At 42.2% G+C, this 532,950-nt stretch overlaps 11 protein-coding genes, 2 long non-coding RNA genes and 1 other non-coding gene across 34 annotated transcripts; 9 read left to right on the top strand and 5 right to left on the bottom strand.

The window, feature by feature from the left end:
* Positions 1–14,463: 14,463 nt before the first annotated feature.
* Positions 14,464–14,535, bottom strand: TRNAD-GUC (transfer RNA aspartic acid (anticodon GUC)). Its single transcript has one exon. It is a non-coding gene; the product is annotated as a tRNA-Asp (tRNA).
* A 255-nt stretch (positions 14,536–14,790) lies between these two features.
* Positions 14,791–29,550, top strand: LTA4H (leukotriene A4 hydrolase). The gene is made up of 19 exons (XM_065670777.1): positions 14,791–14,983; positions 15,924–16,054; positions 17,811–17,931; positions 18,432–18,500; positions 19,048–19,152; positions 20,640–20,692; positions 20,921–20,993; positions 21,311–21,451; positions 21,666–21,689; positions 22,694–22,764; positions 22,878–22,989; positions 23,914–24,058; positions 24,168–24,271; positions 24,724–24,794; positions 25,383–25,437; positions 26,270–26,365; positions 26,875–26,957; positions 28,616–28,720; positions 29,034–29,550. Exons 1-19 carry the CDS (start codon positions 14,831–14,833, stop codon positions 29,152–29,154), a joined length of 1,833 nt encoding a protein of 610 aa, XP_065526849.1. The 5' UTR covers positions 14,791–14,830; the 3' UTR covers positions 29,155–29,550.
* A 2,298-nt stretch (positions 29,551–31,848) lies between these two features.
* Positions 31,849–47,318, top strand: HAL (histidine ammonia-lyase). Its single transcript, XM_065670845.1, has 20 exons — positions 31,849–32,211; positions 32,631–32,691; positions 32,865–32,892; positions 33,184–33,258; positions 33,352–33,424; positions 33,508–33,574; positions 33,764–33,801; positions 33,881–34,006; positions 35,651–35,790; positions 37,279–37,326; positions 38,306–38,453; positions 38,538–38,633; positions 38,751–38,809; positions 39,590–39,670; positions 40,572–40,637; positions 40,739–40,904; positions 44,020–44,154; positions 45,255–45,363; positions 45,445–45,514; positions 46,544–47,318. Exons 1-20 carry the CDS (start codon positions 31,965–31,967, stop codon positions 46,688–46,690), a joined length of 1,980 nt encoding a protein of 659 aa, XP_065526917.1. The 5' UTR covers positions 31,849–31,964; the 3' UTR covers positions 46,691–47,318.
* Positions 47,319–50,435: 3,117 nt separating this feature from the next.
* On the bottom strand, positions 50,436–60,322 carry AMDHD1 (amidohydrolase domain containing 1). Of its 2 annotated transcripts, none has more exons than XM_065670757.1 (9): positions 60,139–60,322; positions 58,511–58,617; positions 57,452–57,516; positions 56,612–56,889; positions 54,233–54,458; positions 53,191–53,315; positions 51,989–52,082; positions 51,429–51,589; positions 50,436–50,702 (listed from the first exon to the last, which is right to left on the bottom strand). In XM_065670757.1, the coding sequence occupies exons 1-9, from the start codon at positions 60,273–60,275 to the stop codon at positions 50,588–50,590; spliced, it is 1,308 nt and encodes a 435-aa protein (XP_065526829.1). In that variant the 5' UTR covers positions 60,276–60,322; the 3' UTR covers positions 50,436–50,587. The 2 variants fall into 2 exon arrangements, with proteins under 2 accessions (XP_065526829.1, XP_065526836.1); XM_065670764.1 differs by having other exon boundaries at positions 50,613–50,702; positions 51,353–51,589.
* A 4,509-nt stretch (positions 60,323–64,831) lies between these two features.
* On the bottom strand, positions 64,832–337,973 carry SNRPF (small nuclear ribonucleoprotein polypeptide F). The gene is made up of 5 exons (XM_065670880.1): positions 337,970–337,973; positions 66,313–66,416; positions 66,069–66,194; positions 65,809–65,873; positions 64,832–64,939 (listed from the first exon to the last, which is right to left on the bottom strand). The coding sequence occupies exons 2-5, from the start codon at positions 66,313–66,315 to the stop codon at positions 64,873–64,875; spliced, it is 261 nt and encodes an 86-aa protein (XP_065526952.1). The 5' UTR covers positions 66,316–66,416; positions 337,970–337,973; the 3' UTR covers positions 64,832–64,872.
* LOC136007134 (uncharacterized) lies at positions 66,688–73,667 on the top strand. The gene is made up of 3 exons (XR_010609492.1): positions 66,688–67,012; positions 70,272–70,429; positions 72,934–73,667. It is a non-coding gene; the product is annotated as an uncharacterized LOC136007134 (long non-coding RNA).
* Positions 102,809–149,296, top strand: NTN4 (netrin 4). 3 transcript variants are annotated; one of them, XM_065670734.1, is made up of 10 exons: positions 102,809–102,933; positions 106,164–106,693; positions 123,104–123,388; positions 131,326–131,452; positions 132,754–132,942; positions 139,736–139,952; positions 140,691–140,803; positions 141,940–142,008; positions 143,813–143,983; positions 147,551–149,296. In XM_065670734.1, the coding sequence occupies exons 1-10, from the start codon at positions 102,846–102,848 to the stop codon at positions 147,685–147,687; spliced, it is 1,926 nt and encodes a 641-aa protein (XP_065526806.1). In that variant the 5' UTR covers positions 102,809–102,845; the 3' UTR covers positions 147,688–149,296. The 3 variants fall into 3 exon arrangements, with proteins under 3 accessions (XP_065526806.1, XP_065526799.1, XP_065526815.1); XM_065670727.1 differs by having other exon boundaries at positions 102,811–102,933; positions 123,104–123,391; XM_065670743.1 differs by lacking the exon at positions 102,809–102,933 and adding an exon at positions 103,392–103,666 and having other exon boundaries at positions 123,104–123,391.
* Positions 181,884–203,883, top strand: USP44 (ubiquitin specific peptidase 44). Of its 7 annotated transcripts, none has more exons than XM_065670686.1 (7): positions 182,382–182,448; positions 184,545–184,671; positions 187,943–189,457; positions 200,349–200,547; positions 201,016–201,124; positions 201,903–202,108; positions 202,488–203,883. In XM_065670686.1, exons 3-7 carry the CDS (start codon positions 187,955–187,957, stop codon positions 202,685–202,687), a joined length of 2,217 nt encoding a protein of 738 aa, XP_065526758.1. In that variant the 5' UTR covers positions 182,382–182,448; positions 184,545–184,671; positions 187,943–187,954; the 3' UTR covers positions 202,688–203,883. The 7 variants fall into 7 exon arrangements, with proteins under 7 accessions (XP_065526751.1, XP_065526786.1, XP_065526733.1 ...); XM_065670695.1 differs by lacking the exon at positions 182,382–182,448 and adding an exon at positions 182,657–182,701; XM_065670679.1 differs by lacking the exons at positions 182,382–182,448; positions 184,545–184,671 and adding an exon at positions 181,884–182,142.
* Positions 210,715–228,315, bottom strand: METAP2 (methionyl aminopeptidase 2). The gene is made up of 11 exons (XM_065670650.1): positions 228,002–228,315; positions 227,052–227,153; positions 223,316–223,381; positions 222,873–222,975; positions 218,183–218,344; positions 216,305–216,486; positions 216,126–216,220; positions 215,942–216,038; positions 215,347–215,450; positions 212,854–212,969; positions 210,715–211,512 (listed from the first exon to the last, which is right to left on the bottom strand). Exons 1-11 carry the CDS (start codon positions 228,207–228,209, stop codon positions 211,260–211,262), a joined length of 1,488 nt encoding a protein of 495 aa, XP_065526722.1. The 5' UTR covers positions 228,210–228,315; the 3' UTR covers positions 210,715–211,259.
* On the top strand, positions 254,439–256,424 carry LOC136007133 (uncharacterized). 2 transcript variants are annotated; one of them, XR_010609491.1, is made up of 4 exons: positions 254,439–255,248; positions 255,377–255,465; positions 255,742–255,845; positions 256,319–256,424. It is a non-coding gene; the product is annotated as an uncharacterized LOC136007133 (long non-coding RNA). The 2 variants fall into 2 exon arrangements; XR_010609490.1 differs by having other exon boundaries at positions 256,311–256,347.
* VEZT (vezatin, adherens junctions transmembrane protein) lies at positions 279,345–337,955 on the bottom strand. 4 transcript variants are annotated; one of them, XM_065670804.1, is made up of 12 exons: positions 337,888–337,955; positions 323,362–323,496; positions 317,020–317,109; positions 314,415–314,590; positions 309,816–310,091; positions 304,656–304,805; positions 295,391–295,538; positions 291,650–291,981; positions 290,868–291,061; positions 286,367–286,467; positions 284,997–285,204; positions 279,345–281,117 (listed from the first exon to the last, which is right to left on the bottom strand). In XM_065670804.1, the coding sequence occupies exons 1-12, from the start codon at positions 337,921–337,923 to the stop codon at positions 280,543–280,545; spliced, it is 2,421 nt and encodes an 806-aa protein (XP_065526876.1). In that variant the 5' UTR covers positions 337,924–337,955; the 3' UTR covers positions 279,345–280,542. The 4 variants fall into 4 exon arrangements, with proteins under 4 accessions (XP_065526876.1, XP_065526884.1, XP_065526893.1 ...); XM_065670812.1 differs by having other exon boundaries at positions 304,656–304,793; XM_065670821.1 differs by lacking the exon at positions 279,345–281,117 and adding an exon at positions 281,132–281,910.
* Positions 337,974–338,236: 263 nt separating the features above from the next.
* On the top strand, positions 338,237–408,874 carry FGD6 (FYVE, RhoGEF and PH domain containing 6). The gene is made up of 21 exons (XM_065670608.1): positions 338,237–338,338; positions 348,390–350,829; positions 366,692–366,839; positions 370,495–370,562; positions 370,655–370,685; positions 379,324–379,475; positions 380,281–380,437; positions 381,725–381,812; positions 387,048–387,098; positions 390,190–390,248; positions 390,348–390,419; positions 391,151–391,219; positions 392,845–392,928; positions 394,115–394,194; positions 397,498–397,600; positions 398,138–398,284; positions 399,128–399,230; positions 400,714–400,841; positions 401,553–401,681; positions 403,878–404,026; positions 405,693–408,874. The coding sequence occupies exons 1-21, from the start codon at positions 338,326–338,328 to the stop codon at positions 405,727–405,729; spliced, it is 4,308 nt and encodes a 1,435-aa protein (XP_065526680.1). The 5' UTR covers positions 338,237–338,325; the 3' UTR covers positions 405,730–408,874.
* Positions 408,875–411,039: 2,165 nt separating this feature from the next.
* NR2C1 (nuclear receptor subfamily 2 group C member 1) lies at positions 411,040–468,529 on the top strand. Of its 8 annotated transcripts, XR_010610718.1 has the most exons (16): positions 411,040–411,128; positions 427,054–427,129; positions 432,283–432,390; positions 437,270–437,500; positions 440,931–441,012; positions 443,308–443,487; positions 445,641–445,788; positions 445,889–445,979; positions 448,030–448,214; positions 451,190–451,352; positions 451,673–451,794; positions 457,674–457,813; positions 459,638–459,775; positions 462,215–462,320; positions 462,822–463,328; positions 464,319–468,529. XR_010610718.1 is itself a non-coding variant. In XM_065670534.1 (15 exons), exons 2-15 carry the CDS (start codon positions 427,076–427,078, stop codon positions 462,994–462,996), a joined length of 1,923 nt encoding a protein of 640 aa, XP_065526606.1. In that variant the 5' UTR covers positions 411,040–411,128; positions 427,054–427,075; the 3' UTR covers positions 462,997–463,381. The 8 variants fall into 8 exon arrangements, 7 of the variants coding, with proteins under 7 accessions (XP_065526606.1, XP_065526631.1, XP_065526658.1 ...); XM_065670534.1 differs by lacking the exon at positions 464,319–468,529 and having other exon boundaries at positions 462,822–463,381; XM_065670554.1 differs by lacking the exons at positions 411,040–411,128; positions 464,319–468,529 and adding an exon at positions 411,170–411,185 and having other exon boundaries at positions 462,822–463,381.
* A 3,252-nt stretch (positions 468,530–471,781) lies between these two features.
* Positions 471,782–485,519, top strand: NDUFA12 (NADH:ubiquinone oxidoreductase subunit A12). Its single transcript, XM_065670598.1, has 4 exons — positions 471,782–471,929; positions 477,350–477,432; positions 478,373–478,460; positions 485,250–485,519. Exons 1-4 carry the CDS (start codon positions 471,841–471,843, stop codon positions 485,428–485,430), a joined length of 441 nt encoding a protein of 146 aa, XP_065526670.1. The 5' UTR covers positions 471,782–471,840; the 3' UTR covers positions 485,431–485,519.
* The last annotated feature ends 47,431 nt before the right edge of the window (positions 485,520–532,950 follow it).

The raw sequence follows: 532,950 nt of genomic DNA, 5'->3' as shown, positions 1-532,950 counted from the left end.
ACCATATCTACATGGTATCACTTGAGTGTCATCAGGAAGTCTTGCCTCAGGCCGGACTGGGCAAGATGTCAGTAGATGGAAATGATCTTCTTCTAACATGGTTTATATTAGAAGAGAATTTGATCTTCTGTGTATGGTTTTGTGTAGCAGCTTTGTGTAGTCCAAATAAGGAATCACTAATACAGCAATAAATAAGAAAGACATTTATGAGTTCACTGTGATGCAACACACCAAATTGTTTTGACAACCAAGCATGGCGGGAAAGCATGTGCTCTACTGCCTCCCTCAGCTGCATGAAGCTATTGTTTATTCTTATTCACTAATAAATAATGGGAATCCTGTTCCAGGTGAATATGGTTTATGTGTTTTCAGTTAAAATTGTATCAGCCTTAAATTGAACTGTTTTCCCTGAAGAAGTTAAGCTACCCTCCTTTAGTATTAGTAGCTTTCTGCCTACTTCATGGTAGCTCCAAGCTGCTGCTCTGATGTTGCTGCTGTGGCTAAGCACCCCAGGACCTCCAGTAGGTGTGCAGGAAGAGCAAATACATACATATTTTTCAGGCACGCTAATGGTAAGTAGATATTTACTGTCAGTAATTATGTGCATATCTGAGTCCTCATTGTCTGATGACATCATATATGTCCAAAGGAAAGCCCTTGTGACTTCACTGTTTTATCTGTGTAACCAAGCTCTGAAAATCTGTCAAAAGAACCTTTGCTGAATCAAGAGGACACAGTCCTTGATAGCAAGTTGTTTTGGAACATATATGTCTTTTGCTGGTTGTGTGAAAAAGAACTTTCCATAATTCTCAGTAACTAATTTTAAAAGAAAGGCTCATTAAAGTGGAAAGCAGTGGGAGTGGGGGTGCCAGGAAAGTGAAGAGTCATTCGTTATGGTCATTTATGGGAACAGTTCTTAGAACCAGTGGAGGTCTCTCCACAGCTCAGTGGGAGAGCACTTGGCCCTGATGGGGTTACAGAAAAGATCACAAGGAAGTCTGTGGAGGAAGAGGCCATGGGAAATGAAAACTGGTGCAGAGCAAGGGGATGCAGCCTGCAGTTCTGTGCCACACTGTTGGCAGACTGTTGTGGGGAGGATAGGGATTTCTTCTGGACTTAATTTCTTGAAGTCACGGGGGTGTACCGTAGGTCAGCAAGGAGGCTGGAAGAGCAGGAGAGTATAGGGTACAGGAGGGCTGGCAGGTCTGGGGTCTGTATCTGGTGCTGGTGGAGGTCTTACAGCCCTGGGAATAGAGCAGGAATGTTCCTAGGAGGGTAACTCCTTATAGTTGAGCTTTGACTTTGGAAGAGCTTTAGACCAAAGGACCAAAAAGCACCTCCTTAGGGCAGCTGATTCAGATGGGGAATCAAGGCGTGATATCAGCTAGTTAAGTGTTACCGCAGACCAGCAAGGTCTAACAAGCTGCTGGGAGGAGGGTGCTGCACTGCTGAGGTCCTCCTGCTGAAAACTACTCATGTCCTAGGTGCACATTTATAGACTTTCAGGAAAAATACCTCCAATTATCTGAGTTTCTGTGGAGGTCTGTAGAGGAAAACGTCATTCAAGACCAGCCTTTAAACCGTTTACCATCCAGTGTTGTGATTAACAGCTCGGATTACATCCAGATGGAAAAATGGTGCAGCTGTGTCATTCCTTCAGACAGTTCTCCCCACTGTGGAAACATGGTCTGCCTTTGTGCTGCTAGCTGGAATGGATGACTGACTTAATTGCATTGCCATATTGCCACTTGCACTTGCAGTAGCCACAGTCTGTTAAGTAACTAGAAGCAGAAGGTGTAGTTTACTGTGAGGTGACACTAGGAAGGCCTGGTAGTGCCTCATGTTTGAACTGTCTGGCATCTAAGGAGGTATGAACTCTAGTAGCTGATTTCCCTCTTGCTGAGAAGAAACGGTTCATAATAGCTCTCCTCCATGGTGCCTAAAGAGGGTGAAATGTCACAGCCTTCCCTTCAATACAGGCACTAGTAGGATTTTTCTTCCCTTTCAGTTACTTATTTTCATTCAGTCTTACTGAGCATTATTTCTTCAGTTCACAGTAGCTGAGCTAAGCATAGCTGGTTGTAACTCCCTATGTGTCACTAGTCTGACACACAGAATGATTTTGTTTTGTAGATGCTCACCCCCAAACCAAAAAAGAACCCTGTCTGCCAGCACCAGCATACTGACCACCTACTAGATTTCCAGCAAAGACCTAGAGGGAGCTAGAAGAAGTCTGTATTTCCTGACATAGCAGAGTAACAGAGCCATAAGTGGGTGTTTGTGACACTCTAGGGATGCTCTTTGCAGGAAAAGTACCTGAGTACCTGATGGGACTCCTGCTCTAGCTCTGGAAGATGCGCTGGAGTCATACTGAGAGTGGGGTAACAGAAAAATGTTGTTCTCTGCACTGAGAGCAATACTGGGCAGTATGAAACAAAATCTAAGTGGGAACAGCCACTTTTACCTTGTGCTTTCCAGAATCAGAGGCAAAAAATGCCTCCCCTGTCTATTAGTGCACTGGATATATGGATGGCTCCCTCTGCACCCTTTCCACATTTCAGGTATGTTTGCATACTTCATTGCAGTCGTCTGCAAATGGGATTCAGAGGGGCAGATTCCAGTTCTGAATATTTGAATAGTCAGACTGGATTGTTGTATCTCACTGCACAGAGATGACATTCTCTTTGTTTCCACACAAAGACACGGATGTGTGGTGGGGGCAGGAAAAGGGGAATGTGGGAAAGGTGTGGAAAGATGAGGAAAAAGCCACCTGGAAAGGACAAATGGAAAGGGAGAGCATTCCACACACAAGCCTGCTTTGGTTCATGAATTTAACGTGTGTGTAATGTTTCTTATGAAAAGTCATGTGAGCAATTTAAACTAGCCCCTAGGCAAGTCTAATCTGAACAAGCTGCTCTGAGACAAGCTACAAATTGCAGGGTTTAATAAAAATGGTAGGCCAGAGTCAACAGAGCAGCGGATAACACAGGAGGGGGAAAGGGCTAGTATAGTATCATAACTTGAAATGAAGTCTCCATAAGCAGATCTTAATAATACATCACATTGAGATAGCAAAGACTGAAAATGAGATACTGTATTAAAATTCTGCACAATGGCGGGTGCAAGTAATGTAAAATATCCTGACATATATTTTGTATCCATGAAGAGTAACACTTATTTTAGCTCATTTGTACCCCTGCTGTATCTTGCGCTGTGTCCCTACCATTAGGTGTCACCACTTCACAACAGTAGATTTCTGAGGAGGTGGGTCTAGAAAGTCTGGTCTAGTACTGCAAACGCAGCCTTTCTTTCTTAAGGGTTTGCAGACTACTCCTATAAAAGGATTTTCCTAGGTAACAAGTTAAGCTACTGCAGCAGACAGCAAGACTGATGCTGGGTGAGACTGAGCAGATCCTGAAAGCCCTGGCATTGTTAGAACAGTTTGCTTTCAGTCTTTTAATACTGAAGTCCAACTTCAAGGTACATTCAGCCTCAACAGTGCAAAGGAAAGCTCCAGCCTGGCCTCCTGAGTGCCTTGCTTGCCTTACACCTTGGCTCATCTTCCACGCATGGCTGGGAGTGAGTCTTTGCTGCTGCTCCTGATGGGCACTCTGCCTACACGGGATACAGCTTGGCTTCACAACATCTGCGCCTGTCCAGCAGAACACTATCTGTGAATTCACAGGGCCCCATGTGACAGTGAGGTTAACATGCCTAGTTTTTGTTTCATGATGAAAAGACAACTTGAAATACATTCTCTCTTCTCTGCCTTAGGTACCACAATGCTCTACAGTTCCCCTGTAAGATGAGACTGTACTACAGGGAGTTAAACACTGTTAGTACAAAATTACCTTTATGACAAGCAAGTGTCATCTGCTTGGCAAAACAGATTCTGGAAATTACAGCAGTATTTGTCAACTGGTCACACTGTGGGGATGGCCAGCAACCCTCACTGAAATTTCCACAGAGCTAAATAGGTCTTTATATGGAAGTTTTTGTCATAAACTAGAAACAATGGCCAAAACATCTAGATCAACCAGATTAGGTCTGTGCAAGCTTGTATTCCTAACAAAACCTCAGGCAAACCTTGTTAAGTTGTTGGGTCTTGGTGCTGCTGTCTGACTCCACTCCCTGAAGACTGGGAGAGCTCCAGCCCCCTGAACACAGTGGCCAGGGCAGGGGCATGAATTGCCAGACTGCATCTGGCAACAACTTTCCAATTAATTCAATACCTTTAAAAAACAAGAATTCTTCAGAAATCCAAGGTAAAAGTTTCCTCTTGTAACCAGTATTTACTTAGCAACACAAATGAGTGACTGATGGGCAGAAAGTGAGTTACAATGTGGAATTAAAAATATTTGTAATCTTTGCTAATGGGTAAGTGCTCTATCACACTAACTGCAGCCAGCAAGCTCATTTTGGCCTGAGTGTGGGCAGAGTCATTTCTCTGGTGTGGCAACCTCTTCTGTACTGTTTGAAGCAACACCAACTTAACAAAGTGGGAGGGCCCCATGGTAATAGTCTTCTCTTCCTGCCTTCCAGCCTCCCATCAGGGGGAAGCTAGAGTGCTTTCTTTATTTTCAATGTACTCTTGCTCCTTATAGTAGCTGTATCCAAAGAGGCTGCAGAGGCCACATGATCCTCAGTTCTGCATATAGTCCATATGCCTTTCCCACAAAGCTTTGTAGTCAAAATCACAACATAGACAAAGGGGAAACTACTGTCATTTAGCAAAAACGAGTCTGTGGCAGAGCCTGAACATGTACAATGTTCTCCAAAGTCCCAGTCAGTGTCTGTGACAAGATCCACACTGAGCAGTGCTGTGTCCTTCCAGCCAGAAGTAGGACAAACCAAGACCCCACCTCACTCAGTGTCTTCTCCCTGTTTAAGGAGAACAGCATAAGAAATATGAAATACGGAGTGACTTTCCCTGCGGTGTAATCTCTCAGGTTATAGAAATCCACGCATTATAAATTTCAGGAGTTGGAAGCTGCATACACTCAAAAATGTTTAAAGGCACTGTTAGATCTGGGCTTCATGACTGTTTAACTCTTTTGAACCTGCTTATACTCCCAGTTTCCGCAACATCCTGTGGCAATGAGTTTCATAGTTTACATGGCTGCATTTTACTCATTTAACTGCAAGAAAAGTGCTTTCTTCTGCATGCCTGCTTGCCAAAAATTTCATTGGGTGCCTCCTAGTTCTCCTTTTATGAGGATCAAAAAATAACCATTCCCAGTTCATCTTCTGCAGGCCACTTGTGGTTTTACAGACATTTATTTTAAAAAAATGTTTAAAAATATATTCCCTGAGCTTTTATCAATGTCTTCACATAAACATACAACCTGTTTCATATTACTTGAGTCGGAGCCTGCCATGGCTGTTGTCCAGCCACGTATTTTAGCAACAAAAGCAAATATGTCCAGGTGAGCTTCTTGCATTTTTTTATGTATTTGTCTGGCAATATTGCTTCCTCTTTTTTAGGATTTGGTAGTGAGTACTTATTTAAAAGCAAGACTGGATGAATACTGCCTCATTGGACTGTCTCAGACACTCAAGGTGCTCCAGAGCCTGCCTAACGGGAGGAAATTCAGGATGAGGGGGAATCCTGCTGGATATTGGCAGTGGAAGAAGCGGAAGTACTGTGAGCCCATGAGCTGGACTGACAGCCAGAAAATCTCACCTGCCAACGGGTGCGAGTCCCAGAAGGGCAGCTGAACTTCCAGTGCCTCTGTGTGTGTACAGGGATCAACCTGTGGTTTGAGATTTGCTGCCAGCTGGGAGTAAGTATGGTGTGCAATTATACATTAAATACAAGCTGAAGACAAAACTGGGCGTAGCTGCTTACTTCTAATAAATATGGGGGGCTGTGCAGTGTGAAAGGTCATATGAAGGATCTGCTTTTGACAAGACTTACGTTGCTTCTCCAGAGGAAACAAAGGCTGCCCAGCATGTCTGTGCCGGCTTGTTTGCTCATTTCCTTGAGGTGGTTGGTAGACTTTCAGCTTCCTCCTGGCAGCCCATATATTGGTGTAAAATTTACCCTGCCAGGAGATGCTGGTAAGCTAAGGATGAGAATCAGCCGGGGGAAAAAACAAAAAAAAACCCAAAAAAACAAAACAAAAAAAAAAACCAAAACAAACCATCGAAACAAAAAAACAATATATATATATATATACACACACATAGCAGGGGTGGGGAGTAGTGGAAAAAAACACCATTGAAAAGAGACAACTACTGACTCCCAGTAGAAATACTCTTAGAAATACTCTTTCTTATATTCTGGGAGTGGAATGACATTGAGAAGGCTTTGAGCTGTGCTTCATTAAAAGCAGGAGAAGAGGGATGCTGTGAAGTCTTTAAGTTGTTACACCTGGTTTTGGCACAAGACTGTGGTTTCTCTGCACTGCTTCTGAGACCCACTTCAGTGGGGACAGCCAATACTCAGTTGGGTGTGGACTCCTTGGAGTGTGACTAAGGTATCTCCTGCCAGCCCCTCCAGTCCTTCCTGCAGCACAGCCCTAGCTACTTGAGGGGCAGGAGGTGCCAGTCTGGGGAGCTGGAGTGCATGCTGTGTTCCTCACAAAAGACCAAATCCTTTGTTTTGAGAGGGACTTTTTGTTCTCTTGGCTCACAGAGGGCATGGGTGGAGGAAGGTCTCACCACTGGTCCTGAATACACATTCCAATCCCCAGAGCTACAGAGGAGACACAGACCCCTTGGCCACCCCGAAGTGCCTGAAACCAGATCCCAAACAGCTAAATGGACTGGCTGGAACTTCAGCCACAGATCTGCAGAAGTCAGGCACTTACAGAATAAATGTATTTAGGCATGCCTTCTTAAGAGGTCCCTCAAACCAATTATTTCCTTTTAGTGAGACCATTTGAGACAAAATGACACCAGCTTCTGCTAAAGAGAGCCATCTATGCTATTTCTTCAGTCCAGGCTGTGCAGGATCTACCTAACCATCCTGGTGAGAGTCCACAATGAGAGGACCTCATTTTCAGAGGAGTCTCATCAGCAGTGTTTCTTAATATGTCTGAGGGCCTGCCTGTACCTCAGCTCTGTTCTCTTGGACTTTTCTGAACTTTTTTCTCTGCTTAAGGTAGTCCTAGACAACAAAGACTTCCTTCAGGTCATGTGCTGAGCACAATGAAAAATCATCTCAGCCCTCGGCCATCTGAACTCAACCAGACTCGAGCAGTAAGGATGCAGCCCCAAGCTTTCCACCACCTATTTCAGCAGGGAAGCCAAGGGGGAGAGGGGGAAAGGCGTGCGGTTCATGACCAGGAATAGCTCTGCACAAACCTACACAGGAGCTCTTTCCTCTGGGTATGAGGCCTTTCCCAAGATGAGGCTGCTTCACAGTTTTGGAGCTATCCATGCACAGAAAGGGCAGAGCTATAGGCCTCCTCGTGTAGGAACGTCACCTGGCTGAGGTTACACATGGTGGGCCAAAGAGAAGGTCAATCCTGCTGAGAGTGCCACAGCCATGGAAACCTGGAAGGATGTGGTTGCTCCAGAGGTTTTTAGCGAAGAAAGCGTCACTTGAATGACAGACATAATCAGTCTGCATGCTATGGGTCATGTTAAGCAGTAAGTTGAGGGAGAAGCAGAAAGGTACTTCTGCCTTATGAGACTGCCTTGACAAAAAACAGCCATCAAAGAAATATGAAAGTTACTGCCTGTGTTGTGAAAAAACTGACTATGACTGCAGTAATCATCTCCAGTTGCTCTCAGGCTCAGGGCATCCCCATAACAGACAAAGAAGAAATCTGCCAGTACATCTGTTTAGAGAGTCTTCCCTTCACGGCAAGAACATTGTGTGGGCTTTACTGTTATTCCTGCAAAGCAGCTGAGATCTCTGGGGGAAAGGAATAACAGAGATGACTAATGAAGAGCATTGTGGGGAGAAGCTCACCACTGCAAAGTAAATGGTGGACTTGTTAACCAATAGCTTAGATGAGGATAAGTGAAGGCACACCTGAGTTTGAGGAATAGAGAGGAGAACAAACTGTGAACAAGTGATTGCTGTTCACACTCTTAGCCCTTCATTAAGGAGTGGTGAAAACTCACACTGTCATCCAGTGATTTTAGAGAAAGCATTTTCTTTGGCTCTTTTGATAATTCTTTTGTATCCCTTCTCTTCTCTCTCCCTCGCCCCAATAACTTATTGTTTGATTAAACCTCTTTCATTGCTCTCTCATTGCTTGTTGTGAAAAAGCAGAGTTAAGCATTGGCATGGAATAACTGCACTTCCGCAGCTTGGCTTCTACAAGCTGAAGCCAATGCTGCTTCCCAGCAAAGCCTAGAAGAGTCACAAAGGCAAATTCTGGTTTAAAAACATAAGATTCTTCTGTGCTTGACACAAACTCTTTGAAATTTGGAGGGACTGGCAACAACACGTAAGCATGTGTAGTAATATAAACATTGCTGTGATGCCAAGTCTTCAGAACACACTCCAAGTCTACACATAAGAGGGAGCAGAAATATAAAATCAAATGGTTTGCAAAATCTCTATTGGTTGGTGCTGTGTTAACAGCAGAATGCTGCAGGTGGTGTGAATGTAGTAAACCAGGCAGGAGAAATAAGCAAACCCTCTGCAACCTCAAAAATTGTATAGAGAGATACTGTCACAGTGACTGAAATGAGGAAACACAACTGAGATTTTCTTCCAAAACAGTAATAGCAGTTATTGCTGCTTAGTAAATATTTCTTCTCACATTCTTGAGCAAAGACATCTTTAGTTAAGATATCTGAAGTTTCTGCTTTTTGCTGAAGCTTTGGGGTAGTATGGTATTTTCCCACACAGTTGTATTGTTTTCACTTGTACTCTTGCTCTGGTTTGCATTCTTGCTATGAACTTGGATGTGAGGGACAAATACCCAGATAACTGCATACAAAAGCTCTGCACCATCTCTCTGAAGAATCAAAAAAAGGCTCAAAGAAGTGAATCTAACTAAAAATAAAATCAAGTCAGATTAAAGGAAATCCAACCTACAGATCTACAGTCATAGACTATTGGCCCAACAATGAACTCAAAAGCAGCCAATTACTGCATGTTACACTGACCAGAAGCCATTGCCTTGTGTGGAAGTGGGAGGTGATGGATGTACCTCTGTGCATCTGTTAGTGAAAGTCACCACCAGGTCTAAGCGCAATTCAATAGCACTCCTGCCCCTAAAACAATACACAGAGTTTATCCAGAGGTCAGTTTGTATTGATCTCCAAGGAAAGGGTCACTTAAAGTTTAATCCTCTGAAAACAAACACGAAACGTCATCTTGCAAAACCTTAGATATTAAACACAGAAACTAAAATTCGTTTTGCCATCATGGAGTTTATTCTGACAGAAAATGGGCATCTGCATCCTCTTGAAGCAAGGTGCTTTTGAACATGCTTTGTGCCAAACATACATACCATACCTTTTGTTTCAATGCCATTTCTTGGATGCTTAAAATTTAGTATGAGGTTTTTTGCTTGCATCCCATGGAACAAAAAGGACCCAGTCACCCCAGAGCAGAAGTTTTTTAAAATTTATAATTGATAAGATTATGATGCTAATAATAACTGCAGATACATAGAACACGTAGATGATTTCTTCATATACTACAATTCTGGCTGTGTATGTTTTGTGTGTATTTTGGTTCTCAGATGCAGTAGGATCGATGCTGCAACTATCTGTTGGTAAATGTGAATATCATGACCAAAAAGAAGAACTGTTGCCATCCATAAGATTTCAAAAGCTTTAACAAAGAAAGCAGCTGAGAAAAACCTAAAATTCTGAGCAGGCTAAGTGGTGTAATAGATGCTTAGCATCAAAATAACAGAGGAGTTAACTTTTCATCATCTGGATTTTTGGTTTTGAGGCAGGAGTTTTCCTTCCTTCAGCCTGTCACGATGGCACCCTGAGAGTGCCAGATCTCTTCATATGATTAAATAGCATCCCCTGGAGAGGTGTAAGCTGTGTGCATGCCTAGCAACAGGGAAGTTAGAAAAAAAAAGAAGACTGCCTATGCAAAAGTATTTTAAAGGTCAGAAGAAAGGAGGAACTGAAAAAATTGCAAAACTGATTCCCTCCAAATGAAAAGAAGTATGATGGAAATTATATTTAACAGACCATTTGACATGTAGAAACACAGCTGTGTGAAATGGTTGCTGGCTTCTGCAGGGAATTCAGAACTGAGAAACTATCTCAGGAAAAAAGGAAATTTAATAGATTCTTTAAAGCTGCTTAAAAATAGAAAAAAACTATTAATAAGATATTGCTTTAAAACATTTTCCACCCTATCTGTCCCAAGAAATGGGATCCACTACTAACTGTTCATGTACAAAACTGAACAGTTCCTTGTAAATCATTGTGCTCAAGTATTAAGTGCTCAGTACTTTAAGAGTTCCAAGAGAAGAAGTGAGCATCTAATTTACCCTTATTATAAGCTAACATGGAAAGATGCCAGGCTAGTCTGGAGGAGTCATAAAACCACAGCATGCATGTTGGGATTGAATGCCTGATGGTGGCCTGGGTATTTTTAATTGGCGGGTAGGTCAGCATCCCATCTGGCTTATATTAGCATTGCTCCACTGATCCAAGTGGGGCTGCAGCAATGTGTAGCACCTGAAGACCTAGATGTGTGTAAAGGCAATTTTCAATGAAAGGACCCAAACTACCAGCTTCTCTGCGGCAGGCTGGGCTCACAGACACATGTCCTGCTCTGTGATGGTGGGTGTGCCAGGGAGGTGTGGGAGCAGGCTGCTGCTCCATGGCTGGCACCATCACAGAGCTGGTTGGGTCACCAGCAGACAAACTCTTCAGTGCAGGGAGAAGACTCATTGGGATCCTTTGAGCCAACAGTTAATGGATACTAACGATGACAGGCTAAAAGTTCTGGAATGAACATTAAATACTTCAAGGGTCAGATGGTTCACCATGATTAGGGATCAGAAGCATATAACAGCTACTGGTATATATTGTTCTATCACTTTTTGAGGGACAACCATGTTCCTCTCTCTGACCAGCCAAAAAGTTTAGCACCAAAAGTCTCTGTAGAAGAATCAAGGTGGAATAGAGGACTTGTACCCTCCTAATTTGTCAGTTCATCACAGTCATGTTGGATGTACTGTTCTGCAAAAAACTTGTGAACGATTTGCTATTGCCTATTCCTGTTATTAGCCCTTGCTGAGCACTTACGGAGGCATTTTTTATTCTGTTCTACCTGATCTCCCTATTTGTTGACAAGTTTCATTCCAAGTGAGATCAAAATCAGTGTATTTTTAGTAGCTGGTTCTGTTTAAGTTTTCCCATTGGGATTGCCAGGAACAATTGCTGAGAACTAGATTTTAAGTAGTCTTAAAATATGAATTTATTGCTATAGTTATTAAGTTTAAGAAGGGGGTCCTCTCTTATTTTCCTTCTCCTCAGAGTAACTACCAATGTAAAACTTCCCCGATTCTCAGTGCTCCTTTCTGTGTTTCATCATTGCTAATAGCATAAAGCAGCTTCCAACATTTGCAAGCAATCTCTTGCCTTCCAAAAATCTTCTTGACAAAGGTTAATTAAAACTTTTGGCAAAGTTAAGCATACATAAACCACACTTAGTTAAATACACACATGGCTACACCACACAGAAGACAGAATACACAGAGTTACACAGGGCTTGAACATGCTCAAACAAGATTTTTTAACAAGATGCTGTTAACATGCTCGGGCTGAACCTCCAGCCCAAACCTTCCCTCAGCTCTGCTTTGCTACCATGCTGTGTGATCAGCAAGGCTGCAAGCAGCAGTTGACTTTCCAGTCCACTCTTGTCTTGCTGGTTGGGCCACAGCTTTCTCTGCCAGCCCTCAGGCTAATACATGCTCACCCTGAACTGTTGATAAGGTGAGGAGTGAGATGACTAGAAGCATAAAAAGAGATGCATCTGAAAGCTGTACATGGGTAATTCAACAGGTATTTGAAGAAGAAATCAGGGCAATATTTCTGCTAGCAATACAGTAGTGTTTGCTCCTCCAGATTTCATCAGTGCTGGCCCTCGTTCAAACTTTTCTCTGCAAACACTGCAGAAGGCTTCCTGCCAGTGCTCCTTTACCTTGTGCCTCCTGTGGACTTTGCCCACAGGGAAGCCAGCCTGGACTACACCAGGATGTTCATGGAGAGCCAAGACGGTGCAGGCAGCTGTGGCTGGGCTTGCTGTCATTGCTGCTGGTGTTCCAGCAGTGCTGGCTCCACACTGTCAGGTGGGGTACAACAGCACAGAGCAGGTGTGTGGGAAGGATGTGCTACCAGAGGAGGGGGGAAAGAGGTTAAGCTGACCTGGGGGATACTGTGGGAGACACCCTGTTCAATGCCCTGAGCTCCTTGTTCCTCTTCCTTTTCCTTTGCCCCACACAAATGAGAATGACTTCCTGGTACTCTCAAAGCTGCTCATCTATAGCAATACTTTGCCTCTTGGGTAGTTTGTTGTGCACTGTGAAAGCTTAATCTGAAAACAGAAACACTGACTAAGCAAGTATGGAGTTGCTTGCAAGACTCTTTTTTTATGCCTGCAAAGTGCTGACAGCATATTTGTTTTTAAAGAATTGCTTTTCTAATCCCTTATTGTTTTATGACAGCTGTAATTGCCTGACTGGATGCCAGCACATATAAACTTATAAATGGTCCTTACATCTTATTTTATAGTCCATCCTCTGTTTTGAAATAAACTGCCTACTAAACAAAATCAGTTTCCTTGTGTTTTTGTTTACATGTATGTGGGTTTTGATAAAGGGAAGTGGGCATGCAAGGAAATTCAGAAATTGCAAAAGGGAAAATATTGGGACTATTTTTCCTTCTTTCTACAATACATGCAGCAACAGACCTATTGAAATTCCCTTCCTCTTCTGCCTGGGTTTATCTGGGCTTGCCTGCATGTGGCTCTAGTCCAGTCAGTTTATACAAAGCTCCAGGGTATCACTATTCCTGTGGATGACACTCACTGTCACACCCCCTTTTCTTCATGTGCTGCTTACATTCCCATCTCAGGGTCACATCCGGATGGGACAGCTGGGGCAGTGGGATGCTCTCAGGAGGCCCATAGGCTTTGCCACCAGCTGGTGAGCCCACAGAAAGCACCTCTTAGTCTTGCACTGTATCTCAAGCCTTGCATCCCTCCTGTGCCTGCAGCTCCCAGAGCCCCTGGTGTGCTGCTCCCGCAGCTGTGTGTACACAGGCTGAAGACATGGTGTCTCAGAACTGCTGTCTAAGGGTGGCAAAGGTTAGGTTCTGCATTCTGCATTACACGTCGTTGGCTTCTGGCAATGTTTTGTCAAGAGTGATCACCCTTTGTTGCCAAACTCTGCTGTCAGATTGGATCTTAGATCTTATTAAACAGAGATCATTTTTCTTGTGTATGTCCTCAGTTGACTGCTTGCTGCTGTATCTGTGTGGCTGGTGTGAGGTCACTTGTGGTACAGAAATTTGCTTTCAATGCCCAGGTCAGAGCACCACATTAATTGTATTGAAACTGTCTGAGTGCACAAAGCCAGGGCCAGGGCAGAAACCCCCCGGCCTCCTGCGCTGAACACCAGGCACACCCAGCCCACACCCCTAGCACCTGGGAGCCTTGGCCTCTTGTCTCCCATCCTAATTCCTCACCCTATTTATGTGTGGTCAGCCATGGTGCTCTTTCCTGACTTGAAGGGATTTGTGTGATAGCATTTACTGCTCGGCATCCCGCAGAAGGGAGGAGGTCTCTTTTAGCATCCTTGTGCTGAAAATGTTAATAAATGGATGAATGAATAAATAAATAATGCCTTTTGGCGAAGGATTGGGAATAAAAATAAGAAAAAGGAGTGAGGGAGTGCTTAAAAGAGCATTTCTGAGGATACTGAGTAAATGCAAGCAGGGATGCTGAAGTGTCACAGTTGGTTTGCAATGCACTCTTAGCTATCACAGCAGACGGCATGGGGCCTGCTGGCTGGAAGCACAGGCTCAGGGCTTGGCTTCCTGGTCTCCCACGTTCTCACTTTGAGGATTAAAATGAGGGGCTGCATTACCACAGGCCACGAGATGGCCTTTGGCCTTCCACCTTCCTTCTTCTAATGCGTCCATTTTACCTGTCTGTCCCATTGTTCTGACCTCACAGGTTTGGCGGGGGAGTAAGAAAAATAGTGAATGTTTTTGAAAGGCTCAATGAACCCCCCTGCTTAGCTGGTTGAGCCACTTAAATACGAGAATACTTTCCTCGCACGTACTGGCAGTTAAGCAGCTGAGCTTGTGAAGTGCTGCAGAGGCCTCGCTGGCCCCGCTGCCTCGAGCCTGGAGCAGGTAGGCAGCCACGAGACGCCTGTGTTTTATTTCTGTGCTTCCTGTTTTAAAGTCGCGCTACTCTTCCAAAGGCTGTCTGGCTGCAGCTTTGATTTCGGAAACAGTTGGGCTTTGCCTCTACGGTAGAGTCTACAACAGGAAAAGGCAGAAAAACGCAAGTGTCTCCCCGTCGGGGAATCGAACCCCGGTCTCCCGCGTGACAGGCGGGGATACTTACCACTATACTAACGAGGAGCCGTGCGAGTCTCCGCATAGCCCTCCCTACATGGTATTTAATCTCTGACAGCTCGGTGGTGACCCTGCCCTAGCCTTTCATAGCCAATCATGCTTGTCGGTGGGCAGCGCCCTGCCCCGCAATGCACCACGGGAGTTGTAGTTCTCCACTCGCTGCAGTCGCCGTTCCCGGGGCGGGCGGGACTACACGTTCCAGGGGCCGGCGGGCGGCACGCTCCTCCCTCCGCGCGGCGGGCGGGGCGGGGCGGGGCGGCTGGGGCCGAGCGCGCGGCGCAGGGCAGGCGGCGGGCGAGACATGGCGGCGGCCGACGGCAGCTCCTTCGCGTCGCCCTCGTGCTGCCTCACGCGGCACCTGTACCTGCGCTGCCGCGTGGACTTCGGCGCGCGGGCGCTGCGGGGCACGGCGGCTTTCACCGCGCGCGCCGAGCGCGGGGCGCTGCGCTGCCTGGTAACGGCGGGCGCGGGGCACGAGGAGGGAGGGCCGGGCCCGCGCCCCTAGGCTCCCCTCAGCTGCCTTTCCGTCCTTCCGTTCGGCCGGCCCGGCCCGGCCCGGCCCTCCTTGCTCCCTCCCGGGACCCTCCGCTCCTGCCCCCGGCTGGGCTGCCGCCTCTGCAGCGGCCGGCCCCGTCACCCGCGGGTGGCTGCGCTCGGCGGCCCGGGTTTGCTGTGCCTAGAGAGAAGAACATAAATATGCATTTTAAATATGCATTTTCCCTTTGAAACGGAGAAGAGCCTGTTGCCGTAAAAATGGGAATAAAGGAAAGCTATGCTTGTGGCTTTTCCGCACGCGTTTTATTGTGCCAGTTTCTTTCTCAGTTACCGATGCACATAGACGTGTGAACCTCCTCGGCGTTGCTTTATATGCAAAGTGAAGCTTGGGGTTTGTGGGCTTGCTCCATGCAGCCTCCATGAAATCCTTTTGTGATTGGCATTTACTTTTAGACGAAAAGAAAAAAAAACCCCAAACATCCTGTTAACGATAAAGAGTGAAACTTCACTCGTGCTGCACGTAAGAGTGCTGCATTATTTAACTCATCTTCTGTTGCTTTAAAGTCTTGATGCATAGCGGCTAGTTCCAGGATGGAAGCCTTGTCAGGGTGGTTTCCATCATGCCCTCGTTTCATAGCAGCACTGTGAAGCCTTTCACCTTTCTAATTTACTCTGTGACCTCCTGTTTCCACTTTCATGGTCAGAAGTTGGTTTTCTTCCTTTTCCCGCTCCAGTTTTGTAAGCTCCCTGCTGCGCCCCTAAAATGCTGGTTCCCAGTACCCAGCATAGGTACTTGATGTCTCTGTTTCTACTGGGTAAATACTTTTTCTTTCAGAGAGGCATGTATTTAAGGTTATTACGCCGCTTAAGAAGCGTGTAATATATTTGCTTCATTACAGGTGTTGGATACAAAAGACGTACAGGTATTTAAAGTGACCGTGAATGGACAGGATGCAACATTTGCCTTTGGAGAAAAGCATAGTTTCAAGGGGACCCCCCTGGAGATCACGCTTCCTTTTGAACTAAGAAGGTACACCCTGTTGTCTCTTCCTTTAGGTGTTTTCCAAAATGCCCTGAGTAAACCGCTTGTCTGCCTGTACGGTCGTTGTGTAAAGCTTGCAGAGGGACTCATAAATAGAAGTTTGCATTTATTTGATGTGGTCTTGTAGATGACTTTAATATTTGGCTTTCATTAGCCAAGACTTCAGGAGTTTTTGTACCCACCCCCAGGTCTTATATCATGTACAAAATGACTTGCTAAAGTAAGCAGCAAAATTATGTGCAGTGTATCACTATTTTTACAGTGCTTCTCATCAGTAATACTCTTTCTGCTTCAACTACCTGAATTTTGTCATGTTCAGAATTGCTACAGTATTTCACATATGAAGTTACACACTTTGCCTTTCTTTCGTGCAAGGGTTGATCCTGTATTTCTGTAGAACTGCAGGTTATCACTAGGATTATAAAGAAACATGTTTTCAAACAATATTATATTGTATTGACTATGCTAAACCAAGTCCCTAAAAACTGGAACTTGAGTTTCAGCAGCTTGATGGAGACAAGAAATGATAATCTACCGCTCAAGTTGGATGAATTAAAAAGTTGTTGTCAAGTTACAGTACATGTTTCGGTAGTTTGCTATGTATGTTGTAACTCCATGGTTCTTGCCTGCCAAAGCTGAGAGCTCTGACTGTATCAGGAAGTTCCCTTGTTTGAATAAAATAGGATATTATGTTGATTCTTACTATTTTGTTTCCAAAACTGGTTAGTGCCTCTACAAACTACTACCTCTGCTGTTGCTGCTGTCCTGTGAATTAGTGCAGTTTAGAACCACATGTAATGGAGAAGAAAAAGGGATGTTATACAGTGTCAGTCCCTTCTGGGGAAATGCTTATGATCTGATACGAAACTGAAAAAGTGAACAGGCTTCAGCAGAAACATGGCTTCTTTTGGTTGACTTTCAACCATCTTTAGTTTTATTGCTAGATTTCCTTGTAAGGGGAAAAAACTACAAAGAGGGATTTGTGAGTTGTGATCGTAAGAATTTATATCTTGTGTGAGATGTAGTACTCATTAAAAATCAGTGAAAAGGAAAGGGTAGGAGTTAAAACTAAAAATCTGACTGTTCAGTAAGCAGTGCGCCTTATGGCAATACGAATTACTTTCTCCTTTCTTGTCAAAGATGTACTTTGGAATGCTGGTTATAAAGCAGGTATGTATACCAGGCAGCTTATCTTGTGTCCAGCTCCTCTCATTAGCTGATGTGTGTTCTGATTTGTGGCTGGATTGTTAATTCCAGAGAGTTGCATGCCTAACCTGGAATTTTCTGATAACAGAAGCCAGTACTTCTGTATACTTTTAGTGGCAATGATGGTTATGATATGTCCTTACAAAATGAAAGTATGAATGTTTAAGGTTTGTGTGTGTTCTTTTGTTAGCAAGCCGGTCTTATACTTACATGTACAATGTTAGGTAGCTGTGACAAAAATATGTGTATATAGCTGGTCCAAATGGCTTAAAGAAAAAGTCTGTTCTCCTTAAAGAGAGGAGAGGAAAAGTTTCTAGTTAATAAAAACCAGAAGTGTCTTGGGACATTCAAATAAACCAGATAATCTTTACTATCGTAATTGAAAGAGGAAAGTTGTTTTTAATATGCTACTTGATTTTATTTTTAGTGCTTTTGAGACAATGCTGCAGACCTATTTTCCAGAAATCTTTGTAGAGGAATTTCAATAGCGATCAGGAGTTGTGTCAAAACAGTCTTGATTGTATTCCTTATTACACAGGGGACAAGAAGCTATTGTTGAAATCTCTTTTGAAAGCTCTCCAAAGTCTTCAGCTCTCCAATGGTTTACTCCAGAGCAAACTTCTGGAAAGAAACACCCATTTCTCTTCAGCCAGTGTCAGGTTGAGTGGATAATTATTTATTTTTACTTTTATTTTAACACTTTTTATTTACATACCACTGTAATTCCCCCAGGTTTCCAAAGAGTCACAGGGCAGGGCTGGTATGGATAAGTACAGTAACCCATAACCTCTAATTGCATGTGTATCAGAGGTCCTAAATGAAAGCACTTAATAAGTCAGGACATTGCTGAGATTTTCTTATATGTTTGGAATTTAAGAATTCCAGAACTGCTTTACCCACTCCAGTATTCTTGTTGAAGCATGCACAGTCCCATGTGATCAAAATATGTGGCTATTGATCTGTCTTACCTGCCGTTATTTCTTTCAGAAAAGTCTTAACTACGAAAACTACTATAAGCTATAAGTGACAGGAAGAATTGGTTTGCAGATAATGAATTTTCTCTATTTCCAGTACAGTATATTGGTTTGATTTATTTCTAGTCCTCTGCATCAGAAGCATTGTTATGTTTTAGCTTTTTTTTTTTTTTTTTCCCCTCCAGGCTATCCACTGCAGGGCCATCTTTCCATGCCAAGACACACCTGCTGTGAAACTAACCTACTATGCAGAGGTAGATGAACCTGTCATGTGTCTAACTAAAGACAACTACTACAATGGGTGAATTATTATTCTAGGCCACATTCCAGCAGCTACTAAGAAATAAAACCAGAGAATATTGACTTTTAGCTTAATGTAAGAGCCAAAACCTACTTATCTTCCTTGTGGGACTTCTGTAGCCTTACCATTTTCTTTTAGATATATCATCTCATTTTTCGTTCACGTATATCTTTCTTTCCAAAATTAAAAAATAAGTGCTGTAGTAGGAAAGAATTATGTTTTTAAATCAGGAAAAGCTGACAGTAAGACAACAAAGAGTGCTGTAAAGTAAAAATACTTTAAATGACTCTCATATATGTCTTAAGTAATATGTTCCATTTGCGTAGAGTACATAGTCAGGGGATCTTTGTAGTCCTGGCATAAGCAGTCTGATTGTTTTAAGGAAGCAAAAAGTGAGATATGCAGTGTGATGCTACAATTCAATAGTCTGAAGAAAGTGAAACTTTTAATTTCCATCAGAGGTAATCCTTCTGGTTAATTATAGTTGGGTAACCTTTCAGATATCGGTTCCTAAAGAGCTGGTGGCTCTTATGAGTGCTAATCGTGATGGAGAGATGCCTGACCCAGAGGACAGCAGTCGGAAGATATACCGTTTCAGTCAGAACGTAAGTGCTCCATACTAGTAAGCAGACACCTAAGGCATCTTATTCCCAATGCGTGCAGTTCTGCTTTCTCTGTGGAGCCAAACATTTGCCTCTGTCTAGTGCATAAGGCTTCTGTAAGTTATCCATGTGTCCCTTGTTATTTCCCTTGTCATTATTATTATTGGTGGTAACAGCAGTGATTTGTGTTATACCTTAGTTACTGGACTGTCCTTATCTCAGCCCGTGGGAGTTACATTCTTTCGATTCTCCTCCCCATCCTTCCGGGAGCAGGGGAGAGGAAGAAGAAGGGGGGAGGGGAGTGAGTGAGTGGCTGTATGGTTCTGAGTTACCAGCTGAGCTTAAACCACAACACCAGGGCTGTATGTTGTCTGGAAATACACTATTGGTAAGTTTGGTGGACATGTACAAGGAATAACATTTAGTCAAATTGAAATTACACTACTTAATATAGAAAAACATTGTATTGATTTGTTAGTAAAGGCATGTGTTTCATTAAACAAACAAACAAAAAAGTAAAATGCATTAAACACCAAATATATTAATCAAAAAAGAGAAATGCATTGAAAAGGGCACCCACATCATCTAACATACAAAACCGTGAGACTGATTTGTTAGAAAAGGCAAGTGTTTCCTTAGACAAAGAAGGGAAGTGCATAAAATTCATTGATAACTGTGTGTGCTAAGCTCACTTAAAACTACATGGTCCTGCATGTCCACGCTAGTAAGAGGTGTAGTGAAGAGCAGCCTCTGTAAAAATGAATTTACAACCAGACAGCCAGAGAGATTTGAAGTAATTGATATACTGATATGTATATCATATATTGACATACATGATATTACTTATTCAACATTGTTTAGTCAGATAAATGGAACTTTTATAGGGATGGTTGTATTTTCCCCTTTTATTTTCAGAGCAGTGCGAGAAAGCATTTCTCTATAAAGAAACTGTAGATCTGGATTTTTTTCCCATTAAAATAACAAATATTTAGCATTTATTTTAATTTCAAGCATGGACATCAAATATATAGTTTTTGATTTTGCTGAATCTCTTACATCCAAAAATACTCTTGTTTACTTCAATTCATTAAAGCTCTTCCATGTCTTTCTGTGTGATACAGCTGCCCTTTATCTGAGCAGTATCTCTTAACTCCTTCTTCCATAACATTTAACAGAGCTGGAATGAATATGGAAAACTGACTTTCTTTTGAACAGTGATGAAAGCAGTGGCATTTTTTTATGCAGATTTTTTTCAGACAGAAATGATGCTTACAAATTTGTGGCCCTGGTATGAAACATCTGTGAAATGAGTACTTGTAGATAAAGGAGTATCACTTGGGGAGAAAAAACAATGCCTTTGTTATAAGGCAGGAAACTATGGAGGAAATGTGCACACTTCTTATTTACGTACCTTTGTTTTTCTTTGAATAAGTGGTGTTGATAGCTTACATTACAAAGAAATTCCTTTTTTTTCCCATGTTCTCCATTAGGTTCCTATACCATGCTATTTGATTGCTTTAGTGGTTGGAGCTTTAGAAAGCAGGTGAGTGAATGTGCACAAAGTAAAAATACTAGTAATCATAATAAATGTTTGGAGGTTTTTTTGCTTGTTTCTTGGTCTTGTTTCTAGTTTTAAAAGGTCTTAGAAGTTCAATGAACCTGCCTATTTTATCAGACTGCATGTATTTTGATTCACTTTTATCCCTGTATTAGCTTCCCATAGAATTATTTCTAGTTGATAGTGTCTTAGTGGAATTTTTACTTTCAACAGAAAGATTGGCCCAAGGACACTGGTGTGGGCTGAAAAGGAGCTAGTGGATAAATCAGCCTATGAATTTGCTGAGGTGGGTAATATTTTTTTAACAAAAAAATGTTTTGTAAATTAACTGTTTCACATAGCACTGGAAAAACAACAGGCTGCAGTTCAGTGTTTTGTTCGTCTGTAGCTCTCCTTTCTCTTCCTCCACCCCCCAAAAACACTGCTGTGCTATCGTCACCGAAAGCTGCTACTGAAAATAAATATTGGTACAGTCTTGTGCTCATTTTGCATGTGGGACATGCTGAGGTGAAAGAGAATTAAGTATAGAATCCATAGCTTATTACTTGTTCAGTGTTTGTAGCCAGAGTTGATGTTAGAAGCTAATGTGAATTCTTGTTTCAGGCTGAAGCTATGCTGAAAACAGCAGAAGATTTAGCAGGACCCTATGTATGGGGACAGTATGATTTGTTAGTCTTGCCACCTTCTTTTCCTTATGGTGGTATGGAGAATCCTTGTCTTACTTTTGTAACTCCAACATTATTGGTAAGTGTAACACTGATAAAAGTCAGCTTTTTCTTGGGGCTTGCTTATCCATCAAGTGATGGATATTAACCCACAGATGGGATTAATCTTTCCTCTAGAAAGAACTGTAAAGATTCCTGCCTCTCAGGAGTTAGGAGTCATACATGGAAATGCATTAAGTGGTATAACTTGAGGTTTACTTGAACTGATTGCCTTTTTTTTTGTTTGTTTTCAGGCAGGTGACCGATCACTATCAAATGTAAGTGCAAAATAATTTCATGTCTTCAAGTAGAACACTACTTGAAGTAGAACTTCCTTTGTAACAGATAACCTGTGAGAATTAAAAATTAAGGCAGTAACTCAAGAAGTCTTACAAAGTGAGTTTTAGTTCTAAGTAAGCTGTAGAAAACTGTAAATGTATCTATTTTGTATAACAGATGGAAATAACATGGGTGCATGTATGCATAAGGGTCTGACTGAAGTTAGCTGCTCAATAGCTTTTTTTCTCTCCTGTGTATAGATATGTTTAAAAACCACAACTGAATTGATGTAATTGAAATTGTTTGTAGGAAACTTTCTTCCTCTCTATGTCTGTGCGCTAGAACTCAGTTCTAGTACAGAACAGTACTAAAACTGTGTAGTTTTAAAGTGGAAATAATGAGTATGATTTGAGTAAATTCTAATTTTTCTGGAAAGTTGAGTACTCTGGGTGCTGTTTTATCTCATATGTCTTTCTACTAGACTGATGCAGTGCTGAAAAAAAAAAGAGGGTATGATTGCCTTATCCCAAGAAAACTGAAATATCTGACATGGATGCTTTTTAATGTCTCATGCATCATTATCCTTCTAGGGGTGACCATTTTTTTTTCCTGTTTGGTATTTTAGATCATCCCAGCACTGCAGAAGTTGCTAAGGTGGGAAGGTAGTACTAGTCTGTCACTTGGCTTGGATCCAGTATTCTGAAATGTGATTTCACAAACAAGTGTCTGAATTGTGCTACCAAAGATGTTATTTTTGTTGATCATTTTTGCTCTATGACTTGCAGACTGGACATTCAAAATAATTACTGGAGAAGGTTCAGTATGATAGTGTTAATCCTCTAAATAAAATTCATATGGATAAGTTTATAGAGCTGTGAATGCTAGTCAGCTTTGGGAATGTAATGCAGTAAAGGAGATCCCTTTTGTTTTTTCTGTTGGGTTTTGATGTTTGTTTTCCAGAGGAGTCTAAATGGCAGATCTGTCACTATTTTCTGTGTTTTAGGTTATTGCTCATGAAATCTCTCACAGCTGGACGGGAAACTTGGTAACAAATAAAACATGGGAGCATTTTTGGTAGGTGTGATGTTCAGTGCAATCCAAATCATAACTTAAAATGAATCTGTAAAGAAACCAACTAAATTAATTTCTCCATTCTAGTAGTTCTGACTTTATCAATATATTTCCAGGCTGAATGAGGGACATACTGTATACCTGGAACGCAGGATTGGTGGTCGGTTGTTTGGTGAGCAGTTCAGGCACTTCCAAGCCCTAGGAGGATGGAGGGAACTGCAGAATACGGTACATATTTTTAAGCATATACCTAAATAAAACAAAGCTAATTTCATGTGTTTTCCCACAAAGACTTATATATTCAGATTTCCTAACACTTTCCTAATTGGAGGATGAGCATCTTTGATTCCAAGATATAAGATCTCTTCCCAAGGTAATAGCCTACTATACTGAGATTAGATAAAGCTTTTTAAATTGTTTGAAGCTGTTCTTTGCAGATTCTCTTAGTTGTTCTGGGTATGGCTAAATTGCAGTAATACTTCTTAGCATACTGGTAAGCAGCTGAAGCTGAAAGCTTATCAAAATTATGTGCAAGCATGACCATCAGAATTTCCAGTGCCTCATGCAAATTTTCCCTCTAGACTGTGTTATAAGTGAGCATATTCCTAATCTGTAAGTGTCTAGGAGGTCTGGTTTAGTTTTGTGTTGAGGTAGCATAGTTAAACTTAGTTTTCAGATTTCTGGCCTGTGAAATTTCCAGCCCTCTCATTCAGTTTTGTGATGTAGTTTTACCTGATGTGCTATGAACATTTTCTTGTTGTATTTTATTCTTTATAGCACCCATTTAAATCAATTAGTCTAAATAGTTTGTTAATGAAGGAATAAATATAGATAGTTTACTAGGTGCTCGTGATTGGCGAACATGACAATAATTAACTGCGTTGAGACAGTTGGAGCAAAGGGTGATTTATCTTAACATCTTCGATGATCAGACACTAATAAAACAAGATGAGAAAGAAGTTCCGTTAGACTGTGTTTTGTGCAGATTCAGAACTTCAGGGAAAAGAATGAGAAATAATGCTTTGCAATGAGGTCATCTTAGTTTTGAATGGCAGTTTTGGGTGGACTGTACCCTTATAAATAGGATTAGTAGTGATTTGCAGGAGTGCTAGTTTTCCTAGATGAATATATTTCCTTCTGTCTTTGTCACAGATAAATACTCTTGGAGATAAAAATCCTGTAACTAACCTCATCCCTAATCTGAATGAAGTAGATCCTGATGTTGCCTATTCATCTGTTCCATATGAGAAAGGCTTTGCTTTGCTTTTTTACCTTGAACAACTTCTTGGAGGACCAGGTAAGTGTTAGTGAGACTTCATATATTATTGCTTCCCATTTTAATTTCAAAAACTGAAACAGTTTTGCTTTGGTTTTGTTGTTGTTTTTTTTCTTCTTGTAACTGCTAGATATATTCATTGGCTTCTTGAAGGCTTACGTTCAACAGTTCGCTTATAAGAGCGTAATAACAGAGGACTGGAAGAAGTTCTTATACTCTTACTTCAAGGATAAGGTTGGATAGTATTTAAAACTAATGTAACTTTTAGTTACATGGAACTATGGCATAACCCTCTTTAAGGGCCAATTCCTTAGTTTTCTTTATCTTAGGACCTTAATATGATGTTGTTTGGCATATTACGAAGATGGCTTTGCATTTTGATGTTGGTTTGGGGTTTTGGGTTGGTTTTTGTTGGTTGGTTCATTGGTTTTGTTTGGGTTTTTGTGGGGGGAGGAGGAGGGAATGTGTTTTGGTTTTGTTGTTGGTTTTGTTTTGTTTTTTTTCCTAGAAGGGAATATTTTGTTTTGAAGGATAGAATTCTCCAGAGTAATGGGAGGGATGTTAAAAATACCCCCAACAAAATAAAACCCAAAAAACAAAACCAGTATTGATACTGGTTTTGATAGGGCATGCTTTTATCCAAAGACAACATTTCAAACTGAGTAAGAATTTGTGTTGCTTTGTAGGTAGATGTTCTTGATAAAGTTGATTGGAACTCGTGGTTTCATGCTCCAGGAATGCCACCAGTGATGCCTGTGTAAGCTGCATTCTTTTATAGTCCATGTTTTCCTTCCCCAGATTGCACATGATTTTCCAGTCAGTCATAAATTAGTTTGTAAACTGGGTAAAAGTCCTCCCACGAAGTTTTGATTAGAAAATGTCCTACTACCGTGTGGAAATTGACAGAGGTGTTTACAGGAGAAAAAGGTGTCACTGTTAATAGGTTTGATTATTTTTTTTTTTTTTTTTTTGGTCTGGTGGAAATTCATTTTGCTTTGAAAGTTGCCAGGAAAGAGTCTTTTTTTTTTTTTTTTTTTTTTTTTTCAGTCAGTTTGTTACAACAGTGTTCTCCTTTCAGCTATAAAATAGACTATACGCTCAGAAGTACCGATTATTTTAGGAGTGCATGGGATCAAGTATCATCTGTGAACAAAGTGCTTCTAACTAAAACTGAAATACGTTTCATTATAATAGATATTTTGTAAATTGTATTGCAATATGTAGTTGAAGCCTACAACAGATAAATGTGGAGCCATTTGAAAAAATTTCTAAGCATTCTTGTAAAAACATTACAGGAGCTTTTTGTGTTTCTAAAGTGTGATCCTTTGTTTTTAATATTTGACAGGTATGACATGACACTAGCAAATGCTTGTGTTGCCTTGAGCCAGCGATGGATCAAAGTGAGTGATTAAATAACGCTGAGGTGTCTGTATCTTGAAAAGCTAGCTCTTTTTATACAAAGTGAGCCATTCTCTTCTGAAATACATCATCTGCTGAGAGTGTATTTATGGTGATGGTATGGCCGTTAGGGTTATTTGCATTTCATAGACTAGCCTTTCATCATAGAATCAGAGCACTTCCTATGACTTCTATTCGTGAAGTGCAGTACATATTTTAAAGGGGCACACAGACAGCTTTTTGTTACTGTATGTAGTAATCAAATTGAGAATATTGTTTTTGAAACCTTGATATTGTGGTTTGATTTAAAAACAAATGCCAAAGTATCCCTACATTACTGATTTTATTCTATTAGCAATAATTCCCATGTTTTACTGGAGCTAGTATGCATTTCTCATCAAAAACTGAAATACATCAATCATAATAAGTAACTAATACCATACAATCTTCTCATAATTTTAGCCATAAAACTCATGCAACTAATAGAGAATTCAGTATACCTTCCTTTTCTTAGCTAGCTGTGTGGCTTTTCGTTGAACATGTATGTTAGCCTTAACTTTTCTTCTTCTCAGTATTACTTTTCCTATTGAAAGTATTTGATTTTTCACTTAACTGTAACAGAAGGACAGTGGAGAGAAAACAAGTGGGAATTGAAATAAATACCAAACATCAGATAGTAGCTTAAGTCCCTGCTTTTCCCTTCTTGTCTTATCCTGCACGAATACAAATCAATATCATAAAAAATGTGGAATGGCTCAGTAGTCCAAACAAAAAAATATACCTAATTGTACTTTGAAATACCAATTCAAAACTTAAATAACCATTCTGTTTTAGGCAAAAGAGAGTGATTTGGGCTCATTTAGCTCAGCAGACCTGAAGGAAATGTCATCTCATCAGCTGATTGAGTTCCTGGCCCTGTTGCTTCTGGAGGTAAATGCACACCTGGGGTTGCTTTATTCTGATATCACAAGAGGAGATACGGAGCCCAGTGTGCATTGGAATTAAGTTGTCCATTTTCTTCTAAGTTTTACAAATATAATCCTCTCTCAACATACATAGTTACTAAAACCTTCAGCTGTGCCTCCCTGATTATGTCTGGCTCTTAACATACAGAGTATTTTGGATTGAAAGGTAAAAACAAAACTATAAGGTGCTTGAATTTGTCTGTGTTTGATGTCGAAGTGAATAAGCTATAAATACAACAGAGTATTGTGTTTTGAATGTTTTGGTAGTACTGGATGTGGGAATTTGCTGAGGTTTATTCTTTGCCCCTTCCCTAATACAATGAGAAGGGGAAAGGAACAAATACAAATATTTGTTATGGTAAGCTTTTAATTCCTTTGTACCATCAATTTGCTTGGATGAGTCTGTTTATTTTTTAAATACGTGGCTTGAAGTGTGCTTCTGGCTTATTCTGACTAAGCAGTTTCCTTTTTCAGTCTCCTCTTCCAGTGTCACATGTCCAGCGAATGCAGCAAGTATATGACTTCAATGCGATAAACAATTCTGAAATAAGATTCAGGTTTGTTCTAATATGGGCATTTTTATAATCTTAAATGCTTTCATAAAACAAAGTGTCCTGCTTCATGAATGGTCTGAGACATACTGTTGTACAGAACTGGTTCAGGTTTTTTGGGAGTGTTTTGTTCTTGTGGGCTTTTTTGCAAGTGCATGTGCAAACATGCTTACCAGAGTGGTATTGTTACTTATGAATTGGGTAAATACAGTGTAGAATCATAGAATAGTTAGGGTTGGAAAGGACCTTAAGTTCATCAAGTTCCAACCCCCCTGCCATGGGCAGGGACACCACACATTAAACCATGTCACCCAAGACTCTGTCCAGCCTGGGCTTGAGCACTGCCAGGGATGAAGCATTCACAACTTCCTTGGGCAACCCATTCCAGAGTAGAGGGGCAGGATCACCTCCTTCAACCTGCTGGTCACACTCCTTTTGATGCAGCCCAGGATACGGTTGGCTTTCTGTGCTGCAAGCGCAAGCTGCCGGCTCATGCTCATTTTCTCATCAACCAACATCCCCAAGTCCTTCTCTGCAGCGCTGCTTGAATCTCTTCTCTGCCCAACCTGTAGCTGTGCCTCGGATTGTAGAAGAAGAACTGGAAGTGAGCAGTGGATTAGCTGTGGTTTATTTTCATCTGCCATGCTAGCAAAGGAACCTGAGAGCTTATTTTGGGGGTGGTATTGGATAATAGAATAGGGAGCCTTTCTGTGAATCAGAGATGCCTGAAAAATCTTTTTAATATTTATTTACTCAGGACAGGGTCTCTGGACTAACCTACTCAGTGCTGCTGAGATGCCAGTGAGGTTTTTCTCAATACAACTTGAAAGTTTTTTGTCATTTCAATGCTCACTATCACAAACCTTTAGTCACATCAAAAAAAAAGTACATATCAAAGGAAGTTTCTAATCAGTTAGGAAATGCTCCTGGCTAAATGGCTTGATTCTTCTGCCATCCTAATCAATTCTGGTTTGTGTTTATGCATTGTGTTCCCACAGGTCATATGTTTAGAAAAGCTACTGTTGAGGATATAAGTAATCTTTACAAGTATCTTGAAGTATTGCATGTTTTGCGACTGTTACATACTTGGATACATTTGCAATAGTCACAACTATTCTGCTTTAACTATCTTAGACTATGAACGACTTCTGCCTTAATGAACTTAGAGTTCTTTGTTTCTTATCAAAAGCCCTAAGTATTTGAAATATACAGTATAGCTTCTACTTCTTGTAACAAGAACAATCTCTTAATAGCTTTAAAATAAAACAAGCACGTGCCAGTTGCTTGGTGGCATTTTGGTGGGGCTTTTGTTAGGGGTTTTTTTAATCACTTGGTCAAATGTGACAGGTGCTATATAATGTAGCTCTAATTCTGAGTGATGCAACTGGACGCCACTGTAATATAGAAGAAATATATAACTGCAGAAAATTATCAAACTATTTTGAAGAAAGCTTGAAGCAATTTTTTCTTATTTTATAGAAAAGCCCACTTTTGTAGCATGCTAGTCAAACACTGAATATTTTATGTTGAACTTGGCTAGAATCTCATTCCCATGATGACACAGCAGTGCCCAGTGTGCTTATGGGAACAGAGTAATAAGATAACCACTGTAAATAAAAATTTTGAAAAGTATAAGTTTTTTTTTGTTTTATTTTTTTTCTCAGATGGCTGAGGCTCTGCATCAAGGCCAAGTGGGAAGAAGCTATTCCTCTGGCTCTAAAAATGGCAACAGATCAGGGCAGGATGAAGTTTACTCGACCCTTGTTCAGGTAAAAGCAATTACCGAACTGTAGGAGCTCATGCTGTTGTCATTTTTAGTATAACGGAATGTATAATACTTGACGTTGTACATGTATGCTATGCTTCAAAGTGATACAGTACAGAATTTTCTGTATACTGTGAACAAGCTTATCTTCGGAGTCACTTTCCACTTGCTGATGTATCTTAGTAGAAAGCGGCTTAGTGTCCCAGTATGCACCTTAATGTGAGGCTTTCAAAGGAAAAGTAAAACCTAGATAAAATCCCTGTTGTACTATTTCCCTATATTCTTGTAATGGGGCCTTTTTTCTCCTCCTTTTGCAGGGACCTTTACAGTTTTGACAAGTGTCGAGATCTGGCTGTCAAGACATTTCTGGAGCATAGAGCCTCTATGCACCCGGTCACTTCAATGCTTGTGGGCAAAGACTTAAAACAGGAACAGTGACAAATTTACTGGTTTTTTTTTATGTTTTCTTGCTGCTGGAAGAGAAGACTGATTCCACAAACTGTTGATATGCGTGCTTGATTACACCATGAAATACTCTGCTGCTTTGGTACTAATTTAGCTTAAAATGAACTTTCCAAATCAAGTTCAGTACTTCCTATTTTGCATTTACAAGTAAAACAGCAAAACTGCTAAATCTCTGTATCTGGGAGAATGGCTTTGTTACAAGTGATTTTTAGAACACACAGGAAAGCTGGTCCAAGATGTAGTCATTTGTCAGTCATGGAATTTAGAAACAAGAAAAACTAATTGGTGAGTGATACGGCTCTTTGTGCACAGCTTTCTTTTTTGTAGCAATGTGCTTGAAGACTAAAAAATAAATCTTTACATTGTCTAGTTGTCTGTGTATTGATCTGTATGAAAAGTTTTATTTGCTCTTCTGTCTTGAGGGAGCAATTTTTACTACAGGTCCAAGAGGACTGTGAAGATGCAAATGGATTTCAACCTACTGTATAGGAGTGTTTAAAGCTCAAGTCTTTCCTTCCCCTGTTTGAATTTTTTAATAGTTGCATTTTTTAGCAGTTCTAGGCAGTTCCACTCATGCTAATATCACAACTTAGAGTTAAGTTTAAAAACAGTCAGAGGTGCAATTTTCCTTATGAATTTTACAGCACTGCAGTTCGAATGGATGGTTTAGGTGAAGCTGTTGTGAATGCTGCCATCTGTAGATTGTTTTTTGAAGTGTGGCAAGAACTGCTTTTCCTGGAGATGATCAGTTAGCATCTGTTGAAAGCAGAGATAACCCCATGTTGTGGAGTAAAAATCATTCTGAAAAAGTTCTGTTTCAGAGGAGGAAGTTACCAAATACAGGTTGTGGCACAAGGCTTGGGTTTAATAACTTAGGATTAGTTATTTAACAACTTAGGGTTAGTTACTTCACTTAGGGTGGGAGTGGAGAGCCTATCAGTTTATTTCTGTTCGGAGTTTTGATCAGTATAAGCTTTCAAGCAGATGAAGTTATGTACTTTACCAAGAAATTAATCTTTTCATGCTGAGAGCTCTAATATAAATTAAGGCATGAAGAGGTCTTCTTGGATTCTATTAATTCAAGACATCTTGAATTCTTCCATGCAACTTTAACCTATATATCTATGTAGTTTAAAAAAAATGATTGAAAAATTAACTCCTAGATCCATGAGGCTCAAAAGTGAGTTTAAATTCTTTCTGTGAATGTCGTGACACTCGGCTTTTAATAAACACAAATTCTGGCTTTTTTGAAATATAATAGCGTAATTTTCTTGTATGTAAAGTGTTTACAGGCTTGTGTTAAGGACCTAATAGGCCATTCATTCTCTCCTTGCTGCTCTTCTGAACAAGTGATAAGTTCTGATGGAAAATTCACTGAAAAGAATTTTTCTGTTTTTCAGGTTAGAAATTTATGCAATTCCTTTCATTTACTCCCAAAACCTAATCAGGCTTCTGCTACAGCATCACCTGAACGAATGAGATTTCCCTCAGGCAAGGCTCTGGTAGGAGAAGGGGGTACCTGGTATTAATAGGTTCTGGTCCAAGCTATCAGATTGCAATGAAAATTCCTGTTCTTTGTTTTAGAAATGTTTTATATAACTAGTTTTGGGTAATACAGTGTCATAAAAGCCCATTTATCGTACATAGTGATCTGGCAGTTCATGCTCCCAGATAATCCTGGGTTTTTGCTGTCACCAAAAACTTGGTGGTAGGCATGGTTTTCACCAGTGTCCTGCTCTGCTGGGGCAGTCTGTCTGTCTAATCTCCCACATAGAGACTCGCACCTGTGGATCTCAATTTAAAATTGCCCACAATAATTCAACCACAGGTAAGTACACTTTATAATAGTGCTTTTGTCTGGTAACACTATTGTGGATAGTATGGACTAGAAGTGGTGTTATTGTTTTGTCCTTAAAGACAAAGGTATTTTCAGCTTCTGTGTGGACATGGTTATTGCTAAACTTTATTTTGGCACAATTTTAGTAGGTATTTCTCCACTTATTTTCCTCTGCATCTGCCAGCAAAAGAAGCATGATATAGCAGCACCAGGCTTGGTAGCGTGCCGTTGTGGCCTAATGCTTCTTGCTACCTGTTGTAGCAACATCTTCCGGATTGTAAATGAAAGGGTAATGAAAATTTATGAGTGTTTTTCTCACCTACAATACAATATTATGTTTTCAGACTTCAGCATGGGACTGAGTGAAGTGGGCTTGCTTCCTCTGCTGCCTGCTTTTATCATGCAGTAGATAGAGGTATGAAAGTAGTATAATCCATTTTCTTCCAATCCTAGCAGCTATGATCAACCCATATTAACAGGATGACTTTTCCAGCCCTGTCCATGGAGGTTTTCATTAGTGTGACCTACAGCCAGGTGACAACTTTGTTAACTCCTGTTAAACCCTTAAGTTTTTAGACTAGTTGCATTCCAGCTTAGTCTGATTTATTTATCTATTCTTGGTACATAAGATCCAGCTCCTGGATTTTCATTTCTATATCCCTGGTGTGATCTTTGGGGTAGAAAAGTCCTGTGTCAATAGTTTGTGGGACTTGCCTTTCCATGAAAAGGGAGTTCTCCCTGGGATTGGTTTGATTGGGTGAAGTCAGTTGAATACATCGATCTCACTTATTTACAAAGGTGGGGATTGTGAGGGTGGATTTTTGCTACTCACTGATTGCGACATTGGACTCCAGCTAGAAGCTGTCTTCAGGCCATCACATGGTAAATGTAAGGCTGCTGCACGCTGCAGCCCTTCTCAGTCAAGGGACAGTCTGGGGGAGAAAGCATGCCGAGATACACGGTGCATGTCCGAGGAGAATGGCTGGCAGTGCCATGTCAAAGCAGCACCAGCACAGTTGGGTGGCTGGGAAAGGAAGCTGTGAGACGGTACATGAAGAACAAACCCGACAACGGGGGATTTTCCTCAGTAGAAGAAGTAAAATTTTATGTTCGAAGGTGCAAGGGACTTGGCTTGCTGGATCTTGAAGATACAGTGGAGGATGCTCTGGAGGATAATGAATTTGTTGAAGTTGGTAAGTGTTAAGCAACACATTGCAGAGTGACCATGTTGGCATCTGTGTCAGCAAACTCTGTCTTAGTTTATCTAAAATTACATCTGAGAGGGCATTATGACTTTTATGGAAACATGCCAAAATGTTTTAAGAATATTAGAACTATATAAAGCTTAGAACGTACAGGATTCTAGATGCATCACCAGCATATGATGTCATATATAATATATGCTTGGGTTAGGCTGTTCTGCTTTTGTCTTTAGAGTACCTTAAATGAATACATATTTGCTTGCTATTTTCCTATAAGCATACAAATACATTCAGGGTTGATACAGCTGTAAGAATTCTAATTTGAAGTTGTATTATAATGAATAACATATTAATTTATATGTAGAATGCAATTTAATTCCACTTGTGTTTATTCTGCTTATTTATCCTAGTTATAGAAGGAGATATAATGTCTCCAGATTTCATACCATCTCAGCCAGAAGGAGTTCATTTGTATCCTTTTTTGGGTGCTATGTGAGCTACTTATAATTCCAGATCTATAATTATCTAGATTTCCCTGTTCTTTTAGAGTTCTTTCATTCTTAAAACACATTACCAGCTGTAATCAAATGGTCCCTACATGTGAAATCCGGTCTGCCCTTTATTTTCCTTTACAGAACCTTCAGATACAGCAAATACCGAGAACCAGAACAGGTAGGAACTACCAGTGATTTTACAACTCAGTAACAAATCCTGTTACTCAGCAAAACGTGCAGAGAGTTGAGCCACTGCAGCATTCACAAGTGCAGGGGCTATAAGATTGGCTGGGCCCAGGAAATTCAATTATATAATGCGCTTATTATTTTTCTGTTAGTGAGTTCCTGTCTTACAAATAAGCATGAGCAGCCTTCCTGTCATTGCTGAGTTTTAACTGTATTTGTTTTAATTCTGATTACTAAGCAACTTGATACATATCCCAAACTAAAAGGTGGTTCTTTGGTGTAGTATATTTTTTTAGATGGCAACAGTTTAACAACAGAAGACTTGGTCAATTTAGGAAAGGGGCTCTACAAGATCAAGGTAAAGATTTTGAATAAATGTGGCTAAAAATTACATGTTTATCTTGTTAGAATCTAAACAGATAAACTAATATTTAAACTACTCATGTTTTAGCTCACACCTGAAGCTGAAGCAAAAGTCAATGAATCACGAGAAGTGATTGAAAGGATCGTAAAGGAGCAAACAAGTAAATCTTCTTAGTCTAGCTATTAATTGTTCAGAAAACTTAATCGTGTTCCCTCCTTAACCAGCAGTGTATGTTTCTTGCAGTTGTTTATGGAATCACCACAGGGTTTGGGAAGTTTGCCAGGACAGTCATCCCAAACAGTAAGCTGAGGTAAGTTGTTTGTGCAGCTTGCTCCATTCTTTCTTTTCAGGAAAGGAAGAAGAGGGAGCGTTTTGACCCTGTACATTTATATTCTGTGATTAGATGAGAGGGCTGCTTCAGTATTTCCCTCCGTTCCGTACAAAATAAACCCTGATGAGACTTATTTGGGGTTTTACTTTTTTCTTTTTTTGTCCATAGGGAGCTTCAAGTGAACTTGGTTCGCTCACATTCAGCAGGTAATGACAAATCACCTGATGTTTCCCTCTTCTGCCACTGTTGGTAGCAGGTTAGTAACCCACAGGGTTACTGTTTCAGGTGTGGGGAAACCTTTGAGCCCAGAGAGATCTCGGATGCTGCTGGCGCTGAGAATTAACGTCCTGGCAAAAGGATACAGTGGAATATCCCTAGAAACGCTCCAGCAAGTTATTGAAGCATTTAATGGTAAAAAGATATTTAAAGAAAGTCCCCTTTCCCTTATCTTTTTCTTTTAACTGTTTCATTAAGGGGTGCAGCTCAATGGGTCAATCTATGGATGTTGCTCTTTCAACTTGGTAGTTGTTGAGAGATCAGGACCAGAGGTTGGCTTGACAAGCTCACAACTAGAGACTGTTACTCTGTTGAAAAAAGAGGGGTATGAGAAGAACTGACAGGAAAGGCTGAGAGAAAGGGATGAACTTCAATAGGCAGAAGTTTAGGAAATGAGCCTCTGAGAGGTTAGGTAATTAGTACAATACTAGGCTTAACTAGGAACATGACTGATTCTGGGTCATCCCTTCCTCAAGGGCTCAAGTCTAACGTCCTGTTGGGTATGTGCTGATGTGTGCCACCTTCTTTAGGAATGCTGGGATTTTGGGGAGGGAGGTGGCTATTACCATGTAGAGAACTGTGTGTACTGGTGTTTGTCAAGCAGATCCACTTAAGCAGCACCTGTTTTTGTGAGTAGACCCCCACTCCCCCGCCCCCACCACCACCCCGCACCCTCCAACACCTACACAAGTGTTTGTAATCACAGGCTACAAGGCAGCCATGCAGAAGTGTGTGGCTAGTCAGCAGCTCATGTGGCTAAAACTGCCAAAGCAGTTAAAAAAATTGCTTTGCCACAGATGCTGTGGCAGAGAAACCAAAGGGGTGGCTGTGCTGTTTGTCAGCTGATGTCCATTGATGGTCGCTCTGGCAAGGCATGCCAGTGCAGCAGTGATGACTAAAAAGCACCTTCTCCCTATGTTAGAGTATTACATACAACTTTCCTTCTCGTTTTTCCTAAACTATAGATTGGAAGATTGTTGTGAAACTATAGATCATGCATGTGAGAGAAGAGTCACATTCATATACAAGGGGCCCAAAGAATACAGGCTTTGTGCTGTCCTCTGTTATATCCCCCTCCACCCACAGTGGGTGAAGGAGCTGGAATTTAGTGTTTAGCTCTGCAAAAGAAGAGAATTGGACCTGTTCCTTCCCTGCTTTTTCTACAGTTCCCTGGGCTCAGTTTCTTCATTTCCACTCATTCAGTGCTCAGAGGACTAGGATGGGGGAAGAGGACTCAGAGATGCTCCATCTCTGGAATTGCTTAGGGCCAGCCTGTATGCGTCTGTGAGCAAACTGATCTAGTGCAAGGTGTCACTGACCATGGCAGGGGGGTTAGAACTAAGGAAGAGATCTCTAAGGCCCCTTCCAACCAAAACCATTTTATCATTCTATCATAAGATGATTTCTAGGAGTTTAGTGGAGTGAGAATGAAGAGGTCTGATGTTTGTCCACATCAGTGGTCACGCTGCATTGGAGAGCTGAGAGGAGTAATGTTTTACCTGCCTGGTTGTGTGGCTGTACCTACAATCACCCTGGACTGTGGTTATCCCACTTCAAAACTAAATGCAGGTCTAAGTGCAGAAAGGATTAATTTCTTTATAAACTACAGCTAGCCTGTGAGCAGGGACAAATCCCAGTCTTCAACAAGAGTAATCCTGTTGGTGCTATTGACTATGATCAAAGAATGTTATTGTGACTGCACTCATATGCTGGCTTCTCTGTTTTCCAAGGAGTATCACGAGGCAGCTCTAACACAAGTAATTTTTGTTTTCTTCCTAGCGTCCTGCCTTCCTTATATCCCAGAAAAAGGGACAGTTGGAGCCAGCGGAGACTTGGCCCCCCTCTCTCATCTTGCTCTGGGATTAATTGGAGAGGGAAAAATGTGGTCCCCAAAGAGTGGCTGGGCTGATGCTAAATATGTAAGATTCATGCGGCTGATTGCTTTTTCTTCTACTTGCTGGCTTATTTGCCAAACTGTGCACAGCCTTGAGAGAAAAAAGAGCTTTTGCTCAGATTGAGAGTATGTAAAAGACTTTGGATTTTTCGTACCAGTCTGAACTGGGACTGAGTTGCCTTTAGTAACTCATTCTCCACCTTGAGAAAGGTGGATCCATGAGAATGGAGTATCTGACCCACGCTCAGTGCAGCAAATATGAATATGCAGCATGTTGTTAAGTCCTAAAGAAATATCATGCCATAGTATTGCAATACAAGATACCATAGTGATGTAATTTAGGACCTGGAGAGAGGGACGGAATATGATACCAGCTATGAAAGTATAATTACTACGTCATGAGCTCTATGGACATCAACACTGTTCCCAAAAAACACAAGATCACCTCAAATTCAAACCCTGAAATGCTGGGAGCAACTGGAGAGTATTTGAGGCAGTAACTCATATCAGTAACATTTCTACTGATTTTATAATGACTTTAAGTGAACACACAGGTTTGGACATTTCATTTTTGATAAATTAACTAGGGTTCCAAGAAACATTTATAACATTCTCCTTTGCAAGATGGAAGCTTTACAATAGAATTAATTTTTAATTAATTGTGAATTTGCCACTAATACATCAGCAGATTGATTTAGCTTTGAGTGTCTCCAAGTCTGGCCCCTCCAGAGTCTTTTGTGGTAGTTTGTTCTGATACATCTGTCACTCCTATCCAAGAATATTTGAACACCAGATTTATTCACGGATTGGTAGCTGTACCCTTGCTGTAGGCTGGAGAAGTGCTGAGAGCTACATAGGGAGAGAAGTAAGAAGGAAGCAGGCTGGTGTGTTGTGGACCTTTGGGACCAGAACTTACAGTTGTACACCTCTGAGACGTACTACCTCTTCAGTTGGAAAGGTTGAAAAGACTATAACCAGAGTCAAAGCTATACCATTCCTCTATTTCTTACAAGAGTGATTGCTGTGTGGAATAGACGTGTATAGATAAATTGAGTAGGATTTCAATCATTGGAGATCTTCCATAGAAATGGTTAGGGAATCATTTATAAAGGAGTAGCTTATGCAAATCCAAACCTGTTATGAGACAGGGTGTAGGCAGAACTACTTTCCCAGGGTGTTTCCAGCCTTGGCTACAATTACTCTCTTCCATCAGCTAATACATGGTAAATGTTAATGGGCTGTGAAAGTGTCTTGCTCCACTGTTCCTACTACTTTCTTCTATTGGCACTGGGAAATGAAGTCCTAGGTCAAAAGCCCAAAAATGCTGTCCTTCATTTAGCCTAGCAGAAAAACTGTATTTTAAATGTTTGCATAGAAAGGTCTTTTCACCTGTTTCTTAAGGGATTTATTAATATTTTTATTTATGGAAACATTTAAGATTTAAAAGTTTTTTGGTGATTGAATTACTGGAAACCTTTTGCATTAATTACCTTTTCATTAAACTCCTTCACAGGTCCTGGAAGCCCATGGTCTGAGACCAATTACCTTGAAACCAAAAGAGGTAATAAAGTATAATGATGTCAGCTGATGGAAAACAAGCATAGTTGATCACTATGCTTACAATTTAAGCATGAAATGAATTAATGATAATTTTAAATCAAGCTGCAGAAGGATATTAATGCAATATTATCAAGGGTGGGGTTCACCTGTCTTAGTATCACCCTATTTGACTTGAAATGGCAGACCCTCATGTTTAGATTGGCTCTGTAGTTGATGGACATAGGCATCTTCAGAAAACTCTTTATATCATTCTGAAACAGCTATCTAAGAAGCCTTCTCAAGCTACCTATTTGCCCTTTGACTGTAACAGGAGCTCAGATGACTGACTTGAACCAGGTATTTGACTTCTAGATCATTAAAACTAGGTGAGGTGAATCTCACTCTGAATATTAACGTTTACATGGCAGCACAACAGGTTTGAGGACTGTGGACCTCTTTGATAATGGACCTCAGTAGTTATAAAACAGCACCAGGAGCAAGAAGCCAAATTCGTTGTCTTCTAAAGGCAAACGAAGGCTCCTATGGGCCTCATGTTTGCTTAGAACAAAAAGCAGTTATAACTCTTTTAATATACTGCTTCCTCATTGCAGCCCCCATGCTCATAACTTTTTGGGTTTAATAATTTAAGAAGAAATAATAAGAATAGGATTCCACTTCCAAAGGACTGGAAAAGAATAAATATTTTCTGTGCTTTTCTTGCTTGAAATAAACTTGAAAAAGCGTTAAATAAACCTCTCGCTTGAAACTACTGGAGCTCCAATGCTGCCTAAAGTGACTTAGTGGTCATGAACACTGGCAATTTATGTAGCAAAGATGCCAGGTCAAGCTGTGCGGTTTATGATTTCAGGACAATTCAGGAAGCTGAGCAAAGGTCTTTAACTCATTCATATGAGACAAACAATTATCACAAAGATGGGGAATTATCACAGCATGTGGAACAGCTGCAATGAATTTGCTTAACATCTGTCCTCTCTCTGAAGGGTCTGGCTCTCATCAATGGGACACAAATGATCACCTCGCTGGGATGTGAAGCGGTTGAAAGGGCTGGTGCTATAGCTAGACAAGCTGACATAATTGCTGCCCTTACGCTTGAAGTCTTGAAGGGTACAACGAGGGCCTTTGACACTGGTGGGTACTGAGCCTTTCCTGTCTATTCACTTAACAGCTGTTGGCAAGAGAAACAAAACCTGACAGTGTAACTTGGTTTACTAGATATCCATGCAGTGCGCCCACACCGAGGGCAGGCTGAAGTGGCATTTCGATTCAGGTCCCTTCTAGATTCTGACCATCATCCATCAGAAATAGCAGGTGAACAATCTTACTCTTCACTCTCTCAGGTTACCAGGACAGGCTGGGTTCTTCAACAGTAGCCTGTATGCTTTTGTATGAGGAATAGTTGGGTTTTCCTCTTTTGTTTCCTTCTAGAGAGCCATAGATTCTGTGACCGAGTTCAGGATGCATACACGATGCGCTGCTGCCCTCAGGTAAAAACTTACTTTTATTTCTTTTCATAGCACTAGGTAAATGATGGTGAAGTTCCAACTTCAGAAATGCATCAATTATATGTTGCCTGACTCCATCAGAGGGTTTATTTTGCATTTCTCACACTTCGAAGTTAGTACTAATGGACACATGTAATTCATCGATCCCATGCATGCACCCATTGGGCAGCATCTAACAAAGCTGCGTTCATATCTGGAAGAGACCAAGGTGTCAGAAGCAGAGGGAAGGTGCTGGTTTCTGTGCTTGCAGGCTTTGCAAGTCATTTCTTCTGCACTGGTGCTAAGACCATGAACTGGGAAAAGGTGGTTCCAGAAGCAGCCAGATTGCAGTATCTCAAACATAGTGGAAAAACTCGATCCCATAAGTTTTAGCATGTACAAAGCTATTAAGTCAGTGGAATTAATGCAAGTTAATTAATGAGACTGTCTTCTGTGGGGGATTTATGAAGCTACTTCTCCTGTAATAACACTTCTACCATTGAGTAAGTATCCTATCTTCCATTTAGGGTAAACCAACCCAGACAAGTAAAGAATGACATATTCAAGTAACCCTTTTAGTAATACTGCCATAATAACTATAAATATAGTCTTCTGAGTGTCTAGGGTGGGCAGTGATGATCTTTATTTTAAGAGCAAGACCATCTGCATGTATGGATTTAGAGACTGGGAGGATGGGAAAGAGAGTACCTGCAGCTCAGTCAGCGTCCTGAAGATGAAGTAAGTATGGATACTAAGATAAGGTGCTAATATCCTTTCTTCTAGGTGCATGGAGTTGTAAACGATACAATTGCTTTTGTGAAGGACATCATGATGACTGAAATCAATAGTGCCACGGACAACCCTGTATCTTTTTGATGACCTTACTACTATGTAAAATTTTGCTTTGTTTTTTTTATCCATTTCTTCTATATAATTATTTGCATCAGAGGAAAAAAATTGTAACTGCCCTTCAGTCAAGAACTACTACAGTCAAGAAGCTGCAACAGCAATTTCTCTTCCTTTCCCCATGTCTGCATTGGTGCATCCAAGTGTGTGTTGGGGAGAGGAAATGACATGTGCATATGGTTTAGTGCATGTTAAATATTTCCTAGATTAGATTATATATGTCTGTATTGAATACGTAGATAGATAGGACTTGGCAACTAAATGGACACAGGCAGGTAGTGATTTGTCATATGAAACATCTGTTGGTGCAGCATGAGTGAAACCTGTACTAAATTGCACTCTGGGAAGGCAGACAAAAGACATATTGGCTGGTAAGCCTCATCGCGGCTGAGCCTCGTGAGCTCTGTGTACAGTTCTTGCATTAGCACTGGGCAAGGCTGGATTCCCCTCAGTAGTATAATGATGCTATATATAACATCATATCAATTGCTAATAAGCATTACTGCTTGTAACCTGTCTAAAATTGTATCTAGCATGGAGAGAATCTAACAGAGAACTGAGAAACTATGTTAGGATCCAAACGTGTGTTTCTTTGCACCCCTCTCACCCTTGATCAAAGACCTCATTTTGTGTAGTCTATTTGGAAAAATAGATGTCAGAATTGTATCTGTAAGTTTGGAGAACTGAGATAGGGTCTTAATTTTCTCAAAAGTGAACACACAAATGTAACATAATGTGCTTGCAAATAGAAACCTCTTAGCACAAACTTTGCTTCAGTTAAGATACTCTGATTAGTGACAGATATCTGTTATGTAAACTGAATTTTCACTCATATTTTTGCCTTAACTTCTCCTTAAAGATGGTGTTTGCTGAAAGAGCAGAGACCATTTCTGGAGGAAATTTTCATGGTGAATATCCTGCAAAGGTAATTAAGCATTTGGAGAAAGAAAAACTAAATATTGGTTTCTGTTTTGGTTTTCTGTTTGTTTCTCCTGTCATCTGGTTTAAGGAGATCTTCTTTTACAGGCTCTGGACTACTTGGCAATTGGTGTGCATGAACTTGCTGCAATTAGTGAAAGAAGAATTGAGAGGCTCTGCAACCCCTCACTCAGTGAACTGCCTGCATTTTTAGTCACTGAAGGAGGTCTGAACTCTGGCTTCATGATAGCACACTGCACAGCAGCTGCCCTGGGTGAGTGCTTGAGCAATATCAAGAGAAAGCTAGAAAGACCATTTTATGTCATTGCAGTTGTAATTTAGTAGTAGATACGAAGGCATCTCGCTCCTGTTTTCCATCTCTTCTCTATGTACTGGGTACAAAGTTTTAAGTTCAGTCCAGCTACAGTTATTTCAGCTCAGGATTCTTTATTCTGCATTGACCCATGGACAAGTTCAGTGCTCTGAGTGTGCAAACCCTTAGGTAGACTTTTGTGAGAACACTTGCCTGGTTGCATCTTTATGGGATTGGCAGGGAGTTTTCTCATTTACAGTCACCAGCATAAGAGCCCTGGGATATTACAGTTCATAGGTTCAGAAAAGCAAGAGCCAACATAAGCATGCTGTGAGTGTAGAGGGTAAATTATAAGTGATGCAAATAGACAAAGGAACAGAACATGTCAGATAAATGTGTGCACATTTTTTCACACACTGACTATTTTTTCTTGCAGGAAAAAATAGTCAGTGAACTAAATCAATGTGATAAAGGAGCACTGCCTAGAGGCTGGTTTTGGAAGTGGGTCTGGAAAAGGAGCTGAAGTGCTTGTCCCCTTTTTTGAAGGATGGAAACTTTTCCTTTTGGCCGGGCAGAATTTAGGTTGGCTCCAGGTGTTAGCTGTTGCTTGGCTTCAGGTTTTGCAGCTGACATCTGCAATCTGGAGTGAGAGATTCTGTGGTGCTTATGGTCTTTCCTTCAGGGAATGAAAATGACCTCCCTGCCTCCTAATTCATCACTGAGCTGACACCAGGACTCCATGGGTTAGAAAAGATCTGCGTGCACGCAGAGCACTGTGAATGCAGACTTCATTTCCGCTCTTCTAAAGAGCAGTTCTCAACCTCAAATTGTTTTTGGATGGTGCCTACAGTCCTTCCTGCAGCCAAATTCCCCTTGCTTTTGAGCACAGCTTGAGAGACTTACTCCAGGTCTCCCACCCAGCTTGCAAAGCCAGAGTGCTTCCAACTTGTGGGTGTATGTGCCCAGAGGAGGGACATGGGCAGCCTCATAGCCGGGCAAGGAGGGTGGGAGAGGATTTGTATCACGCTCCTGTATCTTCCCGGAGCAAGTTCTGCAAGCGCCTCTGCTGTGATGTGAAGAGACCAGATGCTGATCTCAAGCTCCCTTCTTGAAACCAGGGGGGGCAGTGTCTGTGACCGAAAACAGAGGTTGCCTTGGAGTAACAGGCACACCAGGCTTGTATTTCAATGATGCTCTCTGCTCTTTATCTTCAGTTTCCATCAAGCCTTTGAGTCAAAGCAACACAACCCTGAAGGTGGGGCAGGAGAGAGCAGTTCTTCTATATTTGGTTAATATTTGCATCTCAAAGCTTTTGAGAACCTGAACGTACAGAAGTCCATGGGACCTGATGAAATCCATCCAAGGGTCCTGAAGGAGCTGGCGAATGAAGTTGCTAAGCCACTGGCCATCATATTTGAAAAATCATGGCAGTCAGGTAAAGTTCCCGACGACTGGAAAAAGGGAAATATAACCCCCATTTTCAAGAAGGGGAAAATGGAAGACCCGCGGAATTACAGACCAATCAGTCTCACCTCTGTGCCTGGCAAAATCTTGGAGCACATTCTCCTGGAAGGCATGCTAAGGCACATGAAAAACAACAAGGTGCTTGGTGACAGCCAGCATGGCTTCACTAAGGGGAAATCCTGCCTGACCAATTTGGTGGCCTTCTATGATGGGGCTACAGAACTGATGGACAAGGGTAAAGCAGTTGATGTCATCTACCTGGACTTGTGCAAAGCGTTCGACACTGTCCCACACGACATCCTTGTCTCTAAATTGGAGAGATACCAATTTGATGGATGGACCACTCGGTGGATAAAGAACTGGCTGGATGGCCGCACGCAAAGAGTTGTGGTCAATGGTTCAGTGTCTGGCTGGAGACCGGTAACGAGTGGTATTCCTCAGGGATTGGTGTTGGGACCGATCTTGTTTGACACCTTCATCGCTGATATGGACAGTGGGATTGAGTGCGTCCTCAGCAAATTTGCCAATAACACCAGGCTGTGTGGTTCGGTTGATACGCTGGAGGGAAGGGATGCCATCCAGAAGGGACCTTGACACACTTGTGAGGTGGGCTGATGCTAACCTCATGAAGTTTAACCATGCCAAATGCAAGGTCCTACACCTGGGTCGGAGCAATCCCTGGCACAGCTACAGGTTGGGCAGAGAAGAGATTCAGAGCAGCCCTGCAGAGAAGGACTTGGGCATGTTGGTTGATGAGAAAATGAACATGAGCTGGCTTCAGTGTGCGCTCGCAGGCCAGAAAGCCAACCGTATCCTGGGCTGCATCAAAAGGAGCGTGACCAGTAGGTCGAAGGAGGTGATGCTGCCCCTCTACTCTGCTCTTGTGAGACCTCACCTGGAGTATTGTGTGCAGTTCTGGTGTCCTCAGCATAAAAAGGACATGGAACTGCTGGAACAAGTCCAGAGGAGGGCCACGAGGATGATCAGGGGACTGGAGCACCTCCCGTATGAAGACAGGCTGAGAAAGTTGGGGCTGTTCAGCCTGGAGAAGAGAAGGCTGCATGGAGACCTCATAGCAGCCTTCCAGTATCTGAAGGGGGCCTGCAAGGATGCTGGGGAGGGACTCTTCGTCAGGGACTGTAGTGACAGGACAAGGGGTAATGGGTTCAAACTTAAACAGGGGAAGTTTAGATTGGATATAAGGAGGAAGTTCTTTACTGTGAGGGTAGTGAGGCACTGGAATGGGTTGCCCAGGGGAGTTTCAAATGCTCCATCCCTGGCAGTGTTCAAGGCCAGGTTGGATGAAGCCTTGGGTAAGATGGTTTAGTGTGAGGTGTCCCTGCCCATGGCAGGGGGGTTGGAACTGGATGATCTTAAGGTCCTTTCCAACCCTAACTACTCTGTGATTCTATGATTCTAAGGCTGATACTGGTTACTGTTTTCAGAGGCAGTGGTAGTTTTCAAGGTGCTTATTACAAATTTTGATGCATCCTCGAAAGAGGAACAATAATTGGACCTGAGGCGTTGGACAGGCTCTTTGCTCTAGAACGGCCATTTCTTCTGCTGTCTCATGCGCATTCTGTCCTAAATTCATTGCACTGTTTTCTTGCAGTTTCTGAGAACAAAGCCTTGTGCCACCCCTCTTCTGTCGATTCTCTCTCGACCAGTGCTGCTACAGAGGATCATGTGTCCATGGGAGGATGGGCTGCAAGAAAAGCCTTGAGAGTTATTGAACATGTGGAACAAGGTAAAATTAAAACACTGATTTCCTCACAGACCTTAAATGTGTAACTACATGAAGATATTGGTGCCATTCTTTTTCGATACATTTTAAGAAAAAAAGGAGTTAACACACCTGAAAGAACTATCTCAAAAATGTTTACATACTTTTACAAGCATTTTGACATTTCTACCAGAAATCAGGTAAATCTGGTACGGAGTGTTTCTCATGAAACAAAACCTCTTACTGCAGGACACTCAGCAAAACTTTCCTCCCTTGCTTACAGGGGATTACAGATTGCTTACAGAAATCTTGCTTACAGATTGCTCTCTTGGTTGTTTGTTTGTTTGTTTATTTGGCAGATGATGTGCTTAGATATACTGTGTCAGCTGGTAGCATGAGTAATACATGGCACACAAATACTGAACTCACCCACTAAGTTTATACAGTTGAGTGCTCTGAAGACTTAGTTCTATAGAAACTTTTTTTGTGTGTAAAGAAAAGAGTTTGAGGAACTGTGTGTTTCAACAATGTGCTAAGAAACAGCGTGTCCTAGATCCAGTTGGTCCGTTCAGATCCTTGGGTGAATTGGCTTGTAAAAGTGAGGATCTAATGTCAGTAATGAATGATCAGGTGTGAGGTGGGTAGATAACGGGCAAACTTCTCCAGACGGAAGACTCTCTTCCAAACCTCTGTAATTTTCCTGGTGCTTCCATGTGGGCTCTTGCAAGCTTCATAGGCAGAACTTTCTTTAATAGCTCAGGCCCCTTTCTTCTCAGTCCTAAAGAGATTTTCTCATTTGTGATGGCCATTCATTTGAGTATTCAAAATACCCTGGAAGAGATTCATATGGATTTAAGATTGTGGTGACCAGGAGCTCCTGGCACACTGAACTGCAGAGCACCCACAATCTGCTTGCTAAAATGCTGGATACTGCCTCCAGCACCATTCATAACACAATCCTGCTGCTGGGCCACCTCTCTGGGGTGTGTGGATCCACTGGTCTGTTCACATTGCCTAAAACCATATCATATGATCCAGAATAAATGCCAGCGATAGCTTTATGAGGGAAACCTTGCCTTGAGCTGGTCCCGCAAAGTACCCCTTTCACTGTTCTGATTTCCTAGTTCTGGCTATCGAGCTGCTTGCAGCCTGCCAGGGCATTGAATTCCTACGCCCTCTGAGAACAACCACCCCACTGGAGAAGGTCTATGAACTTGTGCGCTCCGTTGTGAGGTAAGATCAGATAAATGTCTCCCCAGCTGCTGCCAGTGGTGGTTAATGTTTGGCCAATGTCTGTAATGTGTCTCATTACAGGCCTTGGATAAAGGATCGCTTCATGGCCCCAGACATCGAAGCAGCTCACAGGCTGCTCGTGGAGCAGCAGGTGAGTGTTGACTTTCGGCACAAGTGGTACAACTGTCCTGAGGAGCACACTGCAGCTCTGCTTCGGAAATAACCCTCCGTATATTCACTGGATGGGATCACTAAAAGCAGGACTCTGCCTGGGACAAACCCACTGGATTTCTGGTGTTTGGTTTTCCTTAGTTTTTAGTGGGATAGATTTAGAAATCAGTTCCTAAACTTGCCCTGGGTAATAGATAGATTACGTTATTAAGTCCAGCAGTGTCCAGGCATAGGTCCAACTTCAAATTGCTTCAGAGCAGGGTCCTATAAGCCCACAGATGTCCACAGAAATCAGCAGCCTCTCCAGATGGTGATCATCATTCCTGGGCCAATGAGGGTTCCCTAACCTTGAGGCCCTTGGGCATGGTCTGGATGCAGTGAGACATGGATGAGAGAGTATCAGTGGTGAAATGTGTTAACCTGGGCCAAGTATAGCTATAGAATCAGTCTATTTTATTTGTTTGTAAAATATAACAGAAGAATTGAAGAGAGTAAGCAAATGGGAGAAGAATATCACCTCTTTTTTACCTTCTTTCAGCCCTTACAGAAGGAGAGACCGAGGAGGCTGTAGAACACTGTTTTTCTGCCTTAAACCCCAGCTGCCATCCTTCCCCTTTTAATTTGTCCATGCCAGCTGCTATTTTCTTTCCCTGTCCCCTTCATAACCAAGCAGTTCTACAGGAAGTGACAGTGATCTTCTCCCAACTATTGCGTACAGAACATCAACCTGGTAGCAAGACAAGACACAATGTTTTTGCCTTTAATCCTTTCACCTTGCCCCGCACCCCAAGCTGTATTTTTTCCTGTCAACTCCATCCACATGCACTTCCTTAAACCTCAGTCTGGCTGCTTCTCTGGTTCTGCTGATCACATACAATGTATCTGCATAGGCCTGTAATTCTCATCCGTCCCAATAGCTTTCCTACAGGCTTTCCTGAACCTGTGCGTTGATGTCTCACCTGACCTTTTGTTTTGCCTTTGACTGCTGTTTCACTTTCTTGTTTTGCAGGTGTGGGAAGTGGCTGAACCTTATATTGAAAAGTACAGGAGGGAACACATCCCTGAATCGAGACCCATTTCACCAACAGCTTTCTCCCTGGGATCGCTGGATCATATGGGTGTTGGTCATGATCACAGGCATCAGGAAGACCTTTAAGAGAGCAGATCCTTTCCAGGACTTTGCCTGAGGATAGCTGTTCTGTTTGAACTCAGTGTGGTTTCTTCAGGTGAATCAAAGGACCTGTGTAGTGCAGGAGCGCATACAGATAGTAAAGAAATGGCTCACTAGTTTCCTTACGTGTGAAAGTCAGCCTATCATGATAGTGTGGTTTTGACTGAATTTCCTAAGCGTCTAACACAAAGCATTAATGGATGTTTTGTACAGGGCCTCCTGTATTTGTTTTGTCAGCTGTTCTCTCATTTTCTCCTCATCTGTGCCAATGATACCAAACAGCCTAGGTCTGATATTCTCGCCTTTATTTTTTTTCCTTGGAGTAACTGCTGTGGTCCCTTTCATTCTGCCTCAACAAAATTATCTTAAGAAGACTAAATTCTCCTCTTCTTGCAGATCATGTGTGAGGTACAGGTTCTTGTATGACAGGAGCATTTTTAGAGCAGGTGCTTCATGAATCACAAAAGCTGTGTGCATGAAAATACACTTTGGAGGTTATTGCTCCAGAACAAATAATGTTGTATTCTGGTCATGAACTACACTCGATGCAGCTTTCCAAGAGCTATGAGCTCACAACTGCAATAAATAAACTGAGGTTTCATATATGACTGCAGCAATCTATTTTCCTGTCATGTGTGATGATGAAAACGTAAAGCAAAAGCTTAATTTGGAAATAAGAGGGGTGGAACAGGGGCCAGGAAAGCAAGGGCGGGGAGGAGATGTAGGAGTTGTGGATCCGAGCTGGTGCTGAATCAATAGCACATCTACACTCCCATGGCTCAACAGCTATCCAAAGGCCCCATCGCCACAGAGGGGCTGGTGTCACAGTGTGCTGTGTTACAATACTGACCTCTGGTACAGGCTTTATTTTGAAAGGGAAAAGTCGAGACTTGGACTTCACATCACGGTGCAGTGATGACATGTGAAGACTGGTTAACAAACACCAGCCCTGACACTACTGGCCCGATAGCCATGGCTGGAGGGGGTTCAGCATGAGCTAGAAATCTTACCAGGCTGTCAGCTGTGCTGCAAGGGACAGCAAAAGCCACTAGTATGGGGCCGCCCTCAAGTGTCTGAGAACTACAGTGTTACATGAGCCCCGAAGAGAGGCCCCGTGCCTGTTGACAAGCCAGTGGGGAAACACCTAACCTGGCCAGAAGACCTGGCAACTGGGGTATCTACCCATGGCACAAGAACTTTCAGCTCTTTCCTTCTGCATCTCACTTGCAGCATCTCTGGCCTCTGTCTCTCCTGCACCAATTCAGTCCCTGCTCTTTCAGCCCAAGGCTCTGTAGCAGGCATATCCAAGTCTCCCCCTGACGCTGTTCCGTTCTATATAAAATAAGGTATTAATTAAAATCAAGTATGAGAACAAGCAGCCAGGCTTAGAGCTTGTAGGGCCAACATTTGCCTTCAGCCTCATGTTATGGCTAAACCATATGGTTCCTTCAGCAGCAAAGCCAGCAGAAGTTTCCATGTCCCACTCCCAGCCACTGTGGGAGCCAAGGAGTGAACGTCATTGCTGCCCCGTGAAAAGCAAACAAACAAAAATATTCCTGCATTTCAGTGGGATGTGCCCTCCCTGACAGCTGCACGGCGTGGTGCTAACACTGCAGTGGCAGGACCATGTTGGTGGAGGTGCAGGAGCACTGAAGCCAGCTGCATCACCGAAGTATAACCACCTGCTCCAACTGCAAACCTGCCACTAATTATAGTCCTGGGGTGTATTCCCAAATGGCTACTGGATTTGGCTGAGCTGGTGAGGCAAGCACATGGTTTATGGTTCCTGTGAGAAGAGAATCCCCTCACATCAGTAGTTTCAGGCCATGAATGCCTATTCCTGTCCAGCAGAAGAATATTTGAGGTTTTTCTTATGCAATCTTGGGCCCCCAAATGCCTCAGGCACTTCAGAGAGGAGGTGCTAGGCATTTGTCCCACTCATACCACTTCTGGCTGGCTGGGACCAAGGGACCACCAGCACAGATTGCAGCACGGTGGCCTCAGCTTTGCACCGTGCCTGTGCAAAGCCAAGAGGCACTGCTCTAGCCGCACACTCATACCCTGACAGCTCCCCCAACTGCCTGCTTGGATGTTATTTATGAAGGCTGCCTTGGTTAGAATGGACTGTGCAATTGCTTACTTCAGATGTTCTTCCAAGCTCTATAAGGTCCACACCCACATCTGGTGCAACATCTGCTTACGGGAAAACACATCTAGTGGCAGGAATGCCACTAAATTGTTTTAAGAACTGATTTAGTTGGCTTGCCTGGCTCAGAGCAGGAACAAAGATACTCTATGGGGGCTTACGTAATTTGGATGTTTGCAGATGTGCCAAAGCTCGGGAGATCAGAAGGTCATAATAAAGCTCATACATGTTTGTGATGGCTTTCAGCTATCTGTTGGTCAGAATGAGACTGTTGTCCTTCCTCAGGGGTCTGGTTCACTAAACCACTCTACTGTGTGCCACAGGTTATGCCACCTGATTGTATCAATATAATTTTTGATGCTGGGTTCTTAGTGCTTGTCAGGTGTAGTTTTATGACTTCACTTTCAGAAAATGAAGCTCTTTTGTTTCTGTAGCCACCATTTGAAGTTGAAGAAAAGCCTCAGCCAGTGTGTATTCAGAGACCCTCCCTACCCCAGACCATCTGCTTAAACACTGCAGCAGCTTGAACTCCCCAGAGCTGTATCATCCTTTTTTCTTCATGTCACATCCCCAAATGATGGCAGAAGCCCCAGAAAAAAAGGAATAAAAATAGCAGTGGAAAGAAAAAAAGAGAGCTTTAAAAACCCCAGGATCTTAACTTCCAGCGTTGCTCTGAGCAGGTGTTGTCGTACTCGCACTCAGCTTGTCATCAGAACCATGTTCGAACTTATCACCAGAAGCACATTCAAACTTGACATGTCTTCAAACATGTCTTGTGTTATTTCAGATTCAGCCTGGAATAAACTAAATCAGGTGGATTTTGGAACATCAGCGTGACACTGCATGTGACTTTTTAAATCCCAAGGTGATCAAGATTTGGAGAGTTTGGCTGCACTCATCAGACCTCACTGGGTAACTGCCTCTAAGTAAACTGTAAAGACTAGGCATCACTCATTTCCAACAGTAAGCGTGACTCAACCTCTAACCTACAGTGCACTCCGACTTCCAGCAGCCCAGTGAGCAGTGTACTTGCATTTTCCTCTCCTCCTTCTTGCCCCTATAGCTCCAAAGGAGCTGATTGATCCTCGGCAAGGGAAGATGTTGCAGATCAGCTGATGAGCAGCACCTTGCTGGGCTCCCAGCTGGTGGCTCCTGCTGCATTTGAAGGCTGCAGAAAGCAGATTGGTATTTTGGAGAGGTCAGATACTGTGCTTCCCACCGCGACTGTGGTTCTGGTATCTGCTTAGTTTGGGACTGAGCAGACCCAGGAGCTGTGAACGTTGCCTCGGGATACTGTGGCCTCCCAACACCACCAAGGACCATTCCAAATGTCAATGCCTCAGCCTCTGGCCCTCTGTCACAGGTCACTCTTCCCAATAAACCTTACCTGGTTATGAACTTCATTCATTGGTGGTTTCTTCGGGTTATTTTCAAATACAATAAGTAAGTTTATAGATGAATAGATTTAATAGATTAATTGTGTAAGAAACCATTTTTTGAAACTGACTTATTTCAAAAGGATACAACTAGGAATTATTTTCATGCAGCAGAGAGGACAACAGACATGAAAATATTCCAAATGGGTAACGCTTGGTAAAGTTTATTTCAACAAGAGTCTGGTAAGGTGAGCAGGCAAACAATTCACTGGCACATACAAACCTGATTTGTCTGTTGCTTTGAAATACTCCATGCTAATAGTAGCTTCCAAATTATCATCATTCTTAAATTATTGTCTCTCAGTAACTGATCATTGTCTCACACCTCTCATTTTGATAGATGACTTTTCCTTTAACTATAACGTAGCTGATCAATGCTTCATGTCCCCCAAACTGGTAAATCAGGTGCTCCCACCTAAAAAGACAAGATGTGTAAGAATATCCAAACTTGCATTAGAGTGGCTTATATACCTAGTACACCTGGTAATTATAAAAGATTTGCTCGAACCATGGGAAAACACTATACCGTGTGTACATGTTTGATTTCTTCTTGCATGAATACAGGGAGTTCATGTACAAGTGATAGTGATCATCACTATCACTGTAGTGATATGACAAGGGGGAATGGCTTTAAGCTGAAAGAGGGTAAGTTTATATCAGACATTAGGAAGAAGTTCTTCACTGTGAGGGTGGTGAAACACTGGCACAGGTTGCCCAGAGAAGCTGTGGCTGCCCCGTCCCTGACAATGTTCAAGGCTAGGTTGGATGGCGCCTTGAGCGACGTGGTCTGGTGGAAGCTGTCCCTGCCTGTGGAAGGGGAGCTGGAACTGGATGAGCTTTAAGGTTCCCTCAAGCACAGACCATCCTGTGACTCATTCTATGATTCTGAATCAGTAGAAAATTCCTTCCATGAAATAAGCAGGTATTAACCTTTAGATAAGTTGTAATTAGGCATGGATTATTTGTAACATTAGTGCCAAAAGTCCTAGGCTTTATTTTCCACTGGAGCAATTAAGGAGAATGAAAGTGGGTGTAAAATGCTAGTGGCATGAGGAGTTCACTAACCTCTACACTATCCAAACATGGTGAAGACCAGTCCCTTCTGTTAAATCACATTTCAGATGACAATGGAAGAACAAACCTTGATGAATTTATGATCACAAGATCCCCCTGCTTGCCCGTCTCTATGGAGCCATGTGTATCCGACCTTCCCAGAGCATAAGCTGCATTAATGGTGGCAGCTGCCAGTGCTTCATTCATTGACATCTTCATGTTTACACAGGCCAGATGCATCACCATAGGCTAATAGGCAAGTTGAGTGGAAAATGGGAGTTATCAGTAACAGAAATAAAGCTGTTCATGCCTCAAATCCCTAAGCGCTCCTCCCTCCTTGTGCAGCGGGAGTTGTCCTGTGTCATGTAAGTCTTGCCAACTCCAGAATCAGAAATCTAAAATCAGGAACTTTGAGAGCCTTTTTATAAGCCGCTCAGTGCGTACAAAGAATAGAACCCCTTCTGGTTTCAAGAATTGCTGGCAAAAACTACCAACACACTTCAATAAGCATGAGCAGTTGTCTAATCAGGGGATACAGCTCTCTTTGCAGATACAAAGACAGTTTTAAGCATGCAAGATCTACACACAAGTTGTACTAGTAAGAGACTGCATAATTTTGTGGTGTCATAAGAATGAAAAATAGCTTACCATTGAAAAACAGTATGCATTGGGATTAAAGTCACTGCCAAGAGCAACTATAACTCCTTCTTCTAACATTTTTCTAGCTTGAGGTTGCTTCAGTCTAGTGGGAAAAACACTTGTCAGTACAATTCACGTAGTTATTATGTGATGATTTACAAAAGCAAAAGCTTGGTTTGGCTAGATTCATGCATTCAGCTACGCTGATTCTTTTGGAGATGAAGGCCCAAATTCTCCTCTTGGCTCTCTACCTATCGCCCTACAGATAGCGAGAATGGGAATTGTGATCCATTCTTTTGAAGTATCATGTGGGAGCAGCCAGGATCAACGATCAGGCTTCAGGCCACTGAAATTCTGGTATTTATCCAGACCTCAGCCATGTCAGGATTTACTAGGTGAAAATCTTCATTTCTCAAAGAAGTATTTTCTAGTCCCTACAGCTTCAAAGGCAGGCTCCCAAATACCTGGCACAAGCAATGCAATAACCCCTTCCCAACCCTGTTGTCAATTTGAAATGTTAAGTTGAAGCTGTGACCTTAAACTCGTGTATATTAGAGGATTTTCTCATTTAGCACTGTTAATGCAAAAAGTATCTTCAACAACTTCAATATCCAGAATGGCCATTTCAAAATTGCTTAGCCATTGGATTAATCTGGGAAGGTGTTTGCAAGGCTGGGCACTAGGAAATACACTAAGAAGTTTTAGCTGTAGTTGCCGTAAAGCCAATAGCACCAAACATCGTCTCCAGAAGTACAGCACTGTAACAATAAAAATGAAACACTAGAGTGACTGCTGCTCAGAAAGTAGTATTAAAAGCACTGCAGTTAACAGAAAAGAATAACCGAGGTCTTAATGAAGTACTTACATTGGGTATAAGACAATCCTCTCCCTACAGAAGACTCTTAGCAGATTTATGACAACACAATGCTCCAAGAGCTGACTGTGCATCCCCACCACTCCAAATCTCCTGTGAGACTTCTCAGAAGTAGGATATCATAGAATCATAGAATCATAGATCGCCTCATTATTGAGAATTTCCACCAGAAGCAAGGCCTAAGGAGGCTCATGCAGCTCTTTGTGTTTGTGACTGTCTTCACTGATCAAGCCTGATCCTTGAGTCATAGCTACAAGCTTACGCTTTTACATTAAGGGACCCTAAAACCACACAGTTTTGCTGTTACAAAAGTCTTCCCCCAACCTAGTGGCCTTACCTTAGCATGTAGGCAGTTGTTGGTAAAAGGACAGCGGCACACTTAGCTCTTGCCATTGCCTTGATACCTTCATCACTGACTTCTTCCAGGTGGCTGATAGCCCGGGCTCCGAGTTCAGCTCCAAGCTAAGCAATTCATTCTCAATTAGTGCAGTAAAGCAATGCCGTTTGCAGTTGACTGCAGGAGACAATTCACTGCTAATGGAAAATTTACTAAAGAAAAACCATAAAGTTGCTTGAAAGAACAAACAGAGTGCAGAGACAAAGCATTTGCTAATTTACTGCAGGAGAAGTTGTCCACGAAAAGGTATTGAGCATCCACTGAGTGGAAGCGCACCTTTAGTGGTGTCTTCAGCCGTCTGACAAGCAAACTGTGGCACAGCTATGGATAAAACCATTATCAACTCCTGTTCACAAAGTAACCAGCAGAAAACAGCTGACAAAACTGACACTGGCTGCAGAACTAGTAGTGCAACTGCTGCCTTCAACAGTGAAGCACCAAAAAGGCTTTTATGATTAATCAAGGGGGTTGGGTTTGTTTTTTAATAAAGCAGAGAATAACTTGAGCAGACCCCACAGGAAGGAAGCAATGAGTAAATGATGCTGAAACATGGTCTCAGCGTGACTTTCTATATCAGTCTCTTTAGGAGCCTGTTCCTGACTAAACCATCCCTCTGAGCGTGCTCACTGCACGTCTGACTTGTTGCTGCTAACAGAACGTTTAAGGAAAAAAGATTTTTCAAGTTGCTGTTGGGTTCAGGGATATCCACCTTCCCCGCCTGTACCCCATGCGGAAGATAAGCAAAGTCAATGTTTGATTAGGCACTGCATGTTGGTGCATGCAGGTCAAGGCTTCCTCCAATGTCCTTAACTCCAAAGCTGGACAAGGGCGGCACTTTCCATCGTCTGACAGAAGCAGATGTCTATGAATGGTCTGTTTTATAAAGCCTTAGAAAAGAAAACCTCTGAAAACTGCAATTCTTTCAAAGATTCAGCCCCTTCAAGAGCAAAAATGGCTCCACTGAATGTTAGCAAAGACGTACCTCAGCAGATTTCATCGGATGGAGTTCATCACCGTGGAAGTTAATCTGTAACCCTATATCTTTTCCAGCTTGTAGAATTCTCCTGGTAGATTCCAGATCAAAGACTCCCTTCTCACAGAACACATCTATATTGTTAACGTGTATTTCACCAGTTAGTTTGAGTTCTCTCAGTTTAGGGAGATGGTTATTGATAATGTCATCTGTGGCTTCAGCAGCAGTTTTCCCTCTAATGAGAAGAAAAGGTTAGGGAGCCGTAAGAATAACATCCTTGAAGCCTGGCAAACACTCACATCACACGTGCAATTACCAGATTGTTTAGCAAATGATGCAAATACAAATCACTCAAAACCCCTTCAGATTAAAAACTTAAAACTACTGTAATTCACATAGTCTCAAATACGAATTACTTCCCATTCAAAGAACATTAGAATACATTACTATACATTTTTTATAAGGTGGGTACCTTAGATGCTAACCAAGACATGAGATATTTTAAAACAAAATATTCTGCTTTCCTATATTCTGACCTCCTTATACTGTATCCTAAAACGCAGCTATTTAAAACACGTAAATGATTATCTAAATATGTTCAGTGGTGTTCATGCGATATGTTTATGCAAGGATCAACGCTCAAAGGGGATATGCAGCACAAGTCATTGTTTCAAATTTACCCCTCATGCTTTTGCATTATTCAGAGTGATAGCTAGGCGACTGTTTCTGAATCAGAGGGGCCTCCCAAGGTTCAGTTTATCAAAGTCAGATCCGTCTACAAACCCCCTATTAGAGAGAGATAACCCAGGAGAGATCGGTAAATGCCCCTGATCAAAAGAGCCAGCAATCCCAAAATACGCAGTTGGGTTGTTAGTATGTGGCAGTTTTAAGATCTGCAGGTAAGTGGTACACTGCAGCTAAATGCCTGCGACGTCTCAATCCCCTTTCCAGGCACAGACTGGCATTATACGAGTGGCACACGTGGGAGTTTTACAGTGGCAGTAAATCCCAGAAGCCAGATTCTGCTTGGATTTATAAACAAGGTTGTGCAGTTATAAAGCAGAGCAGAACCTGGCTTAGGGCCCTTGTTCTGAAACAGTCTGAACAGACTGAAACAGTCATGGGGGTTGCCCAGGCTTTTACCGCGTCAAGCTTCCTCCCTTTTCTTCTTTGACTCAGCAGCTTCTGGAGGAATTTGGACTGAAAGATTAGGACCAGAGCCAAGAGAAAACAGAGGGAAATACAAGTCTTGGTTTCACTTTCTGGGGGGACATAATGCCCAAGAATGCAAAACTCATTGTTTTAATGGGAGAGACTTCCACTCAGGAAATCACTTCAAAAAAACCCCACGGATTTGATTCAAAATGACAGCTAGAGGGATGAACAGTTATTTCTTTGTCCCCCCGCTGTAAACTTCCTAGGTTCAACTCCTAAAGAACTGCAGATACTCCAAGTCTGGAAGTCCCAAGGCTGGAAACAGATTTTAAAAGCAATGGGCAGGAACAAGCATCTTTTTAAACAGGGCAGCCTTATTTTTCTCTAGGATGGCTCAGACTGAAGTAGCTTGCACCATTTGGTGCATACTTCAGTAAGTACTGCCTATTGCCGATGCTCTATATCATGGTCCCACAGAAACTGAAAGATGCTAGATTAGATATTTGGAAGAATTTCTTTACTATGAGGGTAGTGAGGCACTGGCACAGGTTGCCCAGAGAAGCTGTGGCTGCCCCATCCCTGGCAGTGTTCAAGGCCAGGTTGGATGGGGCTTTGAGCAACCTGGTCTAGTGGAAGGTGTCCGCTGCCCATGGTAGGGGGTTGGAACTGGATGAGCTTTAAGGTCCTTCCAACCAGTCATGGGGAAAAACTGTCAAAGTGAGAAAGGCTCTTTATGGTATCTCTACTTGAGCCAATAGTTGTGATTAAACACGTTTACTTTAATCTTCTAGTCACCACATACCTACAAGATGTGTGCATTCTCCATTGCATGGAAGCATAATTAACTTTTTTTTTTTTACTGAGGTGTATCAGGATCAGACACACCATTTATTTCTCTTAGCTGGTTAAAATAAAAGGTCATGGCAGAGACTAAGAGTAGCAGAAGAACTTTCTGTACAGGAAACCCTGTAATCTGTGTTATGTTCAGTGGAGGTTCAGCTGGAGGCAGGGATTCTGTGCTAAACTGACGCTGCCATTTAGTAGCCATTAAATAATGCTTCCCAGTCTTCCTTCAAAGTAAAATGTAGGAGAGCCTTCTGTAAACACTGGCTATGGTTTCAAATAATGTATTTCAGGAGGGCTGGGAAGAAGAAACGTGTCTGAAAATAACAGCCAATTTTCAATGCAAAGCAGTAAGACTTCACGAGAGCAAGAAGAATCAAGACATATTACTTTGGCACTGAATGAGCTCCACAGTACGTTGAGGAAATGCCGATATCCATGCATTGCTTTGCGCGTTCGATCACCCTGAGCATTTTAAGCTCCGTTTCTAAGTTTAAGCCATATCCACTCTTGCATTCGACCAGCGTAGATCCTGTTCTGAGCATGCGCTCGAGTCGGTGCTTGAAAGTACTGAACAGCTCTTCCTCTGTGGCCTTGCGAGTGTGTTCCACAGTAAAGTGTATTCCTCCCCCAGCCTCGTGGATCTCCATATAGGATGCACCTGCCAGCTTCGGGGAAAAAAGAAAACAAAACCCAGCACCCCCACACATTTAGCTGCTAAACGTGTTTTTTCTATCCAAGGGATTCTGCAAAGTGCCTTGAGAACTCTTTGCAAAGAGAAGAAGTGGGCGGAAGGACAGAAATCTCCACTCATTCCTCCTCCCTCCCCTTCCTCTTCTCTCTCCCCTCCCCTCGGGTGAAGCAGTCTTGTAAGAAGCGACATAAAGAGAATTACTTCGAAGATTTTCTTCCCCCCAAGCCCAAGGGGAAAACTTATCCCTAGCTCAGAAAGTCATCTATGTGGAGAAAAGTGTGTGTGTGGGGGGAAGAAATCAAGGTTAGATGGTACAGAAGGTGGCACTCCTGCATTGTTTCAACTAATACAAAACTATACGAAGGCTGGCTGCAAAGGCTGCAATTACACTTCTCTCTCAGACTACCATTATTCAGAAATCATCCCTCCTTAGATTATATGCATTTTTCTACAAATGAAAGACGGGATTCACTAGAAAGTTATGTGTAATAAAAAAGAGGAAATAAAAATCCAGATGTGTAATGTTAAGCCATTACCTTCATTGCAAACTCATGAACCCTATCACCAGCCCACACTGGATGTGTATGTGCATCTACCAGGCCTAAAGGAAACAAAGTAAACGTACACTCGCGTTACTTCACTGTGTAAGAGAAAAGGTTATGGACATGCAAGCAAATTAAGCAGCAGAAGCTCCCCTATAAAGTCTCTATCAGTTAGAGAAGAAGAAAAATGCAAGCAGCCCAAAATCTAGGATTTTCTTTAAAAGCTATTAATTTCCTTTCGGTTTTTTTAGGTGTGACACGTCACGCAAAATGTCTCTGGGTGAGCGCACCAGTTGCTGAGTTTTTCATGGTGTTCCGGTGACATTTTCAAACTGTGGAAGAAATTATAAATTGCAGACTTTGAAAGAGTTCATTAGACTTTACATCTGTGCTCTTTAAAAAAGCAAACTGCTTAGGTTGGGCTTAGTAGACAGCGCTTACTTAACAATAGTCCCCTTACTCCAGCGGGAGCTTTGTCTACAACCTGTGAAACCAACACTACTGCATGCCCAAGGCCACTGCATACAAAACAAAACCCTAACAGCTCATGCGCTAGCAGCGCTTGCAAAGCTCATGCAATAGACTTGCCCAGGTTTATTTTCCATCAGGTGGAGTTGCAGAGCATGTGACTTAAAATCTTGTGCTGCCCTTCTGCCTGCATCCATGGGCAGGATGGAGACTGAGCTCTGTGGCTGAACGGCCGATGGGCAGAAAGGGTACAGAAAGAGAGCTGAATCTGGAAAGTCACTGCATGGCCCAGCTACGTTACTGTGTGATCTATGATAGAGGAACAGTTCTAACATGAAAAAAAGAGGAGACAAAGCTCCACCATGAAGCCCAAAAGAGCCATCCTGAGTGCTGCAATTTTCTCCTTGGAGCATTCCTGATGAGGAAGTGATGATACTCTGCCCCAGCACAAGATACTACCAAACCACTACTGAACATAGAGGAAAAAGGCTGGAGGGGTGTTTAACACACGTGGCACACGTGAGTACTTTGTCTCTAAGCACTTGCACAATTCAGCACTGCGTCATTAGGAACAAATACACCTACCTGGTAACACGCACTTCCCAGAGCAGTCAATTATTCTTTCGAATGTTGCTCCTGAAAACTGATTGCGAATAACATCTGCCTGCCCCACAGCTTTGATACAACCGTCTCTGCAAACAGACAACGGACAAAGGAAGAGTGAGCCTGCTGAAAAGGCCAGTGCTCACTGGCAGAGCTCCTGGAGCAACAACTCTCTGGAAGCATGGGTAGGGACCTTCAGCAGGACTGAAGATGCGCACAGGAGGTGGTTTGCTCATCTTACAGATGCACAGAAAATGGTGGAGTAATGCCATGCATTCCAAGTTGTTTGCCATAACACTTGTCATGTCCTCTGCTTAGATCCCTTGCGACTCTTGGTACTCTTTTGTTCTCACTTCTGCTAGACAACATTATTTTTCCGTTGTGGATCAGCAGATACACAACATTACTCCAGCAGGCATCTGCAGGGCCCTCTCCCCCTCATGGAAATCAAACTGTCATCATCACCAGCCTTCACTGCCTGGCCGTGAATCATACCCTCATGCCCTTGGAAGCCATGGGGATAAACCTCTTCAGGGCTGATCATTGGCTCAACAGCAGTCTTCTCCCAGTGGAGCTCAAGGATGGTACTGGGAACCCCAGATTGCGCTTGACAGATTGCCTCCAGCCGTGCAGGGAGTTCCTCCTCACCTACACAAGGGTCCCCTGGGCATGTGCAGCACCTCTGTCCTTAAGCCTTGTCTTTCTCCAGCTCTGTTCAAGCTACCAGAACAGCAACTGGGAGTCATCATGGGAGCCTCGATGAAGTTGCCTCTGCGCTACATGGCTGAATTTTTAAGATGCAAAGAGCAGTTAGAGCATTCAGAAATGACAGAGATGTAATTACATACGTTAATTATTAACTGCAATTTCATTAATTACACGAATTATTTATACCATTGCTATTAGTTCATGTCAGTTCACATAGAAAGCAGAGGGAGAAGAAGGTAGCTGTAGCGTTCAAAAGCACAAGTCATCTTCAGGAGGCTGAAGTGTGACCACAGCGTGATAAAGGAAGTTATCAGGACTTTGATTGAAATAAATAGTCAAAATTATTCGTTATTTGAAGACAGGCTGAGAGAGTTGGGCTTGTTCAGTCTGAAGGAGAGAAGGGTCCGAGGAGACTTTAGGGAAGCCTTCCAGAATGTAAAGGGGGCCTGCAAGAACTTTGGAGAGGGACTTTTTACAAGGGCCTGGAGTGATAAGACAAGGGGAATGGCTTTAAGCTGAAAGAGGGTAAGTTTACACCAGACATTAGGAAGAAGGTCTTCACTGTGAGGGTGGTGAAACACTGGCACGGGTTGCCCAGAGAAGCTGTGGCTGCCCCATCCCCGGCAGTGCTCAAGGCCGGGTTGGATGGGGCTTTGGGCAACCTTGTCCAGTGGAAGGTGTCCCTGCGCATGGCAGGGGGTTGGAATTGGATGAGCTTTAAGGTCCCTTCCAACAGGAACCACGCTGTGATCCTACAGGGATGGCAAGGTCCCGCTCCACACAGGCAGGCAGCTGCAGCGCCCCGCTCCCGGCCAGAGGCAGCCGGCGGCAGCCACCGCGGCGGGGGCAGCGGCAGCGACCCCCTCCCGCAGCCAGCCCCGGCCCCGCGGCCCCGCACTCACAGCCCCACCACCAGGCTGGCGTCCCGCAGCACGGCCAGGCTGCCCGCGTCCTGCCGCCGCAGGCACTCCTCGCCCCGGGCGCACACCAGCACCAGCTGCTGCGCGTTCTCCAGCAGGAGCCGGTGCCGGCCCGCCATGGCCCTCGGCGGGGCGGACAGTGACGGGCGGTGCAGGGGGGCCGCCCCTCGGCTCAAAGTCCCCCGGGGCGGCGCTGGGGAGGGCGCCGCCGGCCTGGCCCTGACCCCGACCCCGGCTCTGCCCGTGCCCGGGTTGGCATTTGCTCACCAACCTCCCCCCAGAGGGTGAAGGCACGGAGGTGGGCGGCAGGGCAGGAGGGGCCGGATGAGGTGGGTGGAGGTTACCATTCACAGCCCGGCCACATCCGGCACTTGGCAGAATTTGGGCGAAAAAAGCTGCAGGGTGAATGCGGCAGCTGCGTGCCCCAGGTGAGGGATGCTGCTCTTGACGTGGTCCGGGGCAACGTGACAATACCTGTCCATCGTGCTGGTTGATGTCAGGCTTCAAAGCACCACTTTTGCCATTTGGGAATTCCCAAAGCCCTCTGTCCACACTGCACCACCTGGGGATTTCGCTTTGCCAAGAAAACGAGAGCTTGTGAACCGGGAGCATTTGTCTGCCCACATCTCCCTTCCCTGGCACCCATCACCTTGTTAGCATCCATCACCTCTCCAGTGTCCCAGCACCAGCCCCTGAGGGACCAAAACAGCTCTCACCGAACCAGATATCCGGGCAGATACTTACGCAATTCCACGACAGAAAGGTGCAAGTCTGCTGCCCCCTACAGAATTAGGGATGGGAGAATCAGGGAGCAAATATTTATTCTCAACATGGATTGTTGTTTTCCTCTCTCTTCAAACATTCACAGCACTTACAGGGCTCCAGCAATTCCCAGAGAGTCTTTTTTAATGAGTGGTCCCTCAAACGCCTTTCTGGTGGTGGCAATCTTCTTTAGACACCTTTTCACCTGTACTCAAATGAGTAATGCAAACAAGCTCAAAACAACACGTTTTGTATTTCTCATGTCCTGCTGCAAGTCTTTCTTGGCTCTTTTTGACTACATAACTTCTTACTATATTTAGTAAGTATTGTTGCAGGGTATCACCTTTTGCTGCTGGAATGTCCCGCTACTTGGTCTGATTTATTTTATAAACACTTTGAACAACTTCAACACATGAAAGCATCTTCAGTTACTGTGTATACCTTATATTTTAATAGAATCATGAGCCCTTTTATTTTTATTTTTCTTTAATACCTATATAAGTGAATGTTTGCAGTTCTGTCTTTTGGACTTGCTCCAGGAGAAAGGAAAATCTGTTGTATTCATAGGGCTTACTCCATACCAACTAAGGACCAGCCCCTATTACACTGATATATTCAGAGTACCTTACTTTCACCTGCATGGCAATTCTTTTCATACCACTTAAAACCAAAATCTGAATTAAGCACGTGAGGCTTTGTGCAGCTTTACCTGCATGGGTTCTCCCATTCAAATGAATGGAATGCTTTGTGGTGCGAAGATAAACACATGCACCCATCTTTGCAGTGCATGGCCATCAGAACTAAGATTAGCTATGAAGTTATATGCCAAGGTATGATTTAGTCACTGTGTTTGACGCCTGGTCCTATGCAAAAATAAAAGCATCTTTCTGAGTTTGAAGTCTAATGAATATACCCATCAAAACAAACCTGTAGACACTTAATAAAATGTCTCAAAAGGATCTGAAGCTACATGAAAGCATGCTTTCACTGAGAATGAAAACCCAAGGCTCTATAAAGCAGGTGCTCTCAGTCTTTGAAAGGGAGAAATTACAGGAGAAAAAACTGTTTTCTTAGTTCTCACTAAGATCATACTTTTCTATCAGTCATCTTATTATCCATCTTAGTGTAGCTTTCATTTCACTTCTTTTTCTCCTAGGCACCATTTTCACCTAGACACAGCGTACAATAGGTGTATCAGGTATTCTTTACCCTCATGAGAAGAACTAAGCATGCTGGCAGTACGGCACAACTCAGAAGACATCTTTTGACAGACAGAGGCCTCTGTTTTGTTGAGGAACCAGTCACATTCAGCTGCAGACACAGAAGTGGTTCAGCATACACTAGGGCTTCCCAAACCGTTATTCTGAAAAGCTGAAGCATTAAAACACATGGTGTGTTCTCATAGTGATGGCACCACCTCCTGATGCAGTGCTAGGGTCATACTTAACAGCTCCCACCAGCCCCACTTCTAACTCACTTGAGGGAGCAGCTTTCAAGTCAGCACCAGGCTGCTCCAGAGAAGGAATTGATGGGATGAGAAGGCGACTGTCACAATCTTCTCCTCTTGCAATACCAAACCCACTGTGATTATCAGTGACAACACAGAGAGGGCACTGATCTGCATCATGCAGATGTTAAACTGGCCATGCTGTATCACAGACCAGATGCTTTTTTGCCTCCTTCCTGCCACTGGAAGTACTCTAACTAGAACACATTTACTCTAGTTGTTTTGAGGATTCCTAAGCTGCAAGATACTGATTTCAACTTCAGCAACTCTTTTCTCTTTCCCAAAGGGATTGCCATACAATTGCCTTGCTGCTTCAGTAGAGCTGGGAAGCCTTCAAGCTGCCAAAAAGGAACTGGTGGTTTAAGTAATGAAAGGCTTCACAAGTACTTCAAATGTAATGTTTTTACTCTTTACGGCAACTTACAGATGTAAATATTAAAGGAACACATGCAGAGCTACAGGGATGATTTCCAGTGTGAGAAAGAAACAGGGCAGTATTTCTCTGCAGAATTTACCTCAAAAAGCCGGGGGGTTCTCCCCAGTTCACACAACCAGTGTTATATCCTGATGGAGCCCACAGCCTCCAGCACTCTTCACTCCAGCCATCCCACGAGCGATGAATGATCCCAGCTGAAGGACCAGATCTGCACTCTGTGTGCGCCAACCAGTTACCACCTGTGCAGCTTTTACATGGAATTTTTTCACTTACCTCAAAACTCTATGAGGGGGATAAGCTACCATTTCTATTTTTCAGTGGAAACTAAGGTACAGGTACAGCAGCAGCTTTCCCAACAATTCAAGCCCCACTGACGACCATCATCTGGCTGCAAGTTCCACGGCAGCAAGATTACTTTCACAGGTGGGTCACTGCCTGATTTTTGCCCAGCTCTTACTTTACCCATCTGTCAGATGGCTAGTACTTCCATATTTGACAGCAGTAAGTGATGAGTGAAGGATCAGAGTAACAATAGCTGTAACTGAGGCTCATGAACTGCACCTCCAGCAGTTTGGGTTCCAGTTTGCAGGACCACTTCCATGAGCTGCATCACAGAGACCTTCAAAGAGGGCCTCTGACTGGCAGCATTGCAAAGCACTCACCTGCTTTCACCAAGAAGTACTGACAGGTAAAGGATGGATTCCGTTAACCTCAGCGTTTACTCCTAACATCGGAAAACATGGTTATTGTGTACCTGCCAAAACTAACACCCCAGATACCGGGTATCAGAGGGGGTTTCTCTTCTCTGCAGACTTACTATGTACACTCCCATTCTGCAGTGTGTCAACTCTGCCAAGGCCACTAAAGTCCTCAGACCTTGGTAACTGCCAAGAGGCCTTTGTTTGCATGGATATTGGCTAGTATCGGTACAAATACGTCCTTCCTTGATTATGATTGTACAGCTACACTTTAAGCTTCGCACCTCAAAGCGGCAGAGTATTTCTTAGAGACACTGTAGTACAACAGATCTCCACAGCTCACCTGCAGTGAAGCCTTCCCAGCTATCTCCAAATAGTTTATAAGCAGGTTGAAAGATTAAGTATATTTGAATAGTAACTGCATGCATACTGTAAGATGTCTTGACTGCTGTATTTTCCCTGTGTTTCAGATGGGAAGATAACTGGTGTTTTGTTTGCAGCCTTCAGCTATGAAAGCAGAGAAGACAACTAAGAACAAGGTTCCTGCAAATACTGAATGAGTTACAGTTTTTCACTTGGAGTAAAACCTTGTTTCTACCAAAATAAGGCTACAAAGCAGTATAGCTACATCCTCTCAGTGAAACAATTCAGAGCTGAAAGAGTCATTACCAAATCATCAGCAGTCTGCAGCAGGCACATCAGGATGTTTTTTAAAAGTTTTTCTGTTGCTCATTCCACAGCCTGTGTTATCATTATTAGATAGAGAAACCGCTATACCTGCAGGTCCTTGTCTGCTCAGCAGTGCAGCTAGAACAACAGAAAAATCAACATACACATGATGAAACCTTCTTCACCTTCTATGACTATACGTTAGCCTGCATGGCAGCATGACTGCCTGACAGCAGCATACTGACAGCCACACTGAACTGAGCTGATATATGGATCACACATCTGTTTACCTTCACAGCAAACAACTTTGCAGATTTAATTCAGTCCATCAATCATTAATATTCAGGTGTTTCCCTTCACAGTAATGGCATTTGTTGACACAATACTTAAAAGTTGTTTGGGGAGAGTCTTTTGGGTTTGGTTGGTTGTTTTTGTAAATACTCACTTTCCACTCTGATATTTTCAGCTTAAATTTAAATAATTGCCTGCTCCTTCCACATAACTTTTTCAGACACCTATAAAAGATCAGAGGCCTTTTTAAGGTTTAATTTCCCCTATATTAAAACAGGAAAAAAAGAAAAAGTGAACACTTTGTTACAAAAGTATGGAAAACAAAAAAGTTTATTTCCAGATATACAAAACACCTATTCTCTCATTTCTCCATCTTCTTCCTCTTCTTCCACACCTCTGATGTACAAAACATTATTGCACCTGTAAACAGAACCAAGAGTTCCCTTAGTTGTGTTATAGCCTCTCCCCACATATAAAGCCTTAAGCATTTCCTACTATAGCGTAGCCTGACCACAGCCAAATCCTGCATGACAAACTGCTGCTGCTGACCATGTACCTGTTTTTCACAATGTTCCTTACAACTGCACACACACCTGCCTTCCCACCCCCCAAGCTTATAAAAGTAATAATTGGTTGACAGTGCTACACAAGAAATTTTTACTTTTGGGTTAACAGTTACAGTCAAGTTTAACTTCCCAGAACGCAAAATGTTTTCAGTAACAATGTGTTAGCATATAAACACAAAATGGGTTGGGCTGGAAAGGATCTTAATGATCATCTCATTCCAACCCTCTGCCACATGGAGGGACACCATCCACTACGCCACATTGCTCCAAGCCCTGTCCAACCTGGCCTTGAACACTGTCAGGGAGGGGGCCATCTACAGCTTCGCTGGACAACCTGTGCCTCACAGTAAAGAGTTTTTCCTAAATCTACCATCATCTAGTTTAAAGCCATTCTCCCTTGTCCTGTCACTGAATGCCCTTTTGAAGCATTTCTCTCCAGCTTTAACACCAAAGGATTAACAGACATAAAATAATCCAGAAAACTAACATATTGTTACCCAAACCAGGATCATAAATGCTTTTTTAGAAATAATAAAAACCCATTTTTCCTCCCCTTGGAAGGGATATCAACATCTGCATTCACAGCCTTCACATGGAGCTACATTAGTGTCTCAGTCAGACAAGAAACACAGCACCTACCAATACAAGTTTTAATACAAGTGGTATAATTTAATACAAGTACTAAGATTTAGACCCTATCCCCACCACCAACACCCTCATTACCTTATCAAGACTTCACCCAGGTGTCCCGACAGCGCGCCGTCTATATACTCCTCTGTGTTTGCAAGCTGGCGAAGGAAACCAGCCATAAAATGAGAGCAATTACAACAAAAGGGGCTTTGCAAAGCACACGGCCGTTTCGCCCCGCTGCCCGCTCCAGCGGCGGGGAAGCCGAATGACCCCGCCCCGACCTGCGAGGCGCCGCCGGCCCCTCAGGACCGAGGCCCGGAGGCACCGGGACAGCTCCCCCCCTCAGCCCTCACCTGCATGTTCATGTAGCCGTCGACGGAGACGAGGTACCCCTTGTACTCCATCCCCCACTTCAGCTTCACCATCACCGGCTTCCCCGTCAGCCCGTTCAGGAACGGCTTCGGGTTGAGGGGCAGGCTCTGTGAGGAGAGCAGCCAGTCAGCGCGGCACACCCCCCCCCCCCGCCCCCGCCCCACTAACGGCCGCGGCTCCCGCTGCCCGCGCGCCCCCCGCCCCCGGCGGCGGCCCGGCCCTCACCATGGCGGCGCGGCGCGCGGCAGCGGCCCGACACACACAGGCCCACACGGGAAGGCCTCGTGCGCGCCGCCAAGCTGCGAGCGAACGGAACGGAACGGAACGGAACAGACCGCCGCGCCGACACGGCTTTTACTTCCGGGGGCGCCGCTCTCACCTCCGACCCCTCACCCGCGCCGCCACGCACTCCTCAATAGGCTGAAACTCCCCCACGCGCCAAGCGAAAAGCGGAGCTCCCATTGGCTTGGCGGCGCCGGAAGCCTCTCTCATTGGCAGGCCTGGCTGTCCTTCTACTTTTTCTAACCAACCGCTCGGCGGGGCGGGGCTAGCGCGGGGCCGCGGCACCGGGCGGAAGGAGCGGGTGGTGGTGCTGCGGGCCGAAGGACCTCAGGGCCCTCGGGCTTCTCGCTTCCTCCCGGCTCCCTCCCCGTGCCCTCCCTGCCGTCCCGCAGCCCCCAAAGGGCGAGCCGTGCCCCCTCGGACAGGCGGCTGCCTTACCGCCTCCTGGAAGCGGGGCGGGCAGAGCAGCGGGTGCCCTGCCGGCCGGGATGGGCGCACCGTTTCTGGGCAGTGGGGTCCGTGTCCCCGTGTCCCTCCCGGTGGAGTACCGCTTACTTTCCAGCTGTGGGTTACTCCCCGGCTCCGGGGGCCGTGCTCAGCTCGGCAGCGGTGGGGCTCTGCATTTCCTTCCTCGTCCCTCCCGGTGGGTGTCCACGAGGTGGCAGCGCCTGACCCGCGCGGTGACTGCGGCACGCAGCGGGAGCCTTGCGGGGCATGAGCGCGTGGTTCGCGGGAGAGAAGAAATGCGTGGACCGGTTCGATGCTCTGTCCGCACGGATAGAAAACCTCAGGGCTTATAAAGCGCATAAGTGATGTCTTTGCCAGTGCGCGAGTGCTCTACTCGGTCTCATTTGATTCCCGGGCATAGAAGTTGCCAGAGTTTTTAACAGAATCACAGAATGGTTTGGGTTGGAAGGGACCTTAAAGTTCATCCAGTTCCAACCCCTTTGCCCCAGGCAGGGACACCTTCCACTAGACCAGGCTGGTCAAAACTCCATCCAGCCTGGCCTTGAACACTGCCAGGGATGGGGCAGCCACAGCTGCTCTGGACAACCTGTTCCAGTGTCTCACCACCCTCTTGGTGAAGAACTTCCTAATATCTAAACTAAATTTACCCTATTCTATACTCTTGTCCTATCACTGCGTGCCCTCTCCAGGAAAAGTCCCTCTCCAGGAACTCATGAAACACCAGTCCTGCTCTAGCTTTAATTTGCGACTCTTAACCTTTGACAAGCAAATGGGCTGAACCAACATTTGTACCATTTACTAACTTGTCATGTCTACACTAATGTCTTCTACTATTCCATCTGAAGTCATCAAATGCCACAATGTTTATTTATTTTCACTTAATTTTTCATGTATTGGATGCTGAATGTGGAAAATATACCTTCAGGAACTAACCTTTCTGTAACAGAACTATTACATTTTTTTGTGCACTTCACCTTCCAAAGGTCAGCCTAGTGCCCTGGTGTTGAAAGCAAAACCATCATCACCTGCTAAATATGGCTGACTCAACAGCCTATCTTGGCCAGATCCAGCTGTCTTCACACACAGTGGTTGCAATGCCTTTATGGTTGGATAGAAGCAAACCAGAGTTGGAATTGTAATTCTTTTTTAACTAACATGTATGAGAAGTGCACTCAGATATTATTTCTATGGTCATTAGAAATCCACATGGTTTTCTTTTTGGGTGTATTGGATAAGTGACAGAGACAACAAAGTTATGCTAATAGCCTTTCTGGGAGCAAGGCTCACTATGGGCCAGCTGAAAGAGTAACTAAGTTACAAGATTTCTGTATGGAAGTCTGTGGAGACTATATAGGAAAAGCACGATGGGAAAAGGTGTATATATAACAAAAAATTTCTCGTGCCACTTACTGTAAAGAATAGCCAGTTTCAAGAGAAAATGTATAATATGACAGAACACAATGAGCTTAGAATGTCTTGGATAAAATCATACCGTGGGAGTAATTTTTGCACTTTCCTGACAACTGACAAGGATGGATATGTGTATCTGTGAATAACAATATAACAGGTTTGGTGTCATATCTGTAAACAGCACTTCTTACATTTAAATATTGAAGCAGTTTTGATCACAGTGTCTCCTACTCATGCTGGCGAAACTTACTGTGTATGCAGAAATACAGGAGCCAATCACATTCTGCATTTAATACACTTTGTCCCTCTGACAGATGAGTAAATATTCCAGCCCTGTTGTTATAAAGTTATCAAAATCCGGAATAATTTTCCAGGGTCATAGATACCAGCATAGAAGTCAGAGAGCAGGAGCGCTTGACTTCTAGTTTCATAATCGGTGCACAAATTCATGCATCAGTAACATCATCAGCTGTAGGCTGGGTCTGCAGCAGTTTTGTGTGGCGGTAGGGCAGGAAGGAGTACTGAAAGCACAGAATGCGTGACTACATCTGATGTAGTTAACTGGATAACTTGGTTAATCACGAAACAGAATAGCTTTGTCTTTTTTTTTTCCATGTGAGGAATTTGCTGTTTACCTTGTTGACTGAATCATTCTGACTCAGAGACTGTTTTACTTGGGTCTTCTCCTGACCTTCAGCACAGGGGTGAAGTTCACCTTTTGTCCTCTTTGCATTTCCCCATGTAATAGGGGAAATAATCGTTTGCATTCTTTTCTGCCTTTGGGTCAGGGTATTTAGGCTGCTGTTCAACAGGAAATGGACAGGAAAGAGTTTTTGTCATAGATTAATCCAGACCTTAGATCTTGCATGGATGGATAGGCTTTTCTCTTGCAGCTCAGTGGTGGGAATTTAGCACAACTGCCTGTGTTCCTAAGGAAACACGTTAAGCAGCTGGACACACAACTGCAGCAGCGTTTCTGGTGGAGGGACTCATTAGATGGCGTTATCTGTGTTAAGTGCAAATGCTCACTGACATCATTAACATGCCGTGTCACCATAATGCCAGGCAGAGAGGGCTAGCCTCTGTACCCTCACATCACTGAAAGAAAGCTGAGCTGCCCAGGAATACCGAGTTTGCTGAGACAGGAACTCCCTGCCATAACCCCCTTCTGCCTGCCATTTCTTAAGGAAACCCTCAGAGCTGTCCCATGTTCCAGCTTCTGGGCTGCACTTTTAGTGACCATCCTGTGCCTTTTCCTAGTGATATGCTAGTGTAAATTGGGTTTTGCTTTGCTACACTGTTCTCCCACTTAAAGCAAGTTACTTGAATGCGCAGACCTGAGTTATGAATGGGGAGAACTGAGTTAACAAAAAGGAAGCTCCAGTAGGAGACAGTACCCTGAAGGACAGGTCTGCATCAAACTAAATCCAGTGTAGCAGCATTGAGTTAGTCCTGCTGTGGGGTGGATGAACCTCAGCTTCTGATGCTGTTAGGTTCATAAGTGACAAAGCGGTGCAAGAACCTGCTTGCTGCTCTCCCCCTAGGAGCCTGTCCCAGGTGGAGGTGTACCAGTGTAGCACCCTCCTTCCTTTCCCCTTGACAGGCTCCTAGACCACAGCATCTGCTTCTTGAAAATACTAGGTGATACGATGCGTCAGTCTAAGCTAGACAGCTGCTAAGTGCAGATCAGGAACTGATTTCTGGGAAGCCCTCTATTCTGCTTGAGGATGCAGTGGTTATGACTGTCATGGACCTAGAAGGATTTTGAGGCTGTGTGCACCCTTGTGGAGTTTTGCTGCTGTAGCAATACTGCTAAAATGTGAAGAGGATCTAGGACTCGTGCCAAATCTTGCTATGAAATAATTTTACTTTTCCTTCAGCAACAGGCTCAGTGGAAGATTTGCCATTATAAACCATACAGTAATTGAAAATTCGCTCTTGCCCAGTTTTCTGTAGCAAGTGTTTGATGGTTTTGTCTAAAACCCTTTTTCAGTAAGAAATACTTTTTTTTTTTGCATGTACAGAAAAAGAGACAAGAGACTTGCCATTGGCCCTGCATGTCCAGCGGTGGCTGGTGTACTGATGTGAGGAAACACAAGCAAGATACCAAAGTCTGTTTGGGTTGGACTTGCCCAGCAAGCAGAGACTGTGCTGTGAAGGGCTTCCAGGGCAGGAGGCGGAGGTGAGCCTGTGAAGATGGAAACAGAGTGTTTCTTCTTGGGTAGAGGATTTATGTGCAGTTTCAGGTCAACACAGTGCCTTTTACCTGCAGTGACATCAGCATGACATGAGATCTGGGGGAATAGCAGGTATATGCTAATGAAAGCCCAGATCTCGATGGAGTCATAACAATTTTTTGTGCCCCCTCTCCCCCTGAGGTTTGCCAAGCGGCTGTGCTGTGAACCTGTCATCGGGCTGGGCTGTGCCAGGGAGAAAGGGCATGGGATGGATATTGTACAGATATGACGGGAACATTAAAGCCTCCTTTTATGCATATTGAAAACCTTTATTTATTTGTGCAAATAGAATTAATGCAAATTATGCAGCTACATTAAAGAGAGGCCCTTTAAGAATGTGCCTCTGAAAACACAAGCTCCTTTGCCAAGAAATAATGGGACATCCTTAATTATCAGCTGTTATATTCTGGGTTTGGCAAACTTCTGTTGTTTTATGTGCTGTTGCTTCTTTTATGCTTTGACATTAATGAATTAGAATTGAAATTATGCTCTGAGGAAAACAATGTGATCTGTATAAACAATAAAATGGCATTCTTGTGTGTGTCAGAAAGGATTGGGGGAATCAAGCATTGTGCAGAAGGAACCTGGAAACTGCTTTCGCACAAGCATTTTAATGGAAACTAATAGCTGGCTCCAAATCACAGAAGTGGTTCAAGAGCTGATGTTTTGAGAAATCTGGGCAGAGCTTGAAAAGTGTGGAGGTTCTCTGTGTTATGTGCAAGCTACATTTTAAGAGGAGCTCATCTGCTGCTTCCCTCATCCTTTTACCTTCAGCCATGGCTGAAACACCAGTGGTGATGGTACAAACCTAATACCGGTTTCTAAACCTGAATTCATCTGGAAATCCTCTTGGACAAATAGTTACCCTAACAAGCAGGAAAACAATTTTTAACAGTGAATCTTGCAGGAAGAGACAAGAGGAAGGAGAGGTTAGATAGGGTAGTTGGATGTGGGATCACTGGTGAAGAGAGGTTATGTGTTGTACAAGTGGTCCCTCACTTTTTCAGAGAAAGTGCAGAAGGCAGCTGGCTGGAAAGGAGAAAGTAAGAGAGAGAAATGCTGCTGGATTATGACAAGGAGCTAAATCCAGGACTTAAGACATTCTGAGAAAACTCTGTCAGAGCCCAAGCAATATTCTGAAGAGATAAGGCAGCAACATGGGAGCCTGGGTCCCAAAGAAACTTACGAGTCATCAAGGCTGACTGGTAGCTGTAGGGACAAGTATGTCCTGAACTCCCACCTTTACACCCCGAGGCTTCAATGTGCTGTGGTTTTATTAATTTGGTCAGATGCATCTATTCTTGTGGTAGATAAGGGAAGAGCGATTTGAGGTCAGAGCCTCTGCAAAGTCTGCTGGTCTGTTTGCATTTGCACCTCTCCCAGGGGAGCCAGAGCTGGTCCTGGAGCAGTGGGGCCAGAAAGTCTCAGTTCCAGGAAGGATCTGCAGACAGAAAAAAATCCCTAACCCCATGTGCCCTGAAAATATTCCAAAGGCAATGTCTGTGCTTCATGTTTGACTTGAACATGAGCCCAGGGCCCACATCTCAGTGGGGAGCCAGTGATCACTACCCTGCATCTAGGACCAGCGAGCCTCTCTGCTAAACTGGTGGTCCTTCTGTGATGGCCTCTCTGAGGCTAGGGAGTGGTGAAGATCTGCTCAAATGTGTATGTACAACCTTCCCCATGGAGCAGAAAGGAGGAGAAGCTTTCATGCAGCTGGTTTCTGGAGCATCCCATTGCCTCAGTGAAACAAGCAGGATACCAAGCTTGTGTAGGTGGACAAGCTCTCCTCAGACCCCACAGACCAAATAGGCTTAGCCTACCTGAGACAGGAAGGATTACAGGGACCAGAGATTAATGCTGAGTATGGTCAGTGAGTTAGGACTAGATGCCCAAGGCAGATAGTACAAAAGACTGCAGTATGCTTGGGGTTGAAAGTAACTCAAAATCCCATGGGTCAACACACATCATCTGGTACTACTCCAGGAGACAGCATGGCTATAGCTGTTTACACTGGCCAACTGTCCGTACACAAGCTGTTTACACTTTTGTCAACCATCTCTAAATTACCAGTGCCCTGACTTGTACGCTTCTTGGGGCAGTGCCCAGCTCTGTGTGCTGGGTGCAGTGTGTCACCACAGAAATGCCTTCTTCAAAACGCTTTAAGAGTTTAATACACTGGAGTTTTTGACACAAAAGTTTCCACTGCCTTATGTTAACAACAACAGTGCTTGTAGGGACCAGCTCTACCTGGTTCATTTCTAGCTAGCAGGCCACTGATGGGCTGGTGTTCTCTTGTCACAAGTGCTTTGTGTAACATTTAAGTAGTCACTTAGTTTGGCAGTTCTGCTTTCATTTTGCTGAGTAGTCTTAGGTCACTTATACAATTGTTCCTTTGTTTTTCCGAAAGTGCACAAATGGTGAAAGCTGGCTTCTCTTTGCCCATCAGGTGTTTCTGAGGCTGATGTGCCCTGGAATTCCCTGCTTGGACACCAAGAGCCTGGAGAACCACAGCAACCAACTCAGTGCTCTTGATACTCCTCGCATGCTCCAGGTGACCTGGCTGCCACACTGCTCTCTTTGTGTCCTTTTCTGTTCTTTCAGTCTTTTATAGCAGCCACTGTTGCTGTCCACACTTGGCATGGGTGGCCTCAGCAGTGCAGCATGGTCTTAGAAGCATTTATGTTCATTTGGTGCCTTCCTTCTCCAGAGCAGTGTCTTCTCTGTGGCAATTTACACCAGAGGTAATGGGAATGGCCAAGTAGGTAAGTGGAGTGTTTTCTTGTAATGGGACCCAGAGATGGTCAGTAGAGAAGCTGCCCAGATTCTTCTGCTCAGGAATATAGCAACAAACATTTGCACAGGTAGGTGCTGATCAGGCGAGTGAAGAGGTCAGGCTCTGACCGTATTGTTCATTGCAGTGCAGGATAGAGATCCTTAGGCTAGGTTGGGTAATAGAAACAATTGAAAGAAGCCTGCTTCTCTGCCAACAAACCTATTCTGGTGTCTGAGCTGGCTCGCTCCGACCAGCACGTGCAAACTGTGATACTTTGGAGGATTGGGCAAGGGTGAGAGTGTGGCCACATTTCACAAACATTTCAAGAGGTGTACCCTTAACAGCCCTTAACAAAAACCATTTATTGCAATACTCAGATCTTTGCTCCAAAGCTCATTATAATTTTTCCAGAAGTTTTTAAACATGCTTTAATTTGTGGTTTGTTTTTTTTTTTTTTTTTTATAAGAGAAAAGGAACCTATTTTTTCCCCAAGCAGCATTCTTGGAAATGACCTTCTTGGCTGAAATTTTCTTGAAAAATATCAGCTTGGTGCAGATATTTCCTGTTTCCAGGAAAGCTTTTCTAGAGAACTGCCTCCTGTAAATGTTTATACAACCAGTTAAAGGCTGCCAAAGTTATAAGCCACTAAGAAAGAGGAGCACAGAATGGAAAACAATGAAACATTAGTAATAACATGGCCAACTTCACTAAACAGATGTGTTTAATACAGATTTTGTATAACACTATCTTAGATACAAAACAATTGTACCTTTTTTTGCTACACAATAAACAAATATTTTGCATATCAATGCACAGTGTTGAGTATTTTCTGAAAATGTATTTCTAAAATTATCCTTAAGGTTGTTTGATCAGTTGTGGGTTGCGGTGAACTGATACCGATGCTGCTTTCATATGATATTTCGCGTGAAGCAAGTGACTACTTGTTCTGACAGATTGTAAAAGATATGTAATTAGAAGGGAAAAGGGGCTAGTTCATACCTGTGACACTTTATGGATTTACATGCTTCTGTGAATTGGACATAAAACACTTCAGCTCATCTGTGGTTTTGTGGGTGCTTGCTTTAAATGCACAGGCAGAAGCTCTTAATCATTTTTTCTCTCTGGGAAAGAAGATCTAGAGGATTAAATGATACAATTAAAGATTGATTTAACAACAGACGTCAAATCCACAGCTAAACAGTCTTGTTAACGTTTAGTTCGCAGTACTATCATGTTGAGACCCCAAGAATTTTAATGGAGGTATGACTTTAAGTAGTTGATAATTCATGATAGAGTCAAGTAGACGGCAGTTCCTGTGCTACTCTGAACTGGGCTGTCCAACAAGAAGCATGGTCATGGCAGCAGTTGACAGTGCACTGGGACACCAGGTTCCACTAGAAGACCCTGGCTGAAACTTTACCCGTGCAGAAGATAATAGTGGCTGGAAACCTGACTGCTACGATCCTTGTTCACCAGCTAATAATTAGCTGAATTTAGGTGTGTGAAGAGACATTCCCACAGGCCATGTTGATAATGACCTTATGAATCTACTTTCTGTGGTGCCTAGGGAGCAATAGTTACCAGACTTAACAATCTGTGTTTTGTGAGCTCTCTTGGAGGATGTAACTGATCTCCATTCTTCTAATACACTATCCATACTGTATGTTTTCCTTATGGGTCCATTACATGCAGTGCTAAACTTTGCAGAATTTCAGGGGATTTATACTGAAAATAGGAAGTTCATTTGCATGAAACTGGATTTTTTTTCCCCTGAATAGTCAACATCAGTAAATTAAGTATACATGAGAAATACTGCAGAGCAGTGTTTCTGATGCTGAGCAAATATATGAGTATATAATAGCTTATATAAATGTAAAATACAGCCATTTCGATGTTGCCACGTTGACTCCAGCCTCAGATAATGGGCTAAAATGTGCAAGCTAAGCACGCTGATCAGAGCTGTAATGTCTTCAGCAAATAAGGGAAATACCCTTTGCCTACATAACCTTTGCCTTCACTGGTTTTGCTTTATTCACATTTGGAAGCATACATCATTTCCAAGTGTGTTTAAATAGCAGCAGGATGGAAGTAATGACTGTGTTTTCAAGGGCAGAATGCCCCTGAGTTCCATGGGAACTGGATGCTGAATTATACTAAAAGCTCATAGAGCACATACAACTCAGATGTGAATTGTGTAGTTAAAATGTTGTTTTAATGAAAGGCAATGATTACTTTTATTTTGATTTTTTATTTACAGCGAAGGCAAATCCATTTTACGTTATTTAAAAATATGTTTTACTTTCCATATTTTCTCTGGTTTAGTACTCATATATATATATATAAATACATGTGATAACACAGAACAGTGCTGACAATACCATGCATATTAAGATATATTTATGTGTATATATGCTCTACATTATTTACTAACAACCATTTTATTTCAGACATCAGAAAAAATGTGGGATTCCTCTGTGTCTGAGAGCAATGATTACATTCACAATGGTGAACAGATTAACCATTTAGTTGCAGGTATCAAGGTTGTCACTCAAACTGGCAGCACCTCAGAATGGCTAAAGCTTACCAGAAATTGTCTGGATTGGAAATGACAGCCATACATGCATGAATGCGTTTGTATGGCTGGAAGACTGTTGAAGTGTGAAGTGAAGAAGTTCATTTCAGTTTATTTTTAATCATAATTACTGTATTTCATGAGGGAACATTGACTTGCCGCATGATAAATACAAGAGGAAAAAGAAAGAAACTTCATTCTCTTATCATCTTTGTCTCCCAAAGGTCACCACGTTTGAACAAAGCATATTTATTTCATTCCTTGTGCATTTACGTAGCCATGTACTGTACTCTGTATAAGTGAAGCAGAATAATTTTTTGCGAGACTAATTAAAAGTTGCATGGTAGAAAACGTTTTTGTGATCACACCACCGTAACGAAATCGAGCTGTCTTTACTGACGTGTGCTCCATTTACTGGCTTTTTAAAACATATTTCCCACACTCCCAGCAGATCTTTGTTTTTTAAGAGCAAAAACATAGTAAAGTTTTTAATCCTAAGCAAAGTGATATCCTTAATGAACATATTCAGGGGGAAAAATATTGTGGTGGTTTAGCCCACCTTTATTCTGTTTGTTGGGCAGCTTTATACTGTTTCCTAGCTCTACAGCATGAAAACTCCCATGTCACAAGAACAACTGAATTGCCTCTGAGTCGCTAGGATCAGTGCATAAAGTTTATTTGTCTCCATCCAAGTGGTGTTGCAGTCTCCGTCAGTCCCAGTATAAAGTACAAACCAGGCAATTTTACCACATTCTGCATTTCAGATCCCATGTGGAATACACATTTAGTGAATGGAAGAAGCCATTAATTTAGTTTTGCTTTCATCATAGACTGTTAATGGAGTTGAGGGTTGCACTGAGAAAGCCTGGAGGTTTTAGCATGGCTAATGGACAAAGCCAAGCCTTTATTTAAATAGAAAAAATTAAAATCCCTCAAGTTAGCTGAAAATCACTCAAAAAAGCTGAAAAAAGACTTTCATAGGTGGGGATATGACTTAGTTCTGTGGCTGCTTTTGAGGACAAAATGGTCCACCAGAGAAAAGGGAACCTCCAGTTTTAACTGGCACAACACTCCAAAGTGTCCGTTTGGCTTCCACAGAGGATTTGGAAAGTTTTCTTTCTCAGGTGTTATGTGCCTAATTAAATTGGAAGAATTAATAGTACCTGTGTATATACTGAGACGCAACTTCTGTATCTGAACTGGCCAGTGGATAAAGTGTTGCTAATAGCAGAAGTTCATGCTATGCCCCAAAAGACTAAAGCAAATAACAGCTTTGATGCACTCTGTCATTACAGGTGTGGGATTGCGGACTGGACGTACCCCTGCTAGTGGTCCAGCAAGTGGCTTTCAGCAAGTTGTGAAACTCCCATTTGCAAACCAGGGACATTTTGTATTATCCTGACCATCACCCCATTATTTTATTGATGTTATGGTGGTACTTACAAGACTTACGCAAGATGGATGCTCTGCACTGTGGGACACCTGACAAACATGAAGTCTGTGTCCTGCAGAGATATCAAACCATGGGTGGGGAGAAGGAAACATGACCTAAAAGGTGGAGAATGGATGTAAGAAAGGTAACCCTTAATGTTCCACCTGCCATTCAGGAAGTTAAAAAGGTGCCGCCAGGATGTATTAGCTTTTGTTGCAAAGCTGTGGCTGTCTGAGGTGCAAACCCAAATGTATATTTTTCCCTCCTTGGTGGCTGGCCACATGAGGGAAGACAAAATGCTTCCATTTCCAAATGCATGCAAATGTCTCTGAGATATGGATAGATATGGGATTGTCAACTCCAATTAGTTGATGAAATGACCTACTGTACTTCTGTTCTATAGGTATTACAAAAGCCGTTCCGCCCATGAATTAGGCGTCGGTGAGAAGCTGAATTTAAGCCCACTATTGTATGGGAATGTCCACTCCGCTTTTGCCACACTAAAGACATTCAGGCAGGCAGAACGCCCTCCGCCGACTCATTAGGGCATACATTAGAGGCAAACTTGCTGCGCTCGCCATGAACCCACAGTGCTCTCTTGAATGGTAGCCCTTGGTGGACGCTTGCAGGGCAGGCCAGTTCCCACAGCACCCCGCTGATCCCCTGTGAACAGATTCATAGCTCCCTGCTGGCTGCAGAAATGGATTGCTTGCCCCATCCTCACCCGCCACTGACAGCCCTCATAATAATAACCTGCCCGGGAGGCGAGGCATGGGGACGGGTTTCTGACAACTCATTAGCCTGAGATACAGTCGGTTCCTGCCATGGATCGCCACCACTGATGCAGAGGGAGCAGGACAATGCGGGGCAACACTGGTCAGGACTTTTGGGGCCATCCTTTACCAAAAATGTTCCTTTCATCCTCAGAAAGGAGTGCCTGCAGAGGGTGGCTCTGTGAAGAATTCCAACGGGAGAGAAACCAGGAAAACTGGCAGCACAAGAAGTGCTGAGGAGAAAAATGAAGCCAGCAGGGGGTTGAATGATACTACAATGAAGCCACAGCTGCTCAGAGGGATGGGAGGCTGCTCTCCCTTAGGCACGCACATAACTGTTTGCCCTAGAGGGAGCAGCTCAGTTCTGAGGTCCTGGCTCTGATTCCTACAGCGTCATCTCGCTTCCTTCTTAGGCTTCATCAGGACACCATGATCAAGATGTAAGCCTCAGAAGAGAAATTAAGGAAAGAACTGGGAAGACTGTTAATGTTGATTCGCACTGTTCCCTGCAGCTTGTCTTTTAAAATCCAGGTGCACTGAACCACCCTGTGATTTTTGACCCGGTTGAGAACCACACGTGAGATCCTGCTCACTTCCCTGTGTCACTTGCGTGGCAGACACGGCACTCCTGAGTACAGCAGAAATGCTCTTGGCGTGTAAGTGGTCTATGGGAACCATCACCTACAAGCTCCTCAGGCTGGTTCAGCAGGAGGGTATGTGGAGGGCTATCCATGAAGAGCCTTTTTTTTCTGGCTGTCATGGAATGTTGTTACCTTACCTGCAGCTTGGAGACTGACGCTTGCAAAGGAGAGATCTTTGCTCACAGCACCCAAGAGCAATGTGGAGTAGATTGGTCATTACTGGCAAGAGATGCCCTTGCTTCTAATGGGATGGGAGCAAGACATGGGGAATCTTAAAGGAGGTCACACATTTCAGCTTTGCTACATATATCTTGTTTGATACCAAACACAGTTATCTATGCAAACTGGAACCTTGGACTGCCTGTCCTCCAGCTGATGTTTCCAAGTTTAATAATTAGAGTCAGAAAGAGCAAAAGAATTGATTTATAAAGTCTTTGCCTGGCTGCATACTGGTAGACAATGAACATTTACTGAGTTTTCTACAATTATAATGCAGAAACAAGAAACAGAGAGAAGTCATTTGCTGCACTGCTGCAGAGAATTGCCATCTATGAATCAGTCACTCTAAAGCAAAGGCCAGCAAGATCTAATTTGACGGCAAAGAAAGTAAAAAACAATTCAGGCCATAAATAAGTTACTAAATAAAGTCATCACAGTGTGCTGTTCCCATAGCTCATCGCTTTAGAAGTAAGCATGAGGACTTTCTGAGTCTCAGCTCTCAAAGTACTCCAGTGTTGTGGTCAGGGAAGGCTCATGGGTATTGCTGAAGTGATGTGGGGATGTAAAATCACAAAGAAGCATCTTCTGTTTCAGAAGGGAGGGAAGTAGGGAGGGATGAATCCACATGCAGCGGTCCAGAACTGTGTTTGCTATTATTTCTGTCTACTAAGCAGCCTGTCTTGTAAGCAGGACTTTAACTGTAGAGATAGAGATATATTCCAGACACACTGGAGATGTTCCAGACTTGCTAATAGTGCCCCTGAGTCATGGAAGCAACCGCATGTAGTAAACCATATTGAAGGCCAACAAAAGGTTTTTAACAACTTTATTAATGAACTGGAAAGGGAGGAGCATGTCAATGACATTAGTAGAAACTTGCATTTGGATGTGTTGCAGGCAGAAGAATTGCTCAAAGACAAATGTGGAGATTAAAAGGATCTGGTAGAATTGGTACAAAATAATTCTATTTCAGGAGCTATATGTTGAAAAGGAAGCCAGATATATTGATCTAGGGTTTATATTGCTCCTTCCAACACATGCAGTCTGTCCACAGAGCCGGGGGAGCTGACCTCTTGTGAAAACAGAGGCCTGCAGATATATATCAAAGTGACATCACTTGCTGGCAAGTGACAGCTGATGCTATCCCAGTGGCCTAAAACATAGCTATTGATGGGAAAAGGTGCAAAGGGAGAAAAAGAAACTGAATTAACCCAAATTAAAAGGCTGGCTGACATGGTCTAAGACTGTGGTGAGGTACTGCCAAGTAAACAAGGCCCATGTTCCCATAGTGTCTTGAGAAATACATGAAAAATACCCCTAGATGCAGTCCTTCATGGGAGACTCAAGAGAGGAATGAACTGGCTGTGGATGTGGATGTGTGCTTTGTTAAAGACAGGGAAAGTCAGAGTCTGCTGCTGGGATAAACCATGGAAGTATCTTGCCCTTCCCACCAGGAAGGTTCACTTGCTAGAGGGAGAAACTGTGAAGAAGGAATTATGATCAGCAGTGTAGGCAGGAGTGCAGCTGTAAAATGGTCTTGGGAGGGGGGCAGCCACTTGCAGCTGAGAGGCTTTCCTCTGAAAGCATTCCTCCAGGGAATTCACCAGCATCCACTTTTCTGGATCAGGTTTGTATTCCTGAACTGCCTTTAAGCACACAATACAGAGTAAGAAGAAGCATGATTATCTATTTCTAAGGAACTCTGGCTTACCAAACTACTACTGAAGAAGATTTCTTAAAGTACTGAAAACTTGCTCATGCAGGAAAACAAAACCCAAACCAAACCAAAAGCTGAACACTTAATAACAGGTTGCTCTAGGCCCCATTCAACCTGGCCTTGAACACTGCCCCAGGGATGGGGCAGCCACAGCTTCTCTGGGCAGCCTGAGCCACTGCCTCACCACTCTCACAGTGAAGAACTTCTTCCTTATATCCAACCTTATATATCCCCTGTTCAAGTTTAAGCCCATCACCCCTTGTCCTATCACTACAGTCCCTGATGAAGAGTCCCTCATCCTTGTAGGCCTCCTTCAGATACTGGAAGGCTGCTATGAGGTAGGAAAAGGGAAATTTAAAACTTGACTCAGCCAAGAGACCTTAGTCCAAAGGAGCAAAGATTTCAGCATTGCCATCTCAGAGGCAGTAGCAGAGCTGCGTTGGTTGCAGCTGCCCAGTGCCTCAAATATCTTAAAATCTCAAATAAAATACCTGCACCAATATTCTCCTCACTGGATCCAGACCAAAGATTTGCAAGCGAGGCAGTATCCAGTGTTTGAAGCTGAAAGTGCCTCGGGAAATGCAGGAGTCTGAAGGGCAGTGAGTCAGCAGGAATCCACAGAGGAGAAGGATCCTTCAGAGGAAACTGATGCTAAGGGCCACCACCTCTGTGAATACAACAAACTGCAGCTCATATTCTTCATGGAAGGAGCTGATGTTACTTTTCCTAGTGTGTGAACAGCTCTGCTTTCTGGGGGTGCGGTCATACAGAAGTATATAAGCCAAGGGAAAATTGGTTTCAGGAGATGAGTAATCCCAGTTTATGATACGGAGGCTATATATAAAATGTATCTTAATAATGTTTGGAATGCCTTCACAGCAAGCCATTTCAGTATGTTCCACTGAAACTACTTGTCAATGGGAAAACAAACATGTAAAGAAAAAAGGAGGAAGTTTTTCCGACTCTCAAGGAGATGTTTTTGGCATTTGTACACTTCCTTCCAAGCACATTAAACACTCTTTTCTAAAGTCAAAGCACTTCTTTCACTGCCGCAGGCTGAATGAGTCCAGAAAAGCAGCCAGCCTTAAGTTCTTGGTGCCATTTCTGACCTCTCTTATAACATTTTAGATACCTCAGATATTTCTCTGTCGAGCTCTCTGAAGGCAAGTACTGTTAAATCACATCCGTGAAGCAAAGCATGGAGAATTCTTTACATGTGTACAATTCTTTCTCGTTATATAGAGAGAAATAGCTTACAGACTGCTCTGAGTACAAGGCAAATAACTCACCAGAACAATAGGAGTAGTATATACAAGACTTTTAGCCTTGATGATCTTGTTTGGCAACAAATGTCTGAATGGCGTGACTGGATTACTTGAAAGTAACCAAATTAAATGCTGTCTTCTGTTCATCAGCTGGGACATTTTTTCTAAGCACTCTGCTCTAGTCCTGAAACGTCTTCAGCTAAATGAGAAAGAGAAAAGAAGGCAAAATAGCACATAAAGGGGATTTAACTCTCTCTTAAACAGAACTGCAAATGAAGTGATTCTGGCTAGCTCAGGAGATCCTTGCTCAAGGAGATAGATGCTAGAGACTGGACAGGAATGATATGAACATACATTTCTAAAAGCATCCATGTCACCTGGAGCTGCAAAACTGGGGGACATTTATGATCATATTCAGAAGATGTGATATGTTATCATTTAACACTTATATAGAAAAATGTCAAGAAATCAGGTCAGAATCTGGATTCTCATGTGCCAGGCTGAATTTACACATATTAAGCCTACTCCCTTCCAGAAGCTTAAATTTCTCTCCTGAAACTATACTTCAGATATAGGAAACACAGTAAGGTATGTATATCCTTTCATGCATGGCTTTGTGTGCTGTCTGATGTATTTTCAAACATATCAAGCTCCATGTATCCTTCGTGCACTCCTGCTGAGACAGCAAATCCCTGGATAAATACCTGCACCACACTGCTGAGGGGAAGGCTGCTGCATTTTATTTCCTCCACTACTCACTGCATCCTGTCTGTGCCCTGGTTGAGAGCAGTGGTTGCCTGGTCAGTGATCTCTGAAGTCCAGCAGTAGAAGATATGGAACCAGGGAAAAGTGAAGGCACCGTGTCGCAGCAATGGGTAAACATCACAAAGGTGTTTTTCCTGTACACTTTCTTTGTTTTCCACCTGGGAATTTTGCGCAGGTGGCTTTTCAGGTCCTTGTAAGGCCCTAGGTTTCCTGACCTCCCTCTCAGCAGGGAGGTTGGACCAAGCTACACCTTCCAGGGTGTTCCATAGCACTGACTGCTCCAGTCACTGCAAATGCGCAACACTATTCCATGGGTGCCTATTTCTGAAGGGATGGCCAGGCCTGTGCTTGGTGGGGCCATGGGCAGACTGTCCTCCCCGCTGCTGCTGGGTGCCACTGCCAACGCAGGCACATCACCTCACCTGAAAGTGCTGACTCCCATCATGGGACCCCAGGCGTACCATGTCGTTACATGCTCAGAGATAGATGTTGAAAGGTGTGGCTTTGGAGTTACTAGCTGGTTTTGTCTAAAGCATCTGCTCTACTGTGTGCTTTCTTGCTGTCTCTTATTCCCTCAAACAAGAACGAAGCCAAAGTTTTGCAAGCCAAGTCTAATCCTGTTTACATGATGCTTTTAACTCCTGTATTACTAGTTCAAAGCATGTGTCCAAATTTAGAAGCAAGGCTAATACAACCCCAGGCTTTGCACTCATCAGATACCACTAATTAAGCATGTTCAGGCCTGGTCAGTACTAGATGGGAAGTTGACAAAAAATTACTTGTCTTAGCTAGGAGTGGTCTCAGAGACTGCAGGTGATGCACTTCTCTCAGTAATCAACTCCTGTTCCAGCCATGCTTAGCTTGGCAGTTTTGAACATCTGGAGCAGAGTTTGGTTTAATTGCATGCATAGCTTCACACTCGTTTTTCCATGCAGAGAGGGAAAGGCAACCTGGTTTTGGAGACCAGCACAGGGCTACTTGGCATTTAAATCCCAAAACTCCTATTCAGAGGGAGAGGGGACTTTGATGCTGCACAATACATGTGCTGGCCATCTGCACAGCGCCATCGCCTAGTGCCGTCCCCTGAATACATAATGAAAATGCTGATGGCTCAGCTGGCCTGCTGCAGATGCTCATTTGTGATCAGTAAAATACTGAAACATGTTTTGCTGGAAGAAGGAAGTTGATTGAGGTATCAAGCTCCAAAGACAAGAACAATTCTCTTCTTTGCTGTGTTCTTTGTCCTGCTTATGCATCAGATCTCTACATTCATCTGGCCGTGCTGTTACACACTTCTCAGGTTTGAGTGAAACTCAGCCTCTGTTTAAATGTCTAGCATGCGACCCATGAACAACCCCTGTCAGACTTCAGTATGAACCGGACATCACTGTATAGCTGGTAGTTAAGTTTAGCCCTGAAGAAGGTTTTGTAAACAGCTTAGGGTTAGTCATTAAAATGCAAGTGGTTGTAATAAGCCACTTTACATAGAAGACACTATTTTGCCAATGACAAATGCTGTATGACTGGAGAAAGGTTAGTACATATACATGCAAAATTTTGCAGCTGACTTTCTGCTACAAAGCTCCAACAGCTCTTAATTCCCTAGCTGTGTTGAAAACAAAATTCAGCCCACCAAGTGACAGAAAGCCCCACAAGGTTCATCTTTGCCAAAGAATTGAGGTCTGATCCAAAGCAAGCCAGAATCAATGTCTTAAAGTCATGACATGATTCTGATATCACCTGAATTGTCAAAAAGGGATGGAAGGTAAAGAGGCATTTTACAGATGTAAACCAAAGGCAGATTCCTGCCTACAACATAGGACTATCTTTTAAGCTTTTCATTAAGAAACATTGTCACATTCATCATACATTTTGAGAGTACCAACAAGTTTGGCTATTCAGTAGCCAGTAAACAGCAAGAACTCCAAAGTGAAAACTAAGAGGTTCTGAAGTGTCTAATTCTGTTTATATAATGCTGTTAGATTTACAAACAGCAGTGTTACCCTTGCAGTTAATTGCTAATTCTAGGTAGGCAGAAACTATCAATACGTTTTAACTACAACAATAAAAAAGTTCTCTCTTCCTTGTTAGTAATGTACAGAATCAGCCCAGCTTTGCTTATGTTTTCCATTGTTTACTGTGACCTCTAGGACATCTGATTGAAGAAGACGTGTTAGTGGTGAATGTAATGACAGAGCCACCTGCTATGCTGTAGTCTAATATTTCTGTTATTTCCATTTCTGCTTCTGCGCAGGAAGAAAGTACTCATCCCAAATGTGAATGCATTCACGACTGTCAGTGATAAACTTGCAATTCACACTTTAAATGCCCACCTTTCTCAGGGATCATAGCTCTGGGAGCAAAGGACCATTTCAGTGTCTATAGCCCTATTGGGAAAGCAAGAAAAGGAAGGTTTTAGTGGTATTGGGAGCTTGTCACTGCAGTTATAAACTAGCTTTGCTATTGCCCTGGCATACCAGGATTTTGACAATAGCTCTGTGCAAAGCATGTAAAGAAACATCTTTGTTCCAGAAGAAAAAATAATTTTGCCTGGAACAGGTGCCCTGCAATTTCAGTCTTTCCAAGCAGAGATGCCATCATATTTCTGGTAAGGTATCAAACTATAGCCCTGAAAGAGGATTGAACTTGGGGTAACTTTTCCTACTTCTCCTCTGCTCTGGCCATGTGCCCTGCAGTAAAATCTGTTTAATCCAGTGAGCCTTGCTGTGAGTCCATGCTGCACCAGGGAAACAGGAGTTCATCACTGTGGGATGCCACCAGCACCATGGGATGCTCCCAGCACCCTTTCCACCCACAGAAGGGAGGTGCACATATGGGCAGGTCCTCGCATCCCAGTCCCTGTCCCATCCCCTCACCCCTCAGGTGGAATTCCCCAGCCTCTCAGCCCACCATGCATACTGTCTCCTTTTGTAGACCTGTCAGTCAGGATAAGGTCCTTGACCACGCAAATCACAGCCACTTTTCAGCTGGAAACAATGCTCAAGCCACAACACAGCATTGTGCTCAAAGCGGATTACACAAGCAGGGCTGTCTGCCTGGCATGATATTATTATCTCAATAGGACTTTTCTTTCTCCCGGAAAACGTAAGCTCTGTCATCTTTTAACAAAGAAGCCCAATGCCAACCTGCTGCCAGTCGGCACTTTTAGCAAAACACTGCTGCTTTTCTTGGAAAGTGCTAACAACTGTGGCTTGTTCATGACAAAAGCCTCAGGGGCTCCAGCGGGGAGAGAGGGGAGAACTTCATCAGCTGCCCAGATGCCTCTTTCAGATCTGGTGGTGAGCAAACCAAAAAGGGGTTCACGTAAGTAAGCCTCTGCCCTGACGCAAAGCCCCTGTGTGCAGGCAGAAAGTCCCCAGCCAGCAGGTGCGTGCAGTGGAGCTGGCCCATGGATGGTGGCATTCATGTCCCTGCAGTATCAGTGGGGTCCATGTCTCGAGCTGGAGGTGAGGCCGGAGGAGGAGGACAGTGGTTGTAGCAGCAGGAAAATGGCACTTGCCAAGAAATATATTTTGCTATTTTGGGTCTGTTTCTCGCTGCTCCTGAATGCTATAGAGACCTGCACTGCTGGCTGCTGAGGAGGCAGTGACAGCCATAACGTCCCCCCAGGTCAGCTTATTCCTCTCTGTCCTTATATTGGTTACATTCAACAACTTCTAAACACATTTTTTCCCCCGGAGCAATGTTACACCGCCACTGCCTTGCACCCTCTGTTATCTCTGGCTTAATCTGGGCTATTTATTTCTCATGACATAATTCCAATCAAGTTTCAGAGCGCTTGATTCCTGTAAAGCAGCATGAAAAGGCTGTCGCTGCTGTGCCTACTGATTGTGGATTAAAACAAACATGATTCCATCTGGCTACATCGATCTGTCATGTTCGCCCATCTGTGGTTTTGCCTACCGGTTATATTCATTTATCATCAGAATAAATCCCTTTCAAAAAAGAGAAAAGTGAGGCCATTTGTTGCATTTAGTTTTATTTGAGATGCCTGCCTGAACCTACCCAAGGAAACCTGTGAGTGACAGTCCCATCCCGTGCTGGGATATATGCCTGTCTTAACAGTTATTGAACATATCTGCTTGCACAGGAGGGCTGGAAGACGAGCCATATGCATACCCAGCTACTGCTCGAAGATTGTCCAAGGAATGATCTTTCATATTTATCTTTGTGCACAAGAGAAACCTTACTGAAACAAGTACAGGGCATTGACATAAATCTAGCATATGATTCCTCAGGAGGCAGAGTGTTCAAAAATGTTAAGTCACCCTAGGTCCTATTTTCAAAGGTGACCCAGTAGAAGAGGCCAAGATTTACTGGTGTCTATCAGCACCTGTAAATACATACGTTCACAGTGTAGAATCTTTGCTGTTTAGCATAGATTTTTTCCCATCCTTCTCAGTTGTTCAGGTTGTATTTTCAGAGAGTAATCCTCTTCCCAGTTTGAAATTATCTAATCCTAAATCCTTCTGTCCCTGCTAGCCTGGCAGTCACTCCATCTCCTTCATCAATTTTAGTCTTCCCTGTCCTGCTCCTTGTACAAGGTGAAGCCACTGACATTTCCTAATTTGATGCTGTTTCCTCCTTCCTTCTGACACCTACTTTCCCTGGGCCAGGGTTTGTAGAGCTACTTGTGCACCTTGCCTTGAAGATAGGAAGGGGCTTGGAGCTATCACACAAGCCAGGAATCCTGGTTGCCTTGAGATGGAGCACGTGTACGATGCAGCCAAGCACTGGTACTCCTGTGGGTCCTTGTCCTACAGCAGTGCTTGTAGCATCCCCAGGCACCCACCACCTTCCAGACATGAAGAGGTGACTCAGAACCGGGCCAGAGATGCTGGATGTACGCTGGGATAAGCCGCTGAGCCTCTGAACACGAATAAGCCAGTCAGCTGTATTTCATTACCACCTTAGTCATTACTTTGCAACTATTTGGGCTGCGGCCAGAATTCATCAACATATTTCTGGATTCCAGGAGTGTCAAGAATTCATACCAGCTGTTCATTAGTCACTGCTCACCACTCAACTCCCTCATGCTAGGGAACGTCGGTGTTTGCTTAGGGAATCAGAAACCACACTAGCTCACCCCCAAGGCACCCCAGTCACAAAGGTTCATTACTGGAACATCCTGTAGGACACCCATAGCTGGAAAGTTGCTTGCCCAGATAGTCAGCTAATGTTTAAACTCCCCCACTGAATGCTTCAAACTCATTTCCCAAAACTATGCTCTCTCTGCTGCATGACTGCCCTGAGTGGCTCTGACCAGGGGGTCTGCAGAGGGCTGCTACTAGGCTCCGGCCTGTCACTTCATTGCTGCTCAAAGCCTTTTTGGGTGACTACATGCAATTTCAGGGGTACTTCAGAGCCTAAAGTCCACATTGAACAAGGCTCTGGAGCAAAGCCCCAGAATCTGCTCCTGCTTCATTGCATTGCTGCATCTGGCTCTCTCTTGGGGTGACCTGACAGCCCCACCCAGGCTCACTTGTCCCTCCTTGAAGGTGAGGCTCACATGCTGAGGTGGCTCTGAGCAGGATGCAGATGCTGCTCAGCGAGGACTACTGTTTGATCAGACCAGCCTCAAAGCTTACCATCACCCTGTGATCAGGCCAGCACTCTTTGAAAGGACAAAGCAGGTGAAGCAGCAGGATCAAAACGGGGTTCTCAGTCCACCACAGAAATACATCAAAGTCACCCAACTCAGTGTGCAAGCCCTGCACAGGCATATTCCCCACAAGCCTGCGCAATCCTGCCCGGCTTTTCTTGAAACTGAGGAGGCTGCAGCAGCTGTTCCTTTCATGTTTTGATCTGAAACAAGTAAATGGCCATGTCCCAGCCACACTGTTGTGTGCAGCTTAGCCAAAGCTGCCTTGAGTCACTGCAGAGTGGTAATGTCAGCTGGGACATGGCCTCTCCCATCGGCTGGTCCTGAATGGGTTCCCTCCTCAAAGACAGCCCTTCACTGTTTAGTGCCAGCATCTCCTTCCTCCTGTTTCACATGCTCCTTCAGTGTTACGGACTGCAGTGCACGGCTCTGGCTTGGCACTGCCCAGGGGAATAAAACTTTGCAGGTGGGTGCGTAGCCCAGCTCAGCTTCCTTATATCCTTGAGCATCTTTGTGCCAGCAGGATGGCGCCTTCTGCTCTGGGCCTCCCAAGGATATACAGGAAGGAGAGTGACATCCAGATCTCTTTTTGTGAGAAGAACCTGCTGCAACAGGCAGCATTACCTGATTCTAGCATTTTGAGTTGGATGTTTGTAGGTGTTGGTCATTCACAGGAGGTGTGTTCGGCTCCAAACCAGATGTCCTCAGCACCTAAAAGTCTTCTCCATAAGCTCGCTCATATCCATCTTTGCTAAAAGATCTCAAGAGGAGAAACTAAATGGTAAACGTGGAGTCCAGTGTACTAAATATTTGTGCAGATAAAAGGAAACTGCCTCTATTACAGGGAGATAAAGAAGAGAGATACACAGACAGAATTTAACTAAATGGTTGGTTTTCTCCAATCAGGCCAAAGGAAAGCTTTCATTTCCCTATAAAGGACAAAGGAAAGAAAAAAGCACAGCCCAAGGGAAGGGAGGAAAGAAAGGCATAGAAAGCATAAGACAGTATTTCCCATTATGAAAGGGACTTTTTGGAGACATAATGCTCAGAACTACATTATTACAAGATTTCTTGTGATTTATGACAAATCTCATGGCTGACAGAAAATGCTTGACATAATTCAGTTAATATTACAAAAGGTCTTCGGAACAAGCTAGCACAAGCTTCAAACTTTAAACTTAAGATAAATTCAAATCCTTACACCAAGAGCCCATAAAGACAGCACATGTCCCAGCAACACCATGGATATTATGGTCGTTCTGTGGTCATACGCTAACTGGTTGCTGGGTTTTGGGGGCTGTGCTTTAGCCTCTTTCAGAATAATCTTGAAACTTAACTAGGGAAAAGAAACCCAAACTGTGTTTCATATCCACTCCCGCTTTCAAAATTACAAGCAATCATTGCTGCTCACTGAACACTAAAATCTGCTGTCAGACAGCTCAATCCCACCGGACATTGCTTTTCACAGGAGCTTCTGTGCGTAGGAGGCCACAGGCAAACCCACATAGTTACTCACTGCAAAAAACGTTGTCCCAAGATAGAAAATATAAATCACTGCACTGCAGATGGAGAGTGGGGACTAACTCTCCAAAACTGATGAGTCACTGTTGACTATTCTGCAGGGTCTGTTTTGAACCTGTGCTCTGCCTTCCTTTGCAGGCTGGGATAATCTTCACGGTGTCTGCATTCCTGTTCATAACATGTATAACAAATAATGTGTTCCAGATCTCCTTGCCTTTCAAGGAATAGTGAAGTTTGCTCAGATTTGATGGTTTATTGCTGCAGCGATGGGGAACATGCTGTATGTCAATTAAAGCAGCAGAATAAAATGAGTATTATTTCCTGTTGGAACAATTTAGAACAGAACTTTTAGAGAAATGGATTAAAAAAGCATTGTTTCAGGCAAGTATAAAGCTTTTTTATTTAATCCCTTTTAGAAAAGTAAAACAACCCAGTGACTTTCATTTTTGCTTCTTCCTTTTCTCTGGCCTTTCTACACTGGAAATGAGAAATAAAGACTACAGGGTAAGGGAGGTACCTGAGATCAGCAAATATTGCTATATACACATTGGAGGAGGTGTAGAGAAAGAAAAATGACCCCTTTAATTCCCTTTAAACCATGTCAAACCCCAAAACTTGTTCTGCTTCCACCCAGTCTGGAAAGGGAATTCATGGCTTGAAATGTGTTTAGAAATCAGAAATTATTTTCTTATTAAAATCAGAGACATTTCAAACGTGTCAATATGTTTTTATTGAATGAAGGATCCTTTTTCATCTGACCTCATTAGACACTAGTGCTGATATGGCAGTCATCTGCTAGATACACGTATTGTGCTGTGTGGCTTCATGCTTTTTTCCATTCTCCCTTTCATCTCCTTCTTCTCTCCTTTGTTCTTCGGCAGCTTTCTGAACAGCAGCTTGTTTTTCTTGGCTGCCTCTCAGGAACGTCAGTCGACATTGGATCACTGGATCTCATCTTCTTTGATTTCAAACCTATTTTAAACCCATTAAAAGTCTAAGCTGTTTGTCCTGTGGTGTTCCCACTCCTGCCTGGTTTCCAGAAGCTCAGACGTATTTAGGCAAGGGCAGTAAGGTGCCAAAATACCTCCTGATTCATGGTCTGAGCTTTGTCCTGCCTGTCCCCTGTCTTGTAGGGCACAGTCCTGTGAATGCCAGGGTTACACAAGGCTGCTAGAGCCTATGGCCAGACCCAGCATGAAAAAGGAACCTGAGGGCATCCCGTGTCACTGCCAAGGTTGTTAGAACCCCTCTTCCCAAAGCAGTATGTTTCCGGAGGGCCCCGGGCATGGATGGGGTTCACAGTTTTCAGTGTATAGACTCCTGTAGACATTCCTGTGCCAGGTACCCACAGGGGGTTTAGGATATCACTGGCCTACAGGAGCAGCATGAACTGATTCTCACCATCTGGATCTGCAGTGGTCCGTGTGGGACGCGGGGAGAACCCTGTCACCTCCTTGCATTTGGGAAATCCTCCCCTTGCCATTGGCAAGATAAAGCCCTGGTCTCCAGCCTGGCTGTCAGACTGTTTCCCTCCTGCACTTCTGACTGCTTATGTCCACAGCCTGGCCCAGCTCTCACAGCCACCCCAGCTGTTAGAAATGTCTAAATTTATCCCTTATGAAATGCGAATAAGTGGCTTCTTATCGGCTCATATCTCCCCAGATGTTTGGGGATCTCATCTGTCAGGAATGTATTTACAATTTTGTCCAATGCCAAAATCGCAAAGTTATAAAAAATATTCCCAGACTTACTAACCCCTGGATCATTCTGAATTTTCCTCTAAAGCACTGCTTATCTCTCTTAATGCTTTTCTGGAGCTTTCTGTTTTTAAACAGAGGAAGAACATTGTCTCGGTCATAACTCAGTCATTCAGCGTCCCATCTCTGAGAGTGGCTGAGACCTGGTGAGGAGCCAAGTGATCCCAGAATGGAAAACTACAAAACTATTTGACCATAGTTAGGGATATTCCTCAGTTTAGTGTATGCTCTATGTCTTAAGAAAGTCTTTGATCCTGTCTATTGCTACAGACTGTCCATTCATAAGGAACTGTGTATGTGTTTATTGCTTACCTTAAAAATCTTAGCGCTGCAGGTCACCACATTCTGTTTTATGGTCTGTAAAGAAACACAAACTGGAAATGGAAAAAGGAGTCTCTCATCTGTCTCACTCTCCCAGTGCTGTGATATTCTTATATTATCCATTATTATGGTTTTTAGTAGAGATGGAAATCCTCTAAACTTCTTTCATTTATTCTTTCATTCCATTTTTCCTGGCATTCAGTTATGATTTTCTTTCCTCAGCTGTGCTGTGCACCCTACTGCTTTGAACAACCATACCATGACTTATATACACCATCAGTACACCATCGGCATTTCTCTCCAGTTGTTGATCAGCCAGTTCTTGGTCTGTCTAGCAGAGGTCTCTCCTCCCACTTCAATTCCTCCTGCTCTTGTACGAATACTTTCAGCATGCCAGCATCTTTCCAACAGTGGGGTTCCCAAGGTGGTGAACAGCCCTCTAGGTCCTGTCTAAGGAGTTTTTCTATTAAAAAAAAAGGTCTTAGGGCATAAGGAACATTAATTCATTGCCTGTGTTGTTGGTGGGCAGTGAGCCTAATCTCCCTGGCATCATAAAACTCTAGCTAAAGGACTAGGGTTGAAAGGCTTAGCAGTGCTTCAGTGAGTAGGAATGCAATTTCCATTGCATTGGAGCCACAAATAGACAGAAGTATTGCAAATCTGAGCATCCTGTCATCTGCTTTTTAGGCATCTTGCCACTTTCTTGTCCGTATTGCCCTGAGTGAGCCATCTGTGCTCCCTGTAAAAGGATGGAGAGTGCTAAGTGCCCAGGAATGGGATACAGGAGTCAGGGCTTTACAGATCCAGGACACGAGCAGGTCATTCATCTTGCTAGATGATCAGTAGATCAAAGCAGCATCTACCCTACGCATGTCCAAGGGGCTTTATTTGGAGTATAATGTTCCTAACATGCATGTGGCCTATAGCTGCCTGAGGGACTGATCGCTTGTGTGATCCTATATGTGCTCCTGGGTGCTGGAGTGCTGCTTGATGCTCATGTGGAGCAGAGCATCCAGTTTAGTAGCCTTCAAAGGAAATCTTACTGCTCACTGGTTGGATTTGCAGAGCAGTTCTGCCACATGAGAATAAGTAGATAATTTATGGGGGAATTTGTATACAAACTGCAGTACTGCTCCTGCAGTGCCAAGACTACTCCCAAGGTTGTCTTTCAGAGATTTTATGGGTAGGATGGTAGAAACATGCCACTGCATTGCTGGACTTCATTGCTTTCAGCTGCTAAGCACAATAGTTACTCGTCACTGTGGTGACTGTGCTTGTCCTGTGAAGGAGAGGTTTCAAGGCCATCAGTGGACATTTTTCCAAGAAGTCTAGGCCCATTTTATAAGGACAGAAAGCACAAGGAGTGATTGTCTCACATTTTTCAGTTGGGCAGATCACTTGGCTTTTGGACTCATGCTTTATAGCACAAAGTAAGGACCCAGAAAAGTCATGCTTGAGTATTTCCTTTATTATTTGATTGTCTAATATTCTTTAAAGGTAATTTCTTACACACAATCTTATACTATTTTGGTAAAAAGAAAGATACTGAAGGGGAATGAGGGAAGAGAAAGAGATGGGAATACAGGGTGTAGGTATGAATGACAGATCCGCAGTGGGAAGACAGATACCAGGTGTAGGCTACAGGGGTAGGATTGGTTTTGTGAAGAGGAGGGAATCAAAGACCATGATGGCAGAAATTAAAGGATGGATCTATGGTGCTGGCATGAAAATCTGTCTTCTAAGTAGCCATAAGCACAATGGATTTTGGGTCTTGCCACTGTCTTTGCCAATGCTGTTTCACGGAGAGATGCTCTGGGAATGCATCTGGGGGAGATGCAGCACGTCCTCTGGTAACAATCTGTCATTTTACTGGTATGTACTGCAAAATGTCTCCAGCTCCCCATGTTCCTGCTGGATGTTGTGGAATCAGAGGCACACACATCAGGGCCTGGAAATCTGAGCTGCTTTAAAGAGGATGGAGATCCCCCAGAAGACTCTCTCAGAGGAGATCAGGCTTTTTTCTGGCCATGCTGGTATTTCACGTCTTCACTGCTGCCTCCAGCATGGTTTAGAGGTACCAAAACTAGCTGTAAGCAAGAGCTTAATACAGGCTAATTTAGCTTAATTGCTCAATTTTCAACCAGAGCAAAAGTCACGAGGCCCTTGGCATCTTTAACATACGCCGGAATAAGGCAGTTGAGAATACTGTTCCTTAGGCTGGTTCCCTGGCTGTCTTCCAACTCTGTACGTGTCCTACATCCATGGATACACTGTCATATTTAGCTATCTGTATAAAATTATGTTTAAAAGCTCCCTAGTGATCCATACTTGAAGGGAGCCAAAGGGTGACTAGTCTAAACGCAGACTCACAGGCACGAGCTGTGCAAGTCCATAGCTCTGCTACATTATGCTGCCACAACAGTACAGGCAGAGCACGTTCCACATTTATGGAGCACTTTCAGTTTAAAAGTGGTCTTCCACTTCCACTTAGAAGAAGGTAATTAATTTGACTATGTGATATACTCCAGATAATTTACTAGATGTGTGTTAGATGTACAGAAGAAGACATTCCTTTTCTAAGGTGTATTTTGCACTGTGAATTATGCCAGCACTCAGTGTTGCTCCCAGTAACCTTCAGCATGAAGTCTGATTGTAATGAGTGCACCACTGCAATAGACTAGCATGAGCTTGTTTTGGCACCGAGTTTTTCTACTGCACCCCAATGTAATGAGTCTTACTGTACACGTTTCCCATCAGTCTCATATGGGTTGAGGAATTGTAAGTATGAAAGGGCTTTGTCTTCTGCCTATCAACAGAGAGGGGATTATTATCAGAGACCAGAAATAGCCATGATGTCACCCTGTGTGTACATACAGCAGAAAGCAAAACAGTGTCTAGAATGGGCAGAAGGGCTGCCAAGACCCTGTAGCAAAAGCAACATCTGAGCTGAGATTTTGATACTAAGGAAAGGGGCATGAGAATAGACTGATTTCTCTAGCATGCTGTTGGACAAGATTTTAACGACAGCTTGGTCAAGAGTGTCATCTCTTTACCCTGTATATAATTCACACTCTCCTTGGATTACACAAACTATCTCAGATGTTTAATTTTCTAGTGAGGATACCTAAGTCCCCTCAGATGTAAAGGTCATAGCAAGCACTAAGGACGCCACTGCATACATGCACCACTTTTTACAATTTACCTGCAGAGATGTCAATAGTCCCATAGGGAGAAACAAGTGTAGCTAGATTCAGTCCGAGTCTGTGCCCTAAGAAATCTAGCTCTGTAGATACATAGCATGACTTACATGAACCCAAAAAGAAGCACGACCAGCATACCAGGGTTTCTCTGTGTCTGTGCCTGCATGGGTATCCACTCCTGTGCCCAAAAGGTTCTAGAACCTCTCCAGGCTGCATTTTTCTGGATCCCAGTATGCCCACTCTGTCTTGCAAATTCTTACATGCTGGCTTTAAAAGCAGCTTTGTAGACCCCGAGCTAACAGAACAAAAGATGATGTTGAGCCAGCAAGACAAATTACACCTTTATGCATCTTCCATCAGCACAAAAGGCATTGCCTGAGCTCACTGTCAGATCCAGGGCCTGGTGCTCCACCATATCCTTGCTGTCACGTTCCCTTTCTCTTAGCAACTTTATGTGACAAAGCTACTGAATTAAGACTTTGTGTGCCTGGGAATAATGTAGGGCTTTTTAATGAATCTGATGGAAAGGAGCAGCACTAGCAGGAAGCTCCCTAGCAATGGGCATCTTCCACCATGCTGGGGGTCACCAGACTGCACAGGTAACGCCACTGGGACTGGTAAAAGTGACAGTGTGACCAAGCTGGTGCCCCAAAGAAAGATTCAAAAGCAAAGAAATCATCACACAATTCTCTCTAGTAAAAAAGCAAAGCAGGCAAGCAATGGACAAGAACAAAGGCCAATGTTTTCCAGCTCAGCTTGACTTTCAGTGCCTGTTTTTTGATTACCCCACCAGAAACACCAAGAGGGTGCATTTTGAGTGCCTGAAAATAGGGACATTGCTGTGACTGAAAGCCGTGGTGGCAAGGTGCTGCCATTGACCACCATCAAGGCTTTCTGCTGTTTCTGGCATGCTGAGATCAGCAGCTCATGTGCAATAACTGCTCTTACTGTCATGGCAGGGTCGTGTTCAAAGAACTAGTTTTTAGGCAGTTCTACGCTGTGTTTGGCACATGCGCGCTCCTTGCTGATACTGGGAGACATGAGTGATGCGCACTGGTTGGGTTGACACTGTGAAGGATGGCCTGGAGGCTTCCTCTGAGCCAGGTTAATCTGAAATGCATGTTCTGAGCCTACAAGTACGGCCTGAGAAACGGCCAGAAAGGACACCTCCCTCGGTCACCCTGAACCCCTGAACCTGTGGGGTTTGGCTGTCCTTACATGAATGGTGAGGCAAAACAAAGCCGAGAGACATGCTCCCATCAGGAACTGAGAAACAGGCTGCAGTATGCCATGGTCAGCCAGGCGTTCCTCAGAGATGAAAGATGTGCTGACCCTGCTGCACTTGGTGGCTTTCCAGCACGAGGCAGTGTCCAGACCAGCTCCCCATATGGCTTGGAGAGTGACAGAGAGGCAACAGCAGGCGTCCTCACTTAACCCCTCTCCCTTTGTCCCCCAGTTCACTCATCCCACTGCTGCGGCTGCTGCTGGGCTGCCCTCCGGCAAAACCCCCCTCCCAGCTTTTGGGCAGGCGCCAGGGCTGAAACAAGAGCCAGTGAGGACCCAAGAGGTCCGTGCCAGCCTCGCCCTGCTGCCAGCCCCAGTGCTGCTGGCTATAGCTGGCTGTGCCACCACCATGGCCCTCTCTCGCTGCACTGGCTGCAGTCCCTGGCTGCCAAGAGTGTTTCGGAGGCTTTCTGCTGACTGGATGCTGAAGTTGGCAGAGGTGGCATTCAGGAAGCAGCCAGCAGGTTAATCCTCCTAATAATTTGTAGCATACAGGATGGAGCAGAGAACTGACATAGAAAGCGTCGCTGCTGTGGGTTTCTATGGCATTTAAATTTCATCATTGTCTTGATATCTGCATATCAATTTACCCAGGAAAGGAGAGAAGGATGAGGGGCAGAGGTTATGTGGGAGCTAAGAAAATAGGGACGGCAATAATCCAGCGAGCGCAAGTCTTACTGAAAAAAAATACGCGGACTGCCTACAAACACTTTTCTTTCTTTAGCAAGTGATCCCCATCCCTTTCTCTGCTTTGCTTTTTATCCTCCTGAACCCCCTGTAAGTGGAACATGGGCAGATTACCCCTTCATTCCTGTGTGTCCAAAATGGATGGTAAGAAGAGAGGAAGAGAGAAAGATAAAAAAAACCCAACCGAAACTCTAAATGCCTGGAGCCATGGCTTGTGGATAAAAGCAGCTGCACATGAAGAATAATTAAGGTGGTTTTCAAGCTACTACGGTTTGGAGAATAAAACTCCAACTCGCCCCTTACTTCCAGAAAGATGGCAGAACCTTTAAAAAGTGTTGTTGAAAACAGGGGTTTGGGTTGTTTGGGGGGTTTTTTAGCAGTGGATGCAGAGAACCTAGTACACCGGGATCCAGCCCTGCTTGCTGTCAGGCAATCTGCTGCAGCACTGGGTTCAGGGGCTGACCTTTCTTCCTAAAACAAATCCCTGTCAGGAGGCATTTTAGTGCTGCTAGTCAGAGCAGCATGGCAGCTTTCGGATCTCCTGGACACCTGAATGAGCCTTAACCCTCTTCTCCCTCCCATGAATCCCACAAGAGGACTGTAAGTGGAAGTGACACCTGATTTCATGACCAGGTGATGAACCTCTGATGGAGCTCAGGCATCCCTTTTACTGGTGCAGGTCACAAAAAGGACCAAGGCTATAATCAGAGGGAGAACAATTCCAGTCTTTACCAATCTGCATGGTAAATGGGTTTGTCTGTCACTGATAAAGGGATTTCTCGTTACGTGCAATGCACAGAAGTCTACACAAGAGACTGCGATGGCCTTAGCTTTGCCCCCACATGAAATGAATGCAGTGAGTAACTTCATGATTTCTTCTTCCTCTCTTTTTCAGGACCCCTGCTGACCCTTTGCTGCCTTCCCCATGGTGGACTGGAATAGGGTGTTTTCCGTCCTTATTACAGACTGAAGAACAGCACTATCATTGCCATAATGCTTCTGTGATTTGACTTCCAATTACACTAAATCCCATTAAAGTGCTCCCAATCTTGTATGCACACTGGTCTGGCATGCAAAATACTTGGCTCCAACAAGTTGAACTGGGTACAGAAAGTGTAAGGGCATTTTGGTTCCCTCATTTTCTCCAGTTGTCTGTAAGGTGATGCCTTATATCAGAATTCAGCTTTAACAGGAACTTAAACAAGGAAGTATGAAGCTTTAATCACTAATTATTGTTCTACATTATCCTTTGGTTTATTTTCATAGAGAAAATTAAGGAATCCAGATGTTTCAAAATATGACGAGTCAGCAGAATATCTTCATTGCTCATTTTATGCTGGTTGGAAGATTTCTAGTTATTTAGAAAACACTGAGAAGTACAAGACTTAATAATGGGTCTTAACAGAAAGCATTAAAGATGTGGTACCAAAACAGACAAGAGTGAGGTGGCTTCGGATCTCACCTAAAATCCACTGATCAGATGCCAACTTCCACTGACTTCAGTGGACTTTAAATCAAGACCATATTTTTTGCTGAAACAACCAAATTTCTATTCCTTTCAACCAAGCCCTTTTAACATGTTTAAATGTGTATGAGGTAGATCAACCTCTGTCTGTGGCTGGAGGAGTGGATCATCTCCTGAAAACAGCAACAGCCACTAGATCTGGTTCAGCCAAATATTCTCTGAATAATCCAGTAGATCCCTTGTAGAAACAGTAGCATCACCATTTTCCACACAGTAGAGCAAGGGACCAGTACTATACCACTTACCTCACCTCGATGTTTCATGTCAGACACCCAAAACATTGGGAATAGGCAAAATAGGTCAGTAAAAATGATACACAGTGAGCCATAGCTGCCATGGGGAACGGCTCTGTACAAGAGTGTAGTGGGGGCTCCTCTTGCACAATGCAACGCATGTTGCTTCACTGCAAGTAGGTGATTCTTTCGGCCCTGTCTCTCCCACCAGCGACCTACTTCTAAGCAGTGTGTGATATACATCTGGTCCTGTCCAGAGAATGCCTGATAGGGCCCCTCATAACTAACAACCTACAAATAAGCATCTCTAGAGCTAAGGCACGTAGGTAATGGTTCAGCTGGAATTGCTGCCCTGCAGTGGTGCTGCTCAGCAGAGAGTGCTCCAGTCAGGCCTCATCTTCCCACCAAGGTGCGATGCTCCATTTGGGCATCGCCTCCACTCCTCGCACAGAACCAAGTGAGTTGTGTCCAGTCCAAGGAGGAGCAGTGAGTGTATGGTCAAGATGGCGCATGTGACACCACTTAAAATAGTCAGGCATGTCTGCAGGTCTGCATTGGCCCCAAGGGCCTCCTGTTAAACTGTAACAAGAGTTCTGCATACCTACACAGATGCCAATAGAGAAAATGATGATCTTTGAACATGACTCTAGTTAAAAAGTAAATCTGATCTTTTGAATTTTTCAGATTTTTATGACACAAGTCTAAGCCAGATGGCTCTGGCTGGGTGGTAGGTGAGGCATTTCCTCCATGGCTTGCTTCTAACATTAGCTTTACGCAATGACTTGAAAATGTTCATCCTGGCTCACCCTACCCCTTGGCAGGAGAATCACGGAAAGAGATTTGCAGAGGATCTTGTCTTGTTACCCGATTTCACTCTGATAGAAAAGGCTGAAGAGCTTCTGCTGCCTCACCCCAGGGCCAGCATCACGCCCGTGGGCACCTCTGCTCCTTCCTCCAGGTTACCTCCTCAGTACCTCTGAGGAGACAGAAGCAATCCCCCAGGCTTGTCGCCCCTGTTTATTTTCCTCTAGCTTACTGGGACATGGATATTGAGGGAACATCATCACTCTTCAAAGACGCCTAAATGTGATTGAGAAAGGCAAACACCAAAGGCAGGTGATCTTCACATTTCTGAGCCTTTCCATCTACCTCGCTACCTACAACCACATTGCAGGAATGACAGTTAGAAATACCTCTTGCTCTTCTGTAACCAGCAGTACAGTATGAACCCAGAATACTATGATCATGAAGAAAGTTTAGGGACAGGTAGAGCTCCTCCTCATAACCATGTGATTATCTCCTCTGGCCCGTCAAGAGGCAACACTTGACAAAGACAATAAAACTGCTGAATCATCTCTATGTGCTTCCTACCTTCTGCTTAATTCCCACCAGCCCTGCAAAGCAGCTGCCCAGAGGTGTGGACTGTGTGGCCTCCAACAAGTAAACCAAATTCATCTAGGAAGAGCACATAGGTTTCATTAGGTTGCAGTGCTGCGACACGGGAAAGAAAGTGCAACTCAGTTATGTGTCTTATGAGAACCAAGGCATGTGAGCCAGCAGCATCTCAAAGGAGCAGACTTATGCTACTGAAATGAGGGCAGTTCATCAGTTCTCTCAAATTTTTGGATACTGAAGCTGATTTTCGGATGCTCTGCCTGGGGTATTTGGAAATTGTCCTTCATTCTCTACGGTTTCGTTTCATCAACATCAGACCTCTTACTCCACGACTCTAAGCATGTCCTTACTACATGCTCTTTCTCCACCACTAAACCATGTCACTAAAGGCCTCATCTACACATTTTCTGAACACTTCCAGGGACAGTGATTCCACCACTGCCCTGGGCACCCTGTTCCAGTGCTGAACAACCCTTTTGGTGAAGAAATGTTTCCTAATATCCAGTATAAACCTTCCCTGGCACAGCTTGAGACTGTTACTACTTGTCCTGTTGCTTGTTGCCTGGGAGAAGAGACCAACCCCCACCTCCTTGCTCCAACCTTTCAGGTATTTGTAGAGTGTGATAAGGTCTCCCCTGAGCCTTCTCTTCTCCACACTAAACAACCCCAGTTCCTCCAGCTGTTCCTCACCAGACTTGTGCTCCAGGCCCTTCACCAGCCCCGTTGTCTTTCTCTGGACTCCCTCCAGCACCTTAATATCTCTCTTGCAATGAGGGGCCCAGAACTGGGCACAGTTTTCAAGATGCAGTCTCCGCAGTGCCAAGTACCAGGGACCTGACCTCTTGCTCAGGTCTGCCACACTTAGCACCTCATGGCACACCTACACCTGGAAATTTTGGTGTAGGAGTGCTGAGTTACAATGGAGATGAACTCCTCACCTGTGGCTTACACTTCTTTCCCAGCCCTGCATGGTGTGGCTGCTGCTACCCAGCTGTAACAGCACAACCGCCGCGCGATTCCTCAGCAACACATCACCCTTTTGTGAGACGTGAGGCAGAAACCCTCAAGAACATCCTTTTCCTCCATGGCTCCTGCCATGAGGAAGTTCAGAAGAGTCGGTGCAGCCCTCGCTGTGATGGCCAGGCTGTAGGACAAGCTCTTGAATAGCTCACAAGTGACCACAGGGTTTCAACGGATGCCCAGGGGCTGGAAGTCCCTCTCTAGACACACTCACCTGGATGGCAGAAAAAATGACAGTGGTGACTGAGTAAATGCTTCTCTGTGGTATGTAACATTAGGAAGGTATGTAGACATTAAGAAGAAATTCTTTACTGTGAGGGTGGTGAGACACTGGAATAGGTTGCTCAGAGAAGCTGTGGCTGCCCCATCCCTGGCAGTGTCCAAGGCCAGGTTGGATGGGACTCTGAGCAACCTGGTCTAGTGGAGGGTGCCCCTGCCAGGGCGCTGGAACTAGATGATACTTAATGTCCCTTCCAACCCAAACCATTCTGTGATGCTATGTCAGTCATCAATGAAAAATTAGAAAGATGACAGGGATCAGCTTTTACGGTACAGATACAAAGATAATACTGCCCCTTGAGTCAGATGTTTGACTGTTGTTAGTAGATAAGGGACTAAATACCTCTCAGGGAACATTCTGGTGACAATATAACCCTGAGCGGCATTTTTGGAAGGCACTGCAGAAGGTGGTGCAGTGGTCGTAGGGTACCATCACACTGATTTTTAAAACAGTCGTTCTTAAGTTATCGAAGTTCAAAGTGCAGGGAAACAAGTAGGAAATGTTTTGTAACACTGGCAGCACACTCACCTCCCAGGTCATATTCAGGTGAGCAAAACAAGTGACTGCTCAGAAGCACTTCACCCTTCCTCTCCTATATCCCTCTGCTGAAACCTCACAAAGCGATGGTCTGGTGATGGAAAAATGATGTCACCGTGCCTTTTCTTATTTCCAGAGCCAAAAAAATGTGCTGAGGTACGGTGACCAGCGCTACTGACCCGATCAGACTACCCGGGACTTTCCAGCTGTGAGCTGTGTCACAGGTTGCCAAGCCCAAGTCCCAGGGAAGAGGGAAATCCTCCTGTGTCTGTGTGGCTCCGTATCTCCGTCCTCCACTGACCAGAACAGACCAAACAAACCAAGACACCTCCTCACGGTTCTGAGCCACCCGGGGCTGGGCAGCGGCTGGTCAGGTCGCCGTTGCAAGCAGCCGAGCAGGGCCGCTCTCCGCCGCAACCGACAGGGCGCCAGAGCTCGGGAGCCGGCGCTTCCGCGGGGGGGCCGGTGCGGGCCGGCGGGCCCCTCGGTCTGGCTGCGGTGGGTGCGAGGTGGGGGGCGCGGTCCGCTGCAGTACCGCGCCTCGCCGCGCACCGGCAACAGCCCCCCGCGGCGGGGCCGCCCCGGCGGGGAAGGCGGGCGGGCAGCGCAACGCAGCGGCGGGGCGGGGCGGGGCGCGGGGTGGGGCGGCGGCGGCGGCGGCGGGGCGCTGCGCGGCGCGGCGGGCGGCGGCGGGGCGGTGCGTGGTCCGCGGCGGGCGGCGGGGCGGCGCGCGCCCTCCCGCCGGTGCCGCGCGGGGCGCTAATGCCGCGCGGGGCCGGTCGCGCCGCGGGGCGGCGGGGCGCGCAGGGCGGGCGGCCATGGGGCGTGGGGTGCAGCGGACGATGCTGCCGCCGCTGCTGCCGCTGCTGGTGCTGCTGCTACTGGGCGCCGCCGCCGGTGCTGCAGGTAGGTCGCGACCGTCCGGCGCTAGGCTGTCTCCGTCTCCACTCGCGCCCGTGCATACGCGTGTATGTGCGCATATGTATGCGCACACCTTTGTGCGTGTACGTAGGCGTGCGCACGCATAGGGTAGTATCACACCGGCGTGTGCGCACCGCGTGTTTGTCTGGGTACGCGTGTATGACCGCACATGCTGTGTGTGCAGGTGCGCGGTGTCCGTCCGCGGAGCGCTGTCAGGCACCGGGGCTGCGCACCCCGCTACCCCGCTGCGCCGCACACAAAGCGGGGTTCGGGGTCGCCACTGTCCCGTGGAGGCTCTGATGGGGCGGTGGGGTGGGGAGAGCCAGGGCAGGGAGGGCTCCACCAGGGACTGAGATCAGGGAGCCGGGGATGCCGCAGAGAGGCGCCTGGCCGCGGGGCGCTGTGGGGGGACTCGGAGGAAGGGCGCTGCGGGCTGCGGGGGGCGGCAGGACAGGTTTTCAAAGCCTCTTCCCGCAGCATAACCGCCCGCAGAGGGGTCCCGCCGCTCCGCAGCGGAGGTGGTCGGGCATAAACAGTTTGCATAACGCTTGCGCGGCCGGTCGCAGCCGAGTGCCAGTTTTCTTCTTTAAAAAGAATCAAAAAGGCGGATGGGAAACAAACATTTGATCGGGCAAAAGATATAAATGAAACATCACAAGACAAGTGTTGCTAAAATGCTCAAGCAGGAAGCATATGATTTTCCATGGATGTTTTACAGGTGAGTCATGGTATTCACTGCATGCTCTTACTCATTTACTGAAGCTCCCTGTCCAGTGGCATGTACAGTAGTATGTAGAATGAGAGTATCTAGTTGGTCATACTGATTAAGTGCCCTTTTCCAGGGCTGTGGCAGAGCAGTCGTCAGCTTGTGGCGGACGGCATGGAAATCTTTATGCTCTCATTTGTCCTTTTACTGAATCCCTCTGGCAGCCAGCATTACACTACAAAGCTGTCACTTTTCATAACATGCGGTGCTCTGCATCTGTCATGCAACTCATTCCAATTCAAGTGAAAACAAACACCCTTTCAAAGGGGGTTTCCTCTCCCCCCTTTCCGCCCCTGGGACCCGTGTCTGTGTGCCAGCAGCACGGCTCAAATCCTGCTGAAACCAAGGTCCCTGGCCCTAAATCTGGCCCCAGGTGAGGAAGGGACCCTCCATGCCTGGCCCGAAGACAACTGCAGTCAGTGACCGTGTGTGACCAGGGAGCATACCCGGAGCTGGGGGCAACTGAATCCTCTCAGCTCCCAGTCTTAAGTGAGAATTTGCTATCCAGGCTCAAGCAGAGCCTTGCCATCACCCCAGGGACAGCTATGTGGAGCCCTGCCGCCACCACAGGCACCAGGAAGCCTCCTGCTGACCAGGTTCTCCTCCACTGCCTCCCCAGGGGCTATAATCGGTGGTGTGCACAGAACAAAAGGGCTTGGTGAGCACAGTGTTGTGACTGAGCCCTGCTCTTTTTACCTCTTCCCAAATCTGCTCTGCAGTCCCGCAACGAAGGGAACCACAGTGAATGTTCATCTATTTGTTTAGCGGCTAACTGCGCCGTGTTACACGTAGCCAAAGAATCCAGGAAAGCAGCCAAAGACATAAATCAGGCCAACTTGTGGCAAGCCTACCTCATAATATGATAATAGCCCTTACTTACCTACCCCTCAGGAGAGCTGCGTAGGTTAGTTAATGTTTATACAATGCTTTGAAAAGATGATCAAAAGATGTAAGTGATACGACATTAACTTTACAGTTATAGCTGTTTACTTTTCTTGAGTAAATGTATTCTGCACGGTTAATACAGATAATCTGACACAATCCACTGGTCCCTGTAGGAAGCAAACTTGACTGAGCATTTCTTGTTCACTAAAAATTTCCCAAGACTGCTTACGAGGTGAAATCCAGAGGCTGGTTCAGAAGTGCTCTGTAATGGGTGCATATAACAAGCAGTGGTCCACATCTGTTCTGAATAATCAGTATAGAAAACTTGTGTAGTCCTTTGCTGGTTGAAACGTTTTCTTGCCAGGGTGTTTCTTAAGGAGCAGAAGGAGTGGGGAATGCTGTCAGGCTCTGAAGGCTCAGCCTCTGCTTGTGCATAATATAGCTTAATTGCAACTATGATGCTGTAGACAAAAGCTGAATAAACCCCAAATAAAAGATTTATTGGATGCTAAACTGAAACGACCTTTGGACATAACAAAAACGCCAAGAAGCTATAATAATTGGTGCACAAAGCTGACTGTGTATGGCTGGCCTGGTGATAAAGAAGACATTATGTACCTCAGATGGTTTGGCCTGCCCATGTCCAGCTCATCAGAGCTATTTTTTTTTATGTTAAACAGTTATGGTTCATCAAATACAGCCTGGACCTACTGTTACATTTATTAATAAAGAGGTGGAAAGCCCCATATCAAACATTCCTGCACCGGGAGGGTTACATTGCAGATGGTTTCACACCAAACCCCATGGTGATTTTATTTCTCTCTGACGCTTTAGCTGTGAATTTTTAAATTGACAAGGCTTCCATAAAAACTTGACGAGAGCCCACAGAGCCTCAGCTGCGAGGCAGCTTGCCAGCAGCATTTCAACCAAGGATTAGTTTTTTTCCCCCTTTGCACACATCACTGACAGCCTTCCCAAACTTAGGCAGTGCCTAAGTTCAACCCTGACCTCGTCAGCAGTTCAGGACTGAGGGGAGATTTGGGGTAGGGATGGAGGGGTGGGGAAGGGGGTGAAGATTTGAGGTCGTTGATGGCAGGAGATATCCCTACCACCTCTCACACCTCCAGTGCGCTATTGAGCTGGGGCACAGCAATGCTGTCCTCCACAGCAGTCCATCTTGTGCTTTTCTCTCCTTCCTCAGGACCACTTGGATCCCCTTGGAGCCCTCAGGGCAGGAGTGGCATGGCCACATTCACTGCCACCAAAGCCTCAGCCCTGCTCTGGGTCCCTTGGGGCAGGAGGGCAATGTGGAGGTACCTCTCCTGCCTGCTGCTCTTGGTAGGGATTTTCTGGAGCACAGGGAAGCCCTGAGGGGTTTTTGGTTTGCTCTGCTGTTACAGATGCACTCAACCCCGTGGCAGGGAGAGCTGAGCAGCAATGCCATGCTGTCCCTCAGCCCTTCTGGGCTGCATGTGTACCGGCGACACATGGTGGCTTCCCGTGGGGTGGAGTGGGGTGCACCCGTCTCAGAAGCTGGCTTCACCCCCCTGCTCTCACCTTGCAGGTCTGGTCAGCGCATCGGGAGCAGGCAGCCCCTGCGAGCAGGCCTGCAACCCCCGGATGGGCAACCTGGCGCACGGGCGGGCGCTGCAGACAGAGACAGCGTGCGGGCGCCGTGCCACCGAGCCCTTCTGCGCCGTCACCGAGGACAGCCAGCGCCGCTGCCAGCGCCCCACGTGCGGCCGCTGCAGCGGGGCCCACGCCGGGCTGGCCCACCCCGCCGCCGCCATGGCTGACTCCCCGTTCCGCCTGCCCCGCACGTGGTGGCAGGCGGCCGAGAACGCCTCTCGTGAGAGCATCCGGCTGGACCTGGAAGCCGCCTTCTACTTCACTCACTTGATTCTGGTCTTCAAGTCGCCCAGGCCGGCCGCCATGGTGCTGGAGCGCTCCCAGGACTTCGGCAAGACGTGGAAGCCTTACAAATACTTTGCTGCTAACTGCTCGGCCACCTTCGGGCTGGAGGATGATGTGAGGCAGAGAGGAGCCATTTGCACTTCCAGATATTCCAGCCCCTTCCCCTGCACCGGAGGAGAGGTAGGTCTGCCTGGGTTGGGAGGAGAAAGCCCTTTGCGCCAGCTCCCTTTCCCTATGCAATATCCACCCCAGCGTGTATGCTTCTTGTTTTACTGCACCCACGTTTCTTGTCATTGAATTTATTTCACGAGGTGAATTAACACAATTCATTCCTAGGTGATGTAGGCACTGCTCTGTCCCTTGCTTTGCTAAGCTCATAATATCCTTCTTTTCCAAAACCTCCTCTCCCCACACCTGATGAAGCCCCCCAGCACAACTACAAACAAGGCGAATGCTGCCCATCCCTTGGGAAAGCCAAAGGGAAAGTAACTCTGACAGCCGTCTCCAGATCTCGCAGTTGTGTGGTTTCAGGGTGATGCAAATCACTCTGGCTCTGGCAAAAATGCATCTACATTAAAATTGTCACCAGATTCACTTTTAATAGTGATGTCTTCACTGAGAAGTAAGCGTGTAACCAGCCAAAATAGCTACTGACCACACTGAAGTATGGTTCCTATGAACTAGACTAGCCAGGTAAATAAGAAACTTACACCTCATCTTTTTTTAATACCCTCACTTATTCTCACGTAAAAAGAGCTTGAAAAAATGAAGAAAAACATCATGTTTGCTAAGAGGAAAGAAATGTTACAAACCTGAGTGTTTCTATATCAGAAACAGCAGGTAGTTAATCAGGTATCTGGAGGTGCTACCAATAATACCCTGCCCTTTGGTGCCTAAGCCTGCCCCGCGGTGCTGGGCAGTCTCCCCTGGGAGCGATGGCAATGGAGGTGTGCCCTGGCGTCCCCACTAGTGCGGATGGGTCCCCAGTGACCGGCTCTGCGCTGTCAAGGCTGCTCCCTCTAGTGGCCTTATTTACTGAGCTTGCCTGGAAGTTTAATCAAACTTAACCCCCCCCCCCCCCCCGACCTAAAAAGGTGCAAATCTGATTTGTGACTCAGGAGGGCAGTTATATCATTGTAGCTTCTGCTGAGAGCTGGTTCTGAGGTGAAAGCATCCATATCCCAGGAAAATCACCTGTCCAGACCCCTTTGCAATCATTTGGAGTCACCTCTAGCCATGCTTTGGCTAGGAAGCCGCTCTCTGCAGAAACACTGGGAGCTCTTGGTTCACCACACAGCATGTCTTAGCTGCATCTCAGGAGGCAGCTGATGTCCAGCTCTAGGAAAAGCTGTTCCATGCTCTCATCAGCTCAAAACCAAGGATCTTCAGTCCAAGGATGTTTATTTCATTAGCCCAGCAAAGGGTTTTAATCAGATGGCTGGTGAGAGAAAGTGCTATCTTCCCCTCTTCTCCTGCCTCCCTTTGCTCATGCTCCACAGCAGCTACCTGAACTTCCTTTCACAGTGAAATATATAAAGAGGCTTATAAGAAAGATGGAGACTTTTCACCAGGGCTTGTTCTGACAGGACAAGGGGCAACAGTTTTAAACTGAAATTGATTTAGACTGTGTATAAGCAAGACATTTTTTATGATGAGGATGGTAAGACACCGGAATAGGGTGCCCTGGCAGTGTTCAAGGCCAGGTTGGATGAGGCTTTGAGCAATCTGGTCTAGTGTTAGGTGTCCCTGCCCATGGCAGGTGGGTTGGAACTGGATGAGCTTTCCAACCTAAACCATTCTGTTGTTCTGAATCTGAGCTAAATACAAAGCAGGACCTACAAATGATGTGCCCCACTGAGAATTTTCCAGGCCCTCAGCACTTCTGTAAGCCCCTGTGTCCCACCATGTGAATCATAAGGCTATGCCAGCTTGTGAGAGAGGGCAGAGACTGAACTCTATAACTCTCAGGCCAGCCAGCAGGACATTTCTGGAGTACTCTGCCTTCTGTGCTCCTTTTTCAGCTTTCCCAGTGATCGTTCTCAGGGATGAGAAACCCAAAGCATCATCTGGGACAAGTGCTTGTCTCGTTTGTGCTGGGTCCTTGTAGCTAGCAACGCGATGCAGTTTTCACTGCGGTCACCCCAGTGATGTACCTGCACACCAGAATGGGGCTGTGGAACCAAGAACCTCTGGCTGGCTCCTCTACAGAATGGTGCAATGCATGGGGACAGTAGGATCAAAGTCTTGTGCGTAGAAACCAATGCCTATCAAGAAGAAAACGAATTTAGTGGTGTTTGATGCATCTGAAGTAGCATGTTGCAAAAGCAGGCTATTTACTGAGCTTGCTGCTGTGGGACCTCTTCTTTTGGCATCACTTTAGTCTGTGTTATTGCAAAGAGGCTATAAAAGTCAAGCTCATTTAATTATTCCAGGTTTTAAACAAATGTTGAGTCCAAGGGGCCAGAGCTTAGATTTTATTTATATGGCACACTTCAGTTCCCTGCACTTAAACACCACTTTTAACCTGCAAAGTAATAACACAGCAGCTCTCTGGTGACCAGATGGCAAGCCTGTATGCTTAGCAAATATCACATTTAATTTATTACAGTGTGCTACATTCCAGCAATTACTTGTAACTGCCAATAGCAACATGTATCTCACCTAAAGAAACACCAGAGTTTTGTGTTCTGTTTGGAGTTATGTTGTCGTTTACTCCCACTTCTGGTAGCACCTAATTTCAGACATATGGAAACAGTAATTTCACTTGAAACAGTGGTTTCAAATATGCAGTCATCTGAAGTGTCCAAGTCTGAAGAGGAGTATTTAATTGCAGCCCAGTTGCCGCAGTTTTCTTTAAAGCACAAACATGAATTCTGTGAGTGCTACTGGATTTCTTTTTTAACTTTCTGGAGTTTTTTAACTGTGATGTAACAACCATAACCTGTGACCCAAACTGGGTACCGCACCATCCATACACCGCCTTTATCCCACTTCAGACATTCTAGTGCCACATGTGTATTTCCAGGCACAGAGTCAGGGTTTACAGGAGTTTGCAGGAGAGTGGGGTCTCTGCATGCTGCTGACAGCTCGGTCGCTGCTGCCCCAGGAGAGGCCTCAGGAGGTGGCTGCTCACTCCAAACAGCACCAGAGCTTGGCACAGACCCGTGGACAGTCAGGCTGGTGCTTTCTGACTTTAGCCCCCTGCAAAGAGCAGGCAGTGCTGATCCGCCTGCATGTCTGTTGATTGTTTGTGCCTGCAAGCCCTGTCTTGAGGCAGCAGTATGCAGAAGTTCATAGTACTCAGCACTTGACAGCCTTTTTTTAATCAATTGCCTGTGCTAATTTGGAGCAAAGATGTATCTGCTTCAGTTTGTGTTGAAAAGAAAGATCGAGCTTTTTGCATTTCTTCTGCCCTCATCATCATGAGTCATCCCTTAGATGCCTAGTTCAGCTCTTAGGACAAAAATCCCCCGTCAGCACAACTTGCTGTGATGTTGACGTGAAGGAGAATTATGATAGTGGAGAAAGTAACCAAGCCTCTTGGTTAATTTCAAACACCCAGAGCTCAAAGATGGAAGAGAGATGAGAGATGCTGAAACAGCTCTGGGAGATGCCTTTCACCTTTCTTCTGTAGCAGAATGACTCTAGGCTTCCCTTTATGGTGCTGGGACCAGGATGATAGAGAGCATTCACTATCCAACATCTGGGGCCAGGTTGTCCCCCACAGTGGGGCCCATTCAGTACAGGCGAAAGAGAAGTGGGAAGGAGAAGGAAACCTACAACCACCCCAGGTTTCCAGCAAGCTTCAAGCATCTGCCAACTTGAGGGATTGGATTTGCTGCACTGTGAAGGAGACAAGAAACTCATTCCCTGTTGGGATAGTTTCAGATGAGCTGCATGTGAAGGGGTCACTAAAGACTTTCCCCATGCTTAATTTAGTGAATTAATTGTTTCACAGCAGCAGTTTGTTTAGCATAGGCAGAAACCTCTAAATGCTGGCCTTATATCATCAGTGTTTTAAGGGAAAAGCTAAGGCCAAGTTTTAGCCTGGATCATACAGATATGCTACAAATCCAGAGTATTTCCACTGTTTTCCAGGGTGTAACCCTTCAGCCATGTTATTGGAAGGGAAATTAGAAGGGGATTCACCAGCCAAACCTAATCTGATTTAAGTAAACAAGATGCAGGAATAAACTCAGCTTCATGCTCAGATAGGAATGCCAGTTTTATTAGTACATGTAAAAGACCATCTTCCCTCCCATAGTTCAGATCATATTAGTATTTCTTCTTTTATAGTCTAATCTGTAAATTATCCTTAGCTAGATCACTTTTAAGGGCTCATTGACAAGGGGCCCTTAGCAGATGTTAATTCTTTAACTGTGAGTGAGAGTGACTGTCCACTCTGCAATGCAATTATCTCATTCACTTTACATTCCCATCTGTGGTCAATTCAGATTAGCTCGCCTGAGTGTCCCCATTTAGACAAGCTCCAGGATAAAAGGACTTACTGAAGCAGAGTCTCCTTGACAAGATTTTAGTAAATTAGTGACTTATTTGAGTGTTCATCTATTCAGAATACTGCTAATAAATCACTTGGAGACTTCAGCTATTGTTGCTGTTTGCTATTAATAGGAGAGGCATATTTGCAGCTTGACTATATTCCAGCAACAAATTCTAACTTGCTTTTAACTTTTGAAACATTACATAGCACTGTTATACTGTGGGGTGTGAGCACTTTATTGATCTCATGTGCCTTCTGTAGCAGAACAGCCTGCAAATGCATTGTTACTGCATGCAGCCTGCCTCTGTTCCTTAAGGATCTGGACAACCATCTGACTGGTTCTGTCTGAAATTAGCTGTGTAGAGGAGAAGTAAATTGTGTCCTGATATTCACAGGTTTGGCCCTGATAGACAATGGGGAATTGTACTCAGTGACACAAATGGGTTAAGGATGCTCAGCGATTTTTATTTTGGAGCTCTAATTTTGCGTTGTAGCAACTCTGTTGCAGCCTAGAAGCTTTTGGCCTTTTTTTTTTTTTTTTTTTTTTGCCAGTCTTTTAGGCCTGAATAAGCTTGAGTTTTAACCTTATCATTGCTTTCCTTGACTGAAAGCACATCTTCATTGCTCTGAGATCCTCCAAGGATCTTGTGGCTCACAGGAGATTTGAGTTCAGTCACTTGCAGGACTTGGGACTCCACAAAAAGGCTGAGCAAATATGCAAGAATAACCTCAAAACAGCCTGGGACATCAGCCCATTAGAGGGCCACAAACGGCTTCTTTAATTGTCCTGTGCCACTGATGTCTGCAGAGAGAGAAAACAAAGGCCCAAACTGGTGAGAAGGAAAGAGGGATTCTGGCTGGTGTTCAGCAGTGCGTAGGACATGTGAGGACATGGCTACCGAAGTGTGTTTTCAAGTCCCATCTCTACATTCTGTAGAAGTGCATTTTGTAGGAAAAAAATCCCTTCTTGAAGACCATCTTCCTGGTCATTCTGTCTGCAGATTGTCAGGCTCAGTACAGAAATGCCACATGCAAAGGGGAGTCTGTTCAGCTAGGGGCCAGTGGTGATGGGGGTGATGGCCCAATCCAGCCCATCACTTGGCATTATATGAATGAATTTAGCAAGACATGGGGGCCATTATTCATAAGGACAATAATAATGATTTCTAGGGGAAGAGTAGTGAGATGAAGTAAATGAAGTCAGGCCAGAGTCAATAAAATGATGTAGGAATTTAGGCATCTCAGGCTGCTGGAGCTTGCCATTCAGTGCAGGGTGGCTGCGAAGGCCTTGTGAGAGCAGGATGTGTGCCTGCTGGCCAGGGCAGCACAGGGTTTGCTGCTCACAACAGCAGTACACCAGTGGGACATCATCTCCCCACCAGCCATCTTGCTGATGGCTGTGGCAAGGAGCATCTCTTGGCTTGGCCTCCAAGCTTTCCCTCCTGGCAGGTAAGTCTATCTTCACAAGCTTTGTGCAGGGTTTCCACTGGCTTTAACATAGTGGAGTGGTGGCAAGCTGGTCCCTTTAGATAATGAGGCAGCAAAAAGAGGATTCAGGTTAAAAGGGGAAGCCCAAGCTTAGTTTATTCACATGTCTGGGAGGACAGGAGACAAGGGCAGTTCTGGGCAAATGTGCACACAAATCTTTGGTCCCTTGGGAGTTTTACCATGAAAGCTACTTTCCCTCTACAGTTCTGTCCTCATCAGGGCTGGAAGTCTTCAAGGCCAGGTTGCATGGAGCTTTGAGCAGCCTGGTCTAGTGGAAGGTGTCCCTGCCTGTGGCAGGGGGGTTGGAACTGGATAAGCTTTAAGGTCCCTTCAAACTCTTACTATTCTATGATTGTATGATTCTGTGATGACACAACTGCTGTTTTCTGGACACTGGCACCTGCATTTTAAGTTTTCTGTATGTGTAGTACCAGCGATGATACTGCCAGATCTTGGGGCCAGGTTGTGACAAATCCCTCTCCCTCTGCTCTGACCACTCCTGAGGAGTGACATATCCCTTTGCCAAGCCTTTCAGGTGCTCAGCATCTCTGGAGGACCAGGGCATGTGAGGAGCAAGATGTTTCTCCAACCTGTCTGGCGATCCTTGGCATGATTCCCCCCATTGCAGCTAACCCACAGGAAGGTCCCATCATCTCCTTTTCTCCCTGGCTTTCCCAGTGCTTTTGGCACTTGGTGGTTGGCCCTCTGCTTGACTAGCTCTTGAAATGTAGCTGCCTCTGGGATGGAGCATAGCCAGTGTTTAACAGTGCGTAGCAGCAGTCCCCCATTTAGAACAGCAAGTTTCTAACAGCTGTGGATGAGGGCTTCTGGATCAGCCCCCAATTATGGCTAAAACAAATTATTCTTCAAAGGCAGCTTGACTAGTCTCTGAAAGGGGGTATATTGTAGGCTGCCAACAGCAGGAGGGGATGGGTCCCAGAATTTCAGGAGACCCTTTCCAAACTCCTTATGTAGGAAGTGAAGAGCACTGTATCCACATGAAACAAGTGGAATTTGGGTAGGCAGAATTTAATTCTCTGAATTGGCACCTGGCCTTGTGAACAGGACTATTGCTTCCCTTGAGAACAAGTGCCACAGGATTTTAGCGATGCAGCCAGAACCTCTATTCAGCATCCCACTGCTTCATTTCACAGTTCATTTTTGGCGTGAAGAGAGGAGTGGCTCATTTATTCAGCTCCCAGTTTGCTGGCTGGAAAGTGGGGCTGCCATGTTTCTCTTTGAGATTGTTGGATACAACCAGTGACATGGGAAGTCTGTAACCTAAAGGAGTGAATTGACACATCTCTAAAGTTTTGGATCAAAAGTTCATGGGGATTTAATCTGAGATTAATCACCATGCACAGTGGGTGTTGGCATGAGATACCCAGTCTACCAATGTTCAAAATCCTACAGAAATGCTGAAGTCTTCAAATTCTCCCTGGGCAGCATTTCTAGGAGGTAAAGAAGTTAATGTCCAAAAGCAAGCTTACTAGACACACATGCCATCCATGACTCTCTATCACCAGCCTCTCCACAGCATTCCTCATTGCTGTGGTCAAAATCTGTAGCCATGGATTGAACGGGGGTAGTGTTTCTCACGACCTTTTTGACCATGCATATTTGCATGTAACTCAGACAGGTGTTCTTTTTCCTAAAATTAGGTGTAGCTCATCATAACGCGGTTTAAGCAGCCACTTCTATCAACACAAAGCCTTTTCTTATAGACAAGAGCAATTGAGAAGTATTCATGAAATAGGATTAGTCTTAGGCTGAAAGAATTCCCCTTGATCCTTAGCGCTGTTGCAGTTGCTGACACACTAACCTGCTGCCTTGCAGGCTTTTGCAGTGTGTGTCATGCTCAGGTGTGTCATGCTCAGAAACTGTGACAGGGGTTATTCTGCAGCTCTGGGGAGTGAGCCAGCTTTTCTCACAGCGCTGCTTACAAACAAGCAAGTCTTGTTCTCTGTCTGCCTCTTTGGAGGTACCTCCAGGTTTTCTTGGTCTTCTATCCACACAACAGGTACTGCTAGCAGGCCAAGGCTGAGAACATAAATCTTTGAGGGGGATAGGGAAAGGAGGGGAATTGCCAAAGGGAAGAGTATTTAAATACCATCTTTCTTGCTGATCGGTCAAGGAACTTCTTCCTATCATCAGCTGAAATACGCTGGATCACTTTCCTATTCAGGATAGTGCAACCTTGGAAATGCTGATTCTGAAGATGAGAAAAAAGCAGTAATTATTTTCCTTGATAGGGCATAGCCAATAGTATTATGCATCTGGAGGGGTTTGTGAGCCAAGAAACTGAGTGTTTCATTCTGTTTGATGACTGAAAGTAGTGATTAGCAAAATAAAGCTGTTGGAATAAACTGTCAATTCCTGGAGAAGCAGTCAACTGGAGGCGAAAAAATCCAAATGTTTTGAGCTGTTTTGAGCTGGAGAGAGATGTTTCTAGTAAGAACATCACTTCTGTGATCATTGTCTGCATGAAGAGGGGCATGACCTAGCAGTGTTTCACTTTCATCTAATGGAATTGTGCAGTGGGATGTTGAAGGGAAGCTGAGAAGATGGCTCTTGTCTCATTGATTATTGCCAGAAATGTCCAGGAACCTGGAGAAATCCTGAGGCTCTTGCCTAGCTCTCTTCATGCCTTTTCTAGCTTCTTACCAGCCAGGTGCTGTGTGCGAGTAGGAGCTCTTCCCATACAGCTTCTCAGTTTTGAGAGTGGCAGAAGAATGCCTAGAGTTTCCTAAAAGATAAAAGTTGCCTTGGTATAAGAAGGGGAAAATGGAAGACCCGGGGAACTACAGACCAGTCAGTCTCACCTCTGTGCCTGGCAAAATCTCGGAGCACATTCTCCTGGAAGGCATGCTAAGGCACATGAGAAACAACAAGGTGCTTGGTGACAGCCAGCATGGCTTCACTAAGGGGAAATCCTGCCTGACCAATTTGGTGGCCTTCTATGATGGGGCTACAGAACTGATGGACAAGGGTAAAGCAGTTGATGTCATCTACTTGGACTTGTGCAAAGCGTTTGACACTGTCCCACACGACATCCTTCTCTCTAAATTGGAGAGATATCAATTTGATGGATGGACCACTCGGTGGATAAAGAACTGGCTGGATGGCTGCACACAGAGTTGTGGTCAATGGCTCGATGTCTGGCTGGAGACCAGTAACGAGTGGTGTCCCTCAGGGATCGGTGTTGGGACCGGTCTTGTTTAACATCTTCATCGCTGACATGGACAGTGGGATTGAGTGCGCCCTCAGCAAGTTTGCCGATGACACCAAGCTGTGTGGTTCAGTTGATACGCTGGAGGGAAGGGATGCCATCCAGAGGGACCTTGACATGCTTGTGAAGTGGGCTGATGCCAACCTTATGAAGTTCAACCACGACAAGTGCAAGGTCCTACACCTGGGTCAGAGCAATCCCAGGCACAGCTACAGATTGGCCAAAGAAGAGATTCAGAGCGGCCCTGCAGAGAAGGACTTGGGGGTGCTGGTCGATGAGAAAATGAACATGAGCCGGCTTCAGTGTGCGCTCGCAGCCCAGAAAGCCAACCGTATCCTGGGCTGCATCAAAAGGAGCGTGACCAGCAGGTCGAAGGAGGTGATCCTGCCCCTCTACTCTGCTCTTGTGAGACCTCACTTGGAGTATTGTGTGCAGTTCTGGTGTCCTCAGCATAAAAAGGACATGGAACTGTTCGAACAAGTGCAGAGGAGGGCCACGAGGATGATCAGGGGACTGGAGCACCTCCCGTATGAAGACAGGCTGAGGAAGTTGGGGCTGTTCAGCCTGGAGAAGAGAAGGCTGCATGGAGACCTCATAGCAGCCTTCCAGTATCTGAAGGGGGCCTATAGGGATGCTGGGGAGGGACTCTTCGTCAGGGACTGTAGTGACAGCACAAGGGGTAACGGGTTAAAACTTAACCAGGGGAAGTTTAGATTGGATATAAGGAGGAAATTCTTTCCTGTTAGGGTGGTGAGACACTGGAATCGGTTGCCCAGGGAGGTTGTGAGTGCTCCATCCCTGGCGGTGTTCAAGGCCAGGTTGGACGAAGCCTTGTGTGGGATGGTTTAGTGTGAGGTGTCCCTGCCCATGGCAGGGGGGTTGGAACTGGATGATCTTGAGGTTCTTTCCAACCCTAACTATTCTATGATTCTATGATTCTATAAGTTAATTTGCCAAGGCCCCTGCAAGGGCTGGTTACTTGAAATAGCTGCATTTTTCTTCTGAAGTCTTTTTAAGATTGCATAACTTTCGGATGTTGAGACAAGGGATTATTTGCCTTGTTTCATGTGCTGTAGAGATTGCAGAAGGGCTGTAGGCACTGGCCAAATGCTGTCTGTTGTCAAAATAAATGAAGCAGCTGTAATAGCTGCAGGAGCCATTTCTCCACCGTCTCAAGGAGCTCAGGGGCTGCTGATGGTGGTACACAGTGGGTTTCTGTCACCATTGCTTGGGGATGTGGACAGTTGCTTCACACTGTGGCCCAACAGACAGGCTTGCTGGGATCTTAATGCCTCTGATGGTCACCTCTCTGCAGACGCAAGGCAGGTTTCCCAATTTCTGTTGCTGTTTTATCTCATCCAGATGATGCTGATGTGTGCACCATCAATGTGTGTATGGAGGGGATGGTGAGACCTCTCTGTGAGAAAAAGAGAAGCTCTTCTTCCCTGCAGTCCACTTGGTCTGACAGGCACAAAAGCAAAGAAGTACATTAGAGGGGCCTGCAGGTGATACCTGCCCTAAGCAGTCTCAGCGCCAAGGTTCCTCTGCACCACTGAAGGGTGACCAAGCAGGGGTCTGCAAAGGAGGTGTGAGGACATGCTCTTTGAAGTGGGAGCACCTGGCTGGCACTGGATTTCTGCAGCTAAACTTACATCCAGTGCCATCTGCAAGTGAAAAAACGGAACGTCTAGTAAGACATTTGCAGTGATGATGAGTTTAATGTTCCTTATGCAGTTCTTTGGGTGGAAGTTGAACACAGGCACTGTGGCACGTTGACATTATGGACAGCCCCAGTGGGCATACACATGTTGCGTCATCATTACTAGTAGTATTTCTGTGATTCATGTCTACAAATCAGTCTTACTGCCTCCTGTGAGCTTTCCATATTTTTAATCAAGAGAAATTAGTACTTTTAACTTTTACATCTTTTGAGAAGGAAAGCTATTGGCCCAGTAACTTTTACCAGCTAAACTTTTCTGAACAAGACCAGCCAAGGCTGAAAGCAGTTTCCACCCTTGGGTAGTCACTATGGGAGTGGGCCCGAGCGACTGGATGTGCTGGGCTGGCTGTGGAGGGAGGCACAGACACACAGGGGGGGATGTGGCAGAGGCACACGGTGGCTGGGGTGGCAGAGGTTTACCAGGCAGCCAGTATAGCACAGAGCATCCCAGCTTGTGCTGTGGCTGTGAGCGTCTGCAAGCAACAGACAGGGCCTGTGGGCACAAGCAGATGTAAGGTGATGCTGGGCACACAGCCAGAAATTCCAGAGGTGGGAGGTGGGACACAAGGGCTTCCCTTCGCCTTAGTGCCAGCTCCAGGCAGACAGTGCCTAACATCCTCTGCTTGGCAGGCTCAAGGGGAATTTTTCAGGAGGCAGTGGATGGGGTCCTGGTGCTGGCAGAGCTCCAGCACCACCTTTACTGCTTACATTTTCAGAGCATTGTCCAGGCACTAAATAAACCAGATAGCTCCCAGTGGCATGGAAATTCAACAGAGCCCCATAATACAGGCCAACTAGCTGCATTTATTTAGTGCCTGCAATACTAAGAGACACTACAGACTCCTAATGCAAACCTGAATGTTTCTGTTAAACATTTACCTAGACATCACATGCCCTTCTGTAAGGTTGCTTTTGCTGTCTCTATTTGGAGAAGACAGAAAACCTTACGTAATTTCTTATTATTTTTTCCTGTATTCCTGTAAAATAGATTAAAAAAAAAAAAACAGCAGCAAAAATCAAATAAAGCAATACTGAATTTATCAAATCCCCAGGATTTGATAAATTTGATGGATGAATCACTAATAAGGATAAGTGTCGCATTTTCATGCATCCAGGTTGGATGATGCTGGGGAGAGTCAATCAATTTATTTTGGAAAGAAACCGCAGGTCACTTCTTGCAGTGTTACCACCTTGGTTTTCATTTACAAGCAAATTAAAAAGTACTTATATTTTTAATATTTGTTTATTGCTTTTTCTTCCATATTCACATTTGTTGGCTTGTTCCCATGTGCATATGCTTCTTGAGTCTCCCATCCATTTATTCCCTCTGTTTGTAATTTACTAGTGTTGTCACTTTGTGAACCATCTCCTCATGCCTTTCAGGCTCGGCAGAAGAAGCTCTGGCTGAGGCCAGGCTCCCATTTGGAGGCTGGAGTATGGCATCTCCAGCTGGACACAGGGACTGAGAAGGGGCACATGTGCAGGGGCTGTGGGTCCCTGTCCATGGCGCCTGCGGTTGTGCCTATTTCTGAAGGTCTGTGAGGGAGAAGCTTTTTGTGGATCATGCATGTCTCTTTAATGTCATGGGCATTTGGGTCCCAAGGGGGTCCATTTTATCTCTGTGGACACTTATACTTGAAAAAGGTCCAGGCTGCAGCAGGTGGAGGCTGCACTGATCTGAGATGCACCCATGACTCATTGGGAGGCTTTTGTTGGTGGCAAATGTTTCATTGGTTTTGTTGACTTCCTGAGGCAAATTTGACTTCAGAGCCTATTTTGTTGCTGTCAGCATCCTTCATTAGCATTTTCCGTCCCACTGTGGAGATACAGATATAGATACAGATATAAAGATGTCCTTTCATTGACTCTTGCATGTAAACACGCTGGGGTACTTCTTGCAAGGGGACTTTTATGTATTTATAAATCGAGGTCACTGTGGTGCAAGCGGTTACTTGAGTGCAGCATGCTCACGGCTGCTGCTTTATTTATACACAGGGCTACATTACTGCATCTGCCGAAGGGCAGGTAGCTGAGGCTTCTTGTGTCACAGACAAAAAGCATGTGAAGTAATCAACAGAGCAAGAGCTGCTCGTGACAGCCTGTAAGGAAGCTGAAACACTGTGGAAATTTATTAGAGGGTGTCTGTGTGTCCAAACTGCAGCCAGCTGGAGCAGTCTGGCTGAAGAGCAGGATGTTTTCACTCTACATATGCGCCCGGCGCTGCAGGGCAGCTTCCCTGCTGCATAAACCCGGAGGGCTTTGGGAAGCTGTTGGGAAGAGGAAATGATGGCTGTAGATTGGGCACATCACCACGATGTGTGATGTGCATCTCAGAGCAGCTGGGGAACACTGGCTCAACAGAATTGATCAGAAGAGTCAGCTACCCGCAGCGGGGCAGTGAGACCAAAGTCTTTCAAGCAACACCAGAGAGATGATGGGCTTACAAAACCCCATCATCAGATGCTTGTGCATGTCAGCAACACATTCTTTTCGAATCCTGCCAACATGCTTTCCCTACACTGTTTGAACAATATTCTGGTTGAGGAGGCCTTTGACTGGTAGCTGGGAGATGCCAGCAGAACCATAGATGTGAAAACCTGGTCAGGTTTGCTGTGCAAACCGTGGCTCATTCATAAAGATGCTGCAGCCCTGGTCCTGTCCTGTTGGTGGGAGAATAGCACAGAAATGTCCAAAGAGAGATAAAGCAGGAAATCTGGCACCCGCACATGAGTGTATGTGGGGCTGGGTGCAGGGCAGCATGGGGCTGCAGACCCATAACACCTGTATGAAGGCAGCATGGCCCCAGCGATGTGCTGACTCCCGAGACGGCTGGGATAAATCGGCGAGGTTAACAACTGAACAGGGAAGTCCTGGTGGGAAAGACGTCCTTGAAATTATTATGCAGTCTCTGGAGGCTCCAGCTCTATCTGCTGGGGCAGAGCAGAGAATTGCTATTTGTATGGTGTCCTACGTGTTATAATGACTGGTTTGTATTTTATTAAATCAGAGCAGCCAGCGTCTGGGGTGGAAGCATCAGGATGTTTACTGTCTTGGCAGCACTGAGAACAAGCTCACCCCCTTATGTTGCACTACTGCAGGGTGCAGCATGGCCCTGAATCTGGGGCTGCCAGGCACAGCTGGAGCAATACAGGACAGCAGGAAGGAGAGCTGAGAGCCCACAGCCCCAGGGAATTACAGTTAGGGCTCATGTTTAGCATCACTGTTTTCAAGTAGCCATAAAAAGAAATGTTTGTAACATTTTGGGGCCTGAGCAGGAATACTGGCTCCATTGAAATCAGCAGCATAACTCCCCCTGAATTCCTCACAGACAAGATTTAACTCTCTCAGCATGAAGGCGCTCAGGGTTATTGATTTTCTCACTGAGATTGTCTTTGCTAGAACTGCAAGCACCAGTCACATGCATTAAACAGGGATAGATAAACAAGAAAAACTGAAAAAGATGAAAGTCTGCAGCTGCATCCAGCATAAAGCATTCCCATTAATGTATCTCCTTCACTGCTCTCATCTAAATCAGGACAAAGAACTCTCTGAGATGCAATTTATCTAACAACAAGAAACCCAAAATACTAGTTTTTACTGAAAATTCTCAGCCTGGCATTTTCCATCATCCCCACTAAAGGGAAATCAATGTCTCCAGTTTGGATGTTTCCCAAGGAATTTTCTTTCCATATCTGAAAGCATCTTGTGTTCCCAAAGCCACCAATGAGTAAATGTGACAGAATGACACTGATTTAAATTTGGTAAATAACATGTCTTGGGGAGAGATGCAGGACCTAATAGTTGGGCTTGCCTGGATTTCTCTTCATATCTGCTTGATACTTTTATTTTAAGAAAGCAGAATGGTTTTGTATGTTCCTGAAAGAGAGGGGAAAAAAAACCCTCAACTTTTGAAACGTGTTACTGTTTATTAATACCCCTCGTCACGCTCAATACTTCCGCACAAAGGGTGTACTGCTCACCAGCCTTGCCCTCTGACCACCTCTTCTGGTTAACCTTGTTCCTTACCTATGTCTTTCTGGCAGAAGATGCTCAAATGCCTTTGGAAGGGAGCATTTGCAGGATGGCAGCATGGGGCTGCAACACAATGTGCTTGACAGTGCAGAGTGCCCAGCACCAGCATGCCTGAGCCCCGCTGTCACTGGTGCTTGGTCGCATCAGTGCTTGGCAAGCTGACGGGACACGCAAAAGCTTGCTGCCACCATTCAGCTCCAAAATGAGCTCTAAATCTCCTTCCAGGCCGGAACAAAGCTTCCTCCAGCTGGATCTTGGCAGCCCTGGAGAAAACCCAGGTCCCAGCCAAGAGCAGTGCCAGCAATGGTGGGGCTGGCAGTGGTGGCAGCTGGCAGGCAAAGCCGGCAGGCAGGTGAGCTGGTAGCGCTGGGGTTATTGTTTCCAGGATCCCTGAATCCTGGTGAAATAAAAGGGCAGTCTTCATCAGCTGAAGCATATCAGCCGCATCCTTGTGAGGAGCAGATTTAGGGAGAGGAGACTTTGATCCCCATAAGCGGTGCTGGCAGGCTCACATGCTGCCTCTTGCTGGGCATTCCACAGCACCTCCTGGCAGAAGAGGATGGTCACCCTTTGCTACCACCCACTGCCTTGCTGTCTCTGGGAAGCGGGCTGGCTTTTCGGGTGGCATGGGTGATTCTCAGCAGGGCAGTTTGAAGAGGTTTTAAGCTGCTGCTGGGAGCTGTGCGTTGAGCTCTCAGGCTGCATCCCACCCTCAAACACTCATTGAGTGACTGACTGAATGTGGTTCTAAATCTTGTAGTTCATCAAGCCTTCAGTGGCTGTTCAGTATAGGGCTGTTAAACTATTTAGAAAGTGTCACTGTAAGCTGAATGTCCTGTTAACTAATACATGTGTTGTAAGTGTGTCGGTTTACGCCAGCAGTAGTTGTATGACATAATAAGCTGTTTCTGATGTCTCACTGTAGGCAGCTAGACCAACAACTTTAAAATAAACCTCTTCAATTATACTGGTTATTTTTATCTAGTGCTCTCAATTTTCAGCTTGACCCAGTATTTACCTATACAATCTGACCAAGGTTAAAATAAAGACTGACTGATAAGTATTTGTTTAATCGTCAGAAGCCCCCTACTTTTCCTTCTTATCTCAGTTTTCTGACTGTTGGCTTGCTGTCACTAATTGAATTGCCACACCTAATCACTTTTCCACTAGGAAGCAGCCTGGGACTGATAGGAACCAAATATTTGGAGATCTGGGCTTTATCTGTTGAAACTACACCCATCTTGGGGGAGGGAAGGTTAATGAAGATAACCTGAGCCTCCACCTGAGCATCACCTGCAGGACTGCTGGTCCCTGTGCTGGGCCACGGCATGTACCAGTTGCACTAACCTCTGCTTTAAGTTAATGGTGAAATACCACTTGACACCTATGGGGTACAGACTTCATGTGTAAAGGGACATAGAGTGACACAGGGGGTGTCATTTTGCCCACAATGGGGTGGAGATGGATTTGCTGCTCCTACTGCTTGCAGAAGCAGAAGAGCAAATGAGAACCTGGTGCATGCTCCCAGGGGATGCTCCCATTGCCATTCCACCTCCTGGATCACGGTGGGGCTGGCTGACATTCTCCTTTCTGCTTCTCTTGCTGCATTTCTCTGCACAGGTGATATATCGAGCCCTGTCACCGCCGTATGCTGTGGAGGACCCGTACAGTGCAGAAGCCCAGGCACAGCTGAAGATCACCAACCTGCGGGTGCGGCTGCTGGAGCGGCAGGGCTGCCCTTGCCTCCCACCCGGCCCGTTCCCCCGGGTCCCACAGCCCTCCCCGGCCCTGCACTACGCCATCTATGACTTCATCGTGAAGGGCAGCTGCTTCTGCAATGGCCATGCTGACCACTGCGTCCCCGTCGCTGGGTTCAAGCCCATCAAGGCAGCTGGCGTTTTCCAGGTGGTATGTACATGTGCACAACAATGTCTGCACTGCAGGAAAGCAGAGTCTTAAAAGTAGTGAGGACAGTATAGAGTATGAGATAGGTCCAAGTATGCAATATTTTACATGTGATGCCCTGAATTCAAAGCTCACTGGGCAAATGTGGTCTTTACAAAGGAAGTGGTCTCCATAACGGGCTGAAGCACTGGGCTTCCTTTGTGCTTTGGTGTGGGGTCCACCAGGAGTCTTATCCTTCAAGAGTGCTCCACAGTAATTTGCAATAACACTACAGGTAAAATATTATAAATGTAGGGCATTTTGATGATTAAGAAGGAGATGAGCTTCTCTGAAGGCACTGCGCATCTTGTGTCTATATCCTCAGATATTGGATTGGGTCCTGAAGCAAAAGGCCAGAGAGCTGAGTTTTGGCTCTCACTCCTAGGCTTTCTTTGGACTTTGCAATATCTTTCTCCAGATAAAAGCCCTGTGCTCTGTTTTTGAGGGGACTCCCATCACAAAAACTCTGAGCTCAAATCCTTTGGGACCCAACACCTAAACCCCTGTCCTCCTGTGTCCTAAAAAAGTGAGGGCCATGCTGCTCCCTGCCAGTCTGGGACACAAAATGCCCCCAGCACATCTTGTCCTTTCTGGCCGTCTTAGCTGGCTCTGAAAGTCCTGGCTTTGCTGGCAAAGGAGCAGAGGGAAAGCCAGGGCAGTCAAACATACTGTGCTGAATAATGTTAGAAAGGAAAAGATCATAAAAAACCCATAAGGCAGTTACTTGAGGTAAGGACGTCTGGCATCCATCCAGCTCTTCGAGGAGCTCTCATTTCACTTAAATTATGGTCTCGGGCATGAAGCATACAGCATGTTTCCCTTCTAATAGGGCTAGTCTTGCAACATCTTGAAAATACACCAATTTGAAAGCATGCAGTGCTATGATTGATAAGGTTGTTTCAAGTAGCACTGCTCTGCTTTCCACAAATGTTCCCTGAGCGCAAGTCTTTGAAAGGAGCTGTTTGCTCAGGATTATTTCAGTGGGATACAGTTGCACACGAGCGTGCCCCAGAGAGTTGTAACAGAGCCTGCAGCCAAACACACTTCCAGTATGACTATAGCCTATGGAAACCATAGCGCACAGGTAACAGGCGGTGCTGTGGGAAGGAGTCAAGTGCCAAAATCACAGTGAAAACCAAAGCAAGAAATAGCAACAAGCCGCTGCGCTGGCCCCAGGCGGACTGAAGTTCAACTCCGGTTATAAACACATATGTGGCAGGAGTCCCAAAGGTGACGTTTCTGCAGTGGAGCTGACTCATTTTACTGTGCCTTACAGCTTATTCCGCATGTCGCACAGGGGCTGTGCCAGTGTAGGAATGACATAGCCCCAGGGTTTGCAGGAAGGGTCAGGGAGTGGTAAAATGTTTCATCTCCCAGTACCACTTTTTCCAACATAGGACTGAGGCAGCTGGGCCTGAGCCTGGTCTGTGCCAGGCTTCTGCCTGATGTGAGGCTGCTGTGATTCAGGGACTGCAGTGGCACCCCACTTGTGTACACTAGTAGGGGTTTGTCAGTGCATTGCTTCAAGATGAGAAGAGAGGATTATTTCCAAGATGAAAGCAATACATGTGTGTGTGTGCTAACAGACAGGGGACAAAAGATTGTGGGGTCTGTGGCTGCTTAACTGAGAAAAGTCAGAAAAACTTCTGAAAAGAGAGCAGGATTTCAGAAAGGGAGCATTTTTTGTACTTGACCTTAAAAAGCCACCTGGAAGATACTTCTGAAGAATTACAGTCAGTCATTCAAGTGTGAGATGGGGACTTCAGTCTTGCTTTTATGTGACTGTATCCATGTGGGGTTTTAGCAGAACCTTCACTGTAAAACCAAGGACAACAAAAGCTAGGAAGCACATTACCATTTCACAATATGATTACAAAATCTGACTCTGTTTTTATGCTTGTTTAGACCAGAGCACGCTCGAAAAATACTCCTTGATTAAGAAAGTTAACATCAAAATTCAAGTTTTGATACTTAAGATAGTTAAAGATCAAGTTTAGGATACTTAAAAGAACAAAACAAAACATAAAAATTAAAAAAAAAAACCCTTTTCAAAAAAACTGTACCTGTAAGTTTTCTTAACCCCCTATTTGGTCTCAGCCCACAGGCAAAGTCCTGAGTTCAGGCTTAGTTTTTGTCCCTCCTTGGCCAGTGAAAGACCCAAACATGTTTCTCTTCGTGGCAGTCACTGTGTGGGTACCCCAGAGAAAAGCTTGCCAGCAATTCTCCTGCTCACCCTTTCTCCTGAAGGAGAAAGGAATTTATGTAGGAAAGCTCCGGGTTCTGATTTTAGCATCAGAAATGCCATGTCAGCCTTTAGGTGAACTCCGAATATACAGGTGTGGCTCCTATCTCTCCATGAGCTTCAGGGCAAGACTACAGAGAAGACCTGGCTGTCTTCCAGCAATGGGAAGGGCTGCTCCTTGTGGATACTATGATCCCATGTTATACACTTATGTGTGACAGCTATCAGGGTTATACAGATACACTTCCTTCTCTTCCCTGCTTCTCCCAGATTTGTTCAAAAGGTCACTACCCTAATTTCATCAACAACAGCCTAATGCATGCCCCAGGAAAAATGTGCGTAGACAAACGCACCTCACACTGTACCATGCAAAGCAGTTGGATCAGTTTGTGAGCTGCATTATGTAGCAGACCACCCATGCAAGTAGAGAAATGGATTCACATTCACCAGAGGTTGCTCCTGATCTTCAGTGTTCATGAGAAGACTGGGTTTTCTGGCTGATCTGTAGCATAGGAGCTTCTCACCCCTTGCCAGTATCTCTGTGCATGGAGCTGCCGCAGTGTGTGCTTGGTCCCTCACCAGCTAAAGCATCCACATGGCGTGTTGTGTCATGAAAGAGATCAGCCTGGAGATAAGTAGGATCTTGAACTTTAGGACTCCAATGTGAGGAAAGCAAACACAGGGATACTTCTTGTTGGCTGTGTAGTTCTGCCTCAAGCTGAGGGCAGGACTTCATCCATCTCAGAGACTCCTTGTCCCTCCCTGACTGCAGAATCCTGCAACAGCTCAGTTAAAAGTTGGCCTAAACTATCAGTATTAGAGGGCTGTGGCCTTACTGTGGCTTCCTGCTTTTACACCTGTGAGATGAGATCATACTATCAATGGATGACTTCATTATCTCACTGATAATCCACTATTATCAACTCTCTAATGTTTCCCGCTCTGTCCTTCCTTTCCTCTCTTGTACTCCTGCTAGTGCAACCCCATCTGCACATCTTTCACCTGCATTGAGCAGAGTGAGAACACATGAAGTGGTATGGGTTTGTTCATCCTCTTGTTCTCTTTTTCCCTCAATGTCAGTTTAAATAACATGATACAGCAGCTCTCTTTGCTCTGAAAAAAGGAAGTGGGAATTAGAACTTAGTTCTATCTTCAGTGAAGCTTTCCATGGAGTTAAGACACACGCCCAAAGCAGTTTGGTGTGGTGCTGCTGCCATACCAAAATAGTACTGCTGCAATTACATTTATACACTTCTTTAATAGTCCAAGGTGCTGTGTCAGTGTAAGCCAAGGACTTTTCTAGGAACTGTGCTTTATTTTCTAGGTTCAACAGACAAATCAGTTCAGGAACCTGATCAGTGAATGAATGCATCTGAACCTGATTACTGACAGCTGCCTGACAATGGGACACCAAACCCCAGGTGTACCTCACCTCATTTTAGGCATGCATTTGATGTACCCTGGTTAGCCAGCTGATCTCCCCAAGCTCCTTCCATAGTTATGAAGGGATGGAGGGATACAGTATGGTTGGGATCCCAGGTAGACTGAGGTACTATGCTAAAGCACTTCTGTATAGTCAGACAGGGTGAATCTTCATTCCCCTTCCCATGTGGCCAACCCAGTAGCTGTTATAAATTGTTATCATGCTACTGACATCAAAAGGTGCTGAAGGTCTTCTCCAGCTCCACTGACAGAAGCCTATTGTGCAAGGCATAAAAAACCCCACCAGACAGCTCCCACACCCTGGGCAGGCTTTGTATTCTTTCACAAGAACAAGATAGGATATGAGAATTTTCTCATACATAAATTTGGTTGTATGGTGCTTTGGGAAAGAATACCTCCCCACATGCTGACGGCAGCCAGTAGGCATTGGTTCTAAAATTGGCACAGTGGCTCGAGTGCAACAGAGTTTAAAAGCTATCGTTAGAAACCCAGCGTGAATGACGTGATTTTCCTTTAGGCTGATAATATGCTCATTTTCCAGGAAAGTGAAAAAAATAGAGAAAATACAGTTTTAGCAGTTCCAAGAAAGAAATGCTATTAAAAGCAGTTGCCCCTCCCAGCTATTTAGCCTATTTACGCTTGGGGACATTGATTTTCTTTTAGTGTGCGTTTGGTTTGGACTCTATATAGTGGGTGAGTTCTTTCAATAAAAACCTATTCATAACAGGTGGCTGAAAGCATTTTTGCCTCGATGCAGGATTTCTTTCTCACTGCCCAACATTTTGGAACATGATAAATAGGGGGGAAAGTATTTTATAGCATTTGACTAAAGAAAAAACCCTATGTATTTGCAATCTGAAAGGAAGCATTGGAAGGTTATAATTCAGCAACAAAAGGCTCTGGAAGGAAGCATGCCTTAGCAACTGTCTTTGTATAGAGAAATCAGCCGCTCGTTCATCTTACAGAAGTCAACTTTTGTAACACTGTTTGCATTGTGCCCTCTAATGACTGACGCTGCAACAAGGCTGTCGAGCTAAGAGGGGAAACAGTGTGAAAGTGAACTGGGATGTAAAGACCCCCTGACAAAATGAAAAATGGTATGAGAAGGCTTTGCCGCTTAAATGAGTCGAGAGCTGTGTGAATGCTGAAAGGGGTGAGATGTACTGGGAATTGTGTTATGTACTTAGCAGTGATCTAGAATGACCCAAGTGAGTACGCCTTACAGTTAAACGTAAAACGAGGTGACTGAAAAGGGAGGAAAAAATGTGTGAGGGTCACGTTCTGCCTTCAGAAAGGTGCTGAGGTGACAGAGAAATCCCCAGGGCCAGGTCCATCATTTCCACACTCTACCTCAGGTCCCAGCAGAGCTGCTGGGCTGGTTTCTCAGCCCTGGCTCCCAACTGCTCTGTGGCACAACAGGGAATTTACAGGGCAACATAGTCTTGCATCTGGCCCTCCTACGGCTTTTACAGGCATTAATTTTGGCTGGCGTAGACAGTCTACTGGCTGTTTTTCACCTGCTGCCTTCTATTACCCAATCTTCTTGTCCTGTCTTTCTCCCATTTTCAGCTGTCACAGTATTATAATTTAAAAAATACCTGTCTGCCTATGGGCTGCAAGAAAGAGCTTGCTAATATTCACCTTCTTTTGTTGCTTCCAATGCACAAAAATCCTTTCTGTCATGCTGGAATTATTGGAAGAAAAAAAGAGTTTTTCTTCAATGGGATAAAGCTAGGATGGAGCGATATTTTAAAGCAGAGCTGTTTTAGTTATTTAGAGGAGTAACCATTATAATGCTATTGAAAGGGAATAAATACACCAGCCTGAGGCAAGGTTTTCGAAGCACTTAGGTCCGACATTCATTAAATTTCTGGGTAAAAGGAATAGGGGGGAAAAGGTATTAACTGAACAGCTGTGCTGAGAAACAAGTTATTAAAGACCCTGTTGCCCTCCTCTTGCTCAGTTGAGGCTGGCCATTTAGCTGTTTGGCTTGTTCAGTAGCAGATCTGTGCTCTGCTCTGCCTGGCTGAAAGGGGCTGGGGTCACCATGGGATCTGGAGGGGCCTTGTAGAGGCTGAGTTTTCTTAGGCTCCAGCCCATTTGAGCAGCACTGCTGTGAAGGCACAGCACTGTGGGAACTGGGAACCCTGTTGCCTGTGCCAAAGCTTGCTCCCAAAGACTGGAGCCTCCATGGCTGCTTCTGATGCAGAAGCAGGGCCAGCTGGTCCATCATGTGCTGTGCCTCTGCAGGTACTTCTCATTCTTTTCAAACATTAGTACTCATTTAAGCATAACTAGATACAGTAAACCAGGCAGACCAACCAGTATCTGCAGTGAGACCAACTGTGATGAGGCCAGACAGCACAGAAAGAGATGTTATCTTAATATTTGTGCTTTAGTTTAGATGCTTGAGCATTCTGTCTGACTCCATCTGTATCTGTCCATTGCTTACGCAGTCCAGTTGCTGTACTGTATTTTGCTTACTCCTGTTTTGATGATCCAGACATTTTAATAAGACAGGAAAGGATCACTTGAAAAGTTTTTTAAAGTTTCTGTCGTTTGCGTTGCTCCTGAGAAGTCTTTTAAGGACTTTACAGGTCAGTTTTAAAGTGTTATCTGTGCTGGTTACATCTGACCCCTGTGAGAGAGCAGCTGAAATCTATTCATTGCAAACAAATAAATCAGAAAGTCATCATTAGCCAGGAGTCTATGTGGGGGGATGTGTGTGAACCTACGCAACAAGTAGAAGCTGTTTATGACATGTTCGAGGTCCTCTTCTGTTCTGTTTACTGCTCAGGTTTTTCAGAAACCTTTTTCATGGCAGGTCTCATCAGCAGTCATACAGTTAGGAACAGCAAGCACACTTGGAAAACCACAAGTTAAACAGTGGAAGGCAGCATTTTCCTGTAGCTGAAGTCATGCCCCAGCTCTGGGCTGGATCACCAGGCACCCCGACTGGCCTGTATTGCTCCTGATGCTGGAAGCAGCTGATGCAGCTCTCCAGCTCCTTTGGTTTTATGGCCGACCTGTGGTATAAGCTCAGTACCATGCTGACAGGGCAGGCTGAGGTCTTTGAGCAGTAAGAGAAGCTGAACCATGCTCAGTTTATTGCCTTCCTTTCTCTCCCACTTTCCCTATGACTGGTGAAGGAAGGGGCACCAGGGTGGTGAGGCATCTCTCAGCTCATTTCAGCAGACATGGGATGCTGGTCATGTCTCAAGCCTGGCCATGCATCTGGAGAGACTTTTAGATGAAATGCACTAAATAAAACTGTATTTAGTAGCAAAGGAGTAAAGCTGCAAGCACAGGCAGCCACCAAATAGCTATGGTAAGTAGCTGCTCTCCACGCTCCACAGGAAAAGGCAGGGCTTTCAGCCTTGCCAGCAGAGCCATGCTGCTTTAGAGCTTGATTTCATTGCATCTAGGGGCCGTCGGGCTGCTCTTGCCCTCTGGCTGTGTCCTGTTTTCTTTGCTTTTGCCAATAGTGTGAGTAATGCCAGCAGCTGACAGGGCAGCTGGCACTAAGTGTGCTATGCTGGCTTTTCATCTCTAATTACCCCCCCCTTACACAAGGCTGTCTAGCTGTTAAATTATCTATCTGTCATGAACATATCCGAGTATAGTCACTCATGGTCCTTGTGTTATCCTTGGCTCTGCCTCTGTTATTCCTAGATTCTTCCCAGCTGCCTAGGATGAGTGGATATCTGTGTTTTGGGGGGTTATATTTTTTTTCCTCAAATTTCTTATGTTGGTGATGGCAAGGCACACAAAGCTGGCTGCTGAGGTTGTGGGTGCTATTTCTGCAGTACTGCAAAGGTGCATTCACGTTTGGGAGGGAGAAAAAGAGAAAGGTTCTGCAGTGTTTCCCAGGGATGCTTGGAATCTTGGCCCTTCTTTTTCTTTCCTGGAAATTCATGCTTCAGCTGGAAACTCTCTGCTAAAGGTCCTTTAAGTTCTCAAAAATATAATAAAGGTATGATTATACAATACCATGGCATGCAGATCCACAAATACTGATCTAATTGAAAATATAACTGCAGAATATTTGCCTTTGACTGAACGGGACATAAAGGCAGGCATCATGCTCGCCCTCTTTCTAGTCTGTGTCATAGTGTCTAGCTGGCGCGGTATCTCCTGTATGTTGGCATCGCTTGTGTCCTGGAGACTCTTTGGGCTTTGCTGTGGGTGATCCTTGCTCTCTTTCCCTTACTAGGTCCATGGGAAATGCATGTGCAAGCACAACACAGCAGGGTCCCACTGCCAGCACTGCGCCCCGCTCTACAATGACCAGCCTTGGCAGGCTGCCGACGGCAAAACTGGAGCCCCCAAAGAGTGTCGGTGTAAGTAGCCAGCCAGGAACAGTGTCTCCAGGGCCTCTTCTGGAGCATAATGCTTCTCCTCCTGTGCCTTTCTCCTGTATTTCCAAGAGGCAGCAGATACTGTGGTGGTGGGCAGGTGCTGGCAAAACAGCTTGGTGGGTGGAGAACCAATGCCATGCTCTGTCCAGCACCCACCACATGTTTGTATAGCAGAGACAGCCCTGTTTGCACAGCCCTTCACTTGGAAATCCTCACAGGGCCATGCTGTCTGTTGATTTGGCCTTTCTGTAGGGCCCAAGTGCATCTCCTTGGGATACGGTCTTCTGCAGTGGGCAGACTGCAGGCTGCTGGGGTGCCTTGAAGGCAACAGGCAGCCAGCATTGTCCTCTCCCTGGGCAGCACTGACAGATACATTTATGGGAGGCATGGCCTTCTCTGCCAGATATGGGCTTTGCTCACCCCCTGGGCACTGGGGGTAGGAGAAGGTGCGGGCTCTGGGGAGGTTTAGGGATTACTTCTATGGTTCTGGGCAGGATGCTCAGGGTGAGTGCAGGCTGCAGAGGACTGCAGAGCTCATGAGGCAGTCTGCTTCAGTATCAGCAGCAGTCTAACCAGAAAAGCACTAAGGTTTAACTACACCACCCCAGAAAGGTTTGCAGGCATGCTGAATGCCATTGTTCCCTGGCTACAATGCTATAAACACCAAAGCTAGCATCAGCCTTCTTATGTGTGCTATGGTCACATTCACTGCAGTATGGATGTTCCCCAAGGGAAAGACAGTGAATCCCTGTTTCCACCAGCAGCATTTGATAAGCAGGAGTTGGAATAGATCTCACTTGTCCCCTGACTTCAGGCATGTGTGCATCCAGACTTCCTCCACTGCCAGGGCAGGGAAAGAGGGATGCTTGCCTTCTCCCACACACCTCCCTTCCACCTGCCTTTTCCTTCCATCAGATGCAAGGAGCATCCTGACAGCATCCACATGGCAGATGCTGTACGGAGACCTGCTGCTTTCTGAAACAGAGAGGAAAGGATTCTGCCCCAGTAGAACCAGTGAGGTTTTCCTGCACCAACCTGTACTGGGAAACCCATACTGGAAATAAAAGTGTTAAAGAAATCATTTTTTCCTTAAATATGACCTCTAGAGGTTGTGGAGCATGGATGAAATTATGATGATGCTTCGTGCCTTTGAATGAATAACAGGTTCATGGGTCAGCTCTCCTATTCCAAAACATGGTTCAGATTTTTCATGACTCTTTTCTATAAATCAACATCTTTCACTGCCTTAATGAGTCTTTCTGTTCCCTTTCTCTTCACCTCAGCGTGCAAGTGTAATGGGCATGCTGACACTTGTCATTTCGACATGGATGCGTGGCTGGCATCAGGCAATCGCAGCGGTGGTGTCTGCGACAACTGTCAGCACAACACGGAAGGGCAGCACTGCCAGCGCTGCAAGCCGGGCTTCTACCGGGACCTCAGGAAGCCTTTCTCTGCCCCAGATGCCTGCAAACGTAAGTCAGTGACCACTCGCTATCAAAATGCTTCTCGAGTGGGAGGGTGTTAAAGGAAAGGTGAGATCTTCCTGCCCCTCCTTGGAGCAATCTTCTTGCTTCCATGAAGAGTAGGCAGTTCTTTGAATTCCCTTTTGATGCTGTTTGCAAAAAGCAGTGGTGTGGTTTGCGGGGCTAAATCCTTCAGATGCTGCTGCCATATCTGTCCTGAGGACCCCGGTAGCCTGGGGGCAGGGAAAGAGAGATGATTCATTGACTTTCTCCTGCTATTTTTGGAGAGCAAAAGCTGCATCATGTTTTCATGTTCTCCTTGTTTGGCGATTGCCGCAACCTCATAAGGGTGCCTCAGGCAACAGCTGATAAATAGCATCGCCCACCAGTGCTTGTTCGCAGCATCAGCAGGTGGGTATGCAGGGAGAGACAGGAACATGAGTTAAGTGATATTCCACAAGGCATGACACGGAGGAGGCCAGGCCAAAGGCAATGACTTGGCCACATGTGAAATCAAGTATTTCCCAAGCAGAAGCAGCAATCCAAAAGCCACGCTCCCCAGGGACCACTGTGAGGATGGTGACTCACTGTGGGGGACTCCGGATCCCCAAACCATGCTGAGTACATTACACTGGTCAGCTAAATATAGGGTGAAGGAATGCTCTTCCCTCTGCATATACAGCCACCCACTGGCTTCACCAGATTTCTCCTCACTGACCCGAGTCTGGAGGAGGACATTCATGAGTGACAGAAAAAAATCTAACTGACACCCTGCTTGTGTCATCTGAGGGGACACTGAGCACATCTCTCTCCTTCAAAGGAGAAGTACCTGTGTTTAAAGTAAGAGAAACCCTTTTGCCATAGGGAGCTGCATTCCAGGTTGGGGGGCTATATGAAGTTTCACTCCTGTCTGCGTGGTCAGGTGGGGAACAACTTTTGTCCCACTCCTTCACTGCACATCATAGAATCATAGAATGGTTTGGGTTGAAAGGGACCTTAAATATCATCTAGTTCCAACTTGTCTGCCACAGGCATGGACACCTTAGTAGACCAGGTTGCTCCAAACCCCATCCAACCTGGCCTTGAACACTGGCGTGGATAGGGCAGCCACAGCTTCTCTGGGCAACCTGTGCCAGTGCCTCACCACCTTCATACCGAAGACTTCTTCCTAATATCTTATCTAACTCTACCTTCCTTCAGTTTAAAACCATTTCCCCTTGTCCAATCACTACAGGACCTTGTACAAAGTCCTTCTCCAGCTTTCTTGTAGGCTCCTTTTAGGTACTGGAAAGGCTGCAGTAAGGTCTCCCTGGAGCCTTCTCTTTTCCAGGCTGAACAGCCCCAGCTCTCAGCCTCTCTCAGCATGATCCTCATGAGACAGCCCTGACAGCCTGTCACAGAAGTCCTTCTCTTCTCCTTTCACTTACTGAAAGGAGGAGCAGCAGCAGCTGAACTGCCTGTTTTACAGCCCTAATGCTCTTTATGAAAACAGCATTGACCACAGTTCTCCATTACTTGTGTAAATAATTATTTCACTGCTATAGTATGTACACAAATTTGATTTTTAAATAGTGAATTTAATGACTTTTTTAAGTTCCTTTACCTACTTGTGTACATCAGGGTTCCAAGTCTTCTCCTCTGAAACATCAGAGATACTTTTCCTACATAATTATTGCCAGAACTTAGGCAATGAACTTTTCTTTGGGAGTTTAATTAGTAAAAAACCAGATTTAAATATTGCACTTAGATCCAAAGTAGAGGCTTGAGGAGTTCTTTCTAGATCACAGATTCATCCTTGCTGATTAAAAAAAAACCCAATTGGATTAATTAACTGCTGGTAGATAACACAGGAGAAAAGACTGAAATAAATTCTGTATGGGACCCTCAAGCTCCTAAATGTGCTTTTACTGGGGTTGTGCTACCTTTGCTAGGGCTGTAATTCATGATGCGCTCTATGTGCCAGCTCCTATCAGGGAAGACCACACACTTTTCTGAGGGCATCGAAGCCAGGTCAAGCTTTGGCACTGATTTGAGTGCAGTCTTCCGGACACCTAAAAATAATGTCCTTCACTTTGGAGGTGGCAGGAGTGGCCACCATCTCCTGTGATGTGCCATCAAGGAGATGGAGTTTCACAAGGGACCTATCATAGAGTTTTCCTGGTGCCGAAACACCCAGCGCAAGCCCAGAGGCTGTTTGGAGGGTCCAAGAGGAAGTGAAACAGCACCTCCTGGGCTGGCCAGCACAGAGATTTCTTCCTTGCAAAACCAGATGAAAACAGAGGTCTTGGGATGTATTTCTGCAAAACAGCCACGGCTCAAAGGGAAGGCTGCCAACAGTGTGCGTGTGCCTGTGTGCAAGTTAGCCCAGTGCTAATGAAGTCAGGCATTACATCACACCATTAGCTTTGTGTTAGCCAAATCCCAGGAGACTTGATTAAAAAGTTCCTCCCAGCCCTTCTGGGCAGGAGGAAGCAGTGGAGATGAGATAATTAATGGGTATTTTTGTTGACGTATGCCAGTGCTTGGCCTTCTTGACCTTCTGCACTCATCTCTAAATCACCAGCCCATGGCATTCCATGTATTTTTCAAAAAAAAAGTGCCTGACATAAAGACTATAAATTTGTTTCCATTGCTCTTTAATACAACGATCCAGCCTCTTTATGGACCGACTGTGTATCTGTGAACTCTGGTATTTAAAGGCCAAAAGTAACATGTATTTGACAAGAACTGTAAGATAGCCTTGAGTACAGTGTGAAAACACCTATATTTATTTACCTTCTGCTTTAAGCGCATGTACTTTGTTGGGGTTTTTTTTGTAGTTATGAGTTACAGAGCATGAGGTACTCAAGTATCTCAGCATGAAGTGCTCATAACCCCAGCATAAATAGGGTTCCACAAAAACGTAGGGGTCATCTGAATGCTTTCCTTTCAGAGACCGTATTGCTACAAACGCAGAGATTTTTTTTCTCTCTAGCCTTTTCAAACCCTCACAAATAATCTCCTCCTTATGATCCCTTTACTATTGCCCTTCTGGTCTCCCACTGCAGGGGATGCTCCCTACACTCAGGGACCCAGCATCTCATGGGGGAGCCCAGCAGCTTGCAGGGCCATAGCAAATGACTAATGGCTGTTAAATTAAATTATATATGAGTAATTGCAGCCTGTGCCTGGCACATTTCCAAGGACCATGCCATGGTCTGCAATAACAAGGGATGTGCATTGTGCCCTGTTACTCTTTTGGGGAAGGCCATGGCGCTGACTGCTTGCTTCTGGCTCAAGGCACCATTATTGCTCAACTGCAGGGCAGCATTGAAAATTTTAACATACCAAGGTCAAAGTAAATAAAGGAGTTGTTAAGCCATAATCTTTAAGGATACTTCAAAGATTCTTGTAGGTGAAGAGCATATATAATATTTGCTCAGAAGTAGGTGTGTACCCGATAAAACAAGACATTCTGCCATTTAAAAGAACAATCTGATGACTCTTTTCCCCTGCCATACCTATCGGTCCTTTTCTTTACATCCCTCATGAATTTAAGCCTCAGCTACAGTATAATTGCAGACAATAAATTGGGGTTTATAATTGCTGAGTTTATTTTTGCTTTTCAACTGTAGGGTTTTGAGGGTAAATATTTGTCATTTCCGAAGGTTAGTGGGCAGCTGAAGAAACCATGGTGCTAGCACCAATCCAGGGTGGGGAAATCCAGCTCCTCTGGAGTCCCACTCACTGGGTTTTGATGCCAGTCAGCACATGACATGCCAGGACAGGCAGCTGTTATTTCACATGTGTATGGAAGTCATGTGCAAAATAATGCTATGTGCTACAGGGTGGTGAGTATTTAACTATGCTGCTTACAAATCACAAAGAAAGCGGTGCCCAGCCAGCCCTTCTCACACTGGAGCTCCCTTGGCCATGGAAACCACTAGCCTTTGCAGAGGGGTGGCCACTATCACTAGCACATGAGACAGGCACTACCTCAAAGCCTTGCACTGAGAGTCTTGCACTCTACACCCATGTATCCACCACAAAGTGCCATCCAACACTGTCTGTATCTATCTGCTTTATCTGCTGCTCAGCTGCTCCTCTTGCCTTTCTGGAGGGGGTCTCCTACAACCTCTGCTACAGTGAGGTGCAGATTGGGGGGAAGGAGGAAAATGGAGTCTAAAACCAACACTCAGTGCAGCAGTCCATGAAGGAGCAGTAGCTGCAGCTGGCCAATGTTGCATAATCAGTCCTGCAGTCTTTTCTTCCTGCCGTTGCCATAGTATGGACACACTTGGTCCTATTTTCATGCAGCTGTTTCAAAGTTGGTACAATGAGCTAACATTTGAGCTTTAGATTCTCATTTCTGTGCTCAGTGCATAGTGATGATAGTGCACTGTATGTCTCTGCATTGCTCAGCCCATTCCCACTGCAGCACCTCACAAACATTTACAGTCTTCTGAGTTTGCCACCCAAAGCATCCAGCTTAATGGCGTTCAGTATCATCTTGAGCCTCCACCCAAGGTACAAGACCAAAAAGCTTCAATTCACCAGCCACCAATGGAAAGCAGGTTGGCGACTTGGGGATCTCATAGGGGAGCAGCCAGGAAGGACAAGGTTCGTGGATGTGGGTGCGCAGCCCTTATAGAAATGACCAGCCTTTGCAGCACATCTCTTTGAAGCTTGTATTAAAAAATATAGCTAACCACATGCTCATTTTTCAATGTTGTTTTAATTGCCTCTGAGCTTGCTGCTATGGTTTTCATAACAGCCTTTGTAAATTTAATATTCTTGCCTCACCACGGTGTTGCCACTGCCATGAAATTTTCCATTAGGAAAACAAATTGTGTGAATACGTTGTCTAAAACATTAAAAGCTCCAGCCCCAATAGGGGCTGGGTGTTAAACAGCTGAAACCCAACTGAAACAGGACCAAATCTCTCTCTGAGCACTGAGTTTAGCTCACTGACTGCAGGGGAATAGAAGAGCTTTAAGTGCTTGATATTTCCCCTGAAGGGGCCGAGGAATGCCAGAAATACCCACCACATCTAGTAGGAAAAGAGCATTTGACTACATGTATCAGGTGTAAAACACTTCAGAGACTTCAGGAGAAAGGTATGTGAGGTGAGCACTGCTGAAAACTATGCTATTAAAGGTACTGGAGTTCACTGCCTGCAGCTAGTAATGCAGTTTGTGGAGAGGCTTTCTAATCTTTTAATTTTATATAATTATATTTGTTTGGAAATGGAAAGGGTGGGGAAAAATTGAGGATTACTTTGGCAAAGATTTTGGGATCGTAGTCGCCTCTAAGTTAACTGCCAATATTAACCTGTCCTTTAATACTTTGAAATGACACTCCAGGTATGTCAAATCCCTGAAACCACAAAAATGTTGTCAGAGCAAAATTAAATATATGCACAGAGCAATGAGTATTTAAAGAGAAAGAAAGGTTGTGCTGCATGCAGTGGCTTTTTTGCTTTATTGCCTTCAGGTTGCAAACTCAAAATATTTGCATTGGAATTTGATGAAAAATTTCCCCCAAAATGAAATTTTCTCAGGAAATCTGATTTTTATGTAAATGGAGCTTTAGACTGAAGTCTTCCTGCAGGGAATGTTCTGCCATAATGCTCAAGGCTGATCTTAACGTGTCCCAGTCAGAGAACCAAACCCTGAGGGCAGGAGAGCACAAGTCACCCAGCTGCTGGTCCTGTGGGGGGACTCACGCTGCCTGCTGGCCAGGCCAAATGTCCAGAGGTTTGGATCACACTTCTGTTAGGTGTATTTCTGGTGTTTGAAAAGATTAACATATTTGGGGAGAAAAAGACTGCAGTCTCACAACAGATGCAAACTGCATTCATGCCAAAGAAAAATCCTAAGCAGTAGGCAAGGAAAACTTCACCTATCTTAAGGCATCCTTTCTAATTTGTGATAATGGCCATTTCTCCCAGTGTGTCCCAGTACGCTTCTAGTGCATTCTTCTGCTGTGAGGGGCTGTGGGAGAGGCAAAAAGAGCAGCCAGCATTTCTGACATGCACTCTGCAAACCCGTGTCCTGGAGTGTACCCAAAAGCGTATCTCTGAGCTGTTGGTGTCCTCATTCTTGTTTGTTTGTTTGTTTGTTTTTAAGTCATTGAATTAAGTAGGTTGGAAAAGACATTCAAGATCATGAAGTCCAACCATTACCCCAGAACTGCCAAGTCCACCACTAAACCATGTCACCAAGGGCCTCATCTACACAGTTTCTGTATGCTTCAAGGGATGGTGATTCCACCATTCCCTGGGCATCCTGTTCCAATGCCTGACTACTCTTTCAGTGAAGAAATTTATCCTACTAATTGATAGCTTTAAAAGAAAACCAGAGACAGAGGGGTACTTCTTTGCTCAGCCTCCACTTCAGTTAAAATGACTGTTCTGAAGGGGGTTTTAACCTCCTGGATGCAAGACAGTTGTTGTTACTTTAGAAAGCAATTGCACTCTGATGCATTTTTTCAGTGAAGCACCCACAGCTGCTTAAACATCATTGCAAGCCAGGCACATCCCTGGGTATTTGGCTGGACTGGAGTCTGGGTGCTACAAGGAAAGTAATAAAAGCCTGTTTGGCAAAAGATAACATGACACCAGGGTAGGTTGACTAATTAAGATAGCTCAAAAAGTGAAAATCATACAGATTCTGAAGGGGAACTGCTCAGACGTGTATGGGTGAGGGTCAAAAACAAAGCCCAGATCCCCCACCGGTGTCCCTGGCAGGGCGGTGTTTTCGCGGGCATCTCCTGCACCCCTGTCCTGCAGAGCTTTTGCACTCACAGATGCTCTCTCCCACAGCGTGCTCCTGCCACCCCCTGGGATCGGCCACTCTCCCCCTGGGCCCTGGCACCTTCTGCGACCCCAGCACCGGTGACTGCCCCTGCAAGCCTGGCGTGGCAGGGCCCCGCTGCGACCGCTGCCTCCCCGGCTACTGGGGCTTCGGTGCCTATGGCTGCCGCCCCTGCGACTGCGCCCGCAGCTGCGACCCACACACGGGTGACTGCCGCAGCAGCAGGTGAGATGGGGGGCCCAGACATCCGCTCCCAGCCTCACCGTATTCCTGGGATCTCCATCCCATCGGGGGCCCAGGGCACCCACTCCCAGCCTCACCTTACTCCCGGGATCTCCGTCCCAGGGAAGGCATCACACCAACCCCATTTATGTATGGCACATGAGCTGAAAAATATCCATTATATACCATATTTGGGATTGGTATGGTCAGGAACTGGGGTCAGAGCAGGAGCTGAGGCTGTGGTTCGCCTGGGTGCCTGGCACACCATGGCATGGCACCAGTGATGTTTGATTACCGGCTCTCAGTGCTGGTGATAATGTATTGGGTGTTTTCCATAACCTTCGCAGGTGCTTCCTTTCCACAAGCAAAATATGGGCCTCAAGGACGTCTGAGTGAGAGACCAAAGCTCAATATTGTTGCTGGTGCAACTCAGCTTGTGTTGGACTTGGAGTCAAGCTCTGACTTTAGAAGACAGTATATTTTAATAACAGTTCACCCTCTGGATCTTATATGTTGCTTCTTTTTTACCACACTGGGGTTATTTATAGAATATAAACCCCTCTAATTTATTTCAAACCCAAAATGGATTCATGACCCAGTCTGACAATACTCAACCTGTTCACTTTGAAAAATTGCTCCTGACATTTAGCATCACCAAGACATGCAGTCATGTTGGATGGGTTGGTAGAGGCCCTGCTTTCCACTGGCTCCAAATTGACCATGTCCCTTTCCCTCCAACAGCTCAGACGTGACCTGGCACAATGAAGCGCCTCCTTTTCAGGCAGTGCTTAATGAGAGCGAGCCCACCTGGGGCTGGGAGGATGAGCAGGGCTTCTCAGCACTCCGGCACTCCGGTAGGACAGCAGCTTCATGTGTGTTTCCCTGCCCCATCCCTCCCACCAGCAGCCAGTTCACATGCAGTCTTCTGCACTAGCTTGTAATTAACACCGTCAGTTGTAGGAGGGGATGGATGTTCTGCCAGTAACATCCTGTGTGACCACCTCCTACCCCTCCACAAGCTGGAGGAGTCTTATAGCTCATCCCATCAATGTGAGGACACTCTAGGCAGATGCTCCATGCTGAAAGCCTGCACCCAGCATTTACCTGCCAGTAGGACAAGAGTTGCCTGCCTGAATTTGCAGTCCCAGCTCTGAATTTCAAGGCTGAATGCTCTCATGTTTTACTTGGCCATGTTTTAAATGTGTCTTTGTATTTGCTAGAACTACTAGATGCTGGGCAAACCAGCAACATCATTTAGAGGGTGGGGGTTATTGGCAGGTAATTGGGAAGTTTCTAACTCAGAATTTATTTTGCCAATACCCACAGTACCTTTGGCATCTATTGCAGCTCCTGATGCAGTTATGGCCTAGCATTTCAGCTATGGCTTCAGCTGGGGAAGTTGTTTCCCTCTTGTTGCCATAGTCAGGAGGAGAAGGGTGCAGTATGAGGCTGCTGCAAGGCAGGTTGACCCCGTGGCACAGCATCAAGCCGTCCTCCCTTGCAATCACTGCATACAAGCAGGCAAACGTCATTTCCTCCATCTTCAGAAAGCAGCACGATAAAATCTCAAAGATACAATAATTGAGTTAATTGAGAGGAAAGTTCCATCATTTGTCTGGGCAACTTCATTTTCAACGTAAATAAGTATATCACGTTATTCTTTGTTCTGAGATCGCGGAAGTCATTAATCTGCCTTAACCTCTGCAACATTTCCTTTTAATATTTTTTCTGGTACATTATGGTGTGGAAAATACCACAGGGAAAGACATGCGTGTTATTTGCATAACAAGGCAAAATAATAAGGCCTTTGTTTCCCTTCTCTTCAAATTGTAAACAAGGAATAATTGCCCTTGGACTAAGACTGTATATTCAGTCTGGATATGAAAATAGGGCTTTTTCTTCATGGGCTTTGCAGACCACACGAAAACCTCTTGCAGGTCCTGTCTTTTAGAGTACAATCCACAGCTGTTTGCTTCCTTTCTTTCCCCAGGTAAATGCGAATGTAAAGAGCAAGTTTTAGGGAATCCCAAGGTCTTCTGCGGGATGAAGTACACCTATGGTGAGTTGCAGATGAAGTAGCAGGAACATAAAGAGAGGTGCTGCAAGTCAGTCCAAGAGTGTCAAGCATGAGACATGCTGCTCTGTGTACTGCTCCATTCCGGCAAACCTGGGAGTAGCCCAAAACCATGGGCTACTCAGTCTGAGGGCAGATCTTTGACCTTTCCAAAATATATAGATATCATGGTGCCAAGTTAAGGTGGGTAAAACATCTTGGGCTGTTATGCACCTCTCTTGCTACCAGAATACCCTTGTGCTAAAATCATGGGAGGACTAGAGCTGTTAATGCCCCTGAGAGGTTGTCTAGATAAACTGTAAAGTACTGTTGCCAAAAATGAGTCACTGAGACTCCATCTGTAGACCAGGTGTCCCAAGCACAGCATAGAAATCACTAAATCTGAATTACACTGAATGTGAGGATGGACAGGGATCACCACACAAAACACTACGCTGACAAAACACCTCCAGCCACTGAAAAAAGGCCCCTGTTAACAAAGTTCAGCTGTTGCAATGGGGCGATGTATAGTGTCCGTGTGTCTATTGGATCTAAATGAATGAGAGGAGGCAGTTTGATACCCAGACCTCTCTGGTGCGTGCCAGTGAACCACCTCCTTCATACTGCAGCAGAACAAGGAATGCTCTGCACAGCACTCCCTTCCTTCACAGTCTTCTAGGGGTCTCTTGCACCTGTTTCATCTCACACTGAAGTTGAAAATACACAGAGAGATAACCCATACCTTTGCAGGCTGCAGAGCAACCCACAAAGGGAAGTTCAAGGGGCTGCCAGCTGTTGAAATATAGCCCTGGCTTAGCAATATTAACAGAAAGTCTGATTCTGCTTTTCACTGCTCCCTGACCACCATAGTGACTGTGTTTAATCTTGCAAAAGATAAGGGAAAAAAGTCACAAAAACCCAAGTTCATAAATCTTATCTAAAGTGCAGTCAGGCTTCCTACCCTTTCATCACTCAACTTGCAAAGGCGTCAGCTGAACTGGAGAGACAGGTGAATTATGGGGCTCATCATGAGCTTCAGGAGGCCATACTGCAGGAAGAGTTTTCCCTGAGCTTCCTAACATGCAGAGCTGAATAAAGCACCACCGTACACTGACACCTACCCATGTAGGTAGGCATCAGCACGGTCAGGGGGAGGGTCACATATGGGACCTGAACCCTGAGCTTCCACCGTGCAGGGGCTCAGCAGATGGAATACAGGCAGCAGGAGTGTGCCTGTGAGTATCTGTGAGCTCAAAATACTCCATGCTTCGCCTCAGTCCCCACCAATGTCTCAGTCTCCACTACTGCATTTGGATTCAGCAGGTGTGCAAAGCAGGAGGACCAGCAGCAAAAGCTCTCACCAGGGTGGGATGTGGGCAGCTTCTCACACCCCTGCCTGCTGCCCGGCCTGCCCCGGCCAAGGCCAGCAAAGCCTTCAGGTCCATCCCTAAAACTAGGGCTTTCCACTTGATTTCCACAAGTGCTAAGGAAGCCAAAGTCTTTTCTGAGCTCTCGGGAAAATGGGGCTCTCACAAGTTTTGAAAATCAGGTCATTGGGGTTCTCCCGCTGCCCGCATGGCAGGTCCAGGGGCCATGACCAAACCAACCGGCAGCATTCCTGCCCATAGGTATGGGGATGTATGTACTCCCCTGGCAGTTGCCCCTGGCATCCCCAGCAAGGAGCATCAGGCTAACTCCAATTAAGTAATAGTCCTCATTGCTTCACCCAGACGCCTGCATTAGACCAAAAAAAAGAGAGAGCACTGTAAATGGTTTATATATTCCTCGTTTTTAATTTGTGTCTTCCCAGTGATCAAGACAAAGATCTTGTCAGCTCATGACAAGGGCTCCCATGCAGAAGTCAATGTGAAGATCAAGAAAGTCTTAAAATCTACAAAGCTGAAGATCCTCCGGGGCAAGAGGACACTCTACCCTGAATCCTGGACTAACAGAGGCTGCACTTGTCCCATCCTCAATCCCGGTAGGTTTGACTCCCTGAGCAGTACATCCCCACCACAAATTCCATTCCCACCTCTCCATCCCCTCATGGCAGTGAACTGAGGTTGCAGCCCAGTGTCAGGCTGTTATGTCATTTGGATTCCAACAGCAATCTCCATCAAGTCTGAGTTCTGTAGAACAAAACTCGGTTCATTCTACAGACTTTCAAGCACACAATTCTCCTTATGAAGCATAATAACAGTCTCACAGCTTTATGGCTCTCAGTCTGTTTTCAGAGGGAGGGAAGTGCCCATTGCGCCGTGACATAACTTTTCAAAGCTAATGCTAATTTGAATCCATAAAAACACATTTAAATCTCAATTTGAGTCATATTGTCCTGAAATTCTAATCTAAACTCTCTTTGAAAGTAATACTCATTTGCATCTACAAGATTTGGAAGATATTCTCTTATGAAGTGAGAGGAGAGCTTTGGCTTCACAGTTTTTTCTCATCTTCTTTCACTGAAATGGGGTATAACCACTGGTGGCTAAGCAGTGCATGCAGTCTCCGGTACAGACAAGGAGATGCAGACTCAGGGTTTTCTTCAGTAGAGCAAAGCTAAGCTCCAGCCAGCACACCTTTCTTTACAGCTCTGAGATAAACCAACAGTTATCAGCTAATTCAGATAAGGGGTTTTTTCCATCAGACACACACATCACTTGGAAATCACCAATCAAAATGACAACTTAGTGCTGAGACATCCCTTATGTGTGGAGCACCAGGAGCTTCCTTTGGGAGGAAAGGGCTGTCTATGAGGCTGGATCATGCAAAAAGGTTAATTCACTGATGAGGTGTTTGTAGTCTTCTTTCATCTCTACCGGAAGGACTGCCTTTGACTTTAAAGGCAAGGTGCCATGATTGCAGAGCTGTAGTCAGGAAGTCTTGTCAGGTGCAAGGGTCGGATGAATCAGCAGTGTTAGACAGAACTTTACTGTTTTAAGTGCAGTAAGACTTCGGATATTGGTAAAGCACCATAAATCTATAATTAAATTGATACAGCTGTTTTATTTTTCCATATGCAAACACAAGTAAGAAAGCTCAGATACAGCTGCCTTAATATGAACTGGAGGAATGCTGTCAGAACACTGAGCATGCAGGGTAGCCCGCACCTGACACCCAGCTTTGCAATCCCACTAACTTCAGAGGAGCTTCACTGATTTTCCCTAGCAGAGGAAAAGACAGCAGTGATCACAGGATCGATGAAGATTGCTTGGATACCAGCAGAAGTGTTGAGGTGCAATTGTCCTTAGGGACAGTCCAGGCATCTGGCACATCAGGTGTTACTCCCTTGCCAGCTGTCATGAGTTACACTGCAAAGCTTGGTGTTGTCTTGAAATGCAGCTGCTGGCATCCCGTGAGTGTAAATTAATCTCAGCTTTCATGTTAGAAAGAAGTTGTGAAGTTTGGCCCTAATGGGAAGCTTGAAAATGTCAATTGAGTGCATCTTTCCAATTCAATCATTTCAGAGGGGGAAAAAAGGATCCCAAATAGTTTTTCAAATCTCATTATTTTCTCTAGGTACCACATTCACGTCTGACTGGTTGGCAATGCTATATTAGCAGATTTAACCCTCTCTCAAGAGTAAGAGCTTTTGACCTCCAGATGAATAAACCAACAATAGCCAGATAAAAAGCTGAACTGACATAGAACAATTTCCTGAGTTATAGCTATAACGGAAATCACATCTCCCACAAACACAGAGGAGATCAAAGATAAAAGTAACAGAAAGAAAGATGTATTTTTATTCTGCCTCACAACACTGGAGGGATATCAAAAGGAGGGTAGGCTCTTAATGTCTCTGGCAAGAAATAAAAACTCCAAGCATTTATCAAATCTCCACAGGCTGTTTTCAGATTGTAAATATGCTTCAGTTCCTGTGAGGGGATATTCACTACCCTTGCACACCTTCCCTTCCACACACAACTACAGAAGCAGGTTAGACTGCTGGGTGGGCACTGAGCTGAAAGGTTTTAAAGGTCTCAGCTGTCTGTGAAGAAACAGCAGCCCTTCGCTTCCTTGGCTTTGCCAAGCACAGACACAAACAAGCAGAGAACTGCCTGCCAGCAACAGAGGAAAAAACCCGCAGCCTCAAGTCCTGGCTTGTGGCATCTCAGTCATTTGATTAATTTTACTTTTACACTTCTATAACACCAGGTGGAAAAATCCAGAAAACCTTACAGAACCAGCAACCACAGCAATATTTGCTTGCTCTGTGTGGGAGTGTGCCATGTTTTTCTCTCCAGAGAGACAGATTTAGGAGCCCTTGAAAAGCACTGTTATAACAACAGCAGGATTAGCATCGCCAAAATGAATGTCTTGAAAAGGGTGATACTGCCATACACATACCCTGTGTTTACTTGGCAGAAGAGAGGATGTGTGTGCCCAAAACCTCAGATGAAGTAGATAACAAATTGTATTGAATTAAAGAAAAACATGCTTGACCTTTAACTAGGGGACACTCTTTATTGTGAGCTACAAAATGAAAATGCAAGAAAATACAAGCAGACTCCCCACTGCAGCCAGGATGGAGTGGGATGACTGAGAGCACTGGGAGAGACCCATCTCCCCAGGCAAGTTTGTACTGCCACATGGTGCTCCCCAGACCAGTGCAAAGAGGAGGGCTACAGGGGAGTCACATGCTTGCTGTATCTCAGTCATGCTGCAGTGAGATGCTGTCCCTGGCTGGGAGCTTCTCCTGCCCTGGGAGAGATTATCCTCCATGTTTTCCTCATTTATGGCACATTTATGACCCATTTAGGCTGTTAGGATCTGTGGCAGTGTTTCTTTAGCTAATTCAAGCCAAAAGCTTCCCGCCATCTCCACACTTAGCAGTTTTTGCCTGACTCTATTCATTCTCTAAGTCATGCCCTGAAAGCCAGCCGCAGACCTGGATGGCTGGGGCAAGCCCTGCGGCAGGGCATTGCAGGGCCATGCTCCAGCCCTCTCTGGCAGCTTCTGGTTACCAAGCAAGGTTCACCAGACACTGTTGTCATGTCTCTAAAACATCTGGTGAGGCAGAAATTAAGGCACCTCTTTTCAGTGTGCCTGCCACCCCTTCAGGCTTTTCTGGGGTGTTCACACCAGCAAACCTAGTATTGCCTCCCCTCCATGAGAGAGGGTCTGGTGTGTCTTTGCCTGCAAGGGGACACCAGCCACTCTGACCAGCACTGGGCCATCCTACACTGTCAATACTGGAACGCACTGAACTGACCGATTTCCAGGCAGGTATTCAGGCTGAGGCAGGTGGTAATAGCAGTTCCAGAATAAGGAATGAAAACTGGTGGCGCAGCCCCCAGAGTTCTGCTTCCATTTATATTCAGAAGCTAACAAAGTCAAGGTTTGTATACTCCATCTCACTGGCAGATGTGCCACAGGGGTCATTTTTCCATAGATATAAATATACAGATGTATGAGAGAATCAATATGTATAAATATTTCTTCATATACATCCTTCTTTACATGGGACTAGATATCCAGGCTGACCTTGCATTGTCAACAGGCCTCTGAAGTGTAGTGCTGTGCAGTTCCTGACTGCTTTGCTGGTTTACAGGCTTGGAGTACCTTGTGGCGGGACACGAGGATGTCCGAACAGGCAGACTCGTTGTCAACATGAAAAGTTTTGTCCATCAGTGGAAGTCAGCTCTCGGAAGAAAGGTCCTGGACATTCTGAAAAGAGTCTGCAACTAGAGGTGTGCGACTGCCTTGGGCATTTCTTTATGCACAAAATGCAACGGCCTTCACAGAGAGAAGACCTCTAGGATGAAAACTGGAATGTAAGAAAATAGTGCCAAAACGTGTAGCGAGGCATTCAGAGTTGTAGGCACTGTCTAATTTAACCCTTCCTGGCCAATGTTCATTCACCCGCCTGTAGCTTCCTTGCCAGGGGTTTGCCTGAGCCGAGCTCATGGTTACATTGAGGGAAACAAAAGGCAGGGCAACGCTTGTCTCACCACAGTGTGATGTTGGAGTAACTCCTATGAAGCCACTGATCACCCCAAACTGCTACCCTAGAGAGGGAAAGCGTGCCCACAAGCTACAGCTGAGAAGGAAAGCACCACTGCCAGTCCCACCAGTGGGGATCCTGAATGACTTCCAGAGGCTCATGGTGATTGCTGTGGGGAAGGCGATGGCCACAATGGCAGGTAGGCACTGGCAGAAGTATGGCTGTGACAACCACTCTTCAGAAACATCCTCTTGGGTTAAGACATGGCTCCCATCAAAGAGAATTGGGTGCCACTTGCTTATAACCTGGTCACCCCACTGAAAGTTTTGGGGGCTAAATTCTCTGCTGGTGCTGGCGAGGATGCAGCTGCTGGAGTGAATCAAATCCCTCTGCCTTGGCACAAGCCCAGCACAGGTCAGAGGCCGGCTCTACCCAGACCACATGGCTGCAGAGAAGAGCCAGCTCCAGAGAGTGCAGCATCTCTGAGCTTTTGTCCTTGAAGTGTTAAGAAATGAACCTAGCCCTAGTGTAAATATTTCATTGTATAAAGCACTTTACTACCTGCCACTTCACAGTGCGGGAAGTCTGATTGTGTTGGGGAAAGAAGAGGTTGAAGGTGGCACATGAAAAAAACTCCCTGAAACAGAAGCACTCCTGAAGACCCCCCAGTTGAACGGCGTTAATGATATAAAGGGAACGGCCAGCCTGGCACTGGCCACTCAGAGTATCCGAGGGTGCAATCTGAAAGATAAAGTATTTGCACTGAAGTCCCAGCTTCAGACCAGCACTTGGACCCTGTGGGCAGGACTCCAGCGAGACTGCGCTAACAGTGTGAGAAGAAGAAGAGACTTTGAGATGAAAAATGCAACTGCCAGAGGAGAAAACCTCTGCCTGCAGGAAAAAGAGAGGATATGGAGAAAGGGCTCACACTCACATTCACGGATCACAACCCAGCGATTCATGGGGGGCCTGGAGTTTGTTATATTTTTGTGTTAGTATTTAAGACTGAACATTTTATTTGTTTTCTCTGTGTTAGTGTTTGCAATATATACGGCCATTGTATTTCCTCATTAACACCAGTATGGAATATAGCACAGTTTACTGCAGTTTTCAGCACTAAAATATATCTTTTCTGTAAAGCATCTTTAAACCACATTGCATAGAGTATATTTTGTTCATGAGTGTGAGGGGAAAGAAAAAGAAGACATACAACTCCGGAAAAGTCATGAGTCTACCAATCCGCTTTACGTATGTATTTTTCTTTCAAGGTCCTGTGGACTCACAAAAAAATTATACTATTTTGGTAATTTGTTTTTGTATCTCATGTATGTAATAAATATAATAAGATTTCAACTTCTTCACCTCCTGTCACTGCTTACTCCACTGGCAATGCAATCTTCATGCCTGCACTAAAGAGGATAGTAAAGGTGATGCTGGGGAAGCAGAAGCTGCCATGGGGGATATTTTCCTCTCTGGCGGGTTAACATTCACTATGTGGTAAAAAGCCAAGTAGCATGGTTCCAGACATCCCATTTCACCCCTGTTTTGGGAGGCTTGTAAGCTCTTCTCATAAGAAGGCGAATTGTACCTAAATGTTTTCCAAGCTGTCCAGATCTTGGATCCACGTAGGCCTGATGGCTGAGTTGCAGAGCAGTTACCCATAAAAAGAAAGCTGGGGATGGCAGAGATCAGGCTCAGTCCCACATTTGAAACTGTAAAGGGGAAAAAATGGCTGTGGGAAATAAGCATCGTGGCAAAAGGTCTATAAACAAGCTGTGGAGTGAAGTCAAGCATCAGAAATGAGTGGCCAGGGGGTCACGGTGTAACCCACAGAATGGGCAGCAGCTCCCCGGGCAGGTGGTTAATCAGTGACTGCCAGGCCACCACGCTGCAGCAGCACGCACCTCCCCAGCAGAGGAGAGGGCAGGGCAAGACTCCTCCTGTGGGGACACTTGGAGACTAAGAACCTCCAATGTCTCCATTTCAGTTTAAAACTGCGTGACATGTTTTCAGCTTCATTTACTTCAATGTCATTAAAACTACATGTGCAATGGACAGTTAATTAATGGGAACAGGATGTCTGTCCCTGTCTCACCTGAAGAGTAGATTTGTTCCTGGAGTAGGCTCCAGGAGTAGCAATGCCTTGACCAGTCCTCCTGTGTGACAAAAATCAGTGTCAGGAAAACCAGTACAGTCCCAATCAGAGTTGGCAGCATCACCCACAAGAGTCTTTTCTTCCAGAAACACCCCTCTGACCTTACAGACTAGAGTTGCTTATGCAGGCAAAGCTGGCAGCTTTCCAGGGGCCGAGCTGCCCCTCTCTGGACTGTGCTGCCTCCAGCAGCGGAGGTGAGTCCTGAGTTTCCAGGGACCAAGCGATGGCCGTGTCACTGGGAGCTACAGCAGCTCACCCCAGAGCATCCCCACGCTGCCCTCATGCCTCACCGCACCTAAAGAGCAAGTACCTCCCTGCAACTGAAGCAGGAAGCGTGGTGGAATCTGCAGCCATCCCTGTTTCCAGTGCAGGAGGCTATATATAAGCAGTGGCTGGCTGTCAGTGATAGGGCTAGGGTTGGCTGTCAGAGACACCATGCTCCCGGTTGCCTGTCAGCATTGCAGGAGTGACTCTCAGTGACATGCACTTGGGCTGCAGAAGGCAAAGTGGATGTCTTTGACCCAGCTGCCACCACAACACAGGTCCTAAGTGCACATGGCAACACAGCCCCTCCAGCGTACCTACATATGATGATTGCAAGCCTGTATTTCCCCAAGGCACTCATGGAAGATCTCTTTCCCCCTTTCTGGTGGGTTTGCACATGAGCTCTCAGCAGATGCTTTGGCACAGAGAAAGGAACACCCAGCCCCAAGTTTTCAGTCTGTTCTTGCACTCTCCAAGCCCAAATCCCCCACCTCCCAGGAGGTCTCCTCCATCCTCAACACTTCCCAGACCAAGAGCTGGTGGGCTGCAGAAGTGGTATCTCCGCCTGCCATGACGAGAGCTGGGTGAGGGCTCAGGGCTGTGCTGGCTGCACGTGCGTGGGTCCAGTCCATCCCCAAAGGAGCATGATCTTCCAGTTGCAGTGGAAAATTACAGGCGTGTTTAATATAGCTGCTCTGGCGAGCTAAATCTTCTGGGATATGACCATGTTGCTGGTCGTTTGGCCAAAAATGATGGAACATCTGGTGTTACCGGCCTGCCTAAATGGAAAGGCGGGCTGGTATGGGTAAACACAACAACTCAGGAACAAATAGCTGCAGTATTATTATTTTTTTTAATCTTTATTTTTAGTTATCGCATTGCCTTCAGTATCAACACTGGATAGAACAAGCATCTCAGAAATGTCCGGTGGCTGCTGCTCCAGCATCCAGAGGAGCCCTCTCTCCGATGAGGCGGGAGGAGATCGGCTGCCTCTGGGCCTTCTGGACCGATGTGTTGATTTTTCGATGACGGTGTTTCCAAAGCATGCCTCAGCCCAGGGTCACAGCTTCTTGCTGCTCTTTTCCCACAGATCAGCACAGAAACATCTCAAATGCCTTTAATTGCTCGAAGGGAAGACAGTGAGGCCTCACAGGGCTCTCAGGCTGGGAAATGTACTATATATGGGAAACTTGTTGGCATATTGAAAATGTTACTGTGGCCGAGAGTCCAATGTGCTGTGGCAGGCACTGGGGGAACTTCTCTCTGTGCCCAGCCCAGCTCCAGGCTGTGCTCATCTCTGTGCACTTCTCTGTCCTTCCAGTGGGTCCTTTGGAGCAAATACAATGCTGCGCTGCTTGCAGATGTGATGTGCTCATGAGTGTGATGTGCTCAAACGTGTGATATCCTCATGGATATGATAGAGCCCAATTGATGCCCATAGCCCAGGGAAAACTGTCATGCCCAAGCCTTGTTCCCTGCAATGTAATCTGCAGCTGAAGGCATCTCCAAGCTCTACCTGGACGCTTCCTCAGCAATAGAAGATGCATAGAAGAAGTTATCAGGATGCTGAGAGGCCTAGGTGCAGGTGTGGGTATGGGGGGGGGGGGGGGGTGTGTGCATCCCCACAGGACTGTTCACTGCTTCATTTCTCAGATGGTGTTCCCTCTGCTGAAGCCTCCAAGCTCCCCCGACTGGGCAGGTTTCTCGCAGTGCCAGCATTTTCTTTCTTTGACCTCTTCTCTCATTCTTACACGCAGAAGTTATATACACTTTCTGAGCACGGGACATGGATTTAGAGCCATCTGGAAACCAGGACTGGCAAAAAGGCCTCAGATCTGTATGAAAATCGCCGAGAAGAATGTATCATCTGTTTCCTAGACCCAACATTAGTTAAGTTTCCCTGAACAGACTTGCTGTGGACACGGATATGCACCCTTCCAGCAGGTGCAAAATGCAGTCCAGCTCCAGGCTCAGGATGCACACTGAGGTATTGAAACACAGGAAAAACACATCAAAACCCAGCAACCATCCATTAGGCTGGTGTTAACCTGGAGTAAAGAGCATTCCTCACTGCATTTCCCATGCCTGATTCATACACGGCATTGCTACCTGGTTTAGTAGGAGGTATTTCTAACATTATAATCTGAAGATATGCACCTGTAAAATCCGCAGTTGCTCTCTGTCTCTGCTCTTCATCCTTTGTTTGCACCAGGTGCAACTCACGTCCAGACCCTGAACGTTTGTGCAGCTTCTGTGTGGTCAAATCTGCTGCATAATCTCTACTTGGGCTTTATCTGCACAACACCTGTAAGAGATAAGGAAGCATGATTTCAGGTACACAAGCAAGGACTGGAGATTCACCCCACCTAACATAAGGTGCTGCTGGCAGGTGAAATTGTGCAAGGATGCCCTGATCCCTCCAGGGTTGCAGAAGAAACCCCGAAGCACCCCAAGGGGCCATAGCAGAGCTGCCCAGCCGTGCCACAGGGGCAGGTCAGGCAGTAGGAAGATGCACAGGTATTTGTGTAGCTCTAAGAGTACCACCAAGATGCTCTTGGTGGAAGAGATGGGGATTAAACCCACCCTCTGTAGGTGCAGGGAAATAAACAAAGCAGAGAACCAGGCAGGGACACCAACACCTCTGCAGCTGTGGGCAAATGCAGGGACAAGGGACCCCAGTGGTGGGAAATGAAGCTTCAGCTATCACTGCCATTGCCCCTTGCTTGGCACGGCCGCCAGACCTGACCAGCCCCTTCCCCCAGAAGGCTGCAACGAGGCGGGGTGTGGGGGGGTGTGCTTTGTTGCCCTGCAAAGCAGGTCCTCGAGAAGGCCCCAAGGGCTGCGGTGACTGGAGCAAGGGAGGCTGATTCAAGGGAGTCACTGCAACCCGAGGAGTTTGAAAATGCTCGAACTAAATGCGCCCACTCTGCCGCGCAAACAACCCCCGTCTGTGCCACTAAACACCTTTGGAATGGACATTCCAGGAGGGATGCCGGTCCTCAGCAGCCCTCGGTCTATGGCTTTGGGAAGGGATGTGGGGGCGCAGGGCCGAGCTGTGCCGGGAGCCGTGCTACCAGCATGGCGGTGCAGATGATCACCTCCCAGCGCCCGGAAAAGTTCCTGAAACAATGTCATTTATTCGCATGCCTGTACCTCCGGAGAAGCAGCACATCCTGCCCTGTGACTGCCCCCGGCCACAGCCAACAGCTACAAAGGCAGGAGGAGAAAAACAACAACAAGAAAACAGAAGCCAAGCTATGCAGCACGGGGGGGACGGGGGGAAGGGAATATTTCCCTGGCCGCAGCGGGTGACCGGCAGAAACCCCAAAAGGCGCTGTAAGTACAACGCAACGCAGCAGGGACAAACAGCCCGGCCCGGGAGTGGGGACGGTGGCGGTGCTGGCGGGGCAGGTCAGCACTCCCAGTCCTGCTCGGGATGTAAACAGGACACCCCACCCCGGCTGATACCGATCAGCTGGACACGGCAGGAGAGGGAAGAGGCCAGCTCCCGCTGCGCCCCGGTCACCTCTGCAGTTGCAAATGGCACAGTGCAAGTGATACTGCAAAGAGCAAGAGGACAAGACAGCCCGGGGCACTTCAGCCACAGACTGCAGTGGGGTCTGCTCGCCCATGCTCCGTGCTGGTGACTATTTAACTTTGACACATTAAAAGCGGTAACGACGGAATTCTTCTGAGCAAAAAAGCACTTATAATTGGGTAATGGCCACGGAGCATCAGTAGCTGGGCTGCCTAGCGCCTGAAGGAAAGCACAGGAATTTTCTTCTCCACCCACAGACCCATTATGAAGCTGACAAGATCCTGCTCCCTGCGATTCCCAGCAATTTTACTGCTGGGCTGCAAGATTTATGACAGCTTTGTCTAATTCTCGCGGTGCAGACAGGAATTGTTACATGCCGACATAACCCAGGTAGCAGCCACAGGTTGTTCTCCACAAATGACTGCACCCCAGTCAGCTTTGGAAAAGTCCTGGCTTTTGTACGGGGAAATACTAAACAAATGAGAATCGCTTTAAATTCCACCCTCGGGGAAGTCCTGCACATGCCAGAGAACGGGGATCGCTGCTCATCCAGAATTGAAACAGCAGGCAAGCTGAAGTCCTTAGAAATCCTTGAATAGCTGGCAGATGATGACATACACTGAGGACATACCATACCTGTCATTTAAGCCCCCTGTGATTTGGAGAAAATCAAACACGCAGCAGTTACATTAGCCAGGAGCAAAGGAGGAGTGACCAGCTGGCACCCTCATCCTTCTCCTTCCAGGACTCTGTTTTCTCTAGCTGTGCAGAGTCCTTTGCTCTTTTGTTTTTCTCTATAAAAAGTCCAAAATGGAGAGAAAACAAACATAACTGAAATAGCAACAAGAGAAAATATCAGCAGGAGCTCCTGTTCACAAGGCTATCCTGGCATCTCTCTGGGGCTGTTGACATATTTAATAGCCATCCAGTCTCTGCCAGCTGGATGCCAGCGCCAAGCTCGAATCTGCAGCTGAGATAACTTCTTGCTTTGTGCTGCGATTTCTGCACTATTTTTCCTGTAGTGTGTGTTAGCAGCATAGCCTGCTCTGGGTGAGAGCTTATCCAAAGCCATACTGAAAAGTAAACCTACATGGCTAGCCCCCTACTTTCTCTCACCTGGGGAAGCAAGGATTTTGCTTTTGTGTTAGGCTAAGGAAGGGGTTTTCTCTGAGTGAACCGCAATATTGAAAGCTTGTTGCTTTGCTGGTAAAGGACTTTGAGTGTTACCATGATTTTAGCATAGTTACTGAAATCTTCTGGGTGTTTCTTTGTTATACTGAAGAAATACTTTTATCTTAATTATCTGTAGTCCATGGAGATACATTCGTGGGAAAAGGCTGGGGAGTAACAGGGCTATAGTATTCCCGATTTCCCCTGCCCAGCGGTGCTGCAATTGCACCCAACTTGGTGGCAGCCGGTGGTGGCTTGCTTACACTAGGTGCTGCCCAAATAGGTTTTCTTCCAAAGACTTCAGGGTTTGATGGCTCCAGGGAGACCAGGGCTTGGGGGAGAAGCATTATCCCCTTAGTCTTGCTCGGAGGGTTTCATTTTCCTCCCCTGGCATTACTCAGGAGCAGAGCAGGGCTGGGCTTTCGTGACCAGCAGTGGCCTCCTGGTGAGACACCACAATTCTCACTTGCCACAGTCTCAACACAGCTTTTGCAGAAGGTTGGACAGCCTGTCCCCTCCACCGGCAGGCCACCTTGACAGCAGCAGACACCACAGGGGCAGAGGCAGAGCCCACTGAGTAACTGCAGGGCTCCAGATCCCAGGAAACACGTATGCTAGCACCCAGCCTGGTGGTGACAGCTTAGCTACCATGAAACAAGCTTGCTAACAGCCAGTAATACATGGCACTTCAAACTCTGTGGGGTTTAAATCCGCCTTCTGTTTTCCAGAGCACAACAGCCATGACAAAACATAAAGTGTGGATTTGGAGCCCACCACAGCCCACTTCTTGCAGGCTTGGGGCAGGGGATAATCCCTCACTGAGAGAGCACAGAGATCTGGGAGCCAGCAAGGGTCATCTATTGCAAACCAGAGGTGCTACAGGTCTTACTGCAGCCCAGTGGGCTTATCCTAGTGACTCACAAGCTGCCGAGCACTGACCTCCACTCCAGTTATCTCCTTGCTCCTCCCTGAATAAGCACTGTTTTAATAATAATGAGCCATAAAGGTTACTGACTCATCCTTTCTCTTCCATTTAAGGAAATTAATTGGTCAATTACGTTAAGCATCACATAGCTCAAAAAAACCCCAAAGATTCCTGTCAAGGGATCCACTGTGCTGCCCATTATAAACTGGGAAACAACCTTCAGGTGCCAGTTCCCAGCCAACACAACATTTGTATGTGCTATAGTTAGATACTGGTTTTGTTGCTGCACAGTCCTACTGTCATGGTGCTTTCCACTGTAAACCCACTTGAGCTGTGTGACTTGGCCAGTGACTCTGACCTTTTCTCATCAACGAAATACAATATACAAAATAAGAGCTGGTGCCTCTGTATGCTTTTTTTTTTCCCTTGATGCTGTCATGCAACAACTACTTTATTAAGCAGAGGGAGAGGAAAACAAGAGTGGCCTATTGTATCATATACTGGGAAAGCATTTTTTCATGGAAGTAGTACACGATAAAATCCATTTTGACTCTATCACATTCTGTGGCAACAAGAGGGTGAACAAACAGAGATAGCTACCCTTCCTGTGCAAACACACAAAATAACACAGTTAATAAATGTTTCCCTTGACTTTGCCTCCCTCACATTCACAGCCTTGAAGCTCTCCGGTATCTTTAGCTGCTGATACGGGGGCAGCTCTGACCAGGACAATTGCGGGTCCCTGTGCCATGCCTGTCGCTTAAACGTTTCAAGGTGCTCTCACATGGGCAGCAGACCTGCTGGGGGACATCTCATGCTGACAGCTATGGCTCTTGGGTGAAAGGGCAGTGCTGGTGCTGAGGTGTGAGCATTGGGTGCTCAGCTTTTACTGGGTTTCAGGGTGCCAGGGCACTTCTCCAAACCTGTGACTGCAAGAAACAGAGGCAGGGAAGGAGATGAAGTGGTAATTATGTCTAAATGGAGCTGATTGCTGTAGGCAGAAATGCCCCCACTATGTGTAAGTACTATGCATGGGCATTGTGAGCTTCTCAGGAGGCAGCATCTAAAAATATCCTTTTAAAATGAGAAGAAAAGTGGCAGATGTTGGTTGCTGGCAAGGGAGAACCTATAGGAGGACATCAAGTATAGCAAAAATCCTGGAAGTGGGCAAAAAAGCCAGCTGCTCAAAAAAAATCACCCCTAATAACTCTAGCAAAAGCTGGTACCCAAGGGCTTGAACACTTGAAAGAGCTGAATATCCGTAAGTCTTGTTTTTCTTTCCATTACAAATCACTCAGTCCTGTTACAAAGTGGTGAAAGCCTGCAGTTCATATTTAGTAAGAACTTTCTTTGGTGGATCTGAGTGTGCAGACACGTAAGGGAAACTCTGAGCAGCAGTCTCAGCACAGGTGCCCAAAGACTTGTCTTTTCTTACTAAACCTCTGGGTTTAGTAAACAGTGACACTCCTTGATGTGCACCTCCTTCCACCTCTTCCCCTAGACCATCCTGGACATGACAGCACTCCAAACCACAGCTCCCCAGAGGCAGAAATGGTCTTGTCCCCACCGCAACCTGCCCCTGCCTGGTTCAGGACCTAGCTCCTGCCTGCAGCCAGCCGGGCTCCGGCTGGGAGCGATGCCAGCAGTGGGAACTGCAGCCTGGCTGGCACCCCGCCGGCCCCAGGCAGCCCAGGGCAGAGCTCAGCTCCTCGGGTTGAGTGCCACAGCGGAGGTCTGCAGGGCAAATTGCAGCACGCTACCTGGCGCTCAGCGGGAGGCATGGATGTGCAGCCATGGGCCTGCAATTTACATTTAAAGAATTCATAAAAATTCCAGGCCACAGAGCCTCGGTGGTGTTTATAACCTTGACATTTTTTCATCACCCCCTGGCTTGTTTCTTTTCCCCTTTATAACCAAACAAACCCATACAAATTAGTATTTGAAAGTATGCAATTAGCAAGCAGCTCCTGCAGCTATGCAGTTCTCCTGCCACCCGTTTTCCCAATGGGGGGAAATCAACAATAAAGAACAAAGAAAAGAATTTGCTGCCTCATATTAATGACTGCTGTTTGAGGACAGCATTTGTATTTTAAATGAATAGCTTGCTGAGGACAAAAAGGTCAGAACTACATTTTATGGTAGCGATAGAATAGCAGGAGGACAGAAGAAAGGCGAAAGCTGAGAGCAGACAGGCGGAACAACACGCTCGGCTTGCTGGGGAGGCTGGGACCAGCACCCGGCCACGCGTTCAGGAGTCAAAACATGGGCATGGTCCTGCAAGGTGGGAGAACACTCAGCTGCCAGCCAAGTCAATGAGCTCTGTGGCACACAGCATGTTTTGGGAATGATCAGCTCAGCCCAGTGATCCCCCCCAAAACCCTTCTCTTCTGCAAATCCATATGGATCCATCTCCTTGCATGTGGAACTTTTTCCCTCTGCTCTGATGCCCTGAATGTGCTCTGTCCCCCAAGACCCTGCCTGTGGATATGCAATAGGACCCTGCCAACATCTAGCAAGGAAACCTGTGCCTGCATGTTGAGTGCAGCTCCCTGGGAATGTGCCCTTTGCTACCTTAACATCTTCAAATTGCTTAAAGTTAAATCTAAATTGAGAAACCCAAATGAAACCTGGTGCTGGTTGAAGTTATACTGTGTGTTATCCAGCCCTCATCCATGGGTATTGATCAATAGCTATAGGAGAATTTATCCTTCTGGCTCTCTGATCCTTCAGGATGAGCCAGTATGGGACTATTTTAACCAATGAATTGCAATGAGAATGAAATAGGTGCACCACAAATGATGATAAAGCTAGCCAGGAAGGAAAGTCAAGGTCTCCAAAAGAGCCCTGGGATCCCTGAGGTGGACACCCCATCGGGGTACTACATGAGCACAGCAGTCAGATTATACCCAACTTCCGCAAACCTGTCAAGAGAAGGAAGAGGCTTCTGCAAGCACAAGGGCTTGTGCCACTAAGCTTCCCTTTTGTGGAACAGGCCCATGATCCCAACTGGCCACCTTTGCCCAGGGACATCCCTAACCTCCTGAGGAGCCTCCTTGCTGCTTTGGGCTGCAGCACTTGGTCTGTGCAGCTTTAGCGAGGACCAGGCCATTAGCAAAAGCACACTGGTATGCCACCAGAGAGAGGGTGAAATCCAGCACCTTGCCCCCCCCCCATCACTTTCTATTTCCGGAGAGTTTATTCCTGGCCCTCTCCTCCTTCTCCTCCTCCTTGGGCTCCTTCCCATTGCTGCTGTCACCTCCTGCTCACTGCACATCTCCTGGCTGCTTTTCTGGGTGCCCACAACCAGCAGGGTCCTGGCATGTTTGCACCCATTTAGGTCCTTCCTCAGAGGACAGATACCTCTCTTGCCCCAGCCTTGCTGCAGTCCTGACTCCAGGGTAAAGCTTCTGAGGAAAAAGTGGTCTATGTTAAAGCTGAGTGACTGCTGAGCTCTTATTGACTATAATAAGGCAGAGAATAACATTTCATTAAGTGCATGTTTCTGCCAGGGTAACAAGCCCTTACCTGCAGTTGTGTGTGAAGCACAAATGGCCTAAAGGCATCGCACCTGAAGGAAAAATTCCAGACCCTTCAATAACGTATTAACATTTTTAGCATACATTCAGAATGTTTAATGCAGTAGGAAAAACACGTGTTCTGGACTCAGCAGCCTTGATAATCCCTACGAGACAAGAAGGAAGGCTGCAGCTTTCCATCAGCGATTTCCCGGCATGCATCGTTTTCTGAAATGTTCGAGCCAGGACAGAAATTGGAAAATCCTCTGGAAAACAAGGATGGCTGAGCAAGGAAACGCACCTTTTGAACCAGGGTAGTTCTGAACGTATTCCTGGAAAGAGTGACTGTAAATCTGTGAGCCAGTCCTCTGCCACCCTGACCCCACACACCAGTGCTTCTGCCACAGCAAATTACCCAGTGGCTCAGAGACGCCCCTGAGAATCGCTCTTGGCTTCTCTCCAGGCACTTAGGCTAGGAAAAGGAACAGCTGAAAAAGTATCCCTTTAAATAGGTGTTCCCATGGTACAGGTTAGTCCTTGTGCTGAGCAGAGCTGGCATATAACCCAGCTCTGGGCAGAGAGGGGTGGGAAAAGGTGTTATTTCAGGAATCCTCATCTGGTAGGATTGGTAGGCTGTTAATAGTGTGTTTTCAGCCGTGACAGAGCTGGAGGTTATGCTGGTGTTGGACAAGGTGCTTCCTTTACTGCTTCCTCCTCCCACGGTGGCACCCAACATGCTGTGCAGAGTCCTGGCTCGAGTGTCCCCATGGCGAGTGGTTGAGCACAGCTGGAGCACCTTGCTCTGGGCCTTCACATGGACCAGCTCTGCCTGCATGGAGCACCAAATGCACCTGCAAGAGCGGCTGAATGCCTGTCACAGCTTCAGCAGCACTTGTAGGGTGTCCCCAGGTGCTGGGGGGTCTGGTGATAGCTGGGCATTATCTATGGGAAAGTCCTGCGTCTCTTCCGGCTGCTGGAGCCCCCCCGAGAATAGGTGGCATCCTGTCATGTAGCAATCCTTCCCCAGCCCCACCGCAGGCTTCTGGGAGCAATACAGCAATTTTGGCCTTGATTTTTCAAATCTTCTTACCTTAAAACCACAGTTCACTTCTGACTCAGAGGTATCGATAGGAGAAAGGTACATGGGAACAGTTAGACCTGTTCAGGGATGCAACTTGCAAAGTTCACGTAAGATTTTGCCTTTTTTCGGTGCTTGTACCAAGGTTTCACCAGCCTACAGCCCAAAGGTTGGCCTCTTAACACCTTAAAATACCCTGCATAAACTGTGCCGAAGTTCAGCAAAACCAGTTTGGGTGGCACAAGCAAGAGAGTGGAAGCAGGAATTCTTGAAAAATGCTATTAATGTCTCAAACTTGAACTATTTTCCTTTACCCTGGGAAATCATTCTGCTTAAAATAGAACAGGCAGAGAGACAGGGGGTAACTTACTTAGCAGTTCCTGAGCCACAGGACATGAGCAAATTTTGTTCTGTTTTGGGGTGGCTTAGAAAAGCCTTGCAGCCCTTGCATGTAGGTGAGCTTTCCATTTTGTAGAAGAGAAAATACAGAGACTGCTGGCTTCTGGTTGCACTGTCAGCCTCTGTACTGCTGTGGAGATGAGGATGCACATTTTGCATCCATTTTCCTCCACAAATGTGTGTTAATGTGAACGAAATACATTGGCGGTGTGTAAATAGTGGACTTAGCACAGCAGCCCTGCTTACATGAGTCTTTTGAGCTCCTCTGCCCTTTCTGCCCCATGGCTGCATAGATAAATAAAGAAAAGGCCTTATTATATTTGCAGTGGCTAAAATTAAAGGTTGTTGCTAAACCAAGTAAACTAAGCTTTCTCACTCATCCCCTATCACTTGCTGCTCCTTGAACCCCTTGGCTTAGGCTCCATAACCTGGTAGAAGAACACTATTCTGGGAGAGCATTAAAGTGGAGATCTGGTTACATACTGACAGTGGGTAGGTTCTTTGACAGATACAGAGCCCAAAGCCTCGCAGCTGATGTACTGCAGCCCCCTCATTCATATATATAGACAGAGTGCCTTATCCAGGTTGGGGTTTTTTATAGTTGCTGAGATGTTGTTAGAAGGGGAAGAATATGTGACAAATTTTCACACTTGAAAGCCCATCTGGTTTGAACGTGGTCGGTCAGGATATAATTGTTTGGCAGTAATTCTGGAAAAGTCAGCCACCCCTTGCCTATTATCCATCCATCCATCCATCCATCCATCCATCCATCATTGAGGCAAGGGCTGCCATGTTTTTGGAGAGAAAAAAGGACATGAGAGGGGATGAAAGGCTACTACGCCCCAACATCTGAATCCTGAATCCCATATCCTTCTTACCCCAAAGCCCCATTTCCCATCCCACATGCTGCAGAGCTCAGGCTTGGCCCTCACATGCATCTCCATTCCCTGCAAAGTAGCATCCCAATCCTGCCCACAGCCACCAGTGCTTCCAACTGAGGCATTGCACTGTGTAACCCCCTTTCCTAGAGCCTCCCCATCTCCTGCATCCACACCAGAGCTATCTTCCACACCAGAGCTCCCCACTTCTCCTCCCCCAGGTCCTGGCAGTCACTCCTTCTTCTCCCCTGAGCCTGTTTGGTCGTCCTGCCCTCTCCCCCAGCCCTGCTGTTGTCCCCTCCCTCCCTTGTCTCTTATTGCTGTTCCCTCCATGGCCTGTCCCTTGGTGGGCTCACAGATCCTGTGTCAGTGGGTGAAATCCGAATCTATGGCAACATGCATCTTTCAGGAGCTCCATAAAACCAAGGTCTCCCCTAAGTGCAGCCAGAGTTCCCCGGAGATGCAGAGCTGGAGCTGGGACATCAGAGTCCCGAGTAGCTTACAAGAGAAACCTTGCCTCTCACTTGTCCTGACCTCCCTGCCACTGTCTGGACCCCCTGGCACTATACCACTCCTCGTTCAGGAAAGTGTTTTGCTTTCCTTTCGGGAGTGGAAGAAACTGGAGGCCCTTGGACCACCAGCCCTGTGCCCTCAGCCACCATAAAGCATTTAGGAGCCAAAATCAGGGGCTGCAGGGTCCAGTGAAGGTTCTGGAGATGGGTGAGATGAACACCCTCAGCGTCCCTCAAAACAACGTGAGAAACATGCAGCATCCCCAGGATGCTTCACATTCCACTCTTCAAAGAGGTTTAGATACCTAATGGCTGACCCCAGCTCTTGATATCTTCAGCAGAAGGTAGGTGCCGAGTGCCACCCCCAGGTAGCAGTCAGCATCTTTCTCTCCTCACTCCTGGTGCCTTTCAGCTCAGTGCCTTCTCCCAGCAAATCCTCCCACCTGGCAAACCTTTGGGTTCCTCACAGAAATAACTCTGGGATCACAAGCCTCATCATGCCTTCAAGGCGCTCAGCTCCTCATCAGCCCAGAGCATGGAGCACAAAATAAATTCAGTCAATTTTTCTATATCATTCCAGTAATTCCTTAGGGGATGAGTCTGTTTCAGTGTGCGGGCAGACAAAGAGCCAGCACTAATGCAGGGTTTCATCCCTTCTGCGCTTGCTGTCCTTAGAGCAGGAATATCCCTGCTGTGATAATGGGATTAAAAAGATGGGTATCCAGGCACTAAGAATTAAGAGAATTTCCATTCAAAACTCCATTGAGTTTTCCTTTGAAATGGCTGTGTAAACACGTGAATTATTAGCAGATAGAGATCAAAACTTCTGCATTAGTAAACACAAAAATGGACTTGGCAGTTTTTCTTAAGCTAAAATCTTATGAATGTAGTGAAGTTTATTTGTAGGCCGAGGCATTATCAGAACAGAACATAAACTTTTAGGGCATCCAGTTATCTGGCATAATCATTCTGTCTTTACTCATTAACAAACATCAGCAGATCCGTGCTGTGGACACCAGTATCGGGAAGTGTCGGGTACAGTGGCTTCTTTGTGAATGAAGGGTCTTTCTCTGAGAACCGGACCGCTGGTAATTATCTCCATGTCTTTGATCTATTTACTTTGCGCATATTTCATCTGTTTTGGTTTGTTACTTGCATTTCAATGATCTCTCACATTACGGAGCAATTCCTTCTGTTGGGAAAATTGCCTTACCCTTTCCCATGGGAGCGTAGCAGTGGACTAACCACTCCTCAGAGATGACAGGTCCATTTTTTACTTCTGTGAGCATGACTGCACTGATTTAAGGAATGTGCCCGTATACAGCTGAGGAATTCAGTTTGCTCTCATGAAGCCTCTGTGTGCATTTATAGCAAATTGCAAACTCTCTTTGGGCTGCCAAGCTATTTGCCTGCTCTCTCAGCTTTAAAAGTAAAATTGGTAGGCAGAGATAACAAAGGACCACTGTCATTAAAGATCCATCTCTTACTCATCAAAAGCAAGATCATCTCTATTTCTAACTACTGGTTAAACACTTCATTGTATTTAACACAATAATTATGGTAAGACCGAGTGTGTATTTGATTAACCTCAAATTTTCCCAAGAACTATTTTATAAACTATTACATGTTGTGAACTTGAGCTTAAAATAAAAGGATTGCTCCTTCTTTTTTTTTTTGCCATGACAGATGATAGACCCATGCTGATAGCATAGCGGTCAAACATCCCATTCCTTCTATCACCTTTTTTCAGATTACTGAGGTTGGAACTGGTTGGGAAGTTTTCAATTCCTTCTTCCCACAAGCTGTTATTTCTTCGTGTCTGGTGTTTTATCTTTAACAATTATTATTATTGCTTTATACATGATGATAGTAAAAGAAATCTTGAGGAGTAGCAAATATCTTCTGTATTTTGGGTTTCTGTTCTGGAAAACAACATTGGGAAAAGTACAACAAACAAACTTTGACTGGAACTACTGAAATCAAACCAGAGGTAATTTTGCATATGAAAGTTGTGGCAGAGTCCAGCTTCAGCTTGCTTTATTCCCATACAAAGCAGTACCTGCCCGTTCACATACAAATCAGTACCTCATCTCAGACAAAATTAGCTCTGAGTAGGCCTGTACTGGAGAGACTGAGCTCACGACTAGGAGAAGCTAAGGGCATATTACAAGAAGACAAGTTTTGTCACCCCATCGCTGCAGGAGAGGGGCAGCAGGGCTCTGCTGAAGATACTGGAGTACATGATCAGCAAGAACAGAGAGCAGCATGTTTGCCCAAGTGTGCCTGCCCTGTGTGGGAAACACAACGGGGCTTCAAACTCTCCCCATGCCACAGCAGGAGGGACTCATGCAACCCAGAGGTTCATCACCAAATATTGATAAAATAGGACCCAGAATCAGCAACTTAAACTGACTCAAAGCTCCCTTCTGACTTTCACAGTGTATGAAGCCAGATTTCACTGCTTCAGCAACAGGGGACATGTCTACCCAGAGCACACTCAAGCTTGTTTGCTTTGTAGCTTCAATAGTATCAGAAAGAGCTTTTGAAGCTTTCTCAGGCTGATGGTCTGGGCCAGAGAGCATAGCTCTCTGATTTCTATGAGAGCAACTCACACCCTACAGCAGGAAGCCAGGGGTTCAGTCTCCTGCCATTCAGTGCTGCTGTGGTTTGAATGTGAGCCCACCTCTGTGCCCCAGTGTCACACTGTCACTAACCACCTCTGGTGTTTGTCTGCCTTCATGGTTCTCCATGCAGGACAGCCTGAGATTGATTATTTTTGCCTTCCAGTGTAACACTGGGACATAAACAACATTTTCTCTCTCTTCAGATTTTATTGTCTGAACAGCTGCCCTGGAGCTGTGTCATGCAGCAAATGTATTTGTCTGAGCTAATAAAAGTGTGAAATGTACCCTGCATGGATAAAGAGCTTAGCAAAAGGATGTTTTCATTAAAGGATGTTTTCACAAAAAGATGTTTTAATAAAAAGATGTTCTGGCCTTGCACTGAGCCACCGTGATGCTCAAGCAAAGGAGGAAAGAAGAGGTGGCATCCCACCAGCTCTCCCAGATCTAGATCCAAAGCTTACAGCCAGCTTTGGGGCTGTCCTTTCCGCCACTGCTCCACCAGTCCCTCAGCAGTACCTTGGAAGTAGCAGCCTCCACAGCATTAATCCTCTTTCCACTTGGACCTGTCTTTTGTGCCAGAGGATGGCCAAGAACAACAATCAAGGAGTGGCAGTGCACTGCAGAGCGGTAATGGCACTCTGCAAGAGGTAGCCATTGAACAACTCTTTGAGAAGTATCCTGCATCCATTCATCAGTGGCTTATTCTTACGGGACACAAGTGCCTTGCCCAGAACCACAGGTAAATCTTATCCTTAAAGAGGATGAGATTTTCTCTTCCAGGCCCCAACAACCAGACTAGCAGCAGGCAACCCTTCAAAGCCCTGCGCCAGGCTGGCTTTTTCAACATTAGAGATTACATGCACTGCAAAAAACTGAGCAGGAGCTAGGAGGGTCATGCTTAGGAGTCCCCTTTTGGCAGGACCTAGCCTCCTCAACAGGGAGCAAGACCTGAAAGCCCCTTATAAACCTTTCTCTGAAGATGCTGCAGTGCCCCATCCCTGCCTTGCAGGAGCTTTGCTCTTTCACCATAAGCATGTGCTGCTGTGGCCCACCTCTCACATTAGACCATGTAGTTCTTCCTCAGAAAGAAAAATTCAAAACATGAGTAGTGGGAGAATACAGCTGTACAAAGTTAAATCTCATCCCTTTGACTCTTGAATTTGGGACACACATTTTATCTCTTCCAGGAAAACAAGAATTTAATTGTCTTTAATGAAATGCTCCCCTTCTGCACTTATTCTGTGTCACCAACTGCAAAAATCCCTTCGACTTTGGTTTGAGACAAGTCATTCATTCCTATCAGTCACCTTTCAGTTTGGTAAGAAAAACTCAGGTCTGCGCGGGGTAACTTGCTTACGGAGTTATCTCAGACTGCCCTCTTATGGCAACATGTTAAACTGTAGGTTTTCTGAGGCTTTTCAAAGGTTTTGCAAGCTCGGTTACTGACAATTCTGGTCTTAAAAATTACTGATGAACACGACAGAAGAAGTCATGGTTGCCTGATTCATTTCTGCCCCGTGCAAGTCCTGTCACCAGTTTGTCCTGCCATGCCCAAGCATGGCCAACCTCCTGGTCAGCAGCTTAGCCACCATCTGGTACCCTTGTGCTTGCCCATCCTTCATCCTTCAGCAGAAGTGCGCCTGGCTGGGGCAGGGGGTGTTTGGGAAGTTTTCTAACATGCTTGTGCATGTATGCACATATATGCACTGCTCTTTGTATACATCAGAGAAGCCACCTCAGCTGGCTGAGGGCAAGCGTGTGGATGTGGGAGACATCTGCACAGGTCAGCAACCGTAAAAGCGGGTGGAAATGAGCAAGCAGGCAGGGCAATGTGCAGCCACATCCCTTTAAAGCTGCTCTGCCCACTTCAGTCCTGTCTATTCCTGCCCAGGGAACTCACCCTTCACACAGTGGCCAGTGTGGGGCTGTGAGTGAAGAAAGTCACATGCAAAGGAGTTTCTCACCATTTTAGAGTGTGGGTGGGGAGGAATTGGTCTAATCTGTGGATTCACGATGTCCATTCAGTGTGCAGATGCTTTTAAAACACAGCAGTCACTTACCTGAGACATAGGGTCTACACAAACTGTAGAGAAAGGACTCAAGAGTGGGCGCCCACTGTTGCCTTAGGCTTCTCGATCTGCACTGTGGTGGCTGCCTGGACGCTTAGAGCCTTGCGGTGGTGGCACTGACACCTCATGTCCTTCAGCTCCCAGGGCTGTTGCTCTCTACTCTCCAGCGTCTTCATCCGAGACGGGGCCTTGCAGCATGCCTGAGCTGTACCGACGTCGCCACTAGAGGGCAGCAGGAGGGTTTGGCACGGCCAGCTGTTTATCCCAGGTACGCACCACGGCAGATGCGTTCACGCGTGTGTAACTGCCGCGAAAGCAGCACAAAGTAGTTGTAGGCACGACTGGTGGCGCGAGTGACGTTCGGGTTGTAAGGTCTGCCTCAGGAAGGAAGCAAAAAGTAGGCCTCTGCCCAAAGTGGAGTCGGCACAAGCCGCCACTGGCTTCTTCCAGGACAGTGCCCTTTGTCTTTTGTAGCTGTGTGACCAGGAAAAGAGCCAAGGACGTTACCTGCAGTGTACAGACACTTGTGAATTGCTCAAATGCCCAGGCAGAGAAAGGAAACTATAGTGGCAGCTTTACTTGTACTAGCAGTGACCTGGAAAACAACTCTTTCATTTCCAGCCATGCAGAGCCAGAGATTATTTAATTCACAGATACGTTTACATCCTCCCAACCAGCACCAGCTTGTCTGAGGTACAGCACTCTCCTGACTGCAACAGTTTAGAGGCTGGTGAAGGGACATGCATCACCTACGTGACAGTACAGCCCTCTGGAAGGAGTTATTTCCTCCTAGAGATGATTTATAGATAGCAAGGTAGGCGGAGAAGGTGAACACATACTTAACTCATCGACATTTTTTTCAGTCCCATTTGGCTCTCAGCTCTCAGTGTGCATTACCTTGCCTGTGTTATGAACAGTCTCAACGTGACCTCTTCTATTAGATACTCAGCCTGGAAAAGCAATATGGTAGGCTTTCGATTTCGAAACCAGGAAACACACCTGGTTTATGCATTACTCCTGCATGGAGTGAGGAGGGAGCCCATTTATACCCCCCAAACAGCAACTTTAAAACTTTTCTAAGGATTTTTTGTGAGAAATGGTTATATTGCGTGAATGTCAGCAAAACACCTTCCTCTGAAATTAGGAGAATATAAACAAGACAGCACTGAGTTGCCAAAAGATCAAAATTCAAAACATGAAACCAATGACGAAGCAAAATAAAGGTCTGTTTCCTTCCCAATGAGAAGGTGCCCCTGCTGTGAAAATGCTCCCCCCAAGCAGACACCCACTTACCTGCTGACTCCTTGGCTTAGGAAATGGGGCTGCGCTCCTTGGGGGGGGTGGGAGTGGGGGGCCTTAGAAGTCATTTCTCTCCCTCAGCCATCTGCTTTCGTGTGCATAAAGTGGAGATGATCATCATTACTTTTACTGCCTTTTTCATCTTGGATGATGGATTGCATGAGTATGAAGACTTTTATAGGCTCCATTCCATTTGTGCAGGGAATATAACATTTGAGCCTCTACTTTCCTTGCTGCCAGTGTCAGCACATGAAGCTCAGACTCCAGCCCCCACTGTTTACCCCCAAGACAAGAGTAGGTTTGGATATGAGACATTAAAGTGTTTTTCTGTGCTGGTGTTCTGCAGGGTCCCCTGTGGTTCCCCTTCCAGCTGTTTCCTCTGGAGCTGCTGGGAGCAAAGTTTGTTTCCTGGCTCTTGTCCTCAGGAGCCCTGACATCCAGCAAACCCTGACGGTTTGCACACAGGACCCACCGTTTTGCCTCTGTCCCCAAGCCAGGCGTCTCTTCCCTTTAGAAAGGTTCACTACTGCCCTGGGGATGCTGCAGGCAGAGTGCACAGGCTCTGTGTTTTGGCTTTTCCCAGCTGTTTCCCCCACGTGTGGTTGCAGTAATGCAGCATGGTGCCTCTCCTCCCTCACCCTCGACAGAATGGCTTGGAGTCTCTGGCAGCCCTCCCTGGAGGGTAGGTAGCATTCCACACCTGCCTGCTTTTTCAAAGAGGGACGTGAATCTGTGCCCAAGGGGTCCTGGGTAAAGAAAGTTAAAAAGGGGCTTTAAGTCGTCAAAAATACAAAATACGTGACATAATTCCTTTGTCTCCATAATTCCTTCATATCCGTTCTCTCACGAGCATAAAGCAGATAAGGGGCAAGCAGGAACACCCCATGCAAAACTCTTATACTCAAGGCAGGCAAATTCAGCGCAGTGCAATTGCCACTCACAGTGAGGATAAGGAGCTGCCTTTGCTCCAGGTTCCTGGATTGGTGAGGTCAAAGCCTGTCTTTGCCCAGTCTCACTCAGCAATGTTTGGGTATGTTCAACTTTCTCATCCATGCTAATAGCCAAGACATGTGAGTCATTAGATGTTTTGAGAGGCCCAGAGGAAAGCACACCAGAAAGATAACATCTTTCCTCCATGAGGTGAGGGTAAAATCTCTGCTTGAGTTGTCCCAGAGAGAGCCTGCACGGATCTGACCCTGGAGCATGCACCAGGAGCAGCAGCAGTAGCTCTGGACCCATAGGGGTCAGTTTATATCCAAAGAAAAAAAAAGCAAAAGTGAGGCTTTCATACAGAACGTTGGGCAGTATTTAATAAAACTGCATTAAAAAAAAAAATAAAGGAATAATCACAAGTAATTTTAGGTTTAAAAATAGTCCTGTTAACTAGCAGAAAATTGGCACTTTCTGCAGCCACAGTGACTGGTTTGTTTCCCATACAGCAGCCTGGATGTCTTTGCAAATGCCCACAGACTCCTGCTGGTTTTACCTCTCACTTTAAATGACAATTTGAAAGCATTTGGCTGTAGTGGCCATCCTTCCGACCACAAACTACCTACAGCAGTCCCCACTGGAAAGCCCCAGTGCTTATCGCCAGTGACCGCACCATTTAAGGCCTGTACACTGAAATTCACTGCACAGCAGTGGTCCGGCAAGCCATGTGATGCCCCTCATGTCATGCCCAAGATACCACAATATCTATAATTAGAGCAGGAAATGCCTGTGGCATTGTGGTAAACACTACCAACAATTTCCTTTCTACTGCTGCTTGCGAGATGTTGCTGCTGACATACCCAAGGAATTATGAGCCTAGTTGAGTTGCAAGAGCAATGCTATTTTCTTCATCTTTCTCCCTACTTCCCTGCCTGTACTGATGTCTTTTTCCCTGCTTTTCATTTAGCTTAAGTGTCTCAGTGGAGGAGCAATCTTTTCATCCCATGGTTTCAGCATCCATGACCATAAGGCCCCAGTCGCTGATGGACACAATGGCAAGATAACTGTTCTGTGTTAGCAACGTGCACCCTGTGAGGCTGAAGAACAAGCACAAGCCATCCAACACAGCATGGCAAATCTGCTCTGCCAGTAACTCAGATTAAAACTGACTTCTGTAGAGACCTCCAGTGCATGTTGATGGGCCCTGGGCAGATTGCAATGGTATGGAAAGAATCCGTTATACAGGAGCACAACCTCATAGTGTAAGGGTTTCCCCTCTATTTCCTAATTTAACATCTAGAAAAAGGGGTTTTTTAAATATCTCAAAATATACCCTTTTCATAAAGACTAAGGCCCTGCAGTTGTGAGAGTAGCACTGTGTTGTTCTTTTACTTCACTTGAATGTTTTTCCCTGCATATAACCTACATCATCTGTGCTGACAATTGCGCATCTCTTTTCTTACTCTCAAAGGCTATCAAGGACAAGTGACCATTACCTGCAACGTAATAAACCTCTACCCATCAGAAGACCTGTGTTACCATTTCCCCTCACTCCTGCTCTACATGTACTCCATTCATTTCCAGATTAAGAAAATCCAGTTCCTTCAGCCTTTCCCAGCAGAGGTGTTTGCATCTTTCTGTTGCCCTCTGCACCTTGCCCACCATGCTTCTTAAATGGCAGTGCCCACAGCTGGGTGCAGCAGCCAGGCAAGGCCCTTCCTGGCAACAGGAAGCATGGGATGAGGCTGGTGGGAAGCACAGGTCTCATGTATCTGCCCATGAGGACAGGCTGAGGGACAGGGCTGGCTCAGCCCAGAGCTGAGATAGCTTTGGGGAACCTAACAGCAATCCCCAATGAGAGCACTATGGAAAGGGAGCCAGGCTGCTCGCAGCCTGCTGGGAGGACAAGCAGCAATGAGCACGAGGATGTATGGACATATTCTGTCTCCATGAGGCCACTCAAACAGGGGGATGGGCTGCCTAGAGAGGCTGTCCAGCCTCCATCTCTGGAGATTATCGAGTCGCAGCTGGATGAAATCCTGAGCAATTTGGTCTGATCTCACAGCTGCTCCAGAGACCTCATCATGTCACTTCCAACATGAAGTAACCTGTGGTTCCACGATCCTATGATCTTCCAGATGACAAAACCAGATACATATGCTGTATAAGCAACCCCCCCTAGAGAATATACATTTAAGCCTAAAGCAGAAAAAAGTTTGAAATGGGGTTCATGAGGTGTATAGGTGGACCTAGTTCAGTGTTGTATGCCTGGGCCATTGTATGCTTCAAGGAGAGGCCTACCAAAAAAAGATTAATTTTGGTGAAAAGGCAGAGAAGTCAGAAAGATCTCATTGCTTTAAAATCTAGTCAAATAAAAATCAAAGTGGTTTTAAAAGTCATGCCTGCCAGATGCCCTTTGCCACCACCAGTTGTTTCACAATCTTGTCCTCCCATTTTATGTCAGTATTTTCCCACCTGCATTGCATAAAAGACTGACCCGTGGTGGAGCACCGAAAACCCCAAACAGCTAAAGACAACAAGCAGCGAACCTCATTAAGCCCACAATGTCGTAAGTTCTAGTAATACTAAGGAGGCAGATTTACCCATATTAGGTGAAATATGTTCACAAGTGTGTTTGTTTGCAACTGGTGTTTCTTAAAATGACATCTTGAACCTCTCACTGCCTACAAAGAGCACAACAGGGTCTGCAACAAACCCTGGTTCCTGACTGTCTTGTCAGTAGAACCACAAAAATTACACCACCACCTCCCCTACGTAAACCAGAGTGTCTCATCTGTTTTGTAATTGCAGCTTTTACGAAACCTCGCCACAACAGCACTGAGTGACGGCACAGTAAGCTGTGCTAAATGTCAGCACAGGATAACTAGATGCTGTCAAAACCCTAGATTAGGCTCAAAAGTCGATGCTTTCTTTTTCCGTTTTGCCCTGTGAGCAACAAACAGTGGAGGAAAGAGAAGCCTCGAAAAAGTTGACAAAAAGTGAAACAAAAATGTGAAGTATTCTAGCGTCAACATTATTAAAATCACAATAGGCATGTATTTAAAAAAGAAAGCTGTTACAAACAGGAAGGGATGTGCTTCACACATGTATAAAACAGTGGGAGCAAGGACTACATTTCCCTTCTCAAGGGGCTGCCCCTGGTGCCTTGAGGGAGAGTCCCTGCTGCTGGATCTGTCCATCCTTCCTCTTCTCCCCTCTGGTTCACAGCCAAGGCTTGGGTGAGCAGAGCCCCACTCGTGAGCTCCTTCCAGGGGAGAGTCCAGCCTCCACTCCATCCCCTCCTTGTCATCTGGGGAAGGAACTTCCACCCTCTGTAGAAAACATCATTAGCTTTCTAGTATGTTTCCAGATGTTCGTGATTCTTCTTTTTCTTTTTTTTTCTTTACATGAGGGCTTTCTGAAAAGCACTTCAAGTTTTGGGAAGCCAGCTGTCACCCAGAAGAAATCACTGGTACTTAGCCCCATGCAGGTGAAGCAGCCCAAGAAGCATGAAAACTAGAACAAATTAATACCATAAGCTTCCTCTCCCATCCCCTGTGTCCATATCATCAACTTAAAATGCTGTCTCTTCACTGTAGGAACTTCCTCTTGCTACACATTTATGCCATGCCTAAAGGAGCAGGATGCTGCTGTCAAGTCTGTCACATCTTGTGGGAGATGAACCTACATGGCTGCTTCCTCATGATCTGCCATGGAGCTGCCCCTCATGCCCTTGCAGGGCTATGCTGCAGCTCCCCACCTACCCTATGCGTCTATCTATGAGCCACTATCTGGACATAACACTGATACGCTAACATCTTGAAGTGGTAAGGGAGATCTGAAAGGCAAGGACACCTAAGCATGCATCTCCCTGTGGGCCTTACGAGTGACTTTGGAGGAGTGTGGATGAGAAGCATGGGCAGACGGACACCTGCAGCCCTCACTTTTGGCACCTCCACCCTGGGATCTCCAGCAGCTTGTGCAGAAACTTAGACGCCGGGTCATGCCATGGTCTGGTAGACATATTCTGGTACAAAAGAAAAGTCATGATTACTTGTTGCATGAATTACATACCATGTTGCTTCCATATATATGCCCTTACATGTACGTGGGCATGCACCCATCTTCCATCCAAATGTGCAAATGTTCTCAAACATACAAATACCATGGAAAATAGACATATGAAGCATTAATCATCCTTCAGGACCAGGCCTGTAATTCTTGCAGATCCTCAAGCTCCCACTGGAGTCAAGGGAAATACAGCAAGCACAAGAAGTGCATATTGTTCAGTAGGCATTTATTTGACTTCACTGCTGTGTGACGGGCTCATGTGAGGCAGCTGTTGGCTCTCTACTCCCAGTGTTTAGGCAGTAACAGAAGGGAAGCAAAACAAAATGTGGCCTAGAACCCTGGAAACATACAAGTAGATATAAACAGCTGGGATGGAAGAAACTCTCTTTTTTTTCCATGCCCTTGCTGAGTTCTTAGGGTCTTTGCTTCTCAGATAGAGGGATTGCTGGGTGAGAGATTGCAGCCACCAGATAGATCTGAATTATTTGGAAGTCTTGCAAAGTTTGTATACAAATCTGTCTAATTGCTGCACTTTGGAAAGGTGAAACTTTCTGGAGCTTTTTATTTTTTCTTCTTCTTCTAATGCAGCTTCTTTTTCTTGACTTGAAGCCCTCATTTAAGCATCCATGAGGAGTATTTTCTGCAGAGTGAACTGAGCACACTGCGCACGTAGCACCAGGTTTCCAAAAGCTCATTCCTGGGAACAGTACCTATGTCAATGCAGAGCTCTTGCTGTCTCACATGGACAGAATTTCTGCCTGACCCCACTCTGGGAAGGGGCCAGGGGAACAAGAGAGCCCCCGTTCACACCCTAATCCACCCCAAATGACAAATGCACTATTGCCTGGCCTCTCCTTATCTCTACCATCTCCGAATTGAGGATAAGAGCAGCAGCCATTTAAATTGCTGCTTTAGTGTCAGGGAAAATACAGCAAATCCTGTTTTTTACAGGCAGTTATCAAAAAGCAACCACTTTTACAGCAAAACTGCCCTTATTTTATGTGCCACTTTCACATTCTGGTTTTGCTTCCTCTCTGTAATTTACTCAGCAGGGGAGAAGCATATAGATTTCCTGTGCATGCTCCCAGCAGTTTTTGCCCTTGAAAGCTCAGATCAGCAGGTAGCAAGCTGGGGCTCCTCGGGATCAACACGGGAGCGGCAAAATCAGCGCCAGGATTTGTAGGAAGCAAGGAGATAGCATTAACTTGGTAAAGGTGTCATTTAGGATATCGCTCATTGTCACATTCCTTGGGAAATAACAACCACAGGACCCGCACTAAGGAAGAGAGAGAGGAGCGGTAGATGGTGGTACCTTTACAACTCAAGTTTAATAAACAAATAAATAAATACTAAAAAAAGAGGTCCAATAAAAAAAGTGCGAACTCCCCCCTTTCCCCCCAAACAGCCCCTCATTGTTTCCCAGGGCTCGTCTTTTGCGACTTGAAATGAAGTACTGGAGCAATATACTGTTCTCTAGGGGTTAATGTTACATTAATCAGAACTGACAAGCATGAAAATCATTCTTTGTTGTCTTTAAATTGCTAATTTAAGATTGAAATCTAAAACGCTTGAGCACTGATCGTTAACACTGAAGCTCCAACAAAACCGAAGTACAATCTTCTCTCCTATGGGCAGCTACACAATTGTTTTACATTTGGATGAGAAAACAAATGCAAAGTCTGTAACTAAATCCTAATGTATCGTTTAAGTGTTTCCATTCACAGGCTTTCTTTGGCTAAACTTCAACGAATTGTACTACAGTTTAATTGAAAAGCAGCATTTGGACAGTCATTTACATCTGAAGGCAGAAATACTGGCATTGTACCATGGGGTGCAATGGCAGAAATGGTTCCCCAAAATCCAAATAATTTTTTGGTAGGTTTTATCTTTTCCAGTTGCAGAGGCAATTCAATGAGCTGATTCTCAGTTGAGGTGCCTAGCAAAGTCTGAGATATTCAGTAACAAAAAGCTTATTTAATAAGGTTATTAAAGCGTAAAGCACCTATTAAAGGGTACAGCCTGAACTCAGAGCAATGAAGTCAGGCACCAAATAAACTCAAGGGGAATAACACGCCATCAAATGTATGGCTACAAAGCTAACAAAAAAGTACGTAGCAGCAAACCAAATGGGATAAGCACGTCTTCCTTCTGCCTCCTCAAAGGCAGTTGCTGTTGTCAGCTTAAATATTTGCAGGTTCGGGTCTATTCACAGACACAGCTCCTGCTGAAGTCCACGGACACGTGCACTTGCAGCTGAAATAAGAGGCAGCTGATCTTCAGTTTGGCTGAAGGAGACTCTATGACCTGAAATCCTTTAACTCCAAACCCATCAGTGGATCTGTTTTGATCTAGTCCCTTGTGATAAGGAAGGAGGAATAAAGATGTAAGTGGATCTGTTTTGATCTAGTCCCTTGTGATAAGGAAGGAGGAATAAAGATGTATGTGGCAGTCACACCCTGGGTGAGCAGCTACGGATGCTCCCGCGGAGGCTTGGGAGGATGAGCATAGGAGAAGGGCTGAGAGCAAAGCAAGCTGTGCCCTCATCCTTCCCTCTGAGGAGCCAGTGAGCTACAGTAGTTGTGATAGCCAGCATTCAAAGTGAAGAATGACATATTTATCACATCTGAGCACTTCCCCTTTCTTTGCAATTACAGTAGAGCTGTGCAGACGTACTTACCACATCCATTGACTTAGATGGGAGACCCATACCAAACCTGGGGGCAGAACTTGCCACACAAAAGACTTGTTAAAGACACAAGCACTGTCATGCAGAACAAGCTCTCAGAGCAGAAGAAAAAGACTCAGCTTTTGGCCAAGGAGTGGGGTCATGCACTGCGGGTGCTTTGTATTCTGGGGAGGACGTGGGACCATGGCTTTCCAGGCTCATGCAGAGCAAAGGCAGAGGAGTACAGGGCTTAGGGAAAGAGAAAATGAATGCAGGCTTTAGGAAAAGAGAAAATGCAAGAGATTCTGAGCACTCTCTCATCTGGCAACTGGATCTAGAATATGAAAGTGCCTGCAGAGGAGTGCACTTACCTTTCCTTCTGGTTGATAGGAGTGCCAAACTGTCCTTGAATTAAGGAGTTTATCAGAGCAACATTCCTCCGTTTGTCAACCCCAACATCATTAAGATATTGCCTTCTGGTGTCTAGACGCAAAGCTGGATCTAGTGTAAATGTAACAAAATCAGATGCCATCATGCTCCTTCCTTGCCTGTAGTAGTAGAGCAGGTCCCATTAAGCAGATGAACAAAATACTGGCAAGTCTGTTTTCACCACGGTAATTTGGATTCAGAGTACAGGGGATGACTTCTTAGTTTGAAAATGAAAAACGTTTTTCACTGTTAATTTGTCCTTATAGGAGCAGTAGCAAGATTTGATTGATACATTTTTTGTTGCATTAAATTCTGCCTCTTGACATTAGCAATGCAGGTTTAGTTGGTTTCTGTGAAAGACTAGCAGGTAGAGGACCTGTCTGAGCAGTTATAGTATCAGTATTTCTTTTAGAAGTGGGACTCAGAAGCTCCCCAGCAGCACAAGGACCGTCAGCCAAATGCCTAATAATGAAAAGGAACCCTGGAGCCTCAGAACTTTCAGTTAAAATCAATAGCACCTGCCTAAACAACTGTGTTAAAATTTCACTTCTATTTCAAGCTATTTAGAAATGAGAAATAATAAGCAAAACCTCCCAAAGCGTTATTAAGCATTCTGGTGTATTTAACATTGTCAATAGGCCTTTAAAGCCCTGGACCCAAATAACTTTCTTACTGTTAAACCATTTCAGCCTTGGGGATGGGTTTATCTGCATTTGCCTGGCAAAGCCAATGTGAAGAACTGAAGGGAAGAGGAACAGGAGGAAGAGTAGTGGAATAAGCATGATATTAACCTAGACAGTGATATTTTCGCTCAAATCAGCATTAAAATGAGTGGTTTCTGGTTTCTTTTTTCTTATGCACACAAGTAGGGAAATTCTTGAAAAACATACCTTGTGATTCACAATGTCCTGTGTACACTTTACTTGTTTTTTGGCCTTGTTTTTAAACCTGCAGATCATTTGAAGACTCAGGAGTCCTCCCAGACTTCATCCCATTTGTGAAAAATACAGGTTTGCAAAATGTATCTTCTGCGTTTGGACCCAGTCAAAGTTCACTGAAGTGAGTAGGGGTGGGATCCAATGCACTAGGCAGACCACCAGCAGCGATCTGCCAGCAGCTATCAGCACAGGACATATGGGAGCGGATACCTTTCCAGAAGGGTAGCCTGAGACCAGGTAGGACATCACACAGCTTCTCAAGTGGTATTAGTTGTTGACAGAATTGATCGAGCTCTTGGTCAGTGTATTCAAAGGAGTGGAGTCAGAGACTGATTCATTTAATCAGCCACCAGCTATCTGCTTAGGGTCAACCTAAGGAGATCTAAGATGCAAACAGATCTGCTGTTTTGACACCCAGCACCATTTGGGAGGGCATAGGCTACCCCATCTTGTCTACAGCTGCTGCTCCAGGAAGGCACTACAGTCCTGTAAGTTGTATGCCAAGTTATCCAGCCCTGTCTGAGTGTCTCACACACTATAAGTACCTCAGATATAGCTGGTGCAAGCCCCCGCCCCCAACTCTGCTGGGAAATAAAAACACCTAGCTTGTATGTAGACACCAACTTGCACATCTTCATCTTGAAATAAACCGCAGCCCAAAAGTTTCACGGGTGCTGGAAGAAAATATGGTGTTATTTTCAGGGTCACACAGACACACAGAATTTATCTTTTGAGCCCTGAATCTGTTTATAAAGTATTTTGTTTGTATAAAAAAACCATGGCAACACAAAAAATGCCCAGTGCAGATGTTTCATGAAGGTAAACATTCACAAAACATGCAAATACTGGTGTGTACGTGCATCCAGCTTTCAGATGAGCCTTCCAAGAATCCCCTCCTTATGTGTGGTTTTAAAACACTCCCACTGTTTTAGAAGAAAAAAGGTTTCTATTTATCATCTAAGGCTGAACCGGAAACCATCAAGCTGCTCATATCAATATACTCAACTTTGTGATTTATTATAGCTCCCTGTATTCCAGCTATTTTCTGTGCCTCAGATGTACAATTAACTCCATACTGTCAGCCCCATCTGCTTATGGGACATGTCTGTACTGTCATAAAAGCAAAAAACCAAATCGCCTGATCACTGACACTGCCCTGCACTTCAGGGAAGCCAGCCGCCTCTCTGGAAGGAGAAATTTCATGTAGGAGCAGCTTTAACTCAGAGAAGTTCCTGGTGCAAGCAGTGTGGATGCAGGCAGCTTGAGACCGGGCTGGTGACACACACGACCTCACATTCGAGCAGTGTGGCTGCCAGTGTGACATCATATTCTGCAAGGGTCATGGGCATGCAGGGGCACTACTAACCGGGGTGCTGCTAAAAAGTAACATCTGCAAGAGCAAAGCATGGGTCCATAATTGTTTAAAGCTCACTTTTAATTTCTTTAGCTTATGTACAGCATTCTCTTTGTCTCTTTGTTTTCACCAGTTCTGAACACTCAAACCACAAAACCAGACCCAAAGCTAGCAGAGACAAAGATGCCTGTGAGCTCGGTCTTCATCAACACACTGCAGCACACCAAGTCTCTTTTCAGATAGACTCACAAGGTTTGGTTAACCTATCCCTTTGTTGTTCTTTAGTATCAAAACCTATTACTCTTTCATAATTATGTCGATATTTGACAGAAATTTACAATTTCAGGTATTTGTAAAAGTTTAGATGCCTCATTAAAAGTAACAGCTTATGATGCTTCTATCCATCAAATGGACTAAGTAAATATTTGTTCACTTTTATTAATGCAGTAAGTGCACACAGTGTGTATAATGCTGGGGGCCATTTAAAAAAATACATTAAAACTACTTGCCATCTTGGAAAGGTTTTAACATTGGGTCAGAAGTGGTGTTTTCCCCTTCAAAGAATGTTCTTACACGTAACAGGAAGATATGAGGTTACATTGCTTACAGGGATTTATTACATTTGCTTGCTTCTTGACAACATATTCTGCATCTGGCATCCATCTTCATAAATGCCCAATGAATTTAAAATTAAATTGCATTTGGGAAATCAATTTCTGGCTGTCTGAATAAATCACAAACATTCTAGCTGTATTGGCTGGATGGTAGAAAGGAGCTGGATCTTATATGTGTCCCTAAGGCTCAGGAATTCACTAACCAGCCTTCAATGTTTTTAATGTGGCAATTATTTAGGAGAATAAGTACATGACTGTGAGAAAGGTTAAGGGAAGGGTAAAAAGTTTAATCAGGATGACACTAAGAGCACACATGAAGCAGGATAGATGTGGTCAAAGCAGCAGATATGTAATATATAATATCACATATTCAGTGATTTACCTTTTAGGCCGGAACCAAATCCCAGTTCCAAATCAATTCTTTGCAATGGATTATCCAACGTGGCAGGAACAGAGATTGAAGGCTGCCCTAGCCCAATAAGGGTATGAAGTCTGTTTAGTGAAAATCTGCTGAAATGTTGTTCTTTAACGCAGGGAACACCATCCCCCTCTTTCCCACCCCTCAAAAAAAAAAAAAAAAAAAAAAAGAGAAAGAAAGAAAAAAAAAAGGAATGTTATTGATCCTGTGCTAAGTCAGACACTGCAGAGATAGCAGATAGATGGCAAATCTCTGTTATCACAGAGTTTTGAAAGCTAGGTGCTATTTGGTGAAAGAGAAAAGGGTAGCACTGTGCCTTACAGAGACAGGCTCCCAAGATATAAAAATAGCATGAATAGATCAGAATGTTTGAGGATCACCATCACTTTTGGAATGGTTGCTTAAAGTGGCCATTTAGGGCAGAAAGGGGAAGGGTGAAAAAGCCTCAGGCTGTGTCTGAGTGAGTGATAGGCTGTGGAGGGAGGTTAAGCATATGCATGGCTGGAAGCCACCATTTTAATCCATTTACATTGCTGGCCCTAGCCTTCATGTTACCAGCCCAGGATCAAAGGCTCCCCTGGTTGCTTAGGAAAGCCAGAATTTGGGATCTCGGTGCCCTGAATGGTAATACCGTGAGCCTCACCTAGACTTCACCCATTCTGGACTACGCGGACAAGACCTCGAGTGTGTGTGGAGGCATCAGGACCTTGGGCTCTTCTCCTCTAGGGACTCAGGTGAAAGCAGCCTGCAAATGCCACTGAAGAGGCTACAGCAGGGATGAAGAGTCAGGCTGGTCTTGACAGCAGATCCAACATCCACTTAACCAACAGACACACAAACAGAACTGGATTTGGATACTGAGCGTGAGAATATTGTCAGTGGATTCCTGCAACGTATCACTATGGGAGGGTTAGCTTGCCAACTACGAGTAAAGAAGAAATGGCTACTGTTAATGACGGAGGCAGTAACTTCGAAAAAAAATAATATAGTTATTTGAAAATTGCAAAAGTTGTCTTAAAAACCCCTAAGAAGGATGTGCAAATGCATGGAATCACTATGCATGAACAGTATTTATAAATATTTTGATTAGGCAACAGTATTCCTCTCTTTCTAGTTACAAGTTAGAAACACACTGGAATTATGAGAGAAGCCGGGTGAGTTTACTTTATTCATATGCTCTCACGAGCTTCTGAAAGCACCATGATAGAGTGACCCTGCAGAAAAAGTGAATTGTGTCTTGGCCACATCCTGCTAACCCCATCTCAGCAGCCTCATTAGAAACAGCAAGAACTGGGAAAGCACTACTGCAGAACTGGGACAACCAGGGCCTATAGATTTCAAGTTTTAAACTGAAACACATTTTCTGTGATGACACAATTAGAAACATAGAAACAGATGTGCGAGATTTTGATGCCGTCATCAAAACATCCTGACACATAATGGATCCAAAATGAGAGTGAGATCTGAACTGAATTAAGGAAGACGTTGTTTACTGTGAGGCTGCTGAAACACTGGCGCAGGTTGCCCAGAGAAGCTGTGGCTGCCCCATCCCTGGCAGTGCTCAAGGCCAGGTTGGATGGGGCTTTGAGCAACTTGGTCTGGTGGAAGGTGTCCCTGCCCAAGGCAGGGGGTTGGAACTGGGTGAGCTTTAAGGTCTTTTTCAACCCAAACCATTCTACGATTCTAAGTGCTCACACTGTGCATCAAACCACCGCTTGTTTATCGTGGCTAAGAAGCAGCACACACCCCCTTATGACCACCTTCCGCAATCGCTAGCAGCACTGTACACAGTCTTTCTGGGTGTGTGCAAGCCTAAGCTAACTCAATTCAGGATAAGCAGAACTGGAAAGCAGCTAAAAAGAGCTGTCTGCATTGCAGAAAGTTGAGTTTTAAAAGGGCCAGTGTAAAGATGCTTCAAATTCACAAAGCAGGACATCTGCAGGATGTGAGTTTGCAAGTTTTTGCCTGTTTAAGTTTCTGTAATGAAACCCGAGACTGAAAAAGCACTCGATACGTGGGTGACAGGGCCTGATAAGAACTTTTATTTTCGCGCGAGCTGCCTTGCAGAAGTCTCCACAAACAACGCGCACACAGAGATGCGGAGGAGTTTCACCACTGAGTGAACACACTGCAGCGTGTTCGACCGTGCGCCTTGGCAGGCAGACCCCGAGCTGCGGCGAGGTCGGGACCAGAGGTGCCAGCTGCGCTTAGCCTGCGTGGCGAAATGCAAACAGAGGTCATTCCCCGGCCAAACAAGGGCGATGCCACCAAGGGCAAAGCACGAGTGAAATGTAGGAAGGAAAGTAAGAAAACCCGCCGAGGGGGCTCCGGAGACCGCTCCTCTTTCCTGCTGGGTACGGACGCGCCTCAGAGAAAACAGGTGTCCTACGGGCACAGGCCGCGGGCAGCGCCAGCACCGCGGTGCCTCGGACACGGGCTCCCAGCGCCGGCCGGCCTAAGCCCCGACAGCCGGGGCAGCCGCCCCTGCGCTCCCCGCCCGCCTTCCTGCGCCCGGCCCCGCAGGACCGGCCCGCTCTGCCCGGCGGCGGGCGGGGGAGGTGGGAGGAGACGTGGGAAGGACTTCGGTTGCCGCTACAAATCCGGTGACAGACCCGCCGCCGGCACATGGCCATCGGCGCTGCCCGCCCCGCGCGCGGCAGGTGGGTGCGGGGCGGCGGCACGGCCCGGGGCTACCGCGGGGGGTGCCCGAGGCTGGGGGGGTCCCGGCCGCGGTGCCCGAGGGCAGGCGGGCGCGGGGCTCCCCCGGCCGGGCCGGGCCGGGCCGGGACGCGGCGCGGGGGGGGGGGTGCGCAGAGGGGTGGCGGCCGCCGCGCGGCGCTGACGTCGCCGAGGGGCCGCTCCGAGGAGGCTGCGGCTCGGGGCGCCCAAGATGGCGGCAGCGGCGGGTGACGGGTGCGTGCGGGGGCGGCCGGCGGGAGCGGGATGAGGGCTCTGCGGGCGCTCCAGCGGCCGGAGCCGCCGGCGGGAGCCCCGCGGGGCAGGTGCCCGGCGGCGGCAGCGCCGAGACCGCGGAGGGGCACCGCAGGAGTGGGCGCTTGCTGCCGCGGGGGCGAGCCGGGGCGGGAGCGAGGGAGCCGTACCCCTCCCAGCGGCTCCGGTGAGGCACCGCCGGTTGAGGAGGCGTCCCGTCGCGCTCGCGGTGTGGCGGACGGGGATCGCCTGCGCGGTGCTCGGGCCCCTCACCCGTCCCGGAGCGCTCGGAGGGGCGTCGCGATGAGGGACATCGCGCGGAGGAGTGGGAGAAGGCGAGGGTGGCGGTGAGCCGCTCGGGTGGCCGGAGTGCCCCTTGTCGAGGCGAAGAGCCGCGCCATGTCGCGGGGTGGTGGGGAACGCCGGACCGTCCTACCGAAGCCGTTGTGGGCGCGCCTGTAGTCCTGCATCCAGCCGCGGGCCAACTTGGCTGGAGCGACTTTGCTTGTCAGGGCTCTCGGCACAGGAGCCAGGCGTTGTCCGAGGAGCCGTCAGAGTGGTCAGAGGTGCCTGCTTTTCTAAATGGGAAGAACCGTGCAGTGTGAATCCCGGCTAACAAGAAATGCTGTGTTTTTCATGCCCTTGTGAAAGTGCTTCAGTCTGAACTGTTTGTTTACCTTGAATTCTCCACTGCAGGAAATGCGCGGTTGTTCGCTGTAAGAGACATTGAGTGTAGTGCCGTACCGGTGTCTGCTGTTAAGTGCTACACCTAGGCAGCATCCTGCATAAATGTTCCTTAGTCGACATAAAAAAAAAAAAGAGGAAAAAAGTTAAATAAGGCTCAGTACGGCTCCAGAGAAAGGAGGCTGGGAGGCTGCTTTGTTAAAAATCGGAAATAATTTACAAACTTTCCTTTTGAAGCGCTGCTTTGATTTTTAAGTCTCGCTGTTGTGCCTGCAGGACTTGGGAGTTTCCACATCAGTGTTTTGTTGGGTTGTTTTCTTTAGGAAAAAATCAAAAGGAAAATACTGCAGTAAAGCAGTACATCTGCCTTCTGGTTACCATACTTGTTGTCTTAAACGTTTAGGTGTTCAAGTGCCACGATATCTATTTTTTTAGCCATTAAATGGGTACTCTGGACCTGGTGAAAATCAGTTGGTAAACTGTCAACTGATGTAAAAGCCAGAACGTTAATGGGACACAAAAGCACACACGTGGGTGTGTATGTATATTAGTAAAACTGTGTACTGCATTTCTAGTCTAACGCTTGAGATAGCCTGGTTTTTCACTTACGTGCCAAGTAATTAATTACGGAAGTAGTGACTTAAGGGGAAAAGATTTCCTTTTGTTTATGTTTAGAGTTACAGTTTTAAAATTTATCAGCTGTGACGATGAATCTTAATTTCTTGTTTACATGGAACACAAATGCAAGAAAACCCATCTATTTTCTTGGCTTCTAAGTTGTTAGGTTTTGACATCGAGTACTTTTTCAGCTCATGAGTTATCCCAAAATGTACATTTTGCCAGCCATTCTTTAGCGAAACTAAGGAAACAAGCACATCGATAAGGTTGAAATATGGTTCAATGGGAAAAAAAATCCTATTCCTTATATCTTTATTTCTAGCTTGTGAAACTTTGGCACAAGAAAAGACTTTTGTATATCTGTTTTCCCAGACAACTTAATGCTTTAAGTAGTGCTATTCTGTATGTTAGTACTTGTTATTTTGCTTACTACTTCAGCTCAGGTCTGTGCTGAGAACACAGAGGGGCTTGATCTCTGATGTGCTGGTCAACTAATTCACTGTTTCTTTGTGTGTGTGCACAGAACTGAACCTTGGAAGAGAAGAATGCAGAAACTAGCGCTGAATAACTTTATGGGATTTTAACGTTTTTGGAGTATCTGCTTGTACTATTTTATTCCAGCTGCTACTTTCTACTAGACATAAAAATGAGTATGCAGTATTTTTTATGTTTCTTTCACCGTTGTCTGTCATTTCACTCCTGTTATTTCCCCAAGCTATACTGTCTTGCCAAGTCTTAGTTCAGAGGTAAAGTTTCTAAATTTTGTGCCTTGCTGTAGTCTTGGTGCTCCACCTCTTAAAATATTCATGCTGTCAGTGTGCTGCTTGACATTCAGCTGAAGTTTTCTTGGTCTCAGTTTTGTACTTTTAGCTTTTTTCTCAGTCTTTTCAGATATATATCTTTTTGACCAAACTCTGCATTTTGATTTCCTCACATTTTCTTCAAAGAAAGCCTTCTCCCCTGCCAAGATGTTTCCTCCCCCTCCCCCTTCCACCCTGTCTCCTTTCTCCACACATCTATGTAGGTGGGAAAATGTCATGCTGGCTTGGTTGCTGGTGGGGGAGCTGGGGTTTTAGGGTTTTCTCTTCAAGGCGCTGATCTTGCGCTTTCGTAGAATCGTGTTGCTTTTGCATGAAGAGCTTGATTGTGCAACCCTGGTTTACACAGTGGTCGTCCTGAAATCAGCAGTCTGCTTTTGTCCTCAGTCCGGTATCTGCTTACATTGAGGCGTGTCAGTAGTTTCACTCTTGATAACATCTTTAAAATAGAGAAAGCGAGATTTTCTGACCATATAATATTAAAAGGAAGGAAAAATAAGGCACAGTGTTTACACGGTGGCACTAACAAAATCAGAAAGGGTCAACCTGACAGACCCCTCTGACTGACCATTGCTGTGTGTGACAGCCCTGTGAGAAGGCAGGTTTTAGTGTTCTTCTCTGGCCTGCTGGCAAGGACCGTTACTAATATGTTATGCAGGAGAATCTATACCTGTTAGCCCAAACCCAGAAAGATGAGTCTTGTCTCTTAAAATCCTGTCTAACAAACTTAATTCTTGCAGCAAACTTTACATAGGTTCTTGAATAGTCCAGGAGGAATTAACATACATAGCTCGCCTCTTGAAATTTATGTGAATTTTATCAGTTTTATAAAAGCTCAGCTTTGAGCTTTCTTTTTAGGGGAAACGGGTTGTCAGACTAAGAGAAGACATGGGATAGCACTAGTGGTCTCATTTATAAAGACAGAATAAAAAGCAAACTATAAAAATACTGCCTATCAGGAGGAGTGAATGTTATGGATGCTAGCAAGCTGAAAAAGTTCAGCAAGCCATTATTTTTGTCATCTCTTGACCATAACACCCAAGGGATCTCGACCTCCCATAATACGCTATGGCTGGTACTTAGTCTGGGAGTTGCTGAATGGGTACCCAGAGGTCATGGTGCTTGAAATTCTTCAGTGCAGCGAGCATGGGCTAGAGACAGCTCTTAAGTAAGTTGAATGAGAATGATTAATACAGGCATGTAAAACTGTGTATACTTTATTAGTTTCACTACAGCTGACACAACCTTTTCTGTATCATAGAATAAGACCTACACAACACATACAATGCTGGATGCTGATTATGTGCTTAGAGTTATTACAGCTCTTATGCTGATATCTGTATTGTAACATGTTAATATGGCAGTAGCTGTGGGCCAGTTAACCAAACAAACCTATTTTCTTGGTTGAATCTTTTAACTACAGCATTTATCCAAGTACCAGATGAAAATTAAAACTCCTTTCATATCCAGCTGCAACTTTTTACCCATTTTCCTCCCTTAGTGGTGTTTTGTCATTGTATAGTAAGGTTTCCTCAAGCTAATGCTTATTCTAACGTTGACATCTGTTCTAAATTGAGTAACCTATTGTGTATTTCAGAACAGTACAAATTGAGCAATATTAGCATATTTAAGGTTAGTAGCGGGAATAGAATTTTTTGGGCTCTATTCAGAGTTGTCTAAGTCACTCAGTATTTTTGTAGCATCATTTACTTCTCTGTAAAACCTAGAATCCTGGACCTTGATATTGTACAGCCTGGGCCAGGTCTACAGTATGCATGCATTTGTAACGGTGTAACTTGTCTCTTGGCATAGCATGGACATTTGACAAACCCTTGCTACTCTCCAGATGAATTAACTGTTTCATCTGGCAAGTCCTGCGCATAACAATACTGCTGCTCTGTGCTATTTAGCCCTTCTAGTCAGTGACATCCTGGGTGCAAACACCCCACATCAAACATAATCACTTCCTGACACATCATTTTTCTCGAGATAGTATCTCTCAACTAGAGGTAGTAGAAAGATGGTAAAACATAAAGAAAGAATGAATCACTGTCTCTTTAATTTTTTTTAGTCAGAGCCTGCCTCTTTGTTTAGGTAAATGCACCTTATAGGAGAAAGCAAATACTGAAGCTTTGAACAAATAAATGCTACCACATAACCTTATTAAAGGATGTAAGCCATCGCTAGCCAAATTTTTTGATTATTTTTTTGAGACATGGATTAGAAAGATCTCTTCAAAATGCAGGTTTTTAGAAAGTTTGCAGCAACTGAGGTATGATATCTAATGGAATTTCTGTCTTTATGAGGAAATCAAGTTCTGCTTTTCCAGGTCACTCTTTCAGAGGTGTTAAGATGACATGTTAAAATGTACTTACTGATGATATGTCATTGTAGAAAGCACACTGGTATAATGGGCTTGTCTGAGCACAAAGGTGCAGTGATTTAATTAAAGGTGTGGTTTAATTAAGGGTTTGCGTTGTAATAAAGCATCATTTGTCTGAACTGTTGGCACTGTGTAAACATAATAAATTTAACTGAACTTTGCACTTATGCACCTGTATGCTTAGGGATAGAATTAATAGGAACATTTTAGAATCATAGAATGGTTTGGGTTGGAAAGGATGTTAAAAGATCATCTAGTTGCAACCGCCCTCTGCAGTGGGGGGTTGGAGCACCTTCCGCTAGACCAGGTTGCTCAAAGGCCCCATCCTCCTAACGCTTCCAGGCTGAGCCATCCACAGGTTCTCTGGACCAACTGTGCCATTTTCAGCTGTGTTTGTATCCAGACTCTGTAACAGTGTCTTTAACTAAATCAGTACTCCTTTGAAAAAGCAGGCCTAATCTAAAATGTAGCTAGTATGCTCAGTCTCAAGCCAGAGTTCCTGGCAGTATAAGCAGTGGTACGAAGACCGTTTAGTATGAATGTTGAAATGCTGTTGATGATGTTGATTGTGGCTATACAGAACTGGCTGTCTTTATGTATTTGGTGGGATTCAGTTGGATGGCAATCATCTTAACCTCAGGTCTAAGTTTGATATACTGACAATGTAGAAGTGATACAGTTGTGTTTAAGAACTGCAATTTATATATATATATATTTTAGTTGCAGATTGAAATGCCATGGACAAGAAATAGTTTGGATGATGTGTTTTGCCAGCGTATCTCTGCAGTTTCAGTTTTAACAATGGATAAGTGTAAGCACATAGGACGTCTGCGACTGGCCCAAGATCACTCCATTCTCAATCCTCAGAAATGGCATTGTGTGGACTGCAATACTACCGAATCTATCTGGGCGTGCCTCAGCTGCTCACATGTGGCGTGTGGAAGATATATTGAAGAACATGCACTAAAGCACTTTCAGGAGAGCAGTCACCCGGTGGCATTGGAAGTCAATGAGCTGTACGTTTTCTGTTATCTCTGCGATGATTATGTTCTTAATGATAATGCAACCGGTGATTTAAAACTGTTGCGAAGTACATTAAGTGCAATCAAGAGTCAGAACTATGAGTGCACTACTCGAAGTGGGAGGACTTTGCGTTCTATGGGTACAAGTGATGATTCTTACCTTTCACATGGTGGTGCCCAAGCCTTGCTTCGTAATGAAGATCGTATGTTCACAGCTCTTTGGCACCGACGGCGTGCACTCCTGGGGAAAGTATTCAGATCCTGGCTTGAGGTGACACCTACTGGAAAAAAGATTTTGGAAGAGGAAAGGCAACTGGAGGAAGAAGAGGAAAGAAGGGAGAATGCTAGGAAGAGAAGACAAGAACGGAAGCGTGAGTTGAAAGCAGAGATGGAAAAGATGCCCCCAAGAAAGAGCAGTCGTTTACAAAATCAGATTAGAATGTCCTCAAAATCAGCGCCCTGCCTGCAAAAAACATCACAGAAAGCAAAATCTGCGGCAGAGTTGAAAGAAACCTATACCTCAGATGAAGTAAGATTGAATAAAACAAGTGACTCTCCAATGAAACGAAGGCCTACGGTGACTCCAGGGGTAACAGGACTGAGAAACCTGGGCAATACTTGCTATATGAATTCTATCCTGCAGGTATTAAGTCACTTACTTATTTTTCGAGAATGCTTTTTAAAGCTTGATCTCAACCAAACTCAGGAACTGCTGGCAACAGCAACCAATGGCAAAACCAGATCTTCAACTAAACACCTGTCAATAGCTGCCTCAGCATTACATGTGAATGGGAACCAAGAGAAAATAAAGGGATCATCTTCTGTGAGGAAGCCTAGTTTATCCTCTGGATTAAGTGGAGGAGCATCAAAAACTAGAAATATGGAACTTATTCAGCGCAGGGAGCCCAGTTCAAAGCATATTTCTCTCTGTCATGAGCTGCATACTCTGTTCCAAGTTATGTGGTCTGGCAAGTGGGCACTGGTGTCTCCTTTTGCCATGCTTCATTCTGTGTGGAGACTAATTCCAGCCTTCAGAGGATATGCTCAACAAGATGCTCAGGAATTTCTTTGTGAACTTTTGGATAAAGTGCAGCAGGAACTGGAGACTACGGGGACCAGATACCCAGCTCTCATCCCTGCTTCTCAAAGAAAACTTATAAAACAGGTTTTGAATGTGGTTAACAACGTTTTTCATGGACAGCTGTTAAGTCAGGTATGTTTTTTGAGTTATTTTATTTTTTAAGGTGTGTAATGATTTGCCATTACAGATTTACACTGGTCACTGATGGGCATACTTCAATGGTTAATACATTTGTAAGTACGAGGAAGGATGAGGAGGATATAATACATGCAATTTCAGTAGGAAGGTCCTCTGGGTACTCCTACAACTTCAGTAGAAGAATCATCTGATAAGCATAAAAGTGTTAAATTTGCTATTTTAAAGCACACCTTTGCAACTACTGAGAAATACCAGGCTTTGCTGTGAATCACCAACTCACTGCTAGGAATGAAGTTACAGTTTTAAGTATCTGGTTTATCACTCTAGTAATACTAGATAAAAGGTGTTAAGAAAACTATTAATATTAATCTTGATTTAAGTGGAAACAGATTAGGTAATGAATGCCAAGCAGGGTATTATTTCACGAATTTGAGATTCATTATTATAGAGTACTTGCATGTCATAATGGGAAAACTAATGCTTCTTTCTGTTAGAACACAAAGATTCAGAAGGCTCTGTCAACACAGGAACCAAATTTGGGGGGGGCAGGCAATGGTTGCTTTCAATTTTACTGCCCAGCTACTCTTTTTTTTTTTTGTTGTTGTTGTTCTCTTCTTCTTGGCTTCCTGTTAAGTACTTTGGTGTGTCCACTTACAATTATGCATGTCCCAGCTGTGCATGTACAAATGTCTGAGAATGGTCTGAGGAAACAAATGCTGCTTTCTGTTGAATTAATCTAAAAACTAGTTGCAGTGCAGCAGAAACTGAGGTTGAGAGAGTCTTGCCCCCAAGGAATTATCTTCAGTGTGCATGCACATATTACACAGGGAGTGCAGAAGCATTCGATGGATACCTTGTGTAAAGGAGAAGAGGTTTAACACAAATTAACAAAAAGGTGGATGTTCTCATTGTTGTGACTATTTGATGGTTTCATGGTTTAGTATGTGAGGCTAGAAATCCAAGTATTTTTTGACTAAGGTAAGATTGTTTATTGCCAAGATGTCTGTAAACTTTAGGTCATGCTGGGTTTTGTGTAACTAGTCAAAACTGTTGTATCTGCTACTAAAATCAGATCATCTTCTAACTTGCATTTGGCCCAGTGTAAGAGCATTTCTGTTGGCGTGCTTCCTTTCCTCAGGGTAGTTAACATATCTTGTATCAGGGTTGATCTGATAGCAGTGTCTAGTATATTACTAAAGCTTTCTATTTGAAAATCGCGTTCCTCTCCAGAAGAGTAACTTTGTTAGTAAAACAAAATAATTGCTTAAATATATTGACAAGCTTTGGTTGCATTTCAAGCCTTACAGGATTAATTTTTTGGAAGAATTTTCAAGGCTTTGAAGACACAAGCATTATTTCAGTAGTACCACTTCTTTCACATGTTTTTAGCTTTGTTGTGTGAAGAGGCTTGGGACTAGAAACCTTCCCACTTTCCTGAAACTAGGGAGGGGAGTGGTGAGAATTCACTCAAGTGTCATCAAGTAAGACTGAAAGGGAATTAAACAGTTTTGAGCTGTCCTGTGATTTCTGTGACTACCACACACAACTCTTCTGCAGCTGGTCAGTGTCTGTGTGCAAAATAAAGCCTTAATGAACTTCAGAATGTCTCAAGTGAGAGGAGCAAGGAAAAGAGTATTGAGGTTATCTGTAATAATTTCTCCCTGGCTCAGTAGGCAGTTCCCAAAGACAGTGTCCAACAGTACCTCCTAATGTTCCCTTTGTCTTTTGCCACTTTTGTTTCCGTTTAGTCTTCACTAGCACTTTTGAACATGATAAGTAATAAAAACAAATGGTAACCCCTGAAGATGTAAATTTCCTCCTTGATAAAATGTATTCAGGTTATCTTAATGATCACAGTGCCTGGTATTCGTCGCACATGAAAGGATGAGCTTTAAAAACTGTATTAGGCAATTACTTTCCTCCATAAGACTGCTGCATCATGATTTTGCTAGGTATTTGTCACAACTGGCACAAACTGCGATAATGAAATTTAAAAAAGCAAGAAAACATGCATGCAGGACTGAATTAAAAATATGAAAGACTTCTTGCTGTGTCATCATGGCTTTGACAATGTTGGCTTTTAAAATAAAGGAATGTACACTTTTCCTTTGTAGGCTTAATTTATCTACCTACGAGCTGTAACAGTATTAGTTTCTCTGTAGAAGATAGTTGGAGCTATTTATTTAAAACATTTATTAAAACAGGGTGGGATTTTAGGCTGGAGTGTTTAATGAGCTACATCTTTAATTCAGTGAAGAAGGGGAATGGAGAAGATTGCTTCTGTGAGCAGTTGCCTTTTGTTTTGGAATCACTAAAAAAGTTATGATACTGTGCCTTTGTACTGAAAATGTCAGTTGTAGATGCTTGATTCAGTAAGATACAAGTGCAATGAAGTCAGTCCTCTTGACCTTCAAACCTCAGGAATACTGTTAACTGCTCTTGGTAGAGTACACACAGGATCACTTACAATGCAGATAAGCTCTATGTTTACCTACGTTTCACATTACTTTCACATGTACAATCAAACATTTAGCTTGTTTCTAGCTATGCATTGAACTTGAAGGGAAGTCATAATCCTGAAGTTGCCATCAGTTTGTTACTTTTTTAAATGCCTGCTGGTTCAACGTTAACTGAATTTAGGATAAAAAATTAAGAAAGGTGAAAATTGGGTGTGCGAGAATCTTCTGCAGATTATTTTTAGACAGCTAGGTGATATCAAAACAGTTGTTTATTTTATATGTGTTGGTTTTGTTTTGTTATGTTCTCAGCTAATTTAAAGTAAGCCTTCCTCATCTACTACTTGAAATCTGTTACTATTTTATGGAATACCAGACTAGATAATGAGTCATGCCAGGAATAGCATGAGTGGATTGCCTCTTGACTTCTAAAAGTTTCATTATTATATATGTACTCCAATATAATTTATATGATTACAGCTTTTTACGGTGCAGTACAAACTGTGAAACTTAAACGCTCAGTACTTCTAAGGCAGGTAAAGAAGAGGATATGTAGCTACAAACTCCTTCCCTTCTATTACTTCCTTTTCACATTGTAGTTTTCCTTCAGTGACTGCCTGGAGAAAGTTGTGCTATAGCACTTCCTGGGCAAAGGAGTCTATATCTTCTAAACCTTGGTCCTCTCAACCTCTCTGGAATTGTAAGAAGGTGCAAAATATGTCTGTTGAAATCCCAGTTATTTTCAATCTCTCAGTGCCTGTACTCTTGTGGAAGGTATCCATTGTCATCTGTCCTCAGTCCTTCAATGGGAAAGGACAAAACACTGCACTGTGAAGTTATGTGCCGGTGGTAAACTGACCCATACTGATCTTTGAAGTACGCTTCAAGAGCTCCAGTAGGTTAGCTACCATTTCTCTCTAGAAGGTTTTGGCTTGTGATTTTTAAATGGTCCCAGCTAAATAGCACAGTATACAACAATTTTTTAAGTATTTATTTCAGACTTTGTCCACATTAAGCAAGGAATTGGGCAGGTACATTTTTGAAAATGCAGAAATTGGAATAGCAGATTTTAGCTTCCAAAGTAAATGTATGTTTTCAGCACTGCTTTGGGAAAACTGGGTTCCTCATGTCTACAGAAATCATACTAGCAAAAACTCTGGCATGTGTAGTTAAACCAGTATTAGAATTTATGTTTGGATGGCTTGTAGGTCGGGGTGGGAGGGGAGAAGGGAATAAGACAGGGAAACTATCATGCAGTGTTTGTGAAAGGTGATCTAGACAATCTAGCTGATGTTGGAAGATAGCCTAGCAGATCTAGGAAATTTGCTGATACTGAATGATGGTAAAATCTTGTAGACAAAAAAAAAAGTGTAGACACAACTTTTGCCTCTTGAATCTCAGCTTTTGCTTCTTGAATTTCAGCTTTTTAACTAGTTTACCCTTTGGAAAACATTGACTTATGCAGGTTTTGGCAGCTTGGAAGTTAAGAGGGCCATTTTAGATGGTATTTTTGAAGATTTTAGTATTCACAAAGAGTCAATCAAGATGTCAAAAAATGGTGAAAAAATAGAAATGTATTTCTCATATGGCTGATTTGGAGACACTCATGGCATCAGAGTATAGCACATATACGTCCCTGAAGAACGGCCCAATGTAACTGTCCCCCAGTTCAACCCATATAGAATGAAGCTTTCTAGAACTAAGAAGTGGTAATTACTACAGAAAAGAGACAATGGGTGTTTCATTTATCTCATGCTTTTTGGACGCTGCCTTCATAAAATTTCTACCACTGTGTTGGTGAAGCCTTAAAAACTTCCTAAAGATCAAGATAGGCCTCTTGCCATGACATATGGCAGGAATAAACTACTTTTCTGTAAGCCAGACAGGATGATTCCGAATATTTTTACCTACTCTTAAATAATGCTAAAATAAAACTGATATTATTGAATTTCTTAGTATTCTGAATTTTGTGTGTTAAGAGATGTAAAGGTATAATGAACCTTATAATAACAAAATAAATTGTTAAAATAGTTGCTGAAGAGCAAATTACTACTTCAGAAAACTCTTTTGTTACCAGACATTGTTTGTCTTTCCTCAATTGCTTGGCTTTCATTTGTCATTTTAATGATGACTTCCTGACAATTAGGTTCACATACACTTGTGCACGTGCACATACACACATGCACACCCACATGGATTTCTTGAGGTTGGAAAGGGCCTCAAGATATCATCTTGTCCAACTCTGCTTAAAACAGGGACAGCCACAACAGCCACTCAGGTCTCCAATAGCACCAAGGGTGGGGACACCGCAACCTCTGTTGACAGCCTGTGTCACTGCTAGACCATCCTCACAGTAAAGCCAGCTTCTTCTTCTGCCTGAATAGAACCTCCTGTGTTTCAGTTTGTGCCAGTTTCCTCTTGTCCTGTCACTGGGTACCTGGTTCAGTCTTCTTTACTCCTCCCATCAGGTGTCCATACACAAGGATAAAATTCACCCTGAGCTTCCCTTCTCCAGTCTGAGCAGCCCCAGCTCTGTCAGCTTTTCCTCACAGGTCAGATGCTCCAGGCCCTTTCACCATCTTCCTGACCCTCTGACTCACTCCAGTAAGTCTGTATCTTGTAACGGGAACTGCAGCACTTGGGCCCAGCACTTCAGCTGTGTCTCACCAGCCCTGAGGAGAGGGAAGTGCTCACCTCCCTCTGTCTGCGGGGATGCTCTGCCCGATGCAGTGTTGCTGGCTCATGGTGAGGTTGTTCCCCAGGGCTTTCCCAGCCTGTGCGGGTGCCTGGGGTTGTTCCTGCCCAGGCGCAGGATGTGGAGCTTCCCTCTGTTGAGCTGCGTGAGATTCCTGGTGGCCCATTTCCCAGCTTGTCCTGCTCCCTTGTGTGGCAGCAAGAGGCACTGGTGCATCAGACACTGCCTAGGTTTGTGTCAGCTGCAGTCTTGTTGAGAGTTTTAAAAGAATTGACTCCATTATTGAGCCCTGGGGTACACCACTAGTTGCTGGGCATTTCATGCCCCTGGCCACAGCCCACTGAACCTGACAGGTTACTTAGTTTTCAGTCCACCTGGCCATCAATTTATCTAGCCTGCACTTCATTTTTTCTGTGAGGATGTTATGCAATACAGTGCTGAAAGCCTCACTGAATGTTTAGATAAACACCCACTGTTTTCCGTTCATCCACTGGTTATGTTGTAGGAAGAAGCCTATAAGGTTGGTCAAGAGTAATTTTCCCATTGTAAACCCATGGTGGCTGTTCCCAGGCATCATCTTATTCTTAATACGTATGGAAATGGTTTCCAGGTTTTGCTCCAGCAGCCTTTTCACAGATCAAGGTGATGCAGATTCACTTGTAACTCTCCAGATCCATCTCCTTGAAGACACAAGTGTCACTTGCTTTCTTCCTATCCTCTCCTGATTGCCATGACATTGCCAGGGCCTTCCAAAGATGAACGGTCTTGTAACATCATCAGACAGCTCCCTCTGTCTTATGGGTTAGTCAGGGATAGCTTCTAATTTAAGGCAAGCCGAAGAAGGGCAATTGGTATTTTCTGTGGCTAGAAAAGACCCCATAAGGGAGGTGGAAAAAATAAAGTTTGTCTGGATTTATGTGAAAGCTGCTTAGGTACCTAATTAAAGGAAAAGAGTTAATGTTGCATATTGCGAAGTGGTAAGTGCTTGCTGATTTCTTTATATAGAGTGCTGTTGAGTAAGTTAAAATTTGATGTAAATGATCAAAGAAATACCTAGACAATGATGTTTAAACATCTTTATGGAGTGGTGAAGGAACCCTTTAGAAACTGTTTGGGGTGTTTTTTTAAAGGCTCTGTGAGGATTCCACTGCTTTTGAAGGTGGTGCCTTAGGTAGAGCTTTTTTTCTATATTTCTGTTACAGCAACACCGAACATAGCAGTGAAAGTGAAGAGCAGTGGCTTTGCTGATTTAGCCAGTTTCCTCTACAGCAAAGTTGTGATTAGTTACCATTTCCTCCTCTGTCTTTGGCTGAGAGATTTTTTTGGCTAATAATCCACCATTATTATAGCAATGCCAGGTAAGAACTAGCTTTTGATATCTCTGGGCATAATGAAAAACAAACCAAACCCAAAGCAAAACACAAATGGTTTGTTTACTTCCTGATCATGTTTAAGATGGAATCTGCAAAATGCCTCCTCCTGGTTTCGCTCAGCACAGCAGAATAGCAGTATGCAGTGCTCAGAGAAATGAATATGCCAAGATCAGAGAGTAAAGTAGGTTCTAACCAATGTATGTAGTATGTGTACTGTAAAGTTTTAAAAGCCAGTGCCTGTCCTTGAAAGTCTTCGCTATTTACTTGCTCAGCTGGTGTATTTTAGGACAGAGAGAAGAGGAAATGTGCAATCTTTAGGTTATATAAAGCCCTTCAGTTGCAGGTTGTATGCTCTAAGTTACGGTGTGGGGGAGGATGCTGAGGGTGACTTGTGCAGCACTGGGTATTAAGTCTACCACTGGATAGACTATTAAAAACTATGAGAACTTTGGGTAGGAAATAGGAGGATTTGCACTTAAACCGATCCACAACCTGTATACCGATTGCTATATTCCAGTATTAATCTCTGGTTTTATGTGTGGCCTGAACCACAAAATGGTTGTCAAGTTGCTTTCCAACTAAAATAAGGTGACATTTTAAGTTAATCTATAGGAGGCCACTGAGTCACAGGCTGTGGTTCGCTGTGGTTATGTTACTCTGTTACATAGAGATCATTTGATGATGCTGTATGCTCATCACTACAAAATGTATTTTTTTAATAACTGAAGACATACAGTATGGACTGTCATGAGGAATTCCATGTTATAGCAGTATGCTAGAAATCCTCTTCTGCTTTGGTTACTTTGCTGTGGAAAAATTGCTACTGTTTGTATATATGTGTCATAGTGAAAACTTAGCCAGTAGTGAAAGCACAGCAATAGGATTGACCACCTCACTGTTCTTGAGAAACAAACAGGAATTAGAGCAGAGGTGGTAACAGTTGTTTTTCTTCCATGCAAGTGCAGGAAACACAGGCAGAACAGTTAGTAATGGAGCTGGCTTCTTCTGCAGCAATATGTTAACTATTTTCTTTGGCTGCATTTAAGCTGAATGCCATCTGGGGCAGTGGCTGTCCATCAAATTATTGTGGGCGCAGTGATGCTTGTCTGAGTGGCCTCCATGCTTAGCTTGAATCAAGCAATCTGATCCAGCTCTTTTCAGTCTGGCCTTTGGCCCATGATTGAATAGTGAGCTTTAACCAAACAATTGTATATAGTACCCGTGTTTGAAGGCATGAGAGGGTGGTCAGGGCAGAACATACGGTAGAGATTTCAGGCTGGCTAAAACCAGTAATTTACTTAACTTTGCTCTAATGAAAACTTCTCATTTAGCTTTGTTAGAAATTACAGCATTAAGGCTTTTTAAAATAGCAATTGTGGAATACAGTGGGGAGGTGAAATCAAACTCTGAATTTGTAAAATATAGTCATAAGGAGATACATGTCACTAACAGACTGCTAGAGCAAACTCGCTTCCCTGTTACTGTCGTGCATACTCACACCATAAGAAGTAACATTGGACAGATGCAGAAAGTTTTTGCCAGTCCTTTACATTCATGTTTGGTGTTTTTTGTTTTGTTTTTCATTAAAATCCTGCATCTTGCTCAACCAATTTCTGAGCAGTTTATACCATTGCAGTACTTCTCATGAAAAAAGAAAATCTCGGTTGCACAGTGTGAATGGTAGTGGAGTGCAGGATAAAGGAATTCATCTCATTTAGGACAGAGAGAGAAGTGATGGCAGTATTGTAAAGCCTGTCTTGATGGACAGGCCAGTGCAGATGAATTCCAGAGAAGGGTAGGGATCCTTCCATTTGTTGAGTAATCCAGCTTGTAAGCTCAGGCCTGGCTAAGAAAAATACTTGCAATCTTTGTTCCAGCCCTCACTTACCATGGAGTGTGTGTACAGGAGCACTTTGTGCAGAGGGCTGATACGGTTGGATGTATCCTTATCCAAATACATCAGGTCACTTGGCTGTTGGCAAGTACACAAATCTGAGGACTCTTAAGAGTGTAACTTCACTGCAGAGTCATGAAGAGGGCTGTCTTTGATTTGAGGAAGTAAGTGCAACTCTGTATCAGGACAGGATTTTGTTAACATAAATCAGCTTTGCTCACAGTTGAATGATGAGATGAGAAGCATCTGTTTATCTTTCCTGTTTTACTGAAAGGCAAAACTTAGAAGCTGGATTGATTTTTTTATTTTTTTTTTCTTTGGGATAATACTTAGTAACCAATTGGGAGAGAGCATCTTAAAATAACTTAGATTATTAACAATTACACACTAAATTTAAAACCTAAGAACTTGTTAAAATTATCTGTACTGAGTTCATGTATGTACTTCATCCTGAGCCTGTTAATCTTCAGTGTGCATTCACGTGTAGCAAATTCTTAAGTAACTCGTCAATTAAATAAACTTCAGGCTCTACAAAGTCACCCATTTGTACAGCAGAAATCTATTAGTCATTTCTGTGTTTATGCTGGAGTTAGCTTGAACTGTGGCCAAACATACCATTTTGTCTCCAAGTTCAGATTCCAGCCCTGAGTTACTAATAGTTTGTGGCTTTGAAATGCTGCCAGATGTTAGCACTTACAAAAGAAGCTCCCGTCGGTGTAAATTAAAACAGAAGATTGTCCTCTTTTCTGCCGTGTAAGTTTGAATTTGGTTTTCTAAGAACAACACAGTGGCATTTTCTTCTAAGAACTTAAAGCAGCTATCAGCTTTCCTAACTCCACTGCTAAACACATGCACTGGTACACAAATATACACCTGCACATTAAGTAGCTAATGTATAGATCGTGTATTAGCTGTTGTAAGTAATGAATGCATTAAATAATGACTCACAAGAGGGAGGAAGGTGTCACAAGGTGACAGATCTGTCCCTATGTAAATAATTATGACAAACACAACAGACAAAGCAGGGTAACCTTCAGAGGAAAATGAAGGAGCTCTTGAACAAAACTGAGTGTATTTTCACTGTTGCGTAAGCTAACTAACCTAACTGAAGAGAATACACTGAATTTATGGTGAACAGCAAGATAAGGGCATGCCTGTGAAATAACAGTGTTTTGATACCTCGTGGATTTCCATTCCTTTATTACTAAGCCTGTGTATTAGCAAATATCAGGTGTATGTGTTCCTTTAGTCCTTTGGTGGGAAAGTTTAATTGTTGGGAAAGAGGGTGGCAGCATGCTGGATGCTGATGGAAGTTCTGTCTCAGATTCCTATCTGAGCCATATTAAACTTCAGCTTACTTTAGGAATGTGTCTTTTCTGGAGCAGTGAGGTTAGAGCTGCTTGAGTTGGTCAAGTGCAGCTTACAAGCCAAATAAATATGTCAACAGTAGAAAATTCAGGTAATTGCTCTTCAGGTTTGTGTTGTACTTTGTTGTATTGCACATACCAAGGTGAATGTTATTTTAGCCTCAAACACACAAGCTTGTTATTTACTAGTAATTCTTTATAGCCTTTATGAGCTATTGTTGGTGCAGTCTAAATGGAGATTCACAGCTGCACAGGTTCAGCTGTTAGCAGAAGTTACTCATCCACATGAATCGTGGAAGGGTGAAGGCCCTTTGGAGGAAGACTTAAATGATGGGATGCTCTTCTAGAAGCAGCTGGAGCTGGCTTTTAGAAGACAGCACCGCAAATCAACACCTAATATGTTGTAGTTACAGCTTTAGTTAAAAGCAGCAGCTCTTCTATTTCCCTCACTATTGAATGTTATAATAAGTTAATTGTTCCCCGCTTTATTACCTGCATTTTCCAGGTTGACTCACTTCACTTCTTGACATTTTATTTATGTTGTCTTACTGCTTGTCCTTTCCCTAGTGTGACGATGGATCCACTTACTGAAAGAAGAAATAAATTATTTTTACCTGTTAATTTTAATTTGAAGAAGTGTGCTTCCTAATCCAGGCTTCCCTGGAAGACTTACAAAGTAAGAAGGATATGACTTTAAAATCCCCAGCTGTTTCTTTTTGTTTGCTTTGGTTTGGGTTTCTTTTTTTAATTATTTATTCTTCTTTTTATTATTATTAATTAACCTAAACTAGAGTTTCTCATGTAAATGTTCCTTTTGGAGTGTTTCTTGTTGGAAAAGAGAAAAGACTCGCAAGACTCCACCAGCTGCTTTCTCTTGGACAGACCATTTTGACTCTGCTTTTGTTTCTCAGTCAAATATAAGAACACTTACCTGTTCGTGATAACAGTATTGGACATGATCTTCAGAGAAAAGAAATTAGGTGTGTCATTTCTTTTGTTAAATTACTGTTTTTTCTTTGGTTGCATCAGTTACCTCTAGGGAAAAATACTTCTTTTTAGTACGTTTTCGAGTGAGCAGCTGGTGAAATATCGTTTTACAGGTTACATGCCTTACCTGTGACAATAAATCAAATACCGTAGAACCTTTCTGGGACCTGTCCCTGGAGTTTCCTGAGAGGTATCACTGCAACGGCAAGGAGATGTCATCTCAGTACCCGTGTCTGCTGACAGAAATGCTGGCCAAGTTTACAGAAACAGAAGCTTTGGAAGGAAAGATATATGCATGTGATCAGTGCAACAGTGAGTAAAGGCAGTATGTACTCATGCATATGTTCTATGTGTAAAATACAAAGTAAGGTGACAGTTATTACAGAAGGAAAATACTGAGAGTCTTAAAAGTATGTTGCAAACAAACTTCTCATGTTCCTGGTGTGGTCACTTGACAGCTATTACTCATCACCTAGAAGATGGAATTATTCAAAGGATGTTCTGAAGCGTGATGCTTCTCTTAGATAAAGTCTGATCACACACTAATGGGGATTCTGATACTCCCAGTCAAAGAGCATTAAGGTGACTAACCTAAGTGACTACAAGTATTTTATACTTGTATCATAAAACAATCCTTGCAAAATGGCTCTGAGTGTATCCTTTTTAAGGAGGCACATACCGTAGCTATTTAGATCGGTGCAAATTTGGTGGATAAGCCTCAGATTGAAATACAAGGCTGGTATCAAGATTTGTATTGTGTATCTGTGTGTTTGGTCTCAGCAAAACGAAGGAAGTTTTCTTCTAAACCAGTTATACTCACAGAAGCTCAGAAGCAGCTTATGGTGTGTCGGCTACCTCGGGTTCTCAGATTACACCTTAAACGGTTTAGGTAAGTAGTATCACAACAAACAGCACTGCAAACTGACCAATGCAGTCCTGCTCTTCCCTTGTTTGGGGTTTATGTTTTTCAGCATCAGTTTCAGTTCCCTTTACTAGTATGTTGAGAAATAGTTATTAGAAGCTTGTTTTTCTTGTTTAATTTAATCTTCAGTAAGATACACTGTAAGTAGAAAATGGACTTTTTAGATTACAACTATTTGTTATTTTAAAACTGAAATTACTTCATCCTTCTTTTTAGTCAAAACCTACTAACCTTGCTGTGAACTCTGTTATCTTCAGGTAGCGTAAATGCTCATATTCACTAATGTACAAACTGAGACTGTATTCAGTGGAAGTCTCACATAACCTTCATATAACCAAATACATTCATGCGTTAGCCTGAGAGTAAGGAAGTGGAGACTGTATCTATCTCTGTGCACTCTGTAGTTCACACAGGAGTACAGAGTCTGTCCTGAATACAAAGGAAACTGAAAATGGGATAGAACAAATGAGAAATACCAGTGAGATATGGTACATGGGAAGTACATCCCACTCACCATTACCAAGATCTTAAGACATATGTTTCAGAAGATGAGAACAGTAGGTGCAATAGACACATTTTAAAAGGACTAGAGATAAAGAAGAGGCCTAGGGAAAACGCATGCAAATTAGCATTGATTTAATGCACAAAGACAACAGTGAGGATGACACTTGTTCTGTTAAAGCATAATTCAGAATGCTGTGTTCTTTAACAAAAAAGTAAGTTTTCATTTGGCTGAACTTCGCAGGTGGTCAGGACGCAATCATCGTGAGAAGATTGGCGTACATGTTAATTTTGATCAAATGCTGAACATGAAGCCCTACTGCTGCAGAGAATCCCTCAAGTCCCTCCTGCCCGACTGCTTTATCTATGACTTGTCTGCTGTGGTAATGCATCACGGGAAAGGATTTGGCTCTGGGCACTACACGGCCTACTGCTACAATTCAGAAGGAGGTAGGGACCAGCTGTGAAATGAGTGTGGGAGGAGTGTTCCTAATTCTCAACTGCTCAGCTGATTGTCTTGTCTCAAGAGCAAAAGGGAACCGCTTGTAGCTGAAGTGCCTGGAATGAGAATTGCAGTTCAGTAGACCAAAACAGTTAAATTTTTGTGTTGGCTTGTTAAAACGTGTTCCAGCTATAAACTCTCTTGTAAATCTGAGGAAGCTAAGCTGGGCTTTTAAAACATAGAGGCAAATATACTAGATCAACTGACACAGTGTACTCTTTGTACACAACTCGTTAAATGGGACCGAACACTAATTCATGATTAAATAAAATGCAGTGACTTGAAATCAGTGTCCTGATGACTTTTTGGTGTATTTCTTCACTGCAGGATTTTGGGTACACTGCAACGATTCGAAACTCAACAGGTGCACTATGGAAGAAGTATGCAAGGCTCAAGCCTACATTTTGTTTTACAGCCAACGACGTACTCAGGCAAACGGACACGGTAAAGCACCGTGTCCTAGCAAAGCTGAAAGCCAGCAGCACGCAGAATTAGCTGACTGTTCCATGGTCAACAGTATCAGCTAATCCAAAGCCAGTTAACTGTATGGTAAAAGGTTGAATTGTCCTAACTATATATTTTTAAATGAAATGGAAGTACAGCATTGTACTTTTTTTACGTTGGATCTGTGTACAATGTTTATATACTTTTGTATTAGTTGAAGTACTCTTTACAATTGTTAGTAAAAGTTTTTATTGACAGTAAGTATCTAAGTACCTAGAATTTCAATACAGCTATTTTTTTAAGAAAAAGATTGCTATTTGCATATAACTCTTACCTCAGGCTGGTTTTTAAAGCTGGTTTTGTATTTTGATAATCTTTTTGAATTGGTTTAGGCAAAGGACTTTCAACGGGCAACTGATGTTTCGCTGGTTAATTTTCTGTATATGCTTGTGTACATTTTATAGTATAGTTCTAATGATATCACAATTCTTACTGTCTGCGGGAATTACTGCTGGGTCTTAGAATATTAACATTCACCAAGAAGGAATGTTCTACGTATCAAATAGTAACTGAACTTCTCATAGGAAACTTCCTGTGCTTCATGACTAAAGTGAAAATATTTGGTAAGCTTCAGGGGAGCTACTCTAAAAATACGTGTATAGAATTTCTTAAAATCTGAAATTGAGGAAGTAGAACATGAACTTACGTAAGTATTTAAGAGAAATGCTTGAAAACACAAGAATGTATCTTTACCCAGACTTCCATGTTTTAGCCGTAGGAAGTCTGACAACTTAAAACTCAAGTGCCAAATTTGAACTACTTTGACAACAAGGGGATTTTTATTCCAATAAAGCTTTCCTAAAAAAAAAAAAGGCCAAACACACACACAAACCCACACTCACCCACCCCACTGGCACTGCTACAAGAACATTCAGCATTGGACAAGGTTACTTTAAACTGTAGCAAGCCTTGTCTGTCTCAGTCACTTCTAACTCAAACCAATGAAAAGAAGCTGTAACCAGTGTACAAAAGCATTTTCAATCTGACTGGGTTCATTACCTACAACTGCTGTGCCTTCTCCATGGTCCTACCACTAGCATTAACACAGCTGTGCATCGAGGAGACTCTTACAAGCAGGAATTATCAGTCCTCCGCATACAGTAGTTAATGCCAAGTAAATTTGAAGTGTGAAGTTATTTTGTGTAAGTCCTATGCAAATTGTTACCTCATCTTCTGCAAAGTTTATACCTCAATAAAATGCCTCAATGTGGACAGAAAACCATGTGTGCATGGGAATTGATTCCTACATTAATCTTATTGTTTTGTCTAATGTGGGTCAGGGTCACCTGTCACTGATTCAGCACTGGTTTGATTTGACTTAACATTTCTATCTATCTTTCTGAAAGATGCCCTATTACAGTGAGAGCATGGTGGCCTCTGATTGCACACTTTTCACCTTGTGTTCATCCTAATTAGGTGTGCGAAACAGTTTGGTTACAGCTGTGCAGTCTTTCAGATACTTTCCTTCTCTGCTGTCCTTCCTGGTGGGGAAATACCGTAGTTTAAACACTTTCTACTTACAGGTAGTTGAGGGGAAGAGAAAGCAAGGGGGAAAGAGTTTTGCTGATTACCTTTCTGACTTCTGATGCATTTTCTTTCCCCAAAAGCATCTCAACCAGATACATAGAGTTTCTAAGAGACTCAAGCATTAATGGAAGAGTCTGTCTTGGGACTTGCGTGAGTTCACTATCCTCAGTCATGATTTTAAAGCACATACTCAAGCCAGTTAAAAAGAATCTTATCCTGCCATCTTTTCTGGAAGGATTGCCTAGGCTGTGCTGAGGACTCTTCCCCTGCACTTGCTCTCACTGCAGCAAGCATTCCCAAGTCTCGAGGCTTTCTGTAAAAAACAGTATTAGCTTAGCAAAAGCACATTCTGCTTCTTCCTATTAGTGCTCTCTTGGGTAGAAAAAGAGGAGGGAAGAGAAAGGAACCCTCAGATTGAGAGTTCTGGTCCTGGGCCAGGCAGGGGGAGTATAGAGAGAATTACTGCAGTCCAGCATAAGGGTGGGTTAATTCAGGTGTGCTTGTCTGCGGCTGCTTTGGTTCTTTAAACTCACTGTTTCATGTAGCCAGCTCTGTGCCCTTTATCTAGAGTAAGGCTTAAACACAGTGGGAGTATGTGTGTAAGTTCTGTCTTGCTTCACTCAAGTACATATTTAAAACAGAGCTCTACTGGAGCCAAGGAAGTGGCTAGTGACAGAATCTTCAGAAATGCCTGTACACTGCTGTAGGCCTTGGTAAACCAGACAGCTATTCAGCCAAAGGCCACCCTTCCATTTTAGCAGCAGCTGCTCTGGAGTCAAGGTTCCACAACTCACATGCAGGAACTCAGCAGAGCAGTAAAGCCAAGAGTGCAGCAGCTCAGCACCTGTAATCAGCAACAGGGGTGTAGCTTGGTGGTCTGTTTTATCATAAGAGATAAGGTGGGCAAATCCACCTGATACATTCTGAGCTCCCTCCTTTATCAGGAGGAAGCTGGTCTGGTAGCAAAGTTACTTGCATGAAAGACTAATCCTGTGAAGGCATCCACTCTCCACCTTCATTTTAACCTACCTTCGAAAGACCAGGTTAAGGTTGCTGGTGCAACTCCATTCCCACCTTGTGAAGAGCCGTCTCCAGCTCAGGTACCTGCTGCCTGGTTAAGTGGAGTCCATCCTTGCTGAATTTCCTCTCACTGCACAAGCAATCAGTGCTTGCAGGAACTTTGTAAAGCAATTCTGTAGTAATTATTTTTAAAGATGGATTCAGGACCACCTCACACACATGGCAATGCCCTATGACTAGTAATTTGGCAGCCAAGCACAATGCACACGTGCACAGAGTATCACATGATAGAAACATTACCAGTAATTAGTTTTACATGCATTTGTGAGGTCACGTGCTGACTCCCTTCCTCAGCCCTTCAGGGGAGTGGTTGGGTTGTTTCCCTGGATAGACAAGGGAAGCAGCACCGTGCTGTCACCACTCAGTATCAAGTACATTTGGAAAGAGTGCACACAGTGGCTGACAGTGGAAGGGGCCTCTGGAGATTGCAGAGTCCAACTCTGCTTAAAACAGGGACAGCCAGAACAGCCACTCAGGTCTCCAATAGCACCAAGGGTGGGGACACCACAACCTCTGCTGCCAGCCTGTGTCACTGCTAGACCATCCTCACAGTAAAGCCAGTTTCTACGTCTGCCCGAATGGAACCTCCTGTGTTTCAGTTTGTGCCAGTTTCCTCTTGTCCTGTCACTGGGTACCTGGTTCAGTCTCCTTTACTCCTCCCATCAGGTGTATAAATACAAGGATAAAATCTATCCTGAACTTCCCCTCTCCAGGCTGCACACTACCACTGGGCTCATCCTCTCCTCACAGGTCAGGTGCTCCAGGCCTGTTCATCACCTTCCTGGCCCTTTGGTTACCTCACCCCAGCAAGCCTGTGTCTCACCAGGGCTGAGGAGAGGGAAGGGCTCACCTCCCTCTGTCTGCAGGGATGCTCTGTCCAATGCAGTGTTGCTGGCTTATGCAAGGTTGTCCCCCAGGCCCTTCTACGGAGAGCTGCTTCCCAGCCTGTGCTGGTGCCCGGGGTTATTCCTGCCCAGGCGCAGGATGTGGAGCTTCCCTCTGTTGAGCTGTGTGAGATTCCTGGTGGCCCATTTCCCAGCTTGTCCTGCTCCCTTGTGTGGCAGCAAGAGGCACTGGTGCATCAGACACTGCCTAGGTTTGTGTCAGCTGCAAACTTCCCAAGAGTGCACTGACACATCACATAGCACCTTCTTAAACCAAAAAATAACTTTTCTAGTTCCAGGTGGTAACAGGTAAGTGCATTCAGACAGCACTCTGGGATTGTGTGTCTTCACTTTTATCTAATGGGAAATAAGGCTTCTATGCAGCTCTTTTCCACAGTTTAAGGGATTCAGAGATTTGGCCTTACTGAGAAAAGAAAAACAGTCATTTCGAAAGCTGGAGCAGCATACATCTAATGCTCAAAAACAACTGGGCAAAAGGCTTACTCTTAACTGCCGAGCAGTCTATGCGGTTTTGGGGTTTTTTGAGCACTGTAGCTTTGTAAAAGAAAAGTCAGCACCAGTATAAAAGCAAAGCAAAGCAAAACTTTTGCTGCCTCTGAATCCTTGCAGGAAAAAAAAACATCCTGCTTTAAGGCCTGCTATGCTTTTTTCAAGCTACATGGCCTTTATCTCCAAACACACCTTCATAAACCATTTGGCAAACGAATTATTTTGTGAATGACTTCAGAAAATACACTGCCTGCCTTTGTTTATGGACAGCTGCTTGGTGTTCCAATTTGTTGGTACTCAACATCCCATGGAAGTGCAAAATCCCAGCAAATGATTAACTATAAAAAGCCTAATGCCCGTCTTCCTTCCTGTAGAAAATAAATACATATATAAACAAGTGGGACCTGGCAAAGTTCCTTTTCTCCAAAGAGCACCTGTAAAAATGAAACGAACAAGTTACAGTCATATTTACACATAACATCATGAAGTTTCCACGATCCCACCTTTACTCTGGTGCTGTACTGTTATATAATATGGATATTCCTTTGATATACTGAAGGCAACATGACACAACGAAGCTGGAGGAAACGGCAGTTTTCACTGTAACAGTATTTCCTTCCCTAGATCCCGTTTCCACCTTTGAGGAGTTTGAACTACTCACCTTTAAAATCCCCTGCAAGCCAGGCGGCTCACAGCAGCTTTGAAGTAGCCAAGTGCTTCGTTATTTCAAGCGTCTGAAATGTTTCAGTGTGAAGAAGAGCATGACCCATGGAATACATCTTACAGGTGCTACCTAGAGCCAAGTCTATTTCAATTTTAAATACGATCTGCCACTACAAAGTGAGAACCCTTACCTGTAAGGTGTGAGGGACTTTTTACAAGGGCATGTAGTGGTAGGAGAAGGCAGAATGGTTTTAAACTGCAAGAGGGTAGGTTTAGATTAGATACTCTTCACTATGAGGGTGCTGAGGCACTGAACAGGTTGCCCAGAGAAGCTGTGGCTGCCCCATCCCTGGCAGTGTTCAAGGCCACGTTGGATGGGGCTTGGAGCAGCCTGGTCTAAGCGGAAGGTGTCCCTGCCCATGGCAGGGGGGTTGGAAGTAGATGATCTTGAAGGCCCTTTCTAACACAAACCATTCTGACACACTGAGTTTAAGCCAAAATGTGAGGCGCAGAGCTCCAAGGAAACCTACCATCATCATACAAGCAGAAAAATAATTTTTATATATAGGAGACTTAATGGTTCTGAATATTACTACCTCTTCGGTTCAAGTAAAATCAGCAGAATCTGGCCTTTAGATGGAAGGCTCCTGCAGTTCGAGCAGATTTGTTTTCTATGAAGTACCCAAGCTGCAGGAGTGTTGAGAGACAAAGACAACCAAACCCATCCCTCTGTGCAAGACTCTCACCTCATGGGTGCTCTTTGCACCCACCAGCCCCATTTTCCCATTTACTGTAAGAGCCATCTGACATGGGCCACAACAAGGAGCGATCCCAGGCCCAGCTCAGCCAAGGGGCACACTGCCAAGAGAAAGCACCAGGGCAGCTCCAGTGCTCACCCTTTGCAGCAGACAGCTGCTTTTTTGTCAACAGCTCGAGGCTGCCACCTAAACTAATACAAAGTCACATTCACTTTGCTTGCTTTCTGCCCCAACCTGCTCATTCCACTTATGTAGAGGACAGCAGGCTTGACACTTTTCAATCACTGATGAAGACTGCTGCAAGCTTGCAGTGCCTGCTGCCCTCACAGCGTGCACGAAGGGCTGCTGACCAGTGTAACACAGGACAACCTAACTTTGCTATTCACAGACATAAATACAAGGCTCCATGAAATGAAGACTTACTCAGGTTGAAGACCTAAGCAGGTGATCAAAAAGCACAAAAAACCCAACCCAAACACAACAGAAGCAGTGTGTCAAATCTAAAATTAGTCTCCTGGTTAGGAAAATCTTCAGCCATACCTTCATTGAAAGGACAGATCACACAAGGTCAAGCTGTCCGTTCTCTGTTCTCAAACAATACACATCTCTCAAGGTCTGCATGAAGAAAAACCCCTGCAAAGTCAGTTTTGAGCTCTCTGGCACCTCTAATAAACACACTCTACAAAAACTTACCATTTCTGGTGCTGCACATAGTCAAGAAACAAGATATCTCTGACTTCTGGGTATTTGAAGATGACTGATTTTAACATCTGGATCAAAAGTCTCTGACAAACTGGATTTTTTCAATGCAAAGGCAGACATAGGGCTTGCCTTCTATACTAACAGGTGTAGGCACAGGACAGTCAGCAAGCAGCACAAGAAGCTGTACTCAAACAAATCCAATTGAATTTAATGACAACAAATAAACATCATGTTCTGCAAGTATTTTTCTGAGGCATTTCCTCTGCAACTTGTTATGTGTGATTATCAACTTCCACTGGGAATTAACAAACAGCCAGTAAGAAGTTAAAAGAACAGTGCATAGTCCAAAGCAGCTCTGCCAGCCTGGATCTTCCCATTATGTTCAGGTAAGTGACAAAGGAAAACAAACTACTGATCTGTAATACTGTTTGCTCTTGAAGTAACCTGTCAGTGAAGATTAAAAAGCCTTAAGCTGTAGGAACAGCATCGAGCACTACTGAGCTGCTAGATGACCATCTCTTTAGAGAGAAGTCTGGAATTAGCAGATGAGGGGCTAAGAATTGAAGCAGATTTGTCTCATCTCTAGCAGAACTTGTCACAATCAGGCTTGTTACAAAAACAAGTAATGAGTGGGAAGCCATCCGTTCTGCCAGAACCTGCTCCTATCAAGTCCAAAAGTGCACCAACAGTACAGTCCTGTTAGCATCAATAAAAACAGCAGCAGCCAACGTACCCAGCAACTCTCCACACCACACATCCACTTCAAGTGCCAGTTTTCACTCTGCCATGTAGAACTGTATACACCAGCTACTGTTTGTTTGGAAGCCAAGACACACATGCCCACACAGCTGCATAAATTACTGAAAATACATTGCTGGGATGCCAAGACTCCCAAACAGCAACAGAAATACACATTCCAGTATCCCATTTCAGCCATTTCTACAAGTTTAAGCAGTACTTAGTTTAAACAATACTTACAATCAGAAGAACAAAACCACCAGTGTCTCTTATTTTAAAACTGCAAGCAGTACATGACACCGCTCCCCTCTAAACTGTGGCTCACATACTTGGGTTTTAAATGACAAAAAGGCAGCTTTTATGCAAAGACAGAGAGGGAAAGAATCGATATTCCAAAATTAATATGAAATCCTCTAGAAATAAACACAAGCTGTCACTATAGAGGAGCAGGTGAACTGTCTCTGTTTCCTAAGCAGTTACATTTAAGGCACTGTTGCTGTCCTGCAAAGAAGCTGTCATTTTTGTTACTAATAACTATGTAAAATGTTAACAGGTAAGTCATGAGGTAAATATACAGCAAAGGAAGACATACTGCAAACAGGCCCAAAGAGCCACGGGATTCAATTTACCTTTAACAAATGAGATTCAACAGTCAGGTTCACTGCAGCAGGCAGGCAGATAATGAACGACCTTTTACACCAAGGAAACATCAGATACAGGCAAACTAACCTGGAGTACAGAACAACTTTTAACACTCAAAATGAATTAATGTTTTCCTTGTCCCCACAACTTGTCCAGTTGAATGTGAACTTTAAGGAGCTGGGAATCACATGAAGGAAAATTTCACTCCATGCAAATAAGGCATATCAACAGCAAAGAATAAGTAGGGACAGAGACAAATATTCACACTGAACAGCCCAAAGTTGCCTGTTGCTGGTAACAGCAACAGAGCCCACCAAATATGTTTGACACGTTCTAACACAGCTGACATCTAAACCTAAGACTGGCACACTCAAAACCAGATGTACCACACACATCTCTATTGATGTTGCCACATTCTGCTCAGCAAAGAGTTGACAACTTCTTGCCCTGTATCCCAGCACTGACAAACTGTTTAAACAAGCACTGAAAGGCAAAGTTTCATACTAAGGGTAAGACAGGTCCTGTATCAAGACAAGCAATGGCAAATCAAGTTTGTAAAATATTTAATAGAGCAGTTTCCCAGCAGACTCCTGACCAGAATCGTAACCAGACTTCTAAAAAGTATATATATATATTTTTTTTAGATCTGAAAATTTGTCTTTATTTTTTACAAAATGTATTCCAGGAAGTTTAAAAGGCAATATCATAGAGGACTTGGGCGCAGAAATCTGGTGTAGTCATTCAAAGCATTCAAGTAGGAATATGGTAATATAAATATTTGAAAAGCATCTTTTCTCATAAATGTTCAAAACAAAATGTATAACTCATTCCAAACTAAAAACTGAACCTTATAGCACGTGTTTCCCTGAACAGAAAAAATAAGTAACTTTTGAAATATTTCTAAAGGCCTGAAAGCTTTTTCCTTGGTTAGTTACATTAGAAGACTTGCCTTTGATTAAATTCCTTCCTTTCCAAATACGGAAAGTATTACATCAGTCCACTGTTAAAACAGACAATATGTTGCAAATTAATTCTGGTATAGTATGTTCCAACAAAGCCTAGAGTATAAAGGTGCTGAGGTGGCTTTGAGGTTAGTAGTCATCTCCTCTGCTGACAACCTCCTTGCACGTTGGGCGCAGCAGTATAGTATGCTCAAACTGTGCTGTGTATGAGCCTTTGATGTCGCATAAAGGAGGATATGGATCCACTATTCCCAAGTCGCACAGGTTCTTCAAAGCCATTAGGTATTTACTCTCTCCTAGACGGTCAAGCCATCTGCGGCAGAAGGCAAGAGTACCAAAGTTTTCATTGATAACGTTTAGCAAGTGTTTTGCTCTTGGAAGCCTGAAGAAAAGAGAAGAACATGTTTTGAGAAGGAAGAGCTATCACCAGTAAGCATTTTCTGCAGAAACAGAACACATCAATTAAGAAAAGGGTTAGATTTCAAGGTATTTTAAGAGTGCCCAGTCATGGGATATCTGTATATACCTATCAGATGCTCTGTTCACAAAAGAAAGTGCATTTTCCTCCTGCAAAGAGATACCCTTCAAAACAAACCTGAATGGTGCCAAACACCTTGGCCATCCATTACAAACAGGGGAAGGTAAATGTGAACATATCTGCACCTACCTACGCAAGCAAAACTAAATGTAGTGACAGGAATTATTCTCTTAAAGAGTAAAAGGACTATTAATTTCATAAAGAAAATCAGAATTCTTCCTGATACAGAGCACTTAATCTGAACTGATTTAGACATAAGCCTGGTGATTGAAAACACTGAAGGCTTACTGCTGAAGTCAAATACTCACCAAGCTTTTTATTTATGCTTCTTGCAATATATAATCATAAAGATTAGCGATTTAGACACCTGCTAAGAAGTAAACTTATTTCCAAACATAAGCAGCAATGCACTAAACCAACAATTTAAAACCCACAAAAAAAATCCTTATAAACAAAACAGGTGACATGAATAGCCTGATATATTCTGGGAACAGCACTAAGACAAAAGACTGTGGCACACAACCATGTTACAGATGTTGATTTAAAAATCTATATATTTAATATATAGACTAATATACAAACATTACCTATATATTATTATTAATAAAATTTACCCATGATGGGAAGATAGTTAAACAATCTAGATTTCTGAAAGCATAATATTATTTTCTCAATTTCCAGATTCTTTGTAAATCTGTAACAATATGGAATTATTCCAATTAGAGCACAAAGGGGCCTACAAGGATGCCAGAGAGGAACCTCACATCAGGGACTATAGGGATAGGACAAGGGGGAATGGGTTCAAACTAAAACAGGGTAAGTTCATGTTAGATATAAGGAAGAAGTTCTTTACTGTGAGGGTGGTGAGGCACTGGAAGAGTCTGACCAAAGAGATGTTACATCCTCCATCCCTGTCAGTGTTCAAGGTCAGGCTGGAGAGAGCCTTGGATAACATGGTCTAGGTGTGAAGCACCCGTGCCCATGGCAGTGAGGCTGGAACTAGATGATCTTAAGGTCCTTTCCAACCCAAACCATTCTATGATTCTGTATTTCATAAGAAGAACAATGCTACCATCTCCTTTTGAATCCTCTGACAGCCTTATTAATCAGTGAAGAACCTGCATTGTATCAAATTTGACCCCTAAGAGAGCAGTCACTCTAGTAGAATATAGCAAACAATCCAACCTTATTGGCACATGCCCAACATCAAAGTTCTTCATATAATGAGAGCACTCCATATCGTCATGAACAACACCTTTTCCTGTGCTACCAAAGGTTTCTATAGCATATACTTCACCTTCCTAGGAGAGAAAAGAAAACCCAATGGGTAACATGTTGCAACACAAAAATAAGTAACACTGGGCCATTCTGATACAACCATATCAGTGTAACAGCTTCTGAATACAAGACATTGAATATGAACAGATTCAATCACCAAACCAATGCAGAGAAAAATTCAATATGGAGATTTCACACAGTGAGGTTGCAGACATCTCCAAATCATCAGCTGTTTATGTTAGTACCACTTCATCCATTTCAAGACACAAATATAATCACATTTCTAGTCACAGTTTCTTAAAGGCACTGCAGTTAAAACATTGTCAAACACAGTACATCTAATATAGCCAGGAAACTACAGTCTGTTGCAAAATACTTGCTAACTGGAAGAAATTTTCCTTTGCTATTCAGGTAGAAGTCCTAGGAAATGTATAGTTTAGTCACAGCAGATAGATCTTGATTACAGAGACTTATGGCACTGAAAAACTTTCTGCCCAATTTCTGCAAGAATTCTCTGGTTACAGTTGCTAGCATAAACCCTTAATCTGCTCACTTCCACTCCACAAGATTAATTTCTCCAAGAAATGAAGGTGGCATTATCAAAATTCTAGCCAAGATCATGCCAAAAAGCCATCATATAAACTCATTTCTGCCAAGTGCTTTCACACATCCTTAATGGCAGGACTCTGAGAAGGACTTAGAGCACCAAACATTAACAGGCAGCAGGAGCTGGATTTTTCAGTTTATTAAGATACTTTGAAAGTCACAACCCAAAAAGAAGCCGTGTGAAAAGCAGTAATGCGGGCTTCAAATTCAAGAAAAACTCCTAAAGATTCCCCTGCATATTCAACCGATTTCATTTAAAAAAAGACAAAATGCAAAGCCACAAACCCCCACACACAATGCCACACACACACACAAAAAAAAAAAAAGAATAAATTGCACTTTACACCCATTTTTCAGAGTAAGAATCATCAGAGACTGTATTTCTCTCAGTCACAAAACACTCACTGGATTGCAGTTTGATACTATAATTAGCACAGTACAGTAAGAGCTTGGCTATGCTCCACGTTCTTCACTGGCAAACCTCAATGTCTTTAATGATGCAGGATGGAGTCCCAGGTAACCTACAGAAGCTGAAGGAATTAAAAAAGCTCTTCTCCCCAGTGTTTGGATATTCAATTAAAACAAAATCAAAGCTCTGAAATCTTTAAATATGATTTGCTTAGAGAACACAAATTTTGTACTAGTAATATACTGATGATGGATGATATATAAGACCTAACCATTCACTAAGCTGAAATAAGAAGGGCACACAAGCTTTTCTACCTTCCTTTTCCAATACTCCTTAATCCCCCTGCACACTCCTATGGGTAAGAGGATAATGAAAATAATGTGAGCAAAAAGACAAAAGTTAAGACCAACAATTATGATACAAGTTTTGGGTGATAAGAGTGAGCCTACCTCAACAACAGTCCTGTCCAGACCACACCTATCCCTATTCAGCTCTTACAAGTCTAAGTTACTCTGATAGGCTTACAAGTGATCACTGCTGATCAGTGACCAGGCTTAGAAGGAAATTAAAAGCTTCCTATCTCATTACCTATCTTTTAAATTGGCCTTCTTATCTTGTTAGAACACAAACTTATAGCAAAATGGTGGCTAAATCTCAGGTTACAACATCTTTCACCTAGCCTCTCACATTAACTACAAATATGCTTAATTATCTTGTACCTGCAAAGAAAAACTGCACTGGAAGCTCTTCAAGATAGATATTACATCTAACCGTACTTGCAAAAAGTCATCCAAAGCTACTACACTACAGAGATACTTCTCAAGAATTACCTGAGCAAGAGAAGATTGTTTTGGGGTTGGGGGGCAGGTGGTGGTGTTTGGTTGTTGGGTTATTTTAATTACAGAGTGACCAAACAAGGAAAGTGTGAATGACTGGCAAGTTGAAACACCTTTCAGGAAAACTCTGTCCCTCAAGGTTACCCCAAAATCTGAGTTCCTGTCCTCTTCCCTGTTCCAAAGTGCAACATTCCAATGCTGCATTTAAGAAACGTATACACATTGAGAAATAAATATGCAAGAGCTTAAGCATCACTAAGGCCATTTTAATTTCAACAGTTTATTTGTTGTTTGGTGGTTTGTTTTTTAAATAGCAGACTTCCAGTGCTTCAATTTTAGAAAGCTCTAGATACCAAAACACTCCAGGGCTAAATGGAGAAGCTACCCACAGTAAGAGTGATCACTCCTCTAAAAGAACACTACAAAGTACAGCAAAGTTTTTCCTCTGCTGCTATTATCCACTAGGATCACGAATACTACACATTAGGAGTGCACAGGAAATATTCAGTGACAGGTGGGGAAACTTAAATATTTAAGAACTTTATTTACCTCCATTCTTGTGGCTTCTCCTCCTTTCACAATGGGCACCGTTTTCCCAGCATGTATCCTATATGGCCCAATTGAGTGTCCATTCAAATTCCGAATTGGTTTCACTTTTGAAGAAAACATCAACATTACTGGCAATTTCCTAACAAACGCTTAAACTTTTAAGGCAATTTGGTTTGTTAGCCCATACTGAATGTACGCTAGTGACTCATTATACTGCAGAGGAGCTAAACACAAAACTATCCATGCGTCTCGTACAAATTCCAGCCAAGACACAAGATAGTTTTGTATGCTGTATCAAAACCTTGTTATTTAGGACTAGCAACTCCAACAGTAGCAAAATGTTTATTAATAAAACCAAACAGCAGGTATCAGATTATTTGTACATTTTAAAACAGTTGTCTAGCCATCATCTTATTGTTGAATATAAAATACATGGAAAGATAGGTCAAGAATATTTCACCAGAGGAATATTTAAAGCCAGCCAGAAACATGTATTTATGCAAGACACATGCTCTACTTCTATAGGTGTCTTTCCAATTTGTACATATACACATACTCTAAGAACAACTCTCCTTATATACAGGAAAAAACTTGCCTTGGTACGTTTTGCCATCAATTTCAACCTCGTAAGACTCCATAACTTCTTGTATGGCCTCCCCCACATCACAGAGGCGTACATCTATTCCAGCACACTGAAAATGAAGTGCAAGTATAAATGGAAAATAAATGCAGAGTTTACTTTAAAAAGACTTGGTAAATGACTTGCATAATGCTCATACCTTTATTCCAGTATTTGTGGCATCCTTTACAGCTTCTAATAGTCTGTCATACTTTGGGTTGAATGTGACTGTAAAGGCACAGTCAATAATACGACCTGAAATGAGCAGAAGTTAATTAGCGTCACAGCCTTTGCTCTGAAGCATATTCTCATAGTTTTAATTCATAAATGAAAACTAACCACTAATATGTGTTCCAAAATCTATTTTGCAAATATCATCATACTGCAGGACTGTCGGGTCGCCAGCATTGGGAGTGTAGTGGGCAGCGCAATTATTCAGAGAGCACCCAGTAGGAAATGCAAGCCCTGCGTTTAAACCATTTTCCTTTATCAGCTTACGTGAGCAGTCTTCTAGTTTTTCACTAAAAGGCAGAAGAGAGAGAAGGAAAAAAAGAACATAAGAGTTGTCATCATAAGAAATATTGATGACATCAAATAAATTAGTGCAAGAACAAAACCTCAGAAAAAATACGCTAACTAATGTTTTAATGTGAAACCTTATACTACTTGTATGACAACTGAGACCTAGACTTTAAGAGATAAATACAACACAACAATCTTCAGTTCTTTGTGCTGTTTCTTCTACCTTCTTGAGCGAAACTGTGTACTTCACCAGTGTTTTTACTCTGAATTTAAAATATCTATTCTCTGCAAGCTACATTGAACCCATTCTTCCTGAGCAGCAGAGGTTACACAACTGAAGTTTAGGGAAATTAAATGGATTCTTCACAATTACTGGGATTTAAGGGTGGGGGAAAGGCAATAGTATACACCTCTCTCTCCTAAAAAAAATTTCCAATTAAAGGAAGACAGTAATTGTTTTTAATCTAAGTGATAACCATGATAAAATAAAACCATATGGGATTAGGTTTTGTTCTTGTTTTTTGTCTACTCTCAAGCTTTGTCTACTGGCAAGCTACAGATCCATGCCCACTGGTGTGCACTCCCATAGTGGCAGTGAATGCTGTAAACTGCAGCTCACACCAGCACACCACACTCTGGTTTTATTTAAAAAAGCTGTTCACTCAGAGCTATCTGGGAAAAGAAGAGAGTGTATTTTAATAGGCAAGTCTCCATAGCCTGAGGTACTTTAGGAAGAAGAGTCATGTTTTGAGAAAATTATTGCTTATAACTGTAACAGTCAAACTGTATAATTCTGTATGACAGGTTTGTTTCAGCTAGACTAGTGACTATTAAGGAGCTGTCTTTCTTCCGCTTTCCCTGATGGTATATTACTTCTTTCCATTATCCTCACACAGTTACCTTGGGAATCAGCTCTCTTATGATCCTAACTCTAGTCTGCACAGGCCTCAGTCATATCAGGCTGAAAGCACCTGATTTTGGAAGCTAAACTGTCCTGGACCAATGCAGTACTTGGACAGCAGACATTTACTCTAGACAAACTAAAGGATGTAAAAGAATAGTTGGAAGAATCAAGAGAATCAGCCCAGGTTAATTATTTCTTTAAACTTTTCCTTAACTAATGTTTATTTTAATCCATTTGCTCACCTATTTCTCATCAACTGAGGATAACACAAAGAAACATTGTTTTTCTCCAGAAAACATCAGTTAGTGAAGACTAAATACAGACAAAATCTTCCTGTCCCAGACAGAGTACACAGCCATACCATTTTTAAGCCTTTTTGCCCACCCCCAGGGACAGACTGCACCTGCATCACTCACCCACAGAGCGCTGTCCTGACAATTCTGGCAAGAGCCAGGATGTTTACTGGTGCTATTGCTACTTCTCTAAGTGCTGCAGAGAGTGCAGGAGTAGCCAAGGCACTGAGCATTACAGATCAAGTGTATGCTCAAAATAAGTGAGCATAACTGAAAGCTTAGTTTGAAATTCAGTATGATCCCAGGCCCTGTAAAGCTAAGACTATGTTATAAGAGGAAACTGTAAGGAAATTATTGGTGATACTGGTTGAGTGTTTCAGACAGAAATATCCAACACTTGTGACACAATGAATTAAGCACACAAAACTGACACCAAACCCCTCCCCCTCTGGAAATGAAGAAAAATCTACAGGTCTTTGAGAAGATCTGTGTCCTCACCAGATTTCTATCATTGTCATTCCAGGTTTTATCCAGCTCATAACATATTTCCTCACTTGTCTGTGTGCCTCCGCAGCCTCCCGAAAATCATTCCAGATTTCCTCACTGGCTTGGTCTAGAGCTTTCTTTTCTTCACTAGTTATTCTCCAAGCAGCAGTTCGCCTTCAAAATAAAAGTGTGTCATGAAAAGTTACTATAATCACAGTAGTCATTACAACTTCTGTCTAAAGCCTGCAGTGTTTATTAGCCAGTCAGGTCTACATCCCCCTGTGCAACAGAAAAGATCCTTACTTTCAGAATAAGGGAAGCCTGTAAAAGAAGGGAAAAAATAATCTACCACAGACTGAGACTTGTGAAAAACATTGCAGAAAAATAAATCATGTATACATAGGAATTAAACTCGATTAGACCATGAACTATATTATTCCCCTTATGTTTTCAAAAGCCTTACCTCCAAAACCTCCCAAAAGCCCAGAGAAGCAGCATGCTTGAAGGCTGCATAATACTTTTCAGTGCCTGCAATGCTACCTTGAGTTTAGCACAGCAAATCATTGCAACATGCTCTGCTCATGCAAAAAACATGTTTTTGCACAGCCTTACTCATACAGACAGTGCTCCTCCTGTATGGAGGAGAATCTCAGCACTGCAGAGTAGCTGCTTGGCCCAGAAATTGTCACTGACATGAGACACAACAAACTCCTTTACAATTTAAGAGCTTGCAGTTCTAGTATTACTTTGACTCGTCCTCAGAGTATTTAGGTAATAACAGCTAACTCAGTGGACAGTAACTATGACATGCCAGGAAGTTACTTTCTAAATTTGCTGGCTGGTGAATTAACATTTGTTCCAGGACGGGTTCACTCATTTTGGTTCCTTGAAAGATACAACACTGAATATAACATCAGTTCTGAATATATTTTCTTTTTCTTATTACTGTGCAAGAAGCCAATACAACTAAGGTTCCAAGAAAACAAAGAAGTAATTCCAGCACTCCAGCAAGTGTCAGAACTTAAAAGACTACTCTTAGAGATACCCTTCAAATGGTGAAGCTGAAGCCCTGTAACAATGGAAAAAACCCAACACTTAGCAGCATCTCTAAGAACGCCACACATGCTCTGCAGGACAAATACTACTAAGAACAATACATGGCTGTACATCCTGGCAGGTGGATCGTAAAAGAAAAGGGATGATGGACAAGACGGACCAAAGATGCTGAACTATGCCAAAGTCTGCACATTCAGAAACTTTCACCTTTATGTGAGCTGATTCTAAGCAAACAACTGAGAATGCAGAGTTAAAGGATTACTTTTTCAAATCCACAGGTGAGCTACTTACCTGTTTCATAGATATGTAATTTGGCTCAACTCAAAGAGTCTCCTTCACAGCCAAAACCAGGTATGAGTGAGCCAAGAGACTATGCCCTGCGATTTCCCTGCATTTTCAAGTATTTAAATAGAGGCCTGCAACCCTAAAGCAGAGCTGAAAAGATAAAGGAGGGTAACAGGCTATTCTATAAATTTTTTCTCAGAATGACCAGAGGAACCAAATATCTTGAGACCCTTTCGCTTGTTTCCCTTCAACTTCCTGCTTCTTTTCAGATAAAGTAACACCAGTGCAAAGGAGAAATCCCACACTTACTTTCCTATTCAGTCTTCTTGCTCCAATAGAAAGCATCACACATGGTACTCTTAGAATATGCCTTAACACTGAAAAATTCCACCAAAAAATAGCAGGTTACAATACCTGAGCATTTTCCTGCACTTGGAAACTGGATTACTGCCAGCACAGCAGTCATGGCACAAGAAGATGGAAAAGGTGTACTGCAGAAAAACAGCGGGGGAAGAGACTCAAGGATCCTTTCAGACTGTTCTGGATTCCAGCAGGGAACACCCTCTGGTAACAAGAGCTGCTGACAGAGTCTGGGCAGCTGCTCTGCCATCAGTCACAGTCTTAAGTGCGAACTCCAGCAAACTGGCAGGAAGCCATCCTCACTCTATACTTCTGTATTTCAGCATATAGTCTCTCCATGCAAGACAACTGGGGGACAAAATAACCTCTACACTTAAAAATACTGCATCAGACCCAAGGCACTTTGCTGCCAAAGCAGCACCACTGCCACCCTGGTGTTCACAAAAGGAGGCGACAAGAACTCCTGCTGGGGCCTAAGCACTGCAGGATGTGAAAGAAAACAATATATGAGATAAATGTCTCATCAAACATCATGTCCTTGCACAGGTGCAAGAGCTAACAATCCTTCCCAAGGATATATTTTAACTAATATGCTGGCTACCACATACCAGTTTAAGAAGTTCATGTCTTCCTCCAAGCCACTTATTCCCATCTTTTCAGTACAGTTCACAGGCCCCTGTTTTCACTAGAACAAACTTTTTTAGGATTGTGCTGTAAACCAGATTCTAGTGATCTAACACAAGAATTCTAGAAAACAATTCCCCAGATTATTTCAGATATAAATCAGATAACAGCACATTGGCAGAAACAAGCAGGCAGGGACAAGAATTCCTTAATCCCACTTTAACAAAATTGGCATATCATAAAATATTGGCAATAGCGTCTCCACCCTTCTCATCACATCATCTCAAATTCAAGTGTCTTCAACAAAAAATGCAAGCCTTCCAACAAAACCAAATAATTGATATATAAAAATACCAAACCTGTTACTCTGATTTTTATAGAAGAATTGATTCTCTGCTATTTTTTTCCCTGAAAATGGAATTATACCCACTTCTAATTCAACTTCCTGCACAAAATACACTATTTTACGTTGATAATAGACAATGTTAGAAAGCATGCGACATCAAGAGCTAGGAATAGAAGTGTAACTCTTTAAACAAAAAAAAAAAAAAAAAAAAAAGAAGACAAACCCTACTGACCTCAGTATACATAAGCAGCAGCACAAAACCACTTCACCGATACGTCAAATGAAACTATTATTCGGAATAGGAAGTATTCTGCATTCAGATCAGCTACTAATTTAAGTAGCTATTTACACTAGGAAATACTAAAGTAGCATCATAAGATTAAAATATTTAAGAAGAAAACCAGGCATACATTTGCTTAAGCAAATTATATAAAGAAACTATTTCAGGTTCCTTAGAGTATACTCTTCCACGCCAGAAGACTCTTCGCACAGAAAAGATGTCCCACTTAAGTCCTACTAGAAAAGGTGGATTGGTTGGTTGGTTGTTTCTAACCCCCCACCCCCCTCTTCTTTCAATTTGTTTGTCTGTTGTTTTTTTTAATTTTCAAATGAATGGTAGCAAACCCAGAGCAAGACATTTAAACTTCAATAGCTGGATACACAATAAATGTAAAAATAGTGTGTTATTTGGTAATAAACTATGCGCATGCTTAAAACGTGTATAATCCAATTTCCTGGATTGCTTAAATCACATCCCTGTGACCATGGCATATGCACACATGAACACTTAAGCCTTAATAAAGGAATCACTCCTGGATCAGCCTGTGAGGACTACCCTGTGAAAATCCTTCATTAGCATGCTAATACTGCACATACAAACAAGGCAGTCATTTATAAATAAATACAAGCGCACCTTGTGATCAAACTGAAGTCATTAAAAAAAGGCCACCTCAAACCCAAATTTTAATCTCATAAAGATGAAACTGTGCTATCTGTGAATATCTGAATACAATTTATAGGACATACTAGACTCTTAACTATGTTGACAGACTTCCATCAACCAATAAATGTTTTGAAGTAATCTGATTCTGGAAAAAAAATAACTGAAAACTAAACAATGCTTTCAGAAATGTAAATATTTATCTAGTCCCATTACTCCTTTTGGTTTATACTATGTTTTCAGAGTTTAGATTCAAAAATCTCCTGAGAAGTTTTCAGTAATACTTGTTTTTTTTTCATTTAGATTTTCATGTAATTCAGGCTAATTCCATGTCCTGGTCTGCTCCCTGCCAAACATGACATTCCACAAAACTTCATGCTGGAATAAAAATCAGGAAACTCAGTCAAGCTGGTAAATATATATCCCAATTCCTAACAAAGCATAAGGAAATAAATAGTAGTACCCCATGAAAACATAAGGATGCAGATCTCTGATCCAGTAAACCATTAGAAGCTGTTGCTAGTTTACTAAAATTGCACATTATTCACACATCAGTATGAATTATAAAAAACTGTTTAGGTTATAGTAACTATAGATTCATACAGAGAAAAGCAATGTGCAGAATATACCACTTAGGCTTTTAAATTTAACTGTCTCAGCCTGAGATGGACATGTCTCTACTAAAATACTGATAAAAAAAACAAGACGTTGACACCTACATGCCCCTAGAACTGCTGCATAACAGTCTCTCATCTCCCTAAATTTTAAACCTCTCAGTTCTAATTCAGACTATATTTTCCTTACAACCTGTCTATTGAAATCCTGTTGGTCCCCTGGGTCTCATGGTCCCCTGCTTCACAGCAATTCTGCTCATGCAGGCCATACCTTAATTAAAAGGGTACAGAAGGGGGAACATTTCTGGCCTGAAAACTTTTATTCATTAAGCTCTTAAACAATCCAGTTAAAAAATTAATTAAAAAGAAAGGAAAAAAAGCACATAACTCACTTTGTCCATTTAGTTGTACATTAACAGTTTCAGAATTCAGCACATCCAGATGACAGCATTTATTTTTTAAGCTTAAAACACTCACCCATCTTGTGTTGATGGGTATTCACATTCTTCTCCCTTCGGGAATATGTTGCTGGGAAATAGATCACATATTGGAATAGAAGGTGGATCTGTCTGCACCTTAGCTGTTGAGTATAAATTTAAGAAAGTTTTACATATGGTACACTGAAAATACTAAGTACCTTTTTTCAACCACAAAATTTAAAACTACACAAGTTATTTAAGATCCCCTTCCTAGAATTTGGGCTTCTATGAAGATCGTATCATGATGCCCTTGTTTAACTTTCATTTGGCCAATGCTCAAGGTGGCATTCAGGCATACGAGAAAGAAGAGAACTCAGCCAGACATAGCCTACAAACCCAAACTGCACCCCAGAATTTGTTTCAACTGCCAAGAACAGCCCTTACACATGCTTATACCAAATATTCATGCAGTCTGACTTTATTTTTGTGCGTGATACCTACGTCCTTTCTTCTTTTTCTTCTTCTTCTTCTTTTTCCCTGTTGCTCCATCTCCTTCACCCTCTCCATCTACAGGAAAGAAAGTGCTCAAGTAAACATAAAATAACCTTAAAGAACCAAAGAATTTTGAATTAAACACCAAAATATCTGGACTATTTGGAAATACCTTCACAGCCTGGAGAAGAGAAGGCTGCGTGGGGACCTAATAGCAGCCTTCCAGTATCTGAAGGGGGCCTAAAGGGATGCTGGGGAGGGACTCTTTGTCAGGGACTGTAGTGACAGGACAAGGGGTAACGGGTTAAAACTTAAACAGGGGAAGTTTAGATTGGATATAAGGAGGAAATTCTTTCCTGTTAGGGTGGTGAGGCACTGGAATGGGTTGCCCAGGGAGGTTGTGAGTGCTCCATCCCTGGCGGTGTTCAAGGCCAGGTTGGATGAAGCCTTGTGTGGGATGGCTTAGTGTGAGGTGTCCCTGCGCATGGCAGGGGGTTGGAACTGGATGATCTTGAGGTCCTTTCCAGCCCTATCTATTCTATGATTCTATGATTAATGGAGTAAAAGACAACAGCTAGCAGCTGCCACCAAGCCATTAGCATTTTCAGTTCCTATATCAAACACAGACTTAAGAAAATACATTCTAAAGTCAAGGACTTAAACATATCACCACACAGAAAAAAAAAAAAGGCAGCTCAGGGAAGAGTTTTCAGAAATTCAACAAGATGCCTGAGGTTGGAGGAGGGTGTGAGCGAGAACTGTTAGACAACAGCTAGCAAAAAGATAGGAACTACTGCTTCAAACCCGTCTTCTGATGCTTTACCTATCTGGAAAGATAATGTATCTGGGAAGATAAAAAACCCAAACAAGTAAAGATGACAGCACTTAGGTCAAGATAAGTTTTATCTGGAAACAACAGGGAAAGTCACAACCAGCACTGAGCAAAAACACTGCAGATGGGAGGCACCAGCAGAGGTGTTCACAGAACACAGCAAGAATCATCCACACCATGTTACCGTCATATTTGAGAGTTAACAATAACACTGTGGATTTCACATTTGGCTACATCTAATGCTTTATAAACAATGAAGTATTTTTCTGATGTGATACCATTTAACTAAACCTTCTGGACCTAAACACAAGTTAATTTCAAAAATTAAATACCAATCGTCTACATTTGCAACATTAATTTTTATCTGAAGCAAAAAGTAATACTGAAAGAACTTTTTGAATCCAGTCAAAGCATTACCATTTTGAATGAATTTATACAGACACTTGTATTTCCTCATTTATATAAAACCAAAACCTAACCATAACACTGCCCAGTTGTTCCAGTCACTAGATTTCAAGCCTCTCATGATGGTCAGTGTCATCTGTATTTTTATGCCGTTGTGAATGCTGTAATCCTGCAGTTGGGGCAAATTTCAGTAATGTCTCACCGCTGCCCCAGCACAGCTCATTTTGACATTAAATATCTTAATTTAAATCATTGTAAAAAAAGAAAAAAAAAATCACAAGTACTTTATAACTACAACATAGTCCAGCCTACCAGACTCTCCATCAATCCATATTCCACAGGCAGCCAAAAATCCTTGGCAATGCATATAGAATTCTTTAAAATGTGGTAACTTTGCCACATTTCTCTTGACCTTGAACTGTGCTCCAACCATTCATCTAGAAATGAGTCAGAAGTGACTCCAGTTCATTCACCAAGTCATATTTTGCCTTTTTTTTTTCTTCTTAACACTAGGCCTAAACACACACACACACAAAAAAAAAAAAAAAGATGTATAGCATTTCTTAAAAGTTGTTGCTATTACTATCTGATTATCATGGATTTTTCATTCACCACTGCACATGAATCTGCCAACTGCAAGCCAAACCAGCCGGGCCTACACTTTCATGTCCTTGAAGACTGCTGCAGACTAACTGTGCTGCCAGAAACATAACTACCGCATTTTAGCATTACCGTGTTTATCTCCAGGTTATTTAGATGTTAATGAAAAAAATATGTACCAGAACAGCAATTTCAGATCTTTGCAAGACTGAAGCTCAACCTTATGCCATTTTGATATAGCTGTTTAATAACTTTAACATTTTTACCTGATATTACGCTATCTATCAGCATGCTTTAACACTGAAATGGAAATCTGAAAAGTCCTTCCTAATCTCTCCCAGATTTCAGAAGGTATACACAGTCTCATCTCTGAAACCATTCAGTTATAGGCTTATCAAGTTAGAAAAAAAAAGGGGGATGTGTGGAGGTGAAGGTGTTTTATTGTTTTAATCTAATGCAGAACCATATATCAAGCAACACCTCTGAAACTACACAATTAAGATGGCAAGTGGTCAGAACAATACAGGCAAGAATAGACAACTGCACTAAAAGGGGGGGGGGGGGGCAAAAAAACCCACCTTACAGCAATTTTTACTTATCTGCAAAAATATCACCATTTTTCTAAGAACATATCCAAGTCCAGTGTGTGGAAAAAAAGGAAGATTTATTATTTCAGTGATAGCACTTTTTCTTTCCCTATCCTTTCTAATACTGTAATAGTAAATGCCAATACTGCAGGAAGGTTAAAAGAGCACACGACTTCATCTGTGACTAACAATGTTACTTCTCTGGAGACGGAACTATAACTATTCTAATAACTTTCAAAGAATTCTTTCCATGGTATAAAGTTTTCACTATCCTCCTCAATACCTCTTGCTCCAGCTGCAGTGATGGCAAAGCACACACTGTATTAATTACATTTGAACTCCATAACCTGAAATATACCACAATACAACGCATCCGAACATACTTCTAGTGAAAGTAATTGCATAAAACTGGATGCTGTATAAAAATCAATCCCACCACAATTTGGTTGGTTGGGTTGTGGTTTTTTTTTTTTTTGTTTGGTTTGTTTTGCTTTTTAATTCTACATCTCATTTATTAAATTCTGGAATTACTAGTTCCAGCAATAGTCAACTAAGAACACTTCTTAGCAGAACAATAAGAAACACTTTAGGGTGCTCAGACAACTTTAAATGCTAATTCACAAGGAGGAAACTAAATTACTAACAATAAACGTATTTTCTTAAGTGTACATTCCTATTGAGGACCATCTACTAAAACAAAGTAAACACAGTATCTTAATCTGATATTCCTACACAAAAGATGCATCCAGCCTGGACAGCAATACTGGGCATTTCCAAAGCACCTGCTTAGAAAACCAGCTGCAGAGCGAAAGCAACACACAAGCTGTATGCCTTGCTTATGTATCAATCTCTCCCCAGTTCAATTTTAATCAAAAATTAGGATTATGGATGAACAGGTTTCAAGTCACAGGTTAAGATTCTAAAACCTTCATTAACTGAAATGTTCCCTTAAAGTTTTCTCTATATATTTTGTTCAAAGCCAAGAATAAGAGACGTAATTTGGAACATAAATTGATACTGACCACGGTAACCTGAGTGAGGATGATTTATAGCTTATTTTACCTTAAACTAAATATTTCCCTTCAGTAGGAAGATCCTTGAAAACAAGAAGATTTAACAAAGCTTTTATACCTACTATTTTTCACACATATATGCATGTGTGACAGCTAAATTGTTGCCGAAACACTGAAAAGTATAGATAGCTGCATCTCGACTCTCCCATGTGGGAAGAAAACCAAAAAAGGCATCTGTGAAAGGTTTAAGTAGAAGTCTAGGAAGAAGCTGAAACTGGAAAAGTCAAGGAAAAAGATGTTATACTTGCCTTCATCATCATCATCTTTTTCTTTCTCCTCCATTGCTTGCTTATCCAATTGTTTTGCTAAGTCATCAAGAGTACCTTCCACTTCTTTATCTGTTTCTTGTCCTGTAAAATTAAAGTATGACTTACAGCAAAAGGAAGGCTCCATATTAGTAAACAATAGCCCCCAGAACTTATAAACTATTATGCTGCGGTCATCCTATGGAGACCTGAACATAGGACGCTTTTTTTTTCTCATTTTTAAAGCAGATCCAGTGTCTAAGATTGTAGTGCATTACAGTGACAGGTACTGTTACTGACACTTGTGCATTACTCAGACATTAGCCAGATGCTTCCGATTACTTTTTTTCTGCCTGGATAACAAACTCCTGCCATCGCAGCAGCGTGCTCTTGTGAGATAACATGGGCGTGAAGTAGACAATTATAAAGGCACAGCACGATCATCACAAACTGCTAGCATGCTAAAACAAACCCAAACTGTAGTTCCTCTACACTAGTTGCCCAGACTTGCTCCAGCCCTCTCAAGAGAAGCAGGGAGGAGTACCGAGACTCCATCACGCGCGATGACTTTTACAGCAGCCGCCTTACGCCCTTCTTCCCCTGAGGGCATAGGAGGTGAGAAGGGCTAGCGTCTCCTCCGTGCACAGGAGCGGGGAGGACTTCCCTTACCCCAGCTCCGCCGGTGCTGAAAGGCAGCAGCAACGGCTGCAGCATCCTCCCGGCCCCGCCAGCCCCCTCCTCGCCCAGGGATCCCCCCCTCAGCCCACACAGCCGCTGCGGGCCGAGACGGCGGCGCCCATCACGCCACCCGTGCCCTGCACGCCAGGACCTTTTAGCCACCTACAGCCACCCGCTGCCGCGTGCAAGGCCCGTTCCGCCGGCTTGCAATCCCCTCAGGCCGCCCAACGGCCCTGTCAGCAGAGGGTCCCGGCGCGGCGCGGCCCGGCTCCTACCCGCGGGGCCCGCTTTGCCCTTCTTCTTCTTCTTGCGCTTCTTCTTGGCACCATCCTCCGCGCCGAGCCCCACCGCGCCGCCCTCCGCGCCGTCCTTGTCCTCAGGCTCCGGCGGCAGCTCGCCGTTGAGGTGCTGCTGCTGCTGCTGCTGCTGCTCCTCCTCGGCGGCGGCGGCAGCGGCACTACCCGCCTGCCCCACGCCCGCCATGTCGCCGCGGCCGCGCCGCCTCCCACACACGGTGCGCCGCGCTGCGAAAGAGAGAGCAAGAGAGCGGCAGGGCCGGCCCTCCGCTCTATGGTGAGCGCGGGGCACGCCGGGAAGGCTGGAGGTCTCCTCGCGCACCGCCCCTCAGGCGCGCACGCGCGCCAGGTCCCGGCCGCCGGTGGAGGGTGCCGGCGGTCGCGGTGGGGGCGCGGTAGGGGCGCGCCGGGTTGCTCGTGGAGCCGGCCTGCCCCCGCCTGCGGGCTGTGCCGTCTCCGCAGCCTGCCGCCGCCATGGCTGTTGGCAGCCTCTGTCCTAAGCCCGGTCGTGTGGTGCTGTGTGTTTGTAATGGCAACCGACACCCCGAGCTGTGAGCACATGGCGTGTGTGGTGTGTGGGGTTTAGCGTGCGCCCTTGAGCGTGCAAGGACCTCTTCAGTCTCCTGCATATTGCAGCTGGCTAGAATCGGAGGAGTTCAAACTGCTTGCGTGACCCAAACCGCATGCAGACGCCGGGTTTCAATTTGGAGAGAGTCAGTGGAGTAAGGTGGGAAGCCGGTAGGTAGCCATTGCAAAGGCAGGTTTCAGAAATGCAGGCAGAGGCTTGGTCTTTCTTCATCAGCGAGTATATTCTTCCAGCAGGAAGAGCTGCCACGAAATTCTTACACCATTTCAGATTTTACAGCTTGAGAACACCGAACAAACGAACAGTCACATGCCCATGGCAGGGGGGTTGGAACTGCGTGATCTTTGACGTCCCTTCCAACCCAAACCATTCTGTGGCTCTGTGAGAGGTCACTTGCGCAGAAGGAAAATAATACCAGAAAAAAAGAATTTGTTCCAAGTCTCAGGGAGCCAAAAAGGAAAGATTCTAATACATGGCAAATGGCTCTTCCTTGTCCCATTTCCACCACTACCTAGAAAACCAAGGAGAAATGCCAGTATTACCAGCATCCACTAATGGTTCACTAAATCAGCTTAATTCTTAAAATTCCTCTACCAAGTTCACACTTCTCACAGGCCTTCTACCAGTATAATCGTGCTGGCTAAAAATACTTCTTTTTTTTCCCTCCCCTTCCTTACTGGCATATTTTAACAACTCTTGCCTGAGATGTATTTATAGTATATAGTATAATATCATGTCATGATAGTTTGTAATATATATATATATATATATATATTATAAATGGGCCTTATCCTGCATAGCTGTGTTTTAAAATGTTCTGCAGCCAGGTCTTTGCTTGGGAAAGATGCTTTGTACCTTGGGTATGATGCTTTGTACCTTGAGTACAATGCTTTGTGCCTCCCTGAAGTACAAATTCTGCCCCCTCGGACAGTTCTCAGCAAGCACAAGACTTCAGAAGACTAAGCTCATGCTCTAGTACTGATCAGATAAACTCCATCCTGCTTTGTGTTGGTGTCACAGTGGTGTGTTCTCCAGTGCTTTGGCTTCTAAGAGCAATCAGACATGGAAACATCCAGCTGTGCCTTTCCTGGTAGTGGGATGGGTGCTGGGAAGTTGACTCCTCTGGGCTTAAGGCATGTTCAGAGCAGTGAGACACACCCCAGCAGTTGGGAATTGCAGTATTACCACTTATTCCTCCTTTAAACCACGTTTTTTTTTTTTTTATGCTAGTGTCAGTTAATGCAACTGGACCACCTGTAGGAGGGTCTTATTACTATGTGTAAAGCAGAATAAACTTTTCACAATAGAACAGGTGAGCCATTTAACTCTTTTAACTGTTTTTCTGCTGTTCTGTTGCACTTACTCCAGTCAGAATTGATGTTGTCTGAAGCTGCTGAAGAGAGCCACAGAGAAATAGCTCTTCTCATAGTGAGAATGGATGACACAAAGATACGTGCATTAATGTTGCCTGGGACACTTTTTCCTTATTCCTTTCCATTCCAGTTCTCTAATTAGGTAGAAGAGGAATATACAAATCTGTTTGGTTTGAATTTTTTCTGTGGTTGGCAGGGGCAGGGACAACAATACATCAGGGAGCATATTCCCTGAATTCTCTGTTTTGACTCATCTTCGATCATTTTGTTGTACATTTATTGTAGCTGGGCACTGTAATGGTCTCGAGAGATTTTATAGCGGTGTTTCTACTTCTGTGTTTGATTTTAATCCATTAGCCTCTCATATACCAGCCCGTTCTTACCTCTCACTGTATTTGATGCCTTTGACAGATTGAAGAAGAGAGTTGCAAGCTTGTGCTCCTGCCTGGTCCTTTTGCTCTGCTGTGTGCCAAAACGGACGACTTGTCAGGCTATGGATTTTGTTGACTCTAGAACTGAAGTCATAGATAAAGTAGGGCATAAAGTCTGCAGAACCTCATCTGGAATATTGTGTCCAGTTCTGGGCCCCTCAATTCAAGAAGGACAGGGAATTGCTTGAAGGAGTCCAGCGCAGAGCCACAAAGATGATTAAGGGAGTGGAACATCTCCCTTATGAGGAGAGGCTGAGGGAGCTGGGTCTCTTTAGCTTGGAGAAGAGGAGACTGAGGGGTGACCTCATCAATGTTTACAAATATGTAAAGGGTAGGTGTCAGGATGATGGAGCGAGGCTTTTTTCAGTGATATCCAGTGATAGGACAAGGGGCAATGGGTGTAAACTGGAGCATAGGAAGTTCCACGTTAACATCAGGAAGAACTTCTTTACTGTAAGAGTGACAGAGCACTGGAACAGGTTGCCCAGGGGGGTTGTGGAGTCTCCTACACTGGAGATATTCAAGGCCCGCCTGGACAAGTTCCTGTGTGATGTACTGTAGGTTACCCTGCTCTTGCAGGGGGGTTGGACTAGATGATCTTTTTAGGTCCCTTCCAACCCTTGGGATTCTGTGATTCTGTGATTCTGTGAAGGAGAAATACCAGAAATAGATAAAAGAAAAATAAGGCAGGTAAGAATACATGTTGTGCAGAGACTGTAGACATGAGAAATAAGGGCATCAGAGGAAAAAGGGCAACAAGCAGAACAAGTATTTCTGTAATCAGCTGAATTCGTGAAGCCATTTTTCCCAGAGGGTTATTTCTTTGTTCCCCAGAATGACTCCAGCACCACTTGTAATCACTGTGATACCCCAATGGAGAGAGAGAGAGAGATGGCTTGTACTGTATTAATACGTGTGCAGTTGGGCAGCTGACTGCTGCCACACAGTTCAGCGGAGTTTGGCCTGTCTCTCTTCAGGTGGGGATACTTCCTTGGGCCTCTGTCGTATACCCAGCTGTGTATTTTCACAGTGTGTTCAGGCATAATTATTTTTGGGTGTGCTATTCTGCCAAATATGGCTGAAATTGAACATTTGTGTAAGCCTCCTTTCCTTAAAAAAGTAGGCTATAAAGAAATTGTGGACAGGGGTCACACTTCACTTAACAAAGAATATGTATGAAACCTAGCAGAGTGAAAAGAAAACCAGCAGTGAGGTAGAAGAGGCAGGATTAACAATGTGTCTCTGCAGTTTGAGGTGCTGTTAGCTGAACCCAGAAGCATTATGTAAGCTGTTCATTAGTTTTGCAGAGAAGACGGCACATTGGATGGAGCAAAGTTAAGCACCTTCCAGGTTACACTACTTCTAGACCTGAAATTAGCTTTATGCTCAATATAAGAGAGTACAGATAGCTAACAGGATAATAGCATGGTAACTAAGATGCAGAAATAGGAATGCTGTGTGAAAAAAAAAGTGTGAGTAAAAAGCTGGACTGACTGTATTAACAAAGCAAACAGTAACAGCAGCAGCCTGACATCTGGATTCCACGTTCCCCACCTGCCTGCCTTTAAGAGTATCTGGTCTCTTAGAAGCAGAGAGAGAGTCACACCTTGTAGCATGCCCTTACCAGCTCAGATCTTTTTGTCCTTCTTCTGTTATTGCCAGTTAGCTGTTCCTAGCTCTTAATACACATTATATTAATGAATGCTAGGTTTTTCAATTTCATGCTATACTAGGCAGCATGATAAGACAGTATCAGACAGGCCATAGGCCAGAAGAGACATATGAATAGCATTTTTAGCTGGAGAGTAATACTGTGGTTTTTTTGTTTTCTCACAGTGATTATTCCTATTTCCTAAGCAGCCTCCCAGACAAAGGCAGGCAGTGGCTGGGGAGTTAAGGGAAGGGCTGAATGCAGTTCACAATGTGGTAACTAAGCAGCAGGGCTTAAAACTCTTAACACAGAGACTCACCTCTTCTTTTTTTCCAAGGAGGCAGCTCCCATTGCACTGTGTTCCTAGCATAAGAAGTTATGATCTTCAGGAAAAGACTTTTTTCAGTGTGTGTTATGTTTTCTCTTTTCTTATCAAGATGAATGTGTCAAGAAATGGCATGGAACAGAGTGGAGGAGCTGTTTCTGACAGCTGCAGTTTTATCCCGGAAAGAGGGGGAGGAAGGATGACTAGGGAGTAAGGGGTGTACTAGTCCCAAGTTGATCAGAGGGATATTATATTTGTTTCTGTTTTTATTTCTGGGACTGATGCTATTGTTTGTGTGTTTATGACACTTTAATACTCTTTTTTTCCTAGCTTAGGGCTAAATCTCATAGCCTGTACTAGCTCTAAAAAGCCACTGAAGTCAACAGGACAATTTTTGTGACTAGAATATCAGACCTAACATCTGGATGTAGACAAAGAAAATGTTTCTTGCATGAGAGCAAATATGTCTTATGAACTCTAGAAGAAGAGATATTTCGCCTCACCAATTGCTGAGAACAGAGGACATTTCTATATCCTCAGCCGTCAACACCGATACCATTTACTATGGGAATGATAGCTGTAACCTAAAAGTATCTTCATTAACATGAGCAGGGTAAAGGCTTCCCTAATTCTGAAACCTTCTTTAAGATTATATTTAAAATCTAGATGAAGTAGCTAAGTCGAAGTTAGAGGTGACTAAAGCAGCCAAAACCTCCACATTTAACCCTATTTGCTGTGAACTTCTTTCCACACTCCTTAGCAATTTCTTTTTTTTTTAACCAGACACTAGTTAGATTACAGCCTGTCAGCCATAAGCCAAACATATTGCCTCCTATCAGCTAGTGTCACAACATCTGTGTCCTTTGGAGGACAGGTTTTCAAAGGATGCAATGAGTGCTTCCAGAAAGAAGCAAATTTCATCTCTCTTGCTGGTGAAAGTCACCTTGAGAAGCACAGACTGCTGTTTGGGCATTCAGACTGGGACAAAGAAAGTGCTTTTCAGTTCACATGAATAGATTTGTGCTGTGAAAAAGTAAGTCCTCTGAAGCTCATTTTGAAGATTGCTTTTAAGTTACAAGGTTCACATAAACTAAACAAGCCATTATCTGGACCAGTGCTTCAAAAAGACTCTCTGTATTTCTGTGATTAGGAACTAGTGCATTAGCTGTGTATGCAGATATGTGCAGGAGGATGTGCTACAGTGAGCATCTCTCTCACAGTGTACCTCTGTGCCTGTGTGCAGTCTTGGTAGGGGATGGAAGGTTGCACAAAGGTCCCCACACTGGTAGCTTTCAAATTAATTTTTTATATTTATCATAGTCGTAAAACCTCCTTTTTTTTTTTTTTTTTTTTTTTTAGTAAAAGCACATTTATTGATGTACTCACTGAGTTGTAACTGCAGATGAAAGCAGTGGTCTTTTTCAGATAACAAACTGAGACATTGCCTATCCTCAGAAATAATTGTAGGCCTTATCTCTTGAAAACGCTAGTTTAGAGTAGTATGAACCTAAAATATCAAAACCTGGTATTTTGGTCTTCAGGTTTGTAATCAACTTCATATAATCTAATCCTCAGATGCATTAATGTATTCCCATTCATGTAGTGCTGGTTCTTGTGTTATTTGAAGCAGATTTTCAAGGCCTCATACAGAAAGTAATTCCTCAGCTTCGCTGTTAGTGTAAAAAAACATAAACTGTTTCTTTCTCAGAGCCTGCTGACATAACTGTTTTTCTGTGGGGTCTTCCACCCCTTCTTCATTCTAGGGAGTAATAGAAGCAATGCTTACAGCCGCAGCACTGGAGGCAGGACCTGTGTATTTCTTTGACCAGGTATTTCTTTTATATACAGTACATTCTACTTTCCTCTTTCCCTAAACACCTCTTCCAATCTTATATTGGAAACATTCATTTTGTTGTAGATGGAAACTAGAATTAAAGAGAAAGGCAAGAAGATACCAGGATTGTCTTCGTATTTCACTGCAGATCTTCCTGCTGGCTTTACTCCCAGGTAATAAATAGTGTGACACCAGTAGTGGTGAGAACAGGGAAGTTTCTGTCAACTAGTTTTCCAGAGAAGGTACAAAAAGGAGTCCCAAGGTAGATGTGGCCAAGGCAGAACAGGAGAGATGGGGGAGGCACATGACCAGAACTGGCACCCTGCCGTGCAGTGAGAGCAGTGGGAGACAAGTGAGAAGGTGACAGTGTCCTATACCTAATTCTCTGAGGTGTAGAACCTGATGTTCACTTCTGCCTTCAGCATTTCATGAGTTTAATGTATTTAACATACAAACCATGAGCAGTTAATTAAAGAATGCCACATAATAACCTTCTTCACTGTTTTGGCATGAACTGAACAACAGCAACATTGGCAGGTCTGTGTATTTCATGAAGTTCACATCTACTGACTAATGAATTTGGAACTGGTGTTCACAGCATTGCTCTGGGGTGTGACTTCTCTGGGTAACTGGGTTTTAAAGTCAGGTTTCATCCCATTTGCTTTAAACTGGTTTGGGTTTTTTGGGTTGTTGTTTTGTTTTGCCTAACTTGCTTCTGAATTTCAGAAATTTACTCCAGGTTGTTTCCATCTATGAACACATTTGTGTGCACATTACTTCAAGAGTGTAAGAAGCTACCACTGAAACTGGAGCAGGGTAACCATGTGGTTACAGATAAACTAGAGACTTGAGGACTAAGACTTCTTTTTGGTAAAATTTCTTTGTATTTTAGATTTTAAAACTCCTAAAAAACTTAATAAATTTTTCACATTGGCAGTCCTCCAATTAAACTAAAATAAAGATTGTCCTCTCACAATTATGAAAGATCAGTGTTCTCAAATTGCAAAAAAAACCCCAAAAAAACAGAATATATAGAATCGGCAGTTGCTGGAGAAGACTTCTTTAGACACTCAAAAATTTTATTGCATCTAAAGGTCTTTTGCATGTCGCGTCTAAAGAGACAAAGCTTCAGATTTATTTGATTACCATTTTACTGAGGCAGGAGAAAATGATTTTACATAGGAGAGAAGAAACCAATCAGCATGTTACATTACATTACATTGCACTTCAGCAGGCATAATCTAAAGCATACTACACTGTCAGTGCAGAGGCTCACTGGTTTGGCAGTGGCTGCACTAAGTCTCCTGGTGCTGCGCTGCACAGGTATTTCTGAGCTGAAGCTGGGAGTCTTCTTGGGAGGAAATGTGGCTCAGTCTCAACTGTGAAAGGGAACACTGCCAGCCTGCCCATATATGTTTCAGTCAGCAAAACTAATAGGTCTCTTTTCTGTGTTCTTTAACTGTCACTGCTCTCATTTAATGATACAGCTTTTCTTTCTCCTCAGCCCAATTGAAGGCAGGAGTGCCATTTGTACAGGTGAGTATAAAAAAGGCATTAAGATGGTTTCTTAAACGATAAAATGACAATAAAACAAAATCCCACCCAGTTTTGTGACAAGTGTCTTTTCACTGAATGTGTAAAACCACTACAGAGGACTCAAACCCAAAGATCTCCCAAACATCTTTGATCCCACAAGCAGATGAGGACTCACCACTGAACATGTTGAATAAATCTGTGGCTGACAAAATGTTACAGAAACTTGGAGAGAGAAGTTGCAGCTCCTTGCTAGGTATGAGACTGGTTTCCCTTAGAGGCTTGTGAATGTGCTAACCTGTACCTGGAGAGAACTTGCTGAGAGGGTTGTTTACTGTAAATGGCACCAGAAGTTACTAGTGTAAAAAAGTATGAGATCCAGGAGAAAACAAGCCTCTGCTCTACCAGCCTGCACTAGAAAGGAAAAAAGAAAACCTGAGACAGCATCAAACATGCCTTTAGGAAGTAAAGGTAACGTTGTGCTGGGTAAACGTGCTATGTTGTAATGTTTGGCCACAAAAGGGAAAAAAGCACTTCCTGTTAAGGCTACTCTCTGTTGTCTGGGTAGGCCAACATGCTCCACTTCATAGCTTGTTATACTGCAGCTCTCTGCAAAGCATTGTTTTAAGACATGATGAAATAGCTTTGCAGCTGAAGCAAGAGGTACAAACACTTAGAAGAACAAAGCCGGTGAAACTGGGCAATGTTTCAAACCCATTTATCAAAGCATTTTAGTCTCCTCTTTCAAGGTGAGTGATATAGTCAGAACATATTGCGCCAGTAAAAAAACTTGCATCCAGAGCATTTCATTAAGCGTCATTAATCCTCAGTGCAGAACCGTAGGTTTGAGTCAAGCCTTTTCCAGGTGTCCAGGTGCTACTGCAGTCTCCCTCTTTTTAAAAACAGAATAATCTTTGGGTTTATGTATTTGAAAGCTGACTTACCTTTGCATGTATGATCATAAGCATTGCACTCTGCTTTCTTCCTGTCTAGCTCCTACTGTGCAAAATGATGCTGGCCAGTCACCCATCACAATCAGCTTGTCACTCTCATCCAACATTTGTGAGGAAAGAGGTAAGAGCAGCAGGCAGCTGAGCTGGATGGCTTGTAGCAGAGGTGGTTAGAATGATGCAGTACCTTGACAGCTGTTCTGAATGCCAGAATTAACTAAAGTATGCATTAGCATGAGGAGGAATTAACTGTCAAGCAATACCCCCCCTTGATTTTGGATACAGTCTGGCTTTAAATGCCCAGTCTTTCTCGGATTATCTCTGATCATCTGCCAACAAGGTTTTCTACCTAGCCACTGCAGGTCCGCTAGTCTTTACTAGCAGAACACAGGGTGAATAACTGCTTTGGGTTATTTATTTTAAGCCTTTCCCTGCTTGAAACTGTCTGACCACATATATTTGACTTAATAAATTTTGCTCTGAATGGGAACACTAATGCAACTAACTGAAAAGTTCTTCATAAGGCATTATACCAGTTCTGCCTAAAACATGGACAAATTTGATGATCTGAAGGGAAGAACTGCTTACTTTGCACCTCTTTTTGGATTTCTTTAAGAACAGTGCCATGTGGGGAAAAAAAAAGGCAGCACAGTTGTGCATTTTTTTGCTAATCCTGGCTATGAAGTTGGTCAGGTGCCACAAGGACTGCCAAGTTCCTTGGCTGGTGAAGGTTAAAAGTGCTGCAGAGACAGCCAGCATCCGAGCATGGAGGATTAGCTCTGCAAACAAATATATAGGCACTGAATGGCCAGTCTCTTCTGTTGTCTTCTGAAAATGTGGCAGTTTCTTCTGCTTATAACAAAGCAACAGCATCTCTGAAATGCTTTGCTGTAGAGCTGCATGCTCTTGATGTCTCTGAGCTATTAAGTTTGCAAGAGTACTGATTCCACCTTTAGCTCTTGTGCTCACAGGCAGCCCTGTTATTCTGCAGTCTCAGTGATTTCAAAATCATGCACACTTCCATTCATCACTCCACCAGTGGCTCTGCTAGTGCACTCTATTGTCAGGCCGCTGTTGGAGTTTCCGTAGTCACAGATGGACACCTAAAGGGTTGAGACAACCAGCTTTCACCGAACAGTCCCTGCCCTTTCCTGTGTCTTGAGAGCTTCCATTTGCTCAGTCTATCATCACAGGTTTATTATTTATTCGGTGAAGGGAATACCAAGCAACAGGATATGCATTTCTTTGAGGACAGTTCTAACCCACTGAGTTCTTGTTTCTGACAAACTTGCTCTTCAGTTTGTTCATAGTGAAACAGTAAATCTAAGGAATCTGAGCTTCCCTGCATTAATTTTAACTATTGTTTGGGCCATTCTTTAGCAGTCTATGTCTGTAGCCATTTTTTATCACCTCTTTTGGACTTTCTTATCAAGTAATCTGATTTCTTGATAACAACTAGAAAATGTTCAAACTGTATAGAGATAACACCCTGACCATTAATCTTGGGCCTTCTCACCTTTTTAGAAAATGGAGTGAGAATAATTGAGGATCCCCAGAAGTTAAGAAATGCCTTCCTCCATGCTCCCCCAGGACTTCTGAAATCATCCACAAATGCTGCAAATGTGAATCTAAGTAAAATCTACCTGCTGTAGTGCAGCTGCAACCACAGACGTCTTACAGAAATGCTCGCTAAAAGAATTCTGTGCCCCTGCTTCTCAAAGTGATGCATGGCGTAATTTTTCAACTACTTCTCCAGATTGCTGCTGAGAATAAGTAGAGACTGCATTACCTGCATCCTTTCACAGCAGTGATCCTGGGCTGTACACAAACCAAACAGTACCTGTGACTGATGTGGGAAGTAGTTCATGTGAGTGTCCATCATAGAATCATAGAATAGTTAGGCTTGGAAAAGACCTTAAGATGATCTAGTTCCAACCTATAATCCATTTTTCTGGATGCCCATCTTCTTCCTAAACATAATTTTCTATTTTTCTGTTGAAGACACCTAAAATGCACATTTCCTCTTTCTCCCATTGTATTTTTTAAGGCAGGTAATCTGTTTACTTATGAAGGATATTTCAAAAGCTTCAGTACTTTGTATTCGTATGAATGAACCTTAGACCAGGACTGACATTAACATCAGTCTTTGCTTATACAGCTGATTCTAATCTCTCATTCTTTTTCTCTAGGTTGGATTCTCCAACATTCTGAATCAAATTCTGAAGATCTTCACCAGCAGCTGCTTTCTGTGCAGACACTGGGGAGGTTAGAACAAATTCAAAGCGAAGTTCACAATCAGAGGTTTCTACTTCCATAAGCAAAATTAGAATGTTTTCACGATGTAGAATACAGATAGATTATGGGAGACCACTTAACCAAACCAACATGCTAGTCTGCAGTGCATTATTGCTTTGGAAACTCCTAGAGTTCTGTTTGACATTTCACTGTTCATGAAAGAGAAACATACACTTTTATTTTAGACACTGGAAGATACGAATTATCTCAACAGAGACTTTTTCAGGGACCAGTGGTGAGATCATATTTTCCGATAATATTTAATCTGCCAATAGATAAACTTTCATTAGTTGCGAAAAACTGTTTGAATATCTTTTGCAAAAGAAACCATGGTCTATGAAAACTATTTTGCATTTTGATAATTTGCTGTGATCTGTAGCCTGTTGCCCTGCCAGGGCCTGAAAGAAGATTGCCATAATATATTGGCAATCAGAGTCAGACTTTTAGAATCATAGAATCATAGAATAGTTAGGGTTGGAAAGGACCTCAAGATCATCTAGTTCCAACCCCCCTGCCATGGGCAGCGACACCTCACACTAAACCATCCCACCCAAGGCTTGGTTTATACTTCTTTTTACTTGGTTTTATACTTCTTTATGCTGCTTATACTTAAGCCTTCTATTTTTACATAGCACAAGATAGCCTTAACATCCCTGAGGCTTCTCACAGAGAACGGGCCATGTGGTTAAAATGCACAGTAGCTTCCAAATACATCAGCCACTCGCCGAGTACCAACTGTAGTGCTAAAATAGGTGTCAGGTAGGATTTACTCTGCCTGGTCAATTCTCTGAGGAAGAAATACTGGAATTTGTAAGGCAGACTAGGTTTAAATGAAAAAACCATCTCTGGTAACTAATTATAAGCATTAATTACTTACAAGGACAGTTATTAAAGTTAACCTGCATAATTTGGTATCTACAGCACAGGTTCTGAATTTCATCCTGTTAAGTAACCTGCTGTTTACCCAACAGTTCCTGTACACTGGCAAAATTACAAACATACTCAGATTTAATAAAATCAGTATTGTATCTAGGGTGAAGAATTGTGATTCATAATAAAAGGCTTATGAGCTAGTGGCTATATAAAATCAAGCAGTTTTCAGTATGTAAGAGTGTATGTGCTACAATGTATTGCACATTGTACAATATAGTACACTAGCATATTCTTCACTGTGGAATGGTTTATTATCACTGCTTTATTCCTTGGGGAGCTGAGCAGCCCAAAATCTACAATAATTGATGCTGCAGCTAAAACTGGAGTTTGCATTTTTTGACCAATTTCTGTATGTCGCCCTCCACTAGCTATATAATTTGCAAAGTCAAGAAAAAGAAAAGCAATGAAAAAGCTTAATATTTGAGTCTTGTACTGGAAATATAATATTTTCTGATTATTTGAATGAGCACTGTTGTCTCCCCACCCATGAGACATACCATGTCTTAGAATTGCCTATTTTAGAGAACACTGTGAAATGTGTCTGTTATTTGTCTTCCTGGATTCTGGGGTTTTATACACCCCAGCCTGCAATTGTTAAGAGTTTGATAGAGTTCTTCCAAACAGTGGGGATAGCTGTGGTTGTCTGTGGTGCAAATATCCTGAGGTCTACCTTATTACTGTTCCCAAAAGCTTTGCAGTCAGCTTATTTAATTTCTGGCATAACCATTATGCCAGAAATAGGGTCATAGGGTTCCCTTTCACAGGACCTGAGCATTTTTGCAGGATTTGCAGACCTTTTTGGCCCATCAAGTTGGAAGTAAAATGCTGCTGCTTATATTGCAGTCCCCTGGTGCTGTCGCCAGACTCCTGTGTCAGTGCCATGAGAATTGGCTTAGTGTTCTTGAATATTTATGCTTAGCCTAGTGAGCAAAAAGTTTATAATGTGTAATATTTTATGGCAAAATTGAAACAGCAAGAAATATTGGCTTGAAGACAAAAATATTCCCTTAATTTCTATCAGCTGATGTTTCACATAATTAGCTTTCCTTAAACATTTAGGCACATTTTACTCATACTGTAGCTGTAGACACAAACCTAGTGACCCGCTGAGATAGCTGTAACTGTACAATAGCTGAGACTTTAAACCAGAAATTTTCACTGTCACTCACACTGGCCATGTTGGTCCATAAGGAGTGTGAACCTCCACACCCTACTGCAACTGATGGGCTGAGCCCAGTGACAAAGCACTGAAATGTCTGTAACAAATTTAACAAGCGAGGGGCTGTTTGAGAGGCTGCCTGAATTTCTAGCTAAATCAGTAATCTTGATCATTTATATCTCAGCTGAGAAGCTCACAAATCAAAGTATGTTTTCTGCTTAGACCTAACTTCAGTCTAAATTAATGGAAGTCTTGCCTGAGGATTCTGCTTATAAAGAGCTAATCAGAGGTGTAAATTTTTTCTCCCTCATGTAAACAGAGAAGAGCAAACATCCATGCTGAAGGAAGTGCAGTTTGACAAATCAATTATTTTCCAGCATTATGGTAATCACAGAGAAGAAGCTTTCTCCAAGACACAGAAGTTTCAGACTAGCATGACTGTTGCACCAGGGCTGACATATGGCAAACCTCAGATCCCAGTGGTTGAGAAAGCAGGCACAGTATGGGGAAAACTGCACTATGGGCTGAACAACAGCTCGTCTTTCATTTAATATGCTTTTTGTTTACGGAACACATGTGAATTCTAGCAAGAGTGTGAATTCTGGCAGGAGGGTGAGAGGTAGTGGGAGGATTTCTACAGGGGGAAGACTCAGACTTAATGTGTAGCTGAACAGCTTCCAAGACTTGGCTACATGAAAATGTTCATTTCTTATCAGACTTTATAGTACCAGAGGTATAGCCAGATAGTCAAATTATAACAACAAAGCCCAGTATATGTCAGGTGGGTGGACGTGCCTCAGAAAGAAATATTCTGTAACAAAAAATGCGGTTACAAGTTCATGGTGTCACACTGGAATCCATTTAAAGTATAATCTTGTCTTGAAGAAATATCACTTTATCAGTCATCAGACTGGATTAGGAACAGCTCTAGGTTCAGCACAGTGTAAAACACCAAAGATCCTGTGCTTCATGAACTTGTTTCTGATTCATATGTTGCTCCTGCAAAGGTCACTTTTGACATGTACCAGCCATGTTAGCTTAGTCAGTTGAGTGGATTTGGTCCTGAGGGCTCTGCCCATCCTCCATCCCTCCCAACCCACTTGTTCAAGGAAGGAGATGGCTGGGTTAATAGCTTCAATTACCCATATGCACCTGTACCTAATACGTAGGATATAGAGCTGAGAGTGTTAGTGCCCATGTTCTCTGCAGGGGCATTTGACAGAAGCTATATAACTGGAGAATGATAATAAGTTAACTCCTTGACTCTCATTTTAGCTATCCTTCTGAGTATCTTGCTGTTTGCCAAAGCCACTGCAATCTCCCATGTGAGGGGTTTCATACCAACATAGCCCTTCTCCAGATCACTCTCTTTCACCCCTTTTGGACATAGTAGCATTTGTCTTCCTGACAGGTAGGTAGATGGAGGAGATTGAGATCTACATGTGTGGGAAGATGAAAAACACTACTTCCATCTTGTTTGCAGGTCAGGTGGAGGTGAAGGAACTTGTCGCCTCTACAAATCCCCTCTAGGAGTCAAATGTCACCATTTTTTCAAGCAATCCCAAAGCACTGTTATCTAAATTGCTAAGCTAGACAGACATCACTTTGAAATTTGAATTTCCCATTTGTAAAACCCATGCTGTGAGGACAGGATGCACTTTGGCTTACTAGAAAATTTGCAAAGGAGACAGCAGGCGATTGGGAGCCAGCCTTCTGGCTGCCTTGAATGTGTGACATGAGCTCCAAATAGATACTCCACACAGAAAAAATGCAGATACCCTCTTCCTCCTTTCATTCCTGCCACTTCTTAGTGCCTCACAGTGCAGTGCATTATACAGGTTGTAAAAAAGATGCCGTTCTATGTACTGTCTGATCATCATTATGATTTTCTGTATTAAATATAATTTTGGTGTGACTTTATGGAGAAACTGGAGCTACCAACCTAATCTGGAATAATTTACACACAACAAAGACCTGAGATCGCTGTGCCTCACCACCACCAAGTATTTGCAGTTGTTTGGCCCCTCCCTCTATCTAAATGTGTCTGAGTGACTTCTGCAAGTCCCTTCCAGCTCCATTTTCTAGGATCTGTTTTTAATAAGGATAGAAATGAAGACAGTAATTGTCTTCACTAGATCATAGTTAGATGCATGTTTTAAGGAAAGACTTTTAAGAAAAAAATGTAAGGAAAGTTGCTCATGGTTTTACATTTTCATCTTGGTTCTGTTTCTTTCACTGAGTTTCATTTATTCTCCCAGGTTTGTGTTAAACTATCTTGTTAAAACAATTGCAAGTATTTGCTTGGATACTTATCCTTCTATACAGCTTTCTTCCTTTTGTGGGTGGGTGTGATATCTAAAGGGGCATAGATAACATCTGTTAAAAACCTGTCTAGCAAAAGCTGCAGGATGAACTGATTTTCTCAGTATCTCAAATGCAGTTGTACAGAGCAGATCCCCACTTGTGGGGGAAAAGCAAGCACACAGGCGATGTCCTCTGAAGTTTCAGGCCCACTGGACCATGTAAACTGAACATCAACAGTTCTTTTCTGGATAATGTTACTATCTGTTTATATCTCTCCATGTATTTCTCTGCACCTTTACACAATGTGCACAAAGATTACCACTGATTCCTACTTACAGCACCGTCTTTGTATTTTTCCGCTTTAATGCTCCTTCAGTGACTTTGGAGTACCCAAGACATCTGGGATCAGAATGTCATGTCCTGCAGAGAGGAACAGTAGGTAAAAATGAGGGACGCATTAACTCGTATCTGCCTTCATTTTTAAAGAAGTCAAATTGATTGGCTTACCATCCTGAATGAGCTCTTGGGATTGGAGGAATATGTTTGACTGGAGCTGTGCAGAGAAGGATTGTTCAGCTTTTGTGTAAAATGGCTTTAAATGGAGTTCAGCGCCCTCATAGCTAGTGAAGGAGTCGTCCCTTGTTTATTGAAAAAGTAAAAATAACCTAGGAGTCCAAAATACCCCCCAACATTTTAAACAATTCTCAGGATATAAAATCAAACCAAGCAAATTTACCTACACTGGCTAATTTCACATTATAGAAATGCAAGTAAACCACATGAAAATATGAAGTGCAAACATTAAATCCCAAGATTCCTGGTCCTTCTTGCTTTGCCTTTTTTAATGTGTATGTATTTACTTTTCAAAACACAGTGGAAACTCAAGAAAAATGAAATTGTGAGAAGAAAACTAGCAAACCTAGTACTATCCCTGGTACTTCTAACAATAAACACCCAAATTCTCCAATCCCCTGTGTTCAGGGAAGACCATCAACACACAGAATCCACTTTAAAAACCCCACTTTTTGGATGATCTGAGGACTTTCCTGTGTTTCAAAATTTATGTCTCTCTGCAGGTCACCCAGAGTTATTTACTTATGGGTAGATAAAATACGCATCAGAATACATATTATTCTTAAGAAATATTAAGGATAGGAACGTGAAAATGTTGCTGAAACTGTCTGCCGAAGGCTCATAGGTGAATGGCACTTACATGCCACTTCACTGCATCTGTTTCTTCCTTTAAATTTACAGTGAAGTGGTTCATCGCTCCTAGGAATGTACTAGTAAGCGGAAATAGCATTAAAATCACACCATTTGATAGCAGTTCCTTTTAAATTTGAATTATAAAGCCAAGAATTTAACCTGACTCTTTATCACAAAGATAATTATACCTGCCTCACAGGCCTGTAGCATGCGAAAAGCTTGATTCATATATTCATATATATATGACGCATATATGCAAAGTGGCTTTTTAATTAAAGACTCGTAGATCAGAGAGATCCTTTGTATTGCTTAGGCTTTACTGAGATGCACCAGGAAAAACAGGTTTCATTTTTTTGCTTGTTTACAGCAACATTATGACAATGATATTTAATCAGGAAGGAGGTCCGGTGACTCATACAGATGAAGAAATGGTCAGAAAATGGAAATGGCCTAGAGATGGCAAGCTTGCCCAGCCTGCTCTAGCACAGGTAATACTAATTGCATTACTTTTCTCACTGTTGTTCTTACCTCTGTTTTTTTTTTTAATTTCATGTATTCTGGTCTCTGTGAGGTGTCTTAATTGCAAGGAAGATGATGCTCACATTTCTTCTTTAACGCAGTCTTTACAAAGTATGGCTCTCCCAACAGCCTCTACATGAATGGGCACTTTTAACTCTGTTTTACTCATGTGGTATTTTAGGGAGAAGAAGGAAAAGCAAATTGCCTGGAACTGTTGTGAGTCAGAATTTCAGTAAAACAGATTTCCATCTTCCCTGCTGGAAAGCATCTTTTCTGAGCTTGGGAATTTGAACGAGCCATGCCTCATTTTTCTTTTGGGAGTGTTCAGTGGCAAGCAGTTATTCGCCTTACTTAAGTCTGATCGGTTTTCCATGGAGTTCATGAGAAGTCTCCCACTGCTTTGTACTTACCACAGCTGGGCCTAGCATGCTGCAAAAATACCAGAAACAAAGGTAAAACCTTTGTGACCCAAGTCAGTAAGTGTGCCTTCAGGCACAGAGTTTGTAAAGACACCCATTATTTACAGGGGTTTGATCAGATGATATTTTTATGCCTTGCTACCTAATATAGAGGTACTGGCATCATGCTTCGTATTTTATACAAGGCATACATAATGCCCTGAGAGAATGTCAGCTAGCCAAACCGTACCGGGTTTTCTTTACTTGACTCATACTAACAGGCTGGCAGCTGACATGAAAGAGTAACCTCGAACAAATGGCAATAAAATACTTACACTGCCATGACTTTCATATGTTTGACATTCTTACTTGGAGCTGGATTTTTTTTCTGTAAACTGACTTTTGTTTGCCCTTTAAAATCTCCAGGAGTTTGAGATTTCCAAATACCATGCTGTATATGCAGTGTTGTTTTTTACAAAGTCTATAAAATTGAGGCAGATAATTATCGAAGCAGTTTGGGTTATCAAATACAGATTATAGAATGTGAGTGATGTGCTATATTAGATCAATTTGATGTTCCTCAACAGCCATATGAAAATAGTGATGAGTTTAGTAAAGCTGTTTGTTTTTGCAGTGTAATATTTGAAAGGGGAGGAGTGTCAGAGGCTGGAAGAAGATCGTGTAAACTGGCTTTTGGATTAAATGGAAGTGGTTCCAAGTCCCCTGCTTGGTGTCACCAGGACATTTTTCATGGTCTGTGTGCACGGAAAATTCTAAAGCCTTTAGTGACCCCGATTTTAAGGAAGTACTTTATATGTGTCAAAATGCTAATTCTTTACTTGAGAACTAAATATCCAAATCCTGCTCATTCTCGCCAACAACAGTATTTAAAGGGCAAGCAAGGACTAGAGCTTCCCAAGTCTGTCTGTGGTTGACTCCACAGCCTCTGCCTCAGAAGTATACGTGCTTTCCTGAGTGGTTTGAGAGGTGGGAGTGTTTCTCAGGTCTTCCTGCTACACAGCATCACCTTCCAAAACATGCACGGTCTCAGTACATTTACTTTGGGCAGGAGTCATCCAGACAAAGGGCTGGATCTGCCTCTGCCCACAGTTCTTATGTTACAAGCTAACTTTGCAGGATTCAGATGAGAGTGACAGCACTAAAACTTAAGCCTGGAGTAACTGATCATTTGCTCATCTATGACCAATTGTCTTGGATAACCCTCTGAGTCTTCAGTCAGCCTCTTCCATCCAAACAGAAGTATGAAAACATGTTGGCGTTAGTAAATCTCCTTTTCCACTCTTTCAGGTTAATGAATACATCACAGTGAGGATTGCAGGGTGCTCATGCAGTCAGCTTGGTCTACAAGTGGCAACATGAAAGTGTGTGCTTGTCTTTGTCACTGCTGCAGGGTGTGGCTCTTCCACAGTTAGGAGAATTGGTATGTTGTCACTGCTACACCATTGCATTTCATGAAAGCCCTTTAAAAAACCTGTTTGCTCTGTGAACTGTGGAATTGGTGAGCTTTCCCACAAAATGCTCTTAACAAATTTATTTCCTTTTGGCTGTGCTAAGTGCAGTGGCACAGAGTGATCAAGTAAGAGCTTCTAGAGATTAAACAGAGATGTAAGTGGATTTATGCAAATGTCCACCTGCTATAGGTCTGGGCCAAAGGGACAATTATTTCTAGGTATTTAGATTCCTATTTCTACCTTTCCCCCCCAGCTGATTTCCTTAATTATTTAATGCATTCCCTGTTCGCAGTTCTTGGTGGATAAGTCCCTACTGCCCTACATCCAATGTTTTCTTTCTAGGTGCAGCTAGAACACAGATGAATCTTATTTTTTGCTCAGAAAGGATACTTAAATATCAACTGTAGTTTATCTAGAGTTCTCTGTTCTACCAGATAGAATAGTAAGTGCACTGGCAGCCCATTCTGAGGTTGGTATAATTTATTATGCTGTAGGTGGTAGGTACTGAATGAAGCCCCAAGAAATCCTGATCCAAATCTTTCTGGTCTGCAGTTCTGTGCAGTGATCTGCTGTCCAGCTAGGTTAATCACCCAGCCAACCCTCTACATCTTCATGGCACATGCTGCCTTACAGTAGAGTTGAAATACACTATTGGTAAAACAGGGTTTTTTTCTGTCTGTGTGGTTTGGGGGTCAGGAAAGTGACAGTTACTAAACAGTTGATGGAAAAACAGAAGAAATCTGTGATCTAAATAAAGCAAAAATAAAATTCTGTTTGTTCAGAGTTTGTTTCCCTCTTCCTGTTATATATGAAAACATTTAGCCTAGAAAATGTAAACCACACACTGCAGGTCTATAAAAGGCATGTGTACATGTCTGATTGATTTGAAGAGAAATTTAGATTAGCTCCTGGACTTGAGAAAGTAAATTTGTCAGAGTTATGAAGTGACATTTTGTAAGAGTTTCACAATGTGTAGCTCATAGGATTAGATGGTAGAACACAATCCATGAAACTACTACAACTAGCACAACCATCAGTAGCAGAAACCCCCACATTTCTGCTTGCACAGGCAAGGAGACATTCTAAATGAGGAAAGATAAAAATGGTAAATTAATGTATTCAAAATCTAACCTATTTTTTACTTGTTTGGAAACAAAAAGAACCTTAGTTTTTTTAAACAGTTTGGTAGTTTGTTGATTAAAGATTGAGAAGCTCATAATACCTCCTGAATAAACTGTAATTGCTCTGTAATACTGGGATGAGAAACAACACCTTATTCCTTCTGATTCTGAAAATCACTAGGCCATGATAATAACAGAGCTACTCCTGAGTCCCTGTAAGACTGCCATCTGAAATGTCACTAGAACAAGGCTTCCTGTACGGAAGAAAGGAGAATTTGAGCCTCCTTCAAAATAGAACTAGAGAAGATGAAATGTCATTCACTGACTATCTTCTCCTGGTGGAATTGGAAGGGTCACTGTTCTGAGGGACTACGAGGGAACAGGGAGAAATGGTCTAGCAGGAATAAGTCTTGTGGCTCATTTGCACCCTTGAGCAGGTGTTTAGAATTTATACAGTTCTCAGTTCAGACCTACTTCTTTACACACAAAACTTTCCTTGACACAGCACTGAGGTGGGGAATTTGACTTTAAGAGGATTTGACTTTAAATAACTGACATAGCACATTCCATCCAGGAAAAGTATAGCAAATATATGGCGGACAGCTAAGGTCTGAATCAGAAAGAATCTGTGTCTTCACTTACTCTGATGGCAGAGGGTGTGTCGGTAAAAACCTATGAAGAAGGTACGACCAGAAGCTTTATTGAGTCATTTTAATTTGATTATAGATCTACTCTCTAAGACTCCACAATGACTCATTAAGAGATACTCCAGCAGCACACACCAGATGAATATGGGATTCTGCAATCTGATTGCCCTCCCTCTTCCAAGCAGAGTCATGTAATTTTGAACACTTCTGGTCCAAATGAACCAATTATTTCAAAAGGTCAGATTTTTCAAAAGGTGGCCTTTGCTTACATCAGAATATTAGCTGCAGTTAGTGGCATTTGAAATACTTGCTGTTTCGTTATAGATTACCTGACAACACCAAAAATGGTCTAAACTTCACAGTAAATCAGCATTTGTCTGAACTTTGCCCTTAGTTTCTTATTTATGAAAATTATCTTTCCTCTGAATTTTAAACAGCACTTCTTACTTATAGTCAGCAAGAATCTATCTCAGCTCCTCTTCATCTCTTCCAAAAATCAAATAATCTCCTTTTATAGCAATTAAAATAGCTCTATTTTTTTTTTCAGTTGTCAGCAATCTAAATAATTACAGTGAACAGTAAAACCCCATAAACCAACAAATATTTAAATGCCACACAAAGAAAACTATGAATCATCATAGCAGAAGTGGTGAATACTGTCTACAGCCAGTTAAGCATATAGGGTATTTGTCTTTCTTCAAGTGGTAGATTCCAAGACTTAATACCACTCTTTTTGGAGTCCCATTAGTGTCCACTTTCACACAGGTCTATGGTCTCTATGAAGGTTCTTTGCCCCAAGCACACTCTTGTGCTAGACATGGTCTTCATTACAAGGAGCCAAATAGTAGAAAATCCATATCCTGCTCCTGGCTACAACTTTAGAAGACAGTTAATCCTTTTAGTTCTTTCTGTCTTAAGTAAGCATAACATAATCAGAGCTCATTAAACCCAGACATATTGCCACTACCTGTCATTTAGTAGTTCCCTTGCGAGCAGAAAATTCTTCTCTTCAAAGCAGAGATAATTTGGACAAGCTATAGGAAAGACCTGAAATTTAGAGATTAAAGTTCCTTCTGAGAAAACTCTTCTGAGTCTTGTCTCTCTAGCCCTTAAATACGTTTAAACACAGACACTTTGTATTAACATCTTCTGAAAGGATTACCTAAGATCTAATTCATAGGGGCAAATCTGCAAAAGGAGTATTTTCAGGTAGATTTAAACTAATAGTCACACAGTGGTGTGGTAGAATCTGTAACATTTGTAGAGAGTACAGAATGCTGGCATGCAAACGAAGATTTTGTTAAGAAGAAATAAAAATAGTTCAGTGGGTAAACTGGCAAACTGCAAGTAAAGAGGCAGCACTAGGCTGATTTTGATTTATTTTAACATTAATTTATTTAACACAAATTAACAAGAACAAAATCTGCATAGAATGAAAAACACACTTCAATCTTAACGGGAGAGAATCCTGTGTAAGCAGAAATGTGGGTTATGTGGTATCTACTCCAATTTAAAGAATTAGGGAAACAAAAATATCACCACAGCAGTCCTGCCATAGCTACTTTCTGTCTGGAACAAAAATAAAGGAGTCTCAAGGAGCACAATATTTAAAATACTTATTTTTTATTTGAAAGTTTTTCATTTAAGGTATGAATCAGAGGTATTATTTTGAAGTTACATTTATCTTTTTCAAAAGAGCCTTTGTTAGTTGTTCATTTTCCATAGTTATCAAGGGCTCTTTCAAACATATATTGATGTATGTCTCATGGTATGTAAAATGTTACTACACGTATCACACTGTTACTGTGTATGTTCAGAACAAATTAACTGTAGAGCATTTGTTTGGAATGCAAAGATTTTAATGGCTCTAGATTCAGTGAAAAATCAAACAGTTATATCTGCTTCATGCTTTTTTTTTTGCTGCATAGCACTAAGTGCTGTCTTTTTGGCCATGTGAGTTTTCATGAGCCCAGCCAAGCAGACAAATAGTGAGAGCATTTGCTCTGCTTTTTTGTATTTGTACTCTCCTTTTCCAGTGCTACAACAGAGCAGGATTCACTATTGCAACTATTCTCCCAGTCGTAGCTGAGCTTAAGTTTCTTCTTAAATTACACCTTTTTCTATCAATAACTTGTATTGGGATGGTATTCATATCTCTGAGGCATATGATAGTGTTACGTCAGTGTCAGCACCATTAAACACCGGATGGGATCAGTAAGTTCTTTGACTTGTTTTTCCATTGTTATTTTTTAAAGCCAAAGCTGACAGAGCTGTTGATGAAAAAATGATGTTCCACATGCAACTGAGAGCCACATAAATAACATCACTGCAGCCAGAGAACCGAGGAATTTGCAGAGGAAGATCTGGAGCACTGTGGATGACTGGCTGTGATATCACCACACAGCCTTAGGTCAGGCATAGTCACAGAACAGTTGGGGATGTGGTTTATGAACTTGTTTTTATGTCAGCAGGTACCAAAGCAGACTGAATGGTCCTCTGAAAGTCAGCCCCCAGCCAACCACCAGAAAATGCAGACACTGCTGTCTTGAACATTGAACCAGACATGCGATCAATGGGCAACGTGTTACTCAAATTGGTGAGCAGGTACTTGGGGTGCATGGTTCCTCTGAGGTCAGCAGATATTTCTGTGCTGAGTGTTTCCATACTGCATGGTTTTAAAATTGCCAGGCAAGTGCCAAAGAAGCCCACTCCACAACTGGTAGCAGTAGAGCTGCCTCAGAGTGTCACTGCACTTGGACTGACTACAGGGATGGGGTCGTTTAGTGCAGACTTAGCAGCATGTTAACCCACTGTACTGTTCCCAGGGCTAGGCTAGCAGCTCTGCATGGTACTGCACCAAGCCAAGCACATCGACTTGGGATCACTGCAGTGAGGTACACTGTACAGTACAGACTTGCCCTGTGTAGGTCCTTGAGATATACTTGTGCTGAACAGACAGTGGATTCCAGTCCTATACTGAGGAAACTACTGGGGACAATGGGACAGGTAATGACCTGCCTGATTCCCTACTCCTCTTAGTGCAGCTTTGATAAACTGAGACTATGGAGGTGGAAGCAGAAACGGAAAAGAGGAAAAAAAAAAGTGTGTAGTAAATGAAAGCCTTTTTTGAAGACTCTTGCTTTATATGCATTAGCTATAACATTTAAATTTACTATCTGATAAGGTAATCCACTGTGAGTTCATATAACACCTGACAGCATGAAAGCTGGGTCTGGGCAGAAGCCTAAGATAAACTTGATTTCAGCCTTGAATGAAATTAAATTGATTTAGAGAGCTCATGCTGGTGCATTACATGCCATGGGAATCATTCTGAGTGCTTAGTACATAAAAATCTCCTTAATAATACTGACGAAAGCTATAAGAACATGCTCTGGTTTACTGAACATGGTTTGATAAAATTTGCACTGTCTGAATTCTGTATCTTTGCTGATTAATTTAGCATAAGATACATTGTGGCTATATTGAAGTCCTCTTACAAGGAAGACAGCTTGAGAATCGCCATGTTCCTTTAGTGAGATTCATTTACCTTCTACCTTGTAAACATCTTTGTCAACACTGATAATGTTTTTGTCTGGATTATAATCTAGCCACCAGAAAAACCTGCCAACCTGCCAATTAGTTATACTTAATCCAACAGTAGGGAACTGGTTCTGGTCAGGAAAAGGGAGGTTCAAAAGAGTGGGGATCAGATTTAAGATCTACCACCTGAGTTAAGACTGTCCTTTGCAGGTCAGGGGAGGTGATCCTTCCCCTCTGTTTAGGACTAGTGAGGCCATACCTGGAGTACTGTGTCCAGTTCTGGACTGCCCAACACAAGAGAGACATAGACATACTGGAGACAGTCCAGTGAAGGGCCATGAAGATGTTTAAGGGACTGGAGCATATCTTCTATGAGGAAAGGCTGAGAGAGCTGGGTCTATTCAGCTTGGAGAAGAGAAGGCTCAGGGACATCTCATCAATGTGCATAAATACCTGAAGGAAGGGTACGTGGAGAGTGGAGCCAGGCTCTCTTCAGTGGTGTGCAGTGACAGGATCAGAGACAGTGGGCACAAACTGAAACACAGAACGTTCCCTCTGAACATCTGGAAACACTTTTTCACTGTGAGGGTGACCGAGCAAAGGGGTTGGACTAGACGACCTCTGGATGACTAGAGGTTCCTTCCAACCTCAGCCAGGCTGTGACTGTGTGATTAATTTGCACTATTAATTTTCTAGTTTGAATCATATAGCAGATGAGTTAGAAGTGCAAAACCACCACCAGTTACCAAATCAATGCCTATTTTGTCACTGATTCCAGCAGTGGTGGTGTATTTCAGGAATGGACCGCGCACGCCTGCAGAAAATGTCTGGCCTTCCTCTGCAACCCTTAAAGAAGGGCATAATTCAGCCTGCAGATGTTTCCCCAGTTACCACATGTATGCAGAGATCACAAAGGAAGAGGAAGGAGAACAGTCAAGTTCCAAAGTCAGAAAATCCTCTCCTTTTAGATCAAATGCAGTAGGCTCCTCCTTACAGCATGCAGCAGTAACTGTGCTCTTATCCTCCCAGGTAAGTGATGGGGAGAAGGGGAGTAGATGAAAGGACTTCTTTTCCCCCAAGTGACTGTTTCTTTTATGATTGCTTACTTATGCCACACAGTAAGAATATACAGTCTTTTTCCATTAGATGTTACTGTCAGTACCTCAGATATTTCATATATCCCTGTGTGGTACTCTAAAAGCAGCAATAATAATGAAGCACCAACTGTGAATATTTGGAAAAATGCCCATGTTAGATCTTTAAATATTATTTCAGCAAATAAGATTAATTTTTTTCTTATTATCAGCTAAATTTGTGATAGTAAAATCCACAAAACACTCTGGTATGCTTCTCCATACCAGATTTATGAAGATGCAAGCCCAGTGTATCATGCTCTTGAATGATGCTCTGCTCTTCCAAATGCCACCACCTTCCAAGTATAATATGTAGAAAATCTGAGGATGCTTTCTAAGAATTTGTTTAGAGTTGTAGTCATGCTATTTTGCTTTACTTCTTAAGAATGTGCAAGGGAAGTGAGAGCAATGGAGGGAATATTGTTTTCAGCATCTTTACTGAGTCCTTGCCTTTTCAAGGACAAAGTGGTCTGTATTTGATTGCAAATTATCTGCTAGTCTCAGACAAATGCCTTTTTATTCAATCCATTAAAACTAAGAGGTTTGCAATATCCTTAGCGATTCTCTGAAACTTGATTTCAACCATCCATGGCACATATTGCTAATGTAAGATGCTTGTCTGTTTTGTTTTGTCAGACTTATACCTACTTGCAGTTATTTTCCCATACAGGGCTTCTGTTTTACTAGATAGTAATACCAAATCAGAGAAGCTGCATATGAATCACTTCAGTGTAAATAAGAGAAGGAATGTACTGTATGCCATTAATTCGCAGAAGGGAAATCTAAGCCAAGATTGGACTATGATGACTCAATTGTAAACACTGATGGTAGTAGTTTACTAGCAGTTAATTTCTGGATACGATGAAGTAGTTTAGCTATGCCTCCAAGCCATTACACCGTTGCACAGGATGCATTGCATGTGAATCAAAAGCAGTAGTAACTTTTCAAACCTACTTAATCCACAGCTGTCATTCATGCTGTGCCTGCAGTTTCTGGTAAGAGGAAAACAAGCTGACACGGTTTCTCACTGTATCTTTGGTGTTGCAAGGTTCCCTTGTGACTTTGAGTCATTTGCTTTTATTGATACATTTCCTATGGGTCAATAGCAACACTGTTTTTTTACAGACTCAATTATGTCTAAAAATGAGCAAAATTAAAGGAACAAAGTACTTTTCATTTCATTTGACTGTAATCTTGTTTTCCATACATCTGAAACTGAGAACCAAAACTTTGCGCATTCTCTTGCTGTCTGAAATCACTTACAATCTCTTTTCCCTGATCCATTTATTTTTCCTTTCTTTCCTTTAGATTTCTGCTGCCTCCAGCACAATATACCCTCAGCAAACATCTAATTCAGGCCAGTGCTTCTCATAGCTCTCTCTGTTTTAATGCTTTTCTCTTGGCACAGCCATTTAGGGGTTGATCCAACATCCCCAAATACAGCAGCAAACTCCCCATTAACTTCAGAAGGCCACCAGGGAGGCCTGTAGACTATAGAGTCTCCTATTATTTTTTTTTTTCCTGGTAGGATTTGCTCTCACTGTGAGGAAGCTGTATTCAAAAGATACCATCATGTAGAGCAGTATGGCAGGTTCTTAAGGATATGATGTCTGCACTAGAGATGTGAACACAAGGCTCTGGAACTTGGCATTCCTGCCTGCTTTGTAGGATCAACCAACGTACGGAATTACCCCCAAAATATCAAAGGACTTCTCAAACAAGTTAGTCTTCACCACACTCCTGAAAGACCAACGCAGATAGCACGTACACATGAATATAAACTGAATATACTACAATCAGCTGTCCGAGATAAGAGGTGCCTATGAGACCTTCAAATTATTAGGGAGTAGACTTTGAAGTCTGCTCTTGGCTGTTACCACAGCCTGTCTGGCTGGCTCATCTAGTTAAAGCACAACTCTCTTTCTCCTGTTGTCTTGATTTCAGAGGCTATGCTTTGGCTGAGCTCCACAGCACTTACGGTTACATCAGACCTTAAGAAACACCTGCAACATTTAGATGACTGAACACCACAGGTAACAGGGGATGACTGACCCTAGGCTTGTCACTTATGGAGATGGTTTTAAATTATTCTTCAATCTGTACTTGACTTATTTGGCAATCTAACTTGTCAACACTTTCCTCTATATTTTCTATTCCCGTGGGTCACATCCCAGGCTGCTTGTCCTGATGTGCTCCAAAGTATTATGATCTAGGAGGAAGTAAAAACATGCAGGTGCAGTAATCATTGAACTCCCCGTGTGTCAGACCTGGAGTATGATCACCTCATTAACAATCAGATGTCCTTTCAGGGGCAGATTATAGTGGTCTGTGTCTCATCTTCATAAACAAACAAGGATCCTAGTGAAGACAGCTGTATGAAAGAAACAAGAACAAAAATATGCCTTGTGCTCAGGTGGGTTTTATCAAACTGTAGATAGTTTTTCCAGCATGTTTCAAACTTTGAAGAGTCTTTTTGGCATGATTTTCTGTTTATCTGCTTTCTAAACTATCTGAAAGGTTGTCTCATCAGAAGTGTTTATTTGGCACAAACTCCAAATATGTGATCTATGGGAAATTTAATATTAAAGAAGTATTTCCAAAGTGGAAAAAAAGTTTAGAAATGCTAGAACAAAAAGTTCAAACCTGGATCGAAAATCCCTAGATTTGAGTTTTGTGGGGGCTTCCTACCTCTGTGGCACAGTACCAGGAAACCCTGTGGGGTACATGTGTGGCTACTGTGGCATTGCAAGGATTCATAATTAATAAATTATAATAATTTATAATTTATATATAATCATATAATTATAAATGGATAATTAAAAGGATAAATAATTAATAAACCCCAAGGATTAGTAACCACTGTAATTTTTTGCATCAGTTGGGCAGAAACCTGGGAAAGAAAAGGAGAAAAGAAAAGAAAAAAGAGAAAGAAAAGAAAAAAGAAAGAAAAGAAAATAAGAGAAAATAAAAGAAGAGAAAAAAGAAAAGAAAGAAAAGAAAAAAGAAAGAAAAGAAAAGTCGTGTGTTTTCCAACATTCTGAGAAGTACCCTTTGCAAATCAGGAAAAAGTCTAAGGTGAAACATGCACTGTGGTTAGTTTTAAGTACATGTATGGTTTTCATTTGTGGTCTGGGAACATTGGAAATTCTTGTAAGAGATTAGTTCAGAGGTGATTTATTCCATTGATGTTTTGCATGCAAAGAATATGTTTTGCGTTTTGAAATACATTTTTGCTGTAACACTGTGAAGAGAGGATTCTCCAGGTCTTGCTTATCTCTTGTGACAAGTTGCTTCCTCTGTTACAAGCTGCTATTAGGCTAAGAAAATGCAGTCTTGCTTTCCATTGCACAGAATTGCATTATGACTGGTTTTTAATAATCCCCATATCCTTCCGTATACACCGACACAAACACTGTTCGGTTTGGTTATTTTAGTTACTTTTTCTCAGTAGGGGAGAGCACCAACTGATTGTTGTTTCACTGTTCTTTGTTCACTTCCTAATAACAGTAAGGAACATGTACTGTTTCCTGGTTTGCTCTGTACATTTTTAGTACGGGACATGGCATTAGAACAGAGGAGCTTTCAAATATCCTCTCATTTTAGCTACTGTAAAATTAAGGCTATTTCTGTCAGTTAGGAATGAGCTATTCCTGCAGAAAGGAAGATTTCTGTACGTGACACTTAGCTATCTGTGATCAACTTGTCTGTCCACTGGGTGACACCAGCAGCCTATCTGACATCACTTAGCTGTGTATAGCACCACAGAATACATGCCTGAAGAAGATTAAATTCTTAACCACACAGCTTCTTTTTTTTCCTGGTAATATTAATAACATTTTCTTTCTTCTCTGGTGGCAAAGTGATATAAAAAATTAGGGAAAAGCAAAATGCAGAAAACCCAAAACTTCCAAACCTACTGCATGTAGTTTACAAAGCTGAAGAAGACAAAGTGAGAAGACCCTCTGCAAAATACATGCTGAACAGAGGGCATGTAGGAAAAGATGTTGACATGCTTTAGTATGAATGACCCACAGTTAGTGGTTACCACAGTTAGGAACTCAGGTAACCAGTTACAGAGGTGCAGTCTGATTCTGTTCCAGGTTCCATTTTTTCATTCCCATATGGAAATAATTTATTATTTTTGCAAGAAAAATCAGGCTAACAAGCAATTGTTGTGGCTGGTGAAGTGATGAACCCTTAGAACAGCTCACAACCTACTTCTGTTTTAAAACTAATTTAAAGACATTCTGTGGTTTATGTGCAGTGATTTGGTTGAGTTTGTTGGGGTGTATTTTCTTCACCTGTAAGTCACTGCTACAAAGATTAGCCACCAGTACAAGTTCAGTTTCAGTCAGTACCCAGATACAGAGAGATAGAAACAAAAGATCCATGAGGAGTAAAACCTAAAACCTAATTAGCCTGTCAGCATGCTCTTAATTCCTGCTTTCAAAAACTGAATGGTAAAGGCAAGGTGGCTAGTTCTTTTGCTTGAACAAGAAGCTAACCATTGTTTAAGGAAGAATGGAGTTTGGTTTTAAAAAGAATGTGTTAATAGCCCTTTCTATCAATGTCTCTCAGATGGTAAATAATCAATCCAAGCAAACAAAAGGTCCCCAAGGTATGAGCCTATTTCATCTGGTTACAATCCCTAATACCTTTCAAATGATACAGTTAACATCCTATACAAGATGGAGCTGGAGCCGCCTTTGCTGTTTTCAGGTCCTGTTTTCCTTTGCTGTTTTCCCATCCTCAGGCAATTCCCACTCAGACTCATGCAGCTGTTACCATGCTCAATCAGAACAGCTTTATCTACCTAAAGCAGTAGCAATTCAAAACAATTTCAAACAGTTCAAAACTGCCAGCAGTTCCAGCTCTCCTTATGTTATCTGCATATACAAGTGACTTGCAAAGACCAGGAGAAAGATAAGAAGCTGTCAAATGCATCTCTACCAGAAGTCACAAATTGGAAAGGGGCACAGTAATTTCCAGAGCAGCTTAAAAGCTGAATAATATTCAGAAGTTCTGGAACCTAAAATAGGCTAAGGTTCTCTTATGCTGGACAACAGCATGACCTCTGCTGAAGAACTGGGATTGGCCTGACTGCCATTCAGAAGTAATGATCAATGAGAATGAAGTAACTACATTTAGGGCGAAATACAACTGTCTTTTCTTTTTTGTAGTTCTGAAAAATTGATCGTGTGTCATAGAATCATAGAATAGTTATGGTTGGAAAGCACCTCAAGATCATCTAGTTCCAACCCCCCTGCCATGGGCAGGGACACCTCACACTAAACCATCTTACCCAAGGCTTTGTCCAACCTGGCCTTGAACACTGCCAGGGATGGAGCACTCACAACCTCCCTGGGCAACCCATTCCAGTGCCTCAGCACCCTAACAGGAAAGAATTTCCTCCTTATATCCAATCTAAACTTCCCCTGTTTAAGTTTCAACCCGTTACCCCTTGTCCTGTCACTACAGTCCCTAATGAAGAGTCCCTCCCCAGCATCCCTATAGGTCCCCTTCAGATACTGGAAGGCTGCTATGAGGTCTCCACGCAGCCTTCTCTTCTCCAGGCTGAACAGCCCCTGAACAGCCCCAACTTGTCAGAGATGGCAAAATTCCAGGTCACACTTGATTGGTCACAGAGAGCTCCAAAAGGATTGTCCAATGCTCAGCACAATCAGGTGGTGTATGAAATTCAGTGTCAATAAGTGCAGAGTAATTTACATGGGGAAAAAGAATCATTTATATAGATGCAAAGACAGACACAATAACTCCTAACACTGAAGTAAGATCTAAGACTCATTCATTGATACATCCCTGAAAACTTCCGTATCAGTGCTCTGCGATGATCATAATGCAAACACAAAGTTAGTTAAAGGGTACATAAAACATTCCTGAGTTTCTGGGACACAGCACATGACTGTCTTCACCACATCTCAGAAAAGGATATACATATGGAATGGCTGTTTCTATAAGGAAGGACTAAATAGGGTAACTTACAAAAAAGACTGAGATATAAGAAAGCTTTATAAAGCAAAAATGATGTGGCAAAGGAATATGAAACAGTTACTATTTATTAAAACACAGGAAAGGTCGGACACCAGTGAAGAGATAAGCAGCAGATTTAAAACAAACGGAAGTTCTTTTTCTCACACATCATTAAATTGTGGAACTCTTTGCCACAGGATGTTGTGGAGGCCAAAAGCGTAAGTGTGTTCAAAGTGGCATTAGATACATTCCTGAACGCTAGCTCCATTGGCAGCTACCAAACGTGATGGCCCAGATACAGCTTTTGGTTGAGGAAATCCCTGAATTTTTAGCTGGTTGTGGTTAATACAGGTCACAAAGAATAGGGTTTTCTCATAAATGCTCTTGCACTCCTCCCCCAGCTACCAGCCGCTCACAGTGACAGGATACTGGATGGGTTAGATGAGCCTTTGGAAAAATCCTGCCCAGCTGCTCTGACACAAGTATGTGCAAGGTTGTTGCTTTTATCAGGGTTAAACTTTAATAGGAGGATTAGGGGGGGGAAATGCACAGAGTTCATGAGAAGAAGGTTCTTTGCCTCAGCTGCATATATCAAACAGTTTTGTATATATTTTAATTGGTAAAGCTTCAATAAAGCAAAATCAATATTCCCAAGAAGGTAAGGTCTCCTCAAGCTGTGTTAAAGTAGGATTAAAATTTCACTTAATTTTACGTGCTCTCTTCTTGAGGCAGATAAATGATTTCCTCTGGTCCGTGGGAATTTCCTCAGATGATCAGGGGAAAAAACTTCAAAATGAAGCACAATTATCCTCTGTGTCTAGTGAATCAAAACGCTACCCTTAGTACCCTTAGAAGGACAGAGTCCATCCTTAATTTCCTATTGAAATAACTATTGTTCAGCTAAACAAATACAAGCGAGCTGAAGAGAAAGAATTCATAGCCTCAAAGAAAAAGTTCAAGATTTAATGAACATATTAAGTAAGAAGGAAATGTTGTATGATATTAAACATTTGCTTTTAGACAGCTTTCTCTATGGTATTTTAGATGCCTCAAAGAAATGGTTTTACAGAAGCATTACAATAACTTAGTTGCTCCTAGGGCAGTTGCTTCTCTCTGATTGTGGCATGTACTTCCTGCCATATGGACAATCCCACTCTCTCCCCCTACCCCCATCTAAAGATCTTCAGCCAGGACTTAATTCCTGTGCCTTCGAAATGCTAGGGAGCTGTGTGTTTGAGGGGCAGGAGGCAGAAGGGAACCAAAGGTTTTATTTTATTTGGACGAAGTGGCTTTTCAAAGCATTGTTTGTGCTGAGTTAAAAGAATAAAACCACCGAACATTCTTGCTGTTCTCTTTCCCATAGGATTTTCATTCCTTTTTCTTCCAATGTGGATGTCTTTCCTATGTAGTTTACAAGTTTATAATCATACATTATTTGTGAAGAAATTACTAGGATAACAAACATATGAACCTAACAATAACAAAGCATGGTGTGCTTACATATATACACACGCAAACACACACTGCTGTTCCAGTTTAAGAATGAAGCCAATATACTTGTTTTCATCTATGAATGATGGTTAAATATCATGCGAGCTAGCTGAGAGCAACTGCCATCGAATGATTACATTTCTAGATCTATAATCGTCTCTGGATGTGACTGAGCACTAACAGCACAGTTCTTAACGACTGCATTTTTAAGCGTCAGACTGTCACTGGGATGCAATGGAGAGGAGAAGGCAACTTAAAGTCAAAACCAGAGCCATGGGTCTGGAAATGTGTTGCTGCGCTTAAAGAATGCAACCTGAGCTGTGAAAGATACATCTACTTAGCTCTCAGTTGCAGCCTGGACATGTAGTCACAGATGGAAAGCAGTAGGTTTAGATTCCAGTCCATTAGTCCAGATTCTCTGTTTATCCAAAATAACAGCAAAGGTAACTGGCCTCTCCAGCAAGCAGCAGCGTGCTTGGCTTGTGCCACTGCTAACCTATTAAGCATGAAACACAGACAGAAGTCCCCCAAATGCATGAGGAAGCTAGAAGAGCAAAAATAAGAAGGAAACCAAGTGGGAAGGTGAGAAAGCTTAGTAACAGCTCAGTAACAGCTGCTGCATTTGCCATTAGTGGTGAAAGTCATACACACTTATCAACAGATACCTGTGGAGAAATCAGCCATCCAAGCATAGGTGCAAGGCCTAGGATGAAGAGCAAAAACATCCGTGTTTTTTTTCCTCTCAAGAAGTGAATATGTACAAGACTTCCAGAAAAGATCAGGTGAAACACAGTCTGACTTTAACCTACCCCAAACTTCCGCTTCCCCAGCCAGTGTCACAGCACATAGGTTTGAGATGGGAAATGTAATTAAGATTTCATTAAATCTACTAGTGACTTTTTAATTGCAGCTCCTAGGGGAACTGCAGGTTGACAATATTGAGAGAACATAGCAATAAGCGGCAGGACACATTTATAGCTGGTTGTACCAGTCAAGCTAAACTATCAGTATGAGAAACTTCACAGATGAGGCTTCTATGATTCTTCTCCCTTGAAAAATAGAGCATTGCCTTGAAATAGGTGAGAGACAATTACACTAACGCGTTTCCTTCCACCTGATCTCAGGATGCAAAACATTTAAAGGAAGGCTGGGTTCTATAATTGCATTTGCCACGCAACCCTGCCAGTTTCTTAAGTGCACTCATTATAATACAGGCTGAACGATTTGAGCTGATTCTGCAGCTCATCAATTGGATGGAAGGAATTCACGCCATTAAGGCCATTCCATGAGTTTGGATTTCCCTGGAGTCTCATTTTTCTCCAGTAAAAATAATGCTTATGAAATGAGCCCAGGATGTGGAATCCTCTATTTTTACATAGAACCTAGCAATACACCCAGCAACTGTTCATACAGTTTTGTGCTGGAAAGGCCATAGTCAGGAATTTACAGGATAATTGATCTTCATGCTTCTTTTATTCTTGACTTCTTTGACTAACTGAGGGTGCTGGTTTGCTCACTGTGAGGTGATAATGCACTTGTTTGCTTATTAACAGTAAATTATTCATTAATTTATTCCAAATTATTTAGCCAAGCAGCCATCAAAGAATAACAAATCTTTGTTACTGTCATTCTATTGAATCGGCAACCTTTGTTTTCAGCTAGGCCTTTAGTTAGGCAGATCTTCTGTAATGACCGTTCTTCATTTTCTTTACAGTCTGGAAACCTCAAGAGGCCATCAGCCTCACCATTTTCACCAGTACAAAATCAAAGATGTCAGTGCAGTTACAGGAACAAGAGGCAGTACAGTCCTAACGGAGCTATAGGCATCTACAAAGCAGACCTTTAGACTTGAATTGATTTTCTAAAGTTTTTCACAGCCCTTTGAGAGAAACAGGCACTTCCACAGTGCAATTAGTCTTCCTTCAAAGTATAATGGAAGTGGGTCAAATGAATCACATACTGGAAGTACCTGTTTCTCTCCCATTGGATTCAGCTGTCAGTGAAGTGAATTCCACTCTTGCTGCTTAACCTGTTTATAAAGACTTAGTGATAAAGAAGCCACAATATCCTTACAAAAACATGTCTGAATGCTTTACACTCATATTGCTTGACAGCTGCTCCTATTTATCTTTTCTTCCTGTAGCTAAAGCTGGTATTTCTTGCTCTGTTCATCATAGACATAGAAAACAGACCATTCTCTTTCTTTCTGTAGCAGGTCATATTTTTATGTCCCTTCTGTCTCCCATAACTGTACTCCCACACTCAGACATCATGTCTATATACCAAACAAGCACAGGTTACACAACCTTTCTTTATAGGTCATATTTTCTGGAGCTCTGGTCATTCCTCGTGCTTTCCTGCAGAGTCTTGCTGGTTGATAATGCATTTGACCACTCCAGTATTGCTGAACTTACAAGTTCTATTTTGTATTTCACAGGTTAGATTCCTATTAGCACACCCCACAATGATTACAAGTTGTGTATCATCATCAGCACAGATAATCTGTAACATGAGAAGCACAATGCAACCATCTTGTTGGTACATTACCAGCCCAAGAAGGGTGGTACTGCAAAACCCAAACAGATAACAAAGTTTTCATTAAATGTATTTCAACTCTGGAGATTAAATTTAATGAACTTCAGCATAAGCAAACATTTTTCCTTGAGCATTTGAATGTACGTGCACATATACACATGAATCTGTCAAGCTGCTTCTCTAAGGGGCAGTTTGAATCAACAGAATTGTTTCTATAATAAGGACATGCGAAGTTTGCTAATCTGCATGAAATATTCCTAGACAGAAGGAAGAAGGAAATTAACCTTGAGAATGACCGTCTTGGTCAAAAAAGCCAGGGGAAAAGAACTTGTGATAACTTGCAGACAGCCCTAATTTGCTCCTCCAGTCAGCTGGAAAGATGCAGAAGGGCACATAAGGGGAAAAGTATGGGCTGAACTCCCGAAACCCCTACTGTGGATTGCTTAATGTCTGTGTTTAATAACTCAAAGTTCCCTTTCTCTCAAAGCTTAAAAGGAGTCAGGACAGAGATATATGCGCTTATAAACCCAACCGATTGTTGCCAATAATAAAACATTTTTTATTTTGACTTTTTTTACTGTTCTGACAAATGACTGCTCTGAAGTTCAGAATTTCATTAGTATTAAAGTTCATCTTTGACCTTTCACCTTTTTATGGGGAAGAACTAGGCAGGGAGAAAAAACATCCCTCTTTGCCCTGGCTTGCTTATTATGACTCCCTCAAGAATTGCAGTCTGAGGCTATTTGCCAGAACTATGTTTAGTTCTGAGAGGAGAAAAAAAACCTTCCCCCACTCTAAAATGCCGCCATCCAAATTTGTCCCTTGGGTTTCAGTGAAGACTCGGGTTTTAAACCACTCCGGTTTAAATTTACTCCAGTAGAAGAGCTTTGCTATGCCAGTTTATACCTACTGAGAAAAGCTGACATCCAGAGCTGCTCACTAATGAACCTTCTTATCCTATAAATTCTTGGTGTTTTAGAAGTGAACCAAGCCAGAAAGATACCCCATAGAAGAGAAAGTTCTTATTCATGGCATAAAATTCCAGCCTGTGAAGGTCACATGCTGCAGAATGCCATAATGGGAGTGACAGGAATTTGAAAAACACTGGAAAACTTTGACTGGTAACATTTATGTGTTATGCAGGCAAAGCAAAGCTTCAAACATACTCGAATTTTATGCTTGAAGGCACAAATTTATTGCTTGTGGTGGAAGGAATAATGAAATTCCTGCGTGTCATAACATCACAGAGTCAACCAGGTGAATTGTAATGGAGAGGGCTGCAGGCTTCTGACAGCAATGGTGATTGCCAGAGGCAGCTGTTTCATTTATATTCCCTTAGGAAAGTTTCAATGCATTGTGTATTCATGCATCAGAACATCTTTGGAATAGATTTATCTACCCCTTCTATCAGCCTCTTCATTTTGTACAATTACAGAACATACGTATCAGAGGACAGCAGTGTTATTTTCAAAGCATTCTGAAGGCAATCCCACAGCGGCCAAAGGTTCCTTCCCTATTGCTTGTCGTAGTTTTCATCATTAGCCACATTGAAACATTCAGAGCTGTAAATGAAACAGAACTGGTATGCACCCCACCACATTTTGGTGGTAGGATAATGCCAGTGGTTAAACAAAGCCAACATGAGACAAGTGCTTCCTCATCCACGTGGAAGTGAAAGGCACTTACATGGGCTAACACCACACATAAGGGCTTGCAGCAGCAAGAGTAAGCTAATTCAGATGATCTGTATGGGGAACCCAAAGGCTGGAACAGACCAAGGGATGACGACCAAACCAGAGCACAAAGCATATGGAGCCCAGGCAGTAAGCTGGGCTGGAAGTGGCTGGAGGTTTCTTCTCTCTGTGCTCCCATCACAGGCAAGGAAAGAGCACGCAGAACTGAGGGAGAATGATAATAGAGACATACAGAAGTATGAGAGACTGGATGTCAGATTGGGAGGATCTGCGTAAGGAGAAATACGATAGGGAAGTTAAGACCAGCTATAGGAAGCAAGGGGGGCATTGATCATGAAAAAAGTAAGAAGCAGGAAAGGAAACATATGTACAAGTATGAGGAAGAAACTGAAATGAGAATAGGAAAATCAAGAGTCAGGAAAGTCAGAACAAATGAGTTAACAGTTTGCCTCAAGGGAAAACCACACAGACATAAAGGGTACATGTAGCCAGAGAATCAGTAGCTGAGGCCAAATGCATTTCCACATGCTGACATCCACTCAAAACTGTACCTTAAGGAGAACTTACAGAATTCCCTTTGTTATGATGCTGATGCTGTTCACAACGCCGGATTTAAGCAAGGGAGCGGAAACATGAGGATCTGTGTCATAGTGTAACATGTATTAAACTGTCCATCACTTGCAAACCTGCAGTGCTGTGAGTGCTCCTCTCACACTCAGGTGAATAGAGCTCTTCATAGTAATGAGAGAAACTGCTTGACTGAAAGAAAAATGTTTTGGAGCTGAGTAAAACTGTGCCATCATAATAACTTCTGCCTATAAAACTGAAAAATGCATGATGTAAAATGTTCTTTTCCCCTCTCAGTTCCCCACAAATAAAAACAGTGTTCTATGTCATGTGGTTATATTACTGGTTATATTACAGATGGATGCATGTGAGCATAAGATGAAGACAATTCAGTGGTCCTCTGGATTTTCTTCTAGTGAACACATCCATTGTTACTTGAATAAGCATTACCCTGAGGTATTCTAAATGGCTTGACTTGGAGTCCTGCATGCTGAGAGCTTCCATGAAATAAGCCAGATGTTTCCAATTGTATAGCACTGGGAACATCCCACAACACGAGCAGCTCTGGACAGGACATCGGCTTAAGTGATCCTCATAGTTAAATTCAGTGAAGCCAATTTTCACTTAAACAAAGGCTCCTTTACACTGCTAGAACAATGACACCGGCCTTCATGTCAGTGAGAACCTGGCCCAACTATATCACTGTTTCTGTATTGACTAAGAAAAGGCTGATGCTCTCACCTTCGTTCTTACATCTAATATTTCAACAGGCTTTTCTTCAGTCCCTAATTCTGAGATCACCCATATGTTATATCTGTTTGGAACCGTCTTCGCAACATGCTGGAAAAGTGTTTATCCCTTCTTGAACTTCCTCTGGTAATTTTGACTCTGGGGACATTAAAGCCAAACGACTCAACCCAACAAACGGATCCAAACCCAGTGCAAACTTTCTAAAAATCCATAAGGCTGCCTCCTTGCATTCGTTGAGGTCTTACTACAAAATACATCCTTAATTTGACTTGTTTAAGAATTCTAAGTGCTAGCACAAAACGGAATTTGGCTTTTAACTCACGTGTTTTGTTGAGGATGTCACAATAATATCTGCAAGTGCCAGCCTTGGGAAACATGCAAATGATTGAGACACCATGAAACATATTTCAGAATCAAAAGCAAGCCTGAAATTGTGCAAACAGAGTTGGAAAATGAGTTGGGATCTTTCTGAACAGCTCTGAATTAGCTTTAGTCTCCTGATTTACTCTTGCAGGGAGGGAATATTGCTGAAGCATCAGATTTTGACCACATTTTAAATCGTTATGACTTCAGACCTCAGGCCTAGTTCATTCCCATACGTTTATAACCACCTGCCAAATGACCTTGGTCACCTTTCTTTTCCAGAAAACTGTTTCCAATGAGATAAAGTGTTTAAACAGGAAGGTTCATTGCTACTTATAAAAGTTTAGGAGTAGGAAATCTTACTTCTGTTTTCCTTCTTTTACCTCCTTGGTAGCACAAAAGAAAAGGAATAAAAAATATTTCGTTAATATACGCAAAAGAAAAACAAACCAACCACCCCACAGCTGTTCATTCCTATACCTAATGTATTTGTCTTCATCTTTAAGTATGTCATGGCATGCCATATCTAAACTGAAACATCACCGGGATGAAGGGTGATGCGTTTTGGTAGTCCATGAAGCAGCATCGAAGTGCTGTTTTATACACTCCAGTACGCTGTGTTCTGAAATCTTGGGAGGGATAGACAAATATGAGTGTTATTTTTTAATTTCTTCAATGAAATAAAGTATTTTATACAACAAAGTCCTGAACAGTGAAAGCTGTAATCCATAACAAAGTTGTAAGTCAGGCTACCTAACAACCTTCTTTCTCTGTTTCTCAACCTGTCCTCTTCATTTAGAGTAAGAGGTTGCTCTTGCCAATTCTGCAACTTTTTGTTCTCTTCTTTGGCAGATGCACATTCAAGGAAAGCTGCTCTTTGCCAACTATATTTTCAATGGGTACAGCAAGTCAACTAAAGACCTTCAAATAGCTAAGACAAGGAGTGATTACCTCATAGGTTCTGTCTTCCAAGTGATTTCAAGTTCAGGTATTATACTTTCCATCATCATGGTTTTTAATCACTTCATTCTGAGACCTTTGGCTTCTTTGTTCATTTTCTTAAATATAAAGCACCATGACTCAGAGCAGCCACTACAGCAGTATCAATATCAAAGCATTTGCACCTTTTTGGTATGTTTACAAGTTCTCCATCTTGTATATTCCTTCCTGTCCCACTCAGCAGTTAGGACTGTCTAACCCAAACTGCTGAGCTATAGAATCTTTACTGGCAGTTACTGGCAAGGAGGGAATAAGAAAACAGAGGTGATGGTCCTGGGCACTTCCTCCATTTCTTTTGTGCACGCCTGACTAACACTTATTTGTTTTATGGGCTGTTATATTTGCTTTTTGGCACCATCCATAAAAAATTAATTGCAATTAAAGGGCCAATTACTTTAGTCAGGTGTCTTCTGGCAACTACCTTTCTTCATTTAATTAATAGTTGCAGGGAAGCTTTAGAAGCATAACCTGGAGAACTAGCAGCAGATGGTCACATACTTCACAGCTGGATACTGAGCATACAGCTCATGGAGGGAGCATTCCCAGGAGCTAAAGCACATGATACACTAGTTAGCTCTCTTGTGGAAGCTTCCAAAGCAGAAACAGACAAGCAGAAAGGGGAAATAACTGCAACTTTGGCAATTTGCTTATCACATAGCTTTTGGGAACCATATCATTATTTTTAATTTAGTGGTGCCTGGTATGGTTGCAAAAGTCGCTACCAATTTAACCAATATATCTTGCAGGGTGTGATGATGATGATGATCATCTATTAAACTACTCTTAAAAGCTGAGAAGCAGTTGACAGCAGTGGCAGCAAAGAGCAACACAGGTTATAGCCCACAATGAAGTGTGCAGTCTTTTGCTGAGCTGCTTTTGGCTAGCTTTGGCAGTTTACAGAAAGTCTGTTCCTTTCTTGTATTTCTTTTTAGCTTAACAAAACTGTATTTCATTTATATTGAACAACAGCAGAAAACAGCACATACCAGAGGTGTAGTACATTCTTCCTTAAATACTACCACTGGGATACTCCACAGGGTTCTTTTCATGCACAGACTGTAAGCAGAGGAGTGGGTGCAAGTGGGGGCACAACTCCAGTCTGAATGAAGAAAGGGTGATGAAGAGTCTGAGAGAAAACCAAGGCTAGGTGACAAAACTATTTCCATAAACACTACTATAATTATAAAGGTGGTGCTAAACATGTGATTCATTTAATCTTTCAGTAAGTGTCTAATTGCAGATGAAATAATAGGCTGTCCAAGAGCAGATGCTCCTGGTGTTTTCCCTCTTGCCAAATGATCTTCCAACCTCAAAACCTGCCAAATACTCAACACATAGGTGCATGTGCATGTTCTGTTCACTGGCTTTATTTTAGTATCTTGGGTCCATTGTAGTGGACTTTCGAACTCTTTCCTCCTGCATATTATGTTGTGGAGCACAAACTATTGAGAATACAGCTTTAGGTCAAGGAAGATCGTGCACTGATAAAAAGGGATTAGCATCAGTGAACCAGGAACAATCTTGCTTTTCAGTGGGAGGAAGAAGCACTATCACGTCTCAATCTGTTCACGGAGTAATTTCTTGGGAGATGGCATTTTCTTGTTTGTACATCAGCTGTTTCTCTAACAGAAGTGAACAGGTCTTACCCTGCATTCATTTTTGCTTCATCTAACTGAAAGCTGAGTTAAGCATGGGGACAGCACAGAGAACTGACTGAACTTGAAGGCCACATTTCTAGGAAATAAGTGCCTTTTAGATACTTCTTCCAAATCTCTCTCCTCAAAACTTGCTTCACTCAGGAAGACCACCGGTTTCTTAGCATATGTCAGCAGAAGTAACCATCCATGAGACTTACAGACTTCCTCTCTCAGTACATTTCTTGTGTCTTGTCCATTTGTTTATGCCATGGGTATCTCTTTCTGGTTTCTTCTTCACTATCTTAAAGAAGTATGGACTAAGCTGCAAAATAACCCTACGAAAGCTTAATGCAGTAAAACTGATTACATGTTGGGGTTAGTGGAACAATATAATGGAAGTCTGAATGGCTTTTTAGGACTGGTCTGGCTCCATCTCTACTAGACCAGGTTACCTGATAATGATGTATTTCCAATATGAAGCAGCACAGTAAAAGGATGAGAAGAACAGGTTTTAATGACAGAAAGGAGAAATACAGCAATACAGCTGATACAAAAAAGTACACAATATAACACAAATGTCTAATAAATTAGCAGAGAACTTGAGAAACAGGAAGAAAGTTTTAGATGGTTGAAGAAACAGGCTTGCTCAAAAAGATACAATCTTAAGTCTTCATAGATATTTATATACATTCTTGGCAGTATAGGAAACATACAGTTCTTACATAGAAAATATTGACTGTCTGAAGTGGTAGTATCAATTCCTGAAGAGTATTTTCATATGGTACATTATGAAGAATACACACAGGCAATTTAGCATTCAAAACATCTCCAAGGACAGGAAAACATTACAGACCCCCCTTGGTAGACAGGCTTCTCCTAATAGCAGCAACTGGAACTGTTCAGTATTCCATATGAAACCAAACAAACCAACCTAGAAATAGCAAAAAATAAGCAAGACCTTTTGTACTGCACAACCAATTATGCACTGATTAGGCAGCAAGATTCAATACAAAAGAATAAATACTTCTGCCTCACCAAGCTTCCCCTTGCCTTTCGTTATTTCCTTTCTTTCCCAGTCATCTCTAAGCTTTCCTTCAAGGGGATATGAATAGGTGAGAGTGAGCCATGCCTAAGTGAGAAGAGTGGTCAACTAACTGTTAACCTTAAAACCAATACAGGGAAAGTTTACAGGAAGAGGTGTACATCAGCCACAGCTCCTAGCATCAGCAGAACACAGCCTTTGTTCTAATAATAACATCTAAGCGTTATGAGGGAGCATTATGAGGGGAGCCACAAAGCTTCCGATAAAAGGAGCCAGTCTGTACTGTTGTCACTATTTTGGCACTTCCAAAGCATACAAAGGCTGTTTCTTAGGAGCCACACAGCTAGACAAGCAGAAGACATCTCCTGCAGAGTACCTAAGCCCAGTTCCTAACTACCAGTCTCCTCTTCCTAAAGCCCCCAATTCCTAGCCATTTATGTGATGCTAAATGGGACTTCACTAATAGTTGCCACATGGTTGCACAGTATATGGGTCTCTGAAAGACAATGGGAGGTGCAGCTGGAAGCATCTGACACACAGAAAGATGTTCTTTCTTCAGTCATTGCTTATTTAGACAAAGTAACCAGGGTTCATTACTAAAGTGCTTGTACTAAGGAGCCAGCAAAATATGCTGCAGAAACTACTGCCAGGATTGCTTAAAATTAATTTCATCTAAGGGATGAAAGAGGAATTAAAATAAACTTCTCTATAAAAGATCAAAGTGCTGATACAGCATGTATGTATCCCTGTAAAAGCATTCCTTGTTCCATTCAATCATTACTTATTGAAGGATGGATAAGCCACATCCACGCCACCTAGGCGGCTGTCAGGGATACAGGATAAGGAGAAAAAGTGATACATGCAGTAGTGAGGCAGAATTTTACTACAGATGCTGAAGAAATAATAGCAGCCAAAAGGACATTGAAAGTGATTAACATGACAATTGAGAAAACTACTTCTAAAATGGGGGAAAGCCAGCCAAACACTTAAATAAATGGCTTAAAAATGATCCTGGTTATGCACATCACCAAATATGTAAAAAAAGTCCTTAGGTCCTGATTGATAACCATGGGAAAAAGGGAAAGAAGTGGGAAACAAAGAAAAAGAGAAACAAAAGGGTTTGGGAAAATATCCCACACAAGAAACCCTGTCGCAGAGAAAGGGCAGAACTCGGGAATGTCTTCCTGCCACTGCCTGCAATGCAACCCAGACCCTGAGTCCTTGGAGCCTTAGCACAGCCAGCCATCAGGCTTCATGCCTGCTGATCTAAACCTGCTGAGGTGGATCTCACCAGCTGTGTTTAAAGAAGCATCAGCAGTTGGCAAGGTAGGTGCAGTGGAGGCTTCCAGTGGATCCAAGCTACATGGGTGTTCGGTGCAGCCGCAGGGAAGAGATACAAAGATCGGCTTACGTACAGCTTGCACCCCAGCACAGGACCGAGTCTTTCTGTGGAAATGAAATGTAGGTAAAATAGAGGCTTTTTTAAAGAGCTGCTGAAGACTGCCAGTCTGGTGAAGGTTTGCTGTCTCCACCTCACACTGAAGAGAAATTGTGGGTGCTTCCCAGTGTCTGCAGACTTCAGAGTGTGTCACATGTGATTTCCCTCTGTAGCCCTGCCAGAAGTCTCTTGCTGTAGTTTGTTCTTTTGAACACTTCCTCTAACATTTTAGCTCTCATTTATTAACCAATTAAACAGCAACTTATCAAGATTCTTTTCTTTCCCTTCCCTGTGGTTTCCTTGGCAATCTATGCTGCCTTTAGCCCCTGTTTTGGGAAATGCCAAGACTTAACAGGCAGGAAATGTTGAGGAACATGTATTTAAAGGGTGGCTACAAAGAAGCAGGAGACTCCCTTTACACAAGCAGTCACATGGAAAAGACAAGGGGTAATGGGCACAAGTTACTGCTGACAATGGTAACAGTCAGTCATTGGAATAATTTCCCCAGGGAAGTGTTGGACTCCCCAGTGTTGGACACTTCTAAGATCCAGCTGGACAGGGTGCTGAGACATTTAGTCTATATCATGCTTGCCTAGAAGAGTTGGACCAGATGATCCTTGAGGTCCTTTCTAACCCGGTATTCTGTGATTCTGTGATTGTTTACGTGTTTAAGAAAGGGCAGACTGACACACAGGCACTCACAGCAGCTCACGTGCAAAGCCTTGGTAAGAGAAAAGAAGGTTAAATAGCTTTTCTATGTGAAATTTATGCGAAAAGGGTGTAAAACCAGTGTGCCTTTTAAATACTTCCACCCAGCCTGCTTGGCAGAACAGAATTCAGTTCTTTTGCCATTAGATAGCAAGAATTAGGATTTTGTTTACCTACTAAGTAACTGGAAAGTTTGATATGAAAAAAAACACCTCTTTGCTAGACAAGCCTTTCAACGTGATACCTGGCAATGCACAGGTACAGTATGAAGTGTGTCTATGTATATAAAGAAAACACACAAACCCCTCAAATTAAGAAACAATGCATTAATGCCGCTCAATATAAATTCAAAATGGTTCAATTCAGGGGATATTTAGTAGTAACCATGTTCTGACTTGCTTTCTGAGAGTGGGAAAGGTTCAAGCACTACTGCTGGATCCCAGAGCTTCCAGAGCTCAAAGCTAGGCAGCTGTGGGGCTAATGCACATGGGCATAGCAGCTGGAGAGCGTGTTTTCACCCCCTACTGCAGGAAGTAAGCTTGTTTAGGAGAACACAGACTCAGCTGTAACTGTGTCACCTTCCTGTGGGAAAGAACAAGTAAAGCTCCTGTAATGAGGAACAGAACACGTGTTCCAAGGATCAGCCTCCTTGAGGAGACACTACCATATTATGATCGTTCTGGAAGTGAATGTTCTGAAGTCCAGGAGGGAACAGGAGGGCCGGATTGAAATGTAGGTCAAAGCTCCCGGGAAGAAAAATCGGGACAGACAAGCTACCGGCCCTAAGAACCCTTCTGTTCGTGAGCTTGTGACTGGGAACATGCAGCAGTGCCTTGGTGCAGATTCTCTCTAATCTCTGCCATTTCATAAAGTTTTGACAACTCGTTCAGAAATGAAGGGAAAAAGTGGCCAAGTTCCTAAAGATCTGGCCACAGAATGCAGAGAAGAACTGAACACTGCTAAGAGGGAAGAGGGAGACCACCAGAGGAAAGAACTGACCAAGCAAAAAATGGAGCTTTGAAAGATACCCACAGTCATCAAGCCTGGCTTAGCACCCCCCATTGTCAATCACCTCAATACACCCCTCCCCACAGTGCTCAAAGCAGAAGGGCTTCTCCAGCCCATGTGCTCAGGCTCTGGCTTTTGCACTGTGGCCACTGATGTTTAAACCTCTACTAGAGATATATTACCTGGTGTATTAAAGGCTAGTACCTACGTGATAAACAAATAAACCAAACCCCTCCACAACTGGTTTGTGTGGCCTACGAATAGGAAGGCTGGGAAAGAAAAGGTTTATGAGTGGGATGGCATAGGGCATGAATGCTGCAATAGAGCAAGACAGAGACGCAAAATGCTTGTGAGCCATCCTGCTTCTGTATAGGTTTCACTCAGCACTGTTCCATGATCTCTATAAGCTTTGCAGACCTTGAGCACACAGGTGCATACAGACTGTGAACACTCATGGCAGGACATTAAAAGTGAGTACAAAGCGAGCATGTCATAGCAAGCAGTGCAGGAACAGGCAGCATGAACTTGTTTAAATCTGACCAGCTGTGGCTTTGGATGAAAGACCTGGAGGACAATTCATAGATTTCTGGCTTTTATCCCATAATACATTTATAGTATTTTTTTATTAGTAGTAGTATAATAAAACTCATTTATGGTGCTTCTATTGGGACCAAATGCACAATTCTCTGTTAGTAATGACTCCAGAAGATCCTAAGCACTGAGTTTTTTCTTTTTCGTTATTTAGGAATGGATCTTTTTTTAATAGCACAAAGTAACGACAGCATTGGTCACTCTGTTTGGAAATTTGAGATGATTTTCAGTTCACTTCCATGCAGCTGAAGAAGGTCAGGAAGCAATCTTTAAATATTAAGATTTGAGCACAATTCAAGCCAACTAATGACATTTATTTTGGGACCTTGTACTAGAACTACATTCTTTCGAAAACACAACTGGTGTTTTTCAATAAGTCAGAATGACTTATAAAAGCCAATATACACCAAAAATGTGGCATAAATTTGAGCCACTATATACTATTGTTTTCATTTTGTGGTGCCTGCCTTCTGTTTCAGTTCTCGAGTCAAGTGGGGAAGCCAGTATACATTTCTAGATCTAGTCATAGAATCATAGAATCATAGGATTGGAAAGGACCTTAAGATCATTGCAATGCTGAAGATCCAGAAGAATCCAGCTGTGTTACACATACACACACACAAAGACTTTGTGTATTATTTTAAAATCAGAATCTCTTGTGAGTGTTGGTAAAGGGAGAGGACTACTGGTGTTGGAGGGACCAGAAGGATGAAAACAGTCAGCAGAAAAAAACATGCACAATAACTCCAGTTTTACCGGCAGTATAATAAACAGTTGGTAGAGACTCTGTGGAATAAGACACAGCAGACCTTAACATTAAAAGCTGAGAAGGTATAAAGGTCAAAGTATGCTGAGCATGTGAAAGAATTCAAGTTTTGGTCCTATGCAACCCTTTCAAAATAAGCCACTTAGAAGCAGAGAAACAAACTCCTTTTCCTCATCCACTAAATTATAATCACATCTTCCAAATCCTATGTTCAATTCAGAAAGTGTAATGTGGGCTAATAGAGCATTCAAGTTGTTGAGTCAAGTTTTATTCTGACAAATTTGCCAATAACATAAGAGATGGCAATATGAAAGGTGAGGCAGAATATCAGTAACAGTTGCATACTGATCTAAAGCTCAAACTATACTGTTACATCTGTCTACAAAGCACAGTTCATGGTACGTAGATTTCAGCCCTACCTATGGCCTTGTCTTATTATCACAGCTACAGTACCATTACCAATTATGTGATTAGTGCACAAATTTCCAAATCAAATAAATCAAAGTGTATTTTTTGGCATTTAAAATTCAGGGTGGTAAAAACACATATGTGAAGGAATTAACTGTCAAGAGAATATAAATAAATCACACCTCCAAGCATCTTAAAAATTAGCCACAGAAGCCTTCAGTTTGACCTGACACCCACATATTCACCAGCATGTTTCTTGTGTGATAATATATTTTGTCATACATGCTTATTCGTCAGAGACCAGAACAGCTCTGAAAAGTCAAGCTGAAATTTAAACAAGCGCTGTTTGGCATCTTTAGTTTGTGTTAGACCAGGTGGCAGCTGTTGGAAGATCATTTTGATTTAACAACTTTGTGTTTTGTTAGCAAAGAAAAACATTGTCCAGCCAAATCCTGCTGACAGTGAATAAATATTTCTCCTCCGTAAGACCAAATATTTTCATTTGTCACCCTGCTAGCTAGGGGTAAAAGATCTGAAAAAGTTTTTTCCCTGTATGGACTCAACTATATTTGAATGGTTCAGTGTTTTACGGGAGGTGATTATTACTCCATACTCAGCACTGCTGAGGTTATGTCTGAAGTACTGCCTCACACTTTGGTCATTATACTTCAAAAACTGGACAGATTTCTAAGGAAAGCAACCAAAAGGTGGAAAACTGTGGAAGGACTGCGAGAAGTGGGCTTGCTCAGTTTAAAATAGAAAGTTAAAAACCATTATTGACAAATCCTCTTGTTTGTAGAAGGTTGTAATAAAGATGAGCACATACTCGTATTGGGACTAGTAATAACCATCCAAACATGAGACTGGACAAAATTATGGAAGAGAATTCCAACAGGAGCTGTTCAGCTGACAGCCACCACCACTGGCTCACCAAGTCCCAAAGCCACACATTGTTAGGGAGTAGCCTCAGGAAACATCACTACAGGATCTCCCTTTTCTCATACTCTGCCCTCAGCATCTGCTATTAGTCCCTGTCACAAACAAGATCCTAGAGTAGCCTGACGCTTTACACTGACCAAGTGCCTTTCTCACACTGCCCACAGATGAGAGAGGACAAAACCCTGTTAATTCTGAAGAGCAATTAGCCCTGGAACAAGCCACCTGCAGAACAAGAGCAGCCCTTTACTAAACACCTGAAAGAACAAGGGCAGTTCAGTATACTTGACTCCCTGTTTAAAAAAAGAAAGGAAAAAAACTATGCTTACTCCTCTGTCAGGAGTAAAACTCTCTCTTTATTGCAACCAAAAGCAGAAGCCTTCACAGTTGTAAATCTTGCTTTCAGCTGACACAGGCACATTTGATTCAGTTTGAAAGATGCTCTGTTATCTGTAATTCTCAAAACTTGCACCACTGTTTCATTTGTGTCACAAAGACATACAGTTAAAAAAGGGACAAGTAATCTTCTCACAAATCTCTGCTCCCATTTAAGCGTTTACTAGATCTTTAGCTGTGAAGTTGTGACGTAAAAGATGTAGTGCTAGACTGCAATCCAACCTAAGAAGCAAACACCATCATTGCAGTGCATTCCAGGTAGCACAGGAGGAGAAGACATTAGTTAACGCTGTGTAATTACTTGCTCCTTTACAACTTCAGAGAGCTGCTAATTGGAATGGAATAGGGAAAATGCATTTATTGTTAGCTCTGCTCTTCGCAAAGAATTCTGGCTGCTGATTGCCTTTGGCATAACCATTATTTAGTATGGATTTCCTGCTTAACGTTTCAAGAAGTTAAAAGCTCTAAGTAAATGTTCTGCTTTTACAAAAATCCCTTTTTAAGGTAACAAGCCAAAGAATACAAGAGACAGCACTCCGACCTCGACACGCTCAATATATTAACACAACTCTTTAGTGCTAAATGCACGCTTCAGTGTGTTCATATGTATTATTTTAAGGGCAACAATAAATTATGATTGCCAAGAAATGTGTCAGGTTCTTGAAGGAATCTACAGTGCACACACACAGTCCTTTCCAATGACATAATTATGAGGAAATCTGATTATAAAAGACTATTTATATGTAGATGGCACCTGGCTGTCAAATCAAGGGAGGCCATGCTTTGTGTGCTGTATGCTGTCAGCCATGTTTTTCTGGAAGGAGAATATTAAATAAATCAAAACAAATGACCTGATGGCTGTTATATATAGATGTGATGAGAGGCAGAGAAAGCAAGCGAGCCCAGGTGTTCGTATGTGCTTCTAAGTAAGTCTTCTTCTAAGACTGCATTACGTAAAATGATAGGAAATCAGCTAAGTCGCTTGTAGAAAATCTATTTGCTCAAACTAGGACCAGAACTTGCTCTAAAAAGTCATCCTTTGTTCATGTCCATTTCTAATGTCAAGGCTGTAATTTCCCACTACACCATCTTTGCCAACAATAAACAATCCTAAGGCTCACATCAGCAACACCCATTCTGGGCTGATACAGCTGCTGGGAGATAAACACTCTGAACTGCATCACCACAATACTAACAATGAACAGCAGTCCCTAAAAAGGGTGGGGTTTTGACCCCAAGTGCACTCATGAGCCGGTTGACAACATGGCCACAAAAACCTGTGTTGACCCAGTTGATGAGTGGAAATGAACAGCGAATGACATATGGGGTTTCTTAGGCCAGTTTCATTACCAAGACCCATGTGCCATAAAACTAGGTCCCAAGTGAGCCACCAAACTTTTGCTAAGGACTGCAGCAAAGCAGTAAAGAGGTGGCAACCTTTATAAATGTGAGATCTGGAACCTATTTTAGCAGCAATGCAAAGCCCTCAGGCTGCTACTGACTTAATCCAGAACAATGGGGACAGATAATTTGTGTCCTAAATCTGGTAATTTTTCCAGGTTGGTATCATAGCCATACACATTGTAAACTAAGATTTGGATCCCATGGGAAAAGTTCAGGAGTATCATTTCTGGGATACACAACATCAGATCATGAGATACTGGTAGATGAGCTCATACAAAAATATTAATGGAGCATACGTTTAGGCAGTCAGAACGATTAACTAGGAACAAAAAATATCTGGGCACTTTGTGAACTCAAGAATCTCAAGTCCAGGATGAGGAAGACTTTTTTTTTTCAGAAGCATGGACAATGCTTCAAGCACAATTTATCCAAAGCAGTTGTTCTAGACTTGAGAAAAAAAAATTGCTTACCACAGAGAAAATAAAACAGAGTTTTACCATCTTAGCCTAACCTTTTCAGGTTACAGAAGAATATAATACTAAGAGGAGGGTTAGTGTCTGAATACACTATGAGAAAGACCCTTTTTGTTTCCTTTACAAGTTCCCCAAGACATCATCCATTCAGCTTGCAGACACACAAAACTAAGGGCACAAACACAGTGTTACTGGTTAATGAAGAATGGCAAAACATTTTCTTCCACAAATCTGTGTGTGAGGGAGAAGACAGGCATTATATTGTTAAAGAACAGTGTAAGTCACATATTCCCTTCTCTATCATTTGATATTTACCAATTTAGTCTGTGAAAAAATCCACATATTTAACAGTGTTCATATAAAATCACTACTAAAAGAGAGGGAGGTTGAAAGAAAGCACTTGTTTTCTGACATACAGTCAAGATTTCCACCCTAACCTGCTGACCTTCATTAGCTTCCCCACTTCCCACCCTAGGAAAAGATATTGCCCAGAACCACTTGCATCTAACCCCCCCTTTATTCTATAGAATCAGCAAGAGACAATAAATTTCCTAAGGAATTGATGAGGTGCTTTGTGACTGGGAATGTATCCAGGTCCAAGCAGAGTATTCCATACAAAGAGGCAGCTCTCTCGCCATTTGAGACGTGAGACCTTTGCTTCATCTTGTGTCGGGGGCGAAAGGAAGAGAAGGCAGTGAAACCATTAACCAGCCTCTTTGTGGGGTAAGCACCGGTTTACTGCTCCTCATAACACCACGACAGGGAAGAAATCAACCCACATAACACCGAACGTCCATATTCAGTGTCAACTAAGTTACAAGATACACCATAAAAAAATACACAATTCTTGTTCTCTCATGGATTCTTGATCACACAGGTTACAGTTGTGATCTAAAGGAAAATGACACAACAATAGAGAAAACCAAGTATGCTGTTTAAACAAAATACTGTTAAACACTCAGATAATTTTGCTGTAAGAAAATTACTTTAGGACATACACAAAAATGTACACTCGATCATTAGATCAAATGAAACAATTATATTAAGGTTCAGTTTACAAAAGGTTAACAAATAATTAGTAGCTGCTTTAATAAATAGGTATTTACTTGTCATCTATTATCAATCCAACAGATAGCTTCTAGCTGTCTATAGTACTTTCTACTGGTGTGCTTACAGCCCTCCCTAACACATACTACACATTTCTCTAACATGAATTACAACTTGTAGAAATTATTTATTAACCCTTCATAAAATTCTAAGTAAACCTTAATATGAAGCATGACTACACTAGTTCAGCCCCATGCCCCAGGACACATCAAATACTAGCTCTTTCAAGTTTTTATTTAAAATTCTACATTTTCGTTGGGAGCCACATCACTAGCCACAGAATCACAAATGCCCACGGTGGCTTAGCCAATGCACTGCAAACACAAGAAGTGAAACAAAAGTGGTGGTGGGAGATCACAGGGAACAGTTCAGGTTCTTCCAATAGAAATGTCCTGGCTTTTCTGCTGGAGCAAACATTGATACCACGACAACAGAACCAGAGAGCAAAAAAACCTGGAGTCTGACATAATTCAAGACATTGTTCTTCTTTCTTTTCAGAAACAAAACCCCACAATACATTATAATATAAATAAATAAAACAGAAGACACAAAAGTAAATTTCAAAACCTCCACTAGGATCTTAAAAAAGGGAACAGCCAACTTTTTCAGATGCAGCCTAAACTTCTCTTACCTTCAAATTTTCAATATACTTAGAAGTGTCCTATGTAGTGTATCAGACTTAGGGAACAGGATGTATTATATTTAGGTCTCCCTTTTTTTTCCATCCAGTATTTTCATCTTCAAACTCCCACCTTAGTTTTTTCCATCAAATTGCCTGATGTTGTTTAACAAAGTTCAGCTCAGACTTACATTTTGCCTTCACTTTCAGAACCTCTATCTTCATTCTGACAGTCCTCTACCAGGTCTTCACACTTCTGTGTCTTCTCTTCCTCCTCCTCCTCCTCCTCATCTCCAAAAGTCTCTTCTTGCATTGTAGTAAAAGTGAAAGACCTGGCAGCAACTTGCGCCGCCAGACCAGATGTGAAGTTTAAATCTGTTGATATGTGGAGCTGGGCTAGCCTATGCTTGATTTTTGAATGTAATGCATCCTCAGAGGGAGACTGTGAAACCTCTACTCCATCCATATTGCTCTGCTTGAGTTCTTCAACTTCCCCTTCATGCTGACAACACATTCTTTCTTCAGTCCCTGTAGAAATACCTTCATCAGCAGTACCGTCTTTTTTTCTCTCCATCTCAGGATCTTCATACAAATATTCAGTCCTGCTTTTATCAGCAGCATTCTCTTTTGGATTAGAGTCATTTTCTTCAGATTTATCACAATTTTGGCTGCAGTCCTGCTTTTCTGTATCTGAATTCATATGTGATTCCAAATTATTTAGTAGCTTCAGCGGCTCTACAGGAGACAAGGGTTTCACTGCAGCTTAAAAAGGGGGAAAAAAATTAAATGATAACTAAAAGCAAGCTGCCATATATAAATAATTTATTTGTGTCTGCAAAAGGTGCAAGGTTGTAAGGGTCAAAATGGCCTAAAAAAATCCCCGTAACAACAGAAACAAAAAAATACAATGAAAAAAAAGTAAAACAAAAGAGTGTTTTCTAATTACAAAGCTGAAGTGAGATGTGATTGCTACTTGTTGTAACTACTCTTAAAATCAGTGATGTAAAGAGACAGCATGAAACTGATGATGCTTAAAACCGTCATCAAACACAGATGATGCATTCAGTGTTAAAGTGAAAACCAACTGCACTGTGTACAGATTTGAACTGTCTTTGTTTTAAACAACAGTTTACCTAGTCCAGTAAAGACAGGTGGTACATGACAAAGTCTTTATAGGCAATATTCGATCTCATACACCACAACATGTAAATACAACACTTATTCATACAGTCAGGTAAGGTGTCCTCTCAAATAAAGTGTGGTTTAATTTAGCCTCTCTTGAAGTTAGTAGCAGCAGCGACCCCCATTGCCAGCAACGGGATGCTTGCCAGGAAGTCTCTCCTCCCAGTGTTAAGGGTTAGTACAACTCGGTACAATCACTTCTTGAAGAACAGACGTCTTTCTTTTTAAGGAAACGATATAATGTCCATTTCCAAGTAACAGATTCCCTAAACTGCAGCAGCTCCATTAGAATAGCAGCACGAACATAAATGAGAGTGGCAACAGCAGATTCCCAAGTAGCATTTCCCTTTCTAATTCCATTCTGACTTTACCCCTGTAAGCAGAGATGAAAATAACTCTGGGAAATACACAAACTTTTCACGGGAACACAAATTTACGGTATTAGGATTTTTCCATCGCATCTTATTTCATCAATCTTTACTTTAGCCAGCTGAAGGCAGGCGCATCATTATGGTTGTCACACTGATAATTGTGTCATTTAGCACACTGAAAGGCTGTGGCTTCCAATTCATATCTCATTGTCTGTTTTAAAACCTTCTACACAGAAGGAGCACAGCACCAGACTCATCTCTGTTGTTAATGGGGTAGTTCTTTCCCCCTCTTGTAGAAAACATGCTGCTGCTTATTCCTGCCCATTTGCTTGAAGAGGCAGGAATATGCATAGCAATATTTGCTTATCATTTGGAAGCAAACCTGTTGCCTGCTTCCTCCAAAGAATGCTTCCAAAGCCAAAATTTCTTGAAAAGCAGATACTTCAGATTGGCAGCTGGCCACTTTGCTGAATGATTAGTTAACCTGCAAGAATCCATTCTCAGAGTGTGGCTTTCGAAATCTGAGAAACAGCTGTACAAGAACTGTTGTATGGACAAGGTGGGAGAAAGGAGAAGAGCTGGGTGCAACACAACCACTGACAGAATGAACTTCTTTGGGGAGAGAGGTTAGGGGAAAGCCTTGAAGTGATTCTGCACCAGAAGAAAGTTTTTTACAATGTTTGACAAATGAAAACGAAGCCCCTAACAGCTTCACATACCTCCTCAAAAGCACTTCAATTTTACTGCCTTAACAGGATGCCAAAGGACCTACACTCCCCTAAATCACACACTGCCTAGACAGTAAGCAGTACTACCATGGTGCTGGGCCTGGGCAAATCTGCTTTAGTCTGGTGGTCTACTAAGGTGATGTTTTTCTTCTAGAAGCCAACCTATCATTTCCAGTTGGCTTTGTGCTGTTCTTTAGTCTTATCAACTTGTTTGGAGCTGACATCTTTCATGTGGAAAACCTCACCAGCCCCTCCTTCAACTAACCAAATAACCTAACAAACCAGAATGGCTTGCTGGAACCCTTGGCTAATGTGCCTAACAGATTAAAGCTTTTGAGTATTTCAGAATCTTTATTCACAATAATCACAAGTTAAGAGAACACAGGGTTTCTGGAATGTGATCATCCTGTAAAAGCAAGGCTTAAGAGGGCTATGGGAATAGTGTGGTATCACAGCCATCTATTGGCTTGGGCCAATGGAGACAAGAAAATTAACTTTTCTGGGTTTAAGGCTTGAAGATAAAGCAACCCAGAAATGTGGAAAGCGCAGCTCACAAAAATGTTTCTTTAAGGAATGACTCTTGTATATGGATAAATTAAAGTCTGCAGCAGTAATATGCCAGGGTCCATTATGTTATATTTAACTGATTTGTGATTCTTTTGAAGAAATAATGAAGAAATTCCTTAACAATCAGTAGAAGATGTTATGTCTGCTGTCCATATCAGTTCTTCAGATTAGACACACACAGTCTCCAAGCCAAAAGGAGACAGTATTAATTACTTTCATGAACTGCCCTCATGTTTTCCAGTCTTGTACAGAATGTTTAGTCCTAGGCAGCTGGAGGAAATCACACTTTCCTCCCTCCCCACCATTGAATCTCTAATCCTAAAACAATGGAATATCTACACATGAAAGGAAAGGAACCAACATGAGCTCCAAAGGCTTTCAGGGGAAGAGTTACTGAAGACTACAGGACTCTTTCCAGCTGTGGCCACAAATGGCCTGAGGATATGCTGATGTGGACAGGTACCAGCTGCTGAGCTAGATAAGGAAATGTCCTGCAGAATCTCTCCTGACAAGAACTCTCTCTGCAACAGTCACTAAATCTGTCAAGACTTGAACTGGAGGTAGGATTCCTTCCTTCTCTCTTCAACAGGGAGGAAGGGAAGACTTGAGGAGATTTCTGTGAAGACTGTCACATCTTACACGGGAGGAATCCTACCCTTGAGCAGACTCTGATGCAATCTGATGTCTTAGGGTTTTTAACTCAGCTAGAAGTCAATACCAATGGGTAAGTGATTTCTTTTACCACAGTTGTTGCTAAATTAACATAAAGAATAAAGTTGTGAAGAACAGATACTTTCGGGGGTTTGATGTCTCATAAATAGGTATGGCCTATTACTGTGTGTTCCCACTAAATTATTGAGAGATGCAATCCATGGTCTTTTTCTGGTAGTCACTGGCAGAGGTTGAATCTGTCGCCAGACTTCAGGGCTGTCTTTCATAACACAGAACATGAAATATTTTCAAGGGCTTTTCCTAACCTGTCTTTAAGAGGAAGGAATGAAAATTGAAAGGAGAAAAAGGAAAAGACAAACTACTGCCAATTTTAAAGATAATAAATCAAACAGCTCAAGCAGTTAAAGGAATGAAGTTGCATCCAGTCAGTGCTAGAACAGAGACAGACTGTCTTGTTGAGGCAGGAGAAATATTCATATTCCTGCCTTTACATGTAAGTGGATGGAGATACCCAGCCGTCCTCAAGAGTCAGCAAAGGCCAGTTTGGAAGAACTCTTCTTGTGAGGTTTTTTGGGGTTTGCATTTTTTTTGTTTGCATGTTTTGTTTTTGCAAACACATTCTGTATACTTTCTCATGGAAACAAAAGCCAGTCTTACTCTTTCAGGAGCCTTTAATATTTCAGAGTGTAGCTCTTCACTTTAACCTATGTATTTTTGTAAGTCTGGGGTAATTTCTAGTGGTTCCTTTAAATTCTGAAAAGTAATTTAGTTACAGCCCTGATTAAAACTCTTATTTACCAGAAAGCCACGAAGGAAAGCTCAGTTTGCACGGTTTATAGCCTAACAGTTCTCTTTATGCTGTCTAAATACTTTGTGTGTTCAGTATTTTAGCTCAATATTCTCTTTAGAGCCAAATTCCCATTTTTCTGAGTTCTTTTCAATATATAGTAAAATGATTGCTGTGAGTAATATAAAGAGATGGAATAGCTCATGCCACACAGCTCTATCAAAGACACTTCTACAGCTAAGCACTGTTCAAATACTAACACAGTCAGAAGTTGATGGCAAACAGACACCTACCCTTTCTTAGAAAGGAATTAATTTTCAAAAGCAATGCTTACCATGGTCACTGAATAGCAGCTGTTTCCATTTCTGTCTTTCTATTTCTGAAGCTTTAAATCCTAGCACAGATTTCAATTCTTGTAACACCCTCTTAGATTCCTGTCTCTCTCGTTCTTGTCTCTCTCTTTCTTCCTGGGAAAAACAGTAAAAATCTTCCCTTCTGTATTCATTCTCTGTATCTGAATAATCAACATATGCTTCCAATTCCTAAAGAAAAAGAAAGAAAGAAAATGTTGATCTTCACTGTCAGTGTAGACCCTGTCCTACAATCATGACCAAGTGATCTCAACACTAGCCAACCACAGTAATAGGATGGAGCCCAATTTAGCAGAGCCACTGGATCTGACACTGTGTCATATTTGTATAATTTTGGAGCAAGTCCACTCATTGAAAGTTAACATTACTGCAGTCACCTGATATTTAATTTCATACACAAGTATGATCAAATGAACACCTTGAAAATGGGAGTGCATTTCCCCATAACTACAGGTGGAAACAAGCAATGCTGATGCAGGTTTCTTTTCTTTTTGCTTATATTTTATTTTAATTTACACCATAAGTAATTCTTCCTCAGTCAGGCATCTCAGTAATTTAATTTATGTAAATCTTTATTAGGTGGATGTTGAGAATAGCAAACTCCTCCTCCAATTTTAACTACATTGGCTTACAAGCATTAAAAAATTGAGCTTCATTTATAACAGACAGCCAGTAAAGTTAGTCCCAGCTCTTTGATGTGGAAAAAAATCTAGAAAGAATACATGTGGGATACGCTTGGGAGAGCAGAGCATGGGTGTTCAATCTGCTCTCAGAATACATCTGCAACTCAGCTCTGGGATGGAGGAGGCCAGCCTCTCTTAAAGACAGCCCAACCAACACTCACGAGTTCCCCAAACAACACAAAACTGTTCACTGTCACAGTCTGTTTCAGGTATTCAAAAATGTTGAGATCACTTAAACGAAAGTCAGGCTGGTTTGTTCTGAAGCTTGTCGATGTTGCAGCTCTGTCAGTTCATCTAATAGTATGCAAGTAGGACTCTGTTATATACCACCTTCTAGGAATTCACTTTTTTTTTTCCCCACATTTTTCCTGTGTTACTCTGACTTCTGTTGCTGCTCTCCTTTGTCACTTATTTTTTATGATATATATGAGAAGTGAGTTCTGGTGCTCTTTTTTCCAGGATGGGGAATACCTCCCCATAGAATGGCAAAAAGAATACACATGATTCTTTTTCTAAGTCCAATTATGAAATGGCACTGGATTCCTACTTATCTGTCTTGAAGGTCACTGCACAAGCAACTGAAAAAGGAATGGATACAGCAACCAAGCCCCAGTTATTGTTTAAATGATCCTGTTTTTTTTTTTTTTTACCTGCTCTTCAGGGATTGGATCTTTGTTTTCTATGTATATGGCAGGCTGTGTTAAAGGTACTGTAGTACGCTGTAGGCTGTCACAGGAAACTTCGGGTTTGCCTTTAAGGGGAAAAAAGAAAAGGGATTAAAAAAAAAAAGAAAAAGACTGTGTTGAATGATGGCTTTGATTCACTCAGGCAGGGCCCAGGCATTTTCATTAGGAAAAAAGGGGTGAGAAGACCGGTTAGAATATACCGAAACCCTGTGCTAGAGAGCAGTTGAATAATTTGGCCATCTTGGTATAAGCTGGGTCTGGTGAAACTCATCTTGAAGCACTTCAACTAACAAATCTCAAAACTTTCATATACTGCAAAAACCTGCAGATGGCAGAAAAAATGGTAAACGCAGAAAACAGAGTCAGGGCCAAAGTTTAAAAAGAGAAGTAGAATAGTAAAATTATAGGCAAATGGGCTTCAAATAATTGGAAAATACTGGAAGAAGTAATCAAGCAAAGTTTACCAGAAGCTATCTGGAAGGTAGCAAGAAGGTGACAGCCAGTGTGGATTTGCTGAGAACAGAAGATACCAAATCACTCCAATCTCATTTTCCAATGCAGTTACAGGTTTTATGAAAAAGAAGCCAAAGACATTCTGCATTTTGTTTTGGCTTTTGATATAGTGTCGTGAAATGCTCATAAGCAAACGGCCAGGAGAAACTGCTATCAGATGCTTAGAACAGTCTCTTGGATAAGCAGAGTGTAGTTACCATTTTCAGACAGGAACAATGTTATGAGTGAGGATTTTTGTTTCAAGCCCAGTACTTTTTAATATTTCCAATAGGTGAAAAAGTGTTTCAGCCCATTAAGTCTGCTGAGATTGGGATAACCTGCAAGGATACTGAAGGGCACAATTAGAATAAAAAATAATACTGGAAAATCAGACATACAGTCCAGGAAGAACTGGACTTCAGATACAGCAGTTTGGTGACAGTGACTGCAAATTCTTGTGCATTAGAATAACCAAATAATTATTTGTCACAATAACAACTGACTGCGTAGCTCCACTAAGAAGAAGATGTAAGGAGCCTAGTGGTCAACTGTACCCTGTTGCAAGCAAAAAAGCCCAAATACATACTAATACATATAAACAACAGCACTGACCATCAGACACATGAAATTAGATTTCTATTCTGGCACTGATCAGGCTGTGGATGGAACACAGTGCCCAGTCTGGGGTTCCTTCATTCAATAATATTGTGGACCAACTTGAGGCTGTCCAGATGAGAAATAAAGAAATGATCATAAGACCAAGTATAATCTTCAGGGAAGAGCTAAAGGACAGAGAGTCATGTAGAGAAGACAGAAAGAAACATATTAACTGTCTTCAAAAAGATAAGAGATATAAAGAGAAAACGGATTTCCATTGTGGGTAGATCCAAAGTAATAGCTTTCTACTGGAAATGGAGTTAAGTGCTGGAATAGATGCCTGGAAATACTGCAAAATGCCTCTAAATAGAGGTTTTTAGGAACAGGTAAAAACATTTACTCACAAACACTAATTTACCCTTCAGAAGGGAAATGGGCTAGATGCCCTTGCCAAGCCCCACTTATCCCTATTTTCAATTTCTAATATGTGAATACTTAAGGATGAAATTCTGAAAGCAGGCTGTTCATACCAATGACAATTTTAGTGGTGTTCAGTTACCTGCTTCTGCAAACAAGGAAAGTATATAATTCCCTAGTTGCCTGGGCTGCGCTAAAGATTTGACATTCTAGAAGTACCTAAATGCAAAGTTTAAAAGAAAGATGAAGCATGTAGTGGAATTTGAAGTGGAAAATTGACATATTTATTTTATAAATATCAAGCCCCCTCCTCCATTGCATAACTCTGCCTTGTAATAAAAATATTTTCATAATAATAGCAGCAATAACAGAAATATGCTCCTGAAGATATGAAGACAAATTTGGACGAGTAAATGGAAGTTACTAATTAAAAGCTTGCCTTCCCAAATCAGAGGGGTAAACCAGCTGCTCTAATATGTACAGACTGCTGTGTCTGCCACCTACATGGGATGCTGCCATTGCTAACGGTATGCTTCAAGATCATGAATTCACAGTGTTTAACTAGGCCTGTTGCTGCTATAGTTCCTCTCCAGTCGATCAAAGGATTGCAAGATCCATCAGCTTGCAGCAGAGTACTAAGATACTGCTCTTACAAATATCTTAAAAAGTTCTAAACAAGTTTGGCAAAAATAGAGACAGTTTAAAAGGAAAAAGGATGGAATTTAAACAGTTTGAGGGATATTATTTTAAAGATCATTAAGACAGCACTGTAACTAGTCATAAAGAATATTCTGTTCTGTAAAATTAGCAGCAGATTATTATATGCTTGAATTGTCAAGGCCTTAAGTAGTAAATGATTTTGACATTTGATGGAAAGGTGAGAGAATAAAGAGAAGATGGCTGAAAGTCTAGAATCAACTCACGTTGGAAAAGTGCAAAAACCTACATCTAAATGAATGATCATTGAGCAGTGAATTTAACTAGAGGTGAATTCCCCTAAAGGTGCTAAAGCCCCACTTGCTCTGTTCTCTGGCAGGATCAGTTACTAACAACGCTGGCTCTAGAAATGCACCAAGTCCTGTAAACAAAGAAGCCAAACGGTGTTCATTAAACCATATACTATAATATATCCTATTATCAGCACCCACAAAAGTTGATGGGAGTGTATGAATGTTCAATGAGTTAGACTTCAAAGCTTTGCTTTGACAGAGTTTGACACAATAAACTATTTAACATAGCTGTAACAAACCTGCTTTGACACAGAATGATTTTGGGCAAGAAGCATGTAGTGCTTGCTGAAGGAGACTCATCTGTTTAGACAGAAGACAATTAAACAGATGCAAAACTGCTCTGAAAATAAGTGACAGGCAGCTACACAGGATGCCACAACTAGGATAGCTCACGTTCACAACAGCTCCTTAGTGACTCTTGAAGAGTTCAACTCACAGAAGCTGCTTAGAAACGTATCAGGAAAGTCAAATCTAGTCAGATACAAATAGTTTTCAATTACTAACATAATTTAAAAGTAGCTCCTGTGCAGTAATTCAGTAAACTTGGTGCAAAATAGACAATCAACCCCAGCACATTTCCAGGAAAATCACTGGGCAAAAGTGAAAGTGAAGGATTTTTTCATTTCCCACGCAATCCCTCCCTTCTAGATCACACACCAGGTTATTTTTGTACTGAACTTTAAAAGGAAGCAAATTATAATAAAAGTGCCTGATGTGAAATTTATACACAAAGTAAAAATAAAACTAACTAAAAATACCATGGCGTGCATTCTAGAGAGAACATTTAAGGAAAGGGAAAAAAAAGATCAGTGGAACTGCTGGTTGTGGAGGGCATCAACAGAACACAACAGGCTAGCACACACAAATATATCATACTACATCTAATATCCTCAAAAGTTGTTTTACACAGCACTGAGAGGGGAGTTGTAAGACTAGACTATCAGGCAAAGTACACACAAATTTGGTTATACCATGTCTGAACCTGCACAGAGCCAGCACTAGGCCTCCCAGTGCTCCAGTTCTGATGTAAGCATGGACAAGGTCAGCTTGCATGGCTCACAGCAATATTTGTCCATCTAATGGATAGCTCACCCATATATCATTAAGAACTTAGCTCACTACAGTTTTGGATTTCTGCAGGTAACTTGCTGATATCCCAAGTCACAATTTTCCTAATACAGTCTCCATTACTAGCATTTTTCAGATGCTGGGCCATGCCTTCCTAGGACAGTAAAAAAACTCCTGGAAAAAAGAAAGATTAGAAATTATGATTCAACTCCACGCCAGGAGACATGGAGACGTTCACTTATGTTATTTAAGCTACTTGGGATTCACAAGGAGAATGGCATCTAAGGAGAGGGGCATAGGGAAAAACATCGGGATACGCTGCTTGGTTTGACTAGCAATCATACAGATTAGTTCGCTCTCTCTGAGAGAGCAGGTAAATGGGTATTTTATGCTCAATACATACTCTACAATTTAAAATGTTCCAGGAAATGTCACTGCCAAGAAAGTTTCATGACAATGCCACTATCATTTCAATGAACTATGTAACTTCTGTGCAGTAAATAAATGAAAATCTCAGGGATGATTCATCACAATCCTACCCCTTCACAAGTGATTCATCAGTCAAAGGAAAAAGCCACAATCTGTCTACACCTGGAAGTGTAACAAACTGAATCCACAGGTCTAACTGTGGATTAATTAGGCCTGTGTCTAACTAACGTTAACGGTGAATAACATGTTCACATTTTTTGCTGAAACAAAAGCTTCAAGGTCATCACAGTGAAAAAGTCTGACTTATGTATATGGTTTCTTGAAGTCTATGGTTTTAAGATCCTCTTCAGCTAAAATTCCGATACGCGGGCTGAATGCTGCCTTTGATCCATTTGACCATTGTATCTCTAAAGTGCATCCCATTACTTGCTAAATTAATCTCTCACATTTACCTTTTTTATTTGGGTTTCTTCCGCTCATTTTTTCCACCTGAGAAATGGCTTCTTCCCAGCAGCTGTTGCTTGCCTGCATATGAGGCTCAATGAACTTGAGTTTCTGTTCCAGAACCTGATGGGCTTTTGTTGTCAACTCAGGTGTCTCCTTAGTGCTAACAAGTTTTTCAAGTTCATCCTCAAGAATTATTACCCTAGGTGATGAGGAGATGAACAGAAATAAGTGATAATAAATATGACTTCACCATTCCTTCAAAAATTCCATTTAATATCCTGTTATTTTCTTCAAGTTTTAAGAATCCAACTCAGCTAACTCCTCAATGATGCCACAAAATTTTAAAACCAAGATCCTTTTCTCCTCATCAAGATACACTGCTCACCTCCACTCATTTTAGTAACTCTTATATGTAAGATTAAAGGCGTAGGGCAGTTTCAAGTCTTTCACTAAGGCAGTGATGAATCTTTGAAAATATTTACCAGGTAGTTACTATCAGCTGAACTTTCTTATAAAGCATTTGATATGTTGCAAAATCAATGAAAGGTAAATATGTTTTCACATTTTTTTCAAGGGAGTGACAAAAGCAAGGCAAGATCTTACTGCACTGCTCAGCTTTGAATTTCCATCAGACACTTAAAGAATAGCCAAGAAACAGGATCAGATTCCATATTGAACCAAGGATCTTTGACTCCACGCTATGTGAAGATATGCCTGTGATTGCAATGACCCTATGTATCTGCCTTCTTCCTACCAGCACATTTGCTTAATTCATGTGTAAACTTACTCATTGAGCAGTGCCTTGAGATGAAGCTGCAAGCTGCGTACTGCTGTCTGAAGGCTGTTCAGCTCCCTTGACTTCTGCTTTGTTCTGGTTGGCCATTCGAACCCCGATTGATGCTGAGTTTCAAAGTACCGATAAAACTCATAGCTTCGCTTGAGCTCCTCCAAGCAGGCAGCATGTGTATGAGGTAGGCCTTGAGTCACATCAGACAAAATATGATGAGGCAGCCGTTCTGGGGAAACCAAGGGCTTGGGGGATGCGTTGGCTGGGGAGAGGAGCAGCACCAGCCTCCGGAAGAATTCTGAACTCTGCCCTACCCAGAGTTGAAAGAGGACCTGCAAAACAGGGGAGGGTTAGCTCTGTGCACCTGGGAACACAGCCAGCCTCCAAAGTAAATGTACAGATACACAAGGGAAAACATTCCTCAGCCAGATACAAGACCTCCGAAAAACTGCGAAAATCTGCTGAATGTTTCTGAAGGGTATCCTAGACCATGTGAGGCTCAGATCTCATGAGCCTTAGGTGACTGCTAATTATTCAATGAAGGATATTATATGCAATTATGCTCAGAGGCCTAAACCCCCATATTTCTCATCAGGCAGCTTCATTATTTGCTATAATCTCCACATATCCTAAAGCTCATAAAGGACTGCCAAAATTCCAGGGGCGGCTAAGACATTTTTTCCCTTTATGATGCCAAGCTATCATTTCTATGATCTACTGAGTATTGCACTGCCCCACACCCAACCTTGAAACACAAGTCTAATTGCACTGTACTTCATCAGAAAACATTCTACATCTGAAGAAAACTGAGCTGATAATTTTTATTCCACCAAAGGGAAAATTTCACCAATTCCACTAAGGAGGGAAAGGCTTGTAAGAAATGAACCGATTCACAATGTTATAGATGGTACAAAAGAGGTAAGTTCCTCTGGGAGCAAGGAAACCCACTCGTTCAACTTCTTGAGAACTCCCACTTCCAATGCAATGAAAAGGCCTGTTTTCTTAGTTTCAAGGAGACTTGTTGGCTCAGTACCCCATGACAGAACAGTAGAATCTTTTCTCTCCAAAATGAAAAGGAAAGGTTACAACACTTTTCTCTGCAATACAGCCCTTAGTAAAAGGCATATACTGTAGGTGAGTATGAGGTGTAGTCTGAAATCTGTTCTCAAGCATTCCAGACCAAGGAAGACAGAGTAATTTATTCATCATGCTTTTTTTCCACCCCACCCCCCTCAGCTGCAGAATAGGACTAAGAATTTACTTGTTCTGAGGTTTTGGACCTACAGGATTGGAAATACTATATTTGCAGTTTCGTATTCATACTACTGTGGACAAGTAGCAGTTTTTTCCAGTGTGTAAACAAATCAAGAGCAAAACATTCAGAATAGTAACATAAAAGATTAAATGCCTTCAGATAGATATGGTTTGATATACCATAAGGGTATATCAAAAATACTTGGATGCAAACTAAAAACAAAACCAGAAATTTCAAAAGAAAAAAGATACTTCTTAATTTACAGAAGATGGTTATGAGAAGAAAGAACACAGAATATATGAAATTAATTGGGGCACACACGCAAGACTGTGATTTGGCTGGCTGCTAAACTAAAAAGCAAACAAATGGGCAGCAATCACCCACATGTCCCTGAAGATGCGGTGCCCTGGGTAGCAAGTCAAGAGCTCATGCTATAGTAAGCACAAAAGATGACCAATCCCTTTCAAAAAAGTGAAAGGCAAAAGGCAAAAGCAGTGAAAAGTAGCACAAAAAAAGTAGTGGACTTCAGCAATTTATAATAATCCAAAACCTACCTGAAAAAAGGCACAATGATGAGAGAAAAAGGAATTCCAGATGTGTTTAGGGTTGCAATAGCTAGCTCTGCCAATGACTTCTGATGATTTTTACTGACACTTAAACTTCACCCCAAATATCCAACTGGCTCTCCTCAGCTTGAATCGATATTTTTTCCTTAAACTAAGCATTTGTACTCTTCAAACTGATTTAGTTCAAAGACAGAGTAGCCAAAAGACACAGGCTACATTTGCCATATCACCTAGACATGGGCTTGAATGAAAATTAAAACATTAAATCTGGATACACGTCAGTGTTGTACCTGCATTTCAATATAAATACAGGTTCTCTCAAATGAAAAGAACTTGAAGAGGACTACACATAAATCCAGGGCTCAATGCATGAATCTTCTTAGGACTGATTTATGTTAATTAGCTTAGTTCAACTACACCACACACAGCCATCACTGTCTGTTATGAGTTAATGTAAACTGAGATTTACTAGCATCCCAACCAGTTTAACTAAAACTGATTACAGTTAAATTACTGTAAACTGCAGGTAAAGACTTAGCTTACAAGCTTGGGCCCTTCTGACCAGCTTCTTGTGCTTAAAAAGAAGTGGGTAAATAAATGGGCTTTCATGGTTGCAGTTAGAATTTCAGCTAATGAAACAGCAAGAGCAAAAATATCTCAAAAGCTTACATCTGATGTAGCTCTTAGCTTACAACTAATTAGACAAAGCCTCAAAGCTTGGCAATTGCTATTACTTGTAACATTTACTGTCACAACAAAATAAGTCAAGGTCTAGGAATTAAGTGAATAAAATGAAACAAAAGCCAGCCCCACAGAATCACAGAAGTCACATAATAATGGAATTTTCCATTTAAAAAAATAATGTTAAAAGGGGACTGGCTCAGCAGAGAGTCACTGGAGTGTCAAAGGCTTGCATTCAAATTAGATCCTCTTTCCAGCTGCAAACATTGACTCATGCAAATTAAAACCACCTAACATCTCAAACCAAAATAGATTAAAAGGCCACGATATGGTTGTTGTTCTGGTCAGCTAAATGTTTTTCAAAGATCAAAGAACCACACTGGCTCATGGCAGCAGGGGTTCAAGCTCGTGATTTCTACTCCTTAGTGTAACTAAATGCAGCTATTCCCTGTGGCAGTTACAATTAATTTGTATTTTCTGATGTATCTCTTTACTGAAGTAAGGAGATTAGCTAAAAAAGATGTAAGTACAAACTTGGAAATCATTTTATTCAGCTGGGATCAAGTGCAATCACAGAGCAAAAAAATATGTTTAAGGAGAGGATCAAGCTGACTATAAAACACTGACTTGAATTTACATGAAGAAAAAAAAAATCCTAATGTTGTATTTGGGTTGTTCAGCCTGATGGCGAAAAGGCTCTGGGGACACCTTTGAGCAGCCTTATAGTACTTGAGGGGGGCCTACAAGAAATCTGGAGAGGGACTTTTTACAAGGGCGTCTAGGGACTAGACAAGGGGGAATGATTTTAAACTGAAAGAGGGTAGATTTAGATTAGATATTAGTAAGTTCTTCACTACAAGGGTGGTGAGACATTGGAAGAGTTTGCCCAGAGAAGTTGTGGATGCCTCATCTCTGGCAGTATTCAAGGCCAGGTTGGACAGGGCTTTAAGCAACCTGGCCTACTGGAAGGAGTCCCTCCCCATGGCAGTGGGGTTGGAACTATATGAGCTTTAAGGTCCCTTCCAACCCAAACCGCTCTATGACTGTGCAACTTCTCTTCAACCACACGCAAAAAGAAATAGCCTATATGCCAATAAATTTAGAAATACATGAGACTGATTACATCTCCTCCTCAGTTACTACAGGCTAGTACACACAAGCCACAGGGCTTTACGACAACTGAAAAAGATTTTCACCAGAAGCCTGTGAGGATGTGTGTGTCCTTCTCAGAGAGGTTACCTTGAGTGCAGGCAAGCTGAAGCCATCAGTTAGATTGTGTGCCTCCTCTTCAGAGACCTGCTCTTCGCTCAGTCCCAGACCCAGCTCCTTAAAGGGGACGACACAGATGTAGCTGGTCACGTTGTCACTCTCCGAGTTCAGAGGGTAGGTTTAGCTGGAGTTAAGGTGGTTAACAAAGCAACTTCACCATTAATCACACAGAGAAGGAAAAAAAAACCACTTAATGAGGTTTCTTATTTCTGGAAATTTGTGTGAAAGCACCTACATTCCACCCAAATCCACCTGAATAGTGTTTAATTGAACATTTTGCAATCCTTATTCAAAGCACAAGTTTTAAAGGCTCTTAGGAGGATGAGAGACAAGGCATTGATAAAATAGCTGTGTGTAAATACAAACACATAAAAAGAAACAAAACAGATTGAGGAAAGACCCCTGCATCCCTTTCAAGTAAGGAAAATATCTTGAAATACTAAGTTTCCAAGAAGCAGCTCATGTCCACCTTAAACCAGAAATCATTTATGTAACAGAGGAAAGAGAAAAACACTTGTGCAATTTTAAGTCTAAAAGGTAGCCTATGCTATAGATCAAACTCAGGATGACGGGAATTCCCTGCGAGTTCTGTCTGTGGAGAGACTGCTCACAATAACTGGTCTTTGACATGCCAGATAGTACTGTGAAGAACAGGAGCTCCTGATTGCCATACCATTAATTTTATTGATTATATTGCTGTAAAGCCACCATGATCTTGTCAGGAACAGCAGCAAACTGTTATCAACGGCATTCAGCACATTTACATTCTGAGTGAGAAAATGTACATTTCCAGTCCCCAGAACTGCTTAATAAGTAGGAGGCAAACACTGTATCACTGAGACCAGAAGACAGATAAAAATAATTCATTGACTAGGCAGCATTTATTTTAAAACAGCTCTAATTTTAGGCTAACCTCGTGCTGGGGAAGGAGGAGGAGGAACAGTTCAAGATTTCTGTGCATTTTGGATAGTTACCCAGTCTCAAAACAGTAAAATTTGCTTTAAAACAGGAACTTACAACTTACGGTCATAAGCACATTTGCTCCGCAGAAAAAAATATATATAAAAAAAGCAAAAAATATATAATTATTATATATATATATATATTATATAAAAATATTTTTAAAGCAATATATATACTTGTAAAGCATGCATGAAAATAAGGCTTTAATTTAAAATATTTGTTTCATTTATATTTCAATTTGAAAACTGAATGCTTTCATCTCTTGGTACTCATAAAGCTGATGAGAAGCACTTGTCTAATTAATGTTTTCTGGGGAAGCTACAAGCCCCACCCACTTTTACTCCCAAATTTTCGACGTGCTAAATTCTCATAAGATTGAATCTGTAAAAATGGTCTGCTCAAGAAAATTTTTATCACTTGAGTAAGAGCGCACTGCATTAAAAAAATCATATTCTGTGTCCCAGAAAAGAACAATGCCAAGTGTCCAGGTTCTAACCAAACAAACACACTTCTCCCTAATTTATCCCCAAAAGAAATCCAGGAAGAAAGAAGCCTATTAAAGTGTTCAGACAAAAACCTGGAAGGCAAATTAATTAGGAGCTAATATTACTGTTGCCACTAGCAGCTGCCTCACATGAATGCTGTCTATTGTCAATTAACCCGACAGCATGCCCAGCAGATGGAGCACATGGGATGAGGATGGTAACTCTGTCAGAGATTTCAGGTCAAAACCCTTCAGGACCAGTTATCTCAGAGACTAATTATATTCCTTGTTAATCTTTTCCTGCAAGAAGACATTTCCAACAACATGAACACCATTAAAAGTAGTTTGGACACGTGAATTTCTAAGTCATGCTAAGAAAAAAAATCCAGGCAACATTTCAAATGAGCGGTTTCACCAAAGGAGCCCTTATCAATACTATGTCTCAACTAGGGATTCCCAGCATACTCCAGCACCTGCCGGCCTTGCCTTCCACCATTGCAGACCTCTCACCCCCATTACTATGGGGTAGATGAAAGCAGAGAACTGATCCCATGCCACCATTAGCTTCCTAAGGAGTAAACCTCTAGGAAGTTTAAGCACATACACACAGACATATACATATACACAAACACACTTCCTTCACACACTTTGCTCTGAAACACAAGTATTTTAAGTGCTAATGTTTTCTGTTAAAGCCAAAATACAGTAACTAACCTTAGGTTAGTGAATTTTTTTCTATGTCTTTGTGAAAATATTTCATTCATCTGTTTAACTTACATCTCTTATTAGCTTGGGAGAAGAAAAGGCAAAACTATTTAATGATAAACTGTCAAATCCAGAATAAAATATCCGTACAGTGACTGTCTAACCTCTGCCAGGAGGCCACTCTTATTTGCCTACAGAAAAGCAAGAACAATAATGTACCCCTGTATGTAGCAATTTAATATTCAGACTTGCTCTTCAAAAGCACGTTTCCACCTAAAGATCTAACAGGAGGGCCTCACAATATCCTTGAGAAATCCAAGCTGCCTTTTTTATGAAATTCTCACCTGCTCACCAGGCAAGAATGGATGAGGTAAGCATGGATGCGCTGGCTGGTCAAGGAAGAAACATTGCACTGCAAAATGCCCAAGTCTCTTTACTCAGGCTTTCCATCGGATTTCTGATTTAGGCTTTCATGACCCAAAGAGGGTACTGCTTTTTATTTAGCTTCCTGTTTTCTTGTGTGAGCATTTTCTTTCCCAAGCTAAAAGGTATGTGGTTTTCTAACATTTAGAAGGCAAATGGCATCTTAGGGTGCATTAGAAAGGGAGTGGTTAGTAGGTCAAGAGAGGTTCTCCTCCCCCTCTACTCAGCCTTGGTGAGGCCGCATCTGGAATATTGCATCCAGTTCTGGGCCCCTCTGTTCAAAAAGGACAGGGAATTGCTTGAAAGAGTTCAGCGCAGAGCCACAAGGATAATTAAGGGAGTGGAACATGAGGGAGCTGGGTCTCTTTAGCTTGGAGAAGAGGAGACTGAGGGGTGACCTCATCAGTGTTTACAAATATGTAAAGGGTAGGTGTCAGGATGATGGAGCTAGGCTTTTTTCAGTGATATCCAGTGATAGGACAAGGGGCAATGGGTGTAAACTGGAGCATAGGAAGTTCCACGTTAACATCAGGAAGAACTTCTTTACTGTAAGAGTGACAGAGCACTGGAACAGGTTGCCCAGGGGGGTTGTGGAGTCTCCTACATTGGAGATATTCAAGGCCCGCCTGGACAAGTTCCTGTGTGATGTACTGTAGGTTACCCTGCTCTTGCAGGGGGGTTGGACTAGATGATCTTTTTAGGTCCCTTCCAACCCTTGGGATTCTGTGATTCTGTGATTTCATGATGCAATAACTAAATTTTTACAGAGGAGAAGGAAAAATGTTTCACTAGATTTACTAGAGGAAATTTACAATTTTCCCCACGCTCAGTGCACCCCAAAAACATAAAACATATATATATATGTTCCACCTTAATGGGTTAAGACATAACTCATTTTAAAATACTGCTATACAGTGTCTGGTTTTGCAACACTATGCTTCACTTTCAGAGAATGACACACTTATAACAAAATTAAAGCTTTTTTAGTTTATACAGTCCAATGCCCAGGTACTACCTATCAATATAATTAAATGGAAATGCACTATCATCTGTATCTTCCATCAGCTGAAGATGAGACTATTAACATAACTCAGTAAAATAAGCTATAAAATTTCCTCCATCCAGTTTGCACATAATTAAACCAGTGACTAAAGCATAGATTCCCATGACATAGAACTCACAAGGCTCTTAAGTATAAAAATATTAAGCAACTAGCATGTCAACTGAAGTACTGCCTGAGTTATTACACAATTCAATGGAGAGTGCAGAGATTTGTTGAACTAGTAGTGACCGGTCTGCACAACATCCTGTAAATACTTAATCCAAAACACCTAATTTGAGTTTAAGCCTGCTATATCCTTATCTTCCAGATTAAAAGAGAAATACTCTTTTCTCCCTTCTGTTCGTTCTATGATTTTGAGCAATGTACTCTTCCCAGTATGAACAAAACAGAGTAAGAACAGCATTACAAAATGATGAATTGTTTCTGCAAGCAGCCAACTGTCCCTTCACATAAAATGTAAGCAATATGTCTTCCCATCTCATTAGATTACTGGTCCACCAAGGTTTGATACAAATGCCTGGTATAAAGCTAAACTATAATTGTATCTTTTTTGTTTTACATAGGAAAAAATTTAATTATGACAATAGTAATTTATTCTACTCCCTGAAGGCAGCTGTCTAGTTAAAAAGGGGCACACTAGCCACAAGCAAATACTGCTAAGCTTTTAGTTTTATTGAAGCAAGTAAAGACACCAAGTTGATGCAACTTTGCATAAACTTTGTTTATGCAAAATTGAGAATATCTTCTGATTTTGTGCAAAGCAGAACTTACTAAAAAGAACCATAAAAGTCAGAATTGGAATCTCATTTCCAGATTTTGGGTGGAAGTTCCTTTCCTTTAATTTATCAACATTCCTTCCCTTCACAGAATCACAGAATCCCAAGGGTTGGAAGGGACCTAAAAAGATCATCTAGTCCAACCCCCCTGCAAGAGCAGGGTAACCTACAGTACATCACACAGGAACTTGTCCAGGCGGGCCTTGAATATCTCCAGTGTAGGAGACTCCACAACCCCCCTGGGCAACCTGTTCCAGTGCTCTGTCACTCTTACAGTAAAGAAGTTCTTCCTGATGTTAACGTGGAACTTCCTATGCTCTAGTTTACACCCATTGCCCCTTGTCCTATCACTGGATATCACTGAAAAAAGCCTAGCTCCATCATCCTGACACCTACCCTTTACATATTTGTAAACATTGATGAGGTCACCCCTCAGTCTCCTCTTCTCCAAGCTAAAGAGACCCAGCTCCCTCAGCCTCTCCTCATAAGGGAGATGCTCCACTCCCTTAATCATCTTTGTGGCTCTGCACTGGACTCCTTCCAGCAATTCCCTGTCCTTCTTGAACAGAGGGGCCCAGAACTGGACGCAATATTCCAGATGCGGCCTCACCAAGGCTGAGTAGAGGGGGAGGAGAACCTCTCTTGACCTACTAACCACTCCCTTTCTAATGCACCCTAAGATGCCATTTGCCTTCTTGGCCACAAGAGCACATTGCTGGCTCATGGTCATCCTCCTATCCACCAGGACGCCCAGGTCCCTTTCCCCTTCGCTACTTTCCAGCAGGTCAACCCCCAACCTGTACTGGTACATGGGGTTGTTCTTCCCCAGATGCAAGACTCTACACTTGCCCTTGTTAAATTTCATCAAGTTTCTCCCCGCCCAACTCTCCAGCCTGTCCAGGTCTCGCTGAATGGCAGCACAGTCCTCTGGTGTGTCAGCCACTCCTCCCAGTTTTGTGTCATCAGCGAACTTGCTGAGGGTGCACTCAGTTCCCTCATCCAGGTCATTGATGAAAATATTAAACAGCACCGGTCCCAGCACCGACCCCTGAGGAACTCCACTAGTCACAGACCTCCAGCTAGATTCTGCGCCATTGACCACAACTCTCTGCCTTCTTCCTTTCAACCAGTTCTCGATCCACCTCACTACTTGATCGTCAAGCCCCCACTTCTTTAGCTTATCTATGAGGATGCTGTGGGAGACAGTATCAAATGCCTTACTGAAATCAAGAAAAACTACATCTACCGCTCTACCATCATCCCTCCACCTAGTCACTTCCTCATAGAAGGCTATAAGGTTGGTCATACATGACTTCCCCCTCATAAAACCATGTTGGCTGTTCTTAATGACCCCCTCATCCTTGATATGCCTAGTGATGGAGTCAAGAATAAGTTGTTCCATCACCTTTCCAGGGATGGAGGTAAGGCTGACCGGTCTATAATTACCCGGGTCCTCCTTCTTGCCCTTCTTATAGATTGGTGTGACCTTTGCCATCCGCCAATCCTCAGGCACCTCGCCCATTTCCCACGACTTACCAAAGATGATGGAAAGTGGCCTAGCAATGACCTCCGCCAGCTCCCTCAGCACCCGTGGGTGCATTCCATCCGGACCCATCGATTTACAGATGTCCAGATTGCATAGCTGATCCCTAACCCAATCCTCATCTACCAAAGCAAACTCCTCCTTTGTCCTGACTCCTTCTGGGGCTATAGAAATCAAGGGCCCTCGGGGAGAGTCTGCAGGAGTAAAGATAGAGGCAAAGAAGGCATTCAGCACCTCTGCCTTCTTTATATCCTCTGTCTCCAGGGTACCCACTTCGTTCAGCAGTGGGCCTATATTGCCTCTTGTGTTAGTTTTATTTGCTATGTATTTGAAGAAGCCCTTTCTATTGTCTTTAACCCGACTAGCAAGACTGAGTTCCAAGGAGGCCTTAGCTGTCCTAATTGCCTCCCTACATCCTCTAACAACTGTCCTATATTCCTCCCAAGCGGCCAGCCCCTCCTTCCATAATCCATAGATTCTCCTTTTCCACTTGAGTTTGCCCAGCAGCTCCTTGTTTAACCACGCCGGTCTCCTAGATCCCTTACTTGATTTCCTACTCATTGGGACGCTCCGATCCTGAGCTTGGAAGAAGCGGTCCTTGAATGCTAACCAACTATCTTGAGCCCCTTTACCGCCTAGTACACTTTCCCATGAGACTTCCCTTAGCAGTTGACTGAAGAGGCCAAAGTTGGCCCTTCGGAAATCCAGAACTGTGGCTTTGCTAGGTATTCTATTCCTCCCACACAGGATCCTGAACTCCACCATCTCATGGTCACTGCAGCCAAGGCTGCCATTGACCGTCACCACTTCGACCAAACCCTCCTTGTTGGCGAGTACTAAATCTAGCAGCGCTGCTCTCCTAGTTGGTACGTCCACCATTTGCATTAAGAAATTATCGTCAATGCACTCGAGGAACCTCCTAGACTGTGAATGACTGGCTGTGTGAGTCTTCCAGCAAATATCGGGGTAGTTAAAGTCCCCCACGACGACTAAGGCATGTAGTCGCGAGGCTACTTCCAGTTGCCTGTAGAAAGCCTCATCAACTCCTTCATCCTGATCAGGAGGTCTGTAATAGACCCCCACAACTGTATCACCCATGCCAGTCTGCCCCTTGATTCGTACCCACAGACATTCCACTTGCTCCTCATCCGACCCCGGACAGAACTCAATACATTCTAGTTGCTCTCTCACGTAAAGAGCAACTCCACCACCTCGCTTCGCTGACCTATCTTTCCTAAAAAGGACATAGCCATCCATGACCACATTCCAGTCATGTGAACTGTCCCACCATGTCTCTGTAATTGCCACATTCAATTGCCAATTCAATTTATCACCTTGCTTCTTTATTTAATCTCTCCAGTTCCTTTTTCTCCTTGCTCTAGGCCAGATTTCTGCTAAAAATCTAATGACAGACAAGGTCATTAAAGTTGCCACAATTGCAGCTGTCAATGCTTTTGACAAGAAGGAATCTTTGGCCCCTCCAGCATAAAAGTTCTATTCAATTTCATGAGGCACTGGAACCTATTTGAAAGATGCCCCTTGCCGTATATACCCATGCAATACACATAACATTTACAGGCATTCAAGATACACAGGGAAAAATTCAAACTAAGGCAACTTGGAACTACCTTAAAGCTTCTTTTAATTACCCTGGTGGGGAGGAGGAATCTTTTACTCACCTTCCTTACACTTAAGGTCTTTCCTTTCAGTTTTCATGCACTGCAGAATTGGGCCAGCCTGCATCTCAGCTCATATGCTACCACTAGTTTTGCCACGATGTTCTGCACAAATACAAATTCTTTCCATGTGTCAAGAACCTATATACATGAAACTTCCATAAATTTTTCAGCCATTTATTTCTGCTGGCCTTTACTACTGTGATATCTGTGTGATAACGTGGCATAATGGTACTTTCATCCTAAAATTTTCTCAAAGACAGATCTAAAAATCAAATCATCCAAAGTAAACAAAACTTTCTTCTCCCCCATTCCTTAATTTAAAAGCCATTCCTTAAGTTTAGTAGTTACAAAACAAGTGGGCAGTCTAATACCCACCAATATTCCTTGACTTGTAACTTCCCCAGCCACAGCAACAACCTATAAACCTGTCCTAACCATTGCTACCCTTCATGCTGGAGGATACTTGAGAAGGCCATGTTAACTGACCCCATTTTCAGATCTGTTGTCCCATGTTCTTAGAAGCAATTCTTGATTATTTCCAAGCTAGGTATCAGTTGCTCTTATAACCTGTTTGAATCAGTCAGAGTAATTTTTCTTTCTTAAGATGTAGCAAATACACCTTATTCCTGAGAGCTAAGAGTGAAGTCTTGAGCCCAGAAGGAGGATGCCTATCCCTACACAAGTTACTGTTTTGCGAAGAAATACTCATTTCCTTCAAAGTGACTGCACATATCAGTAGCTTTGTGTGTTCCCCTGCGTGTTTACACGTCATCACTCAGTACATCCATCCATTTGCCAGGCAAGATACATTAGTCTAGTATTATGTTCCAGGAAGACAAAAGAAGTGATTTGCCATGTCAGATTTTCAACACTCGCACTACCACCAGCTTTTGTTTCCCTGCATGTGTTTTTCCAGATCAGCAACATACCTGTTTTACTTTTTTGCTACAATTCAAGGTGAAGACATTGCTATTTCCTATATAGTACTGCAAGTACAATAAACACAGAAAAAAACCTTGACATGCTAACATTAAAAAGAATGTGTATATATATACATATACATATATATATATACACAAATATATATAAAGAAATACAGATGACACAAAATGGAATCTGAACCAAGTGTTCTGCTCTGATTCAGAGTTGAAACTCCTCAGTCTTATATGTGCCTTTTGGCTAACTAATGTAATCAGAATTTTACCCAGCTTGTCTGAAACAGGAAATCAACTTACCTTTGAACACAGGGGTGTCGAGTGAACGGCCATATTATTCAGAAAAGAGGCTATTTTGGTGCAAGGGGAAAAGATGGCTAAGATGAATTACAAACAAAATCCTGAAGGACTCTGAAAAACACTAACAGTGCTTACACCAAGGGCATGGGTGTGAGTAACTGGGACATTTTCAGTGCATAGAATCTTCTCTCACACTGCACAGTACAAGCATAAATCCCAATCTACTATGCTACCTTTTCTTTGTCTTGTTTAGGTATGTAATTAAATACTGTAAGTTTCTAGATATACTAACTCTAAACACTGGCAAAATTACAGGTAGGTAACTTGGAATATCTGAACTCCTCAGGTTTTGCAAAAAGGATATTTTTTCAGCATGTACAGAGTAGCCAGTCTTGAAGCTCGGAAGTTGGCTCTGACAGAGCGATAAACGGCTTTCCGGAGACCAATAAGATGCTGACTAGGATGCTGTCCAGCTTTATTAAATGGGCAAGCGGCACTGACCCTGTCAAGCAAACTTGAAAAGTAAAATGTGATACAACTGTACAGATGTCCTAAAGTATTTTTAAAAGACAGTACATCAGCTTTCTTATTCCATTACTTAGAAAACTTTTTCAAACCACTCAGTAACTATGAGAGAAAAAAAAAAACCCTAATCAATCATATCAATGATATATATAATAATATATATTATTGTCCAGCATATCAATGATACATTTAATCAGAATGGCAGATAAGCAGCCAGGATTCACTAGGAAACATGACAGGAACACAGGAAGCATTTGTTTTCTCCAAAGATTTCCTAAATTATACACTAAGGGTAGACAGACCATAACGTTACCTTTGATAAAAAATTACCACAAACCCTCTGTAGACTTTGGAAATTTTAAGAAACACTTAACATATACCTCTTTATAGCCAAATTCGTTCAATATTTTTTTGCAGAAAAAATGTGCTACTACATACTGTTTTTCATGCAAACCACTGTATTCTTTCAACTTTTTCCATGCTCTCTTTTCCAGGTCAACGGAGATATTATTTGAGTGGTGACAGATTTTATCATCATGCAATGAATGGCAGCTGTGTCTGTGGGAATCTGATAGGCAAACACACGAAATGTATGCAGCTATACAAGCGTATTTGAAAATATACTTTGGTGTCCACATATTCAGGCAAATATACCATATAAAAGAAACTGTGCCATTTGCCTGTTAGAATATACTTCAGAATGGCTTTAGAACTGTAAGAAATTGCCTCATCTGGAAATAAACTGACTTGTGAACTGGGTAAACATTAAATATGTCTGTGTAACATTAAGCTGTAGAAAATGAAAAAAAAAAAAAATTATTCATATCCAGTTATATCTATTCATACCCAGTCTGATGCCAAACCTATGACTGAGACACTGAAAATAGCCTCTACTTGCTGGGACTGTTTTTACTAGAGTCAGCTCAGGAACAGACATAGAGTGGACAACAGGGTGATGAATTGTGATTAATTGTTTGGAGACTGGAAGCCTGCTTCTGCTTTCACCTTTCCCAGGGCATGGTAAGGAGGTGATTTCATGTCTTCGGCCAGTTAAAAGGGAAAAGCATATATAGGGTACCTGGTAAGACTGAGGTGGGCTGCTTCACTGGGAACTACTTCTGTAACCCAACTGACTGAAGAGCTGACTAAGCCAGGAAACCTGACCCTGGTGGAAAAATGTCAGTCCTACTGCATGTGCTTAGCTGGACCATGCTGCACATTGACTGGGAGGGGAAATAGCTTATCGCCTCACTGTCAAATATGAAAAGCAATGCAGCCCACCCAGTGAGCAAGGCTGGACCCATATCAGCATGTTAAATATGATTAACACAAGGAGATTCATGCCAAAACCTGCAGTATATTGAATACGCTAGCCAAAATAGCACATTAAAATGTCTGTGTACCATATTAAATGATGTGATATTAAAATGGTTTATATAACATCTCATAAAGTACTTTAAAACCTGAATAAAATAAACCCAAATTGCATTAATTTCAATTTCTAAATGTAAATCTAAAATGCTAGTCTTGCCATACATTTCACTAGGGAACACGGCATGTAAAATACATGCCAATTTTTAACATTCCCCTAGCTTTTGAAGATAACAGCTGGAAGTGTTTATGAATAAACTCTCCCATCAGTTTGTAGACTCAAGCCCTGGGTGAACTGTCAGAAGCAGGCTCAAAGAACAAAATTCTTCTACTGTAAAAGAGAGAAAGAGATCTGCGTTCTGCTACAATGATATAAGCATTTCCAGCTCCCATACAGAACAAATATAGCAGAACCCACTCACAGCATGTACTGCCAGTAATAAACAAAACAATTTGCTTTCCTTCTGGGAGGCCTTGTTTCAGTGCATTTTATAAAATAATTCTTTTTTATTCAAGTAATCTCGAATTAGTATAACTTGCTATTAATGTCTACACCAGACATGCCATATCATTAAGTTCCTAATGTTCCATTTATCTTCTATATATTTTAATTGGACTTAAAAAATGTTACCAACTTTGCATACCAGCCACAAATAGCAAGAAGTAAAAAGGTTAAGGGCGAATTTCCTCTTTCCTACTGCTCCAAACCATTCTACAAGTAAAGAACAGTGACTTATTTCTCCATTGATCTCACAAGCCAAATTTTAAATAAGTTCTCAACTTATAACAAACTTGTATAGACACATTAATAAAAACCTGTTACTGTACTCCACCAGGAAAGCAGTTCTATAAAGATGCTATATACACCAATATGTGTTCATAGAGCTTGATTCTAGTTTAAAATGTAGTAAAAAAGGGAGCGTTTTGGAGAAAAGCTAATCATTTCAGTGACAAGGAAATAATTACTCAATGCTTACTGCTGCAGCCTTTCATTATGTATTTCTACAGCTTCCATTTCATAATGTATGAGACAATGGACATACTTTCATTACCCAGAGGAAATTCCAGGCTGCAATCCATGATCAGGCTTCATTTGTCTAATTGCAAATGAAGCCATTAGACAGAAATAGTGCCATTCTGCCTGAGTATAGCACTACCCTACATTGGCTACACAATTTCTGTAATCCAAACTACCCTGGTGAGGTCCCAGCCATCTCTGCAACGCAGAGCTTGTACTGTGCAGACATCCCTGAAATGCCAACAATAGTGTTAAACACTTCTGAAGGCCATTCTGAAATCGAAATATCCAGTTACCTTTGAGAGCAGCTAACATAAGAGGCCTGCTAGTTCCCTTTCTATGTGGCTGCTGTGGGGTTTCAGGAATGAAGGCAAAATTATGCTTGAATTGGTTAATCATATAGCAGTCACTGTCGCAGTAGTAAACCAGGGAACCAGTGGACAACCGACTGAAAACTCATGAAGAAAAATTTAACATTTACAGAGACAGTCAAATATCAATTAACAAGGGGGAACAGGGTAGAACAAAGCAAAGCCACGGAGATTTCAAAGCATATGCTAATTAGCTTACAAGAACTTTGCAACGGACAGTGCAATAAGGAGAAGCAGTAGTGGAATACAAGGAGCTTCAGGCCAAAGCTGCAGACCTGGGCTTGCCATATCAGTATTTAGCTAAGTACACCTAGCCAAAATCTGAACTCAGTACTGTTTGAATGTCAGCTTCAGTATTTTAACACTGACAACACAGTTAATGCACATTCCAAACAATGCTGAGCTAGAAGTATACTAGAACAGCAACACAGGTATCACCGAACAGGACGCAGCTCTACCTGATTGAAATCCCATTCCTTCAAGGATGAAAAATGACACAAGAAGATACTCATTAACTTTTAGATGCAATCATTTCTATTGCCCTGTGACTCTGAACTAGCATTAAGACTTTGACAAATTTACTACAGGAGAACACACAAAACTTTGTTCTGCTACGGTTTATTGTAGCAAAATTCTGGAAGAAAAAACGTAACTAGTTTTTCAGATCATACATGAAGTGCTATCTCAAGAGAGAATTTCAGGTGCCCTGTGCAGCAGCATCTTTTGCTTATATGGTTGCAGAAAAGAACACTTTGGAATTAGACTTTCCTCCAGGCTAAATCAAACAAAAACCTGCACAGCACTGACTTCTTCATACTGGACAACTGCTCCAACGAGGATGCTGGCACAGTCAGACTTCTCCCACTCCATCCATACTCCAAAGTCTTTGGAAAAGCTTGCCAAAGTTTTAAGTAAAGAGGCTATTAGATCAAGCATCAGCTTAAAGACCAGTCTGTTTTCTGTTAATTTGTTATCTAAGATACGTAGTAAAAGAACAAGACACTAGCAATATAGACATTGACCACAAGTTTGTTTGCTTTAACTCAGGAGTAAATCCAAATGTTTTTCTCATCTGTAATTTGGACAAGCCCTAACAATAACTTCTTTTAAGAACCCATTTGCAAAGACAAGACTGCCAATTGCTTAACTATATGCTTCTTCAGCAAAAAAACAAAACAAACCAAAACACATAACTAGGCAGACTGAAGACGTGCTTTTGCATTCCAAAGGGAGAATGAAACATTTCTTCAGTGAAGCATACTGAAGGTATCTCAAGCTAGAAAATGAATTCAAAACGTTAAGTCTACAATTTCAAACCTGCATGTAAAAACATGCGCCTGAGTGCATGGTCTGGCAGGAACAAACAATTCCTTCATGCACACAAAGGAATTTTTTTACTGTTTTTAGAAATTAGTTGACTGGCACATTCACCCTCCTTAAGTCTAATTGGCACAGGTATGTATCTAGCCACAGGCTGCTATAAAAGAAAAGCATACATGGCAATGAGAGTGCGTAGAAGCAGGCCTGTTGGCTTTGGGATCATTGCATACACTAAACATATTCTCATGTCCTTTCACACAGCAAATAGGTGAAAAACGCCAAATAGCTACAAGAGCTAAATAACCAGGAACATTTTCATATCCCTTAAGTGAGATGCAAATTCAGCAGTAAATAATTTAAGAATTTAAACACCTCATCTCTCAATGAGCAATGTAACCTTTAGTTGAGGTGGGAAATGACCTTTAATGGTCTTCACTGATTGCTGTGTTCTCATTACTTCAGACTGTTGTTTGTTAAATAAAAATAGAATTATGATGTCATCTTGTTTTCTAAAATATGAATGATTACTTGCAGTCAGTTTATTTACATAGATTTGGTAATAAAATATATACCCCCCCATACAAACCGCCCTCTAAATGACTCCCCAAAATACTTAACTAAATTGATTCAAAATCCATTTCTTCATGTGTTTCACTGATAGCAGAGTAGGAGATTTCAGTGACATAAAAGTTTGGTGAGACTTAATTCTCCTTCAGGATGCCAGGTTTTAAAACTGAATTGTTAGAATTCATACATTTAGTATGAATGGAAATGATACTATTTTATGTGAACAAAAAGCTTTAAGTATCACGTTTTTCAGAAATTCCACTTGTTATGTGAGATGGTGTAACCAGACAATTTTAGAAGGCATCTGGCTTGAATGGATCTGTGTATTATATAAAGGGAAATATAGACTCACAGGGTAAATCCTCTGGAAATTACTTCAGTCTCTTGAATGAGTCGTAGAGATTTCCTCACAAGATTAGTAAAAGCTCGGCTATTTGCCACTGTTTCTTCCAGCTGGATACAGTATTTTCGCAGGGACATTTGCAGCTTGGCTGTCCTCCATGTGCCCCACACTCGAAAGACTGCATAGACAAGCAGAACCAGTCCCCATAGCAGCCACGATGATTCCTTCCACCATGAGGGAAGCATAAGCAGTGCACTTACAAAGGCAAGAAGCAGCGAGACATCCCTGCAAACAGAAAAAGTATCATCAACCACAGATTCCTGAGGTCAAATGAGTGGCAAAATCATGAAGATACTGGTTGCATCTGACATTATGACATCTTATTATGGGGTTTTTATACAGATTCTGAAGGGAGCTGTAAACACTGAAAAATATTCCTAGTCGCAGATTTACATGTATTTACATGTACATGATACTACTTGGGCACTATACCCTAAGGAAACATTTTTCTGGCTTTTTTATGGCACAAGGAGAAGAATAATGTAGCACTTTGAAAGGTCAGTTTCTCTTACGCATACAACTTTAAAATAAAAGAATAGAAAAGAAAATAGAATAAGAAAAAACCTGACTACTCAGCATTATAATCCAGGGTGGGTGGGAATTGGAATATCTGTACTTCCAGGTTCCAGAGTACAGTAGGGAAGGGCATATTTCTTTTGGTAACAAAATCCTCAAGTAATGCCAGCTTTATTTTTTCTAGAGTCTGACTCATTTAACTTGGACACCAACACAGCACGAGTTTTTAACACGTTTTTATAGAGATGGCTTGTATAATCATTTTAAATAATTTAGAAGCTTAGAGAACAGTTACTGTATCTATCTCAGTAATCAGTTATTTCTCAAGGACACCAAAAAACCTTCATAAAGCTGTTATTTTCACCTAGAAAAATTACACAAAACCAAGTAACTGCTAGAAAATACACCGTGTTTCACATATAGTATTATAGTTGCATTTTTTTAAATGACAGTCCAGAGATGGATGGGATATGGGCTTCAAGATGCATAACAACTTTATTTTTGCATATTTTTTGAAAGAAAAAGATTCACTTTCTTTACCTGCATATCCTGTATATAGTTTTGGAAGTATTCACAAGGAATATTTCCCCATTTCTAAAATTAGGCATGATCTGTGGATTTCTATTTTCTGGACAGTTTTGCGGTCATATTTCAACACGGTTTACAAGTGTTTATCCTTCAGGGCTACTGATAGCTTTCATTAAAAGTCCAGGGTTAAAATATTCCAGATAAGTAATTAACTTTAAAAAGGACAGACACGTAGTCTACAACTTGCTTGGTACATTAAAAATAAAATCACACACATAGAAAATGAATCACAGCAATGAAAGACTCAAAGAGATTTAAAAGCTCACTTTGTCCATTTTCGGTTTCTGGTTAATCCAGATCATCACAGACAGACTGAAGAAGAAAATTCAGACTCCACAACCCGCCCAGGAAGCTATTGCAACTCATAAATATCCTTAGAGTTCAAAAGATTACCCCCAAGTCCAGTCGGAATCACTGGCAAATTAATTGCATTATTTTTCCTCACATCCTTTCCTTCTCCGAACAGAATAAATGACGACTGATCACCACCTTCCTATTAGCTAACTTCTACACATCGTAACACTGCTTCATCCCACCTCAATTTTGTCCATTTTGGCCAAACAACCCTAGCACACTCTAACATTTCCAAAAGACTGTATTTTTTTAAACTCATTATTCTTCTTGTTCTGCTCTGGCCTGTCTCTAAATTGCCTATGCCTCTCCGAGTGTGGCATCCAAAAACAAATGCTGTAGTCTAACACAAGGCTTAGGGAAACAGACAGAAAAGTAACCCCCTGCATGCTGCATTTAATAAGGACACCAGGATGAGACCTGTCATTTTTTCAATAATTTCCTGAAGCATTGAATTTATACTCTGCAACCAAATGCAGGTCCTTTTCTGAAGTAGTACTGCCTACCCAATTATTAACCACCTGTTTGTTCGTTTGATTTTTCCTTCCCAAAAGCATTAGACTTTTGTCTATTGACTTTTCTACTGATTTCAAGGTATTTCTCAAAGCTACTTTTGAATTCCATTCTGCCAAAACATTTACAAACTTGGTGCTGTCTGTAAGCTGAGCATTATTCACAAATTTTGTAAGCGTCCTTTATCATCTGAACAGTTAAAGAAACAATGAATAGTGCTAGGACCAAGACAAAGCACTGCAAAAATCTGTTTCAGAAGTTCTCTTGTTTGACAAACGGCATCAGTAATGACATATCACAACTTAAACAGTGGGGGTTTTAACATGCTGTGGCTTTATAATAACTTTATCCATCTTCCTAATATAGCATGAAAACATAGCACGGGGATGTGTTATGAGGTATTTTTATTTACTGATTCCTGTCCATTTCTGAGTAAGACCCAGAGAATTACAGATCAGTCAGTCTCACCTCTGTGCCTGGCAAAATCTTGGAGCACATTCTCCTGGAAGGCATGCTAAGGCACATGAAAAACAACAAGGTGCTTGGTGACAGCCAGATGGCTTCGCTAAAGGGAAATCCTGCCTGACCAATTTGGTGGCCTTCTATGATGGGGCTACGGAACTGATGGACAGGGGTAGAGCAGTTGATGTCATCTACCTGGACTTGTGCAAAGCGTTTGACACTGTCCCACACGACATCCTTCTCTCTAAATTGGAGAGATATCAATTTGATAGGTGGACCACTCGGTGGATAAAGAACTGGCTGGATGGCCGCACACAAAGAGTTGTGGTCAATGGCCCAGTGTCCGGCTGGAGACCAGTAATGAGTGGTGTCCCTCAGGGATTGGTGTTGGGACCAGTCTTGTTCAACAGCTTTGTTGGTGACACAGTCAGATTGAGTGTGCCCTCAGCAAGTTTGCCGATGACACCAAGCTGTGTGGTTTGGTTGATATGCTGGAGGGAAGGGATGCCATCCAGAGGGACCTTGACACGCTTGTAAGGTGGGCTGATGCCAACCTCATGAAGTTTAACCATGCCAAGTGCAAGGTCCTACACCTGGGTCGGAGCAATCCCAGGCACAACAACAGACTGGGCAAAGAAGAGATTCAGAGCAGCCCTGCAGAGAAGGACTTGGGGGTGCTGGTTGATGAGAAAATGAACATGAGCTGGCAGTGTGTGCTTGCAGCCCAGAAAGCCAACCGTATCCTGGGCTGCATCAAAAGGAGCGTGACCAGCAGGTAGAAGGAGGTGATCCTGCCCCTCTACTCTGCTCTCATGAGACCTCACCTGGAGTATTGTGTGCAGTTCTGGTGTCCTCAACATAAAAAGGACATGGAACTGTTGGAACAAGTCCAGAGGAGGGCCACGAGGATGATCAGGGGACTGGAGCACCTCCCACATGAAGACAGGCTGAGGAAGTTGGGGCTGTTCAGCCTGAAGAAGAGAAGGCTGCATGGGGACCTCATAGCAGCCTTCCAGTATCTGAAGAGGAGCTATAGGAATGCTGGGAAGGGACTCTTCATCAGGGACTGCAGTGACAGGACAAGGGGTAACAGGTTAAAACTTAAACAGGGGAAGTTTAGATTGGATATAAGGAGGAAATTCTTTCCTGTTAGGGTTGTGAGGCACTGGAATGGGTTGCCCAGGGTGGTTGTGAGTGTTCCATCCCTGGCAGTGTTCAAGGCCAGGTTGGATGAAGCCTTGGGTGAGATGGTTTAGTGTGAGGTGTCCCTGCCCATGGCAGGGGGGTTGGAACTGGATGATCTTGAGGTCCTTTCCAACCCTATCTATTCTATGATTCTATGAAATTCTTTCCTGTTAGGGTGGTGAGGCACTGGAATGGGTTGCCCAGGGAGGTTGTGAATGCTCCATCCCTGGCAGTGTTCAAGGCCAGGTTGGACGAAGCCTTGGGTGGCATGGTTTAGTGTGAGATGTCCCTGCCCATGGCAGGGGGGTTGGAACTAGATGATCTTAAGGTCCTTTTCAACCCTAACTATTCTATGATTCTGTAAGACCCTCTGTCAGAACACCCACTGTCCTCGCTGTTTTTCAAATACAGGTGGTAGCTGTTCTGACACTGCTGCAGCAGCTAGCTCCTTCAGTTTTCCAGGGTGAATTTCACCAGTCTCTGCTGGCTTGAATGCATCTTCTTTAAAAATGCTTTAGTCTGTTCTGGCATTCTACATCTGAAAATTTACTGCACACACCTCCCCAACATATTTATGAAGACCACAGCAAAGAAGGCACTTTTCAAATCATCTCCAGAATCATGTCTCATTTATCAAAATCACCATTGTATAGCTTTAGAAATTCAAGAATTAATCAACCATGTTAGTTCTTCCCTAGAGCACATATTAGGGTTCATGTAGCTATCTCAGATTAAAACTGACTTTCGCAATAAAACACTTGAGGAAAAAAACATGCGTATACAAAAATCTGGGGACTAGTGGACCAAAGACTCAACAACCTGAGGAAAAAAAAAAAGTAGTTACTTTGTAGCTGCATTTTATATAAAGAACACACAATATATTTATTGCTTGTTTCTCAGTGAGTATGGTGGTACATATTCTCTGTACAATACCAAATATTAGGAGTTGCTAGGGAGCGTAGCGTTGGAAGCTGTCTGTTTTCCTGTTGCTTACACTGCCCTGCAGACAGGATACTGGGGTCAAGGAACTCAATCAGTTCCACATCCTCCTGCAGCAGAACTTCCTGTTGCAGGATGGTACGGAGCGTGTCAAATCGAAATCCAACATCCTAGCCACGAATGGGCAGGAGAAAAAAACAGGCATTAGTAGAGAATATGCAAATTCTTAAAATTAAGTTAGTAGAACAAGGAAAACACCCAGACACTCTACACTTTGATGACAACAATCTGTTCCCAACTACTACAGAAATGTTTTAGATATATCATAAGTAGCTACTTCATTTTTATTAAAGCTGTTTAACTTTAAAAACTCACATATTTCCTAACAGTTCAGACTTGCAGGATGCATTGCACTGACTTTGTGATCTGACCTAGATAGTAACAATACCTGGAAATGTGCCACAGATTATGCCAATATATTTGCGTAAGAATCAGAGAGGTACTGTATCTATGAGAAGGTCATTAATAAAACACCGAACACATGGGGTTTTTTTGATGTCATGACATAATTTACATCATTAAAAACAAAAATTAGGAAGAAAAGGAGGGATATTACAGATTAATCAACAAAAAATCACCTGTGGATACTTAAAAACATTAGGGTAAATGCACTGGACTCAAGCCTTGAGCGAAGACAGTGAAGCCCTCTCCTGCAAGATTCTGTGTCTTTCCAAAGGAACTCAATCCAAACATGAAATGGCATGGGACTCTGAAGACCACACACGTGCTGAACTCCAGGCAGACTTCAGGGAGTTACATATGGATTTGATGCCATGATAAGCATTTGCTATTTTTTTTCCTTACAAGTACAGCTCTTCAAGACAGATACAAAGCTCTTTAAGCCAAGTCTATCCATTAGAGAAGCCCCCTGAAATTTTAATTTGCATACTGCACCAAACTATAATTACAAAACAAGTTAAGAATGTCATAACAAAACCCAGCAACTACTGAACATGTGCATCTTTACATCTAGTCAGATTACAGGAGGGAAAGGAGATTATGTCTGAAAACCCTCTATTAGAAGCTTTCAACAGAAGCATGACATTTCACAGTACAAGATCTGTTTAGTTCTGTCACTGACAGACTGAGATTCTCTATGAAACTAGAAGATAACTAGTTGAAAGTTTAATTCCATACATTGATGTCGCTTGAGATATTTTGCATTCTACTTTTAATAGCAAACATTTGTTTGAGGACTGTGCAAGAGGAAACTCTGCCTCCTCCGACGCATCCTGTGTCATTTCAGTACCCTACTGTAGCAAACAGCAGGAGAAACATGTTTTCCGTACTCTTTGGTTGTGTCTCCATCTCAAGAAAGTAAGGCTAAAAAAAGCTGTTAAGATAATACCTTTGATTCATAGGGGAAGAGGGAGGAATTAAAAAAGACAATCCACGATCACTAATAGGAGGAAATTTTGTTATCTTGAGATAAGGGAGAAGAGATAACAATTGGACTTAGCAGAACTCAACTGTTCGCTTTTTTTTGAAGCTACATCTGAAGACATCATCCCTACATCATAGCAATAAAAAATAAATCAAAATGCTAACTTTTAGATTCTGGGACAGTCTGACTAATGTGACATTGGCAAGCCAGACCAGGAAACTGGAACAGCTGGGTGCAAGTTAAAGCAGATCTCAGTTAAGCCCAGGCTTAACTGACCTGGCTGGAAAGTAGCACTGCAGAGAACAGTGGCACCATAAAACTATTTGTAACTATGTGGGGTAGAACTATGACTCTTCAGTCTAGCTCATGCAGCCTGACTTGGGCCCTAAAAGTTCCTGCAGGCTCCGGTAGGAGAATACAAATTCAGGTGGGCAGATGGACTCCCAACCGCTTCTGAACTGCTGAGATGAGAGCACACAGATACTACAGAGGACTGCTCTTGCCTCTCCCTGCAGACAGACCGCTACACAGATGTCATCCGCTCTTAAGCTGTAACACTGTTCTGAAGCATTACAACTGAGGTGCCTTAGTTTGTTTAGCTTTTCCCAAATGCAGAAGCACTCTGGGCAGCAGTGTAGGAACAAACGGGCCAGGATGGGTTCAGGGGTAGTAGATCTGCACTGTGGTGGTGCTATGCCTGAGCTAATGCACTGAAACAGAGAGTGAAGCAATACTCAGATGAAGCTCTAGAGCCTTCTGTCTTGAGCTGTGTCTGCAAAGCACTAGGCTGCAATAATTGAACTTTCACAGCCAGTGTCTCCACACTGGCTTCCATCAAAGAGTGTAGCTACTCTGTAGGTTAATACCTTTCAGCTTTCAAGAATTTATTTAATTTCTCTTATATGTTTTATTTTTATTTCTCTTCCACATTTTGAAAACCTTCAACCTGGCTACTGACACTGTTTCTGTTCTTGTGTGCTCAATTTGCTTGCCACAGTAACTCTGAAAACCAGAATGAATATTATCTGAAGTAAAACTCTTAGAGCCAAAACCAACAATACAGACCAAAGATGGTGGTCAGAGGATGAGGTTCAGAGGAGAGGAAGACCTGTGGACTGGGAAAGTAAATGGAAAAAAAAAAAAGGAATCACTTACCAGTCGGTGAAGTATATCATTATTTTTCTTATAATGTGGAAAAGGAAACCAGCTTCTAAAGAACTCAACTAGTTTTGACAGGATGCTTTGCTGAAGGGAACAGAAATTATTCCAATTAGAAAAAAAAACAACCAAACCAACCAAAACCAAGCCAAAAATAAATAACAACAGGCAATTCCTTTATTTCTGCATTTGCTCTTCTTGTTAATTCAGACCCAAGTACCTGTAAGGAAGTTTCACTTACTGTGTCTGGCCTAACTTCAGAGTACACTAAGGAACATCTGCTTCCTGTCAGTTTGCTTGTACACACAAGAGCGTGAACTAAAGCTTTCAGTAACCCCACCTATTTGGAGCATAATGGATTGTTATTGTACTGTTAAAAATAACTACAGCTAGAATTAGTTTGATCTTAAGTTGGCAAACGCTGCATCGCTATGAAAAACCTTCTCTCTCCTTGAGGATAAAAGAAGGTTAAATGTCTAATTGGGAATGAAGAAAAGACGAGGAGAGGAACAACCTTTCTTTGGCAGACCACCACAGACTGAGGGCAAGGCTTTGGAGAAGTTGTGAGCAGAGACAGGGAAGAGTGACTGTAAGAAGAGGAACCGTCCCAGAACCTCCCTGTCCCAACCGGTGTGTGCTATCAGGTACTTTGCCCCCATGCTGCTTTCCATGCCTACTAAACCCACACTTTCATCTGGGCTGTAAATGTAACACTAATTAGCAGGACTTCTTCTTTGTCATCACACATTTCACTCATGTATCTTCCTAAAATAGGATGTATGAAAGATTATAGCTAAATAGATGCATATTGTTTCACTCTGTAGCCATTGAATGAAAAAGAAAGTTTTTGACATGCATTGTGTATCTACTTCCCTCAGACTGAGCTGACAGGAGGTGTTCTTCAAAATACTTACATGTATTTCATGATTTCTGAGGCCCTACCTCTTATCTTCAGACTGCTGACATGCAATACAATCAAACCAAATGTATGCCCCCAAAAATTAACTCTGGAGCACCTGCATGTGTACCCCCACTCCTCGTTCTGTTGTTTTGGGGTTTTCTTCCTTTTTTCCCCCCCCAACTATAAGGTGAGAAATAGAAGAGTAAAGCCAAGCAACAAGAGCTTGGAGCTCTATGGTTAGTGGTGTGATAAACCTGACAGCCCTTTTCAAGGCAGCATGACACAAGTTTGATGAAGCAAGCCAGGGCAGAATAGCTTTGAGTAAACATCAGAAATTGTCACCCTGAAGCCCTTATGCTTCAACAATTTTTGTAATAACTTACTTTGGCATCCATTTATGTACCTAAGTTGAGTTTTTCTTTATGTATGTCTCATCTTTCTGTGTACGGTTACAATTGCAGACCTATACCAAAAGGAAGTGTTTTTAGGTCAGTGGAGAGACATACCAAAAGGGGTTTCGTAATTATAGCTCTTCCCGATACACAGGCATCATTGTGGCTTACTAGGAGGAGCTATCCCGACAATCCACACTTCTTAGACTATGGAATAAATCCAAGGGATTGTATTTTGATGTTGCTCAAGGGCACTGACGTAAGTTGGAAGGGGAGAAGAGTGTCACAAACTGCAGCACTGGATTATCCTCCAAGTTTCTTGTGAAGTGGTGAAAAATAAAACCAAATTTGCCAATTACAATTTGTAGAAAATAAACAAAGGTCTTTGCTCTGTATTTAAGCTGCAGACAGGACACTTCATTCAGAAGTACTTTTCCCCATACTTTGAAAGCAGGGTACAGAAAAATTGTCCATTTACTGTTGAAAATGATGCCTCTGGAGCTTCCCGTTTTCAACTGTTTAGCTTTCCTAAGTCTTTGGGGTTTTTATCATGAACATGTAAACCTACATCAGGATAATTTCAAACTGCTACCAGCTGATTAAACTAGACTGTGGAATTACTGAAAAAAAACCCCAAAACAACAGACCAGGAAACCAAAACCATACTAGTGTGCTATGTAAATAATCTTTTGGTTTCTTTTTTGTGTTTTAGCTTAAAAATAAAAATCTGAGCTTGCACAAACACTCAACAGGCATGTCAGTGCTTGAAAACACAAAACAAGACAACTCACTGTCTTAGGCTGTGACCCAGTAGAGTACAGTAACACATTAAATTATTCAGATCCTTGAACTAGTGTCTCACAGTTTGCATTCCCATTGGGAGTGTTACTGACAAGTAAAACAACTTTCATCAACACACAAGTCAGGTCATGTTGCCAATGTTTCTGGAGCATTCTTCTCACAGCTTTAGAACACCACTCAGTCAACCCCCTTGTAAACTAACAAAGAAGTATAACTCCTAACATTAAAAACCATAAAAATATAAAAACTATTTTAGGTACATTAATTTGAATCTAAAATAAAATTTTAAGGACTATTTCTCTTTTGCACACGATAAACCTGAAATGGCAAGCTAGCAGGTATCTAAAATATCATTCATTCACATTGGCACCTTTCAATTCTGTGCACTTCAGAAAGAAGGTAATGCTACATATTCAATACTTTCCAGCTATTCAGAGCTAGCATTGAGTGGGTGGGAGACCTAGACAAAGGCAAAGGACTAGTCCCTCTGACTTTCTACATCAGGTCATCTGCACTGCTACTGAGGGCTAGCCCAAACACAATCCTCAGTAGCAGCTGCCAGCACCAGCCCTGTTCTAGCGATGAAATATTATCACATCTTAGATGGGATAAGGTGTGACAGTATAATCAATTTAAACATTCAGATATGCACAGCAGTCTAAGAAAATGACTGTGAAAGAAAAAATGTAAATGGGAAGAAATTTGTCCTGTAAAGATCAAGCAGAATTATCCAAATAGTATTTAATTCCAGAAAACAGGTCTAGGAGCTCTTGCAAGCAGTGCTGTGGAGTATCAAGTGATCATGAGACCATAACTTTACTGTAATTTCCTCCAGAGACTAGTACAGCCAGGAACACTGCACCTATAATTACCGTGCTAAATCACATCTCTATACTCCCTCAGATTGGAGCTTGGCATTTCATCAGTCCTCAGAACACAACCTTGAAGCACCTTCACCTTTATTGAGCTTTTCAGCTTAATGTTCACATGCTTTGCTTGGCAGGACAAGAAGACACAGCAGCAACGTTTGTATCAGTCAGTAGGAACCCCTTTCTTTCCCAGATTTTTTTTTCAGTCCCTGAAGATCCCAGACTACATCTTTCCTTGCCAAAATCTTGCTACATGTCACCAGAATGTATTTGCACAGGGTTCATATTTGACTGGATATATGAGGAGTAAACAACCTCAACTCAAAGACACAGCAACCCTGCACCTTTTCTATTTTTATTTTACTAAAGTGTTCGAGGCATTTGTAAACTTGCTTTTCAGAAGAAAAGGAAAATATATGCATGTACTAGACATCACTCGGCATGGAACATCATCCGTGCCCTGTGATTGTATTTTGCACAACACTAAGCCTCAGCAAGATCATTATGTACCAGGACTATGGGTAGGTACATATTCAGAACTCAGAAACCACGTTTCCCAGACATTTTATAACTTCAGTAGATTAGGCCAGGGAAGGCTGAGAGAAGGAAAGTGACAACTTGATCATGAAAAATTGAGGAAACGATTGGATAGGGATGTTCATAATTCGCCTGCATGTCATGCAAATGTTGCAGCAAAGCCTCAGATCCTTCTAAATCTAGTCTACTTCTTTAAAAGTGTGGCCAGCTGCCTTTCCTTCATTCTCTTTCCTTTTGAGACACCCTACCAAAATGGGACACAGAAATCAAATGACAAAACCAGACTTTCTGACATCAGATTACAAAAGAAAAGTGTTCACATTCCCAAACTGGTACTGGAACACCAGCAGAAAGAACTTATACCACTAGTTACACAAAGGGTTCTTCCACCACATATCCTTGTCTAGACAGAGATGAGACAATGTGAATGTCATCCTAGTATTTGTATGAAATGGACAGCACATTTTCACACACCCACTCCCTGCAAGTTGCAAGGCAAACCATGGCAAATTACCTCTACATCTGACACAATACTGGAGGACTTGCTCCCAACACAATAAAATTAAGTGTAAAATGCTTAAGGGGAAGGAAGGGGAAAAAAACAGAATATTTGAGGCTTTTCAAAGCAGTGCACTTAATCCTTTTGAGGTTCTTCACCCCACAGCACTTTTGTATTAAATTTGGTGGAAATCATATATATGAACATGGCATCATACTGCTTTACTGAATTCCACAAAACTAACTATGCAAAATAAAGTAATGCAGCTAGCAAGTGACACTGCATGCATTACTTCATAGTAACAAACAGATAGCCAATAAAGTATGTCACTCTAATTTTCAGTTAACAGTGGTTTGATTAAAGTCTTCCTGCACTAAGCCAGAATAGGTATCTTCAACATAAACGTACCTCAAAACTGCCAATAGCTTTTAAAGGGAAGACAAAACTTCAGGTGGTTTCTTAAGGGCTATGGTGACAATAACTGACAATTCTGAAAAGTAAGGCTAGTGAGCCTAATATTTCCATGAATATTTTCAAAGGTAGTTTAAATTAAAGTATAAAAAATTATGAGTTAAATCCTGAATTAAATTCAGCTTTGCCTTGTGACCACTGATAAAAGCAATTGTATTACAAATGCAACAGCTATCCACATCAACATTAACTAGAAATCAATTTATTCATTAAATTTGAAATAATCTTATGGCAGAGAAATCATCTGAGGAAGCATGGAGACACTGCAAGAATCACTTCTCCTCCTCCCCTCAATTAACCTGTTTCGTGAGCTCACAAATCCTCAGCACACGAGACCGGAGTTCTGTAATCAAGCTGCTTCCTGATTCTTCTCTACATGATTACTGAACTCTTTGAAAAGCTGTAAACTCTACAAGGACATGGCTGAACTTAGGGGTTCTTATTATAGTAAGATTATTTTTTACAGGTGTCTAATTCATGTGCTGGGCATGTAGTACTTACTGATCTGTCCAGTGGATATGCACCCTGCATCTTATCTACATTATCATCTTCGATCAGAAAGTGGGGCATGAGAGAAAGGAGACATGGCACACTTGTGAGGGACTACAAGTCTCAGAAACTGGGGTTCGAGGCTGTGAAGCAAAGCGCACAGCTTGGTCTTACCTGCACACAGGTAAAACCAAACTATGACCAATCTATGCCTGAAGATTAATTCCAACAGAACTGAAGACCAAAGCAAAATGTTTCATGTTTTATCATAATGTCTTTTCAAATGGATTAATGAGTGTGAAGAAGCTTATCTAGTCTATACAGAGAGTGGTTGAAATGAATATCACTATATGAAAATATGACCCATCAACACTCTTCTGAATACTGCTAGATGAATAAGCTTCCCAATGCAATTTCTAAATTTCCACTTCAAAGACTGCATGTCAGTGCTTGCAAGTATACCATAGCAAACGTTTCAAAAACCACATTCTTCCCCCAGATCAGAAAAAAACCCAACTGATGTTATCCACATCAATTCATCCACTTCCTAATCCTACCCTTTAAGATCGTACACACAGCACAATAGATTAAAAATCTCACAAAAAAATAAATGCTTCTGACCTAAACCAAAGGAGGAACAAAAGGGACACATACAAAAGTGGAAAAAAATTGTGGAAATAAAGCCTCGTGACTATGACTTGGCTAATTCCTTGAAGCATCTGAGAACTGAGTAGCAGATATATGTCAAGATGGCATTATTTGAGAAAAGATCCCAAGAAAAGCAATAACTCTCCTCATCTGCCATATGATCCCCTCATCCACAAAAACCTGCAGGGAGACCTTATGGAGGTTTCCTGACCACTCAACATACCACCTGTGTCTGGGAAAAACAGGATGCTCCTCCAGCTCACTGCCAGCTAATTGGGAGGGTAGAACATTGTGGAGCAGGAAAGCAGCAGAGGTTACAAATGAAGGGAAAGGGGTTGTGAACCTCTGATTTGAAAATGGCTGAAGAGGTATGAAATAGGAATGAACAAAAGGAAAACTGAGCTCTGGCAGATTTATTCTCAGAATGTCATGCTAAGGTAACATACAAATATCCAGTAAATAAGATAATTTACAACACTCAAGAAATTCATTATCAACATTTCTTGCTTCCTTAGCTTACGCAAGGGCAAAGAAGCACTCCAAACTATACTGGCAAACCATGCATTTCCAAACACATTTGCACACAAGATACGACAATTGGTTTTGTTTTCTTTTGCTTTGTTTTTCTTTTAATACAGCAAGAGGTTTATCTTTATCCTCTCTGATTTTGCCTACTTATGAAATAATATAGTTCTCATTTGAAAAGGTAAATAGGAACAGGAGAGTGCTCACTTTCTGGGCAGCATGCAGAGTCCGCTCTCTTTGGCTTTCCGCTGCTGCACATTGCTCTGCTTTCTGTGACACAGATGAACATACTTCAAAATCTGTGTGTCCCAAATCCTGCAGATACTGGTAGAGTGGGGAATTCTGAAAGAGAATTCAAAATAAAAAATAATAAACCCCCAAAGTTAAAATAATTCCCTGTTTCCCATAAAACACAACTGTGAAAACAGCAACCACACAACCAGCAAAGAATGGACTGAGAGCAGCCCTGCAGAGAAGGACTTTGGGATAGCGGTGGATGAAAAACTGGATATAAGTTGGCCCTGTGTGCTTGCAGCCCAGAAAGCCAAATCGTACTTTGGGCTGCATAGAAAGCATGGCCAGCAGCTTGACGGAAGTGATTCTCCCCTTCTACTCCGCTCTTTTGAGACCCCACCTGAAGTACTGCATTCAGCTGTGGAGTCCCCAGCACAAGACATAGACGTGTTAGAGCAAATCCAGAGGAGGGCCACAGAAACAGAGGGCTGAAACACCTCTCTTTTGAGGAACGGCTGACAAAGCTGGGGTTGTTCAACCCAGAGGACAGAAGGCTCCAGAAAGACCTTATTGCAGCCTTACAATAATTAAAGACAGGGTTATAAGAAAGATGGGGACAGACTTTTTACCAAGGCCTGTAGTGAGAGGAAAGGGGGGAACGGCTTTAAACTGGAAGAGGGTATATTTAGATTAGACATTAGGAAGAAATTCTTCACTGTGAGGGTGGTGAGGCACTGGCACAGGGTGCTCAGAGAAGGTGTGGCTGCCCCATCCCTGGCAATGTTTGAACAACTTTGAAACCAGGCTGGATGGGGCTTTGAGCAACCTGGTCTAGTGGAAGGTATTCCACTATGGTAACGAAATGTTGTAATAACAGTCATTAACTTGCTGATGCAAGTTGTGAAGGTGGCTGATCCACTATGACCATGTACCAACATAGCCCAACCTCAAATAACTGCTTGCCACACAGCAAAACTCAGAAGCAATCATTCATGCAAGCTGAACAAATTAACTTGTTACCTCTAGGGATTTTTTAACTCCATCACTAAAATGCTATTTTGAGCACTCTTACCTATTTAAAGCATGCAGATTCATACTATTGCATGCTCTGCTTGAGTTACAACAGATTCAGTGTCCAGTCATCAGCTGAAACTGAAACATTTGTACCAACTCACAGGTACAGAAAATTCCCCTCACATGATGAGGATGGTACAAAACACTAGGATAGGTTAATGACTCATTTCCTTGTAGGAATTTTTTCAGTGTGACAACTCAATCCTACCTTTTTTCCAAGTACCCTTCTCCATGGTTAAGTACTTTTTCATATGCATGTAACTCTAATTAAGCAATGTGCTATTAGGACTGGCTGAAAAGAAGGTGCAGAACATGCCACTTTACCAGTATTACTTAATTAAAATGCAAAAGAAAACATAATAGATTAGAATACTTCTTTTATTTAAAACAGTTAAATTTGCATAACAACTTCAGGACAAAACTCGGAGTATGACTGGATGCACATAACCTTGTCTTCTTAAAACTGTTTTCATACAGAGAGAGGTTGTGCACTGTCGGCACACCTGGAACAACCTGAACACCCCAAAATGAGGTGCTTTAGGTTGGGTAGCATGGAGATTTCAGTCAGAACCAGCCAGAATTTTCCCCATTTAGATGAAGACACACAAACAAAACAGTAGGCGAGCAGAGAATGTTTTATTCAAAATCAGCGTTGATGCTCACTTAAGGCAGGAAATTGTATCTAGGCTCTTGGCAGTCCATCATCTTGGCCATCATCTTGACCAATTCTTCCTTCTTACTGTGTATTTGGCAACATCAAAACCTTCCATCTAATTGTAATTAGTACATTTTCTACTCTACAGAAATAGTAAAAAGTACACCATCTTTCCAAATGTTAACAAGACTTTAGCCCCTACCTAGGAAGAGTAATTTTATTTGTTCTTGTAATCAGTGTAGAATAAAGGCTCCTGACTAGTTTTACATAAATCCCTTCTGATTAATTTTTTGAAGGCTTTTACAGGGTCTAATTGTGGGTAGCTTTGCAATTTCTAATCACTGCTTGGAACCGGAAACCAGTTTTCTGACTACTGAGTTAGAAAATGATAACTAATTAAAATTTAACTTGGATGTTTATCACATTTTCCTCAAGTAGAATAATGCTCTCCTCTTTCAGTGTATCAGAAAGTACTCAGGCTATGACAATCCTCTTCTAACACATTTCTCTGGCTTCACATGCTTTCTCTTTCCCTAAAAGATTACTAGTGGAAGTTAAGTTCACACTGGAAAATCTCACTTTTATTAACTTAAATGACCAAGAAATTTGCTGTGCCTAAAATCCCTTATGCTGTAAGAGTAAAACCACCATTATTCCCCCTTCTGAATCCATGAGGAGCATGCAAGATGGGGTAAAGAAATCACTGAGTAAGAAGTGGGTTGAGGCCCTTGTGACATTAGATTAAGAACCTTAATGGAACTATCATAAACTTCTTCCATAAAGATTGAGGTTGCTTGTGTAGCAAACACAGCTTTACATTTTGCTCAGAAAATCTGCAGATTAAACTCTTCTATTAGAAATATCAATGGTGGCATACATAAATTAGCCTATGCTAACATAAAAACACATGCTATTTGTTTATTTTCACGTCCCAGATACTGCCTAACTTTAAATGATACTGACAAGCCTGTCATTTGTAAAGCTGTGCAGTCTGTATAACTCACTGAGGATGTCTTCACTATATAGCATATAGCAAAGGTCACCATATAGCAAATTTCTCCCATGAAATATATAAGTAATGGCTAGAAAATCCAGTAAAGGAATTTAAAAGTTTAAGGGTAGATTTTATGTATGTGCACATTCACACTAAAGTTCCAATATTACCAAAAACCTACTAACTATGCAACTACAGAATTGCAATATATCATTAAAATATCCTACTGCTTTTTTCAATACAAGACATTAGTGTTATACGTAATGCTTACGAAGCGATTTTTATCTTCACAAAGTTAGAAGCAATTAAATCTCATAATGTCTCTGATGTCCCATAAATTGTAGCTCTGAATTTCTAGTTTACATCCTTACCCAAACCTCTCCTAAATGTCTTCTTTCTCATAAAAATTACAGATACGTACATATTCTTCCACCGGCACTTCTGTGAGTAAAGTTTCTTGGTTTCAGTTCATGCTGTCATTTATCAGCATCATCAGCTGTTTTCACCTGCAAACGCCATAGTAATATTAAAAAAAATATATTTTTCTGGTTGGGGAAAATAGGAGGGATCTGCCTTTTTTTGTCCCAATTTTCTTTGCCCAAAATTCCTGCATTCCTTTTCTTTCAACACTCCAACACTAAGAAAAAAAAAAAAAAAAGCTACTTATTTTACATTTCAGTACATATTCTAGACCCTACACTTTAAGAAATTCAGGACATTCCAGAAAGTTTATCCTTACAAGTAGCAACAGGTTGTAATTTACAGAGAAAAAAAAATAATTTAGACTCAAGGTTTTTATGCTGAATTGTGATGTAAAGGGACAGCACGGTTGTTTCAGTGGACAGCATGAAAAGGAATACAAAATCTCATCTTCCTATTAATCCAGCATCACATTATTCTAGAGGAATCTATTTCCACATATTTTCGAATCTTTACTTTCAAACACTCTCAGATAATAACTGCAATAGTTAGTATTACTCATGTCTGACAGTCGTCTTTGTTTATTTCTAGTTGTCTCTGGTAGGATGACATGGTAATGAATAATGTACAAAGTTGAGAAGAAAAAAAATTAATAATTCAGCTTATTGCTATGATACCGTCATACTACCAGTTACTGACAAGAAATTTAACCTAAAGCAAGAGAGGATACTCAGACAGGGATTTTTAGCAATATGCTGTACTTATTTCTAGAGTTTCTTCTAAGATTTCTTCTTTTTCTAAGTCACTTTCTGAGACCACCTAGATACAACAGACAAGCATTCCATTTACAGCTAGAACATTTTGTTATTATGTTACTTGTCCAAAATGCGTGCTGGAAATGGAAAACAGTTCCAGGACAGACAGAAGACAAAATGCCATTATTCTTTGGAGTACTTCATACAGATTATACATTAAAAAAACCTGCTAACAAGTGAAGCAAGGTAGTCAGAAACGGTCAGTGTACTAAGCAGGAATGTACTTTTTGAAAATGTTAAGAATAAGGTACCCATCAGAGACTGACAACAAAACCCCCCACTTGCCCTTCTATGAGTTTTCTAGTTCACTACAGTCAAGACATACTGCAAAGGCATTCAACTGTAATTGCACATTTATAAGCTCTTGTTTCCAGAACCAAGAAAGAGAATCCTTTCCTCCTCATTTGTAGCTCCCTGAACATAATTATTTTAGATCCATAATACTAAAAATTATTTCACTTACATACATATGTTTAATTACAGCTCTCTTTTTCTCATTGTTGAAAGTGGCTGAGTCTCATTCTAAGCCCAAAATACATTATTCAGGATTAAAAAACTATCCACTAAATTAGTTTTGCTCTTTAACCCTTTCCCAGTGCCGATTTTAGTGCTGCTTGCCATGCAGTGCTGACTGTATTAGAAAAAGACATCATCTGAACTGAGGACTAAATGTCGTGTTTGCAACAATAAGCCTACAGTAAAAATTAATACCCTAAAAAATCAAATCCAAGCCAAACATTAAAAGATAATAAAATATATATAACATTGCTTACTGTTATGTGATGGAAAGGCTGTTGAAGTAGAGAATTTACTAGCGTCAGAACTGCGTATTTTTGATAGATACCTACTCAAATACTTACATCTATTGCAGCATTGCATGCACAGATGTTGCACTTTAATATGTGAGGCATTTTGTGCGTATTCTGAGAAAAACCTTTGCAGTCACAAACCAGGTTAAGCCACTGTTAGCTTTCACAGCCTTGTTACAATAGCAGCTGAAAATCAAAGCCACACCCAAATTATTTTGCTGATGCATCATGAAGTAAATGACTCAGGATTTATCCATCACAGACAGGGGCTTCCCACACCCAATGTTCTTTACTACGATAACATTTACTACCTAGTAAACCCCTGCTCTAGTTTTCAACCATAGCTAGTGGAGCAAATTAACCTTAAAAGTAGTACTTAATGCCACAGCACAAAAGAAGAGGTTTAAAGATCTCTTCTTAAGATATGGATATGTTTTTCCAAAGCGGAGGGTTCAAAAATGCCAAAAACCACCGTAGTACTGTAAACCACCTCCAAAATAACGACAATTTATGAATGATCAGTTTAAAAATAAATTAAATTAAGCATTTCTATCACAGTGACAACAAAGGCTAAAATACGATGAACAGGTTACTAAACTCAGACCAAAACAAACAGTACTGAAATTCACCCCTCTCTCTCAAGACACAGATTTGAAGAAGATGAACCAACACACTCACAGACAGTGCGATCTTTGTCTCCTGGAACAGGGCATTCCATTTTTCTCTTTGGTACTGTTCCCATGCACCTGATAGAATCTCGCCTGCCTCCCCGTTCCTTTCTGCTGGTCCCTCCAGGATGACCCGAGCCGAGGAAGAGAAGCAGCCGTCAGTGTAATTGCACCTGTGCCCCTGCACAGTAGCATTTTCCTGACGGCATCAGTGGATGCAGTTTGAAACTTCCCACATCCGTGCGATTTCTCCTGACTAATGTGGCTTTCTAACTGGGGGGAGGGATATGAGGATGACAGATTGCTAAAGGCTTTTAAAAGATACTGCTTGGAAGAATTATTGCACATCGATCTTATATGCAGCCATTAATAAGACTTCCCAAGCTACAGTATTTAAAAGCCTAGGTCATATTCTCCTGGCTGGTAACCACCTCCTCCTGTGCTCCAACTGACAAAGAGCCAGGCACTGACAGGGCTAATATTAGACACTGACTTCAAGGCAGTGAAAGAGTCATTTCAATTTCCTATTCTGCTTTCACCGCTACAAGAGTGTAGGCCTTGGTTTTTCTGGTACTACTGTATCATCTGATTTAGAAGCAGGCTCCAAGAACTATTTGTAAGCCATTAATCTAGTACCATTCCCAGGTGTCTTCTGATGTACAATATGTATCTATTTCTGCATGCACCCATGTGTCCTGAAGAGTTTGGAAAGTTTTATTCTATATCATTGTATTTGTGACAAGGGAAAGCTCTTTCCCTTGCATTTTCAGCAGGTAGTTGCATGTTACTACCATTGTGAAAAAGTCATTGAAAGAAATATGACTTACTAGACAAAGCCCTGAAACCGTCTGTATTATTCATCCGCTCACAAGTGGACTTATGGTTACAGGTGAAAAGCTGAACAAGACCTTTCTGACAAGGATAATGTCAACATTATGAAGACTAAAAGAAAAGTAGTGGGTCATTTTTTCTATTCATGTGTCTCAGTGAAGTTGATTCATGACTTGAAGGTGTGAGAGCAGCACTGCAGTGTTAACCCTCCTGAAAACATGACCCCAGAGTAATTAATATAGAAGAGGATGAAAAAAATTTTGGAGCCACAGACCTCAAATTTACTATGGATCATCATGGACTTTTGTCTTTATATTTTCTATCAAAAAATAATAAAGACAATACGTGTTTACACACCATACAGCACATATAATACTTGTCTGTCTCAATTCAGAGAAGACAGCATTATCCCCAAATGCCTGATGAGTTTATTTGGCCTCTGCGACAACCAGACTGCTCCTTAGTTTTAAGCTTGCAGTTTCTTTTATTTTCTCTGTGGTATCACGCGCCTCCCAGTCATGTGTTGAAAAGGAGCACAGCCTGTCTTCCCCTTCCTCTTACCAAACTGCTGAGAAGCAAAATATCTGAAATAGTCTACTCGTCACTAGTCCAGGTGCCTCTATAGTACACTGCAATCTGCAGCACTGGTATCTCCCCAGGCTGCATTTACATGGTCAATTTAATCTGCCATTACCAGTGGGTGCACATGAAAGCTGCAGTACCATTTCAGAACGCTAATGGTAATATTTATGCAGCCAAATGGTGAGATGGAATGAGGAACTGATCTGATTATAAAGAAACAAAACAAAAAACATCCTTTCTTTTTTTTCCTAGCAAGGTTACTTTATAGCCTAATCAATCTCCTGAGCCAGCTTATAGCATCACTCACAAATCCAGGTGCCAGGACAAGGAAGAGTATGACAATAAGCTCCAAAAAGAGGAGCGAAGGCCAAACATCTCTTCTGGCAACAGCCCACACTTCAGGCAGACAAAGCAGTCTCAGATCCAGCTCACCAGAAAGACAACTGAACTGTGGTTCTGACAGCACTGTGTATTTAAAACCAGCTGTATTTTACGCATATGTATAAAAAGAGACATATTTAGTCCACCCCAGTATTCAGTGAGAAAAATCTGTTTGAGGGAGCATCACTGACACTACCATTGAGGTTGTGTGAATCTTCTTTTCAGATTCTTTTTCCCAATTTAGACTGTTTAAGAGACTGCATTTTTGGGGTTTTTTTTTTAGAATACATTTATAAACCTGACGCTTGATAAAAATCACATTACTTGGCAAATCCTAAAGTTTTCAGCTTTTTGAATGAATGTGACTGAAAATCTTCATCACAACAAACAGTTTCTGTGGTTAGGTTTCCCGGGGTTTTCATTTGGTTTTGTTTCATTTTTTAAACAAAATAATTTTAGAACAGCTCAATTTAGGTGGAAAAAGCATTTGTGAAAACAAACATCACTGACTATTTTGATGAAAGCTATATTTGGCTTAAAAGAGTTCAGATGAGGATATGAACTTCTCAGTTTAGTGATGTACCAGTACTTTAAGCAAAGAAATGCCATATTTTAGACATGTTTTACTATTGTAGGCATGCAGAGAACACATCGACTAAAGGCTGTTCTGAATACAGTTGTATTATGCTGGGAAATGAAGGTGCCCCTTACTGGAATCTCTCTTAAATATTACAAAAACCTGTATATCAGACCATTATATGTAGGCATTCTCCATGGCCCTAAGCACCAAGCAGCATCTTGGCTTGTTGCCTAAATAAGCAGAGTTGTCTTTCTGAACCCAACATATGAATGCATTATGATGTTGCCCAATATTTCCCAAGCACTTTTGTCCCATGCCCCTCCTAAACAGACTCCAACATTCCTACCTCCTCCCCACATAGGCCAGACCCAGTGCCATGCAGCTGCCAGCTCTGCTGAGCCCTGGAATTTCCTTTCTCTCCCAGGATGGCACGCTGCTTGTAAAGGACTCCTCCACTCTTTCAGGGCTTATTTTCACATTAGCTTCTTCCACTACAGCAAGAAGACAAAGAATGGAGATAATGTCTCTCCAGACTCTGGAAAGGGTAATTCCATTTCTGTGCATATTTTCTTCCAAGGATGGATGAGGATGGCTGCTTGAGCAAGAGCTGGCTGTGAAATAAGCACACCTATTACAGATTCACAGAATCATAGAATAGTTTGGGTGGGAAGAGACCTTAAAGATCATTCAGTTCCAACCCCCCTGCCATGGGCAGGGACACCTTCCACTAGACCAGGTTGTTCAAAGCGCCATCCAACCTGGCCTTGAACACTGCCAGGGTCAGAGCAATTCTCCTCCCCTACTCTGCTCTCCCGAGACCCCCATCTGCAGTACTGCATTCAGCTCTGGGGCCCCAATGTAAAATACTGGTCATGGGTGGCCAGCAATTGTACTGTGCATCACTTGTGGTTATTACTATTTTTCCTCTCCCCTTTTAGCTTTATATTCTCTCCCCTTATCATCATAATTATTATTATTAATAGTAGTAGTAATATATTGTACTTTAGTTATTAAATTGTTCATATCGCAACCCATGGGTTTTACATTCTTTTGCCATAGTCTAGTAGAAGATGTCCCTGCCCAGCGCAGGGGGATTGAAACTAGATGATCTCAAGGTCCTTTCCAACCCAAACCATTCTTTGCTTGTATGACTCTCCTCCCCATCCTGCCTGCAGGGGGGAAGGAGGAGGGTGAGCAAGCAGCTGCATGGTTCTGAGTTACCAGCTGGATTTAAACTATGACAGTCCTTTTTTGGCTGTGGAACTGAGTCCAGAGGAAGGCCACAAAGACGATCTGGCTGGACAACCACCTCTCCTATGAAGACAGGCTGAGAGAGTTGGGTTTGTTCAGCCTGAAGAAGAGAAGGCTTAAAGGAGACATTATAGCAGCCTTCCAGTGCCTAATGGGGGCCTACAAGACATCTGGAGAGAGACTTTTACAAGGGAAGTAGTTACAGGACGAGGTGGAATGGCTTTAAAACAAAAAGGGCATATTTAGATTAGGTATTAGGAAGAAGTCCTTTACTGTGAGGGTGGTGAGACACTGGAACAGGTTGCCCAGAGAAGCTGTGGAAGTAAATAATACAGAGAGAATTGGACGTAGGAATGGCACAGGACTCATGAGTTAATTAAAACAATGTCTCAAGTGAGGAAAGCTGTCTTTCCTAATTAAAATTAAAAAACCCCCCAAAACCCCCCCAAAACCAACAAACCTAGTTCAGTACTATATTTTACAGTTCTACAGGAAAAGCTTTGTATGTCAAACATTGTGTACCAAAAAGTCCTTAAAAATCTACGGCAGTGGCAGTTAGAGATTTTGAGTGTCAAAATCTCATTCTTTTGTGCAATCTGGTGAACAGTCTTGCATGGATTAACCTTCTCCTGCACACAGAGACTTAAAATGGAAAGCAGCAAAAGTCAGCACCAATCCTTCCACCAGAACCATTTAGGTGACAGTCATGAAGCCATCTGGACACAGTTCTGGGCAACCTGCTCTACGTGACCCTGCTTCAGCAGGGAGGTTGGATCCGATGACCTCCACAGGTGCTTTTCAACCTCAGCCACTCTGTGATTCTGTGAGCATAGCTTTAATATTCATTCAAATGTAAAAAACAAACTTCCACAAGCTCATTAAAATGTAGGACAAATGACTTAGCTGGAAGCAGAAATAGGGAGCTGAAAATGCACTCAAAGAACAGTATTTGGACCACCTTCATCCCAGTATTCTGAAAGAATGGGCACAGGCAGGAGATCAAAGATGCAGCAGAAAGGATTTTTAATACATCTATTAACTCAGAAGTGGTAAAAGGCAAAAATAGCACCTATATTTACAAGGAGAAAAAAACCCAACCCAATCAGGAATATGTCAGGCCTATCAATCTGATCAAGAGCAGCATGATGCTGAGAATAATTATTCGTTCTTGCAAAATTCAAAGACAAAAGAGAAAACAGATGATCATCATAATGGAAGATATCACATAGGTTCACCAGAGATAGAGTGTGCCAAACTCATTGACATCTTTCTTTGAACAAGGCAGCTGATTTTTCCAGATAAAGGAAATGCAGGAAGTTTTATATGGACTTTTGGTACTGTGCCATATGGGGTATGGTCTTTTGATACTGTGCCATAACAGTTAAGGTGAAAAAGATGGGAAAGGAACCAAATATGTAGATGGCAGAGATAATAGTGGGTTATACTGAACGGAAAGCTATCAGATCAGAAGGCTACCGATGGAGTTCCTGAAGAATGAGTCTTTGGTCAAAGCTTTTGTATTTTCCTTAATTAACCTTTTACCAAAAAAGCATGCTAATGAAATTTCCCAGTAACACCAAGTAACATAAAGAAAAGGACTGAAGCATCATACAAAAAAACCTGGATGACCTTGAGTAGCTACTCATAATGGCATGTAATTTAACAGCAAACAACAGCAAGACTTTACAGAGGGACTAATAAAAACAAACTATTTAATATTTCCCTATATTAAATACTGAAAAAATTGAATATTAAGGATATTAAAAAAGGATACTAAAAAATCCCAAGGATTTAAAAAAAAATAACATGGAAACTTCAATAAAAATAAGGATAGACATGAGTGGTTACCCTATTGCATTACAACGAAGTCAAACAATATGAAGACTTGAAAAAGCTGTTTGTAGGCCTAGGATACAAGAAACAAAGTATTCCCAGCAGAAGCATGTGAAAATAGTTGTACAAGACCTCAGCAAGAATGCAGAGTACCATGCTCCAAGTTCAGGCAAAGAAAGATGAACTCAAACTGAAGTAGACGCAAAAACTCCCCAAAGCCCAAACAAACAAAAAAACCCAAACAAAACTGAAGAACAGGAAAATCTGTTTTGTGAAAGGAAGCTAAAATATATTGGATTATTCAGCTTAGCAAAACCCTTAGCCAGGATAAGACTGTTTTCTATGAATACATTAGGAGATGTAAATTCTAGAGAAATGTAACTATATATTCTAATGGACAGTATTATCAGAAGTGCACATGGTATGAAGTGGCCATAAATAAATTTCAACTCAGAAGCCAGATGGCAGTTATTAACTATCAGAGCAATGAAGTTCTGACACAGTCCCCCCGGTGGAATAACGATGAAGAAATTTAGACAGTTTCAACAAGGATCTTCTTTAATTTATACATTAAAAAAATTAAAATAAAACAAGGAGATGTCATTGTCCAAAAAACAACAGAAAACCTCACACGATACCAGCTTCAAAATACACAAAACACTGCAATTTTCCAGAGGACTCTGGGGCACACTGTAACTGCAGTGCACCCCACACTAACTGCAGCATTTTGACTTCTAGCTCATTTCGTAAAATACTAATCTCAAGTAACTTAACATCAAATTTCATATCTCATGATCTCCCTTAATAAATTAAGACAGACATTAACATAGAATGTCATTCATCGCTCCTCATGTTTTAGTACAATCTACACCACAAGTGTTTAATTTGACATGCTGCTGACAGACAAGCCCAAGCCAAGCACATCAGGGGCACTTCTGCGCTGCTTGGGTTCTGTCTCCCCCCAAGCATTTGTAGCATTTTAAATGCAAGAACAACTGGTTGTAACAAATGCAGGAACTGAAGCGCTGAGGACTACGCAGTTGGTGAATGAAAATGTCTGGCTGCTGTAAGAATCCAGTTATAAACTGGGTAGAGCATGGCAGCACCTAATGGATAAATTTCCCATTATTCAATCACAATGATCTGCAATGGCTCTTGAACTGGATGGAAAACACTGCCTTCCCAGGGCAGCGATGCCAAGTTTGTGCATCCCTTCCTTCAGAGATACATTAATGTGAAAGATACTTAGATAGTGAGAAAAATTATCAGTCCTTGGAAGCTCATAAATATCTATTAGTGGGCCATCATCTCTTTGATGCTGCAAAATCTGTAATGTGGGCAGGTGTCATTGATGTATTCAGGGCCTGTTGGACAGAGCTCTGACCTGCAAAATGTACAGAAAATATCCCTGGCGATAACTGTGATGTGGAACAGGTGAAACCTACCCCATTTGATCTTTTCCCTCTCCTACCCATTCTGTTGGGTATGAAAAACATAAAGGACCGCTTCTTTCCTGATTGTGCATTTGTCAGCACAACACTACTGCTTATAGTACTGACTGATACCTTCTTCACAAGAGCTCCAAAAGCACAGAGGAAACTGCTGTTCACAGTAATCTAGGTCTACATGTCGATGGCTTCCTTTCAACAGCGACTGCTGAAGAACAACATGGGAAGTTACCTGCTAAGGTGCAGAAAAAATGTAGTTGCTTACCAGAACCCACAAATAATCAAGGGGAAGAATCTGCACCCTCCCAAAAAAAAAAAACCCAACAAACAGTCATTAAAAAACAAACGTGGAAGCATTAACTATCGAAATTATTTTTCGTCTCCTTGCTAATTCCCATCTCTAGCTCACTTGTGTGGAGTACCTTCATAATTCTCTATGAAACCTTTATTTTACAATAGCATGAACCCTGATGAGCATTTCTGAAGATAATTTTTGCAAGTATTCCATGGTACCCATTATTATCAGCACATATCTCACTCAGCTCTTCATCCCAACCAATCAACCAGCAAAAAAAACCCCAACCATGTATTTTGCCTCCTGCTGCTTATCTGATGTTATAGTTGTACCCTAACATATGAAATATACATTATCGTGTCCCTTGGAATAAGTGTGTGCATATACACACACGCATACTTGATACAGTAATGTATCAGACAGCCATTACTAGCGATGGAAATCCATTCTGAAAACACAAAGTGAAGTTCATACGTGCATGCAGGGAGACCTTTTGCTCCCTATACAGCAGAACGTTTTCCATCAAAAGAGAAATTGCTGCATGAACTATGGAACTGTAGAATAAATATCATTTTTACTGAAGAAGGAAATGCAGAGGGCAGGCATTATAACTGTGAAATAAATTCTCACCATGGATTTATGCCATTAAAGGAAGCGATTTAACATAGCAGCAGTACAAAGAACAAATTTTATTGTTTGGATTCAAGGCTGCTTGTGTATAAACACAAAACTTTATGGTACAGACCATAGCTCAGTACTTACCACAGCTAATAAAAAAATCATTCCTTATGTAAGGAGCTTTTCCTTCCTGGTAAAAATGGAAAGCTTATTACTGTTATAATAATTAATCATTATAAAGACAGTATTTCTCTACAGCCGCTTTCTCTGTACACCTGTGAAATCAGGTGCGCCCTCCATGAAGATGAAATTACACCTACCTGCTGCAAACTGATCTACTTTTGTTACCCAACTGCAATAGCGTAAGTATTTAGCAACTGGTTTAAATAAGAGCAAGATGATGCTGTAGCCTCATTATCTACCAAGCCATGCAATGTAATAGTAAAAGTTTTATGCAAACCCTGTAAATAACAAACGCTCGGAAGGTGTCCCTGCCCATGGCAGGGAAGATGGAACTATATGATCTTAAGGTCCTTTCCAACGCTAACCATTCTATGATTCTAAGATTAAGTGGTTTCAGTACTTACTACGCAGGTGAGCGCATGCTGAAATGTACCTTTATACGTGAATTACACAGATTTAGAAGCTGGGGTTATTAGCTGCACAGCGGATTCAGCACCCTGACCCCGCAGCTCAGTGTCAGTGCGGAGCGGGAAGCCCCACCTCGCCGGCACCCCGGCCGGCCGTGCGCCCCTCCTCAGCCCATAACGGTCCCCGAACGGTGCCCAAAGGCTGGCACAGGCGGCTGGGCGGGACACCCGCCGACACTGGTCTCCCGAGATCTCTCGCCGAGGTCGCCAGGCCGGCAACCCCAACCTCGCGGATAGGCAGTCCCGGCGGCAGCCGCACAAAGGATCGCCCCTTCCCCAGCTGAGCGCTCCCCGGCCCGGCTCCCTCTCCCGCCAGCGGCCTGGACGGAGGGGCGCCCCTCCAGCCCCGGGGATGCTTTGGAGAGCGGGACACCCCGCGCCGTCCCGCCTGTCAGGGCGAGCACCGCCCCGACCTGCTGCTCCCGCTTCCCCGCCCGCGGCAGGCACTACCCCGGCCGGGCCCCACGCCCGCCTCACGCCCAACGGCCACCTAGGGCCGCCCGGCACACACCGCCCCCGGGGGCCGCGGCGCAACGCCCCGGCTTGGGGCGGAGAGACACGGGCCCAACCCGCCCCGGGAGGCCCCCGCGCCCACCTCAAACACCACTTCTTCGTCAAACTCCGGTGTCATCCTTCTCCGCCATGCCACCCCCTGTGGGCACTCTGGGAAACAGAGTCCGCCGCGCCGCTGGCGGCCCCTCCCCGCCCAACCCGGCCTTGCCTGGCGCCGGGGAGAACTACAGCCCCCAGGAGGCACCGCGAGGCCCGCTTCCGGGGAACCGGGGGCGGGGCGGTGCACGGAGAGGAGCGGGCCCGGCAGGGGGCGCCCCGGTGCGGCGGCGGGTTTGTCTGCGGGCGCTGCGGGCGCTCACTGTGCCGGCAGCCGCGGGGCGGTATGCGGCGGCGCGCGGGGGGTGCCGCTGCTGTGGCTGGGTGGCGGCGCGGGGGAACAATGGGCTCCTTCTCCTCAGTCCTCAGAGGGGCCGTGGCGTAAGGGACGAGGGGGAGGCCGGCGCGGCGCCTGGGGACCACCATGAGCTCTGCCGGTGAGTGTCCGGGGAAAGTTTGGGGAGCGGCGGTTCCCTTCCGCCCGCCCGGCCAGGAGCTTCGCCTTCCCCCGTGGCGGCCAGCGGGGCCCGGCGCCGCGGCGGTGGGGAGCGGGATGAGGGAGGTGCCGTCGCTGCGCTTCTTGTCCCGTCAGCGCCGACCGGTTGCGCCCGGCTCCCCTCCTCAGCACCGCCGCGGCGGGGCTGAGCGCTGCGTTCCCCCGTCGCCCCGGAGGAAACTTGGGGTGGCGGCCCGAGCGCACCCTGCTGCCGGCCCGTCGGGCAGCACTACCCCGGGGTCCCCTGCGGGCGCTCCGTTCCCCTCTTCTCCCCGGGACATTCGGCCTCGGGGCTGTGCGGGCTCTCCGCGCACACGGACGGCTCCGTTCGGTCCCGCCTCTCTGGCGACGGAGCGAGCGGGTTGCTTCGCGTGGGGCTGAGGCAGCGACGGAGCGTCCGCCGGGCCGGCGCTGGGGTTCGGGGTTATCGCTCCGTCTGACTTCGCGGCTCTGCCAAAGCTTGTCAGCGTCAAAGCTCCGGCTTTGCTTCCAGTTATACCTGCCTCGGTCGGGCTGGTACCGGCTGGAGCCCTCCCGCAGGGACGGGGGTACTGGAGAGCGTTCCCTCTTGGGCTTGCCAACTTCAGTGCTTTCCTTACCTTTCCTCCCCCGTCTGCTGGCCGCTGCCAGATTTTACGGCTAAAAGAGCTGCAAGGCAAATTCCTCGTTTAAAACAAGAGCTCCCCGTGTTTGAGGGAGTTGCTCAGAGTTTTTTGTTTATTTGGCAGCACGGTGGTGTGCTGTTAGTACATTTGTTCACCCATCTGTTACTTGAGTAGATTCCTTTCGCAGTCTTAAAAATAAGAATAGTCGTTTCCGCATTGAAAAGGTGTCATGTGTAAGTTATGATGTATTGTGTGGAACATAACAAATTACAGTGTAAACCTGAAGCAGCGAAGTGCTTCCTGTAAGGATTGGGATGAGGGGTGTTCTGAAGAAAAAGGCAGTACACTGACCTCAAGCAAAACTGTCAGCCTTGTTCCCAGTGTTTTACTCTCAAATACGTCAAACAGTTACTTGAGTCCAGCACTGAAGGCGTCCCTGCGCATGGCAGGGACAGTTGGCACTATATTATCTTTAAGGTCCCTTCCAACCCAAACTATATTGTGATTAAGTTATCTGATCTTTCTTAGCTAATAAGAATTCACTGGACAATAAAAAGTTATTTAATGCATCTTTCTGCTTAATTTAATATGTTCCCATTTTCGATACATATGATGGAACTGATTTTGTTCAGATCTTGAAAAGCATGCAATAAAGTGGGATATCATCTCTGCTTAATAGCTGCCTTGTATGTTTGCATCATACGCTGATACTGCAACCCACCCCTGATCTTTTTGAGTTAAACAGCTGTGCAAATAAAAGATAAATGTTAGGGGGTGCTCAAGAGCTTAGAGCTGGGCTGTTAAAGTCCGTTCCAGTATGAAGTTGCAGAAAGTTGGGTAGATTTTTAGGACTAAACAGTGATTTCGGCACTTGCAGAGATGAGGTTGTGTGACTGAGTCTCTTCGTTTAGTTTATATTATGATGGTGTTTCATGGGAAGATGAGCAGGAAAGTGGTTCTGGTGAACAAAGTCACTTAGGGAGCAAAAGAGAAAGGGATGCAGAGGGGTATCAATAAGAAGTGGGATAGTTTCATGGAAAATGTGAAATTTAGTCAGGGATTTGACGTGGAAGACATAAAGTCCTGGTGGGCAGGAAGAGGGAAGCTGATGGATATGTGAAGGCTGTTGAAGAAGGGATGAAGAGTATTTTGTGGCTGATGGATTATATGAGGATAAAATAAATGTATGTGGAACAGGTGAAACAAGCAGAACACCCTCTGGGTCTGCCCCCCGATACCCAATTCCAGTGAAAGCAGGGAAGGTTTTAGGACTGGGTGATCGCAAGTACAGTTGAACTGCAAGAAAACACTAAGCTATTTCAGTATTTTAGCGTCTTCTCATTTTATTTTTCATTTTAGCATCTATTTTGACAGGACTAAGGGAGTATGGTTTTAAACTGAAAGAGCTAGATTTAGATTAGATATTAGGAAGAAGTTCTTCACTGGTGAGGCACTGGCCCAGGTTGCCCAGAGAAGCTGTGGCTGCCCCCTCCCTGGCAGTGTTCAAGGCCAGGTTGGATGGGGCTCTAAGCAACCTGGTGTGGTGGAAGGTGTGCCTGTGGCAGGGGGGGTTGGAACTAGATGATCTTTAAAGTCTTTTCTAAATCGAACCATTTTGTGATTCAGTGATTCATGATCCTGCTGACAGTGTCATGACAGTTTTTGACATTTTGGTTAAAGAGCTCCTAGGCAGGGTATGGAATGATTGAGGACTGCCAGAAGACAGTTCTGAAAGTTTAATATCCATCTCTTTGTACTGCTGCAGAATTTAGCTCCTGAAATATACAGATGTGCTTTATAAAGCTATTGCTCACACAAAAACTTACCAATTCCTAAATCTTAATTTCAGGCCTGTGATATGTAGGGTCTATTTCCCACACTGAAATTATTTCATTGTGAGTTCAGTTATTCCTCGTTTGTGCTGCATAAGCTAGATTTCTGACAACTGATTGCAACACAACACTTCAGTGAAAATCTTATCACCACGTGTAAGGGCTTCAGATGGAACTTGAAATGCCTAGAAATCCTTCTGCTCTTCTTTCAGGTTAACTTGAAGGGCTTGAGTGTCTCTTGTGTCTTCTTTTAACGTACCTTTAAAACATTTCATGTACCTTTGGAAAAAAAAAAAAAAAACAACAAACCAACCTTGTACAGCATCATCTGCATTGATTTAATATTTTTTAAGTAGGATTAGCAGGTAGGAGTGACTGAAGCTTGATATGCAGGATTCTGTAAGAGATACCGTACTGCTTGAAGGGACTATGATATGGAGAGAAATACAAAACACAGATCCTGTTCATGGGCTGATGTGAAAGGTCCAACATTGATGACTTGGCCTTAACTCTGTTCCAGCTTGCCTTCTACCTTTCTAAGTAATGCAGCGCATATTCAGTTTCTTGCCATATATCTTTTCTGTAGTTCCTCTACAAAATCATTTCAGTTACTTTTCAGTCCAGAGCTGGATGTAATTCAGTGATAGGTGAAGGAGTTCTGCCATAACTGTTGCTTGCAGATTTAAAGATGTGTATGTATATCTGGCCTTGTTAGAGCTAAAGAACTGTAGCACTTATTTAAGTACTTCTAGATAATTAAAAAATTATCTTATTGTAGCGATCAACCTGTATGCTGGTTTTAACCTTCATTTATAGCTGTTCTTCTGTCACTGCTTTCTCATGCATATTCTTTATATACAATGCTGATGAATGTGCATTTACTCATTTTCTCCTGGAACTATTGTGCCGTCTTCAAGTATGTGCTTTGCCTTTAAAAGGGAAAAACAAAAGCTCAGAGTTATGAGTTTGACATTTAGTATTTCTTGCTGAAGAAACAGACCTTATATGTGAATCTATACAGCTTATTTAATGTGGGCAGAATGTATAGCTTAGGCTTGAAATCTGATTTGACAGCAATGAAAACATGTAGTGTATTTTAATGTCAAAAGTGTAATTCGGGGGAGGGAACATAGCAGGAATAGAATAAACAAAATCAACATGACTTTTCCAGTCAAACTTCATTGCTTTCAAGGATTCAAAAAATGAGACCTACAGGGTTTAATGTCCCTTTAACCCTCTAACATGTCAACTCTCATTAGAGTTACTTGGCTCTATCTCTGCATGCAATCTTACAAGGTTGTTTATTCATCTCCTTTCCTTACTCTGAAGTTGTCCCCAACTTTCCTGTTTTATTTCAACAAGTCATTGAACAACCTGAGATTTTGAAATAAATGTTTTCCTTTTGCAGTTTATTTAGGATGTTTTCTAAAACTGTAGTGGCTTGGAAACCATCATTTTCCCTTACAGTTTAAAAACTACATGTGTTATCTTCCGGGATGTCATGACTCATTCCTTTTTTTGTTTTCTTTTGGGCATTGTGACACCTGAGAAAATCAGAGCCTCTGCATAATGAGAAAATAAATACGCATTGTCAGGAAATAAATTAATGATGTCGGAATACTTTTATGAGGTGTTTATACCTAATGAAACCTACTTTCTGTAACTGAAAGCAAAGTGAACCGAAAAGCCTTTTTGTGAGTCATTAAAACTTAAGTTGATGGAGAATGGGAGTTTTAAAATACTTCAGCTGTTTCTCTGTGAAGTGTATGAATATTAAGTGCCATCACAATAACCACTGAGCCTATCCCAAGCGTATAGCAATAAGTATTTCTCTTCCTGCATGCTCTTTAAAAGCCAGATTGGCTTTCTTGTTTTGTGTCTGGTGAGTGGTAGTGTTTTAAGCCGAAAGTAGTCTCAAGAACAGTAAATTAGCTATTGGAGTGAGTTCTTCCTTCACTTAAGAAGGAACAGCACATGGATCCTTTGGTAGATACCTTCTGGGCATCATGTTATTTTTATATATAGCCTACAGATGTGATTTCCTAACTCTAAAAATACAGTATGCATATGTAAATAAGGTGCCATGAGAAAGCCAATATGTACATTTGCAGTAGGCCAGTTATTAAGCGGTAACTATTTCAAGCTCTTTTCCTTTCCTAGTACATGTGAAATAAATTTCGCTCATAGGTGAAAAGGAATAAACCTTGTATACTGTATAGTAAGAAAGATTATATGTATGACCAGCTTCTACTAAGTAGCTGATTTGTTAAATTCACACCTTGGCTTACACCATAGTAACTTGATTGTGTACCCATACCTTAAGTTTAGGTCTAGCTGCTGTCAACATCTTATGTCACACTGATTAATTGCTTACTGTCTTCCTTCTGTTTTGTGGTTAAAAAGGGATATTGCTTTAGGTTGGATTGCAGGGTCCTGCCATGGGGATACCTCTTGGATGGGTAGACACAGTCCCATAGGGGACCCTGAATACCTGGAGAGAGGCCTCTGTTCATGCAGAGCATTGCAAGGACATGAATATCAAGTTATGTGTGCACTGCAGCATTCGGAACCATTTTGTCCCTATTTCTTGAACAGATGCAGGTAAACATAACCTGTTCCTTTGTGGTTCCTAAGTGTAGAGGTTGTTAACATAATTTCAAAAGTGTGGGCATAAAGATAACCTGGGAAAATGTTCCTTTAGCAACAGTAGTTTTATTTTTTTTTTTTTTTTTGCAGAAGAGGTAGTGCTGTTTGATTATTTTTTACCTCAGTTCAACTTATTATATCTTTTTTTCTCCCTGTTCCTGTGCTGGGCAGGCAAGATAACGAGGTAAAAATTTGAGGAGAAGATTTAAAGCTGTGTAACAGTAGTGCTTAAGTCTGTGCTGTCTTGTTGGCTGCTCATTCATGATATTGCATAGGAAAAGGCACAAAAGCAATTTTAAATGAGGTCCTCAGTTGCCAATTCCTACCATCTGAAGAAATGGGCTCTTAGAGGCCAAAATATTGAGAGCAGAAATTGCCCCAGGGTGTTCTCATCCTCGTCTAAACAAACTTGAAGGTAGAATCATAGAATAGTTAGGGTTGGAAAGGACCTCAAGAGGACAAGGAACCTCAAGGAAGGACAGGAGCATGTGCTAGTCGAGCAATAATGAGTGTTGGGTGCAAAGGAGCTTAGCAGGCTGAGAATGTGTGTTGGTTTTTCCTCAGCACACTGGAGGAGATAATTCACCGGAGGGACAAATACGAGTTCTCTGTGGTGTGACCTGAAGTAGGAAAGAGCAGCATATGCATTCATCTGCATAGGTGGTGCTAATGGCTATTTATTGTTAGAAAAATACTGCCCTTTTTAATCCACTTTTCTAAAGGGTATTTATTGGGTTTGTTGGTATTTTTGAGCATTTTTTTTTTCTTCAGCATTGAATGCAGTGTTGGCTGTTCCTGATGAGCAGTAGATTTCCTGTTGGTGATGGCAGCTTTGTTAGTCACTTTATTTATGGATTTCTTCCTTTGTCTAGTCAAGCAAACCAGAGGATATCTGGCTGCTTCTGCCTCCTAATCATTTAATCTGTTTATGCAAATAAAAAATTGACTTTCTGCTCTTACATTTGGGTTCATTACTAGTAACCCATAATGCAGGAGTCCTCTTGGAGAAATGGGGTATGATTCTAGGGGGGAGCAGGGGAAATTGTCGTGGTTCTCTGTTCTAATCTCCTGAGTAAGATAAGATAGAGAATGCAATATCCAGAGCACAATGTCCTCTGAAACTTCTACACATCTCAGAAAGTGAGCTTAGGTTGATCCTGAGTGCTGGTGACTCTACCACAACCCTAGGTGAGATATTCCTGTAGTTAATTATCCTTTGAGTTTAATAAGAATTTTAAAGCTTTGTTACAAGTTTGAACTTGTCAGACATCAGTGATCAGCTGTGGGATCCCAGCCTGTCTTTTTTTTTTTTTTCCCCTTTAAAGGGCCATCTGTTACCAAAAATCTTTCACATGTACATAAGTATATATACTATTACCATCTCACTTCTCAGCTTCTTGGTTAAATTAGGCAGGATGAGCTTTCTTGGGATTCAAGGCACGATTTTTTTAGACCTTGGATACTTTATATTCCTTGCATTCATCCCAAGCTTTCACCTAAGAATGCCAGAAGGTGACACAGCATGTCACTAACAGTCTGGCAGGTGCTGTGTACAGAAGTATTTTCTGCTCCCTTCATCTTTTGATATTTATCTCCTTGTAATTCAGAGGATTATTTACCACTTAGCTGCAGACTTGCATGGGGCTCTCAAAATAACTATCTGCAGTGATTTCCAAATTCTCTTACGTTTTTACTTTTCCCAAGCTTAGCCAACCATCTCTATTCATAGGTAAACAGTTCCATGTGGCACCAGGAAAAAGCCCATTGTTCAAACAACTCAGAACTCCTTGAGTTGGTTATATAACATTTCTTTGATCATATTTATTGTTTTTCACCAAAGAAGCTTGCTTATGCTTGTCATTTAACAAAGTCGTTCTCATATGACTTCCAGTCATTCCTTACACCTTTATATATAACAGTTGCCTCCTCCTTAGTTTTCTTTCTGTGCAGGATGGGAAGTTGTCCCTTTTAAAGCACTGTGTTATGTAGAACTGGTTTTTAACCACACACAGTGAATGAAATTATTTTATAATCAACGGAGCTTTAATTCTTGATTTCTAATTGAAATCTAATATATTTTTACCCTTGCCTAGCTGCTGTGACTTTTTTCTAACAAGTTCATCACATGTATTTTTCAGAAACTTAAGAGTATTTTGTTGAGGAAAACTACTGGTATGCATTCCTTTCCTGCAGTCTTTCCTCTCACGTCATATTTATGTTTGAAAGGGCTCTTCATCACATTCCTTTCTGATTGAGCGGTTGACTGCATATCTGTATTGATACCGAGACTGTAATGTGCCTGTTAATACATTGACCCATATCTACTCTAGACGAAATGAGCAATTACTTTAAAGCAGACAGTGGTGTCTTTATTATACAACTTGCTGGTCTCTTCTGTCTTTCCCAATGCTTTTTAACATTGGAGTAATTTGAAAAATTCTAGTAAGCTTCAGAAATCATATTGAATAGCACTGACTAACAAAAGCGAATTTTTCTCACTCTGTTCATTATCCAGGTTTCCACTACTGGCACATAAATGACTGGTTTGTTTTCTTCGCATTCCCTTACATTTTCATGTTTTAGTTTTGAATCTGCTATTCAGGTAATGGTATCATATAATAACTTCTTAGTGTCCTCCTTAATAAATACTAGTTGAAAGCCCTGCAGTGTAACCTAGTTTGACTGCTGTGCAAAATGTTAGGCAGTCCTACTATAGAGAGAGAAACTTCCAAGGTTTATGGGCTTTAGTTTGCAGAGTGGGACAAATAATCCACAGGATATCGCTTGCCTAGCCAGTATTTAATCTCTTGTATCTTCTGCAATCTGTTTCGTTCATTTGGGCATCAGGAAGGATTCCCAAACAGACTGTCTTTCCGCTGTTTTCAGGGAGCTTTAATAACTTCATAAATGTTACTGAACATGGCCCAGGTCTACTACTGTTTTGTGTTCTGTGACAAACTGGGCATCCATTACTTGATTTTTTTTTTTTTTTAACCGTAGAAAACAGGCTCCTTTATTGCCATCTCTTCATTCTGCAACTGAACAGGCAGTTGCCTTGTCTGGAGGAGAGTGTACACACTTCTGCTGTTCAGAATTGGTAGTTGCCCATTCAAAGGGTTAATTTATTTATTTTTTCATAGTGACTATTCACTCTCCAATCTGTGGGAAACCTGTCTTTGGACGGGAAGCAGAAGGTGGTACTACACCCTTTGCACTAGCTGGTAGGGCTGTGTTGCTGGCTATAGGGAGCTTTGGAAAGAAATTCTGCTTTCACCCTTGCAAAATGTCTCAAAAATTGTCGCTGCCATTGGGTTTATCTCTTTGCTAATGTAACTTCAGCAAAGACAGCTATTCTAAGTGTAAGTGGGGTCAGCCTGGATACCCTGTAATGATTCATGTCCTAGAAAAACATGGTTTTCCTGTTTCTATAGTAGGGACATTGTTTCTGGCTGTCTGCTTAGAGCAGCGGCTCAGTGTTTGGGAAATGCTTGCAACTGAGGGCATCTGGCTTTTTTTTTTTCTTTTTAATACCATCTAGGTTTCTTTCAAATAAACAGCAAAAATCCAAACCAGAAAAAAAATCAAGCCTGAAACTTCATTCTTGTATTTCTAGGCTAGAGATTAGGATACAGTTGCACATCTATAATAATAATCATGATAAAACAGCCAAACACCAAACCCACAGTTCAAAGGGGATAATAAATCAATGGCTTACGCAGTCTCCTTGCACGTGAAACATTAATTAGCATGTTTGCTTGAGAGTTTTATTTAACGTGTATATGACTTCCTGAAAGTATGCCAAAATGTTATTCAAAACAAAGGTAAAACCAGAGGTAGTATGTAAAAACAGAGCAACAAAACAAACCTACCTCCCCCCCAAAAAAACCCCACAAAAACTGGAATGAGGAACTTGTTTACTTTGTAAGTCAATTTTCATATGTCAAAAATCACTCAGAGCACTTAGAAATCTAAAATTATTCCAGCGTATGGAAATAAATTGGTCATAAATGACCTTCTGCAATATAAAAATGTTGAAGGCATACAGAAAAAAGTCCCCCACCAAACAAAAACCCCAAACCAACAACGCAATCAAAACTCCATAATCTCCTAGTTCCTCACGTGCTCCTTTTCCGGCTGTCCGCTCTTCCCAGGGTTTGTCATCTTGTGCTGTCAAGTGGGTCATAAGTCATAGCAGTTGTGACTGTTTCTAGGTCAGACAGTAGCATGTGGGGAAGAGTAATTTTATAAGCTGCACACAAATAGTGTTTTACAGTAGGAAAGTGCTGACTTGCTACAAATTAGCGCATTAACTTCACACCACAGACTCATTTCACTGAACTGTGGGTAGTGATGTGCCAGTTTTACAGCTGGTCTGGTAATCCATCTCAATATTGTTTGAAAAGAAGAGGAAGGGAAAAGGGAACTTTAGGTTACACATTTCCAAAGGTGGCAGGGGAAGGTACTGAACTGTCTTGATTGCTACTCTAGATTTCTTTTACCTTCATAGCTTATTATACAAGAGGCACTTAACATATTTGTGCCATGTGAAAATGGTATTATAATATTTGAAACTGCAAAACCAGGCTAATCTACTGGTTTTGCTAGCATAATTTTTACATCTAAGCAAGGAAATGCACTTTCCTAAAGCTAAACTGGTTTTTAGCAAACAAGTTACCCTTGAAGACTTTTCCTACCACTCCTTGACTGTGCCTGTTAAAACAAAGTCAACAACTAAAAAAGCAGTGGCAGGGAAGAGAGGCATGTTTTTAAGAGAAATATATATATACACACACTGAGATTTGTAGATCACGTGATTTAGATGTTACAAATAACTAATAATACTGTGCTGCAGGTGAAGTTGTTCTGCGGGCTGATGGTGACTAAAATCTTTTTTTTCCATCCTTCCTAGAGATTAAGAAGCCACCAGTGGCCCCCAAACCCAAATTTGTGGTAGGACACAAGGCAGCACCTCCACCTGTTGCACCGAAGCCCGATGTTGTACTTTCTAGTGTTATACAAGCAGCAAGGAAAACCAAGCCAGCAATTGCACCGAAACCAAAGGTTCTCAAGAGCTCCTCTGTTCCAGAAGTTAAACCTCCGTCATCTACACGAAAAAGCACAAAAAGCTTTGAGGAGCACAGGGGAGATTCTTCTCAAACGCTAGACCACTTGAACTGTAAAAATGAAGCCTTGGAAGGGAGTACTGGTAACACAGCATATATTCTGCCAATGTCATCTTGCAAATTTGAATGCCTTCATAAGCTTGGAAATGGGGAGAACACATGTAAAACTCAGATCATTTTTGAGCACTTTGGAAATTTGGAGAACATCAAAGATGGTGAAAAAAATGCACTAGCTCTGGGGGACAGTCACAATGAAAAACTGGCAAACAGAAATCAGGTTGTTTTGAAAGCCAGCATTTTGGAAGAGAAACTTAAGGATGTTCTAACTCATAGTATGTTTCCTAACAGCAGTCCTGTGAGGCGAAGGTATGCAGATAAACTGGACAAAGGCAATAGCAGCAGTTCCAAGAACGATGTTAAAATTGAGTTTATGGAACTTGTACAGTCTTCATTGTCTTCCGAGGTAGCTAAAGGGGAGCAACAAAATACTGATGGTAAGCTTACTGCTGATGAGTTTCAGATGTCTGAAATTTGTCCTAGTTTGACTGTAAATAACCACAATTGCTCTTGCCCATTGGACCAGGAAATCCTGGAAAATGAAAATGTAAGTGGCGATGGTATGCTTTCAGGTGAAACAGGTATGAAAGCAGATGCTGATAAAGCCTCCTCTGAAACATCTTCAGTTCTGAGCTCAAAAGTGCTTCCTATCCCTAAGCCAAGAAAGCCACGAGCTGCATGTCTAGTCCGTCAGGATGGCATAGACACCACAGGAGAAGGAACAAAGGAACCATCTAATTCAGAGAAAGATTCCTTTGGGCTTGTGGACCAAAGCTGTAAAAAGCCAGCAAAAATCAATATCCTTGGTCAGAGTGTTTGTTATAACAATAACATAGAAGTGCTTCATCCTGAAAAATCTGAGATAACTGAGCACAATGTAGACAAAATGCATCAGGTGAAGGCATTTGTTATGGAAGAGTCAACTTCACAGAATCTTTTGCCTCAGTTATCACACAAAACTTCTGATTTGGTGGAAAGTGTTGAATGTTCTTTAAATGTAGGCCATAACTTAGTTAACTCCATGGATGAGATGACAGATGATGCCAGTATGCTAGATACTGTGGACAAAAGGACTAACTTTGTCAGGTGTGATATTTTGTCCATGAGTTTGCCAAAGCAGCTCAAATTAACTAGCAGTAAGCACTTGTCTGCTTCCAATAGCCTCCATGTTTCCCCACAAAAAATGCAAGATAAAGAAGTTAAACTAAAGGATGAAAGTTCTCCAAAAATCGTTCCTAAGAAACCACAGAGGCACAGCCTTCCAGCTGCTGGCGTGCTGAAAAAAGCTGCATCAGCAGAGCTTGTGGAGAAAAGTTCTTACAGCTCCAGTGAGGACAAATCGAATGGTGTTCTGGAAGGATCTCATTTCACGCATCCACCAGCCAAGGAGAAAAGTGCACTGTCATCCTGTGACATACCCAAACGTCTTTCTGAGAAACCTGTCTGGAAGTTACCTCATCCTATTCTTCCATTTTCAGGAAATTCTGAATCATTAAAAACTGCTAATGTTGCTACCAGCTTCAACCACTTGACTGTTGTGACGAAGCCTAGGGCCAAATCTCTCTCGTCTGTGGATATGGAAAGGACAGACAAGCCTTGCAAAGACCATCAGAAGAAGAATAGCTTGAAAAAGTTTCTCAACATGAAACTGTCAGTTTGCTTAATGAAAAGCGACTTCCAAAAATTTCTGTCTAAAGGCAGCCAGTCAATGGATAGTGCTATTGCCAACCTTTCCACTGGAGATGGGTATGGAGGCGGTAACAACCGGAATATAGCATCTGTAGGCCATGAAAGGAAAGCTAAATCTACCAAGCTGCCTTCCATAGAAATAAGTAGTCCAGCGTTACAGAAGAAGCGGCAGAGAAACAGAAGTCAACCTGAGATGCGAGATAACCAAAGGCTGGAGTGTTTAGAGGGGCATGTATTTTCAGGAGAGAATTTGTCACAAATAGATTTGAATTCTGTAACCAGCACTTGTGCTCCAGAGTATGAGAACGTGCGTCACTATGAGGAAATACCCGAGTATGAGAATTTGCCTTTTGCTATGTGTGCTAGGAGAGATCTCTGTTTTGAATGGCAGAACTCGAGCAGCGTGGAAGACCAGAACCCTGGCGTTTGTGAAGTTGAGGAGCCTTGTGAAGCTACAAGCAGGCATTTGAGACTTGGCAGGTAAAGAGAAAAGAGAAGTTCAAGAGCTCCATTGTGATTCTAGCTGTTATAAATGTGTTTAGATGATGAGTTGATGAAATGTCAGCAGGACAGCAGCTGCTGTATATCTTTCTATATGCTTTTGCCGGTTTCAAAACTGCATTTAGTAGAGTCAAGAGGAAAAGTAGGCTCGTTCTCCCTCGTGTATGATTGGAATTTGGGAAACTAATTATGTGCTTTTCCAGATTTAAGTAAAGCAGATCAGGCATGATCATGTATTTGTATCTAAGAATACTTAAATGGGGAGGAATGAACCCTACCACTATCTGAGGACAAAGTTGAATAAGCATCTGTGGAGTGCGTGGTTGCTACGTTTGTAAGGGGAATTAATATGTTTTTAGATCAGCTGATAGAGCTGGGGAAAGCAGACAGGCTTTTGGGTATGAAAATTCTTCATCAGGTCATGAAAGCTTTTCAGATACAACAAAAGATACTGCCTCTCGCTGAATATAGTGAGTCTTCTGCACCTCCCTGTGCTCCCAGCAAAGGTGATAGTGGTGCACAAGTTTTGCATGACTCTCACAGAATATTATTGAAAGATGGAGTTTGACGCTGCGGGTTGCTGCTGTGTTTCAATGTCTCAGGAGGTGGTGGAGACAGATAACATCAGCCGATTCAAAAAGGGATTGGACCAATTTATAGATATGTCCAAAACAGATGCTAAATGGAAAAGGCAGGAACGGATATTTTAGTATCTATTATACTCTGTGTATGCTGGAAGAGGAATGGGCCTTAGAGAATGGCCAAACTCATATGTTCTCCCTAAATAGCATCACTTATTGTGACTGTCAGAGTGTGTTAGCAGGTAAAGCATTGTTTTCACCCAGTATGGTATCATTTAACTTCTTCAGCTAATCATCTGGTTTTACAGATCTTAAAGATTTATCTGAAACAATCAATAAGGTTTCGAATGAAATATGCAGCCTGTATATTTTATAGTTCCCAGCAAACTTCTTTACACTGTTGATAATATATTGATCATGAAAAGAATAAACAAGATAGCTTATAGATAGTCACATTTAACTTAATTTTTCAGTGAGAGTTACTAAGATTCATTTAATTTTGAATGTGTGCATAGCATACATATGTTCCAAAGAATGAGAGATGACCATTCTTTAGGGGACCATGTCATCTTATATAGGTGGAGACAAATATTTTAAGTGGTATCTCATGTTAATGGTTGTTTAGAGAGTTGATAATCTCAACACTGGAGTGTTTGATTGAAAGCATGAAGCCTTACCATGGGAAGTAGGATTTCTGTTTATGGACTTGGTATTGGTGTATTTATTCATGTGGCTGTTGAGTGTGCTTCTTGTTTGCAGTTGGGTGTTTCGTGGTTTTGTCTTTGGTATACTCTAAGTTCCTGGCTAAGTGTATGTTTTTTGTTTAAATCTAATCTCTGGGTATCTTTCAGGCATTTTGACTATAGTCTTGTTGGTATCCCCTTGATTTGATTATGCAGTTTGTGCAGTCTGTTTTGGTTTGTATTGTGGTTTAGGTTCCAGGTGAATGTGTCTGCTTTAGGAAAAGTAAAGGACAGTTTTGCTGTATGAAGCATGGTAGACATAAGACTGCAGCTGCTCCTTGAGTGAAATTTCACAGTTTTCTTAACTGGCGAGTGTGGGAGATACATACTTCTTCCCTTTTCATGCAAACCTTCCTTAGTACCACTGGCGATTAAAGGGATATAAGTGATCTCTTGCGTCCTGGCACATCTCTACCTGTAGCTGCTCCCTAAGCTCACTGTTCTTGGCATAAGTGGGTTTGTGTTGTGTTTTTCTTTAAAAAGCACACATAGAAAACCATAACTAAAGCCCTTTATACAAGTGGTTGTTTTAATCTAAATTACATAGTCAGAAACTCCCTTAGGAGACAAATTAATGCTTGCAGTTACTTCAGTAGATCTTGGGGTACAAAGAAATCCCCAGGAAAAGAAGGGGACACAATAGGGCAGAGGTCTCCTGACTTGGATCAGATGCCACCCAGAAGAGCAGGTACAGGTATTCCTTTTGGTTTTGGCCTGGGAGGTGTAAGGGTCCTTGCCCAGACAGAGCCAGCCAGGCAGCTCCTCCAGTTTTCCCATACATTGTTATCTCGAATCTTTTGAACCTTTTTATCAATGTCATCTTACCTTTTCTGCATAGTTCTTTAAGAGCCTTTTACAATTTCCTGGGCCAGGTGGTATTATAAAACCAGTTAGAGAGACAGTGCTGATGTCATTGAAGTAATCACTGCCCGTGCTTTTCCCCAGCCTGTCAGAACACGCACTTAACTTTTCCATAGGTCTTGGCACGTAGAACTCCTGTAATGCACTGCTAATGGGGATCTCAGAGCAAATTATCTTATGATTAAAGCCAATGTACAAATGAGATTGTTCTTCTGAGAAATTCGTAGATGTTTGCCTTTGCTTCTCGTCATAATAGCACATAGGCAGTATATTAAGTTTGAATGCTAGACTTGCCATTACCAGAAGAGTTTGATGGTGTCTTTACCACCCCATATTATATCTCTTTCTGGAGGAAGAGATAAAATTTTCATAATATACACACTGCTTTAGTGGTTACTGAGAAATTTCCTCCTGATCCCCTCTGGTGAAACCAGTATGCTTTAGTGGAGAATGGTAATAGTTTCTGACAGACTTACCTGAACTTCATATGTCTTATTAAATTCGGGTACCTTTCATTTGCTTAGGCCTCCCCACAGGGATTTAAATGCAAATGATGGGCCTGGATAGTTAATGGTGGGTATCAGTTGTCACTCACCGCTTCATTTTTGAGTTACTTCATGTCAGCCTTAAAACTAAAAGTACAATTGAGTGTATATTTGTCTGGTAATCTAAAGACGCAAAGGAACAATGAATGTGCCTTGGGACATCTGTCATGCTGCAGAAAACAGAAAGTTAAACTTTTCTGGATCTTGTGGGCTTCCTGTTGGTATTTGTAATGTTGTTCTAGGCAAGACAATTGTACTTCAGGTTGAGTAAGTCTGCTCCTTCACCCTTCAAGGAACAGCCTACTGTATTTACTGGGTACTTCTGAGTGTTCCTTCAAGATGTTGTAAACGTACATGACTGCTAATTGATCATGACAAAATCTGTAGCTGTGTTGTGTTTCCAGCTAGGATCTTCCTTTGGAAAGGTCTTGGGGGTGGAGGGGTGTTGTGTCATGTGGCAATAATCCCTTGAAATCTTAATGTTGGTTTAATTAAATACTGCTTCCTATTTGTCCCACCCCTGCTGATTTACAATAATCTATTGGTTTTCCAGAAATGAGCATCTCAATGCAAAACATAAGTTTAGTTTTCTGGACTAAATTCTGCTGTGGTGGCTGAGTCCCCAGAGGTCAATTAAGTGTGCATGAAAGCCTTCCTGGAATATTGAATTTAGTATTGAAATCTGTGTGGTTAAGCGCTTTGCTTTGGTACATGCTTCTCTTTGATGTACTGAACTTTGTTAGGGTTGAGACATGCTTCTGATGAGCAGTATTGCACCAAATAAATGTGGTGTTTAGGGAAGGGTTTGGTTTGTTTTTTTTTTTTTTTTTTGCAATTGCAAATTTCCCATTCAGAAACACTAAATTAATAAAATACTGCAGGGTCTAAATAGTGTTTAAAAACAGTTTTCAAACACTTATGCTGAGATTTGAATGCACAAAATACATTTTAGGTGTTGAAGGTGTCATTTATGCATTTTAAACCATTATTTTTTTTTTTTACTGAATTTTATTAGAGGATCTAATTTCCTAATAAGTAGATGCCAGGTATGTAGATTATTTTTTTTTTTTAATTATTATTATTTCATCTGCTTCTTACAATGATACTGGATTAGTTTTTGATCTGAAGAAGGCAGGTCTCTTTTCCTCCATCACTTCTAAAGGCTCATCCTATCTTCCAGTCTCCTCCTGTGTTTCTAGCTGGCTTCTGCCGCCCTTAGTTGCACATTGAATTCCTTCTCTGCAATTTTACTTCAGGTTTTAATAGAATAGCTTTGATAATAGGCTCTTCGGGTTTGCTATCAGCCCTCATTATCTTCAGTCATGTGTTATCACTGGCCTTCTTTTTGTATTCTGCCTCTTTCAGCCTGCCTTTTTTCCTTTCCCTCCCTACCTTGCTTTCTCACGTACATGTTATGCAGCTGGTAGGCTTGTGCCAAATCTGAGGGCTTGTCAGTAAAGAGTGAGTCAGATGGCTCAGATCTCTGCTTCCTGTCCCCTGCCAGGCTGAATGCAAAGCCTAACTGGCTGTCCCAGCTGTGGTGCTCTGGAGCAGGGAATGAACAAAGCAATTCTTGGCTACCAGACATGCTGTTTTACTGACTTATGTTTTGCTTTTACAGACTATGAAGAGCCAAATTCTGTATGAAGTTTAGGGGTGTCTAATCAGAGTACAAATCAGTGCGAAATCGAAATATTGGTGAGAAGTGGTAGTACTGTTGCTTGGGAATAGTGATGTTCTGACACAAGGACTCTGGGACAGATCTGGGTACATGCAGATGGAATTTTCTTGCTTTAAAAAAATCTTGACACATTCTCATCCAAATGCATTTGAGATGTGCTGATTTAATCTGTTTTGACATCGGGAAAGATTCTCAGGTCTGATGCTCTCCCTCTGCAATGAGGGAGAGCAAGGAGTTGGAGGACTGCATTTTTCCAATGCCTAGTCCATTATTCTAGTATACAATCCAGTCTTGAAAAGGTTTGAAAGGTCATATGAAATAAAACCAATTGTGAAGATCTCCAAGATTGCTATGAAAGAGATTTTTTGTCTTTGCTATTTCTTTCATCCCTCTTTTCAAGGGCTCCCTATTGATTTTTGTGAAGGAAAGAGGTGGGTGATGCAGATTGACAAGGGCACAGCACATGGAAACTTTTGGTAGAGTTGGAGGCGCAATAATAAAAGACTTCTAATTTATCGGATGAATTACAAGTGCTGTATAAAAATAGATGTGGTTTGAGTTCTTGACTTTATCTTTTTACCAAGTGTGGTTGGGGTTGGGTGTGCTTGTGAGTATGAGAAGGAACAAGCTGACAGTGATGCTGGCAATGAGGTACATCACTGCAGGGGTGTGCTGCCCGGCTGCTAGGCAAAATCCCTCTGCTGTTCTCCAAAAGGTTTGGTGGTTCCTTTTGTCACAGTCTGGTGCAATCTAGAAAATTACATCACATTAACCTTGGCGCACTTGCAGTCCATATATATGCATTAAAAGCCATTTTGAGGGTAAACTGTGCTATCCTTCGTTTCCCACCTAAGAAGTGCTCACCACAGATGGCAAAAATGTCCTAACTGCTGTTCCCTTTGATCCCCCTGGTACAATACAAAGATGTCCTTGTCCTTCCTACCAGTGACATCGCCCCAGCTCAGCATGTCGGCTCTTGCCTTCAGCCAAAGGGTGACTTAGAGTGATGTGGAGGAGCCTGGAGTAAGCAAAGTCACACATAAAACCCTGTGTCCTTTAGCCTTCTTCCTCCCCGCCCCTGTGCATGGATAACAGGAACTCAGGTGTTGCGCAGTTTTATGGATGAATCTCCAACACTTTTTCTTTCCTCTTTTATGCTGTGGGTTTGTGAGGTTTTTGTGTGTGTGTTGGTTTCTTTTTTTGGTGTTTGTTTTTTCGTGTTTTTTTTTTTTTTTTAACTAATTTTTGCATTCTTTTCATGGATTTCCTTTTCCTTAAGATGGGGGGAAGCGAAGTTAACGTAGCGTCACTATATTTTGTTTTTTCTCCCTGGTCTCCAACACGCATGCTCTGTCTCTGGTTGCCAGCTGTGGTATAAATTGCAGGTTAACAAAGTGTAGCTCCAGAGAGTATCTCAAATATAGAATGGGAAGTCAAATGTGACATGAAAATTGATGAAAGACCCATTTATATGCTCAACAACAGCCTTTTCCTGTGGGTTATTTTCAGTGTTGGCTCAAGAAATGTGCTTGTGAAGCTCCATGGTGCTCTGGTTTGTATGGTGATATTTTAACTGCAGCAAGGTCTAATGTAATTGTATATGCAAAACAGTAAGATTTTGGGGGGCAGAAAATAAATGTTGAAAGAAAGCAATCTAAATATTAACTTCAGATTTTATTGAAATCCCAACACTGATATTAATATGCCTTATTTACTCAACATATGTATTTGATTCAGTTAAAGATGTTTTAAGGAATAGCCTTACAAAACTATGTACCTGTGTTGTTTCAACGCACTACAAAAATTTTAGGTTAAGGAATGTAGCTTTTATTTCAGATGTTAGAATCCAAGATGTTTCTTACAAAGATATTAAGTTTACACAAGTTTTAAGTTTTTCTTAATGTATCTTTGTACTTATGAAGTTGCTCAAGCAGAAGTGGACTAAAATAATCTCTTGAGATGCATGTAAATAAATTAAAAGGAGTTTTTACCAAAACTGCCATTTTGATAGCTACAACCTGAGCCTATGGCTCAGTGATTTCTACTGTGCAGAGTTCAGTTGATTTTTCTAGGGGGTTTAGTGCTTTTGGTTTTGTTTTTCCCCAGTGGTATTGTTCCTGGGGTTGGATATTCTGTACTGAATAGTTTAGAAACAGTGTTTAAATTCCATTCTTTTTCTAATCTGTGCAAAAGATTAGAGGAAGAAAGAGTACAAGTCAAATCTTGCAAGCAGCTCAGTTATTCCCTACAGCCAGCTGTGTTCTCAACCAAACTGTTCTATGTTTTCTGGCAGACTGTTCAGGAAGCTGCATCAGCCCTTGTGCGTACGGTTGTGTGTTTAAGAGTTAGGTCTCTCCATATTTATTTTAGATCCAAGTCACTACCTTCTGAGTACTCTGCTACTTATCTCTCGTCATCTTCTAGGTATCTGACATGCAAAAAAATGGAGTGAAATGGTTGCATGTTATTTCTAGCTGAATTAGCAACTTTTTGAAGAGAGGTATTACAGCCCTGATTTCAGGGATAAAGTCACCCCAAAATCATAACAATAATGATGAGTCAATATGGTAAGTATTTAGGGTCTTCCATTAACTGATCATAGTGGAGCAGAAGTAGTCATATGTTGGAGTGTCATGGTATCTTTGACAAGGTAAAATCAGTTTTGCTTGAAATGGATAGGTTATAGTTTTCTAGAAGTCTATTCAGTGTGTACCCAATTTGTGTTTTTTCTTTCCTGTGTGTGTGTGTGTGACTGGGAAGTAAAGTCTTATTTTTCGTCTGATCCTGGTGTTTTTTCTCTATAAACATTTCCCCCCTAGCGTCTGTTTTGTGAAGTGAGGGAAGTTAGAATAGCAAGTCCTGATTACAGATGAGTGCCATATTTTGTGCCCCTGTTTTATATTTCTTATCACTTCCATGCCAGGAGTTTTTTCCAAAGGTCTTGGCCATAAGCCTTACAGCTTACACGGAGAGCTGTAAGACTCTGGAATGAAAACCACCTCCATGACAGTCTTTAAGCAAAGACAAGCACCATAAAATGAGAGGCAAACAAACTAGACCAATGAATCCAGTTTTGGGTGGTGGCAGGAAGAACTGATGCAGAGACTTGTTCCCCTGTACAAGTCTTCTGGCAAAGGTTTAAATCCCCATTTTTTGCTGCAGTGTTTCACTCTCCTGTACTAGTGCTCGAGATTGTCCCCTTATATCCTCTTGGATTATATTCTGTTCCATTGGCATGTTCTCCTTTTGGCAGTTTTGCTGGGGCCGCCCAGGCAGAGGCAGGGCGATGTGACTGTCTCTGCAGCTGTGCCACGCTGCTCAGGAGCTGAATTGGCACATCATGGGCACCAGTTTTCTTGGAAGACTTTTAGAACTGGACCTCTCTTAAATGCAGCTTTCCTATGGTGAGTGTGGAAACATCTGAAGCATGTGTGTGTGTTTATGTTGAACTTTCCAAGGATCTGGGGAATTGTCAACAAACGCTCTGGCTGAAGATAGCTCCTGTGAGCATGGGACGCTGCCTGCAGCGAGAGCGGTCCTTGTGTGCTGCGGGAGCTCATGTTTGCAAATCACAGCTAAATATGGAGATAATCTGAGAGCTGTTTGCACCTTTCTTACACTGTGCTTTTTTAAGTCATGCAACAGAGTATGTGGTGACTGTATTGACCATAGCGTGCCTGAAGTAGGGTGACTGACAGAATCGATGTTTTTTAAAAAAAGCCGAGATTTATTAAGTGTGAGACACATATGACAAATGTCTTCCTTATTTTTTGCTTAGAATGCAAGTCAGATTAATTTGTTTCTTGTTGTTGAGGAAAGAAATAAGTGCTGACTTGGCCTGAGGATAACAAATGCTAAACTAAATGCTGCTGGCTGTGAACACTAGGCTAACTTTGGTTCCAGCAAGTCAGGTGTTGCAGTTTGCAGCCTGCTTAGCCAAGTATAGAAGGAGCTGCCAGTGGCATGATCTAACAGGCTAAATGTGGTGGCAGCTCTCAGCAGTGTTTATGATACCCTTCTTGCCCAGAAAATCCAGGTGTGAGCAGGTAAAGACAGAGACAAAGACGGTAGTTCTTGGCATTTCTCTTGGCAGGAGCAAACTCCCAGCATCCCACCTGGCCTCTTGCTGCAGCCAGCCCTTTGCCTGGGGGGCAGCAGCAGCTTTCGAAGCACAAGCAGCTCTGAACCAAAAGCTGTTTCAAATGTCTTGAGCTTCTCTTTTGACCATGGATCCCTGTCATCAAGTGTCCTGACTTTCTATGAAAAAATGTAGATGCACGCATAGAATACATATGATACTGCTTAAAATAATTCTGTTTCAATTCTTGCAATCTTTAAATTACAATTTGAAAAAGCAACCGGATGTGCGCAGAACATTTTCAGTTGTAGTTGCTCAGCTGGGTGCAGGTTGTTTTTGTTCTCTAGCTGTGATTCTTGAGGAATGTTTATGTTTGTAATTGTATCCTTAAAGTTCCCTAACCATCCCAGAGGGAATATAGCACAACAGTTATAAGTGATGCAAATAATCATGGATTCATTGGTCTAGTTTGTTTGCCTCTCATTTTATGGTGCTTGTTTTTGTTTAAAGACTGTCATGGAGGTGGTTTTCATTCCTCAGCAATGTCAGCTATTGAAGGAGAGCTTGCAAAATGAACTAATGAATCTCACAGGCAGGCTCTGTTTAAGCAGTCTTAAGAATATAAATAAAAGGGAGATCAAAATTAACTGTCTGTCATGTTCCCCGGCATCAGACCATTAAAAACTCCCGGCCTGTTGCCTTTTTTGTTGTTATTAGTCCTAATAATACGAAGAACTTATTAAAATCATTGAGTTGTCACTGCAGAACAAATAGCGTAGCTTTAATTTTAGCATGTAAAATCCTATTTGAGAGGGCACTGTGCTATCTCTCTCTCACGCACTGTGAAAAAGCACCATTTTTGGCAGAGAAATTGAAGCCCAAGCAGCTTGGCTGCAATAAGGCAACCAGTCCCCAGTGCTGGCAGCCAGGCCAGCACTGTGAGAGCCGTAGCAGCATCCACCGCCTTTTCTCACACTGTCCACGACACCTAGAGAGAAGAGATGTGATCTCAGCTTCAGCTCTTCCCATCTGTGCATCTGTCATTAAACCAGAGAGGTGACTGGTGCTGTGGGAGTAACTCAGATAAGTAAGCCACTTGGTCCAGGCTGTATTTCATCCTTATTTGCTGCTTAATTGTCCAGTATGGTTGAAGGAGAAATGAAAAGCAGGGGAACATGATAATGGAAGGTGTCCCTACCAATGGCAGAGGGGTTGGAACTAGGTGATCTTTAAGGTCCCTTCCAACCCAGACTATTCTGTGATGAAGGAGGGAATGTTTTAGCTATAATGGTAGACAGCCACAATTGTTTGAAGAATCTGAACTTTTAATCTATGAGGTAAGATGGGTTAGGGTCCAGGTGCATCTGGAGTGATACAGAGTTCAGCTTTTTGCTTTCCAGACTGGCTTGAGCAAGGAAACAGGTACTGATGTTGGCTTCTTAAGGATGGTTCTGGAGCTGTGGTATTGCAGCAAAATATAACTCATCCAAAAAGTACAGTAATTGATGCTTTTATTAATGTTGCTTATCACTTACCCAGTCATGTGTTTTCTTCAGACTCCCATAAGAGCTCACTAGGGCTCATGGTTAGTATTCATTATTATCTTTGTGCTTTGCCAAGTATGCTTGCTTTCTAGAATTTGTCTTGGGTTTTTTTCCAAAAACCTGCAGTAAATAAATATTAGATGAAGACATTGACCTGTCTTAAGTAAAAAGTATTAAATTAAAGCAAAAGGAAGTTCAGGAAACAAAATCAAGCAATTATTAATCAAGCAGTAATTTCACTTTTGCTTTGGCTTTCCAAGAGCATTTTCTGTTACCTTCAGCACTCAAATCAGGTGATTGCTTCCTAAACTGTTGTAGGATCTTAACTTTTCTATATTTACAGCCCTTCCTTCTACCTTGAGAGGTTCTGAATTTAGATAGGAAATAGAAAAAGAGAAAATAAGCTGCAGAACACATTTTTTTTTTCTTCTTATTTTTTCTCCCTTTAAGTCTTTTATCCTTGGGGTTTCCCAGAACTGTACAAGTAGGATTCATTTAGGGAAATCGGTCAGTGAGGCATCCTGCCTTACCTACAGCTATTACAAGTAATGAGGCACTATGAAAAAATAGCCTTAATGGCTATTGCCTCCACAGAGACAGTGTGCTTTCAGGTCTTGAAAAGGGCAGCTGGCATGTCTTAAATGGTGAAATTGATTGCAGGGACTGGTGATACTAAAAACTGAAAATGCAATAGCAATTGTTGCTTCTCTGGAGGAAAGTGAGATGCAAGCAGCAGTGAAAGGATTGTGAAATGCTGTAGCAATGCAAAAAGGATTTGAGATGAAATATTATAGTAGGGTATTCTGTTTGGAGCGCTGGTATTTTGTGTGTGTTTTTTAGTCGAGCAAGAGCTTCAGTTTGTGTGATTTTGACTATGCTGAAGGCTTTCTTTAAAAATAAACAAGCAAAAGCACCCATAAAAAAGTGCAGTGAAATACTGCAGGAAGAGACAGAATAAGGATAAAGATGGTGGGACATTCCTACAAAAAGCAGAGTAGAATGGACACTCCTTGTAATATAACAAAAGAAGGGGAAAAGAAGAATTTAACAGTGTTTTGTACAAGATTCTGTTCATTCTGGATTCCTAAATATTTTTGATTACTTAATGGAAGTAGAAGAAACATCTAAAAATAATGAAGAACACAAGGAAATGTGTGTAAAGCAGCAGTGTGACTGAATCTATTTTAACAAATACTTTGGAGCTGTGGAAACTTGCTTTTCAGTAGATATGGTGATGCTAACACTTGAATTAATTCCATCATATTATAAAATACTTAATGTTGGGGCATTCCACAGTAGAGAATCCCTCTGAATCATCTCAGTCAAGCTTAAATACTGTTTGCCTTCTGTTTGCCTTCTAAATAAGGAACTGAGTCTGAAATGTTAATTGTGACTTAAGGCTATAGTGTCCTATGCAGTGTGTAAATCAACACTGCTTGGAAATGAAGCCTCAGGTGTATTTTGAAGCTTCTATAATAAGCTAGTCTGAACTAGTCTTGGTCATCTTTTTATAAGAGCAAGAAGTGACAGGACAAGGGGAAATGGCTTTAAACTGAAAGACAGTGGATGTCAGGAAGATATTAGGAAGAAGCTCTTTACTATGAGGTTGGTGAGCCACTCCAGAGTTGCCTAGAGAAGCTGTGGCTGCCCCATCCCTGGCAGTGCTCAAGGCCAGGTTGGATGAGGCAGCCTGGTCTAGTGGAAGGTGTCCCTGCCCATGGCAGGGAGGTTGGAACTGGATGAGCTTTAAGGTCCCTTCCAACCCAAACCATTCTATGATCTTTTGAAGACAGTAAGGGGGTTTTATGCTAATTAAGGTATATTTTTCTGGCTGTAATATCTTGATGGCAGTTCTTAAGTTCTGACAGTTTATCTTGCATATATGTCTTGCTAGGACTGGCATGTTTTGTTTCGTTAATACTTTACTATTTTATTAGGAAAATGAGCACAATATATGTTCTTCATCCCCCATAAACTGCTCATTCTGAGGCAAACGGATGATCCCTTTATTTTATATGTCAAAAAACCCCCACGTCTATATTTAGATTATTTGCTCACAAGATACAGCAAGATATTCCTACTAAGTGGGCAGCACGGTGAGTTGGCACTGATGGTGTTTCACATGACAGATAATGCAGAAGTTTCTCTTGGTACTGCTGTGGGTAGGACAAAGAATCGTGATGAAGAGGGAGCAAGATAGAGTTCACAGTATCCCCAAAATACCATTCAGAAGAGCTGCTTAAAAATAACTATTACTGCACTCATGTTGTATTTCGGAAAAGGGGAACTGATATGTTGTAGAAAACGTTTTGTTTATTTAAAGATTGGCTACTATTTCCAAACTCATTTAAAGGCCACAAGCATCCAGGGTTAACTTAAAGAGAACGTAGCTATAGATGACTTCAGGGGCAAAAGTACAGAAAGAGTAATCAGTAAATAAACCACCTTCTGTTTCAACAGTAAAGCCATAGTATTTATGATGAAAGGTTAAGGTGTAAGTCCAAGGAGAGTCATGTGTTCTCCAGCACATGGCTGATAAAGGCAGATCAACAAAGTGACTTTGCCACCATCTTCTCTGAGAGAGAGAGCACAACTACAGATACCACCAGGAGTGCATCTACCTCTGGCTACAGCATTGCACCCTATCCCTGAACTGGTGGCTTGTTTGATTCTGAACATGGCTGGATGTGAACTGACTTTTGATTATTTATCATCTAATCATCCACTGTGTTTTTTCTTTCAAAAGCAAAAAAAGAAAAAAAAATCAACAAAATGTACCCTGTGGCTATGTTAGGCTGTGAACTGAGCAAATATAGGATAAATACGTATAGGGAATAGGGATGACTCTGGGGTGCTTTGATTGGTGGGACAGATGCCATAGGCAAGATTTCGTAGATGGTTTTCTCAGCTCTCATAGTTTCCTTTATGCAAATAGTAGGTGCATACACACCACAAAGGCAAGCAAAGGAGGTTTCTGCTTTAACATTCACAGGAAGAAAAAAATGTATGTGCTGAGTGGCTGCCACTTGTGGACACTTTCTAAGCATCCTATATCATCAGTTGTTAATTACTAAAAATTTTTAATAGTTCAGGGTTTTTCACTGAAACTTTCTATTTGATAAGCTGATTAATCTTTCACTTAGAAAATTCTTCACCAACACAGTCCGGTTAGTTTGCTCTTCATCCTTCAGTGGTGATGGGGTTATATTTGCATCAGCAGAATACAGCCTCATCTAGAAATATACTTGTTCCTGACTTCCTAAAGGGCAGGTTTTCTAAAACTTTTCAGTTGCCCTCAAAAATATAAGTAAGAAATGACAGCAGAATCTGGGATTTGGGCATCCTGTACAATATGCTTAGGCTAAAGAACAGTGATTTCACAACTGTGAAAATAATGTTTTCTTGATGGAAAGGAATCTTAGTTAAAGGAAAATAAAGCAGCAATTAAAAACAAATACTAAGGATAGGAAAAAGGTAAATAAAATTTCCATAACCAAAGTAAAATAAGGGACCAAAAAAGTGAACTCCAACATGGTTAAAGTGCTTAATACATTTTGCAACGGGGAAAAAATATCCTAGATCAGATGTAGATTCAATGGCAGATGTCGATAGTAAAACTGTGAGTAATACAGTAAAGGAAGGAGTAGCAGTAATTATTTCTGTTGCAGTTTTTGACTAAAGCATGAAGATATATCTACCACTTGTAATGTTATAGATGTAATAAAGACATTTGTCATCTATAAAATAACAGGATATGTAATGGCATCTGCTAAAATAAACACTGTCAGGCCAACAGGTTGTTTGACTCTGAATTAGACAGATAAGGAGTTTTCTGAATTGCTGAAGTTAACAAGTAACTGCAAAAGTCTCATTGTCCTGCTAGTGTGGTTCTACACCAGGAAAAGCTCCAGTGAAAAGCCACTTTTTTGCCTTCCTGAAGCTATCCTTGGTGTACTCCATGCACTGTTGTCATCAGTGCCCATCTCTCTGGTGGCCATTTGTTTCCCATGTGAAGCTGATAATTTCCAAATTGAAATAAATGAGGGTGTCTCTGACACCTAGGTGCTGCAGTCTTGGCTCAAGATTTTGTTTGAGATCAGTGATGAGCTTTGCAGTCTCTTTCCTCCCCCCACCCCATTCAATTTTGGGAGACAGTAACTGCTTGGGTGTTTCCTGAGTCCTTCCTGTGTTGTCTTAATAGAAGCAAGCTATTTTAATCTTCTGTGTCTTCATGGCTGATCAAGGTCTGTCTGCAAGCCAACTTATCTACATATCTCATCCCCATCTCTAAATATATTTCTATTTGTGATCAGCATTTGTGTGGTATTTGTTTGGTGTGGATTTTGTTTTGGTTTATTTTGTTTTTTCAAACTCTCCCTTGAGTGTTGAATAATCAACAACTTGCTGTGGCTGCCAGAGCATCCTTACACAGCTGGTATTCCTTACTTCTGCTATTCAGATTAGTGGCACCCACCTCCCCTGGGATCCACACTGACAAGTTTCCTATCTGGTGACTATCATAGTTGGAGGTGGTGGGTCTGAAGAGCTGCCCTCCGTACCTGCTTTCTTGGGATTCAAAGTTAGGAAAAAGAGAAGATCATACATCACTGTCCCTTGTGTAGGGAGGCAGAGGGCAGTTGTATGAAGAAGTGTGTAGCCCTGACAGATTTTGGCTGCACAAAATTAAGTGTTGATCAGCACAGTGAGATCTCTGCTGACTGCAGCAGCTTGGGAATAAGGGTTTCTAGATTTGCTTTTTGTTTTCTAGGGTAACTTCTGGCTCCTATCACAGTAAGTCTGTGGCATTCCAGCGTATTTTTGCAGGCCTTGAATACAGATTATGTGAAGTTAGGCACAGCTTCAGTTTAATTGGCAATTATAAGATATTTTTAGGGATGAAAAGTAGGAGCTCAGGGATTTGCTGTGTTTCTGTGTAACTTTATCAAAACTTCAGGCTCTGTTTCCTCTAGTCTGTGTTTTCTTCATTATCTTTCCTTACCCTTTTTTCTATATTCTTCTAAAATTGCATTTCTTAAATCTCTACTGAAGTTGTTGAGGCTAGTTAGAGGAAGAAGGCTGTATGCTTGTCTCATGTAATTTCTGTATTGCAAATACGGGTAAACCTAATGAAGACAGACCTCTGTAATTGTTGTACAGCAGCAGAATAAGGTTACATTTTATAGCTTTGACAGTTCCCTGGAAGGTGTCTATCTCTGAGGGGTGGTAGTTTTGAATCACAAAAGGTTCTGCTTTTGTGTTTTAAAGAAGAATTATTGAACAGAATGGTTAGTATTGCTATCCCTGATGCAGTTTTTCAGTGTATGCATTGAGAAACAACCCTACATAATAAATGCATCTAAAATTTCAGATGGAAAGCTCCAGCCTGAGTACCATGCCTAGAACAAGTCCTGATGCTATGAGACAGAATATAGCAAAACAGCTATGATCCTTCTTTATCCTTCTGGCACACAGTACAAATGTTGCACTATATATGCACATAGCAGTAAGGAAATAGATTTATCAAACTTTGCTGTCAGGCAGGCTCTGATGGATAAGAATAACATAAATACTCCACAGTACTGTGGCTTTTGCTCACTGTCAGTGAGCATTATATCAATACCAGCATAGATAAAACACTGCAGAGTTATGAATCCACGATAGAAAAGCCCACCACTGTTGTCATCTTCAGACTACCCGCTACTGTTTTCAACGGTTTTGATACCAAGTAAGCCATTGATTGTGAGGTAAAACAGAAGCCTTTTTACATAAATATAGTACATTTATTGACTAAGCGTATTTTAATTTTAGGTCCTTGGAAGAACACCATGATCATCCGAACATGGTAATTGGAGATCTTCAGTCAGATGAAGAAGATATCATGAACAGTTCTGATGAAGATGATGACACAAATTCTGATTCCAGCAAAGGGGAGCCTGATCCTCCAGAAGATAAACAGGTACCTCTATCTTATGAAGTTATTCATCATTCTTGCTCTATTTTGTAAGTTGTAACCTGTTGAGATATTTTCATATAAAAGGCATTGAATTAACATAACTTTATAATTTTTTTTGTTATTTTTATTGTTTAGTGTTGGAGTACATTTCTAAAATTTTCATTTATATGTGCACATTAGCCTGATATTAAGAGGTCAGGTTTAGAAATAGCCCACTAAAAAGTGTGCGTTGCCTGGCATATTTGTTCTTAATCTTTTCTGAATTGTGGAGCTGTAGACCTGCCTACCATGCCCATCTTACAGAGCCACATGCACAGATGGGTGTTTAAAGATCTTCAGATTTGAGACTTGCAAATACCTATTAATGAAGCTGTCTATGCCTCACAGATCCTCAAGTGCACAGTGTCTCTTACACTGAACATTTAATGTCAACCTTTGATTTGACAGCTTTGCTGAAGCCCAAGGAAAGGGGCTAGGTGAAGTTTGCAACATCTGAGGAGGTCCTTCTGAAAAATCTCTTGGAAGCTGCAGTTTTGCTTGGATGGTCCTATTTCCAGGATCTTGGTCATGCAGTAAAGGCTGTGTCCCAGTAACCATTTCTGTGCAGACAGCTTTCTTGTGTTTGTAGGTTCTACATACTAACCTGCCAAATCACTGCTTGGGCACAGGGGGCAGTTTTTCATTCTTCCTTTTCAGTGGTATGAAACACAAAGAGCTCAACATGCCTTTCAGCATTTAAGTTCCTTAATTCACTGCTCAGGTGCTGAGGAGAGACTGTTGGTGAATGCATGCAAGACCTGTTGTTGTAGGGTTGCAGAGCCACTTATGTGGCCCTTTGAGGAGTGTAAATCACCCTTGACTGTTGGGGTTGAGGTCTGACCTTCTGCTAGCTTCTATGAGTGCCAGCTTTGAATGATTTCCCCTGTTTTCATAGAATCATAGAATGGTTTAAGTTGGAAGGGACCTTAAGGATCATTTAGTTCCAAACCCCCTGTGATGGGCAGAGGCACCTTTCACTAGACAAGTTGCTCAAAGCGCCATCCAACCTGGCCACCTTCATTTATTTCTTCTTCATTTTCATTTTAATATTTCATCTTATTTTCATCTTCTTTCTTCCTCAAATGAGGAGCAGGAAGACAGTGCTAACTACTCAGAATGAAATGAAGTTTGGGGGTCCTATCCCTGTCCTTGGGGATACCCACTTTCTTATTTCTGTCCTGGATTCCCTGGCACCAGACTGCTCACAGACCAATGCCTGTCCTCAGCATCAGTCCTGGCAGCTCTCTTTCCTTTGATAGTAGTTATATTTCCTTCCTTTCCTAAGAAATGAATAAGTAAGTTGTTGGGTTTTTTTTAAAAAAAGGAAGAAAAAAAAAAGACAAGGGCAATTGGATCTTTTAATTCTGGAAGAGAAGACTTGATGATGAAGTCAGACCTAAATGTCATTTAACCAAATCTTCTGAGAGGAATAAACTGGGGGAGGGAAAGAGAGTCAAGGGGAAAGCTTGTGCATGTGAAACTAAGCAGGACTGTATCAGAATAGAAGCTAACTTACCTTGGATGCCTATAGAAATGCCCTAAACCTTTAATGACAGAGTTTTAGAGAAAAGCATCCCCATTAGGAGGCTTCTTGGGCAGGTTTCATGGAGTAATTCAGTGTTTGCTGTGAAGCATCTGCTCGTAGGCTTGCTTCAGCCTCCTGCAGCGTGTGTGGCTGGCAGCTGGGCATTAACAACCAACTTCCTAACAGGGAGAGCAGCTGGAGAAGAGAAAGAAGCAGTCTCTGCATCAGTCATCCGCTAGGCTTGTTTTTATTTTCTGTTACTGTGAGCATCTGGCTGTTTTGATGCTTTTTATCTGTTAGAGAAGTTACAAGGTTCTTTCCCAGTGCCATGCCTGATAGCCCAATTTGCATCACTTCAGTTCTGCCATTAGAGACTCTCTAAGGTCCAGAGAATCTTTGGCTGAGCAAATGCAAAGTGGCCTTTTCAGTGCCAGCTGGTATGTGAAAAGTCTTTCAAAAGGGGTTGAAAACAGACTGTGGTATTTCACTTTGTTTAGCGGTAGCATCTTGTTCTGAAAATACTAATTTTCATCTCTTTGCAACTGTCACATCTACAGTGATGGCAGATACCTTGCTCTGCATAACTGAGTTATTTGTGAATTCAGTCTTGTAGGGAGCATGTCAGCTGTGCTTTCTAAAGAGGTATGGAGGCCTGAGGATGGGTGTTAGAATCTCACCTGAATCGGATTGACCCTCACTGCATAGATCTGACTGGTTTTTGGAAATAAGTTTAATTTTAGGAGAAAAATCACAGCTCTGTATGAAGATGTCTATGTAATATATAAAATAAAGAATATAATTTGCATATATGTGATGCAACACCAAATTACTAAATTTAGAAATAAATTTTATTAATTTGGCATTAGAGTAAAATGGAAAGTAATTTACATTTCTTTTTTTATTTTGAATATAACAGTATCATTAAAACCAACCTATGAATATAGCTGGTTCCATGGTTTGATTTCCAGCTCTTGAGACTTGTTTATAGGTTTGGAGAAGAGCTAAAACTCCAGACAAATCTTACAACATTAGTGCTTATGAAGCAAAAATTCATATATATATAATGCCACAAATACCTGATTTTCTAGATAAACTATGAAAATAATGCCAACATTACACTACCGTACTCAGTACATGCTCTCTGGGACTTCCACTGCACTTATGGTGCATATCCTATGATGCATTCTTCCTTTGCAGCCAATTAAAATGAAAGCTTGAATGTCTAATAGATGTGGTGACAGCTGGCAGCAGAGAAGCATATGGCAAACCATGAGAGCTGTAATGGAGAAAGGTGTTTTATGTGGGGGAAATGGTACATGGGAGTTACGCTGCATAGGAAAGACAGCTGAATCCTGACAGATACACCCTTTTGTTATACCTCTTCCTTCTGTCTCATGTTGAACAATAGCGTTCATTTTTGAAAGCCAAATGCATGTGCAGTAAAAACCAGCATAATCATCTACAGTGTTTCAGGTAGATGACAAGGCTCACACTTCTACATCTTTGCAGTATGGTTGCTAGTTATTCCAGCAGCTCCTTTAGTAGATTGTCAGAAGCTGACTTTTTGGTGTCATTTTTTCCCCTCCGCTTTCTCCTTTTGTCTTCTTTTCCAGTTGAAAAAAAAAAGTGTATTTCTTTTGAGATGTTACTGAAACCCACTTGAGTTTACTGCAGATATTACTGTTGCTGTATTAATTGGGGGGTATGTGGTGTGTGTGGGGGTGTCATATAATGTAGAAATACTATCTGTACTACTTTTGCTAAACAATAATTGTCACTTGCTAGGGCTTCATTTATTATGGGCTTCAGTGCTTCCTGTAATAATTAAATAGAAAGGCTGATAGTGTTACAAAAACTACTCTTAGCTACTATTGTTGTTTCCAGCTACAAGTGAAATTGATTTTCTCACAGATCCTGAAAGGCCAGAAGATTTCAAATCCGAGAGATCTCAAAGCAGTGTAAAACTTTTTTTATTAGAAATAACTTAGGAATAACTTTAATTAGAAATAACTATTGAGTAATTACATTGAGTTTGAGGAATTACTAGCTACAGTTTTAGTAGGTGCATAGTATAACATACAATTTTATTTGCAGGGTAAGGCAGCTGGGAAGAAAACAAAGGTTTACCATATTGCCAAGGAGATCATGAGCTCAGAGAAAGTGTAAGTGCCAGTGCTATACTTAACAGCTACTCAATTTATTTTAGTTGGGCAATTAAAATGTAACCATTTGCTTTTTCTTGCTTTTCTGCTAGGTTTGTGGATGTGCTAAAGCTCTTACACATTGTAAGTACCCCAGAAAAGAAGTTTTCTCTTCCATTTATTTAATCTGTTAAAGTTCTATGTTTAGGCTTTATTGCAGTGAATGTGACTTTTTTTTGTGTCGACATATTAAAAACATAAAAGTTTATCTAATTAAGCGTAACTTTAAAGTTTCAGATTTTATATAATGGGTGAATATTTTGATGGTTTCTTCTGCATCTCCTTAATTAATTTATTCAGTCTTCCAGCTAAGTAGGGATGTTGCTTGAATATTGAAAATGGAATATATATCCATTTACATTAATCAGCATCATATTTATAAGCCAGCATGTGCCATAGCACCCAAAATAAATCTTTGATTAGAATAATTTATAAAGTAGTGGAGGGAGACAGGAACCTTTAGAAATGGTATATTAAAATAAACATTCATTAGCTCTAATGGTGCATCCATCACCATGGCAGTATATTTTTGAGGGCTACAGTTCTTTGACAGATGCTTGCTTTCTGATAACAGCTGCGATTGTAGTATGGGCAATGTGTTGTCCACAGCAAGGGTTAAGTCTTTAATCCATGTTTATGCAAATTAGTCATCTGTTAAACATGCTGTGTTGTGTTGAAAGTGATAATAGTAAATTAATGGAGAATCTAGCTTTCTCTAGCTCTGTTTTATGTGTTTTCTGCCAACTTATGTGATATCTGTGGAATAGTTTGTTCCATTTTGTCACTCTATGAAGCACATGCATAGTGATTTTTTTTACCTTGGTCAGTAGAAGTGGTTATATTGCAAACAGATGCGTTGGTCTATCTCGGTCTCTTGAGAAGCATGTTCTGTGAAACAGGGAACAAAGGCTTTTATAGATGGATGTATACAGTCCTGTTATACAGACATCTTCCAGGAAACAAAAACTTGCCACACCACTTACTGATTCCTCTTTTGCCTTCCAGTTTAGTAACTGATTTTCTTGTTCTGGTCAAGCTTGGTTTTTAAAAGCTGGGGCAGGCAGTTGTGGCCAATATATAATTTATATTCACATGGATTCTAGTACAGAACTCAAGCTTAAGTACTGGATAAAGGAAGAGAGTTGTTCTAATGAGTATAGACAAATCTAAGCTGTATGATTTTAATTATATTTTTCAGGTGTATAAGTTATATCTTAAAGGTGTTTTTGCCTTTCACTCTATCAGTTCTTCAGGAAACATGCATGGTACTGGAAGAAAAGAGTGTTGGTGCTGAGTATGCAGGCAAACAGAGGAAGAATGTGGGAGAGGGAAGATAATAGGGAGTTTAGGAAGTTTCTGGGACAAACTTCAGGCTGTCTGCACAGTGTAAATGTGCAATAGTATAGAATGTGCTTTGCTTTTTTCTTAATGGGTAACTCTCAACTCCCTTTGTGACAGTACGCTATTTTCTAGCTGCCAAATGAAAACCATTAGAAATGTTTTTGTTGGCTAGCAGTATCAACATGTATTCAGCCTGATCTAGCAGAGGGTGCTAGTCTAGGAGTCAAGGAAACAGTTTGTCCTCATCTTGTCCTCTGGCCTGCAGCAGGAACCTTGGTGATGTCCTTGTCGGAGTGGGCATCGGTTTTGAGGCTATGTGTGTGTGTGCATTCTTCATTAAATAAGAATTGCCACCCTTGACAAAGGTTGAAGAAACACATTTTTTTTTATTGCCAATTTCCACAGAATGGCATGCCTGAGGATTTGTGTATATTCAACACAGACATTATTAAATCTATGTAATCATATATTTCTTGTGGCTAATATTTGAACATTGATAAAACTATCCTTTTCATTTCACATGCACTGAACCACTTGGCTTATTAGCCTCACTGTCAGGATTACTAACTGCCAGGCAAGCAACCTCTGACAGATTTATGGAATGAAAACATAGATTCTCCCCAGGCTGGGCTGTTTTACCCATAGTAGAGATTTGGTTGGTCAGGGGAGGCTCAGTTACACCCTCTGAAACACCTACTGGTGGTTTTCTGAAGAGTAGTTACTGAAATTTACTAATTCCATTAGCGATGATCTGAAGTGAATGGTATTCTCCTCAGTCTGTTTCACCAATGCCAGTTAGTGCAGCTCATGGCTCTTAAGTACAGTCAGGGAACAGGGCTGTTGATGCAGGAAAAAGGTTTTTAAGTTGCTGCTGCTTAGAGCAGTTGGAGTCTGAAGCAGTTGATAAAGTGGGAACGTGATTGTGAACTGGTTGCAAGTATCATTGATACTATTTTTTTTTAGCATTTTTTTGTTTTAAATTAGTAAGTCAAGGTAAGTGGAGCACCACTCTCAAGATGCAAGGGTGCCAGCTTGCTTGGACTCTGTCGCATGTTGTAAGTATAACTGACTGCTTCTGTTAAAGACAGAATGCAAAAGTTCTCTAGAAAATTGTAAACACTTGGGGACACTCAATAATATGAAATAAGTAGGTCATAGCAGACATAAGGGACTTAACTGGCTTTGCACACTGATGCTCTCTCATATTACTTGGTGAATGGTGTTGCTTGAGGGAGTAATCAAACTTCAGATGTAATCTTGAATTCTCTATATTTCTGTAACTGTCGTAACACTGGTTTAGAGGATAAAATTCCAGTAAAATGCTGTTAAGAAACTCCTTGAAAACAAAGGGGCTTAAATCAGATCAGCTCATAAGTATGCCTCTTTGTGAGATAATTCATGCATGGTAAACAAGTGGGTAAACAAGGGTAAAAGTGCTGTTCCTTCCCTAAGGGCACTTGCAGAAAAAAAAGGAACAGTGAATTGAATATGAAACATAAGTGACATAAGAGAAACAAGTTTGTCTGAGATGCTTGGTACCCAAAACACACCTAGTGTTCCTGGAGAAGGAGTAAGGCAGGATTAGTTCCATTTGTACTTTTTTTGCTGTGAGATTCTTTGGAAATGGTTGGCTTTGCACAAGTGAGAGGACCTCAGCAGCATCCTGCTGCTCTAGGGGTAAGCTGCCTGGCTTACTTGTTTTAATTTCTTTTGTCTATTTTTGACCCAAATTTTGTTGGGTGTTTTTTGGTTTTGGTTTTTGTTTTCTTTTTGCCAAACCCCACAGCTCTTTTTGTTCTCCCACCCTTTTTGATTTCTTTTTCCTCCTGCTGCTGTGGTATGGCAGTAAGGCTTCTGGTTGAGCAGAAGAGCATGTTTTTTTTGATAGGGGTCCTTCCACTGCAAGGCTGAGTGTGTAACTTTGTACTGTGTGAGCAAAGAAAAGCTTTGGCCTGTGGGCTTTTGCCTGAGCCTTTAGAGCTTCTGATTTAGACCATTTAAACCTTTCTGTCCTTATGAGGACTCTGAGAGCAAGTAGGAGGTTGTCAGGAGGCATCTCTAACTTTTCTACAGCCACAAGATCAGCCTCTTATTGAAGAAGGCAGGTAAGAGGTCACACTTTTTTCTTCTGTTGTGTGTCCTTCTGGAGATACAAGACTGAGAAATTTTGGTTTAATATGTTTGAGTTTTCAGAAGACAATTGCAGAAGTATACAGTATAAGCTTTATATAGAATCACAGAATCAACTAAGTGGGAAAAGACCTTGAAGATTGAGTCCAACCATTACCCCAGGACTGCCAAGTCTACCACTAAACATGCAGTTTTATTTATCTATAAAAACTTAGTCTTTTTATATATTGTAGCCAAATGTTATGAAAAATAATTTGTAGTAGCTTTAGGAGAAGAATGTAATGTGTATCTTGAGAAATAAAATAGCTATGGGTTTTGAAGCAAAGGAAGTCCTGACCTCTGGTCCTGGCTTACAAGTCACCTACTGTTTGGCTGTATAAAGTTCTCTCAACCTCAAACTCCTTTTCCTCCATCTGCAAAACTTCAGTGTTTAACCAGTCTTTACATGAATATGTTGATAAATTTTAGTCTATGAAGTGCTTTAGAATTGCTGATTGAGGCATTTGACAATGAATTGCAGCTGTAGTAATCTCATTAAGATGGCTAGTGAAATAGTTTTGGTTTGGAAGAAAACACTGTTCCACTACCAAGCCTGTTCCTTGAAATAACGTTCTGAGATTATGCCACAGTCAAATCATTGACTATTATGAGAAATTAACCATCTTATATTGTTAAGACTCATAAATGATCTTACTACCTGAGAAAATAGGTGTGGAACTACTCGGCAGCTTTCCAGAAGCAATCTCCTAATCTGCGTTTGAAAAGTGTTGTGATCCACGCTTACTCATAGTCTGCATTAACTATTGTTGCTATAGTTTAACTGAACAGCTCATGGCTAATAGTCTAACTCCAGTTAAGACTGCTTATTTATATTCTAAATAATGTATTTCTGAAATCTTCCGTAGCCATATTCCTAGCAGTCGTGTTTACAGTTTGTCACATATAGCAGCCTGGCTGTTCCCCAGAGTGTGAAACTTCCTCCCCTTCCCTCCTCCCTCCCCGTAGGATGTGTGTATGTGTGTTCCTTGAAAAGCGTCCAGGCGCAGGCATATTTTTTTCCTTTAAATGTAGCTGATATTTGAGCTATCTGCAGGTGTATTTAGCTGGGAGTTGTGTCTCAGCAGAAGGGATTATGGCTTGGTTTTGCTTTGCTGATGGTATGTTCTAGGAGAACGGATCCAAGATGAATATTGGTCGAAGCCTTAGGAGTAAAATACGTGACCACTTTTAGCTCACGTAGTTCTCTCTCTTTCAGTTAAATTTATGAGAAGTTTTAATTTCACCCATTTGAAGTTATCTTCATTCAGCACCTGAAGGTGTACTTAACCCACTCAGCAGCAGAGTGAGGGGTTAGTCTTGTTGGTACCTATTTTTGTTAACAACTGAACTTACTCCTTTGCTCCCTAGACTGATGAGGGCAGGTCACTTCGCTGTGTGCTGGGAATCCTCCAGTGGAAAGAACTGAGACGGACTGAGTCAGGGCATTTGCAGAGGGGAAGTGTGTGGGCTGGTCACACATGATTCACGACAGGGTCAGGATTATTTCAGATATCATAGCCCTTTGCTTATTTAAAGACGGTGCAGTGAAGGAGGGGCAGGAGGAAACATAAGGTGGTGTCCTCCTCAAATACTGTTTAAAAACTGCACAGCTCTAGTGGGGAGTGTATACTTATAGGATAAATAAAATTCCCTAAACATTTTTCAGTTGGGAATGTTTTATCAGGCAGTCATTCAGCAACAGTATGTACTTAGAAGCCTTTGAAACTGCTAGACTAGATTTTCATATGAACAAGTACCTAGCAGCATGCTGTCTTAGTCTAGAATAAACTAAGACTGTTTCTGGTTTGGAAAGAATGTGCTTTCCAGGGATGGCAATGAGTGCCGTCCTCTTAAAGATCTTACCTTTAAGACAGCTGGCTTTGCCCAAGCAGTAAAAAGTTGTATAAAGGATTATTATGGGACCAGAATATAATGTAAAACTAGAAACTGTAAACCAGCATTTCAGAAAGTGTACAATAGCCTTCCTCCTTCTGAAAGGAAAACTTGCCCTGGTAAGAAGCTGGGATGATTCAGGATGCCTAGCATAATCTTTTGTTCTCTGTCATGCGGCATAGGAAACTTTTGTCTGCAAGTTGTAAGACTGGTGTTTTGCAATGAAATAAGCATATTAGTTCCAAAGTCGGGCAAGTTTTTTTTTTTAAAGAGGAAGATTGTAATATTTGAAAGACTCATTTTAAATTGGAAAAATCTCTCTTTACAATTCACTGTAATGGATGACTGCACTGCTTCAAACAGAATAAATTCTAGGACAACCTAGGTGACTGTCTTTGAACAGACTGATGAAAGTAGTGCTTTTCAGCAGTGTTACGTAGTACTATATGCTAAATATAGCCATATACAGATATATAGCATACATATATGCTAAATGTTTGTAATATAAATCACTTCTTGCAGGTATATATAGGCAAGAGCAATATATATATTATTTGCAACAGCTATTCTCTTTTTATTTAGCAGGGAATGGATTTAGTGTTAGTAGGGATTTGGTTCTGGTGAATTAAATGACTATTACTGCATTTTCTAATTTCTGAGTCATTCACCTAGTTATGTAAAAAGTTGTCCATATCTGAATGCTTTTTACCCTTGGGAGTGAAATTTCAAGATTTACTTTTTAAGTTAACATACTTTGTGTTTGGTAATTGAAACAGACCTATTCTGTATTTTATCCTTTCGGATAAGGAAGTTTGCAGAAGGCCAGTACCTTCAAGCATAAACACTGTTAACTCCAGCCTTGTTACAGTTTGTTTGACTTTTTCTACCCCCACTCCTCAGGCATGTGCTCTCTGCCTCCAACTCTTCAGTTTATCTCCAGATGAACTTGGCATGACAGTTACTTCACACCCACTGCCAGGTTAAAAATAAAGCTTGATATGGTTACAGTGACAAATGCATTGTACTGCTTCTGTAGTGAAGACTTGATAATTATAAAAAATAGATTAGAAGAAGTGTTGAAGTTTAGCTCTTTTGTTGTTTAGCAGACTGGTTTGCATCATTTGAAAGCTTCACGTTATCTTTCTTCCCTGCGTTTCCTCTCTGCAGGGCTCCCTTCGTTTATTCAGTTGTGGAGGGGGACAGAGAGGGTGATGAAGCAGTTTTGATTGGCTGTTTTAATGGTAGAGTCTTTCATGGTGTGATCCAAAGCCTCATGAAGCTGATGGACTTTGGATCAAGCTAGTTGAAAAATCAAATCTGGATCTGGAAAATATCCTGCAGACTCTTTGAAAGCTATATCCAGAAGTTAAATAAATGCTGTTAACTACAAATGACATTCCTGTCTTATCTGCTGGTGCTTAAACCTGGCTCCCTGCTCTCCTTTTATTGTTTGGTCAGGGAAAAGCCTGGGTTGTTGATTACACTACAGACAAAACTGCTTTTCTTTTCATCGTGTAATTAGCCTTATAACATTCAGACGAAATTCTTGTTTCATCCCATGGCAAAGTACATACAGTATATTGTGTGTGCCTGTAATGGGGGGTGAGGGTGGGGGAAGAGGAGGGACGGGATGGGAGTGGGGAGAGAGAGAATATTATCATAATATGGTGATGCATTTTGCATGAAACTCTCCAGAATGCCTCATTTGAGCTTTTGCCATTGTAATTCCATGTATCATTTCAGTGTTAAGCGATGCCCTAGGGTCAGGAAAACCCATAAGATGCAGCTGGTAGTTAACCTATGTGTCACTAGTCTGCACAGAGGATGTAAAACAGAACATTTCCATATGAATAACGCCATCTGTTTTTTAACTCCCTTGTATTTAGTTCTCAGCCTTCCCCCATCACAGACATCACCCTGTATCTCCTTTCAGTTTCTTGTCATAACTCTGCCCAGTCACAGCCTTTGTGACCCAGAGGGTCACAAAGCAAGAAAGTGTGTCTGGAGCTCACGCTGCCTGGAGCTGACGTAATGAGGAGAGAGGGCAGGGGAAAGTTGAGGCAGCTTAAGTTTGAGAGACCTTAAACAGTGCCAGATGCTGGACTGATAGCTAATAAGACACGTAGTGGTAGACCTGGGGAGGGGGAAACCTGAGGACCCTACAGGTTTTCAAAGGCAGGTGTGGCCTTCATGCGCACTTAAAATATAACTCATCATTGTACTTAGGAACATGTTGTTAGTCAGCTTTCTCAGGATACCTATAGATCGTGCACACACTATAAGGTTGCAGCAGACCACAAACTCAAAAAGGGCTATTACGGATTGTCTTTTTTCTACTGTTGCTCAAATTCAAGCAAGACACAATCATACAGCACACCAAATTTAGATTTTCTTTTTGGTCAGTTTAGACAGTGTTGGTTTTCATGTGAAATGCTAATGGCTAACCTTTTTTGGAAGTTTTGTTTGCATGTGATCAGGAAAAATACCTCATGTAGTGGATATTGAGTTTTAATGTGATACGGTCCTGGCCATACTGACTTGTGTGGGGCCAAGATTTTAATTCTGAATAGTTTGATGAGAACCAGTAAGCCTTGTCTGTGTCCTATTGGGAGCTCTTACAGCATAAAAAATGCTACAAGAAGATCCTTCAAGTGCAGGCAGGGTTTTTCCCCCTCCCCGTAATGTTTTGAATATACCAGTGTTGTTGCTGATCATTGTTAACATTTGTAATCTCACGGCTCCCATATGTTGTTACTATATCTTTTTGTTGTGATTTTTTTCTGCATATAGAAAAGTGGCTACATATAGTAATTTTTTGTGACCCTACATTTTTGTCCAAAAGGCACATCTTCTAAAAGAGCATATAGATGAATTACGAAAACTAGTATGATTTTAAAGTAAGATTATGATAGTATTAGCTGATATACTATTTCTTCTTTTTGACCCAAATATTAACAAGAAGATACTGAAGGCTGCTAACACCCTTGCCAGAGACAAGATATTTACCCCCTTAATTTCCTTATTATATAGTACCAGCACATTTCTTAAGGGCATGCTGTAAAAATAGTGAACAACTTCTATATTATGCATACAGGAGCAAAACCATAAAGCTCCAGCCTCAAACCAAAGGGATTAAGGCAGTCCCAGGGGAGTAAGCTGAAGCTGCAGAGAAACATAACCCAGATGGTACCTGCCTTGCCTTTGGTAATAGGGAGCAGTGCCTGGAATGTCTGCAGAGAGAACCCGTTGTCTGTGTTGGTGCTTTGAAGGCTGTTCACTCATGGGAAGGGGGGGTTCTGTCCTCTTTGTACTCCGGCAGGATTTCCGGGACGCTGTGGCACATGCCTCTAGGCAGCTTGGAAAGCCAGTGATTGAGGACAGAATCCTGAATCAGATCCTGTACTACCTACCTCAGCTGTATGAACTCAATCGGGACCTCCTGAGGGAACTGGAAGAGCGATTATCTCACTGGTGACTATCAATAAAGAGATACCACTGCTTTGATGTTGTTGAAATTTATCTGTGGGGCTGATGTGACTCCATGTGGCCATGGTTTGACTCTTGTTTGTGTTTCATGTGCCTTCTTAAATGACAGAATTGACTTTGAAAGCACAGGAGATCATTTTCCATTGAGATGTACTTTTTGCCATTTAGATGTATCCAGAAAGGTGCAATGGTCAGTAGATGTGTTTAGCAATCACACTTTTTGTTTTAAAATTTCTTTTTTAATTGAAAGTTCTGGTCCCTGCATGGGCACAAGTAGTGGACTGATTTCATTATAGGAAAATGAGGGTGTCCTGAAGACTGGTTTACATTTTAAAGGTAGTTGAGATATAACCAGACACAATGCTGATTGACAGCCTCAATCCCACTGAAGTCCATTCTCAGTTATATTGGTGGGTGGATCTAAATGAGCTATACAAAGGTACTGAGATGGATAAAGACTCTAATCCCATGCTTGCTGTTAAGGGGTGGAGACTGCTTCTTGAAGATCTGTCTCCTCAGAAATCCAACTTGTACTAAAGTGTTCAAGACCATTCTATACAGACTGTGTATTAAGTGGTTTTCATCTAACACTAAATCAGTGTGTCAAGATGTGTCTAATAAGGCTTTTCAGAGTAGCTAGTGAGATGGATGCTTATCTGATGAACTGTAAGCTTTTTGTTAAGAGTATACACTAGCACATCTTGCTGCGAAAAAAAGAAGATAGATGTTTTGCTGTAGGCTCATGATGTATGTTCTTTTTTACTCTAATTACTCTGTTTTTTGTTTCTAGGCTCGAACATCAAAGAATTGCTGACATATTTGTTAAAAAGGGTCCCTACTTAAAGATGTATTCAACTTACATCAAAGAATTTGATAAAAACGTAGCACTATTAGATGAACAGTGTAAGAAGAATGCAGGTTTTGCTTCAGTAGTCAAAGACTTTGAGGTACTGTAGTCTTTTGTAAGATATATCCTGTTTTGTGGCTTTTCAGGAGTTGTGATCCTCAATAAGGCTTTAGGCTATCCTGAAGTTTATTTGCTTGTTTATTTGTTCGGGAGTTTTTAGTGGGATTTTTGTGGCTGGTTTGTTTTCCTGCAGTCTTGGCTTGAGACTTTAGTAGGATAGAAGTGGAAAGAAGTAAATTCAGGTTTTGTGAAGCAGCTAGTGATTTTGGCTACCACAGTGAGATATGATAAAGGACTGATTTTCACAAAATGCAGCGCTTGCTACAGATTATATCAAAGACACATTAACTCGGCTGGGTTTTTTTTTAGTTTTGTCTTCCGGTCATACTGTACTCCGATTAGCTGTCCTATTTTACCAGGATGATTTCTCTACCACATCACAGGGCAGTAGCTTACACATGGGAGTGGTGTTTCATTTTAGTTGGAAACATAAAAAAGTGATATTTTTCATCAGCGTATTTCTAGAGGTTTCAAACCCAGCACATGCGGAATCGGATGAAAGCTGATTCATTTCCCTAAGAGCGTTGCCAGATTTTTATATAATGCCCTTAAAACAAAACAGAGAAGAGGTGCAAGCGCCCTGAGCACATGATGCACACAAACTGTGAATTTACCTCTTGTTACATGGGCTTCCCCTTGGGCAGTCCCTACCCCTTGGGTAATCCCTACTCTGTTTGCTTGCAAGTGGTTCAAAGGGCTGTTTACAGTGGGCAAAGGAAGGGCTTGAGGCGGTCAGCCAAAGACAGGAAGAAGATAAGAGGCCTTTATAAAGATTCCATGTTTCAGATGCACATTATTTCGAATGCAAACTCAAGATAATTAACATTTTGGAGGCAAGGCTCTTTTAATTCTGTGTTGTCTTTAGAGGTGTGAATGAACCAAAACTTTTGCAGTGAGCACTGTCTCCTCTGCCTTTCTGCCTAATGGACACTGACTAATTACAAAGGGGCATGTTGCCCTCACCACTGGTGTTTCCTTTTTTTTTTTTTTCTGGGAAGCTTCACCTCTCTTCCTTACAAGCAAAAGCACCTGTTTTGAATCCACAGAGTGGAGTGCTTACTGTACTCTTTCAACACATGATTAATTTTGCATGAGGTCTTCCCCACAGAAATCTTGCTCTGTAGTGTAGTGTTTAACTCTGTGATAGTCAAACCTTTTCAAGATAAAGCTTATCCAGTGTAATCGGTAGTTGATTGTAGGTATGTTTTCTTGTGCTGGAATTCTTGACTGCCACAGAATCGGTACTTATGTTGGGTGTTTCTTGCAGATGAGCCCCCGCTGTGCTAGTCTAGCCCTGAAGCACTATCTACTCAAGCCGGTTCAGAGGATTCCACAGTACAGGCTCCTGTTGACAGGTACTGTCAAACTCTCTTACAGGTTTAAGAAGAAGCCAGTCTTCACATGTCCCAGGAAGCTTGTTTTTAGGCAGCTGTGTTTGTCTGTAAAGCGTGTTTATCTGACTTCAGATATGTGGAGCTTTTAAAAAGGTAGCATGGATTTAGAGGCTTTCTTTGTTAATACTGGTTGCAATAATATAGATGCTAATATTCTCAACACTGTGGTGTGTTCTCTGATGTTCAGCAGTAATTGGAAAACATGAAACTTGTGGGGGTTTTTGGTTGTTTCTGTGGTAATAGAAGCCTGTAATTTCCTTAGAGGGTTGGAATGCTCCTGTTTTGCTTTGGGGTTTGTTTTTTGTTTGTTTGTTTTCTGTGGGTTTCAGTTTTTTTGGAGGGACTGGTTGGGTTGGTCAGGGTTTTTTGGTGAAGGAGAAATATAATATGGAAAATTGGAGCTCAGAGAAGGAAGTGAAAGAAGTCTATGCAACTGTGAACTTTTGCAAGTAGCTTCTCCATTTCTGCCCCACCCAGGTGTTTTGCCTGTAAAATCCATTCTCTTTTAGAGATAAAACACATGTTTTTAGTGTACATTTACCACTAAGTGCTTAAGGCTTGTTACAGGGGCATTGGAGGCTTAAGAGCTGGTTTGGGACTAGGAAATCTGGGCTCTATACCCTGCTCTGGCACTGGCATGTTTGGGTGACCTTGATCGAGTCATCTCCATGATGCAGTGCTTTATTTTTTGTAAAAGGAGGGTAATGATAGAGGCCTCTTTTGTGAAGTATTTTAAGATGTGTTTGTTGTAAGAGGGGGATGGCTCCTGTAAGGATTTGGAAATACTTAAGGCATTGTTTTTGAAAGCCATTGCTTCTTGATGAACAATTTAAAAATAGCTTCTGTTTATGTAGTAACTGCAAAATAAAATGCTCTGTGACCTTTTTTTTTGGCTCTGTAGCAGCTTGTTGGCATTTCCCCAGGAAGTACTTAGACTAGTGATGCTGTGAGATACACTTAAGTGTTATACAGCAGTTACCAAGTTACTAATGTTGACTGTTTTTATTTTAATCATCTCATTAAAGTCACAGGTGTTGAAACTCCCTTATTAAATAGATTATTTGTAGGGGAAAATCTTAGTGACTCTTATTGATTAAATCACACCATAAAAGGGCATCTGGTGACTTGTTTTATCTTAAAAGGTCCAAAATCAGCAGACCTTTGGATAAGTTCAAAAGTTTATATTAAAAAGGTTGAACAGAGGATCAGGATGGAGTAAATGCCATTGTCAATATATATAGAAAAGCAAGAGATGTCCGGGGTGAATGGCACTGAAGCAGAACTCAGGCATTGAAGGGCAATTACTCGTCATCATTAACTGTTACTGTGGCTAGAACAAGCTGTTTTAGACCTGAAAAAAAATTATTCTGTAGTGATGGGGGTTGCTGTGAGTGTCCCCAGTCTACAGACCTTACTGTGGCTTCCCAGATTTAAATGCACCTGCAAATGCAGTTGACAGGAGTGGGATTGCAATGCTGGCTGCTGATGGAGAAAAATAATTTCTTTTGTGCAATGCAAGCATTAAAAGAGATCAGACTAAAAATTTAATTGTCTGGGGCTGGAAGTGTTATTTTGGATCTGTTTCATTTTCAGTCTGTTTAATCTATCATGAGCATTTCTGTCATCCTTGAGATTCTCCCTCTTACCTATCTCTCTGTATGACCTGTCTGCTCTGTTACCTTGCAGTACCTCTGTGTAATATTGGGCAATCTGTACATAAACTTGTGGTGCAAAACATTCGGAGGGCACACAAAACACTTGGGTCTATTGTTGCAGTGAGTGAGATGCAGTGATGCAGCAGCTGCCCAGGCTGAAAACAGGGGGGATCTGTGGGCAAGGGAGGAGGGGGCAGTGGGTGAGTGCAGAGGAGCAAAAATAATCCAGGAAATGAAGCTGCTAGGCTTGAGTCAGCAGGGATTTCTTCCTATTTAGATGTTCTGTGTCAGTGGGACAGCTTTGTACTGGTAACCTGCTGCTACATGGTCACATCACAAGATTGTCGCTGTGTGCTTTGAAGTGGAGTTACTTTTGTGCTAACAAAAGCAGGAGCAGGTGGACTCATATAAATCAGCCAAGGAGAAGCGCAGCTCAGCTGTGTTTCTGCTTAATTATACAGCTTCTCCATCCAGCAAGTGAGCTTTCACTTCTTCACATACTGGCAAATACTGGGTTTGGGGAGAGGTTAATTAGAGGCCTCTGATTTCTAATGGAAATAAAAGAGAGGTGATTCTCTCCTCCCAAAAACTTCTGATTCGAGTAGATGACTCGAGACTATACGGTATGAACAGGCTCTTTGCTGTATGATAAGCCTCTCTTTTTCTCAACATCAGGTTTGCAGAGAGTCTTGCATTATCCTTAACTGGGGTGTAGTGAGGAGAGGCTGAGGGGTTGAAAACCAAGCCTTTGAGCTCACTGCTCCTTTGCAGAAAGAGAGTTGTCAGACTTCAGGCCAGTTACTCTGTTGGGGAAGGATTGCTTAGAGTTTAACTTAATTAAATTAGACAACCTGAAACAAAAAGTAGTTAATGAAGCAGAAGAGAACTTCTAGCAGATGTGATAGTCACTGCTCCTCAGCAACATGAAAGAATTGCTGGCTGCTGTCAGGTAGAGGCAGGGCATAGGGAAATTTTGTCACAGGAATGGTATGCTTTTGTGTTGATTTTGGTTGTGTTTTGGGGTATCTAGCAGAGTTATGAGTTTTAATTTCTAAGTCTGCCTTTCTGAAGGTATGCTTAAGGTCTTCCTAATCTGAACAACTAAAGCACATTTAAGAGGGGGATTTTTTTTCTAGCAAAGACAGTCAATACAATTCCACCTTAGTATTTGACTTCTGTGTTTATTTTATCTAGGAATATTTTTGCTAAATTTTTAATGTGACGTTATTCCTGTCTGTGAAACCCACTTGTCTGTATAGTTTAAGCCAGTACCTCCAGAAGGTTGCTGCAAGCACAGAATTTACAGTGTGTATTCACAGAAGAGACTAAAAATATCTGTTCTGATGCTTCTCTGAAGCAGAGCTTTAGCTATGAACTGAGGTCCACTTACCAGATATACATAGGGAGTGTCAAGATCAAAATTACGTATTTATCACTTTCAGGATTTTACAGTTTTATTGACTGCTTCAGTCTTGTAATGCAAAAACTGCCTTTTTTAAAAACAGTTTTAAATTAATACGCCTTTGTTAAAACCTCTGATTTTCCTTCCCTCTTCCATTTGCTGATGTAAAATATTTGCTTGGGGACCATGTCATAAAGCACAAATATGCCAAGACACAGTTCCCATGTTGGGTCTCTGGTTTTAAGTTTCTAGTACAACTACTTTGAATATTAAATCAGATGTCTCCATGTACTAGGGGCAGTTTCTGAGAGTGCCAGCAGTACATTTGCAGATGTGTAAATTACACCCACCTCACCTCTTGCTCTCAGTCCACAGAGGTGTGTGGTTGGCAGCTTTAACAAGCTGGTATCTCTGTATAAGCTGTAGGGACTCATACTGGGAGGTTCCCACTGGAGTCCTTTGTGCTGGCCCCAATGAAGATCAAGCTGCAATTGTGAAGTTTTAAGTTGTTTGCTTTATGGTGGAGTCCCAGGAATGCTCTGCCTGGGCAGTATGGCACAGCTCTGGCTTGAGAGAGCACCCACTGGCAGGGCAGGAGAAGGCAGCTTGTGTCTCGTGTGTGATAGGGACCTTCATGTTAAACCAAGTTAAAAGCAATCTTCTCAGTTCCTCTCAAAATACCTCCTGTTGATTTTTTTTTTTTTTTTATTTCTTTATTTCTCTCACACCAGCTTTTTATCAGCATAATCTGAAGTGAAGTAAGATGAACTTTGCTTTTAATGGAATATGTGTCCACCTAAGTATTGCCCCGCAATGTCTGGTAGCTGCTACAGCACGAGATCTTGAGGGATGTGAAGGATGCAGTATTTATGAGTATAGCTGGAGAGGTTTTGGTGCCAATGTCAGACTTGTCTTAAAAAGATCACACGTTGACCAGCGCCTGCTAATGATCAGACAAGACTCTGTGGAGAGCAGAAGGCTGTGGGTGTTCTCACATCCCAGCCAGCCAGACCTCCCAGCACTCCCTCTCCACTTCCCTGCAGGAGACCCCAGCTGGTTCGTCTTCCCTCACTCCAACCTGCTCCTCATGCTTCTCTCTTGAATCCTCCCTTAGGTCTTTGCCAAAAAGTAAGATTTCAGTGCCAGGTATTTCTCTTCCTGTGGTTCTGGTTTTCTCCAAGCTTTCATTGACTGTGACACTTTTCACAGCATTTCTACTGCCGAAACATGTCTCATAATTCTCTTTCTTTTAATTTTTTATTTACATAAGGAAAAGCTTACAATACACTGACTGGTCTCTGAGGGGCATGCATGAAGCAAGACATCTCATGAAGGCAGGAACAATTGGCTCCTGATCCTTCTTGAGTAAAAGAATGAATTTGGGTAGGGCAAGCATATGGGAGTTATTTCACTCCTACATGAAACTTGTACAACTGCAAAGCTAAAATTGAACGCTTGCTAGAGCACATATGATTAGTTTTCTGTAGGTCTGCCAGAATCTTAATACCTCATTTAAAAGCTAATTATAAATCAGTGCTTGTTGATTTTATCAATCTGGCATGTATGTATATTTCTTTGAAAGTTCCTGATTTGGTTTCTGTCAATATTAAGCAGTTCAAAGCTGCAGCATGTAAAGAATAGATGGACTTTTTACTGAGGATATATGTTAATCTTTAACAGGATATTGTAATTTTGGTGAGCTAGACACTATACCAGGGATTCGAAACTCGAGGGGGATGTTTTCTTGTATAGTCATACACTTAGAGTTAATTTTAGCTAAGTAAAATCGATTTTAAAACTGCCGACACTTTAATGGATTGAGGGTGCCATCTCGTGGCTGAGGAACTAAACTTAAAATTTATAATCAAAAATGCCTATTTGAACATTGGGGGTGGGGGGAGGTCATAATTGTGAAGTCTTGCACTGCCCTGAGCAAGATATCACAGTAGACTTTCATCATAGAAATGCTGATTTTCCCTTTGTAATTACTTTGATAGATGTAAAAGATTTAGGAGTAGATCTTTGTGGCACAGATCTGCCTGAAAAGCAGACTTCCAGGAAAAGGGTGTTTTTTACTAGTTTCTGGTGCTGTTTATTTCTTTAACAAAACTATCTCTATATTATTTTTTCTTTATACAGATTATTTAAAGAATCTTTTAGAAGAATCTGCAGACTATAGGGATACTCAAGGTAAATGTCTCTTTAGATGAAAGGAATAATAGCTTATGTACATATGATAACGTATCTAAATTTTAAATGCATGCAAGACACTAAGCCAGTTGTAGAAATGTTTTCTATTTAGTTCTAAGTTTCTCAGCAGAGATACTGCTTGTGTTTCAAAAACATTTCAAGGTTACAGTCGTATCAGCTCATCCTTGAGTTGAAACCAGGAGATACAAGTGAAGTTGAACAGGCAGCTTAAGCAGGTGTTCTGGGCACTGCTATTGAAAGAGGCAGTCCTTGCATTGGTAGACCTTTCACGATAGGCAGTCTGGTATACCAGCTGCTCTCCCCCAGCTATGGGCCTTTCTAACTGCCTCTCTCTTTGTGCCAGGACAAGCATGAGTGTGGTGGGAGTGAACAAGATCAAGGAGCTGCTCTGGGTTATATTTAACCTGAGGAGTTCCCCAGTTTGGCTTGTCACAAGTTGCACAAACACAATTGACTTCCGCAACTTTGCCTGCATGTGAGGGGAAAAGATACAAGAGGAAATGGGAGGGAACAGTTGTGATGGAAGAAGACAGGACTGTGTGTTTCATAGTAGTTTGGTATTAAGCTTGTTTAACTCAAGTGTAGTGGTGCAGTGCATATTCAGACTGTTTCCTTCTTCCATGTGCATGCCTCATTAGTTCCAAAAATGCTCCCAGGCAATGTCTCCATTTCATTTGTGTGAGCTCCTGTCACTTATTTTGGTCTCTTTAGTGACATTTGTGCAATCTTTAGGAAGGTTGTGCGGATGCAGCTGAATTGGACTGCAATAAAGAAGTGTCTTCAGTGCAGTGAGCGAAGTTCGTTTTCTTGTAGCATTATATGCTGATGCAGTGCCATAAATTTTTTGAGTAACTGTCTTCCTTAGGACATTCAGACATATTTGTTTTAGTATATTGAAAATATAAAAAATATTTTAAATGATTAAGAGATAGAAAAGTTTGCCTTGCACTTATGGCTGTTAACAATGCAGTGCTTCCACTACACATTAAATAATTGACTACTTGAAAAATTAGCAACTTTATCATTTTATTAATAATAATAAAAAATAATAAATTAACTTTATTAATGAGCAACATATTTTATCCTACAGTTTCCTGTAATGTCTCCAGCTTCTGTGGTTTTTGTAGTTGTACCTTCCTCGATATTTTTCTCTCCCTTCTTACATCAAAGATAAAACCAGCAGCTTAGTTGTAACAATAACAGTGTTAGCTTTATGCATTTGACATGTTTCATAGTCTAGCTTTGAAACTGAGTAAGAATCCTTACTCATCAAGATCTTTCTTGTGACAATTAAGCCTAACTTAATCTGACTTTGCTTAGTTATTTAACTGAGTTAGGGTCAGGGAGGGGAAGAGTAGGTTTAGTGATGGTTAGTATTCTTGGGAAAAAAACCCCAATAACCCATCTTCCTGATGGCCTTCACTTGAATACACTACTCCAGCTAAGTGGTGTAAGAAATGGAATGCACTTCCCGGCCAAAACCCACTTTTGTTTATGGACTTTGGCCCTATAGATTATTTTCTGTTGTTGTTTAGATTTTAGTCTTGGCTGTATAAGTAGCCCTGAGATTCTGGAACATTCCCTTCAATAACCAGAAATTTTTCTCTAACATTCTTCACACTTTCTTGAAGTAAGTTGGTAAAATTTTAGGTTTTTAATAGATATAATAGCTTGATAGATGAAGGAAATTATAACAAAAAAATCAGGTACTCATTCCTGTCTTTGTGAATTTAGCTAAATTTCCCTTCATTTCTTTCAAGTGAATGGGAGCTGGTGGAATGTTTTGGCTGGAGCAGCTCCAACATTTCCTAGTAGGAGACCACCAACTATTTTTCAGCAGGCTCAGCTGACATCATGACATCTATATCTATACTTAAATTTTGATAAAATGCTTTTGATATATGCTATGCCTTTTAACTGTTTAACTCATGTGCTTGCATTGCCTTGGTTAATGGAAACAAAAATTCTCCTTAGATTAATTTAGGAGGAGGATCTTTTTGTCCATATCTCAGTTTAGTTTTTTGTATGGCTTCATGCCCCTCTGAACCTTTCAGTTCAGAAAGGTGGACCTTTTAACATGCTTTCTTCCTGAATATGAACTCAACAATAAGGGAAGTATATGCATTCTACAGTACTAATACTGTAATGATTATCTGGAAAAAACCGAAGGCCTTGCTTTTATCTGGTTTAGTAGACTTCTCTGTGCACTTTTAAGCAAATATAGTTCCTTTATTTGAAGTACTTCAGTTACTGAGAAGATGCTAAATACTTCAGAGACTGCATTTTATCAGAGCAGTTGTTCCAGCTTTCAATTAAATTAACCTTTTTTTTTTTTCTTTTCCTACTTAAGTAAATTACAAGTTTTTGGATGAGAACCTTGGATGAGTTCTGTCTCATATACACTCACTGCTTACATAATCATTTTATGTAACCTCTTTTTGAAGTTACACCGTAGCATATATTACAACCAAGTTGCTAGTTATTGAATATCAGTACTTAATAAAATCTCTTGTCTTTAGCAATTCTTCCCTTTGAGAGATTCTTCTCTTTTTATCTTTTGTTTTTCTTCTGGTATTAAAAGTTTTACCTTTAGAAATTTGAACTTTATACTGTTATCTTGAGGTGCAACAAAACTAAAGGCAGAATAAAGAAATCACAAAGATTTGGATAATTTTTCTAAGTAGTCTATGACTGGCACTGGAGTCAATTGTTTAAAATGGAAAAAATTTAATCTCTGCATAGTCTCTGTTAAAATGTTAACTTTGCTGCTGTAAGCAGAGACAGTGAAATTCAAGTAATTCTTTATGTGATAATCTAGAATTTAATTTTCCTTTTATACTGTTTTGATTAGCTGTAAGAAATGATTGGCACTGCTGGTTGAACTAATGACTTGCTAGTGCACTTATTAAACCATGATCCAAAGACTGGGATCTATGGGAAGTGCTCCTGGATGCAGTGACTGGTTTTTGAATCTCAGCATGTTGTGGAGGAGCAATATTGTACCCATGCTTTACAAAATACCAATGCTAGCTAGTCTGTATAACCTAATTGCCATCTCTTCATCCTTCAGATGCTCTAGCTGTTGTCATAGAAGTTGCAAACCACGCCAATGACATCATGAAGCAGGGAGTAAGTATTTTGACTTACAAAGCTGGTGGACTAAAACTTTTTTCTTTCAAATCATGGGTGCAAGGGCAATTACTTACCTTTTGCTTTTTCTCCCTGTAGGATAACTTTCAGAAGCTTATGCAGATTCAGTACAGTTTAAATGGACACCACGAGATTGTACAGCCGGGAAGGGTAGGTCCTCCATCTGGCATTCAGCAGATTGCAGTAAAAGTGCAGCACAGATGATATGCAAGCCAAGTACTGAAGCTGGCATATACCAAGAATTAAAATGGTCCATCACTTAATTACTCTGTTCTAAAAGTCAAATGAATACTGCTTCTCCATATGTGTTGGGTTTTTTTAGACATTTATCTGATGAAAACTTATGAATTTTAGAATGTGATTCCTTGCCAGGTCTTGCAGGCAGTTTATTTTTCCTCAAGCATGGTTTCAGGTGTGGAAAACTGTCATGCAGCCATTCACACTCACTTTTAGAGAAACCTAAGAGTGAAGAGTCTTTCTTAGAAAGGGGGTCTTGAATCCCAAAACTTCTGCAGCACCTCTAGTGTAGTAGTAATAACCATGATCATAATAAGAATAATTAAAACTTAAACAGGGGAAGTTTAGGTTGGATATAAGGAAGAAGTTCTTTACTGTGAGGGTGGTGAGGCACTGGAATGGGTTGCCCAGGGAAGTTATGAGTGCTCCATCCCTGGCAGTGTTCAAGGCCAGGTTGGACAGAGCCTTGGGTGACATGGTTTAGTGTGAGGTGTCCCCATGGCAGGGGGGTTGGAACTTGATAATCTTAAGGTCCTTTCCAACCCTAACTATTCTATGATTCTGTGATGATGATGAAGTCAGCTCATCTATACAGCTTGTGCCATGAGAAGCTAGGCTTCAAATGTCTTGTTTTAATTTGCTAGGTGTTTCTGAAGGAAGGAACACTGATGAAGCTGTCCCGCAAGGTCATGCAGCCACGAATGTTTTTTCTGGTAAGACACTGTGTTGCTGTGTACCTAACGCTAATGTAATTTTAAATGGTTGAAACACTACACCACAAACATAAGTAACTAATAAGTTCAGGTAATGGATAAAATGACCAGTTGTTGATGTGTTACTTGCTCAGTTTTAATTTGGAGAGATCACCTATTAGCATATACGCTAATTTTAATAAAAAACTGTTGATTATTAAAATGTACTGTTTGAACAAGGCTCACTTAAAATTTGAGCGCTTTTATGAGCAGATGTTATTGTGGTAGTGCAAAAACTAACACAGTTATTCCATCCCGCTTAGCTGTACCTACAGCTCCACGGCTGCTATTGTACTCTTCTCTCCCTGCCTCCCTCCTTTCTCCTCTTTCCTTCCCCTGCACAAGCCCGCTTGCATCCTGAGCAGAGCACTGGGCTGGGAGTTAAGTGCTAGGTTCTTTTCCTGTCTCTGCTACTGTCTTGTTTTGAACTTCTGTGCGTCCCTGAAGTTTCTGTTTCCACTTGAACTTTTGTTTATCCCTTTTATTTAGATGGTAAGGCAACTGCTGCCGTGTGCAGTCTGTGGCATTGTTGGTCCACGGTCCTAGCTGAAATCTGCATTGTAGTTAAGGTAGTACGAATAAGTATTTCCCTAGGCAGTCACGGAGTATGGATTCTAAGCTTGCAAGTGACTGTCTTATGCTCTGGAGATTGTAGCATATAAAGCACTGAGATAATTGCAAATTCTATCAGTTAAGGTAATACTCTCGAAAATCTGGTGCTGTGTCAAGCTGGACTTCCCAAATCAGATGTTTATAAATTTGAGTAGATCTAGCTTGGATTTTATTTGTTTCGGTTTTGGAGATGGTGAGTTTTGGGGGATTTGGGGGGGGGGGGATTTGAATATAAATCTATATAAATACAAACATTGTGCAGGCTAGTGTTTACGCCTTTAGACACTTAACCAGCAATTTTTTCACTGATCATGTGAAGGCTTGTGAAACATTTGGTTATTTTGCAAAGAACCTCACAGATGAGGCAGTTCAGTTTTCCGGTCTGTGTTTATGTGCACTAGCTGACGTTTGGATCCATTTGTTGAACAACAAATAAATCTCAATAGCTGTTCAGTAAGTGCAGTGAATGAAGCCAAGTCTGGTGGAACAGGAAATAAACAGTAGATGCACATTTAAGCTGGTAAAATTCACATGATACATGCGGACAAGTTTGTCCTTATAAGTATAAATTGCTAATCTTAATTCTGCTGTCTCCGAGTTTCTGGAATGTTTTGCTTTGTTTGAATGCTTAATTCTAATATTCTTTTAAAGTAGTTTATTACACAGTACAGATGTGTACACAACAAACATCTTTGTCCTTTTTGACAGCCTGTTCTTTGACATCCGTTCACTGTTTACTCATGTGCCAAATGTATATGTACACAAGGATGTTATAAATAGACACCTATTGTTATCTAAATTCATACATGAAAATGTTTCTTGAGTTCTAAGTGGAATAATAGGAAGTAGAAGATGCCCTTCTGGACAGTTGATCTCAGTGCTATATGAGTTCTGTACTTCCAGTAAAATGCATCTGAAATTATCTATCTCTAAACAGTCTTCAGTCATTAAAAAACACTGCTTCTGCATTACAGTTCAATGATGCCCTGTTGTATACAACTCCAGTTCAGTCGGGGATGTATAAACTTAACAACATGCTGTCGTTGGCTGGAATGAAGGTGAGTCACTTGTTAAAAAGAGTCTTTCTTCAAATCTATTTAAACTCAGGCCTTCAAATGTTCAAAACACAACTATGTTTATTGTTGGAAAGAGATTTAAAGATGCTTACGTTCCAGAGGAGTCCTACAGGCTGAATGTTTCTTGCATAATATGGCCTGTGGGATTGGTATCTAGGTTTCCCTAAAAAACTGTGTTGCTGCAGGATGAGCTCACCTGCATTTCATCCAGTATTGTCCTACTCTGGAATACTCTACCTACTTTTTGAGATTGCCTCTCTTTTGCTTTGTAACTGCTTTTTATTGCTCATGCGCAGAGCTCAGGCATCTCTGCATATGAAATCTCTGGTGGATCAAATCTCCATGGTTTATAGAGATCTGATAGTGAGGGGAGACATGGCTTTTGTTTCTGAGCCTTTGTGAAAACCACCAAAGTTAAGCCCTCAGCCCCTCTGGGTAGTGATAAGGGACACACATGCCATATATTGACATGGTTTCTGACATGACAGTGGGAACAACAAACCATTGCCTTGGGAATCAAGTAACTTGTCTCTGGTCCTGTCAGATAAGAGCACCAAGTCCAGCTGCAGTGCGGATCTGGCACCCGGATCCAAGCTTTTGCAGGCAGAGCTGCAAAATCTCTTCAGCCAGCAGATGTGTCATGGTGGCTCAGAGCCACTCTTGGCATTTAAACCTCCTTGTATTTGAAACCTGGTAGCTCAGAAGGGTTAGCAGGGCAGTCCATTCCTTGGAGGTATGGGGCAGATACCCATTGTGGGGTACACAGGCAGGCTGCATCTTCTCCTGCAGCAGCAGCAGCAGTGCCTTTTTGTGCTGAGCTGCAGGAGGTAATTAGAGGGCGATGGGCCTGGGCATGTTGAAGCACTGCAGGAGCTTCATGGCCCTGTGTGTCACCAGTGTTAATATAGGCCACAGTGAAATAAAAATTTGGGTTGCATGTAATTTTATTGTAGCTGGGCCCTCTGAGGTGTATGAGCAGAGATTTTTCTCTCCAGTGTACCCCATATGCAGTAAAAGTGTAACGGATTTCACAGTAAGTAAAACTAAAGTGTAAAGGATTTTACAGTAAGTAAACCTAAAGTGTAAGGGATTTTACAGTAAGTAAACCTAAAGTGACTGTAAAAGTACCATTTCAGTTTGAATGTCAAGTTTTCTCTCTCAATGGAAGGTTAAAAAGCCAACCCAGGAAGCATATCAGAATGAGCTGAACATTGAAAGTGTAGAGAGATCCTTCATTCTTTCAGCAAGGTAAGTCTTACAAATGAATATGCCATGTAAGCTCTTTATAGCTCATTGTGCACTTATGTAATGCAAAGTTACCCTTGGCTGGAGTAGTTACAGAACAGAGGGAATGCCAGATGGATTTCTGGAAATAAGGTAGGCTTTGTTCTAATCTACTTCTGTTCACATTCAAAATCTAATTTTGAAAATTTATTTTTAAATGAGCCTGCACAAAGGAAGCCTGGCCACATGTAATAAGTTTCACAGATACCATATGAATTTCTAGTTTCTAATACAGTTCACCCTGACTTGTAAGGAAGACTGCCTGTTGTGAAATGATGGATAGAAGCACAAAAGATATAGTAAATGTAGCTGATATTTGAGCAATTTGGGCTTAAGGCTACAGCTGGTACGGGTTCTACTGTTCTCAAAACCATTAACAATCGGAGTGAGTAAAACTCTTGCTTGGCTCTGGCAGTTCAGCTTATACACCTTCAGAAACTTGAACTGAAACACTATCCTCTCACTGCCTTTCCTTGAGAGGAAGGAGAATTCAAATATTTTTGTTTCAGTTAATTTTAGGCTTTGCTTTTCAGTGGGTTTTTTTGTGCTTCCAAAATTACTTATGCATTAAGTTCATGCATTAACAGGACAGGATATGAAGCATGACAATAAATTTTGATATCATCATTGGTAACTGATGTAAATTCGAAGAAGTCATCCTGGTCTTCTAGCTAAAATAACAGTGTAATTGAAACAAGAAATGGATCTCAGTGAACCTGAAATTATGGAAATGGCAGCAATTACTGGAATGGTGGTTGTCTTCAACAGAAAACCAAATTCTCTGTTTAGAAGAAAAAGGCTAGATGGATGGGAAAGATAGATACTCTGACCACTAAGCCAGAGTAACTCTGGTCTGCCTTCACTGAGATGCCTTTAGCAAAGAGCTGGTTTTGTGGATTGTTGGTTTTGCTACATTTGAGTTGAAGTTTCATGTGTTCTGATATTTGTGACAGTGGTGATACCAATGAAGGAAGACATGTTTTCTCTTTCGCTTAGCAAAACTGAGCAAGGGCAGACTGCTTCTTTTTGTGTGACCTTGTAAGCACCAACATGAGGATGTCTGCACAAAGATAGCAGTATCTCTAGCTGAGAGGTAGACCAAGGTTAAACATGTCGAAGTAGCCAAAGGAAGTAGCTCGACTGTCTGAGCAATAGTTATTTATAACAATAGACTTGAAAAATACAAAAATACTCGTTCAACAAATTGAAATGTTTCTCATAGTTCATTTGCACAGTGGGGAAAAAAAAATGCATGTCACAGTTTAGAGTGTGATTCTGCTCCAGTCTAACATTGAGCAGGTCCTTGCTGCTTAGGTGCCTTGGTGACTGGGTGTCGCACAAATACGTGAAGACATTTATGGGATTGCAGTAGGCAATGTGCATTTATCTCTGCTTGACTTGAAACAGCATTTCACTTTGAATTCAGTCATTTAAGAAAATTGTAAGAAATCACTGGAACTTGTAAAAAGATTGTCATCTTGCAATACAGCCTACCTTCTTCCACAAAACACGATGGACTTGTCCCTTTGAAGAGTGATTAAGTGGTAGATTAAAAGCAGCTCCTGTAAAATGCCTGCTAGTCCCATGGGGAAAATCCCTTATATGCAACATTCTCATGAAATTGGGCAGAGTTTGTGACATGTTGTTGTTTTGACCTTGAAATTACTGGAATTAATTTCACATTACCAACTAAAGCTGCTCTGATTTGCTCTTTCTTTTTTAGTGTTGTTGATCTTGCATCTTTGCAGTGTTCAGTTCTGTTATACTTGCTGGAAGCCATGTGTATGTCAGAGCCCTAAGTTAAACAACAATGACAGGGGAGGTTGCATTTGCTGGGGATAAAGGAGGTGCTGAGGGCCGCAGGTGTAAAATGGCGGTTTCCAGATTGTTACCCATCTGTGAGTCCTGGGCCCGTTGTGGTGTAGGAGGGAAACAAGTGAAAAACTACCAGCAACAGGTGCTTGCATGTATTTTTGCACAGTTAAATCTATTTTTCCTATTGATGAATATCCTGGATGTGAAAAGAATCAATAGCTTGTCAATACAGCCTACATCTTCCTTGTGATGACACCTCATTCTGACAGATTCTTGATTCCTTTGTGGTAAAAATCTGAATTGCAAAACTGTTCAAATCTTACAGACATTGGAAACAAATTTTGCTTTTGTGTATTTTCAAATAGTAAGTATTATGTGGAATGTACCACCAGAGAAGAGATTCTGAAATTATCCTGGGGATGGAGATGGGGAGGGTAGCAGTTAAGCTGGTGAAAAATTGCTAGTCATAAAAAGTAAGCCAGTTAACAAAAGAAGTGTAGATTACTACTTAGACAAGAGTCTTTTTATCATTTCAGGTTTAGTTTTACTGCCTGCTTTATTTATTTATTCTGCTTTGTCTAGTCTATGTTGAGGTTTCAGTTTTCCTGGGATGGCTGTAGGAATGTGTATTGTTTTACGTGGTACAATGCAGTATTGTACTAGAAATCTCTTAATCGGAGAAACAAGCTTGCACATCTGCATGATATGGCGCTGTATAGAAGTAAAGCTTCAGTCCTGAAAACAACACTCGTGCCAGCCTGATGTGGTGTGAGGCCAGCTGGTCCCATCCCCCTCAAGCCTAGCATCCCCTCAGTGGTTAGTGATCCATCAGCTGTGGGATAGAGAGGTACAGGAAGCTCATATGTTTATCTCTTCGGGTTAGCTAATCCAATGGAAAAATGTGAAAGAGAAAAATCATTTCAAAGCAGCATGACACAGTAGGAACACAAGGCTGGGGAAGAGACAGCGTATTTTTCCTGAGAGAAATTTGAGGTTTCATAGAGCTGAGTATAACAAACTGCACTTTGATGCAGAAGGAAGCTGGGGGGGGAGGAAAAAAAAGGCTTACTGAAATTTCAGAGTCCCTCTCAAAAGAGGAGGGCCCTTGTCTTTGTTCTTGGAGCGCCATTTAGACCAGTAAATGATAATGACATAAAAGCCCTGAAATAATCACAAGGTATTTTGGAAAGAGGAAAGAGGGGAAGGGAACCCTTATTATAACAACAGACACAGAAACCTTTTTTAGCATTAATCAACACAAATGATTGACACCATGCAGACAGCTGAAACAATAATGCCAGTTTCAGTAGGAACTGGAGATGCTCTATAAAACTGAAATTGCAAGAGAGTTAAGTCAGTGTGTAATAAAGCTAGTGGGATTCTAATCAACACTTGCTTCTTAGTTTTAAATGTTAGTAATAATAAATCTATATTTTTTTTTTACTCCAACAGTTCTGCTACAGAAAGAGATGAGTGGTTAGAAGCTATCTCCAAGTCAATTGAAGAATATACAAAAAAAAGAATCACATTTAATCCTAGCAAAAGTCTTGAAGAGGTATGTCACACCATTATTGTGTTTTTCCTTTTTTGAATACAAAGCTTCTCTGTAGGTGTTTAGAGAAACAAGGGGCATTCCGTAATGAATAATACAACAATTTACATTAAATTTACATAAATTTACAATTTACAATATGGTAAATGATAAGTGAACAGAACAATACATCATTCGTAATGTTATCTGCTTCATACATTTATTTTCTTCCAAAAAATCCAAGCCAGCTTTTTCAGTTCTCTCCATAATCTTACTAAAAGAAAGGTAAAATGAAAAGATTTTAAAATACAGCAGCTATTGGTATAAATAGGCTGGTAAAGCTTGAAAGTCACACAGCCTTTTTGAACTAATTAAATACAGCTCTCTCTTCAGGGTTGCATTATAATGGTCACTGATGAAATAGTAGATAACATTTAAAACCATGACAATTTATCAGAGAAGGCTTTCCAATGTTAATTAGAGTTACCCTATAATCACTGATTAATATTAATCTTATTTCTCATCACTGAATGCAATGATATTTAGCCTATGTTCTCTCAGGCAGATCCAGAGAAACAGGAAGAAGATAGTCCGCTCGGATCAAAGGCTCCAATCTGGATCCCTGATACTAGAGCCACAATGTGTATGATCTGTACAAGTGAATTCACCTTGACTTGGAGAAGGCATCATTGCAGGGCATGTGGAAAGGTGGGGCAATTTTGTCATCATCTTTTCCGTTAGTCATTCAGGTTCCTTGTGTGACAAATGCAGATGGAGCCTGATTGCACCACAGCTCTTTTAAGGGAACGCTGTACTGTGACACAATTGTATGGATTAAAACCATCATGTAGGAGTTGCCTGCTTCTTTGTTTTAGAGCAAGGTATTATGATAGAGCAGTGTTCAACCTTTTAATCTGTTACATGTTTCTTATTTTGTGTTTTGGAGTACTATTTATGATTGTCTTCTGCTTCTGTAAATATGTAGTACAAACAGAGAATGTTAGCTGGAATGAGGAAAAATATCTTCTTCACCAATTTTGACAAGATAAATAATGATTTTTGGTTTTAAGTTGGTACCAAGCTGTATATATATTTAACACTTATGACGGGTATATCTAATAAACCTTTCTTCTTGTTTTAATCAAGCGAGAATACAGAATTCAGTGCAGTTGAGACGTGTTGTAGAGAAATTGTCAAGATAGCAATTACTATTTTTAGTTCTTTCTTTAAAAGCTTAAGATTTAAGCAGTTCAGTAACGCAGTAAGTTTGTTCTTCTCTTCATGGATTGTTAATGTTGATTTATTAACTTGTGTAACTCAGTGATTTATTTTTTTTTTTTATATTTAAATTGTTATAATTTAGAGGAGGAAAGAGCAGCATGTTGAACATAAGGACATAGGGTAAAGCCAAAATCTTACACCATTTTCAATGTAATATAGTGCCTATTTCAGGTTCTGTTACAGGCTTAACAGTGCTGAAATGAACGTCTTTGACCATTTGGTGATTTACAAGCACACACCATGTACAATAATGCTTTTATCTGTTTCCAGATTGTTTGTCAAGCTTGTTCATCAAATAAACATGGTTTAGACTACATGAAAAACCAGCCAGCAAGAGTATGTGATCATTGCTTCAGGGAGCTACAGAAACAAGGTAAAGAAATTCTTCACAAGCTGTCTTATTTCTGTGGCCCTTATTAATATGTTTGTGCCTCATCTTTACTGCTGGATTCAACTGCCTAATTCTGCTAGTCACTAACAGGTCATAGGCATCTGAGTTTATAAAAGGACCAAGCAAGTTTCTGTGGAGTAAGCTAGGAAGTGAATTTTCAATACATTGGCTCTTTCTTCCAGAAACGTGCATGTGCCCTATGGTACTGACATGTAGCATATACCTCTTTCTTTTTGAGATAACTAGTGTTACATTGCTTTTCATCATACCTTTATGCAGAAACGAACATAAAGTCAGTGGAGGCATCTCTGAGTGAAACAGGAATCCAGTCCCATCTCACAAGACTTGCTCTGAATTCTGCCCAAAGACTCTAGTATAAAATATGCAAGCAGCCATAAGCGGGGACTGAAACAGTTTGCTGCCTTTCCCACTGGCAGAGGCTACAGTTCAACACAAGCTCTATAGGGTATCAGGAAATCTGTGATTCCCCAGGGAAATAATCAGGCTATGGCTTCTAGCATGCTGGCACTGACATTTCTCATGGGGATGGGGAAAGCAGCATCGACAACCCTTGAAGTGCTGGTGGGGAGCCTGCGATGATGGGGAAGGTGGATTATATGGACCACCTGCAGGTCTGTGGGTTGGGCACTAGAGGCTGCTGTGCTGCAGGCAATTGCAGGTGCTTTTAGCTGGGAGGATTGCTGCACAGCAAGTGGGTACGGCTCGCAATGCAATTGCTCTCCTGCTCTGCTCACTATTTCAGAGCCTCGGCAGGGGCTCTGTTCAGGGACAACTCTAGAAGTAGACTTAATGAAGCTATTCCTTCCAGGATGGGCTGTGAAACAGTGGTGGGTGTTGCTAGAAAAGAGGGTTTTAAAGGAGTGAAGTGGTGCAGAAGTCTTCAAAGAGAGATAAAGGAACTGCCAGTGGCAGTGGAGAAGTATGGATTTGACTCTGGAGATGGGAATCTCCAGAAGTGCATGAATGATGGCATGATGCTGGAAGAGGAACTGTGTAGCACCCATACTGAAAAAAGCTGAGAAGATAACAGATGTAGAGGACTGAAGGACAGAGTTGGGGAACAGATGTTAAGCACAGACTGAACTGCAGAGGACAGCTCTAAAACTTTGGTATGGTTTTTAAGACTTAATTTTCACCCTGCATATGGGCAAAGGTAGTTCATCATCAAGAGCACAGACTGTAAGCAAACAAGACCAATCCATTTGGTTTTCATTTTCTTGTGGGCTTTTTTTTCAGTCTAGGTATGATTTGGGAGATTCTAATTCATGTTGTTGATGATAATACTGAGAAGTTAATTCCACACTGAATTCAATGTGATTGTTACTATTGAAACACCTAATCAGAAGAAAAATGTCAGTTGTTTTTAAGAAAAAAGTCCAAGAATCACTGCCTGTGTTTAGTCACCTGTGACATGAAAGCTATATGTTTATCGTATGCATTTTAGATAACCAGTGCACTCCTAAGAGCGGATCACCAGTCAACCATAAATCTCCATCAAGTGCCTTGTCTACAGTTTTACACAGCATTCCCTCTGGAAGAAAGCAGAAAAAAATTCCTGCAGCCCTCAAAGAAGTAAGTGCTTTACTGACCAAAAGTCATGCCTTGTTGGTATTATAACATCAATATTAACAATGAAAAAAATAGTTCCATATTTTAGGCATTTCTTTAGATATCTACAAAGTCAGAATTTGCCTGTAACAGTGGCCTTTAGTTTTAGGCAGGAACCTGAACTTTGAAGCAGAATATAAACTGCATAAACACCTGTGAGACTGTGATTCAGGGAGATAGTTGGAATTTTAATTTCTTTCCTGCTTCCCTGTGTTTCAAGAAATGGTGATTTACCACTGCACCAACAGTCAATGAGAAGACTCCTACACCAACTCAGCTCTAAGCTTATGATTAGGAAAGGTAGAGCTAAACTCTGCCTACCTATGCTGGAGGCCTTGGGAATGGAAGGAAGTAATTTTTCTTCTTACACAGAAATGTGTGTTCTCCATCCCTGTGGTCCTCAGTGTTTCAGCCCTCTTTTGTCTTGTTGCATCCAATTTAAGTTCCAACCCTAATGACTGCAGAAACCTCTCTTGCAGACCAGATAAATGGTGGCAGACACAATCAGTTTTCTGTCAGCCATCTGAGTTAATTAGCAACATTAACTGGAGATCAGGTAAGAACTGGAGTCTTTGACAGGACAGGGCACTGGAGGTCTGTTTTAAAAACAGCTGTACTGCGAAAACCTGGACAGATACATACATACTTTTGGGGGTTGTTTGTTTGTCTCTTCAGGTTTCGGCAAATACAGAAGACTCTACAATGAGTGGCTACCTACACAGATCTAAGGGCAGTAAGAAACCATGGAAACACCTATGGTTTGTTATAAAAAATAAGGTGCTATATACATATGCTGCTAGTGAGGTAAGAGGCTACATATTAGAAATCAAATAGCCAATGATAATACTGTCTTTGTTACAGAGTTGTTTATTTTTATCATCTGGCAACAAGCTATGGTTAGATCACCTAACAGTAATTGGTCTAATTGCAGTATAGTATTTTCAAAAGGCCCAGTGACTTAGTACCATTAACACACTGATACAGCTCCACTGTTTCTGATTCCACACCTAGTTTTGAGTACTTCTGCACTACACACCATTGCACAGTTGTAGGTATGTTCTGAGTCAGTTGAATACATGGGGGTCTGTTTGGATGCATCACGCTGGGCTAGTGGCAAAGCCAACCTTATGAAAGCATCTTGAAGTATCTTGTTCTGAAGTTCCATATGGTATCTTGAATGTTTGGAAAATGAGCAAACTAAATCTCTTCTCCTCAAACTGTCATCTTCAGCCTCGAGTTACTATTTAATACACAGTGTGGCAGTAGAAAAAAGAAATGCATCTTATCTAATGGCATTTGCTTTTTTTTATTTAGAATGTGTAGTCCTATTGCAGTGTGGAATAATCTAATAAATATGTATAAGCTTTGCACATCCGAGCATGCGCTGAGGATATAGTTTTATTGCATCTTATAATGTTTCGCAACATATATGGATGCACTGTAGCACTGGAAGATCTTGGGTTTCACCTTTGTATATTACATATTATAGTTTGCTAATAGCTTTGAAGAGCAAAATATCCAAGGCATGTTTAAAGGCATTGCCATCCCTTACTTTTCTTCCAAAATGTAAGGCCCAGCCTAACCTGGGCCTTACATTTTGTAAAGAATTACCCTTCTTTACCTTCGTGCCACTCCCACTCTAGTTATTTCCTGGTTTATGCTCAGATTTGTTCCTCCTGTAGTGCCAGTCTTTATTTTGAATTTCTGAATTACGTCCAGAAACTGTGATGTTACTTCCACCACAGCATTGGCAATAATAAAATCCCAAGTATTTCTAAAACTATCTTTGATTAGGATATACAAAACAATTACTTTTGAAAGATTTGACAAATATTTTACAGCAATGTGTCTTTCCTGGTAGTTGCAAAGGAGACTTTAACAAAGGGTAAAGAAAGGCATATTTGTCTGTGACAGTCACCTTAAATTTTCTTTTGCTGATATCAGCCTTCCAGAGTAGCTTCAGTTTGCAGGTCAAAATCATAAAATTAACTCTTTCCTATTTTCTTTAAACTAAGGAATAGCTGTCTTTATTTTTCATCCTGATGAGCCATTGCTGGAGACATTGTTTAGAGGCTCAAGGAAGGTCCAGTGTGGCCTTAGACAGAAAGCTCCAGTTAAACTACTTCTGTTAGTTCCAAGTGATATCAAGTTTAGTGCTAAAAAGACCACTTATTAGTGATACAAAACCTGAAGATACCAAAAGGTACCTGAGGTACTGAAAGGTACATAAGATACTAAACCAGATTGCTAAGCCTTACTTGACTGCTTTTCCAATATCAAGAAATGTTGCTTTCTCAGGATACTTTTGTTTCAATGTACAGGCAATTACCAAAGTCTTCACCTGATGTGTCGGTGTTTATGTGTATTCATTATTTATTTTTTTACTATCCGGAAGCATTGCAGGTCCTTGCCTAGTTACAAAACACTGTTTTGGAATATGCAGAGGATGAAAATACATTTTCCTTTTTTCCCCCTTCCAGAAATGCTTGGCATAAAAAAAGGAAGCAATTGAGATGACTGAGGAAGGGAAAAGGTTGCCTTATTAGCCAGGTTTTGAAATTAAATGAAGAGGAGGTAAAAAGGTGCAGCTTCTCTTGCTACTCTGTACTAGCCAACCACTTGGCTAGGAAAACACTTAGCAACCTTTTTTCCCTATGCTCTTAGTTTTCAGCAACAGGAAGCAAAATAAGTTTAACCATCAAAAGTATTTGGAGTGTGACTCCTGTGCTTGAGAAAAGAATATGAAGATGTTACCAGGGAAATGGGAAATAAAAAGAGGAACAGCAATGTTGAAGTCTACGAGGCTTTATTATTTCCTGTCCCTCGATTCATGCATGGAGACTATAAACAGTGGCATTTTGTGTGTGACTATTTGTAACAACCTGTTTGTTGTATAATCTGTTGCAATGGTATGGTGCATGAGTAAGTCTAAATGCATTTCTTAGTATGTCTTACATGCTCAATTTTGTCTTGTTTGCTTTTTTTTCCCCCATAAAATAGGATGTGGCAGCATTAGAGAGCCAGCCTTTACTTGGATTCACAGTCAGTGAAGTAAAAGATGAAAACTCAGAGTCTAGAGTGTTCCATTTACTGCACAAAAACACTTTATTTTATATATTTAAAGCAGATGATCCCCATTCAGCTCAAAAGTAAGAAACTATTTGATTTGTTACTTTTCCTGGAAAATGGTTCAGAAGTCATGAATATTAATGTTCACAGATTAAGCATATGTACAGAAAATGCATATTATAACATATGTAAATAAAACATTTAAATTACTTAAACATAAGGTCCTGGTTTCATTAGGACTTCTGAAATGCTTTAAATGACGAAGCAGACTGTCCTTTGCAAAGGAATAAATGTAGGAGAATGAAAAAGCCTTAGAAAGATAAAATAAGAAACCTTTCTTTTTTAGCCTATTCCTCTATCCCTGGTCTGCTGAAGTGAAAATTGAATGTTACCTTAGGAGAAATCAGAAAATGTGTTTTTAAGAATTAACTGATGTGTCCCTTCTTTTATTTCCAGCTGTAAATTTTAGTTATTTTTAATTAATATATGGCAGTGAAAATAAAGCAAACCCTACAAAGTAAGGAACAGACGTTTGAAGTGTGTGTGCAGATATGCGTGAGCACCTAGGCATGCTTAGTATGTTCAGACCAAAAGCTTGAAATCAAAGAATACTTACACAAGCTGTTTCATTTAAAGTCCTGCTGATGTGTCTGAGTTTGGAGTCATATTTATCAATGTATGTATTATGTGTGATTTATATGAAGTAACCTAGAAGCTTGGGCATTAATCAGGAGACTATTTGCTATATGAATCATGGAGTAGACTAGAAATCAGCGTGGAATCAGTATATTGATCTTGCCTGTATGCTTAGCTTATCTGACTGGTTTCACTGCAGTTTTCCCAAATGAATTTTACATTAATACAATAGATGTCATGTGCTAACTAGTCCATTATTAATACTTCAGCATTCAAAGGGCTGCATGTATAGTTTTGTGCAAATAGGGATACTCAAGAAAACAAAATAGTCAGCACAACTGAAAATTCTGAACAGCTGCAAACATGCTTAATTACACTTCTCTACACAAAATCTGTAAGTCGTTACTTGATTTTGGGGAGTATTTTGTCTTGCAGATGCATACAAATGTTTTCTTGTTAATTACAATATAATTCCCTTCTTTCCACTGTGTCCTTATTTGTACTGTATAAGGCAAAACAAAAAAAAAGATCCAAGGCATTCAATAGCATTGTTTTCCTATTCAGACAATTGTTTTTTTCATCAGTAGGAAAACTTGAAATTGGACATACTCTTTTTTACTGCAGCTAGGAATAACATTCAGTACCTTAAAATGCAAGCTTTGTCTGAGTAATATCGTTAGGAGACTTACGCTGAACCTCCAGAATAAATGCTGCTTTGATAGCATTAAAAGAAAGAAAAAACAAAGAACATGCTGTTGGCCTGTTTACATCAGTGGACACCATTTTTTCCGATTAGGGCCAAGAAAATCTCTGATGTTTTTGTGTAAGTACAGTAATATATTTTAACAAGACGTTTACTTCTAGAGCTGTTAAATTTCTTAGTCCAGTACTGCCTTCAATGCTTCTGTCATCTGGCCTTGTACTGATAGCTAATGCATCTCTAGCAAGCTTTGTATATTTGGACTCATTGAATGTATTTCTCGCATTTGCACAAACAGACCAACTGCTAATGCAAGTACGATGTTACTTCTTGCGTGGATCTGTAGCTAGTCAAAGCAGTGTGATTTACACCTTTACCAGCAACTGCCTAACTGTTTAATTTTCTAATAGGTGGATAGAAGCTTTTCAAGAAGGCACCATATTATAGCAGTGTCAGCATCGTGTCTGCAAGCTTAAAGGAAACTGTCCAGGAATGGTGGTAAAACAGAGTACAGCAGCTGTTCAAAGAAATGGAATCCTGCCGTCTCAGCTTCCACAAAATTGTATATTTGTCAGGATTAGGAGTTGTTGCATTTTTAGTGTAAGGTAATATTTTTTTTAAAGAACTGTGTGTATTTCTGTGTTGATACAAAATATGTTATTTATTAAATTCCAGTGTTTACTTAAATGGTCAGAATGATTTGTGAGGTCTGCGTTGAGGTCCAAAGTGCCCGTGTCTTCAGAATGGCGAGGGGTTGGTCAACATATTCCTGAAGTTTATATTTAAAAAAGAAACCCCACCAAAACACAAAACAAATCTGTTGCAGTTGTACAGTTCCTCATGATTTGTGTATAGGTCTTGAGTTGCTGATGCTCACTTTGCAAGTTAGCAAGAACAGATTAGAATAGGAATTGCAAAGATTCTGGATCTTTGTTGGCTTTGTAAACTCCTTTATGAGAAGTTGTATGATACTGCTGCTCCCTTCCTTGAATGGCAATTGAAATCTTGCTTACCAGTACATTAGAACAGTACAATGAATTCTGTATCACAGAAACAATGCAAAATAAAGTTCAATTACTACGAAAAGAGAAAAGGGGAAAAAATACCGTAAAACAGATTTTGCAATTACACAGGTAAGGCACTAGAGCTTTTTCAGTATTACAGATGCCAAAGAAACTAAATGAGTTATCTTCAAACAATCACAGGATGTATTTTCTTTTATGTTTCCAATAGTAATTTAAAGCAGAGTGAAAAATACATTTTTGATACGCAGGGGAAAGACACAATTTATTATTTGCTTCAAAACTTTGTGTCAAATGGGTACTGTATGCAGCATGAAACACTGTATATTGTTCAAAGAACATTAAACAATATATGCACACACATACACCCTTCCCCAAATTTTAAACTATATTTAAATATTATATTTAAACTGGAATTGCCATACCAAGAAAACCCAGCTATTTTAGTGCAGATGGCATTGAAAATGCATACAATTCTGAATACCTTTTTGTTTACACTATGACTTTCTGTTCGACACTTTAAAAAACAATTCAGTTTTAGGTGTTAGGGTTTATTTTCTTTAAGAAAATCATCAGTATACCTCATTAGGAAATAGTTACTGATGATTCTGGTGCATTTATTCTATTTAATTTTTGAAAGTTTTTTAACACTGTAATAGCATAAATGGAACTAAGAACTATGAAAAAACATATGAAAGGAAGCCATTTTTATGTCAAATGCATATGTAGCCACTTAATTTTACTGTGTGAAACACTTCTCAGTATTCCTCTGAATCAAGCTAGTTGTGGTTAACAGAATTAAGAGCAATTCACTGTTAATTAATAGTTGTTAATAGCTATTCTGTGGCCTCACAAAGGAAAGAGAATGCATAATAGAATACTTAGTCATCACAGGAAGGCCAAGAATGAAAATGCAAACCAAAATTCTCCTGTTCCCTCAAATACCTCAAGATCAGGTCTAAGATACTAACTAACATAGCTCTGAAGAAGCTTGATTTTCCAGAGCTTCTGTTGTTAATAGTGGGTTTGGAAGCCTATGTTAATGTTAAGCCAATGTTTAATGTTAAGTACACAATTTCATTGTATAATGAAATAAGTAATTTCATTGACTTCAGACATTTCAGTAGAGTACCTTTCTGAACCAGGGACTCCAGGCTGGAGATCTGACCCTCATGAACGCTAGAGATTTGACCAAATAGTGTTTCAAATTCAGTGTGAGTCTGATCAAAGCCTTTTTTCTCTTTTATTATTTTAATAGAAATGTGATAAATTAATACTTTTCTCGTGATATATAAAGGGCTTTCACTTAATTTTCAAAACCAGCTGCTGTCTGAAGCTATGTAAGCTATTAGCATGTCTCTTCAGGGTGATTTCTGACGTGTTTTTTACTGTACCCAAACCAAAACCGATACCCAATATAACATAGATGAGATGTGGCTCTTGCAGTTGGTATTATCCAAGGGAAGAGCTTTTTAATATTTTCATAGGGTCTGCACAAGAACTAAGATGGAAAGCCATGAGCCAGCAAATGAATCAGATTTGGCTAGGAGCTAGCTAATTTAATTACAATTCATCATTTGATATTGATCTTCCTGTTGCAGAACAGAGCAATAAAAGTCAAAATGCATACTGAATAAGGCACCCAAGTTCTGCCTCCTGTGGCATTAAACTACCTCTAAGGATTTGGTGCAGAGTGAAAAAATAGTTTCAAGTGTTCTATGAAAATCAGAGGACTTCTTCCAGAAGCAGCTGATCAATCAAAAAAATCTTTCTGTGACAGAAACAGATTGAATGGAGCCTTAATAGGGTATATATTGCAGCCTAATTCGGTGTGAAATAAATCGTCTTTGTAAACATGTTTGAATATTTCTTTTCCTCCTTCTTCAGCACGAGTGGTTTGTGTCATATGAAGAACCCACAACATAGGCATTTTCATAACATGTTCAGACGGCTGCTTTTCAGACTTACCCTGGTTCTCCAGTTCACCTCCCATTTTGATCCATTGCCATCAAAAGTAAAGTATTCACTTTTTGATTTGACTGAACACTAAAACAAGACCAGAAGTTTTTAAACACCTGGCTACCTCTTATAAGAATCTATAGTTAATAATTAATTTAAGATTGGTTAGTAGAGTATGAGACAAACATTAGCATGGAGTAATAGTTCTAGCATCTTTATTCTTGGATAAATGAAAGGTTCTAGGATCCTGAATTCTCTTTAAAACTATTTTTTGTGCCCAAAGGACTTAAAACAAATGGATAGTTGAGGAGCTATAGAACACATTTTACTAAATATTTTTTGTGTGGAAAAACTGATTACTCAATTACATATATTGCATCATAATGTAAAGAGATGTTTGGAAAGACATATTCAATGCCTTTTGCCATAACTGCTGTCCCCTGTATTTACCATCCAAATAGGCTTTTATTTGGAGCAGTCCTAAATTGTACTGTCTAAATGAACAAATAGAATCTTTATTTTGTAAATTAAAACAGTTTAAAGTTGTTGTAAATACTCCTGTGGATATGTATCATTTTTGTATAAATAAATTCACTTTAGTTGAGTCTCCATCTTCTTTTTTATCATGTTTTTTATGTATTATGTAGTTTGTGTATTCAAACAGCAGAATTTGTCATTATCCTGCCCATCTGTCTTGCTTTAAAATTCATGTTTTGCTCTTACTAAGAGAAAAAAGCCAGAAAATGTAAGCTGTGTGCACAGACTGACACTGCTGCTGGATTTGACCACCTGAAACATTAGTTCTGACAAGAGATAGGACAAGAGGAAACGGCCTGAAGTTGTGCTGGGGGGGAACGAGGTTAGATTGGATATCGGGTAAAATTTCTCCACCAAAAGTGTTGTCAGGCATTGGAACAGGGTGCCCAGGTTCAATCACCGTCCCTGGAGGTACTTAAAAGATAATGCAGATGCAGCACTTAGGCACATTGTTTAGTGGTGGACTTGGCAGTGCTGGGTTACCAGTTGGTCTCGATCTTAAAGGTCTTTTCCAATGCAAATGATTCTGTGATTCTGTAAGTATTTTAGCAGGGCCTGTAAAGGAGAGATTTTGCTGTCAGGTTAGTTACACTGCCTCCTTGTACTTCTCTGATGGATGTTTGAAAGCAGGTTTTTTTGGTAACTTGCAGTTGCAGCATAAAGAGTTTTGCTTCTCTGCATGTTTTTGATAGCTATGTGTCTCTTGTAATCCTGGCTGACAAAGCCACATGCCTCTGTAATACAGATAGAGTATGAACTGGGTTACTTGCTAAAGGAAAAAATCGAACCCATGTTTTATTGGTCACACCAACATTTCTGCTCTATTGAGCATATCAGAATATTTGTCTGAAATAAGCTCTGGTTCAAATTCCTTGGAATTTGTTAAATTAAACTGCAATAAGTTCATTTATACAAGTGGATGCTCGGCTCAGGCTAGCTTAGGAAGTGACAAGTACTGTCAATTGAGAGTGCTGTATCTGTCACTTCCAGGAAATGCTTAGCAAGTTAATTGCTCCAATTTAAAGTTTCTTTGTAAGGTTCATTTGCATTTGGCTTTTGGGAACGTGTTTGATCAAAAAGCAAACTATGATGTTTGCGTGTACTGAACTAGTGATCTTGAACCAGAGTAGCTGGATGTAAGTGCAGCTATGGGACTGGGTAGGAAGAAAAGTAGTGAAGCAACTGACAAGAATGATTTTATTAATAGCACATAAATTTGAGTTTTTTTCCTATCTCTGCTTCTCAGATGTTGATGCTTATGTCATCTGATTCAGTAGAAATTGTGTAAAATAGTCTAAATTCATTTCAGGTGATGAAATTGTGCATACAGCTCCGGTAGCCTAAATGAAGTTCCTGCTGATCTCTAACCACAGCTACACAACCTTCATTGAACACGTGGAAAAGGAGGGGGGGAAACGACATATTTAAAGTATGTAACTCTTACTTAAGATGCAGGTCACTAAAATGATTAGAATAAATTAAGTAGTTAATTCAACTTTGGTCCAAACGACTGTTGAGACACAGCCAGAGCAGCAGTTCTGGCACCTTTGTGAAAGCCCTGCTGCCGCGCGGTGTGCACTCAGGAGCAGCCAGGCTCCCCATCGCCTTTTCAAACCCTGCTCAGAGCAGCGCTGACACTTAATGAAGTACTTCGCTGCTGCCATGCCGGCGGAGAAAGACAGCTTTTCCCAACGCTGCTGGCTGAACCGCTACAGTAACCGCGAGGGTGACTCGCACCCTGGTGAAGTACTGTTGGTGCCTCTCCACCATGTTCCATCTCTTCAAGTCTCACCTATGTATTTGTGCCAGTGGGAAGACCCCACCACGCTTCCCAAAGCCAAAAGCACTCGCTTTGCGCTTGCCATGTTCAAAGCTGACACACTGCCGTTTCCTTGAGGAGAACAGCAGCGGGGACTTGCAGCCTCGAGTCCTCCTCCTCACGGGCACGGCAATGCCCGCGGGGCTGTCAGAGCCGTGTGGCTCCGAGCCACGCTTCCCCACCTGTAAGGGACGCAGCTGCCCGCGGCACCTCCGCTCCCGGCGCCCCGCACAGCACCGCTCCACGCCCGCGGCGGCAGCGCCGGCACCGGCCGCTGGCGGATGCGGAAGGCGCCGCGCACAGCCACAGCCACAGCCGGCCCCGCCCCAGCACCCCCCGCCGCCGCCAAGGCAGCCAGGCGCAAGCGCAGGCGCAGCCGCCGCGGCGGTGAGGGGCGGGGCGGTGCCGAGCCGAGGGGGCGGGGTCACGAACTCTGACCTCCGGGAGCCGGTGCCTCCGCTACCGCCGCCGCCAAATAAACCGGCCGGAGAGGCCGCCGGCCGCACCAGGTGAGCCGCTCCCCGACAGCGGGCCCGGCCCGGCGCGGTGATGGCCGTGCGCTAACGGTGCGTCCCTGCGCGGCTTCCGTCCGCCGCCTCCGCGGAGAGCGGCGCAGGGCGCCGCCCGTCCCGCCTCAGGCCTCGGCGCGCACCGCGGGCGGCCCCGCGCCCCCCGACCTTTCACCTACAGGAACCGTTTGCGCCTCCCGCCGCCCCGCATCCGGGCCGCGCCGTGTGCCGCTCGCCGCCGGCGCGGCGGGCTCGGGCCGCTCCCGCAGCCGAGAGGCAGCCGCGGGGGGAGGCGGCGGTGGGCGATGCCGCCCGCATGCTGGGCTCCGGCCCCGCGCAGCCATTTTGAGAGGGACCCGCTGGCCGCTGGGGAGGCCGAGCCCGGGCGCTGCCTCGCCGCAGCTCCGCGGAGCAACCCGGGGGGCGGAGAGGCGAGGGGGGCGGTTGGGGGTGGGTTGGGGTAAGATGGGCCTGGGAGCTGGGCGGAAGCTGGGCCGCAGCGATGCTCCCTCCCTTCCCCCTTTTCCCTCCCCCGCCCTCCCCCCCCCCCACAGCGGCGGCGGCCGTGCGCGGCGTCAGGGCTCCCCGGGGGCTGACCGAGCTCCCGACCCCCAGCCGCTTTGTGCCTGCCGTCTCCGTCACGCAGCCGGTGCGCTCCCCTCAGATACCGCTGGCGGCTGTCTGGGTTTGTTTGGGTTAAGGTAATAAATTCTGCATACCGCCCGGTAGTGTTTTTGTTGTGGCAGATGACCCTGTCGCTGTTCCGTGTTTTGTGTCCTTGGGTGAGCTGCTGGGCTTGTGGGTTCTTCCTTCTCTCACTGCTGCAATGTATTGTCCTAAGTGTGAAAAGCGCTGCTCTGTATCGCAGGATGGACTTAGGTTTGCACTTTATGCAGGGGAGAGAGGAGGCGGCATGTGTTGTGCAAATAAACTTGAGAAACAGGGAAGGAAAAAAAAGGCTTTCGATACTGGTTTTACTGCAAGACGAGTGTGTGGGCATGATTCTTGAAAGCCTGAGTTGGGCGTTCTTCATATGTGAAAACTGATCTGAAGTTATTGATACAGCATCAGCAAGGGGGACTGGAGAAAGTGGTGTAGGAGGAGGAGCTGCATCCTGAAAATGAGATGGCAGAGAATTCAAATAGTTTTCTGTAGGGCAGCTTCCTGGTTTTGGAGTCGGCATTGTGTAAGTAAAAGTAGGAGTACTAGGGGAGGCACAACATCACATTACTGTGCTGGGTGAGGCAGTGTTCACCTGGTGACACTTCTGTGCTTTGTATTTTGGGTGGCTTTTTCTGTAACAGTATTTCTACCTGAAAATAATTCTGTAAATTATTGTAGCCCCCCCATTAGTCCATGGTGGCCGGTTGTGCCACAGGCATTTAACCCACAGCTTTCTCCTCAACTGTACAGCTTTCCCCTCAACTGTACAGCTTTCCTCAGTGCACTTGTTTGAGGGAAGTCTTAAGGTCTGTGAAATGTCTGACTGCTTCTATCTATAGTTCTTTCTCCAGAGGCATTGCAGACCCTCTCTTATCTCAGGACTGAGGTTAATCTGATGGTGCTCAGCTGTATATGTACACATACATGGTAATACAGGGAACATAACTGACATCACCTGGCATGGTGTACAGTCCTCAGCTGCTTCTGCGGTTCATTCAGACTGCTCTGCTTGCATGATTGGGCACCACTTGCTAAGTCTGTTGCATTCTGCAAGAACAGATCATGATGGTTTTTACAGAAAAGAGTTAGAAGTAGATAAATTAACTGGCTTTATCTCTTCACCTCAATTCTTATTAGCACTTGTTTTTCTTACTGGTTCTGTTTTCTTGTCGAGTGTTGCCTTGAAGAGAACAAATATGGTGCAAATGCAGTGGGAGTTCTGATGCCTTTAAGAATAGCCATAGCCTAGGCTAGATTATGGGGTAGCAGGGGGAGGCTGGGTTTTGTTCTAGTTTGGGGTTTTTATTTTACTTTTTTTAAAGCCTACCTTGGTTTCTCTGGTCAAGTTTCTCAGCCTCTGAAGAGAAAGCCCTGAGTACCACTGGTAGCTCTGAAACTGACTTTGCTTTGGGGGAAAAGGGCATGGACCAGATGACCTCCAGAAGTCCCTTTCAACATGAATTTATTTCATGACTATGCTGTGTTATTGAAGCTGGAGGGGAGAGGAGCATGGGGAACCAAAGCCAAACAAAACCCCACTGATACTATGGCATGCTGTTAAATAATTCACATGCAAAATACAGTTACAGACTGCTTAAAGCTAATGTGCTAGTTCAGTGAGTACTGGCTTTCATCTGTAATGTGAAATCTAAATATTTACACTGGGAAGATTAGTTTGGTTGTTCCTTATGCTGATACTCAATTTTCATTCTGATTTACTGTGTGCTTATTGTATTATGCAATTAAAGATTGTGCAGCCAGTGAAATTGCTGGAGTTTCCTTAAGGTTTGTGAAGGAAGGCAGTCTCCCTAAAGAAAGTAACCTGTGTCTAATGTCTGGGTCAGAAAAAATCCTGGAAACAGCCAGCAACCCCTGCTTAAAGAAGGGAGCTGAAGTGTGTATAAGAAATAGAGCAGGGTCAAATCTTTAACTTGTACAGATTTCTTCTGCTGGTGGACAAAGTATGGATCTCTGTTGGCAGTACTGCATCTGGCAGAGGGTATGTGCCTTTCCTGCTTCAGTAGGCACCAGGGCTTAACTGGTTTTAATCGTAAGCTTTGCTAACCTGAGTGATTTTTGGTTGATGCAGGTCAGGGAGCTCTCATGAGTATCTGTTTTGCTGGGCCTGTGAAGGTATTAACATCCACTCTGAGGGTGGGTGCAGGGACCAAAGGCTGTGGCTAGCACAGCTATCTGCCTGGGCTTTTTCGTCAGACACAGGCTGCAGCATGCAACTCAACAGTGTCCATCAGGGAAAACTGGACAAGTTATCTTCTGGTGCTGTTTCAAGCTGCTTTTGGCACTTTAAACTTGTGCCTGTACATTATTGGCATAAGGTGAGCTGCTGCAAAGCAGAATTTAATCAGTGTGAGAATGACTGGTAAAACTGCAAAGGTACAGTTAATCAAAATCTTACTCTTGTGTATGCAGACCTGTACATATTTTTACCCTTCAGTCAGCAGCTTCTCATTGCAGATTTTACTGTGTTAGATAGTAGTACTCACCAAACTCTTAAAGCAACAAAAGATTTATCTTCTGAATTATCAGCTCTTCGTTTCCAGTTCTCTCAGACCAGAGGGTTGCTTGTGCTTTCTGCACAAGTCCCATGTGTCTTACGATGTAATGCTGCAGATTTTGTAAGGAAGTACACTCTTTCCTGAAAATCATGGTCTAAGAACTGCCTTTCTGTGTCACTATTTAGATTAATTTTGCTGGTTTGGCCAGGCCTTCTCTGAAAGACTGTTCAAATTTGCCTAATTTAAATTACTCTTCTTCAACTTTATAGGGAGAAAGGCAGGACTAAGCTAAGTATTTGACAGCCTCTGTAGAAAGTTAAACCAGAAACTTGAAAAACATAAACCACCAAAAAACTAAAGCCAAACTCTCTGCTGTTGTCATATTAACTATAATTAATGGTTATTTAATTCCAAGTAAGGTGAGGTTGTGGTTTATAGCTTAGCAGCAACTTTGTGGTGTGAAAACTGCTCCGTTTATTTTGGTAACGTTTCCTTTGAAGTATTAGCAGGACAGTGTAAGTGTCAACATGACCAGTGCTTTCACTCTTGACTGACTTAATTGGATTTTTTTTTTCTCCCAATGTGCTCTATAAGTGTGTTGATAGGAACTAAAAAACCAAACCAAAAGAACCCCAAACAAAACCCCAGCCACACTCCTCTAACAAAATCTAATCCTGTGGAGTTGATAAGGGGGGGGCAGGGGGTGGGGTGTGTGGAAGAAACAGGGAAGAAGTGGATGATGATATTTTTATCTGAAACAATGTCAACACTGATTTACTGTGCTGAGAGGATCTGTGTGAAACTCGAGGGGGGTTCTTTTGAAGGCAGTTTCTGTGGATGTGAGTGTGTGCAAGTAGTACCGCTGAATATGTTTGCATGTCCTTTCCATACTGTAGCTTCGTATATCAGCTGTCTCATCTATGGCTGTAATTCAGTGAATACCCCAAGCAGTCGTCTCACACCATGACTATGGGCAGTTTGGTATTATGCATAAACTCTTGTAACATTATGGGCTTTTTCCAAAATAAATATTTTATTTCTGCTACTACCTGTTTTCTTTGTGTGTGTGTTACATGTAGCAATTAGATGTAGGGTAAATCAATTCAGAAGATGAGCTTACCTTACAGCTTTATAACTGTGAGGTGAAATGCAGAGGGGGACAAAGCTGTCAGTCAGGATTGGGACTGCCTCTTTGTGAAATGCTGTAGCTATACTATAGTAGATTTAATGCCTCTATGTTTGGAAAGAAGGATTTGCACTTGCTATGCTGTGTTAATGAAATCTTTGTGTGCCAGGTAGGAGAACAGACCTGGCTTCAGACAGGTGAACTTCTGGGTCTAGATCATTGTGCAGCTTCAGCTCTGGTGCAGGGAACCAGTTTTGTCCCTTTTCTTTGTGTACCAATGCAGGATTTTGCAGGCTTCAGGTGCAGATGCAGGCTATGGCTGACATGACAGCAGCTTGACCTGATTAAATGGCTCTCTTCTTACCTAGCTCTGGCCTGTAGCCAGTGCTCATGCGACTGGACTCAGTTTGCAGACAGTCCCCCTTGCCTCTCCTCCTCCCTCCTTATCATAGAATCATAGAATAGTTGGGGTTGGAAAGGACCTTAAGATCATCTAGTTCCAACCCCCCTGCCATGGGCAGGGTCTCCTCACACTAAACTATGTCACCCAAGGCTCTGTCCAACATGGCCTTGAACACCGCCAGGGATGGAGCATTCATAACTTCTGTGGGCAAACCATTTCAGTGCCTCACCACCCTTAAAGAATTTCTTCCTTATATCCAATCTAAACTTCCCCTGTTTAGATTGGATATAACCGAATAGATTCAATATAACCGGACCACACAGCTTGGTGTCATCAGCAAACTTGCTGAGGGTGCACTCCATTCCACTGTCCATGTCACCAACAAAGATGTCAAACAAGACCGGTCCCAACACCAATCCCTGAGGGACACCACTCGTTACTGGTCTCCAGCCAGACATTGAGCCATTGACCACAACTCTTTGTGTGCGGCCATCCAGCCAGTTCTTTATCCACCGAGTGTTCCATCCATCAAATCGATATCTCGCCAATTTAGAGAGAATGATGTCGTGTGGGACAGTGTCGAACGCTTTGCACAAGTCCAGGTAGATGGCATCAACTGCTTTACCCTTGTCCATCAGTTCTGCAGCCCCATCATAGAAGGCCACCAAATTGGTCAGGCAGGATTTCCCCTTAGTGAAGCCATGCTGGCTGTCACCAAGCACCTTGTTGTTTTTCATGTGCCTTAGCATGCCATCCAGGAGAATGTGCTCCAAGATTTTGCCAGGCACAGAGGTGAGACTGACTGGTCTGTAATTCCCCGGGTCTTACATTTTCCTCTTCTTGAAAATGGGGATTCTATTTTCCTTTTTCCAGTCATCGGGAACTTCACCTGACTGCCATGATTTTTCAAATATGATGGCCAGTGGCTTAGCAACTTCATTCGCCAGCTCCTTCAGGACCCGTGGATGGATTCCATCAGGTCCCACAGATTTGTGCGCGTTCAGGTTTTTAAGATGGTCTCGAACCAGATCCTCTTCTACAGTGGGCCTAGGGTTTTCATTCTCACAGTCCCTGCATCTGCTTTCCAAGACTTGGTTGATGTGGTCAGAGCATTCTAGTTGGGATGCAACACTCCTGAGCTTCTAGTAGTTAATCCTTGAATATCAACCAAGAGTCTTGGCCCTCCCTGCCCTCTAGTGCTGTATCCCATGGAACCTTACTAAGCAGGTTCCTGAAGAGGCCAAAGTCTGCTCTCTTGAAGTCCAGGGCAGTGAGCTTGCTGCACGCTCTTCTCACTGTCCTGAGGATCTCGAATTCGACCATCTCATGATCGCTGCAACCAAGGCTGCCTTGGACCATCACATTTCCAACCAGGCCTTCCCTGCTGGTGAGCACAAGGTCAAGCATGGCACCTCTCCTTGTTGGCTCCTCTATTACTTGCAGAAGGAAGTTGTCTTCCACGCAATTGAGGAACCTCCTGGATTGCTTGTGCCGTGCAGTGCCATCGTTCCAACAGATGTCAGGGTGGTTGAAGTCCCCCATGAGAACAAGGGCCTGTGAGCATGAGGCTGTTCCTATCTGTCTGTAGGATGCTTCATCGCCAGGGTCCTCTTGATCAGATGGTCTGTAACAGATCCCCACAGTAATGTCTCCCATGGCTGTTCTCCCTTTAACCCTGACCCACAAACTCTCTGTTGACTGCTCACCACTCCTTCCTTTCCCCTGTCCTTTGTGAGGCTGGTGAGCTGAATCAGCTCTGTAACTGTTCAGGCAGGTTCTAGAGACTGCATGATAAAGCAGCAGGAGCCCAGGGCTATAAGGGAGGTGGCCCATTAGTGGCAAGAATGACTTGGCAGTCTCCTCAAAGCTTATCCTAACAATTCTGTTTTCTCATTTCTCCTTCTACTGTAGCACTTGTTTACATAAAAAAGCAGTGAGAGTAATGATTCTAAATTAATTGTACGGGCATGCTTGCAAATGCATCTCTTCCTCTATTGCCATGTGCCTTTTAATTATTCCCTTATGCTTTTACAAGCATCTCATCTTCCCTTGCTTGCCTGCAGGTTTAGCTGCTTCAGTTTTCTGTTACTGTCTCTTATGTATGTAGTCTCTAAATCTTGATGTCATGCAAATTTAGTAAACAGTATCTAACTGGGCGTCAAGAGTCACATAAATATTCCTTAGTTCATTGGTAAGGAGAGTGCTACTCCTTTAAGTCTGCCAACTGTTCTACCATCTTGAGCAATATGGCTTGTAGAGTGATAATCCAGGAATAGTTTATCCAGTTTTCTGCGTTCATTGAGCTTTGCTTTTATGAAGCATTAAGCAAAGTAGTGTCATTGTTTCACAGATGTGTTTGGATTCCTTGGCTTAATTTGTTATCTATAAAGCATTGCAGAATACTGTTATGAAGTAGAAAGGAATGCTAGTGCTTAGAACAAGTAACAAAGCCAGCTAACTCTGGCACTCTTAGTCCTAGATGTATTGTTAAATGCTTTGTATTTTATGTGTAGGTGTTTATTAAACAAGTTTGGCACAACCTATGCTGAATTCTTAATTAGTATATGATGAGTTTGAGAATGGAAATGAGGACTAGTTTCCATTTTAAGGTACAGAGCAGCTGTAAGCCCAGTGTGATGACCTGAGCTAAAATAGTGAATTCTTAATTAATTTTCGGAGATCAGTTGAAATAATTTTCTACGTAAGCAGTATGAGTATAGAGATTAAGAAAGTTTCTTCTAAGAAGGAATACTTTTAGAGTTCCATTAACTTTTTGAGCTTTCCAGTGATTCGGAGAAAACTCCAGGAACAAACTCTCCAACAGAGTTTTAAGTTGACAAGCAGGTATTCTTTATTGTGGTGCCAGGAGACACGGGGGATAGCTCCTCCTAACATGTGTCCCTGTATTGCTATACAGGCCATCCTTATATATGAGGCTACACATGAATTCCATCATTTTCCAGAAAGTTTCCCACATGCATACAAAAAATGTGATGGTGGTCTTTAAGGGTTGTTTACTTCTCCCAACAATCTTCATAACTTCAGGCAGTCTTTGAAGCACCAGCTTAGTTAACATTATAGACATAGCAATCATCCTGTCCTTCTACTTATCAGTTAGTTTAACTGTTCCCATCCTGGACATCTGCTAGTCCCAGATATTCCCCATCCCCAGATCCGGTTTTTCTATTCTGCTTTTCATACACTTTTTGTACTAAGGTCCTAAGGACCTGAAACTATGTCAACTACCTTCAAGCACCGCAGTTATTTTCTATTACAAAGCCATCAAACTTAACCTTACTTAGAACTGACTACATTGTGCTTTTGTGCCTCCTTGTCTCACCAAAAACGTGGTGTTGATCTTCTGTATTTATCTCCCTTGTGATAGAAGAACAGAAAGTGGACAGTAATTCCTGCAGTCATAACTAGTTAACAAGCCTGTACCTCAGAAGTGTCTAAAGTTCTTATGTAACTTTTAGTTTAAATGTGCATCTGACCTTCTACAGGAAAGACCCCTTTATTAACACACATCCCGTATGTGTGTATATATATATATGTAGTCATCAGAATCATTATGTATTCCATCGTGTCAAGCTGGTTTGACAGTGCTGGCAGGGCAAGTTACTGCTCAAACTTTACAAGCATTGTTTTCACACCAGTAAAACTACTACTGGCGAGGATTGTGACATGTTTTGAAAAAAGTAAGTAAATTGAACATCTGGGATCGACATAATTTTCTCATCTTATATCTTCATACCAATGTGGTGTCTTACTCATTTAAAAGGTGCTAAATCAGAATCAAGGTACTTAATAGTGGGGCAGCTATAACAGAAGTGCAGTATAATAGAACAAAAGATGTTTCACTTCCATCAAATGGAAAGTCCAAGCATAAAGAAATACTCTTTCTGCAACTGCTTTTAAAGTCCTTAGTTTACACTGGTGTGACATTTTGAAATACTATTAGTAAGAACTTCCTACTGGGGTAATTAAAGTTGTATAACTTTTGTCTCTGGAGAAGGATGTTGAGTTAAACATTGTACTAGTGGAGAGGTTAGTGCTTCTCATTACCGACCATCAAATCTGTTGACTGTTCTTGTGGGAATGCTTCCTAACCCATTTCATTTGAAGTAAGCCAAAATCAATTTAAAAGGTAAGTCTTTCCTAAGTTATTTTGACTGAAGCATTGGATAAACTCTGGCCCGTAAAAACTGAGGAAGGAGTAAAGAAGAGTGGTTGAATTAGTGCAAGCTAATGAAAGTTTTCTGTTCATGTGATGGTTTGTGGAGTGTATCTAAAGTAGCAGTAGAAAACCACTGGCAATGATGCCAGGCTTAACACCAACAGTGAGCTAACACTGATGGTAGTGATGTATTGAAAAATAATTCTGACTTGCATTTCACTATGGAGTTTGCAAACTCATTTACTATGGACATTAAATAATGATATTTACATACAGAGATTCTTGTTACTTTTCATTTGAGTCTCAAGATTGAAGAGAGATACAATAAATGCAATATTTGAAAACAACTAAGTTCTGCTGTATTTATTGGTAGAATCCCTTCTTGGGGTAGTAATACAGCTGTAATATTATTATGGTTCTTTTAATTGTGCGATGGTATAAATAAGACCCTGAAAATATGTGCAGTTTTTCCATGTTGTGTTCTCTGGTCCCTTTTAGAATTCCAGCCCTTGTCCTTTCATTATTTTATATGACTTTAAGAAGGAAATAAAAATGTGATTAGCAGCAACTAGTGCCTGGATAAAGTTTAGTTTATTTGTCTTATTTCCTTTGAAAGAGGAACAAAGCATTCTCAAACAAGGAAACATCAATTATTTGACTCAGTCTACCTCTTTCCTACACTAGCAATAAAAAAACATTTCTTGTATGTTGTCTGATGTGTGCTTTGAAGATGTGTGTCATGGTTTGGACAAGTGTGGAGAAAAGAAGCATATCTGAAATTAGGAAGGTTCACATTGGATGAGAACACCTTGAGGGCTACTTCCAGTTGCTGAAGATCAAAATGCAGACCATGACAATAGTTAATTTAAATCTTTTTTCTTTACTAGGAAATGCAGGTGTTTAATGAGTATTTCCCAATTTCAGATAGCTTGATTTTAGGATATATTCATCATTTCACATGAAAATGCAGCTTTGGGAAATGTTGATTGGAATAACTTGGAAGAAGATGCTTTTAAGAACATGAATAATGTGCTAAATTTGTAAGTTTCTGTAATAGAAGAAAAAAAAGGCTGGTTTTTTTCCACTTAATTCTTTGCAGGGATCTCTAGAGTGTTTAAGCAGACCCATACCTGATGTGAAGGCAAACATAGATAAGTAAGCAAATGGTGAACTACAAAACTTTCTACATCTGTCCCAAAGTTAGCTTAGAATGACTCCACAGTGAGCTCCATCGAGCAGCTGGATAGGCTGAAAACAAAGCGTGTAGTTTCATGGTGCAGCTGAACTGAATTACCAGCTCCCACCAACAACAATGGAAGGGGAGGTTTGCCTCCTCCTTAATCTTCATTTTTTTCCCCTCCCTCCTTTGAGTTATAACAACATGTTCTCCCTTTTGTCTGCAATGGAATGAAGCTGACCGCCAAGTAAATTGCTTCATTGTGCTTACCTAGCAGATGCTTGGTGCATTTCTGCTTGGTTAGTTTTTTCCTGTCTTTTATCAAGTTGAATTATCTTAGTGTGTGGTCACCACCACCACCACCACCACCACCACAGCTTGGTCAGGGTGAGCAGGACCTCCTCTCAACAAGGGGTGAGCTGTAATTCTGTTCAAACTGCCTTTGAAACTATACCCTGACATTGCAAGTAAGAAATAGGTTCCTGCCAGTTCAGTTTCTTGAACTGACTCCTTGGGGCATTACGTGTATGCCAATGCCAGCACAAGAAGAGATTAAATAATAAAGCAGAGATGGGGAACAGGATAGGAATGTCTGGCTTAGCCATTTCGGTAGTTGAGCTGCAGCATGAAGTGTTGCCTGAAAGTTTATCATTGAAACATTGGAGTTGGTGAGTTGTTTCACTATTACACATGCTCTTCACAGCACGTAATTTATTGGAGGTGATGTAAGTGAAGGCATCTCAGTACACGGTACTGCTGTTAGAAATACTGGATTTGTCAGTGCCCTTGTGTTTAGGGATTCCTTAAGTTAAAGCAGCAACACACAAAAGAACCTACTACTGAATGTTCATGCAGCTTGAAGTTGCAAGAGTCAGAATGTAAAGCGGCATGTAATTACTCTTTAAATTCTTGTCAATAGTACTCCTTAATTTTGCCTTATTTAAAAAAGCAAAAAAAAACGGGAATAATCCCGTAACATGTATCACTTTTTTATTGTATGTAATTGCAAGTTACAATGTACTGGTTAAAGGATGTGTTTGCAACGCATAAAGTTGTACACCAGCATGAGGCATCATAGCCTCATCAGGCCGTGTAACGTAAATGAGAAAGAAACCCAATTTTCATTAAAATGCTTTTATTTTAGGATGTAGTCAAGGGTATTTGGTGGTTGTTTTTTTGTTGGGTTTTTTTGTGTCCATGGAAATTTCATCCCTTCAGGCCAAAGTTAAGATTATACTTTAGTAGTGCTGATAAAGAATTGAGGACATCAGTGCAACTCCTGACAGTTAGCACTCTTGGCTGTCATCCTGTCTATGATGTACAGATAGATGGTCAAGGTGCTTTTGAGCCAGTTGCTAAGCATTACTGTTTACTGCATGGTGTTTGAACACAAACGTTAAAGGCAAACTTTAGAATAACGTCCTGCTCTCTGGTGATTCAGCAACCAGTTCAGAAGTAGCTCATCCATCTGTACACTTGGAGTGAGAAGATGGGATGGAGGATTAATTCAGTATGGCATTCCAAGCTTTGCTGCCTCTGCTTATAAGCACTGTTAAAGTCCAGTGAGTGTTTCAGTCGGGTTGCTGTTTCTGAGAATTTGAATCAGTGCATTACTCACTAGCAAAAGCCATGGTGGGACTGACTGCTAAGGAGTATTAATTTGCTAGTTGTTCTCATGTACACAAAGGAATTTCACCTGTTGAAGTGAAACTAGCATAAGATCATAGCCTCACAGTCGATACTACTTTATAGATAGGACTGAGGTACAGCGGTCTTAGGAAGTCACTGTGTTTAAAGAACAAAACAAAGCCAACACAAACCAGCCAACCAACCCAGGGGATATATTGGCATTTATCCATTTTAAACAGCCTTAGTTTTGTTTACAGGCTTATTTCACTACAGAAGTTTGAAAATGCATCATCAAAACAGGGAATCTCTTCTAGAAAGCCTCTTCCACTGCTCTTAAAAGTAAAACAGAGTATACTTGTCCTAAGAGCAAGAACACAGGATGCCTATAGTCAATTCTGGATTTGGGAGGGCTGAGTATCTTCATTATTAGCACTATTTGATAACACTGAATTAATAATGTGAAAATACCAGCTCTGTCTCATCTTTCTTGCTCACAAGAGAGATCTTGTTAAAGACAGGTGTTAACATCAATACAGAATTCTGCCATAACCAGTACAAATTCTGCCATGCTCTTGGTGAGCATTTGGCAGTATGGCAAAGAACACTGGCAGTATGGCAAACAAGTGCAATGTTGGAAAGATGCAGTACTGTTTAGTTCTGTACTGGGACTTGAAAAGGTCAACCAGTATCTGTTAACTGGAGGGCTGACTACTAAGAGGTTAAAAAGTCTGTGCTGGAAACTGTTTTTACTAGAGAATACAAAGTTTAGCTATAAATAAACTTATGTGTGAGGCTTTTATAATGGCACTGCTTTCATCACATTGTTTTTAAAAGTAGCTTTGACTGTTAAGGTTCTCACAATTAGAAAATGATACCATGCCTGGAAACTGGGGGTGAGGCAAGAGGATAGAACACCATGAATCTAACTCTTAGCTTGTGGACCAGAGGTATGTTCTAGGCCACTTTACCATCATGAGTGTTTTCTGTTTTGTCCTGTGGCTCTATCATGCTTTTTTTTTTTCATCCTGTTTCTTGTTTCTTCACCAGGTTTATCTGTAAGATCCAAAGTAAGTGTGTCTAAGCTCCAGGGCTCAGCTCACAACAGTTTATGGAGCTGTTGGGAAGTATAGGAAACTTTGTATGGCTTAAGACAATGTAAATTTCTGCTGCTGTAGAAAGGCGTGATCTACCTTTCCCCTCCATCACTGGTACGGCAGTAGCATTTGCATGGTAATATATCACGTGCAAGTTATTCCTTGGGCATGAGAACTAACATGAACAAAAAGAAAACTTTGCTGCTGTCTGTGAAGTTACAGGTGTATCAATACTGGCAGCAGGCAGAGAAGTTGGAAACAGGCTGAGAAATAGGTTAGGGCTAGCCCTTTGGGTGCAGAATCGTATTGAATATGGTAGTAATGAGTCTCTAACACAAGAAAGAAAAGGCCCTTATTGTTAAGTCTGCGGACAGAGTACTTGTGGAGGAGGCTTGGAGAAATCAGACCTCTCTTTCACTTAACTGAGTTTGTGGCAAAAATATTAATGTGTTGACATGCTAATTTAAAGTAATGGTGTGACAGAGAACATTAAAGAGAATAATTATCATTTTGCAGTGCCATAGGTATGATAGGGAAGAATTTTTTTTATACTTCATGTCTGTGTCAATTTCTGTAAAAGTTGTTTTCCAGATTTTGCCTCCTGTGCAAGTTCAATATCTGACTGCAAGCTTTTACTAGATGAACAATAAATTAAGCTTTTCTTTTCACTGTACTGTATTGTTCATTTCCATGTGCTGCTGAGTTGGTGCAACACGGCTATAGCAGGAATAATTAGTATTCAGTATTCTTGTTGGAATATGCTAGTTCTGCAGGCTGAAACACTGGGAGTTTTAGAAAAGCCTAAAATAAAATAGCCATATGCTCTGTTGGTAAATATGACTAAAAATGAGACGGTCAAAATCATATTTTGTTATGGGAAGTATTGTAGACCTGGCTTTTCTGATGGGAAAATGATATTGATGTAGTCTAGTTTCTTTCAAGAAAACAATGTAGAAAATGCTGGACACAGTGACTGCAGAGTAGAAGATGTTACTACTGCTTCAATATGCTGACCTAGGGGAACATGGTATTCTCCTTAAAATCGGTTTAAACTGCTCAAGGCAAGCTTTCTTGTGCATAGGTCTTTAAACTAGACAGTGAATCATAGAATCATAGAATAGTTAGGGTTGGAAAGGACCTTTAGATCATCTAGTTCCAGCTCCCCTGCCATGGGCAGAAGTAAAACTTCAAGATTAGCTAATAGTTTATTGTGTCTGAAAATATCTGCACAGTAGACTTACATGGAGGCAGTCAAAAGATTTGACTTTGAAGTAAGTTAGACTGCTTTCAAAATATTGGGCATTTTTTGTAATTGCAAGCAACTCTTGTTCTTCTTGTAGCTGAGAAAACAGTACATTTTTGAGTTGTACAATACTGCAGGTGGGAGGGGACATCAGAAGATCTCTAGTCCAAAGCCCTACTCAAAGCAGGATCAGTTCCGAGATCAGACTAGAATTTCAGTGTTTTGCTTACTTTACTCTCAATTTTTTGCAGCTTATCATCGTGGGAAGAATATTTCTGGTACAGCAGATTGTCACAGAGCACTGAAATAACTCTGCAAAAAGTTTATGTCTTACCCAAAAGTGTGTCTGTCTTACTAAATAGTTCTCTAATTTGCATTGAAGACATTACCCTTTTTTTAATGACGTAGTACTGATTTCTGGCAGTGTGTGTGTAAACAATGCAATATTTTGTTGCTAGTGTTTTATTTAAATGAAGAAAAAGTCTGATAAAATACACCATCTGTCTTGAAAATCTCGGTGCTCTTTAGATAGTGACTGTGCTGCAGGTCACTGCATGCAGAAGTGGGTTAATGCTTTTCAACATAAGCTTCAGTCTCCTATGCTCTATGTGTATGCTTGTCATCTTTTGTCTTAACTAACAGTGCAGCATGCTGGTGGGTGATTAAGAATGATCTGCAGTGCAGTATTCGTATGGTCTTCCCTCCCATGCATCAGTCAGGGTTTGATATACTGCTGTGCACGCTTCCAAGGCATCCAGTTCTTGTCCTGGTCAAGAGATCTCTTTCTAATTGTAAGAGCAGAGCGAGCTTCCATTTAAGAGATAACTGGGGTAGTAGATACTTCTAGGAACACTAGCAAAGTTAGAGTGAAAACCAACTAGCTATACATACAGGTTTTCTACATATATATCCATTTTCATTAACATTCCGACTTCTTGTATGCTTGCACAGAACCATTTTTCCTTCTAAATAAACATTTCATCCCATGTGAAAACTCCTTTATACTGATGCCATTTATTCTTATGTTAATACAGGAATATATGCATTGGTATTAAACATCTTTATAATGTTGCCTGCAATGAAGAGGCTGTATATAACCCAACTACATTGCATGTTTGAAACAAAGCACATTTACTACATAAATCATTTCATGTCAGAGTGTACTGGTTTTGTTCATATAAGAAGTAGGCATTACACTGTTTTTAATACCGCCTTTGTCAGGAAAATTCGGTGCTTATGGTGCTTCATAATTTGTATATGTTCCTTTTAAGTACTGCCTAGTGAGTATTTGTAAATCCATACCCAAACAAGCAAGGCATACAGCTAAGTACTTCATACTGCATTAATGTAGTGGTGTCTGTTAAATCTTGCAAAATTCTTCTTAACCCTGTAACTACAGTGTTGATACCAAAACAGCTTCTTTCTTTAAACGTCGTATTTTCTGCCTTCCAAGTTGTGCTTCATATTAATTACAAAATTAACCTTCAAGCACTCCAGTTGCTACTAAAAAATCAGTATGAGTTCAGGAGTTAGATTTACCCCCTTGATTTGCAGTAACAAAATTGGCTTTGTTCTCATTTCTAAGATGTTAATTATGTACCTGCTGATGTCATGGTCAGAAATACACTTCTGTTCTCAAGGAGTTTATTAGATTGTTGCTCTCTGGAAAAGCAGAGAAGGAAAAATAGGAAGTCTCTATGTGAGTTGAGTAAAAAGATACAGTTTAAAGATAGCAAATACATTATTACTTCTTAGTATGATCAAACTTAAAATTCTACAGGGATGTCATTTGCAGATAAATATGAACATGCTTTACTTATGTGAACTATATTTTCCCTAAGGTATTTTTACTTTCGAGGCTATAGATGTTAAGCATCTTATTTCCTTTCTTTGACAGGAAATTCTGGTGATTAAAGATCATGGCAACCGTAGAGGAACTGGCCCATCAAATTATTGAACCACAGATGGGAGAGGTACATAAATTTTTAAGTCCTGTTTGAGACATTGAATGATAAAATGTACAGACTACTTAAAGTAGTTATATTTGTAGAAAAATGTGATATGTAAAAGCCAGAATCATAAGAGAAAATAATTTTTAGTACACCCAAAGCTTCCAGACTCTCTACCAAGGAAGACTGACAAAACCCTATTATGCCCAGTTATTTAAGTTATGCTGCAAATTGTTTTTTGCCAAAGTTTGCCCCACAGAAATGGAGCTAAGGAAAATCTGGCAGTGTTTCCAGGAAGTGAGTAGCTCTTCAGCTCTGCCTTTAGGGCCTCTGGTTGCATAATTGCTTTGCTCACTTTCAATTGCAGAATCCACAATCAAAAGAGTTGTCAGCACCTACCTTTTACTTTCCAATTAAGCAATCGCTTCACCTGTCATTTTTGTTTTCATTAGTAAAGGTTTGCCATGCTCTTCACTGTATTTGTTGGTATAAGTCAAAAAAAAGACTGAGCTGTTGCGTCTGCTAACTTCTGGTTTTCATTTTCTGTAGTCTGTATGCTGCAGCCAGAGAACTTTGAGATGCACAAATAGTTTGGGAGTGTAGATAAGAGTATACATACTTACCTGGAAGGTTTCATCATAGCATAGCCTATTTAAAATTAGCACTGCTTTAAATTAGATAGAAGCAGTGACATTTTTTTCTTTTAACTCGAAATATCTCCCATTGGTTTCTTGTCTAGACATAGTCTTACTCCTCAAGTAATCTTAGTTCTTCTCAGGCTTGATTTCAAATAGCAAGGTATGGAGGGGGAAGTATGGTTAATTCTGTTCTATATAAATTCTTCCAGATTTTATTGTTGTAGCATCTTGTCGTGGTTTAAACCCAGCTGGCAACCCAGAACCATGCAGCCGCTCGCTCACTCCCCCCACCACTTTCCTCCCACCCGCTCCCAGAGGGATGGGGAGGAGAATCAAAAGAATGTAACTCCCATGGGTTGAGATAAGAACAGCCCAGTAACTAAGGTATAACACAAACCACTACTGCTACCACCAGTGATAATAATGATAAGAGAAATAACAAGGGGAGAGAATACAACCACTGACCACCTGCCGGCCGATACCCAGCCCACCTCAAGCAGTGATCTAGCCCTTCCAGGTAACTGCCCCCAGTTTATATAGTGGGCATGACATGCTGTGGTATGGAATACCTCTGTGGCTCTTTGGCTAGTTTGGGTCAGGTGCCCTGTCTCTGCTTGCTCCTGGCTTCCCCTCCTCCCTGGCAGAGCATGAGACTCAGTCCTTGGTCAGAGTAAACATTACTTAGTAACAACTGAAAACATCGGTGTTATCAGCACTGTTCCCAGGCTGAAAGTCAAAAACACAGCGCTGCACCAGCTACTAAGAAGGAGAAAATGACTGCTACTGCTGACCCCAGGACACACCTGAGTTTTGCTAAGACTGTATCAGAGGACATAAGTGATTTATGTGCTGTATGGTGGGTTTTTTTCTCTCATTTGTCCTCTTTGTAGGTGAGAATGGCATGTCGAGTGGTGTTTTGTTTTGGTAATATAATTCATTATGGAGGTCTAAATAGGGCTGTATTTCCTGATTTATTTATCTATTTTAAATAGCAGGCTAGTCAAAGCTAGCTAAAGTGTATGTTCCATTCAGAAAAGAGGATGGTGTAGTGATGATGTTTATTCTCTGGGAGGTTGTTTCTCAATTTCATAATGTGATTCCATGAGATACTGAGCTGACTTAAGTATCTTTGTGCCAACAGAGGGAAGGTCCTTTTTCTGTTTCTTACCTTATTTCATTTCCACACCAAGAGCAAGCTAAGCTGGCCAAAACAAGTGGAAGGTTTTTTCCTGGGTTAGTGCGTTGAGTAGGGTCTAAGAATGCTCTAAGGAATACCAGAGCCATTGGAAAGGAGATGGTTGGTAGCCAGGGGAAGGCAGGGGAATAGATTGAGGGAGTGGAGGTGCAGCACTACAGAGAGCTGTTAGCTGTTTTTGTTCATGGGGAAACTTCAGCCTTACGGTTTTCATGGACATTGTTCTGTCAGCAGTGTAGATTAGGATTCGGCCTATAGCAAGATTTTACTGAGCCTGAGGCCATCACATTTTATTTGGCAGCAGTGTAGGCAGCTAAAGCATTCCCCAGCCCTCACTTACTCTCATGCTGTGCTAGTCTTGCTCATGTAAGCTCTGTGTGTCATTGTGTGGTGGACAAAACTGGGGGGAGAAAGAGAATTACAGAATAGTGGAAGAAAATCTTCTCCCTCCTAGTTGGGGTCAGTTCCCTTTTCTAGTACAAGGTGCAGCCCAACCTGGCTCTTGCTTAGAAGGACTGAAAAGCATCACCTAGGGCAGTGCATGGTGGGACTCTGTAAATCAGAATTACTGTCAAAGGTGCATGCCATGTGTGAGTGCACTGCCTGAAAAGTGGAGTCGGCAAGGAAAGTGGGAGGCCTTCATGTAACAGCTTACATTCCTACCTACCTGTGACCTACTGGCTGCAACTGCTTGGTGTTGTTCCTACTTGATGTAAGCATTAAAATGGTAGTTTAAGGCCTATGGAACTTCAGCAGTGTTTTTGCTAGCAGTTGTAATTCTCTTGATTGTTGAAATGGTTTTAATTGAATTTACAGGAAAAATTTACATGAGCAGAGCATGCAAGAAAGAAGAGAAGTGTTCCTGTTCTGAGGAGAATGGAAAGTGCTTCTGTGTCTCATTGACATAATGGTCTTAAGTGTTCTTTGACATAGGTCTTGGTTTCTTCAGAATATTAATTATTGTTTGTGAAACATTTTAAAACACAAACTTATCACAAACAGTTTTATGCTGATGTTCACAAACATTTGTTTTTGTTAATTTAGGGCTTTACGACATGAAAGCAAAACCTACTAAAGAAAGAATTTATAGCCTTGCCTGTATGGGGCATTGCACACTGTTCCTCTTTAATTTTGCCAACTGCTAATCATCTTTTGCTGAGTGTGAGATAATTCATATTTCTATATCAAGCTCACATTCCTTGATTCAGGTAGGGAAGTTGCCTGCCAAGAGCCCGCAGCAACCTTCTTTAAACTGCCTTTGGGTACCTTGAGTACCCAAAACCAGTGTTTAGTTTCCGCAGGATCTGCCAGTAACAAGCAAAAGCTATGCATTTGTTGAAAGAGTCTGTAATACACATACAAAACACAATTTTTAACAAATATTGTGGTTGTTCTTACCAGTATTTTTTTTTCAACTGCAATAAAAACTCCCTGTATTCTGTTGTCCTGTATAGAAGTAAAACTGTCAGGCTGATACTTTGTGGCATTGAAGAGCAGTTTTACCTTATACAACATGTGGATCATAACGTTTTAAGGGAGCAAATGTAAAACAGTCCTGCAATATGTAGCTTATTTTGCAAAGCAAAGATAAATTCACACAAAACTCCAATTGCCTGTAGATCACCACGTGTACATGTCGTTTGAGAGGCTGATGCACAATTTTAATGCTTGAAAATATCTTCCAAACTGTAAATTTTGCTGTATAATGAACACTTTTTTATCCTTTACTTAAGCAAAGAAGTGGATGAATTATTTGAATATGGAAAGTATTCATGCTCATGAAAAACTGGGTATTGTTAGAAAGCAGTGTTTGAAGATGGCTTGGGCAGTAGTTGACAAGCATTGATGGTGCTGGCAGCTTGAATGATCCCTGCAGCAGCTTAATCCCGCTCTCTCGTTTGCTTTGATGTGTCTGCTTCTGAGCGTTATGGAGATCAGGATTGAAGGTTTCAGCTCTGCTAAGAATAGCCTCCGTTTGTCTGTTTGCTGGGCTGCTTTTTAACCTGAATCAGTGTCCTATTCCAGATCACTGAACGACTAACAACCAGTTTTACCTACCAAGCTGAAGGGATAGGAGCAAGTAGGTTGTAAGAGCTGAGACTGTTAGCACAAGTAATGCCTTTTGGGGTGAAATGCCAAAATTAGCTTTGACTGATGTGAGCTTGCATTTCTGCTGCAAGGGGAAGTCTTAGCCACCACTCTTTCCTCTTATCATACTCACCTCCACTTGCATGTTCTTGACTGCATTTTTCTGTGGTACTAGCGTTTACGTGGTGGTATTGTTGCAAAATCAGGAAGCTGATCCACAAGGAACAGAAAAGCTGTCCTGTTATGGAACAGTACCCTTACTGTGATACAGAGAGATAATTTACAGTAATTTGAAGGGGCAACAGATGGACAGGTGAAAAGGAGCATTTTTATGATGGTGTAAATATTGGAAATCATTATTAATGCAAAACTGGGACGTTCCAGAGGTTTTGAACTGCAAAAAAACTGAGGGAGTTACTCGGGAATTTGGACAAAAATTTCAGCTTGAAGGTATCTGTAAGCTCGGTGAACATAAACTCCCATTGTCATACAAAACGTTTGGCCTTTCTGATCAAGCCTCTGCAAGCAGCAGCTGTATTTCCTAACTTCTGTTGACGAGTAATGTAATTATACCCCATTATACCTTTGGCTAAAGCTTTTGAAGAATTTTTGAAATCTAACAGTTAAAACACTTCCACAAATAGCGTCTGAGAGTGCTCATACAGAGATTTAAGTTTGGTTTAAGATACACAGCTTGCCAATTTGATGAATTTCATTAATGTTCTCTTAACTTCTTTGATAGTTCCCCAGTATAGAATTGTGTTGCTCTGGTTTTGCTGTTTAACAGAAAAGCAGAACAGTAAAGGCCAATTGCTGTGTTTCCGCATCAGAAATTCTTTTGTCACTTTGAATAAGCCGTTAAGGTAAAAGTATTTAATTGTAAATGTGGCAGAGCTATGATGAAAGGTATTGTGTCTCATGAACATCAACAGTAATAAATATTCAATCTGATTGACTTACATGGACTTGTCAACCGTGAATTGTTTTACTTAATATGTTTCTAAATTTCAAGTTGGAAGGTATTTCAGAATGGGTTTAAACAGTGAAATAAACAGAATTTTCAAACTAGCAACATTAAGCTGTTAAATTAGATTACAATCATTTGCATACCTTATACAGTAAGAGTGTCAGAGTTTCCATAGCCTTGTGCAGAGTAATCAGAAGTTGGTGGAACCTGAAGGTTTCAACTATTGGTGTATCCATCCTTAAGGCAGTGTATACCTTGTCAATCCATTCTATCTGTTTCTTCTTTCTAGATTGCCCATTCCCACGAAGCAGTTTCACAAACACTAATGGATGGGACACCACAACGAATACAGATTGTCCCTGCAGATTCAGGCCTCTCTTTACCACAACGTATACAGGTATGCTTCCTCTGATATATTTTGAAAGCAGATAGGAACTATTTACCAGTTTCCACATACCGTTCTTTTTTCATTTGCATCATATTATTTGCTTTAATGTGGATACTCAGCCCTGGTGGCAGAGACCATTTTTACAGAAACAGGAATAAAACATCACTCCAATGCCTCCCCCGCCTTTTTATTATTTTTTTATCCTAAGAATGTTAAGGTTACAAAAAATTACAGTCACTAAACAGAAAAATACTTTCCCTAATACTATAAAAACTACAGTGTATATATACATAAAAATACATAAAAGACATAAAATATTTTGTAAAAGATGAATAATTTTGGTAATTCAGCTGAGTTGTTGGAACTTTTCTACATTTTAGAGCAGGGAGGGAAGGACATACTGCATTGTATCATTGATACAAGTGATGAAAAAGTGCAAGGGAACCTAATGGTCTTAGGAACATGCTGGTTTTTGGTTGTCCCAACCAACGTTGCATGTCCCAGTATGCTGATTCATAGCCTGGCCAGGTAGTGATCTCCAATTCAAGCAAGGGTATGAAGTTTTTGGCAGTGTAGGTAGTTAAAATAACACAGATATGTGTGTATGGGGATTAGGAGGATTTGGGAAATTGGATTTTGTCTTTTTATCCCTTGAAAGTCAGTGCAAGTCCTTGCAAACATTTTCTTTTTAAATGTCATCCTAGAGAAAAGTATCAACTGCAGAATAAAATTTAAAAATTATTCTTAGATAGCTCTTGTTGCATACAAACCCACTCATTTCATCAGGGACTGTAGTAATAGGACAAGGAGTAACTGTTTTAAACTTAAGCAGGGGAAGTTTAGATTGGATATAAGGAAGAAGTTCTTTAAGGGTGGTGAGGCACTGGAATGGGTTGCCCAAGGAAGTTGTGAATGCTCCATCCCTGGTGATGGTCAAGGCTGGGTTGGACAGAGCCTTGGGTGTCATAGTCTAGTGTGAGGTGTCCCTGCCCATGGCAGGGGGGTTGGAACCAGATGATCTTAAGGTCCTTTCCAACCTGAAGCATTCTATGGTTTAAAGTGAGCCAGCTGCTAGTATAATCTTGGCTGCTTTTATTTTTGCTGGCTTCACTCTTAAACATTTTCCACTGTTTTTTTTCCTCTTTTCAGTGCACCGCATTCAAGCTTTCAACCTTCCAAAACTCTTCACAATTGCCCTCATGCATGATCTTCTGTACCTGTGCTGTAGTTGTTGTACTGGTCCTATCTATCCATCCAGTAGATCTTTATTCTTTCAGCTATCTCTGCTCTTCTTCTACATTTGGTGTACAGCTGTACCTTTTGCTAACTAATTTATGTTAATCTTTATATGCCTGATTTTCATTATCAATACCTGTATGCTATAATGACCCTGTGGTGTGAAGCCATTTAATGTAATTTCAGCATTAGGGTCTGAGTGTGGGATGACAACATAAGAAACCCATGAGCCTTTATTGTTGAACAGCAGGACAGTTTTGTTGGTTCAAAGCCAGTAGCAGACTTCTAACCCTTCTGTGTCAGCTTTTTTGTGCAGGGAGAATTACTTTGGTTAGGCACTGTAGTTACTGCAAATATGATGAACACAGAGAATTATATTCCTAGCGACAGGAACCTTTATATAGTTTTTAACTGTCTCAGGTAGCTGGAAGATCACTTGTATGTAACCCCGCTGCTTTGTCCCTTGTCTATTTTCACCACGCTTAGTTTTTGCTTCAAAATGTGTAGTGTTTTGGGGCTGTGGTTGTCTCTTGATGTATGTGGAACAGTGCTCAATCAAATGGCATCCTTCCTGTAATAAGCAGCTACAAATATGTCACCAATATCCATTATAATAAATAAGTTATGAGGTACAACTTAGTAGTAAAAACCTTCCTCAAAGCACAACTTCCATAAAGAGTAGTTTGTAGGCTTGTGTACAAATATATTTCAGTGAAATGTTCATAATAAATATTAAATTAATTTTGAGTTTGTATGTTCATTCAATATTTTCCTTTATTTTATTACAGTAAAATGCACATAAATGATAATCTGAAATCTTGAAATACAAAATCCTCAGTAAAATGTTTTAATGTGTTCCATTTGTCAGCCATTATAGGGAATGTAAACATTTCTCTAGGATAGAAGTTGAATGTCACATTTGTTGTTGAGCAGACATTTCTGTTCAAAACTGGCTCTTCAACACGTGAGTTCTCTGTGTTCAGACACTTTCTTTTTCCTAACACAGAATTTTTGAGGTATTTAATTTATTGAATTATGTTCAAATGGAAGTCAGGACTTGTTAATGGACAAGGCTTAAAGCAGTAAAGCAGAATACTATCCTCCAGCACAAACTACTGGGAAGGAGAAAAATAACTGTCACAGCTGAAGCCAGGACAGGCGCTTACATGAAATACATGGGGAAGTAAATTTCTAAGAAGACAGTCCTGCATTAAGATACTCCCATTTTATAACATTATCCCTTTAGCGATAGTGAGTTTCAGATTATTAAGAAACATAATGAGTTGTTCACTGAGCCCTGATGGATTCCCTTGGGGAGATAAGTGGTTTTCTTTTTCCCTTTGATTATTTTTTTTCTCTTATCTCAACATTTAGGTATTGCAAGTTGTTACGCTTTGGTGAACTGGTCCACTTTTCAGAGTCCCATTGTGATTTAGCTGAGTTTTTGCAGGTACATGGCTGGAAGAGGCCAGCTGCAGACAGATTGTGCTTAATTGTTTAAACTGGTCTCACTCATTTCTGTCAGTTGTCAAGTGCTTGGCAGCTGTAAAAATCATTTATACAGTCTGAATAGCTCTGTCTACATACTAACATAGCACTATACCTACTATATCATGTAGTGAAAACTGCCTGGGCATCCTCCTAGAGTTCCAGAAAGCCGTTTGAAGAATCGGGACACTATTTGTTAAATAGGAGTGGCAGCGGTTCTTCTACTTAATGTCCTGCTGTATTTGTCTCCAAATACATACTGGTTTTAAATTATGGAGCTGGACTGCGCGAGTCAAAAAAGGTAGTTTAGTGTATATATGCAAAAAGTAATTTCAATTTTAGTTCTAATTTGTAAAATTTGTATCTTCACTGTTTGGGGTGTGCTGGTTTTTGACCTAGTTTTGTACTGTACTTTCTATAAACGTAACTAGATCAAGTGTATGCCTTTTTTGATATACACATAGTTGCACTTTTAAGTATTGCTAGGGAGACAGATTTTAGCTACTAGTGTCTTTCAGAGATGAGGTTTGGAAATTCAAGAAATAGCACAATATTCTGTATTTGGCTTTTGTACACGTCTGCACCCTGTTAAGGATAACATGCGCTGGAATTCTCCTAATCTGCATAAAGTAAATGTGTTTGGGGAGAGGAAGGGAACATCATTTGCTTTGAAAATAGCCAGAAGTAACACTGCAAATGAAGTAAAACTGAATGGAAGAAGGAAGTTAAGCAAAGAAGGGATTTAAAAGGGCAAGGAAGTTTGCTTTCTAAAGAATAAGGAACCAACATAAAGGAATTGAAAGGAGAAATAAGGGACTGCTCTAGCCACGGGGGGTCCTGGACACGTGCATATCTGAAAAAAAATGGATGGAAAACCCTGTGTTAATCATGTTGATAGCTATTGTGAGGGTTTTGCATTGTCCTCCCACCTTACACCCGAAATCTCATGATCATTTACGTTCTTTTCTTCTAACTTTAGCACCTGGAATTCTGTCGTCTTGCCTACACTTTTCTCTTAAACAGGGTTTTAATTGTTTTGCAGAGAAAAAACTGAAATTTGATCCATTAAAATGTTAATAGCAAAAGGCCATCTGAAGGAAACACATTCCTTTTGTGTAGTTTGAAACTCATAATTTCATCCATCATAAGGCCCATAGAAATGTTATGGATGGCGAGATGGGCATAAATGTTTGGCTGTAGGTAAAAAAAAAAAGCAGCTCTTTTAGTGATCTGTAATTGAAAGAATGGGTTGTAGGAAACAGCCTTTGTAGGATGATTCTGCTTAGTCTTCAGAATAAACCAGGCACTTTTCCATATAGGCGTTTCAATGGAGAAAGGCAGGAAGTGACTGAAAGTGAGATTTGTAATGGAAGATACATAACTAACCTTCATTATTTTCTCTGAGGATTATAATCTTCTGACAAAGTTGGCAAAAAATGGAGTTTAGTGGAGGATTATTTAATAATGTTTTGCTGTATTTGTGCTTGAAAATAGGTATAAAATGGAAACAAAAATAGTCTGTTGGTCTGTTTCTGGTTATGAAATGTAACATGAAAATAAGTTATTCCTTAAAAAGAAAAAGTGACAAGGAGAGAGATTCTGATTTACTTATTTTATTTAGGAATATATATGCAGAAAAAGAAAAGCCCTCAGAAATTAAGCCAAAAACGTACATACAGATGCAACAATGTTGTTGCTTTTCTTGCTGTTTGATGCTTACTTTTGTCACTTGGAAGTCTACATTTGTGTTTTTAAGAGTTTTTGTTAAGCAGCCAAACCTGGGAGGTGCTAAATACTTTATGTGGTGTGATGCAGTGAATTCAAGAGTTAAGATCTCTCACAACCTGATGGGTCCAAGAGCTGAGCTGCAGATGTAGCTCGAATTCTGGATGCTGGATTGGTCAAGGGTTTCAGTAGTGTTGTAAAAGCACGGTCCAGTTGTAAAACTGGAGTATGAACTCAGATTTTGACTTCAGATACCCTTGATTGAAATGTGTGTCCAATATAGTGAAAATCTAAGGTTCCACCTGAGTTTACTTCACTCTTGTGTGACAGAGGGGAAGACAATCCTGCTTCACAGATGTTAAAGGCAAAATTCCTGTTTTCTTCAAGTGCCCAGGTGAACTTAAGTTACCATCACAATTTGAGATAAATGTATTATTAGATTGTCACAGATCAGCAGACGGGCCAGAAGATTCAGATTGTTACAGCACTTGATCAGAGCACACCAGGCAAGCAGTTCATCTTAACAAATCATGATGGCTCTACCCCAAGCAAGGTGATCCTTGCCAGACAAGATTCCACTCCAAGAAAAGTTATCCTGGCAACTCCAGATGCTGCAGGTGTCAACCAACTGTTTCTTGCGTCCCCTGATATATCTGCACAACACATCCAGGTAGATAATCCACTTTATTTCATCATTTTGGTTCAAATGGGATGAGAAGAGATGGTTTATTTCCAAATATGTCTGTCTGGGTTCTCCTTTTCTTTTTTTCTGATGGTGTACTTTACCTTGCACAAGGCTTCAGTGTGGATAGTTAGAAATTATGAGGAAAAGTGGTTTCTTTTTGCAAATTTGTTGCTTTTAAAATTTATACCCTGGCTCATGACATTGGAAAGAGTACTGTTAACTTTTACTGTGAATTCCAGCTCCTGCCGTACCAGCGGTCCTTTATTTCTGCTTCATTGAATCTCCATCTGTTGTCATGTATTGTTGAAAAACATACTCTTTTCTCCATTACCACTTAACATTTCATTCCGCTTGTTTTCCTTTCCATATGCTGTTGTAACCACTGTTCAGCTGTGTGGATTGCACTCCAGGTAGTTTCTCAAACAGGCTGTGTAGTAGGGAAGAACCTTACTCAGTTGGGAGGGGAAAATAACACTAAGGATTTGGGGTTTACTAATGCAAGTTCGTGATTCCGTAAGCTGGTCCCCAGTGCACCTGACTCACGTGCACATTCTGTGTGTCGCTTCCTTAGTCCTCGCCTCCATCTTCTGTATGAGTATGCAGAGACAGCTTGGGAGATTTGAGCTTCTTCAGCATAGTGTGAGGTGTCCCTGCCCATGGCAGGGGGGTTGGAACTAGATGATCTTGAGGTCCTTTCCAACCCTGACTATTCTATGATTCTATGAATGAAGTAGGAGGTTACTGCACTCCAGCTAAAGCACAGTTATTGCTTATTGTTTACCCATGTACATTTATGCTGTTGTTAAAATATGTCAGTGTGGTAGGCCAGGCAACATTAGGATAGCTACAGTCCATTTAAACCACTATCTCAGACTTAAACGATGGCCAGAAACAGTTGCCTAAGGAAAAATACTGAAAACTGGACAAATAAATGGTTCTTCTGAACATACCCTTTCATTTCCATTAGCCAGTGATTTAGAGCAACCTCCTGGTTTGGAAATTACAGTGAGACCATTCTCTTTGATGGCTGCCAATAAAGTTTAACAACTTTTTTTGTTATTTATATAGACCATATATGCTTTGGTCTGTGTATAATTGTATGCTATGCAAACAGTACTATACCTGATCTTCTGAGAGAAGTATTCAGTTAGGTCTCTATTGCACTGTAAGAGACAGCTCTAAAGGATCATACTGTTTTTATAAATCAGTATTATATCCTCTACCAGGTAATCTCTTCAACTGTAGACCCCACACCTATTTAGTTTGCGCTCTTCTGGGAGCCTGTCTGTTATTCTGATTCACTACCCACATGTTGCTTAATCTTAACACATTTTTGTATTATATATTACATTATTTTGTATTTTAAACTTGCAGATCTTTGCAAATGGACATCCAAGATACTTGCTGCAAAGAATTTGTTAAGAATAGAGCAGCAGTAGCAAAAACCAGTCCCATTGAGAGGCATTTAAGCATTTTTAGTACTATTTTACACTTTGTATTTTAGGTAAACCTCAGCAAAAATATAAACCAGTGGGTTATGATTTAAAGTAATCCGTATGAAAAAGAATTTTCAAAGACTATTTAAGAGATTAAAAGTGTGCCACACTGATTTAAAAGGCAAGATTCAGGAATGGAGGAAGTCTGGACTAAAAATGGAAAGCTGTGGTTGTACATTTTGGGCAAAATAGGTTAGTTTGAGAGGCATCATTTTATCCTGTCTCTTCAGTTAGATTGCTCTATTCTCAGCTGATATGTGTGGGTAGAGATTTCTGTTTTTCCACTTTTTTCCACTATTTTGTGAAATACAGATTGCCATTCATTTGTTGTCTGACTGCATCCTCATTGGGATCTTTCATATTTTCTTGCCTAAATGAACTTTTCATTTACAATTCCACCTTTGTTGTTGTTGTTCTGTAGCCTTCACTTGAAATGGCCGTTTATTTGTTCTGAAAAAAACCCTCTCATTTATTGCATCTTACCTTTGCATCGACTCATTTGGCAAGGCCCTTTCTCCCATCATCTACTTTGCCTTCAGTGGTTCTTCTTCATCTTAATAATCAATTTTGATTCTTCATGTTCAAGGTCATTTGATGAGTTCTCAGAGTCTGGGATTTTTATCTCATCATGGGTCCAGCTCTGTAGCACTTCCTTATGTGGAACGTTCCATTTCAGTACAGATTTCATTTATGGAAGGACTTAGAATTTGTTTATGTATATTTCATTTAACATCATGAAAATACATAATGTTAATAATGGCAGTTAGAAAGGAATGAAAGGTTAATATTCTTTTCACTCATTGATAGTGTTTTTCTTAAAAAGATGCTATATAAAAGCAAACTAAATAGATGAATCTCTGAGACAGTATTGTTAACAAAGGCTAACTAGAAAGAAGTATGCTTATGAAATGTTCCATTATATATCACCTGTACTATCTTTGAAACTTCCTTAAAAAATTCTCTCTCGTAAGGTAGGGTCCTTTCTCTTTTGGCAAGTTACCTTTCTTGTCATCAGAGGTCCTCTTGTGAATATGCAAAGCAAGGATGACAGAATCTGACTTCTCGTTAAGACACAGCAGAAGTTAGAAACTCTTCAGACTTCTGAATTATCATCTCTTTTTAATGGCAAAAATAATTTTTCCTTTTCTGCTTTACGTAATTGTCAAGATGATTTTTGGTTGTTACTCATTATACGTGTGTTCCTTTTTCAGATTGAATTTCTGATGTGCTTTATGTTGCAGTGGGATAGGGTTTTTAAAGATAAAATGAAAGGCTATAGTGTGTACCCCCTGTAGTGCTGGGGCTCTAATATTACGTGCTTAATGAAGCTTTACAGGTACCAGAGATAAACGAATGAATGAGAAAACAGAACTGTAATAATGTCAAACTGTTACTGAAAGCCTAACTATAGACCACTTGACAGTTAATGGTAGTGTCCAGAGTACATTTTCTGTAGATCCACCATTTATGTGTATTATAAAAAAGGAGTTAATAAACCTGAATGTAGATATCAGAGGCTTTACAAGGGATTTCTTTTGTTCCATCTGTGTAATTCTTCAGTCTCTTTTGTACTATGCACAAGTCGTTAGGATATAAATAGAAACTTGAACAAAAGGTAAGAGTGCGCAGATGCTGAATGTTTTTCAAAATGTCAGCCCGTTTTGCAGGGGTAATATTTAGACAAATGAAATCTTGAAATCTGAAGTACTACAAGTAAAACTCTTGTTCCATCCTGAAAAGGAGCACAGTGGCATGGCAGGTTGCTCCTTTCTGTCTGTGAAGACTGTAAAATGTAGTCAGGAAAGTCTTATACTTTTTACATTTGGTCCCCTGTCTTAGAGCAGAACCAGAAGCATGAGATATATTTTAATCTTTCTCAATGGTAAGAAAAAATGAAATACTTTCACACTTTTTTCCAGATTTTAACAGACAACTCCCCCAGTGAACAGGGCCTAAATAAAGTGTTTGATCTGTGTGTTGTATGTGGAGACAAGGCATCAGGTATTTACGTTTTCTTTCCTTTTTTGTTTTTTATTTTAATGTGGTACAATTTTCTAAAAGCAATCTGGAATTCCTCTGAAGCTGTATAACAGTTTGCGTGCATTTATCTCTCTGTGTGCACAAACAGAAAGGATGCACTATTCCTTCAGTGAAGAATTGCACTGAAGAGGGCTGTGGTGTGTCCATGGGTGGGATTAATCATTGCTTTACAACATGAATGTAATGTTTTATACCACATAATTTTTGCCTTTTTTTTTTTTATTTAGGCTGGTGCATTTTATTTTCTATTATAGAAATTTGGCTGATAAAATTACTTAAGCAACAATGTTGAGAGATTTTTCTTCCTTAAAATAAGTTCATGCAGTGAACTTTGGTACTGTTGACAGGTTCTCTTAAAATCTATGAGAAACCTGTTCGCTATTTTAAATATGGAACCAGTAAGCAAGGAAGACTTTGCAATTGCATGAAAACAAAAAGCTGCTGTGAGATTTTTGCGGGACAGTTGGTTATTTGAAGAACCACGATTAAAATTGTAAAAATGCGTTTCAATTCCAGTAAAAAATAAGCTTAAGAATGGTATATTCATATGTTGCCAAAGTAGAGTGCTAAGGTAAGAAAAGTGTTTTATGCACGACGTTTTGTGTAACAATATTAAGAGACTGAAAAGAAATAGAGTTGGAGCAGTACAGAGAACTGTCTCCCACATTCCCTTTACGTGTGCGCCTGCCATCAGGTGTTTCAGATCTGTCCAAGCTGGAATTACCGAGACAATGTCTTTTCTTTTTCATTAAAAAAACCAGAGAGGGCTGTTCCTCAGCATGGTCTACCTGAAGGCCCCTTTTCCTTTGCACTTCCTTTGTTGTGGAAGATAATGGGGTCTAAGAGAGATGAGACATTTAACTTTGCTCTTTACTTACTTAGCTAAAATTAGTCTAAGTAGGGAAATGGTTGCTCCATTAGAAGATTCATGTGGTTTATCAGTAAAGTCTCTATGATGGACCCCCAGTAATATCAAAACAGGACAAGTGCAGTTAAATGCTCCTTTTGGGAAGTGATGGGAATAAAGTGTATAGAGATGAGGGGCCAGAGGGAAGAAGTTCTTAATGTTGTCTATCATCATGAGAAGTAGTCGGATGGGAAGTGAACTTCCTAGACAGTAAAACCAATTAAGATTTTCCTACTGCAGCAAAGTCTAGCATTCAAGATGCTTTATAAGATTCCCATCAACAGTGTGTTAATATAATTATGATAAAGGAGTCTAGAAAACCTATTAAGAGTTCTAGAAATTTCAGGCAGGTGAGATTGATGTACCTAAAAAAAGTTTGTGAGGAGCAAGAAAAGCATCTAAAGATATATTTTTCCTTGAATGAGTTTGTATTTGAGATTTATTTCTGTAATGTGCCTTCCTTAGTTCCAACAGCAGCCATAATGTCACTGCAGTGTATATTTTGGATGCGTGTCAGGGATCTTCAGGTTTAGAATATTTTCTTTCTTCAGGATTATTGCATTAAAATTGTTGGAATTGTCAAGCATGCCTTAGTCAAAACCAGTGCTTTTTTGGTAATACTTGTATTTTGTGCGCTAGCAGAGTGAAAATGATTTGCTGCTGAAGATACTTTTTTAAACTTGACTTTTTTCTGCAGTGTATCCTACAATTTTTATATGTTAATATTGAATATTGGAAAATCCACAGAAGAACTGATTAAAACCACATAATGTAGCTATTTCAGATACTTCTTTCATTGAAGTTTTACTGAAAGAACTAAAGATGTACCATTCTCCTGTTAGGAAAATGAAAGAGGAAAGTAGAGCTTTGAAGTGATTACCTACTGCTGTCAAATGCTGTTTGCACTTTCCATGATTCCACTAGATTTAACGCATACAATTTTGATAGCTGAATTTGTAATGAGCAGTAACAGGGCTTGGCTGTAGGGTCATATAAAAAGAATTTGCTAAAGAATGTATAAATTAAGAGTTTCTTCTGTGTTCTTGCTATCCAGTTTTCTCATCTCTTTTAATGCTGCTGTCAACACATTCAGCAAGAATGTAATAAGCAACTTGTCTATTTGTAAAATCTGTCCTGTTTAAGTGCACTGAACTAGAACAATGGTTCACTTGCTTGTTAACGTAATCTTACAGCCACGATATACATTAAGATCTGTAACCCATGGGGAGAAAAAGTGATCTTTTTTCTGCATAAAAGAGCAAATACTTCTGTTTTAATAAATACAAACTAAACAAAATTAGTATTACAGTATAAAACTAACGTCGTGATTTATGTTGTTCTGTAACCAGGGCGTCACTATGGAGCAGTAACTTGTGAGGGATGCAAGGGATTCTTTAAAAGGAGCATACGGAAGAATTTAGTTTATTCATGCCGAGGAGCAAAAAACTGTGTCATTAACAAACGCCACCGGAATCGATGTCAGTACTGTAGGCTGCAGAGATGCATCGCGTTTGGGATGAAACAAGACTGTAAGTGTGGACAAGTGTAAATTATTTTAGCTGGCAGCTATGTTGAAGTTTGTAAATTGTTGTCTTGTCCTTCTACCTTCTTGTCACCTTTTTCACAGCTGAGATTACTTGCAATTGCTGTTAACTTTTAGCAAAACTCTACAGAGACAGTTGCTCACAAGGCAGAGGTCCATAGTGATCCAGAGTTCACTTCCTACCGATTCCTTTAGATTTCAAGTTTCTTTTTAGATTTCCATACATTGGATATAGTGATACTGCAATACCACAGCACTATCACAATGCTAAATGTGCAGAAAATCAAGCAATTCACAAGTTGTTTGAATACTACCACACTGTAGATAAACAGACAGTATTAGTCTTGTGGTCTGCTATATGTCATCCAGCTCATTTTTGCTGACCCTCTTGAACCTCTGTGGGTATCCTCTCCTTACAGCCCTGCTTCTTCAGCAGAAACCAGGAAAATTTTTCCAGCACAGAGGAAATGAATTCAGAAAAGAAGGAAAAGCTGGAATAGTGAAAATGGAACTTTGCCTTTTTACCCTCTAGTTCAGCTGGCAGTATTTTGCCCCTCCACAGAAGACTTTTCAAGCAGAACAAAAGCTCTGGGGTTGGGGATGAGAAGGCAGAAAAAGGATCTCTGGGTCATGGGAGAGTACCAAGCGGAGGAGAGGATTGTTCTGGGATAAGAAGTCTCATTCTTCAGTGGAGTGAGGAGAGGAAGGAAAACTCAGCAGCACCTCGTACTGTAGGTCCCTCAGTGGAGTTACTTGTCCCTTGAAGTCTTGGCCCATTGTCAGCAAGCTCAGATCCAGCTAGAGAGTACAGAGTTAGTAAAGGTAAATAAAACTTTGGCCTCCAGCTCCCAGCCTTTCAAAGCATGTTAGTGGGTTACAGGCTAGCTTTAATGGTACTGTCAAACTTGATGATGTTATGACATTTGGGTGTATGATACTTACCAATGTCAAAATTCAGTTAGCATCACAGTCTACTACTAACTTGAAAGCTTTTAATTTTTTCTCGTTTGTTGCACATTTTCCAAATCTACATAATTGAAGAAAAGAAGTCAGTTTTTTTCCTATTTGCCTTTGTGTTTTAAAATAACGAGCATTCAGGATTCTCTTTATAGGCTCAAATAGCTTCTATGTGCAGTATAATATTAAAGAGGCTGTGATAGCCAGTGCTTATCAGGCTGGTGAACTGGTGCATACTTTAAACTACATATAGGTCTGGTTTGTAACTCTCTTTCAGGATCTTATTCCAATCTATAGAATAACTTGCACCACTTTAAAAATGTGGAAGAACAACTTGCTGCAGATTTTTAAAAGAACAGTACTGTGTAAATACCTTTTATAAATTTAAGTTTTACAGTAATAAAGCTGTCAGGTTATTTTGCCAGAAGTTAGGTTTTCCTTTTAGACTGTTAAACTGTTGAGGTTTTCCTATTTTTTGGCTTTATTCTGTACACCTAGAGAGTTCCCCGTAGTGTGTAATACTGTAAGTTTCATTTTGATGTTTTCTAACCCATTCAAAGCAGGGTGATGTATCTGTAGACTAAAGCCCAGATTAATTCCACCTAGTTTCACTGAGTAATTCAAACTGAAAATCTGCTGCTTCTCTGAAGTCAGTGATCGTGAGTCAGGATGTCGCCCAGATCTTACATGGTCTGAACTGAACTTTGTCAATGTCCCTTTCCCTCTGTACTGTCCAAAGTCCTAACTTGAGAAGCGTCTTTAAGTGCATCAAGTTGTGTGGGTTCAACTCAGACCCACGATCCATGGATAAACATTGCCTTGAATTCCCTACAAATGTACTGAGACCGTGGGATGGTGAAATTGAGGCAAGGAAAAGCTGTAAGCCTCCACTTAAAATCCAGATTAAAAATAAGGTATAAGGGGATTTCTTGCTTTACTGGAACTTGAAAAATGTAGTGTCTGTATGTTTAGTCTCAGACTTTGACTACTACATCATTTCATTAAGAACAAATCAAATTCAGGTTATATTTTTAGGCAAGTTGTGAGCTTATTGGTTATAGGATCTTTTTAAAGTTATTTTGAGAATCATTATCAAAATTGCAGATTAAGTAGAGGGAAAGGGGATTATTTCTTAGTCTGTAATTTGGGATGCGACTTAATAGTTGTGTATTTTTTTATTAGCTGTGCAGTGTGAGAGGAAACCTATTGAAGTGTCAAGAGAAAAATCTTCAAACTGTGCAGCTTCCACAGAAAAGATCTACATTCGGAAAGATCTTCGTAGTCCATTAGCTGCAACTCCAACTTTTATAACAGACAATGAAACAGCAAGGTATGTGCATTCTACTCAGAAGCAGCCATCTCTCTTTCCTGAAAGACGAAAAACTAATATGAAATTAATCAGAATTAAAATGTGTGCTGTTTTCTGTCAGATCAACAGGTCTGCTGGAATCAGGAATGTTGGTTAACATTCATCAGTCTGCAATAAAAACTGAGCCTACTGTAATGATGACTCCAGAAAAGGTATCTGATGATATGACTGTAGGATGTTCTGTTTTGTTATTGTAATGGATGGGAACCTAGCTGAGAGTTGATTCCCACTCATGACTGAGACACACAGCAAAGTATGCTTTTGACTGAGTATTTGATAAAGTATATATATTTATGTTCATTGTGGCTATTTATTGGAAAGAGACAGGAAAACAGAAGGGTGCAGGTGTTCTCTGACCTTCATACCGGGCTGCACCGGGGTGCCTGGCCAGTGCTCTCAATGTGGACTACAGTGAGATCATGAGAAACTGCATGGCCCCACAAGTAAACAGTTACAGACCTGGCATAAAGCTGGTTGTTTTTCTAAAGGTATAAGAGTGGGACCCTCTTGTAGCTGAATCCGAAGCCTCACCTATGGGTGGACGCACCACATAGGAATTTTCCCAGTTATCTGGAACTCCTGGCATCAGCTGCAACAGGGCTTCCCAGCTTGAAGCATGGGCCGGGATGATGATACAGTGGTAATTGGTGATGTATTTCTTCTTAATCACTGTTCTCTCTCTGCAGTAATGATTTGATGCATTGCTAATTTTCCTCTTTGCTGTACATATATATATATCTGGTTTGCTTTACTGTGCTTGTTTACTATAAATATATATATAGATACAAGCCTGATTCATGTTGGTATGCTTGTTTGCTTTAGTGTACTTTTTAATAAACTGTGTGTGTTATATGGCTAGTGCAGGATCATTTTGTTGAGTACCCTGCCTGTTGGCAGAACAGTTGTGCTTCTGTTTTGTTAAATTCATTTTTAGAACACTCTTTTACAAGATTAGCCAGTGTTGTAAATGCTTTCTCTTCTGAAGAATGCTTCTCATATAGAATGCCTCATATAGAAGAACGTACTGTCATATGGAAGAATTCTCATCTAGAAGAATGCCTCCCATAGTAAAAATACTAAAAACTCTGCAAAGTAAATGCCTTCCTCCACCTTTTTAGAGACCTTTAAAGGCTGCATTATTTTATTCTGTAATGGGAAGTCCTGATACTTGGCTATTTCTTTTGTAGCAATAAAATGAGCCATAAATGCGAAATCTCACATGGGATTATCTATCACAGTGCATTTCATAAATACTATTAGGTTTTTTTCCTACAAATCACTAATTTTTTGTAAAGCTAATAAGAGCTATCTCAGGAATAATATTATTTCCAAGCTGGTTTTCCTTTGTTTCGATTTTGTTACACTTACTGATCCCCTAAAGCCATGGAGTAACTTCCCTACACATGCACAGTAGGAAGCTTGTATTTTTCTAGCTGATTAAATTATCTGTTTTCCTGCGTTTTGCATCACTTGCTCTATCTGCAAAGGGCCCCATCAAAAGTTGTTTATTCCATTTCACTTTTCTGGCTCTGTCACTAGAATATGACAGTGCAAGCTAAATGACATGTAGCACGCTGATCAGTATTTGTCATGACAAGTGCATGATTACTTGTCTGTAATCATGCACTCTTCCTATATATATATTTTGTGGGGCATGGTGGGAGACATGTCTTACTGCCTCTGAGCTGCTGCTCAGTACTGAATCACGTTGCTCCCTTGCAGTTAAATAAAGACATAAAACCCATAAAGGCTACAACAGAATTCTTTTCCTGCTTGCTTTTAAAAGTGACTTTTTATCTATTTCTTCTTTTCAAACATCCTTCTACCCTATTGCTACCAACTCATTTACACAAGGCAGGAAGATAAAAATATAATCTAGTGTGAACCCAGGACAACTCTTACAGTCCAGCGGCTGACTACTGAGTGGAGATCATAACTTCTCATTCTGCATTTGCTTACCATTTGTAGCATTCTTTCCGAAATTACTAGACAGTTACTGCTTGTAAAAGTAAATGTCTAAATGTTACGTATTTTAGAAGTAGTGCAGTGTCTAATTGCTGCATTATGATCACCCATTAAGTAAAGCAAATAATTTTCTTACAGGTCTCTTCACATGCTCAATTCTTCATTTATGTAGAAGTTAGATTCTTCTATTGCAAGTTAACTGCTGCCAGTAATTAAACACTGTACTTTTTCCCTTAGGTTGAAGCATGTCAGGGAGATCTAAGTACACTGGCAAATGTGGTGACTTCATTAGCAAATCTCAGTAAATGCAAAGACATGTCACAAAGCAGTACAGACCTATCTATGATTGAGAGCTTAAGTAATGGAGATGCATCGTTATCTGAACTCAAGCAAGACGAACAAGCTAGTACTGATGTTTCAAGGTAAGACATGTTACACTTGAAAAGAGTATTCTTTTTGAGAAGGTCTCTGTCAGTTCATACCATTAATTAAATCCTTACAATGAAGAAAAGTTATCTGCATTAAGAATAATAGTAATAGCAGCCTAAGCTCATATAGTACATAAATCTTGTAAGACTCTTCCACGTGCAATCATAATTAAATTATTTAATTTGTTCTACTCAAAATTAATTTCAATGTGGTACAGCTGATTTTCTTACCTTTTGGTTGGCCTTAATGTGCGGTAGATCTTGTACTATAATCTTAGTACCTTTTATTGTCCTGGAAAGCTGTTTTTTACAGATCCCATCTGTGTAATTAGTTTAATGCCTGCAACTGTTAATCACCTTAAAAGCGTGGAAAACATTTTCTTTCTACACAGAATTCCCACCATCAATACAAACACAGTCACTGAATGTCATAGAATCAGAGAACAGTTTAGGTTGGAAGGGTCTTTAAATATCATCATCCAACCCCCCTGCCACAGGCAGGGACACCTTCCACTAGACCAGGTTGCTAAAAGCCCCATCCAGCCTGGCCTTGAACACTGCAGGGATGGGGCAGACGCAACTTCTCTCAGGCAACCTGTTCCAGTGTCCCACCACCCTCAGTAAAGAAGTCCTTCCTAATACCTAACCTAAATCTACCCTCTGTGAGTTAAAGCCGTTCCCTCTTGTCCTGTCACTACTTGCTCTTACAAAAAGTCCTTCTCCAGATTTCTCGTAGGGCCCCTTTAGGTACTGGAAGGCTGCTCTAAGGTCTCCTGGAGCCTTTTCCAGGCTTAACAAGCCCAACTCTCTCAGCCTGTCTTCACAGGAGAGGCACTTCAAACCTTTGATCATCTTTGTGCCCTCCTCTAAACTTGCTCCAAGTAGCTCCAATATTTTTCAGACCTGTGGTTTGCACTGATTTTAACTGAGCCCCCAGTTTCTATACCGGGCATGATGTGCTGTGGTATGGAATACCCCTTTGGCTAGTTTGGGTCAGGTGCCCTGTCTCTGCTTCCTTCCGGCTTCCCCTCCTCCCTGCCAGAGCATGAGACTCAAAGTCCTTGGTCAGAGTAAACATTACTGAGCAGTAACTAAAAACATCGGTGTTATCAGCGCTGTTCCCAGGCCAAAAGTCAGAAACACAGCACTGCACCACCTACTGAGAAGGAGAAAACTGACTGCTACTGCTGAACCCAGGACACTCATACTGACTGAACCACTTAATGTGGTTTTGGACAACCTGATCTAGTTCAAGATGTCCTTGCTCATTGCAGGGGGGTTGGACTAGATGACCTCTGAAGGTCCGTTCCAACCCAAACTGTTCTTATTCTATGAAATAATAGTATTTCTCCTATGGTTTCTACTGCTTTGCATATTATGCAAGCAGGATGCATTTTTCTGCTCCTTTCTTTCTGTGCTGCTTAGAAAGTCAATGTGACATTATTTGGTGTTGATTTGACCTTTTGCTGTGTCATCCTAGGTGAAGAATGTAAGAATATGCTGTTTAAACAGTATTGTTATACGTGCTGATAAACTTCATTTCAATAGTACAGATTTTCAAAAAGCTGTGCTAATCTTGTGTTTCATTATTTCCTGGCACTTTCAGATACTTGCTTTTGCCAACTTCAGTGTTTCTGTTCCGTTTTAAACATCTATGAAAAGGCATCCAGTTCTCTCAGCCAGAGAGCTTGAAAGAGCTCTGACTCAGCTTAATGTGTACCCTTGTCCAGTAGGCTACCTGACAGATTTACAGTGGGGAGGTTCAAGTTAAATACTCCTATGAAAGGAAGCAGAAGTCACCAAAGGAGAAACTAAAACTTTTCGTATAAATCTTTGCGAGGCCCTGTGCCAGCTTGATCTAACAGACACAGACGTTCAGAGAAGAAAAGGAGTTTAAGGGATTTCAGGAAGCAAGTTTTATCCATCTCTGCTTTTCTTGTATTTAACAATTTTCCATTGCTGAAATTCAGACCTCCTAGCAGAAGTCCAATAATACAGTTTCTGTGGCCTACCATGAATGCATTCGCTTTATGCCTACTTTGTGTATGCTGGAGACAGAAAACGTCCCAGGTGTGTCTGTGTAGTCCACTTCCATCTATTCAGTCCACTTGTGCCTGCCCCAGTCGCCCTCATGTACACATCAGGGTATACAGGGTAGTGCAGGACCTAAACCTAGTTCATTTACCATCACAAGCCTGAGGCAGTGTCAGCAGCTCTTTTATTGTGATGTTTTGTTTGGATGTAAATAATTATGTCAAATATACTAAACATTTAGGTGTTTTAAAATGTTAATGAATTTAGATAGCTAGGGACTGTGGGGAAAGAGAAGGTGGCAAAGTTCTAGACTGGACTGTTATCAAGCAGCAAAATAACAAGTAACCTATATCTGTGCTTGTCCTGACATCTCCCCTGTAATGTTTGTGCATGTGACAGAACTCATTGCCCCACATCAAAGGGTACTAAGAATGGTATTGAAAGTGTGAGAGTGCTTTCTCTTACGTATTTAAAAATGGGCTTTTCAAAATAAGTTGATTCACCTAACCACAGTAAAAATCTGTAAAATCTGTATGTGCATTAAGCTGTTCTAACAGCAGCCTGATGATCGTGTCCTCAGAGTGCTCATGCCAGCACTCTCAGTAAACATCACTAAAGAGATCTTGAAAGGCAAACTGTGATTCAGCAGCACAGTCAGTATGTCAAAACTGTGAATTTGTTGGCAACTAGTGTGAACAGGATCTGCTGCTAATTTTTGTTTCAGAGCCTCTGTAACATGGGAGTTCTCAGGGATTTTGTTTGGTGGAGTGTCAGGACAAGCATGCTGCTGACAAGATTTCATTTTCCTAATCTGTTTTTTCCTTTGAAACAGCTAAGTACAGGTTTCAGACATGTGCAAGTCCTTCCGAGATTGAAACAGTCTCTAACATTAAATTTTCTTTTATTTTGTTTGTTTGGTTGTTGTGATCTTACAGGGCATTTGATACTCTTGCAAAAGCATTAAATCCAGGGGAGGGTGCAGCATGCCAGAACTCAGAAAGTATCGATGCCAATGTACAGCTGATTGGTGGAGAATCAAGCCTGAACATCGTTGAAATAGAAGGACCACTACTCAGTGATGCACATGTAGCATTCAGGGTACTTAACAATTTTTTTTACTATTGACTATAATCATTTTAACATAGTAATATAAAATAAGGTGATCCATGCAGAAGGATTTACATAGACAAGTGTCACACAGAGTCAGCATCCTCATTCTCCCTTGGTAACAGGTGGATCTCATGCAGTCTGTAACTGGATGTTGAGACCCCAGTGTATTTGCCAGCGTGTGATTATCTCTTGTTTATTTAAAAAACAATTTTACTTTTTCACTTAAACTCTACTTTTTTTCTTACCATTTTTTTGTGAGGAAAGTAAAATAACTGACTCGGACTTTTTTTTTCTCCTTTGGCTGCCAGCTCACCATGCCTTCTCCTATGCCTGAATATCTTAACGTTCACTATATCTGTGAATCTGCCTCCAGGCTGCTTTTCTTGTCCATGCACTGGGCACGTTCTATTCCATCTTTCCAAGCATTAGGGTAAGTGTTTGATTGCTCTATTCACTTCATTGTGAGTATGCACTTTTAAAGTTTTTATTTGCACTGTCTTCTTCAGGGACATGTTAAAATGTAAATCTACTTAATAAAACTTTGATAGATATTTGTCATGCAGATAAATTTTCCAAATCAAAACTACTCCCAGTTTCAGTCCAATACAGGTATTTCAGTTCAGTCTTGAAGGAAAAAGGACATTTATAACAATCAAACACCTGCACTTTAATAATTTTGTAGTAAATAGGACTTCCTATTATTTTCTTGTCAGCAACATCCCAAACAAAGATGCTTATCAGGGAGTGACCAAAAAGAAGCTCCTGTCTGCATCCCCAGATGTTATCTTTATAGGTGAATTCGTAGTAATAATTTTGCCTTCAATAGCCTATATGAAGAAGATGGTTAGCTAGGTTTAGCAAGCATTCAGGATTCTGTTGATTAATTTCAGAGGATTGTCCAGATGGTTGCTGTAACCAGAAAGTAATTCTTAACATTCTTCTTACAGTTTGTGTAACTTGCTGCTGTTGCTGCAGAATTCATAGAATAGAATCATAGAATAGTAAGGGTTGGAAAGGACCTCAAGATCATCTAGTTCCAACCCCCCTGCCACGGGCAGGGACACCTCACACTAAACCATCCCACCCAAGGCTTCATCCAACCTGGCCTTGAGCACCGCCAGGGATGGAGCACTCACAACCTCCCTGGGCAACCCATTCCAGTGCCTCACCACCCTAACAGGAAAGAATTTCCTCCTTATATCCAATCTAAACTTCCCCTGTTTAAGTTTTAACCCCTTACCCCTTGTCCTGTCACTACAGTCCCTGATGAAGAGTCCCTCCCCAGCATCCCTATAGGCCCCCTTCACGTACTGGAAGGCTGCTATGAGGCCTCCACGCAGCCTTCTCTTATCCAGTCTGAACAGCCCCAACTTCCTCAGCCTGTCTTCATACGGGAGGTGCTCCAGTCCCCTGATCATCCTCGTGGCCCTCCTCTGGACTTGTTCCAACAGTTCCATGTCCTTTTTATGTTGAGGACACCAGAACTGCACACAATACTCCAGGTGAGGTCTCACAAGAGCAGAGTAGAGGGGCAGGATCACCTCCTTCGACCTGCTGGTCACACTCCTTTTGATGCAGCCCAGGATACGGTTGGCTTTCTGGGCTGCGAGCGCACACTGAAGCCGGCTCATGTTCATTTTCTCATCGACCAGCACCCCCAAGGCCTTCTCTGCAGGGCCCCTCTGAATCTCTTCTTTGCCCAACCTGTAGCTGTGCCTGGGATTGCTCCGACCCAGGTGTAGGACCTTGCACTTGGCATGGTTGAACTTCATGAGGCTGGCATCAGCCCACCTCACAAGCGTGTCAAGGTCCCTCTGGATGGCATCCCTTCCCTCCAGGGCATCAACTGAACCACACAGCTTGGTGTCATCGGCAAACTTGCTGAGGGCGCACTCAATCCCACTGTCCATGTCAGCAACGAAGATGTTAAACAAGACCGGTCCCAACACCGATCCCTGAGGGACACCACTCGTTACTGGTCTCCAGCCGGACATCGAGCCATTGACCACAACTCTGTGTGCAGCCATCCAGCCAGTTCTTTATCCACCGAGTGGTCCATCCATCAAATTGATATCTCTCCAATTTAGAGAGTAGGATGTTGTGTGGGACAGTGTCAAACGCTTTGCACAAGTCCAGGTAGATGACATCAACTGCTTTACCCTTATCCATCAATTCTGTAGCCCCATCATAGGAGGCCACCAAATTGGTGAGGCAGGATTTCCCCTTAGTGAAGCCATGCTGGCTGTCACCAAGCACCTTGTTGTTTTTCATGTGCCTTAGCATGCCTTCCAGGAGAATGTGCTCCAAGATTTTGCCAGGCACAGAGGTGAGACTGGTCTGTAATTCCCCGGGTCTTCCATTTTCCCCTTCTTGAAAATGGGGGTTATATTTCCCTTTTTCCAGTCGTCCTGAACTTCACCTGACTGCCATGATTTTTCAAATATGATGGCCAGTGGCTTAGCAACTTCATTCACCAGCTCCTTCAGGACCCGCGGATGGATTCCATCAGGTCCCACGGACTTGTGCATGTTCAGATTTTTAAGATGGTCTCGAACCAGATCCTTTCCTACAGTGGGCCCAAGGTCTTCATTCTCACAGTCCCTGCATCTGCCTTCTAAGAACTGGGTGGTGCAGTCAGAGCCTTTGCCAGTGAAGACCGAGGCAAAGAAGTCATTGAGGAGAACCTCAGCCTTCTCCAAATCCTGTGTAGCCAGTTCTCCTGAGAGCTTCCTCGGGACCTACGTTGTCCTTAGTCTGCTTTTTGTTTGCTACATACCTGTAGAATCTCTTCCTGTTATCCTTAACATCCCTGGCCATGTTTAATTCTAACTGGGCCTTAGCCTTCCTAACCTGGTCCCTAGTTTCCCGGACAACATCCCTGTACTCTACCCAGGCCGCCTGTCCTTGCTTCCACTTTTTATAAGCCTCTTTTTTCCTTTGAAATTTCCTCAGCAGCTCCTTATCCATCCAAGGAGGTGTCCTGGCCCTCCTGCTGCACTTCCTTCTATTTGGGATGCAACACTCCTGAGCTTGTAGCAGGTGATCCTTGAATATCAACCAACAGTCCTGGGCCTCCCTGCCCTCCAGGGCTATATCTCATAGAACCTTACTAAGCAGGTTCCTGAAGAGGCCAAAGTCTGCTCTCTTGAAGTCCAGGGCAGTGAGCTTGCTGCACGCTCTTCTTACTGTCCTGGGGATCTTGAATTCGACCATCTCATGATCGCTGCATCCAAGGCTGCCCTGGACTGTCACATTTCCAAAGAGCCCTTCCCTGCTGGTGAGCACGAGGTCAAGCATGGCACCTCTCCTTGTTGGCTCCTCTATTACTTGCAGAAGGAAGTTGTCTTCCACACAATCGAGGAACCTCCTGGATTGCTTGTGCCGTGCAGTGCCATCATTCCAACAGATGTCAGGGTGGTTGAAGTCCCCCATGAGAAGAAGGGCCTGCAAGCGTGAGGCTTTTCCTATCTGTCTGTAGAGTGCTTCATCCACAGGTTCTCCTTGATCAGGCGGCCTGTAACAGATCCCCACAGTAATGTCTCCCATAGCTGTTTTCCCTTTAACCCTGACCCACAAACTCTCTGTAAACTGCTCACCTGTCCCCAGACAGAGTTCCATACTCTCCAGCCTATCCCTAACATAAAGGGCAACTCCCCCTCCCCGCCTGCCCGGCCTGTCTTTTCTAAAGAGCCTTTCAGTGTATCACTTAACATTCTTAAGCTAAATGTAGTAGTCCATTGCCAGTCATTATGAGAAAACATCTCAAAGCACCAGGGGAAAAGTCATTTATGTGTTTTCTGAAGTAATTTTATGAAGACACAAAAGATACTGTATCAGCTCTTCATGCAAATGGAGTATAAATCATGTTTGTCTTTTCTCATCTGCAGTGTTTTTCTGTAATGCAGTATCAAAATAGCATGTGACTGGCAGCAAAGAGAATTCCTTTTTAAAGTCAGGGTTTGTCCTCTTTTCCAGAAAGGCTGTCTAAAGCAGTATGAGCTGTGATTGCCACTTTTATTTACTCACATGTTTAAGCCAAATGATTCTATGTTTAAGAAAGGATACTATATTATGTGTAACTGAAGCCTGTGTTTTGGAGAAGGAAGAAGTAAAACTCTATAAAGTTAAAACAACAGCAAGGGTAAAAAGTCAGGTAAATACGATGTTTTATTTTAGGAGAATTGTTGCCCTGCAGATTTTCAATGTAAGTAGCAAATTAACATATTATCTTCTATCATATGGGGGTTTTGAGGTTTTTGTAACAGGGAGATACTGCAAATTAGTGTTACACCAACAAATAGGAATTGCTTTTTAAAAATAAAATGTTGTACAGAAGACCTGTCTCTGTGAATAGATGTAACAAGAAATGCTTATAGAAAATCTGCAGGGCTTTTTTAATATGTTCCTTTCCAATATGTTTTTATGTTTGAATTAAAAACATGGAGGAGTAGGTTGTTTTAATAGTGTTACTATTCACCATTTACAGTCCCAGCCAAGATTGTGAGCAACAGTATAATTTAACACCATTTAACATAAATATGCAGTTTTCCTTTTGAAGAGCTTAAAATACCAACTTTTTTTCTTCAGTTGAGATTTATACAAAACTGATGCAGCTTTTTTTAGTTTGAGCACATCATATTCTATAATTTTGACCTTTTAGAAGGATCACCCATTTCACTTTAAAAATGAAGAGGAATTCATGGTACTAGTAATTAAGAGAAGTTGATGAGCCAAAACAAAACCATAGTAATAGTTTCACAGAGAAGATAGATAGTTCTGTCCAAGTGGTTCCTTAGTTTCCTTAGTCCTGGCAAGATAGTTGTCTTTGTCATACTGACGCAGTTAATGATACCAAAGTACTGCTTACTTCATCTTCCTCTATTATGATCTTTGTAGGCAAGAGAGATTCCTACTGCAATGTTCATCAGACTGGTTACAGACGACTCATTTTTTGAGGCTGCTTAGGTTTGATTAGGTGGTTCTGGTCTAAATTCATTCAGTTCTGCTCTGAGTTTGATCAGCCATAAAGGTGCTCTAGACGGTACGTTTCTTTACACACTTACCAGCTGAGTAGCCAGTATACCCTAGTTTCAGTGTTCCTCAGCATAGTCCCTGTGACAGGAGGTAAATGAGGATGTGACAAATACGTGTAGAAGCTGCATGTACAGTGTCATGTCTACTGTAACAGGAACTTGATCATAGTAAGAAATACTGCTCTAGGTAAGCTCTCTGTGATCCAGTACAGGACAAGTGTATATTAATCTTTTGTCATTTGGCCTATTAGTATTGCAGTAAATCATCAGAAATGTTCTTGAAGATTACATCAACGTTCTTGCAAAAATCCATTCCATTGTATTTCTGTAGTTGAAATCCTAGCTTTAATGTGCTTTTCATCTTTGATAGGTCTTGTGCTTCTTTTAAATTTCCATTATTTTTATTTACTGGCTAAAACTGTGAAACATGGTACCTGAAATTGCATCCTCACTGCTAGGATTTCCTTTTTAAGGTACTGAACTCTTGTTAAGCTCTACAAGTTAAGAGATGCTTGGCAGTACTCAAAGTTAGGTTACTAGTATGGAAGTGCCTGAATATGGATTCATATACCTAATTTTAAGCTTCAGCATTTGGGGAAAAAAAAGACTACAGATGAAGTGTAATTTAAGGACTAATTCTTGCAGCAAAGAAGTCCTCGTGACTTCTATTTACACTTTGAAGTCTTGTATTTCAAACTCTTCCAGACATGAAGGTGATACTGAGCTTCCTGCCTGCTATTTTCTGTAACTTGATCCCATGTTTTCCATTTCACATATATTTTTAATCTAAAAGTTACACCAACATGCCAGATTTCAAGTATAAGAAAAAAACAAACAACAAACAAACCAGACCTTTGAGTCTGTTCTACATCCACAGTACAGGAACAATGCAAACTTAACTTTGTCCGTGCATGCAAATGTTACTTGAAAATTAGTGTAAAACCTAAGAAAACCAGCATGATGGAATGCACCTGGAAATTGTCATTTACTGTTGCTTCTGCTTTCTTTTACTGTAACTGCAACTTTTGTGATAGAAATCCATCCATCCCCTTTTAGCTCATTAAACCTAGAATTACTTCTTTACAAAAGTCTCTCTGAACCAGGTATTTTAGTCTTGATATGCAAGTAAAACTGTTTCGTATGCAGGCTTTCATTTTGGTACTGGTTGCAGTGGCTGAATTAGGTGAATATTTTATGATTTCTTCTTCAGGTTAAAAAAAAAAAGTGAATGCAAATGGCTGGGGTTTTTAACTGAAATTACTGTAATTTTTAACAGGCAGGACAACAGCATATCATTAGTAAAAGCCTGCTGGAATGAACTTTTCACTCTTGGTCTTGCACAATGCTCACAAGTTATGAATGTGGCAACTATATTAGCTGCATTTGTTAATCACCTTCATGGCAGCTTACAGCAAGGTAAGGTGTATGATGTGCTCATTGCCAGTCTTGGGGAATTACTTCCTGGGTTTTAAGCTTGGAACTGTGTAGAAGCTTTTGCTTATCCTTCAGCTGTTAATGAAAATTTACTGTTTATAGAGTTTTGTTGGTAGTACAGAAGCAAAATAACAGTAGAAAACACAGTTCACAAGATGGATTTTTTTAGCAATTTCACAGAAGTCACCTACACTAATACTTAACCCCCAAATTAAAAAGAATAAATTGTCTGTTTATCTAATGCGGGTTAGCATCGCATTTTCTGGGGTTGGTTTTAGTGTGTGTGTGTGTGCAATGTCTAATAGTGTTCTGCTGTTCTGTTAATACTGTCAGCTCAAATTAGGAATATTTCAGGCTGTTCAATATTTCCTTGCTGTTCATAGCTGTGAAACAAAGCAGCTAAATGCCAACTTGGTGATGTATTTCCTTCACGTAACTTGGCTTGTTGACTTCTGTACGCTAGCTTTAGACTACATACAAGTCTTCAACATCTCCACAAAGCATACTTTATACTTTAGTAATCTTACAGCCTGCATCTTTTGCATGTTTTTCATTCAAATGGAAGAGATGTCAGCTGCCTCCTCTTTCATTTACAGCAAAGGAAATGTTCTCAGCAATAGAGAAGTCTTTGAGATAATCTTCTTTGTGTGCTTGTCAACATTCACAAGGTTGTTAGCACTAAAAGCTAAGCAGTCAAAAATAGTGTAATCTTCATCTGTTCATAGTCTAAATGCATTTTTATAAGGTAGATGCACATACAAAAATCTTAGCATTTTCAGGCTTAACTAGATTTTGGGGAAATTTGCTGTTGTATGTATGAAAATTGACTGTTAGCGCTATGCAAAAACATTGGTAGGATGTAGAAAAACAGCTCACCAGACTAGATTTTTTCCTCTCCTTTTATGATGAGGGTATTAAAAAATTGTTTCTCAGGGGTTTTCATGATTTAAAAATACCCACAAGATCCTCCTGTAAGTAACTATAGTTTATAATTAAAACAAACTGATTAAATGACTAAATGTATAGCTAAAGATACTCCCAGATCTGTGAATGTCTTTAGAGGGATACAAATGGAATTTCTCAACGTCCGTTGGTCTGTATAATTTTTAAGCATGTTCACCAAAAAAGGCATTGTAGTAATTAGTCATGTTTTTATCATTACTACAAGTATGTATTTTTGCTATTTAATTTGAATGCAAAAATCAGAAATTTATAACCAGTATCTTCCGGTTGTGTAGCATGCCAGCTGCAGCATGTCCGAGAGATAGCAAGTTTGTGGGGCCCGGGGAGCCTAGTTTGATGGATTGTGAAGGGGACAGTATCAGCTATTGCTGACCCAAGGGGAACAGCTCTGCACAACTACACATTCCCCTAAATGCAAATCATGAAAGGTATAGTGCACCTTCTTTTCCAGCAGTAGCATGGTCTTAGACTGACTGAAATAACCCACGACACTGTACACTAACCTAATCTCATGGCCCCTGACCCTTAGAGTGCAGATCTGCAGTTGCAGTGTATTGTTTACTCTTTCCCTTCCTCAGATCATTTCAAGTTCTAGTCCACCCCTGGTTACTGGAGTGGCAGGAGGACACCTAATTGTACAATGTGAAGGGGAGAAAAAAGCTTGTTATGGTTCATGATTGTTGGTGTCAAGGTTATTCAGAGCTAGTATGTGAGTTCATAGTCAGCACGGATTCCCCACTGTTGGACTCTTAATAAAATTTTTATTTTAAAAATCCAGTGTGACCGTATTTTGTGCATGTGCATTGACTCAGGGGGCTTACATTTATGTGTGTATTGGCTTAGATAAGCTGCCAACAGACAGAGGAAAACTAGTAATGGAGCATATCTTCAAATTGCAAGAGTTCTGCAACAGCATGGTTAAGCTTTGCCTAGATGGATATGAATATGCGTATTTGAAAGCAATCGTCCTCTTCAGTCCTGGTATGTAATATTACAAATGTGAAAGTGTAACCTGCGCTAGTTTTTTGCTATGTAACTTCTGCCTGTTCTCATTTTATGCACTTACTATCACCTGTACAATTATTGCCTCATTTGTTGAGGAGCCTTGGAAGGTTTGTAATGAGGACTGTAGGAAGAGGAGGGTTAATCTTTTAATGTAAATAGTTGAATGTTGCTTTGGAGACTTTTGCCTCTACCACTGATGTTTTAAAAAATACTTATTTATTTATTTATCGCTTTTAATTCTGTGCCTCCTTTCTGGGGTACTTTTTCTGAGGACCTCTAGTTTAATTTTCAGAAGTGTTGCTCTTGCACATTCAGCTGAGATGGATTGAAGTTGGGCTTTTAATGTATGAAAGACCATCTTCCTCAGCATCCATTCTCATATGCAAAATTATAGAAACATCACACCTCACTTCACATAGGTATTTTGGAAATAAGTATTACATGTGGCGTATCTGGTGAATAAGCACCACACACATTCCCATATATTATTACTTCTGTCTTCTGAACAGATTGCCCAATGTGCCCCAAGTAACGTTAATGGATATACATTAGACAGTGAAAATAAAATAATGATTATTTTTCCCCCTGGGTGATTAGTCTACAAGATGGAAGAAGAACAGTCCTCTGGTTATGACAGTGACTGAATAGATTATCTAGCACAATGTCTACTAGGATTCATGAGACCATCTGTTGGCCTGTCTGAAGAATCACTCCTAATAGACACCAGAAAATACTTCTCTGTGAACCTCACACTTGCAAAGCGATACTTACTTGTTTAGTCAGGAGTTAATTTGTTTCCTTCCAATTAGATTTGATAACATAAAAGGTAGAAGGAAACATATCTTAGGAAAAGGCTGTATCCAGTCACATGATCGAGGTGAATTTTCTTTAGCTCACATGCTTTCAGGATAGCATTCCAAATGATGTGTAGCTGCTTTCATGACAATGTGTTGTAAATATTGATCCTATGAGCCGTGTAATGAAATCTTCACATATCTGAAAGTCATGTTCAGTACCTTTAGTAGAAGGGATGTTCTGTCAGTGATTCATAGGTCAGACATTATGATTTCAGGGATTTTTCTGCTCTGCTACAGGATGGGGCTGGGTTGCACATGTGGCAGAGTCCTAAGGTAAGAAGATCTGCTTTAGTAAGCTCTACTGATCTGCCGTCTTCCATAGCTGGAGACTTGGAAGATACTGAAAATCATCTGTGCCAAGCTAGCTCTTTGACTGTCAGAAGGCAGCCTTGGGCAGAGGAATGTAAAGGAGTGCTGAGATTTTGCATCTTCATAAGCGGCTGCTTGTCTACTAGCAGTGATCTTCAAACCACTTTCAGAAGTTGACTTCTAGCTGTGTTTCTGACATCGCTCTAAAAGCAGTATCATGAAGGGATGCATACTGCATGTCAGTGACAACTCTTCAAAATGTATTCCTTCTTCGCAAACTTACTAACCTCTTGTCCTCTGCATTAATTTGGAGTCGTGCTTTTGGAATGACTGAATTACTGTATAGGATGAAATATTCCTCTGTGAAGCGATGTGTTCAGGGAAGTCCAGCGATTCACATAATTGTTTTGAAAGCTTCTAGGCCAAAACCTCCTGGTTTTCTTGACAAAAGGCCATACATTTGGAGAGGAGGAGTGATTGTTAGAAATAATCTTTTATCTGACATCATTTTGCAGCTCATTTATGATCCCATTTCTGAAAAATAAAGTCTACATGATTTGTCATGCTGCTATGACAGTAAAATATTTACATTAAGATAGATGGATGGATAATAAAAATTACAGACCACATAAAGTGTTCAGAATCAGCAGATAATAATTTCCAAATGTGACTTGGCAGTTAGGTTAATATCCTTTCATTTTAGCAAGATTTACATTTCAAGTGTTTAACCTAAAAATAATGCTTAGCACATTTGAAAATTTTGCACCAAACAGTTGGAAAAGAATGATCTGCTCCATATCTTCTCCAGTTTTTAGGAAACAAGTGCTTCATAGCCTTTTATTTTGCTTTTTCCACTGATCCTAATTTTATCCTTTGCATCCCACCCAAATGCTATTTGTGCATACAACAGTCCAGTAAATGTAAGTGTATTGAAACAATGCTACACAGAGAACAGAGCTGTATGATTGAGATTGATGTAACACTGCAAGCACTACCTTTATTTGAACTCTTGATGTGTTTTAAACCACAACAACTCTTCAAAATGGGTGTATTTATAAAGAACTAAACAAAATATAAACACAGAGGGAAAGAAGTATAGTGAGTTAAAGCAATGTCCTCCACTAAAAGTGTGAAGTTGCTACAGCTACCAAATGATGATTTTGGTATGCTTACACTTAGATAATCTGTATGGATTTCAGTCTGTTTTATCTAGAACAGGTATAACAATGTGGAGTGGGTTTTTTTCCAGATCATCCAGGTCTAGAAAATGTGCTACAGATCGAGAAATTTCAAGAAAGAGCTTACATGGAGTTCCAAGACTATGTAACAAAAGCATATCCAGATGATACTTACAGGTCTGTAAACTTGATTGATTCTTTTTTCAGAGCACTGGTGATTATTTCTTGTAATAAATATATACATTTTCTTCTTGCTTCCTTAAAGGTAAGAAATGATCTTTAGAGCACTTGAAATATTATGCAGGTACTCATACATATTATGAGTATTATTTATCTACTCATTCATTATTCATTTCCAAAATGAAATATTGGAAATACATATTTTTAATGTTTGAATTGCACCTACTTGGAGTATTTCCTCATTTAGTCTAAGTCCAAACATGATACTGTCCCTGTAAATTGACATGCATAATCATGTTTTTTGTACTGTTAAAGACATGCCTGAACATAAATTTAATACTTTCCTCATTTAAATGTTTAAGCCTTTCATGAACTAGATACAGTGAATTTTGGCCAGTGTTGTCACTTGTTATTTTTTCCTCTCACTGATAACATGATCGTGAATAACACCAAAATCTGTGACCACAACTAACACTTTTTAACGAACTTACTTTCTAGACTGTCTAGACTTCTTCTCAGATTGCCTGCTCTGAGACTGATGAGTGCTGCCATCACTGAAGAGCTGTTCTTTGCAGGACTAATTGGCAACGTTCAGATTGACAGCATCATCCCATATATTCTGCGAATGGAGACAACGGACTACAACTCTCAGATAATCAGTCATACCATATAAAAGTAGCAGTCAAGTATTCCGTACCATGGCAGTCATGGTGATGTAAATGCATACCCTGTCTCCAAGAGATGGCAATAAGCCTTCCCATGCACCTTTTCAAAGAAGGCTAATATTCCTCCTTTCCAGTACATTTGGGAAACGTGATGGAGTGTATTAAGGAATATAGGATCACTTCCTATTTTTCATCTGATCTTCAAGGACTTGTAAATTTACTTGGTATCTGAAGAAAGTCAAGAATTGTCCATCCTATTTTTATAGATAGATGAACTTGGAATATTTGTTTATGAAGTCCAGGCTTGTGAAGAAACTGAAGAAGCTTTGACTGAACTAAGGTATCTCAACTTAGTCTGATGGTTTAGAGAAATAAATTAACTTTTCTCTCTGAGTTGTGTTTTCATTGTTTTGCTACTAGTTCTTTCTTACTGGTCAAATGGAAAATACATGATCAAACATCCTGAAGAGGTCAGGGTTTCCATGGCAACAAGACTGTTATAACCAAACTTTGTTTTCCATTTGTTTTAAAGAGAGATTTGTTTCTTGAATGAAACGCTGGGCAATAGAGAATGCTGGAAATGCTGGAAAGTAGAGAAAGTTCACATTTTAAAATACTTTGATGAGAGGTTGCTGCAGTTGATCAATACTGACTGTTTCGTGGGTGCAGTGGAATACTGTGTTGTAGTACTACCTCTTGGTAGACATCAGCTGTTTTATACTATGGAAAACTAACAGAGAAGTGTATACTGCAGGTATTCAAAGACAGCATCATCCCGCTTTCTCTAGTCTTAGAAGTTAAAGCTTTTTCACACTACCACTTCCTCTGTCGTACTCGGTGCACAAAAGTGGAGCTACTCTAGATGCCTCTTGTGTTCACGTCTTCATTTTTTTTAATAGTTAGCCTTTGGCTATGCAGTTTTCTTCTCCAACCAATCTTACATGCTTATTGTTTAAATTTGAGTTTGTCAAATTCAGTGCCCCTCCCTATGTGAGCATGGTCTCAGCTGCTTTTCCTCTCCGTATTAGAAATGGGTGTAGATCCTTCATATTTGTTGCCTGAATCATACATACTTTCTAGCTCCATCTAAGGATGTTTTTTTTCTGTCCTGAGGTATGTGCCTCACTGACAAATAACACTGACATACACTTGCTTCTTGCTTCATTTTTCAGTGGGCCTTTATACATCCCTAGCACATTTAATAGTCGTTGCTTAAAATAAAAATTATTGTAGTAGAAGTAGTGGTCTACCTCTGATGCTAGAATTCAGGATTATATAAATCTTGGATCAAGGCTGAGTTCTGTTTATCATGAATCTTCTCTTTCTCCAGCAACACTGGGTGAGGAAGAGCCTCAGCAACACACATATGATGGCACCAGGAATTGCTCAGACAAAAGATCATCTTAAACTGGGGCCTTTGCCCACTCTGCACCAGCAGGTCCAAGGCCACCCTAACACAAGGAGACTATGAGATGAGGCTTCCGTAGTTTTTCTCAGCACCTGAGGACCTCAGCCAGCCAAAAAGAATTGGAGAACTGCCTCTGACACTGACTTTCTGTGTTCTTTTCAGTTCCATTACCTGACCTGTTTGGATCTTCTTCCACCCAAGCTGTGTACTTTGAGGCTTTACTATAGGATCAGTCACAGCCAACACCACAGGCAAAGCACTCATGGCTGAGGACCCCTGCTGGGATGGCACCACCCACCCTGCTCTGCCCGGGTATTTACTGACTTGCTGGAGTACTGACCTGCCTTCAGTGTCAGAGCTGGCTGTGTATGCTGAGCTCTTCCCACATTCCACCTTTCGAAGGATGCAGGATTCAAGCTCTTCATCTGGGTCCCCTTGGAGAGCAATGTGAGGACTATTGGTTCTCGCGAGGTATGCATCTCATCAGCAGGGTTTATGGATATATGAAAGAGTTGCTGCTGGTATGTTGTGCTTGTTCTCTCCCCAAGGGTTAGAGGCCCAGCTTGCCATCAGTAGGACCAAGTTGCAGATGGGAGGTGTATAACTCTTCATCTCTCCTTGGAAATTCTGACCCTACTTGCTAGCCCTTTGCTGTCCTTGACCCACTTCTGGCACTAACAGGCATGGGAGATTTACAGTCCTCTGTGTCACATTTTTTAAGGAAGCTGACAGCACATTATTCCTGAATATTTTGGAAGTGGTTTCCCAGGCATTCTAATAATCTTGGAAGAGTTTTACTCCAGTATTCTCCACACTCATGTAACCCAGATAATAGTAAGATGGAAATAAAATCTTGTTTCCCTTCTAAATGCAGTACATTGTGCAAATCTCTCTCCCATCCTTACAGAAATCTTTTACTCCATCGCTTGAGCCTCAGGTGTCATACACAGTTCTTGGTTTACAGCTGGTCAAAAGATTTGGCTCACACAGCCTCTTGCATGGGACCATCCAATTTCAGAGACAAACTGAGAAAATACGAGGTCTTCTACAGACGTTAGTCTTCAGTGACTGAATCCTTTGGCTCATTCCTCTTTATCATAGAACAGTCCAGGTTGGAAGGGACCTGAAAAGATCATCCAGTGCAACCTTTCATGGAAAAGGGAGCCTAGATGAGATTATCTAGCACTCTGTCCAATTGCATCTTGGAAGCTTCCACTGGTGGGGACTCCACTGCATCCCTGGGGAGGTTGTTGTCGTTACCGATTGTTCTCAGCATAAGCAAATTCTTTCTTATATCCAGATCTCCAAGATTTTCCAAAGATTATAGACAGTTGCCTTGCACCAATGGCAGACACTTAGTAATACCTTAGGGTGGATTTCTTCTGGGCCCATGGATTTGTGTGGGTTGAGCCTTTGCAGGAGGCTGCAGACCAGTCCTTCCTCCGCTGCTGGTGGGTCAACACATTGTCATAGCTATTTGATCCTGTGCTCTGTGGTCCAGCTCTGCTGATAAAGACAGAGGCAAAGAAGTTGCTGAGAACCTCTGCCTTGTCAGCATGACCACTGAGTATTTTCCCTGCCCTGTTAGGTATCAGGTATGCATCTTCCCTGTGCTTCTGCTTACTGCTCATATATATCTGAAGAACCCTTTTTTCTTGTTCTTGAAATCTTTGGCCAATTTCAGCTCTAGCTGAGCCCTGGCCTTCCTGACCACATCTCTGCATACCCTAGCGAGGTTCTTGTAATCCCTGATGGGTATTTAGCTGCTTTCCATAGGTGGTATGCTGGGGTTTTGCCTTTTTTTTTTTTCCTTTTTTGTCAGAGTGCTGTTTTGGATGAGATGACCTCAGAACCTTATTTTCTCTGGATTTCTGTTCTTGCTGTTTCTTTGTGCCCTAGTCTGTTTGCATACAAGTTAGCCTACTTCAGTAACATGTGGCCTGCCATTACCACTGACTGCTGGGTAGTGACTACTTTCCTAGGATGGTTAACTCAAAAGCACAAGAACCTTGGTCATGTTTCCCATCAGGTTGTTTAAATTCAGGTGTTTGTTGGGCAAAAAAACCCCATTTTATAATTCTGGATACCTCTGACATTTGGACCTCCACAAAGCAACTGTGCACACAGCATATTGCAAAGAGCTCTGGCTACTGGTAAGTAACCTTTCATCCAAAAAGCTTCCTTACATTTTTTCATAATAATAAATTTTCATCCTAAGTTCAGTATTGATTTAAAGGTAGGGTGCAGCTGCTCTATGCTGCCTGACAAGTAATCTTTCTCATCTTCATGACGAGCTAGAAGCTGGATCGCATACTGCAGGTTGTTGCTTCAGTGTTACTCACTTTGCTTTGAAGATTTTTCATTAATCATTTAAAAATCATTAATCATTCTTAAGCTATAAATTCATGCTCTTGATAAGGAATGAGATGTAACTGGGTTTTCTCAGGAATGGGAGCTTTAAAACAGGTAAATTAATACCAGGATAAACATAGTTCTTCCTTATTTCTGGATGTTAAGCACTGCGGTCATCTGAGAATAATGCAACAGCTCATGGGAAGGCGAAACACAAGTTCTGGTTTTGTTGTTTTGCTTTTTTAAGGTAACTGCTGCTCAGTTAAATGGAGCATATTGTTATCTTCATCTCGGACCTTCAGTGTTTCCAATACCTATTTTTTGTGCTGACATGATCTCACATTACCACCTGTATGATTTATTGTCATTTCTAGCCTTGTGAATTAATGTTCTTTGCTCCTAGATGAAAGGCTGGCTAATATTGCTGGTTTCCTTCCTGTTGCTGAGTAACGTTGTTAATCAGCTAACAAAAATGTGAATATTAAAGTTCACTCCATCATGGATATTAAAATATCTCATTATTTTTGTGACCTCTTCATCCTTGATTTATTTTTTTGATGTTTTGATCTCCAGCAGTCTGACAGTTTTCAAATCCATCAGGATTTAACCAAGCTGTCACATTCACTAGCCAAAAAATAAAAAGTCTCTCAGACAACAGAAGGACAAGTTTAGTTTCAACAACTTTAAATTTGTCAATGTTAAGAGCAAGAAAAATCATTTACATATAAATCACATGGAAGGCATAACCATTTTATACTTTTCAGAATCCTGTCTTGTAAAGATAGGAGTGATGCTACACACATAATAAGCTTACTGGTTCAAACATTCTTCATGGAAGTGTATGTTGTACATAAACCCGTGGGTTTAGGTTGCTTGTTTCATACCGGTTAAGTTCCTGGTGCATTAATAATTGTTATATTTTAAACTCTTCAGAAGTACACTTATTGCAATACTTTCTGCAGTTACAGCCTTACCTGTCCATACAGTTACTGTCTTTGTGTGTTCTCCAGTGTGGGTGAAAGTCAGTCTGTTCATCTTGAAACCAGTCTGGTTTGTTCAGCAGTGGCAGTTTGCTAGTACGGCCACTTCAGTGTAAGCACTACAACATCACTGTAATTGTCTTGCTGTTGTATTAAAACAAAATCACTGTGGATGTCTTGAAAGCTGCCTAAATTGGTAAATTCTATTTTGGCTGTATTTTTTAAAATAAACTGTAAGTTTCTATTCTAGAAAACAGCGGCAATAACCTATTACTTAATGTTTTATATGGATTGAATGGCACACCTAAGCCAGTGTATATATGATTACAAAGAGTTTGTGGATCTTTTACACTTTTATTACACAGTGTAGTATTGTCACTTGTATTCTGTCTCTGGGATTTGTGATAGCTGCAATATCTTGCTGTTTACTCCTCTTTGCTGCTATTAACCTTTTGTTTCCATGCTTACTACTTTCTGCCCTGTGAATTTGAAAATGTAATAATTGTAAAATTTAATTTACCATTTTTTTCTTTTGAAAACACTCCATAGATATATGTATTGTAATGAACCCTGATCAAATATCTTCATGTTATATCATGCAATAATGTATATTTGGGTATGATTATTTGATTCATTATGGAGCAGTTTTAGGTTGGAAGTTAGGGTATGATGGAACACAGGTTTTTCCTTTTGAAAGAAATACAGCTTTAATTATATCATTTTTAACTATTACTGGATAAATAATGAATTTATTAATGTTTAAAATTGTGAAATTATCATGAGTTTTGGTCTATTCCAGAATTGACTGAAAAGTGTAATTTTTTTGGTCTTTGTCCTCTATTATAAATGAATGTGGTGTTTGCATGACTGTGCAGATAATCCAGAACAGGCTCCCAAATGAGAAATGAGCTACCATTCTTTACATGTTTAAATCTGAAATGTTTTTATCGTTAAGTAAATTAATAACCACTGACACACTGCGGAGAAAATGTAAGGTGCACTGGTAAAAGATGAAGTTTGGATGATGTAATGAGTTACCTAATGGTGACAGCTGGAATTAAGCGTGAAGAGTCTTTTCCCCATAAAAGCTTACTTCAGGCTTTCTTCGGAAGTAAGTTCACTAAGTTCCTGGAGAAAGTAAGGCAGGCTTTCTCCTGCCTCTGTTCTAAAAGCTCACCTTTCTCATAGAACGGTTTGGGTTGGAAGGGACCTTAAAATCATCTCGTTCCAAGCCCCCTGCCATGGGCAGGGACACCTTCCACTAGACCACGTTGCCCAAGGGCTTATCCAGCCTGGCCTGAACACTTCCAGGGGGGGGGGGTGTCTGCAGCTTCTCTTTCATATGTCATCCTTTGAGTCATTGAGGAAATGGATTTGAAGAGTACTTTCTTGCTTGTTGCACTCTGAATCTGTATTAGAAAAGAAGCAACTAACTTGTGTTCAGACTTGGGAGGGTTTTTTAGTCCTTAAAGAGTCTTAAATTTTCAAAACCAGGAATTAAAAATTTCTTACAGGTGCATGAGTTATAAAACTCAAGTTACTGGAGTGATGAGACAGTATTTCAATGCTGTCTCCCAAAGATGTCCCAATAAATTCTCAGGAAGATGCTGTACTTGCATTTCTACTCCCGTGAATTCGACTATGACGTCTGCACTGAGTTCAGGGAGAATTTTGAGCACAGTTGTATGATTCTTTGTTCACCCTCAGTGACCAAACACATTAACAAAAGCAGTTTAAGTAGATGTGATGGGACTTGAGCAGTTATGAATTAATGAAATTCTCAGTGAAAATCTCATTTGACCCAATTAATTGAGAAAAATAATACAAAGAAATATCAAACTATAATTTGAAGATGCTGTAAAATGTTCCTGCTACTAAGAATGAATTTCAGCAAAACCTTGTGTAGGATCAGTGTCACATTAAGAAGTTCCCTTCTTCCAGCTTTGTGTCATAATGCCCCATTCTCCACAGTAGTCTCAGTCTAAGAACCATGGTGCTATGAGGATCAGGGAAGTGATCCAGATCATTTTCACTCTTGGGAAGAAGAAAAATAACTAGTATTATTTAATGGCCAGCAGAGAAAATGCCCATGGAATTATACGCTCAGTCAATGAAAATTACCCCAGTTACAGAAACAAGAACAGGCTTAGAAATAGGTTCAAGAGTTGAACCTATCCAATGCTTCAAAAGCTGGCTGACTTAATTTACTTAACTCTGTCATATTTTACACTCCATTGTCAATAAATCAAAATAATTGTTTCTATATATGAAGTTAGGGACAACAGAACAAGTGAATTCTGACTGCAGATGTTCCTGGCTTTCTGCTTGCTAATGTACAATTACCTGAGTGTATTTTAATATATTTAATTTTCTAAGAGTTTTAATTGAGAAAATGTAAATAACCTGCCACAAGTGTACTGAAGCCTGAGACTTGCCACAAAACAGATGCTGTGGTTACAGCACAGCACACCAAATCAGCAGGGCTTGTGTTTTCTGTCTGAACACAAAATCACTTATGTTTAAAGTAAAAACTGCTGAATGGGAAACTTAGACACCAGACTTTACATTAACATGGGTATTATATTTCCACACTGTGACTTTGGCTGGCAGACCTTTTTCACAGTCTCATTTTCCTTTCAGTTTTAACACCACCTACTTAATATTTCACTTCAACTCCTGCTTTGTCCCTTCCCAAATCCCCAGTCCCAGTAGTGTCAGCGCCCAGCCGCTTGGCCTCTCCAGACAGTTGGACTCCACTGGGCAGCCAGTGCTGGCTGCAGCACTGAAGCTGTGTTCACCAAGTGTTTTTCCAAGTCCTGCCTGCTCTGACAAGGTAATGCGGATCTATTTTCAGCCCTTGTGAAGGTCAGTGAAGTAGTTTCCGCACCCTGCCGGACCAGCCTCACAGTAACAGCAGTAAAGTACTCCCAGTGTCCCCAGCAAGGCGATCAAAACTATTTCTTCCTGCTGATGCAGAACCAGAAGGCAGTGGGACAAGATGTAGATGGAAAGGTGGAGAAGAGATACATGTTCCTAAATAGCCTCCCAGAGTCAGGAAAAGCCAGGGACCATCACCCACAGTTTGCATGGGGTGAGATGTCACCTCCCCTACCTCCTATTTTTTGATCTAGGCAATCCCGGACTCCTCACTGCCACTTTCAGTACTTGTGACCTGTGTGGAAAAAAGAAAGGATAGATGGTAGACATTTTTATTAAGAACAAAACAGAAATAAAAGGTGAGGAAGGGAGCCCCTATGCTGAATTTGTCTCGTGTTGATCTTCACATGTGAGCAGCCGCCAATATGCTTTTTTATGGATTTAGACTATGCAGATTGGAAGGACAAATCTCAGCATCTTCATCAAAAAATACCCTTCGGCAACCTTAGCAAAGGCCAGAAGAAGGATCTTGCTGCTGGTTGTTTCTGGGTTTTCACAAAAACACACGATAGATGTACTGGGAAAAGTGTGGTCTGCCCGCCCTGGGGAACTGTCATGCCTTTGCCTGGAGGGGCAGTACCTGGGATACCAGGGCGCTGTTCAAGCAGGGCGGTGAGATCCAGCTACAGCTGAAGTTTTTTGCAACGGCCAGCAGCCAAGGACACATGCATTTGTGAGGATGGGGTTTGAGGGAGTTCTGAACCTACAGCCTGGTGAAGAGGTGGAGAGGGAAATCTAATTGCAGCCTCCAGCTGCTTGCAGGACAGCTAACCAGGACGGTTGGTGCCAGCTTCCTCATCGCAGTGGATCACAGAGCAGCAGGAGATGGCTGAAGAGCTGCTTGCGGGGCTGAGGCAGGATCAGCAGTAGCGCACTCGGCAGCAGGGCAGGCCAGCACCGAGCTGCCCGGAGGCCAGTGTACCTCCCTCCTTGCCCAGGGCAGGCCAGGGACAGCCACGGCGCGCCTGCTCCAGGCCGGACGCAGGCCCGAGCACCCTCAGAGGCTGCGCGCAACCGCCGCGGCCTCACCCGGTAGCGTCGGCAACCACCAAACAAACGAGGGACGGCGGGACAGCGCCTCCGCATTGCGGGCCCCGCTCCGGCGCGATGAGGACGGGGCGGTGCTGTCCCGGCGGGAGGCGGGGCAGCCCCGGCAGCGGGCGCACCGCTCCAACATGGCGGAGTACGTGCAGCTGCTGAAGAGGGCGATGAAGCACCTCGGCGGCCACGGGGGCGTCCGCGGTGCCATATGGCAGCTGCTGAGGTAACGGGGCGCCCACCGCCCGGCGCGCCCGGCACAGGCGGCCGGGGGCTCCCACGTCGCCGCACCGCGGGGTCACCTTGACGGGTGGACGGGCGGGCGGCGAACGCCCTACCCCTCACGAAGTGGGGTTGGCGGGGGTGCGGGGCCGGCACGGGGCGGCCCTCCGCCGCCGCTCACCGCAGCACCGGGGCGGCCGGCTGCCTTTGCTCGCTCCGGGCGGAGCGCGGCGCTGGGCAGGCCGCAGGAGGAGGCCGCGGCGCCCCTTGCGGCCCGAGCGGCGGTGTGCTGGGGCGCTGCGGCGCGGTTCGCCGCCCTCAGCCCCCGTCGGGCGCGGACACTGTGGTCAGAGCGTTCTCCAGCCAGGCCCCGGCCGTTGTCCTCTGATCTTTAGGCAGGTTGCGGGGTTCCTCGCTGCTGCGCTGTCAGTACTGCCCTGGCAGGTTGCGTCTCTCAGCCTCCAGCAGTCCAGGCTCAGCTCTTCTTAGCCTTGTTGCCACAGCCGTGTCCACTGTGCTGACGCTCAGCTCTGCTGCAGCCACCTTCTGTGTTTCTGTGCATGTGCTGCCGCTGAAATCCTGCTGTGTAAAACAGGGAATTAACGCACCTGCTTCATGAGCTGTAATTCTTTAACACTTCAAACCGTACATCTGCCTGTTTGGCAGCAGGTTGTCACCGCTGACCTGTGCTCAGTGCCCTCTAGCTCCAGTGGAATCTTCTTGCAGAATTAGTTGCTGTCTTTATTTCCAGCCATGTCTGTGTACCTTGCCTCCCAAGCACAGAACTTCACACTCACCCACATTAAACTTTATCCTATTTTTATTCCCTGCTCACATCTCTACCTTGTGAATAGTATTTTGAATTGTGATAGCTGTTCTTGAAGCTCCTCCCAAACAGGAGGAGCTACACATTTACTAAGTCTGAATGGTACATGGTCTGAATTTGGCAGTGTCAGTAATCTGTTATCTTTGTAGCTGGCCTTGGAAAGTAATTAAACATTTCTTCAGAGTTCAGTGAATGTTGTAGGCCTGACCACGTAGCCAAAAAGCCTGGTTTTAATCACTAGTGAGAAGTCAAGAAAGAGTACAGGATAGGGAGGATATGCAAAGGTGAGGTTCTCTGCTATATATCAAGGTCTGTGTTCATAGAATCATAGAATAGTTAGGGTTGGAAAGGACCTCAAGATCATCTGGTTCCAACACCCCTGCCATGGACAGGGACACCTCACACTAAACCATCCCACACAAGGCTTCATCCAACCTGGCCTTGAACACTGCCTGGGATGGAGCACTCACAACCTCCCTGGGCAACCCATTCCAGTGCCTCACCACCCTAACAGGAAAGAATTTCCTCCTCATATCCAATCTAAACTTCCCCTGTTTAAGTTTTAACCCACTACCCCTTGTCCTATCACCTCAGTCTCTAATGAAGAGACCCTCCCCAGCATCCCTATAGGCCCCCTTCAGGTACTGGAAGGCTGCTATGAGGTCTCCACGCAGCCTTCTCTTCTCCAAGCTGAACAGCCCCAACTTCCTCAGCCTGTCTTCATACGGGAGGTGCTCCAGTCCCCTGATCATCCTCGTGGCCCTCCTCTGGACTTGTTCCAGCAGTTCCATGTCCTTTTTATGTTGAGGACACCAGAACTGCACACAATACTCCAGGTGAGGTCTCACAAGAGCAGAGTAGAGGGGCAGGATCACCTCCTTCGACCTGTTGGTCACGCTCCTTTTGATGCAGCCCAGGATACGGTTGGCTTTCTGGGCTGCGAGCGCACACTGAAGCTGGCTCGTGTTCATTTTCTCATCAGCCAACACCCCCAAGTCCTTCTCTGCAGGGCCGCTCTGAATCTCTTCTTTGCCCATCCTGTAGCTGTGCCTGGGATTGCTCCAACCCAGGTGTAGGACCTTGCACTTGGCATGGTTGAACTTCATAAGGTTGGCATCAGCCCATCTCACAAGCGTGTCAAGGTCCCTCTGGATGGCATCCCTTCCCTCCAGCGTATCAACCGAACCACACAGCTTGGTGTCATCGGCAAACTTGCTGAGGGCGCACTCAATCCCACTGTCCATGTCAGCAACGAAGATGTTAAACAAGACCGGTCCCAACACCGATCCCTGAGGGACACCACTCGTTACTGGTCTCCAGCCGGACATCGAGCCATTAATCACAACTCTTTGTGTGTGGCCGTCCAGCCAGTTCTTTATCCACCGAGTGGTCCATCCATCAAATTGATGTCTCTCCAATTTAGAGACAAGGATGTCATGTGGGACAGCATCGAACGCTTTGCACAAGTCCAGGTAGATGACATCAACTGCTCTACCTCTGTCCATCAGTTCTGTAGCCCCATCATAGAAGGCCACCAAATTGGTCAGGCAGGATTTCCCCTTAGTGAAGCCATGCTGGCTGTCACGAAGCACCTTGTTGTTTTTCATGTGCCTTAGCATGCCATCCAGGAGTATGTGCTCCAAGATTTTGCCAGGCACAGAGGTGAGACTGACTGGTCTGTAATTCCCCGGGTCTTCCATTTTCCCCTTCTTGAAAATGGGGGTTATATTTCCCTTTTTCCAGTCATCGGGAACTTCACCTGACTGCCATGATTTTTCAAATACAATGGCCAGTGGCTTAGCAACTTCATTCGCCAGCTCCTTCAGGACCCGCGGATGGATTCCATCAGGTCCCACGGACTTGTGTGTGTTCAGATTTTGAAGACGGTCTCGAACCAGATCCTCTCCTACAGTGGGCCCAAGGTCTTCATTCTCACAGTCCCTGCATCTGCCTTCTAAGAACTGGGTGGTGCAGTCAGAGCCTTTGCCAGTGAAGACCGAGGTGAAGAAGTCATTCAGAACCTCAGCCTTCTCCAAATCCTGTGTAGCCAGTTCTCCCGAAAGCTTCCTCAGGGGGCCTATTTTGTCCCTAGTCCGTTTTTTGTTTGCTACGTACCTGTAGAATCCCTTCCTATTATCCTTAACATCCCTGGCTAGGTTTAATTCTAACTGGGCCTTAGCCTTCCTAACCTGGTCCCTAGCTTCCCGGACAACATCCCTGTACTCTACCCAGGCCGCCTGTCCTTGCTTCCATTTTTTATAAGCCTCTTTTTTCCTTTGAATTTTCCTCAGCAGCTCCTTATCCATCCATGGAGGTCTCCTGGCCCTCCTCCTGCACTTCCTTCTAGTTAGGATGCAGCACTCCTGAGCTTGTAGCAGGTGATCCTTGAATATCAACCAAGAGTCTTGGGCCCCCCTGCCCTCCAGGGCTATATCCCATGGAACCTTACTAAGCAGGTTCCTGAAGAGGCCAAATTTACACTAGGATAAACAAGGCAAGATTTCTGAGCCTTCGTGATGCATTTTATTCTGGTCATCATAATAGCCCTCTTTCGTTGCAGTTTAAATTGATCCATTTTGAACAGTTTAACATAACATTTTACACAGTTGCTGGTCAGGCCTCATCAGTATTTTCATGCAGTGGTTTTAATACTAGTTTTGTTCACTGGAGACAGCTCAGTTCACCTGGTACAGTCTAGGGTCAGCTTTGGTTTTTTTCCTCTGTGTCACCTCATCGATAGCTTGTTATTGCCTTGTGATATCCAGATGTTCTCCTTGCATTATGCACATAGCGCTGCAGGTCTTACTAGTCTCCAGGCGCATCACCTTCGTACCAGTGCTGTGACCATCGTACCATTGAGTTCCATGCTGGTGATACCAGTCCAGCCCTGAAGACAGTACCGAACCTCCTATACAACAATGTAACCTTCCTCTGTGTGGTAGTATCATAATCTGTCAGACCCCTGTGCTTTCTGGGGATGGGGTTTCTTGTTTGGTTTTGTTTTGGCCACGAACCCTGTAAAGTGTTAAGTAAGGCTACTAACATCAACATTCTTTGTGGAACTTCACTAGAAACCTTGGATCAATTCTATTTCTACTTTCAGCTGAGCATGTTGTCTTCTTCCTGTCAATGTATTAGTCCCTTTACAATTGTTATACATTTTAAATTATTTTTTCATTTGTTTGTGGTACAATATTGCATGCTTTGCTGAGGTCGGCTTGTCTTTTGGGACATCTCAACTTCGTATTCCTGCTACCTGTGATGACAGGCAGCTTCTGACTTTTCTGTCTCCATGGTAGAAAGCAGTTCAGGTAGACCTTCCTCTTGCACAATGTTTTTTCAAGCTGTTAAGCAGTATCAGTTAAGACAATATATAATTTCCCTGGCTACTGTTTTACTATTATTATTGTTTTCTGGCATCCTCCCTAAGTTGTTTTCTCCACTTCGTTTCCCTTTTCAGGCAGTAGCTATTACACTGTCAGTTCTCAAGAAGAAATGGAGCTGAGAAAATAAAAGCGCGGAAGAGTTTGAGTATTAGGTTTCACTAGAGTGCCTCTTCCTAAGCACTTCTTAAGGAATGTCTTGCCAGGGAGCTTATGTGAGTCAAAGATCACAGGTTGTGCGAACACCTTTCTACCATGAAGGAAGAGAGAATAGACAAGACTGGAGGCAGTGCTCTCTTTTTTTTTCCGTTCAGAAGACTGAAGTTAGAAGAGAGGAATGCTAGGTGGAAACTCACACCTGATCCTCCTAACTGTGCCAACCACAAACATAGTGCCCCCTTTCATCTTTCAGGCCATTGAATCTTTCATCCCAGCTCAAGGAACAGACTTGGTGCTTACAGGAAGAGTGATCAAGGTGTATCTTGCAACAACTGATGTGGTTTAGAAGTAATTACTTGGAGAAATGATCTACCCAAGTCAGGAGATTTTCTCTGCAAGGGTTTTTATTCTGAATTTCTCTGCTTTTCTCTAAATGCTTACATCTTTAATAGTTACACAAAAGCTGGAAAGTAACAGTTGTAATTTAGGGTTTAGTGTGCGATTTCCTTGGCAAGTAGCTATGATGGCTTAAAATACTACCGTTCCTCTCCCTCCTGGCAGTTAGTGCCCACATGGACATGTGAGATCTCTCAATGTGCTTTATTGCTGACCACTTTTCCATGGCAATTCAATCTGAAATGCTTGTAACAAGTAGTTGAAAAGGATGGTAACATCTTCAACCAAGTGTATTAACATGTGTCTCTGGGAATCCCTTCCACAGCATTTAAGGTTTTGTGCATGTTACATTGTGCTATATTGCCGAGTTGCTTTGTCTTCCGCTATGAAGAGCTTTTAAATAAATAATAACCCCCAAAAGCCTTTTTGTATAACTTTTAGTATCCTGTCAGTGGAGCGCACAGTAAAGGCGTCCTGGCATTAGTTGCAGAGTTGGTGATTATGTTTTGCCATCCATAAGCTTGCATAGTTTTTTGAATACCTTTATATATATGTGTTTAAGAGTTTTCATTACAGATTTCTACCAACCCCTAAGAAACCTCTATCACAATTAAATTCTAACATGATATTAATTGAAAGTATTGTTTTGGGAATTCACAGGGTCAATGATTTGAAGACTGGTACACTGGTAGGAACTGACAAATACGGAAACAGATACTATGAAGACAAAAGAAACTTCTTTGGTATGTGTAGTGTGAACACCTCCTGACTGACTCTCCAACTTTTATAGCTTGTGTAGTTTCTGTTAGTGAAATAAAATGTGCTGTCTGCCTGACTTCCTTGCACTTGACTTGTGTCAGTCTTAAAGAGGGGGCAAGAAATGCTTTGACATCTTCTGTCTCTCTGTTGCTTCTCTCAGTTCCTTTGCCAACATAGTCAATCTGAAATATAGGACAAATGTAAGCCAGTCAGATACTTTCCCTATAGGTATGCCTATACGATAATGTGATTGAGGGCTGAATTTGGTCCCTAACCTAAAAGCTGGTAGCTGAAAAGGTGAGGGAAGAGAGAGAAATGCCTTTAAAACTGCTTTTCGGCTATACTTACTTGTGTGAGCATTTCATGGCAGAGACACAGATTAGCTTAAACTTCCTGTTACTTTAAGTAATGGGATTTTAAATAACATATGTAGGGTACTTAAAAAGGTAGCACCTAAAACAGCAAAGGTGGAAGGTGATGTGTAAACAATTGTCATGCTCAGTAGGCCAAGCTCTGCCTGCTGTAGGTTAACTTGTAGGGTACCTGGGGAAAGCAGCTGCTGGTAAACATTGCTTGGTAGTTTTATATGACTGAAACTTAGTTTAATCTTCAGCTACTAATGGCAATGTCCTTTTGGAAAAGACTCCTCCCAAAAAGCTGTTTCTCTGCCTGAAAATTTTCTAAGTCCCTACTTCCCATTACTTATAAAATAGCAAATACTTGTTTCCTCATGTGGGCATTAAATACAGCCATATCAAAATACAGTAACAATGGAAATATGGAAGACTTAGAAAAATAAAAGCTGTAGAGACTTGCACATAATGGTAGATACTTTTTGTGAACATACTTTTCCTTGTTCTCTTCTTTATATGAAAACAGTTTGGTTTTTTTGGCTGATAAAATATTCCTGTTTGTTTATTTAAGGTCGCCACAGATGGGTCATCTATACTGATGAAATGAATGGCAAAAATACATTTTGGGAAGTTGATGGAAGCATGGTGCCGCCTGAATGGTAAACCATTTAGCTTAATAATGTGGCCAGACACCACAATTGCCTATATATTTTCCTGTATTCCAAAGCAGAAAGTAAAAAAAAATAATCATGAAGTTTTCTTGGGTGCAGCTATCTTATATATGGCCAGAAGATTTGAGACTGGTTACTTTTAATTTTAATCCCCGTTCATAATATAGTATTGCCCACTGTCTTAACTGTCACACTCACTGCTTCTTGGAATGAGAGGAAGATTTTGCCAGCCAGATTGAGCAGGTGAAGCCAGTCTTCCTGTTTTCCTTATTGTGATTCCATCTTAATGGTTTGGCAAAGCGTACAATAGCATTGAGCAGCCTGAGGGAGAAAAAAATACTTTAAATTACCCATTCTAGACAAGAACCCAAACAAGGTAAGGCAGTAATGGAACAACATTCCTTATTCTGCAGCCATTAACAGCGTAATTGTTTCAGTGGATATACCTTGATACTCTACAAGATGATGAACAGCAAAGGGCCAGGGTATTCAGCTCAGTATGTTGACTACTACTTGACTATATTTTTTCTTCAGGTTTTATTTTCTGTTCTTGCCTTTCAGTAATAAGAACAACCTTGAGTTCCAGAAGATCTCTGGCCACACAGCTGTTAGTACTTTTTTTGTCTTCCTGAATAACTCAGGAAAAAACACATCCCAAATAAAGTAACAGTATATGCTAGCAAAGCCAATCACCAGCTGATTCTTGGGGAGTATGAACAGCACTTCAGGCACAAAGCAGTGAAAGATGGTATGCAGTTAGAGGTGCTTGGGTAGACTGAGCATTGGTGAACACTGGCTTTTTTTGTTCCTCTGATAGATGTTCTGTGCACAGCTGAGATTAATTATCTAAACTAAACTGTGGCTGTCATTAGAACATTTGAGAAGCGTGTGGGTAGATTGTCTAGGTAGTCAGTTTTGCTTCAGATTCTCCCAGCATTAATATTAGATTAATGCAGTGAATGTTTTTTTCTGTCTTCTCCAGTAAAAGCTTAATGGCACTGTTCTTTTTTTTGGAAGTGGCATCAGAATCTCAAAAACCAGCATGTTCATGCTAGTGCTGAGCTGTTGTTACCTGCATAGTAATTGTTGGTTTTATCCTTGCACTATTCGATTGTGCCAGTTTTCAGGATGTTCTTTATTTTGAATCACCCATTTTTGTTGTTTTCTCTGTTCTTTGCTTATGCTTATGTGTTGTTTATTGTGTGCTTAAAAACCTCAGAAAAGGGTTTCTTTCTGAGTATCAAAGTGATGTTTCTAGGATCAAGTAGCTTGTTTAGATCACATAAATTAGTGAGGTAGAAAAACTTGTTTTTCTGTCAATGTGGGAAAAATTGCTCTAGAAGAAACTGTAAAAATTTAGTTATTTTTCAAGACTGGTCAGTGCAGTAAGGCACAAAAGGGTAAACAGTCCTGTCTCCTGAGGTATTTTCCCAGGAAACTTAATTGTGCAGTACTGTTCAGTTTTGGGGGTACTTTTTTATCGCTGATAAATTTGTATGTCCCATGGCAGCCCTAGATACTCATTCTTACGTAGGAGTCCTAGCTTTGTGATACATCTAGATCACAAGCATTTAATTTTACACTGTTTAGATACATTTAGAAATATTTTGAGTGGGAATAAATGCTAGTTTTTAAAACTCTATTTTTCATCTGATGGTACACCATCTTAAATTTTTGAAGTGGCATAAACTTCTGAACTGGGACTGTTTATTGTTAATGTATTGTACAAGTTTCTGTCCATGTCAGCACTGGGGTTGTGCAGCTACAGAGGGAATTGAATGGGTTTACTGGACCCAGAAATGTCTTAGAAATATATTAGGTTGTGTGAAATTACTTCTATTAAAAAGAGATGAATTTGGTCTCTAGTATAATAGTACCTGTCCTGTCAGTTGTAAAAAATGTTTATCTCTTAAAGCACTAGCCCTGCCTTCAACAGATGAAAAACTTAGTGTCCTTCGGTCAGCTGGGAAGCATATAAAGTACTGTTGTAACAGCTGGGTTGTGATCTGAATACTTCCTCTAAATGCTGATTTTTCACTCCGGGTTTTAGTTAATTCAGCTAAGCAGAACATTTTGTGGGTATGTTGTTGTACCCTCTGTGGGTGGAAGCAGGTTTTACTGTTGTTTATGCTGGTGTTACTTTCAGAAACTATTTTGGAACTGTCATGCCTAAAGATGGCACTTTTAAAGAAACTGATCAGGGCTAACCTAGAGATTTCTGATTTTTCTTTTTTAAATAGTAATGCTAACTAGTTTGTAATGATTTTGCAGTGCTCTGATAAAAATCGTACTGTATGTAGGATCACACTACAGATTATCTTACTGATTACACTATTTTCTTGGGAGGAATAGAAAACACTAGCAGATACGCAGGAAAAATACTCCCTTTCTTCTGTGCATCTTCTGTCTATCCTGAAGAATAGTTTTGTGGACAGTTGTGTACTTTCAGGCTTATAGAATATGAATGATTGTTGAAATACAGTTAGGTGGACCTTACCATGTGTGATGAATTGGGAAAAAGCATTTTGGAGTATTGAAAAGTTCTGAAAACAACTGTCTGGGAAAATAAAATGAGAATTCATTTAGCTACCCTTTACCTTTTGTCAGTTACTAGAGAAAAGGAAAAAGCAGCAAGAAAAAACATCTCATGTGATAACATACTGTAGTAGCATTTTTAGGAACCACTGAGTATTTTCAGCATTCTGAAATAATTGATGTAATGTCTTCTGACAACGGATGTGCTGAAATCACAGTCTGAAGGAAATCAGAAGAGTTGTTTTGACATACGTCTACTGTACAGGGAATCGAGACTTGCTTTTTAAAAATATTGCCATACAAGAATATGTAGGCTTGTGGTTCATTCTGATGTAGTTGTGTTATTTAACTCCTTGTGACTCTGTGTTTTCTTTTCAAAGATTCTGAGAGGTTCAGCTTGAGTCTACTTGGAGGGGTGTGAAACTTGGAAACCAATTTTCCACTTTTGGTGGGGTTATGCTGTGAAGTAAAGCTTCCTTTGGAGAGTCCAAAGTCCATGCAAGTAAAGCCCTGATGTCCTAGTTTCTTGCTGTGCTTCTCTTGCAATGTATTCAGAGTCTTTTCATGGCTCTCCACCCACTATCCATTCACCATTTATCTGGTTTAATGGAAGTTGGTTTGTGTTTTGGCCAAATACTGTGAAGAACAGATTGACAACTGGTTTATGTAAACAAATGAGTTAAAAATAATTTGCTCTTTCAATATGTTATGCCCCGTGTAAGAAGAACTGTAATTTGAGAAGAGTTTCCTCCTTTTGCCGGGGCACTTAATTTTGCCAGCACTGTCCTTTGTATAATGTCTGTCCTCTACTTTGATGTTTAATTCCTTATAGTGCAAATCTGACATACTTGGAAGGAGCCTCAGGGGTGCTAACTTCATACAATGGAATAGTTAACATTCAACTTCGGTTTAATAACCTACATCCTCTTTAGTTAATCTGACAGCTGAAGGAGGAAGGAATGTAGCATCTCAGACTTACAAGTGCCAATATACTAAGAAATGTAAAGAAATGTGCTAATCTCCTGTAAAGTTGCTGCTTTTAAAGTCTGCCTCCAAGGAAAACAAGAAGATTGAGCAGAAGGCGGGGTGGGGGGGTTGTAAAATTTCTGCCCTTTTAGTAGCTTCACAATAAATTTGTGGGGTTTATCACTAGATTAAATGCTACTGTATGGTTTCAGGTAAATGGGATGCTGTCTCATTACTATGCAATGGTATCTTATGGCAGCACGCATGAGAAATCAAAGTGAATCTCCCATGTGCAAACAAATAAAACCATGTTTCTCTTCCCATTCTTCTCTGCCCTTTGACCATAACACACATCTTCACTTCTCTTGTGTCTTACTGCAACATGGTTAACTTGTTGAAAAAAGTGGATGCCAACCAGTTGTCAAACATCCTGAACTTACATAGATGGTGCCTGAACGTTGCAGATGCACATATGGTAATAGCTGCAGAGTTTGTGTAGCATCAGTTCTTGTTTGACAGCTTGTACATCATGTAATTGGCTCCATTCCCTTGTAGCTTCAGTTTGAAACTTCCTTGCTTTTAAATATTTGTTTAAAACTTGGGGGAAAATTCTCATGGAGTCTTGAGAGCATTTGACGATACTGTCATCTATCTACCCAAGGAAAAGGCCAGCGACTGTTAGCCTTAGTCTGCTTGGTAGTGTCTCTGCTCTGTGGTTCAGGAAGCTGCTTCATTCTCTTCAGAGCTTCTGCTATCCTTCTGATTTTCTTTGCTCTGTGTAAGTTGTCTGCTTTTTTGTAGGTTTTAAGTCATTAATTGCTTTTGAATCCTTTTTTTCCATGCATGGATTTATAGAGAGAATTTATATGGAAATCTGGCCATCTGCAAGATGTCAAATCTCTTTATTCACACTGTTCAGTCTAGTGCATGAAAAGCTCTTCTTGAGCATCTGAGAACAGTCTATGAGACATCAGAGCTTCAAAGGACTCTTTGAGGAAGGTTGTCAAGGGGAAAGTCTTCCCAAAATAAAGTTTTCAGATTTTATATATTTTTACATAAGTGTAGAGTGAGAGCTTTTGTTTGAGACGGCAGATTCTTTGCAAACCAGAATGCTTTTGTAAATAACATGCTGGGCTTCTGAGGGGAATCGTGACCAGGCTTAAGCCCTGAAACTCTTGTTTCTGCCAACTTTGATGCTCCTCACACGAGGCATGATATCTCAGGTGATGTGAAGCACACTAGTGCACAATTCTTATGGGTGTGAACTGGGAGAGGGAGTTCACCTAAGGTCAGAACTTTGTATAATGGGGCCAGGGCATTTCAGAGGCTGGTAATATATGGCGTATCAAAGATGGACTCCAGTTCTGGTGAAATCTGAAGACCTTTATTGCGCGTCTTGCATCCCTTTTGTAGTCCACTAAGTGCTAAGTAGTAACTTTCCACACTCTTACTTCCTTGTCATCCTAATTCAGCAAAACTACTAAGGGTTACAGATATTTACATCCTTTGGCCTGTCTTTGAGTTACACATTCTGACTTATCTTGCAAACCACCTGCTTTGTTTTGCTAACCGATCTTGACACTTCATTGTTCTCTTTACTGTTCCCAAGGCTTCAGACCAACCAGGGCAATAACGCCTGGATCCATTTCGTTAACTATTTCTGTGCTGTCACCCACAGTAATACCAGGTTTAAAATCGAGCAAGGCCTGATCCTGTATCCTTAGACCACATTGTGATTTGTAGTGCTATGGGGGTGCCTGCTTCCAGGCAGAAATGATTACCCCAAATCTTTTATAATAGAAGTAGTGGAAATGTGTACTCCAAATGATACCAGACTTACGAAGGAGAGTGGAGGGAGGAAGAGAGGGATCCACTTCCCATTCATGTTGCCACTTAATATATATATAATTTCCAAACTCCTAAGTGGATGATTTTTCCCATGGGAGGCACTTCTTTACCTTTAAACAAGTTGGGTTTTCTTACTTTTAAAGGTTTTTATAGTTCCATCTGGTTTTGTATTCAAGCCAGTTTCCTGACAGTCCTTAGTCTTATAACTTGTGGCTTTCATTTTGGGTTTTTGTTTGGTTTTTTTACTTCTAGAAAATGAACATGTGGCTGACATTTTTTAAAGTGAGATTTAGTACTAAAGTTATATCCAAAGTTGTGATTTTTAGCTTTTCTGAAATAAATGTCTAGTAGCTATTTTACTGGAAATATAATCAACCTTCTGTAGAGCTCTTCGGATTTAGAATATACTTGTCAGTCTGTTTCTCACTACTTTTATTGAGGTTTTGTTTTGCTGTATCAATGAAGTGTGCCAGATTTGTTGCTAAAGGCTGAAGATGCAATTTTTAGGCTTTCTAATAATAACTGAAATAGAAGACTTCATATTTTTAGGTCGAGTCTTTGACAAAAGCTGATTAGCAGAAGCCTCTTTAATTCTACCTCAGTAAAAAATACCTAAGCTTGCAAAAAAAGTCATAACCTCACTTCTGTCAATGGTGCATGCAGAATGAAGAACTGGCAGATAATTACTCAGGTTTGAAAGTTGCTTTGGGCACTGTAATAGAAGTGGGATAACACCAATTCAGTTGATCCCCGCTATAGTGTTTCAGTACATTGTTATGGAAAGTACTTTGCTTGATCATTAGTGTTGTTTCCACAAGGGAGGATTGGCATTTAGTTCCTAGGTAAAGGATAATTACTATAATCACTTGGTAATTACTCCATTCCTGATTGGTATTAATCATTTCATTGTGCACTCAGTAAACATTTAGGTGATTGATTGTTGCAGGTGAACCTGCACCATTAATTCATATCCCAAGTGGTAGCTTCATGAATGCTTTGGAGTTGGTACTGAAGTTGTTGTGCAGTCTTTTGGTAATCAAATCAAACCAAAAACCTAAAACCCAACAAAAAATCCCCAGACAATGAAACAAGACCTTGTGGTTTTGTCATTTTGACCTGGCTGGCTGGTTAAGACCATACAAACAGGTAACAATTAAATAGTCTGCCCAAATACTGAGCATACAGAGGAACAGGAAATTCAAACTTGGGTGTGCTTTCAGTTGCTTAGGAGCAGAACTCAGTTATGTTTGTGTAATTACTTTAAATCAGCATCCCATACCCTCATTCAGAGTCCTAGTGGATTAAAATTATACTACCAGTAACCCCCCAAATAAATCTTTAGTGTCTTCAGAGGAGAACCCTTGGGAGGAAGGCTTGTTACAGGTCATGTAATGTTCCTTAATGACAGTATGTCTTTTTCCTCTTAAGGCATCGCTGGCTTCACTCAATGACGGATGACCCTCCAACTACTCATCCACCAGTTGCTCGGAAATTTATCTGGGAGAACCATAAATTCAATCTGAGTGGCACTCCCGGACAGTACGTACCTTACTCCACTACTCGCAAGAAGATACAAGAGTGGGTCCCACCTACAATGGCTAGCAAATAACAGCAAAAAACATGACTTGCCTCAGCTTTGGCTTTCAGCGTAAATTGTATTTTCACTGGTTTTATTCAAAATAAAAGCCTTCTACAACAGCTTTAATTTAGCATATTGAATAGAGGGGGAAATGAGTGGAAAAACATTTGGAAGAGGTAGAGGACAGAATACATGGTAAGTTTTAATCTCATGAAGATACCGGGCTTTTGTCATATTGTCAGCGGCTCGTCTTCACGTAAGCAGCTCCCAAACTCTTTATAGCATGAGAACCATTCCTGTGAGTCACTCCTCACATTTGTACCATTCAACAGAATACAAATCTAAACTTGAAATACGGGATTCTCATATTTAACATTTATCCTATTATAGTTTATGCATGGCAAATAACATACTGTTCATGTACTGTTTTAGGAAGTCATCTCTTTAAATATTTATAAAACAAGTTAGAATAATACAGCCAATCAAGGATTATAGGTTTTATTTATTCATAAAATCTTTGTACGTGAGTACAAAGTACATGTACAGCATGCATTGCTGTATTACAATATGATATCAGTCATAGTACAAAAACTCGTAAGGCTATAGTAATCAAGTGACATCTCACCCCTTTAAGGAACTTGGCCATATGCAGAAGGCCCCCTGTCACAAATACCTGTTTTGGTTGCTTCTGTGTTACTGAGATAGTTAGTCTCACAAAGGTTTGGGAATGGGCTATTGTCCTGGGGTCAGCAGTAGCAGTTGTTTTTTCTCCTTAGAAGCTGCTCCAGCGCTTTGTACTTGACTTTCAGCCTGGGAACAGCGCTGATAACACCAATGTTTTTAGTTACTGCTCAAATGTTTACTCTGACCAAGGACTTTGTGAGTCTCATGCTCTGCCAGGGAGGAGGGGAAGCCGGGAGGAAGCAGAGACAGGACACCTGACCCAAACTAGCTAAAGAGGTATTCCATACCACAGCACGTCATGCCGGAATGTAACTGGGAGTGATCCAGAAAGGCGCTTGCTGCTCGGTTGGGCTCGGTCGGCAGGTGGTATTGGGTTCTCTTACCTTGTTATTTCCCTTATCATTATTGTTATTGGTGGTAACAGCAGTGATTTGTGTTATACCTTAGTTACTGGGCTGTTCTTATCTCAGCCCGTGGGAGTTGCATTCTTTCCATTCTCCTCCCCAGCCCTCCGGGCGCGGGGGAGGGGGGGAGAGAAAAGGTGGGGCGGGGGGTGGACTGGGTGGCTAACTTGACATGGTTTAAACCACAGCTATTTGCCTTGTTGTGACAAGACTTTAAAGGTCTTTGGAAGTTCTGAACGTCATTTTTTTGGGGAGGTGGAGAAGTACAATGTAGCAGAAACTATTTTCAAAACTGTGCAGTTGCAGATTCACATTTGAGTGCTGTTTGGGGCTGTGACTTTTCTTGCAGTTGGTTGTTTCCTATTCCAGCCTGCTGGTACTTTTTAGCAGAGCTACCCTTTCCACAAGGCCTCCCATATCTGGTAACCTAATCTATAGATAGCTGATGGAGGTGGGATGCCCGCCCAGCCCCTCGCTCAGGCCACCACCTCAACTGGATGGGGAAGAAAATAGAAAGCTCCTGGGTAGAGATAACGGTGTGGAGACTGCTTCCCAGTTACCATCATGAGCAAAAGAGACTTTCATTTATTGCCAATTAAATATATTTACGCAGTGAGAAACAGAGGCAAAAAAATGTAATGCGTGATGGTCCTGTTCTTCCTTAAGCACTCCTTCCCAGAGGTGCCGCCATCTTGTCTGCAGGGCTCAGCTGTGCCCTGTGGTGGGGCAGTTGGAACCAGCTGCATCCGGCATGAGGCAGCCCCAGCCTCTCCTCACAGGGGCTGCCCCTGTGCTCCCTTATTGAATCAAATTCTGCATTAATTCATTACTTAAAGGTGGGTTTATTAACTTTAATTGCTTTAAATTAGTCTTTAAATTAGTGAGGTAGGGAAGTAGCACTTACTGAGATCTCCTAACCTACCTAATTAAAAAAGGATAATGTTTAATTTACTTTAAGGCAACAAAAGCATTGAATGTGGCTGAAAAGCAATTTGAGCCATACTGAGCAGCGGATGTGGAAAGGACTCTTTCAACATTTTCATCTTGATAGATTATTTGACCTTAAGAACAAGTTTGCCCCAATGCTGCTGAAGAGCTTCATTACTAACACTCATCTGTACAAGCCCTGTGAGAACAAACCTGGGTAGAGAAATTAACTCTTACTAGTTTCAGCCTCTACCTTTATAATGTGCTTTCTACCTATTTCATTCCTCTTTATTTATCCTGTGGATTTTTTGGATTGCAGCGTGAACACGCATCGGGAGGTACAGTTGGGAATGAGCCTCTGTTCAGGAGTCAGACAGGGATGCAGTAACTCTTCCTACACCTCCTGTACCGAAGAGAGAAGCTTCAGAGCTGGTTTGTCATTTTGTCAGCTGGAACAGAAACGCTGAGGCGGTGAACAGCTTTGTGTGCAGCAATACTGCACATAAAAGCAGGAAAATGGGCTCATCCTCCTGCCTCGCTGGGCTGAAGCAAGCCTAGGGCTCGGTAGCTTGGTTTGGAAAATACTGGCAATCCCGTTTCTGGAAAGGACAGAAACCCACTCATCTTGCTTTAATCGTCAGGAACAACAAATGGTGGGTTTTAAACACAGAATTTCACTGACATCTCTTGTAATGTTGCTTCTCCAAGGTAGACTGCATAAAGCATTTACAGGACATAAAACATATGCAGAAAAATCAGGGGTCTTCCACAGGGCTCTCTGTAAATGCTTCTGCGATTCAGTCTTTTTATGAGCAACCTCACTCACTTAGGGAAGTTCACCTTTACTCATGACATCTGCCTCAGCATCCAGGCTCAGTTGCTTTCTGGTCTAAATGACATTTTAAGCCAAGCTGGCTGAGTGTCACAGCAGATGGTGTCTTCAACCAAGTGCAACTGAATCATTGACAGGAATATTCCCCTTGCACTAAACATGAGTTTTAAAAGAGGCAATGTTCTGACATGGGAACCATCTCATTAAGAAGATAAATATCTTTTCCAGGAGCAGAAAAGTGCTGAAACTCGGTTTTATTTTCAAATTGTGTCTTTACCAGTAGCTTTCCACATCCCCGCAGTTCAGGGCAGCCTTTTTGCTGTAGCTGCCTCCCGGCTATCGCTGTGCTGACAGCATACTCGCTCAGCTCTGTGCGCTGGCATGGAGCCCTTTCCTCAACAGGGCATTGCATCCTTCCTTGCTGCTGCCCAAGGCTGTACTTCTCTGTCTGATAACAGCCAAAACTGGACATGAGACAGGGTGAAGAATGACAAAGAAAGGAGCTTCAGGAGACCATCTCCCTATGTGAAGGTCCCAGTAACCACAAGTGGATACTGAGGTGTGCAATACAGCTCTGCAGCACAGATCCTATGGCAGCTGCACCACCAGTCACATGTGCTGAGCCGGCAGTGATGCATAGCAGGACATCCTGCCCAGTCCCCATCACTGGGGATGACTACCAGCAGAGTGTTTACCAAGACCGTGGTAGCTGACCAACAGCCCGGGTCAGCACAACACAGCCTTAAAACAGTAAGAGCAGGCTCCATCAAGAGGATCCATTGGCAGCACACCGCTCACAAAGCCTCCAGATTTTGACCTTAAGACCCCAAAATCGCCCTGGCAGTCTAGGTCGGGAGAAGGCAGAGGTTGTCTTGCAGACAGAGGACCTGTGCTGTAGGTGAGTACAAACAACACTATTCAATGCTCTTGAGACTTAGTATTAGCTGTGATGTTGAAAGCAGTTAATGAATCCACTGTAGCTGTTTGGCAAAACATCTCTTCATCAGATGAGATAGATGAAAGGCAACACCAGCTTCACACTAAAGAGCCTGCAGCAGAGTTACCATTTCATAAACATTTCTAGCTACAGCCCACCTGGCTCCTTGATAGCACACTGAAAACATTGAGGTACTCACTACCACGTGCTTCTACGTCATATAAGATCAGGCTTCAATTCTGGGGATGTTTCCTGCTAAGGTTGGTGCTGGGAAGCAGTCTTGAATAGGAATTACAGGCACAATTATTTTGGATACAGTTGGAAGTCATCAGCCCAGGAAGCTGGGGTATATATTTTCCACAGCTGTGATGCATTCAGAGTGAAACCTTTGAATTACTAATTCTATGGGGCTTATTATTCTGCTGGCAAGCAAGGGTGAGAGAGAAAACAGATCCTTGCTCTGCTAAGAGGTTAAAACAACTGCATGTTTAAAGGCTTTCCCTTCACATGGTGTTCACAAGGGGTGTACAAAAGCAGGTACTTCCAGGTGGGGGGTAGGGGTGGCAGCCTTTTAATGGCACTTCAGGTTTCCCATGCAAATCCCACAGTAAATGCTGGATTACAGCAGCTGGAAGCCTATCGCAGTGGAAGAGCACAGAGCAACCTGTGTCAATGGGGAAGTACCCAGCAGGGATTTCCTCCCAGAGACCTGCTGAGCTTTGAACACCACCCTCAGGTTCCCCAGACAGAGCAGGGCCCACGCACTGGAGCTAAAGGTAGCTCATGCTTCCAGCAGATTTCAGTGTGTAATCCAGGAAGGGGAGAGCCTTGCTGTGTGTGCCATTCCCAGCTGCCAGCAGGAGTGCGACCACTCTCAGCCCACAGAGGATCTTGAAGCCCCTAGAGACTTTCTTCTGCTGAAGAACCAGGTCTGGCAGCCATTTCCTTTACTTGCAGTTTCGAATCACATGGACCCAGGTAATGTCATTTCCCAGACTGATGAGTTTTGCAGGCACTCCTAGCCTTGTTCATATGTGACAAATACAAATTGAAGCAGGATTTTGAGGAAAAGGAACATTTGAAAACTATATATGTAATAATCACCTATATGATCATTTTTTTAAAAGTGCTTTAAGACATATTTATAATTTCCTCTATGCATTTTAGTTTGAGGTTTTGATTTTCCTGTTAAATATTTACAGAGTAAGAAAACATTAGAAGATGAATATGTCTGCTAAGCAATATGCGTAGGCACAAATGTACAAATACACTTTCAGTAGGAAAAAGAAATACCAAATTTAGCAGAAAGACTCTATTTAATTGGAAATTTTTCATTGCAAAGTTTCCAGCAAACAATGCTAAATTTTCTTTGTCCAATTATGAAGATACGCAATACCAGTTAAGAGCTGATACTCAAATCAAAATCCAAGTGTCTTGCTTGTTAATTGAAATCATGAATTACCTCATTTAGATCAGTTTATGCTGCACTATAAACCTGTTAAGAAGGCAGAAGACGTTCCTTTTGATGTTGCAACCAAAAATTTTTGTTTGTGTGCATAAGAGTGAAAGTAAGAGTTACTGGCTAATTTTTAGGCGGATATTTAGAGCAGGAGCAGTGGTTACAAGACAGCTTCTCAAATCACTTCTAAAATCTCAATTGTTTGGGATTTGTTCCCATTAAGAAGGGTATGCAGAAAGCTAAAATTTTAGGAGCCTTTCTCTTCATGTAAGTTACCCACCACAAACTACATTAATAGCTTCGTGTAATTTAATCTCTGTAAGTAACAGTGGCTGAAAAGTCTATTTAAATAATCTGTAGTAGTGTTAGCATCACTTAAGCAAATTGCAGCTCAAGAGACCTTCTGGTTTACATTCATTTATATTGCTAGAATATTGTATCTATTTCTTTCTTTTTGTCTATGGTGTAATTTCTTTCCCACTCCTCTAACAGACCACTCAATTTTTCCCTGTGATATATGTTTTAATAGATATTTTAAATATTAGCTTTAGGGCAAGTGGTCGTATGGCTATTTTATATCCTTCATAGCCCAAAGGATTTTTAATTGATGGAATAGCAATCCAACAAAACACAGCCTGAATGTATCAGATGAAGTCTCATGTGGCTGAGCATTCAGACACAGGCCTATTAATAGTTTGTTTTTTGAGGGTAACCATCCGTAAAAATTCAGCGAGGCAAAACCTAATTCAGCAGTATCTGTCCATGTGGCACTTCCCTTGTGTCTTGCAGTGAAAAAATGGCCAGAGGAAGCAAGGAAACCATAGCATGTTTTAATTGGAGGCAGCTGTCTTAAAGAAAGGGGTTTATTTATTTTGGCTGTTGAAAAGTTCATGGAGCTGCAGTACTTTCCAAATCAAAAGGCTAAGTGCAAGGTTTTTACAGCCTGAGCCTCAGGTACACCTTGCTTGCCCACAATGCAGCAGCAAGACCATTGTTGGCACAAGTTAGATGGTTTTATTCTTTGGCAGATCTCGACCTTGAACATCTCCAGTCTGACCTTTATCTCTCTGGGATCTAGCATAAAGGAGGCTTGGGCCACTCAGCACAAAGATGCCCTGAGACAGAGACCTCTCCATCTTTGGCAGGGAAGATCACCTCTAAATCTCAGACTGAGCCTCGTCACTGTGGGTCTAAATCAGGTGCCATCTCTCGGCAGCACTCTTGCCCTTCTGGGTATATCAAAGCTTAATTTCTGGATGCCTGTGCTCCAGGGAGCCCATTATTAATAATGCGGATCTATGCAGCAGAGCAAGTCTGACAACAGAAACAGAAGCTGACAAGGGAGTTGCACTATCCTTCTTCTGGTTCATGGGTGGGAGAAGATGCAGGTGGCACCAAGAGCTCTGCCTGGCACTTGGAAGTCATGGTGGCTTTGAGGTCTCTCCAGCAGGAGTCTGGCCAGGCAGCTGAAAAACACATCTCTTCATTCAAGAATTTGCAATTTTCTGGGAATAAGTATTAAAATGGAGGGGAAAAAAATAACCCTGCCACTAAAATCATCACAGAGAGGCAGCATGAACTTTGAGTGATCAGCTCACGTTCTTACATTTAAAGAGGAAACAAATCACAGAGTAAAGCAAGATTTTTTTACGTTGAAGTGTAGAAATTCAAACTTTTTACTCATTTTAAAAAGGAAGGTGAGAGGAATATCTGGCTTGATGTCTTCTGTCTTAGAAAAAGCTTTCTTCACTAATTCAGTATTGGCTGTCAGAGTTAAAGCCCATGGGAGAATCGTACAGAGGTGACACCAGCTCAGACATGGGATTGAGATAAGAGCCATGGGCTGCAGGTCAGACACAATCTTACACTGTTTGAAAGAGCTCAGTCTGAAGGCATTCATACTTTCATCTGTGAAATTCTTTTTTTGCTATCAGATTAAAATCTGCCTGGTTTTCCTTAGACTCCTTCTGTTTAATTTGTATTGCCCTCCAGTGCAGTCTGGTTTCATTTTTGTAAATAAGCTTTTTCAGGCTGGGGCTCTCTGCCTGACAGTGCTATTGCTGTAAACACTAACAGGAAACATCAATTTGTGGTTTATCAATTTCAAATGATTTGTAATGGACTTCTAATGTTGGACTTCAAATTATTTCTGATGGATTTTTTCTTTAAAAAAATCTCTGACACATCTGTCTGTTAGTCTTTGGGTTTTTAAAGCTTGTTTTGGCCATCAAAGTTTTGGTTTTGGAAAGCAGCAACAGAAGCCAATGTGTCCTAGCAGAATCACTTCAAACTGTCCTTTAAATACATTTGAAAGCACAGAGATTGAGAAGGTAAATATTAATTCAGCACCCACCTATTACTTGCTGTAACCGATTGTCAGAGCTGGATGAAGAATTAAATTAAGCATGGCTTCTTTTTGTAGGTAGGTAGATACATAGGTAGATAGCCAGCAGCGCAGGGCTGGGGACCCAGAGCTGGCTCCAGGTAGTTGTCTTTCCTTTTCCTGTCTTGCCAGGAACAGGCTGCTCAGGAGACATTGGCATTGGCCTCTGCTCAGCACTGTGGCTGGGTTCTCTGCTGTCATGTGTTAATTTATGATTATTTACATCTGTAACAAACAAAACTGAGACACAGAGATGAAGCCCAAATGTAACATCCAGCTTTGTGTGGTGGCTGGGAACCATATTAGCCACTGGATGTGAATGTGTGCATGCTGTCCCTGCTGCTCACACAAACCCACGGCAACCACACCCCTGCAGCATACAGGTTGTTGGGAGGCAGCTAGCTGGCCCTGTTTACCCTTCATCCTCCCCAAAATCTGGCCTCCTGGCAAGGTGCCAGTTACTGACTTGGATCCAAACAATCGTTAGACATCTGTGCTAATTTGCAGCCTTTATCCCCAAAGACAGAAAACTTCCCTGAAGCACAATAATTCCTGCTACTTGCTATTTACCACTGCAGCTTACAAAAGGACAGTAACTGCTGTGTAAACCACACCGCAATAGCTGCTTTACAGCTACAGCCTTACCACAGCTACAGGGTGATGGTGGTGGCTCTATCACCTACCTACCCATGCTGTGGCTGCAGGCCTGCATCTAGCAGCAGAAGAAAAGCGACAACTGGTTTCCAAGAGGCAAACACAAATTGTGGCCAAGCACAGACTGGATGCTCCAAACCCAGCCTGTGAGCACAATGACATACCTGCAAAAGGAAAGTGGTGAGCAACAATTAATCTGTTCTATACCACTTGTCAAATTGCAGTGAATAAACTTTTGTTTCTCATAAAGGCCAAGTGGGTTTTTATCTGTGCTTGTAGCTCCTATTACTTGGGATTGTAATTGCTGTTGTACTCAGCAACAGGAAAACACAAGCCGTAACTGACCATCCAGGCGTGATTGCAGTAGCAAATTTGTATTATACAAATTGCCCATTTGTATAACACCACACTGGGCAAAATGAATGCCCTCATGTCACAACATATAATTCTACAGTATAATTAACTTCGTGCTCTCCAATTAACAAAATAGCCTCTTGATACAGAAAGATATCAAACAAACAACTTTTATCACCCACCACATGCTGCCTAGAATTAAGTATTTAAAAGCTGCTGTGGACTAGCAGTTGTGTGTTACAATTCATACAGGTCTTTCAGAAAAGACAACATTCCACAGACATCTAGACAGTATCTTTCCTGAGCAGCTTGCTGCTGTTAACTAGGAGCTGTGAGTGCATTTGTAGGACTGTCTTGTCCTCCTTGTTCCCTTTCTGTCCTTCCCCTGTGCTCAATTAAAATAACATTAAAATAAGATTTATCAATTAAAATAAACTCTCCCAAGAGAGACATTAACCTCCTGAATACATATGGAATATAGGGAACATTTGTGCTTATCACTTGAGTTGCTTGAGCCTTTAATTCTCTTTTGGTAGCTATTTAACTTTGGTATACATTTAGTCTATAGGGGATCTTTTTTCAACTCCAGTATTGCATGGAACTCCCACTTCTCTTAATATATTCCTCCAAAGGCATGGCCCTGTGGGTCAAGAAAGCCCAAGCCCATGGGGTGCATAAACGTTTTGTCTCTACATTGCAGTGAATCCTTAAAGAGCACTGAAAAGCTTTTCACTCACTGTGGGAGATAGTTCAGGTTTTGCTGGGAAGCCACACACTGCCAAGAGCACTGCAGCAATAGCTAGTGAGATTCGGGAGTAACCTCTTCCCTGCAGCTTGGCTTTTCCGCAGCAGGAGATACTGCTTTTGCAACAATGACTGTAGCAGGCAGCGGGAGGCCAGAAACATGAACAGATTTTGTAGCTGTAATCACTTCTGATAGGAAAGCAGGGGGAATTTCTCTGCAGATAATAGTTTTGCTTCTCTTGAACCAGTTGATGGGCTTATGTGTTATTGCTCTGAGGTGCATCCATGCATCTTTCCAGCTCCCCTGGAGTTCACTGCATGCTATTAGCCACCTTCCCTCCTCTTCAAAGCAACTCCCCTGCTGCACTGCCTCATTCCTGGGGCTCGCACTGCAGGTCTGTGTGCTGCCTCCCGTCCATCTTCCCTCATCCACAGCCAAAGGGTTTTGTGCCACCCCTGACTTCCTGCATCAGACTCTGCCCTCCCTTCTCATGCCACTAACTGTCTGCCTTTCATCTTCCCTGTCTAATGCTGCAAGGTTGCCCTTCTGGGTCTTAATACCGTGCTCATCACCAATTCAGCTGAGTGCTTAATACAACTGTACCAATCCAATCTCCAACCTAATGAAATCTGGTCTCTCATTTTCTCCCCCCACCAGACATCCTAACTAGAAAGTTGGGAAAGTTGCATGATTACTTACCAGTATGAAGGAACTGAGCAAGAGATGTAAGATTTCTGTTTTGTCCTGCTAGGACATCATTCTTGCCCATTTTCCTTTCAAATACAAGTGGCTCTTTTGTTACCCCATGTATACTGGAAAGATTTCCCCTTATTGTCCGAGTCTGACAGACATCCATTAACTGAGCAAAATAGACCATTTAATCTCTCCTCTTAGAAACTGCTAATTTGTATTTATATTTCTCAGAGTTGAGTGAAACATCTCAGGTTTGGCTAAAGCATATCTTCCTACAAAGCATCCCATCTTGCTCTGTGGAAGCACTTTCCTTGACCACATGACATCATGAGCAATTGCCTCCACTGTTATAAAACTGGGCCTAATTTCTAATTGAATTTGTCTGGCTCCAGCTCTCAGCCACTGGATCCTGTTGTTGTCTTACTCTGCAAGCTGAGAGAAGTGATGACTACCCAGTATTTTCTGCCTGGGAAGGCAGTTGTACACTGTAATCAAGTCACCTCTCACTTTTCTTGACAAGCTAAACAGGTAGGATCTTCTATCTCTCCATGAAAAGTGTATTTCCCTTGCAAATTTTGTGGTTCTCTACCCTCCTTAATTTTTCATCAACCTTTTCAGAATGAGGATTACCTACCATACCAATCCTGTATCCAAAGTGTTAAATTATCCTTCTTCTGCTTTATTTCCCTCATGCCTACAGCGAGGAGTCAAGGATGCACTACTCTTGTTTGTTTGCTGCAGGACTGCACAGGGAGCTTGCCTTAGGTTGTCCTGGAGGCAGTGGATGAGCAGGTCCCGCATGAGAAGTTTAGCTGTGGTTTGACACTTTGCGGCAAAGGTGGGCTCCTCCAAACCAGTGCCGAGTACTGCTCACCCTGTGCTCCAGACCTTTTACCATCACGCCCAAGTCCTGCTGGGTGCAGCTCCAGCTCTGCTCCCAGACACATCCCTCTAGTTTAAGAGCTGCTGAATTATTTGTTAGCAAACACTGAGAGGGAGGACAAGGTGGGACATATACTTGAGACACAGGGGGAAGAGCTGAACAAAAAAATATACTCATGGGAACTGTTGAGTTCAGCAGTTCTTAAACCACTTAGCAAGTGCTTTCTGACATGGTATATTGCTAACTTTTCATCAGGTTTTACACAGTACAGAATTAACCCCCCTGCAATCATCTAGGTGTGTTACATCTCCACGTTTACCTGTACAACCTGTAATCTGAAGTGATGAAATAAGATTCCTTTGGCAAGTCTTAGAAAAATCACAACAATTGATACTCTGTGCCTACCATTAGTTCTTGGAGTGCTTTCACCCCCTGTTGTCTCTACTAGTATTGTTTTTCCACACTCCCAGTCACTGCGAGGGTACATTTATCTTAAAGTCAAGTCACTTCAATGCTTTCTGTACTAGCACAGCATATGTATTTTTCCCGTCTCCTGGAATTTCCCCACTACCTTCAAAATCAAGGTCAGTGAAAAAGAAAGATTCTTACCCAACTCTTTTACCACTCCTGGGGTACACTGGCATGTGCCAGGTTAGTAACATTCATCCTACATGTCCTCCTCAGATCCTGATGATCAAAGACCAGATTCCCTCTAATTGATACGAATTGTACGAATCCTCTTTTTTCTAGATACAAAATAAACATATTAAGCTGTTCTGTATTATTAGCACTTTCACCATCCCATTCTGAACCATTTACTCTTTTGAGATGTTTGGCTCTTTGTGTACTTCTCTATTGACCTTAGCCTCACAGCTGGCATGCAAACCTCCTCAAAAGGAACTGCCTGACCTTTAGAGGAGATGGTAAGAATATAAGTCTTTGTATGCCTCATTTTTCCACTCAGTGAAACCTGGACACTAGGAAATCTGCTTTCCCAGAGGTGCAACAAAGCTGATGACAGCTGTGAGGAAGAAACAGGCCACGGAGCAGCATTTGTTCACCACACCTCTCTGATGACTCTTTTCAGCTGATGATAACCTGCTCACAAGCTCATACAGGTTTTTCGGTGCTTGATGACTCACACCACTCTATCTAATAGCGATAAGTGCTTTTTGTTGGGGCAGGTATAGTCAGGGCGTGGGATTGTTAAGGAAAGATGGAAACTCTTACTCTGGTTTTAATCTCCTACCATTCCCAGTTTTCTCCATTTCTACAGATTCAAAGGGTATTTGGGACTGCTTTCACTGATCATCAGGGCTGCTTGCCATCATCGTGATCACTATCAATTTAAAATCATACAGAAAAATGGGAAATTAGAATTGAAATGAAATGACAAAATTCAAAGCCAGGAATCTCATTAGATTCTGCTTCCTGTGACTTTTCCTGTGATACTGGGTTTCATTTAGAAAGAGGAGTATTTTCCTCTTGCGTACGTTTTGTGTTAATTCTTTTAGCGTATTTATTTCTGACTGGCATCAGAGAAACTTCAGGGGATTGCGGGTCTGTTTTTAACACATTGCAAGGCTGTAGCAAAACCAGAATGTAGGAAGCAGCAAATGCTAAAATTACACCTTATTTATATATTTAGTAAAAAATTGCCCTGCAGAAGGCTTTGCTGACTGGTAGGGGAGTGTGTTCACTTAGTTCACACACTGGACTAGGGCTCAAAACCCCAGTAAGGCTGTTCCAGGCAGCCACTGAGCAAGCCATAATGTGGTGCGATCATAAAACTGACGGGGTGGCTTCACACCAGCTGTAACTGTGCTCTTAATTTAGCATTTGGTGGCTCTAAAAACACAGTACTTTATAGTTGCTTGTCAAAATCCCCAACTGCATTAAAATATCATGTTCTATACATATTACCTGATGTGTTAGGACTTACTTCTTTAGTGGCACAAGCTTTATTTTGATTCTATTACTCTTGATTCACCCTGTCATTCAGAAATTTCTAAAAGAAACTAAATTGCACTCCACTGCCCCTATTTCTGACTGTGATAACTGCTATATATTAAGACTTTTTATCAGCAATGGTGCTTCCTGAATCACTGGCTTCCTAACATGTGAGCCTCATGAAGAATTTGGCACCACCGTAATGCTGGTCTTTTGCTTTGAAGATAGGATGTCTGGTGTTAAGCGTGTAACAGAGAACAAGGGTATGGTTCCAAGCAGAAAGTGAGAGGTGCAGGTACCAAGGAATTCAAGTTCCTACAAGTTTTGTAAACACTGACATCTGTGTAAAGGAGAAAGAATGAATTAACACTGCACCAGCGGATGGGCTGCTTACCTGAGCTTCACAGTCCCTTGTGCTGCCTGGCTTGCCCCTCTGCACCAGACTTCATGCCCCAGCTAGCCAGTAATGCAGCATGTGAACCAGTGTGATGGCAGGCAGGGAGCATGGAAAGCAGATGGGAATTAAGGGTATGTGACTCCACACAGAGCCTGTGATGGGTTACATACGGAGGAAAAAAGCCAAAGCTATTTTGGTGGGTGCATGAGGCCATGGGGGCTTCCCTAGTTCCAGCACTTGTGCAACAGCATTTGTATTTACCTACACTTAACAGCTGACCCATTGAAAGTAATAAACTGAACCATGAGGTGAAAGGCTGCCTCATCATTACCAGCTCTCCGTGCTGTCCAAGATCCCACCTATTTTTTCTGAACAGAAAGTAATGGCTTTCTGTGGTTTGTTTGACTGAATCCCACTACAGTAGGCACATGGCCCTTCCTTCCCTTCTGCCAGCCTACAGGAGTTGAATCAGCTTAATACATGCTGCCACAGTAGATTTATTTACATTTGTTCAAAGCAAGAAATCGTACTCTGTGTGTAGAGTTTCGGCTAACACCAAAAATTAAAAAATCCTTTGGCAGGACACATTACGTATTGAACTTATGGTTCTTGCATTTGATTTACCATTTAACAGCCAAAATACATAACAACAACCTCTGTGATGGGAACTGGTTTTCATATGGTGGGTTTTATGAAGTAGTAAACATTACATTACTTGGCCAATTCAATGCAGTCATCCATGCCTTTCCATTTTCCTCTGCACAGCCCATATACCACTCACAACATACTGCGTTGAGGTAAAAGATAGGAAATTTCCACCTAAATAGAAGTAATTTTGTCAGTGTCTCACTTTGGAGTGTGATGGTGCTTGCAGTCTTCAATCTGGTCACAGTTTACATTGCTGAGCTTTAAATGGAGATTATCTTGATAGAAGCCTTTTTAAGTCTGAGAGATTCCGATTTTGTATTGAAATACCAGATGTCATCCTGAGATTAAATATATTCTTTCATTCTAACCAATGGCAGGCAAAGTGTCTGATCTGACACGCGTACTAGAGTAATATTTTTTGTCATGCTCTGTGCTAAAGATCACTTTAAAAAGCTGTCATGAGATGCCTGACAGCTTTATTTGTACTTGGTAATTCAGGGCCTGATTTTATGTCCAAATGGCTCTGGAAAATGCTGCCATTTTTTTTGCTTTATACTACTATAACTCTTATTGTTTAAAACAGTCTTTGTTCCGTAGGAAGGGAATTGGCTCCACTCCCTTGGGGTGGGGTGTTGAGCGGAGGGGATATTCACAATACCTACTTTAAGTACATTTCCCTCATTTGTCCTATAAGGAGTCTCCCTATAGGCAAGGTAGACGTAAACAACTTAGAGCAGCTGAGCTGGGCACTAAGCGTCTCACCCACCAAAAGATGATACACAAACGGAGAAAAACAGAGCAGTACTTCTTTGCCATTTGTTCTGAATTGCCATGTTCCCAAGTCCTCCCTGCTATCAAAAGTAGGTCATTGTTAAGATCTTGAAATGCACCATGGTACTTTACATGCCTCAAGTTAAGCCATATTTGTAGTTTTGCTGAGGAGAAGGACTTGGGGGTGTTGGTTGATGAGAAGCTCAACATGACCCAGCAGTGTGCGCTCAAAGCTCAGAAAACCAACTGTATCCTGGGCTGCATCAAAAGGAGCGTGACCAGCAAGCAGGTTGAGGAAGGTGATCCTGCCCCTCTGCTATGCTCCCATGAGACCCCACCTGCAGTACTGTGTCCAGCTCTGGGCCTCCAACACAAGAAGGATGTGGACCTGTTGGAGTGAGTCCAAAAGAGGGTCACAAAGATGATCAGAGGGCTGGAGCACCTCTCCTACAAAGGCTGAGAGTTGGGCTTGTTCAGCCTGGAGAAAAGAAGGCTGTAGGGAGACCTTAGAATAGCTTTCAAACACCCAAAGGGGGCCTTACAAGAAATCTGGAGAGAAACTTTTTACAAGGGCCTGTAGCAACAGAACAAGGGGGAATGGTTTTAAACTGAAAGAGGGTAGATTTACATTAGATATTCTTCACTATGAGGGTGGTGAGACACTGGAACAGGTTGCCCAGAGGAGCTGTGGCTGCCCCATCCCTGGCAGTGTTCAAGGCCAGGTGGATGGGACCTTGAGCAACTTGGTCCAGTGGAAGATGTCCCTGCCCATAGCAGGGGGTTTGGAAGTCCATGATCTTTAAGGTCCCCTCCAACCCAAACCATTCTATGATTCTATGATGTACACACCTGCTGGGACTACTGAGAGCTATGCTCTGTATGGCAATTTGTAGCAAGAGAGAATCTGCCCCTCAGAATGCCCTTCATGTGAAGAAGATATTGGCAATGGACTGGGGAGGAATACAGTGGAGGAATATTTCTAAATAGCATTTCTTCTACACAGGCAGTGGAAAGCAATACTGAGAAAGAAAGTCATTTCAGGACAGCCTAGCAATATGTGGTGTAAGTGTAAGAAATCATTTCAACACATAGTAAACTTTAAGCTATTTGACCAAGTGCTTAAGGGACTCAAAGATATTATTAAATGCTTTCCTGAGTCAGGACTAATATCTGACCATTTATATAAAATTAAGAATTCTGTAAGCTTAGCCATAATGCAAAACTGAAGCCAAAACCCAGTTTGATAAAAGCTGTACAACCCAGGCAGCCTTCCAGAGGGAAGGCACTCTCCAATGCCAGTGCAGTGAGGAGATGCAAAATATTTCCTGGCTGCATCAGCACTGTATCTGAGTTACCCAGCACTGGGAAAGGCTGGGCTTATTTTTACAGCATCCGTGGGGCAGGGTTGTATCTATAGAGCAGGTTAAGGCAAATGCAAACTCATTTTGTATCTTTTAGAAAATATACAGGCTTGAACCAGAATGGCAGTTACTGAAATTGCTACAAATGCAGCTCTGCGTGCTGAGTTCAGCAAAGTTACATTTAGGTAATTGCCTAAGTAGCAGGGTAGCTCCTTGCCATCATGCCGTGAAAACGTTGGAGGGGAACATAAATCCTGACTGAGCTTGTTTCATTAGCCCCAGGATAATGTATTTCCATTAATACTGATCTGTTCTACCTGACTATTGTTTCTTCCAATAGGTTTTTACTCCTTGAGCTAATTCATATGCTTCAAAATACATGCTCACGTGGTTTGCTTGTTCTGTATCTGCTTTACTAAAAACTGCTGGATCCTGGTACTAATGCCATCAGTGTAATCATTTTGATCTCATGACTACATGATGATGTTGAAATAATGACACTGAATGAATGTATGTTTGCTACTTAGTTTAGCAATAACTCTTGCATTCTAGCTGAGTTCCTTTACTAAGATCAATCTATCTAGATCTGTCTCTCTGTTGTTCAAAATATATCAAAATAACACCACCGTAGCCAGTTATTAAGCTACATTCTTTTCATACTCGTTTCTTCTGCACATACGCTTGAAGTACAAGTTCTATTTTAAATACGATGTTTATTCAACAAAGTCAATGTCAGCTCAGATGAAAGCATTCCCATGTAAAATTTTCTACTCCCCTGCAACAGCCTGTGGAGGCAGAAAGGAAAAGTCAGCTTCAAAACCTTTGCTGGCCTGACTTCATTCCTGGCTACTAGGCAGTTTGCTAACTCATCTAATTCAAATACAGGAAAGGGTGAGCAAGCAATAAACCATTTCAAATCAATCCATCTGGCAGTAGGTAGAATAGCTATAATGAACAGCATGTTTACAGAGCACATTTCCTACTCAATCTAGTCATTTACAGAATTCAGGTCATGGATGTCATAGGTTGTCTGAGAAGCATTAGTTGCAATGATATGACTGGCATGTGAAAGGGGAGTTTGAGGGTAATTTATGATGATGGATGTTTGCTGTTTATGCACACTTCATTAGTTAGGTCAGCCTCACTAGGGCTCCTGAGACTTCTCTGCTTTCCCTGCTGCTTGCTGATGGCCATTTGCTGAGTTCATAGGTGAGTGAACACGAACATATGGGTTTGGATAGATTATCTGCTTTATGATGATGTTGTGGTTTAACCCCAGATGGCAACTAAGCACCATGCAGATGCTCGCTCACTCCTCCCGTGTTGGGATGGGGGAGAGAATCAGGAGAGTAAAAGTGCAAAAACTCGTGGGTTGAGATAAAGACAGTTTAATAGGTAAAGCTAGAGCCGCACGCACAAGCAAAGCAAAACAAGGAATTCATTCACCAGTTCCCACTGGCAGGCAGGTGTTCAGCCATCTCCATGAAAGCAGGGCTCCATCATTCATAATGGCTACTTGGGAAGACAAATGCCATCACCCTGAACATTCCCCCTTCGTTCTTCTTTCCCCTGCTTTATCTGCTGAGCATAATGCCATGTGGTATGGAAGAATATTCCTTTGGTCAGCTGGGGTCAGCTGTCCTGGCTGTGTCCCTTCCCAACTCCTTGTGCATCCCTAGCCTACTTGCTGGTGGGGTGGTGTGAGAGGCAGAAAAGGCCTTGACTCTGTGTGAGCACTGCTCAGCAATAATAAAACCATCCCTGTATTACCAAGACTGTTTCCACAAGTCCAAAACAAAGTCCCATGCTAGCTGCTATGAAGAACTTTAACTCTACCCCAGCCAAAACCAGCACAGATGACTAAGGACCGCATGAGACGTCTGTTACTGAGCTGTTAGAAGTTGCCATGTCCTTCAGTACAGAAGCTGGGAATCATATATATTGCAGTATTTCCAGTATTTCACTCTTCTGCAGGCAGAGGAAAGAAACAATCTATTAAGTTTCTGTTTAAAATATGGCAATTTTATTCTGGCTTGATATGTTCTAGGATTTAACAGGATCCTAAATTCATTCCCAACATGAGGAGCTTTGTATCTGCCTCTACCAATGCTGCAAGCATAATGTCTTGGTACTATAAATTTTTGGATTTCCTTCAGTGGGAACACATGTGTACATAAGTAATAGCAGGATTTGGCTTCCTGTATGCAAAATTATTAGTCAAGTCAGTAGGAGCCACAAACCCAACTAAGTAGCTGTCTCAAAAGCAAAAACATGAAGTGCTTTTTAATGAACCTGAACATGACAGCTAAATTCACAGCAAGTTAGAAGTTATACCACAATTGTGGTAGCATACTGTTTAGCAAGGACAAGACAATTTGTTTGCTTTGTGAATGTGGAATAACACTAAATTTTCACACATAATCAATTTCCTTGTATAAATACACATGGAAGCATTCATACAGGCAGAATGGGAACAGTTACTTGATCAACATCATGCACCTTCCAGATTTCTAGGAAGGACACAGTAAATAAATGTGTTTTATAATTGTATGTCTTTTTTTCTGAATGACAGCTTCCAGGAAATAGTGACAAGGACAGTTCTGGACAGAGGATTCACTTAGGTTGCTTAGTGCAGTTTGAAAAGTGGCAAGAGAGCTGGAAATACTACAGTAAGATGCAATATTGCAAATTATAAACAAAACCCTTTTATAAATTCCAGTTACAGGTGCACCATTTGCCATTGTCATCAAGGCACCTCTGCAGGTGAGAACACAGTATGCATCAGCAGGAACTGAGACTGTCCCCCCACCATGTGAGCATCTTGGTAGCAAAACTGCTCTAAAGATGTGCTTCCACTTCCTTCCCAGCTCTCCTGCACCCCACAGGCTTTTTCCTTCAGCTCCGCTGCAGATGTTGCAGCAGTTAAGCAAGTTCAGCTTAAGAACTGAACTGACAAAACACTCCAAGGATAAGCACAATGGTAACAACATGTTTGCTGTTAATGGGAGTACTTGCATTGGAAATACTTGTCCTTGAAACCAATATTCATGAACCTGTCATAATTGCCATATTCCAAATAGCTTCCCTATTGTACCCACATTTTTTAAATTAGGATAGCTGCAATAGCCAAGTGCTCATACTCCTAATTGAGTAACTGGGCTAATAAAACTGTAATATGTAGAAAAGGCCTCAGGACCTTCTTCTATGCTTATTCTGAATCATCCTTCTTCTCATTTTTAAGGTGTTATGGTTCACACACTGCAGTACTGGGCATTGCCTCAGATTAATGTGGAATACAAGTGAGGCGGCAGCCTTGTTTGGTCCACTGCATGCTGAGCACTCTATTGTTCAAAGCCTTCCTCCAGTCAGGCCTCTTCATGTCCACTTGGTGATATCCCATTATTTTGGGATTGGGCTTGGGCTTAAGAAATTCCACTTCTCTGGCTATTTATGTTGTATGTAGGAACAAAGCTCCTTTGTGCATCTCTCCTGTCTTGCACATCCTAGGATTTGCACTTCCCACTGTGACAGAAGATCTTAATATCTCTGCAGAATGGTCTGAGCCTAGAACCTGCCCCCTCATTCAGAGTTAGCACCACATTTGACAACACCCTGACTCACATGAGACACTGAGGTCTTACCATAACATAGACCACTGCAATTTTCCTGCTTTAAGACTTAACTATTGAAGCAGGTTCGGCTGATTTCAAAAAGTTTAGTTAAATAATGCTTATTTTAGAACTGCCTGTAGGCTGATCTGAAATTCAGTAATTGATGGCACTATAATTTCCTGTACACCTGTAAGAACCACAAAGCACAGCTCATTAGTCTGTATTTGGTATGAATAACTAGGATGATGCTCATATTCTGTTTTTCATTTGTGTATATAGCATTATTTTATTTTTATTCTGGGCCTTATCAGCAGACAACTACTCCCTTTCTTCTATGGACTGTCTCATAGCTTTAAATTGACACCTCTTGGAGGAGACAGACAGCATGTGACATGTGTACAGAATCTGAGATTGATAAGGGTATGCTTTCATTCATTACAATGACTAAGAAGGAGTGAAGATTGACACTTCAATCACTCATTAATAAAGACTTACTGTATTCCCATTCATGAACATGTTAATCAAATTCCAAAACATTTTTAAAAGGATATTATTATTACTGAAGTTTGACTTAGTACTTTCCTCTCATATGACAGTGTAGAAAAATCTCTTTCAATAAGCAGAATTCTAATTAATCTGGAAACTCCCCCAAAATTACTAATTAATTTTGTTTTTAATTTGGGGAAGTATCTTTTCTGCTTACAGACTGACAAGAGGCAGTACTTAAATATATACTTTCTGTAGTTCAAAGGGTCGCTAAACCTCAGCAGAGCCAAAGGACTAATACACACCATTCCACACAAAACAGGATCAGGCTGGGCTATGTTACTTCTCCTTTGTTATGGACAGAGATCTCTGACTCATACGGACTGAATTAAAACATCATGACAGAGACTAATGCCAGAGTCTGCTGTGAAGGACTTGGCAGAGCAGGGAATGAGCCTTGTCTAACAGTGCAGCTTTGTCCGCAGCATCTTTTCCTCGAGGAGCTGGTGCTCAGTAATAGGCTGGTCCATGCTCCTCCGGAGCAGTACACACCGGTCACTGAAGGAAGCCACTCCTGACCTCAGCTTTCGCAGGCTACCGGGCTGTAGCTTGCATGAAAGCAGCCTGGACCCCCCTGTGGAGGGATGGTCAGCAGAGCTGCTGTCTTGGAATACGTGGTGGTAGCTCATGGAAAAGAAAGTCACCACACAAACCCAGTCTCAACATGCATGCAGTGTAAAGGAGGCAATCACACAATCTTGTCAAGTCTCATCTGCTGTTACAACTATTCCTCTTCCAAATTCTTTGAGCTTTCTCTCCCAAAGCAAGACTTAGTTTGATTTGAGCAATTTCGTACCCATTTCTTTCCTTGATTCCACTGCCAAATGAGATTGATTTGTCAGTTTTTCTCACTTTCTGTTCTTGTTCTTCATCAAGATGGCAATCACACGTCTCACCCCTAAGAGATGGCAATCACGCATCCCTAAGAAGCTTACAGTGGCAGTGAGCGAGTCGTCTATTTCCACTGTTCGCTGTGACAGTGACTGTTCCCTGTCTTGTGTTGACTGATTAGGTGAGGTGCAGATATAGACGATCTCTTTATTCTAATAAAACCCCACCTCTTGCTTGGGCTGATTGGGTGGAGAGAAGGTTTTGTTCCCATAGCAACATTCTGCGTGTGTGCCTGCAGAAATGGGGCTGGCTAGAGGCATTTCAAACATGCTGCATTTAAACAGTGGGTTGTGCTCTACAATGCAGTTTCATTTTTGCATCTGACAGAATTATTTAGTAAACACCAGAGAAACAAAGAGAAAAATCTTTGCATCGCCATATGTGAAACATTAGCCTGCTAATGGCAGGTATGCTATAGAGCGTCACTTGAGCTGCTCTTGTGAAATGCACGCAGTGAAGCAACCTGACTGCATTACTATCAGTTATCTGAACAGACACCACAACCCTTAGTAAAAATCAGTCCAAAGGTCAAATGTTGCTTTTGTAAGAATTCTTTTACCTTTAGCTAAGACACCACCAATCTTAGTGTTTGCAGGGAACTTTCTCAGCTAATATGCTGAGAAAAAGTAAAATCCATGCAGGAGGTTGTATCTCAGAGATGTTGAGGCAGCAGTAATGAAGGCGCCATTGAATCCTTGCAGAAGTGGCAGACATGACCAAGGAAAAAGTCTTTCCCAATGCAAGGAGCTGCTGAAGAAAGACATCACTGGAAAAAGAATGGAGGACAAACACAATTTAGGTTCTGGTTTTTACACTTGTGGATTTTACACTTCACCCTGTAAAGGCTGATCATGAGGTAGCTGGGGTAAATTTTGTGGCTAAAGAGGATGGAATTAGACTTCATGACAGAGGGACAAGACAAGGAACATATTTCACTTCAGGATCTTTGATTCATTTATGAAACACTGGGAAAGAAGGACAAAGCAGAAGAAATATGCACTAGTCTTTAATGGAGATGATATAAACTCGCCTTTTTTCTTCAGCTTTCATCTATCTGTATTTCAGCACACATAACCTCTCACTCAACACAAATCTTGTTCGGGCAGGACTAGAAGATTCTACATATTTATCCAGAATTTCACTTTGGGAGGTACACAGCTCAATGTCACTGTACACATATATCAGAAGCACAGTGGTTTGGTCCAGGAAAAAATGATGGCAAATCACCCAGAAGGACAGAACTGCAAATAAAATGCCCACACAGAGTCAATATTAGTGAGTATTTTAGGAATTACGTGTTATATGAATATGCAGTGATACTATAATGTGAAATTGAGTCACCTTTTCTCTGTGTTTGCCTTTTGGGCACTGGTGAGTAAAGTAATGACATTAAGAAGAACAAAAGAGTTGGTGTTACTGGCAAATACCTTGCTGGGAACAAGTTGAGAGAACACTGTTGTAGCATAGCACCATTCAGCAGGTAACATAAAACTGTAGAATGGCCCCAAAATACTTAGGTGATGAATTGTTACCTAAAGCTTTTTTGGGGGATGGCAATACAGCCAGATGGATTTCTGAAGTTTTGTGGAAGGAAGACACCTCACACCAAAAAAATATGAGTGAAAGCCAGAGGAAATACAAAGCAGGCATAGTCATGCTGAATGCTGGTTGCTCTCTGGTTATCTGAGACTCATCTGAGCTGACCAGCATGGGCCGGAGCAGCCACCTATCACATTCTGATTAAGTGGCAGTATTGTATGTGAATGAAGCTCTTTGGAGGCCAGCAAACTAACATGGCTTTGTCGAAACAAGCTTGGAAATACCTGTACAGTACTTGTCAGTCATAATTTTTATTAGAGGGTCTTTGGAAAAGAAAGTAAGCTTGTGTACAGGGAAACTGGAAAAGGGTATGTTCCCGGAGATCATGGATCAGTCCCACCAAATCACACATTGCTTCATGCCTACACTTCCTATGAAGATGCCTGGTATTGCACAAGCGTGATAAGTTGGCCACGAGTGCAGGAGAAAAGGGGCACACAGGGTGAGCATACAGAAAAGGAACATGGTGAAAGGGTGGGTGCCAAAAATCACGCAGAGTCATAACAACTGATCAAGATCATAAAAAAAAAAAGACAGTGATGGGTTGAAAGAGTGGAAAAACAAGCAATCCCAGTGTCCTGAAATGATATGATCCCAGACGAGACAAGTCAGCAGCATTTGCTGCTGGCTAGCCAAGTGGCTCTGGAGTTGTACCAAAAATCCCTGCCCATCACATTTCTCGATAGGTCTGGATTCCGAACTTTTCATCTGCCCTAAAATGCTTAAGTTTTCAAAATTAAGGGATGGACTTGAACCTTTATAGTGCTAAAAAATAAATGCAGAGGTCACCAGTGCAAGAAGGAAGCAGCAGTATTCCTGCTATTGTGAGAAAACAAATAAAACCCATGCGCTGAGTTACCTGATACAGCTTTTGAAAGATACTGACATCAGGGTCTATCTCTAGGGTAAATGGATCAGCTCTGCATCCTGAAAAGACAAAAGCTCTGGCCTTAGGGTGGGGAGCCAGATTTCCAATAACTTGTCATTAGAGATTCCAAGGAGGCTGCTCTGTGAAAAGCCATGTGCAGTTGCTGACTTTTTATAGTTTCTGGCTGTCCTGGAGTCAGCAGTAGCAGTCATCTTCTCCTTCTTAGTAGCTGGTGCAGCGCTGTGTTTTTGACTTTCAGCCTGGGAACTGCACCGATAACACCGATGTTTTTAGTTGCTGCTCACTAATGTTTAGTCTGACCAAGGACTTTCTGAGCCTCATGCTCTGCCAGGGAGGAGGGGAAGCTGGGAGGAAGCAGAGACAGGGCACCTGACTCAAACTAGCCAAAGAGGTATTCCATACCATAGCACGTCATGCCCAGGATATAACTGAGAGTGACCCATAAAGGCTGGTTCACTGCTCGCTTGGGCTGGGTATCAATGGGTGGTGTTGTATTCTCTTCCCTTGTTATTTCCCTTATCATTATTATCATCAGTGGTAGCAGCAGTGGTTTGTGCTATACCTTAGTTACTGGGCTGTTCTTATCTCAACTCATGGGAGTTACATTCTTTTGATTCTCCTCCCCATCCCTCTGGGAGGTGGGGGGGGGGTGGGGGTGGGGGTGGGGAAGAAAGGGGAGGGAGGGAGCGAAAGGGCTGCTTGGCTGACTTACGGCCTGGGCTTAAACCACAACACTGGCTCATCAGGAACGGACGATTGCTGTGAAACTTGTTTCAGGGTCTTGAACTCTCCTAATGCATAAAAAGCTAAGATACCAAACACTGAGGTTTGGGGTACTTTCAGATCCCCATACCTACAATTTCAGCATTGCAACACCTGAATCTGAGGGTTCCAACTCTTTCAATCATACTCTCGAGATTTTCCTCAGAAAAGAGGTGATTCCAGAGCACATGTCTTTTCGTGATTGGAGCTATAGGGAAAACAACCCAAATGCCCAGAGCAGATTCCCACACATCTATGATCCAGAATTATTGCTGATGTTATTATTCCTTTTGATGATCCTGTTTCACTTAGAGACAAACCAGTAATTCTACCAGGCTTATACAACCAACCCTCATGCAAGAAGGACTCTGCACTTCAGTGAGAAATGTCTGGAAGAAAGGAAAGCTCTTCGAGAGTTTGTCGCAACCAGGAGTGACAGCAAATACATTCAGCAGGATACGTCTGTGGCATTTTACACTGGATAGTGGACAAGAGTTGTCAATGACTGTAGGAGGTAGTATCCTTGGAAACACTACCGATTTCTGTGAATAGTCATCTACAGTGATCTTGCAAGCAGCATGTCATACCTGTAATACAGAAATTTTAACAAAATGAGGGGTTCTTCAGTTTCAGGAGACCTGAATCAGGTCTATAATCAGACCTGAGAGGGGAGAAGTACTAATAACCAGCAGCATGAGACACAATTTAACAGGCTGAGAGGAGCACAGCAAATAGTCAACATGAAAAAGCATTCATCACGCAGGTTCTGCTCAAGTGACCCCGTCCATTTTAGCACCTTAGTGCAACACTGTGCTGGGTAATACCTTACACTACAAACTCAAAGACAGTAGCATCTGACTCCATCTGCTCAGCATTGCAAATGTGGTGGCTGAGGGTTTAAGGCTGAGCACTGTGGTGTGGCAACCGGCCCTCCATGATGTGAGGTTATGAACTCTGTGTTAACCAGCTGGCTTATATTCAGTCACTTCAGCTAAACGGCTCCTGTACAACTAATTCCAAATGCAAATGTGATGACAGTTTGCTCTAACTCCTTTGACTGCTTTTACTCATTAACTAGCTTGTTGGAAATTAATTTATCACAGGTCACTACATGCTCACAGGACTGACGTTTCCTGAAATGACTTGAGGACACACCAGTACACAGGGAAGACTTGAACTAAACAGTTGCTCTGGTGTCAGCCACATCCTTTGGATTCTGAAACGCGTGGTCCTGTCTTCCCAAGACACGGCACAACCTTCTGCTCTGTGGTCCTGGTTTGGCTGTTGGGCACGCAGGCTCACCTGGTGTGTGTGTGTGCAGATGTAACACACCAAGTAATGTTTCACCTCCGCACACCGGACAGCAGGAGCCCCGGGTTCTTGTACTTAACGTTTATGCAGAAAGTATGTTATAATTAGCACTAAATACCTTTCGAGATGGGATTCTATTTTAACTCGAGAACAGCTTGTAGCTGTGACAGCGTACTCCAGCTAGCAGGAAAAGTAAATTGCTCCTGGAATAGGTGTAATTTGCTTTGCGTGAGAATTGCTTCGTTATGGTAAGCACGATGGGAGCACTATGACCACGTACGGAAGGTTTGAGCACCAAACGGCCGTGGTCCAAGCGGCTTTCCACTTGCACCCGTATCAGTCCGGGGGAATGAAGCTGTCGGCTCCTTCACCCCAGGAGCAGAAGCACACCCAGCCCTGCCGTGCTGTGGTTCAGACCGGCCGGCGCTGCCCAGCCGGGGAGCGACCGCCTGACACGGGGACGGAGCCCCGCACGCTGCTTTCCCTGGGGTGCTGCCGACGCTCCCCCCGGCGCTGCGGGGCCGCCCCCCGCCTCGCTCCGGCCGAGTCCTGCCCCGCCGGCCCGGCAGGGGTCCGCAGGCGCGGCGCTGCCCGCCGCTGGGGAAGGGGCCGGGCGGCGGGGGCGGGCGCGCTGCCTCGTGGCGGGCGGCAGTGGCGCCGCCGCCGCTCGCTGTGGGCCGCCGCTCCCGCGGGCTGTCGGGCATGGCCGCGCCGTGACGGGCGGGAGAGCTCGGCGCCGCGGCGGGCAGCCCGCGCCGCTGCCTGCCCGGCATGCTGCGCAAGGTAAGCGCCCTGCCGCCGGCCCGCCGCGCCGCGGCCGCGAGTCCAGCCGGGGCGGGGGGGCGAGGCAAGAGGGCGAGGGGGGCCGGCAGCGGCGAGCCTGCCGGGGCCCCGCCAGGGGGCGCGGCGCGCCTGGGCCCGGGGGTATCGGGCGGGCGGCGGGAGACCGCGGGGCGCTGTCCATGGTGCTGCGGCCGGGCAGCGCCGTGCCGCGGGACCCGGCAAACTTCGCGGCCCGCCGCCGGCAGCTGCCCGCGCCCGCCGTGTGCCGGCCGGGATTGCCCTGGACGCGCCTCCGGTAGCGGCAGCGCCGGGTGCGGAGCGGCCGGGGCACGGGGTCTCCCAGCAGGCCGCCGCCGCTGGCTGCCGAGCCGGGAGCGGCGGGGGAGGCTCGGGCTGCCGGGTGTGCTTGCGGGAGAGAGCCGGCGGTCTGCGTGTCCGCCGTGCGGCGGGACGGCCGGTGCGAGCCTCTGCTGCCTGCCGGGCTGCCCCTCGCGCGGCGGCAGACCTCCCCTTCCCTGAAATCTCGGCAGGGACAGACTTCGCTCGGCGCATGGAGCAGCTCTTCAGCTGCACACTAGGCAGCGGCGCCGTTCATTCTGTGTGAAGGCGAGCGCAAGACTCTCGTGATTGGTGAAGGTGCTGCTATAAGCTTCAGAAAAATAACCTGAAGGTCTGAGCCAAGGGGAGGGGGTAACAGGCAGCACCGGACCCCGCTTTGGCACTGCAACCAAATGCCGTTAAAGTAGTAGGGATCCGTTCCCTGACATGAGAGAGTGTGCACACAGACCGCCCAGCTTCTATCGCAATTTTCAGTACTCCTTCCAAAAGGCAAGCTTTCCTTCTAGGTGTACCTGGGCTGCTTCCCATCATTGCTGGAAAGTGGCCGTAACAGGGAAGTGCCTGTGTATAAGGAGTTCTACCAACAAAATGAATCACGTAACTGCTCGGGCTTCTTGTCCCGCTGTTGTCTTGCTCTCATTTTGTGTTATCTTCCCAAATTTTGTTGTTACGGCTTTAGACCTGTTGGCCTAAGTGTGCAGTAGCTCAGACAACTGGGGTAGCAAAGGCAGCCCTCAGAATTCATGATAAAAGTACAGGAAATCTCTAGTGTAGAGATGGTCAAGATTTGAAATTAAGGGTTTATTAAAGGTCAAGATGACCTTGGGGATTGTGGATACAAGGTATTCAAGCCTTGACTCTTTTTCATACCTAGTTCCATGGCTGCCCAAGGGCTGAATCTAGGCTTTAGGTTTGGTCTACACTGGCAACCTGTTCTGTGCTGTACGTTCATGAGCCGTCTACTGCAGACCGACCTCTGGGGGCATGATGGACCACCTGTGCTGAATTCCTCTTCTGTGCACAAAAACTAGAATGGTGCCAAGAAAAGTTAAACCAAGATAACTTTGGCTTTGAAATGATATGATTTGTAATACCTAATTCTTCAGGAACACCTCAGGGCTAATGAAGGCTGCATGAAGAAACGTATGCGAAAGGGAATCTGCTTTTAGGCAAAAGGATCAAGAAGTAAAAAAACATAAAATTGATGCCCTCACTTTGGAACGTGAGTGCCCAGATCTTACTTTGGGCATCCCATTGGACAGCCTTCCTCACTGAGTTCATGGACCAGGTCCTTAACATGTCTTGGAAAAACTGCAGTCATGTGGCCAACCAACAGTTAAAATTACTTTCATGCCATGGCTCTCTAGGCTGGAGTGTGAAACCTCAGTGCCAGCTGCTTTGTCTGCTCTTTATTCTCTGCTGCTCCAGAGAATTTTCAACCATTTGTGACTTAGCATCCCCTTTTTGCTCTTGTATGTGTCAGGAAGGGAAGATAAAATAAGGGGAATCCCTTGGTCTTCTATTGTTCTGCCTGTTGTGTGAGTTTGTAGCCAAGAAGAGGAAGCCTAATATTTGGCACCTCTCTGACTTTGCTGTCCCTAAACGCAGTTGATGTTTCATTGATTTCTTCAAAAATAAATTAAGATGGAGAGGACTGGGCCACTGAGCTAGAAAGCTGAAATGCTTGCACGGGGTTTAGTATAGGTCAAGCAGCACATTGTTAAATCCGCACTATCTGTTTGGATCTAGTCTTCCAGTGCCTCTTCTGTCATAAAGGAGCAAGAAATGGAAGAGTCGTTTGGGATGTCTCAGAAGCATAGTAAAAACTCAGGGTTTGTTGCCAGAGATAGATGAAATATGTCCTTGCCCTTTCTTTTGGGGGTGTACTGAATTTCAACTCCAACATGGAGGAAATGGACCTGTGAGGATGGGTGGAATCAGTGAAATGTTAGTGTCTCGGTGGAGCTGCTGTTGTGTGTGTGAGGTGGGCTTTCCCTAGGCTGAGACTTTGGCTGCTGAGGGGAGCTGATTGCTCTGAGGAGCCTGCCTGCTTCCTCTGAAATGGTGTGAAGTCCTTTAGGCAGTGGTGACCTGAAGGCAGCGGTAGGACAGGTGCTGGCAGTCCTGTGGCTCCAAGAATGACACAGTGATGCTCTGTGCAACCTCCTCTGCACTTTTGCTCACCAAAGCCGAGAGGTGTCTTAAGCAGACAGTCCTCCATGTGTTCCTCAGGTCTCTGCTGTAGTCTGTGAAGGAAAGAAGAGCAGCTTGGGTTAAGGAGGGTCTGGTGCTGTGAACAGCAAAGCTGTGCAGTATGGAAGAGAGACCACCACAGGGAAGGCTGGGCAGCAGGAAGACATTGTTAGCGTACTGCTCTCAGGGCTGTCTGCTGAACCTGGAGCCTAGCTTAGGAGCTCTTATTGAGTGAGTGCTCCTGCTAGGGAGCAAATGAGGCCTCTCTGCCAACCATCCCCACCCCCTCCTTTCTGACCTCTCCCGCTACCTATGTCCAACCTGTTCTTCACAAAGGGAGTGCTTTCTAAAATCCTCTCAGTGCTAGTGAGGTCAAAGTTTCCTTATTATCCTAACATCTTATTTGAGACACTTTGCACTTTTGTCCTTTCAGAGAGCTTTCCCTTCCTTTCTTGTCTCTACACACTCTTTGAAGACTTGAGAATGTGTGAAGTTTCCTGGCCACCACTGCTTTTCCTGCCTCTTCAAGCTGTTCAAAATAGTTAAAATTGACGTAGGCATTTCCAAGTAATTTCTTGCTTGTATGAATACCCGTTCTAAGAACACCACTGCGTAGTATTTAGGTGCTGCAGCTGGATGTAAGTTAATGTCAGCTGAGGCTGGTCCACTTGATTTCATTCCAGGTGAAAGATCTGATTCTTTTTCTTCCGCATGCCACTCACTTTTCACTCAGTTTCTTATTAGAAAGAAAATACTAATGCATATATAAGCAGGAATAAAATCCCTGAGGTTTTTTTGCCTGTTTTTAAGTACCTCCCCCTTCCTGGTCATTCAAATAAAATAGATTGACATTCTAGTTAATAGAGACAAGCTGTCTATTAGACATTGCAGGAAGCTGGTAACAGAGAGGCGAGACTACATTTCCAGGCAACAGATGGAAAGCCAGTTCTCCAGACCTCAGCATTCTTCTCTCTTTGAACTTGTTTTTCTCAGCTTCTCTTGCCAAATGACCTACCTGTCTTAACTGACCGTAATAGGAACTAAGTTATTCGGCCTCAGTAGTCTTTCACCAGGTCACTGAAGTACATACGAGATGTAAATTCTCATTTGTATCAGCTTTTATTATCTTTTTGGATATCAGCTCTGTGTATCTTGTTCATTTTCAGTAGGGAAAACAAATTCACATGTCAAATACTGCTGGAGTTGTATCTTCAGGCAAGATGTACCCACACTTGGAAATTAATGGAAATCAAACACAGCAAGAATAAATTAGTATTTAGGGACAACAAAAAGAAATTAGCATGGGCAGAATATATTAAAAATCCATGCTGGGCTAAGTAATGTGTGTGATAAAGATGAAATTGTGTGCTGCTTCTGGTTTTATTATGTATTGTTTAATGTTCTTAGGTACCTGTTTTTGGCTGTGATGCTCAGTAATCAGTAGCTACTCTTGTAGATACAAATGAGGAGGGAAAGGGAACAGCCTTGCTTGGTAATGCTGTTTAATTCAGAAGGTAGTTAAGAGGGACATATACACCTTGACATGTACAGAGCAGTGTTGCATGTTGCTGTAAATTTTATTCACCAGATGTTTGAGCAGAATGAAAGTTTTATTTTTCACCAAGTGGTCATTGTCTGGTTTTTACAACTTGTTGGGCAAAACTGCACATATTGGGGCAATTTGGGCTAATGGGAGTGGGGTGGCACCATAGCTCTGCTGGGGAAAACTTGTGCCTTTTTGGTATTTGTAGTTGCTCAGAGACTGTCTTCAAATAGTATATAGCACTGTCAGTCAGACTTCATTTCTTTGAGGTTGACGTAATAATGAGATTTTCCTTATTCAGCTATTTTAGAGGCTCTACTATTTTGGCTGCCCTCGGGGAATATGAAATCTGTTAGCACTTAAATCCATGACAACAGATAACTTAAGCATTAGATTTAGCTGAGCTAATGTGCAGGCACTTTAACTGGGTAAGACACAGGCCACCCTGGCATGAGGGAGCACTGAATAAATTCTGGCTCCAAGCATAGCAGTGGTTATGAATAAGGGTCTTTGGCCTTTGGGGGAAACAGGACAGTCAGGCAGTTGGAGGTTTCTGCTGCAGCTTGGGCAGGCTGTGGCTGGGGCAGGTTTAACTGTGTTTTGGTGGATTTTTAGTGAATTGAGGTTCTTGGAGGTGTTTAAGTGCCTACAAGATTATGTGATGTGCAAGCAAAGATTTTGGTGGGGTGTCAGTATTGGTTTTGAAGGACTAACGATAAGAGGATGGCCAAGTTTTACCTCAAGCACTCCTATTTGCTGAAGAGTTAATCTTTCCCATTACTGCTTCTGCTGTTTGTTTTTTTACTGTGACTCAACTGATCAGCAGTAGGATCCATCTCTGCCAGTGGTGTCTGTGATGCAACTGTGGACCAAAACAGGGCTGAATTGCTTCAAAAGACTTGAAGCAGTAGCAAGGGAATGAAGAGGACCAAGGCAATGAGGCTAAGGCTTCAGGCTTGGCAGTGGTATATGTTTTGTCAGGCAATAGATGATGGAAGGGCAATTTATTCTGCTCTGCAATGCAAATAAGGTTCTTGAAAAGGTAGGCTGGTATTTCTGCAGTTTTGGAGGTTTTAAGTTGGAAGTGTCGTGGTATAAACAAATGTCACTGGGCTGTCTCAAATATATCTACCATCTATTTAAAATCTCTATCCTAAAATTTATTTTATTAAGATTCTGTAGTAAAATTCTTTGAAGTTGGGCTGGTCAGGAGCCAAAATCTGATGGAAGGTCAGTGTGGTTTATGTATCGAAGTCCCTGGGCTCACTTTTGAAAATGGGATTTAAATGGCTGACATGTTTTCAATTGTCTTTCTTACTGGTTGCATTTTTACCTGCCACCTCTCTTGGTAAGCAGAGGACAGCAAGGCATAAATGACACAGGGAGGAAGAATTAGGGAGTGACTGACTGTTCACTGCCTCAGTCAGCAGAACTGTAGCCATCAAATGAAGCCATCAGGCCCCAGGTTCAGAGCAGAAGGATGTGCTCCTCATTTAGCTGTGCAACCCCTTGCCATTAGGTGTTGTGTGGAGCAAGAGTTGCTATGGATTCAAAAAACAAGCAAATTCAGGAAGAATTCTTCCAGTACCTGAAGGGGGCCTATAGGGATGCTGGGGAGGGACTCTTCATCAGGGACTGTAGTGACAGGACAAGGGGTAACGGGTTAAAACGTAAACAGGGGAAGTTTAGATTGGATATAAGGAGGAAATTCTTCCCTGTTAGGGTGGTGAGGCACTGGAATCGGTTGCCCAGGGAGGTTGTGAGTGCTCCATCCCTGGCAGTGTTCAAGGCCAGGTTGGATGAAGCCTTGGGTGGGGGTGGTTTAGTGTGAGGTGTCCCTGCCCATGGCAGGGGGGTTGGAACTAGATGATCTTGAGGTCCTTTCCAACCCTAACTATTCTATGATTCTATGATTCTATGATTCTAAAAGCCGTTGAGTACAAAATTAACACCACTGTCTCAGAAAGCCCTTGACCTGCAGATCCCCAAAGGCTGGAAAATATCCTGGGGAGGAGCATTACATGATTAGTTTGGTCATGAGAGTCTTCCCTAGGCATTTCCTGTCCACTGGTGTTTCAGCCAAGATACAAGCATGGGTTTAGTTGGAGGCAGTATGCTCCTTACAGTCCAGCACCGCAGAACTGAGCTTTGTTTTCTCCTGAGGTTGCTTGTGAGATATTGAACCTATTAGAGTCAGAGTGTTGATTAAGCAGGTGAGCTGAGAAATGTTTTATTAGTCTGTGTCACCTCAGAGAATGAGTGTATAACTGAAGATTGAAGCAGTGGGAAAAGAAGTGGAGGAAGATTGAGATCCCTCGGCTTCACTGAACTGAAAACAGAAGAATTTCTTAAAAGTAATTTCTTGTGTACGTGACTTATGTTCAGGGCAGTGGTAGGTCAGAGTGGCTGTTTGCATGTTTCTCCACAGCTTACCTGTGCCAGGACCAACAGTTCCCTGTCCTCATCTTCTGAGGTAGGGACAAAGCAGGTTCTAGCACAAAAGGTGCAAAAAAAGAGCAGCTAATGTATTTTCCTCCGTATGTTCCCCGCTGCTGGAACATTGTCCTGGTGTGAAGACCATAAAATCTTAGCTTTAAAAAATATAAATGAAAAAAGCTCCAAACATGGAAAAAAAAAGGGACGGATATGCTGATTGAACTTTTTGGTTGTGAGGAAAATTTAGCCTCCTTTAAGTAAGATCATTTCCAGGTCTGCCCAGTGATAAACCTTCAATTTCCAAAGGGTTTTTCATTTTCATTGTTTGGGGTATGGCTGTGCTGGATTGAGCAGCCAAATAAATGCAGTTAATAGGTTCATCTTGGTCTGAATTACTGATAAATAAGCCATGTGTGACTTTTTTTCCCAGTCAGCTTTTCCTGCAGTAGTTAGCAATTACTGCAAAAATGGATTTCTCCAGACTGCTGCTTTACCATGTAGCAGAGGTACATTTAGAAACTGGTTTGTGGTTTGGTCTCCACAGCTGCCTGCTCCCTCTGAGAGAAGCAGTGAGTCCTGCTTGGGTGAGGATGTGGCCAGTGTGTCTGCCCTGTGCACCAGAAGTAACATACCTCTTCCAAATAGTGCAGATGAGATTGAGCAAATCTGGGTATTTCCTGGACCTACCGGATTATTTAATCATAGGATCATAGAATGGTTTGGATTTAATGTTAGATTCTGTGTAGTTTGATGATGGCTGAGATCTTCTTAAGTTATAATATCCAACTGATTGATGTAGCATCTTGACCACTTTGTGGTGGGACTTCTAGGCCAAATACCCCAAACAGTTCAGACCAGTAGATTGTTGTGAGTTGTTAACCCCTGTAGAACTATATTAATAGTTCTTCAGTTGGAAACTGTTACATGGTCTGTGCACCATTCATTTTCTGAAGCCTCAACAATGGTTTGCAAACAACAACCAAGCATTCAACATATCTCCTCCTTGCTGCCTAAGGAGTAATTTCCATCTTCAGAGGATAACTGGCTTGGGATTTGGGCTTGGTTAAACAGGTACACTGTTTTCGCTGGGCTGTTGACCTGATGTGGGATTTTTCAGGCAACTTTCTTTCATCTTTTTCTGCTACAGCCTGTCTTGGGCATGTTGTTGGTGGAGAAACCTTTTCTCTCATTGAAGAGTGCGACTTCCAGAAATGTTTGATAGTCTCCAGCTGTAAGGTGAATAATGGCTAAAGCTCACCTTTTCTGCCCCAGTACAAATCTGTGCATGCCCTGACGGATCTCATGTGGCTTCAGGACCTATAAAATCAGGACACCAGCTCTTTGGTCACTGGTTTCTGAACACTTGATCTTAAGCTGTTCTATTTAACTTAGTGGAGCCTGACCTTGAATGCTCGAAACCATTATAAAAGGAAATGCTTCAGTGGCCTGTATCATTTTTTCAAAGGTGTTTTTAATAGAAAGTAAGGTTTCGATTTAAAAAATAACCCACAGAAAATCTGTTTCTGTTGTAAATACTGATTTTTCCCTGAAAACCTAACCTCTAGTTGGAAAAAAAAAAAAAAGGCTTAAGCCTCTTTATTCTCAATGGGAAGTCAGAATCTTCTCTAGAAGGGGAAAACATCTTTTTTTCCGAACAGCAATACCGTGTTAATTCTTGCTAGTTTGATTTGGGTATTGTTTTGTAAATGAGTCAGTATTTTCATCTGCTTTTTCTTTTTTTATTATTGTTCATCTTGGACATTTGCTAGCATATAATTATTCATAGCAGTAATTGAATTTGCACATCTCCCACCCTTTTCAGCTGCTCTCAAAACTATTCTATTACATATTCTCTGTGTCTTTTTGATTTTCTCAGCTTATTTTTGGGCAGATGAATAAGCACACTTTCTAATGCATTTCAATTATCTTGCTTTTTGTCAAGATATATTTTCAGGTAACACACTTAATTAAAACTCCATTAGCTGTTTAAAAAGGAAATATCCCCTGGTGGCAAGCCTTTGGGACTGGCCTACTTCAGGTAATGAGCGTAAATGGATGTATGATACATATTGACTTGCTCAGAAATAAAGGGAGATTTTTGTCCTTTTCCTTGCCTTTTTGTGTATAAATGAAGCCTGAAGAGGTACTCTTTCCATTGCTTTTTATCATTTAGACTGAGTCTATTCAGGTCTTCCTGAAAGTTAGATTGCAGGGCTATTTTATTTTATTTTATTTTATTTTATTTATTTTATTTTATTTTATTTTATTTTATTTTATTTTATTTTATTTTATTTTATTTTATTTTATTTTATTTTATTTTATTTTATTTTATTATTTTATTTTGTTTTTTTCACATTATTTTATTTATTTTTTATGTTTGTTTGTTATACTTGTTTTTATTATTTTATCTTATAGTGTTGTTATTCTGTTCTGTTCTGTTATTGAAAGCAGGGCTGGTTGTACAGACTCGGGGTACCTTATCAGAAAAACAGATCCTCTCTGACCTTTAGTAAGAAAAAATTAGGACAACTTATCTAAGCTTTTTGCACTTTGCATCCATACTCAGCAAAGGCATAACTGTACCCAGCCTTGCAGTGAAGAGGCTGTGCCCAGCCTCAGAGGTTTTTTTCCTTCTGCTGCTGATCAGCCGGTTCCAATTCCCTGCCATTCCCTTTGCACCGGAGCAGCCAGTCGCTGCGGATGGTGGTTCGGGTTATTGGAAAGCTCAGGTAGATCAAGTTGTTTTTCTGAACACAAAGCAAACTTTTCAAAGAGGGCTGCTTTCACCACGGCTCGCTGCTGCCAGGTCAGCGACTGGTGCAGCCAGACTGGGCTTCTGTGGCTTGCAGAGCACCTGTATAGAACGGCAGCTGAGCACAAAGACTACGTTGATGAGGGAGGGGTGCAGGAAGAGGGTCCTTGTGCAGAGTGGTGAGTGTTATGCTACATGAATAAAGTTTGATTTTTTTGATTACTGGGGAGAAGCGTAACTAGAGAGCCCTGTAGGCTGTAACCCCGAGTGTGTCATTGCAGAAACTGTGTAGAAGGAGTTGAGGGTGTGCAGATTAAAATATCCTGGGCTTTGGGTGATGATAGAAGCCACAGTTTCCTGACAGCTATTTATTGTTCCCCTTTTTAATGTGTAATCCAAAAGGCTTTTTTTTTATCCAAGAGGATTTTTAACTTAGCTCTACAACAGATGACTTAACTACTTTTTTCAGATCCTGAGAAGTAGGAGTGCAGCTTTAGCGCTGTGTATCTGCATACGTAATACTCTGGTAATTCACACCTGTTGAGAGAAAAATAACAGATTCATATCCTAATAGTCTGGCATAGCAGTTCTAGAGGTAGGAGTAAGTAGTCAAGACTTCTGTACTTGGCACCTCTGCTGACAGACTCTTCAGAAATTGAAATAATTAAAGAAAAATTGAAATTACTTTTATTCAGTACGTATCTTGCAGGAATACAGCAATAGTGGTGAATAAAGGAATTTCAAATCACTGGTAGTGGATAGTAATCTAATGTAAATTCCCAGGCAGGTTAAGTTAATGTATTCTTGGTATGGTGCCCGGAGTAGGATGGGGGGAAGGGATGGGAAAGGATGAATCAGCTCTGATGTTTTGCAAGATCCTGTCTTCTGGTTCAATATTGTCTTGTTTTCTTTGCCTGAATTTTTTCCTGACAGGTGGTGACAGAATGTTTTCATTAAAGCAAGGCAGATACCTTCCTAGAATCACAGAAATCGTATGAAGTCTCCTGTGACAAACTAGTATTCAGGTTTACAAGTGGCTGGGTTCTCTTGGCCAGTTCTTTAAAGCTTTGACCTTCCTCACTGCTGCCTAACATGTTCTTTTTTTCTGGGACCCATTATTCAGGAGCGAGGACAAGAGCGTACAGGCTGTGTCTCCTGCTGCCTGCCCCTGCCCACAGGGAGAACCGCTGCCTGCAGGAGGGCTGGTTCCCCGCAGTGAGGTAGAGCCTTTCCCTACACAGCCCTTGCACAATGGTTGTGCTGACCTCCCGGTGGGCTCGGGGCAGTACCAGCATGCCCCCAACCTACTTTAGCACTAAATGATGTTGAATTACAGATCAGCTATGGCATTCTTTTGCTGGAGCCTCCGAGGTTAGGGTACAGTTTTAAAAGTCCTGTAAGAGAGGGTAAGGTGGCTCTTACCAGCTGGCAATAGGAAAAGCTGAGCATAGGAAGCACCGCTGTGACAGCACCACTGTAAGAGTGACGTGTTATTAGGGCTTGGAAAGGGTGCTTGTGCCTCCTTCGTACATGGCTTGTGGAGCCAGGGTAGATCCTGATGCTCACATGGTTTGAGTCTCGACGATCCAGCTGGGGTAGCTGTACCTCATCACCTCATATGCCCTCGAAAGCTCATCGCTGGAGTTTGTTGGAGCCTGTGCTGCCTGCTCTGGTTCCCCAGTTGTAGTTCCCCAGTGAATTTCAATGAGAATGTGGGTCACTGCCAGACTGCAGCACCATGGGAACAGGGGAAAAATGACTCTCTGCCTGAGCAGGGTGGGTCAGCGACATAAGCTATCTCCATCTTCAGGGCTAGGAACTGTGTGTGGATCAGGTCTCCATGTGTAGGGTGGGACTGGGGAGAGGAAGAGGAGCTGCCTGATGAACCAAGCGTGGTCATCGTGAGTCTCAGCAAAGCTGAGTGCACTGAAGGTGGCTTTTAATTGCTGGTTCTGGTGTGCTGATCAGCCACCTACAGAATAGCCTGCCTGTAACAAGCGCCCAGGTGTCCAGGCTGGGTTTACTGTTCTCTATGGTAACTAAATTTAGGCAGAATATAATTTAGAAATGAAAGAGACAAATCACTAAATCAGAGGCAAGCATGGCATTGAATCAAATGCAGAAAAAGTAATGCTTTCCCCAAGCTAAATAACAATGAGTTCATTTGTTCCTTGCTTCTGGAGCCTGTTTTGATTTCATAAGCACATTTTCTTCCTTGGCACTGCTGCTGTAGGGATTTTGAAACTTTTTGTGTGTTCTCAACATTTTTGCTGTGCCTGAGATCAGCACTGTTAACTTGACTGCTCTGGCTGTTTGGTTCAGTCCCCTGGGCCTATACAGTGTTCAGCTTTGGCTGTCCTACAGGGCAGATTTTGGCAAACAGCTTTAGAGATGCTAATCTTGGAAGTGTGGAAGTGTGGAATCTCTAAAGGGTGATGGAAGGGCAGTGATACTCAGCACAGGGATAAGTGTGGATTAAAAACCTACAGTCTTGATGTGCCTTAAGGCTTGTAGGACTTCTCACCTTCACAGTGCTTATAAGCATTAACAAATCCTCATGGCACCACTATGAAGTGATGTAGATATGTATTATTGCTATGGTTCACAAGAGGGCAAGAGATGAATTTTTGTTGTGTTGCCGAATAAGCCAGTAGTTTTAAATGACTGTCTTATCCAAGACAACTACAATTTGTCTTTCTAAGACACTGCATTGTAAAAGCATATACTTGTCTAGGCACATGCATCAATGCTCTCCCGAATAGGGAAATGTTCCTAAACTAGTGCTTGGGAAACCAGTGCAGCTTTGAAATAGCTGAGTGATTCTGCAGGGAAGAGCTGTCAGATTTTTATCTATCTCTGTTACTGAGCTTACTGAGGTTCTGCATCCTAATAGGGTTTAAGATTAGAGCTTATTTAGCAATTTCAGGCTTTTTTCATGCAATTTCTCCCATACCTCAGTTTGAAAAGGAGGATGGAGAAGAGGGAAAAGAACAGCATCTCCAGAATATGTGAGAAGTGGTGCTTGGGTCCCTGGGCAGTATATGGGAGGAAAGAGAGCAGCCGAAAAAGGTGGTTCGGGGCTGAGGATGCCTGAGAGGGCTGTGGTGGTTAAACTCCAGCTAAGGGAGGAGGCATTGCTGAGACCTTCAGGGGCCCTTCTACTGGTTCTGCTGGAGCATCCTTGGCTGGGCTCTGTAGGTGCTGGGCTTTGTCTGCTCCGACTGCCTGTTACTGTTATCCTTTGTAGCCAAAGCCTTTACAGCATAGTTCCACCCTTGCTGCATCCACCTCCTCCCATCTGTATTTGTTCTCATAGCAGCTCCTTGGCAACCTGCTGCACGAGATACAGTCTGCAACCTCACTTAGAGAATTACTCTAACCTGACCTCCTCTGTATTGCAGACTATTTCTGCTTCGTAGAGCTTAATCCTGCAAAGAGCTAAACTCAAACTAGACACCCTTAGCTGAGATAGTCTTCCCAGGTAGGTGGATTTATGGTTAAGAGCAGCACATACAGAACTACATTAACCACTGTAGGGTAGAAATCAGTATGATGAATTTAATTTTTCAAGTGAAGTCTGTAAACAAATTCTGGCTGTATAAAATCACTTCTTGGGGGAGAATCTTCTTTCATGAATAAAAAGGTAAAAATGAAAGTCTAATCAGTATTATTAAGTTTAAAACACTGTCATGTATTTATTTTACAAACACTAGTATCTTTTGATAAGTGGTCACTGAATATCATTTAAGTTTATATATATGTGTGTATAAATATGTATATATAATAAATCTAGAGATGTGTCATGAGTAATATCTTGTAAAACAAATACTGAGGTATAGCGAGGAACTAGGGCACAGATAATTGCGTTTCTGATCAAATTAAGTTTCTGCACTCTGAAATATGAAATATCTATGAAGCAACCCTTCTGAGGCATTTTAAATGGCACAGAACTCACCAGCTGTGTTCCTGCTGATTCTAATGCCCGTTGCAAGCTGTATACTTTGATCCCTACAGCCCGACACTGTGACTTGTTCACAGAAAGGCTGACTGGCTCGCAGTAACATCATTTCAGAAGCTGTAAAGATCATTCTTTCTGTACCTTAGCTTGTTCCATGATAACCCCTTTATTTTCTGCAGGCACTTCACTTTCTGCTCTCCTGCCAAAGGAGGTGCTCTCACAGCACTATCTCCCACCTTTGTACTCCTGTCCTCTTGGGGTCCATCCACCAGTGCTGGGACCTTTCACACTTCACTGGCAGCCTCTGCAATAATGGCTTGCCTTAGCCCTCATCCCTGCCTCCTGCTATGTGATGCTTGTGTAGCTCTTCCTGGTTCCCTCATGGCTACTCTGTTGTCCCTTCTCTAGCTCTCAGTGCTGCTCTATCTTTTCTGCAGTCAGTGGGTTGTGGCATGATGGTTTTTTTTTCCCTCTCATTTCACTGAATCCCACTTCTTTCCTGTTAGCCTTGTCAGAGCCAGCGCCTTGGCATGGCATTGCCCTGTGGTTAGGACTTTGTGTACAGGTCTTTCTCATCTATCTTACACTGCTAGGACGCTTTTCAGATAATGAGGTATGAAAGAGCAACGCAATTTACTCTAAGAGCTGTATTAGATTCGTGGATCACCTGTAAACCCATCTTCCTGAAAACAGGAAGCCTATGTCCCAATTTTCACTAATATATTTTGAGAATTGTTCTTAGTGGTGGGAACATGCTGCTCTCTGAGACTAGGCTCCTGTTACGCTTGGGCAGTGTGAACCTCCCTATGCTCTCCATGGGCTCTTCCTAAGAAGGTGGGCTATTGATAAGTAAAGCATTCCGTTTCCCCCATGACTTTGATTGTGTGTCTTGTGCGGTTTGTTTCCCTGTTTAAGAACGCCAGGCTGATACTAGTAATAGTGACGAGTGAGCCTGAGGCCGGTACTGTTGTATGTTCTGCGTTTGAGGTAAGCGTGGGAATTAATTCATGCTGAGGCGTTCTGTGTAGTCCATCTCCAGTATATAAAAAAAGGGGGATGTGAACTCAAGCGGAGCTCACTCTGTTTAAGTATCCTACATTGCTACAACAGACAAAGAATTAGTATCTGCATGTCACATTTTTTGTAGTTTAAACTAATTGAGCTGTGTATGATTTGCTTTCTCACTCCTACTAAAAACAACTGATGATTAGTACCAGCGTAAGTTAGAATGAGTAAAATGCTGTTCAGCTAAACAGCTTGAATAACGTAACAAATGGTGCCATTTTGCATGCCTATTCAGAATGCAGAAAATCAGTTTGCTTCCAAAACTGGAGCCCTGCCACTTGATTTATGGGTTTCTAGCAGTTTCAGACTTAGCAGTTTCAGAACTGTGTTTATCTTATAGTTAACATAATCACACTGTCCAGTCATCAGGATATAAACTGCACAGATTATGTTCAGGAATTACACTGTGGAAATGCAGATGGTTCTGTTTAATGAGGTACAAGACCTGTTTTGCATGAAATGTATAAACCTCAATTATCCATACACCACAAGGGACAAAGGGTGATTTTGATAATCAAGCTTTGAGAAAATGGTAGGAATATTCAATATGATCAGCATTAAGTATAATGACCTCATCTGGGATAACACAAGGCTTGGATAATTGAAGTGCTTCTGTTTTGGATTCAAAGTGTGTATTCGTATTTAATGTTTGGGCTCCAGTTCAGTAACTGCTGTTAGTATCCAAGTCAAGAAGATCCAAGATAAGAGTGAAGTAGGTCCCAGTGTTTCTCATTGGCACTATAGCCTTCAGTTAGCTATTACTAGGGACAGAAAAGGAGAGTTGATAGCCTGTTTCTCAAAGCCAATGTGCCATTTTTACACAGTGTGGTTGCTGACTCAAAAAAAAAAAAAAAATTAGTGGGCTTAATTTTCTCTGGAAGTTGTATTTTAAAGAGAAATTCTTTTTGTGAAAGTTTGGAGCTCAGAGTGTTTTGGAATATTTTTCTTGCTCTTTTACAGTAAATCTCCTCTTCATTTGAATTAATTACTACTCCTATGGTGATACTTGAAATAAAGACAATCTTGGATGCTCAAAAGAGGGGAAAAAAAGAAAAGACTAAAACTCATCATATGAGTCTTACTGATAGAATCATCTTAACTCTGCATTCTGATGTTCACAAATTCCTCCATCCTCCTGCCTCCCATTATCACTGCCTTTTGGTTTTTAAATGCATGGAAGGTTTTTCAAACAACTCTAGCAGAAATCAGCTTCACGTTACTTTACCAGGGTGGCCGGGATCAACTCAAAATCATCTGGGTCACTACGCTCTGAAGAGATCTCTGTTTACGTTCTTGGTGAGAATTAACATGTTCTCTTCTTCGAAATACCAGTAAGTTCATAGTAAATGAGGACATCCTCATGTTGGTATGGGTGGACTGTTTTGGTGGATCCCCAGCTGTTCTGCTTGACTGCTTTGCATTCTGCCAGACTGTATGAGTGTGTCTTCTGCTCCATGGGCAGAACAAATAGGTGAATCCAAACAGAGAGATGCATGAATGAATGATGTTGTTTGTCTGTTGAGATGCAGCCTGGGTCAAGTCACTGGCAACTCCATGTCCTGAAGTCAAATCTGTAGCTGACACTGCTTCATTATTCCAGTGTGCTTGGAAAGTGGTCTGTGGCCCATCCATGATTTCACTGGCTTTTTAAACACTTAAGTCATTTGGTTGAAAGGATGCCTGTTCAGGGTCACTACTGGGATGTAATGCTATATCAAAAGTACCTGTAAGAAAGAAAATGTCTAAGGCTAGGTTCAGGTAGTTCTGCTATCTGTCCCTAATGTGTTCTTCTGCATAGCATGTGGTAGCTGGAGGTGGGCAAGCCATAATTTGTGGCAGAGACTGCAAAAATAACTGTGGTTTGGGACCTTGCATGTTCTTAGTAAAGGGCTATCTGAAAGCTGAGGAGTTCTTTGCAGTACAGGAGACCTGTGATTTTGTGTATAAAACCACCGTCACCCACAGAGACCAGCTGGATACAGAAGATCAGTGGGGACCTGAACTCATGGCCTTGCTATTTTCAGATCAGTAGGGCTCCTACATGGCAGCCCTGCAGAAGGTTCTTCAATTGATGTGTATTCTGACCCATTTCTCTTCCTTGTGCTATGCATAACTAGCACTGTCCATAGACATACAACCAGCATCTCATTCTCTGTGTGTGCACAGGATACTTGGAGATTCAGTAGAGTCTGTACCTTTGCACTCGAGAAGATGTAAGAATCACAGTCTTGCACTGTTCCCGCCCAGACTGTGGTAATCTCTTGCCTTTTTCTAGCCAGCTTTAGGTCCCGTGTTGTTTTGCAACAGCAGATCGAGTCACAGGCGATCTTTATAGTTTATTTTATTGTAACTACTATTCATTTCCTGTGATCTGCTTTCCCAAACTGCCGGTTTTGACCTGCACATTAGATGTGAAACAGGAAACTGCTTCTTACAAGAGTCTTTGTTGGCTGTTAATGTGGCACAAAAAAGGAGCGGTATCTATGACATGTCAGAGAACAGTCCGTTGTACAAAGTGTGGGTGTGTTACACACACACACATACATCTTGAAGGAAGAGACACAGTGCTTGAATGAAAGTATCTGAGACATGTTGTTTTTCAGGACAAAACTGGACAATTTGAGAGTAAATAATATGCTTGAAAGTGTGTGTAACGTGATACAGTGAGGGTTAACATACAATGATGTTAATCCTCACTGTATCACCGAGGTTTCTGTAGGATGGCTTTATTCCCTCGATTTCAGTGGGAATTCTCTGTGTTCTTGTAGAGTACAGAAAATGTCAGGGAAAATATTCAGATGTAATGTTTCAAAGCAATGCCACCTTATGGTTCATTTCAGAACAGGAACATGTGGCCTCTCCACATGCAAAAACACCATGTGGATCTGGTTGGGCTTGCTAACTTTCTGCGTTTATGATCAGTAGGGTCAGTGACAGCCTATACCTGTCACTATCAGGACTAACTGCAGAGAAACAAATGCCATTATTAGCCTCCTTCTCAAAGCAGAGCTGTTCCCTCTGTACAAGTAACCATGGCATTGCTCACACGGGCAAAAAATCCTGCCCCCAGTCCTTCCCTCCCAGGCTGTTCAGGGCTCCCATTTCTGGTGAGATGATGTGCTCCAACCCAAGTCACTATTTGTAATTTTGATAGCTACAGCCCATATTCATTGTACTTACCCCTGTGCCCCTTTCTTTCACACCGCAGTAATAATCTTTAACTGGCCAAAAGTAGGAGGAAAGTCTTTGAAGCTCTGCAGGATCCCCGATCCCTAAGCAGCATGGGTTTCATGGGCCTGGATGTGTCCTAAGATGATCTTAGAAAAATCTTTGCAGAAGAAACTGGTCTTCTTAGTCTCTTCCTGCTCTTGTTCCAGTTTCTGGCAGGACTAGCTGCTGCCTGAATGCCAAAAGCTTGTCAGAGCTGCTTGTTTGTGTGGCTGCACTGGATTCCCTGAGAAGTCAATTACATATTGACATATGCTCATGTTTTAATTACAGCTACTGGTGCAGCTTGGAGACCTCTTTTGTCTGTAGTAGCAGTAATGGTTTGCAAATAATCCTGGTTAGCCAGTGAGGGAAGGGTCACTGAATCACAGAATGAAAGTCCTGGGGATGCTTTAATTACATTCTAGGTTTAAAAGTAGCAGTTTCTTCCAACAACCGCAATGCGTAAGTCCCAGAAGTGGGATTAAGGAGTGTGGGGTTCGTTGCTACACTGCTCAATGCAGAGGAAGTCCATTTCTTCAGGAAATTACTTTTTGAACTGCAGTGAGAAGTGGCACAAGGATGGATGTGACAGGAGCAGCTGGGACTAATGTTCAGCTGTTACTGCGCTGCAGCTCAGTCCAGTTTATACAGCCATCACCTCCACTGTCCTCAGTGTTGACTCCCGACCAGTTGCAGTGGGGTTAAAATAATATAGAAGCCATCAGCTAGGCTTTGACACTTTCTGTTGAACCAGTTTATTCGTATACAGCCCTTTCTTCTTCCTTTTAAGCACACAGGCACTACACAGAAGATTTATTGAGCATTGTGCAAGACTGCTAAATTCCCTCAGATTCCAGCAGCAGTCCCATTTATTGTGGAAGACAGTAAAGCTTAGTAATGAAAATCTCAATATTAGCTTAAATATAGCTGCTGCTATGAATTTAGCTTGTTCACAAAGGTGTGTATGTTAAGCCCAGTGGCTGCAGACAATACTGCAGAAACTCACTTTCGTATGGTCTTGAGCGTTTTCAATCATAGACTTCTAAAAAATAAATTATACTATTTTCTGCTCTCACCATGTGTCCTTTGAAATTCCCATCCCTTCTCCTACAGCCTTTCTTCTGTCAAATACTTTGACAGCTACATGCAGACTGCCTCACTTGATTTGGCCAACAAAATCAAAACCTTTGGCCTTCTCTCACTCTGGTGTTAGAAAATACGTAGTGAGCTTATCATATCTGACATCTCCAGTATGTGATTGGTCTGAAATCAACATCAAAAGTTTATTACAGGCATATTCACAGACTGATCCTGGAGATCTGATTTCCACAGGGAACCAGGCTAATTGAACCAAGTCAGAAGTATGGAAATTACAACCAATGTAAGATTGAAAAAAAGAGTATGAGAGTATGGAGATATAACAAAACAGTGCAGAAATGAAAGAGATGCTACTCCAGATGCCTTGTGAGAGCATCAGAAACCCTTCACATTTTTGCCTTCCATGATTAAGGAATATTGCAAACTTTACTTCTGAATGTCTTGACAGGCTTGGGTCAGGTTCTTCTTGGGAATAGATGGTTACAGCTTTGCTGATGGCAGTTTCAATGCCATGCTTCAGCCAAGGGTGAGTGCATTTTGGAACAATTTTGCAATGTGCTTTCAATTGTGTATGTCCAAATCACTTCAAATGAACTGTGCTGCTCTGCCTTGGGGCATCCAGCTTTAATACCTGGCACTAGGTTGTCAGGCCTAGCTATGATTTACTCTTTTGCTTGACATTATTTATGTGTAGTCAGTATTCCCCTTTCATCGTAACAAGCTTTTTTTTCTTTTATTTATCAGACAGTGATTGTATGTATTATAGAAAAGATTTATCCCAAATCAGAGAACTCACCAACAGGGAACCTGCAGTGTTTCTCTGTGCCCTCGATATAATCTTTCAACTGCATCATCTGTTCACGGAGTGCATTCTCATTCTGATTTATTGGTGTCACACAAACTATTTGATATCAAAATGATATGTCTGGGGAATTAAATAACTGCAGTGTTGGAGCAGGTTCTGCTAAGTAATTTCAGTGCAGATTCAAGTGGCTTTGGACACATATGGGTAACTCGTTCAAAAAACCTCTGAAATATCTAAACATGCCTGTGACCATGCCTGTGACAAGCTGGTCTGCTGACTGCAAGGGCTGGGTGCCAGAGCTCCCTGCTCCCTGATTGCAAGGATTGGGTGCCAAAACTCCTGGCTCAACAGGCTTCTCTTGACGTGAACAGGAACCTTACTTAGCTGAACAGGACCCTGTGTTCACAGGTATATAATTCTGATTGTGTTCAGCAGTGAATGTATGTATGTATTTATTTTTGCACATTCACTCTGCATTATTAGGTGAATAGAATGGTTTTACTCCTCCCATTCTTTATAAGAAAGGGGTTTAAATTTTAGGAAACAAGCTGACTCAAAAAAATTATTATATTCTCATTAAAAGTGTGATATTAATGGAGTAATTGCTATAGCTTTGCTTTGAAGTCTAATTTGACTTGTTAGCATTTTAAGTGTGTAAATTTAGTTATATGTATTTTTGAGACAGCAGTTACTGGTTGGACTTTTTTTTTTAATATAACCACTTATGGGAACAGAAGGTTATTTTTTATAAAATATTTATTACCTTTAACATGACATGAGAAGTTCTCTTTGTGAGGGTGGTGAGGCACTGGAACCGTTGCCCAGAGAAGTGGTAAATGCTCTATCCCTAACAGTTTTCAAAGCCAGGTTGGACAGGGCCTTGAACAGCATGGTCTAGTGTGAGGAGTCCCTGCCCGTGGCAGGGGGGTTGGAACTAGATGATCTTAAGGTCATTTCCAGTCCAAACCATTCTATGATTCTGTGATTCCATGATCTGAGAGACAGAGAAAGCAGCTTTTTAAAGATTCTGCCAAGTTTGTTAATGCCAGTTTTTCCTGTATGAAAGAAAACATTTGGAAAGGATTCAGGTTTATATGAGTAAATAAAGTGGGTTTTGGTTTGGTTCTGAAGACACAGTTCCTGAGGTTATACAGTCTCCCATGTTCAGGAAGGCTTATAGCCGTAGCAAGACTCATATTGTCAGTAAGGCATCACTAGTGAGTATTCTTCCACAAAGAGTGTTCTAGTGATTTTCTTCTCTTACCTCCCTCTCCCCACATTTCTTACCTCAGAAGGAGTAGTCTTTTGTCACTGTTGTTTGTTTTAACATTCCCCGGCATCTAAGTATGGTTTCAAGTATGAAGCAGCAACACTAGTTTTCCAACCCTCTCATTCATATTCATGGCCAGATTTCAAGAAGGGCTCATCTTTACTTGCCTCAAACAATATTCACGGGTTTATAGCATCTCTGTCAGCTTTAGTGGTTTGCTTACACTTGGATATAAGATCTCACCACTGTGTATGTAGTTGAATCTTATTTTATTTCTCTACTTTAGAAAATCTCTCACCTTTGTGCTATACGAGGAGACTGAAAACCATGCCGTGTCTCACTAGTGCTTTATACATCTGCCAGAGCATTGTAGCATGTGACATCTGTACTGTGATCTGCTTCTAACT

Source organism: Lathamus discolor, chromosome 1, assembly GCF_037157495.1.
Source record: "Lathamus discolor isolate bLatDis1 chromosome 1, bLatDis1.hap1, whole genome shotgun sequence".
Lineage (NCBI taxonomy): Eukaryota > Metazoa > Chordata > Aves > Psittaciformes > Psittacidae > Lathamus > Lathamus discolor.
This window is presented reverse-complemented; position numbering and strand designations above follow the sequence as displayed.

Coding starts and splice junctions, on each gene's coding strand:
- HAL (XM_065670845.1), top strand. CDS start 31,965: ATGCCGAGATACACGGTGCATGTCCGAGGAGAATGGCTGGCAGTGCCA. Junction 33,425..33,507: donor GATCGTAAAGGAGCAAACAA/GTAAATCTTCTT, acceptor TGTTTCTTGCAG/TTGTTTATGGAATCACCACA. Junction 34,007..35,650: donor AGTTATTGAAGCATTTAATG/GTAAAAAGATAT, acceptor TTTTCTTCCTAG/CGTCCTGCCTTCCTTATATC.
- VEZT (XM_065670804.1), bottom strand. CDS start 337,923: ATGACACCGGAGTTTGACGAAGAAGTGGTGTTTGAG. Junction 304,806..309,815: donor ATTTCCAGAGGATTTACCCT/GTGAGTCTATAT, acceptor TTACTTTTCAAG/TTTGCTTGACAGGGTCAGTG. Junction 285,205..286,366: donor ATCCAATCCCTGAAGAGCAG/GTAAAAAAAAAA, acceptor CTTTTTCTTTAG/GAATTGGAAGCATATGTTGA.
- FGD6 (XM_065670608.1), top strand. Junction 366,840..370,494: donor ATCCTCCAGAAGATAAACAG/GTACCTCTATCT, acceptor TTTTATTTGCAG/GGTAAGGCAGCTGGGAAGAA. Junction 379,476..380,280: donor GAAGAGCGATTATCTCACTG/GTGACTATCAAT, acceptor TTTTGTTTCTAG/GCTCGAACATCAAAGAATTG.
- NR2C1 (XM_065670534.1), top strand. CDS start 427,076: ATGGCAACCGTAGAGGAACTGGCCCATCAAATTATTGAACCACAGATG. Junction 427,130..432,282: donor TTGAACCACAGATGGGAGAG/GTACATAAATTT, acceptor TCTTCTTTCTAG/ATTGCCCATTCCCACGAAGC. Junction 451,795..457,673: donor CCATCTTTCCAAGCATTAGG/GTAAGTGTTTGA, acceptor AATTTTTAACAG/GCAGGACAACAGCATATCAT.
- NTN4 (XM_065670727.1), top strand. CDS start 102,846: ATGGGGCGTGGGGTGCAGCGGACGATGCTGCCGCCGCTGCTGCCGCTG. Junction 123,392..131,325: donor CAGCTGGCGTTTTCCAGGTG/GTATGTACATGT, acceptor TTCCCTTACTAG/GTCCATGGGAAATGCATGTG. Junction 132,943..139,735: donor TGCCCCAGATGCCTGCAAAC/GTAAGTCAGTGA, acceptor TCTCTCCCACAG/CGTGCTCCTGCCACCCCCTG.
- SNRPF (XM_065670880.1), bottom strand. Junction 65,874..66,068: donor ACGGCTACATGAACATGCAG/GTGAGGGCTGAG, acceptor TTCCTTCGCCAG/CTTGCAAACACAGAGGAGTA. Junction 64,940..65,808: donor CTGGGTGAAGTCTTGATAAG/GTAATGAGGGTG, acceptor TTCTGTTTACAG/GTGCAATAATGTTTTGTACA.
- NDUFA12 (XM_065670598.1), top strand. CDS start 471,841: ATGGCGGAGTACGTGCAGCTGCTGAAGAGGGCGATGAAGCACCTCGGC. Junction 471,930..477,349: donor GCCATATGGCAGCTGCTGAG/GTAACGGGGCGC, acceptor GGGAATTCACAG/GGTCAATGATTTGAAGACTG. Junction 478,461..485,249: donor AGCATGGTGCCGCCTGAATG/GTAAACCATTTA, acceptor TTTCCTCTTAAG/GCATCGCTGGCTTCACTCAA.
- METAP2 (XM_065670650.1), bottom strand. CDS start 228,209: ATGGCGGGCGTGGGGCAGGCGGGTAGTGCCGCTGCCGCCGCCGCCGAG. Junction 227,154..228,001: donor GGGCAAAGCGGGCCCCGCGG/GTAGGAGCCGGG, acceptor TTAATTTTACAG/GACAAGAAACAGATAAAGAA. Junction 216,487..218,182: donor ATGACAATGATAGAAATCTG/GTGAGGACACAG, acceptor TCTGCCTTTTAG/TGAAAAACTAGAAGACTGCT.
- LTA4H (XM_065670777.1), top strand. CDS start 14,831: ATGGCGGCGGCCGACGGCAGCTCCTTCGCGTCGCCCTCGTGCTGCCTC. Junction 16,055..17,810: donor CTTCCTTTTGAACTAAGAAG/GTACACCCTGTT, acceptor CTTATTACACAG/GGGACAAGAAGCTATTGTTG. Junction 25,438..26,269: donor TGAGCCAGCGATGGATCAAA/GTGAGTGATTAA, acceptor ATTCTGTTTTAG/GCAAAAGAGAGTGATTTGGG.
- AMDHD1 (XM_065670757.1), bottom strand. CDS start 60,275: ATGGCGGGCCGGCACCGGCTCCTGCTGGAGAACGCGCAGCAGCTGGTG. Junction 58,618..60,138: donor GCCAGCCTGGTGGTGGGGCT/GTGAGTGCGGGG, acceptor GTCTGTTTGCAG/AGACGGTTGTATCAAAGCTG. Junction 50,703..51,428: donor GTGATCATAAATTCATCAAG/GTTTGTTCTTCC, acceptor TTGTCTTTTTAG/GTGGGAGCACCTGATTTACC.
- USP44 (XM_065670679.1), top strand. CDS start 187,955: ATGCCATGGACAAGAAATAGTTTGGATGATGTGTTTTGCCAGCGTATC. Junction 200,548..201,015: donor TGCATGTGATCAGTGCAACA/GTGAGTAAAGGC, acceptor GTTTGGTCTCAG/CAAAACGAAGGAAGTTTTCT. Junction 201,125..201,902: donor TTACACCTTAAACGGTTTAG/GTAAGTAGTATC, acceptor TGAACTTCGCAG/GTGGTCAGGACGCAATCATC.